General features: G+C 39.0%; 4 protein-coding genes across 4 annotated transcripts; 2 read left to right on the top strand and 2 right to left on the bottom strand.

The window, feature by feature from the left end:
• Nucleotides 1-49,813: 49,813 nt before the first annotated feature.
• CCK (cholecystokinin) lies at nucleotides 49,814-55,519 on the top strand. Its single transcript, XM_062567881.1, has 3 exons — nucleotides 49,814-49,834; nucleotides 51,059-51,316; nucleotides 55,347-55,519. The coding sequence occupies exons 2-3, from the start codon at nucleotides 51,061-51,063 to the stop codon at nucleotides 55,481-55,483; spliced, it is 393 nt and encodes a 130-aa protein (XP_062423865.1). The 5' UTR covers nucleotides 49,814-49,834; nucleotides 51,059-51,060; the 3' UTR covers nucleotides 55,484-55,519.
• Nucleotides 55,520-64,215: 8,696 nt separating this feature from the next.
• On the bottom strand, nucleotides 64,216-173,922 carry TRAK1 (trafficking kinesin protein 1). Its single transcript, XM_062569463.1, has 17 exons — nucleotides 173,714-173,922; nucleotides 150,771-151,063; nucleotides 133,593-133,787; nucleotides 102,780-102,856; nucleotides 99,451-99,567; nucleotides 95,318-95,418; nucleotides 94,249-94,357; nucleotides 92,543-92,621; nucleotides 91,972-92,102; nucleotides 91,391-91,465; nucleotides 90,159-90,296; nucleotides 89,333-89,409; nucleotides 86,968-87,204; nucleotides 85,707-86,023; nucleotides 81,055-81,384; nucleotides 72,049-72,151; nucleotides 64,216-67,218 (listed from the first exon to the last, which is right to left on the bottom strand). Exons 1-17 carry the CDS (start codon nucleotides 173,797-173,799, stop codon nucleotides 66,420-66,422), a joined length of 3,264 nt encoding a protein of 1,087 aa, XP_062425447.1. The 5' UTR covers nucleotides 173,800-173,922; the 3' UTR covers nucleotides 64,216-66,419.
• Nucleotides 173,923-213,969: 40,047 nt separating this feature from the next.
• On the top strand, nucleotides 213,970-447,554 carry ULK4 (unc-51 like kinase 4). Its single transcript, XM_062569461.1, has 36 exons — nucleotides 213,970-214,107; nucleotides 215,358-215,457; nucleotides 217,316-217,455; nucleotides 218,734-218,896; nucleotides 221,662-221,763; nucleotides 222,572-222,655; nucleotides 223,977-224,052; nucleotides 224,708-224,803; nucleotides 226,684-226,808; nucleotides 226,948-227,017; nucleotides 228,164-228,263; nucleotides 228,721-228,825; nucleotides 230,148-230,208; nucleotides 232,118-232,299; nucleotides 233,272-233,318; nucleotides 234,096-234,174; nucleotides 252,511-252,618; nucleotides 254,933-255,016; nucleotides 263,981-264,142; nucleotides 271,092-271,274; nucleotides 277,746-277,873; nucleotides 284,806-284,939; nucleotides 289,017-289,138; nucleotides 289,466-289,522; nucleotides 292,904-292,955; nucleotides 293,046-293,140; nucleotides 303,024-303,075; nucleotides 303,175-303,319; nucleotides 307,895-307,987; nucleotides 324,956-325,004; nucleotides 352,241-352,346; nucleotides 378,435-378,601; nucleotides 380,305-380,403; nucleotides 393,221-393,406; nucleotides 443,259-443,347; nucleotides 446,400-447,554. The coding sequence occupies exons 1-36, from the start codon at nucleotides 213,970-213,972 to the stop codon at nucleotides 446,482-446,484; spliced, it is 3,864 nt and encodes a 1,287-aa protein (XP_062425445.1). The 3' UTR covers nucleotides 446,485-447,554.
• Nucleotides 447,555-448,513: 959 nt separating this feature from the next.
• On the bottom strand, nucleotides 448,514-471,625 carry CTNNB1 (catenin beta 1). Its single transcript, XM_062569462.1, has 16 exons — nucleotides 471,328-471,625; nucleotides 457,389-457,449; nucleotides 456,717-456,944; nucleotides 456,259-456,512; nucleotides 455,933-456,171; nucleotides 455,648-455,849; nucleotides 455,180-455,324; nucleotides 454,563-454,666; nucleotides 454,140-454,478; nucleotides 453,718-453,876; nucleotides 452,615-452,734; nucleotides 452,331-452,481; nucleotides 452,125-452,246; nucleotides 450,635-450,695; nucleotides 449,645-449,865; nucleotides 448,514-449,287 (listed from the first exon to the last, which is right to left on the bottom strand). The coding sequence occupies exons 2-15, from the start codon at nucleotides 457,399-457,401 to the stop codon at nucleotides 449,657-449,659; spliced, it is 2,346 nt and encodes a 781-aa protein (XP_062425446.1). The 5' UTR covers nucleotides 457,402-457,449; nucleotides 471,328-471,625; the 3' UTR covers nucleotides 448,514-449,287; nucleotides 449,645-449,656.
• Between the last annotated feature and the right edge of the window lie 105,091 nt (nucleotides 471,626-576,716).

Below are 576,716 nucleotides of genomic sequence, written 5' to 3'. Positions count from 1 at the left end.
CTTTAATCAGCACAATCAACGGTAGAAAAGATTTACCTGATGTCTCACTGTGTCCAGCTAATGAGACTGCCCCGTTCTTCCCTTTTTAGGAACAAATATTCCCACATCAATCAATGTGCTAATAAAGGATGTGGAGAGGAATTAATCCTAGCTGAAAGAGGGACTGGTGGGCTATACAGTCTTTCAAGGAGAAACCAGTTCTTAATTCTGTTCATCATCCATGCCCTGTACCAAAACTTTGTATTTGAAGTCAACGGATGCAGATATGAACTCTCCGCTCTTTGATGCTTTTGAAATGGAATAGGCAGAAAGACACTGAATACCATCTTATTTTTAGAACCTTTCTTCATGAAGTTAGAAAAATATAGCTCAGTGTCCTTTTTAGTTGCTGTACTCCCTAACGGCACCTGCTAACAGGATACTTTAGTTAAACTGGGACAGGAACAGGTCCTGCCTGCCAGCCTACCTTTCTCTTCAAATTTTAATTAAAGGAAAAAGAAAACTCTATTGCATTTTGTAATTTGAACTATAGAAGCCAGTTACAGTGCTAGTTATGGGATCACTACCTACTGTCTTGAGGGCACCCACAATGTTGTCTTTGTATTAGTTTAAATTAAATAATTTATTTAAAGAATTTATTACTACCTAATAAAAGTAAATTACAGTCCATCATGAATAACTTACAGTATATTCAGTTGTACTTTACCTCTCCTTTGAGGCAAACTTTCTTTTCTGTAGCCTGATCTTTCAAGCAAGTGCTAATTAGTGGGACCTTTATCAATATGATCATAATGTATAAAATAAAGTACTAAACCATTAAATGTGTTGCTGAGGTAGACATACTGATTTATAATGTATGTAGTATAAAAATACAAATTAATAGTGTACAGAGAAATCAATAAATTCTATTTCACTCTTCCAATCGCACCTAAAAGTTCTCTCACTCATGAGCCATTCACAAGCCTCATAGGCTGCTTTCTATTATTTATCAGTCAGGAATGCTGTATGCCTGGTAGGAAAAGAAAAGAGGGAAGGAGGGAGGAAGGAGAGGGAAGGAAACGAGAAGTCCACAAGACCAGGTCAGCTTAGCAGATTAAAGCCTTCAAAGAAGAGGAAAAATCTCCATCTTTCGTTTGAAACAGTGTTTTAATTCAGTACTGCTAGGTGGGGTGGAGGAAGGCGCCTCAGTGCCAAGCCAAGGTCTTTGGAGACTATGGAAAGCCCTGTGACACCAGGCAGTAGTATCAAAGATGTATTCACAGAACTTTTTATGCAGCATGGCAGCTGGAATAAGGTAACATTTAGAAAAAACTTAAGAAGATGAAAACCGAGTCTTATAATGGGAAACATCCAAAAGCTTCACAAACAATAGATGCTACCAACCTCTTCCTGTAATACTTAATGCATGAAAGCTGCAACATGTTGGAAGGAATACACTGTCTTCCAAGGTCAGTGGCCAATAATGCCTTATCTCCGGGATCACATTGACTTAGTGCATACATCCACCAGTGCCATGGGATTTTTTTGTTTGTTGTAACAGTAGGACTTCATTCTTGTCATGAGGCCTTATTTTCATTATCTGCAGCATGTTTTAGTTACTTGGAAAGACTAACTCTCAACAGTCTCAGACGCATACGTTCACAAGGACATTTCTAAAGGCACAGAAGCTCTCCTGCAGTGCTTAGGCTTTGGACAAGGATGGCTAAGGCAAAGGCCAGAAGACTGTCTTGCTGAAAGACAAAGATCAGAAGTACTTTTACAGAAGTCAGTGGCCCTACATTAAGCCAGAACACACACAATGTTATCAGTACCAAAAAAAAGCCCTCGGTTAAGTTAAATCATGGGATTCAAACCAATTCAGAACAAAACATATGTGATCTACTGAATACATTTCTGCTAAGTTGCAATGGAACGTCATAACCCTCTTTCTTGAGATTTTAGATAGAAACTACTGAAACCAACTGCAGAGCACCCAGGCTGTGCAGCTCCTAACATAAAAGTGGAAATCGCACTTGTCATAGGCAAGTCACATTCTGTGGCTTCTGAAAAGAGCAGGGAAAGACAGATCCGGAGACACTTCCCATACCAGTACCATTTTAGAACCTGCCAACAGTGAAACAAAGGAAAATATAACAGACTTCAGAACTCAGATCAAAGCTGCATTTTATAAAGAACTGTGAAAACAAACAGGATGAAAGCCCGGCTCCCCAGAGAAGTGGGGCCAGAAGGTTTGTCAATACTCATCACCTGCAAATTGTCATGAGATTTGAGCAGCAGCTCATTCCCACCTCCTCTCCTCACAGGCTTCCTTAAGGCAGGCAGCAAGGCTGAGCAGGGAGAGGATAGTTTCTTGCACAGATCATCTGCCTCAGCACCTTTAATACATAGGCAAGCTGATCCGCTAGGCAAGTTCCCTGATTTCATCATTTAAATTCTTTTCCTTGCTACATTTTTTCCATTAAAGTGATGATTAACCAGTGGCACATAAGCTCCAAATCGACAACAAGTGCTAAATTACAACCCAAACTACATTTTTATTGAAGCGAATTTTCCCCTTCATGGTATGTGCTCTTGGGGACATTTGGGGCTTCAGATACTCAAGACCAGGAGTATCTTCATCTTTTTGTCTTAAGCCTTCATCATATACACTATAGAAGAGGCTATATCCTTTATCTCTCTTCTTAATTAAAAGGATCTTAAAATATACTATTTCATTTCCCAATAGATTGATATGTAATATCTTATTAACATTCACCAATACAAACATAAGGTATTACAAATGGTATTTTCATACGCAAAGGACTGGAAGGATAATCACTGTGTATTGTAAGGCTGAGGGTCTTCTAAAATATACACTGAATCTCTTTCACTTAATGAACCTTGGAAGCTAACATGTATTTTTCAAGATGAGTTACTATCTTCTGAGGCAAGGGCTGGATCATAATAAAAAAAAAAAAAAAAAAAAAAAAAAAGTGAGCTTGCTTATTCATTAGCCTCCTTACAGTCATTTGCCAGAATTCTCTTCCAAGAAAGCTGAATCCTATCAACTCTCTTATGGTGTCCCTGGCTTGTCACAGAGGTCTCTTATGACAACATTATTCTGAGAAAGCCCTGACACAAACATGGTGGAGAAAACTATATTTCAGGTCAGTGAAATGGTATAATAAGGTCACAACAGGGGTTCCCCTAAAGAGAAGTTGTGAGGTAGAGTCAAGGCATCACAACCAAAAGCCCATCTTTTATCCTGTTCACATATGCCACAGAGACACTACATACCACCTACAGAGAAATGAAAGTGAGATCACATGTGTCTAGTATTTTTTGGATATATGGTTGAGAAAGTTTATCACAAGGTCTTGCAGTGACTGTAAAGCCAGTCTCAGGCCAGGCTTAATTAACTAAATAACTTGATGGATGTGTTTATCAAGAAATGTTAGGCACAGAGGGAAGGAAATCACATAATTCCCCTCTAGACTTTGTGACTCCAAGGAATGAGGAAGCACATCCCAAATAAAACACAGGTGATTCAGATCAGTGTAGATTAAAAGGCACACAGATACCAGTGTTTCTGTGTTCCTCTAAGAGGGGGAAAGAGACAGGTACACTGGGCATCTCAGGCAACATATAATTATGTTGCAACAGCAACAGCAGGAGAGGCTCCATCTCAGATAACAATTCCAGCTTCACTAGAGAGCTGGAGAAGTGCTCAGCTGCTTAATTGAAGAGGTAGTACCCAAAAGGCATCCTTTCTGAAAAAAAAATGGATCTCCAACCAGGAACCTACATGGTATCCCAACATTGCAATTATTTAGCTGAATGAGACAAAAACTCTCCTGGAGCCAAATGATTTTACAGGTAACTAATGCTCATGTGGCTTATTTCCATGATTATATATCTGTCTGTGTTCATTTCCTTTCCCCTAGAATTTTGTTGATCGGTTTTGACCAAATCTGACAGAATAGTGCAGTTTCAGTATTCATAGCCTCATGAGCAAAGGCAGCCCAGGAAGTCAGCATTAATGTCCTCACTGGGAGAAGGAAGGTAGCATTATTTTTCTCTTTATTACATCCTAAATCTGACACACAGCCTGTACCCTGTCACAGATGCATATCTGCAAGAAACCAGGTTACATTCACTCTCCTGCTCACAAAACTACTTGTCTGGTTTGGAAAATAAATACAGTCCAGTAACAGATCTACTTGATTTATCCATTAAATCAATATTGTTGCACCATGAGTGCCAGAAAGTGACTGTTTTGCTAACAATCTCTGGGTAAATTAAGGAAAAACTTGGTATTAACTGTTAATGGAGACTCCGAGCGCACATTGTCAGCTCCTGAATCCCTAGGATCGAATGAATTCACTTTCCAGACCTACAGAAATGGCTCAGAGGGGCTAACATGAGCCCATCTGAACTCAGGTAGTATTAAAAGTCCATATGAATACACGAATTCCTTTATACATAGGCTTGATTTCCGGACTGTTTATGATATCCTTGCTACCTATATGTTGGCTATTGAGTAGATCTATTAAGTGTATCAGTATTCCCACTGGGCTGCTACAAGGATATTTAAAAAACTGCCACGGCCATAAGGTGGTCTGAACTGGATAGGCAATAAAACACTGTTTTTAGTGCTCTTACTAGGTCCAATAGTGCACTCAGCATCTTCAAACAGGTAATATAAAATGTGATTATTTCTCTTCCCGACATGCATAAATTTGGAACATTAGCAAAGACTTTCTTGTTGAATATCAATACTTGCTGCAAGCATGTGTCACTGATATGCTTTAGAGCTACACACAGCAGGGCTGTCCTACCAGCAAAATAGCTTTGTTCTTAATTCACAAAGTAGCATTAATAATGAATGTATATTACAGAAGCAGCAAATGGTTTCCTGGAGGCTTTTTCTTCACTTTTAATGGGGAAGATTTTAGTGTCTTTTTGTTCAAGTTCACACAGAAAAACTGGGAGCATTAAACATATTCAACAGTGTTCATTCATGTGCAGCTTTATAAAGAGATTACAAAATCTCACAATGGGAAGTTGTCTTTTTTGACTAAGAAAAGCCTCTGCAGCACATACTGCATTTCCCTTAAGTTAAATCATTGTCAACCTAGTTTGAACACAGTCAGATCTATAAAATACGGCCGGCATTGGTAACCTGCCAGCGCAAAGTCACACTCCCAACCTTTCAGTGCAATGAAAGGGGTTTTGGTCCATCAATCCTTTCACTCCTAGGACCAAGAGAGAGCATTTTACAGTAGCCACAGCACAGAAATTCCTTAGTTGCATTCTTCTGGCAAGCTCCATTTGAGCAGCTGTTTTGTAGGACAGTCTGCTCTACAACAGGTCAGGACTTTACTTATCATTATGGGACCAAGAAGTACAAAAAAACCCTCTCTTAGACAATCTCTTTTTTGTGGTCAACGAGCCTGTCTGCCCTAGTTCCTTCTCCAGCTGTAGGTATTGGATGGCAAGATAGACAGGGATCCAGTGAAAACAGCAGTAAAGCACAGGTAGAGACACCAGAGAGCTGAGGTCAAAAAGAAGGACTGATCCAGCAAACAGGTAGGCAGTTGCAGTGGACCACACTGGGAGGCTGATGCTGAGTGGTCATTACTGCTGCTATTTTCTATTTAGCCAATGACCATAGTCTGATGACGAAGTCTATCATCTCCTCTCCTTTACAGAGTAAATGTGAAAGTACGAAAGCACCTACCCAATCATTAAAGTAAATCAACTATGGTCTCAGGCCTTTGACTTCAAATTCATTCTTACTTTGGTAAACTGTCCATGCTAGGCATAAGGCAAACAAGAATCCCAAGACTTCAAAATAAGGTTCTCTGCTTTTTAGGATTTGTCTCTGCATTTGAAGCTTTGCCAGTGAGTATCATTTGTGTTTGGGATTTCCAATAAGGTGCCTAGGATTCAAATGATGACAAGTGTTATTTGTATTTTAATGGCAGTGATATGTTTGTCAGAAATTTACTGTACCAAGGATACACTGGAGCCCTGTTATCACCAAGTACCCGCCCACAGTTAGCTCAACACATCCGTGATGGAACATGACTGGGGCTACCACACTTTCCTTTTAACTATAGGTTATTGCAGCATACAAGAATCTCAAAACCAAATTCTGTTCTTGAGATTTTTCTGGGGTTCAAAGTTCCTTCCTTTCTTCCTTTCTTGCTTTAAGTTCTTCCAATTTCCCACCTCCCAGGGGAAAAACGTTGAGAGAAAAAAAAAAACAAGCACAAAAATGTTTCTTAAATGATTTTAAAAGTAATCTCCATAACCTTCCCTGATATTAAAAAAAAAAAAAAGAAAAAAAAAAGAAAAGAAAGAAAAAGAAAAGGACAGTAGGCAACGAGTAAATGGAAATACGCAAATGAGATTTCTATTGAAAATCAAATTAAAAATTTATTTATTTAAAAAATGTAAGAATGTAAGATGTGTTTATTTAGTTCCTTCAGATCTCTGGAGATTACTGTCTCTGATTATTCCTATGGATCTCTTCCACAACTTTGTTAAAACAACAACTGTTGATTTCCAGCTTTTAAGATGGAAATGCTTAAATTTAAAAGCTTCCTGGTCTTCATGAGGTGCTGATTATTTGTGGGTTGGAAGGCAGGTGGATGTCAGCTCCATGACAGTCTATCCTTAAACAGAGCAAAACTAATTGGAACAATAAGTCACCCATGCTAACTAGATTAATCTAATACAGTAACAAAGTCTAATTTTTCAAAAACGACTTCTGCCTTCTTGTGGCTTATTTTTTTGTATATCATCTCATTCACAGAACAGTAAAATGAGACTGATTCTAAAGTAACATTAAAATGTTTAAAGGTTAAGATCCTAAAGGAGCTGAGAGATTTACTGACACAAAACTCACATAGTTTAATATTAGGTCAAACACCATGACTAAAGCTTACATAACATAACACTTCTAATGCTCTACAGTGATTTCCCCATGCTTGTAGCTGTTGTGTGAAGGCATTACCTTGCAATGTCAGAAAGATCGGTGTTTTCTCCTTAAAAGTTACTTCCGCTAAATAATTGCGCAGTGTAATTAAAGCCAATGGCCATTAATGAAGTGACCTCATCTAGATGGATGCACAGCTGGCTTTGGAAAGCCATCAATTCCCCTTATTCTAGACCTCTGCACAGCATGCTGTGTTGTGTTCACCATCCCCCCTGCCAAATTTTCTGCCATATATAGTGGGAATCGTAGGATCTTGAAAATTTAGCAACTTGTTCATCAAGCCACAACTTGTCACTGGTACAGAGGGTAAGTAGAGCTTCTGTGAAAAACTGCACATCTGGAAAGCACAGACTCACTGATTCATAGATTAGTTCAAAGTCAAGTAGAATTTAATAGGAAAATATTGGAGCCTTAACAGGGACCCACCTCCAGAAATGCTGGCTGGCCTTCCTACCTCTCATGTTTATCTGCAGCCATTCACACTGGGTAACAAAACACATTTCACTTTGAGCCTGGCAACCACTAATTTCATTTGATGTCCCCATGGTTCTTGTAGCAGAGAAAGCAGTGAACAACTGATCCCTCTTCATCCTCTCCATGCCATTCTCTATAGAAATCCAGATCACAATCCACACTGGCAAAAAGGCAAGGAACCAAGCAGACATGATGGTCTAAGCCTGTTTTCTTGACACTGAGGCTGAGTAAGATGACATACAGTTTTTCCAGATAGAAAGATTTCATTCTCCCTAAGAATGGATCAGAGAGGAGAAGAGGAAATAGAAACTAGAGGAATAGAGCTAAAAGGCTATTATTTTGTCTTTCTGTAGCACAGCCAAATAGAGTGCAAATGCCTAGCATACAACTGTCACACAAACAGAAAGGAATTCAGCTGAAATTATTTAACCACTTCAGTGGTACAAGGTATGCAAGATTAAAAGAGTCAATTGCATTACAATTAATCTGTGCATCTGAGAAGTGCCTTACAATTAAGGAAGTGTTAGCCATTAACTACTGTGCATAATCTGTTAAAGAATGCACTACTACCTTCCTCCAGCCTCTTTCCAAGCCACTTGCGAACACTGTAATTATTCTATGGGTGACATTTTACAGAACTGATGTCTTGATCTGTGCATTGTTTGACTCAATAGCAAGATCTTTGTCCTAGAAGTGTCAGTTTCTGCTGAAAACAGAAAAATAAGATGACTAGAATGGAAGATATACATAGTGGCAAAATAGTCCTGGACACCTTAAAAGTCGCTAATAAAGGCATTGAATTCTTCTGAGGACTCTTTTGTATCATTTTAAAATATTGTTCAGAAAATACTAGGCTGCAAACTTTTGGTGAAATTACTCTTCTTGTTATACATTATTTGCACAGTATTTTTATTTATTTATTTATTTAAGAGCAGTAGCATCCTAACGACAATTCTTCAGCTATAAACTCTCTAGCTTGGCTAGTCTTCTGCAGCCTCTCTACATTTCCCCACAGCAGTCACTTAAAAATTTTTGAACAATGCATTTGCACTGCTACAGTTTGGAATCTCATATCCTCAGCTAAGCTCCAAAACTAGGCAAATGGCTTATCTGCAGCTTTCCCTCCCAAACCATGATATAGTAGCAAAGCACCAAGAAAAAAATATGCTCTGAAACCTAAGCCAGGAAGAAGAAAACACAGCGAGTGTTGCAAGCGTTTGTAATGTCAAGGAAATCTTAACATTTTGATAATTGAAATATATCAATACTTTAATTTTTTAGATCCAAAAGTGCTTTTCACACTGTGAGTCACCCTTGGTCAGTTTATGGCGCTATGGACAGACAAGTGGGGGCGGCAGATGAGAGCAGAAGCAGTGCCCCAGGAGGCAGTGCTGTTTGCTGTTCCTACGCTGTGTGGTAAGCTCTGCAGAGCTCCGGTGGGAGAGAGGGAGAGGCCCTCCAGATAGAAACAGGATGACATTTACATGGAAAAAACTCCTTTCTCTTCATAAACTTTTTTTTTTTTTTTTTTTTTTTTTTTTTGCTTTTATGAAGGGTTGATAAATTTTTAGACACCTAAAATTTTGAAAAAGATTCAGACTCAGAGTTAACTTGCAGGATTGCAGAGACTAACAAATATTTTTGAACTAATTTGCCCAACTTGCTCATACAGACAAAATATAGTGCAGAGGCACAAAATACTCAATTTCAAATTCTCGCATCACCTCCAAAAAAAGGAACAACCCACATGAGTTGACAGTACCAGAGACAGATCTGCTAGCACATTCACACTGAATGAAACATGGGTAAGAAACTTGGTAGAGAGTTTGTCCAGGAAAGCATACATCCATAGGAATGTTATTTCCAGTGAGTCTCGTTAAAAGTTGCTTACATTTCAAGAATAAGCCTTACTTTTAAACTCTGAGCTGCAATATTTATCATCTGGGGTTCATGGCTCTCTGATAAATTTTGTACTTTATCCACTGTCATTTCATCTTTTTGAAAAAAAACATTAAGCAGTATTTATAATAATTTGGATCCTCAGCACTGTTACACCCATATTCACAGATGATATGGTTTGTACTCTCTCTTGTAAAGAGTAGTTTCAATTCTTGCAACTCTAATCTGAATTATGTGATTTAGCTGACAGTCCTTTTTTTGCTTCTGGATAGAAAAAAAAAGACAGAGCCAAGAAATTTTTAAGTTTCCACCAAGATTTTTTGAGAGTTATAATTATCATTAGAGGAAGCTTGCAAATTTTACCTGTACAAGAAGCCCTTAAGTTAATCAGAAACAATTTCACTGAAATACATATTTCTTGAAGAACCTTAGTATTTATATTTTCATAAAAAGAAACAGACTTAAAGATTCCTTCTGGATGTAAAATTTAAATGTCATAGCACTTTCTTCCTAAAGGGTTTCCCTACTTTGCTGTTTAGTTCTTTTTGTTAAGACTGACATCCATCTCAATCTGGCTTACTGCAGCCCACCAGGATTCTTAAGCAACAGATACAGAGACCTAGTAAATCAGAACTTGTTTTATTCATGCTGTGTGCGCTTCAAGTTGTAAAATATTAAAGCAGGATCTGTAGACAGGTGAACGGTTAAGGATAAAACTGGAAAACCCTAAGCAATCAAATTCTGCTTAAATCAATTACATAAACTTTAGGGTCCAGAGTTCAAAAGACCTCTATTTAAAACTCACATGAATTCCTTTCTTTTGTCAGTGATGTTCTCACTTGAGTTGTCCCACTGAAAAGCCTCACCTATAGTCTAACTTCTATTGTGCTATCCTTCCAATTCCTTTATCTGCAGCATCTTTATCTTCTTTGATGCTCACAAATGTGGTGCAGATCAGTTCCTTAATATAAAATTCTTACCCTTTTCCCCACAAAAAGTGAACTGTACTTGCTTAACCTGAATCCAGCTTTGATTCCTTAATGAAGGTAAAAATTCAACTGAAGCAGTACTGCTACCACTGGAAATTCTAGCTATGGTAAAAGTGGAAAAAGTGGGAAATTCTCTAACATTTTGCCTCTACAATTTTGCCTTTGGACTTTTCTGAGGGAGCCAACAGGGCTTGGCTCCCTGTTAACTTTCTCCTGATCCTTCTTTTGCACTCTGAATTCAACCATCCCAAAGGCAAGGGTGTTCTCTGGAAGCACAAAGAAAAGAATTTGGAGTTTGCTGTGTTAGAGCCAGGCTGAGAAAGGTCTTAAGATCCCATGCGAGCCAGAAGACAGCATAGTTTGAGGCTGGCTCTAGCATTATCTCTGAGTATTCAGAATTTGGCAATATGAATCTCCCTACAGAATAAGCAAGGAGGAAAGAAGCCTGTGTAAACTTTTGATTTCCATCCCTATAGGTGATCTTGCATCAAACATTGGCTGCATGCAAACAAAACAAGACAATTCAAATCGTGACAGAAAAGAAGAATCAGTCTCTGAGAAGGGAAACATCCAGTAAAAAGTATTGCTATGATGCCTGTGTCAACAGAGTCAAGCACCTCCTTCACACAGGAGATTGCTCAAGGCGCTCTATCAGGAGAGGTGGTCTCCTAAAGCTTACCCAGACTGTAAACAGAATTAGTGAAAATGGAAGGGGCTGGATGGGAGGCTGCCTAGGTCGGGGGGCAGAAGGCCAGAGCAGCCTGGCCTTAGAGCAAGGCACCAAGCTGTGGGACAGTGTTCAGTGCTGCTGCAGTGATAACTGGGCTATATTCAGAAATATGAGCGGGCCAAGCTGCTGCTTTAAAACTAACAGGAACAAAGACTGATCTCTGTCATTGGTATCCCACCTATGAGTTGCTGAGATGCAAAATGTATGTAGCAAACTATACTCATGCTATGCTTAAAACTCCTTACAATTCCTGCTGACTGTTCTCTTTTAGCACTTTCACTGCATCCACTTCTTCCTGCTGCAGTCAATTGGGAAGAATATTCAGTTGTCTTAATCTGGGCCCAAACATAAAAATAGTCTCATTTTTAATCGCCATCCTATTATTCAGAAGAGAAAGGAACTGATAAAGCTCTTCATGCTTCAGTGAAAGCTGTAATACTACTGGTACCTTTACACAGCAAAGATGGATCTTTGCTGAATTTATTATTTGTTCAAAGGAAGAACATAGGTCAAGCATGTAATTTATTCAAAGCAGGCATTTTGCTAAATCACAATTAGCTCTTTTAAAAGAATATGACAGTAAGGAACACAATGGCAAGAGACAGTTGATCCTCATCTCCACAGAAGAAAAGGAAAACCAACTCTCAGCAAAGGAGCCTGAAAGTCAGTACACACCTGAACACAATTATGAGACCTCACAATGACAAGGTTAAGCTTTCAGCTGTGAGCTTGGTGCACCATACTGCATTAACCCCAGATTCATATAAAGTTGAACAGCTAAGACCTGATCTTCTCAGAAATACTTGAAGCTTCAACTGTAGGCAGACTTTTTAGGCCAGGTAACGCATTTATATGATCCTAGATTCACTCACCTGTGATGATACTGGAGATATTCTGGGTTTCCACCAGTATAAGTGAGAATAGAATCTGACCTATGAAGTAGCAGAGACAAGTAATCATATCATCTGACCCTGCAAAAGAGGTATCAAAGAGGGCCAATATGGCAAGCAAGAGACTGCTGCCCTGAAAAGTCCTAAGGCTGGAATGAACTGAGGAAATGCCAAAATTCTCACTACAGCTCTGGTATCAGCACTGCCCATGACACAGGTATCTCCTCAGAGCATTCTCAGCCAAACAATCTTATTACCCTCCTTTTAACCATCAAGAGTTAGGGATCTAGCAACGTCTTCCTCTTACATTAATATAGCCACCTCTTTTTTTTCTGGGGGAGGGGGAAAGGAGAGTGATAGGAGGGGGTGATCCTTGCTTTCCTGAAATCAGTAAATGCCAAACTTGAATTTCAAAGTCAGAAGATATATTTTCAATGCAGTTAGGATGAAGACCTAACAACAACTACTGCTGCGTAAGAGGAACAGACCAACTAACACTGGATTACTTCTGTGTCATGTCATTGATATGCCTAATGCATCCCTTAAATTGTACTTCTGGTCAGAAAAATCATGACAAAAATGCCACCCTTACTAAGCCCAAGGCAAGCTGATGAACAAATCAAAGACAGGGATGTATCTGCTAAGGCCTAGATCCTGCAAAATTTAACTTTACTGCATTAATTTTGTTCATAAGCCATTTGATGGGATTACACCTTACATAAAGTCACTTAGGTGAGTAAAAGGTTCAGATAATTAGCAATAACATCAGTTTCCTGGTTCATTTTTCATTCTCTATCAGGGCTGGATTTTATCATTTGCATTTTAACAAGGCACTTCTCAAAAGGTTTCAGTGTTTTTAGACGTAGAGAACCCAGATATGGGGAATAGAGACTTACACATACTCAGAGAATTACAGTAGAAAGGAACCTCGGGAGATTGGTGTCAGCCTCTTACACTCCCTTAGAAGCCAGTTATGATGGAAAGTGGAAGTGCTGCCAGCTAGCTACTCAATTTACTCACCAGCAACTAGCTGGAGATTGGCAAGGCAAATACATAGCAAGAGGCCCCTGAGTCCTTCACTTTCTCTTTTCATTTTTCCTCTTTTTCTTTAAAACCAATTTGCTGCCCACCAATTGCCCTGCAAATTGGAGCAGAGAGGTTAATGTAGACATCAGCCTACAGACATGATGAGCTATAGAAGTCCCTCTCACAATGTCAGTTTTACTGGAGAGGAAAGAAAAGGGCAGCAATTGGATTGTGGAGCATTCTGCTATACTGATACAAAGCACTGTTTCATTTTCAGAAGCTCAGAGTAAGAGCCCTTTACTAGTAAAGAATAATAGTATTCCTCTATCATTACGAATTCTTATGGGCCGTAAATCATATACAGCCTTATTTTGCCGTCCTCTTGACTTCAGTCAAGAATATCAGGCTAATGCTAGGTACCTTTTGGTACCTTTTGGTCCCCAGTACAAGAGAGACATGGAGCTACTGGAGAGAGTCCAGCGTAGGGCTACAAGGATGCTCAGAGGGCTGCAGCATCTGCCCTATGAGGAATGGCTGCGAGAGCTGGGCCTCTTCAGCCTGGGGAAGAGATGACTGAGGGGGGATCTTATAAATGTGTACAAGTACCTGAAGGGAGGGTGTCAAGGGTATGTGGACAGACCCTTTTCAGTTGTCCCATGTGACAGGACAAGATGCAATGGGCAGAAACTTCTCAAGGTACCTTTTGGTACAAAGCAGCTGCCCTTCTAGGCATATGCTGTATGCCTATGTACCATGTGACCATCTTCCTTTTTCAGCTGATCATGCTTCAGCTTAGTATCACAGAATCACAGAATCATAGAATCAGTAAGGCTGGAAGGGACCTCTGGAGATCATCTAGTCCAGCCTCCCTGCTCAGCACGGTCACCTAGAGCATGTTAGACAGGGTTGCATCCAGGCAGGCCTTGAGTATCCCCAGAGAAGAAGACTCCACAACCTCTCTGGGCAACCTGTGCCAGTGCTCTGTCACTCTCACAGTGAAGAAATCCCCCCTCACGTTCAGGCAGAACTGCCTGTGGTTCAGTTTCTGCCCATTGCATCTTGTCCTGTCACATGGGACAACTGAAAAGGGTCTGTCCACATACCCTTGACACCCTCCCTTCAGGTACTTGTACACATTGATAAGATCCCCCCTCAGTCATCTCTTCCCCAGGCTGAAGAGGCCCAGCTCTCGCAGCCATTCCTCATAGGGCAGATGCTGCAGCCCTCTGAGCATCCTTGTAGCCCTACGCTGGACTCTCTCCAGTAGCTCCATGTCTCTCTTGTACTGGGGAGCCCAGAACTGGACACAGTACTCCAGATGTGGCTTCACCAGGGCTGAGTAGAGGGGCAGAATCACCTCCCTCCACCTGCTGGCAACAGTCTTCCTGACGCACCCCACGATACCATTGGCCTTCTTGGCCACAAGGGCACATTGCTGGCTCATGGTCAACTTGTCATCCACCAGGACTCCCAGGTCCTTCTCTGCAGAGCTGCTCTCCAGGAGGTCAGCCCCCAGCTTGTACTGGTGTGTAGGGTTATTTTTCCCTAGGTGCAGGAGTCTACACTTGCCCATGTTGAACCTCCTGAGGTTCCTCTGCACCCAGCTCTCCAGCCTGTCCAGGTCTCTCTGAATGGCGGCACAGCCCTCAGGTGTATCAGCCACTCCTCCCAAAAAAGCAGTTTAGCATCTTTGCTATATTTATGCTTCTCTTTTGACAGTCTAAGACTAAAGGTTATTCCAGACTCAGAAATAAGCTTTTGCTACCACCATTACTCTGTCTGTCAAGGGATATGGTCAGAAAAGGAAAGCTAAAACCATAAACCTGGCTGTTGCATACAAGTGAGCAGGCTGTGGCTTTGAAAGACTGAGAAACAGGCAAGCTGCATTGAAGGAAACCACTTGAAAGATCATGGTAAGTTTGCCAGAACTGGCACACACACACAAGTAATTTTAAAGGCACAAACATGTGATCAGGAACCACAGACTTTTCCTCACCTCGTAGGAAAGATGAGCTTTGGTCTTTTTCAAAAAACATTCTTCTTAACTACAGTTAAATCTCTTTTTCACGTAAATGTTACTACCTGTTATGGAAGTGGATTCAAGTATCTCATCACTTCTTTTATTCCTGCAGGGTTCTTTTTTCTCCCTCTGGAGTCCTCACCATTGTTACAGACCTTCTCAGAAACCCTCCTAACAGGAAACCTTCACAAAGCTGATGAGAACAATGACAGAAAAAGCAGTGTTTGAAAGGACTGCTGGAACAGAGCGTTGTCGAAAATCTATTGACAAAGACAACTCACACAGGGAAATAAAAACAAAACTAGATTCAAAGTGGTAAGTATTTAACAACTGGAACTATTCAGTCATCTCCTTTAACATTACCGTTTATTCTTGTTACAGATTCACTGTAGGTTTTCTTGTCTTTTCTATAACTTGTTTGAAGTTCACACTCATAAAAAGAAAAAAGGAATAAAACTAACAGCCCTCCAGTTTCATTTTATTTGTCAGAGAGCAGAAAGAGCAGGGCTGGTCCACAAGAGAGGGCAAGCTGAGAGCCAAAGGTAACCACAGCACAGGCAGGCTTGGGCACAACCCTTCCCCTTCCCCTTCCCCCCCCCCCCCCCCCCAGGATTTGAACACAACAGGCAGAGCAGGGCAGTGATAACATGCATTAATAGCATTAACTGAGTGTCCCAGACAAGGCAGGGTGATGAACCAGGTCCAGGATCAAGGTAGGGGGTACAGTGAGGAATAGCAGGAAATGAGGCCAGAGACAGGCCTGCAGACAAGGCTGCAATGTGGGTCCAACATCCAGGAGAATGTCCAGGAGACAGAACTATCGGATAAGATACCTAAAATGCAAGTCCAAGGTCCATCCAGGAAACCAGGCTAGAAACAGAACTAGAGGCAGCTATTGGGGTATTGGGGATTAAGTTTAGCTCAGTTGGTTAATGTGGTGCTGCTAATGCCAAGGTCACAAGTTCAATCCCCATACGGGCTACACTGACGGTTGGACTAGATGATCTCCAGAGGTCCCGTCCAACCTTACCATTCTATGACTCTATGATACCTATGAAGTATCTCAGAACAAGACCAAAGGCCCAGGCCTGAGCTTAAATGGGGCTCCTGGGCCTATGGGCAGATGTGGGTGGAGGCCCTGGGAGAGGCTGGTCAGGGTCAGGGTCATTAAGGCCTATTAGTGCCCTCAAGGCACTGATGTAGTTGACAGCTCAATGTCAGGTTGCCAGCCAGTAGCAAATAGCATACCACTGGTGCTAATATTCAGTATCTTCATCAGCAGCTTGAACAATGACACAGGATGCATCCTCAGCAAATCTGTTCAGGGCAATTAAGTGGCAGTAGTGCCCTCAGGGCTCTGACATCATTTCATTCTGAGGTTGTGAACATCTGCTCGCACAGTGCTGAGTCTGGAGTGAATGCTTACTGCTCTTAGTTGAGCTGCCTGCGCAAAGGCTGGCTCTCTAATAAGAAAGTTGTTTGAGAAGACTTAGTCAGCTTCAGAGTTCTTTGAAAAAAAAGCTGCAAGAAATTTCAGTAGAGGCTCCCCACAAAGAGCTCTTCCAAGAAGCTTCAGCCAGGCTCCCCTCTCTTAACTCAAGAAAAGCTAGTGCTCTTGTGCTTGGCCCTTTTGGAGCTATACTGCAGCTGTATCAAAGCTATACCTGGCCTGGCTGTGTACCCTATTGATCTAATGTTGACCCATGAGGGCCTTGGCTTCCCAGCTTGACCGTGGACCCTGGACAATTGTGTCCGTGCCCAATAGTCTCATTGTTATCATCTTGTGTGACAATGACAGGGCTGTTGGCTAACCATGGGTACCATCACCAGCCCTGCCTTGCCCCCATTGCTTGGGTTCTGTGAGGCTGCCCCTGCTTGTGAGGCCCCTGCCTGCGTTGTTGTCCTGCTTGGCTGCCAGCTTTTCCTCTCTTACAGAGCAATATCAGACCCTGCTGCTCATTGGCGCACAGAGCTGCTCATGGGCAGCAATCCTGGTCCACTGTGCCCATCTCTCGTGAGCAGAGGACAGGTCAGCTTTTGGCTGTTGTACTGAGCCTCATAGTAAGTGCCACAGACACTGTGTCATGGGATCATTGGAGTTTTACACTGGAAACCCTAGAGCTCTCTTAGACTACAGCTAAAATTTAGGGCATGACAGTACTCTTTGTCATCTGGATTTGAGTAAGCCCTGGCCCTATATGAGATGAGACATATGTAAGCACGATTCCTCCTTCCCTTTCCCTTTCTCCTGCATTCATGATTCACAGAGGTGGACAGGCAGCAGGGAGCAATGTGTTACACTCCACTAAGTCTCTCATTTGCACAAGAGCAGGACACCAGCAAATACTACAGCATACACCAGCTCCATAGGTAATGATCATTGAGACAACTAACTGTGAAAGCCCAAAGCAAGATGGCATTTTAAATAAAAGAAAATTAAATATAACTTCTACTCTCTATCTTGCAGAGTGTTTCTACATACTACAAAAAATATCACACAACAATTCCAAAGCAGCCACACTTTATGAATGTGCAAGGGTCTGGAGGAAAGGCAGAATGAATAAAACCAGAATTTCAGAATGAATAAAAACAAAAATCTTCTACTATAAACAAGACTTTGATGAAATATGAAGGGTCACAAAGCATACCTGGTACAGTCCCAACAAAGGGCAATCCAGTTAATTTCTATTGGCATTGATTCCCTTCGGAAAGCAATGCATTTGTGACTTATAAGTGATTTTCTGCTTTGTTGTCAAAGACCAACCTTTGCAAAACTTTATCAATTTATTCTTGGGATTAAGCACAGTCTTTCAAATTAATTAGAGAGAACAACAAGCACTTGTGGAATCTGAATGCCCTGAAGGACTTGGAAGGAATATCAAATGGATTTGGACAGGCTATTAAAGTCAAGTCACTTGGGAGTGAACTGGAGATTTAAAAGCTTTCACCATGAATTTTGGAGCATATTAGTGCTACGAACAACATTGCTTTCATGTAAGAAGGCTCATTTTACCTTCCCTTATTCATCAAACTGTGACATCAAACTGTGCACCATTGCAAACAAACACAGCCATTCTCTCACACCAACATCATAAGCTAACATTCACTGAGATTTTAGAGTCTCAGACTTAAGCCAAATTCCTACTTGTAGTTTTGTATTTATACAAAGTCTGCTCCAAATTTACTCACAATTTACACTGGCATGAGATCAGAAAGAGGCCCAACAAAAGACAGTACTTCTTATGCTGAGTGGTTTGGAGACGATGTGCCTTTACTGCACTGCCGTAAAAATACACCTCTGTGGCACCAAGAATCTGCAATGTTCTCTCCTCCCATAAGCAAAAAGCACAGATGAGCAGGCTGGGCAGCAAAGGAAGATGTTCAGTTTGCAATTGTTTCAAATTCTGCCTCATGGCATGGAAGAGCAGGGGGAATTCACATCTACCTCTAATTGCCATCATGACCATCTTCTGCTCCATTGTGGAGGTAAATCAGGCAGGACCCTGAAATGAGCTTCTTCCATCCCCAATACACTCACTCTGTTTCAGACTGAGGCTCTGCTTTTAACAGAGTCCTATGGAAAGCACCTCTGATCCATAACTAACAACTTTATCCAAGAGAACTGGTAAAAGCCAATGAAAGTCCAAACAGGATCCCTCCTGTCTGGAGACTAAGCCTGCCATGTTTCATACAGATCTAATAAGAAGCTCTCTCAAGACTCATTGCTGAAGTCACGTTTCATCAGAAGCAGCCGCAGAAGCTTGAACTACTGATATTAACCTAATGATAACTCACTAATAGAGGTTATAATCTTATTTATCCCCAGAGAAGACTAATTGTTGATCAATTGCTCTGAATCTGTGAATTGTCAGATCCTATTTCCCTTGTCATTTATGAACATAAGTGCACAAAAGCATTCAGAAAAAAAAATCTTAAGCAGAATAAAGAATCGGGACTATAGTGATGCAGATTACCTGACACTTCTTGGCATTGTGAAGTAAAATGAAGTATTGAGCTCCATTTTTCTCCCATCACTGTATTTGATAAAGGCCAAAGATGGTTTACTTTAAAGTAGGTCACAGACTTGCAAACTGCATTCTCAGAAGACTGATTTGAAAACATCCTAGCTCAAACCCAAAATTTGTATCTTAATATTTTCAAGAAATACAGCCAATTGAGCACAGCCAGTTTTCAGAGTACACCTCACCTTGATTTTGAAGGTCAGTGTGTCTTTAGAAACCCTGCACACAACTCCCCTGGGAAATTTTGACTGATTCCATACTTGCAAATTTTTTGAGACTAATGCGTATATACAGCTATCTGAGACAAACTCAGACACTTGAGTATAAGGGGCTAATGGGCATTTGGGTACTCATTTTCCAAGTACTCATGTAACGCACACTGTCCACTATGCTAACCTGCCTTATGCTGCTCCCCTAGCTTTATAGCAAATGAGCATCTACTATTGCCTTCAACTAAAAGAATGAGGAGCAATGCCTAAACGGGCTAGGAGCCTAACTAGGCCACATAATTCCAAAACTGCAGCCACGAAAAACAGCCTTTTCGTCTCCCTCATGGAGAACATCTACAATCCTCAAGTCCCTCAGACTTTAATATTAAAGTACCACAAACATTTGAACGTTCCCTTCTGGGCTTGCACCTTTGTTTTGACACATGAAAATTTACTCAGTTCACATCTAAACCATAGTAGGATCTTCAGCCTAAACATTCTTCTTTAGCTTTCTCCTTTGACAGCTCTAGGAGGCATGGTCTGGAAAGGTCTAGCACAGACTCAACAGATTTAAGCTCTCATAAAACACACAGGCATCTGCTTTCATATATCCAGCAACTGTTTTGTGAAGAACGCCCAGTAATCTTAAAGCCCAAGAACACGGCTTGAAAGCTACATCTCCCTGTACCCACGTGCCATGATTTCTGGCACCAGGGAATCAGGATCTGTCTGTCTTTGCTCCAATGTTTTCTGATTTTTTCCAAAGTGGAATTCTCGAGAAAGAAGGGCTGACATGGCCTCTGTCCCTGATTTGTCTGAATTCTGCTCTTGATGGCATTTTTCTGAGTAGAAGTTTTGAATTTTACTTTCTTCAAACAGATGAGAGGACTGAGAACAGGTCATAGAAAAGTGTCCTAATTTCTGAGATACGGCAAAGAAAAGACAAGTACTATCCAGAATCTCATGACTGTGTTTTAGAGAAAGCAATGACACCTCCTTGCTTTCTCACTTAGTTCTTCAAGAAGGTTACCAACCTTCATTGGCAGCTTTCTAGCCAGAGCAGGAGATATATTCTGGTAAAGAAGGATTAAGGCAGTTCCATTCCAAAAAGGAGCATCTGTTTCCAGCATTTGACTACAGGTTATGGCAAACTAGCCTGATTCATAGCACAGTAAGAAGTGCTCCCATCTAAGGTACCTGATTCTGCCTTGTACTGCATAAGGACTATGGACATGTTACTGAGGGGCTGGCTTCCACTGAGGGGAACTTCAAGTCAGACGTAGCCCCGCTCTGCAGACTCTTCAGCCTGATTTTTAGCTCTTCTCATCTTAATCATTGTTTAGCTCAGCCTTTACCAGGCACATGAAAATTCACACCAAAAAGGGGAAATATGCACCCAGATTTCCCTGGCTCTGCAGCTCAGTCCATCTGTTGGAGGGAATCCCTTCTTCAGTAATTGGAGCAGCAGAGAGACTTTTAGCTCCACAGACCTCAGTGGAGTTTCGGCTGATAGGAAGATAAGAAAGGCAGTGGATATTCTCCTATTCCACACTAAGATTTGGAAGGAAAGAGACAAACTTTGCAGATTTCATTAGTTACACACATCACACAGCTTACTTTTCAGCAGGAACAGCTGTGATTTAGATACTCAGCATAAACAATTTGTTTACCTGGGACTCTTCCTCCCTCTGCAGCAGCCAAGTACTAGATTATTTTTATTTTAGACAATATTTTGGCACATATCATCTTATCTTTAAAGAACTGGAAGCAAATATCAGGAATAGAGACCCTTTTTAGAGGTGATTTTCACCTCACCCACAAAATTACATTGCTGCCTCAGCTAAAAGTAGACTGATGTTAATGTTAGCAGTTAATGTGTCAGCAAGCATCACAATACCACTGTGCATCGCCATGTAAGAGAATGCCAAAGAACACGCGAACAACAGTATTCACTGAGTGTCTGAAATAGAGATTTTAAGAGATGTATGAGAATAGGGAGAGATTTCAGCCCAAGCAATTAGTTCCAATGAAGAAGTAGTAGATTTCTGGCTAAAACATATACAAAAGCTCTAGAAACAAGCCCTTCCACAACTAGACTTTTCTGCATTTTGCTCAGAGGAAGATAAGACAGCAAAACAGCAGTAAGTTAGGAGGGACTTCTTTAGACTTTGCGTAAGATCAAATCAGCTGCCTGGCCATGTGAGTGCTCTGTTCATTCATTCTGTGCATTCAAATACAGAGTACAAGCAAGAAAGCATTCCCTTGACAGCTAATTACATTTCTTGGTAAATATTCAATAGAATAAATCTGTACACAGCATAGAATCATAGAATCAGTAAGGTTGGAAGGGACCTCTGGAGATATCTAGTCCAGCCTCCCCACTCTGCACGGTCACCTAGAGCATGTTAGACAGGGTTTGAATATCTCCAGAGGAGGAGATTACACAACCTCTCTGGGCAACCTGTGCCAGTGCTCTGTCACTCTCACAGTAAAAAAGTTCCCGCTCACGTTCAGGCAGAACTGCCTGTGGTTCAGTTTCTGCCCATTGCCTCTTGTCCTGTCACACGAGACAGCTGAAAAGAGTCTGTCCACATCCCCTTGACACCCTCCCTTCAGGTATTTATACACATTGACAAGATCCCCCCTCAGTCTTCTCTTCCCCAGGCTGAAGAGGCCCAGCTCTCACAGCTGTTCCTCATGGGGCAGATGCTCCAGCCCTCTGAGCATCCTTGTAGCCCTACGCTGGACTCTCTCCAGTAGCTCCATATCTCTCTTATACTGGGGAGCCCAGAACTGGATGCACTATGGTCTGCCTAAAAGACCACGGTGGATCTTTTTAGGCTTGGTAGATGACACCAGAGCTAAGAAGATACGGCAGGAGCAGAATACATTAGATTGTATATATGGCTTGACTATAGCAGAAAAATACATGCAGATTGATCCTTTTTTTTTTTTTTTTTTTTTAAGGTAAAGAGCTTACTGAGTATCAGAGTGGCAAAGTCAGGCAGAAACGGATGTATTCTAACACAAACATCTGGATCAACTCACAGCAGCATGAAATATTCATATGAATCAACAGAGCTGCAGAAGGGAAATTACTTATCAGTCTATAGGAAGAGCAACCATTTTACATGGCTGAGACAGCTATGAAAGAAAACCACATTAGCACAGCGGTGAGATACTGCAGATCAAACACTCTAGGCAGAGACTGGAATCGCTGTCTAGGCAAACCATCAGGAAAACTTTTGGTTGCTTGGGGAAAATACCTCTGTAGAATATACATGAATTATTCAGTCATGTGCTTATACTGTTAATGCTGTGAAAGTACAAACAAAAAAAAACAAAACCATAATATTCTTGTTACTTACCACAAGTCATTTTCAACACTGTAGCAATCTGAATTTTATAAAACAGTAATACAGATCAGGGCTCTATTGAAAACCAGAAGATACAGGTACTGCAAGCAGACTGTAGTATCAAATTTGCCTATTGATCTATTGTACATTTTTGGCTGGTCAAGTCACCACATTTCTAACTGGTGAACAGTCTCTGTCTAGCTCATCTATTTACTGTAAATCTTCAGAGATTTCTTTATTTCTGTTATCTTCTCTTACTTCATTAAAAGTTTTGCTTGGAACCTAACACAACTCAGCCATGTAAATACCTCGTAAGAACTGTCCTTCCTGTGAAGGTCACAATTCACAGAGTTTTTGATAGCAACATACATAATATATACGACAGAAGCAAAACCAGGCCAAATATTAGAAGCAACAAGCACTGCAATCTGCTGTGCACCCAACAAAGAGACTTCGTATAATTGCTACCGAGGTCAATAGAAAGATTCAACAGAAACTACTGACATCACTGCAATAATTACACTCTGTTTTCATTTATATTTCCCCATATTTAAATGCAGCAGGAACAGACATCTTTTAAGGTTTATAGGAGGCATTTACAAATGTAGAAGTTAGGGGTCCAACTTTGACTCAGAGAATGAGGTTACAGTGCTCACGTGCTTTTGAAAATTCCTTGGCCAAATACATGCAATTTGCAATTGTGCAATTATTTACATAATAAAATATATTTTCTCCAAGGAGAAATAACAGAAGAATCTCTCAAAATTACGGCAATTTCTTCCTAATGACCTATGTATTAAGTAACTGTTATTCTAGCTACGTGAAAGAGATCTATTTTACATTGTATCTTCTTCAATATTTTTTACAGATTTTTATAGGATTTTATTTCTGTTGTTATGTGTGCAATGATTGCCTCTTCCAAAAATTCAATATTTCTGCTTGGTTTCCCACTGTGCCACTCTATTAAGTGCACAATAAGATGAGTGAATGTTAGCCCATTTCCCCCTGGAGCAAATAATAAATCATTAGATATCATCTTCAAATCACATAGTACATAATTAATGCAAGAGATTTTAATTTTGTGTGTCACTGGTTCAACACATAGTTCAAAATATCTAACAATGAAATCAGAGCATTCATCTGTACCAGAAAAACAAAACTCAGGCAAACAAACAAACAAGATTAAAGGATACAAGGCAAAGTACAAAGGCTTTCCATCCTCCCTGCCTGAACAGACTGATCTCATATGCTTGAGATCCATAGAAGATTCCCCATCCCAATAAAAATAAAACAGTCAAGTCCTGCTAGGGAGCAAATACGAGATTCTTACAGAGCAGGGTGATGGACCGTACTTGATTTACCAGCACCTAAGTTTGGGATTGCTGACCAAGCCAAAGCAGTGTACATATCTGAATTGAAATTCAAGGGGAGCTGGATGCCCAACTCCAAGACCTCGGCCTTACTGAAAAGCCCATCCCACAGACTCTACTCACCCTTCAGACCCACGTTCCCACTACTGACAGTGGCAGACCGCTCTGAGAAAGCTTCTACAGCCACAATGCAGCCAAAAACCTGTAACTGTTTCCTGTCCCATAACAGAAAGGCAGGGAGCAGAGCACAGCCCACAGCTAAGGAAAGGGACCTGTGTTAGGGAGATGGTGTCATCAACATTAACTCAGTATAATCAAAGACAGGCCAGAAATGCAATTCTCCCCAAGAGGTGGCTGGCAGAGGGACTTCCTGCACTGTCCACAGGTATAAGGAACCCTCTAGTCCTCTGTGGCATTTGTAACTCTCTAACTACACCTCATTATCTCCTGCAGCAGGTCTGGAGTGTTACCTCATATCCTCAGTCACTCCCAAAATGCTCCTGGTTACATAAGCAGAACGGGCCGTGGCATTTGCAATTATACAGGTGGCAGAGGCGGCAAGGACAGTTCATTCAAATCCCGTTAAACTACTCAGATAATAACATTTATGTGACAAGCGAATTTCATCCCTTTCACACTTTCAGACCATACCAATGTCTGCACATTTGCAGCTCATGCTGGTGACACAGACTTCCTGTATTTTTATAATGTTGCTATGTTTATCCGATTCACAAAACCAGGCTAGGAAAGCAAGAGAGTCCTGTGTATTGCTAATCACCACATTGGAGGTAGCTGCATTTTCAGCATGCACACAAAAACAATACAATTAGTTACGTGAAGATCCTTCAGGAAGAACACTATAATACTATAAGCATAGCTTAATGACGTAAAATTTCTGGTTTAACAACATTAGCAACAAATGTTACAGCTAGATGAGAACTGAAATCGTTCTCCTTCTTCAGTAAAAACTAAAATACCATGAGCTACCAGTACGTACCCATTCAGAGCTCTTAAAAGTTACACAAAGTGTAACTTCAGTACTAGTACACTTTAGTATACTAAAGTGGGAAGTGGGATGTCTCAACAATTTTTTAGCTTGCAGCACCACTCAAAGCAAGTTCAAACAAGCATGAAAGGTGGTAAGATTGAAGCATCTTATCAAAACACAGATTCCTGAATTCTTTGTCTTAAAAGTCTACATAGAGGAGAACTGGCTGATCAGGAGACAGAAAATATCAGTCCGAATGCCTTGCCTACACCACTCATGAGCAAGAGTCACCACTTTGCAGCTTACCAGTGTCAGTTTTTCCACCATTGTAACATACCATGTTTGAAATGACACAACGAAGATATTCTCTGAGGGCAATGCTTATCAGTGCTCAGCCCTGAACTGGGAGTGGACCACGTAGCCTCTGATAATACAAAGCACCTTGGAGAGGTGAGCTGCAGAACAGGCCTGAAAATTTTTAATCTTGATACCTGTCATGTAACAGTATTCTCCACAAAAAGCTCAGCCATCAAAACTGCTAAAATGTTGACAGCAATCTCAGAAGGAAAAAATAGAGAGGCTTAGTTCACAGGTGGAGAAACAGAACACAAGCAGAAAACAACATAAAGTTGCTGGACTGATACAGCTTCTTTGATACCTGTGGATAAATGTCACCTCATTTAGAATTACTTTAAAATCCGAAATAATGGAATTTCACAGTGCAAACTCACTGCACACCTTTGCTTGGGAGCAAACACGAGTCTGTTGAGAACCCAGCTAATGATATTCCTCATTAGGTAGTTCACTGCTGCTTTTGTTTTGAAGCATTTTTGTTGAGCCTAACGTGCACAAAAATTGCCATCCAAACTCAGAAAACGATCAAGCAGAAGCAGAACTGCCCCACTTCAGTTGTCTTTGAGAATCTTCAAAAATGAAGAAAAAGGTACACAAGCTGACTGAAAGTATCACCGATTTTGTACACTCAACAAACATTGTCATTTTCTCAGTGCTCCTTTGGTACCTGGTAAAAATATGTTGCCTTGTGCAGAAGCGTCTATTTGTATGTAATGTAGCAAAAATAATGCAATCAAGGGAAAGAAGACATATATCAAACATACACATCGGCGAAGGTGATCTTTAAACGTACAGTAAACCAGCAAAGGTTAAGTATCGTATTAATGTTCATTCTCACAGAGTCTGGCTACACAGGCAGAGGAAATACAAATGAGAGTGAAAACTAGTCTAGGGGAATATTGCCCAGAACTTTACAGGGAAGGGGCCATGTGCACATCACATGTAGTTTAGCAAGAATCATTGCCAAGATGCATTTGCACTCAATCTAGTGGGCGAGTGATGCCAAATAACCCTTCTGCCTGCTACCAGCAGACTGTAGGAAATGCTGAGAAGGCACTGTGGGCAGAAAGGAAAAAAAGTGCTACAAGCTCCTTCTGCTTCAACTTGAACGCTGCTGAAATCTATAAAATATATGTAGCAGATATACTGCAAAATACAAGTCTAGGGATTTACTGATCTACATGGTGTTTAGAGAATGTATTAGTGAGTAAAAGAATATAAAGAATATATTTTCCCTTCTCCTTTATTATCTGCTGTCTATGTTTATTCCACCTCACTCTCTTGTTTCCTTTCTCTGCTCTGCTACCTCAGGCTTCTTTCTAGCACTGCTTGCTTTCTAGAGTACTCTTTTCTTTTTATTCTTTCTTGTGTTCCTTCTGGTTTTTATTTATCCTCTTGTTTTCCCCTGGTTTCTTTTCATTGCCCTTCTCTTTCTCCTGAATCTCCCCCCTTTCCTCTCCCTTCAGCCAAGTCAGCAGCTGGGAAGCTGCATCAGCATTAGCCCCTGCACCGGGCCACCCGTTAGGAACAGAATTGACTTGCTTCGCACCTCTCCAATCAATTCCCCACAAAGCAGAAGCCAACTGGTAAGTGCTGGAAAGGTGCTACATAGACTCAGCTACCTGTTAGGTAAAGGAAAGCAGATCAGTCAGCTCTAACCTTCCAGCAAAATCTCTCGAAGATGAATTATGATTTGTGAGAGTAAAGGAGAACCTTCAGGACAGGATCAAGAAAACACCATGTAGATCAGGCCATCAAGGAGGGAGCCAGGACAGTTATAAGACACAGCATGAAGCAGAATGCTTTTAATCTCTAAGAGAGAAGAAAAAATGAAGAAACCTGCAGCTAAAAACCTGCCAGTAAGTATGCTGATTTCCTCAAACAGAAGTTGGAACATAAAAGATGGGTTTGATAGATTATACTTATATAGAAAACTAAGCATGCAAAAGCATCAGGTACTGTCCCACAATCATTGACACAATCCATCTGGTAGGCACACCAGGTATGGTTTTGGCCCTGGCCAACTAGAAGCTACCCCAGCCTCTCAGGAGGGAGCATGGCCAAGGACTGCTCCCAGTAGGCAGCACAGATTAAGTCACTCTGTTCAGAAGGGGAAGAGAATTTAGATGGTAAGGAGATAAGCCATGCCATACAATTTGCCTTACAGCCACAGAACTAGTCAAGGATCATTTTATTTACTAGTATAAATATATCAGATAAGGTTTAAATTTCTTAATTCCTAAACCCACTTCCTTGTCACCTGCTCATCCGCCCTGCTTAAACATTACAAGGCTCCATATGTTTCACCATGAATCAACTGGCTTCGTCTGGAACAAAACCCAAGTGGATTCTAGTCTCTGGAGTGAATGGTCCAGAGACTGCTCCCAATGACCCTAAGACAAGACTGCACAAGGATGGCCTCCTTGCATCCTACCCAGCCCACTAACTGTCCCAGAAGGCTTAGCTCCCTCAGCCCTCATGCCACCTCCCAGATAAAACAGATCCTCAGTTTCATGCTGTAGAAGCACCACTGTGAAGGCTGCAGCCCAGACTTCCTATTCCCACACACTCTGAAGAAAACAAGTAACAGCAAGGCCACAGAAGCATTCCACCGGGCCCAGGGAAGATTCAGAGCCACGTGCTTTGTGACATGCAGGCAGCCATAAAGGAAGCCAAAGGAAGCCTGCAGTCCTATTACCTCCCCTGACAGCAGCTCCTGTGCATTGCTCTGCAATTCTGGGCATGTTCATTTGGCTTCCCCACGCTCTTTTTCCTTTTAATTTCCGAAAGAAGCTGATGGCTTCAGGAGTTATTATTTTTCCCTGAGAAGAAATTAAGCATCAGAAAGCAATGGTCTCTAAAAACTCTTCTGATGCATTGACTTTGGAGGAAGGAAGAAAAAGTTCTGAATTTTTTCAAAGTTCATAAACTTCATGTGTTTCTTTGCTGGGAATAAAGCCAAGCACCAGTGCTAAAAATCCAATTTTAAAGGGTACTCAACTGTTTGCAACTTTGAAAGCTGATTTAATGCAAGCAAAGTTAGGAGCTGTTAACTAATAAACCTTAACAGTATATACTACTCTGTCAAGGTAGACATTTCTGTCATTGTTCTTTAATGTTTTTATTATACATGAATCTTTGTGGACTATTAGAGGCTGATTGTCTCTTCCTGTTTACTTCTTACTGAGAATATTCATGAAGAATTCTTTCTCCTCCCAGGGCCTGCACAGAAACAAAAGGGATGGTGATGGGGGATCACTTGGGACAATTTCACTTGTAGAGGATTAGCAATGAACCCAGAGGCAGAATCTCATGGAAATCCCAATCTGAGGTCAGACAAGAAAAAAGTAAAAGAGAAGAATCTGTCCCTGTAACAACCTCTGTAATCCTATAGGCCATTAACTCAACTCTTCAACCAGCCAAAATCCCCAGAGCTCATTAAACTGATGAGAGGGGAACTGTAGGAGAAGCTTTTCATCAGGATATGGGGTTCTTGGAAAGCACGTTATGGTCAGCTGGGTCAGTGCAGGTGTGCAGCGAGCACCCATGTCAATAGACTGCATTGGCTTTGGCAGCCACCTCTGGCCCGTTACCTTCCTCAGTGGGGGATTCAGGTTTACTGGCAGCCCTCACACAAGCACAGTGCTGCTGCTACGCAACAGGCAGAGCTGTATGCCAGCTGCCCCAAGCCAATGGCTAGATGTCCTGGTCTTAGGATGCGGCACTGTACTGATGTGCTAAGATAGGAAAAAGGGAAGTATTGCTTCCTAGGAAATTCCAGAATATCAAAGAAAAAAAATTATTCTGAATCAGAATGGAAGTCAGAGTTTACTGGGGAACAGAAGCAGCTAGGCCAAAATGTGCTGTTAAGCAGCAACTTTGAAAGCAGCTTGTACCTAAAAAGCACAATGTATAGAACACTGAAATACAAAATCCAAAGGGATATAAAACAAAAAGGATTGAAGGTAAATGCTTTGAAGTTTCTGACTCAGAAGAAGAAGACAGTGAGTTTAAATTGTTAAAAGTGAATGATACTGTAACACATGCAACATAACCTGCACAGCAGAGATCTAGTCTCGTGCTCTGGTCTCATGCACACAGCCAGGGAGTCAAGCCAGTAAAGGAATAATGGAGGAGCAAGTAATCAAGTTCATACACCCTACTGTGCCATCCAATCTATCTCCTTTAAAATATAAAATGTAAAACTCAGCCTACTGTTACAAAAAACAAACACTGAAAACTAACTTTCTGCTCATTTGAATAGGTATTGGATCAGGTTATAGATACAGAAATCAGGTTTACTCACAGGCCTTTATGTTTAGAATACAGAATTAAATTTATCACACAAAAAGTGCAGCTTACACAGTTAATTGACCATTTTTTGTTCTCCATTTTAAGTATGCTTCATTTCAAAAGCACTTTTGTATCTTTCTTTGGTGCAGTATGGCACGCTAACTAAAGTATACTTACCACATAATGGAATTAATTATATTCTGAATGATTCGAAGAACTGATCTACTCCAGTGTCCCAGAAATGAGGACAGGATTAGTAAATTACACTCTCTTACTAAAGTTAATCTCACTGCAGCAAATGACACTCCATTTGTAAACCGAGTGATAATCCTACAAAGTAAAACCCAGGAATGTGCTGAAGTTTTGATCTAGAACTAAAGACAACCGAAAGAGTCAGGCTTCAGCTCAGAATTAGTAGATTTTTTCACATTCTTTTTGCAAACTTTAGTTAGTAATTTGAAGCAGATCTGCTGTTAAGTTTTGGATGTCCATTAACTCAATTCATGTGATAACTACAGTATTTTTAAAAACACATAATTTTAAAACTAGATTTGTGCTACAAGAAAGACACCGCCTTCTCTGCTCTCCACCAGGGGACAGACTTCTCGGAAAGGAGCTGGTGTTCATACCTGAATGCTTGTCAGATTGAGAGGAAGAAACACAAAGGAACAGGATTCTTCTAGCACATGGTATTAAGCAAAAATTTCAGGACCAGTCAACGTAAGAGCAGTCAGGTTGCTCTGTTTCAGATCAAAGGTCCATCCAGCCCAATACTCTGTATCTAGTAGCAATCAAAAACACAAGAAAGCACAGCACAAACATGTATGCTTTGTCTCCTAGCTTTTAAAATTTTGAAAGTCCAAAGTCAGAATAAAATCTTCATATTTAACAAACTTAGATGGATGGTTCTTCTGCAAACTTGTCCATTTCTCTTTAAACTCATGTAAACACTCAAGCAACCACAACATCCTGCGGCAAGGTGTTCCACAGTGTAACATCACAGTGGTAAAGAACTGGGTTTTTTTATTATTATTTCAAACATGCAGTATGATACTTTTAACTGATAATACCACTTTTTAGACTGGAAAAAAATAGTGAACAGTTTAATCCCTATTTATTTTCTCCATACCACTAATGATTTTGTAGATTTCTAGCTGTGACCCACCTCCTTAAATAGTTGGCTATGTGACTTTTCAAAAAAAAGGCTTCTGAGGACCAACCAAAACAGTGCCTGTTCTGGATTACTCTTACAATGACAACAAACTAGCCTTACTTTACTGTACATCCTTACTTTACATCCTTTTCTTCTTTATCTCCTCACAGTTATTGCCAATTCATCTTCCACTACTTTCGTATGGCTCAATAACACCTCAAGTGTCAGTAGAAAATGTGGTGGCTTGATTCAACCTCTTTCAGAAAAGCATTCTTATAGAGCAGTAGGATATAGAGATACATGGAAGGTAGATACATGGAAGGTATACTCATTTCAAGAAACCCTTTGGCTTTCAAAATTTCCCACAAACTATCCCACTGTGGTCTCTTGCTACAGCAAAGTGGATTACTATTGTTGAAATAAGGCAAAATCACAATATACACAGAATAGCATGTGAGGACAGTCAGCATTGTACTATATATACTCATTCACCTCCACAGTGGCATATTTATCATTTTTTCATTTCTCCAGTCATTTCTCCAGGGTGGAGAAATAAAGCAAACAGCAATGAGAATAGAAACTCTTCTAGCAGGAGTTTTCAGAATTCCATCTTTGTCAGGAACTCTCTGTTTCTAGCTTGTGCTTTCTCTTAGAGACAGAAAAAAATATTCCCTCTTTTCTGCCAAAACCTAGTTTTCAAAGGAGTTCTGTAGGCTAGCACAGCCACCACTGTCACAAGGGCAGCGAACAAGCATGAAAAAGAGGAAGTGTTTGCATTTAGGTGTTTGCAGATATTGCTAGAGGTAGAATCTGAGTTAAGGAGACTATTCTCTTTTTCTCTGGCTCTCTTTTTATGATATTAGGTTTGTTTTCACTGACAAAATTCTGATCCCTTTTAAATATTTTTTAAACAGATTTCCTTCGTCTGCTCATTCATTGGTCCTTAATTCTTTAATCTCGCACAAGCTATCCCATCCAGACTCTAAACTCCACACACTATGTCAGGATCCTTCACGCCCCTATTCAGTTCCTATCACATGAACAGACATGGCCCATGGGTCTTCGAAGTCTTGCTGTGAGTTCCCCAGACAATTATTTCTCTTCTGCTCTGTTTTTATAGAGCTTAACAAAAGAGTGGTGATCTCCTTAAGGGGGTCTCTAAAAATCCCAATAACACCACCATCATTGTATTAGGCAAATAAATAAAACCTTCAGCATTCAAACAATAACAGAGTTCATTCTCTCCAGCAAAAAAGCCGAGGTACAAACCCCTTATGTATGTCATTCACAATTTCTCCAAGTTCATCATCCAATCTTATTTCAAATGAGGGCCTGTTTGTGCATGTAGGGATCGACATTCAACTCAGACATCAACATTTACATTGATAACATCAACAGAAACATTGAATTTGGAAGTTTATCATTACTAGCTAAGAAACAGAGGTCTCCTCTCCAAGACACTGATTTTTTTTTCTAAATGTCCAAATTGGTAATGTGTACACTAAAAAAAAAACCCCAACACACAAAGAGATGCTTCTATTGATCGTCTAACTGGACTACGAACCAATTTAAAACCTCTCCAGAATAAAGACTCAAAGCATATGGCAACACCGCAGAGTCAAAACTATCAGAAGGCTGTGAAAAGGACAAAAGGTGAGCATTTTGTCTAATACTGACTTTCATCTTGACAGTGAATGCATTGAAAAGCACAGGAGAGGTGAAAACAACAGGCAAAGCCTGGCATTTTAGATCAGGAGTGATAAGCTAATCAGCTTCCCTCTTTCTGTGAGAGACTGCAAAAGCAAGTCCCACTTACCATTCATTATAGGTAAACGGGAATGCACTTCCATCTCTGTGCAGTAGAAGTGCTGTGAAGAACACACACAAATCACAGCCATTAGAGAGTATTAGATGCCTCTTCCTCATTGCCATTCACTTATCTGGTGCCCAAATGGCATCTTCAGACCTACCAAAGACATGCAACATATTAGTCTTTGGGTTCCACCAGTTTCACCTCCAGAAAGAGGGAAGAGTATTGTAGAGTTGAGTAACAAACTGGACAAATTTATTTTGTCCTTGAAAATGTCTTTACACAGCTAGATTTATCAAAATAGATTAAGGGAAGATCCAGCTTCAAATGACAACAAAAAGGATACAAATCTTACTTTACCTTTACCTTTTTTACATAAAAGGTGGCCAGTGAGTAGACAGAGATGTAATCAAATCTTTTAAAATTGATCTTGATATCTGAAAAAGAGACTGGGGTTTAAGGAGGATTTTTGGTGATTTGTGTGGATGATTCTCCTTTTCTTTGGAACAAAAATATAAAACCACAAATTGGATTTGCATAAATTTAATCTACTGTTTCAGAGCACCATCACTGAGTTCCACCTAAAATCACTTTTCAAGGTGTGAGCTGACCTACCTATACAGATATTTATACCACACCATCACCTGTTTCTTTGAACCTATGATTGAGAAAGATAACTGATGATTGTCAGCCTTCTGGGAGAAAAAGCCAGCTCATGCTGTTGTGTAAATCACCATGCAATTAGCAGAGTATAGGAAAGACAAGGTCCCCCTACTGAGAGACAGGGACGATTTGTGTAATTCTGGTTTTAATAAAACATTGATTCCAACGGATGCCAGTAAGATTAACCTTGTGACTGCATGTCTGTTCAGGCAAACTGTTGACATTTGAGTACACTAATCATGTAATCCAATAGATGGAAAACTACGCAGTTAAAAACTCATCCCCTTCTAATCTCATTTCTTGGCTAAAGTTAACTGAGGTAGAAACCACATCCTAGTGGACTTGAAAGTCTCAGATTATTAAACTGCCTAAGAAACAATCCTCATGGACTAAAGAGAATCATAATGCCTGATGCAAAAGCTAAAAAAAATGTATTTTTAGAAGTGTAAAACTGTGTACATAAAATAACAAAGACTATTTTAATAAAAATTGAACTAACTTCTATTCATAGTTTCTTCATGCATAAACTCAGCCTTTCCTAGCCATTCCTTCACATTTATGCTCTTAGCGAACCCTTCCTCTCTCCGTATTTCACATGAATCATGCAGTACCAATTTCATATAAATTAATTTAGAAAGAATATAATTCATATACTCTCAGGTTTGTGTGTGCCATGGGTTTCCTCTTCTGTGTCCCCATACAGCTGTATCAACCTTGAGAGATGGAGAGTCATATTGAGAAGATAGCAGCTCTCCATCTTGGGAGACTGCAGCACTCCCCCTGTGATTCTGTGATAATGTGGAATATCACTGCACTGCAACACAGCACATTCTTTCAGATTTGCAACAGCGAGGAACAGACTAGCCTTAAAATTCTGCTAACGCACTCTTTGCAAAGGTACCCATACGAGTGCAAATCACAGCGCTCTGCCTTGGCTGAAATATCCAGTTTATGAACAATAAGTAATAAAAACACATTTAAGATACGGAAGAGGCTAAAGGCTAGGGAAATTGACAGGATGAAGACAACAGAAGAAAGGTAAAATACCACTTCACTCCACTCCATTTCCACAACAGTGTCTACCTTTAGTTTAAAAACAAGACCTTGCTCCACTACATTTCCACAATAATATTCTATCTTCAGTTTAAAAACAAGTTCCACAGACCTTAACAGTAATACACATGATCTGCTGCTAATCATTTATTGCTCAACAATAACAGTTGTATATGGCTTGTTAAAAATTCAATGGCAACTAATAATAGCATTCTGTTCCGTAGGGTTTTCACTGGTTGTTTAGGCATTGTGTGCAAGTTTGTTCTTTTTTCTCTCTTCTCCATGAAATGTGAGTGTATTTTCATTTTATTCAGCAAAGTGATTTTAACAGTCACAATATGGCTGGAATGCTCTTAGTATGAAGCCTTTTGAAAGTGGTTTCAGCAATAGCTGCAATGCAGTGCAGATGAAATAGCATGTGAATGAGGATTTATGAGGCTGTAACGGTATATAGAGACCTTGATGCAATCATCAAGAACCACACAAGTAAATCTTAAGCAAGAAGTATGATTACTTAATCCTCAGAAGGAGATCATATCCCCCATGTGACTATTTGTACACTTGTTAAATTCTTTTCCTTTCTTCTATCAAAGCGATACCAAGTTTTGCTTTGAAAAGTTTTGTGCAAAAGAAACCATTTTCAACCAGGTGCGATTTGGATACAATTAGAATTCACATAAAAAATAATGACTATACCACATAGTTAATTACTTCCCACTTACCAAATTACTTACTTCCCACTTAAGAATGCTGTTTTGTCAGAAATGAAATGTTTCCAGGATTTTAATTAAAACACATCAGATCTAGGATGGAATTTGGAGCAGGACACAGTAAGTCCACAGCTGGGCAATTCAGTCAGAATGGTTATTAAGTAGGTTCTGCTCACTCTAGTATTTGATTTGGAGCCAAGACGAAACTTCCAGGTCTCTAACACCCTGCATAACATGGGATTATTCACTATTGTTATTGTTAGGAATACTCTATATCCTAGAATGATCAGCTTCTCTTCATTTATAGATACATACATACTCCCTCCCCGAAAAAATGGCTTGGATTCATTCCATGGCCGAAAAATATATATATACATTTACGAAATGGAATTACTGTGTTTTTCTGGGCTGTGCTGGATACATTTTTTAAACTTGCTTTCTGAACAGTCAATGTCAACGGCAATTTGTAAGGAATAAGAGCCAATACTCTGCTGTCATAAATCAAAATTGCTGCAGTGGTTTCACTGGAGGTCCACTGATTCAAAGCAGTTGATCTGCTGACAAATCTATCTCAGTCAGAGAATGAACAAGACAATATAGGATCTCAACACAAGCAAGAAGCAATAAAGTAATATCGTGACAAAGCCTAATAAAAACATGTACCTTGGGAAATTGCTGGGCAAACACTGTAAGACTCTTCCATTTATTAAGTAGAACAGAGCCACTTATATCTAGGACTGGTAAGTCACGTAATATTTATTCCTTCCTTTAATAAACATTGATTATATGCTTGATGGTGCATCATCTGTTCAATATCAGTTAATACACAAATGCAGATTTCCCCTTTATATACACTTCAGTATTTTTGGACCCCTACTACCACAGAAAACTGAATGTGTGCTAATGGATGCAGCTGGTTAAACTCTTCCAGCAGTTAAAACTAATGTGTTTTATTACAAGTTGGCAGTACTTAAAATGAAACATGTACTAAATCAAGGGAAGGAAAAAAATCTCCAGTGAGAAGCTAATACCTTGGTCCAACTACACAGGAGAGTCCAGAAAGCTGGTTTAAAGAGCCAGCTATATATTTTTGTTGGCTTCTAAGCTGATAACTTCTAGATCTCTTAACTACAGGAACCTCTCCTGACACATACGGGGTGCAGTCACAGAGAGCTGAATTACATGGATCCCTACTACCAAGCACTGACCTGTGCAGGATCAGATCCTGTCTGGTCATTTTAAATTACACTACTTTTTTTCCTGCATTTTCCTGTCTGGGAGATAAGCAGGGAAGGGCAAGGTGAACTGTTACTCAACTCCTCGCTGTGCTGTCTAGGTTTTTACAAAAAATAATCAGATTCATTTTTTCTGGGGACTGAAATTTCACTATAAATGCCCAACTCTTCTTGTCTTCCTTCTTTAACAGAAGCACTACATTTTGTTTAACTTGGTTTTCTGGTATGTCATTTGCTCTTCATGAACTTCCAAGATAACTGCAATAGCTTTGGTCAGTTGTTCGACAGAGACTGAAGTTCCCACCAATTTGAAAATATCAGACATAGCTAAGTACTCTTTGGCCTGGTGTACCCCTTTCAAGGTTGAGATTTGTCATTAATATTAACTGTGAAAGTCATTATATTGGCATTGAGCCTTTAGTGAAGGCTGATGCCAAAGAAACATCTTTTGACGTATTTATCCTCAGAGTAAAAAACTTTCCCTTTTAGTCAGTAATTGACCAACTTTTCTTGTTCTTTCTCTTATTACTAATATATTTGCCAAATAATTTCCAGTTACTTGTGATGTCCCCCACTAAGGCCATCTAATTTTGTTCACTGATCCTTCTGATTTTGTCTCTACCTACCTGTGTTAAACTTTCAGATTTGTCCTAGTTACCAATCTGCATTTCATCTTCTGTATTCTTCTTTCTTGTGTTCAAGGTCAGTGAAGAACTCACGATACAGCCAAATTGGTTTCATACTACACTTGTATTTCCTCTGCAGCTGGACACTGTGCCCTTAATATTATTTCTCCGAGGAGCCATCAGCTATCTTCACCTCCTTTTTCCTTTAGATCTGGCTCTAACAAAACATCCTATGAAGTCTCAGAGTTTATTGAAATCTACCCTATTAAAGACCATTGTTACAATTTTCCTGTTTCCCCATTGTCCCCTCCTACCAGACCAAAAAGACTATCATTTCATAATCAAATCCATATCTTTGAAATATTGAGCTAATTTCCAGTTATGCAATAAGTAACTGCTGAAGAACTATTTTTACTCATCTTGGTTTCTGAAACATACCTAATACTAATGAACTCCCTCTTGTTCACTTTTGGAGTATGCCTACACTGAGAAACTCCTTAAATTTTCCTGCATAGTTGCTTGCCAGCTAGCATTCATGGATGGCCACTGAGAGCTCTTTGAAATGTTTATTATCTATTGCCCCAAAATTCAACTTACATTCTCATCTATATATAGGCAGCAATTCCCTGTATCTATGCTGTACAAGAGGAAAGTACATTTCCAAAAAGAAAGAGAAGACCAATTAAACTTGCTTCTTCCCACTTCCTTTATTACAGACTTCACAATAAAGGGATGAAGATGCACTATCTGCTCCTCATTTTTTCATTCACACGTAGGCACAATAAACTCTTAAAAAAACATGTTTTCTTAAACATCCATGGACTTCTGTCACCAGTACAAGAGGGATGGAGCTAAAGCAAACAATTAAGCTCTGTTAGATACTTCAGAGGATTCTCAGACATGGGATAAATTCACAGCTCTAAGTATATGAAATATTCATGTAGATACAATTACTAGAGATTCCATTATTTATCACGTCCGGTCATTTATATCCTGTTACAGACAAAAAGCATTGATATTTTCACTATCTAGTCCAGGCCCTATCACAAACTAACAAAGCAAAATGTTTGTGTGTATGGGAGAGCAAGAAACCTCATGTAAGTCATGTCTCCTACTTGCCCTGCCATCATATGTTGACTCAAGCCTAATACAGGGGGCTTGATCCAGTAACAACAGACCTGAGCACATAAAAATTATGCTTCATAATAATGTTTGACCAAACGATTGCTGGTTGCTGGAGTAGAACCTAAAACCCTCAGTGAGACAACTATCCTCCATACAGAAGATAATGCCTGTGATCTGCAGTGGCCAGAAAGCACAGGAGGAAACAACCTAAAGTCAGCATTGTATTGTTTTGAGTAGATAAACAACGAAATACAAAGGACAAGGATGCATTTTAAATTTTCTTTCTCTCGGAGGCTACAGAAAGATGTCTCCTGCAGCTTGGGATCCAGAGCCCTTACCCGACTCCCAAAAGCTGATACTTACAGACTTTCTCTCAAAGCAACAAAGCATTGTTCACTTTGCTGAAGTGCAGCTAGAAAGGAAAATTCCAGTGGCAGAGGTTGTACTCATTTCTATGTCGACAGCTAGAATTAGGATCTGGCAGTAACACTCTTTCTCATTAAACTTATACCAGCAAATAATTTTTCAGATTCCCTGAGCTAACGAGGGAGAGCATAGTCAAGTGCTATGTTTCTTAACCATTACAGGGGGAAAAGTAAAGTACTATTCACTAGACAGAGAAATAACTTTGCAGGACTAAAACAAGACAACTATTGCTTTTCTGGGGAGGAAAAAAAAAATGATGGGCTCTAGCTGGCTGCATCATCTCTTGGCAAAACTAACCTTATCTTGGAAGATCTGTTGCCCACTTCTCTCCTACTGTGTACATTTCACAGTGTTAGCAGGTGATGTCAAATTACCTGTCATTCTTCTCCAATCAGGCTGCTTCTAATAAAGCTGGTTGGTAGGTCATGCAAAACAGAAGGGTGAAGGACACTTCATGCTTGACTTTAGAAGAAGTTCTGGGGTAACAGTCAGAGCAGTGAGACAAAAGCAAGGGAAAAGAGGAAGTTCTACAGCAGAGAGCTGTGGGAATATTCACTAAAGCCATTTCGAGCACAGGTAATTTACTGACCTAGAGGTTTTCTGCTGTGGTATATGACTCCCATATTCAGAGGTGCTCAAATCTTTGTGAGGATATCTGCAACATCTACAGGCTTTAAATGATCTTAAAATGAATGTATAGGAGTGGATATGCTTTGCAGTGTAAGACCTTACAGATAACTAATTGGATTGGACATATGCTTAAGTTTGCTCCGAAAATGGCATAATGAAATAGCCTATTGATTTCCTATGCTGTTGAGCAGTATATTAGACTAAATGCATAATGGATGACACTATTTACACTGTATCTATCTTCCCAAGGAAGTATTACTGTTTGGAGAATGCTTTCCAGTCCCCCATGTCTACAGGTCTGTCTTCTGAATATTGAATGCTTGTTTTTCTCAGACAATTTTGTACTTGGAAGGGAACACCTTAAACCCCATTTTAACCACAAACATTCTCGGGGTATGGAAGAACAGATAAGGTTAAAAGTCCAGCAAAGTCCAGCAAAGTCCAGCAAAGTCTCACAGTACCAAACACTAATGAACTGCAATATTCTCTCTAACATTAGTATAAGTGGCATTATTACTGTCTTATACTTCTTCTGCTCAGGTATTGTGGTTTTCTATAGAATATTCCTCGCTAAGGCATAAAGAAGAGCCAACTTCACTTTTTCATTATTCTCTACACTGAAACTATTATTTCATTGTGTAAATAATTTCAGAGGCAATGTGGTCATGCTGCAAAAATCTTATTCCCATTTGGAATATCTGTTATTCATTTTCAAGGTTTGTGCACAGCTTCTCATAAAAGATACTAACACTACTAGCATTTAAAATACCTCTAAATTAAAGAACGCCTCCAGAGACAGAGTTTTAGATGAAGTCTATTTCTATTTTTAACATTATGATAATCTGGATCGGGGAAAGTGTTCAAGTACTCAAAGATTCAGAAGCCTCAGGCCCATCTTCACTTAGTCATCAGCATCAGAGCTCCAACATGTCTATGTCACTGTAGTGAAAGGCTTGTAGGCCCCTAATTCATTACGATATTCTTAAAAATAACTTATTCCAGTCACATAGTTAGAGGCCTCAAGAGAGCAAAATACTAACAGCAATAAAGTTGGGTTGAGGAATTGCCGGTTCTTTGATTTTGTTTTGAATACAATATTTAATATTAGAACTTGCAAACAGTCTGTAAAATTGAAACCCGTTTGTAAAGCTCTCATCTCTATATACTTTTTCAGTGCATTTTCACGTGAAATACTTCATACTCTCCGTAAAAATGAAAATTGATTTTGACATAGGAAAAACATACATAGAAATTTTCTGCTTGAGGTGAAAAAAGAGGAGGATGAGGAGAGAACCAGTCCCAAAGGCTGCTTACTCTAACAGACTGAACTGCAAACATGGTGCCAAGGAGACCTCAGCTACTGCCTGCCTCCACACCCACACACACATGCACACAATTGCTTAGCCTTAAGGGAAATTTCTATTTGTCACTATTCCAAAGGAGTAGGATTAGGCCCTTAATTAATGTAAGGTTGAAAGGCTCTTAAAGAATTTTATATGCAAATTATGTTAGATATACCAACAAAAGTAAGCATAAAACTATACATACTTTGGCTGCCTCCCAGAGTAGTTCGGAAAGATCCTTCTATAAGGATTGCTATCTGTAAGATTGTTGTCTAATATTTACAGCTACTGTTATCCTGACAAGCCAGGTAGCACAAGAGGCATCAAACATCCTGTTTTGCCATTAACACCACTGAGGAACGCACACAGAGGTTTGCCAGCCTACCCTTCCCCTCTTGGTAGAAAGCTGATCCTTCGCATCTATCTGCTTCTGTTTTCAGGTGCAAATCTTTCAGAGTGGCTCTCTGCACCTGGGCATTGTTTATTTTATCAAGGAGGCTCTTGGACAGTACACACAAGGACTAGCATCTTGTCCCACTACTGCTAAATGATACATCACAAGGATTAAAAAAACTACTGAGTTGCTGAAAAATGTGAATAAGTCTGTAAAACAGACACTCGAATGTTTGAAAACCAAAGTAGTTCAGCCAAAACTGCACATATTTCAATTTAGAACTGCTTGTATTTAAGGTGCATATGATGAGGAAATACTGCTTTCATTAAACCTGTAGTTCATTTCTCCCATACTTATGCACATTCTGCAAGCTTCAGACTCCTCACACAGGATGAAACACAGCTGCAATTCATACGATTCTCTCCAAGAAGAATCTCTCCTGCTTCTCTCCAAGGAGACAGGTCATCAAGGGAGTTGTAGTTCAACAAATAGCATACTCAATGGAGGAAAGCAGAAGTACAAAACACTCAAACTATAGTTTTGCTGAAATATTGTAATATATTTCATCCATATTTCAGGGCCTGAGTTGAAACACTGTTCACTATGAATGAGGGTATCAGAATCAGACCTATCATAACTAAGGAAAGCAACATAAAATTAATGAAAAACAAGGTAGAACATAAATAACTTATACAAAAAACTCTCCATCTTGTATTTCTAGTACGACAACGTGATAATGAAATACGATGATTTGAATTTGTTAGTACTATGTGAGCCTTTGCTTTCTGTTTGTTAGTTATGAAAATGTAAACAGATGAATTTTCACTAGATAAATGAATATTCAGGAGTTACTCTATTTTCTTTTCGAAATGCAAAAAAAATAACCCTATAAAGATCTATGTTTCTATTTAATTGTGCACTTAGAATAATTATCTTTAACAGCATTACTTAAAAATGAAAGGACTACCTTTGAATAAATTCAAGATAGTGATTTAAACTCATGAGTGAAGAACTTTAAAGATAAAACCAACAAACTACCCTAAATTCATCTCTTTATTATGTTAAAACATAGCAGAAGTATTACATTATGATTAATCTGAAGGATTTGAGAGTATTTTGTTCATGAGCTGAACTTTTCTATGAGGAGAACATCAAAGAATGCCAATCCTTGTATTGCAAATAGTGGTGTGTTAAACAAGAGTGTCATTAGATCCAATGCTACATGAGCAGAGATGGACATTTTCAGAGGAGATTATTCTGATTAAGTAAGCAACAACTACTTAGCAGAGCCTACGTACATCCAAACAGTGGATGCTCTATTGTATTGCCAGAACAAGAGGGCAATGCATATAGCCTTTATAAAGTTGACACTTTTATCTGTTTTGTTGTCCTCCCACTGGCGTTCTCTCCTGAAGAACATGCTGGTTTGCCTGTGTCCCCACACGGGTCACACTGGGATCCCCAGCCTGTTTATTAACACCTATGTGTGGGGTTATGACACAAGTGGTTCTACTGAATCTCAAAAAATAAGAAACGTGCATACATCACCCAGCAGGCAACCACCACTACTGCCAGTCAAGTGGGGAAAGGACAGGACAAACAGGACTCTTCCTTCCTATATGACTTATTTCACACTAAGATGAAGCAAAGACAGGCAGGAATAACAAAAAAAAAAAAAAAAAAAAAAAGGGCATTGCGAATTTCCATAACTCTGCCTTAAATAAGCATACATGGACAGAGAAACAGGAAATGGAATCACTGTAATTCCCCTCCATTTTCCACAGTTATATATCTGACAACACTTTTTCATAACTGGCAACAGGTCCTGAGTAGAATGCAAATAAACAAGCCATCATGTTACATCAGTGAAGTCATTGGTAAACTTGCTATTTCATTTCAAAAGAGTACAATCAAGCCAGAGACAGCTCATTCCAACAGTTTTTATCCCTGTTCCCATAAATAAATAGAAACTAAGTACGTAAGTTAGTATGGCCAGGATCTTGAGAGAGCTCTTAACTAGAGGAGATTTTTGATGGAGCTCATTTATTTACTCTAAGAGCATGTTAAATAAAACACAACATTAGTATAGTGTTAAATAAAATATATATTAGTATTATCAAACAGTGAGCCTATAGCATTGCTGCCATATAGGACAATGTCATTAATGAGTCTTGCTAAATTTAAGAAGTCAACCTGATAGCATATTTATTTAAATGCCTCATAAAGTTGTGTCTTTCCTGCCACATACCACCATGCAGAACTGCTGATTTTAAGTAATTCCAGACTCTACTCAGAATACAGTATTTTTTTTAATTTAGAAAACCCTAATTTAGAGACAGATAGCTAGAAACAATAAAAAGTGAGCAGCCTATTGCAAGATTTGCTTGCTTCCAAAAATTGATTCCTCCTATATTGAGCTATACTATCTGGGTGATAATTCATTTCTGTCATGTCTGTTCTTAGTGCCCAGTTCTTTCAAAAGGGAGTTATACCTAATTAATCAGTAAACTGTCTTAATTTAGAAGTCTTCTGTTTTTTCAAGAAGAGTTTCATCCACGAGAGGGCAACTAAGATGTATTCAAAGTAGATGCCTGAGTTAACTGTCCCCTTTTTATCAGCCTTTGAATTGTTTGAGCTGGCTGAATCAATTTGATCTGCTCTTAGAAATCACTAGAACCTGGGCCCAAACTGTAGGCTGTAAGGTTACAGTGGTCAGCTATTTCTGAGCATGGAAATACTGGGCCACAAAAGATTAAGTGTTAGATTACGGAGCCTCCCGGTTAATGCTTCTTTCCATCCTGATTTCTGGCATAACACAGGTAACTACCTTGGTACATCCAAGCTATATTGCTGAGTAATTAGGAAAGCAGCAGCCTTGCCGAAAGTGAGGAATATTGACACCACTAGCAGGCGATCCCTAGGACCTCCAAGAACCTCCCTTACATCAAAATCTATACTGCAGTCAGGGTTGTTTAAACAGACCGTCATTATTTTTTCATCTCATTCTAGCCAAGCAAAACAGCTCCACAGCATCTACGCCTTCCATGGACCCTTCCGGCACCCCTATTCAAATCAGAATTGTCAGAATAACAATTCATATTTCATACCCAGGTTAATTCAATTTCCTTCCATACTACAAAGTGCAATTTAACAGCAGAAGTGAAACAACAGGACTCCAGCTCTCCCATCCACTTATGTCTCAAACAGAAGGCCTCTATCTCCTCTAAGGGATACTGGGAAAAAAAAATTATAATCTGCCTAATCTATCTAGTGCCAAGTTAGTTTCTTACTCTTAAATTCGGATCAGCATAGATGAAAATGTGCAAATGTATGGAAGATGAGAAGCTAATATATTGAGTCTGTCATGTACAGAGCTCCCTTCTTGGGATTTTAAATTGTATGATCAATGTTGGTTGCTCAGACATAGCCTTTTTACAGGAGAGGGCTGTGGGGTGAACATCTCCAGCAGTATTCTCTTATTGCCACACAGAGGAAAGATGCTTTTCCTCAGCATTCAGGTGGCAAGGTAGGGAATACATCTGAAAAGTACAAAGTATTTCCAAAAGTACAGTGTGTTTTCCTTCTGTACTAGATTATTTTTATAATAAATGAATTAATATTCACATTGAAGTGTTTTCTCCCACATAAAAAATATTAATTATGCCATAAAATACAATTATTTAAAAGGATGCCATCCACATAAAAGATTCCAGTATTTGTGAACACACAATACTACTCTCACAGACAAAAGTGCTATCCCAGCTGTATTCTCAAAGAGTATCTGATGAAGCAGGTACTTCAGGTCTGAATGGCAGACAACATAAGCTCTGCTTTGAACTCCCCTGAAGAAGGTCAAGGGCTCTCCTGAGAATCATTACACATATCTAAGGTGTAAGAGAGAGTGAAGAGAGGGTGAGAGAGGGAAGCTTAACAAGATTTTGAGTTTCAGACATAAGAATGTGATAAAGCCTGGGAAACCACAACCCTAGGATCTCCAAACAGCAAAGAGCAAGTTCAAAGAACAAGTGTTTGTTATTACTGTCACAACACTAATAAGCAGTTTGGGACATATTTAAGGGGTGCCATCCTATCCTGCTAACAAATCACATGTGCACATGTTCATATAACCCCTGAAACATAAGCATATGTTTCAATATTTCACAGGATTAGATAGTAAAAGCACACAGCTAGGAATGAATTCAAATGCTTTAGGCACAACTAGCATAGGAAGTCACTTTCTCCTTCCTTTTACAGCGTTACGTAACAGTTATTCTTTTTTCATTTTGTGCTTTGTCCCATTTTTTAATTGAAATGTACATGTTAAAGTAGCAAACATTATAAAACAGATTTAAAATAACAGACAACAAAGGAAAGAGAAGACAAATATTACATGCAAACCATCCCACAAAGCAGGCATTAACCAGACTTCTCATTCTTCATGAGTGTCTAACTACTGCACTTTCATTTTGTGCTTGTCAAAGTTAGTCTTCATCTTCCCACTTTTTCAAATACCACCATACTTCTCTAAGTATTGCTGAAATCACAGAGAATTTGTTAGAAACAAACATTTTATATACCTTTGCCATTTCTTCTAGTACTTCAATGCCTTTTCCAGTTTTCTACTTGCACAAAAGCAATTTCCACATAAGATCACTTCGTTTTTTCAAAGAGAAAAAAATATCAAAAAAGAAAGTGATTTGGTATTAGGTACTGTCCTAGAAAATGCTTGACTCTGGATTTTTCTCTGGCTCACTTCATCACATATTCTTGAAACCACAAGGAACCCAATTTGGAATATCATGCAAAGAAGTTTAACAGTTTAACAGTTAGCCTATAGGAAGTCTACATACTAAAGTGTCTGAATTTCATAGAATAGAGGTTAAAATCTAATTTTCTTAAGAATTCAGCCCTAGTCCCAGGAAATGGGATCATCCTCTTGTTTTCCTTCTTCACACAGCTGTAGGATAACGTGTAATTCTAAGATGAGTGAATTCACATCAGCGTACATTCTTTGTATCAGAAGTGCCCTTTTGAAGCAGATTTCCTGATCATTTCCACATATTGCTCTTTGGTTTACACTTGACAGTCTTGGAGTATCCAACCTGGATTCCCTTTGAATGAAACTGAAGTGGAAGATGGAAGCCAGGAATCCATCCAGCGCATTTCAATCACTGATGAGCTTTCAGTCCCTGGAACAGAGTAGGGCTAGTTCCAAGCAAAACCTCTGCCAGTTAGATCTTCAGTTCTCAGCACCAGCTCTGTTTCTACCAGACCCCAGGGTTGATTTGTTAGGTTGAGGCACTGCTCTGCAAAAGGAATTCAGTGCTCCCACGGCTGAGGTCCCAGACTTCTTGCAATTGCATGCAACACTCCTGGTCACTTTCCAGGACCAGAATTTGTCCCTCAGTTTCTGAGGTGACTCTAAGTAGAGTTTATCTTCCTGTCAAGTGGGATGCAAATTCAGAAGAAAAAGACTAAAGGGAAAATGTTTAGGTCATTCGATAGAAATTGCTGAATTCAAATTCAAAAGGCTTGAAAAAATGAAAGGACAAAAATGCAATGGCTGAATCAACACATCCAAAAACAGTAGCAGAAAGTACTTTCTGTTTTAAAACATATCCAAGGCTCTGTTTATACATCTATAATCCAGGCAGTTGTTCCAAATAATATATTCATTAATTTGCCTGTTAGTTCCAGAAAACTATACCATTCCTTCCCTTGCTATCCTCTGCTAATTCTTGCTACTTTGTTCTAAACACCCACCAATTACATAGGAAAAAAAACCTGCTCCTACACAGCAAAGCATATTACCCTTAAGTATCAGGGTCTAAAAGAAAGCAAAAAAAAAAAAAAAAAAAAAAAAAAAAAACCAAAACAAACAAACAAAAAAAGAAACACTGCATAGTGCTAATCAGAAAAGGAACTAGCACTTGGAAGGTAAAAATATGGTTTTTTTGTTACCTTCCTGGGCACAAGGACTCCCCTATCCACAACATAACCATCCAGCTTTATCCTTCACAGACAATTCCCAGCATACTTATACTTGGCAGTACATTACTGCTTATTTAATACACAGCCTAAAAAGTCTTAGAATCCAAAGCCATGCAATAACACACAGTGAGTAATAGCCATATGTTTCCTTTTTGGCTAAGAAGAAAAAGGCATTAAACACAGGCATCACAAGCTGCTGTGCTGTCCGTATTGCAACCGTGCTGTTGCAAACTACACATGATATTACTATGAAAAATATATACTAAGGAGACAAAAGTCACATGCACATTGATGGAAATGAAGCCTTACACAGCATTTGTATGCTCACTACCGTAGGAAAGAGCGGGGCATTTCCAAGCTCCAAGCTCCTTGCCACTCATAGACCAGCTCTGTAGCAGAGGGACAACGAAACATTAATGCTCATAGTGCCTTGCTGCACTTCGCTCTTGGCACTGGCCACCTCTTTCGCAGAACAGGCATAAGAAAGTATGTGCCCAACCCTCAGGGCTCACACTGACTTCTTGCTTCAAGCCCATCTCTGAGCTTCGCACCAGAGCAGCTTATACTGAGCCACATATTCTCAATTTTAAAAACACACAATTTTAAAAAGCCTGCAGCCTTTAAACTACGATGGCATCCAGCTGCTGCCTCAGAGGTGCATCTATTTTAGTGATTTACTGCATTGCAGGGTTCTTGTTGGGTGTAATTCTGTTTTGCATCTTTACTTGGCATCTTACAGTATTGCTCATGCTCTGGTTCAATCAAAATAGTTTCCCTCCCAAGAAAGTCATGCACAAGAGCAGCACCTAGCTCACCCCACTTGTAATGGTGGGTAAGTTAACAGTCTACAGACACATGGTACAGGTCTAGGACGAGCAACTCGGGAAAACTTAGGTTTTGGAACCATAACAGATCACTGCAAAGCAAACCTTGACTCTTTCCTCCTCGTGTCATATCAGTCAGTAATACACATCCTAAGCTTCCCCAGGCAAATAATGTCAAAGTCCTGTTACCATGTTATTCACCCCGTAACAGGCTTTCTGTTCCACTGTCTGTCTAAAACAACACTAAAATGCCAACCTGCCACTTATTTACCAAGAACTGGAAGTTTCACACCACTTCAAAGTTTTTGCCAAAGAAAATATCAATGAATCAGAAAGTGATCTCTAAGGATTTTACATACTAGTATTAAGGAACTCAGTGGGGAAAGTTTAGTGTTCAAAAATCTATAACCAAAGTGACAGTTTTTGACAGCACAGTACTATCGATTTTAATAACCTGACACGAAGCTGTAGTCTAATTTTATTCATACACCATGATGCCTAAATAGGAAAAAAAAAAGCAAAAAAAAAAAAGCAGAATTTTGCAAGTAGTATGAGATCATGAAAGTACAATGAGGCAGGAAATCTCACTTGCACTGCAGAATCCTTGACTCTTTCATTGCAAACATAGGTATTTGACCTATGCAGAGGTGCAGCATAAAAGTTAGTGTATGATCTTTTAATAGCACAGAGATCCCATGCAATTCTCATACACATGTAAATGTCAGCAGACATTTCTGACTTCTCTGTTTGATTTTGTATGCCACTAAGCATACGCTGATGCTGCTGTCCTGCACTTCCATGAGAACGCACAGTTCAGTAAGCTTGGCTGCTCCTCTCAAACAGAGATTTGTCTCTCCATTCATGCAGAGTCCTTGAGTTTCCAGAAATCGTAACAGGAAAACACAACAGAATCATCGGCAGCACCTTTACAAACTTAAAACACGCAAATTCAACGGATGCTCTGCCCTGTCGTGTAGTAAAACTTGCAAAGAAATACACAATTTCTGCCGATCTGACTGGAACCAAAGGGAACCTTCTGAGGACTTCTATAAAGATGTATTAAAAATTGAACTAATATTCCAAATCAACTCTAAGTAATCTCCTATGGTTTTTATTGGTTCACCCAAATAAACCTGTCAGATTGAATGTCTGCATTTATATTTATACCTCTGTAATATGAATTATGCATACACCTCTATTAGTAAGGTCTCTGTCTTTTTCTACTACTAAGCTTTGAACTGGTCCTTTGGGAGCTCATTACCTGCAGCGAGGTTCTCAGGGCCTGGATGTGGCTCTACTAGAATGGCTCTTGTCGTGTTCCTTCCCAGAAAGATTGTGATACCTTTCCTAGGCACCTACAGTTTGCTATCGACGGTTTAAGTGCCTAGTAGCAGCGAGCGTTTTTCCCACTAAGGCAAAACAGTGATACTGAGTTATCAGCAGTATTACCGGCTTATTCGAAGGCAGAGCCATTAAATACGCACATTTCACCAGAGGGAATTGCTGGAACTATTTCAGTGCCGCTCTCCTTCGCCCTGGCAATTCCACTTCAACTTACATTTCTGTTTCCAAAGCAGGTTGCGGCGGTTTTTTGTTGTTGTTTGTTTGTTTTTATTAACTTCACCCCGCGCAGGTGCTGATGCGCCAAGAGAGGACACGAGCCCGCAGCCCCGTCCGGACACGCGGCCCGCCGAGGGCGCAGCGCGGCCGGCCTCGGCTCCTCCCCGCGCGCCGCCGGCGCCTTCCCGCCCCGCGCTCCCCCCGCGCCCGCTGGAAGCGCCCCGCGGCGCTGGGGCGCCCCCTGCAGGCGCCGCCGCTTCCCCGCCTGCCCCGGGGGCGGCAGGGAGGGAGGCAGCGGCGCGGCGCGGCGGAGGCGGGGGGGGATCCCCGCGGGGAGGTGCGCTCGGTAAGCGGGCGGCTGCCCCGCGGCAGCCTCGCCTCAGAGAGGGCGGAAAGGCGGCGCGCGCCCCGTCGCGCCGGGTGCCGCCCGCCGGGCGGCCGGTGCTCTCGCGCCGCATAACGGCGCCAACGGACAGCGGGGGGGGGGGCGCTGCGCGCCTCCCACCTCCTCCCGCAGCGGGGCCCGGCCCGGGGCGGCGGCGGGCGGCGTCAGAGCCGTGCGGACGGCCGCCGCCGCCGCTATTTAAGGGCCGGCGTCGGAGGCGGCCCGGATTGCCGAGCCTGAGCGCGCACCGCCTCGCTCCCTCGGGTCGGGTCGGGTCTGGCCGCGGCGGCGGCGCGGCGGGCAGGTAGGAAGGAAGGAAGGAAGGAAGGAAGGAAGGAAACGCCGCTGCCGCCTCAGGCGCCGCCGCTGGGGCGCGAAATGGGGCTCGTCGGCGGCTTAACTCGGGCAGCGGCTCTGAGGCGATCGGCCGGTTTGCTGAAGGAGGGGAGCTGGGGCGGGGGGCGGCGGTGTCGGAGGGGATTTGGACCGTTTTTGAGCCGGAGCGGCGCCTCGACGTTCCGCGTTCGTCTGCCGCCCTGCGGGAAGGTCGTATTTTACGCATTTCTGTGTGTGCAGTGGGCAAACGAACTTCGTTTTCCCTTCTTTTAAAACGACAAGATTATTATTATTCAGTGTCTCTTTCAAAAACCTTAAATGATTCACAAACTTCCATGCAGGTAACTTGTGCATACGTATAAATGAAAAGTAATCTTGCAGCATTAAATACTAGGTACCTTGTCTCTCCTATTAACTGAGAGTAATTTTCAAGTTTCCAGAAGAAAAGCCTATTTCAGCTTATATAATCAAATAATCTAATGAAATGACATCGTTTTTTCCTAATATTTGTTTCTTTAAGGAAGCAGTAAAAAAAAATCATCGCACTTGATTTCTGTTTTACATCCAGAAGAATATTGCTACATTGCACATTATTTGTTACTCCTGAGCAGCTTTTACTACCTCAACTAGTAGATCAAATAACTGGGAGCTTGATAGGGTTTTTTTTTTTTCATTCTCTGGGAGCTTTCTTCCTCGTTGTATGACAAGATGAAGCCTCTTGAGCAGTGAAGTTCAAACCAGAGAAGGGGTGCTTGAAGTAAAGACTCTTTGTAAAACTTCTCAAAATTGAGTATTTGCAATATCAGCAGATTTTAATGCAGCAGCAGTGTAGCAGTGGTGTGTGCTAATCCTGGGATTTTCTTTAGAGCTTGATGTGTCTCTCATGTTTTAGTGAAACACAGCTTCCAAAAAAATAAAAGCAAAAAAGAATTGAGTAGATCAAGCGGACATAGCATATAGCACGCCTAACTGGCTTTATCTCTTTCTGTGCCTGCCCTACAGATGTCTGCCTCTTTCTCAGGCATATTTAACTATTCATGTGTGTGTCTTCCAGCTTAACACTGAGCCCACAGTTATCCCCATTTAAAAAAAATTGCTCAGAAGCCATTGCCTCCAAAGAATGATGAAGGTGAAGATAACATAAAATGTAGCAAATGTGGTCATTCTAACTCTTGGTGCCTTTTCTCTCCAGCAATGTACAGTGGTGTATGCATCTGCGTGTTCCTTGCTGTGCTCTCAGCGAGCTCTTTCGGACAGCAGACTGCGGGCTCGCACAATGGGAATCCACTGGCTGCCGAGCTTGAACAGAGCTTGACAGAACGGCACCAGCAGGTCCGTTCCCCTTCATCTGCCGGCCCGCTGAAACCTGTCCCACGGCTGGATGGAAGCATTGACCAAAGAGCTAACATCGGTGCTTTGTTGGCCAAGTATCTCCAGCAAGCCAGAAAAGGTACTGGTAATAGCCTGCTTCTATGTCAGTGGGTTTTTTTCCAGAGATATTGAGATGTTAAGGGAACCCCCTCATATAGCATGAACGACTACAGAAGATAGGATGCAAGTCTTTTTTTTTTTTTTTTTTTTTTTTTTTTTTGCTTATTGTTCTCAGTCTTATAGTTATTTCAGTATGTCTTACATCATATTTTATCTCACCCAAAATCTAGTAATTGCATTTTCTTGGAACTTTCATTTAATTAACCTCTCTCCTTTTTTTAAAGTTAGGAGAGTGAGAAAAGTGGGGTTTTTTTTTTTGTTTGTTTGTTTGTTTTTTTGTGGCTAAATACAGACCAAATGGCTAATCATAACTCAGCTAGGGATATTCACAGCAGGGAAATCTTCTGAGTATAGGAATTTCCATGTAGTTGTTCCTGGGGGCAAGTTGCAAAAGTATGCAAGCTTTTGAAAGATCAGAACTTGCATTCATGAACACGGTGCTAAAAGCAGTGGTAAATGTGTTGCTTGAAAATGTGTAAATTTCTGTTAGGTTTTGAGTCCCTGGCAGCCTTGGAGTACAACAGAATCTTGTAGTTACATAAAAACCTCCATGGCACTGCATTTGTAACGGGCATGAAGCATAGATAAGAGCAGTGGAATCTGAGGGCTTAGTTTTTACCTTGTGATATATTAGTTATTTAAGAAACTGCATTACATACATGAGCTAGCTAGGGAAGGAATAAAGCTATATAATAAGTATTTTACATATATATAAATAGGAGTGTATATATATGCATGTATATATCTTACACACAAACATATACTGTCTGTGCTACCAGTAGAAATGATGGATCAAAATTGTTGCATATAGTTCCCCATTGAACATTTCCTCCTAATCCCCTAAAAAAGGCATTTTTTTCCTTTTGAAGCCTCTGATCTGTTTATTACTTTCTATCTGAACTGAGTAGCACTGTGGGCAACTTAATTGCTGTGGACTCCACGGGAAAAAGATGGCTGCCAACCTCAGCAAAAGCCACCACACCACTTGTGGAGTTATACAAATCATGTTTACTTGCTATAGCTTCGGTCTGGTGTGTCTCTGGTGCTGCTGGGGAAAAAGGACATGTTAGCAGCAGAGAGGGCTGAAGGGAGAGGCAGTATTTGTGATGACGTGGGGATACAGGCATTGTGTCCACACAGTTACTTCACTTGCAGACCCAGACTGTGTTTAGGGTGAAGTTCACTTATATATAAACATTGACTTTCTGCTGTCCTGCCTCTCCATATTACCTTGTGTAGTTCATCTTATCCTCCCCTCCTGAGAGCCTCAGTGCTGATCCCTGTGCTAGGCAGAAACCCTTTCTTATCTTTGCAAATCTGCAGTTAAGAGATGTTGCATGCATCACTTTGTGTTCTAAGACACTTCATCTCATGTTAGCAATTCTCATCATTTCTGTTAAGGAGCTTATTTTAGCAGTTCACCTCTCCTAATAGAAAGGCAGTTCAGATACAAAGTTCTAGAATTTGGTGCTCTTATTAAAGGTGTTACTGAGTAAGAATCTTATTACAGGAGTCTGCAAAGCAGAATCTTCATCGCCCTTCTTCAGCATAGTTATCACCCACTAACATGAAAATTGAGCTCATTATTCTAGTTTACATGCCCTCTTAAATTTCTGGCAGACACTTCCAATTAGCTCAAATGAATGAAGTGAAAAAAAATTAGATTTAAACCATATTTTTCTAAGTATTATATAAGGGAGAATTTCTTTGCATTTGTGTTTGCAGATATCTAACTCTACAAAGTACTGTTAGCAAATGATGGGATTATTGTGACATTGCTAAGCTATTTAGACTCTCTCTTTCTAATAGAGAAGAGACAAAAATCACAATGCATATATGTGTTATGTTCCCATTTAGTACAAAGCTTCTGGGCAGCACTTTAGAAATCTCTACAAGACCTGTCTGCTCTGTTAGTCACTTGATCCTCTCTCCAAATAATAATCAACAATTGAAAATTCCATTGAAGGGGAAAAAGAGAGCATTTGCTTGTCTTCACAGTTATCAGTGATGGCATTTGCGTTTGTGATTAATAGAAAAGCTCATTCTAGCCAATATTTCCAGTGATAACAATTAGAAAGTTAAATTCTCTCAGGACATTAAGGCTATACAGCTGCATCTTTGCCCATCTGCTGCAATTGAAGCTGTTTGTCATATGTTGATTCTGCTGTATCCACAGGCCATCTTCAGTGATTTGAAGAAAGGTTAAGAAATTCATTTCACTGTGTATGACCTAGCTTTCAATTAGCTTCATCTGCAGGCTTTACAGTATGCATCTGGCACAGTGTAGATGAGACATAGTAGCTGTCAAGTCAGCAATGCGTACACATTCCCTAAGGAGCACTTGCCAAGCCAGACCATAATGGCACCAGGGGAACCATTACAGCCCACAGGTCACTGCAGGCTCAGAAGTCTCTTAAATACCAACATCTGAGTGATGGTTTAGTTCTGTCCTAGCACAGCTGATTATAGTGCCAAGAAGCTATTCTCATCAACTTTGGTTACATATTCTGAATTATGTATGTGAACTTCCAGGATTTTGAAGGTTTAATGGTAGAAAAATATTCTTTTGCAGAGATTTTTTTTAAAAAGAGAAAAAAAAATATCTAAAAACACTGCAGTTTCAGTTTTATGCTACTTGCTTTTTACTTTCCTATGCCTCTGCAGCCACTAACAAATGATCTTCATTAAGATCATTTTATGACAAAAACCTTGAAATATAAAAGCACACAGTCAGATTCCTTCAAAACACAAGAAACTAAGCAAGACAACTGTATGGATTTGTGGCCTCTGGCCTGAGCTTTTTTTCTTTTTGATCAGTTTGAGTACCTATCCAAGCATTGGTCTGAATATTACTAATCTGTTCCTCTTTCTCACTCAAGGTTTAAGCTCATCTTAATTGTTGGCATATGTTAACTTTGGCAGTTTTCTGGGAGCACAGAGAAAAGTAACCTTCTCCCCATTTGCATAACATTGGTTGCATAACATGATGATATCAAGTATGACTTTTTCTAAGTATTATATAAGGGAGATTTTCTTTGCATTCGTGTTTGTAGATATCTAACCCTACAAAGTACTGATAGCAAATGATGGGATGGGAGTATGACTTTTCATTTTTGAAGTATAAGTCCCCCTTGTAAATAATTTAGGTCTTGCATCTCCTTGATGCCCTAAACAACGATAACTCTTTAAGACGAGATTAAAGATCAGCATCCAACATTGCTGTGATAGGAGTTACACAAGCTGTAGATATGTGATAGAAATAGCACTGATATAACAGGCCGTGTATGTGGATGTCTGTCAGCAGACAGATTCATAACTACTCCACTTGTACTAAAGTGCCTTTATAGGAGCTCCTGTGCTTATCTTCACTGCTCTTCAGGTAAAATAGGACTATGTGGAGGAGTCCTGACTTAGGCCTGAGTCTGCTTTCAAGCAGAGTTACTTTCACTCTGGAACTTCCCTCCCATTACAGCAAACAGGGGAGTGATCTTGTAGCAGGAGTGAGAAAGTCTGGACTTTCTTCATCTTCTCTCTGCTACTTCAGAAGAAAGAAAACAAGGAGAAATGCACCCATGTTCCTTTCCAGCTGCCTGGAGCAGACAGGGAGATGGTGATCCCCTCCAAAGAGCTGTAGAGAAGACTGGCAGCACAGCTCCTGCCACTGGTCTGTACCAGCCCACGGCGCTCCCTGCAGTAACAGAAAGGTGCTGTGTGTTCACTGCACTGTTCTCAGTTTAGAAATGATATATGCTAGAAACAAGTCTCTGGTCCATTTTCTGTTTCATACAAAGAAAACAATCACTTTCAGGGCTTTTCTCGTAACATTTCTAAGACACTTTCCCCACTGACATGACAGTAGTGTTACATGGTCTGTGTAAGTAGAGTGGTTTTAACTGTTGCATGTCAACATTTGCAAAAAAGGCAAAGAGAAAATGGATGAATCTGACACATCTGACTATTTGCTCCTCTCTCCCTCTCTTCTTGTTTAGGTCCTGCTGGAAGGATCTCTGTTATGGGAAACAGGGTACAGAGCATTGATCCTACACACAGGATAAATGACAGGGACTACATGGGCTGGATGGATTTTGGACGCCGCAGTGCTGAAGAATATGAGTACTCCTCCTAAAGAACCACAAACTATAGCAACAGGAAAAAATAATCACACTCCCATGTCTGTACAGAAGGAGAAAAGTTAATTTGTTGTCCTTTTCAAATCAGTGTTTTAAAATATAATATGTACTTCATGTAAATTTGTCTGTAAGACTATACAATGCAATATATACATATGCAGAATTTTCCAGGAAATGTTTTCTTTCTTCTGTGGTTTCTCATACACTGATATTATATTAAAATAATTTCACTTATCCCTTCTTGTCCTGTCACTACACATTGCTGGGTGTCTTACAATAAAGAAAGGCGGGAAAATGCCTTCATTCTGCAATGTAAGTATATTCCATGTGCTAAGTAGTCAGATGAATGAGCCCCATTATAAGGAAATCTTGTAAGAATCACAATAGGTGTGAACTCTAACATAAATAGAATAGCACAATATTGCTAGAGAAGGCCAACTGTCTTCATGATAACCCCATCTGTAAAGAGTGAAGTAAATGTGAAAATTCTGCTCACAGCTACGAGTCACGGAATAAATAGAACAACCTTGCCTTGCAGTGAGCTGAACGTTCCTTTAGTGTTGGGGTGAGGAAAACCTCATAAAAACAGCAAAAGCTGATTGCAAGGGAGAGGAGAGGAGGCTCTGAAGCTGGTTAATCACAGAGTAGTCACAGGGAGGGGTTGCTCCCAGGTCCCAAGGAGGCAGCCTTGGTTGGCTATCTCCCACCTGGGGGTGGGGGGAAGGAGGGCAACAACCCTTTCTCGGCAAAAAGAAGGGCAGAGAGCTCCGCACTCACAGCCGGGGAATAATCTGTGCTCGTCCTCTGCCCAGCGCAAAGCCAGCAGGTGCTGAGGAACTCTGCCCGTGAGCCCTCTTGCCATTGCGCTTGCCTGCTGGAAGGCAGGCTGGAGAAGTTTCACACTCGCTCTCCTCTACCCCAGCTAATCCCTCCCACAGCTGCTGGGGCTGCCTCAGCAGCTGTTTCTCACGGCTAAGGAGTTGCCTGGATTGAGAGGAGGAGGTGATTTAGATTCACAGACTTTCTCCCAGATGTGTGGGTTCATGAGAGGGGGCTTAACATCTTCGTGTTCTGAAAAGCATGTGCTAACCAAAGGAAAGAAAGAGATAGATGAATAGCTCAGTAGCTATTTCTACAACAGATAAAAACAATATACAGAAGATAATAGAAAAAAATTAGACTAACCCTAAATTATACCAGAACCAAACCAGATATGCCAATTGCTGAGCACAGCAAAAACAGTCAAAACATTTGGGGGAGGATAGTTGTTTCTAACACCAGCTGAGACATCACCAGTAAAGAGCATTGCAAAAATTTGCAGTACAACAGATACTTCAACAAATGGTAATAGGGAATTTTCTTTTTTAGAGATATCAAACTTCTCCTTTTGGGGCTCTCATCTTGCAAGAACAGAGCAACTGCTTTTCTATATGAACTTTTCTTCTTCTCAAGCTCCTTCCAGTCAACCACTTTCCAAGGTGCTGATTCCAGCTTTTCTCAGTTCCTTTCCAAATACAATGAGCTTGTAAATACCTGAATGCTCTCCTCACCTTTGATCGTTGCCCATGGCAAAACAGTCCAAAATGCCCATTTCCCCCCCCCCCAACACTTTCAAACAGGAGATTAAAATCAATTAAATAGTTAAAAAGAAAAAAAAAAAAGGAAAATACAAACTAATGCATGTATTAAAACATTTCTTACCAAAGCGGTGGGTTTTCTAAAAGCAACGGGGGGGGGGGAACTATGTTAGTATTTCACTTTTTTTAAAAAAAAACAGGAATATTTAAGCAACACTAAAAATATTTCTATCCCTGGTTTATTTTTTAAAAAGAATGTAATGTGTGTGGGGGGAGATTTATATAAATCTAAGGTTATTACTGGAAAATGTCAACATTAGCAAAAAAACAACAAAAAAAGTGGTTTTATTCTCCCTCTCATTTCCTGCAGGTGGTGCAGTGGACTGGCAAAGGCAGTAACACAACTTTTCCTCCCATTCACCTCTTTTGAAAGTCACCCAAGATGCCAACGAACGTGAAGGGTCCCACGTGCAGCCGGCTGACCGTTTTGGGGGCTTTCGCAAACCCCTGCCACCACAACAGAGCCATCTCCATCTCTCCATTCCCACTGCCTGCACAAGCCTTACTGCACCACCACGCTGCGCCTGAGGCTCTCGGGTAAGAAGAGCCTCACGACCCCGTCCTCGGCAGTGCAGAACTCCTGCCACGGGGATGAAGGCCAGGTTCCCAGGTACAAAATAACACCCTCACCAAGCATCCATCACCATTGCAATCACCATTGCTTTTAACCAAACATTTGCTCATTTTAAATCTTGAAAACAGACTCTTTTTTTTTTTTTTTTTTTTTTTTTTTTGGTTAAAGCTGCTTTCTTCCTATCGTTATCACAAGCAAAACTTGTCTGGTTTTGAAAGTGATTAAGACAGAACACTGTTTTCTTTGCCAGCCCACTGACAGTGACACATTTGCATGTAATCACCTTTGCCATGTTTCCTGGATGCTGGAGAGCTTCAGACACAACCTGGTCTAATTTTTTTTCTAGCCATGCACATGCCACTTTTCACAGAATCAAGGAATGGGTGAGGTTGAAAGGGACCTCTGGAGATCATCTAGTCCAACCCCCCTGCTCATCAGGGTCACCTAGAGCATGGTAGACAGGGTTGCATCTAGGCAGGCCTTGAAGATCTCCAGAGAAGGAGACTCCACAACCTCTCTGGGCAACCTGCCCCAGTGCTCTGTCACTCTCACAGGGAAGAAATTCCTCCTTTTAATATTTCAGCTGTGCCAGTGCTGTAAAATAGGCAAAAGGAATAAAGGAACTTGCAGTGATTCACCTGGAATCCAAATGAGAATTTAAAACATACTGAATTTAATAACTTGTTACTTATTAAAGTCTGCGTAAGAGACTATGATAAAAAACATTATTTCCCTTTCACTGAATTAACCCAAATGAGTCTGTATGATCAAAACAGGCCTTATGCTCTCTGCAACACAGCTCGGTGTTTGCAAGCACTGCCCCATCCCAGGTGAAAGCCCAAAACACCTGGTCATGGTTATGCTTCCCCCCAAGAGCCCCCTAAGAACCCTGCGGCGAACGCTCAGTCGTATTTCTGCGCCTGCATCCCTACTGGCAGAGGTGATGGTTTCACTGGATGTTTTTCCTGCGCGCAGTCAGTACTGATAAACGGGGGCCCCCTTCTGACTGCGCGTTGAAGTAAACTGGCAAGATATAAGTGCGCGTTGCAGACAGCCTGAAGCTGCCAGTGCGCATTGCCTGTGCGTGGACGTGCCTCCTGGATCAACCTGTCTCTGAGCCTTTTAGCAAAAACCTCACCTGGGCAGGCGTTGCCGTGCCTGGCCCTGACAGACCTGCACGGAGATGCACCTCAAGGCAATGTAAAGCTGCAAAACCAAAGCACCTGCTCCGGTGAGGCAGCTTCAGGGAGTGGGAGCGTGGGGCAGGGAGAGCTTCACGTTTGCAGTTTTCAATCTACAGCCCTAAAATCAGCCCAGATCCCCTCTCTGCTACTTATAACCCAGCTCAGAACTAACATTTGATTTTTGAGATGTTGCTGAGATACAGACTAGAAGGTTCAGCAGTACCTTTAGTGCAGGGAAGGTCGTCTTCGTTCTCACTCACGGGAGAACCAGTCTGGGGGCAACTGCAGGAATCATTGAAACACATGGAATTGTCCTATTACAGAACAGCAGCGCTCCTGGGGGCAGGGAGGAGCAGGCTGCAAGCGACTTGGTGAAATCCAGGGGACATCCAGGCAGCCAGCCAGCCCCCGGGAAGCGAGCGGTGTTCGGGCCGGGGGAAGGAGCAGGTCTCCCTCGGAGCTGGTGGGGGGGGGGGAGAAATCTCAGCTATGCCACTGCACCTGACCCAACACACTCTCATCTGCCCTGGGGTTTCATACACTTAAAACAAAAAAGGCAGTAAAAAAGCAATTATTTGTTTCACTGAGCCCAGCACCTGGATACTAGGAGAAGCTGGAGCTGCTATTTTTTGGTGAATTTGCCTCCCTTTCCGCCTGCCCACGGTGCCGCAGTCTCCCCTCAGAGGGACGCCAGCCGCTTTGCAAGGGCGCGAGCAAACCCCGCTCTGCCCTGCGCCGCTTGGCTGCACCGCCTGCGCCCTCGGCGCTCGCCGCCCGCCGCGGCCGGGAAAGCCGCCGCCGCACGCAGCGGCTGAAGCCGCCGCCGCCGAGCCGGGGACGCGCGCTGCAGCCAGATGTTTGCGGCTGCGGCTCGGCCGCGGTGCCAAGCCCCCCTGCCCGAGCGCAAACCGGGCAGCCCCCTCTCTGCTGCCCAGCGGAGGAGGTTGCAAGTCGGACAAATTGCAAAGGCTACGACGCCCTCACAGGACCGCGAAGGGCTTTTTGGGGGTGTTTGATTGTTGCCTCCCTCGAGTTCATTAAAATTCTCTTAAAGAAAAAAAACCCGGTCACGGGCTTGTTAAAGCTCTAATCTCTCCCAAACGCCCGCGTCAATTGAACAGCAACTGGATTCGGCACAGCTCGAAGCCTGTTTCAGAGGGACAAGAATCTCTGTAATCTTCGAAATAAAAACATCATCTATTTCTTGAATATCTGTCATTCCTACATACATAAAAGCCTACTGCCTACAGCAACAGCAGAGCACGTTGCTGAACACCAATAACTTTCAGGCCTTCATTACCCTCCTGCTGCTCCATGCGTTCATTTGGCAGGTTCATCAAGTCAAAGCGGGTACGAGCAGAGCCCCAGGAGATGTTCGGCACGGCTGAGCAATGCAAACTCTTCAGCAAGGACGAGGGCTACCAGCGTTAGGTCCTGCCTGTGCCAGAGGAGCGTAGGGCACATTTCACAGACCTTGCTGGATTTTTCAATCCGGTAAGGAAAGCTGCTAACAAAGGTGTTCAGGAAAGTGGAGGCGACTGTTAAATCCAGCACTATACAGTGGGGACATCCAATGGTTTGAACTCATGGAAAAGGAAAAAGGAGAGAGATTCAGAGGGCTGAACTGGTGGGCTGGGCTCTCCAGAAACATCCCCCATGACCACAGCCCAAGCTAAAGATAGGCCGTTCTCGGCCCCTCGCCCTCCTCTTACCCCCAGCCCAGCTGTCCAGGTGGATAACCACGTTCCTCACCGCCGTACAGTGAAGGTGTATGTGGTAGAGTTTCTAAGGTACTTTGATATTGCAAGGATGGAGGAGTGTTTCTGAGAAGACGCAATAGTTTATCAGCCACTTTGCCTTATGGTGCTTGGCTTAGGCAGTAGTTTCATTCTGCTTTGAAGCTGTCCCAGTGCTTTGGACTCAGTTTCTGGATGTCTTATGCAGCCTGGGTCACCTAGTGGTGTAATTCACTGTCCTCAAGGGGAAACTAAGAAACTCTCCAGATACTAATACTGCTTCCAGAAGCAAAAATGAGAGGGTGGACAGGATGAGCTGATATAACCTATTTTCTCCAAAACTCACTAGAATCACTAGGGAGACTCATCCCCCAGAGACTGCCCTGCCCATGGCAGACCACCACGGACATTTTCCAGTAGTTCTTCATGTATCCTGGTGCATTTAGCCTGACTCAGCCTCCATTTCCCCTGACCTCAGCTGTCTCCACTTTCTTCCTCCTTGGCTTCTCTGTGGCCTTTGTCAACACAGGTATTTTTTCCAAGACATCTTCTCCCAGAAATGCAACCTGGAAGCCCTCTTCTGTAGGTCCTCCAGTGAATACTAATCCCCCAAATTTGTATGCGTATTTAAATACAAGTTTCCTTGGAGGCCCAGGCCTTTGGAAAGATTGGATTTACAATTCACTTTTAGAAACGTGATAGCTTGGAAGTGAATATAATCACATCTATTCACTTATTACTCACTCAGCTGGCAGAGAAGATGCATAGCTCCAAATTAAAAAAAGTGAACAAAAATATGCACCCTTCTGGATACTCTCAAAACTTTCAAAAACATCGGGAAACAGCAATACAGCTCAAATAGCAAACACCATTCTTCCCAAATCCAAAGAGTTAGGTCACTGCAGGAGCAGCCATGCACATCAGCCAGGATGGGTTAGAGGAAAAAAAAAGAATCTATCAATTTGGAAGGAGAAGAGATGCAGCTTGAAAAGAGGGTGTCCAATAAGTCTGCTTCCTGTAGTTTATACGTTACGCTAGACTCACCTAGGACCTTGCCAGCCACAGCATAGCAGCACCCAGCACAACCCAGCAGGAAGATACAGCTGTTTCAAGGGTTGGGTAAATGCCAGGCAGATCCCTTCCCTGATGGGATTCAGGTGACCAAGCAACCAGGCTTGCATACAGGCAGGGCTGCCGCTGCCGCCGCTGCCGCGAGGGACGTGTGACAGTCGCAGTGCTGCCATGGAGGGGGGGGGGGATTTTTCAGCCTCCTGTGTCAGAACAATTTAACATCGGGGAAACAAAGCCAAGAAGCTCTTACACACAGATCAGGGGTGGTCGCTGGCTACCCAGGCTGGGGATTTACAGCTTATTTTGCTTGGCTGCACACCTTCCAGTATCAGCGAAGGAAGCAGCCTTCCGCCGCGCTGCAGCGGCTGCTGCGGTCGAGCAGCTCCGCTCCTGGGCGAGAGGCTCCCGACTGATCTGTGCTGGCGACGAAACACTGGGGCTCCCTGGGGCGCCCTGCTCTGAGCGGCACAGCGCAGCCAGCAGGTACTGCAGGTACGGCAAGGACCTCCGGGCCAGGATAAATCCCACCACGCACGCACCGCTTGTACAGCTGAGGGCAGCGTGCTACCCAGAGTAAGGCAACGGTTTATGCGGGACCAGTGACAGTGTTTGTTTTGTAGCTGGTGAGAGCTTGCAGTTAATTTACCTGAGGGGAAAACACCCATGCAACCAGCAGTTCCCACCAGAAATGGGTGAGACCTTGGGATGTGGGTAGTGATTCTGCAAGGAAAAGCACGGAACAGTGCAGAGCACTGCATTACGCTCAGCTTAATTTTCATTTCTCATACTACTGATTTACAAATCTCTTTAGGTGCAGTCACATCATTTTACCTTCCCATTTTGTTCTGCACGTTCTTTTCTTTCGCCTTTCCTGAGTGACGTGTCACTGTCACTTATGCCCTGCCGCACGGCCAGTGAGCTCAGAGATTGAAGCTTCTGACCAGCGTGATAGCTGAAGGGATCCAGAAATTGGACTCATGTGGCTGGTACCTCATATTACAGGGGCAGGAAGGTACCACACAGTGCCACGAGCTCCTGACTTTGTTCATGGCGATATCTACATAAAACACATCATAAGCCTGTAAAAAAAAGTCTGGTTGTCAAGTCAGACTTATGATTCAAATCTTATTTAACTACAACAGGAGGAGATGTATCATCTTCAAAGTGCTCATGTCTTTTAACACTACAGTTTTGCAACAAGACGCGTGCAGGTAAACTCTATGATTGCAGTCTCTCCAGTTCAAATGGGAGTACTTTTAGGCTCATGCCTCTGACCATAAATATTTACTTTTTAGAGGAGGGCAGGACAGAACAGATCAGGTCCAGAGGGATCACACAGTATTCTGATACAGTATTTATCACTAAAAAATGCATTTTCACTGTGTAAAACTTTTCTTTTTTAAAAAATTACATCCCTAAGCATCAACTTTCATTAAGATGTCTCACTACAAGTACCCTTTGGCACTTCTTTATTATCTGTTCCGCACATCTGTGAGCATTTCCAGATTTCCTTCCATTTCCTACTCATGAGAAAGCCTCTGGGCCACCCAGCTCCTCGCCTTTGCTTGAGTGGTATTTATTTAATTCAGCTGGTCCTTAAGTGCAGCCTGCTGGAGGCCCCGTGCTCCTCCTCCGAGTCCCTCCCAGTTAACCACTAACTTCCTCATCACAAGGCTCCCCTCAGGCTTGACGTCTGACGGACAAGAGGGATCTCTCATCGCCACGCCGCCTGTACGCGCACAGTCTAACGTGGCACCAGTCTTTCCGCAGCTGTCGCACGGAACTATATACTATATTAAGGAAAGTTCTCCAAAACATATTTTGGCATCTTTGCTCTTTGTTTTTTCCTCTCTGTGGCAAATACATGGAATGAACATTATTCTTTCCCTCTCCATCTCACACACACATCCCTCTCTCAGTAGATGAGGCTGCGTTTTCCCCAAACGCATCTTCCTATGATTTATCGCCCGACTACCCCGCTCTCCAGCGAGCTCCTCCCCCGTAGCTTAGCTCTGGTGGCGGGTGCAGTGTTTTCAAGTTTCACGTTAGCGGGACGTTTAACCAGGGGGCTGTTTCCTCCGTCCATAGCGAGGGCAGCAGCTAACAGCAGACCGCGCTCCTGCCCCTGCTGGAAAGCGCAGGATGTTTCCTCCTCACTCATCTTTGGACTTTCACATTTTGTCACCACAGTTTTTACATCATGTTAAACAAGGGCGCTCCCACCCCTCTCTCGATCGCAGTACACTGACCACGTCGCATCCGATTGCTCTCTCTTGGAATTCAAGTAAGGGGGAAAAAAATGCATCCACTTCCGTACTTTTTGTGTTTTGACACAAGTATTCTGACCATCTTAAGTCTCAAAACTCTTTAACCACTTCTATGTCTAAGAATTAGAAAACAAACATGGGGATGCTCTTGTTTCGCTTTGACTGAGGGATGAAAGCAGGAGACCAAGCTGGGAGATTTATCACCTTAGAAAAAAACAACAAAAACCCCAAACAGGAAAAAACTGAATGATACACAACGTAACTTTTCTGTTATTTTATTGATACTAGTGAAGAAAATTTAAGTTCCATCTTTCTGATGCGTTACAATTGCTTTCTCTGGTGGGTGGACAACTCCTACTGCTTATTTAAAGGCTAAATAATACTTCCCAATTGCATGATTAACTTCTAGATTTTAAGTTCCCATGTGGTATTGCTTTCTTCCTCTGGGTATATAAAATGGTCCATGAAGTCCATGATTTTTCAGAATCAACTGTTACTCTATCTACTGTTTTAAGATACATTCAAATAAAAAGATACTTAAATTTACTTGCAATAAGTGCACACATACGACAGCAAGAGAGCTGATGACAGTTTACTAAAACACTTTAAGTTCAATAGAATAAATAGAAGTCTTCAAACACATGCAGTAATTGACCGATGTGTTTTTTCTTTCTCAAAAATATTTTCAGTGTCCATAGCACTAAATGTAATAACTACTTCATTCAAAAGAAAACACCCATCTCTCGTCACAAAGACTAAAAGACAGTTTCATTTATACAAGAAATTATCAGTGCTAATGATTTAGTAACAGTCTGGTACAAATGGCAATTCACGGCAATTACATGTAGTGTAGTAACAGTAACAACAAACTGGGAGCTTGATTTAAATGTCGCAAGAACTGCAAGGACAAGAAAGCAGATGTTGACCCTCCGCGCTGCTTGCTCCCCTCTCCTCTCCTCCAAAACCATCAAGGTTCTCAGCCTCAGCTGCACTCTAGAAATAAGCTCCATCTTGTCCGTCTCAGTTCGAGTATTTAAATTCTTTTTACAAGCACCTAGCAGAAGTCTGGGAGAAGCAGAGAAGAAAATTTCAATGTAACTTAAGATCTCCTGGCTGTGACCAAATGTTGTGTGAGGTCTTTTGTTTCCTTCCTGAAAAAGGCAGGGGTTATGTTTGGCTTGGGGCCGGGGGGGTTGTTTCCTTTTTTTTCCCCCTAACACTGTAGGAGTTAAAAAAAAAAAAAAAAAAAAAAAAAAAAAAAATTTACACACTTTTACCTCCGCTAAGGTCAAACTTTGGATGGAAAATGTTTCTTTAAAGAAAAACAGTAATTAAAAAAAAAAAAAAGAAAAGAAAAAAACAGGAAAAGGGTAGAAGTATTCTCACCTTGTTTTACAAGGCTACTTAACAAGCAGTCCTTGATGTGCATAAAACCTGTAGACCAATATGGTCACCAGATGCTTTTCCAGCTTGTACCATTCTGTTACTAAATATTTTTGCGGCAGCTCTGCTGAGGTTTCAAGGACACCTTTTCCTAACACTGTTTTTGCTACATGTTCTTTCATGACGTTCTTATCTGTCCATGTGTGCTGCAACACTGGCTTCTAGGAAGTCAGCTGCCACGTTTACCTCATCAGTTGTGAAAACCGTTTTCTTTAGGGGCACTGGCAAAATGCATTTCAGTGGCAGCAACACATGGTAAAGCATTTTTCCCTCCACAATCCAGTGCAGCATTGAAAAAACAGAACAAGTCACACGGAATATAGATGTGCCAAACAAAACAGCAGCGGTAGAAATACGTCAGCGTTCCAGGTACTCAGCAGGCCTGCTGACTTTAACGTGGTATCGGTTCAAGTTTTTCATACTAGGGGGAGGAAGGGAATACGGAACAGAAAAAGAAATGTCTTCCATCCAGGCATGCCAACAACTCAGCTCAACTCATCTACAAAGGCAAAGTTAAAGCGACCAAATGCTAAACCGAGTGCTTTCTTCAGCATGTTCGAAAGCACAAATGCTCCCGTGCTTCATGTGATGTAATCTGAGGTCTCACGTAACACATCTGATACCCTTTCCATGCGCCTTCACCTGTCAAGTTAGGCTAGCTACAGAATTCACTTTTTCTAGTCAAGTTATTTTTTGTCATTTTTGTTTTTCAGTGCATCTTAAAAAAAAACCTTTTGAAAAGGTTAGCAAGTTAACAACCTTAATACAGCAATCACAATGTAGAGCCTTTTGCACTCAACTGAACAGTAAAATAATCCAATTAGTTACAATAGATCTGGTATATATTTACACATTTTGTACAAACTTTACACATTTCTCCCATTAGGCACAAAGTTGATTTGTCAAACTCAAGAGGCAATGAGGGGTTAGGGGCAGGGGGAAAGGGGAAAGAGGAAAGAGGATCAGAGAAAGAATCTTGGTATTTTTATTTAAAAAGACTAGCTGTAAAAATAAAGTCCTTCATCGTAAGCTAGCTTGCTTCGGGAGCTTGGTTCCCATGAGGATTCCCGAAGTGAGAGATGTTGGGCCTTTCATCTGCATGCTGGAACCCACCATGGTGGGGAAGCTCCGGTTCCTTCGGATACCCGTGTTCAACTGGATGCCTCCAATGGCACTTGTCACAGCAGGGCAGCCCAATGGGAGACCATCTGGTGCCAGGCCTCCAGGAACAAGGGCCCTCACTGGTCCTTGTGCTCCACAGAGAAGAGGTCCCTGGTCATCAGTTAGAGGAGGAGCTGGCGTTTGCCCTGAACTCACGACTTTGGTGATGCCAAACCTCTTGACTTTGTCCACGAGATTAAGGTTGGAAACTGACACATCAGTCTGACTCTCACTGTTTCTGATGTTCTTTTTATTCCTCACCTCCTTCAAGATTGAGCTCGCAGGCTTCGAAGCCAAGAAGTTGTCGTAAGGTGGGCTGGTGCACTTGAATTCAAAAGATGGAGGAGAAGATGACGGTGTCTGCATAGGTGAGTTTGGTGGAGTGGAAGGAATGATCGCCATTTTAGGGGAGTATGCGTTCAGGAGGGTGCTTTTGCTGCCTCTGTCCCAGCTCTGTGGATTGTACACTGCTGCCGAGATGCCTCTTTCCTTCAGCAGCCACACTAGCCCCAGAGACGTGCTCATCGTCGTTGTGGATTCCCGGAGGTTAGTGAAGGATTCAGCCAAACTCAGACGCCGAGGAGTACAGGGAGTAGCCACTGGGGTGCCCTTCAAATTGCTAATGCTGCCACAAGCTGGAGTAGGTGCTGCGTTAAGGCTGAAAGCAAAGGGGAGGAGTCAAATTAATCTCTCTACTAGGGTCCTAAAACTTACTGCACGATTTTTAACCCCGAGCATGGAATTTTATCCACTTTGAGAGCACACAGGAAACTGACTTTCCCCAGGTCCTCACAAACGTACAAATGCCAGTACACAAATATCAAATGCAACTCTTCACTTTGTATACTTTATCAGCCAGTATCATGGGACTAATACATTCCCCCACATCCAACACCACATTTATACTGATAAACTATTAAATCAACAGGTTTGTGATCAACAGCTTGCTCCACTTTCTTTTTTTTTCTTTTTTTCTTTTTGGGTTCCCTCCCCCACCCCCCGATCTACAGGCTCTCCTAACTCCCAGTTGCTTTCATAAGACAAGGAAGCAGCAGGGGACTAGGACCAATATTATAAGCAAGACAGATTTGGTTTTAGTGTCAATTTTGAGCAGACAGAACTGCTAGTCATTCTAGTAATGCTGGAATTTAGTATTGTCAGCAACTGGCACTTCTGTAAGGTCAAACGCTCCTTCCCTTCCTATGTTTTGCTGAATTTGGTAACATTTAATGGGAAGAGTATGGGTGATCAGACTTTTGAAGGAGATGAATGGTGGTAGGAACAATCATTAAAAGAAAAAATACAAACAAACTCTTGGCTATCAATCAGCTAATGTATAACTAATAACTCAGCAGCAACCAAACACAACAGAAAGCCATTCTACTGTTAACTCGCTGTAACATTAATTTCTATAGTTTGAAACAAGGCTAAACTTTCCACCAACTCCAGTTCTTTCCTCTCAGGATAAGCTATATACAGGCAGTGGGTGAGAAAATGTAAGTGGGGAAATAACCTATAGATTTAGAACAACTGACAAACATTACATACATATGTTTATTGCTATTTTATTGAATTTTAAATACACTACTGCTGGTTATTAGGGTTTGGTATTTTTTGAGGCATATCAAATAGCATTCATTCTGGAACATTATCCTCTCCCCATAAGCAAGCCATGCAGATGAACATGGATGTAACTCAGCATCCATCTCTAAAGAATTATTAGCACAAGAGAGGCATTCCAGTTCCTCTATGCCCCAGTAAGAGAGCTCCTAGATACTAAGGTTTTAAGTGTTTCTAGTACTACAGGGCCACTCTTAAAAAAAATAAAAATAAAAAAAAGTTTACTGTTAGTTAGAGATCAGGTTAGCCACAGCATGTTTACCTGTGAATAATCCCTACTAAGAATTCATGGCAGTCTAAGGAACATCACTCATCATGGTTTACTCCATTACTCCACAAATAAAGAATGAAAAACACTCCAAGTTCATGTCTACCTGGGAGAATTCCAAGGGCTCCCTGCAGCTTTTTTTTTTTTTTTTTTTTTAAAAAAAAAAAAGCTTTCCAAATATTTCTAACTATGCAGAAATGTAGCTTTTTGGCCACACACACACAAAGTGAATTCCACAGTAATGTCATGTAGGTATGGATTCCTCTCTCTAATGGCATCTGAAGGATCATGAACTACATAACACTGATGCTAAGAGTTCACTGACCTAACAGCTCACAAATGCTTAAAGAAGTAAATCTTCCCCTTCATATTGCCAGGTTAGCAAGCAGAAAATACTTGAAGATTCACACAAGCACCAAAGTCAACGTAAAAGAGGGGGGAAAACTAAGCAGCTAAGTGCAGGGATGGTGAAAAAAAGTGGGATCTCCCTCCTTTTCAGCAGAGCCAATCTGTTGGATGGGCTCTGCCACAACATACAACTGAAGCTGGTTCTCTGTATCAAGAAATGTATCAAAGAGCCACAATTGGACGACTTGGCTGTATTTCTAGGCATAGAGAAGCCCGAGGTCAATAAATGAATTGCATCTTTTTGCTGAGATAGGCAAAAGGGCCTAGGTTACATCTTGACTGGCAGTTAGAGTCTTACTTCACCTCTTAAATTAATGAGCTCTGCTGAAACAATGCTGCTGTGAATGTAAATTTAGACACATCAGAATTTTTTGTTCCGAGCTCCACGTACTTGACAATCTTAGAAATTGGACGAATGGTAATTAGCAATCAAGCTGACACGAGTTTCAACAGAACTACAAACTATAGTCCAGTGATCTCCTGAAAATCAACAGTATTTCATCATCTTTAAGACACACCTTACTAAAGGCAGTATTACCCTGATGTTATGACATCTTAAGTCACTTCTTCTCTCCATGACTAAATAGGATCTCACCAGCAGAACCTCTACAATCATTTGGTACGGTACCAGGCTCTACAGAATGCAAGTGCAACTGCTAAAGGATTTTTATACCACAGCAGTGATTCAACAAGAAGAGTCCCATATGTTCCTACACATGAACGGTAGTGAAACGCATGTTTTAAAGAGCGCCTGAGAGTGCCATAATTTGAAAAGCTGCCTTGCTAAGCAGTCCTGAAATTTGTCGTCTTGCACCACCTTGTGGGTTTTGGCTGTCAGGGCATGTGGCAGACGCGTACTAAAATCTCACAACGCTTCCTTCAGTTTGCCCGGCCTGAGATCAGTGGGCAGCGGAGGTTTCCTTATAGCAGAGCCAAGGAGGCAACAGGCACCCGGGAGGAATGGAGGGCTTAGTTCACAACTCTTCTCGTAATACCACTGATGAAAGCCGCATCCTCACAGCTTTATGAGCTTCACAGAGTTTATGGTGGCAGCACTAAAGAGCAATGACAGTCACTGTGGGTATCTCCCAGACTGGCTAAACACAGAAGTAGGGTTGAAAAGCATGTGAGAGGGGAAGAAAAAGGAAGAGAACTGGGAACTTACTCTGACTTTCTATAGTGCAGGACCACATAGGTTTTGGAAACTCAGACTTGAGTGTTAGATACCAGGCTTTTAAAATTTCCCAGTCATCAGACAAAAACTGGCTTATAATTCCAGTAGCTGCATTTCTTCAGCTCCAGGTTTCAGTCACACGAATACTTAGATCACTATTTCTACTAATTTGTCAGCACAGGTATATATTGAGGTGCAGTTAAAAAAAAAAAATCTCTGCAAGAAAGCAGTTGTTACGCTGGTGTCACTTTGCTTGCTTCCTTGCTTTGGCATTGCTTTAAGTGGGAAATATTTTCCCTATTGGACTGACCAACATTGCAGGCAGCCTAGGCAACCACAGAAACAGATGCAAACTGGCCTCAACAACTGAGCCCAGTGACAGTGTCCGAGTTAGATCTAGAAAAAACAAACAAACGAGCACCTCAGATGAAATTTAGTCAGGTTAGAGCATAACCTGGGTTAGAGGTTAGGTTAAAATGCAATCAGGCAGATAGATATCTCAGCTCTTTGGGTTAGCTGGTGCCACACACACACACTAGCATTCCTTCTACATGACCCTGCCAACACAGACACTGCTGGCAGCGTTGCTCACCCCCTGCCACGCTGGGTCATAATGTCTGCCCTATATCTCCTCCCAGCATAACGTGACATAATGCAGTTTCCTTGTCCTCCTCACATGACCTGTGAAGAATCATTTATAGTTTAAGGAGCTCCTTCTTACCACGTCTGCTGAAAACATGACAGTATTTATTTGGGTCTTTTTCCTCCTGAATAAAAGATAAACTTTGGGAAAATGAGGCACCTGAACATTTACTGAATGTAGCTGTCAGGTATGGTTTGTGAGGTTTGGTAACCAATATAATAGAATTCATTATAACCACAACTCACAGCAATTCTTCACCAAAAAAAAAAAAAAAAAAAAAAAAAAAAAAAATTGGCTGCATTTCCTAACAGTGTTGAACAGAAAGGAAGACAAAGGCGACAGAAGAGAAGAATCAGCTAGGCCTGATGAACTGGCTTCATTCAGAAAGAGAAACAGAAGTTGAAATGTTGTCATCATCATCTATTTCCTTTCCATGTATTTATTAACTTGCAGGTGCTCATACTTAAATCCCTTGCTTCTCATGCTTTCCTTAGATAGTCAGTGCCCATCTGCTGTCTAAACAAGTCTAGATCCGTCACCTCTGAACGGGCACTTGCACAGTGGTGCGCTCCCACTTAGGAGCCAAAAGGGACAGAGAAAGCAGTAAGGTATCGTGTCCTTTTAAACAGGAGAACACACTTAACTGATTTTGGATTTCCTAAGGAAGGAAAGTTCACTCTTTAGGCATGAAATTCATTCACCTTCTCTGATTCTCAAGTCTTCACCTTTCAGAAGGCTGTGCCTATACACACAAGAGCTACTTGCTCTTACAAAGCCAGTTCACTAGTTTCAGTCTAGCTACTATTAATTCACTTCAGGCAGTTGCACCAAGGAACAGAGTAGCCACTTCTGTGTTTTGGATTAAGTCACGTTCCCTCCATTCCTCATGCACTTCCTGGACACTGCTGAAGCATCTGTTACTAGGCTTCTTCACCAGCTCCTCCCTTTCTCTTCTGTACCAAAAAATTCAATTTCTCCTCCCCGGAAGGTGCTCTTATCCGTTTCTGTTTAGATGACACAGGAAACACATACTCTGGCCAATGTAACAATGACCGTTCTTACTGTGCCTATAATTTGTTTGGGCGTAAGAGTAGTCAGCTTCAGACACTGAAAGCCAGCTTAATTATATCAGATTCTGCAACTTTTTAATTACAGAATACAGAAGTTCAAGGTATTTTGGTTGCCTTTGGAAAACATTATACATGCCTGTCAAATAAAATCAAGTTGGAGCAATTAGAAATTAAGAGGAATAATACGGGGGTCTGTTATAATCCATCAATGCGGCTAATGCTTTTCCTTATACCATTGCTTTGCACTTCCTACACAAGGGAACTCTGATGTAGCTGAACTCTTGGCCACGATGGGAAACCCTTACCTTGGAGTAACTCGTGTGAGCTCATCGGAAGGGTGCAGAATGCGGCAGGTGGTGAAGGTGAAGGTGGAGTTGGTTTGTGACATGCACTTCCCAGGATGAGGTACTAAATTAAAAAAAAAAAAAAGCAAATTCTTTGCATTTTGCACAGAAAAGGAAAAAAATAAACTTCTGTGGGTTTTGGCATGACAGATGCAAAAAGTGATGAGGTACCTCAGACAGGATCAATGCAAGAAAAGCAAAATACATAAGCATTATAGGGTTCTAAGAGATACTTGTTCTCCAAATAAACAAATCTAGGACTCCAAGGCCAGTGCTAAAAAGCTATGCTGAAACTTCCCAACCACTAACATTGCCAGCAAGTGGAAAGTTACAACAAATGGGAAGTTACAACAAACATCTGCTAGCACCAGCTCAGGAGTACTAAGATTTTCTGAATACTCATGCATTTCAGGTTTTAGATTGATTCATAAAAAGGTATCCCCATTACTTTTTCTTTTCAGTAATGGATCCAGCTTACTAATGCTATCAGAACATACATTGAAGAGGTGGGTGTGAGGGATATGCACAGTGCTATTTCCTTAACTGCTTGGCTTTTAACATCCACAATAAGGAACAGGTAGTTGTTTGGATCCACTACTGTACATCTGTGACAATTCTTTTGTGCATGTATTTTTAAGATTGTTTAAGAACATACGTCCTCAGCTGCAGTATACAGCAATTTTTTATTGTGAATAGTTTTCAAATATTTGTGAATAGTCCCGCAAACGCAGCTGTAAAGATGCTATTCTATTGCTAAAGCAGCAATATAGTTCAATTTAAAACAAAACAAAACCCAAAGCACTTAAGCCAATTTCTTTTCTCTTTGTTATGATACTTCCACGCATATATTAATTTGCTGTACAATGCAGTTGTGGCCACTGCAAAATAATTAGGAAATTTAAGAGCCATGCATCTGAAAGGCTGATTGAAAATCACTCATAGTTAAATATTATATCAAAGATACCATGATTGCATAGGTTATCTTACTTAATAACCAAAATTAGCTGTGATCAAAAGACATGCACAATAAAACCTGTGTGCAATTCCTTCCCCCCTCAGTCCTGCCCAACCCTCTGAGCCATTCCCTGAGTAAGCCACATTTTAATACCACAGTACACAACCATTAACACATTGCAAAGGACAGACAGACAGACCAGCTGGACCAAACACCATTCTGAACTTCCAGAGATGCTTAGCAGAAGCAAGGCAAGTCTTAATTGTGGCTGTGTTCCCTTTTTCATACAAAAAGTATCACAGCTCAAAAAATTGTGTGCAGTTAGGTAGTCCTTTAAGGACACAGCAGATCAGCAGTGCGTGAAGGGTAGAGCATGGGGAGTGTGAACAGTGGAAGCAGAAGTGGCTAAGCAAACAATGTGTGACTTGAGTTAACTTGTCCATCTAGTCAATACTAGGGATGTACTGTTATACATTTAAAAAAGATATTAAAAACAAAAACAAAAACCACCCACACTGGAGTGTCATGTTAACACACTCAAATGTCAGCACAGCATAACATAACAATAAGCTCTACTTCACCTCCAGAGACGGTAATTATGATGCTTCAGGTATCCAGTTGCTTTAGAGATTAGTGTGAACAATATAAAAGCTATTACAAGGGAGCACAGCCTAGCAATCATGATTCTCTCTATATTGTAGAGAGTTAAAATCAGGAGAAAAGGTCAGATAACTGAACATGAAAAAAATTAGTTATTTAGAAAAAAAACAAAGGACTTCGACATAACTAAGTAGAAACACAGCAGTTCTCCCTGGATGATGAATAGAGAACAGAGTAAAGCAATGCTAGCTTAGGATTGCAAGCTCAACCCAAAAAAGCACATAGCTGTAATAAAGAAACTACACTTTCCAGTTTGTAACACCCATCGGACAGTCCCTCAGATTGGAAACAGGCACATTGAAGATACATAGCTGCATTAGCAAAAGCAAGACTCATTGCCATTAATGAGTCAGAGATAGGAGAAGGCTGCTAAAAGTAGAGAAGTCATTGATCCTAATAATAGGAAACAAATTAGCGTGAACAAAAAAATTTTCCAAAGAGGTATTCCACCCTCAAATACCACTAAAAAAAGTCCTGTACCAGCTTCATCCTCCTTCAGTCAACAATGGGGTGTATCACACTGCTGTTGCATTTTCCATCCTTTGGACACAATACAAAGACAGTGAGAACCTGTTGCTGTAAACGGACAAAGTTCATAAAAGGGAAACAAAATGATTCATTCCTAACCAAACAATTTCACATAAGAATGAACAAATCTTGAAATGGTATAAACTGCTGAAGAAGTAATATGCAAGTTTAAAACAACAGAGACTATCTTCACATGCACAGCAAACCATTGTTTTAAATATAACACTGAGTGTTGAAGAAAACCAGTGCAGAGGTTTTAAGAGGAAAATCCTTTTCAGGATGCAAAGCTTATATTTCCAGTAAAGATCTGCAATACCAACAGCTGAATGATTTCATCTGCAAAACCCTTCTTCCATCTGTTTTACACAGATTTGACTATAGGAACATCTGCTTCATGTGCCAATGGGTGTAAACATACACTTTTTATTATACCCTCTTTTTCAAAGAAGTGGCAGATTAACAATGAAGCTTCATATCTGCATGAAAAACAATTTGTACATAATGTAATGTTTAACAAAGTGTACAGAAACATCACGTAATTTTATGCATCAGGAAACTACAAACTAAACTCTAGATGCATTTTCCCTCTAAACTAAAAATCAACCTAAACATTTTTCATTTCTTTTTGAAATGATCACTTTAAATAATCAGTCCTTAGCCATTTTGGAAAAAAAGCAAGCATAGTCAAGATAAGACTCTTCTAAGTACAAACACTGCTGTAAAAACATGTTGTAAAGTACTGCAGAATAAGCAGGTACTGCTCGAGCAGCTGACTGCAGAGAGCTCCATCTTCTGGTCAAGCAGAGCCTTTCGCTAACCACAGCACAAAGCTGGTTTTACATCGCTCAGAGCTGTTCCAGGCCCAGCTCGAGCACTCAGAGCTTCCAAGGGGCCATTCTGCTCAGTGCAGGCAGCCTAGCGGATGCGTTTGGGGCGCATCCTTCTGCTCAGGGAATCCGTGAAAAACCCACTGGAGCTGGGTTTTCAATCAGCTTGTACAGAGAAAGGTTCAAAGTGAGAGCAGATACACTAGTGGCCGGTCCCGTCCACAAAAAGGTGGCAGACGAACTGAATTTGAGGAAGATCTGTTAGAGGTAACTATACTAAAATGGCATTAATTTTTGTAACATTGGGTCCAGACTATTTCTCTGTTAGGTGAATAGTGAGGAGGCAGAGAGCTGAAAGTGGCCAGTAAATCTTTGCATTATATAAACACTCGTTTGTCAAATACAGAGTTATATCAATATAAACTTTTTTTTAAAAAAATAAAATCTTCAGAGTAAGACTTGATCAGGTGCAAGGGTCAGGTTTTATTCCCATTTTGAAGCAAGCCATTTGGCTCATCATTTCTTTTGAGCGTTTTAACAAAAAGGAAGAGACCAAGTTCCCAGGTCCTTACTAGAGAGAAAAGTGGAATTTGTGCACCCCTTTAACACAGGCTCATTAGATACAGGTGAAATGACAGTTGGGCAACAGTGCTCTTAGACAAATAATTAATTAATTTTAAATTAAAGAAGTTTGTTTTATTGCTCTATAGGAAAAATCTCTGCTTGCTTTGAAAGAAGGTATTTTCCTTCAGTGCTATCATTTGGAATGCAGGCTACAGACTTCACTTTTGGCACTCCACGCCACCATGTTCATTCTCAGGTAAGGTGAAATTATGGAAAACTAGCTGGCAAAAACAAGTCATGAATCTACACAGGGCAGGACAAAATTACTGCTTCATGTACTTGCTAAATTCAGCAGAGTTCACCCCCTCCAGTTGACAGAAGGTGAAAACATTGATACCCAGCGCTACCTTCACTGAAAGCTCTTGGCTGACACGGCAGGGAGAATATTGGATATGCTGAAGCATGCACACAACTTTACATTTGTATACACCACCTAAATATACACTGCATATTATCTCAAATTCATCCTGAATTGTAATCAAAGAATGTCTGTAGTAAAATACTTCATGTGGATAAGACACATGCAAGCTGCAAAGCTGAGTTGATTTAACTGAAAGTAGACACAGTTAGAAAATACCTACTTAAGTACTCAGCACTAAGCATTCACACAGCCCTCTGGGCCAGGGCTCTACTTATGTCTTCCATCTCCTTTTCTTAGTAGTGAGTAGAGAAGAAAAGCAGATAAAGAGGTTAGCTACTAAAACAAAACAAAGATGTGTGATAAATACAACAAATAAAATGTGAGCACGGTGCTACCCCAAAGTGGTGTAGATGCCTCCTAAAGAAATGTTCTTCAGTAACAGTGCTAACCGAATGCTCAGAATCTCCAAGAAGCAGTACTTCCATGCCAGGAATATTACTTCTATGTTCCTTAAGCAAGCGACAATGACATTCTTTTCTGAAGATTTACATTTCTGGATTTTCTGTTTATTTTGCCTACTAGAACTGCATGAAATCAAAGACAAGTATTCTTTGCATAGGATTTTCTCAGCTTTCTTTTGGCTAAGACAGGCTCATCATATGCATACAATTATGAAATACAGATGTGAAAAAATACGATTTTATGCAGAATACGATACCTGCATCAAAAGTCTAACAGTTTAACAAGCACAGAGCTCAAATGCTGACAGTTTTCTCTTAAAGGAATAACCAGTGTGAAATATTCATACCATATTTTAAAAGATACATTATTTAAATATGCATCAACACCTTAGTTCTAAGACAATTTACAAAATGTATTACTTTTCTACACCATGATAACCTCCTAAAAGCACATATAGTAATCTTGCTAAAAACAACTCAGACTTAAGGCATTCATTATGTTTTTCCATAATTCTGGACATCTGTTTGGAAAGACCTCCATGTCATTGTTAAGGTCCAAAAATTAAGTATGGACAGCTGATCCTGAAAATCCATGTAAACATCTTCTACTGAAAGCAAAACAATCAATCAACAGAATTAAAAAGCACAAGTGCTGAAGGATCAGTTTCCACACTCAGTTAAGCATATCCTAAACTTGAATTAAGCATAACTCTTTTAGCTTCAAAATGATTTTGCGATTTGTATGTTTGCACAAAAAGTGCACCTGAAAGACAATGAATTTTTTAAAAAATAGTTTTATGTATTTATGTAGTTTTATGATACACTAGAATTCATTTTAATGAATAAAAATATATTTTGAGGTGACTAAAAAAAAAATCTGTGCTGCAAGAGTTACTTGTCCTAGATGATATTAACATAGCTGTGTCCTATAACTTCTTTATTATTCCAATTACACTGAGGATCTCCATTCAAGTGGCATAAAAATTTCTGGGTGTTACTGGAATGACAATTCTGGAATTTACAATCCCAGCCAAACTAATGAGCCCCCACACAATTTGATGGTTTACATAGCTCCAACAGACCAATTGCAGGTCATAAGTTATGCTTGCATTAATTTCTTCCAAATACGTTCAGTGCCCTAATCAGGATATAATCTGAATATATGCTGGGGAAGTTACTTGACATATCAATGCATACTACTATTCTTAACTTTGGAACAGAAAAAAGTTAAGAATTATAGCTTTTTCTTACCTAGAAAACAGAACAATTCAACAGCATGATTTCTGACCATCACTCAGCAAGAAACATCTGATAATCTCTTCTGAATGTATTTATTTTGGCTGCAGGAGATCTTTGGCATTACTAGCAATGTTTACTTTCCTGGATCTAGACATTAAAAAGACTTTTCTTAGGATTCATCTCAAATTTACAGAGAACAGTACCTGTATACACCCACAAAATGCAGTAAGAACAGCACCTCACAGTACTCTGCCCAAGAACATCTTCCTTGCAAGAACGGTAAGAGAGAACTTTCAGAGCATCCAGATCAAGCGATGCAGACACCTACCCGAAAGCTTAGCACGACGTACGCCTGCTGAGAATGATGCATGAAGGCACTGTATTTCCAACACATGTTGTTCTCACGTATTGAATGTTTTGTTCCCACATTAGAAGAACTGTACTTACAGACTGCCAGACTCTATGGCCTGCCAAAAGCAACTGTAGGGGGGTACTGTCTGGCTTTTATGAACCCCTTCAGCTAGAGTTTTCACAGTGGAACTATCCTTCATTATAAACACTCCCACTAAACATTTTATTCAAGGTATTTTTCCCATTTTTTTTTTTTATTACTATTACTTTACTTGCACACTCCCTAGCAAGACCCTACTCTGTATAAAGCCTGGAATTGCCACAAGATCATGTGAGCAATGAGGTCAGTCTTGTGCTTGCAACAGCGCTCTATGGAAATGCACATCCGCATGCACAGTGGCACCTGCACGGAGGTGCAGCCCTCCCTGCATGGTGTTTCCTAGCAAGAATCCAAGGATAGGCAAAAATGCTGAGGAGGTGTTCTGGGAGGAGGAGGAGTTGTACAATATTTAAATACAAAATAACCTCAAAACCTAACCACACACCTATCTGATCTCAAATTCTTCTTCGGTGGAAAGACTGTGGATTCTAAGTACTATCGCATTAAGCGCCTACACTAAAAACATCCACAGTACCTCTTCTGTGCATACTACCTGATAGATTGCTTCAACAAAAAGCAGATATGGCAGTATCTTCACTTCTTCATTTGAGCAAGGCAACAAATAATATTGTGGTTAATTATTATTATAACAATTATTATTGTTATAATAATGTGGTGGCACATGGATGCTCTTAAATCCTATGCAGCTGGATCATTTGGAGAAAGAGTAAAGATTGGGAAATTAAAGTTTTAGGTGGACTTATTTATTCTACACAGAAGTTACTCATTTTGACAAATTTCTGTATTCCTATAACGTACCAAAACTGTTCAACAAAAAAATACAAACTGAAATGAGATTACCAGCAGGACAGTTTTGTAGATTTTTAGCTACTTAATTTTTAAATAGAAAATATGCTTAGAAACCATGTCTGAGATAACTAGAGCTCTCCCAGGCAGTATCAGGAGGATCTAGGAAGTAACCTATTCTACAGTGACCTGTATCCAGATTATAACAGAAGAAGAAATGGAGGGAACTAAAAGTCTTTCCTGCCAATTTGTAATCACAGGGCTGGTCTAAATTTGTTTTTCTGTTCCAAACCAAGAATTCTCCCAAATTATTACCCATTATCTTTCTAATCTGTTCAGTAAAAAAAAAAGTATACACACACACACAAATATATGTGAGTATATATATAGAGTCCCTGATAATAAAGTCTTACAACTTTTAACATGTTCTTGTGCTTACTGCCTTTATAATTAGAAAATTCTTTCTCCAAGATGCAGCCCCGATAGCCTTTTTTTGTGCAATTATTCCATCCTGAATACATGGAGAACTGCTTGTTCCCTTTCTCTCTGCATGCAACACATTTTAAAAATATGTATCTTCTCTTGAATCTTTTCTTCTTTGTCCCCCGTTCTCTCCCCCCACAAAAAGCCAGTTATTTCAGTCTTTGATCATAATCCGTATTTTTTTAGATCTCCAGCTTTTCTTGCTATTGTTAAATGGTAAACACCTGGACAATATCCAAACCTGCACAGAACTGTAGCTGAGGCCTTATTCATTTCCATATTAATAAAAAAAAAGCAGCTAGTATCATTGTTATTTCTGGACAATAGATTTCATAGGCTAAAGTAAATTTTTGCAGTGGAACAGGAAGTTGAAGGGTTTGGAAGAAATTTCATCTTACAGTAACTGACTGAAAGCAGTAGCTTTCTTTCAAAAGGTTAGAGCACTGAATTGCTATTTTTCAGTGAGCTGAGGATACTCTGTACTTCACTAAATGAGGAAATACTATCATCTAGCCCTGAGACATCATCTAATTTTCTAAAGAGTGGTCAAATAAGTTATAATTTATTCCAGAAAAAGGAGGGAGAGGGAAGCGTCCTCATTTAAAGTAGCTACACATAAACATGAAATCTGAAGGAAAGAGTAGTTCTGGCAGCTTTTTGACTCTGGACTAAATACAGTTCTTCACCTATGGCAAATCCTACCAAATGTAGTGCTCTTACAAAAGTTAAGAAACAAACAAACAGAAAAACTCAAAACACATCCACAGTCTGAGCACCTGCACCCTCATATCATAATGAGTGCAAAAATCAGTTCAGAGCATATAAGAGACCACGCAGTAGGTAGTCATTTGAAAATACTTACATCTTAACATGGCATAAATATAAAGGAGAGAATTTAAGAATAATGTGGTGAATAGGAGATGAGGGAAATGCCATTATTCTCCATGTAAAGACATCCTTTAAATTCTTTTTATCCACTGAGTTTATCTGAGAATTTAAAAACAGGTAACTATCTGAGGTAACTGAATTCAACCTGCAGAATTGCTTTGCTTGATTTTCAAGGCACTTCTATTTGTTTCAGTAAAGGCAGCTTAGATTCACCTTTTGTCATTATTTTGCCTCTGCTTTTTTACAAAGCACAGAAGCTAAAGCATGGCATCATCTCTCATGATGAGTCAGGAAAATATCTGTACTATAAACATACAAAATATATATAGTCTATACATTATATACACTGAAGAGTGAACTGAATACCCATACAAGCCCCATGCATGCCAGCATAAGGCGTTGTGAATGAACCACTTCCTTTTAGCAGCCTTCTCTTATCAAAATAGAGTAAGTTATTGACCACAAATGCTGTTACCAAAAAAAGTCAAATTAAAAGATTATTAAAGAAAGGATTTTTGAGCTAATGTTAGAATGGTTATGCTCTAACTATTGCACGCATTAACGTGCAGACGCTACACACAAAGCAATACTATGGATGCTGTTCTGGACAGATGTGAGAATGGCCCAGTAATCAAAATCCTGTAAAGATGTCAGTTTTACTGGACTTAACGAGTTTCCCTCACCAGACCCCTCATCATCGTCAGTCGCGGACTCCTGCATCTCCTCTGTGAAAGCCTGAGATTGGCTGCGGTTATTCTTGCTGTCTGAAACAGTCACTTGTGCTTGTGACCTCTCACCTGAGGTCTCTGTGTGCTGAACTGGCGTCGAGGTAGTTAGGCCCTTGTAAGAAATTTCACCTGTTTCATCTTCCTCATAGTCATTAAGGCAGTACACTTCATCCAGGTCGAGGTCCAGGGTCCTGAAGCCCTTAGTGACAACCCCAGGCCTCGGGTCCAGGATCCCACCCAGGTGAGGCTGAGCCAGCTGCTGCCAGTGGTGCAAAGTGGCAGAACCTTGAAAGGGAACAGAAAGAAAACCAAAATAAATCAGCAAGCAATCCCGGTTCCAAAAGGCAGAAAATCTACTTATGCAGAAATCCAAATCTCAGTTTCTAAAGGTTTGGCACTTCTATGAACTATCTTAAACATTTCTATGAAGACAGGCTATAAGGCAAAACCGCTTCACTTACTCTTCAGCATTTCCACACCAGTATGAAGTAAACTGGTCACATAAATACTAGATAGGCTAAGTCTGGTAGTCAGATATGATCTCTTTGTGTACATGCACCTCCCCTTCTCTTCAATATTCTTATCCTCCTAAATTTAAGAGATTCAGCAGGAGTAGAAAGAATTTATATTTAACAGTCAAGCTGAGCATCACCACAGAAAGCTCTAAGAACACATACCACATAATCCTGCATTAAGCTCACATGAAGAAAGGTGCTAGAAACATGGTGGAATTTATCACTGGTGACTAACAGGAAAACAGCAATTACACAGGTTATACAGCAATTATCACATTCTAACATATGTTAAAAAGCCACATCAACTCCAGGTACATATAAGCAGATAATAGCTCTGATCTGTGTCTCCAGTCTAAACACTTGTATGGCTCCTATCTGAGCCCCTATGCTACAAGAAATCACTATTCTACAGCCATATGCTACTGTACCTGTAGCTTCATCCTTCGTAGAAAAATGTTTTGAGTGAGGAAAGAGGTGCATTTTAAAAGAGAACAACATTTCAATATTCAAAAATTCAATTTGAGACAACGAGTCAGAAAGAGTAATGTAGCAGGTTACACTGACGCATACACTGAGATGGGCCCCTAAAATCAGGGGAGGATTTAACTGACTCCTGAAGAAGTATGATTAAATACTGCTCACAAAAGCCAAAATTTTCCCATGTGTGCAAACCAATCACTACTTTGTAACATTTGGCTTAAAACTATTCATTCTAGGTCCTGCAATGCAAACAAAACATCCTTGTTTACATTTCTGCCAGCTCAAGTACGAGTAGCTTTTGCTGTCACGTTCTCCATTCCCAGCAGAATGCAGACTCATTCAACAGGCCGACATACGTGTCTCAGCGGTACTAAAACACTCCAACCTTCATTTCTTTGCATGCTAATATGCAAATTCTAAAAGACCAGTTAAGTAGGAAAGGAATGGACCTTATGAAACACATTTATTTCACAACTGAAAAAATCCCATGGAACGAAACCAATTGTCATTTCACAGTAAGAATTACAGGTAGCAAACAGGGAAAACTTTCTTTAGAATGACTGAGATGAGTAAGTAGCATTGAAAAATAAGCCTATCTCACTGTATAAGACTTACAATTTTTAACGCATCATGAAAAATAAATGAAAAGATTGTGCAATACAGAATACTCTGGATCTGCAGTGCAAGTTACTTCAGATGAATACCTGCATCTGTATGTGTATAAAAGGGCATTTATATATAAATATACATTTATATTTAACTTTGAGGAACTAAATAGGATCTAGACTGATCAGTAGACTTGAGGCTTGAGATGTAGAAGCCATTACAACTCCAAAAGAAATAACTCTAAGGAAAAGAAATATCTACCCCTTTAGCTCATATTCATTTCTGAATTGTTCAAAAGGTCGAGTTTTTGTACTTCAACATTAAAAAAAGTGGAAAGGTGCCCAAATACTGCCAAGTCTTGAGCGCAGAATACGGCTTCACTGTATGACAGTACTCTCAAAAAGTATACAGTGCATGCAGAAAGAAACTTCAGTTTTTGGTGTCTTTCTGTAAGAAGTATAAAATCCTATTGCTGATTACCTTTATGTATAAGCTTCTGAAGAGGTAATCTCTTCAAAGACTTAGAAGCTCTGCAGACTACAAGCATTAAGCTGACAACATTTAAAATCTCTCCTGTGGAAATATATTCACCATGATAACTGTATTTTAAGCTTTAACATTTCTACTGGCATTATGTATTATCAGTATGTTTTGGAAACTGGAAATCAAAGCAGGCTCAGCTTCAGCACCAAAAGGAGAATATTTGATTTCTGTGCACCTCAGTTACCTTAAATCTTGATCTCAAAATGTCTCTAAGGGAGCCTTAACTTTTCCATACAGAAAACTAACACAAGTGCAGAAAGCAATGTAATAGCTATCAATGCCCTTATGATTGGAGGAGGGGGAAAATCCAAATGAGGAGGGGAATACAGTATTTCCCCTATATTGAGTAACAGTCAATTGCAGAGTTTTGTAAACTATGCTATCAAAAATAGCTGACCTGAGGGAATGAACATGGAAGAGTGGTAGTGGACTGCCAGGCTGAAGTGAGCTAAATTAAGAGCCAAATGAGCATCTGAATCAAGCAATCGATCTTTGTTCTTTTATTCCCAATACCTGCAAGATCGCATGTGTAGCGCGGTGGTTGAGGGAAGCTTGGAGAAATTGGTGCCATGATTGCAAAATGAGTAAAGAGATAATTAGTCCAAGGTTTAGTTTTGACATGGGACATGGGGAGCTCTATTTTGCACGCATTACCCAAGAAGCTGCAGAGCCACAGTAATAAAAAAAGCTACATATCAAAAGCAAACGAGTCAAAATCAAGCAGTCATCTGATTTGACGAAAATAAATACTTTTTCTTTTAAAGGTGTAAGAGTATAGGATTCGTTTCTTAGTGCTACTGTCATCTCATTTCTTTTATTGAGAGATTTAAAAGATTGCTTTAAAGGATCAAAAGTCACTAATCTGAAATTTAATATAGAGCTTCCCTCATTTCTATAGCACAAGCTCCCTTAGGAAAATAATAAAAATCAAAAGGCACAACTACTGACAACTAACTGTACTTTGCCACAGTAGCATTAAGTAACTCAGTTTATCCACAAAGTTGAAGAAAATTTTAAATCTAACAGAAAATTGCTAGGGAAAGAAACTAAGCTGGAGAGAGGAATAGAATCATAAACACGTATTTAGTAAAAGATAACAAGCACCAAACTTATGAAACAGGCAGATATCCACATGTTACAAATGAGATTCAAAAATAAACATGAGAAGTATTTAAAAGGCTCGGTAATTTTAAAGAAAAAAAAAGAACAACAAACAAAACTGGGGAAAACAGACAAAGATGAAGACTGAAAAAGTTTATTGGAAGAAAAAAGCAGATATAATGGGACAGTGACAGAAATCTATTACAATGGTAGTAATCAGTAACTGAAATGAAGTTGGATCATCCCTTTTCTAATGTGATACAAGAATTTTTATGGCTGGTTGAAAGCAATCAAAAAACAAACTACTAAGAGCTATTAAAGAGAATAGACCTGTGCACTGTGGCTGTATTTTCACTTGAACAGGTAAATATAGCATGTCACTTTCTTCAGACCACAAAAAGGGTTATTCTTGTTTCTGAAAATGTGTCAAGCTAAATGCTCCTTATAGATAAATTAACTAAAAAAAAAGGGAGGGGAAACGTTGCAATTAAAACACATAAAAACAGTGTAATCTAACACAAGTTTGTTTTTTTTAAAAAAACCTCCCACACTATGAAACCAAAGCTAAATCACGTAATTATCACACCTCTGAAGCATATGAACTATGGCAAAACAGTTTAATTCTGTTCAGTCTTGAGTGAGTTTACTCAATTTAACTGTGAGGAACAGTCTGAAAAGACTAAAAGAAATTCAGGTAGAATACTCTACTCTTATGTGCTCTGTTTACTTTGTTAGGCAGATGACAGAAAAGTAATTGCCACTGAAATAAAACTCTAGCCCTGACTACCTACCTGTATTATGATTCATTCTAAGAAAATACATGGATGAAATTTGGCTAAAATAACAAGGTATTTCACATATGAACCAAAGTCAGACTTGTGTCTGTCAACTCAAGACAGCCAATGGAAGCCATTTTTAATCATGGACGTAGTCCTGTTAAGACCACCTGGAGTACCTGAAGTTAAGGTCTTTGCAGACACTTCTTCGCAGAACTGAGATCTGACGCATCTTTTAAGCACCTACTAATATTCTGATATTTAAATTTCAGATACCCAGCAACCTTTCTTCTTTAAGTATGAAATAGTAATGTGAAGATTTAGACCAGCTATGAAGCTGCATTACTGATGTATGCATGACCTGTAAAATTTATTTTACTCTATTAGCTGGATTTCTTTCCTAATCAGCTTTTAAGGCTTGTAGAAAAACATAGCAGTTAGAAGAGTTCAAACCAACAACGTGGATTACTGTCTCGAAAGTAAAAAGAATACGTATTGCAAAGATTTCCTGCTTTCTGGTGGTGGATGAGAGACCACAAAGAGTCACTAAGAAGAACAGATAAAGGCCGAGGCCCTTTGTTATCACCTTCTAGGGGTTTCACAATCTGAAGCTTCTCTGGCAGGTAGGATCGACTGCTGATAGACATTCCTGAATATCCAGTGAATTCTGAAAATCTGGAGTGAGTTCCCAGTGACATGATGCTCTCTGTAGGAGTAACGGAACCACTATGGAGTTCACCCTTTTCCGCTAGTTCCCGCAACTTCCTTTCCTGCTCTTCTTCAAAGAACTTTCTCTCCGAAAGGTAGTTCTCACGCCTAAGGGACAGCCTACGAAGAGCAGTCTCTAGGTCACTGGAACCAGGTGTCCCTGGAGTTCCAGGCTTCTTCATTCTATCTTCATTTCTAAAGCATAGCAGAGGAGGAAAACAAATGGAGGTAAGGAGGAGAAAACACACTTTCAGAAGCTTAAAGCTTTCACATGACAGTTTTGAGACATACAGCAACACCTTTAAATTTCAATGTCTGCAAACAACACGCTACTCTTCCAGCAGAGCTCGAAGGCAAACACTGATGCTTTCTTTTTTTCATACTAAGCTGTTTCAGAACCTTAGCTCCTCATGGAAACTCCTTGTTGGAAAAGTTGTCCTTTAATTAAGAGCTTCCTGCTACAAAAAGATGAGATGCTCCTAGATGTTACTGGAATCTCACTGTGATACAAACTCAGGCGAGCAGGCCAAGTCTTACATGGCCAATGCTGCAAGAATATCTCAGTGAGTCACAGAAGTATAGTACACTGGCAAATATTCATTGTTTGTTTTGGGATATTAGCATATGTAGTATATTGTGCAGCTTTATTTGGGGATGTAAGGGTGGGACAAATTATTGGAGCAGCAAAGTCCTGTCTAGTTTCACTCAGAATTTTTTATATGAGGTTACCTACTTTTTTTTGTTGTTTTAGGATCAGAAGAGTTAGCTTTGCTGCAACTTAGATCATAATTTTTTGGCATTAATGCAACATGGTGAAAAAAAAACAGTTTTAAATGCTGACCTACATTTTCAAAAGCAAAGAGTAGTTTCACATCATCTGGTGATGATGCATCTCAAAACACACGTGAATTGTAGAGATCAATATATAGAACTTTAGAAATAAATCCAGCTTTTGTAAACTCAGTGCATAAATCAAATTATTTTTGAAAATGTAGGTCACTGGTTTAGCCTACACAACGTGAGACAAAAAGATGAAATACAAATGCTCTGCTTCACATGTCAAGGAGAAAAAAAAGCCAACACTGCCCTCCCCTGTCACACACACATGCACACACACACTCCCGTCCTGAAGTACTAACCCATTGTCAGCAGATTCTGTCTCTAGGATGATGCTATTGGTCTTGTTGTCTATCATAATGTTAGAGATGTCTCCCCCATAGAAGCTAGAACGTGGAGTGCTGATACAGCTAGATATTACCGAGTTCATAGCAGAGGACTGGTTAGAGCCTGGAATATTCATTGGTGATGGAGTCATGGATCTCTGCTTGACAACTTGGTTTACATTTCTCACCGTCTCGAAGACCCGTTTCTGATGACTGACAAGATACGTACAATTAATAATCACATGCTGGAGCAACATCTTGCCTCAAGAACAGAGAAAGAGGTAATAACTTGTTAATGACCATTTCTATCACAGCCTCCCGCCCCAATCTTGTCCTTATAAGCATCTGCAAAGAAGTTTATGTATAGTCTGATATTTGCCACATAATCTGGCCATTACATTCAATCCATCAACATATCACTTTCTTCATTCTAAAATACACTTTAGACAGATCTTTCAAGAATTGAGAATTTGAGAATGCGCACAATCCCCCTTAAATATGAATCCAAATTAAATGAGAGCATTTCAGTGGAATAGCGAAAAACCTCATAAAGCCATTGTGTGGAAATGAGTTTAAAATGTGTATCTCCTCTTTCAGTTCCTAACTTTGAATGAAGCTAATCCATTTGGATTAATTCTACTGAGCGTCCTTAAGGCAAGCAATTCTCGTATCTTTACTTTTTGTAACCAATTTCACACTCCCCTAAACAGCATTAAAAAAAAAACCAACAAAAAAAAAACAACCAAACAAACAATCAAAAAAAAAAAAAACCACCCAGATATATCATGCAACCACAGCCTAGAGAGAGGCGGGCTGTCAAGGCTGGAAACCTAAATTCTGACCTACTTATAAAGTTCATTCTTTGTCACCATTGTCCTGATTTCAAAACTAACTTTGTTCATCTGCTTCAGGATTAAGATCAGATGATACTTCAACTGAAAATTTCTTCAAAAAAATAAACTTGCCCCATATCACACTACAAAACAATTGCTGCTTTGCTTTACTGTTCAACGTTGGCTGAATACAAGAACAGCACACTCATTCCAACTTGAAGGTAACACTGCAAGAGTTTTTCAGTGACAGTATGCCTTATGCTATTTGATGTCTTTCAATTTTCTTTCTTTTCATGACTACTCATTAGTTGTGTCCTCTGTGTGCAGCCTCCAAATCTACAGTAGCTTGTCTCTAAGGAGCTGAATGTAAGAGCATCTATCAACAAGCAGTCCCACAGAACTTAGAGTCACCACCACCAAATATCTAAAACCCAAAACAACCATGAATTCAAAGGAGGTGTCCATCCTTGGTACATCCATACCAATGGAAAAGATATTTTAAAGTAGTCAAACTAGACTTATGTTAGACAACTCTGGAAAGACAAAAGGATCCTACAGAGCTTGAGCATGCTCACATCTTTCTGATCTTGCATCTTCCTGAGCAACATCTTACTCTGTTGAAGCCTCAGTTACAGTTCCTGTCTCCTGCTCAGCTAAGCTTTAAGTATCTGCTGAACTTTGCTGTAATATGCTTAAAATGTTTCTTAAAGGCAGTTATTGCGTCCTTCCTAATTGTCCACTCTTTGTAAAGCACACGCCAAAGCAGGGAGAAGTTCTAATAGGCCCCTAATTAGGATTACCTTGGTTCAAAATAATCAGCCCGTGCTTTGTAAAAATAGGTGAGATAGACCTATCGCTGCACACATGCAACCTATGTCAGTACAGCTATTTCTGCTATATTGCAACTTTCTTTAGCTTTTGGAGCTTCAAAAGCACTTAACTTGTTTCAAACCACTGTCTTGCTCAACTCAGGACAACCCTAACAGAAGCGATGCCTGCTGCAATTCACCTGGGTACTTAGTTTGGTCTCTGTTACACAGCTGCTCTGAATCCCTGTTTTTATTGACATTCTCCACAGAATCTGGATTATACCAATGATTACCTAGTAATTTCTACTCTGAAACCCTAAAAGAGGGCCCAAGGAACAGAACTCACCCCCTAATCATAAACTGAAGAAACCTAGTATAACACATAAGAAAACCAATCATTTTTCATTATTAGTCCAGTGTTTTCAGTGCCTAAGAATGAAGGTAAAGTTACAAAGACAAGGTAAAGCCTGTATCTGGGGGGTTTCTTTTGTCAGCTTAACCAGAAAATATAAACATCCCAAAGACCAGGCAATTTATTTTGCCTGTCATTCACACGCTCCCCAAAACATTTCCTCATTCCCTGCTAAACCCCTAGCATAATTTTTAGTGTCTTTTCCTTTCCTTCCTATCAAACAGTAACTGACTTCAAATACAATCAATTTCTTAAAGAACATAGAAATCAATTCTTTTCAATCGTACGCCAAGTCAGGAGAGTCAGGTTCATCTAAATGAAGTTCCTTCCTCATTGACCCTTCTATCTCTGCTGCCAGAGAATCCTGTTAAAAATCAAGAACAAAGGAAAAAAACACATATCATAGTATTATTAGGTATTCCCAAACTGTCATTCCAGACAAAAAAAAAAAAAAATCTTACTGCTGGTAATTACGTGTCACTGCCTAAATGAAATTAAGCACGGAGTTTAAGTGTCAAACATTCACAAATCTAAATGACCTTCTGATCTATGATTAAACATTTAAAGGTCATTTTTTAATAAAAGACACATAAACCTACATAACAACTATTCTTTTAATAAACTACTGAATTTTCAATGACCCTAAAGCAAAAAGGTATGTGTAGCCTATTTAAATGTCCAAGAACAATAAAGTATACCATAAGTGACTAGAAGCCACATTAAGAAACCATTAGGTATTGGGAAACTGTATCTATGAGGATGTTTAAGAAAAATGGGAAGCTCACCCTGGAAAACCAGCCACAACAGTATAGGATATGCGTAACAAAGATGTATAGAAATGTATAACAACCCACTAATGCTACCCATAATTCACAGCATAAGTTATAGCAACTTTAGATCTTATTATAATCCTGCACTAAAAACAACCAATTGCACAGCATCACTGCGTCAGAACTAAGTATGCAGAACTAGAATACTATATGCATATAGATTTCATTATCATCAAAAGAAATAAACCACCCATGCTCATGTCTGGTCTAGCACCCACCCTGACACTGTAATTCAGATGCAGTACTTAAGCTTCTTTTCATTGCTTTTTTACAATCTGCTCACCATAGGGAAGAGACCAAGAGAGTGGTACCGACGTGATATGGCATTTGGCATAGTCTTGTTCCTAAGGTTTTTCAGCTCTTCTTGAGCCTCATGAAGCATTTCCATGCACTCTGCATACTTGTCTTCCAGCTCCCGCAACTGCAACATATAGAAAAGAGTCTAAGACCTTATGGGCTGCACTACTGTCACAAAAAGCCCACAGTAACAGTAATGAGGTAGGAAAGAACACTCCACTGAAAAGAGTGAATTTATGCATCTAAGAAAATTATGATTAACAAAAGTAAGTAATCAGAATACCTAAAAGTTTATGCTGATGATTATCAGAGGCCTAAGATTATCTTAAGTATCTACACAAAGTCATGTGTCAAGAAGAAGATATGAGGCTATAAGTCTCTTTGGTTCAATCATGTACAGTTGTTCTCATTTTCCTAACTACTGTCATGACCACCACAGTGACCATCAGCATGAGAAAAGAACGTGACATTTTACAAGGTTCCAAAGAACTTAAGAGAATTTTAAAATCAAGATTTCTATATATAACCTCCAACAAACTAAGACCATGCCTTATTTTTAGTTTGACTTTTACAGGAAACAAAGCTTATGTAATCACTCCATTTTCAGATGTGTCTTGGTCTGTGTGCCCTCACAGTTCATCAGCTGTTTCAAGTCAGCTCAGCAGACGGGCCGAAGTCTTAAATACTACATTTCTGTAAGGCCAGAGGGAGATGTCATAAAAGACCCATCTGCAGAAAAAGCTCCAACTGGCATTTCCACCTTAGACACCAAGTAGACCATGACTATGAGACGACCACAATAGTTCAGGCTTTATTCATTCCGTTTTGTCCATTTTGCACATGCGAATAGAGCACCCAGAAGATACATGAGTTCTGAACTGTCCTTTGTTTACTCACTGAGCAGATATAATATGAATGAATTTTTCTATATTATCTCATTTTTCAAAATAAGCTTAAGCTACCCATAGAAAAGTCAACCTCTAAAGGGGTTCCTACATAACTCATAGCCTCAGCTTTTCAAAATACCTACCTGTTGAAGGAGGAGAAAACAGGACAGAAAATATTTTGAAATCTGCTGGGAAGACATTCCTTCATTCTTTATGCAAAGATAACATTATTTAATGCTTCTGATCCAGCTTAGATTAAAACTCTCATGGTGAAAAGTGAATAGCCATTGTCCTACCACTAAATTATTCTAATACTATACAGTGTACTCACTTCTGCTGTGAGCTGTCGCTGGGCATCTTTAGCTGCTCCCAAATGCTGGACAAGTTCTTCATTTTCAACTGCACACTAAAATAAATAAATAAAAAATGGTAGAAATACTGTCCTGTGATGAAGTTTGCATCCTATACTACAAGTAGGAAAGTTCTGACTTTTCTCATGACTGTCTCTGCAGCAATGTTAGTCCAAAAGTATGTTAGTTTAAAAACATTTAAACAACATTTTAAAATAGTAAGTGAATCCAGCATCAATCTCTATCCTTCCAAATGAACATCCAAACCCTGAAATGGGTATCTTCCCACTGAAATACCTATACTGTTATCTCATAAAGTCTTTAGGAGTTTAGAATAGAATTTTGCACTTAATATTTCAAATATAAAGTTATATCATATTCATATTTTTCAATAAATTCCTATTATCTAGTCAAGGATATTAGATACTAAACAAACAAGGTACCCAGATGAGTAGGGTAGAATATCTCTCTGAAGCTGTAATATACTAAGAATTCTAACTCCCCTTCCAGCTACAACCAGGGCGAAACACAGTTGTATTATCTTTGTAATTGGATGCCTTACAGCTTTTGCCTTTTTCTGGAGATCAACTATCTGAGAGAGAAGATGAGTAATTTCTTCCTGTTGCCGGGTGGCATCTTCAGTTTTCTTTGCTAATTCTTCTGAGATATTGGCAATCTGGATGTTTGCATCCCCTTTAAGATAAGTGATTACAATTAACATTGTAACATCAAAAAGCAGAAAAAAAAAAAAAAAACTTATTTCAGAGTATCACTTGACTCAGTAGGATCTCATTCCTATATACAGAAAGGTATTTTTAAAAGAAACAGTAATGAGAAAAACCTCATAGAACACTCATGCTACAAAAGAGATTGTACTTTCCCTTAATACTGATGTTTTCCATATAAAGCTATTCTGCAACAGAAAAAAAATGTATCTTACAGACAGAATTTTGTGCTGTGCCTACCAGGTGAACTGAAAACACTCTCCTCATAATTCTTTAAATAAGGAAAATCATTACTATGGAGGTGTGTGAGAGAGGGTGCAGAGGGGCACAGGGAAGACTAATTGATCTATAACTCAGCTTAAGCATCACTGAACAAAATGCCAAATGAGAAGAAAAATATGGACATACTCAGCTCTTTTACACAGTCATTGACAAGCTGTTGTTCCTTTTCTTCATAAGTAATTGTTTCAGTCTTCAGCTGACAAGCCTGTTCAAGAAATCCACATCAAATATGCTACATTAGCACACTTGTTCTTTGCCCGTCTGTTGCTGCATTCCCATCTGCTTCAGAAAGACAAACCTTTCAAAACACTCCTCCAGAAAGACAGTGAGAAACAACAGTTTTTTGCCTGCCCTCCCTCACGCCCTGAAAAGTGGGGCCAGGTGAACATTCAGCAGATACATTACTACCTAGAGAAACTTGCATCATTATCGCCATGTCCCCACTAGGTGTCACCTTCACACTTTGAATAAAAACAAGCCTTAACACAAAAGACATATGGAGCTTCACCTGGCCACCTGAACATAGCTGGGTATTATCACAGACTAACTAAATGCTTGATTTAAATACCTGAATTTGAAAAATAATAATTCATAGAGTATTTGAAAAAAGTCTGGAGTTGTAACTCTATTTCCCATATAAATCTACCTACTTTTCTCTGTTTTTCTTCCCTGCTGTGCTTCTAGGAGCAGCAAGAGGAGCCTGGCTGCACCTGACTGGTTCTATCCTTCAGTCTAATGTATCCCCAGTGCGCATACAGCCATGCACAGACTGCATCCGCAGAGAGCAGCACAGCTCTTGGAGCTTACAAATCTGTCTCCAAACTGTGCCAGACTGCATCTCCTCCCTGGAAAGGTAGTTAGTGCTGTACGGGGTTCTCCTGTTAGCTCCTGAATCAGCGGCCCTTTCAGTTCTAAGCCTACCTTCATTACTCTTAAACCACCTACTGCTCATCCTCCTTGCATGACTTCGTAAGGATGTGTACAGCATTCTTCATTACGTGGTGTCTTGTCCAAAGATGTGACACTACCTATTTGCAATGGGCCCTGCATTCACAGTAAAAAACAGTAATGATGCTCCATTTTCCAAAAATTCATTCTCTGCTCATAAGTATTGCTTTTGCTATATTCCACTAGATGTTTGCAAACTTGTAACATGCCCCCAGAGTTAAAGGTTGTATTAAAAATTCATATAAAATTATTGATTGGATATTCAATTGTGAAGTGTTATTTCTGGTAGGCAAGGAGGTGAGGGCAACTAACAAAAAAGTCTCTCATACTCTCACAACTCCCCCCAAACCCAGTGCAGTCTGTGAAACAAACAATATTGTTACAGATTAAAGAAAAAAAAGCACAATATTCTTAAAATATTAACAGCCTGACTTGAAATTCATGAATTGAAGATACTTAATGCAAATTCAGCCTACCAGCTTATATTTTGACAAATACTGAACTTGTACTAGACAGGACACGACAGTCTGCAAACTTCGGGGCTGCAACTAAAGTCACTAATAGTCTACCAAGGCAGGCTTTTAAGAGGTTTCAAACTGCAATGCTGTAGTCTAAAGTCTGCTCATGCTGCAACACCCAGGCTGCACCCTAGCACATTCTACTGGCAAAGAAACTGCTATGAATTTAATGTAGCTTCCATGTTTCAGTCTTCCTTCATTTAGGAGGATAAAGGATGGTGATTAAATAACTGAAGAGATCTGTGTCACATATGGGATTATGTACTCCTATTCAGACTAATAGAAATTTATTAAAAACGCATCTTAGTACCTGTGGCAATTAAGAGGATAGTTACATTAAGCAAAACATAAAAGGAGTAATTTCACCTCTGATCTAAGCACAACATTCTCCTCTTCAAGGTCCTTGAGTTTCTTTTGAAGAGAATCCAAGTGAAAGTAGTTCTGGACGGAGGAGGAAGATTCATTCCTCTTCAGCCTTATAGCAAAAACAACAATTTTAATTCACTTTACTTGCAATGTGGCCAGTCTCACATGAGAAGGAGGTCTCAAAAGCAGTCAGTCACATGAATTACGTCTTTGTTCACGACAATATGTATAGGCAACAATACATGAATTTTTTTAAAAGAACGGAACTTTTTTCTTTTTTGATAGAAGAAAGAAAAAGACCTCACACCTCTTACGGAAAAATTATCCAGCCAAGGCTATGAGGAAACAATCTTACTAGATGGAGCATCTCCTTCTCTGGAGATCTTCAAGGCCCGCCTGGATGCAACCCTGTCTACCATGCTCTAGGTGACCCTGCTTGGGCAAGGAGGTTGGACTAGATGATCTCCGGAGGTCCCTTCAGACCTTACTGATTCTATGATTCTATGAACTGAATGGCTTTCTGATTAATGCTGCACATGTTTCCTGAGAATGCTGCAATAGCTTTGCAGGCAAGAGCAGAGAGTTGCTTCAAAGCCCACAAAGCTGCTCAGGCAGCAAACTGCCTGGAACACACTGTAAGCTGTGCTTTATCGTCTCCTCTCTACTGCTGGAAACAGCATGGCATTTTTCACAGCATCTCAGGCTCTTCAAGCACTAAGGTCACTCACACAGCTTGCTTACAGGTACGTGGTGCAGTGTAGTGCAGTAATGGGGACCAATGTTTGCCTTACTGATACACTGGGCCAGTTCCTGGTCTAAACTTCCTGGGAAGTTTTAGTGCTGTGTCATCAGCTTCTTGTGGTACTTTCTCCTCCTGCCTCTTGTCAGCACCTGCATAGCCAGCTGGTCCAGCGGAAGCCCTTCCAGGTGATACCATGCGCCATCTAAGTTCAGAGTTCAGAGTCCCCTTTATAGCTCCATTGTACAGAGGGATCATTTTGTTACCTTTGTTCAAACTGGCCCTGCTTAGTACCAGACAAAGGTTTGGCATCACAGATCGACAACTTACGGTGTGGAACAGATGGACTCCGGCTCACTTTCCTCAGCAGCACTGGTATAAAACTGGAGCAACTCATCTTTCATGGAGAGCTCATGGCGCAACTGAGAAACCTGAGCAAAGAAACAGGTCTCTAACTTGCTTTTCTAGGCACATTCTTAAATAAATAGACTATCAATTAGTCATTCTCCAAGTTATCAGCTACAGGCTAAATCAAGATGCCAAGACTGGAACAGACAGGTTTTTGATTTTTTTTTTTGTTTTGTTTTTGTTTTAGTAAAAAGAGACATCTAAGATCCGCAATCTTGACTCACTATTGCACTATTCTTGATTCACATCCATAGAAATAAATGGAATTCAATGATACTGCAAAAAAGTAACACGGCACAATTATTTCAAACATCATTTTCTTTTCCATTTTATGTGATGATTGCCACCACCGGGCACAGATACAGATCTTGTCCACGTTTCCCCAACTTCAAAAGACTTTCACAACATTACTACAATAAAGGCATTGTGAGGTTACATTTGAGCCTTCCCTGCCTGTCGATCTGCAGCTGCAGAAAAACAACACATGGTAGCAGGGTTGCCATTCAGCAATTGCTGCAACTGTTAAGGCTGCAATTGGTTTCTCAGTCAAACTCAGGGCTCTGATGGCTCCAAAACCTGAGCCTAGTAAAGAAAGCAGTATGTGGGAGTCCCATATTTAGTATAAATATGTACCAAACATGAACAAAACATCAGAACCAGGTGGTTAAAATACTCCATAATTGTCAGCTCCAAAAACATAATCTTGGTTATTTTATATTGTAGCTCGCCAACAAAAGATACTAAAGGCTAAATTACACAGGAACACTTAAGCTATTTCACAGCAGCAATTTAAGTCCTCAGTAGTAGGAGATTCATTCTGAATTGCTTAGGTGTAAGTAGCATACCAGAGCAGACAGGTCCATTTTCTTCCACTTGCACTGCAAGACCAGGTCGTGAGTTTTCCCTTTCCAAAGCACAAACTGTAAAGCACTTTTCCAGCAGACTTTCACCCTCTATATTGTCAGCATTTTATATTTCCAGTTATCTTGGCAAAGCACCGAAGTCAGTAAAATAGATTTAAGCTACACTTTCAATCAAACAAAAGCCAGCCTCAATGCAATAAAGCACTTAAACTGCACGTAATTCTAAGCAAACAAGATCTTTTCCTTTACTAAGATTACTTGTATGGAAATTACATCCATTAAAGCACCAAGTCCAAGCATCAAGAAAATGAACACAGTTCATTTCCCCACTTTATGGATAGATATATAGCACTCACGGTTCATTCTCTAGTGTACTACGGGAGAACTGAGTCTCAGTTTTCATCATCTAGTACTACTAATTTATAATCTGTACAGCTTTTGCCACTAGAAACTGGTTGAGAAATGCAAAGGAAAAAACTTTAAGACCTAAGGAAAAGTGAAATTCACAGGGGTGCAGACACCCAAGGACAAGCTGGTATAGATGAGGAAAGCACCAGGATTTAATGCTGAAGTACGACAGGGAATAAAGAGAAGAAAAAAAGCTTTAGAGGCTGTAATGCAAACAGCTTCATCAGTTTTCAATCAGAACGTGATCACAGCCCCTTCCTAAACCTAAGCAGCACTTGACAATACAAACCCAAAAGACAAACCCAAGAAACTTCAGCAATTTGCTTAGATCTATATTGCTTTTTTACACATATCAATAAACACAGTAAGTCATTAGGACACAGGAAAAGATTGAGCTACTTAATCAGACAACCAGAAATTTTTGCCAGGACAAGTTTACTAAGGTCAAGATTTGTAAAGTTATTTGTACCATGACACATACACCAATAAAAGCTTAACTTTTAATCCACACAAACGGAGTGTATCTACACATCATAAAATACCCCCTGCAAACAAACTATATTTTAGGCAGTTTTTACAGAATTTTAAAAGTCCCAGTTCAATTCTTTTCTCTTATCCTCTGCATGCAGAGTTGGTCTTAATTATCATTTTGTTCAAACATCCCAAATTCAGCTTTAATGGAAAACCTGAAGCCTACTAAAGAAAGATTTTTTTTTTTAACATACAAAAGCGTCACAGCTTTAAAGTCTAATGATCTCTGTGCCTCAAAGGCATCACTTTCTGAAGGACTCCAAGTCACAGCATCAGAAACTGGTGTTGACAGAACATACGGCCTAACACATCAAGCCACCTGGTGCAAAGCTTATTTCTGGTGGCCCTTTTCCTAATCTTGCTCCTCAGTTCCGCCGAAGAACAACAGACCTGGCAGAGGCAGCCTGTTCCCACCCCGCACCTTCCTCAAACAGCTCCTCCAGTCTGCATGCATGGAATGAATGCCCTGCCCAGAGCTACGTGTGTGCCTAGTTAATGCCATATTGACCAGTACACAAATAAATTAATCTCTCACACGATGCGATGTGGACAGCAAGCAACAGGACCACTCAGACTGAAGAGAATTAGTTTTCTATACCAAAGCGGTTGGGCCACACACAAATATTTCTATATATGTGTTCCACCATCACTTATTGAACATCTGAGATCCCTCCACAGAGTGCTTCATCAGCCCAGCTCAGATCTAATTCTCCCTATTACCAAGAAGTTTTGTTAACAACCATTTTCTATTTTTTAATACACAGTGGTTCATTGTTCTTTTGCTCTCCCCTACAATTGTGGAATTTCTCTCCCTCCTGCTCAAGGCTACATGTGGTGAGATTCACACACCAAGGTCACTGTCCTTGGCTAGTCGACACATTTGCCTCTGCCTCACTCAGTCAGTAAATCAGCAGAGCTTAAACAGTGATACTTTCAGTTACAGATAGAGATCTCTCAGAGCATCCTGTAAGGCTTCGTTTAAGCCTTACGTCTTAACAGATGCTTAAGAGAGTATCCATTATAACCTGTCAGTACTTACAGCATCCTCCAACTCCCAGAGGAATTCAGTAAGAAATTTCAACTGTGTAAATATTTGATTAAAGAAAGTGTAACAGCATGTGGCAGACACATGGCATTACTTCAAGCGCTACTTCAAACAATTAAAGTTTTCTGGTACATTTATAGAGCATGCCAAATTAGGAAGATCTGCATTATAGTCTGTGTCCATCAGAAATCCAAAACATTACTAATGCAGCCAAAACCTTGGACAAATGTACATATTGCAGCAGTCTACTGGCCCATGCTTTAACAGAGTCTACTACAATTCCCCCAAAGAGATGACAAAACCACAAGAAGCTGTAAGATCTTAGAAATCTACACGTAAGGTAGAAGGTCCCAAACTATAACACTTTTCAATGCTTTCTAACGTTGACAAGTTTGTACAAATAAAAGTATGTCACATAAAAACTAATCGATCACAAAAATATATTCTGAACCATCAGAACAATGATGAGATTGTCTATGACATTCTATGTCTATGTCACTTGTCTATGTCTATGAGATTGTCTATGACACCGGCCCAGCACAGAGATGGCAGAACGTACATACTTCACTGAGAATATGCTACTGCAGTCTCTGCAAACGGAAGTGATTAATTGTATAGATGATACCTATATCATATTCAGGTTGAGAAGCAAAAGGAAGCTCTATCAGTATTCAACTATGTTCTGAAAGGGAAAATTCAACCGAGCTACGAATGGAAAAACATTTGGGGGGAAATAAACAAACTGTTGGGAAGAAAAGACAAGTGAAGACTGAGAAAAATTCAGGGGAGAAATGAGAAGGAAAAAAAGGCTGCATAAAAGGAGATGAAAGACAAGAATGAGAGATGGGTGATATAATCAGAGAGTTATGCATAGACAAGGGGAATAAAGTAAAAATAGTTAATAGAAAATAGTGGGTAAGTGACCAAAAACCAAAAAGAGCAGCTGGTTGGAAGAGGAAAGGAAATGTGACACAGTAAAATTCAGTGATTCAAGTTTTTCCTCATATCTCCTGACTTGAGGTAATAAGTCAAGTGACTTTTTGGGTCACGTTTCTAAAAACGTACACGCTATAAAAACGGCTGGTCAACTTGCTGCAACTGAGAGTGACCTGCTACAAAGCCCAAGAAAACTAGCTACGGACAAGGTGAAGTTACAATGGAAATTCTCCACGACACTGCAAATACGGCATTCAGGCATACAAGCTTACCTCTTCCCTGATGTGTTCTACTTGCTCCTCAAGGAACTCATTTCTTTCCGTCAGTGACTTATTCTTCTTTAACAGTGACTGGCCAATCCGAGCAGCTAATTCTAAGTCCCGTTCTTTCTGCGAAGCATGAGAAGGGAAAAAAAAAAAAGGCTGATTTCAAATGTTTTACGGAAGGGTGAAAGAGGGAAGGTAAATCTGTGATGAAAGCAAAGGAAAAAAAATGCTTAAAAAATAAAAAATTTTCATTGTGTGGGGTAGCTTTTTTTTTCTCTCTCTCTCTCTCAATTTTCTTATTCTACTCCTGTTTATTTTACACCCACACTATTCAGGAAAAAATAATTGACCCACAGAGTTATTGAATCATACACATGAAAGCACAGCCTCAAGGTCTAACATAAAATGACATAAATAAAAGCAGATCTGGTTCGCTTTATTACAATGCTGAGAAACCACTGAGGGAAATTACTTTATCCTCTTGTTATACCATTTGTAGAATGTAATCACAGATCTTGACATTTTAAAAAATTTCAGAAACACAGCAAAAAATACTAAAGAATGTAGACATTCCAAAGCATTTTTCAGTTTCCACTTGATCCACCAGGAAATAAAATAAAGCAGGATGGGCAGGAGCAGAAGCCAAGTCCACCACACTTAATGTTCAGCTATCTTCCTTGGGCTAAGTACATCCTTAGTGCTTTAATATAAAAGCAAATAAACAAAACAACCCCCCCCCCCCCCAAAGAAACAAAAAATCCAGTCTTTCCCCTTTGGAAATGCCCAAATCTGCATGATGTGGTTCTTCTCATGCTGTGTTCGCCACCCATTCTTTTGATGAGATTTCCTTTATTTTTACTACTCCATGTCTCAGTTTTGCAATCTGTCTGGGATAGAATCATAAACTGTACAATTTTGCACCAGTCATTAAGCTTTTTTATTACTGTTTTCCTATTCACTTATTATAACTTTAGAATAGCAGGAAAATGGCACTACTGTTAACCTACTTATCTTTAGTTCAACACCTTTTGAGAAATATTTTCTCCTTTTGCATATTTACTGAAAATACTGTTTTGGGTTTATTTACCCTAGTTAACAGCCATCTAACTTTTATGACTATTATTAGTCTTGTGTAATACAAACATTAATGACAAAACCTATAAAACATACAACCACTGATCATACGTGTTTGAAGTAAAACAATGAATTTGAATGAGGAGGCTTTCATAAGAAAAAAACAAAATTATATAACATTTGGTAATAAAAAGACAGTCTGTTGATTACTGTTGGATCTACAAATAAGATTTTCCAAATTATTTTTGAAGGTCAGATTTAAATTTGCATTGAAAGCCACTGGCATTATCTAACCATAAAATACATAATGTATAATCTTATATACAGTCTTTCAGAACAACAGGTCCTATAAAGCTATACAAAACACACTTGATTTATGTATTAGGCCAACTTACTGTTCAGTAACTTGGCTCCCTTCACAAATACAAAGTGGAAAAAAATACATATTATGGCAGCTCTTACTGTACAGAGGAAGGTCTATCTAGCAGCAAGGTTTCTAACGTCCAAGTTACAAGAGTATTATTACAAGAGCACACGAGAGTATTTCTAGAATCTTTAATTAATCTTCCTAGATTTCCTATGCAACTTTTAGTGATTCAACTGTAAACTTCACTTTGAGATCCAGCCTCTTACCCATAGGGATGAGGAACTGATTTACTACAGCAATGCAGGTAGTAAAAAACACTGAAGCTAGATGCCTTTACAGAGTAATTAAAAAGGGATGAGAAAGTGGGGTCATTGAGGAGTTTGCTCCTGTTCCTATATGCAGACAGGCCTGGTATCACTCCTACTGCCAAACAGGCCAAAAGGCACAAATTTTTAAACAAACGCATGCATGTTGTTTTAAAATCTCTTTCCTGCCTGACAAAAAGAATATTGTATTTCACCCTTCCAACTTGGTAATACATTCATTGGGAGTTTCTCAGTAAGAACGCCATGGAGGAGGTTTTGGAGGTGTTTTTCGTTTGCACGCGTCAAGGCAGCAGAAGGAGCTACATCTTAACTTCTGCAAATAGATTTAATCTCTTCTGATAACATCATTATTTGGAGAATGGAAACAGAAACCGTAAGTGCACATTTGCTTAGAAAAAAGTGATCAAATTAGAAATGAAAGCCAAATAGAACTAAAAACCTCAGTGAAAAAAATGGTTTTATTAAGGGTACACCTATTGCTTGTTCCTCCATCTTCTCTTTGGTATCATCCAGTGAAGAACACCAAATACTTTAAAACATTAGCTCAGCATATCCCTCTAGCATTGCTCCCATGAGTGCGACATTTGGCTATGTGCACTCAGAGAAGGAAATAGTTTTGATCAGATGCAAAAGGCTTCATTAGTACTAGAAGGAGCCATTCAAATAAATGCAAATCAATCTCAGCCAAACAAGACAACCAAGGGAGCAGGACAAAAATAAGCAGTAGTGTGTTATTACAAGTTAATGGATTGCTCCAAAATAGGCATTTTACGTAAAGTTGCACTTTTATCTGGAATCTCATAGAAAGTTGCTTTGAAAGAGTTCAGCTCCAAGTACAAAATGCAAGACTTTGCGCTGAGATCAGATTTGCCTATGGCGGGTGGGGGATTTAAGCATTCCCATGCTTGTCCCCTTGAAGAATCAGAAGATTTGATGACCCAACATATTCTGGCTAGCAACTACCTCATTTTTGACGTCACTGTCACAAAAAGTAAGCAAATAACATATGAAAGATTAAATTATATTCAGCCATGAAGTAATACTATTGTAACAGGGATTACAACCATAACAATAAAAAAAAATCCGAACAAAAAAATCCCTAGGCAAAAAAGAAAGCTTAGAGATAGCACGAGAAATTTTTGAAATTCTGTGCCTCTGTGTTTCTGTGGAAAGATGCTGGGATAATAATTCCAACAAGGCTGTTTATGAACTTCACATCTGATTTTAAAAGACAATAATCTATCACTAATAATACTGTAAAAATACACACTGTATTTTCAGATGTTTTCCCTCCTTCATTTACTAGGACAAATATTTGGCTAAGTGTAAGTTAAAATAGCCTCAGCTGTAAAATAAGCACAAGTAACAAATTCATATGACTAACACAAACAAGTGATCCTTACTCAGGAAGATTATTTCCCTTACCAATGAGATTATGCGTACATACACTCAGGGTACTTTTCTTCCTCATGTGAAAGCAGTCTACTGGACTTCTATAGTGGCACCATATAATTTCTGTACTACCTTCTCATATGTTGTCTGGCTTCTTAAAGAGATGTAATACTTGCCTCTTCAAGAAGACGTGTAACGGCATCTATGTCATTGTATGTTTTAGTCATCTGGCCCACTCTTTCAGCACATAAAACTGTGAGAAGACAGGACAAAACATTAATCATATTGGCAATACAATCAGGGGAAAAATCATCTTTTAAACAGTTCAGGTAAGCCTAATTTTTCATCTTAAAATTAAGCTGTTGGGTAAATATACCAAAACCCAAATGAAAAAAAATTATAGCAAACTTCAAGTTAACTTGAAAAGAATATTAGTGTTTCTCTTCTGTAACAGGTATTTGCTTTTGTCAATGGCAGAACAAACCATTAAAATCTTAAGCTTCTCTGAAGAAGCATCCCAGATTTACTTAATTACTTATTTGTATCAAGGAAGACATGAAAACAGATGCTCCTAAACAGCTGATTAGGATTCTATCATGTTATCTAGACGTTGTATTACGTGCAGTATAATTACTGAGTAAGTAATTGCAATACTGTCAATAACATTGTTCACCATAAAGATACTATGACATATTCAACTGATAAAAACTAGAAACTACTATGTGACACAGCAAAAACAATATAAAACACACATAAAATAATAAATGATTCTTACACTGCAGTTACCGAGACCATAACATGGTGACCATAGGATTACTCATTAAAAACGCTCAGCTAAAACTGGGTGGGACAATTAATCACCAAGGGGAAACCCGGAGCTTTGTTAGACTGAAACAAGTCTGAAGTTTCATAGATCATTCTGTAGGAAGCCACACTGACTTGTTTAGAAATCTGCACCACGGAAGTTTCCTCTTTTCCCCTCAAAACCACTGCACTTTTTGCACTCAAAACCACAGCACTTTTTGCTCCACCCTTACATATTTTTTCTATTTTCATCTGCAGCTATGTCTTAAACCCTGTCATTCTGGCAAAAAAAAAGGGATACTGTTAACCAAGTTAGATGAGCTGATTACATTAAGTGGTGGGTAGCAGGCAGCTCTAAGGCGCACTGCTCCGCAGGGATTTACCTCTGGCAGAACACCAGTTACAGCCCAGCTAATGCTGCCTGAATGTGCATTCAGCATGAGTGTGTATGTGTGGGGGGGACCCTAATGCTTAATTGGTTTAAAAAAGAAAAAGATTGGGGGGGGGGAAGTGGGCAGGGAATAAAGCAAGCAATGAGTATAGTAATGTTACCAGAAGATAGTTGTCAACCGTAATAAATAACAATGCCAGATTTATAAACACACAGTATATACATATATAATCTCCCATCAATCACCACTAAGACACAAAAATAATACACCCTGAGCATTGCTATGCTTGGTATCTGGTGGTTTTTTGTTTTTTTTTGGGGGGGGGGTCATACTTGAACAAACTACAGCAAAAAGTGAACATTGTTTGTTTCTCATTTCTCAAATTATACTTCTGAGGATCAAATCGTGAAAACATTTAAGATATTTGGTGACATCAGTAGTCCCAGTGAATTCCACAGAATACCACTGACAAATGTTCAAAAGTAAATTATGTTTATCCAAATAATTAAGTCTACAAGCAGTAACAGTTCGAAGTTTACACTTTAAAGTGATCAAAATTACACAATATAGAAATATTATATGTGTACAGCAATATAGAAAGTGTATACATATATTGCTATATAAGCAAGACTAAAATGCATCTGCAAACTACAACCCATATGGTTTCCTTTTGGCCAATTAACACTGATAAAGTTTCCACATGAAAAAAATTGCACTAGCCTGAGGAGAACACGAGCTCTATTAAACAAATGGTATATTCAGAGACCTTTTCTATAAAAGCTCCGCAGAAAGAGATTCGTATTTACAATGTAACCTCCAAAAGCCTACTTGCAATGACAAATTGAAGATCATAAAAACAAATTTCTAAACACAAGCACGTAAGCCCCGACACCAATGGCTTGTTTTCCAAAACAGCCATATACTATGCAGTTCCCTTGGTTACAACATTCCCTCAGTGCTATAAAATAGTGTTTGAGATAATCATTAGCAAGCCTGTTTTAACTAGCACTAAAAACCATCACTGATTGTGGCTACAGCAACCTGACACCACCCTAATGGAAAGGAACGTATAACCTTCCGGCCATCCTAACTGCATGGTGCTCCCACAGGCTGCATACAGTCATTTGGCTGGGAGAAAAAAAATGATACGGGTTGATAGATGTGGCTGCTCCCTATTCCTTCAGAACTTACCATTTAATCTTTAACAAGAGGATATCACCATAGTCCAATATTGGAGAGCAGATTCGATAAGAGAATGCCAGAACATTGTGCTGCATACAGGTATAAGTTTATTTTTCAGATCAATGTTTCTGAAATGCAAGGAAAAGGTGAACCTGACAACTTCACAAAAGCAAATACGAGAGAAAGTGAAATATTCCTTTTGAATTTGTGTACACTGAAAGACTGAGTGCCAACAAATCATAGAAACCATCACAACAGAGACTTATTACTAGTAACGCAGTAGCAACCTAATGCCTAATGGCTTTTGTATATCAAAACTACTACCAAACTTCTGTCAGTCACTGTTAAAACTGTGGTCTTAGTATACTATTCTGGCAGTGTGAGAATGTCTCAAAAGTAGAGATGATATATTATGCATCCTCTTGAATGCCCGAGTGGAAACTCAGACTTCATTAGATTACATACACTAAAATGCCTCCTCCAGTCAGCTGCCTCCTCTCAGCATCCCCCACCATGCACACAGCGAAGTACAGAGCTACTAACCACCAGAAAGGTCCTCCTTTGGGAAGGAAGGCAAATTGCAAAGAGATGTTGCTCTGCATCCATCAGAAACCAAGGCTTAGGGGAAGGGGAGATGAAGGAAGAAAAGTGACAGGGGAGTAAACCAAGAGAGGGGAGAGAGCAATTCAGCCAAAGCATTTAAAAAAAAACCCCAAACAGTGCTCAAGTACACAGTCAACCTGAACAAATTACATGAAAAACACTTGGTGCATTGCTAGTGCAGTGACTTTATTTTCCCTAAAGCCCCCATTTCAAGTAATCAATGCTGTGATTTGATCGGTGAGGAATGAAAGGGGTGGGAGAAATCTCCAAATCTCTAATGGATCCCATTTAGTAGGTTTCTAGCCTGCTCGAGTTTCTGATGAACACATGAGCCTGATAACGCTATTGGAATGATAAAACAAGAGCAAATGAAGGACAATGCTTTGTAATATAAAGCCCACAGTGCCGAATTACTGACCTCTTTCCTCCTCACTTGCAAACCAGCAGTATTTTTGCTCGAGGGTGATAGAAAGTGCAGTGTCTAAATGCATACATACAAACATCCAGATCAAATATATGTTATCTCTCAGTTTACAGAAAGGGCTGTTAGGCAATAAAAAAAAAGAATAAAAATATTGTCTGCAGCGAGCAGAGGGACTGTAAAATTCCAAAAACAAAGAGTTAGAAAACAAATTTGGTAACTGCTCTGAAGCTGATATTCACGTCACAGATCCAAAACAGAAAACAAAATAGAAAATTCTTATCAGGCTATTTTCACGACTGCATTAAATATATGCAATCTGGGACATATTTGTGTTTCAAAGTTCTAAGGTGTTTTAAAGCCAGATGCAAACAGAGAGACAAATGCTATGCCGCTCAAGCATGTTCTCCACCTCGAAGTACCTAGCACCATCTTCATATGCAAACTGCTGGGTAACAACATTCCTGTGCTTCCCAATGTGAGTATAGCTGAAAGGATGTGCTCTGCTTTTATTTCTCATCACCGACTCAACACAGCATCTGACTGGAAGCTTCTTGCAGGCTCTGAGCTCTACACTGACTAAAGCACTGATTCCCAAGCTGAAGATGTGCAGAAGAAGGGAGGAAAGCAAGTACCTCCCTGAATGGCACCCTGAAAAGTACACAGTCACCTCCTGCTTACAGAAGTGTACTTCCAAGAACAGGGCAAAGGCATGGAGGAGAAAGGGAGCAAGAGTACTACTACTGCGAGCTGCTGCACTAAGTCACCACCTCCAAACAGGCCATGAAGAGAGGAAATGACTGCCAGGGCTAGCAGTCATAGGCGTCCTCAGTCCCTGCTCCCTGCACTGACCAGCCAGAGCCAATCCCCAGGGACACAACTCACTCCTTGAGGCATGTCTCCTCTCCCTTTCTGAGACCTACCATATAAGCAGCAAATTAAAAAGCTGGAAGTAAAAGGGAACAACTATGGCTGAGGAGTAAAGCTAACCACTCTGTTCTGCTCCTCTATCTATTTCTAATTGCTGGGAAACAGAAGTAGGGGGACAGATACTAGCATAAAGTTTGACTTTTAGGTCAGATAACACTGCATGAATTTGTAGAATCTAACATACAAGGCCCCAGTGCATGGTGAATTCCTTACTACAGGAAGGCATTGAGAAATTACACCAGGACAAGGGAATAATAGTCAAGGCTGTGTAGATCTCTGAGAATTATAATGCCTAAACTTCTCACTGCCAAAATGACAGCAGGGGAGAAACTTCTTGCTTTTCATGAATTTTCATGAAAATTCCCTGCCTCTAACCATGGCAATGCTGACTGTTCTCCTTTCTCCTCCAGTCATGAGAAGCTCTGCCTCATGAATAGCTCCAGTGCCTCCCTCCCTTCTGCTCAGAGCTCTCTCCAACTATTGAAAATAAAATGGCAGCTCCTTTACACGCTAAAGTGCCACCCACCTGGGCCTACAGAGCAGGCACAGTAATGCTGACCAGCTGCACTAGTTACAGTTGGGTACTGCTTGGCAAACCCATCAGCAATTAGAGACCCTGGCAGACGCGGACACCTCGACTCATGTTGGCTTAATTTCTGAAAGGCCGTTTTTCACTCCAAAAGATAAAGCACTTGCTAAAAATTAAAGCTTCAGTTCTAGAGGTAACGATAGGTTTGCTCCAGCACCAGTCACTGTCAGCACCACACTGACCAGAGCGAAGTGCACGAGGGCTTCTGAAACTGCCATATTATGTATTTTGCCTTCTAATTAAAAAGGAAAAAAAACCCTACAATGTGCCATCAGCTCTGCTTCAGATCCAGACTAGCAAGATTTCACACATTTTAAGGTCAATGTGCTACTTCCTCCTCCACTAAGGAGGTTGAGCTTTTGGCAGCACTGGCTAGACTGGGGCAGAGACTTCAGGTCTGCTATGGCATGGCACATTTGAGATGGGCCTGAGACAACACACTGATCTGAATAGCTTAAAATTTTAACTGATTGTCATCACAGGAGCCTGAAAATCATGCTTCTGGGGCATGACTAAGTCAAAACTCAAATATAACACACCAGCAAGTCCTACAGCCTCACACCTCCCTCTCCCAAGGCACAGCAGCGAGCCAGTTCCTCCAGAAGGCAGATGGGGAGTTCACTGGGTGGCTATGACCTGGCTTAGAGGGATAAAGACCCGTCACAGCAGGCCAACTGCTTCCCAACTGTCAAGTCACACTGTGGGCAAGCTCCATGGAGAAGTCTGAAAGAACATAATGTTGCAAGCAATATAGAGTCAGCATATACATAATAGTAAGGTGAAAAATAGTTACCAAAAGTTCAATAGGCACCACCAATAATTTTTTTTCCTTTCCTTTTTTTTTTTTTTTTTTTTTTTAATTAAGGGTCACAAGCTAGTTTGCTATGATTTCACTGGCAGAATTTGCAAATGAATTTTTAATATTAAAGATGCAATTATCAATTCTTCCAAAAAAATTACCTTGCCATTTAAGCTATGATTTAAAGGGTGTTTATTTACTGCAGTTTCTCTCGTAGGATATTCAAACAGCTTAGTTCCAATATGAAAGCCTCACACAGAAGCCTACATTATTTAATCTCGGGTTCAAGAAACAACTACACTATTACTTCTTCTCAAAAGACTATGCCCAGTAGCCATTTCAAAGTATTTCCTCAAAACTGGGTATGAACTATAAAAAAAAAAAAAAAAAATTGTTATGGATGAAGAATCAAGTTCAAGGAAATTTCAGTGTCATAAATTTGTTACTTCTATTAGCAAAAACACATATCAAATATAGTAACTTGGAAGATGTAGCCACAAAGCAAAACTAAGATAAGTAAAAAAAATGCCTGGAGAGAACAAAGGCTTGATGATCATCTTGTCTCCATGTTTGGGCCCCACAATTCATCCTGATCTTCTTATTCTGCCAATTCTCAGGCGTAGGTGGGGACTGGCTGTGCTAAAACTTTAAAGAATTGCTATTCTTCTTTCTCTTTGCTTTAGTGTTTGAAGATCCAAGCCCTTTTAGACCTCAGTTGTAGTCAATGTCTAGTCAATGTCAAACATTTAGTATTTTCTGTAAGTCAGACCCATGCTGTGCCTGAAGTTCAGAAGTTATCACTGGACTTTTCTCTCTCTTTTTATTATTATTTTTTTAATTAAACCTAGGCTAGATTCTTAGCCTGCACTTCTTCAGCACTTCAGATGAGGAGGATTTTTAATGTAATTTCAATACATACACTGAAACAGTCACGACAGGTTGCCATCACAAGACCTAAACAGGTAATAGCCTTTACCTGTTCTACCTTCAGATGGGAGAATCAAAACATGGGATCAGTTTCACAATGATCTGACCCAGCAACACACTAAAAAGTAAAGCTGAAATGCTGTCTTCTCACGGCTCTACTTCCTACTGATAACAGCTGAGCAGACACTATCAACAACTATCCTGGTACAAAGTTTCACTGCCGTCGGCTCACAGAGCAGCTCATCAGCTGAAGAGCAAACACGTTGCTGTCAGGCAAATAACCTACAACTCTGAAGCACCACACTGGCTCTAGGACTGTTCTGCCCACACCTTTTGAGCCCACTTCCAGTGCCTACCAAGGGTTTTCTTTCTATAACAGCAGCCAACATGATACTAGCTCCGAGACAGAGGCTTTGCAAAACAGGACCGAGGAGCAATCATAGAGTAAGCGTTGTGATAGGGAAAACCAAACAACTCCTGAAGAGGTAAGTACAGTAAGTATACATTTTGCTCAGGCAACAGGCAAATCAGCCAAGGGGGTCATAACTACACACTTCTTTAACCTCTTGTTTTCCTTAGCACGGTAAGAAATATGGAACAAACAGCAAAATAGTTTTTTTTTCTCCCTTCTGCAATTTTTCTTTCTGCAATATAGAGAATGTATAGCTACAAGTTTCTTCTGTTCAGCATGGAAAGGCTACATGCTGGTGTCTCCATCTGCTTTCCTCACAGCATGGTTGGCTCACCCCCAACACAGATACGATCATTAATAAGCACACCCACATACAGAGAAACATATAAATGTACAAAAAAGTGTATGATATTTCTATCACTACTACACTGTAATCTGAACATATAGGTGGAGGAGAGAAAGGCATCTTTAGAAGGCATTTCACATGCATACTGAGCTTCTGAGGGGAAGGTGCTATAGAAACACAGGGCTAAATTTATCCTGACGGAACTCAGTGCTTTTCTTTCTCTTCAACTTGACAAGAACAGCTTCAGACTATGCTCAGATCTCCACAAAGCTAGAATCAGTAGCAAGAATAGCACTATGTATGTTTCAACAACCATTTAATCACCAAAGCAAAAGAAATCAAATATAGCAAACTACGCTGGACCACCTATGTACCAGTTTCCACTCTGCCCAGCTCCTGGTAAAAAGAAAACTTGAAAACCACTACTTTGTTGAGCATTTATTTTGCACATGCAGGCAAGTTACATTAACCTTCTTCAAACACAGACAACAGGGATCATGGAGTTTATGAGGCAAAGGGAAATATGAGTGAAATCAAGGTAGAAGACATCAGATTTTTGAGAAAGTCTATACAGGAAAATTGCTTATGTAACAGGATTTGAAGAGAACCAGTACCTAAAATTGTCCTTCTCACCTTGAGGCTTTGGACTCTGGAATTGTTTCCCTTGTTTCACAAAACTACTGCTTTAGAGAGAAGTTGACAGCACGCAAAATAATTTAAGTGGTGCATTTTGCCTTTTGCGCCTGATGCCCTGGACAAATTGCTAGACTGGTTGGCAGTAGCCTTTGCACGGGAAGGTAAGCTCGCTCTACAGCAGGTGTGCAAGAGGATTTTCAACACACTCATATTCACATTCCCACTAACTGGCCTGCAGTCCTGCAAAAGCCTATTACTTCTTCCACAAAGCACAGCAATTTTTTTGGGTTGTCTGGATGCTTAAAGCGCGCAACCAAGAATTTGTATTTTCTGCACATATGCTTCCAAGTTCATTGCTGAGCATGAGATTGCTGCCTTGTTCTTGTGCTCATCTTTGAAATAACCTGTTGGGAATGATAACCTAAAACACCCAGTCTCAGACAAGCTGTACAGATAAACAAACCCATTACATTCCCAAAGCAAAATGACTTCCCAAATCCAGTTTCATTATAAATGTGTATAATCAACCTTTCTTGATACGGAATTTATTTTCTACATCCATACAAATTAAGATTCATTTTATCTAAATTTTAGAGAGTATTTTCTTACAACTTCATCCAAAGTAACTTGTTACACATCAAAAAAAAAAAAAAAAAAAAAAGTCACGTTTAGTGGGTTTAAATCCACACATGCCACTGAAATCACTTATACATTGCCATTCACTAGCATCAAAGCTTAAAATCAAAGGTTAAAAAGTACCTTCTTCCAAGATATCAAGGCTCTCCTCTCTGTCACACCTGCACGCTTTGTCACTTTCCTTTGCAGAGTCATATTCAAAGCTTTCCTCTCCATCTACTGACATTGCTGAAGTTATCCCAGAGAGACACGCTACGATGCCTTAGTCCCACTCGAGACAGAAAGCCATTCCCTCTGAGGCTACGTTTCTGGGGAGAGCAAAGCAAGGTCTCCACTGGGCAGGATACCATCTTTCTTCACTCACATGCTCAGCTACCGAGCTCCTGAGTGACTGGCTATTTATCCTTAGCACAAGGGCTTTGCACTGCACAGAGAGGGTGGAGGAAGGAAGAGACCATCTGCCTAACAATTACTACCAGCTTTACACTGCTCCTCGTACCAGCTCTGAAGGTAGGCAGTTTTTGCTCGACAGCTCTATTAGCTTTATACAGAACAAGTGGCCTCACAGCCTCAGCCCTGACTTCTCGCTTCAGCAGGTCTCTCTCTTCTCAGCCCCTGCTTTTCCAGGCCAGGTGGTAGCTTCCCAAAAGAGTTGCAGCAACAAGGAAGTCGGCCCCAGCCCCAGCCCCTTGCCAGCACACCTGAGGAAGGGTGTGCACCTTCCAGGTTAAACCAGCCCTCAAGTTGCCTAATGCTGCAAGTGACAAATTTCACAAGACTAGTGAATAACTTAAGACTATATACACACTCACACTAATCCCATTCGGGGGAGAGATGCTGAAAGTTGTAGCTACTGCACAGCACGGTCTCACCACAGCATCCCTGGCACTGGAAAAGCCACTGTGTAAAGAACGGGGCAGGAGGTGGTGGTTAGTCGGGACTTCTTTTAGTCCTTTCACAAAAATGACTGCGCTTGTACCAAGCATTTAACTGACACGTCAGCTCTAAAATACCGTGTTTTCTGCAGTCAACTTCAGTGTTGTGTGCGCTGTGGGACATGAAATACCTCACGCCCAGATTTGGCCCCTAGTAACTCCTCAAGGGCACGCATATCTTCTCTAACAGCAAACAAAACCTCTTGCGCTCAGACCTCTTGGTTTCCAACGGGTTGTGTTTGCTGAACTTTACCACCCACGTGGGACACGTTCGCTTTCTCATTTAACCTTTTGCAACTATAGATGTTCAATGGTTGCCAAGTCTCCTCCCTTATGTTCAATGGCAGGTGGGTGCCCTTTGCCTGCTGCAGGAATCACCCCTATCTGGGCGCTGCCTCTGCGCCAGAGAGCAACGTGCCGGCCGGCAGCGCAGGGGGCCGCGAGGCAAGGGCCAGGGCCGCTAGCGAGGGAGGCGGACAAGCGCCACGAGCCCTGAGCCCACTGGAGCAAACTGGGAAAGAGAAGAGGGGAAGCAGAAAGTAACGCTAACAGCAATGTAGAGAAACAAGAGGAGCTGTTTCTATTACCATTTTGCTAATGGTGTAAAAGTATACAGGCCGTAGAAGAGGAGAAGGCGCTAACTTTACAAGATCACAGCAGATTACTCTGGTGGAAGTTTTTAAACTCAAGGTTTATATACACACAAACTACTAATGCTCATATAACAACTGCCAACGGACATGAAATGCACAGAAGTGCTGGTTGAGACCAGGCACACAGCTCTTTAGCTGTGAATAAAGAAGAAATCTTACTCATTCTCCATATTACCAACTTGACTTTTGACTATACATCATCAGCAACAGTCTCAAGGGTTTAGTTTGGGCTAAAAAGGATTGTTCTTTTCTCTGTGTATCATGACATTAAAGATGTAATTTTAATAATCATTTGGATTATTCCTAGTTTCTAATTTTTTAACTTTGTGCTCTCTTTAATTTCTGCCCTATAAGGATGGCTCGAAACTTTTTAATAAATCTAGTGGATGGTAAGATTCAAAATTACCTCCTTGTGTCCAGCTTCTGGGGCTTTAAATAGTTCCAGGACTTGTGATCATTCACAAACATCACTGAGCTTGTGACAAATATCTAAATCGACAATATTTCTCTAGGTACTGTTTCCCACTGTTGGTATTTCTTCTTTCATTCATTCAGAAATTAGAACTTGAACTTTCAGGACCAGGCCCTGAAACAAATTTATCCAAGCCCCTCTTCTACACTATCCTCGATTATTTTTTTTCCTAACAGACAGATTACTTCACTTGTGGCTCAGCAAAAAACTGTGTCATCCAGAATTGGAAAGACGACACAAAGTACCCCTTCCAATTCATCGGAATGTTTGGCTACTGCTAGGTTTCAGCCAAAATGCCACTCTTTACAGGCTTACATGACTGGATCTTGAGATGTTTTACGTTAACATTATTTACATAGGCTCAAATAAGAGACATGACACACATTTATTGTCATTATCAGGAATACTCAAAAGAGCGAGCATCCAGTGTTGATTTATCACATTTCCGTAAGAGCTAGAAAAGGAAAATTCAGAGAGTCGCCAGAACAATAAAACTCCAGACTTTTTTCTAGAAGAATGCAAGAAGCACCTTTCCAAGTATAGGTAGAGAAAAGTCAATCCCTATCAAGTCATACCAACATACTAGGGTTTTACTATAGTCATACCAACATATTATGGTTTTACTATTCCTGACAAGTGCTTAACTATATCTGACTAACCAGCTTACAACGAGAGAAGGGCTACGGATGACACTAAAATCATACAAGCTGCTGTCCAATATACATGACAGCGTACAGAAAGTCAGTGAATATTGGCACATGCTGACTTTTGAACTGTGACTCGCATGTTAAATCATGCTGCACAAAGGAACACTGACATTCAAAAACTATACGAGAGATAGTGTTGCAAGGTCTATATTGATAATGCTGTTAAAGCATGTGATAAACATTGATGCAAATTCATAATGGGTGGAGGGGTGGAGAAGGAATGTGTACTGTACCCTCACACTATCAACTCATTTTCAGTGGTCTTTTGCACTGAGCCCTGTTAATAGTATAGGAATATTTACATACTGAAGATTGAGAACCAGGACTCTGACAGATACTAAATAATAAGCAACTAGGTATAAGGAAGAAAAATATTAAGTTGTAAATGGTTCCGAAGGCATATTTTCTTATCAGGAAAGATTCAAAGGAGACTATTGAAATATTTCCTGTGAACACAGGATGAAGGTCTTAAAGAACTTACCAAAGCAAACATTAATTTAATGGCTTGCCACTGCTAAGTAAATTTGGTGTAGTTACTCTAATCAACTCACTTAGCACATAGGCTACCTGCACTCTGGATTAGCTGCTAAAGACATTTACTGCTTCCAGCAAGCTTTTAAGTGAGTTGCAATGTATCAAACCCTCCAAACACTCACTTTCCTCATGCAGTGCTTCAACTAGGCAAGAGACTGCCTTCACCAACTTTGCAATCAAGGAGACGCATAAACCCGGATCTGCTTGGAAGGGTGTGGCTGGACACAATGTAGACAAACATTCTTATCCTGACTCACTGCTTCCAAGACATTCCAGTGTATTCAAAACACTATAAAACTTTCTTTTATCAATAAAAACCATCTCTGTTTTCACATAATGACCACAATTAACTAACAATAACAATGCTGCATTTAGCACAAAGATTTCTCCGTGAGCAAACAAGTCTTAAAAAGAGAAGCTGAAGTGCCAGCACTTGGATTTCAAAATGTCTAGCTGAAGAAATATGGAAGTTGGGAGGGGGAAGAGAAGGGGATGAAAGAAGGAAAGAATAAAGTGACCACTGAACATGTATTTTTTATTAGTATGTATAGTCAAGCAAAGAGATTGTTCAGATGTTTTCAGGTTTTGCATGTTCCACACCTTCTCAAAGGCCTACTCAAATTATCCTTTGTCATTCAACCAAAAGGATTTTGAAAAAGAACAGCATGTTACTTTTGCAGAAAGGGACCGAAAACTACCAAGTAGACTACAGACAAAATATCCCATGCTGAAAAATAAGCCAGGTGAAGATAAAATTAGTAGCAGCACTTTAGCTCTGACTGGATAAAGAATGAAGAGTAAATGAAGAAACACAGAAAAAGAAGTGATATGGCAAAAACAGAAAACTAGGAAAATTATATCAGTAATTGCATGAATATAAGCAAAGCACAACCACATTGATCAAGCACAGAGATAAAGCATGTAGGAGCATAACATGGACAACCTGAATGAGAATTTTAGATGAACAGCTGGGAAGCAAAGGCTATTTCAGAGGCTGCATGTTAAAAGAATCCACAAAGTTCTGACAGATTTAAATGGCAACAACCACTCAACAGCCAGGGTTAACACCTGCATTACTCTGTCCACAGGGCAGGAGACAAAAGGGGCTAATGTGTGAAGGAGATAACGAATCATCATAAATGTCCAGACATCAGCCAAACTCCTACAGTAAAACAGGTGGTGTTGGACAGACACGATATGAGTAGGAAGGTTTACTGCACCATCCACAGGGCAGGCAAAGGACTGGTATGTGTTTGTTAAGTTACCTGTAAACAAGGTGCACATAGAGAGAGGTGGGGAGATCCAAGAGCGCTCAAAAAACCTGCAGCAGGGATGTGAAGCATTCTCCTAATGCTTCCTTAAAGGAGAGATCAAAAGAAGGAAAGAACTGGGACACTGACTCACACCTGTAAAGGTAGACGGACATAAGCAAGATGACAGGCATAGGTGGCTGTGTCTAAAGAGGCTGACAGGTCAAGCAGAATAAGCATTAACACTGTTAATTATTGTCCAGCTAAAAAGGAAGCAACAGAACTTGTTGCTAATAGTTTCAATTGAAAGCAAAAGGGAGCAGAGCAGAGGAGCTCCAAACAGTAACCGCAAACTGAACAAAAGATTAAATATTACAATAGGAGGAGGAGAAAGCTACAGACAAGAGTTAGAAGCTACGGAGAAGAGAAAAAGCAGGGCAAGAGGTGCCAGAAAGATCAAAAAAGTGAGAGAAATAACTTGAGCAAAACAAAGAGGCTGGAAGCTTTAGCATGTGTGACCAACAGCACACAGGGTGATGGGCGGGGAGGAAGAACATTTTCTCTAGAAGACATTACTGAAACAACAAAAGATAAAAGGAGCCAAACGCACAGACACACATACGCATGCAGCCAGCGACACACACAGTCACATGGAATTGCAAGGAATGAACTCTTAGTCTGCAAAATGGAGTAGTTTAGCTAGAAAGAAAGGAGTAATGGGAGAAACTGAGAAAAGAGTAATTTGATCCAGAATCAACCTAGATTTCTCATGGAAGAGAAACTGTACTGCTGGAACAGACTCTTCCTTGACAGGGGGCAACAGACTAGTGCAACAAAGCAGCTTGGGGAGACGGGTGTTCGGAGAGATTCCTATAGGTAGCTACTCTTACCTGTTTATTCACCTGTTTGGGAATTACTTTTGCAATGTGTTCAAAAAACAAAATTACTGTCATCAAATGCAAGTTGATTACTGTTTTGATCCCTATGGAAGTTCCGTTTAATCTGAGGTAGAGTACTACTTCACTTCCTGTTTGTTAAAATGTATCATTAAAATCTAATCCTGGTGCAGTTTTGGAATGCTTTTTTCCTTGAAGAGCAAGAACCTACAAGCTGCTAAATTATTAAAAAAGTAAAACAAACAAAAATCACATCTTTTAGATGAAAACCCAAGCCCCCTTATCTTTGGCAAAGAATGGAAGAACAATTTCACCATAAAAATAATTCCGTGAGGTTATTTCTTTGAAGGTTTTCTAATAGTTTGTGTACTGCTCGCTCTTCCACTTTCATATTTATCAAGAAAAAGGAAATAGGGCAGGATTCGTAATTGAATGCAGAAACATCTGAGCTCCAAACAGTCTATGTGCAGTAGAGAAATAAGCTCTGTAACCACGCTTCATCCTGTCTTAAAATAGACATTTAAAACAGGTCAGCTGAGCTGCAACTGCCTATCACTCTCTACTGATTTATAAAGGGAATCTCAGGCAAATGACTCAGGTATAGACATTTGATTCCCTACCATATATTTGTCAAAAAAAAGATGACTCTCTTGTAAGATGTTACCTACTCCAGGTTTTGGAAGGAGCTGTATTTTTTTACTGTACTTTTAACTCCCAGTACAATCAGAATACCTTTTTCTATCAACAGGAAACCCCAATACTATTTAAAACCAAATTCATATGCCACTGCCAAGGAGTATGCCTTTCACAGCCCCTCCAAAATTCTCCTCTTTCTCTCACATTTCACCTAGGAGAAGCAAACAAAAGCTTAAGACCATGTAGTTCCATTAAACCTTACCAGATTGCCACTGACCCAAGACACTGAAGCAGGACTGACGGGATTATCCCTTGACTAGGATAAAAGGTTACTCTTAAACTAAAACAGTATGCCTTACACATAGGTGAAGTGTTTCCCTACTGAATATTAAACTGCTATTTCTTTAGAGATGCAATTATTCCCAAATATTTCAAATAGACAGCCAGCACCAACTGTAGCTTGCTTTCCTGGAAAAATCATGTTGAGTGAGGGTTCAACACTTGCAAGAAAATTTGTAAGCAGGATCACAGCAACCTCTATGGTATTCTTGAGGTCCTGATCCCACCAGGTATTCAAAAGCTTTCCCAGTACTTGTTGCTTATTCCATTAGTGTGGAACTACCCTAGTTTCTCTGGTAGAGTACACACCTTAAGAATACCACCCAGCTACAGAACTGAAGAGCAAACTGAGGAGCAAATGGAGCTCGTGGCTCTGATGTTGAGACATGCCACACTTATGCACGGACAGTCATTGTAGAACCATAAAAAGAAATATAAAAGACAGACTCTGTATTTAATCTGGAAAAATCAGCTACAATTTTTAGTGACAACATAACTGTTCTATTTCTTACACTTCCAAAACCAGGCCAACCGAGCCTGTTACATCATGCAGATTAATCAGATGCTGCAGCATTTACTAGGGTTAAACCTGGAGTTATATAATAGATTCACCTAACTAAAAGTGGTCAGATCTCAGACAAACATGCACCTTTCCTCTTGGAACACATGGACAGTAATGATCATTTACATACAGATGTTCAAGTTTCACAAGCCTCTGAAACTGCGTTCACTGTTCAGAAACACAGAGAAACAAATGGAGGCACCTGACAGTGGAATGCCACTCAAGGCCTTAACAAGCCACCTAAATTTTGACACATACATTTTACTATCGATGTACTATCTCGTCCAACAGTATCATCAAAATGTTTTGAAATATCTTTGTGTACCATATATGTACAACTCACATCCCCTGGGCCTAGTCTCCTTAATGCTTTTCATTCTTTGCTTCACTGTGATCTTGGACTTGCCTTATTTAAGCCAAGCTCTTCAACCAGAATACATTCTAGATGCCACTACTGCTTTCCCAAGGCTGCACTCTGTTTCAAATGGTTACCACTGAGCACCACGGATGCAGAAGCGTGATGATTCCACTCTGCAGATTTTACAGTTTCAGGCATTCCTTCTCCTTCCTCACATGCCCTCCATCAGATGCCTGATGAAAACATTCTGTGCTCTGATAAAGAAATGATCAGCCATGCGAACAGCAGAAAAAAATTACAAGAGGCTCAGAAAATCAGGCTTGCCAGAATCCATAATTTCTCAGTTCAGAAAGTTAAAACCATAGCTGCTTAGAACTGAGGAGATTATATCTTTTTCACGGAAAAATAACCAGAGACAAAACATGTACTGCCCATTACCACATAGTAAATGCATACCTATTACCTCACATCAGTAATGCAAAAAAAGCACAAAGACTTTAATTGCAAACCAGTACAGGATCTTATACTAAGTATATTTAAATCCAGCTCAATTAGTATTATACATACAATTACCTTTTCAAATATTTCTCCTTCTACCCAAGGAGAAATCATACAGTGCATAAGCTGCTCTGCCACTCCCTCTGAAAAAGAGAAAGCCAGATAGCAGCATCCCCTGTAGCATGCTCACAACAAATGCTGAAGTGCAAAAAATGTGCAAGTACCTCTGCCACACCAGGGTACTGCCTTTTCCAAGTTATTTCATTTTTAAAAACACAGGGAAAAAAAAAAGTGATCTTGTCTTACAAGCTGCAAATTCTGCACCAAGAGACTAGAAAAGATATTTACCATCTGTGCATTCTTCGTAATACCAGTCCAGTTCATAATAGTCTGCTTCAATAAATTTCTGCATAGTCAGGATCCTTCAGCAATATAGATGAGATTTCACCGTGCTGCTAAGGTCAAGTGAAATGCAGCCATGCTTCCCTGCCTTTACAAAATACTGTATTGCAAGGAAGCTCACAGAAAGCCAAAAATGAGCTGCACATCTTCAATGAAGCTGGAACTAAATTAAAGAGTACGGGAAGTGGGGGAATAAAAAAAAGAAAAAAGAAAAGAAAAGGTGCAAGGGGGAAAGAATGCAGAAGGAAGATCTAGAAAACAGATGCCCTGGCAGCAGCTCTAATAAAGAAGCTCTGCACAGGAGCCGTGGATGGGTGTTAACAAAATCATCCTATCAAAAGGCTGAGACACTGCCGTGGGGGGGACACACCACTGCTCAGCTGCTCCTAACTCCTTCCTCTCCTGCCTGCTGCCACATCTTTCAGGCTCACTCGCCCGTTGCCATGGAGACAAGCTGGCTCCAAAAGAGATGCAGAGATGAAGGAAAGGCATTTTGCCGTTTCTGGCTTTACAGACTAATAGCGTCCCTCCACAGCGGGAAGAAAAATCCTTGTTCAGAAAGACGATACAGATCTCTGCTGACTGCTTGCTAACAGCGGCATCATACCTTCACAACTCACTGAGGACAATCTAGTGCATTACCACTCCCCACGCACACTTTGATAAAAGCCTGCCTTCCCCATGGAAGATGGAGCTACATTACTGCTTTGTTACATTATTCTGGGCTGATATGATAGAATCCTTTACACATACTGTTATCGCAGAAGCAACAAATATAAAAAGAAAGAACTAGAAAAAAAATGGACAGCAACACATTTCCTCTTGGAATAAAGCTCCTCTGCTTTTGCCATGAACCACTGACCTGTTTTTTCAAGCATCTGAGCTTCCTGGCAGAGAACAAGGGCTTAGGACAAACTTTCACCATTTTGCATTTCTAAAAATGCAGAACTCTTCACACAGATGACCTGAACGTTTTTCACTTCCGAAACATTCAGTGCAAAAGAGACCTTTCTTTCACATCACTCAATAAATGGTGTGTAAGGTATTAGAAGATAATCTATTTGAGGGATAGATGGCATTAAATCATCATAATCAAGTAATAATCATAACATTTCAGAAATGATCTCTGAGTCTGTGCAGGTGCAGTTACTGAAGGACTGACATCCATTTTCTTAACTGCCACAGGTTCTCCTTAACCCCTTTCTCCATCCCTTCTTCAGGGAGCTGTATGTCTTTGTGAACATCAGGAAAAGCTTTAGGATGAGTAAGTTGCAATATATTGTAATAACACAGGATAGACCACGCTAGCTCTGACCAAGTAAGTGCTTTTTCAGTCCAGGACTTTGTCTCTAGCAATGGCCATAAACAGACTGGGGAGAACTGACAGTGATACACAATGCTTCCCTCGTTTGCCCTCCTAAGCTTCAACTTCTTTCAGCTTTGGAGATTTCCCCAAGACAGATGCAGTTTCTAATTTTATTAACTCTCAAAGGACTTGTTCTAGCTGTCTATAAACCCACATACAATTTCAGTACCTCCAACCACCTCTTGCAAGGAGTTCCATACATGGACTACCCATGAGACAGCAAAAGATCACCTTGCATTTTGAAATTCCTCTTACTATCTTTATTTGATAGCCCAGCTCTGGAAATCTGAACACTCAATACCTCTCTCTTCCTCCCAGTCACTTATGATTTTGCAGATTTCTATTATCCCTCTCACTCATATCTTTTCCAGGTTGTTGCAACTGAATTATCCTACTCACTGAATAGCACCACTTTGCATTACAGTACTAAAAATAGATGAGGAATACTCAAACGGTACAGAAAAAAAGTCAAACTGCACAGCTCCCATATGTAATTGCAGCTTTACTAATATCAGTAATTTATTATTGCAGTAACCAAGTTTGGAGATTATCATGTTCCTTTTACATATTTTTTGTGAAAGCACAGATTAACAGATATGTTCAAGTTAAGACTGTTCGTGGCAACAGGTTAGGTTATTCACTCACTTCCAAAGTTCCAGTCCAGGGCCAAACTCAAAGACATCTGGGCCTAAGTACCACGTTTCACCAGAAGAGAACATGTTTTCAAGTCTGCAATTACAAAAATTGACTGTGCTTATTCTATGTAGTAACCTATATGACAATCTGCATGAGGTTTGTAGTTCAAGGGCCTCTACCTATTTCCTTTATTTGTTTAATTGCCAGAGATTAAGATTCATTGAACTTCTTCCACTATATAAAATATTTCTGTCTAACTTCCTAGACAGTAGGAACAAGGTATATGGCTCCAGACCACTGTGACTATAAAGATTCATGCATGCTGAAATGCTAGAGCTCCCCTGCAAAACATAACTCCCTCTTGCACACCTGAGATGTTTCTAGGCAGTCCATGTGTCCAAACCATCAGTTTTGTTCAGCTCCACTCTTGTGTCCCTGCCCTGTCTCTTCCCCAAGGCAGCTGTAGCTGTCCTGGGGCATGGCCTGCAGGTCACCCACACTGACACTGGTCAGTCAGTCAGTCTCCAGATGAGACCTCAGTTATTGCTGCTGGACAACTGAGTAGGGACAATATCCGAGGAAAATTAGACAACTTGCTCCAAGTTGGAAACACTGCCATTCTCGAGCAGGCTAACTCTGAGCAAAGAAACCCAGTCGTAATCAAGGTGCTGTCACATGGGTGGCACATCCCCCTCCATTTATAGCAACCCTTACAGGATATCAAAACGCAAAGCCAACAAGAACCAAACACAGAGGCAGTGTCTGAGCTGCAGCTGCCAGAAGGAGGGCTGCTGTCTTCAGCTTCTGCTACTGCACACCCACCACAGGCCGTAGGCCATAATGCCTTTCCATGCCTTACATATGAAAGACACAAAAGCCATTCTTATTTCCCCACAGAGGAGAGGCAGTTCCAGCCATAATTCTTGTATCAAGCTAAGCATAGCCTTCCTGAAATCAAAACATGCAACCGAGGTAACAAGGGTTACCAAAAACTTAATTTTCGTAAGGATTACACTATTTGGGGCATATTTCTGCTAACTAGAGTTTTGTCTAGTACGCTCACTATTGATGTAAAGGCAACAACATATACACACACAAAATGCAGGTTAGTAAAATCAAATGATTATATCAAGAAGCCACTAAAAAAACCTTTGGACATGGAAAAGTGATCACATACTTTTTAAAAATAATTTGTATTTTTAATACCATGAGCATTTTCTCAAAATGCAATCGTTCCACCTGCACACTGTGCATGCCATATTGCAACACACAGGTACACGGCAAGGCACTTCAGCTCTAACTTAGTCTCGCAGGATTTCAGTTACGTGTACCTGCAAGCAGACAACTGCACTGCTATTAAATGCAATTAAGGCTACAATGTTAAAATACCATCAAAGAAAAACAAAAGTTCCTATGGCAACATTAACTCAATTGCTGGGCACAAAAGCCATTTGTTCCACTTGTAATATTTTTGTCCAAAAGGTAATTTAATCTTGGCAATGCTTTAAAACAAGCATTTAAAAATATAAAGAATGCATTTTGGATAACAGCTTAAACTGCTGCAGGGACTCTCCTTCGTATTCTTTGAGATTTTAAATGAAGGAAATTTTAACATACTGGAATTTTCTTCTCATTTTCTTACATGCACACACTTCAGTAAGGCAGGATAAAAATAGTTTAAAATGTTGGGTTTTTTTTTTTTTCCATTTTATTGATATTTTTTCAACAGGGTTGATTAGAAATGTATTGGCTTATTCCAGAAAGACATTACCTTTCTCTGGAGAAAATTGCTTGTGTGGGCTCATCATTTCAGAAGGCCTCAAGAGACACAGAAAGATGGGGTTAAGTGGCATGATCATCCTAGCCTGAAGACAGAAGCCACGGACAGTAAGATGACTATATATCCAGGTCTCCAGGTGTAAGCATCTCTTCAACCATATGAGAAAGGGTAGATACATCATGATTTGGGAAAGACGGCTGTCAAGTCAGGTGTGAAAGTCTGGCCAGGCTCACAAAACAACTGCACACTTGCAGTACCCTCTTTCAACCTTTCCAGGTCTTTTTTCCTTCCTACAGCTACACATCAAATTCTGCTTATGTTAAAAATTACCAAAATGGTATGTTTTCCATGTATGCTACTTCTACAAACACTGCACTTCTGTGTATTCAAATCTCCATACGACAACATTGCATTTGACTGTGGTACTGCTGTGTTACTTGCCTAAAAAGTTAACCGGATACTTAAAGATAGATTTCGGGGTAGTTCCATGATTACATGGAACTTTTCATTTTGGAAGAGGGGAAAAAATAAAATAGAGTTTTCACATTCATTTAGCAGTCCCTTCCAGTTATGAGATTTTATTCTACTTCTGTGTTTAGCTTAAACATCAAAATAAAACCTCCCATTTGTTCTCCACAAAACAAAATACACAGACTGATCAAGAATTCCAGCTAAACAGGTTGAGTTTCTGTAAGTCTGCGGCTGCAAGTTTTTTTGGGGGCAGAAATGTTGGCTTGAGAAGTTCCTGAGCCCTCTCCACCTTCCCTTCTGCTTCAACAAATCTGTGCTGCAAGCAAACATGCCCTCATTCATGAGGCCAACGGTGTAAGCTGGATCACCAAAACTAAACAGGTCACAAAACAACAACAACAAAAAACAAATCAAAAAGCAAAACTCGTTTTTAAAGTGTTATCTTTAACAAAGATAATTTCAGTTACCCAATATGTAAGTGTTGCCCCCAACAAAGTTGTAGAAGCACACTCAAGACTCAAGACGTGCTGCTGGGGCGCAGAGAAGCAGTAAGGCATCTTTGCTGGCAACAAAAATATTCAAAGAATGTCATTATAGCATCTCATTATGAATCATGCTTTCCCATGCCTTAGACATTCTTGGTCATCTTCTCTTTCCCAGTTTTGGGAGGATCCTTCCAAACTGAACAACAGAGCTAAATATAGTATTTCCACAGTAGCTACAACAATGTATTAGCCCCCATTTATTATCTTCGGGTCCCATTTCTTCTCTCGGCTGTAAGCATCACGTCAAGATATTCAGATAACTAAACATCATACTCTTTCATTAATTCTTAGAGTCATTTTGCCATGAAATACCCCGTCCCATTAACACTGTCTGGATGGATCTTTGTTACCAGATCAGCTGTACACATCACCATCATGCAATGCATCTTAGTCAGGTTTTGCCCCAATAGTTACTTTACAAGCTGGTATTTTAAAACAGACTTAAGAGAGTTATTAAGAAACATTAAAAAAGAAAGCAGAACAAATACAAGACCATCTGATTTCCCCAAGGTCAGCCTGGTATACCATTATTTCTAAATTGAGATCTCATTTATTGAAGTGAACAGTTATCGATGTTCCACCCTCTAGAAGAGCACTGAACGGGAGTAATTCTATGACTGCATCTTCAGTAAGAATAAAATCCTGCAACTTAGGACAAAGATCTCTGCCACTATAGTATTTCATTTAACAAGAAGTTACTGTGGCTTGCTTAATCTGAAATGGAGTTGAACAGATTACTGAAAGCATTGTACCAGCAATTTTCCACGTTGGCATTTAGAAAAATGAGTGCTTCATGATGCTCCTCGGTCCAAATGAGATTACTACCCAGGTCTTCAGAATGGCACAGGTACCTTTTGCAGATGGGACAGGGTTTGAGAAACATCTCGTGTTCCCTTTTAAGGGCCCAAAGGGCAGGCTGACCTCAGTTAGCACAGACAAAAGGCTCTTCTGATGCAGACGTGCTCTCTGACTGAAAACAAAATGATTTAATTTAAGACAGGAGTGAACAGATTTAATTAAATTATGTATGGACAAAAAGCTATTTTGCCCATGAAAATTCCTCTCCTCCTCCAGATTACTACTGGAGGGAATTATATTTGAGTATGCATGAAATCAAGACTGACGTGGTCTTCAGCAACCTAAATACAAAACAAGTTGTGTAGTTTAATTAATGTATCACTGGACATACTTAAATACAGTGAGAACACTATTATTGCACAAACCAGACAGTCCTACAAAAAGTCACATTTTGAGGTAATACTCAAATATACACAACTATTGAGTACAAAAAAACAAAAGTAAAGCTCTGAAGAGTTAGATTTTTGTAAACTGTTCACCCTTCAGAAATAACAAACTGAAACTCTTTTTGTGTGTGTGTGTGTGTGTGTGGTTAGCATTATCCAAAAACAACAAATATATTATAAAATGAAATAGAGCTTAATGGTATGCTTGACTAGGCAGACAGAAAAAAGATTATGGTAACATAGTTATGACCTATTTTTCCAACGAAGAAGAAAACCTCTGAAGGTCACAACTGCGGTTTTGAGGGAGAAGAAAGGAATGCAAGTTGCAAGTTACACCGAAGAGATTTTATCTGTTCCTCTAGAAGTCCAGGCCCAAAATAATTCATCTTCATCCAAGTTATAGGCAGGCAAAAAAGAGGAGGTGAATTTCTAACTTGTTAGATTGCATTTTCACATTGGAGATGGAATGACACTTCACTATATCATACATTCCCACAGCACATTTTAGACTGGCACAAAGGACACCCTGTCTCAAGAATTTAACCAGACTGGAAGGATGCAACTTGTTTATTTGATTATGCTTTAGGTCCAATCAGCTTTGTTTTGCTCTTTCAGTATGGATCAGCTTAGTTCTCAGTTTGTATGAACAAAGTGAAAGAGTTGTCCTTGAGAGTTTCTGAATGTAAAAGAACAACTGCAACCCTAACACACTACTCAGTTACTTTCAAAACGTATTTTCATTCAAGTGTGGAGACTCCATTTCCTGATGGCCAGTTAAATTTTAAAAAATAATTCTTTGCATTCTCAACCCAAGGATACATCTTAAACCCCTAAAGAGGTTGCTAATAAGCTATGTGGCTATTGAAATATTCATCTTTATGCCACTACCTTCATAAATTCAAAAGGAGGGCTAAGTAGCTCTGTGTCTGTTGTTGAGTGTCATTCCCCATTTGCTTCTGTGACTGCCAACCCGTATGTGGAAGGGGGTTGGACGGAGGAACTCAAAAACAAAAGCTACAAAAAGGCAGAAAAATCTAACAAGCCACAGCAGCATAGCTAAGGATTGTTTTTTCACTCTTATCTCATGTGGATCAATACAGAGGGAAACCTATCACACATCAATCTGCACATAATAAACTCACATCAGCATGTTAAAAGTCTCCTTGCAGTCTCTGGATGTACCATTTAGAAATCAAATGCCTTTTCTCCTTAATTTCTCAGATTTCCGAACTCCAATGTACTTAAACATTAACAACAGCAAAATTCACTGTGCAAATCTGATGTAGTTGAAAGGAATGATTTTAAAATCTAGCCTTTGGATTTTAATATTCTAAGCATAACTTGGTTTTCAGTCACCTGAATTCCAACCAAAGCAAGAGAGTTCTATAAAAGGAATCCTACAGAAATGAAACAGCCAACTGCGTTCAGGATTTTGCCCAAGAATTTTGATCTAGCTTGTGGAGGGAGATTTAAAACAAAGGATCCAAAATGTTATAGTTTTTTCCCCACTACAGAGAAAGTGGGTCCACTTACATCACGCAAGATCACCACTCCTGTTGTGGTATCTTGCAACACCATCTCCATTCCATTAAAAGTTCAGGCAGTATAGTATTTTGTTGGAAATGGCAGAATATTACTAGGATCAACGTAGTATATGTGACTGCAGTACTCCAGATAAAGTTTTGCTTAGTTTGCCTTCTACAGCAAAAAAAATTACAGAGGTACCCAAGATTCAAATAACAATGCAAGAACAATCCCATCTCTTGCAAAACACCAAGAAGCAACAAAGTTTTTCAGAAATCAACATTTTGCAGTGGTAAACATCGTATGTATTATCCAAGTATTATGATCATTTAAAGAAATTTGAAAAAGGCATCGGAGAACTGATTTTACCTTATTTTATAAATCTGTTGCATTACTGTCCTTGAGTTATCTTGTATTACAACTTACACTCAAGAACAGAACTAGTAAGAAAAAGTACAGTCATCTGAACACTAAGAAAAACTAATTAGTAAATCGAATTTACTGGCAGAGAAGATTGAATAGAGGAGCTAGATTTTCAGTAATTTAGTAGTCTTGGCTTTGAGGATCCATCTGAATTAATATACACACACGTATATACAAAGAATCCAGTTTGTAATTGGAAGAACCCTTACACTGAGCCATTTTTCTTAGATTATATAAAAACAGATTTAAAGTAACTGAGAAAAAGAGACAAGAGATGTTGTTTTTATACATTCTTCCTTTAAGTCATAATTACTTTGAATGCTGAGATTATTATAAACTCGACATACTACAGGCACTGTAGGTCATCTTTGACAAAACTATTCTATGCTGCTTGAATGCCCAGTAAAAGTGGATCATCAGTCCTGCTGCACTAAACCTTCCCTTTCTTTCCATCTCCCAAGAAAGGAACAGTGAGGAACAGCAGCAGCAAGACACCACTTTCATCGCCACTTACCTTTTGGAAATGCCTACACAACTAGGCCAGAAATGAGGCACAAAATCCCTGCAGTCTCTTTAACTCTGAAAGATCTGGCCAGTTGTCTGTAGCTGGTTCAAAAACTCCCGCACGGCAAGAGCTAGACATGGCTGGTCACTAGGTATTTTCTTATAATAAAGTGAGGGTTACCGAAGACATCATTTCACATGCTAATCAGCAAGAACACCATTACTAAACATATTTTCAACACAGGAAAATAAGAATGAGAATAAGAAAAATTACTTTTTTTGCTGCCTTGGAGTTTCCAAATACCTACCTACTCAAACTATATTTAAGAGTTTGCCTACCTAGCTTTACAAGGAAAGGGGCAATGTGAATGCTTTGAGCTCTACCTGTTAAATATCCAGAATACTGCTACTGTTAGTTTTTTAAAAAATTACATATACACACACACACAAGATCCACTAGTAAGTCACAAACTACTGCCCATTTCTCCAACTATTAGTAATTCAGATGCTCAAAAATTGAATGTTCAGCAAGTAGTCACTACACACAAAAATCATTTTTTTAAACACTAACTGAATCAAAATCTCCAGAGCTGATGATAAATACTCTTCAATAAGCTGTTTGTGCACTCAGGAAGTATTGAAAGCTGTCTTATATGCAGTCAGTCCTACTGATCTGGATTACACCTAATAACAGCGGCACTGTATCATCTAACAAAATGAGAGAAAATAAGAATAGTTGACATTTTGTGAATACTAAGATAATTTTGAGAACAGCTGTACTCCCTACACTCTTTGCAGTAGGGTCCACTACACTATTACGCTGCATTAAAGATGGATGTACAAACCCAGGGAGATCTAATGAAGCAATCAACAGAAATCAAGAACCAAATGGAGATGCCCACTCATACTGCGGTCCTATCATGAGTACTGACACTCATTCTACTTTACAATCCACCAAAGGAGAAAAAAAAAAAGAAAAAAAAAAACTCAGACACAAAACAAAAAAACCTCTATTCACTCAAAATGACAAAATATTTTTCTAAATCCAATTGATTCTTCGTGATATGCTTCGTATGGTAAAAAGGAAACACAGTAGAAATCTTATGCCATCATTATCCTTTCCTTTTTTCCCCAAACACAGTAATTATTCAGTCTCAATAAAACAAATATGGGTGAGCATTAACAACTACTAATCTCAGTTCTGACTGATTAAAATGCACCTTTATATTGTAACAGCTTGATAATACACTACTACAAATGCCCATCAACACTTCAAAAAAGCTCCATCATTTCAATACTCCACTTCAAAGGACAGCAAGGCAATTGCCAATTCCATTATTTTCTGAATTGCTCCTACAAATAATATTTCCCAGGGATTCTCTCCTGGGAGCAAATGCATACACAGATGAACTCAAACTGCCACTACAAGAGATTTAGATTCTTTCTAAAGAATCTAAGAAAGAATTAGGTCTTAGGAGACATCTGTATTTATCTAAACAACCTCAGAGGCTTTCTTATGAAATATAAATATACTGTTCAGAAATGAAAAATCAGTCAAACAGCTATACGGTGTCACACGTTTCCTACTGCCAAGCCTGATTTATAGATGAATAATGAGAACAAATTATAAAATGCATAACAAGAAAGCAAATGCATGTGTCCACTAGAAAAATCATGTCCTGTAATTCACATACATATGAGATTTTAAATAGCAAATTGATTCTTTATATATACAGTCCAGTACTGTCTATTAGAGGGAGGGAGGGAGGGAGGGGAGGGCACGCATGCATCCATGCACAATTAAGAGCACTGTTTTCTGAACGCAGCTTGAAGTTTGATTTGCAACCTCAAACCAACTTAGAGCTTTCTATATCATTTTTTTGAAAAAACTCTCTCCCCTTTATGTTGTCATTCTGAAATGAGAACATATCAAAAAGATACTTCAGTTTGAGAGGCATTTACTTTCAAAACCAGTTTATTTCATAGTTTTGATATAGTCAAAAATGTATGTATTTTTTTAACCCAACTTCAGGGCACTTTACAAGACTTTATTAGGAAGCCATTTGAGGAATTACTGAGTAGAGATTTAAAATCTTGTCATGGTATTTTAAAATTATTCTAGGAAAAAAAATCAATCAAATTGTACATTTATCTGTATGAACATACACTTGATCATGTATATGTATATATATTCCTCCTCCCTTTCAGAAAATCCTACTTTCCTCTTTCTTCTATGGACCTTCAGAAAAAGTCTTTTTAATTTTTTTAAAGTAATCCAGCAGTAGGATTCAAAGGTTCAGAAATCTGCCTTGTCCAGAAGCTTACAAAATCAGTCAGGACAAAGCTGGAGATACGGATAACAGTACAGTCAGGTCAGAAGTTAGAAAGTCATTGCATATGATACCAGGACACGAACATATTCCAAACCTCCAGCAGATGACAGGAAAAGAGTTATTCTCAATTACCAAAAAATCCATCTCAGATGCCTTTTTAAAATTATTTTTTAAATAAGGGTGGGGGGGGGGAAGGAAATGAAATTATGACCAATGGAAGATGGAAGTGTTTCTCTTTCCTAATTCCAGGACTAGCTCCAGTTGTTCAAGCTAGGTGTCTGAATATCATTAAGGCAGGGAATTATGCTGCAAGACTCATCTTGTTACCATACAGATTATTTCCAACCTACGCAGCTGCATCTTAACTGGCGTGCTGAGATGACATTACAAAATATTGCTATTCCTGATAAGCACGATGCAGTAATCTCTCTACATAAATGACAAGAAGCCTTGCAAAGATGTAGTATTTACATATACTAAGGATGCATACTGCATGCACAGACATTGCTCTGTCCAGTGTTTCTCAATCTGTGAACATTTCCTAAATAAAACAGGAATATATCTTTCCCTTGAGGTGACTTCTGAACTCTTATTCATATAATATCATGATTTGGAAGCTGACAAATACCGAGTCCAAATATGCAACAAAAGCGAAAGTTGTCAAATTTAACTGTATCTGCAGATGTCTTACAACACACAAACAAATTTCCAGTATTCAAAAAACTGAGTTTGTGCTAGAACTTTTTCAACAGAGAGGTTCCAGGATTTGGTCACCTTCTGGTCAAGGGGTTTTCAAATAGAGAAACTGAACAGGTACAAGAGGGCTGCCCCAAATTGCTACGCCAAAAATGTGCCGTAGTGCAAGCAGTTGCTAGCTCCAGAATACACTCCGGTGCGGTGATGGTACTATTCACTGGCCTTTTGTACCAGTAAGCTTAAAATATTTTTATTTTGACAGTTACTTTTTTGTAAAGCAATGAATGTTAATTTCCAAACATGCCAATGTTGACCTTGCACTCTCCCATGTATTACCTAACTTGTCCAGGATAATTGAACACAGGCACTACAAGAGATCTCAGTTTCCAGGCTATCAGTTCAAATTTGCTTATTTTAAACTTCTTAAAATACTGTCTAGACACAACTGCCTGTACAGAAGCAATAAGGAATCTACTTTTCTTTATAGGAGTTCTTCTTGCTCAGTTCCTCCTCTTTAAGCAGTTAACTCCAGTGAAAGCTGAAAACATACGTTGGGGCAAAAATTACACTTCTACATGTGCAGTCATTATGGTCATGAGCTAAAAGTTAGACAAAATTGTTTGAGAAAACACAATTTCAGGCAGCTACTGCTACCTAATTCTCTGCTGTAGGTAGCCTGATTTTGTATCTGCTCCCAAAAGCCACGCACAGCTACAAGTGGCAAGCCCCACCAGCATCTCGGCCAAAAGAGCTGGGATGCTTCCACACAGATTTTTGCCCACTTTGCACCATCAGCAGAACATCCTTTCTGTGCTCAGTGCGACAGTCCTCCCACATAAACAAACTTCTGGACAAGACAGGGCTAATCCAGCTACTAAGACTTTGGGAACCTGACATTTCATAAGGTTTCTTTAAGCCATCTTGTGCCAGTATTATAACAGCATGAATGGACTGATATAAAACTGTAGGTACAATTGATTCCATAGATCAGCTTTCCCCCTGCTCTCCACATTTCCCATTATTCCTACCAGAATATAAGAAAAAGCACAGTTAGGTTGTCTACAAAAATATTTAATGGCTCTTTTACTGAAGCATTCAAGTCAGTACTCAGTACTGCATACTCTTAATGCTTTTCAGTACCAGCTTTGCTTCTTACCAAGTTAATTCTCCAGGTACTTCACAACACAAATAAGCTGTTTTTCCAAAGGTTTGTGTTGAGTAATTCATCCCTGTTGAGTTCCACAGTGCCTCATTAAGTCTACCTAAAATCTATCTACTACTATAATCTATATAAAACTACTAGTATTGTAGACCTATACTACATTTTTAGTACATAATCTATAGGCTTGATGTTCTGCAGACTATTTTAACATCCAGTTAATTCAGAAGCGCAATCAAATTGCAATGTCATGTGAAACCATAGAAAATGGAAGAAACCTTTAACCATAAATTGCTTGATAAATCAACAAATGGAGAACAAATCACAGAAGTCTACTTGCACAGCTAAATCAGCACCCACAAAAGAAGAAATCAGAGAAACATGAAGCCAGTCAAGATAAGGGGAATCTGGAGACTCAAGCAGAGAAAAAACAAACAGAAAAACCATCTGAATTAAATGCTCAGTTTGGTTCTTGACAGAGAGGTTTTCACAAGTTTTTGTCCTGCAGCTTAAGCCTTTAAGAATGATTTAACTTCATGTAGTGATGGTGGCACACAGTGGCATCAGACAACAGTGCAATGTGTCAGAGGACACATTCAAAACAAACATATAAAAACGATGGGTTTAACCTTTCTACGTTTTATAGATGTAGAAATTGCAGTCTTTTGCTTGAGAGTTCACACACAAGAGAGTGATGTTTCACTAATAGCAATTTAGTTGAAAATTAAAAATAGTTTCTAAGTCATGTCTGCTTTGCTTTCCCTTTCATACAAGTTCTGATTTAAGCAGAAAGTTTTAATATACATTTAGTTTTCATACAGAAATGAAGCAATGTCTCTTCACTTTCTCCATTAGTCAAACATTTAAAATTCACAAGTTAAGTCTGAATCAGGGAGGTATCATTTTCATGTGCTTAGGCTATGATTATATATGTTTATTATAAAATTATACATGATCATAAACATACACGCTTAAGTGTGTATTACCAGAAATATTCAAATCTAAGGAGTAAGAGAATTTCCAGTCAACTAGAAGTTGAACTGTTAGAGAATTTAAAATCTAGGTGCTTTCAGATTTTTCCCAGAGCCTCCCTCCTACAAACCAAAACATAACCAAGTTTCTTACTTTACGACCAAGGGTGACTAAATTTAAAGGCTATGATACTAAATAAGGTGGAGCTGCACATGCACAGATTACAAATGCAACTGCTGTTTTGACTAAGTCCTTCCTTTGTTCTCTATCCATCACAGACTTGAAGAAAGCAATAAATAGCAGGTAGTTCTCTTGCTTCTCGCATTTATAACAAACTGTGCATATGTTTCAGTGAAGGTACCAAAAATGGTGCTATTTTACTCAATTTTCAGTACAGTTTGTGAACTTCTGACTTACGGAAGTATTTCAAGGTCTCTTCTATTTGCTCAGTTGTTAAGTCAATATTGGCATCAGGAGAAATGAGAGGCGTATGAAGCCAGTCGTCGTGGTCATAACCATAGATTGTATCAGCTCTTAGCTTGTAATGAGGCAGCTGTTCTTCCAGCAGACTGATGATTTCAACTTCAGGAAGATCGGTACTATTGCACACATCTGAGGAAAGACAGGGAGGAGACAGCCAGTTAGTTAGTTAAAATCGAGTTTCTTTTTTATTACCAAGAACTTTCTACACAAGAAAGTTGCTGCTGCACCAAGAACAGCACATTATTAGTTGGTTTAGAAGGTATGACTAGCCTAAATTATCTGAAAATGAGATATTTACTAGCACAAAATATGAGGGCAGGCTCCTAGGAACACAGGGACTCATCAGTTGAGGAATAAAGGGAGGAAGAAAAAAAAAAAAAAAAAAACAGCGAGTGATGGCTAAAACAGAGCAACCTGGGTATGGAGAATGAATTAGCTCATATAGGAATTTACATTTGCAATGCTACCTAGCAGACTGTTTTTAGTTTGTATGCTTCGCACTTGTCCTTGACTCGGCTTTTGACCACATTCCAGTGGCACTATATTCTGCCTTTGCTGCTGGTAGACTTTTCTCAAGAGGAAAGAAAAAAAAAAAATCCAGGATTGAATAGCAGAGAATCATAGTTTAAACCAAGATGAACTGGTAAAGCTGGCTGCAAGAACTTTTAGAGCACCAGCCGAAACATTTCCGGCTGCATTCTGAGACATTAACCCCTTCATGTTCAGAAGAATATCAAATTCCCACACAATTTTAAAAATGGCAACAGATAGGCCACTCATTTGAGGGTTGGTCTAGATGATCTCCAGAGGTCCCTTCCAACCTTACCAATTCTACGATTCTATGGCCATTAACAACAGCAAAAATGCTGCAATTTATTTAGCACAAGAGGCAATGGACAAGTTTTAATGTAAGAAATTCCAGTTCAAAGTAAAGAAAATCATTTTCCACCCTGATGGTGGAAAGCCACACAAAAAAAGATAAGCTAAACCTATTTGCATGAGTGAGCACAGAGAGGCTGCTCTCATGCTGTACAATACAGTTCTATCTTTAGCCAGTGTCATAATTCTTAGAAGCGTTGCTAAAGCTCACTGCACAGTGAACAGTGAAGACTGTCAGTGCCCTGAGTACATGCATAGGTCTTCATAGCCCTGATCAGGCTCACATGGGACCCCCACTCACACATCTTCTGCCTGCTGCCCCACTGGGGCCCCCCATCCTCCCCCAACGGGTGTTGTGGATGGGCCTGTGCCCAGCTCTTGTTATTATAGTAGTGATGCAGACCTACAAGCTACTGGAATTAATTTTTGTCCAACTGAGTAGTTACATGGCCAGAAGCAGCACCCTAAGCATTGAGGATGGCAAGAATGTTACTGCCCTATGGGGCTACAGAGCAGAGATAGGAAGCTCAACTCAGACCATGCATCTCCTGCCTATATCCTTTACTCGCTAAAGCCAAATATAGCTGGATGCACTCCCTAATCATCTCATTTCAAATACATAGGACAGCCCAACAGCATTGTCGATGCTTATTGCTCAGGAAACATTTTACAAAAAACTCCACACAAAGAAACGCCCAGTATGAATGGGCAGAGCCTGCGCTGACTACAAGCTACTTTGCTTGTAGTGCGTACACTAGTAAATCAAAAGCGGGAACTAGAACACTCTGGTAACCCTCCCAAACTTTTAGTATCTAGCCAAACATACTACACACAACATCACACAGATTTTTTTTCTTCTTTTTAATTCTAAGAAGTTTGCAAGAGAAGCTTGTAATTGCTGTAACGATAACAAGCTACAACAATGTGCCACAGCCTGCTGATCTGCCACCGGGCCGCTTGGCTCCATGCTTCGTTCCCCCAACCACATACAGCTTATCAAAACATTGATGTTTTTTCTTTCTTTTGGCCAAAATGTGTTTTCACAAGAGGAAAAAAAAAAAATCAAACTGAGGCAGTGATCTTAAGAATGGGGAAAAGTAAAATTTCTGAAAAATTCCAACTTTTAAATTCTCTCTGCTTTTAGATAATTTTCCAAAAGAAATGGACTGACTTTAAGAATGGAAAGAGGAAGCTTTAAGCAAATAATTTTGTGTAAAGTAAACTAGCTTCCCATGTCATAAAATGTAACAAAAATGGAAATGCAAGAGGCATTGCCACCAAAATTTTAGGAGGAAAAAGAATACATATGTATATATACACACACACACACACAAATACACACACACAAAAATATATACACAAACTCTTAAAAGAAATTCATACAACTTTACCACAGAAAAGAAAATCATGTGAATGCAAAGGACAGATGAGATTTATTGCAGAATGAGTCAACCAGAATATTTTTTCTTCCCTATCATATAACAAATCCTGAGTGCTTCTGAGCAATTCAGAAGACCCAAGAGTTGAAATAAATAAATAAATAAATAGATGAGTAACTGGAAAGACAACTTAGTTTGATGTTGTTGTCATTAACTTCTATTGTGATTTTAAAGTTTGTATACCAGCAGGAAAGAGAATCAGGCTCTGATGTAATTACCTTTTTAAAAGGTGATTTAGAAAAACAGGACACATTGTCTATGACAAAATGTTAGTATAGCATTTAAATCACGGAAATATTCTCAGTGCTACAATTACGCAGTTTCCCCTTAGACTTTCCGTCCCCTCCCTTTTCTGAGGGGCAGGCGCTTGCAGTTATGTATAGAGCAGAGTAATGCCACCCCCCCATCCTGAGGCATCAGTTAGATTTTATGGAAGACCCTGACAATGCTTCCAGACAGTAGTTTTTGCAATTTTAATCAGAAATATCCAAATACCTGAAGCATCTTTTATGTTATATGATTAAGTTCACTGAAGTCTAAGATTTCATCCAAGGCATAAAGCTGTTGCTGCTTCCTCTTGTCCTATATGGTAACTTCATTTTATTGAGTTAAATATAAGACTTTAATCCCAAATAGATTAAGCATTTATATTAATGATACATCTTTAATCCCAAATAGATTAAGCATTTATATTAATGATATAGTAAAATATAGTTGAGCCGAATCTTTATAGATGTCTCTGTTAAACTACAGAAATACTGAGTCTGCATTTTGAACTTGCAGCTTCCTGTACATCCTAAGCAAAACAGAAGAACTTTTACAAGCAAATTACAGTCAATTTAATTAGTTAAATGTCTCCACCTGAGGAATTTTGAATTCATGATTCTAAATAAAGTGTTTGGGTCATTAGAAGCTCTGCTTTTAAAAATAAAAGTTAAGAGAGAAGAGATTTCTCTCTTGTACTCTGCAGAAGTCTGAAGCTTTTGGCACTTCACAGAAGTAACTCTATATAAACGAAGTTTGTTAATTCTGTTCTCCCTCCCTATGCTTTTTTTGCAGGTAATATGTTCTACTGCTTTGCTCTCTTGATAGTTCAAATATGGCTAGATATATACAAAAAGAAATGCACGTGCATGAACAGCCACCTCACCACTTTGTGGTGTGAAATACATTTCTCCATGCCCTACTCCTAGGATGATAAAGGAGATGCTGCTCAGTTTGCTCTTTAGGAATCTCTGTAATTATTCTTCCTCTCTCCCTGTATGTTTTCCAAACAAGATAATTTTGAATCTCAAAGAGTTTGGTTTAAAAATGAATAATTTTGCTGCTTCCATTTCTAATCCTCTCCTTCAATAAATAAGATTCCAAACTGGGCAAAACAATTCAGTTGAGGTATCTTCTGCATTTTTTCTTACTACTTCAGTATCTGTTGGGTAATTATCAACAGATTGTTTATTAGTTTGTTCCACACCTTTCCACATATTGGCTGGCATTCACTGGTGCATTTTCTCTGCACCTATGAAACCTCTCCAGCCTCTCCCAACTGCTTTAAGACAGTGACTAATGGCTCACTGATTGTTTTAACTCGTTTACATTTTCCCAGAGGCTTTTTTTTATTATTATTATTATTAGATTTGCTGGACTGAATACCTTGGACTTTATTTCATCTTCTCCCTCTCTCCTAATAAACTTCCCTTATCCATCTAAAAATAGATTAAGCACACTAAGTTAACTTTCCTTTCTGGAGATATGAGACTTTGTGGAGACTGAAATGGAGATGACATTTTTTCCTCTCTCCAGTTTTTCCCTGTATTACCTGTTGTTTGATCCCTTCACCATTAAGTATCAGAACCTCTACATGCTTGTCTTCCTTCTGTTGCTAATCTATTGACAGAAATTTTTTCTTCTGGTACTATTCTGGCCTCAGTGAGCCTTGAAAGACATCACCCACTGAGCAGTGAAACAGAAAGGGCACATAATCCAAGCTGAACACCAGACAGAAGAGAAATCAATTGCTTTTTCCCTTGCCCTGAAAAGTTCCAAGAAGCTCTGAGTTCAACTAAATCTGCAAGATTTTTTTAATTAAAAAGCAACAAACCCACTTGGACCCAATTCAACAGAAAGCAGTGGTGAACAGAATAGCGACTCACACCTACTGGCAAGGGATAAAAGAAGGTTAAGGGGAGAGTGCACAACAGGGGTACAAAGAGGTTTCCGCACATGCAATTCCATTAAACTTGGCTCTTAACATCTACCAGTTCATAAAACATATAGGATGTTCTCTCGTTTGGGAAGGTCAATTTAAATCACCTTAAAGAGGCTCAGATTTTCAAAGAAAGGGTGCTTTCTGAAAATCAGGCCTTTAACATCAGTCAATTTGAGTATCCTGTTCCCAGGTGCGGATGGAGAGGAAGAATCACTGACCATCTTTTAGGGAGAGGGAACATATTTTTTTTTTAGGGTAACCATATGAGGATAGGATTACCCTTGGTTATTTTTGGGATGCACACTCAAACCCCTCCTCTGCTGACAAGTGAGCAAGAACTCACTTTTCAAATAGAAAACAGATTGAGTGGTCTAAAACAATGAGAACTGACTACAAAGACACACAACCTCTTCTCCCTCTGTGCACCTAACGTCACATAGATCACAAGAGACTGTGTAGGGGACTGTTGCCTAGTGCACTTTCTCCTGCATCCATTCAACCATGCAATATATTAAATAACTTTCCATGCAGTGTTCAATATATATTTAGCTGTCATTGCTATTTTGATGGGAGGAACTAGGCCAGCACCTCATGACCAAGCAATTCAACCTCACTTTGAGCTGAAGTTGGTAATTAATAATAGAGAAGGGGGATATAAGCAAGTACAGAGATAAGAGAAAACTTATGACTTAATTATGGATGAGATGCATGAGAAAAAGTGATGGAGGGAAGGGGGAACCCCATGCAGACAGATATGTGGATCCTATTCCACACAACAGTCACCTATGCAGTCCATCTGCCATACTCCATTCCCTAACAAGGCTTTTGGGTCTCACCTGTTTATTGCAGAACTCCCTGGTGAGGGGTCCTCAAAGCTTAATTTGCTCAAGAAAGTAACAGCATGATAAAAGGTTAGTTCGGTCTGCAACCCACAGTAGCAGACAGTTATGAGTGGATAGCCACCAACGCAGACAGCTTTCCCTACTGTAGGAACAAAACTCAGCTTGTCTGATAAACAGGGAGCACCTCTTCAACTTCCTGTATCCATTTCATATAAAAGTTGTGACAAATCCAGAGAAAATAAGCCTAAAACAAAAAGGAAGAAACTAGGACAGAAAGTCTACAAATTTCAAAGCGTGCTTTAAAGCCTGGTATCTCCACGGGTTTTCAGAAAAAGCATAGCTAGCCATGAAATTACACTAATGTATGGAAGATATAAATATTTATATTTGGACTGTCTGGATTGTGGTCTAAATCATCCTGAATCTTTATAGTTTTACTGGTTTGCTTTCAAGTAGAGGCTCCCCTTTCAAGGTTAAAGGGTGAGGAGTTACTGCAGAACCTCCTAGTGGTAGATACTGCCACCTGGTGCAAGAAGGGTCTTATTACCCAATTCCTGTAAGCCTGGGGGAAAAAAAAAATGTTGTCCACATGTCAATTAAAAGAGGGCTGTTACTGTCTTTTCGTATGCACGACACCAATGGCTCAGCAGAACTAACCTGCTCCAGTACTCACCAGCTTGAGCTTTTGGGCCTTTGTAAAACACTCCAGAAAAAGTTGCAGGGCTGAGTTTCTCTCAAGACGTTGCTCTTTGCCTGGACACCAGGACAAGAGTCAGGATCAGGCACCAAGCACAAACTCACACTGCCATAATTGGAGCAAAACCCACGAAGGAAATTCTCCATAATCCCAGCTGTGTTCAGGGCTGTGCTCAAGAACAGACAAGACAGTGCGGGCAAGGAAAAAGGAGACAGGTTTTATGAAAACTACTCAGAAACTGTACTGTTCCTGGAGCGCTGTGCTCCAGCCTCTTGGACCTGATGGAGGCAGACAGACACCCCGCAGGCAGCTTGAAGCAGCTGAGCTGCCCTCAGGTGCCTGCGCTAAGGAAACAAACAGCTGTATGGAAGCGGTGTGCGCAGCAGAACCACCACTCTACTTTAGGTACGGCTTTCGTCCACTACTGGGCTGCTCGACAACTTTCAAAAGTAACAGTTCTGGTCAGCAGGGCTGCATCACCCAGCCTGAACGCCTCCTCAGGAGGCTCCGCTACGTTGCCCACCTCTCAGCCCACAGCTGGCAGCGGGCTGCCTAAATCCCCCCTCTCTCAAACAGGGGGCTCAGTAGTCACTCTTGGACAGATTCCTGCATGTCCTACAACAGAATTAATTTCATAAATTGTCACATTCTTTCAAGGCAGTTGAGGAAAAAGCAGTAGGTAAGAGCATGGAAGAAAAAACAAATGAGGAAAAAAAAGGAAAATCTCTGGAAAAACAGGAAGAGTGGAGAAACCTATTCCCGCACTTTACGGATCTGCCTACTCTCCTCCCTGGCTCTCGGTCCCCGCATCTTCTCCTCCCTTCCCCCCTACTCCCCTTCGACACTTAACTCTCCAAAGCAAGTTTTAAACAGAGAAATTCAAAACTCTGAAAACAGCTGGACAATAAATAATGGATTAAAATAAATAATTAAATTAAAAAGCACACACTACCTGAGAAAGGTCAGTTCCAGTGCCAGCTCCCTATCAGGTAAGAGAAAACTTTGCTGCAGAGCAGGACTGCTGCATGAAGGCTAAAGTCCAGCCACATGCAATGGAAGAAATTAAAGTTCATCACTGAGGGTTATTTGTTCTTAAATACCAGTGAATTCTGACTGCTATTTTTGCAGCACGTGTGCACACACACAGAAAATGTGAATTAAAAACCAAAACAGAGTCTGCGTTCCTTCTCTGAATCCCAGGCTCACTACCACTTGTAAAATCCTGCATACTTTATATAAAATGACATAAGATTCTGTAATAGTTGCATCTTCACGCAAAAATAGTAGAAAATGTAAGCTTCCACGTAGGAAATGTCCCCCCCCCAATTTATGAATCTCAGAGTTCTCTGCATCCCCCTATTTTTAAACCAGGAGGGGAATATGCAACTCCATAATGTTCAAAAGTCCCATTCCATTGGGCTGGGAAACTTCTGGAGATTCCTTCAGAGAAAGGTCACCCAATATAGCGTGACAACCAGGCAAGACGCCCTGACTGCCCCAGGATTGCCTGCTCTGGTCAGGCCACGAGCCGAGTGCCTAGGCGTTCTCCAGGTGGTCTTTTCCTGCCTGCTGAGCCAGCAGGTACTTCCCAGCTGGGTGAAGCAGTCCGACAGCTTAGTTTTCCAGTACTTACTTTCAGCTTAGACAATCATGGGGTGAGCTGTTCACTATAGCAGTGAACAGACCTACATAAAAATGAAACGCAGAAGATACATGGGAAACTTCAGCTTTGCAAGCAGGCTGCTTGCTAGTGCACTGTAGAGGGAAATATAGCCTGTAATTACTCATTATTTAAGCTCTGTGGGCTCACAGAGATGTACATTAAATACAGTCTGGGGTCCAGAATTACAAGTATTTCCTGGACACTATTTAGCCAACAATTAGTCTGTACATACACAGAATATGCCAAAAGCCAGGACTCCTCATGCTCCTACTGAGCTTCAGTTCCAAGATGGACATGTTGTGGAAAACTGTAATAAGGGCTTGCAGATACCCTGGAATTACTATGTACATGGTGTGTGTTTTAACGTACAGGGTGCGATTAGCTTCTGAGACAACACAAAGGAAATAATTCCTAATAAAAAGAAAATTTACTTTCCTCTCAACTCACTAACCTGCCCAAAGGGAAAAATGCCCTTAGCGTATCGAATTGTCAAAAGCCTCTCACTGCTGGCTTTAAAGTCAAATAGCAGAAAGAGAAACTCTGCAGTAAGAAGGGTGCCTCATACCTTTAAAGTTCGATCTCTTCAAACAGCCATGGCAGCTTCTGTAACTTGACTCATAGGACAGGATTTTGGAAGTGGCAAGTCTTGCCACCCTTTCAAGCTGGTTATCTAGTGGTTTTTCTAACCATGGAAAATACTGAACACAATTCAGTCTTCCATGGGAAAATAAAAACATCCTGCATCAACCTCAGGTGTTCCCATACCGAGCTGCCACAGCAATGCTACTGCTGACCTGTAATTCAAGTGCCGCTCATAGCCATTTATCTCGAACATAGAGATAGCAGCTGAACTTCCCACCTTGTATAGGTGGGGCATCGTAGGAAAGGCAGGCAGTATTTATGGTAGCTGGGTAGGCACACTGAATCTCAGAACAGGAATGCTAGACAAGAAATCTAGCCCATGGCCAAAAAAGCACCCAAACAGGGATTCTTGTTATATTCTCTAGGTAACGCCATGTGTCACTTCAGCAATCTGACATTTGATATTTTAATTCAAACAAACATGCACTTACAAGGGCAGGCACTGGAACTGGAGCGGAAAAGACTTCAGTAGCTAACACCTCTAGAGAACAAGTCCAGCTTCATCACTGGAAAAGAAATTCTCCTCTTCCTCCAAATTAAGTGTGTGGTTGTAAGTGCAAGGAGGAAGTATAATACAGGACATATCATAACTCTCCTACTACAAAGAAGAACTGGTATGAAGGACTAGATCATTCAGTATCATCCACAAAAATATTACTGCCCAGGAGGGACAGGGGGAAAAAAGGAAAAAAAAAATCACTACACTGACCAAGCTGCCAAGAGAACTGGAAGAAAAAATCCCATGTTGTTGCTCCAGTTTCCAGTTTTGCCACAGTAGGTACTGGCCAAGCCTCTCTGTGGGATGGACAAGCCATGGCACCCATACATGTCCCAGGGCTCAGCCTACATCTGCATTTTGGGGTGCACAAAACACTTTACTTCCAACATGTTACCTTCTCTGGTAACAGAGGGAATTCTGCTTAAGTTCAGCGATTGAAATTCTACTTAAATTTGGTGATTGAAAGCATTTCAAAGAGACAAGCTGGGGAAAATTCGGCTTAGCTGCAAAAAAAACCCTCCAGATAAAGATGGGGACAAAATAGGGAAGGCAAAATCTAACATAATAGCAGAATCTCTGAAAACTGCAGTTTTTCTGTGAGGAACATCCTCTTAACACTATGTTATTTGTTAGGTTAAAATCTCCCTACTTTGATGTCATCTCACACACACATTCCTGTTGGGTATTAAAAAGCTAAGAGAAATCTTGGTGATGGGGAGTCATCAAATTAGTACATCCCTACAGTAAGTTATGTCATCAATTTAAGTGAATTTTGCTTCAGGATGAAAATGTTTCCAGTGTAGGCAAATGCAATCATATTCATGCATTTCTTTTTACATTAAATAGAAAATAAAAGGAAACATCACCACCAAAGGCCATTCTTTTAGAGCAAGAACAAAAGCTATTCATCTATCAAATGCATACTGGCAACACACTGTTTAGCAGCAGTAAGAACAAAACACATTCATTAACCATTAGCATCTTCCAGACCTCAGCAGCACAGACAGACTGAGAATGTGTCTCAAAAAGAGAAAGAAAGCCATTGATAAGTCAGAGTATGTAAAACCCTGAAAAACAATTGTCCTGTTGTTGCTTGCTGTTCAGCCCACCCACAAAATGCGACTACCAGCTCCTAAAAGATGGCTGTCAATGAAACTTAAGTATTGTCATAATCTATTCTTAATTTTTGCTTATGTACCTTGTTCTTTACAGATACTGACTTTAATGGAAGATATTTTTGTTTTATGATGTACACATACATGTAAATTGAGGAAAAGATAAAGCTACACTCAGTTTGCAGGTTATACAGGAAAAATATGGAAATACACGCATTTTCACATATTTGAAATCACCAACACCCAAATGTAGCTTATTAATCTTTCACTGCTGTTTCACAGCCACGTGGTCTTTGAAATATGTTCTCCGAAGCACAAACCCGAAACAATGACGAATACTTGTAGCTCCCATTCCAAGTAAATTACACATTCAGTATACATCCCAAAATGAGGGAAATCTAGAAGTGCAGTAAAAGATGTCACACTGGATTGTGGTAATATCCACAGTAGCTTTCATGTTGTCTCAAGAATTGACAGTTTGCACTAAAAATCCTAATATATCCTACTAGAAAGGGGAGTATAAGTCAGCAAGAGTGCTGAACAAGTAAGTAGCATAGCAGTAGCAGCAGAATACTGCTTTGGGGTAAAAACAAACAAAACAAACCCTACAGTCTTAAAAGGATAAAAGGCAGAGTATGCCTGGGATAAGCATTAAGATGTAGTGTAACAAGCTGTCACAGGAGTGGTATCAGGAAAAACATTGCAAGTTACTGGTAAAGAGAGAGAGCTAAAAAATGACTGTGGTGAAGTAGAATGAAGATAAGTGAGAGAAGTGAGAGATAAGTGAGAGAAGCTGTGAAGTGAGAGAAGTTCATGAATAACATGGCAAAAGCCAGTCAGAAAATTCAAATTGAAGTAATGCTGTAGCAGGCATAGAAAACAAGATCATTTTGTTATGGTATGCTACACAGAATTAAAGCCAGACTCAGAGTATGGTTGTAGTCATGCTCAGAGACCTCTTTTTCTAACACTACTAGAGTATCGGAGAAGCTTTAGAGAAAGAAAAAGCACTCAGAATTTAGCAATAGCTGTTTATAGAAGGAGAAGAGACCAAAATTAAAATCAATTTTATGGAATGAGGCTTGCAACAGCAATAGCGGAGTAGCTGGAGTGTGTAAGAGCCTAGGTTCTCAAACTTCATTTCAAGAAAACGCTAAAGAAGGCAGGAGAGGAGAAGGCTAGGGTGTGAATACAAGAGAGGTTTTTCAAAAGCATAAAGGCGGTGGCCAAGGTGAATGAAGAACTGATATTCACCACATCCTGCATAGCTAGAAGTAATAAATACTTACAGAAACCAACAGGAAATCTGTGCAAGTACCACTATACACTGCAGTTAAGAACCTGGAAATTGTTACCGCCAGTGACTGTGCAAACAGACAGAACGAGCAGGTTCAAAAAGGGATTAGACAGAGTCATGGACAACAGTGCCCAACAACAAATGGACGTGAAAAGAGGTAGGCAGGGACGTACCCTCTGTATCCCTAGTACAACAGTTCTGGATGATGGGGATACATATGCTGAGAACAGACCACTGAGAGTGGCTGGACTCATTTGCTCCCCTATGCTTGTACCTGCTATTGCCACTGCTGCAGTCGCAAACGGACCTCTGGTCTGACCCATGAGTGCATTTCTTACATTGCTGGTTTGAGTTACAAATTGAACAGCTCCATCAAGCAATGATCCTGTACCTCTTCTCTCAAATCCAGAAATTGAGGAAAAATTGGGAAGAGATACTCCAAGATAGCAACTGAAAAAGGAAGCAGTGTTTAGTCTGTACAGGGAATACCCATGAAAAAAGAGAAAAGTAGTCATAACAGAACTCAGAGGTTCAAATGGACAGAAGTAATCCAAAGTTGTTACTATTCTATCAATGCTTTGGGAACCCTTTAAGAGGCTTATAGCAGAACTACCACTCAGCCTCTACCAAACCCCACACAGCGCCCTGCTCAGCAGGCTCAGCATACCAAGCATGAGGCCTGCTATCTCAGTCATCCAGAGCAGGACAGCCAGCAATACCAGATTTTCTCATCTCCTACATTATAAGAGCAAAGCATTCTAGTAACAACCTGCATCATCAGAATCTTTTAGGAGCTATCTTGGCATGGTCTGCTTTGTCAGGCTAGAAACCAGAAAATTAGAAATTCAGCCTTTTGAACAAAAGCATGCACCTTAGATGCCACTGAGGGGCAGGAAGGAGGCAGCAGGAGAAGGAGGTAGAAGAGGGAACAGAAGCATAAATCCTCCAGGCCTTAGAAATACTCTTTACGTGTCTGCAGAAAACTGCTAAATTGTGCCAGTTCTCTTTAGAATCAGTCATCAAAACTAGCCAGCTTTGCTATGAAGAGCGGTAGATTTGACAGAAGAGAACAGAAGCGCTATTTCATATGAGAAGAGAATTAAAGACTGAAAGGGAGGCAGCTCAGGGTGGGGGACACAGAAAACCCAGAGAAAAAAAACTTCTCTCTCCAAAAAGTTTTTATTGCTAGGAAATGCTGTTATGCTTCACAGTAAGAGAAAGATGCTATAATTATTGGTCAATGCTGTCAGCCCCCAAAGTACATGAAGGTTAAAAAATAAAATAAACTCACAGAACAGGCTATCTTTGCAAAAAGTTTCCCAAGAATCCTCAGGGAATTGCCGAGAATAAGTGACAGCCAAAGAACACATCCCTGACATGCAGAAAGAGTAATTAGTGTAATGAACTAATAAATCATGAAAACTAATGAAGGAGCTGGACAATTTAAAATCACAGTCCCCTCATTCTCTCCTTTTTCAGAGAAGGATGAAGGAATCTTGCACAGCATATTAAACAGTTAGCTCTTGAATTACCAAGCATGCCATGCCAAAGCCATTACAAATAGTCTTCAGACATGAGAAAGCAGTCTGAAAGTTAACAGACTGAAAATGCATAATGTTACTATGTTAGGAACATTTTAAGTGAAACAAAGAAAAAGAAAGTGCAAAATGAATTGTGATACATGTTTGGGTGCCAGAAGAGAAAATCTGTATTGCAACAGCATTTCAGAGCTCCATGCCTATTGCACTGTCCACTTCAGACAGGACAGTATGAGTCTGACAGCAGCTGATAGACAAGGAAAAGGCAACCAGGCTAAGAAGCTTTTACAATTCACAGAATCGGAGCATTCAGCAACCGACACTTAGTAGCAGTACTCTTGAATGGGTCAAGATTATAGTCCTTCCTCTTTTTTTTTAAAAAAAAAAAAAAAAAAAAAAAAAAAGTAGGAAGACAAACAAAAGAGAGGAGGAAGTTCGAAGTTCGCCCCTCCAGCAGGTGTTTCTCCCATCAATACCTGAGTAAATGCATCCAAGTCCACAATGCAATTACAGCGCAGGCACAGAAATCTCCAAAGGCACTCTGTTTCCCTTTCTAGCAAAGCTACACTAGATGGTGCTACATCCGAATTTGTATCTTTACATTCTCAGATAAATGGTAAGGGGCAAGAAAAAGAAAAGCTTGAAGGAAGAAACTACTGGGATGACGTAAGTGCAAAACCCACACATAGCAGAGTGCCATTTCTATGTGATACAGTGCTGGCCCTGCTGTCCTCAGACCTGGAGTCTAATGCTGCCCACCCTATTTGCCTCTAGGAGTTCCTCAAGTGGCAGCAATAGAAACTCAATAAATTAGACTACACTGAAAAGTGATGCACCAATAAAGGCTTTTTTTTTTTTTCCGATAACTCCTCTTCAAATATTCTCAAAATACATTCTTCTGAGAAATGGCTCCTCTAGCCCCATTTAATTTGCCTCCCTGTGCTCAAATTAGTCAGCACAAATTCAGAATCATATATTTTCGCATACACAACACTTCACTTTCAGCAACCACAGGCTTGTTTGCTACTAAACTTGGTGGGTAAGAAGTATGTAAGGGTGCTGACCCCCACTTAGTGGTTACACTGGCTTAGGGAAGCTTCTCCTTTCATCTCACTCCTGTTTGTCACCCAGGCCCCTCTTGCGCCACTCAGTCCCTCAGTCACACCAGCAAAACTGTTTTCAGGCCACGAAACGGTGTGACCTAGCTGCCCCAGCTCCCCTCTCCCACAAGGGGCAGCAGGGACAGGGAGAGAAGGAGGAGGAGATGCAGACCAGTTCCCTAAAAACAGCTCAAGCTGCAGTCCCAGAGAAGTTTGCACAGGCACAGCTCGGGGGTGGTTTGGGGACAGGAAATGTCGAAGCTAGCCCTGTACCCGGGAAAACGCGCCCGGAACAATCGGCCCGCGTAACGCACCCGTGGCCAGGCCCCAGCCGGGCCGAACACGAGCGCTGCCGACGGAGCACGCTCAAATGCCTACCTACTGCCAGCAACAAGCCAAACAGACCAAAAAATATATTTAATTCTTTGAGCACCAATGGCTTTTTTTCTTGAAAATCTAAAAAGCAGTTCTTAGGCTTAAGTCACATCACAGTTAACTTGAATTTCACTGTCACTAGGTGGTTATGCTTCAGCAAGCATCACCAGACGGCACCACGACTCAGTTTCCCAGGTTTGTTTGACAGTGCTCAAGCAGGTGTTTACAAGAATTTTTGAAGACTACTTTTACAACATCTGGATCTTTGAATAGAAAAAAACAGATTACCCTGACTGCTGCATTTGAGCGTATCCGATTTAGGACGAGCCTTGACAATGTATACAGACCTGATATGAGCAACTTCTTTTTCATTGAGCAGTTCAAAGTGCAAATATTGCTGACCTGTCAGTCAGGCCTACACATCAAAGTCTTCGTATTAAAATTTCATACAATCCTCCTTTTCCCCTATGAATATCCCTCTTTTTTCTTGTTTTGAGTGAGCACACTGTATGCCAAAAGTGCTCCATTTTTCCATCTGACAAAGTAGAGATTTTTGCAGTGCAAATATGAGAACAATTCCAAACTCTTGGTCTAGGCTATTTGACATCTAAAGAGCAAAATGAGGAGTTGTAACTCAGAATAATGCATTTCCAAAGAAGAAAGCTATTTCTACTGCAAGTCTTACCATCTTGCCTCTAGGCCACATACAGTACGAACTTATTGCTGCAGAACAGCTGATCATCGAAAACAACATTACAGAATCAAACCACATTTGGCTGACAAACAAGCAAGAAAAATTCAGAAAGTACATCATGCCTGGAAGAATGCGAGGTAGGAAAACATGCATTGACTTCAACTTAAAAAAAATTACTTGGAAAAATAAAAAGAAAGGAAGACAGAGTTCATCTTGCCTTTTATGGAACTGTAATCAAGAAGAATCATGGAAGAAGTGGGTTGTTCAGGCATGTATTCAGAAATAGAAAAATAAATATTAACATCTTGCTGCTTGCTTGCAGAGCAGAAGGGAGAAGACAAGATTATTAACAGCACAACTAGCAGGAAAGGTCCTTCTGCAAAGGACTTGTGTGTGGAGGGAGATGAGGGGATGGGGGGGGAGGGCGAAGAAATCAATATATGCCACCAGGAATACATCTATGTTATGCCTGGAGTTTCCAGTCTACTTACCAGTCAAATATCTAGAAGGCAATCAAAAATGAGCGTCCAGATTATAAGCTAACCACTCAACAGATCAGAACATTATACAAGGGAGGAGGGAGGAGGAGTTAGTTTCTGTTAATAGAACATTTATTTGATGTAGAAATGTGCCTAGCTGGAAGTGACTTCTGTTACTTTGCTTCTCAAGGTGAAAATCATTGAGCTTTCCCAACAGCTGGAAATTCATTCTCCTTGCCCCACCTGGTCTTCAGATGTGCAGTGAAGCAATTGGGCTTGGCAAGCAACTCCTGAGTCCACAGCGTTTTCCTTCACCTCTCCCTTTCCTTTCCTCCCTCCACCCCCCCCCCCCAATTAAAACAATAATTATTTAATTGTGTTAAAAAGAATGGAAATAGAGAAGGGTAAAATAGCATGCGTAGAAAATTCCAGAAGGTAAATGTAGGTAAATTAACGGCAAAAAAAAAAAAAAAACCACACACACACACTTTACAAGGAATAAAGCCAAATTCTAGCCAAAGTCTTACTTTGTCACCTGAAGTTCTGCCTAACTTCGTCACTAGTTTCCTCTGCAACACGTAAGTAGGCATTGTAAGCCTCTTTCTCTATTCAAAACAGTGTTCCCTGTACTGACTCATTTTTATCCTCAGACCCACCACTTCAAGTAATAATTGTTACATTCCCATCCTGTTCCTCAGTAGTGCCTATGTATGTATACTCTTCTTTCTTTCATCACTGGAGTGTAGGGAAGAGGGATATGCAACATATCCCATTTTCAGAGGATCAGTCTTTAACAATTACACAGCAGCTGGGCAGAACTAAGGTAAAGCATACTATGAAAGTACTTACTGATGGTCAAAAATTAATTATCTTTGACCCCTACATTCCAAAAATATCTGGCAACCAGTTAGCAGGGCCCCAATGTGTTTTTCTTCAGTCTTCTCATTTTGCCCTGCTGAGAACTCAGCTGAATCGCCAAACACTCCCTAAAGACCTTGGGACTGACAAGGTCACAGCTCCAAGCAACCTTTAAGCTAGAAGCTGCCTCACAGCTCAGCCAAACCATGCATCTGGAATGGAAACTGCCTGTCATTTGATGGCCGTATCAGTGACTAAATTGAGTTACTGTGATTATTCAAACACAGGAAAATTGGGTCAACTGACCAAATCATTAAGAACTGAATTCTATTTTAAATACCATGTTTAAACACATATTCCATTTATTCGTACGAACTCTGTAATACAGACACTCAGCCTTTCATACAAGCATGCAGAACAAGCTGTTTTATGCATTAACTATTACGGTTCCAGAACTCATGAGCAAAACTGGAACAGTTTTGAAAAGCAGAGGTGGATAGCCAAAACACCGGATGCTACCTGCTGTTCCTCCTACAGCCTTCTTGTGCAAAGCTATTCGTGTATCAACATAATTTGATTACATAAATCAATTACAGTGAGCACTAGGACAACCATTCCATCATTTCAAGCTGCAGTTATTTTTTTTCCTCCTTATTCCAGACTCTCAGTTGGTCTAACAAGAAAGACTGTGCAGAAGAGCAGCAGTACCATCCATGAGTAAGACACCTAACCAACAGCTTAACAACACAGCTCCATATCCTTCCCAACATAAAAGGCTTTATTGCTTACCGGTAATGGTGCAGGCATCTCTGTACTCTCTGCAGTCTCGCACATCATCTTCCACTGCTTCACTTACATAATGTTCTTCATGAATGCCTGTGTCACAGGCTAGAACTGCATGGTTCGACAACTCCGAAGGAGGCACAGTGGTGGCCAAAGTGCAGTCGTGCAAAGCTGTGGTGTCCAGCTTGGCAGGTTTCAGAGGGTTGTACAAACTGCCATCAGGGGTACCAGCACTGGAGACTGGGTCTGGCTGGCAGAAACACAACTCTTTCTCTTTGCTAGAGTTGGCTTTGAGAAGTCTGCAAAACACAAAAGCAGCAAACATTTAATTCAAGCCACTTCAAATAGCATAAATTAAAAAAGAGATTAACTTATTTTTTTCCTTGAATATTAGTTTATCATGACAAATTCAGCAAATACTAGAAAACAAATACACTGCTCAGAGCAGCTGTCAATCTGCACCTTGCATAGTTATGTCCAGTAGGAAAGCGCTGTTCCTTGAACAGTGTTGTTTACTCAAATTTTGCCTAGTCCACCTTGGAGTAAACATAGTCCTTCAGCCTTAGGTGAACCTTGGCTCATTTACCAACTGCCTTTCTCTCATCTCAGCCAGAGGAGAGTTACATGTAACCCAGGCCAGCCTGCAGCATGACCCATGCTATGCAGAGAGCCCCCACATCAATGCTTGATTTTCTGATACCTTGGTAACATCATCATTTAAAATTCGTTGATGACAAACATTGCATAAATGTTTAGGAGCTGATATTATCATACTGACAGGCTTATCCTCACCACTAGATTAGCCTGCACAGCCTGGTCCTGCCCTGCCAGATTGCCTAGACAGTTGGCATCTTTGCTCCCTTTCCAGATTGCTCAGGAAACAGGAGGGGAGTAAGTGAAGGTGTAGTGGGTTGAGGAGGTATCCTCTTATTCCTACTCCTAGAGCTTCAGCCTCAAACAGGGGACAAAGACCCTCCAAGACAGACACTGATGACCCTGGGAAGATTAAACTGGCCAGAAAATAAGGGAAGAAAATCAATTCCTACCTAAAATCCTCATTGAACATTTTGAATGAGCAGCTAATAGTACTGCAATAATTAGTGATATGATACTGCTTTTGGCTATCAGCACTGTAAGAAAAGATGCAAATTGTCATTACTGCTAGCAAAAGAAAATACAATCATGATACTGTAGAAAATCAGACTTGGGAAAGGACTTGCAAAGTAGCAAAGAAAGACTTCATATATGCAGTCATAATAAGGTATAAGGACATCTTACAACAAAGTCGCAACACCGTACAAACTTCCAAATCTTCTTTTCGCAACCTGTTCGCAACCATAGGCCTAAGAACAACAAAACAAAATTCACTCTCCCTCTCAAGCGGGCCCAACAATGATGTGCTTACATTGAAATTAGGACCCCACCAATTGGAAAAGGCATAGGCAACTAACTCTGAAAAAAATAAAACCGCATGCGCATCATGACATTAGGTTTTCCTCAATAAAATACATTTGTATTTCTGCAGGGCATGGAATAACCTGAAAATAGTTGTCATATTCAAAGGCTAAAAACCTGTATTTTAAAATAATCGTATCAGTCACAGGAAAAGAATGACATGAGACAACCACATTTTTCCCTGTAATCAAACGATACAGTTACAATGGCATACTCTCAAACAAGTGGCACTCGACTGCAGCAATCGTGGGAAGAGAAAGTTTCACATGAGCGCTTTAATAGAAAAATCTTATGATGCCCCTGCACAGCATCCATTATTTCTGCACTACTAAAGTACATATTGAAAAGAACAACGGGGTCACTTGTACTGACTATTTTTATATTAGTCCCCTTTCAAGTGGCTCTTCAGAATAACAGGGGAGAGATTATTGATGTTAAAACTTAATTGTTCAAATGAAACGGGAATTAAAATGAAAATCTTCATTTTTCCTCTGAATTTATGATAGAAACAGTACAAACTACAAGCAAGAAAACATACCGGCAATGCACAGACCACATGATTAGAGGACTGCTTGATTTTGACGTAGTTCCTGTCACAGTTCTGTGAATCATATTCATTTTGGGAAACTGCTGCTAGCAAGGACATGTCTGAGAGTACTTAACTGAAAAGTCTGTGTAACAGGACCTTTTTACACTTTTCTTACCCTTCTCTCCCCACTCCTCCCCATGCCCTGCCACTGCAGTACCAGGATCCTAGTAATGTATAAACACTAACAAGTGAAATAACATTGATCAACAGAAGTGTAATTTGTAGGCAAAAGTCTTTAAGTGACTTTTGAGGAGCTGAGATTTTACACTCACAACTTCTCTGGACGCTCGCTGACATTCAGTATCGGACACACCTGACCACCTCTTCTCGCTCACCACACGTTGTCTCCTACATCCTCCTGCCCCAAAATACCTTTGGCCAAAACATAACATTGCAAGTTTCCCCAGACTCAGAAGTTTGTGTTGAGTGAGTTTCACTTTCCCTCGCTCTGCTCAGGTTAACATTCACCTCAGGGAAGTACCACTGCATTTGTCCTCCCTTTCCTGAATATTGCACTACAACAGTTTCTGCCTTTACCTGCACTGCAAGACAAAGAAAAATCAGACCCCAAAAGTGCACCTGTGGGAGCTACAAGCAAATACAGCTCAACTCCTCCCACCCCGCAAACACAAACCACCGCTAACAAGTCAGCTTGCACAGGCTGCCACAGAAACCCATGCAAAAGCTACGTGAGAAAAATTCCAGATTAAGCAAGAGATTTTGCCTTAAAACACTGTATCTTAAAGGAAACAAAGCAAGCATAACTGCATGTAAGACTTGCTCCCTTTCAGACCTTATTTAATGTAATTGATTTCCCTACATATGGGGGGGGAGGGAGGTTGGACTGTATCTCGCAGATCCACAGTGGCACTGTATGCATGGCCTCTCTTGCAAGGAAAATATTACCCCTTAATCCAGGCACGTATTTAAAAAAAGAGAACAAACAACAAAAAACCCACCGTGCACCCCAAACCAAACAAATCTCCTACAGCTGAGCAGCACTCGCCCAAATGCCAAAGTAGCCATTAAGAGAAACAGGCCTATACCCATGAAACATGAACAACTAGAATTTCTCTTTAGACCAACATACACCTGCATATAGTAGATGCAACTAGAAGATGACACAAATTGTTATTCCAGTGTTTTGTGCTTATTCCTCACATCCGAAAGAAACACACAATTTACAGGTCAAATTCAGACTTTTCTTGAATAGAACACACATTTAATTCTTTCTATTCTATATGTCAACAGCAGCATGCATACAGGATTTAAATACCCTAAATACCATAATCCAGCTTCTGCCTAGGTGGCTGGATGGCACCATTTCTAACAGTCTAAAAACCAACGACAGTTTAGGGTCAGCAAACACAGCTTAGTCTTTAAAAATATTTAATTTAATGCATTTAAACTTATTTCTTAGGGGGGTTATTTTCAGAAAATTCAGAATTCTCTTAAGTTTATCATTTAAATATTTTTAACCAGGTCACACTACTCTCAGAAAATTTGGAAAAAAAAAAGTGATTTACAAGCTATTTGTTAAAGACTCATTTAAAACTTGCACCTTGTAATGGGCCAAATCAGCACCGCTGGAGCAGTACTGTAAGAGCAACAGCATTTTTCCAAAGCCACAAGAAGACGGTGTAGAGCAGTGTGAAGACTTGCCCCTGCACTCCTTGCAAGCATCCCCTGTGCAATACCCAGATGTTGATCTAACTCAGAAAAATTTTGAAATACAGACTTTGCATAGCTATACGTAAAGCTGCAACTTTACGTACATCAATCACCACTCATATAGTAGTCTATCTACACAGTGTTTTGTTCTCTGACTCCAGCCTAATGAGGACTTGGCCAAGTACACTGTTTGGCTACTGATCGCAGAGTACCTGTGGCAGCCCAGATTATAAGAGCCAAATCAAAACTGAATTGTGGCTAACCAGCATTGCACTTGAAGCTGGAAAAACTACCCAGCTGTAGCTACCTAGACAAGTAGTTCAAAGCCGAGACACTAGACAACAGCCATTTTTTTTTTTGGGGGGGGGGGTTGGAATTTGAGACAAAGAAAAAAAATTCTGTCAGTCAAGCAGTTTTATATCTCTGGGTTCTGGTCATTTAAAAAAGCTTTGAGGGTTTTATTTTCAGTGTGTTGGAGCGAGGGGCTGTTTCCTATATCATGTATTTCACACAAATGCAAATAAATCAAGCGACTTCCTGTTCCAGTCATCTGAGATAAAAGTTTTGAAGCAATCAGGATGAAACACAACCTGAGCGTAGTGCCACAAATGAGTTAAAGCATTCCTTCCCCGGTCCTCCCTCAGCTTCCCTGAGAGCAGTAAAGGAGAGGGAGCCACGCAGCGACGTGCCCATCCAGAGACGAGCAATACCAGCAGTGCAGAACTTGCAGCCTTTTAACACCGTTCTCGCTGCCAGACCCAACCAGCAGCAACAGCAACTTTAGTCTTGAAGTGCCAGAAACCTCGCAAGCAGCAAGCTACCCAAGAGCCACAGGCCATTGCCTGTAGTAATTACTATGTTTTCAACAATTTCTAGTTATCTAGTTCAGATTCCATGATTTTGAGGATCAAAGAATCCTTTTATTCATTAGTCTAAAATGCCAGCTTGACCACTGCAAGCATCTGAAAAGTCAAAGACACGCTTTAAAACAGGCAAAGAGATCTTTCCAGTGCTTCTGATGATAAAAATCTCCCTTTTTCATTGTTTGCTGCACACACTCTCATACTTTGTGTACTTCAGCAATTTAGTTTAGAGTAGGAGCACTGTTTTGAAGCAAATCTTATCTCCATTTACCATGAGCTAGCTGGTTTCTCAGAACAGCTTTAATGCACATAAATGATTTATTTTCTGAGTGAGAGAACCTGGAGGGAAAAAAAAAAACAACACAAAAACCCTCATACACAAATTGTGCTTCATTCAAATGCAACCAGCTGCTAGTTTAGGACATGAGCCTTCGAATAACCCTGCGGTGACACAACTGCAAGGTTCTCTGACATGTACGTTCCCCCTCCTTCAGAAAGCTTCAAACTGCAAAGTTAGTGCAAATATTGAACCAAAGGCACCAAGCTAAATCGAATCCAAAGCAACTCCTGCCCCTAAAACCACCAATGAAGACGTAAGAAGCCTCAGCACCTCTGGTCTACTGATCCATCCCTACTGACTAAAGTAAAGTACTTGCTAATTTAGATAGAGCCTCAGAGTACCAGGGAGAGAGAGCACTTTCCACTCTCGGCATCTACAGGATCAGAGCTCTGTGGCTCCAGCCATTCTCAGTTATCAAATGTGAAGATTGGACACTTCAGAAGGCTTCGGGGTGTGCAAATCCCCTCCTTTATGTACTTACAAATGTTCTTCCCTGTTTTGCACACCACTAAGTCCACTAAACGCTTGTTTTTATCAAGTTTGTTGTCATTTAAAAAACAAAAAATAAAAAATGAAAAAAATGAAGCTTCTTATTTACATGGAAACCTTTCTTCAGATACAAAACACTCCTACCTAGACACTGGAGCAAACTAAAGTCAGTTTTTCTACCTGTCCTGTCAGTGAATTAGATTAACACCCTGGCCTAAACCCAGTAATTTGGAATATACTCTTCAATCTGTGGCTTGGAATATAATCACTGCATCTGATCAGAGCAGCATAGTAAGGCTCGATCCAAGCTTTCGACTCACTCGTTTCTTTATGAATGCAAAACATGCATTTACAAAAGCCTTTTTTTTAATTTAAAATGGTTTCTTCACTAAGTGAGTGGGTGGGCTCAAAAGCCAGTAAAAATGCCTACAACCATTTAAACATACTTTTTCAGATAATAACTAACCATTTGCAATAGGTCTGGCTTTAAGTTACCTATGGGGTCACTATTTAACCTTTAGATAAGGACTATATGTGATCCCAAACATTGTCAGACTTGTTTTAACATTGTGCCTTACTATACACTCTCTTATCAATCATGTCCTTCCTTGCTTCAGAAGTTGTTTTAAACATGCAGAACTTCAACTGCTCAGTCAAACCTCTAATGATAGGGATAAACAGTCAAAACATCACAGCTGAGCAACAGAAAGTGAGAAGTAGTTTAATCCATGTCCAAACACTAAGTATTGTTTCTCATGTTAGAGAAGATCAATATTTTTATAGTAACTTAAAGGGACAAGCATCTTTGACAACTTTATTTCTCCATTTTGCTTGGAGGGCTGGGCAGTACACAGTGCCTGGTCACTCTTACTATTTCCTTTACACGATCAGCACAAGTCTTTCGGTGGCTGGATGGGGGAAAGATAGACTTTTTTTTAAAAAAAAAAAAAAAAAAAAAAAAAAAAGCTAATTCTTGCCCAAAGAGCAGAGCATGCACTGAAGCCTTATGAACCCAGATGGAGGCAGGTTATTGGAAGTATATCCTAAAACACATACTAAAGGGATATCAACTCAGGTGCACAGCGAGAACCATTACTACCAGCATGTGTCTCATGGATTGGATTTATTAAGAGTGAATAACTTAGCTTTTAGGTTTAGCCAAGGAAGATTCAACAGCCCTAGAAGTCTTTCAGATAGAAAGAAAACTAAGACAATTAGTAAACAGGGTTTTCACAGAGGTAACAGCTACAGCTGAGATACAGCGAGATGCACGGTGAGGAAGGACACATTACCTAAGTTAGGCCTGTGTCTCATGCCATCGGGCTTCAATCCAGGGCTAAACAACCTAGACAGTGACACAAACAGACTGGGACAAAACCAGTCCACATTCAGACTACAACCTCATCTAAAGCCAGTTTTAAATTCATTCAAGAATCTTTTTATCCAACATCTTCCATTGACTACCTTGAAGGGAACACTGCTTCTCTCCACCACTCTGTCCAGTGACGCAGGCAGATGCACCACCGCTTTCTGCTACCACAGATCACACAGACCTTGTAACTCAAGGCTGATAACTGTGTTTAAACTACGTGACATGCTTGTTTCTCACGGGAGGACTGGGAACCCTTTGGTTTAGCCAAATACAGTCTTTTCAAATAAGTATCAGCATCCAGTGGTTATTGTACACAACTCATCACAAAGGATCTTCTCAGGGATGTCTCCTGGAGAAGGGCTCTTCAGCCTGAAAACATTATTTAATAGTTTCATATGCAGATTTGAAGGCTTTTAGAATTGTTTTTTATTAAAAAAAGATCATAAACAAGAGTATTAAGCACATGAAGCAGCCAAAAAGAAGATTTTCTCAGAATAACTGCCAGCAACACAGCAATATCATTTAGAATTTAAAGAGTCACTGCTAGAGAAGGAAAGTCAGAGTAACAGCAATAACTGAAAAGATGCTTAAGCAACAGTATAAATACGTAAAACATAATACCTTAAACTCAGCATCCCCAAGGCTGCTGTCATGACCTCATCTGGCCTCATTTCGGCTGCTGCCTCATCAACCAAGACTGAGTCATGCTCTCTCAAGAAGTAATGCAAGTCAAAATATCACAAACAGAAAGCCCTATAATGACAGAGAGAGAAAAAGCTGTTCTCCATAAACCAGAGGCTCTCACCACTAGGAACTGGCCTTTCAGCATGAACCCATCAGTCTCTTCCTTCTTCTGTGGTGGAGAGAAAAGTGGAAGCGCAGTGCGAGGCTAATCCCCAGGATGACCTTGGCAGCTGTGGGCACACAAGTGTGCTCTCATCTAGCTTTATGTAACACTGCCTCTCTCTGAAGTTCCTCGAGGCAAATGCTTTAAGGTCCTATAATTAGTTCTTCCGTGCAAGACTCACACTACACTATGAGCTTTAGACAGCTCCTTCTCCTTTTCTTTCATATGGGCCACCACCTTCCCCTCCTTCTCCCACTCTCCCCCCCCAGCAGTGAATGAATTAATCTGAAAGCAGTTAGAAGTTGGTACACTTCCTTCTCTGCAATGCATCATGCTACTGGCTGGGAGGCCTCAGCTAGACATGTCATGTACCTGTCCTGGAAAAAGTTGTTCCAGCCACCACCACGAGGACAGCGAGTATGAGAACTGCATGTACAGTAAAAAAGAGTTAATCAGGTAGTAAAACAAAGCCTAGAGGTACAGCAATACTAACTACAAATATCTCAGACACATACTTCGCATTCACACCCAGGCATATACGAAGTGCTCACTGAAGTAATCAATGCAAGGTGAGTCAAGGGGACGTCAGGCAGTACTTGCTGAGAAGAAAGCAAGCATCTACTGACTTCAGCAGACACAAAGTCATTTTGCAGTAGGGTGTTGATGCGTTTAGCATGTACAAACTCCTGCCTCACACACAGTCAGTACCCAAGCTAAATTACATGAAGGTAAGCTTCAGTACATTAACACTTACACGGCCTGCCAGGATGCCTTGTAACGTCCCTGAAAAAGCTGCTGGTGTCAAGGATTTTCCCCCATACCTGAGCTGTTTGGCAAATACTACAGCAGCAGTAGACCAGATGCCCAGATAGTACGGATGGCAACAGTGACAACAAAAATCTGAAAAGCATTGTCTGTTTAAGCAAAACAAGAGCTTGAGTCTTGCCAGTTCTCTTCTTTTCTGTAAGCCTCAAAGCCCTTCAGAACAAAGGTAAGTATTCAGTACTGCACTTGGCTTGGAAAAGCCATAGGGCAGAGTGGTGGGATGACCAAAACTCTCTAGAATTCAGCAGGGGAGGCAGCAACATTGCCTGTGCTCAAGTCTCAGGCTCATTTCCTACGCCCTGAATCAGAAAGGCCACTCAGCCCAAGGCACAAGAGGTACAGATACACCAGACACATCAACCAGCCAGCACTAACAGGGAGTGGGGGCACCCACCCACCCACTGCCTTGCTGAGCACTGCCTAGGTCTAATGAAGCATGCAGTATATGAAGATACATGCACTGAAATAAGTTACCATTCCATGCCAAAATTCTGATCGAGCAGGCCAAGCTATACCTTTTTTCTCAGGACAATGTGAAAGAGCAAGTGAAATCAGTGAAAATAGCTGAGAGCCCCATGCTGCAGTAATAATGTTGATACAATCCCCACCATCACCACCCTCACCCACTGTTTAAACAAAGATACAATCACTTCACTGCCAACCAGCTGGGCCAAGTGTTTTAGTCAAGTAACCCTAAACAAAGAAGGGACCGACTCAAGATATTTATCGTGACTTAAAAACAGAAATAAAATAAGATTTTCATCTTGTTTTGCATTACTATTGTTTTTCTGCTATTGCAGAAAGATTTCTGAATTTCTCACTCTCCACATTGATTTTTAAGAATCTATGTAGAATTGACATAATTAATAAAAAAAAATACTAGTTTTGCAGGATTACAGAAAGCCCAGAATTAACACAGGTTGTCACTACTTCAAGTTTTGATAACTGTCCTTTTGAAAATATGTACATAAAATATCATATAACAGAACCATGATTTTTTCTTTTCTTTACTATTTCTGACTGCAAAGACACAGAGAAAACAGGGGTAAAAAGAACCAACTGAATAAGAAAATGAATCCTTGCAAATAGCCCAAACAAACCCTACCTACCGTGTGCTGACCCACTTAGCTTCAGACTGAGTTTACTGCTTTGGACTAAGTTGGACAATCATAGAGAGATAGTTAAAAAAAAGAAGAAAAAAAGCAGAACAATCTACTTAGTAAGATTGATGTTTTCTCAATTTTGCAAGAAGCGAACACTTAAACTTTCCTATTTCTGTTAGGAGCAGTCTTAAAAGATGACTACTAGGAAGCTGGCCTCCAGTGAAGTTCAGACCACCAATTCTTGCTATACGATGCTAAGAGGCTCCGTTTTTGCTCATTAGCACCAGCAGCCCTCAGGCCCTGGCACTGAGCTTCCTTCCCCACATGCTCCAGCAACTGGCACTATCCATCAAGAACCTCCCTCACACTTCAGGGTTGCCTTACAACCCTAACAATGCACACCGCCTTTCAGGACCTAGCCCCCAGTTTCTTAACCAGTTGTTTAAGAACTAACAACGACAACAAAAACCCACACACCACACGCTCTCATACCTATTTTCTTCTGCTGTTTCTATGTAGTTAAAAATGAGAATAAATGCTTTCAACCATGTGATGTTAGAGGATGAGAATGAACTGAGTCTGTCTTCATCACACTCTAATTTCAGCCCCTCTCTAAAATTTTGGGCTGAGGGATCCAGATCACAGCCCTCTTCAAGAAGGAGAAAGCTACACTTCTAACATTTGTGGATCTACAGGCACCAGCCTTAAAAGTCAGTTTAGGTACCACTTCTGCAGAGTGACAGAACAAGACTACGTATTCCTAAGCAATCAGGGTCCTGGGTCTTGTGCAGTTTACATCAAGCCTCGGTCACACGGACTTCCCGACTGCAGAGACACAAGCTGCTGACTAAAGTGGGCGCAGCTCAACACATACCACTCCAGTGCAGGACTACTTTCCTGCTGCGGCCACAGAAGCTGATGGCTGCATCAAAAGGGAGAAACCCCCCAGCAGTTCTCAAAGACTTATTATGCAGTTTATAGACAAACTGGCACAATTTCTCTCAAGCCATTTTTCTGCTTATGAAATTTGCATGCAAACATCAAGAATGAAATAGGAAAGTAAGAATTTGGTGTTTAAAGCCTTTCTCAGTATACCCAGTACATTACCATATACATGCGTCTGTGTTCTTGGGAACCTAGGAATGTTTATCTTAACAACAGGCTGTGGAATTTAAGGAAACTGGGCCAATTATCTGTGGCTTAATGCCATTAAAGTCAAAGTTACACTAGCAGAGAGAGTTTGCATTGGTGTTCTTCACCAGGAGCATTAACATGAACCTGGCAATAGCAATACTGTGATACAATCTGTAACAAAAAGTAAAAATAAAAAATAAAAAGCTCCTTAAATGGAGAACTACACACGACCACAAGCTAAGTGATAAAAAAAAAAAAAAAAAAAAAAAAAAAAGAGAGAGAGAGAAAGGAAAAAAGTAAACTTAACTTACTATGTATAAAGTTTTGCTTCATTTCCAGACTGAGCTATCTTAACTATGCAATAAAGTTGAAATCCAGCATTGTGACTTTTTCAAAGCATCACAGAAATAAAAGTCTGAAGTCACTCAATACATGTAGAATCAAACTGTCCAAAGCAGTCTGGAGATTTAATTTTGGAAAAATAATTACAATAAACCCTTATGCCCTTTAACTGTCAGACCTGAACTGAAGGCCACTGCGCAAGCTGACTTGCTTACCAGTCACTCAATTCAGTTTCCCACTTATCAGCATGCCTTATGACTTATTCATATCTTATCACCCAGTCAGAAAACATTCAGATTATACCAACAGCCTCAGGCAAGCAACCAACAGGGTTTCCAACCAGAAGAAACAGTTCTTTGAAGACCCTTACTCCTATGGCTTACTAAGTACATACACACACACATCCTCTAACAACTGGTCACCTGGACTCTTCTGGATTCTCAATTTCCACAGTTACATTTGAAGATGATTATAAAATTTGACACCGTAAGGATGTATCACTAAAACCAAAGTAATACCAAAAAAGGTAATATAACCAAAGTAAAAACTTCCACACTTTTTGCTTGCATATGTAGAAGCAAATTTCTGTCAAGGGAGCTGTGGAAGATTGAGATTTCTAAAGCAACAAGCAAAATGGAAAGCAATGCCTATTAGTACAATCCTGAATATAAACACAAGATTTCCTGAAAGGAACAATCCTCCTCTTACCTTCTCTGTAAATTCCCTGTGTAGATGCTCACTTGGCATATAAACTCTTATCTGAGCTAAAATAGGTAAAAGGAAGCTAAGATTTGACAGCTGAAGCTAATAACATCAAAGAGTGCTTTTGAGATCAAGTATATTACTTTTAAAATATCATTTAGTCTTCACAAGGGAAAACTAATCTTATATTTTCTGTCCAGTATGTTCTAGGGAGTTGCAAGCACCAGATCTTAAAGCTTTAATATACACCTTTCACTGGCAAGACAGACTATGAAATTCTTTGCTACTAAAAAAAGGTACTGGGAACACTTCTGTGCAGCTTAGCATAGCAAACAAGGAAAAAAAATAACTTTCATGGAAAGGGCTGCACATCATATCATTACAAAAGAGCATTTTTAGAAAAAATACTTGTGCATTCTACGTAGACAATGACTTCCCTGAAATGAAGCCAGTCTAAGATTTAACAACTTCTACCATTCATGCAGAAAAGCTTCTGATCCAAATTCAGACCTGCTTTAAGTACCAGCAAGTTGACATACTATAGTGTATCTGCCTGAAGGTTTGGGATTCAACAGAACTTTCAACAACATGCCCTCTAATACCATCAGAAAATAGTCCAAAGGCAGTAAAGGTCTCCAAGCCATCATATAACAGTTGTGGCTTTGCTTAAAAAATTTTTGGTCATCCTTTTGGTCAGAAGAAAGTAAATGCAGTATTTCCCAAGTAAAAAAGTTCTTAGAAAATAAGACTAATTTAAAGAGGAGGTTAATTTTTTTTCCCCCACCAAGAGGCAGGGAGTTACACCTTACAGTAACTCCTACTGCAAAGTACCTATCTGCAAAGACCTGGGTACACTAGCCCTCCCTTTTTTGCCTTGCTGGTCTGGATCCAGGCTCAAGTTTAGAAACATTTGTTTTCATACTAACTGCAGGGTCTAGCAAAGGCACAAGCCCCTTTCTGCTAAGCCATTTTGTTCTCCTCAGGAGCCTAAAAGCACACTGGCTCTTACACAGAAGTAAGCTGCCAGTCCAAGGGGACCTTCAGGCACCTTCTTCATGTGGCCAGCAGTCAGTCAGGAATGTTCACCATCAGCTGGACCTGTCACTTAAGAGCCCATGGAAGAATACTGTATTACAATGCCTCTGTAGGATCCCACGGGTCACAACAGTGTAGCTCAATTTTCACATCCCTGTCCTCCACTACTGAAGTTGGGGGGGTGGGAGGGGGGAAGGGTGCATGTACCTCATTTATTTAATAAAGAATAAAGATTCATCATCAAAATACCCTATTGATATCCAGCACTATGCTGGAAACTCCGTAACCAAAACAGGAAGCACAGTAACAGTTTATTTTCTGGAGTGCATCATGCACTCCACAGCCCTGTCCATGACTACAAGCATGTCAGCAAACTTCATTTCCCATGACTCAGGCCTAGCAACAATTCCCTTGGAAGCTTCCACCATTGCCACAATGGATTTGCCAAGGCCAAAATAAGCCACTCTCCTATAGCCAAAAAGGGATACAGCCCCTCTGGGTACACATGTTGGTGATGAAAAGCTGTACCAAAACTTTCCTAGAGCTCCGTTTCTCATGATAGAGTGACAGACCCGCAGTTCTCACACATCTGCTGTTTCACTATGCTCTGCTCACACCCTTGCTGTAAAGTTGCTGTTCAGCCCAGACTCCGCAGCCACCAAAATCCACAACAGCTGCCTGCCCGGCCCCTGCTCACAGACCAAATACTTGGTGCAATTTGAGTAAGGCACGCTGCCACGTTCTCAGCAGGACAAACCACTTTGTAAATGCCCTCTTCCTCAGTCCAACTCTCTACCTACACTGACTGCAGTAGGAACAAGTATGACTATTAATAAGCAGGAGAAAAAGGTCATCAACTTGACTTGGATCCATGACTTTGTAGGCTAAGATCACTTGCACAAGATGCCAGAAGGGCCAGATAAGAAATCAGTTTTCCCAGAACTTACTATAAAAGTGCATAGAAACAACACAATATACACCTGTAAGGTCTCCCACCGACTCCTGCTGTCAAGTAAGTACTAATAGACCCATGTTGATACAAAACAGAAAGGTGTTTTACAACTCCAGTTGGTTCCAGCTAACCCATACTAAGTCTAAGTAAGAAAACACAGCATCAGCTGTTAAGTGATTTTTTTTTTTTTTTTTTTGCAAGTCTTCTCCTTCTAACATTTGCTAAGTGTCATTTCATCAGTTTCCATTCTTCAAACTTTATACTCTGTTCAGTATTTTCAGGTCTAAACACACAAAGAGCAGCCCTTCATTAACTTTTTGTAGGCCTCTACACAGAGCTGCCAACTTAATAGTGCAATTAAGAACATATAAATAGTACAAAGGAGGATATTTTCTTGCTACTAGTGCACATACATGATTTACTTGCATAGTATTTGGCTGGAGGAGAAGACTTCCAGGTTTGTATACAAATTTTTCACTTTCGCCTTGCACAAGTTTCATTCTCACTAAATGAGAAGTTTGTTTTCACAGTTATGTGTAATCACAACTATTTCATTGAAAATATATTAGTCTGTGCTGCTCAGTACTATAGATAAACATCTGTGCACAGTGGAAGCGCATATTCCTACAGACTGCGACAGGAAGAGAGTTTGAGCACGGCTCTGTGCTTGTTCCAAACGTTTCCACAGACGACACAGCTGCGCAGTGCTACGTGGCCATCCACGGTGCAAAGTAAAAAGTAACCAGACAGTACGCTGGCCACACCGTGCCACCATCCTTCTGGATCGCCACCAGGCCCAGTGACGGAGCTACGCGTGCCAACAGCCACAAACTCAAATGCTACCTTAATGCAGTTTGCATCCTGTGTCAGTTCGCCTAGATGTAAGATGTGAGACGTGATCTGGAAAAAACGGCCGAGTTAAGCATTATGGTCTGTGTTCTTCAGACAAACTACAAACAGTTGCAGAAACAAAACTGAATTTTAGCTAGCAGTATACTTTAGCATCCATCTTTGGAGAAATAGTTTTATCGGCATTAACAGACAATTTCACTAGAATTCTAGTACGGCTCTAGATTTACTAGTACTGTAGTCATCTGACAGTCTACATTTGTTCCAAATCAGTTACAGGCACAAGACTTCAATCTTATCAAATGCAACTATGCAAGTTTACAAATCATTCGGGACACATGCTCTACACAACACTTTCATGACCATAGACAGAAAATACCTGATTCCACATAAAGTTAGTGTCATGTGCAGAATTTTTAGGGTTAAACATCCTGCACAAGCAACATCCTGCATGACCAGATTAAGCCCAACAAAATCTACAAGACTGTACATGAAACACAAGGTTCAGCCTCCATGCAATAATATTGGTAGGTCCAGGACATGCCAGTCAAAATGAAGAAAAATGATGTTCAGCACAAATGTTCTGACTGGCTGGTGGAAAGAGAGAGAGAGAGATTTTTAAGAGAATAGTTTTGGGGGTAGGGGGGGAAGTTTGTCACATCAGCTTACAAGCTTACCATACTCCTGGTATGGAAAAATATAGTGTGACAGAACATACAAAATTTAAAAATAAATAGTGAAAAGGAGATAGCTAATCTTTCACTTCAACATGCTTGCAAATGTTTGATTTCATTAAATGTTATTTTACAGAACACTGTAGCAATGGACAGTTTACTTTATCTTCAGTGTCCCGACAGTAATGAAACATGCATCCCCAAAATGTTTCTGCTATGTGGCAATGTTCCCAGGTATGTCACTTGAGAAGTTTCAAACTGTTTAAAATTCCATTTTCAGTTCTCTGCCTGCAACTTTTATTTGCACAGCTAAACACAAGTGAAGAAAAGCACAATCACTCAGCCATGCACATGGACACTGAAAAATTGGAGATAACCTTTGACTTTCTTTTGCACAAGGACAAACTGCATATTAAAAAAGAAAAAGCAGAGAAAAGCACTGCAATACATTTAGGGGAGTTTTACTAGTTATTTTCCCACTAGGAGTAATAGTGACCTTCCTATTCTGAGTTCAGAGCATAGCACACAAATAGAAAACTAGCAGTAGAAAACTAGCACAAAAAACAAGGCAGCTCAACAGTAAGTAGGCTTATGTACAAGAGTTCTGTGAATAAAAGAGAGAACCTGAAGCTCATGGAAAAGTGTTTTTTTAATATAATTTCTTTTTAATATTAAAAAACTGCCTGTAGCTAAGCATCATGATCAAATACAAGGTTTCACAATTTATAACTATTTCCTTTTTCAGTGATATTGTTGTCCACACAATGCTTCCTTAGTTGCCATGCAATCAGAATAGTCTTGTTTTTAGAAAAAAATGAGTTTACAAATTACTAATCAATCCCACTCCACCTAAACTATCTCAGGTCAGAGCCTCTCCATTAATCCACGAGGAAGAAGAGCAGTTTTCTCAGATGAGCTAAAATGCTAGAGTTTAAGACCCAGCATATCCAGACAGCCCTTGAACTTCACCAGAATCAAAAGAAAGGCTTGTTCCTTGATTTCCCCCAGTAACATGAGGATTATTCCTAGGCCAGTGTACGCTTTCTCGATCAAGCTAACACACCTGTGACATGCCTTTACTTTACAACTTACCAGGAAATATCAGCATAATCCAAAATAGATGTAACAGTTGGAAGTGAAAGTTGCCTTCCCCTCCCACCATTCCCCAGGCAGTTCCCATATACAGCACTCTGCCAGGGCTCTGGCCCTGAATAACTCTTAACAGCCTGACCAGACCATTAAAAATAGCTTCTCGACTACAGGACATGTACATTATCAGCAAAAAAACATTTCTGGAGACCTAGTAACATGCCCAGAGCTCAGTCTGGTGACATAACAGACTAAGGACGCAACTCCAGAATGATTCGTCAGGTTAGGGAAGCCTTGCTGCAGGCAGTCTGTGCCTGTCACACTCAGAACGCATTTTGGGGGGAGGGGGGGTCCTCTAATAGGTGCTTCACAAGCCATCACAATAAATTGTACCAGGATTATTATTTTTTCATGACAATAAGGATATTGTAATCAACAGTAATTATAAAATCTGATTAGCTTAAAAACCATCAATAATCTCAAGTACACTTAATATATTAGCTTGCAATCCAGCAAAGTCTCCAACAGTTTCTGGAGGTCCTTATAAGCAAAAAATAATAAGATACATGACACCAGGATAACATTCTCCACACTTCAGGAAGTATTATTACCATTTTGCAGTGGAAAAAACAGACAGGGAGATTAAAAGTCACTTTTGTGTAGATACCTGTGATGTGGGTTCTGTTATTTCATTGCATGCTATGATCACTAGTCCAGAAGAAAGTGCATGTGAAATCCTTCATTACCTAAAGTTCCAAGATGTAGAAATAAAACACAGTTAATGTCTCAAAGAGTTATGTAGAGGCATGTGTCTCTGTCAAACTTTCAGATCGTAGAACTTTGGTGGCATTACAAGAAATGGAAGACTGAATTAATACCAAATATATCCAAATTGCTTGTTCTCCTATCTCTAGATCTAAATTCTCTCATTTAACAGTGAAGGCTGAATGCAGCAAGTTATTGATCTGAGGTTCAAATGTCATACACAAAAACTTTTTGCATTTTGAGAGGTAGTGGTAGCAAAATCTACTTCTAAGAAAAATGAATCATACAGATTGAGGCTGTCCTTCACATAGATGTTCTCTCAAAATCCAAGACAGCCATTTTTTTGCCAGTCACAAAGCAAGGAAGCATTGCTCAATGAAGTCAAAATACAAACATTTCCTTCTTTCTCCCTTCAGAAAAATTAGTTTTATGCTGATAGATGATACTTATTCTTAAATTATGGTAAATGCATATATTAACAACAGCAACTTAACAAGCAGGAGCAGGCCTTCTCCAGACACTGTATGAAATGATATACTGCACTGTATAGCTTTGCTCAAGTGCTACCCAAGGCATCTTAAAAGCAATGAGAAAACCCCAAAACAAAGAAACAAACATACCACACCACAACATCTTGACTCTCAACATCCATGTTCTGGATATTTTATGTCATAGGGAACTTGACAACTCTCAGAAACACACAGAAAAAGTTAACAAGTTTCACACACAAAACTGCCTTCTCTGTACAGAAAACCAATTACTGCAACTTACGCTGCTCGCTTCTAACTGCGGACAGCACTTTGACTTATTCGAAATGGATGGAACAGCCTTCTTCTGTCATTACAGAAAAACTCTGTAACCAAACATTGAGATCCTTGGTCTGATGCTTAATTCCAATCTTATTTTCCGAGATTTGCAGAAGTTTACTTTGTCCAGAGAATTTACATAGCAAAGTATTCATATGCATTTACAGATATAGCTCCACCAGCTGACAGCTGACATACTATCAGTGCTGGTGCTCCTGCCAAATACAGGTCTGATCTCTACAGACAACATTTTTAAACCTGAAGATGTCCTATTTGTGCTATCTTTGCTTTTGCAGTGATGTTGAGGTGTTATAATTCTTTGTGCTTACGGATATATAACTTAACAACACCTTGCAAACTGACTCATCGTTTGTGGTGAAAGCTGCTGTTGTCTTCTATATGAAGAATTAAATGTCATCAACTGTGACTACATTAAGAGCTCTAAGTTTAAACAGCCTTAGATCAACAATAGCTACTTTAGACTTTGAACAGCATACTTCAGAGGCATTTTTTTCCTGTACAGCTGCCTCCACATCAACAGCATGGTTTTACCCAAAATAAACTCCCGTGCAGAGCCAAAGTGATACAAATTAAAAATTTATGCTTTCAAGCATAACCTAGATATGCAGTCTATTTCCATACATGTGATCCTTTAAAGATAAGAGTGCTTCCCTTCTTCTGCCAAAGTCTAACCCAGATGTGAGGAAAGCAGGACTTTCCATGGCTACGGTAAACATACAGGGAATCTATTCCTCCCTTTGTTTTTCCCATGACACTTTCATTGGAGGGCAAGTCACATCAGTTACATGATGACCTTCCTACTCATGTTATGTAAATGACCATTCCAGAAATACTAAGTTCTCTGAATCAAGTTAAATATTACTGTGCTGCTGATGGAATAGATACCATGTGAAGTCACACAATTGGAAAAGGGATACATAAACTTCAGCACAACTTAAGAAAAAGCAGAAATCCCACTAGATTTGCATCTTTCTTTCAAAGGCAGAGAAGAAAGAAGAATCTGACTGACTGCAGCCTTTGCCATTTCAAGATAAATATGTTCAATTCAAGTTTTTGGGGCATGTGTGGGGTTTATTTTCCCCCCAAGGGGAGGGGGTGACAGAGGGTGAGGATGTGTCTCAACTTCACTACTTTCCACTCAACTTTGAGACAGAGGCATTTTCCTACCTCATAGTTTCTCTCTCCCCATCCCCTAAGAACTTTGCCTATGGAAAGAAAAGGAAAAGTCAGTTCAAAAGTCACCAACACTTCTCAGTAAAATTAAAGATATCCTGGCCAGAGACATAAGTCACTTCTTGATTCACCTTCCCCAAAAAAGTTAACAGGAGCAGCACCAAACAAGTGCCCTGAACAACCAACTTAGGATGCCTGTGCTGTAACTCTGCAGCAACTCCACTGAAAGCTAACTAACCAAGTGAAAACACCAAAAGATTGATTTTCCTTCCAAATTGACTTCCCCTTGCAAAATTTGGTGTAGCTATGCAGTAACAGTTGCCACCGTTTGTATTTCTTGAGGCTAAAGAGTGATGGGCTATGGGGAAGAAAAACAATCTAGTCAAAGACATAAAAATAAGCTCAAGGTCTCTTATATCAATACATGTCTAAATTGGAATTTCCACATGATATCTGAGCTATCTATATTAAGCTTCTCAGTCTTCCACTAAATTAAGCTCTTGAATGGCTTAAAGTTCACATGATTTTTTAGAGCCTAACTAGGTAGCCAATTATATTCCTTCTGCATCTCCCGTATTGAAAGTTTCCTTGTCAGCTACATTTTTCATCTGCAGTTCCAGCTCTCCTCCTGATGACCCCCTCTATGTGCGAGATCAAACGACATGAAGCACAATTCAAAGGCATCCTGTTTTAGAGCAAAAGGATTTCTGGATGAGATGACATGAAAAAGAACAGTGCCACAGTTGATGACAAAATAGCTTCAGTATTTGAAAATCTAAGAACATGAAAATCACAAGATGAAATATATCCCCGTCATTTCTAATCCTCATGTTTTCCCAGTAATGCCTCTAAATCTCCACAGTGAATAGCAATGCTTTCAGGACAAGCTATATTGTTCTGAAAGGTCACATATGCATCTCAGCCTTTAATTTCATATTTGCAATAAATGAATTTGAATCAAATATTAAATTAATGAATTTGCCACAAAATAATCTAAAATAAAATCCTAACTGGAAAGTCTAATACATGTATTATAAATTAGTTCCAAAAGTTCCTGTTCCGTCTAAAGAGCACATTAAGATAAAATTACTTCCTTGCAAGTCTCCAAGGGCTGTAAGTTTTGGTACAGACCTGCTCTTTGCTTTTATCCAGGTTTGCTTCACACACCTAGAATCAATGTGCTCAACAACCAAGATCTCAAAATTAGAGTAAAAGCTTCCAGCTCAAACCCTCCTCTGTGTTGTTTTCTTTCACACAGAGCCTCCTCTGCCTCCAGCTTTCTCCTTATAGTCAGTGTTAATGCTGTGTTTTGGGACATAGTTCATCAGAAAGAAACAAAGCTGATTTCCAGTGTAGTCCATACCATAGATATACATACATTTTCAGCAACACCCAGGATAAAATGGTGATGGTGGTGGAGGGTGGGGTAGAATTCATTGAAAACATTTCTGAATTTAATGAGCTCCTCCAGAAAGGCTTCTGCCACAAGAATTCAACACCTGTGTATGATAGATATTTGTACTCCACATTTTACCCATGGGTTTAAAAAAAAAAAAAAAAAAAAAAAAAAAAAAAAAGGCAGAGACAAGTTCTGAATCGTTGTCGCACATATGTAAGCCTCATTAGAAGTAAGACCTAATGGAAAGAAACAGGGAGGGTGGGCAAGCGCACAAAGAATACAAGCTCTTGAACTCACAGTACCTTCCTGTTCTGTACTGCAGGGCAAAAAAGGAATTTACAAGGGGAAAGTAAGCCAAACAAGAATGAACAAGGACAAAAATCTATTAGGTGTATGCCATTGAGGAACACCATGTTCTTCAGTCTACCCCCCACAGACAAAGGCTCCAACTAAAATGTAAGCTCCCTTCAGTTTTCTTAATAATGCAAAGTAATACTACTCCAGCTCCTGGGGGCAGGAGGAAGGAGGAGAGCAAAAGCAGCTGACAAGAAAGGTATTCTTTCTGCTTGATATGGAGCTCCATCTCTGCCTAACTACAAATACACCCCCAAAATTTGCAAAGTCTTATTACAGATGCTAACAAACTCCACAGAAAATTCTCATTTCCTTCCCTCCTCTTCCCTTCAGTTGTCTAAGACTGCCGTAGCAGCAAGATTCCAGGCTTTGCAAACCATTAATTTCTGTGCTGTTTAAGCCTGTGGGTAATGACAGTCCAAAGCACTTCTATAAAGTTAAAGTTTTAAATTTAAAGCTTTTGAATAAGAAGCTTCAGCCTCCTGCAGGCCAGTCAATCACAGAACAGGGAACAGCTACCATAGGCCTTGTTTGAGAGCTAAGAAGTTCCCAACCACGGAAAGGCCCTTTAAACTGTTTTGGCTCCAAGATGAAATGGGTTTTGTAACAAAGAACCTGTGAACAGTAAAGTTAAATTTGATTTTTTCTTTTAATTTGACTATAAGCAGTTGCAAATTTTTACAGATTCATTAGATGTACTCATTCTTTTAACAGAGTTCAGACACAGTCAAATTGTGGGGAAATAAAGAGTTGGCAAATTATAAAGTTCTTCATTTGAATATAGTAATGAGGATTGTTACACTAAAATTTGTTGCTAAGTGAGTAAGTCTACACCAACTATGCCTGCTAGGAGAAAAAAAATAAATAGTTTTCCCACTCTTCTGTCACCGGAACACAGACAGTAGTTAACTTTAAGAGCAATCTAGAATTTCAGAGTCACCAAAATCTAAAAAGTTAGCCTTATTCTTAAGAATAATAGACTTTCTCGGAAAAAATGGCTGATACTTTCCAAAATTCACACAGTGTAGCCATTTTACTATTTCAACTTGAAAGCTCTGGTTTCAAACTTAAATACAGACAAGAAAAACCCTCAAATCACATCCAGCAAATGAACTTAGTAAAATGACACCCCCAGTACAAAACATATTTTGGAAAGAAAACGGTCAGATCTAAGCTCCTTACACTGTAGAAATTTCCACCGTAACAACAAAAAAGTACAGGACACCACTTAGACAAGCATCACTAATAACATACTTAGGCTTATAGTAACCAAAGTATCTATCAGTATAAAAAGGTTAATACACATTGCATATAAATATTAATACATATTTCTTGCCTCTGAAGCTCCAGGTTCACTGATAGGAATCAGTGGTAAATAAATTGTCCCATGAATATCCTGCCACTATCCCAAATAACTGCAAATTAATTGCAGCTGAAAGCCTGCAAAGCTGTGCAAATAATTCAGCTCACACCAATTTACCTGCTCCCATCACAGCACTGAATAATCACACCATGACTTAAGATACCTGGTGCTCAAAGAAGACTCATCTGTAAGCTTAAAAATCTTAGCTAGCTCAGACTCCTACTGTTCTATCCTCGAAACTTTTGGTGACAGCATTCTAGCTAACATGACAGTTTACCAGAACTTTAGACCTTGAGGTACAACTCCAAACAGGGGAGGAGGGAGAGGGAGAAAACCACCACAGCAAACAGCCATCTGACCCCTTCAAGCATGCTACATTGTCAATACTCGCTATTTTACAAACCAAAGCACAAGTCCTTCCTCCTACCCCACCAGAACAAAACCTGTATGTGGCAATACAACAGCAGCTCAACTCAGCATTATTTGAGAAAGAGACCATGCAGCGTTATCCAGTGCAACAGTTCGAAAACAATGTTCAACTAAGCTGCAGAGTAAGGGATTTCAAAAGATACTAAAGCAGCATTTGCCATGTTTTAAATCAGCTCAGACAAAGGGGTGCAACATGGATAGCGATGCCTCTGCACAAACACCCCATACATACGACACTCAAAGCAAAACCCTGTGAGGGGAGACGAACAGTATCGGGGATTACAACTCTGCAGCAGCTGTTGCTGTACCTGGTTTTCAGCTCTCTCTGCTCTTGATCGTCTGCATGGCATTCATCCTTTCCCGAGTCTTCTCTCCTCCCCCAGAACTTCACCATTTGGCTAGCGGGCTCGCTTCAAGCGTCGCTTCTATTTGCGTTTCCCCAACACGAACAGTTCTTTATGCTGTAAGGTCATTTGAATGCAATTGTAACTTTGGCTCATGCACAAGTTTCCTCGCCCTCTCTTGGCAGAGCAGTTACACAAACTACCAAACTGAGTCAAAGAGAAAGGGTTAGGGCTACTCCTCTCGCGTCACAGTCTGCTGCTTCAAAACCTCGACTGTTTGAGTGCATTTCACAGTCTCCACAGTCTTAACCATGTCAAGGAATTCTAAAGTTCATCACAGAGCAGTATAGACAACTACATACAAACCTCCTTTGACCAGGACAACTATTAGCACATCTTTTCCCCTTAAACATCACACAGCAAACAGGAAAAAAAAAAGGATATTTATCACAAAAAAAACTACAATATGTTTCCACAATCTTCACAGAAGCAGTGAGATTTATCCGCAGAACAAAATAACGCAATGTTTTAAAACTGCATACATTTCAAAAGATCAAGGCTTTCTCTTACGAGTCTTAAAATATTGATGGAATAACAGAGCTATGATCTCATCTGGCAATCACAAGTACTTCCACAAATGAACCCCTCCGCTGAACTTACCCTGCAAAGGAAAGACCTAAAGTCACAAATCTTGCCACTCTCAAAATGGCATGTTTTGCACAGAACATTGCCTATCCCTTCAGCAAACTTTGGGTTTTAAGAATTTGAAAACCTTTCTCATTCTTCACAAAACTATTGGGTAATTTCCTTTCTTAATATCTCCTACAAGATATCTCCTACAGCTGTTCTCAGGCCACCTCCTGTCCACTCACCACCTGTACAGGTTCACATTTGCAGCCACCTCTTCTCCCAGTACCAATTCTTTGGGGATTGATCCAATTTTCAGTTTCAAAATAGAGGATGCACATACTTTTTCTTCAAACAGAAGGTCTACACCAAGGACAGTCTTTTAAATATTAGTAAATATGAAATAAGACTTCCTCCTTGCAAAATGTCTACAAAAATAGATCCTCCTTCAGATAAAATAAAGGAAAATCTGATTTTAAGCATTTCTTATCTGGTCCTGAGGAAGCAATCTTCCCACTCATCTCCAATGAGCCAAAAAAAAAAAAAAAAAAGTTCAACAACTGTAATTATTCAAGGACTCACATCTAGATTGGTGGTTATTTGCAGTGCTCCCTCTTAGATTAAGTTTTTGGAAGGTACCAACCCATCTCAGATCAAGAAAAGTCCTCTTATTATATAAATCCTTTATGCTGATGCATGTATTCAATCTGACTTGCATTCAATCATCTTGTTATTCTCCAAATCAAGATTGAGCACAACCACATGCCTGGATGATGGCCAGCCTTTAAGGTACACAAACCTTCATTTACTTGATCAGTGGAGCTGCAGATAATCCTAATACCTTTTCAAACCACTGCTTGCTGCTAAATGATAGTTCTGACTCATGCTGTTTTAACATATTAAAGTGCAAGAACTGCTACATATATCAGGCTGTAACTACAAAGGTCTGAAAGCCATCACATGGTGAATAGTGAATTTCATCAGCTAATTTAAACTTAGAAGTGTAATCCTGCCCTCATGTGCACCTGCATACTTCGTCTTACATGTAAACACAAACATCTGCAACAGGAAAAAAAGAATTATTTTGCTTTTGGGCCAGATAGCGAATCCAAGACCCAACATAACAACAAGTGAAAATGCTAGAGAGGACAAACTTTTCCAGTACCGTAATTTTTTATATATTATTAAAAAAGAAAAAATAGTAGTAAGATCTCCTGTTCATCCTCTGTGTGCAAGTTGGTATTTCCACAGATGTTTTCCTGGTATCCCTGTAGATAAGAGTATCTTGTAATTTAAAAAATGAATGAAAAGGAGAGATTTTTTAATGAAATTAACTTTTCTAAGAATTAAGAATTTTTCAACCAATGTTTTTCTTTTAGAATTTTTATAGAGTACACATAATTGCCATCTTTCATCTGTCTTGCCCAGGCTTTAACACTAGAAAGATTTGCTGACACTATAACCAAGAATGAGAAGACAGTAAGACTATTTATTCCTTGCCAGACTGTGTCATTGTTCAATATTCAGCAGGATAAATAAGGATTTAATTCTACAACTGGCTGGCTACTAAACGCTGTATGGATTTACTTGGATTGATTATTTGGCAAAGTTTATTCTCAAACACAAATCTCGGCTTTGTCTATATTTTGGGCAGCTCCACATACAAGATGCTCTTGGGCAACTGTGGACATGAACTGCTGATTAGCATACCTCTAACCTTCACGGCTTTCCACTGCATTCCTCCTTAAATATTTGATTTGCTGTTAAAGAAAGGAAATGGGAATATCAGCTATTTGCCTTATTTTCACAGCGGAAAACTAATTTCAGTCAAGACTCTCTGCCAACCAGTACCTAGGTGAACTGCTTCTGAATGACCACTATCCTTCTTTAAACTACTATTTATGAAAGCAAAAGCCATGTATAAACCATCTCTATTTCTGAATAGACAAATAGATATAGCAGACAAATAGATAACGTGATGAAAGAGAGAACCATGACAGACAAACCTCTGGACATCACTCCAGGTTTTGCAAAAAGTAACACAAGATCTTCGTTAGCAACAACATGCAGTTTTTTGGTGCTGTTCACAAAACTAGATCTCTTATAAAGAAAACTCACCTGGCTGGTATCATTTCCAAAGCCTCAAGCATTGACTGCAGATCTCCTGTCCACTCATAAAACATTATGTCACCACAGCAGAAACAATATAGACAGGCATAGAGGACTGCACAACCTCCACCTACTAACACTGCAAGTCCCCAAGACAGGCACTGTCCGTTTCCTGGTGGCGTGGCAGAAGTGTTGAAAGAAACTCACATCTAGAATTTGACATTTCTACCTTTGATAGTTCATTTGCAATACGGAAGAATAAAACAAAAACAAACTCACGAAAAGTGCTACAGGCAAAGCACAAGATTTTTTTTGTTTTACTTCACTTCCAATGTATTTCAGATCAACCTTTCTAAACCATTTTATTGTTTGATAGATTTGCGGTAGTTTTCACCACCATCTTAGCTTGGTGGTGAGGAAGGAAGAAGTCATTGCCTTTTTAAAACAATCTAAAGAATGAGTAGAAGAAAGGAAGTAGTTTGTCACTGCTTAATGACTAGTGTTGTTTTACTAATTCAAAGAAAGAAAAATAGTCCTTTGTAGTAACTGTCATTCAGTATGGATCCACACTGAAGGGATGGGCCAAGGAAGTTTACAAAGAAAACTGCACTGTATCATTTTGTAGTGAAGAATATCCCCTACACAGCCCCTTCCATTCACACAAGGAAATGTGTGTTTAATCCAAAATCCTGCCCTGTAGCTTCTTTAAAAACACTTTATGTAGCCAGGATAAATAGATTGAACACTAAAACATTGGGAATGTGTATCAGCTTTTCAGAGATTCAGTTACAATCAGTAAACAGTAGATATTTAATATTTTATTAAGACAGTCTACTATTCTGTCCATTTGCTCAGAGAGCAAGCTACATGGCTATTGCAACTGATTTGTAAGCCACAGTAGAGACAAAGTTTAGGATGAATTTAGAAAGATTAAAGATTCTGCAGAAATAGGACTGAGAACTGTAAAATAGGAAGTGTTTCCACTTTTCTCCTCCTCTAACATACTTTTGTGGTATGGTATTAAAAGAAGTTAAAAGTGTTTCAATCTCAGAAATAAGAAAAAAAAGTGCAGTTTCTTCCCCCAAATAGTACTTTTCTGCCTTGGCAATCTTACAGCACAAGAAGAAAAGAAATAATCACCCCCCCCCCCACACACACACACACGAGAAGAAAAACCACCCTCTCCCCTACCCGTCCCCTTGCCCCCCCAGCCCATTACTATTCTGCATAATATGGATAGAAACCTCCCAGGGCCAGAGGTAGAATGCAACAGATCACAAAACATCACTTCATGTCTCAGTCTCGCACGGGCTCCCTACATCATAACCCATCTTACCTCCATAGACATAGACAAGTTGCACAAAGATCATAAAGTTGATCTGGCTAGTTCTGGACACGAGTAGGTGAAGGTCTACTGAGGACAAAGAAAAAAAAAGTCTCTTTGCCATCTCCTTCTTTTTTCTCTACACACAACGTATTCACTACACATGTCTCCCGACTATGCAAGACCCCTGTAGCAGCAGACTTCCTAAGTAATGAAGTGGTTTCCAATCAACCACTGTGGCTTTTTCTTTGCATTTAAGGAAGGAGAGAATGATTTCTTCCCTACTTCAGGACATAGAAAAGTCTTCTTCCTTCAAATCACTTCAAGCAATTCATGTATATATTTGACACACATGCCAGTATGAATGAAAGAGTAAGATTACATTTAAAAGACATTTTACCATTCCGTATTAATGCCTGAGGATAGACATGGATGACAAGCAATGATGCTTACTCAACGCCTTTGAATGAAAATGGTTCTTTAAGAAAAAAAAAAGAGACTTTGATCTTTATTTATTAGAGAACTCAGCATATGCTCAGTAGACTTAAACAGGTGCATGTGCCAGGAAACTGCAGGGACTGACTGAGGAACATGCATCAGTCAGGTACAGCGAGCCCACAGTCACGGGCACAGCTGCAGAAGACAAGACTAAGCAATCTGTTCATCTGCCTCTACCCACACGGGAACCTGCTGTTCCAGATGGCAAACACGTACAGAAAATTATATAGCTTTTTTCCAAAGCCAGTTTAAAGAGAGGAGGGGGGAAAACAAACAAAAATACACACAATATGTTAGCTAGTTTTAAATAAAAATTGGTTTGGTGTCATCCTGATTGTGCTAAAAGCTCTGAAACCAATGTCAGAAAGTTGCTATTACAAAACTAGACAAAGCACACATGCCATCCCTCCCCCAACCCCAAAGTCTCTGACTCCAAGTCTGTTAGTAAGCAGTGCTTGTGATTACTTAAGGCAAAATATTTCAGAATAGATATCAGACTAAAAGCAAAGGTTAAGTATTTAGTATTTTTCACCCATTCCTCCACCAAAATTAAAATATGCTTTTGGGGGCAAGTAACTTACATGAACACATAGTTGTAATTTTTAATAAGCTCAAGTATTTTACCATCACTGAAGACAATTCCAATAAGTTTTTGTGCTTTGGGACAGTGTAATCATTTGCTCAACTCATAGCTGCCAGTTTCAACCACCAAATTGATTCCTTCATTTTTTAATGTTATAACCAGGCCTTAACACTGGGTTAACGTAGCAGTCTAACAAGTCAACCACGGGTCCAATCTTGCCCTCAGTTACACTCCAGTAACCCCAGTCAGTAGAGCTGTGTTACATGGGATTTACAGAATAGTCAGAGAATAAAACTGAAAGCTCTGAACTGAAAGACTGTTTAAGCACTTAGCCAAAACATTAAGACTAAGTGCATTATTCGTCCGCAACTTGTAGACTCCTAAAGCCACCATCAAGGAAACTAGCCCTGTCAGTGAGGCAAGCTAAGCTAAACTACTTACACTCCCCACAGCCCCCTCTAACCACACCACACCCACAAAATGCACAGTCTTTCCATTGACCACCCAGTGTCGGATTCAGATATGGCACTGCTCTAATTATGAATCAGATTGCTAGAAGAGAATAGGAAGTTAACTTGCTGCTGCCTAATGAGCAGGCTCTTGTTAGTTGTGAATACATTCACTGTAGTTATTAAATCAGGAGGCAATGAAGTTCTGAATACATCATTAAAAAGATCCAGGAATGCTGCTGCTTTGTTTGGCCTGACTACAAGTGCCGCCCGAGCTGGGAAACAAGCAAGATGTGCAAGTCCTGTCCTGTTGGGCTAGTAGATCTGATTTAAAATTAGGAGGTGGGAGACAGAGTGGAAAAAGTACTCTAAATGAGCAGAGAGCTCAAGAAGCAAGAGTAAGCTTCTCTTCTCATTGCTAACTCGAAGCAAGAGCATGCTCAATACTGTAAGATGTCAACAAAAGAAAGAGTCAAACTTATTAAAAGAAAGTTGACCCATCCCACACTTTCCTTCAAGAATTCCAGAGCAGGAGTATGCATTAATCTATCAATTTGTCAATTAACTAAGTAAGTCTTAAATAATAAACACATATTCACCCCTAACAGGGTGATTCCTACGACATACAAAAGAAGTATTTTCCCTAAAGTCTGACTAGTTTTGTATAAAATAGTCTTTAGGTATTAAAAAATTAAACTGTTTTAAGTACAAACAGAAGTTTAACAGTCTAATAGTATAAACTCAGTAGAATCCATTAATACATAGTGTATTTAATAAACTGTGAAAGCAATATATGCTTTAAAAGTTGAACAGCAAAAAGGCCAAGCATGGATCTCCCTACAGTTGCTGAGTATCCAAAACCAAAGTCTGATGAGGTGCTCATCCAGCTTTCCCCCAACTGTTTTCCAGAAAACAGTGAAACGATGAAGGTCAAAGATTTACATATGGACGTGGGCTACACTGACATCTGTACATTTGAGCAGCAGAAAGTTAGCATAGAATTTACATTCAGCTGCAAAAACAGCATCTCAGATGGACAACACAGACGAGAATCAATCTTTAAGAAAAATAATTACCATTCCAAATGTAAGACAAGACTGTATTATACAATTTATAATACAAATTATAGTATATTAAAAAAATAACATCAGTGTTTCTTGCACCATTATTTAAGTCAAACAGGCCAACGTCGAGTGTGTGTCATCCCCCCCCAAAAAAAACCCCACAACCATCACTCCACAGTATTTATAGTATACCAAGTGAGGCTGAAGGGGAGGGAAATCTGCTAGAGGCTCCTGTACATTCTCACAGAAGAGATTTAAAACATACGTTCAGTGAAAGGATCAGATTTACATCTCCCAAGGGTCAGTCCATCTACTCACTTGAAAATTTGCATGTCTAATGCATCATGCAGTTAGAGATAGATTTAAAAAGGTGACCATCAATTGTTTAGCTTTAGTTAATTGTTCAGCTTGGCCTTTCTGCCACGATCACACGTATGTGTGCTGGCATCACTGATGGCATCACTGGAGTTGCATGGATGGAGTACATTTCTAAGACATGCTTATAACAAATCCTCTTTTCTCCCTCTTACCCCACGTATGGAAGGAAGGGTAGGTTGCTGAAGTTCAGAATAAATAAAGCTCAGCTGGGCTTAATATTCAGTGCAAGACCCAGCTAGCTTAATCCAAGCAATTATTTTTCAGCTAGAAAGTAGTTGATATTTTAAGAGGATATAAAAATACAACATTTTAATTAGAAAAAGGCTATCCAGGAACTGCTTTGAAGTACAGTATCACGAGCACATTTGCCACAGTCTCCTCTCATCTCGCAGAGGGGAACAGGTGTTGCAGACATGATAGCTCATCTCTTACCTGGGAAAGACATCTGCCAACCAGTAACATCAGCACAGTATAACTGCACTTGCTCCAAGCCTTTAGAAGATGTAGTAAGTCTCCAGAGTTCATCAAGACCTTAATTTTCTCAGTTTTGCCAACAAAATAATCTTTAGGAAAAAAGATTCCTTCTGATTAAGCATTCAGGCTTAATGCAACTGTCAGTGATTAATCCTCTTAAATTTTCTCTGGGCCTTGCATTATAATCTCAGTAACACAGGAGGCACTGTTCTTTTCCTGGGAGCTGTGCAGCTGTGCAGACTGTCATAATGTTACTCTAATAGCGGTTGATTCCTCACTGTTATCACCGAGTAATCAAAACCCAGGTCTCAGCGCATGGACTAGCTCACTTTGGGTACGGTCATACAGCAGTACTCTCAAATGACTGGCTGTAAGCTGTAAAACAGCACTCGTCCATGAGAGCAACCAAGGACTCTTGGGGTCACATGTCACGGTCCTTCGCACTGCAGTAAACTGAGCCACTTTTGCACTGTATTGTGGGAACAGCCTGGAGAATTACCCGTCTCTCTGGTGGTTTAAGCCAGCACCATTACTACAAAGCGCAGAGGTTATCAGTTAAGGGATGGGGTTGGGGGAACCAAGAGAGGGAATCGCATTCAGATGACGGCTACAGATGTATCTCTTACCAGAAATACGCACCCACAAATAGGTCCTATCACCTAAGAGGCTGATATTTCACTGATATTTTGTGTGTGCATGCACAAATACAGCACCAATATAAACACACAAAACATACAAGACCAATCCAACATGCATATTGTTAACTTAGTAACATTTTTCTCAGTTTTGGATGAAATGGTGACAGCTTTTGAAATCAGTTATGCAGTCTGCATCTATAACATCCATAAAGCAACATGTTCAGAAAACATCCATGAGAACCCTGGAAAAAAGTCAGTTTTACATCATTTATTTTGTGTGCTGTTCTCTTTAACCATACTAAGAACTCCGAATGAGAGAGCTGCCTGATTGGGAGTTAAGAAACTGACAGATGGACATATAAAAACATCAAATATTGCTCCCCCCCTTTGTGCTTAACATAAGGTACCTCATGTAGCATCTCAGCTGTTTTAACTCAAAAACCTACACACTCATTAAAGACAGAAAGGAAAAAATGATGCTCAGGGAATTGTTTAAACATTCACTGCTCTGCTTAGCAACAACATGTTTACGTGGTTAAAAAAATCCCTAACACAAGCCCAGGGAAATGCATGTTACCTATTTTAAACAGCTGGCAAATTAAATCAGCATTCTTCAGCTCCTCTTTTGTTTTGCCATTTCGTCAGTCTTGCATCTTCCTGACATATACCTGTCTTTTGCATTTTGCACAGCAGAGAGTGTATCAGAAGCCCACCGAACGCTATAAGCGGTTTGTTACTTATATTTCCGGGATATTTAAAGCAGTTAACTGACTTCCAAAAGAGGGGACACAAATCACACATTCAAAATAAAACAGAACAAGCACACTCATTTCCTATCATGGGCAGTCACGCTTCTGTCAAAGAGATATGCCATATCAGCATAACATAATAAGGAATAGTTCTGTTAATGAATTTTATCACCACATGGTTATTCCCTCTTTCCTGTGCATGTTTTACATCACATCCAATATCTCATCGCATACACTTACAAACATAGGGCAGGAACAGCTTTTTATTATATACATATACAAAGCTTAATACAACAAGGAATGTCAAAGAAAACAGCAAACAGCTAAAAGACTGGCAAAACACGTACCAAAGGATTTGAACCCCAGCTATTTCCCCAGAATCATACTTTCCAAAAAAAGCCTAAGTTTAAGTACTTGTATTTATTCTCGCATGATCATTTTTGTTCACTCTTATCTCAAATATTTCAAAATATATTTGGTACCTACAAGTTAAAGTAAGATGTTCTTCAGCAGCACGGAAGAAGAAGAAAAGAAAAAAGGAAGAAAGAAAGAAAATCTGCTTGTCACATGGAAAAACAATTTGTTAGATGTTTCTTTTTCCATGTACTCCACTGCACCATATGTGGGAGCTGGAAGAGAGCCTAAGAACATCTGCCATAGACTTTAAAACCCCTAATAATAGCACAGCTGGTGTCCCCAGTCTAATGATCTCAGCATAGACTCATGTGACCACTCCTGACTCTCGCCCCCAAATCAGGCAGAGCTGAGAAACACTCAGCTGGACGTGTTCATTCATTCTCAACCCAATTTGCATTTCACAAAAGAACCAAACACAGAGGGCAAACTAAAATGCTACATTTCAAGTAGTTCAACAGTTCTGTTTCTACAGGATCTCTCCAAACTCCTTTCATTCAACTTTAGCAGAACACTATTCCATAAAATGAAAACACTCAAGAAAATAGCTGCAAATCTGACTGCTGAGTGATCCAAGGTTAGAAATAAACTGCTTTAACTGCACTTAATCATATAACAGGGTGATTTTTTTTTCTCCTATTGAACTTGTAGATGTCCATTCCTGCCCATTTAGTTAACATATGTTTCTTGCTAACTGTGTTTTTTTAAACATGTTCAGAAGCTAATTTACACAAGAACAAAACTTTATTTCAGTGAAAATCAAAAAGAGCAGGAAATTCAGGGGAAAAAACTGTAACCACGTTTTAGCTCATGCTGAGTCAACATTAGGTATTAATAGGTATTTGTCATACAGACGCTTTAGAGAAACATCTGAAACTTCCCATTCCCAAAGGGTGTTGCTAGGGAAACCATATGACAGACTTGGTGAAGGTGGGAACAAAGAAAGCAATGTCTGGGTTGGGGGTGGGGTGCCCAAGATTTTCATTACACTTCAGTCTATTCTCTACCATCTTTACTCTTTCATCTACATAAAAACCTAGGTAGCGTCCAGAAATCAGCAGTTCAATTGAGTTCAGTTTATTATTCGTGAGTGCAGGCGCAGCCAGGAAAGGGTGCAGCAGACCAGCAACTGACCATCTCCAGCACAAGACAGGAGGAACAAGTGTTCCACAGTCACATTTATTCATTGACAAAGCATGAAGTGGTGGCTACTTTGGCAAATTACTGTATCTACAGTAACATCAGACTGAATGCTGAACTCTGCCTTCCAAGTACAACTCACCTAACCAATCTTCTATAGAACACCAACACGTGACGCTAACATCCTCATTAGAGGACCTTTTCACCTTGTTTCCCATGAGAGAGGGGACAAAAATCCCCAAAGCAGATGAAGACCATGCTTTATAAGCCCGTTTACTGTCCAACAATATTGGCCTACTTTAAAATAAAAAATAACAGATAATCTCTATTCATTTTCACCACATCACTGAACAAAAGGAGAAGAGGGAGAGTGAAAAAAACACCCACAACCCCCCCCCCAAACACACATGCAGAACAAGTTACAATTCAGTTTATATAAAGCACTGAAATCTCAGAAAGGCCAATACACAAAATCAGCCCAGTTACATTAATCAATTTGGCCATGACAAACAAACTTATAGTCATGCATCAGTTATATGTGCCTATTTCTTTGTTAGCCCTCTATCTGATCTTTCATGTCTCTTCTCTCCCAGCCATAAGATTAAGATGAATTTAAATTTGCATTTTTCCCCCTTGAGTCCCACAATTCCAATATTAAGTGACACACAGGTTTTCTTCTTAATATATAGTGTGGGGGGTGGGGGAAGGACAAACTACCCCACCTCTCCAGCCAAAATTAAAATATTAGAGGGAACTTAGAATAAGGGAAAGCAAGAACCTACAGCAAATGAATACAGGAATATCTAAAGAAAAAAAGATATGGCCCCAACATACATCAACTTGATCATGAATTCTAGGCAGTAAAAGAAACTGCACAAAACTGTCCAGCCCCTCACAGAAGGCTACATGTGTCAGACAGAGTGCACTGTAGGTTTCTGACTGGGCAAAAGAAACCTTACAAAGCGCTGTGCTAGAGACAAAACTACTTCATTTCCATCCAAAACTGCAACTGGGGAGTTAACCATGTTATGGCAGCAACAGCTGTGTCGCAAGTGTGGAATTTGGCAGTAGCAAATATCTGGACTTGCACCAATAATGAATTAGACCACTTTTTAAAAATAAATTTGACATCAGACACACCAAAGTAGTCTTCCGTTGCTGTGCTGTTGGTTTTGTAGCAGATACAGTAACTACAAATAAGACGCGTGATGCCCTTCAGCTTGGCAGAGAAGGGTGCAGTTCACAAAACAAGCATAAGCTCAAAGACACAAGTGCAAAGCAGAGCTAACAAAGTTCTGCTGTATAAGTCAGCCCACACCTCCTGGCCCTGAGTGGGCACATAACTACTGCTGTCTCCAGAATTTGTTTCTTCACTTGCTTCAGGCCCAAACTCTTTTCCTCCTTTCCGGTGTCACATGCTTCAAGTCCCATTTGATGGCAAGTGGGTAGAGACAAGGAGCCCTGCTGAGTGGGTTAGTACTTTCACACTTCAAAGAGAGAGACAAGGCCTTAGCCATCTACACTGCAGCTGAACTGCACTGAAGCTTTATTCTACTTACAGTATGAAGCTATTAATAGGGAAAAGGCCAGAAAACTTACCATGCACACTTTCCAGGCTATCTGTATGCTATACCCTTCCTCAATGACTTACAAATTCTCCAGAAAATACCTCCCTTCCTGAGTATTTTAACACGTGCCTTATTAAGCAGCTGTCCTGACAGAACTTGTGTTTTGCTGCTCCGGAAAGTGGAAGACCAGAAGGCTGCTGTGTAAACAAACAGGTAAGTTAGATAACAAAGGAAAGCGCAACGCAAACATTGTATAACTGCAAAGTACAGTCACCCATAGATACAGTTACCATAACCTTTAGCAGTTCCTGCTTGGCCCAATTCTCTTTTTTCCTGAAAGTATGTTTCTTTCTGACAGTACTGCTGAAGTACAGTCTCTTCCTCCATGTGGCAGATTGAGGGTGGATGGGGGTTGGGGAGTGTTGTTTTAACTGTATAAACCAACCAAAATGAGCTCATAAATTACATCACATCACAGAAGTATGCAGCCACAGAATAGCCTAGAGGCCTTCCAAGCTACAATTAAGCTTAGTAATAAGACAGTCCTGTACCCTGCACAGCCTTTAGAGTTGCAGTTTGAATATTTGATTGACACCATCTGAGCACTTATATAATGAGGCCACTGGCTACAGTGAGAGTCACTTAGCTAAACTTAGCTCAAAGAGCAACAAACTCTGAAAGCATGCACCAAGGAATTATCAGCTATTTCACAGTGCTTCTCAGTCTTGTGCAACTTGATGCCTCCTTGTCTTGAAAAAAAAAGCAAAGCAAAAGTTAACAGAAGTGACTAGCACATTCATACTATTGCAACTTTGTACTGATTGAGTTTGACATATTCTGCAGTCAAAAGGCAAAACTCAGAATATTCAAGATAGCGTCATTATGCTCAGTTTCATTGACCAGCATTGAGCTGAGACAGGCTAATGCTCTAAATTTGCCCTCCTATCTCCGAAGCAAACTCACCCATTCACAAACCCACCCTTCAGGCGCATATGAGAACTAATCTAAAGCATTCCAATGTTCCCAAGAAATACATTCACTCCCTTTTATGCTTTCCTCCCATTTAAGCTACCCACACACTTTACCATGGAGTATTACACCCTAAGGACAACATGAAACTGTAGAAACATCAGCACAAAAATATTACAAGAGCCATTTGCAAGTGCAGCAGATAGCTGTTTCACATTCTCATTTACTTTGTGGTCATTTAGAAAAGTGCAATTACAAAAGCTCCATACAAAGTAAAAGGAACATAGGCTGCACAGAGCTCTCTCAACCTGAAGGTCATATTGTCGGTGCTGCAAAAAGGCAGCTGCTGATATTTTGGCATGCTCCATATATTGCACAAATCAAGATCCAAGAGACTAATTCAGGGATACACTCAAGGTGTCAAGGATTCCAGACTATCTCCATAGTTGAGGTATTCTAAATACTAACTATACTTAGCCAGATGCATTAATATAGCTAGCAATTCAAGTTGGGTACTTTTTTTTTAAGCACACATTAAAAAGCAAAGCAGCTCAGAGGTACGATCAAGACAAAATCCTGGCCATTTTCATCCAAATATTACACCTTGTAATGGATCCTTAAACAAAACACAACAACAAAAACACACACACATGCTATCACGTTATTCCTTTCTCTTCCACCTTTTTCACAGCAGGTACACTAAATTTTACTATTCTGAAGTAAAGCCAATAAGAGTCAAGCAACTACATAGGTTACTATTTACAATTATTTCCTGAAAGAGAAAGTGTAACCCTCAAAAGCTTTCAAAATCCACAACCTCACAATTTGGACTCTACTCAAGGAACCATTCCTGATTCATGGCACTTACTGCCCTCCGCTTCTCAGAGAGTCATTACATCTGGAAAAACAAAATTAAAAAAAAAATAAATAAAATCTGTTCTCCAAGAGCTTAGTGAGTCTACTTCTCAGAAAAAAAGAAGGCCTGTTAAAACTGATCTGAAGCTTTTGTTTGATATAAAAGGAGTTAAATAGTCTAACATATTTTGGTCAGCACATCCATCTCTGAAGTTCGCATAAAATAAAATAAATAATAGTTAGCACAAAATGTGGCATACAGAGTTAATTTCCCTAAACAATGAGATCTTAGTATCTTTTGTCAAAAATCTTAATTTAGAAGATAACTTCAGTTTTTTTAATTTAAGATTTAGGTTAAGAAAAGTCCCTCATTTGCATTTAATTGATTCCATTTAACATTATTTGCTAATTTCTCGTTCAAATACCCCTGTATGCTACCAGCTGCTACCAAGAACTTTACAAACCAGTAACTGACTCTCTGTATGAAAAAGGAAGTTGACAATCTCTCTCTATGCTTTACCTGAGAAGATATAAGATCTATAACAACTAACATACAAAACAAAGTTAGAGAAATGGTATGGTTAAAAAAAAAAAGAAAACACAAAACAAAAAGAAAAAACAGAAGAGAGAAGTAGAGGACAGTATCCAAAATGTAGGAAGTCACAAATGATACCTGAAAGTGTCCTTAGCGGCCTTCAGGAACCACAATAATCCAATAGTTCAAAAGTCTTTCACTTCTCCAGCAGTAACTCTGTTAATACCATAGAGCAATTTAGTGACCAAAACAGTCCCCCCAAAATCTGTTCTTCAGCTTTATGCATACTCAACTTCAAGTTGCCACCTGGCTGCACTATCAGTTTCCTATCACAGGACAAACAAGTTTCCAGTAACAGATCAGATCAATAAATAACCACACATTCCCACTCAGAAAAGAAATGAATTACCTGTCGTATGATTCAAATCAGAAGAACAAGACTGATGCCCTCTAGTTTCATGTTCTCCAGACCTCTGGAATTGGAAACAAGTATTCTACAGCTGTTCAGTCTAGGAGTCTGTCAAACCAAGAGAGCGCCCTCCCCCCCTTTTCTTACCTACACAGTAATGACTGTTTCTCTTCTCTTTCAGAGAAAAGTTTGAGGAACAAACAGAAGAACACAGTACCACATCTATTGTAACAAGTTACAAGCTAAACAGCTGCTCTCATTTTTCTGACTATGCTGCCCCTCCTATTTCCTCTTACTCATTTCTCCTGCTTCAATATTATATCATGTCTTTAAGTTTCCCCTGTTGGTCATAGGATCAAACAATAAGCTTGCTGCTAGGTGAATTTAGGAATTTCCTCTTCAGTATTCCTGATATGGCAATTACTGCTAGCAACCTACTATCTCAGATAACAGAAGCAGGACAGAGACAATTAGGCAATTTTCCCCAAGCAATTCTGCTAGCCAAGATTATGTTTGCTGACTTCCTTTATAACAAGCAACTAATGATACAACTTTGATAATATTAACTCTCCTTTTTGAAAGGGAACCACATAATGTACACTTTACAAATTCAGGGTGTGGTTCTATACACCTAAGCCAAACTAAAGGCTAGATGACCTTGCCTACATAATACTCCTATTTTGTCTTTGTGCCACCTCCAGCATTTATCTAGCCCATTGAGAAACAGGTCAGGGAGTTGAAAATCACAAAAAAAACCTCAACAAGCAAAAGTACTTAAGAAAAAAAATAGTTTTTCCAGTTTGCCTCCCTGGCCTGTTTCACCACTGGATCACAGGTAGCACCAAAGAGCTGTTGACAAAGCAGTACCAGGCAGGTGCCAGCAGTAGCAGGAACACATAGATGAGGGTAGGTGAGAAGGCAGGACCATCCCCATTACAGACGGTGAGCTGTCCAGTCAGGCTAATTGATTGGAGAAGTACAGCCTCCAGGCACACACTTCCCAGTCATCTCAAGCTAATATAAGCTGAGGCTGCACTGAATGCACAACCTCATCCTACCACACAGCTACCCTTAAGCCATGTGCTCCTGTCACTCCTCTTCACCATACAAATGCTCATGCTTGTACTGCTCGTGGTCAACACAATCAAGAAAGCAACCAAGACTAAACCCAAAGTGCGCGTGCATCTGCAAGGGATGGAAGTAGGGATGGGGAGCACAGTTTTACATAACCTTTTGCTAGATCAGCTCTCTGAGCTGGCCCACTGCATGACCATACAAGAACTAGTGCCTGTATGAAAGAGGGGTGCGTGGATGGGGAGGAAAGACTACCTCTTCTGCAGCTTCTGTAGCCTGTCAAGAAACCACATATTTAAACAGTCAAACGACTCATCTGAGACATTCTGTTGGATTTATCTGCCACTCCAGTTTAAGTAGTTATTTTCCAACTTCTCTCTGCCGCTTTGTGGTTTTTGAAATATTATCATGGTAAAACTGTCTTCCAAGTTGCTTGCCAAAAGGACAGCCATCCATGGTGAGAGTCAAACCACCAGTCTTTTCATTAACAACTGAATGCACTAACCCATGGCACCACAGAACGGAGGGAAACCACCAGGTGAGTGCCTAGAGCCAGTATCAACACAAGCATTAACCCATGATTTGACATCAATAGTCTCTTCTGGAGATCCAGAGACACTGAGGTTTTAGTTTCAATTTATCAATGTGAATTCAATAGTGATAAGAAAATGAAGCGAAGAAACTGAAAGGCAGCTGAAGAACCATGAGACATTGTTGTTGTTGTTGTTGCATTCATACATGCTGGAAGAGCAGCTGTGCTACATCTACAAATCCAAAAAATAACACACTTGGTCAGTAGAAAGAAAGATGAGCTTTAGCTACAAGACTTTTTCAAAGGAATAAATTAAGTGTGATGGACAGTAAGGACCATTTAAAAGTACAGTTCTGTATCTGAATTGCAACTGTCATCTAAACACCAGTTGACAAATCATACGTCAGTTATGGGAACAAAGTTCTCAAGAATTATCAGTTTTATATAAGTAGTTATGTCAGATTAATGCAACTTCTTAATTTTTGCTCTCAAAATTCATGTAGATCAAGCATGTGGTATTCCTCTTAGCAAAAGTTAGTACTAACTTTAGATCAAAGGCTAACTTTAGATCAAAGACATTTTCTGCTCTCAGGCACCATCAACATCAATTTGGGAACAGGGATAAAATTCCAAAACATCTCTCATTAAGTGAAATAAAGTTATAATAAAATAATGAATGCTGATCAAGAAATCCACTCTGATTTTAGGAGATATATTCAGCATCCACACCCAAAGTGAGCTGGCACCAATCTACCTGCTCCATCAGGACTCAGAGCCTTTTCAATATGGAAATTTAGGTATCTACTGTGAATCACCAATTCTACCTTAATTCCCTCTGAATTATACCTAGTTCCAATCTTTGCCTTTATAGGTAAGTCTCCACAGTTTTAGTATCTTACCTATTCCACAGAAGTCATTATCTTCACTCTTAATTTAGGGCAATATCCTCACAAACAAAAACAACAAATACATTCTGTCTAGATCCTTTGAGCCAAAATTCCTACTTCTCTCCTCCTCATCCTTTTTTGCAGTACATCAATACAATGATACTGTAACAACAAAACCTCCAATTTTTCTTTTTTACAAAAGCATACAGCAGCAAACATGCACCAGGTATCCACTGAAAGTTGATAAACAGTGCAAAATAAGTGCAAACATTTATTGTTTGAAAGGGGAAAATGAACATACCAGACTAAAGCATGCTGATTTACCTGGAATAGTCACTAGTGAGCAAGTAGAGACGGTGCTGTGTTTGTGCTGTGTTCTCAGTTCCAACTCCCTTTTTGAGCACTGATCTTTTCCATAGCAATAAAAAACAAGGTTAGTTTAACAGTTCATCAGTTTTACTGCAGGCAAAAAGCACACACAAATCTAGCTAAAGTCACTATTGTAATAGAAGCACTGTCTGATCTTGCACAGCCTCGCTGCCAGACACATACACTATTTAAAACTCCCATAAAAAGCAGTGAAACTTCTTGAATAAGTTATATACTCCTCAGCGAATGGACAGTCTCCTTGCTCTTGGTACAGCAGAATCCAGTCCTATTTAGAGTTTTCTTTTGTAGGAGAATTTAATAATAGGTACTATCAACTTTACTATTAAAAAGATGCACAAGTGCTGTACTCACGTCTGCTGGAGAAACTGCCCTGTTTAAATAATACAAGTGCCAGTTGATTAGGCTCAAACACTCTGTCTGGTTTTAACCAGTTAATACCAGAGAAAACAAGCCGATCCACTGAGCATAGGCAACTGACAAGTATCTTTCATTCTAGTACTGGTACTAATTCCTGAATTACCTCAGTCATGTGTTTTGATCTTGCTGACCTCCTTAGTCCTCTGTACAGTGAGAGGAGACAGTATTTTTTTTTTTTTTTTGACTTCTGAGTGCTTTAAGAAACTCAATTCATTATAAGTCTATGTAGAATATTTTGAAGTTTTTGCAATGCAAAAGAGCAAAGTATTCAAGAAAGCTGATTTTGCCTGAGGTCTATAACAGCTGCTAAGTGAAATATTATTTAGTAGATAAAAGTAGTACAAGTAAGTGCCACAAAGAACTCAATGTCCTGCGCAAAAAGAGATAGCGTAATGTATATCCAATAGGAGAACAGTAGAGAAAACTTTGAACTTTGTGACAAAAGTGTATTCTGTTAGTTAAGTGCAGTTCCTATCATTTCTCAGCTTTTTCATTCTGAGGGCATAGGATGTCTTACAAAATAAGATTTTTGAGAAAGCCATTATTGAGTAAAAGTCTATGGGAAAAAACAGGACAGAAATGAAAAACAGGACAGAAATGAAAAGTTATAAACTTTTCAGGTAAAAGAATCATTTTTAGTTCAGATTACTTTATATTGGAAAGTTATGGCGCTCAGATCAACCACAAGTGACTGAGTCAAATCATAAAATGCTTATCTACAACCTGATGATATTGCATAATGCTTAGGAAACAGCCATAAAAGCAGTGATCTTGCTATGACCTTCACACCTTGCAGAACTCGTTAGTGGATGAAAGCCTCAGAGAAGGTAGTGTTTTTGGTAAACACAAATCTCCATCCCTTCCATAAATTCCTGGGAGTGATCATTATTATAGTATTACCACTGCAAAACAGAAACCTACTATTTCTTTCTGAAGACAGTATAATTTATGATTATTTTACTACAGCAGGACTTCTACAAAAAGAAACCATGATTTCAGAAAGACTGATTTCTTCCTCATCACCTTATATCAAAAGTCACAGATCCTCAGAAACACAGCTGATAGGATCAGTCATAGCTGTAGAGAACAAAGAAATCCCATTTGAGAGAGGCCTTTAAAAAAAAGTCTAAGGACTTTTGACATTACATTACATTCCAGTATTTTCAAGTTCTGCTCATTTTAAAGGCACCATTGAGGCATTATGTTTGCATGGATTTGAACTGCAGAATTTCTGCTTACTGCAGAGGAGTGGAAGGTTTTCCTCTTACCAAGCCTCAAAACATGCCAGTATTTGATAGTCAAACTAGGCTTTCTGGGTCAAGCACTGCTATTAGTAATGCAAACTCCATTACTGCAACATTGAAGAGGCCACTAACTTTAAGAGTCTCTATTTCCCACAAGAAGCATACATTGGGTAAAAAAGATGTCATTTTAAAAAAATATCCTTCTCCTTAACCAAAATTGCTCCGTAGTATTCCCTAGGAAAATAAGTTATGGCTGCTGCAGGACCATAACTTTCATGCCAATCTTGATGTGCATTAAATTAACATCTAGCATGACATTAACTGCACATTCGTTTAAGAAGGAGGGCAAATTACGTGAACACGCAATGCAAAGTGCACTCATTGGTTCTCATTTATGTTAAGCTCATTACTGCCTCAAAGAAGTGCGTGTAACTGCTTATTTGCACCAGCCAATCAACTGGGCACAGCTTTCATTCTTCACCTCTAAGCTATAAATGTTCCCATTTTATTAACATTTTTCTACTCTTTGGTTTCCATTAAAGCATGGAACAATTCAACTTAGCATTAGTATAACCAGTTTGAAAACTAGTGCTAAGTGGTTTCCTCATCTTTTACTTTAAGCATTGGAGTTATTACTTTTTTTTTTTTTTTTTTTTAAATCAGATACATTTTTCCCTTAACAACTGTAATACAAGTGGGAGACTGACTTGTTTATCTGCATAAAAAAGGAACAATATTCACATCTGCTTTAATAATTCTTAACTCCCTTCTAGTGTTTCTAATCTTCTTTGACATCCTCCCCATCTCTCTCTATTGTTTCTACATCATTTTGAAAAAAGCTTCCAGAATTGCTTTTCACTTCATAACATTTCTCAGACAGCCATGAGCAGTTGACCTCACTCACCATAAGAACGGCTAGATAGATGCAGCTCCTTCTGCGAGGCCAGTATCACCCTAACTACCCAAATACTACAGATTTAGGAAAATCAAAACAAGCCAAACACAGACACAGACACACACACAGACACACACACACAATTCCATCTACCAAACACAGCAGCACACTCTCCACAGAGCTCCTATTTTCACATAGGACCAAACAACAAATTTGACTCGTCTGCAACACATTGCCAGTTAGCTCCCAATGCAATTCTTGACTCTCGATCAATCCTGATGTCTGCTTTGTGCTCTCTACAGTGGTTATTTTCATTCTTGGGTTCATAAGTTACCTAAAGAGGCCTGCAAAAGGCATTAAGAAAATAACTTCTACATCTTTTACAACAAACTACACTTAAGACATTTCTAAAGGTATTTGCATGCCTTTCAAGAGATTCACAAATTAAAAACAGTCAAAAAAAAGTCAATCTCTTAATAAAACCTCTCACCTCTACTTCTCAAACGCTTCAGATCACATAGTATCAAAAAAAAAGTAAGACAGACAAGAGCAGTTTTTGTATGGCTGTTTCACTAGGAAAGCATTGTTTAATACACAGTATCTGGATAATTTTTCCCCAGAGCAGTTACAAGCAAAGAGAAATCTTAATTCAGATCAAATAACTTCAGTATAGAGCAATAAGATCATTGTTCTCTTAATCCATCTAGATCACTTAGTAGTTCTTTCTGTCTTACGATCTATGAAGAAAAACATTTACCAGTTGATGTTACAAAATCAAAGTAAGCTTGTTCTTATTCTATTGATGTTGTATAGGTTTTCTGAAAGGTTTTCTCTTTTTAAAAGTCTGCTAAAAATAAATGAAGAAGATAGAAAGAAAACAGTCTTTTTAAAAAGTTGGTTCATATTGCTTTATAAATCTAAAACCATACTGCTTTACACATTGAGTTTTGAGACTTGCATTACTCACAATAAAGACTTCAATCTGTGGGCTGATTTGAAATGCAGATTGAACACAAAGTCTGTGGAATGACAATATTCACATTTATCCTTAGGTTATATTCTGATTCTGTATCATAAAGGACAACGTCTACAGCCTCTGAACATTAACTACAGAGTTTTCCTCTCTTTTGTTCACACAGGTGATGGGAGCTAAGAATATTCCATATGCAAACAGGCTACTATCAGCCTGAGCATTAACATCTCATCTATGGACACGCAATTGGTTTTGACTACACCAGAGCTTAGCGTGCAGCAGTTTCACAATCAGCTTATGATCGCTGACGACTTTCCCTCCCCATGTCAAAGCCTCAGCTACTTATTCCTCCTGCTTCCTTTGCCTCAATGCTAATGGTTACTTAGTTGCACATAGGGTCAGATGAGATGGACACTCCAACTGAAAGCCAGCCTTAAAAACAGTTCTCAAGTTATGGGATCGCTTCCTAGTGCTGAGATAGGGAAGGGAGTGAAAGAGGGAATACACAGCTAGGGGAAGCTCTACTGGGCAGCAACATGGCCCTATGCAAAATAAGCCAATAATGAAACACTGTCAGAACTTTTAAACTGAGCTCTTCTCACACTTCCTTCCTTTTTTCTTTTTCTCCAACTTCCACAGCGTTACAAAGTTCTGCTGTAAATAAAAGCAGAAATTGCAGAGCTCTAGTATAAATTAATCATTGAAAATACTTAGAAGAAATGAAATAGAAAAAACACCAGGAAATATGAACAGCTAATTATCTGTGTTTCTTGAGTCTACAGTATCTAATGAACTGTGAGGTCAGATGACAATCCTGTCCAGAGGAGTGGCAAGATGAGGCAAAGAATCAACTCCAGTACAGTCACCAACCGATTTAAGCTGAAGCAAATCTGTCAACATAATTGAATCTAAGAATTATCCCTGAGCTAATCTGTTTGTGCTATCAATAAGCCTCTTAGATGGATAAACATAAGCAGGATGACTCTATAACATGACTTTTTCCCCGGTAATCAATAGGTTCCAATACAAAGAGAATATTGATTGATCAGAGTTTAATATTCTTTGCCTAAAATTCTCCTTTAACAGTGAAATCCTGAAAAAATACATTAGGAGTCACATTATTCACTGCAAGTAAAGTAAAATAACAGTACTTGTAAGCTCCATGATTTATTCATAATACCTGAGGAAAGTTAGATAGCCTTAGCATGGATAAAGAAAAATGACTTGTACGCAGAGTAGGGTACTAACACTTTATATCCTTCAAGTGCTGCAAAACAGCTAATCCTAAAAACATGCTTTCCTGTAACAGACTAGGTTAAATTATGAATTCTAAAATGGTCATACAGCTATCACAATCAAGCCAAGCAGTAAGCAGAAGATTTGAATCAGACACCTCCTGATCCCAAGAGCCTACATTAGCAGGAAGCTGACTCTCAAGATTTTTTTCTCCCCCCCACCCTTGTAGTCCTGATCCCTCATTTGAATCCACAAAAGCGATCCCTTGATGCAAGTGTAGCATTCCAACGAGGTAAGTGCATTGCTCACTGAGTTTTAATTGTAGAAGCATAACTCAGAAACATATCTTCATGGCATAAGCATTACAGATCACGAACTACTTTTACAGACACAGTATTAGAAAGTGCAGTTCACTAGAAGTGAACTGTTCACAGCTGAGTTGCAGTATCTGCCATTCAGTCAACAGAAAGTATTCCTCCTATTTATCACATTTTTATGGTATCTCTGAAAGCCACATAGGGTAACATCACTACTGGAATCTATTCCTTTTAATAACCCTTACACAACATACAAACAACAATGGCATTCACAGTAGAAACTAGAAACAACATGACTGCTATATAAGAATGAGCAAGCGTGTCTTTGTTCATTTTATGGGTAACCTAAGTCTATTAATTCTTTAATCTGGATCTCGGTGCCCTCACTAAGCTTCCTACACAGAGGAACTGCAATGTACATTTGGAGACAGACAGTTGAAAATAAAAAGAGCCTGGTACAACAGTGTTTCAACAACAGTGTTGTGACCAACAGGTTAAAATACAGCTTTTAATTCCCTGTTCTAAGCATTGGGACCTCTTATATCACACAGGTCTATCTGCTCTTACATTAATATTGAAAAAGCATGAAAATAAGCAGTGTGTGAAAGCAACTGTAGTTTTGTGAGAGTTAAAATGGGTTTATTCAAATCTTGAAGTTATATCAATGAAGTACTTGGCTTAATACTGGCCTAACACTAGAGACTATTATTAAAAGTAGCAACAATTTTTGGCAAACAGAACAGCCACTATTGGGGGGGCAGTTGTTTTAAATTTTGAAAGTTAGGGAAAATACTATTTTTTTCAAAAAAGAAATATGCCACTAACCTCAACTTACAAGCACCCACACACAAGATCCTTCCAAAAATGTGTGCATAATCTTACCTATACCAGCAGACAACACATAGCAAGGAAGTTCAGGCTACACAAAGTAAATTATGTCCCACAAATACTGCTGCTAATGCTAATAGCATGACTGCTAGACTATCCCAGTTCTGAAATTCAAAGAAATTATTTAAAGACACACACACATACACACACACCCTTATCCATGGTCTTCCCTGTTGTTATCTCTCCTCCCCCAAGGCAGTCTTGAAGAACAAAGGAAACTGTTAATGAGAAAGATGTGTTTGGTTTTTAGCAGGGGAAGGGGGGAAAGGCTTGTTTTCCACTTCTTGCCTTTATTGCAGAAAACGGATAAGTCTATGTATGCCATTGTTCAGCTGCCCTTGTACCTAGATTCTTCTTGTTGATTCTGCCTCAAAAGCACTCATTTTCAGAATTATGTCTACTAAGCTATTTCAAAAAAAAATCCTGATGTAGCTTACCGTCTGTCATGGCAGATACAGTGGGAAGTTTCAGCATTTTTCCTGGTACTAGTTTCACACTTGCACAGTGGCAACAATGTGAAACATCAGTGTTAGTGCAGGTGAAATGTTTTTGTTTTAAATGCATATTTAACTAACTTGCACCATTTCGATCTCTTTTTTCTATCCCAAAATAGATTGGCTAGAATATTTAAAAACTCAGACATTCACAAAGGCCAAGATCAAGTTACTTCTGCTGGCAGGCACAAAAGCAGCTGTTACAGGAGAGAGAGCAGAGAGCGTGCAGAGCACAATGGAGCTCAGGTATGAGGAGCAGCAGCCGAGGAACAACTGGGTCAGAAACCTGCAGACAAGAGTTTCAAACAGTTCCACGCATATCTCAATCTGATCTTGCTCCTTGATACGTTCAGTTTACTTCCAACTCTCATCTGCATTTCAGGAACCAACAGAGTGCCAAGCTAACATCCATTTAAACACTTGGGGAAAGCTTGCAAATCACACAACAATACTGTTTCAGTAGTCAGGACTCTGGAGTAAACTAGTATGATGCTCTGAGGTTGCTGCAACAACTTCAGATTTCACCAAAATGTGTGCATATAGAGCTCAAATATGAAACCACATACATTTATATATGTGCCAAATCATGTTCATGCTTCCTCAACAGACTGGAGTGCTAACCAGTACTCCAGAAAAGGCTCAAGATCCAGTTAAAGGTCAAGTTTTTTTCTGGATCTAGAGGGACTCTCCACGGTTGTCATCCACTACATAGTTCATTCCACCATCAAAGACATCCATTCAACTGACAAATTCATTTGTTTGTTTCAGTTCAACTGAAATTTAATTTCTATCCACATACACAGAAGTCTGGTACTCTTGCCTTCTTAGGACTTCTACCTTTCCATTTTTCCTCCTACGTGTCAATCATTGGAAACAGAATAAATAGCTATAATGATGGTTTAATATGATTTTCTTATGCTTCCTATGTGGCTCTAAGACAACTTTTTTATCTGTTATCATCAAAGATTTCTTTGGCTAAACTACAAAGGGCTACAGAAACCTCAGAGAAGGCATGTCTTTGTGAATATACTTTCAGGATGCTTCTTAAGTAAACTCCAAAAGAACCTCCCTAGTAACAACCATATTTAAGTAGGGTTCACTTTCAGTATAGACAAGAGCAAAGGCATAATTTACAGTGCATGAAACTGTAATACACAATAGTGAAACATACTTATATGACAAACTGTAGTAAGAACTACTGGCTTTTATTTTGTTGTTTGTGTTTTGGTTTTTGCTGTTGCTCTCCTGCTCACAAAAACCATTACACAGATGATTTAATCCCAGTGGATTGAAAGGTTCAAACAAGGTTGCAGATTCCAAGATTGAGAAGAGTCTCCACAGGTGGACTTCTTACAGCCCAACTGGGCAACAGAGAAGTCTGGATTCCAACAGATGTTCAATGCTTTGGACATTTCCTCCTCTTCCCTGACTTCACACAAAAATAGCCTTGTCTAAACATAAGGTTCAAGACTATCAGCTGCAAACAACAGCAGACCTTAAGATCTCAAATTTGTTATAAAACATAATGGAGTATAAAACATAATGGAGTATTTCAGTCATTTTAAATAAAGGTATGCTTCCAAACACTATTATAATCCTTGATATTAAAGAAACTGATAAAGTTCGTTAAATATTAAGTCTCCCATCACGGATGTGTACAAGCAGGAGTCCTTCTAATCGACAAGAGGAGCAGCCTTCCTGTAAATAATTTACAGGACCAATTTTGCAAGCGATTCGTGAGCTGCGGTAAATAATTACACCCAACCGCCTCTTTTCCTCGAGCAGGCGGAAGGGACAAAGGAGCACCGCGAGCAGAGACGCGCCGCGCTGCCTGCCGCTACCCCAACCGGCTGTGAAGGTCGCCCCAGTGTCACGGGGCTGCGGGACGCGCTACGCGCTGCTCGTCTCACCTGCGGGCAGGCCGCGAGAGGCGGGCGCCGAGGCGGCCCCGGCCGGGGCGCCCCGCCAGCAGCCCGCCGTTACCCGCCCAACCGCCACCGCCCCCCCCCCCCCCGCCGCGCCCCGCCCCGCGCGCGGGTCCCGCGCACTCACCCGGCTCCGGCCCCCGCAGGCGCGCGCGCCGCCAACGGCCGCGGCGCGCGGGCGGCGGCACCGCCGCGGGCCGCGCGAGCCTCGCTGCAGGCGGCGGCCACCGCCGCGCCGCTGCTCCCGTCGGGGCTGGCCCGCCGCGCGCCGCGGCTCCTCAGGCAGAGCGCAGGGGCGGCGGCGGCCGGCTCGCTGCTTCGCCTCCCTCCCGGTGTCGCCTCGGGCGCCCCCCCCCGCTTCTCCGCTCCCCGCCGCTGCCTCAGCTCCCCGCTCTCCAGCGGTGCGCGGAGCACGGGGACGGCTGCAGCCCGCTCCCCGGCGGCGGCGGCGGCATGCGGCTAGCCGGCGAGCACACGTGGGGCGGCTCTGCTCGCCTTCACGCCGGGCCGGGCCGCGCCGTCCTCGGGAGGCGGGGCGGCGCGGGCACCTATGGGGGCCGCGGCGCCTTCCTCCGCCGCGCTCGCCGCCTGCGGAGCGGGAAGAGCAGCGGCCACCGCGGAGCCGCCCGCTGGCCCGGCAGCCGCAGCGCCGCCCCCCTCCCCCGCGGCGGCCATTACCTCATGGCTCTGCCCCGCCGCGGGGGCGGGGCCGCGCGTCGCCAGGCAACCGGGCCCGGCGCCCCGGCCGGGGGGCGGCCAGGGCGGGGGGAGCCGCGACCGCCCTCCTGCGAGCGCCCGCCGAGCTGCCCGGCGGCTCGTCGTGGGCCGGGGAGACAGCTGTACTTTCGCCGAGCGTCGGGGTTTCTGAAGAAAGACCTAGGCTTTGCCCCGCTTTTGCCATCGTGCTTTGGAGTGACCTGCACGGGCGCAGCCGGGTGACAGCGACAGGGCCCCTGTTCCTAGCCTGGCCGCACCATGTGCAAGAGCGCGGCCTCCCCGACCTGGGCCAAAGGCTCAGAGAAAACCCCAGCCCTCCACCCAGCCGGACACCGGGGGGGCTAGTTGCCGGAAGAGCCGGCAAGGGAAGCGGGGGGAGGGCTGTGGTGAAAGGCAGACACTCCGGGTATGTATTTCTACAAGTTTTGTAGAGGGTGAAGGAGGGGAATCCTGCTCGTGCCCTCGCGGAGGGGGATGTTGCTGTAGGAGTGCAACACATTAGACACCAGAAAATCCCCACTGGAAAAGACTTGCTACTAGTGCCCCACTTAGAGGGATACACTTCAGTCTGAGATCTCAGTGAATCCAATCATAAAAAAGTAACCCACAGGACATTAGGATTTATTATTTCTGCAGTTCAAAGAACTATTCATTGGAGGAAGTTTTGACTGTTTTCTGTTTACTCGTAGGGGAAGAACAGAATTATGTCTGAGGTTACAGCGCTTAAGATCAAAGGAGTTGCAGTCATGCAGGTGGCAGGATTCTGAAAGTGTGGAATCTATCCTCAAATTAGTATAAATTTGTTTTGGGGTTTGACCTTGAGTAACCTATAGGAAGACACAATCCAACAGTTTACATATGCAACCAAATACAGCCACAGGTGGGGATGTGAGTATGTGACAGAAAAGAAGGAAGGAAGTTACAAGGACAGCACAGGATTCACACACATCTGCCAAACAAGCGTGTCTTTAGCATAGATCCCCTGGAAGTGACTAACAATGCAGTTAGGTGAAACATGTGAGTCAACCTAAAAGGTTGCTGCTGCCAAAAGGAGCAGGCTGCTCTCCCCCACTTTCCCTATGGAGACAGGCAATCTTGTTCCTCCCTTGGGCTGGCTTTGGTGCTTATCTGATGCTTCACTGAGCGATTCAGTTCACTAACCTGACAGAGAACTGTTTTATTTTTTTCTTTTCAAAAGTTTTCTGCCAGATTAGTGAACTGGACGGATTCACCCCAAAGTCATATAAATATCAGAGTAAGCACAAAGGAAGAGCTGAAACTCTATGTCTGGGAGAAACAGGACCACAGGAGATAGGCTGATGAGGGGAAAAAAAAGAGCTTTCAGTTCCATAAAAACAGAAGAAGACACACCACAGAGATAGCTTGGGATTCCTTGGATAGGAGGAAAATCCAACATTTAAAAACAAAAAAGGGAAGACTTCTTGTTAAGAACTGAGTGATCCTGTCATTGGATCAGATCAAGAAAAGAGCCATGTGATCTATCTGTAAGGAACAAGGATTTGAGCTGTTCTGCTAAGACTGAAAAAGAATTGGCAGAGTGAGCAGAAATCCTTCACAACGGGACAAATGACAAGCCTATATGCACTATTTGTGTACAAACACAGTCCAAGAATAAACAAAGAAAGTAATCTACAGTAAAAAAATCATTAACATTTCCAATATAGTTCTTCTTCATAGCTCTTTGAAGCAGTAGCTTTTCAACTGAAATATTTTTTAGGCAGTGTTTAAACCATTGTGATTTTTGTATATTTAAAAAATGCTCTTTAACTATTTTTAAACAAAAGCAAATTAAAAAGAGAATCTCACATTTTTGTTTATGAATAAATATAGTATTTTTAAATCTGCAGATTTAAATACAATCTGCTTGTAAGAAATTTAAATTAGTTAAGGAATCTTGCTTAGGGTAAATAGTTTTGAGTGTGGTAGCTGAGATTTGGTTGAATATTACAGGTTTGAAAAAGATATTCTATGTCTACATGGCATATTCACTACAGCTGTTTAGCCAGTTTTACTATTAGGAATAACTGAAGAAGATCTGAACTACATGTAACCACATAGCAAATTTACACCTTGTTCACAGTAGGAAAGTGCTCTGTGGACTATGACCTGATGACCTGATATTAAAGGAGTAGTTCTTGTCTGTACTGTATCGTACTATGTCTATACTGGGTCTATACTTGCCTATACTGCATCATGTCAAGCAGTATATAAGTCAACACATCTTTTAACTTAAGATTTGCCTGACTTAAATGAGGCTGGCTGCATGGAGGGAGATGCGGATTCCATATACAAAAGATCTTAGGAGACTGCCACTAGCGCCTAGCTTTGAGTCCACCGGGGAGAGGAGCTGGGGGTAGGGGATAGCCTGTTCCTCACGCACACAGTGTGCATCTGCATGCAAGTCACGCGATACAGGAGCAGGTGTTTGGTGGCTGCGTATACCTCTTCTTCCTTCTGACTTTGTTGTGGCTTCCAATAGTGCCTATAAACATACTCCTTTGCATTCTTACTGCTGTCTAACCTTATCTACATAGTAATTCTGAAGCTGGCAATACAGTTACGATAAGCAGATGTTTTCAGTGAACCCCTTTCCTCCATTTCCCAGATTTCTCTGCTCTCTTTGTTTTCATTATCATCTAAATTTTTACTCCCTTAATTATCACATTATATTTATCACACTCATTCATTCTCAGTTTTGCTTATCACATCTCTAAAATATTTCCTAGCTGCCCTACTAAAATTGAAGACTTCTGAGATATACTTTTCAGTGAGCATGCTGATCTTTTTATTGCATGTTCCTCACTCACATTGTCCCTACAGCTTCTTTTGTGCTCCTTGTAAAACAATCAAAGAATACAATATTGCTTTTAAAGCATTTGAGACAGATTTCAGAATTCTCAGGTTAGTTTGCTAGCTGAAGATTGTGGTAGCAACCATGATTGTATAGTAAATGGTTTTAATCCCAGAGACCTAGAGAATTCCAATAGGCATGAATAAATGATCTGATAAAATAAAAATCATTGAAATATATCCTGCAACTATATCTGTTACCTGGATCACAGAGCTAAGAAGGAAAGAGTTGCACTGCTTCTTCTTTTTGTTCTTCTGTTGCAACTTTATCTTACTGGCCCTATTTCTTCTTTCATATCAGCATGCACTAAGTAATGCCCTGAGTCCTTGACAAGGATCTATGCCTAGACAACATCTTTTCTTGTTTAAATTTTGTTTTCTGGAAAGATCATTATTGCTGTTACCTGAATATCAGTAGAAAAGATTTTCTTGCTCAGAGCTCTAAGCTTGCTTCATCTAGTATAGCCAGCACTGATGCTATCTCCTTCTTCAGCTGATTTCCTTCCACTTTCTTTCCTGTAAGAATGTAAAAATATATTCTTGTTTCTGCCCCAAATCATTCCAGCCCACAGCACTGCAAGAGATAAAGCTGCAAATGGGAACAAGTCCTCAAACACTTTAGACTGGCTTCTCTTTCTTCTTTTCCTTTATGTTTTATGTTCTTTTTTTTTTTTTTTTTTTTTTTGCTTCACACAGAAAAGCTTAACCTATGTCTACAAATCCAAGCTCTTCCTAATCATGCCTATACAATCACTGTAGTACACTACTGAGTCTGCACTAGTGTTCTAACGACCCAGATATTCACATGTTCAATGCTCTAGTACATGATGAGAGCTCTCACATATGGATTAACTAGTACCCTTAAGGAAGCTGATCAGCACGCCAATCCCAACACCGAACTTCATTTCATCTTCTATCTGTAACAACCAAATGCTACAGAAGAACTTCTTAAACTGTCAGCTGTCACTGACAGTATGAGTGCTCCTAGTACCTTTCAGTGGGGCATCAAACAAGTCAGCTAAAACCATCCTCTCAGTATGTTTCTGTACAGAACAATTTCAAGGAATTTAAGGAACTCTTTTTTTCAGCAAGTGCTTTATGAGACAGAACACCATAGGCGAGGAAGGAATAGAAGCTGAATGTCTCACTGCTCTTCCTTTCTCACCCTTTATGTTTCAATCCAGAATGTGGTGTCAAAAGGGAGCTCTGGTAACAATATCAAATCAGAAGCTAAAATATTGTAGCTCAAACAGAAAAAAAAATAAATAATTTAAGTGAGAATAATTATTGCAGTATCAGATATGTGATCCCGGCCACCAAATGGGATATCCTAAAGAAGCTGAATAGAATTAAAAAAAACCCAAGAGCCAGTATCCAATTAGCATACTTGCAAAGGATTCCCTTGTAAATACAACAGCATCTAGATGTGGTATCCTTTAAAAAAAGAGGAGATACTTATTTTTATTCCTTGAAAACCTGCACAAAATTCTGAAAATGCCCCAAAGACATTTTCAAATCACAAAAGTATTAAATAGAAAAGTGCTTCCAACAGTTGTGATCATCATCATTACTGGAGGAACAGCAAATCAATAGATTTAAAAACTGCAAAACAGGTGACTTGTCATGATTTTGAAAGAACTTACTTGGTTACTGGTTATTAATAGGGTTGAAAGACTCAGCCGAGCCCTTACTAATTCTAACAAGAGCAGTAGATAAAGTTAACAAAGAAAGAAGCTCAAATTTGAAGAGCTTGAGGATGCTTTAAGCTGAAAATTTTGAGGGGCGGTCAACAGCAGTCTTTCCTTCTGTTCGTGCCATGCTCCTTTCTGCTTGCCCCATCCATTATACTTTGAATTGACCCTAAAATGAGCCTGGTTCAGGAAATTAAACTGCCTGAAAATAAAAATGGTTAAGGGACTGGAGCATCTCTCATATGAGGTTGAGAGAGCTGAGATTGTTTAGCCTCCAGTAGAGAAGGCTCAGCGGGGATCTTCTCAATGTGAATAAATATCTGAAGGGAGGAGGTGAAGGTTTCAGTCCCTCAATCCAGTTTGCTGAATTCGGTGTCCACAAAAACTCTTCCACCAGGACAGAAGAGAGACTGATGGAAGCAAGAACTAAGAGTCATATGAAGGGGCTGCATCTTTCATAAGAAATGCCAGCTTATGGCATTGATTAAAGTGTTAATGAAACTTTGACCTAAGGAGAGCCAATACAGATAATTCAAAAAGGAACAAAAGGTGAGAGGCTAAATTAAAAATATGAAATTTTATGCACAAGCTAAAACATTATGACAAAACAATGGAGACAAATAAAATTAGTGGAAGATAGAAAGGTCTTAAGGAGAAAACTCATTTTTAAAAATGTCCTGCATAAAATGATCGTATATTATAACTGTGACATGAGAAAGGACTATTCCAAAGGCTACAATTTGGGGGAAAAAAAAAAAAAAAAAAAAAAAAAAAAAAACAGAAAAAATCCACCACAATGAGAACACAAATAGTGACTCAGAGGATGGGGTTTTGCACATATTTGACATTAATGAAATGCAAGTTAGAATAAAGAGTTTGTAACTTCAGATTAGCATTAGAAGTGAAGACAAGTACACAAACAAAGAGCAAATTAACTACATGATCACAAAATCAGAGCATTTGGAAAAGGAAAAAAAATGCAATCAAGAGAGGTCAAATGAAAATTACACTGTGGAATAATGATAATACCTTAAAATGTAAGTTCTAAACAGGATACAAAGGCTATCCTGAGTATACAGGCTGAATCTTCAGAGAATGCAACATAAAAGCTATTGCTTTCTGCTGAAAAAAAAATGGAAATGCAAACTCAGTAATAAAGCATCTGACTCTATATATTTTTTGGATGAGTTCAAACCATTATGTGTATTTGAAGAAAATGGGATGTCCTCCAAAGATATTATAGCTAGAACAGATAAAAGTAATTCAGCCAGCACAGCATCTGCTTTGCAGAGTGTCTGTTGCATTAGGATAAGGAATAATTTAAACACTGAAATACATACAAAAAGAAAGCATCACTAACAATTTTGCATAATCTACAAATTACATAAGCAGCAAGATGGTAATTGAAAAAGCTATCTATATTTGAAGAACTGTTACTCTGAATGAATATTTGAAGAATTGTTACTCTGAGTGAAACCATTTTGTGTTCTGTGATTACAAGATTTTGACAAGGCCTATCCAGCCTTTCTGGATAAGAAAGAAGCCAATTCATCAGATTTTGGAAACCAGCAGGTACATTTAGGTGCTGAGAATGCTGTTAGTAGTGAGACTCAAAGCAGGAGAGTATCAGCTCTGCCAGCCAGCCTCACAAGTCCCCATCATAGCTGATGATACTCAGGAATGCAGATCTCAGGAATGTCTGGTAGAAACTGTGGTATTCATTAAAATTAACTCATTAGTAGATAAAATGAAATACAAAAAAGATGAAGTTATTTTTGATTTCAGTATCATATGCAGACCAGTTGCTGACCTCCCAAGGAAACTGAGTAATTATAGAAAGGTAAAAGTAGTCTGCAATATGCAAAACTTTAAAGGTATTAACTCAAAGAATATTAAAATCTGCAAATTATATTACCACATCTCTTTCCAACCTTGAAGGTACGCAAAGTATTGAGACCATAGTGGAGAAAGACAGAACACAAGCATGCTGTACATGCAGTATTGGTGATCTTACAGGTTAATCTAGTGAGGGAAGATTTGGAGTACTGCTCTTATAAAAGAGAACACTACCGGTTTTTGCCTCCTCACCAACACAAACACACTGGATTGTTTTGCAGTAGTGTTTCCACTGTGAAAATTTCAAACTGAGATTGAGAAAACAAACTTCCAAACAGAAAAATCTCAGAAGCTACCAAAAGAACTTGAAAAATCATTGCTATTCCCAAATATCAGCAGCATATGACACTGAAACTGTAACATTTCAATTTATTTAACAACTTCAGGGAAGGGCCAGTGAATAGAGCTGACTTCTTATCCAGAGTATCCGTGTACTGGCAAAGCGAGATGACTAAATCATGATATGAGAACCTTAATGTTATCACAGAAATACAGAAAATAAAAAGCTACACAAATTTTTACTCAAACAAGGAAACTATATGCTAGTTTCAAGAAAGCACTGGAAAAATATGAGAATAAAAAAGACAAGATAAAGATGTGTTCATGTGCTTGTCTATCGTTCTGCCAATATGGTCAAAGACAGGAAGAGTGGCCCTGTTTACTTCTCAAGAATGACAGAACTATCAAGACTAATGGAAAATAAAAATAGTATTGTGTAAAGGCAACTGAATCATAATAACCAGAAACGCTGAGAATAGAAACTCTCTTGAGAATGGGGGTCAGTGCTAAGAAAGCAAGATACACCATGTACTAGCAAGATGGGATAGGGCGTGAGTAATCGTGACAGCTGGGATGAAATCCAGGACACATGGCAAAAAAAGACAAAAGTGTGTAGCATCTTCAACAGGCATTAGAGTGAACTACAGAACAGACCTTCTACCAAAGGAAAAGGAACATTGAAACATACCTTAATATTTTAGTCTATTAGTCAGACTTCTGGGAATCAGATAAAATGTCACAGCCTTCCACAGTACTTGCTGCAGTTTGAGCCATGAAGTCTTAGCAATTGTGAACTGTGGTTTCAATCATGAGATCCCAGTTTACTTTAGTCATATGTTTATTTGAGAACTCAAATTTCATTACATCTGATCATCCCATATGATAGCCAGAAAAATAGTAAAGCTGAGTTTGCTGTAGAAATTGCCAAGAGTATTAAAAAGTAGCGAATAGCAAAGAGACTATTTAGCATTCCATTCCTGAATGTTGAAAATATTCCCACAGAAAAGTTTACAGTAGTTGGGTACAATGCTTGAAGTCACGTTCAGTAACTGGCAGTGGAAGGAATAACATACAAAAAACAGTAAGAAAAAAGGCCAAGCTTATTATAACAAGGTTAAGGGTCTCCCAGAATTGCAATTCTGATTCTTATACTGAAGCAACGGGTAGAAATCCCCATCTGGAGTGTACTGAAATTATGCATCCAGTTGCTGAGAAAGATACAGACACTTGTAATGAAGTGTGTATGAACAACAACAATAGAGTGCCGTAGTTCATAACTAAAAGGAACTGGAAAAAGAGAAGTAAAAATTCATTATGAAGACATTTATTTTGAAAGGCTATGAATCTGTCTTGTTTGATATCAAAGTGGTTTTCCCATGTGTTTCTCTGCCTATACTTTGTATTGCTATAGCTACTTTGTTAAAGTTCATACCACCCTCCTCACAAGAAATGGGATGTTTATCCCTTTCACAGATATTTTATTATACTTAAACACTTCCCCAGAACACAGCACTATGCAATATATAACATTAAAAAAATCCTCAGAACTAGTTCAACCAAAAGCTGTACATAGGACAAAACACTAGAATCTGAAGCAAAGGCTGTACCTTGGCGGTTATTATGGTTTAGTCTTGCCTTCTTGGAGAGGGAGAAGCAAATTGACATTTCTAAGTTCTGCCATCAAATTGATGTCAAAACTTAACTTAAACTAATATAACTAATATTCTATTCTTTCTTCTTTGTATTAGTCAACTTTATCAGAGATAAAAATAAAAGACAAATATTAATAATATAAATAAATCCCCCTTCAAAGCATACTTTTCTTGTGTTGACTAAAAGAAACTAGGTGACACCTGCTTATATATTCAGTTTATTTATATCTAGTCAACTATGCATTTTGTTAACACAAAGAAATACGCAAATTATTTTGCTTGTGCAGTTTCAAAGCCACAACTTTGTTAGTAATTACACATCAACTCTGTAACAGTTGAAAACACATGTGGCAAAATAGGACAGAAACTGAAGATATTAATACATATGGTATTTTCCATTGCTTATGAACCCAGGCAATTCAATATGGACTTTCAACAAAAGAGCAAAAGTTAAGTCTGTGTTCGGCACAGAACCCTTACCAATTCCTTTTAACTCTCTACCAAACCCTTCTGCACTTGAACTGTCACAAAATGGTGATTTGCTGAGCTGTGTAACTAAGAAAGCCTGATTACCTCTAGATTTCTGCTCTGTGGCTACAGCATATGCTAAGTTAAAGGTATGTAACAAAGCTGAAGAATTTATTGCAGTTGACAGTTTTCTAACATCCCTCTCCCAGGTAGCTTTTTTTTCCTTTTTTTAAAAAAAGTATTTAAGAGGGGAACAGGGGCTAAGTTCATGCTGAAATCTTTTCCACAGTGTGTGTGTGGGAGGCGCAGTATCTGACCATCTCTTATCATGCAGCATAAATAAACACTGAATCCTTCCTGTTAGGATCCTTCCTTCCTTTATCAAATCTGATTGAAATGGCTCAATGAGTTCAGAAGCTGTTAGGAGGGCAAAGAGAAGGTGGAACAATTGACATAATTATTTAAAACTTTCCTTAGAAAGACATGCCCGAAGTTGTTAAAGTAAGGTCACTTGTTTGGCCTTTTAGAGGCCTTGTTACAAAAAATAAAGAAAAAAACCAATACTAAACCACCTTCAGATGAAAAATAATAATAAAACGCAATTTTACTACTAAAAATGGAAAACACTTGCTCTAAGGGCTAAATTTTGTCACAACAAACCGTTCACCAATTAGGTGCTTACGAATCGCCTTAAAAGCGTCATAACCAAATGCACTGTTTTGACGTTTGCTGGAACTAAGCAGGTTCAATACCCTATAATCGTGTAATATGTTTCCAATGAAAACCCCAAACTGCCCCCCCCGCAAAGCACTTGGGCACCTCGCGGTCGCCCTCGGCTGCGTTCACCCACCCCCCCCGCCCGCGCGGCCTCGCCCTCCCGTCCGCTAACCCAAGAGCGGCGGTTGCCTGGCAACAAGGCAACTGCCCCCGTCCCCATGCCCCGCCCCGTCAGGCACGTGCTCGCCCCAGGCCCCTCCCCCCGCCGCCAGCTCCCCGCCGCGGCGCTCTCCCCGCGCCGCGGAGAGGCACCGCCCCCTCTCTCCGAGGTCGAACCCCGCAGCATCCGGGAACTCCCCCGCACCCCGCAAACCGGGCACGCGGGGCAGTGAACCCGCTCTGACGTAACCCTTCCTCGACCAATCGCGGCTCCACTCTGTTTCCGGCGTCGGGCTCTGTATCCTGGATACGGGGCGAGGTGGCGACCACGCGAACGGTGGTCGGGGAGTGAGGCGGCAGTCCCGCGTGGTCCTTGGCGGAGTCTTCCTGCTAAAATAAGGACAAAAAGCAGGTCCCCGATTTTATCTGGCTTTTGTCATGTCGCCACTCTCACTGGCTGTGTTTTCTGGTGTTTAGGCGCAAATTTCCCCTTCGTATACATCCAGGTCCCTTCTCCCCCGCGCTGCAGCATGGGAGATTCCGTCCCGGGGGCGGGGCTCTGTGGATTTCGGTTGATGGCGGCGCCGCGGCGGTAGCCGTGCTGCCTCCTTGCTGGCTGCCTAGGTACGGCCGCCGCCCCTCCCCCTCCCCCCCGCGCGCCTAACGGTCCTGGCGCGCCTGGCTCCGCCCCTCCGCGGGCGCACGCCGCAGCCCGCAGGTTAGAGGGCAGGCGGGCCCGGTGTGGGGCACGGCAAGGGCCGCTGCGGGGCTGGAGAGCCGTGCCGCGGGGGGATGGCGTGCCGCACGGCATGCCTCAGGGGGGAACCTCGAGGCCGTTGGGTCGGAGCGGTTGCAGCGCGGTGCCCCGGGCCTTCCGAATTGGCATCTTTTGAGTGAGCTTTAGTGGCAGGAGGTTTCAGACCCCGCAGCTGCTGCTCAGAGCAGGACTTTATTTGCAGATTCTGCCTAGCACGAGGCAGCAATGAAGGCCTCCCTGTCCTGTGACCGTGACCGCCATGTACCAGGATGCATTTGCACCTCACTGGTCTTGCTGTTGTTGGATAACCAGATGTATCTGTTCCTGTTGTGAAGCCTAGCGTATGTTTGTATGGTTTGTCATGTGAATGGATAACACTGCCTTTCATACACCAACATGTGGTGTCTTCCATCCATTTAACTGCATATGCTTCGGTCCTTTGATCAAATATGCAAGACAGTTTTGAAGAATTCTTGAGAAAGAATTGCAAGGAAGGGGCTATGGCTGTGTAAATTATGAGGGTGAGGTGTGGGTTGGCAGCTTCTTTGGTTGGATGTGTTTCTGTGGCATCCCTGTTCTCTAATTTTTCTGTAATAGAGGATGATGATTTTTTTTGATTTTTTTTTAATATTGTCCAGAGAAATAACATAATTATGCAATAGTTACCAGAATTAGAGAACAGAGATAGGGAAGTGGAGAACCCTTCTGTTCTAATACTGTATCTTTGTACCTTATTTTGAATGTTTGACAAACTATTTCTTCCATAATTGCCTTGTTCTCATTGATAATTGAAGAAAAAGTATTTTCCTTCCTATCTTATACTGGCTGAATCTTGCCGTATCTTGCCGTTCAGTTAGTGGTAGATGAAATGAAATTCCAGAAGTTCATTACATCCTATGTAAACAAGTATTTTCTTTTACCAGTTTTGAATCAATCTTGTATTTGTTTTAGTAAACACTCTCTAGGTCTAGTTTTGTGGCATTTGATGAAAAGCAGTTCTGCATTCATCTTATTTGTCACCATTGATTTTCTAAACCTCAGCTTTCCTTTTAAATATGAGTTTTCCAGCCTTTTAAGTCTCTCCGTGTGAGGCAGTTATCCATATCTTTGATCATATCAGTTGTTATTCTTTCCTGTACCTTTTCTAGCTCCATTTTGTTCTTGAGATGTGAAGAGCAGAATGCAGTTTGTGAGATGTGGGCACAGCAATGTTTTTCTGTAGTAGCAAAATGACATCTCCTGACTTGTTCTCAGTACGTTTCCTAATGGTGCCCAACACTTCTTTTCGCTTGAAGTCTTGTCTGAGAACTTGGGAATTCTCTAGTCTCCTTTTTAGGATTTGTCTATCACTCTGGGACCTTGGTGTCTCAGGAAAGAGTTGAAGTGAAATTGAGTCCTTTTATTGGATTAGATATTTAATGGTAATAGTGCTTAAACAGCCTTTGCTCTCCAACCTTACTGATTGTATTTGTTGCTGCATTGCCATCTTCTTTATGCTGTTTTTCTGCAGTTGTAAGATAGCTGTATTGCAAATCGGTCTTGTTGGGGGCGGGGTGGAGAACAAACAACAGTTTTGTGAACAAAATGTATGAAGTCAGCCTTAAGCTGGAAGAATGTAGTACAAGGAATCTGTGGGGGAGTTAGTAGCAATATATCTTATTTCTGAAATACACTGATGTTGGGATTCTGTATCGTGCTGCTCTTAACCCAGTGGAATAGGCTAGAAGCAGAATAGAGAGCTGATACGGAGCTCTTAGTTCATGTATTACAGTTGCTGCAATATTTTAATTGATTCTCCATTGTTCAAAATATTCCCAGGAAAAAATAATTATGTAACAAAAGAACAAACCAGACTTTTCTGAAAAATATGTAATCAGTTAAATGTAAAAATGCCTGGATTTGCAACAGATGACAAATGTTTCATTTGTTTCAGTACATAAATTGAAGCATATACAATTTTACAGATAGAAGAATGGTAGTTACAGAAATAAACTATACTTTTTTATGGAATTCTCTGACTCCTACAAAGCAACACTGGCCAACAGTACTACATAGTTTTTATTTGCAAGAAATAGTTTCTAGGGAGAATCTTTAACATTAAGTCCTATAACTGAAAAAGTTATGCTGAAGTTAGTATTGGTAAGAATACTGATTTTTCACAAAGCTCTATGTATTTCACTTTTGTTGATTAAATCAGTTATTGCAGAGTTGCAGAGACATGCTTGCCTGAAATGTCCTTGGCAGAAATAGCAATCTTTTTTGACAAATCTTTAAATTCAAAACATTTTCATTTGGATGGGAGTTTTATGTAGAACAAACAAATTTAAATTTGGTAGTATGATTTTTATTTAGAGATAAAATATTTACAATCATAGAATTGGTAAGGCTGGAAGGGACCTCTGTAGATCATCTAGTCCAACATCCCTGCTCAAGCGGGGTCACCTAGAGCATGTTAGACAGGGTCGCATCCAGGCGGGCTTTGAGTATCTCCAGAGAAGGAGACTCCACAATGTCTCTGGGCAACCTGTGCCAGTGCTCTGTCACTCTCACAGTGAAGAAGTTCCTGCTCACATTCAGGCAGAACTTCCTGTGGTTCAGTTTTTGCCCATTGCCTCTTCTCCTGTCACATGGGACAATTGAAAAGAGTTTGTCCCCGTTCCCTTGACACCTTCTCTGTAATTACTGGCTCAGCTGTAACTTTTGGAATATACTAAGCAGTTTGAAGTTGAAAATACTATAATCTATTCAAAATTTGTATCAGATTTCTTAGGAGGTGGCCTTCTGTCAAGCAATTATGTTTGATCTTGCTGGAAGTCTATAATCCCTGTTTTAAGAGCTGGAAGGGAACATACTACCTGCTAATGGTTATTAAATTTAAATGCTTTTCCTCTCTCTCTTCTTTTCTGCTTTAGATCTAGCAGCACATTTCCAAACTGTTGCCAGGAAAGCACTCTTGATATGGAGAATTTTATTCTTTATGAAGAGATAGGAAGAGGAAGCAAGACAGTTGTTTATAAAGGAAGAAGAAAAGGCACCATTAATTTTGTTGCCATTCTTTGCACTGATAAATGCAAAAGAGCTGAAATAACAAACTGGGTAAGAAATGTTTTGCTGCTACATTTGGGGGAAAAAATTCCAAATCCTGGACAGATAGCAGTAAAAAAACTAGCAAGTACTTCTTCATATGGATTTGTCATCATTTATATCAGCTTCTTAAGCTTTTGAATGCCAAGATTAAAATGGAGGGTTTTATTTTTAATGTTTTTATTTCTGTATCTCAGGTGGTTTTACTGATGTTTACATCAGGCCTAAATGCATTCATTGACAAGCGTACTGTTTGTCAGAGAAGCTGTCAGAGAACCTGTTATAAATAATTATGTTCATGTAATGGTTGCTTTAATTTGTTCTCTGTTGTGTAGATCTTGTCATAGGAGTAGCTTTCATGCATACCAAAAAGAAATTATTTTTGTTGAAGAAATAGCATTTAAGGTAAATCAGTTTTGATTTGTAAAAATTTGGCAAAGTTTTAAACCTGTAGCACTTCCTGAGAAATAAACTATAGTTGGTATAGTTAAACATTTCAAAATTTCAAATATTTTTTTCCAGTAGATACATTTTGTTTAATATTCCTTCCCATTATTTCAATGATACTGGGTGATTATGGATTTATTCAAATTAAACATTTTGTTCTTTGGAGCACAGGAAACTTTTCTACCATAAACTACTTAGATTTTGTAAATTTCAGCTTTATTACTCTACATTCCTTGTAGAAAACTGTCAGACCTCCTGTTACCACTCTGACAAGACACAGATGCTGTTTATTTATCTTGTATTATTTCTGCAGAAATACCCATACTCTGAGTATGATAGCCAGAGACCATTAGTGATTACTTTTGCCTGATAAGGTTAAGAATGAAGAGAAAATTTCTCCAGCTCTTACTGTACTCATTGTATTGTCTCACACTTGTCTTCTCACTGAAAAGGAATGTAGGAATGCAAGTTTGATGCCAAATTTCAATTTACGGTGTTACTATTTTAGTGATACAGAAAGGTTAAGTAGTGCTTATAATTCTATAATGTCTGTATTTGAGTGGTTGGAGAACTTTCCTATAAGTTTGAAGTGGGTTAGTTGGGCAAGGTCTTTGGGGAAAGTTACTGTTCCTCTATTTACATGTTAGAGGATCATCATTACCTTTTTAGTGCATGGAAAAAGGTAAGAGAATAAGCAGTTGATACAGAATGATGTATTGTCATTTCCCTCCTCCCCCAATTTCAAATATATGTCCATTTTCTGTTTTTTTTTTTTTGTTTTTTCCCAATTTACTACATTAAGAACTTTGTTCTAGGTTCGTCTAACTCATGAAATCAAACATAAGAATATAGTGACTTTTTATGAATGGTATGAAACAAGCAACCATCTCTGGCTTGTAGTGGAGCTATGCACAGGTAAGATTAGCTGAAAAGCTAAGAATTCATTGAATGAGCACTTAGATCTTTGAGAAGGGTAGATAAGTTAATGATTAGATATTTGGTGTTCTCTGTAGTATACAAAAAATGTTTGTGCTTCTGGAAGCATTTTTCCAACATGTTCTGATGTTACGAAGCTAGCATACTTAAATAGAATAAGCCATGGATTTCTTGCTAAGTTTGTAGCGGCTTGAAAATTGCTTTTGAAATGTGAAAAATGCATTCCATCATTTATGTGGAGGATATCTCTTACTTGTCTTAAGGTGACAAAAGTGTGTTTCTTTTATCAGATATAGTATACTTTTGTTTTGCTAGTTTAACCACTTTTGTTTCTGTGTATTTTGGCATATTATGGGATTATTTTACATGCAGTCTTCTAAAATACATTTTTTTAAAAAATTGGTACTTCCACAAGATGGAAAATTCTTTACTAAGGCTTAGTTATTTAGCATGGGGTGGGTTTTAGAGGAATGACTGATTTACTGAACAACATGAGAGAGACCTGGAAATACAATGTTAAGATTCAGCAGTGTTGAATAAAATGTTAAGATTCAGCAGTGAGGAAGCTCTATTATGTGATTGAAGTAAAAGATCCTATGCAAAACTTCCTGATACCGTGCTTTCATTCAAGGTCTTAAACTTTGTGTTGTCCTTGTAAGAAGCTGTAAAATTTGGCTAAGATATAAATAATAAATAACCCAGGAAGCCCATAGATAATTCAGGAAATGCAAACTGGGGTCTCAGGGAAACAGACTAGGTGGAGGAGTAGTGAAAGGATGAGTGAGGATGAGGAACAGGGTTTGGGGGTGATGGGAATGCGAACTTTAGGACAGGAGATTGGGAAAGGGAAGAGAAATACTGATGGAGCAACAAGCTTGTAGAAAATGGGTTGAGAAGTTCAAGTTCTTTGAACAGTCAGGACAGCAGTGACTGAAACAGGATGAGTCCCACGACATGCCTGAGAATGAGTGGGATGTGAGGAAGCAAGTGTTGGGGGTTGGATAAGGAGATACATTTTGCAAGGACAGATGAACTGTAGCAATCAATAGGTAGAAGCATAGACAGTAGATGTGAAGCCCAGGGAAGGACCAGCATATGTAAGAGAGATTTGGAAAGCTTTGTAGGTGTAATCTGATCAAAAACAAAGGCAGGGTTTGAAGGCAACTGGGGATGTTGGGATGATAGAGAAGAGACCTCTGTTGGGATAAGAAGTTCGACGTAGAACTTGTTGAACTTTTATATGAGAAACCCAGAAAATGAAAGTTTAGTCCTGGGTTGTTTTAAAAAAGTTTAAAGCAAACAGACATACAAGAATTGAGATAGGGAAAGAGAGGAATGGACAGACATGTGAAGAATAAACAAAATCTATCTGTTGGATGATGTTAACCTCTGGCCCCAGAATAGAATTACAGTTTTCCACTGACTTCATAGGAAGGTGATAGCCTACTTTTGACTCATGCAGTTGTGGTCTGGATAAGGAAGCTGATAAATCCTGAGGGCACTAAAGTTACGTGATGCACTCTCTGAATTGTTTTGCTTCTGTTTTCTTTGTAAAATTAAGCATTATTAAAATATATTTGAAGTCATGTACTCAGTGTAATTGTGGTCAAAATTAAGATTGTTGTTGTCACAATCTTGGAAATAGATTATTTCTGTACATCTCAGAACTTGTAAATATTGTGTAGTCTCAAGAAGTTGAAGACTAAGAACTGTTTTTAATAGTTACTGATAATGATTTCTGCTTGATGTCTCTGAAAACTTGTATCATGTCCTTGGGAATTATTTATGTGGCCTCTTCTTTATGTGCAGTTGATGACTATGTGTAAACATATTTCAGGTGGTTCTCTAGAACTGGTTATTGCTCAAGATGAACATCTACCTGAAGATGTAGTGAGAGAATTTGGTATTGATTTGATTACTGGTTTATACCATATTCACAATCTTGGAATTATTTTTTGTGAACTGACACCTGGAAAGGTAACCAAGAATATGATTTATAGCAGACATCTCCTGTTAATTTGTGTCATCAACGTTTAAATATTTCCATTGTGCTATTGGTGAAAGGCTTAGCTCAGATTGCAAAGCTCAATATGCTTCCAATAAATGTGAACATAGTGAGAGACAGGTCTGTAGCTTGAAAGTTTCATTGAATTGATTTATTTCCTAGTTATATGTTTGACAGAATGTGATAGATTCTTTTTGAGGTAGAGTACTGAACTTGCATACTGATATGAATTAATGAAGGATTTCAGTTTTTAATCCTAGGGCAAATAACTTTATTTTTGTACCTGATCTATCATATTGCAGAGTGTTTTGAAGAATATTTTGAGAGTGAAGGTAATTAAATTTCCTGTAAATAACCTCCTGTGGTATTCACACATATTATTTAAATTATCATCCTACTCTTGTGCAAGACAAGATTACAAATCCCTATGTATTTCTGGTTTTATATATATATACATGTGTGGAATTTATGTATAGTTTTGGCTATGTTTTTTTATTATTATTTTAATTTATGTAGTGACCAGAATGTAACTATGACCACAAGTTCTTGCTTAACAGTAGTTCTTTCCTTATTATAAGTCCTTAAGTGATCAAGTTGCCCTCCTCCCTGAATTTTATGTAAAGTTTACAGGTCGATGGGCAGGAAGTAAGTATGTGAACAAAACAGTGGAGATGTGGTTATATTTTTCTGTAGAAGACTGAAACTGTGAAGTACTCCTTTGGCACACTGTTCTTTCATTCAAAATGAGACTGTTTTTGATCCATCTGCCTGAATGGGCCGTCTTTCAGAGAGCGTTTTTGGGACTGTGAAATTTTCTTTACCGTGAGAATAGACAGTGACTATGTAGAGGAAACTGTATGAGCCTTGGACAAAATCTTTGGAATTTTCTGCCAAATAAAATTAGAAATAATTATTATTATTTGCCTTTTCTTCAAATGAAGCAATGTTTCTTTCTACTTTCCTTTTTCTTTCCTTTGGTAACCTCACTGTTCATTTAGATTTAGTAATGAATAAACCTCTGTGCTCCATTGTGAGCTTCTTCTATAACTTTTGGTCAGAAGAAAAACAAAAGGTGGAATTAGTATGGACTTAAAAGAAACATTTCAGCGTATTTAGATATGACAGTGATCATCTCTCTATATACTTAGATGATTTCAGATTGCTTTTTTTGTATAGTTTGTACTGGAAATTTCAGCAGTCATCAATTTTAAAATTTGATACTCATATTTGGATTGTCTCTATTCTTTTAGATCCTGCTGGAAGGACCTGGCACTCTGAAATTCAGTAATTTTTGCTTGGCTAAGGCAGATGGTGAAAACTTGGAAGAATTTTTTGCTTTAGTTGGATCTGAGGAAGGAGGAGGAGATGTCAGTGAAAGCACTCCACAGAGATACCTGAAAAATAGATTCCGAGGTATAATGTATGTTCTTACTATCCAAAATTAGCTCAATCCAGGGGGACAGATTTGAAAGTTACTTAAAACTGAAGTGGTTTGTTTGATTGTTTGTTTGTTTTTCAATTTTGAGAGGAGAGTTTGAAATATGATAGCTGTTCATTGCTCTTTTGGAGCTTACAAGATTTCTAGAGAACCTGAATAATTAACGGTTAGAACTTTGTACAATTATAGTCAAGTTGTTAAACACCCTTCCTTCTGTCATGTGATTATTTGTAAAGATTAATGTGTTTTGCCTTTGTTCTGGCAATGGAAAACAAGATCCGTAAGTTTTCTGTAAGCAGGTTTTACAAATTCCACGTATAGACAATTTTTTAAGTAAGCTCAAAAGCAAGCTTTTACTGTTATTGGAGTAATACTGTTTAGAGGGATCATAACATGGAGAAAATAAGAAACAGCACTTGAAAGTGAGTAGGAAGAGAAGAAACAAATATGTGGTCCAAATTCTGAGTTTTACAAAAACAAATTTAGCTAAAAGCTGGAAAAGTATACTTCTGTCTTATGTATGATAAAATAGTCATTCTTGACCTTTACTTGTTCTAAATAGGCTTCAGATTATCTTTGAATTGAAGCTCAAGTGCAGATGATTAGTTATGAGAGGTTAAATAAGTGTAATTTCAACATAACTATATAATTGGAGGTGGCTTATTCTGAATTGCCTTCTGCAGCTTGACATCACATCTCAGCAATGCAGTTTAATGTACAAACATTCTATTACGAGTGAATTTTCAGTAACTTCTAAAATGTTCTTGATATTTTTGCATTGACAAAGGAAAAAAACAAAATTTCAAGAATTGAGAGTCCCACCAAAAGCCCAAGCCAAAGTGAGTTATATGAATAAGATTTGAAATTGTTCAAGGTAGCTAATTAAATGAAAGTATTAATTCTTGGTTTGGGTTTGTTGAGGGGGCTTATTTTTTACTATTTGCTTACTATTTGCCTAGTAATGGAAAAAGTAAAACTGTGAAATACCTGTGAAATAATAGAATTTCAAGAATGAGGAAAATAACATTGAATTTCTCGAATTTAAAATTCAAACTGGCTTTCCTAATTCATGAAATTATATTTCTATTAGTTGATATAGGGTACATATTCAAAAAAAAAAAAAAAAAAAAGGAAAAACAGAATTAAAGGACATAGTATACTTAAAGTTTTGTGCCCCAGTTATAGAGCAGTAACTGAAGAACAGGGAAGTAATTGATTTTGCAAGTATGAAAAAACAAAGATAAGTTGCTTTAGAAATTAACGATACTTTGTCTCAAAAGTTGGAGCTAAGGAATTATTTATGGATTTTTAAAAATATACATTTCAGGTTTGCTCCGTAGGGTCTAAGACTGAATTTTGTTAACTTCTTGTTAAATGTATACATAAAGTTCAGCAAGTATTACACAGACTGTTACTTCTTCCATTGGAGACTTTACACTGCTCTTAGGTGTGCATTTAGCAATAGTTAAGAGATTGTCTTTCATGATTTTATTGATATACTGATATAAGACTTTCAGTGTACTTTTTGATATAAATGGTCCAAGTCCATGTGATTTTTTTTTTGCACAAAAGGGTTATTGTACTTCTATTTCAATGGACAGATCCATGCAAATGCAGTAGGCTGCAAATGCTATTTTTTTATCATATATTATGAAAAATTCAGAATCTTGATTTTAACATTCAAAATCTTTTAATAGTCGTTATCTTGGAATGTCTTGGGCTTCTCTTTCCAAGGTAATGATGTGTCATAGCAATTACTGGTATCAAGAACAATGGAATTTTCAGCAATATTTTCTGCAAACAGTGTTTTTTTTTTTTTTTTTTTTTTTTTTAATACTTCGCTATCTCCTGCTAAAGTTCATACTGCAAGTGCTAAGACAAACAACAGATTTTTATTCCGGAAGAAATACAGATCTAATCTTTTTCCTGTTGCCTTTCAGAACAGCTGTCGTAAGGTATATGGTTATGACCTATCCTCACTTTTTTTTTAAGAGGATAGGTCAACAAAAACAAAAACCCTCCAAGAACCAAAGGAACAAACAAACAAAAAGCTTTCTAAAGGACTATGAAATAGACATTTGTGCCAAGTTTGCAATTTTTGTAGAGATCTTAGAGGAATTAGTTACTGTGTAGATAGAAAAAGAAATAGGCAGTAGTTTCAATGTCAGGACAAGTTAGGATTTTGCAGATAAGCTGCTATAATTTGAAATGTAGCATTTTCATACTGTTTCAGTTTGGAAATAGCTATAACTAGTTTAGATCAAGGATCCAGCTTGACAACTACTTTGATTTTTGTAACAGAACTTTCTAATTCTTTGGAAGTTTGTCTTAAGATGCCTTAATTCTATTTATTTATTGTTTTTGAACCTGAAGTAACATAATTCTATTTGTTACTCACATGAGAATTATATTGGCTTTCCATCTGCTCAGTTTGCTTGGCTCTGAATCTCTCAAGATATGTTAAAACACTCCTCATGTTAATTGCTTTAGGAAAGTATGGCACAAACCAAGTTGGGTAATGGAAGTGAAATAAACAATAGGATAGATTCTGTAATCTTACCTGATTCAGTATAGATACAGAGAGGAAGTATTACTGTTGAAATTATTTCAGTATTTTGGCTTTTCTTACATTAAGTGAGTTAGGGATATCTTTACTTAGTGTGTAGACAAAGTTTAAAGTGTTGCACAGGATAAATGCTGAATCAGTAATAAAGTGCATTGTGCATATTGTATTTTGTAGGCTCTCCATTATACACAGCTCCAGAGGCAATAAGGGGAGAAGACTTTTCCAAATCCAGTGATCTGTGGTCCTTGGGCTGTTTACTTTATGAAATGTTCTCAGGTTGTAAGTTTGTATATTTATTTAATATCTGTGATAATGAGAACATAGGTTTTGGTGTCCACGTAAATTCTGGTTGACTTTCTAGGGAAGTTAAGACAGATAATTTGAGATAGGTGTTAAAGATTTGTTGAAGAGTATACCAAATTTACTTTTTTTTATATGTAAGCTCTTAATGAGGTCTTTATAAACAAAACTGAAGTAAATGTTGAATGACTGTTTTTACTGGTATCTGAATATGTTAACCACCTGTACTTAAATATTATGATTTAAAAATATAACCATACTCACATTCTGGCATTATGTTTTTCCTCTCTTCAGCATTAAACTCTGGGTACGTTCATTTGATCTTTGAAAGAGAAAGCTGATTCACTCGTATAAGGCTAGAATCATTGGGTTTCCTGCAGATAAAGTGATCATTAGCATTGGCTGCAGCTGGAAGGGAAATTTCAGCACAAAAGAGAAATATAATGCAGTCTTCTGGAGTCTTAGACAATATGCTGCTTTGTTGGATCAGCATAGCTATACAGATGTTGAGATTTCTGCGTACACCTTCTATTTCTGCCTTATTGCTGATTTGCACATAGCTACAATGGTGCTATCTGTCAAGCCATCTTAGGTGCCTATTCTGTCCTTGGTATCTGAGGTTTTATCTTTAAATTGGCAAGCAAACTTGGTAAATGGAGCTCAGACGGAAGGTTTATTTCCTTTGACGTTTCCTTAGGAAAATGAGCTCATCATACATCATTACACCTGACAGTCATTTTGAAGTTTGGTTGATCTGTCAATAAACTTTTTTTTTTGTCTGTAGGAAGACCACCATTCTTCTCAGACAACTTGGCTGAACTAATTGAAAAGATTTTATATGAGGATCCATTGCCACCTAGACCAAAGGGTAACATTCTACTATAGTTAAATGGATTAATTCAGTATAATACTTGAAGTTTTATTTTTCAATGTTTCTTCTAAGGCAGAGTGTTTAAGAATAACTTTGTTGTCACAGGTGAATGTTAACGTTGGCCAACCTTTGATATGAACTTTCTCTTTTAATCATGAATGCTTATTTCTGGCTTGATGAACAGACATAACTTTTAAAGAATTAAGAATTAATTAAAGAATTAAAAATAAGTCTGCATTCTGGAATGGAATTTTTGAATTCTGTTACTCTGGGCATCAGTGATATTTATGGAGACACTTAAATATTAGTGGCTCTTTCCAGCTTATAGTAATGTAGTGGAAACAGTGACTATTAGAATAAAATTTTTGTTACTTATTTTCATTCTAAATGATACTTTGTTTTTGAAGTGGATAAATTGTGTTTCCTGGCTTTGATCTCTCAGAAATAAAGTCTGTCATTAAATAAGAATTATGGAAACTGCTTTTATGTAATGGCATACAGCAATAGTTCTCTTAAAATTGTCACAGTTTCAATAGATTTAATTTTAGTTAATGTCTTTCAGCTCCACTTCTTGCTAATACTTATGTGATTCTTTTTTGTCCCTTCTCGTGAAAGGCATAAACTCCCCCCCCTTTTTTTTTCTCAGCTTCGTCAGGAAAGGATAATTATTTACTTTGGTTTGTACATCTGTACTATAAGTCAAGATGAAAATGTTTCTGAATCAGCTGATGCTTGTGGTATTTTAAGACTACTCATTTATTTGTTGGATAAGTCTTAACTTTAAAATTTGAAATATTTTATAGGACTGTATTAAAAATTTTGAATAATTACTAGTATATGGACAACACTTCATATAAGCTTCAGACACTTTCATTGTAGCTAATGGGAGGTTAGTGTGAGAGAAGCTTTAATATGTTTTGTGGACAGATACTTGTAAATACATTTTTTTTTTGTGCATTATAGGAAACAGTTTAGAAAATTCCGATTATTTCACTAGTTATTAAAAACTAACAAAATTTTAGTTAAAGAAGAAATTTAATTGGAGGACAACTTTTCTTTTTTCTTGTGTGTTAAACAATTTTAATGAGTTCTGTGACCAAGCATCTTTTTTTTTTTTAAGGATCCTTTGAAATACAAAGAGTTCATATTTAGGACTCCTTATACCTTCAGATTCTTTTTTAAATGAAGTTACTGTTATTCTTAAAACTGTTCTAGTATGATCTACAGATAATGATTTGATCTGCATTGTGTGACAATTATTTTGGCTTTTGCTGCTGAATACTTTCATATTATACTTATGAAATGCTTCTGTTTACAGGTTCTGCTTTTCAGAAACCTTCTGCAGAGTTCATTAGTTTGCTCGATAGTTTACTTCAAAAAGATCCACAGAAAAGGTAAACTATCCATCTACAACAGTTGTTTGTATCACCCTTTTTCACCTCTAGAAAAAAAATCATTGCTATGATACTTTATGTATAGTATTTTCTAGATGAAAAAAGATGCGAAAATCTTCATCCTTCACATAAAGGAACATATTGCGCTCTTCCTCATGCAAAGGTTTACATAATTAATATTTTGATTGAATATATTTTTGTAGTTGTGCTAAATAGACAACTTTATAACAGAAATGACGGGCAGTTTTAAAACCAGATGGCATTGCTGTTCCAGAGGGATGGATGTATCTATTTTTATTAGGCTTTGCTATATGGATGCTATACTTAAATTGTTAAATAATGTAAGATTATCCGATTACCCAGTAGGGTAATTCAGGTAACTGAAATGCTGGGACTGACCATGCAGTTTCCTTTGTTCTTAATCTCATTCTTCTGTGTTGCCTGCCTCTTCCATTTTGATTTGAGTTAGAAAGTCCTATAAAAGAACTTTTTTTAACCAAATAAAAGTGAAAGACAGGATTGATTAATTAATCTAGATGTAGTACCATTGTATTCAAAACTTAACCTAGTATCTCTTCATGTCACTATATTCTGTCAATGCTTCTCTCCCCCCCCCCCCCCCCCCCCCCCCGCCCTTCTTCATCTTCTCCAAAAGGTTGAATTGGACAGACCTGTTGCAGCATCCATTCTGGAAGGGCTCCCTTAGCCATTGTGATAATGATTCTGCAAACAGTCGAAACATAAGCCTAAGGTACTGTAGGTTCAAGAAAAACTTCTTTTATAGTAAGTATGATAAGTGTAAATTAACGTGTGTATGTATATACACACACACACACACACACACACACAAAAATATAAATGAACATATATATACTATAGATGTTTATTTACTTTCTGATAGTCATAATTTTTCTATACCTTTCTTAGTTTTTGAATTTTGCTTAGGGTTTTCATGTTGTTAACTAATCTAGTGAATGGAATTTTACACTATTCAATTAACAGTTTTCAATGTTTAGAAGTTATATTATCCTGTAAGTATATTACAGTATCTGTTCATATTCAACAAATTTCTTTGTCTCTAGAATGTTTTTAAACTTCTTACTGAGGTAAATTAACTGTTTTCATCTTAATTTGTTTATATAATAATGATGCATAATAATTTGACTTAAAATACTCTTTGAAAGCTTTTGGAGAGTTTTATAAATTTGGATGAATGTTACCTCTATTTTTATTGAGACTTTTTGTTTGTTTTATATATTAAAGCTTAGAACATTACAAAGCCTATCAGTACAGTATCCTAGATTTGTGTGTTTCAGCCTTTTATCCTTGAAAATGCAGGTAACCCGTATTCTTTGCTTAAAATATTAATCTAATGATTTTTTTCCTTAAACTTATAGTATTCTACACTGCTATATATGCAAAATTCTCGAACTGCTTGTGCAAATAGGCTCTATGTATTAACATAGCTGGCTCCTTCAAAGCTTCTGTTGTTTTACTGTTTTTTTCCTTTCTTTTTTAAGTTTGAGGGTATTGTTAGTTATGAACATTTGTTCCAAGTATTTGAAAGACAGTTTAGGTTCTAATCCATGGAATTACTCTGAAAACAGAATAACTGTTTTTAAATGCTGAATGCTTTTTTGTTGCGTCTATTTTTTATAATCTCTCTTGTTTGTTTAATTCCCTGTTTCTGGTAACACTGCTGCAGTATTTCTGGTACTAGTGTTTATTCTAGCTTGAGACATTGTTCACTGTCTTTTGACTTTATTACCCCTTTCACCACCAAGGCAGATAAAGAATCAAGATTTAAAGTTCATAACTCAAAATAGGAATTTATTAAAAGTATTACTGAGATTGTCAGCCATCACCACAATGATCATCTTTGATCAATTCTGAAGGAATTGGAAGAATCTTAATCCCTTAGAAAGGATTAGGCTATTTGACTTTATTCTTGAGGGTTTTCTAATGCCTCTTAAATAGCCACTGAGGTATGTAGTAATTGACAAATCTGACAAACCTGGGAGAGGGCCTTAAAATGCTGCAGAAGCCCTGTATGTTTTGCTTTCCAAATATGAGGACCATATACCTATTTTCTTCACAGTAGGGAGTAGACTAATATTTGATATCCTAGAGACCATTCAGGAAGGTTATGTGATCCAGTACCATGTGAATAACAGGGAGTGCATTTAAAAGAAAAATAAATTAAAAAAGAACTTTGCAAGTTAAGCAAAAAAAAAAAAAAATGTTTTTTTGCTGATCTTAATCCAGGTTACAGACTTCATTATTAAAAGTATGTTTGTTGTGACTTTTTCCTGTGAAGACTGAAGGATGTCTTTACAGGTTTTAGTATTTCTTTTTAGCTCTGACGTAATTGGTATAAATTTGGCTTTTCAAGTTTTACTGAGGAAGTTGGAGAATTACTAATATTCCATAAGTCACTTGCTAAAAACTTGTTTGTCATCATTGATATTATTGGTATAAAAAGCATTTGTGAAGCATGTACCACAACAGAATACTAGCCTAAGTCTACGACAATGATTTCTAAATCCTATGTTAATAATTGTAACAAATAACAGGTATGATCCTTTTGATTTTTTTTTCTTTTTAACGTGTGTGATATCTCTTATTAAACAGTAGCGAAGACACGGAGTCATCTGTACCTTGGAATGCCAAGGAGCCAGTAGATACTCATAAAGATCTGGATAACCTGTCATCCTCAAGAACAGATAATAAGCTGCCCAGCAATTCTTTCAAAATAGGTAATGTTATTCATTGCATTATTTTGAATTACTTTGTGTCCTGTGGATTGTTAGTCTCTTAATCTCATCAATATACTTATTTCCTATGTTTTATTTCTTTTTAACTTCTGAAAGCAAGTTCATGTTCTCTTCTCAGTAGAAAATCTGACTGAATTGCGACCAAAAAGTGCAGTTGATGGTGAATCAAATGAATCCATATTTCTCCTCAGGTATGAAAAACAAACAAACAATTACTTGAAAGTAATGAAGCATGTAGCAACCTAGAATAATTCTTTCAGTCTTCTAATTACAAGTCATTTTTTTTGACTAGGAAATTAAACTTCCAAGCAGATTCTCTCTCTTTCTCTCCCTCTCTTTTAAACCTAAGAATTAGCACCTATTATTTGTAAAAATAAATCTATTATATGTAGTTTTATTTAGTTAGTAGAGAATATTTAAGTGCAACTTGATTATGCGTTTTAAACTGAATTTTCTGTCTAAAATAGATAAAACATGCCATTTTCAATGTAATAAAAAAGAATGAGAACTCTATTTGATGATTGATTTAATGAGTATCTTTTAATGAATGTATTTTCTTGATTAGCAAAAGGTAATATATACACTTAGTTGCAAATCAGAGATTTAATTATCTGAAAAAGAAAACTAAAACTAGAAGCTAAAGATACAAACACTAAACAATATCAATGTTACTGTCTAAGTCAGTTTCCTAGCCTACTGACTTAAATAATTCTAACATTGATTTTAAATACTTAATGCATACCATCTGTAATGAGTCCAGTAGGGATTTTATTAAAACTGCAGACTTACATTGTTCTGATGTCTCCTTTTTACCTTTTCTAATTAGCAGACAGGTTTTTTACAAAAGAGGATTTCAAAACTTAACACAACTCACATTCCTATACCAGAATCAGTCAGTTCCAATATCTGTTCCATTTCAAAGAGTTGGCAGTCAGAAGAGAAGAATAACATAAAGTAAATTGTGATCTTGTCAAGTTAATTCCCTTGGGATATTGTTTGATGACATGTTAAATATTAGGAGATAAGACAGTAATATTTTAACATTAAGCTTGGAAGGCTGACTGTGGGTGGAAAAATAATCAAATTATATTCATTTAAACAAAATGCCCCAAGCCTTCCCGTTTCTAACCAACAAACAAATCCTAACCTTGTTAGGACATATCTACAGACGGGAAGTCCATGTTTAGTTGATGGAGCAACTATAGCATTTATGCCTGTCAACTTTGAAAGTTTACTGCAAGATACGAAGGTTTCAAAAAAAAAAAGAATTGTAATTTTGCAATGAAACCTAATGTGTTCTTTGTGTTTTTTTTTTTTTGTTGTTGTTGTTGTTTAAGCTCTCGTCCCACTCCTAGAACTAGCACTGCTGTAGAAGTAAGTGATGGTACTACTGCCCCAATCCAAAATTTTCCCCAAAGAGATTCATGCTTGGCAAAGGTGAGTGGAAAAATAATAGAGGGATGGTGGTATCTTCATAGTCAAAATTTTAGCCTGGAATCTATGACAAAATCAACTTTCTTCTTGTTTATGCTATATTTATAATAGAAAAACAATTCCTACAGTAGGTAAAGTTACTGTTTTTTAAATTATTACACCCCTCCCAAACCCATAAAAAGAGATAAGACTATCTTCCTAATCTACTTTTTGAAATTTAGGTTGCAAGCTGTTTGGGCCTGGGACTGTTTCCTCGTATGTGTCTGTTTATCCTAGTTTCTAGTTAAGAAGTCTAAGCCCCTTATGCTGCTACACAAATAAAAAGTAATTCAGAATATTAATTATTTACATGACTACACTGTTGGGTATAATCTTTAAAGAAAATATTGCAGGGATAAACAAAGATACCCCTTGCACCTCTTGCAAGGCTGACTTTTTTTAAACTTTGTTCTTGTTCTAGGCTAAAAATATTTGCTTAAGTCAGCAGGATATGGAGTCAACATTGAAAGAACTCATTTACACTGAATCTGATCTTATCGTAACACCAATCATTGACAATCCAAAGGTACAGTAAAATAAAATGTTAGATTTAGGAACTGATGGGTGAGGCTATTTTTGCAGATAAAGCTTAAGTCAGGGTGAAACTCCTTTCCTGTATTTTATAATTCTCATTCTAAAACAGTTCCACCCAGTCATCTGGCAAGCGCTCATGCAGGTTTTTGGCAGTCTTTTATAGTGCTATTGTGCTGCTAATTTGGGGAATTGATTTATTTGGGGATTGAATATTAATATTAAAGAATTTCCTACGTGGAATGGAAGTGGAGATTCTGAGAGCTACTGATGCATTTGAATGCCACCTCTGTAAATTCTTAGTTCTAGCTCATGATTTGAGTTCTGCCTCATGAAGCCTTAGCCCTTTACTGTTTTTTTTGCTTACTACAAGAAATGAGATTAGGGAGCATGTATATACTGACATTGATCTCCTTACCATGCAATGCCAGGCTCAGAATCAACACAAAATAGCCCGCTAAGTTCCAGTGACACGTAATGAGAGTCATTGCATACTTTGCAGTCTTAAGACTAAAGGACAATACTTACACCTAGTAAAACTGAAGAGCTTGTTAATTTAATCTCTTAGAACTGGACCTATTAGATGCTGGCAGAACTTTAAAAGCCAAAATGGCAGATTTATTTGTTTACATAATAGAAATTCGTTATGTTCTGCAAACCCATGGAGTTGAACTTTTTTAGAGGAAAAGCTCTCTATTCACATCATGGCTTCATCTGTCAGAGAAAAACTCCACTATGCAGTTGCCTTTGTGTATACTGTAGGTGCTGAAAAATCACACTCAGTGTACAGTGTTTGAGCAGCTATACTAGAAAATGTGCTGTGAAAAAGTACATTTGAAAGGATTAGTCAGTGCTAGTATGAATGCTCATATTCTAGGAAGATCTGATGTGTGTGTGTGTGTGTATAATACTGTGTAGTAATTGCTTAAAGATTTCATGGGCTCTCAACTGCATGTCAGACGAATCTTTTCAGTAGCTTTTAAAAACCAAAACCAAGCAATCTTCTGCACAGAAGTGAGATAAAAATGTAAACTGAAAACCCCCAAACATTTTGTATTCTCATTTAAAAAAATTAATTGCATGGAAGGACTGACAATGTAATTATACCCGAAGGTTGCATTAAATCCAAATATCTGCTTGAAAAAAATATGTAGCAGAAAATAGTTGAAAATGCTTTGATAAGGTAGTCATTTGTGTACCCATCCTGTACTGTTTTTGTATCTTTTTGTTTTCATGTTCAACTACTTAAAAGCTTTCAGAAATGCATTAAGACATCTCAAGTGAATCAGGTCATAACTTTTTTGTTTGTTTTTCCAGATAATGAAGCCAATGCCGGTTAGATTTGACTTGAAAACTTTGCATATACCTGCACATTCAGGTATGGCTCTACTAAAGTTGTTAAAATTTGTCGGTTCTGCATATGATTGTGTAACATGTTATCACTAGACCTGTAGCCTCCCTTTGTGGACAATGAGTTGGCACAATGCAAGGGAGAACTAATAATTTTTTTTTCTTTTGTAATTTAAGTTGCATATATAATATTCATAGCTAGACCAATTTGGAGTAGATTTTTCAATTATACTCCCTTTCTCTCTCTCCTGCCCTATTCAGCTACCAACCTGTGCTCAAAATCTTTTAAAATAAGATGGCAGCAAATCAGCAGATTTTTATTTGTAGTATTTTTGGAAATAACTAAGGCATTGTAACTGAAATACTCAACAGAAAGGATTAAAATTTGACAGAAGCCAATGAAAACAGAATCTAAAAACTTGCCTGTTGGTCAACTGTAGCACTAGACAGTGTTGCCGATCCCACCTGTAAAAGTGAAATGTTCCTAATGGAAATGAAGAGTTGTTCATTTTATTTTTCTTCTAATGTTTAATAAGGCTGTTGCTTCTAAAAACAGAAGACTTCTCATTGTCACGAGTATAACATTTCTGCCCTTGGAACATTTTCTCTGGTCTCTTTAGGCAAGTATTATTAGGCTTTGCTATACTTAATGAGGGAGTTCAGCCAAAAATGTACTACTCCTCATAGAATTCAAATGGTGGCTCTTCCTAGAGATAATAAAGTTCCTTTTTTTCTTTTTGTAAAGAATCTTTTTGTAGCATTACTGTGTTTAAAGAAAACAAAAATGGTTGGAACTGAACACAGTGTCCCCAGTATCCCAATCAAAATTGTAGTAGCAGAAAATTTATGAGGTAAAGTCCTCGATAAAAATGCTCTGATTTGAGTGCCTAAAGGGCTGGCATTTTATTTCATAGTGATTTTAAGCACCTAAATCATCAGTCTGATGTTCTGATATGTTTTATTGTTTTTATTTACTTAATATGGGACAGTATTTTCTAAGATTGTGATGATTTCAAGGTTGCAGATTTTTTTCTGGGCAGTTTTCTAGTCATTTTAGAAGATAATGAATCTATTGCCTGTCAGCATTTTTCTGTTATGATTAAAAGTAGTATCAAAATTAAGATAGATACCTGACATTTGAAACTCTTTTTACCCTTACTAATATAAATTAGAATTGCCTTCATTAGTCAGTGTTGTTACTTGTATGTAAAATTGTTATAAAAGACAGAAGACTAGCTCTTAATATTCTGTACTAAAAGTGTCTCGGAATGGCAGATTACCTGAGAATAAATGCAAATTGAGGGAATGTATGGTTATTAGAGTGGACTGAGCTTAGCCCTTGAGAGTGATTGATATAGAAATCTTTGAAAATTTTCTGTTCACATATAGCGATCATTGACTTGCAGAGCACAATGTTTATGCTAATTGTCCTTAACGGCTGTTGATTTTTTTTTTTTGTCTTCTTATTGAAGTCATGTGCGCTCTGCTACTACTAAAACAGATGGATACATAAACATACATATATGAATAATTTTACATGTTTTAAATTTATTGCGGTTGTTTTTGAGTAGATTACACTGACTTTTGCTACCTTTTGAAATTCTCTAATGAAATTCTATTTTCTTATTAAAAATCAGGAATGATTAAGGATAAAAACAACTTTTCTTAAACTCGTCAGTATGTACTTAACCAAATAAAGCCTGAAGACTTTTCATTTTCGAGAATCTTTTAAAGTGTTTATTTTTTTTATGTATTTGTCATTTATGAATTTATTTTATGTATATATTATAATGCATTTATTGCTGCCTTTTAATATTTTAAATACTAAAAATATGGTTAAAACATCAATGTGTATAAAAGGCATTTCAACATTTGAATCTAATGTAGTGTGTTAAAGATTTGTTACCTTTAACCACTTGTTTGTTTCTTATCATTAGCTGAGAAACTATTATCTATGAAAGACATGGACTGGAATGACTTCTTGCAACAAATACGTTCATTGCTTGATTCCATTGAGAAGAATACAGGAGCAGCACGTTCTAAGCTGAACTTACTGCATTATTTGTGCACTGTGGCTGTCCATAATGAAGTTGCAAGCAGGCTAATGAGCTCTCAGCTGGTAAATAATAGAGCTCTGAAGAAATCAACATGTTTAACATACTTGTCATTGTAGCAAAAATCAGTTACCTTTAGTTCTATTTCAAGAAACCATTGTTGTACTGACCAAAATAATACAGCAAATTAAGTACAAAACAATGAAAAATGCCTATGAAACTCCATGTCAGATTTTTAAAAGGAGCTGAGAGAAATTAATTCTTTCTCTTAGATTTCAGATGCTTTTATTTGTGGCTTAGATTTGTGATATGGTGTGGTTTATTTTAATGGTTTCTACCCTTGATGGAGAGTTTGAAATTACATATGATGAAATGTTACAGTCTTGTAACATTTGGATGGAGAGTTTGAAATTATGTATGATGAAATGTTAGTCTTAAATCGTTAAGTATGTGACAGAGAAGACTGGTTGAAAAAAGTACGTTTGAATTGTTAAAATCAATTTTATTTGACCTTATCTCCATAAAGATTAATAAGAGAATCTTTCTGAACAAAAAACAATAGAACTTGCATTAAGCACTGCTTCAGAGAGCATGCTCTCATAAGTCTGTTTTAAAGTATTTTTCTAACATATATTCTAATATTTGCTAATTATTATTGTTAATTCTCACAAAAATAAATTTTATTGCTTGTTGGATAATATTATATGATAACTTGTAGATGAAGGTAATGCAGTTTTGCTCTGTATAGTGATATTTGTAAAGAAAATTTTTTTCAATACACTAAATCCTAAATATATATCAGTATAAGACAGGAATATTAAAAAGAAAGGATATTTCTCCTCTCAGATTGCCATCACTTGTTTTGAATCAACATGGTTGGGCAATATCCACAGTATTCTGCTATGATACTTTTTGCATATGCTATCCAAATCTATTTTTACATAATAACTGATATTTTGATTTTTTTTTTTAATATCACTGAGGCATGTCAGATTCCTGAAAATCACTAATGTTTATGTATCTCCTTTAAACTGTAGTTTCCAGTATTAATACAGCAGCTGCGTGCAGCCACCAACTGGGATATGTAAGTAACAAATATTTTAAATTAATTTGTTCAAATATGGATTATCTCTCTCTCTCTCTCTCTCTCTCTTTTTTTTTTTTTTTTTTTTTTTTTTAAAGAAGTAATTGAAGTGTTTTGGGTAATTTTCTGGCCCATCAAACCTGCTGTGGTGTACGTGATTGACAGTTTGCTGACTATAGAAAATCTCTAAAAATTTTATCTAAAAGCGGTATATTTTAGTATATCAAATAGCATTGTTAAAAATCCCTGAATAAACCAACACATACCATAATAGGAGTAAAATAGATATAATGGTAGCTTTTATTTAAAACACGCGAGCACACGCGCGCGTGCACACACACACACACACACACACCAGTGCGCACACACACCTGTTGGAAATATTTCAAGGTGATAGTGCCCTCTGCTGCTTGTTTTATAAATGCTGATATGTTTGGCAAAATATAAATGAAATCTGTAGTAAAAATTTTAATTGATAATGTTTTTCTGTATTATAAGAGTGCTGTGATGACGAGCATGGCTAATTAGTATGACTGTAACAAACTAAAGCATCTCCATCTTCAGCACGAGAGGAAAATAAATTGAATTGAAATGCTGAAATAATTTGGTGATTAAAACACGATGGAAAATGAGAAGAAAGTCCAAGCTGTAAATAGTGCTTCAGAAATTTCCTGCTGTTAGTAATCCGTGCAAAATATAGATAGTATGACATATTTCTTTCTTTGTTATTTTTTAACTTTGTTTTTAATGCACCTTAAAAAAAAATTTGGTCTGCAGACGTGCCAAAGTTGCTCGAGTGATTGGTTTACTGGCATTACACACATCTGAACTCGGAGAAAACGTTCCTGTTTCTGAGGTAGTTTTCTGGTTTTCTTCTTCTTTTTCTTTCTTTTTTTTTTGGGGGGGGGGAGGGAGTGTTTATTAATGCTTTTATTATTAATGTCAGTTTTCACATTTTTTTTGACTTTTGCTTTTTCCCCCGCATATATGAAAATGGGAATATAATTAATTACGTTAATGAAGCATATAAACCTGTTTGTGTGTGGTGGTGGTGATCTTGACTAAACCATGGCTGAACTATCCACCAAAGATAAACTCTAGCCTTTTTTTCTTTTCTCAAAGTGAAGTAGTCACTTTCACACTATTTTGTTTAATTAGTATTAAAATATTTTAATTATTTAAACTAGTTTAGATTTAAACATTTAGATTGAGAGAAAAGAATTATCAAAAAATTTTCATGTCTTGAAAGTAATTTTCATATATGTAATCTAAAATCAGATGACTATTGGTAGTATATAAAACTTGGTAGTTCATTTATAAGAAAAGAAAGTTTCATTTTGAGAAAACTAAAGAACACTGTAGCTCATAAATTCCTAAATAACTCCTAAGTGAACTGTGAGTTTGTTGAACGTTCCAGTGGACTGCCAGCTCTTATACGCTGTGTGATGCTTAGAAATATTTATTTTCTAGCTTTTAGGTTATTAAAAAAAATCTTTAAAACAGTGTCATATGCTGCATTAAGATATAATGCTGTAACTTGTAACCTTACATGAGCAAGCTGGTGCCCCAGCTGAAGTTTTTTGATGGTTGCTGTGATTTAGGAAATGTCAAAAACGAGCTATAGTCAGTTAGAACAATGTAATGTGAAATGCTTAGCTGTGATTCAGTTCTTAGAGACAAAAATTAGTGACACAAAATCCTGGAGTTGGCAGCTCTAAATAAGGTTCTTTTTGGTGGTCTTATAAGACAAATTTGACCTTTACAGAAGAGAATGAAGAATGGATGTACTGACCCAGTCCAAAGGTCTGTGAGTGAACATATGGAAAAACATGTGAGAGTACTGTAATCATTCATATTTCTCTATAATATGCTCTACACCCAGTGATATGCAGCTCTGGGACTTTCTGACCCAGGCATAGAGTCTCTGAATTTACTAGGAATTTTCTGAACCCTTTTCAGAATCCATAACATCCTTTGGGAAGAAACATCACGGCTAAACAGCATGCCAAGTGAAGAACGTTGGTTCTTTGGTTTGGGCCTGGTACTTTTTAGGTTTGTTTTGAGGCCTCCTGGTTCTTGCATTACAGAGGAAATGAGCATTTCATATTCATCTTCTCTATACCAGTTATCGTGAGGAGTTATGGAAATGTACTAAACTTCTTTTTGCTCAGCTGTTTTCCAGATTTAAAAGATCCAATTTCTTTAGTAGGGCCTAATACTAAACTCATGTTATTCCTCATGTTCTTGCCCTTCTATATCTTTTTTCCAGATCCCAGTACATCCCTTTTTAAGATAGGAGGATATAGGTGTATGAGCGATCTATGCACTGATAGACAGGTTTCTGTTTTTTTTTTTTTTTCCTCTTCCGTTCCTGGTAACTTGTAGCATTCAGTTTGCTTTTCAGCCACTGTTGACAGAAGTGATCTCTTTGTAGAACTTCCTGCAATAGCCCCAAGATTTTGTTATTAAATATGAAAGTAAGTTCAGAGCTTGTGAAGATGTGAATCTAGAACTATTTTTACCCCCTCGTGTATTGCTATATATACACCGTTGCCTCCTCACCCCTGCACCCTCATTGTATCACTCAGTCACAGCCTCTTGTAGTTCTCTGTTACCTGATTATTCACTCTTCCAGATACTTTTTTAAAGCAGGACAGGGGCCAATGTGGACTCAGGACACCACTGCTGGCTTTTCCACTGTGGAAACTGGTTCTTCATTTCTTCAATTTTCTGTCTTTTATCCAGTTATTTAAAGATATTTCCTCTCTCTTAAAGGCTGAACCTGCGCCATTTAAGTTTTCATCTCTTCCCACCTTTTTTAATGGTTTCTTAAATAGTAGCAGTATCAAGTCCCGAAAAAGCAGAAAAACTATGAAAGAAAATAAGGTTCCATAGGCTAAAGTAAATTTTCACAAGCCTTTGGCTTTTTTCTCTTTGAAGAATTAATAACTTAAAATTTTTTTTGAAGTTCTTATTCCAGTGGTCTGTGAACAATTTGTTGTACGTATAACCACCAGAGGACACTCAAACACAAAAATGGAAGTAAACTGCTACTTTAGATTGCAGTCTATGTTGGAACAGACTATAGGCAAAGATATACCATGGAACTGTATACTATCTTTACTTTGTATTCAATTTTTAGGTCATCTTGAAAATATTCATAAGAATAAACTATTTTTTTAAATCTGTGAATTCACTGCAGTTGGTTTATCTCCAATTAAATGTTCTTAGGTGAATACTTTATTGGTTAGAACAAAATGGAAATTGATCTCTTGCATTGTATTTCATTTGTAACTTTTTCTGCCTGGCAATTACAATATAAGTTATTGAAGCAGTTGCTGAAGATGAATGAGTCACCTTTTTCTGTCTTAATAACATTTTTTATGGAGTTGCTTTTACAAATGCAAAATATTATTTCCTCTTATTTATCCCCAGTTATCTTAATAAAATTTTGAAGTTGCAATGTTTCCCCCTTGTATTAAATCTCAAAGTTAACTTTAAGATCTAGATGTTAGTGCTTGGAAAGGAAAATTGCTTGCTCTTCGTTCTAGAGAAAAATTCTACCTGACTTAGCAAGGTTTGCTTTCATATACTACCAGTTATTAAGAGGCTGTTGTTCTTTCATCTTTGTGGGTAGATTATGTCTTCTACTGACCAGGACCATCAGGATGGTCACTTAGTATTTTTGTTTCCAGTGGTCTACTGCATATAACTTACTGATTTTTTTTTCCTAGCACATGTGGGAGACAGACAAACAAATAAAAGGTCAACATTTCTTATGCTAGCATGTGCTCGCAGAAACTCGGGGAGTATTTGAGAAAAGTTCTTCCAAGTTAATAAACAGAAAATTAATTATAATGACAGTGAATATCATAATTACATGGGAATTCTGAATTGCTGCAGCAAATACTAAGATCTTTTGTCATAGTTGTGGGTAGTCTTCAAAAAATAATTTTATCAATCCAAATTAATTGGGCTTGTTTTATTTTGAAGCCCAAATGAAGTGGGTAGTAGAAAACAAGGAAACTCGCAGTTACTGAACTAAAAGCTTATATTGCTGATTGCAGGATGAAATGATACTTTGTAATTCTCCTAGATTAATTGCTTGTTCAAAGCAAAAACTAGCCTTGTAAGACTCATTTGAAGACTCATTTAACTGGCACTGTTGTCACAGAGCCCATTAAATTACTTCATTTTTTCAGTGAATAAAATAATACATCTTCTTCACTAAAGTGACATCACTGGGGTTGCCAGTATGTCTCTTTGCAGCAGTTCTCTAGATCTGGTGTGTCTTATGATAGTCAAGTTGCTGTGTTTTCTTGTAAATTCTTCAAGTCTGTTTTTTTGAGGATAATGGAGAGCTGTGCAGCTGGGATCTTTTCTTCAATGGATAAATATATAAATCTCTGGAAGGTAAAAAGCTGTCTTGAAAGATTATTCTAGTTTTGATATTTCATTCAGGATTCTGAGCATAATTTATATTCCTGCTTAATCTGTGCTTTGAAACCATCTTTGGCTGCTTCTATCAAAAATACAATAGTGACCTTGACTAAATAGTCATACATCAAAGGGAAGGTTATTAAAGGGAGAATTAAGGGTAACATGCATTAAAGGGGGAGGGGGGAGTAGACCCTAAAATTCACAGCCATGTAGAAACCTGAAGAAATCAGTTGGCATCTAGATGTGTATCAGAGTTGAGAGGAAAACAACTTCCTATTAAACATTGTTCCCTCATCCAGTTTGCTCCTTGTGCCAGCACAAGGGAGAAGGTAGTGCAAGGTGGAGTCCCCTTTTATTAAAGGTGGCACTAGTTATACTGGCTCGAAATGACTGTAATTGCGGCATCACACTTGGAATGAATTTCTGTGTGTGTTGTAAATAACAGGACACAAATTGCTGGAGTGTGCATCCTTGTGTGTTTCTTTTTCTTTTTGAATTCCACAACCAAATATTTTTTCTTTATGCATTTTTTTTCCCTTTATCATTCATTCACCTTTCCAACATTCAGTTCAGTTACTAGAACTAGATGGAAAATGAGCTTTTATTTTTCTTAAAAATATATATATATATATATTAGTATAATCAGCCATATTCAAAATCAAAGTGTTCTTAAGTTTATGGCCTGCTACTTAAGGTTTAGAATATTAAATCTGTGGGTTTTTTCCTCTGAAAAAAAATAATCTGAACTTATAAAAATCTTACTTTCTGCAATGCTGAGCTTTTTCTTTCCTACTGAGGTAATCATATATAGTATTGAAGATATGATAACATAAAACCTATGAATATTTTCAATTAAATGCTTCTGTGGTTTTGCAAAGGACTTTGTTTCCAGTAACAACTTCAAAGTATTTCTATGATTACTGCTTCCTCATTTTTCTTTCCAATAGTTATTTTCTGTAAGATATTGTAAACTCTGTGGCTTTGTCCAGTTTTGTTCATGTCTCTTCTTCCATACTGATATTTAATTTACCTGAGTTTCAGAATAGAGGAGGTTTTCCTCTGTCAAGTTTCTGTAAAACCCTATGTCCAATATTAGTCACTCTTTCTCAAAAACACTATAGGAATTTAAGATAATTTTCAGAAAGATACCAAGAATCATAAGGATGAGTAAAAGTTCTCTTAGGGAATTAGAATCTGACTGTTTAGTAACAACATATCTTTGAATCATCATCAGATAGTGAATAATATAGGGAATGTATACCAGGATGTTTTTCGTATCCTGTAACTTAAGAACAAAGCCAATTTATGAAGTTGAGAAGTGGATTAAGATCCAATGAGAGGAGCTGTATATTCACATTATGATTTTAAATTTGTATGCTAAATTTCATTTGGAAATTAATTGTCTTAAATATTCCTAGTCTGTAGACATTAGTGGGTGACATAGTTGAACTGCACTTCGTGTTCTTTTTTTAAAGTTGACACAGGGTTGGGAAGACCCATGGCCCTTCCTACTGCATTTCTTTTAGAAATGGGAAAGTTTCTTGTTTCAATTGTTCTGATTTAAGCTTTTCATTTTCTAATATCACATACTCATTTGCTCTCTTAGTTACCTGTTTGTGTATTGCTTATGCAGTTAAAGAAACATAATTACCTGATAAAAATACGGTCAGGTTCTGACTTCTCAAGTAATAAACACAGTATTTGAAACTTAAGATCTTTGTAATTTACCTGTTAGCATGAAATAATCATCATATATGTTTTAGAATGGAGCTGTTCAGGCTGTTTACTTCTTAGTGGAATTCTGTAATTGTTCTCTTGCACTCTGTCCATTATAATGTAAATATGGAGCAAAGAATATAATTAAGTCCTGTTTAAAGTAGTTAAAATATGTTAAGCTTGAAAGCCATATTTTGATATTTTTCTTCCCCACTATAAAATACCACTTTCTAAAAACACAGAAGTTACACTTTTTAACTTAAATTATGTGGTAGTCAGTAAGCTTCCACATTGAAGCTGGCTATTCTGTTTTTCTAGATTACTTCCTGTTAGCTTTTACAGATGAGTAATTCCCATTGAAGGGAGTTTTAAATAATGACAACTGTAGGATTGGTAATTTCTTTTAGTGAGAATTATCCCTAATAAGAACCACATTTACTCTAAAATATTGAGATATGTTACCCCTTATGTTCTGTTTCAAAACAGGAAATATGCAGAGAAGTTTCTGCTGTGCAAAACCTTGTAAGAAGCAGAGCTTGACCCAATGAGGTCTTATTGTAAAACAAAAAAAAATCTAAGTTAAAGGAAGTAAGATAAGGATAATTATCTTATCTTATTAAGGCTGATAAATACATGCCTATACCGCCAACATCCAGTTATGTTTTACCTCAATTCAGGTGTCATACAAAACTTAAACAGAGACAAAACCCTCTACTATATGTGTTTTAACTTTCCTATTCCTAAATCTACTAATTTCAGGTATGCCTCAGAACAGATGTCATTTTTAAGGAGGAGTCTAAGCAAGGAAGGTAATACTTCATGGATTAGTTTGTGCAAAGCATCCTTTGCTAGGGCTGCAAAGAATAAAACTTGGAAGCTTCTGTGATTTGGAAGGCAGCTTGAGGGTTTTGCCCTGATCCTATGGTGATAAGCATTTTCAGGTTAACTTAATTCCTGAGGAAAATGATGATTAAGTGAAGTGTACCATGTGTCTGACAGCTTCCTTCATTATCTATCTGCTGTGCAGTGGGAAGCTTAGTTTTCCTGTCCATTGTGAGATTTGGGCTTTTTCTGAACTCATTTCAGTTTCCCTCCTCCAGCATTTTTTTTTTTTTTTTTGAGGTTTTTTGGGTATATGTTTGTGTCCTATTTTGTGTATACGTGGAATAATTTCCCCTATATTAGGTGTAAGCGTGAATCTAAACTTAGTGTTCAAGGGTTTCTTAAAGCTTTTTGGCTATGAACGCATGCCCTTCTTTCCCCGCCCCAATACACATATGTGCATACATGCCCAAGCCGAATTGCATGTGCATTTTGATTTCTTTCCCCTCCTCCAGTTAAAGCCAATAAATCCAAACCAAGTAAGTTTAGGAAACATGAGGTATGATGCTATATTTTCAGATATATAAACGTTATTTTGCAGCATTGAAAAAGAAAGATTAGTCTGTCAGCTATACTAACAGAGTGTAATATTAACAAATGAACTGAGTCAGCCATTTCACCAGTTAACTTTGGGAATGTAGCCTTAGCTTACTCAGTAAAGCCTGCAAACTTGAGAACATTGAGAGCTGTTTCAATGAGAGAGGAATAAATTCCAGAAATCCTAGAACCCCCAGAATGCTTGCTGTCTACAGCCCTCTCTCTGTATTTAAAATTAGGCAGGTAAATCAACCTGTAGAAAATGCAGTAGGGTTACTTGAACAATCCTTACTTTTGCAGCTAATAAGCAGATCTGTCAGATGAAGGAGCTGGGCTTCTTATGAATGCCTGTCTTGCATTTTGCTTGACTTCTTAACTGAATTAGATAAAGGTTACCATTTAGCATATTCGCCTCTTCCTTTCTTAGTTATCAGGAAGTTTAAACAAGAGGAAATCCTTGATTTAGGAAGGTATTTTCTGGTGCTTAGAAGTACAATCTCTGAGCCTTTTCTAGGCTTGGTGTGTTCATAATGTTTTCAGATATGGATTCTCTGTTGTCTAAAAAGAATTTCAAGTTTGTACCACAGCCTTCTGGCACTGAGGCATTAATAATGTCTCTTCTGCCTTGATAGTATTGTTCTTGTGAAATCTGTAGAAACAGATCTGAGGTTTCTTGTTCAGTTTGATAGAAATTGAGTAAGAGGTTTCAAATGATTTCAGGGAAGGAGGCAAAACAGACAGGCACAGATGCAGCTGTCACGATTGCCTAAATCTTTTTTCCTCAGGAAGAGAAGGACTGTTGAAATGATTCTTTTTATTTAGTGTTACACTTTTTGAGGTGTAACACCACATATTTTTTGTCCCCAGTTTTCATGAACCTAACACAGCAAAACATAAGGGATTTTATATGATTGCACATCATGGAACAGGAAGAGGGGCTGAATTTATCAGCATGTGTTGTAGATTTAATTTAAATGTATTCTTTCACTTGTATTTTCAGCTTCCTACACAGACATTGGCCTTTGTTTGTAGCATCAATTTTTTTGCTGTTTCTTTCACTGGCATACAGTGGGTAAATTTTGTTGAGTGTAAAATTTTTCTTACATATTCTTAAATAGACAAAAGGTTCATGTTAGATTTTCAAGCTAATTAGAACATCTGTAACGTGTTAAAGATGATATACACCGTAGGACAAATAATTTTGTGTATTAGAAAGGACATCCCCAGCAGATCTCTTAAAGCTTGTTATGTCTAAGACAATCTTGCTTCCGTTTATAATATGTAATTTTATTTATTTATTTTTCATTTACTGTGAAGCTGATGTCTCTTACTTTTAAACTGATGTGTCAGATGCACTGGAGATGAGCATGCTGTGAAAGGTGGAATAGTTTTTCTGTAGTTGAAATAACATGGCAAGAAAAATTTATGTGGATAAAGTATTTTCTTGTTACATTGTCAGCAGAACCATCAGATACACACAGAAAATCAATAGTGAAGTTAAAGTTCTTACTGTCAACAAGACAGACCACAAACAATTTTTTTCGTGCCTAACCTTCTTGATATGAAACACATGACTTCCCGTTAATTCTGGAAAATACATCTATGACAGTAGCTGAAAAGCCTCTTTTAGTATTTTTTTTTTTTCCCTCCTTCTGTCTTCCTGACTATGGCGCTAAGATACTTAGAATCATAGAATGGTAAGGTTGGAAGGGGCCTCTGAGAGATCATCTAGTCCAACCCTCATCATAGCCCATAGGGGGGTTGAACCTATGACCTTGGCATTAACAGCTCCACGCTCTAAGCAACTGAACTAAACCTGCCCCCTACTTAAACCAGGCTAAGTGTTGGGCAAGATCAGCAGTACAGCAGTATATTATTTTCTAGTCCTAGCTTTTCCTCTGGATACCTGCCATGTCAGCTATCAGCTGGGGAGAGGAGGGTGGACATGATTTCAGGCTGTAACGCATTTAGGAAAGATTTCTGGAGAGAATTAGGAAAATTTCTGGCCAAATGGGATTGTGTCTAGTTGTTCTTCTCACTGAGCAGAATAAAGAAATTTACAATAATTGGTAAAAGCAACTGACTTTAAAGAAAATTCTGAAAAGATGTTCTAAGGCAATAGAATTTTTTAAAATAGCAGAAGTTCTGTGTACAACAAATGGGCCTAAGCTATGCCACATAGAAAACTTAATGAAGGCCATTGGCGTTTGAGTGTCATCAGTTTGACTTCCAAATCGAGTGGATAATGAGCATGGTACCCTGAAGGAAAGGAAGATGACCTAGAGTAATTTCACATAGAATTATGGAGAGAATAAAAGTCCTGGAATGTGATATTCAGAAAAGCCTGCATGTATCATTCCAAGACAAGGATAGAAGCCTGCAGATGATGATGCTAGAGAAATACAGAGAAAGAAAAGGAGGAGAAGAAAAGGAAAGACAGAAAAAGAATTTTTCAGGTAGCTTTAGATGCTACTGCTGAATCCTGTTCCATGAAGACTGGTTTCCAAAGATTCCAGATTACACCTTCAGATCCAGTCAATTTCCAATGACCTCTGTTTTAAACATAAATCTTTTTAATTCAAGGACCCTTCACCCTTTATTGTTTAGACTCCTACTCAACCTTGTCTTTCCTGCCATTGTTGAGAAGAATCATACAGTCGGTAAGGTTGGAAGGGACCTCTGGAGATCATCTAGTCCAACCCCCCTGCTCAAGCAGGGTCACCTAGAGCATGTTAGACAGGGTTGCATCCAGGCGGCCTTGAGTATCTCCAGAGAAGGAGACTCCACAACCTCTCTGGGCAACCTGTGCCAGTGCTCTGTCGCTCTCACAGGGAAGAAATTTCCCCTCACGTTCAGGCAGAACTTCCTGAGCTTCAGTTTCTGCCCATTGCCTCTTGTCCTGTCACATGGGACAACTGAAAAGAGTTTAGCCCCATCCCCTTGACACCCTCCCTTCAGGTACTTGTACACGTTGATAAGATCCGCCCTCAGTCTTCTCTTCTCCAGGCTGAAGAGGCCGAGGTCTTGCAGCCGTTCCTCCTAGGGCAGAAGCTCCAGCCCTCTGATCATCGTCGTAGCCCTATGCTGGACTCTCTCCAGTAGCTCCATGTCTCTCTTGTAGTAGGGAGCCCAGAACTGGACACAATACTCGAGATGAGGCCTCATGAGGGCTGAGTAGAGGGGCACCTCCCTTGACCTGCTGGCAAAGGTCTTCCTGATGCACCCCAGGATACCATTGGCCTTTTTGGCCACAAGGACACACTGCTGGCTCATGGTCAACTTGTCATCCACCAGCACTCCCAGGTCCTTCTCTGCAGAGCTGCTCTCCAGGAGGTCAGCCCTCAGCTTGTACTGGTGTGTAGGGTTATTTCTCCCTAGGTGCAGGACTCTGTACTTGCCCTTATTGAACCTCAGGAGGTTCCTCTCTGCCCAGCTCTCCAGCCTGTCCAGGTCTCTCTGAAGGGCAGCACATCCCTCAGGAGTGTCAGCCACTCCTCCTAGCTTGCTATCATCACCAAACTTGCTGAGGATGCACTCTGTTCCCTCATCCAGGTCGTTGATGAATAAGTTGAACAGGATGGGACCCAGTCCTGAGCCGTGGGGGACTCCACTAGCCACAGGCCTCCAACTAGACTCCACGCCTCTGAGGATGCCCCTCTGAGCTCTGCCTTTCAGCCAGTTCTCAATCCACCTCACTGTCCACTCGTCTAACCCACACTTCCTGAGCTTATCTAGGAGGATGTCAAAAGGCTTGCTGAAGTCAAAGTACACATGGTCCACTGCTCTCCCCTCATGTCCCCAGCCAGTCATTCCATCAGAGAAGGCAATCAGATTGGTTAAACAGGATTTCCCTTTGTTAATCCATGTTGACTACTCTTGATCACTTTCTTTTCCTCCGTACTCCTGGAGATGACATCCAGGATGAGCTGTTCCATCACTTCCAGGGATGGAAGTGAGGCTGACCAGCCTGTAGTTGCCTGGGTCCTCCTTCTCGCCCTTTTTGAAAACTGGAGTGACACTGTCTTTCTTCCAGTCCTCCAGTTCTCCATGACTTTTCAAAAATTAGTACCAGCACACTCTAACCAACTGAACTGAACCTGCCCCCAGTGATGGAGAGCGGCCTGGCAACAACATCCACCAGCTCCCTCAGTACCTGTGGATGCATCCCATCAGGGCCCATGGATTTGTGAATGTCAAGTTTGCAAAAAAAAATAGGTTGAGACAAATTGTTTGAGACAAATATTTTTACCTGGTCTTTTCTTCCATTAAAATCTTCAAACCTGAGGCCCGGGAAGGGAGAAAACAGGTATATTCATGAACCTCTCAGACTGAGGTCCATAATAATACTTAAGTCATGATGGATAGAAGGAAAAATAGCAGATGTTTTCTTAACCCTCTCCCTCCTCCCCCCCCCCCAAAAAAAAAAAACAGTACACACTTTCTTTGAGATCCATTTTGCATGTATTGGTATATGTAAGGTACATAAACTAGTACCTACTGCTTGTGTCAAATTGTATCCCTTTGGGATCTTGAGTTGGTTTTAGAATAGATTAATAGAGGCACTATATAAATTTATGACATTTGGTTTGCTACTTCACTTGTCTGCTAAGACCTCTTCCTATGGCAGTTACTTAAAAGTTGAAAAGAGGAATTTTCATGATGAATCAATTTGATGTTCTTCCAGATAAAATACAATGTAACATATATCCATCTCCTATTGCTTTCCAGAGGAGTTAGACATCTGCATAAATCATGCAACAAGTTGTATATTTGCTTATCTCATTTTTCACATCCTGGCCAGTATTAATACCGTGTTCAGAGCCTGAATCAGACTTTTCTTCTGCTCTCCTTGTTCCAAGACTTAGTTTATTAAGTTTATCAAATGCAAAACTTGCAAAACCAAAATATATCATTTGGACACTTTTCTTGTGTCTCGCAACAAAGTTTGTCAAAAATATCTGGTTTTTGTCCTGTCACTCCTCTATTCATTTGAGCCACTCATTGGTTTCTGTATATTTAACCATCTTTTGCTGAACTTTAGTGGAACACAGGTATGTGGCTCCAACTCCCACTTAAGTAGTTACCCCTTTGAATGTTTTACCTATTCATACTCTAGTGAGAGAAAGTTGGGTAATGTGTTCCAGATATTCAGAGAACTCTGGTCTTTTTTTTTAGGTACTATTTTGAAGATGAGTACTTGGTATAAATAGTATTGCTGTTTCTTTTGCTATCTACTTTTTCAGCCTGGTGACAGTGCTTTTCCACAAGGGAAGTGGGATTGCTTTGGCATTACTTGCACACATTACGTGATGTGTGTGTACTTACAAGAAAGTGAACTGAAAATTAATTTCTACTATACTCAGGGCATAGACTTTTTTATTATTTGTAAGGATCTGCAGCATTACAAATGCATTTTAAATCCCACTAATAATTACAGACATTACATACTAATAGATTAAAGATGGAGTAACATTGTAAATCTATATGTTGCCACTTACTTCTAAAGGTATAAAATACCTCCACTTTGTGAACATGCTGTAATAGTCATTTCCAGACTGTTAAAACTGTAAGGAGACTTCTAGATATACTAGATATAGTTTGAAATGGATTGAAAGTCTCCTGTAGATAATATAGGTGACTCCATGTGTTAGGTTGTTGTAAATGAAGATAATGACTGTCTATCCAAATGTGAATCTTACCTGTTTCCTTTTTCTGTTTTAACTATATTGTATCCCTCCAGTTTGACAGTTACTATAAAATGTCTAGATAATGCATTAAACTTAAAATGCTTTTACCAGCCACTGTGGAACTTGCAGTTCATCACTAATTAATATCTCGAAAGAGAAAGAGTAGGCAGGTGGGGGAAAGGAGGGGGAAGCACTTGAGCTAAGAAGGAGTTTTTATTTGGCAGACTTGGTAATTACTGTAAATTTGCCTTTCTGAGTTGCATTTTCCAGGTATTAAACTTTATTTACTACCTAAATTTATGCTGCTCTTTAACCTTGAATCAAAATCTATGGACAGATTTTTTTAATTTTATTTTCTTTTTTTATGGAAGGATGACAACTTATTTAAAACCTGGTGTAAATCATTTTGTCAGGAATAGAAGTAATATGTACACATGATGGAGGAAGAAGGAGCTTTCTTTCCTCCTTTAGGATATTTTATATGCATATTAAAAATAATAATAAATATTTGCTATATAAATGTAGTAACATATAATGGTATTAACTTTATATATAAATATACATAATTTATAATAGGACTTGCATGAAGTGTAAGTGATGAATCTCAACTATTTCTGTTATCAGCTTCATAACTTCAGTTATGGAGAACACGTGAAGAGCCTTTCAAGTTTCATTAAAAGGCCAGAGCAGAGGCTCTGCCTGTTTGGTGTGTGACATCTTATATGAGCTTATATTTCCACACTTGGATCATGTTTGGTTACTCAGACATGTTCAGTGAACAGGTGACCTTCATAGGGCAAATTTTTAGACTATGCACTCTTTAAAGAGGAAAAAGAAAAGGGGCCATTACCTGATGACAGTAGGTATAGACTGGTATTTGAGAGGCTATAAGCATTTGTTTTAAGAATAGGGAGCATCCTCTATAACGTTCGACAATTATTTAATTTTTAGTGTCCTCTACTAATTCTCTTTGTCATACCCCTATGCAATTCTATTGTTCTCTGGATTGTGGTAATTTAATTACTTTTTTGGGGTTATGAATCTTTTTCCAAGTACTGAAGTTACTCTTTAAGGGATAAATTAATCATAATATATTGAAATAATCAGTATAAAAATTCATGCAATTTTAGGTTTCTGACAAACAGATTTTATCCAGAGTTGGCCACTGATCACGGTTCTCTTCAGACATCTTTTTTTCTTGTTTATTAACCAGTTATTTTTTAAAAGGAAAACTTGAATTTCTTGTGGTCTTGATTAGCTTTTTGAAAGTTTTTAAGTGCATAGATACTTCACAACTTTTTTTTAATTCAAAAATGAGAAAACAGTAGGAATTAGAATATATAGAACCTGTTATCCTCCTCTTATCAATTTTAAATAAAAATAATAACCAGATCTTCTAGTCCTAAAATCCCGAAGGAGAGTGAGTCCAGAAACAGTAATTTCTGTTTCACTAGCATCAGATACTATTCTTTCATTTAATTTATATTAATCTTAAAGCTGCAGTTCTTGACTTTGATCAACAACCAAAGTCACAGCAGATAAATAATCTATTATATTTACTATGTTAATTACATTTTTAAAAAACAATTAACTGAATTGTGAGGCAACCAAATAAACTTTAGTAAAAGTGAGTGTAGGAATAATTTATTAAACATTATTTTGAATTCACATTTTTAACAAAAAAGATAAAAATCTGAACATTTTAGGACTGCATACATAAATGTATTTGGATAATGTTATCATCTGATGAAAGTTACCCATTTCTAAACTATTCTTTGGAAAAATAAAGACTACAAGTGTAAAACAAGATTAATGTCAGTTATTTAAATCCAGGTTTTCTGCTGGTTAAGTTACATCATTAAAACTGATAATTTTGAACAGCCTGCCTTGTTCCTTTATAATAGAGGTACAATTTGAGTTGTAATTTTTTGTCAAGTCCTGCCCACAAATGAACTTAAGTGAAGTATGATGGTGACTTTATATCCTTGCATAGTCCGCTGAGGACTATTGGCCATAACCCATCTTATCACAACCCAGCCATTCTGTCTGGTCTAAATACTATTTCACGGTGTGTTCACTCACGATCTAGGGAGGCTAAGCTGAGGGGAGTTAGCTCGAGCGTGAATAATGCGAGTGAGTTGCCATAGTGCTGATAACCTTTTAGTGTTATTGGTTCCACAGTGAAAGTAGCTCTAAAAATAAAAAAATGTATTTCATCACAAAAGGAATAGTAATTCTACGTAGCTATAGAAAGCAGATCTAATGAAGGAGAAAATGCTGTCATATAGTTGGCATTTATTGTAGAATTGTGCTTGAACCAAGCTGACTACTACTTTCTCATGCAGATATTTCGGCAGCTTAAAACCTGCTGATTTATTTATTGATTTACTTAAATACGAAAGTTAAGTTCTGTCTGGAATGGCAGAATATTTAAAGTTGTTGAATAATATCCGGAAAAATCTTCCGAAAACATTTAGTAAGCATAGCCTTATGTAAAAAGAAAATGAGAAAGTCAAAGTTTTAGTGGATATTTTTGCTTCATTTGAAGAATTATTTCTAGTTTTTATATTGTTTCTCTGTACAGAAATTGAGGTTTTGTTATGAAGCTGTTAATGAAGGAAAACCAAAAGGACATTGAGGATAAATTCTTTAGGGCCCTAAGGAAGAAAAAGTACTGCCAAATGTATTTGTAAACTGTATTAAAGAAAAGAAAAGAAACATTTTATGATTTTTAGGTAAGACTTGAATTTTTTTTTTTCCTGGGATGCCTGTTAAACTCTGAACTTCTGAATACTTTTCTACCATCTTATTCACCTTCCTTCACCTGTGTAAATACCCGTGCCATGCGATTTTCACAGAATTCTTTCTTGCAAGGTCTGTTTTCACAAATCGTTTTCTCTGAGCTTTTGAGACCTTTTATCAGTATTTTGTCTCTTTCAATCTAGATGCAAATAACAGTAAGATTGGAGTCAGGAATTTATCCTCTGGCTGCAAAAATGTTGACTTGCAAAAGAATAATTGGAATAATATTAGAATAATATTAACAAAGGATCTAGGATATAAGACTACTTATTTAGCAATTAACAGTTTTTATGTATTTGTGATCATAAAAAATAATAACCTTGTAACGAATGCAGTTCAAGTCCCACAAATAAAAAGCAACGTCTGTAAGTGGTTTTCTGATAAAGATCTCTAGAAAGGACATCTTGCAATAAATCTGAACTGATTTATAAGTTATAGTTCATAACCATTGAGATACTTCCTTCTGTCAGGGTGTTCAGATATTCTCAGCTGCAAGTCATGGGTGAAAATGAATTTCTTTTCAGATGTTTCAAAATTATATACATTTTTACTGAACCTCTCCCAGAAAACAATTCTTTTTTTTTCTTTTGCCTACCATATTGCTCAGTTGAAATAATTTATAAGTCCATATTATTTTACTGTGTTTGCTGTGTGTGGATAAAAACTTTTAATTATATTTTTATTTTTTACTGGTATATACTATATGTTCCAACAAGGATTTAATAGTATTTTGGATATTTTTGTCGGAGGCTGTATAATGACAAATTTCCCATCTGCTATGCAGTAAGAAGTAGCTGAAATGTATGTTTTGGCATTTATACATGGCTGGATGTGTTTGTATTTTATACAGACTTAAATCTATATTCAAAATCACAAAATAATTTTTTTAGCTTCTTGAAAAAACTCAAATAGATTTATTTCTTTTTTCAGCTACTTCTTGCTTAATGTCTAGATTGGACTATGTTTTGATAGGCCTCATTTATTTATTGATAACACACACAAAGTACAAAAGATTCTAGTAAAATGCATAAGACAAATTCACCATGTTTTTTTATGTGTAAATTGTGGAATCTAATTCGGTATTATGAACTGATTTGGTTCTGTTGTTCTGTGACTATTTTCTGGTGCATTCTGGATCACATTCCTTGTGATAAGAAAGTAGTGGAATGGTACCTGTCATGGCCTGTTCTTTAGAACTGAGAGACCAGTTGAGAAAAAGGAAGAATTTAGGCAAATAGGACTGTAAATGTTGAGTTCCCTGAGGTCAGTGCCTGTGGGCTGTGCTGTGTATACAGATAATACTCGCTCAAGCAGGGAGAGCACCAGAGTATTTTTATTTCAGGTAGTTATCTCTACCCTGTTGTTTAACCATATTTAAAAGTAGTTTTAAACTAAGACAGAGCAATAAAATGTATATTACTGTGATCCAGTTTTATTGTAGTTTGGTTGATTAGATAAGATAAATCTTTACTGTATTAACTTTTCTCTTTCTAATCAGATTTTGATAGCATTGTGACTATCTAAAACGTGGAGTTCCCAATGACTTTGGGGGAGGACTATTTTAGAGTTGGTCCTATTTAAAATACGTTTTATAGAAAAGCCTGTTGTTCTCTAGCAAAGAATAAACTAAACAGATGCGGTGTCTTAGTGATAGTGCTGATATGCATTTGCTGTTTAGAGGGGAAAGGAAGAGTTTATGAACAGAAGAATGAAATAAAATTCATGCTTCATTTGTTATGCTAAGGGAGCTCGTAATGTGATGGTTTCTATTGTCTTATTTTCTCTATCATATCATATCATAGTGAATTATGCAATAAGTATATTGTTATTTGCCTGAAGTATTTTTTTTTCTATTTATGTAGGTTAAGATATTTCACAGCAATGCTTTTGTTAACTCCTCTGGGGGTTGGGGGGAAGGGGGAAACAAACCCAAACTATAACATCATGCTTAACATTTACAGCAGTAATTAAAAAGTTGACATTTTCCAAAACCAGAATGATGCGTACAGTATTACTGTTTAGAAGTACATAACTCCAAATCTCACCTAGCATAGCATGGAAACTGTTGGAAACCACTGACTTCACAGGCAGTATCTGTTTACAGAGCTCATCTTTGCTGTATCTCTTAAGTCCTTTAAAAATATTGGACCTAAATCCTTCCTAACTCAAAGGGACTGTTTAAGGGACATAGGAAGCATGTTAAATACATGTTCAGTGAACAGTCTTTTTCCCTACTCTTGCAAGGCGTGAATGTTTTGGAGAGGACATGGAGACAGTTCCATCTCGCTTTAGTTAAAAGAGCAACTGGCAGGTCTGCTGTTAACAGGCTTGCTGCACATTGGCCCATATGTGGGAAAGCTATCTATCCATCCCAGCCAGTAGAGAGCGTGCTTTTCTATTTAGTTTATGGTACCGAAAAGGTCACTTGTTCTCTGGACTGAGTTCAATAGTAAACACTAGGCTAAAACCTTGTCCTACGTATGTATAGGGAGAATGGTTTCTTATTAGGTCATTTGCACAAGATAAACTAGAATTTCCTTTTTGCTCTTCATTTTTTTTCTCTCAATGTAAATAGTATATATTGTTTTTGCAAACAGAAAATCAGAGGTACAGAGAATGTAAATATGTCCAATGTTACACAGTGAATCACTGGTTAACTCACAGATCAGGAGACAAAACCTAAGTGTTCGTATCTCCCAATTTAATATCTAAACAAAAGGCAGCAGTGTGTGTGTGTGTGTGTGTTTGTGTGTTTGTTTGTGTTTTATAATCTGATGCTGAGAGGAATATTTAGATTTTTTGATATAAAAGAAGGAAGAGCAACTAGTCTTTCCTTCCTGGTGGGTCTGCTTCTGCTTTCCTGGAGGAAAGAGAAGAAGGGATAGCTGGCAATTGTCTCCAAGGCTCTTTCCATATTGCATTTTACTCTGTTCAGTGTGAGCTGTTTTGTAGTTAGTGTTATTTTTTCTTGTCCTTCCAAGTTTACTTTATCTTTTTAAATGGACGTGTTGTCTAATTAAAAAGTGTATGATTAAGATGGTGTTTCCAATAAATCTTATGTTACCTTTCACAGTATGTTTTGTCTGAGAAAAGATTACATGTATTGTTACATGATTTGTTTTTGTTAGGCAATCATCATTTTAACTGAACTAATCAGAGAGAACTTCAGGAATAGCAAATTGAAACAATGCTTTTTGCCAACACTTGGGGAGCTTCTTTACCTCATAGCCAGGCAGGTAAGACTATCAAGTGACCCCTTTAAATTCCGTTAATGTGTATGAATAAGATTTTTCCACGAAGAAGTAAATAAAAAGCAGTTGTTTTTGTTACTTATATCCTCAAGTGTATGAATTTTGAGAGTTTCTTGTCCGTGTATATTCTATGATACTTTTTTACTTTTTGAGGAGCTTGTTAACGCAGATATGTACTTCATCTAAAAGGAATTAAATTGCATTCTTTGAATAGAGAGTCTTGTTAACTCCATAAAACAGTAACTTCATCATCCACAATAACAACTGATGGCATCCAAGTGTTAGATCTAAGAGTTAGAACACCTTTACTAGAGACTTTGTTTAAAAATAGTGTGTATCAGGACAGCCTGTGATATCAATAAATGAATGTGTTTAGTTCATATTAGATATCATCCTGGCATGACTGAATTCACAATACAGTGGAAAAGGAAAAGAGATGATGCTGACTAATTTCAAATGGAGTTATGTTGATTTCTGACTAGAACTGATTATAAACCATTAAGCTAGGAGTAGTGAATGGTAGGAATTGAAGATGACAGCTCTTCTAAATGGCAACTTTCTTTCCCTTTATTTAAAGAGTAAGAAACTTTCTTTTATTTATTAGAAACTACGGTGTGTTCAAACAGAAAAAGGCTAACCCAGGACAGATGTTGAATGCAGTTGACTGCCCTCAAGTCCAGGCCTTTGCATTAACTGTATTCTTTCATTGGTCTAAATACTGTCGCATAAGTTGCCAGTCTGTGAGGTCGCTTAATAAAGGAATGAAAGAGTCTAGATAAAATGATCCTTTGCTGTCATAAACTCTGATGTTCTGTGCTTGTTTGCATATGAGATCTAATAACTAAGATTTGATACTCAGTCTCTGTGTTTGTCTTCTAAACAGAAGCCAAGAGTGATGCAGAAGTAGTGTGAATGGACCCTAGGGAGAATGCTTTTAAATATTGCCTTAAATGAAAACTTTCAAGTTTTATATAATATTTCTATTAATTTCCTGCTGGTTGTGTTAATAGGGTGCAGCATGTAAAGCTTAAGCAAAATTAACATGAGCAAAAAGTAGGGAGGTCCCCCAGTGTTTGGCAATATATGTTGATTTATTACATATATGAAACTCATTTTCCCTATTGATGTAAGTTACAAATAAAGTTTATATTTATTCTCAGTAAAGAAGGAAAACAAATTTTAGGAAGCAATTCAGTAATAGTCGTTCACCACTAACGTGTCATGCTTTGGTTAAATACCTGACCTTATCGCATCTTATTAGTGTAGGCCACTCGGAAATCAGAAAATTCAAAAAATATAATTTGTTTCTGCATCATTAATCCACTACCTTGTGCATCCTATGCCTTTTATATTAAACAGTTAATTAGAATGGTAAAATAATTTCCTAATATGATCAGTTCAATAAATGTACAATTTCTGAAGGAATGGTTGCTTATCATACTTTGTCAATTTGTTGAAACAAGCTACACATTTATTTTATGGCATATCATCTTATATACACTATTTTTCACTTTCTTTGCCAAATGAGGGAATTCTTTTGCTGTTGTTAATGTCTATGTATTAGCCTAAATACAGTGCTTTAATCAAATCTTCATTTGTTTAGCAAATCCAAATGTCCTCTTTTAAATCTGAAACATTGAGGGAGATGTGTATATGGGTGATGTGGAGTTCATTAACTTCAAACAGCAGAATCAAAATCCTGATTACACTAGCAGTGAATTAGCCCTTCTAACAGGGTGATTTCAAGGAAATATACAGAAGAATCTTGGGCTAGTATTGATTTGCATGGAAGATTATTCTATGTAGTAAGTTTTATTAAACATTTTACATTTCCCTGAATAACTTGAATACTTTTTTCCAAAGCGAATTTACATTTTTTTAGTGCACTGACAAAAGTAACTTTGTTTTGATGTAATTACATCACATTTAAAGAGAAGTATTATTCACTTCTAATAATCAGTTGTCTCTTTCTGAATTAATCAAAATGATCAAGAAGAGTGCAAGATCATGTCGTGTGTGTGAATTAGATGGAATCAATGAAAAACAGACATATTAGGTCAAATTCCATTATGGATCTTGTAGAATATTAAAAGAAGGCAATAAACATACTAATTTTTGTGCTGCACATGAAATAACATTAAATAGTAATAATGCCCTGGAGTTTAACATATTTTCTAGCACATGTTAGTTTGAAATATATATAATGTGAATCTTATTAAGAATCTGTTACCTATTTTTTGTGTGGGTGAGATTATTGTGATTTTTCCTTTAATCACTTGTGCTGCTGGCCTCATTGCAGGAGGAAAAAAAAGAGCACCCTAGAGAATGCTGGGTTGTTCCCTTGGCTGCTTACACGGTGCTAATGAGGTGTCTTCGGGAGGGGGTAAGGCTCTTTCATTGTCCTCAGTAGAATTCCTCCACTGTAATAACCCTTTAGGCATTGTGTGAGGATTGTAGCCTGCAGCACTGCAGTACCTTGTCAAGCAAGTATTGCTCTAGAATTTAAATAATAATGATGAGGCCATGACTTAAGTGGGAGAAGAATGCAAAACTGCAGTGTCGTTCTCTGTACAGTCAATGTTTGTGTTGCCGCTTAGGTTTTGGAAATTGTGTGGCAAATAAAAAATACTGCTAGTAAATGCTGAGTTTATTCGTACTGTTTTCGTTCGAGAAATGTTCTGACAATGTGTACTGTCTTCTTGAAATTTATAGTTTGTGCAGTTTATTTCTTAACAAGATTTACTTTCTACCTGGCAGGTGGCTGATACACAGGTTTTTAGGAACTGCACTGTTGTCTTATGGGATTATTGGTGCTCTTTTGAGGCCTGAAAGTAGTTACTATTTTTTTCCTGCTGCATGTGCTATGCTGTAGTCTTCATTTTCTTGGTGATAATTTAGGTATGTTAAAAGAAGGGAAGAAAAACATGCATATAATTCCAATTTGTAAGATGATAATGAACTGAGTAGAGTGTTGGCATTTACAGTTTGTTTGAGACCAGTTGACTTTATTTTTGCCCAAGGCAAAGCTAAAGGCAGAAAACATGATGGGAAATTGGTGGAGGTAGGGAAAGCAAGATAAACACCTCATTTTTTCCTTTTTTTTTCTGGGATTTTTGTTGCTTTTACAGATTGTGATTAATGGTGGAAGCCTCTAAATGCATTTCATCTTCAAAACTTCAGGTGATCAAGAACACACAACTGTGTGTATATTTCCAGCTCATAGTTACAATAAGATGCTATTCCAAGGCACGTTTGTGAGAAGCTATTTATTGCTATCTGTGAATATTCAGGATCTAGGAAGTGAATGAAAACATCTATAAGAAATCAATTTATTTCAGTACAATGAAGTAAATTCTTAATCATGAAACCAGTCAGAATTTTCTTAGTAATCTATCTTCACATAATTTTCTTGGGGGGGAAAAAAAACCCACACAATCCATTTTACTTGCAGCTGTTTGAAATAATACCTCTATAAATTTAAAGTTAACAAGCAAGTTAACCAAGCACAGTTGTGGATTTCTACAATTTCTGTTTGTGAAAATGCTAGAGGTTTGTAATAGAGTTGTTTTAAGTAGTAATGTTTGCATTAGCACAGTGCATATGTGCTAATACAAATTGCTCTGTCTGAATTGTAGCTGCCCCAAGGTCCTGAAACACCACTATGTGAAGAATCAAAAGTATACATAAAGTAACTCACAACATCTGGGAATGGAGAGAGAATCATACCATGAATTATTATTATCTTTTAAAATTTCTTTTGTTGCTTTTTGCTGCACTCATGTTGCAACCTTCTCTTTCTTCTGTGTATTCTTTACAAGCCATCTGTCTTTCTTGAAAAATGATGTGACAGCATCTGAAACTGGATGGTTAAGATTACATTAGTGTTAGGCAGCTGTTGGCAAGAGATTTTTATTTTTGAGAAAAATAAAAGATCAGCTGTAAAACAGACAAGCTTTGGTGCTAGGTGTTTAGGATGCAGGAGTGAAGGAGTAGAAGAGAAATGAATAAAGATGGGAAAAGTGACAGAGCAGGATTTGAAAATAATCAATTCAATTCATGGTAGTCCTTTTAAATATTTATTTGTATCTTCTGTTTCAAAGCATGTAGAAGTAAGACTATTGGAGTAGATGCATTCAAGATGATAATATATCAGTCTTTTCAGTCAGTGTTTCTCAGTATTTAATGAAAAGGAGATCTTACAGTCTTTAACAGCAAAAGTTAATAAAAAAATGACTTTGTGAATTTTATAAAAACGTCTGTACAGTGTTATGAGAATGACTTAAAATATAACCAAAAATCTTTCAGAAAAAATTCTTAACATATTTAAAGCTGTATAGTCAGGGAATAATTCAAATCAGAAGGAACCTCAAGAGGTCATCTAATCCAACCTCTTGCTCAAAGCAGGTCTGATCAGATCAGATTGCTCAGGGATGTATCTACCTGAATCTTGAACATCTCTAAGGATGGTGATCCCACAATTTCTCTGGACAACCTTCTCTAGAAGGGGGCCACCTTCATAATAACTTTTTGGCAACATGTAGTCAGAATTTCCTATGTTTCAACATGTGGCTGCTGTCTCTTGTCTCATGGCCATACACTTGTGATAAGATCTGGCTCTGCCTCCTCTGTATTCTCTAATCAGGTCGTTGTGATATCTTGCTTGTACCTTTTCTCAAAGCAGAACAGACCCAGCTTTCTCAGCCTCTCCTCATATGTTATGTGCTCCAGCCATCTGACCAACTTGATTCCTTCCTGTGATGAGGAGATGACTGGTGCTATGGACAAGGGAAGGGCAGTGGATATTGTATGCCTCAACTTTATCAAGGCTTTTAACACAGTCTCCCATATGCTCCTTAATGACCAGGGTGAACGGGATGAAGTGTATTCTCAGCAAGTTTGTGGGCAACATCAAATTTTGGAGTGAGGGTGCCATCAATATGCTGGACAGCAGGGCTGCTGTTCAGAAGGGCTTGGATGGGCTGGAGAAATGGGCTAACAAGAACCTCATGAACTTCAACAAGAGCATGTGCAAAGGTGTGCGTTTGCAATGGGTGCAGCAGCACGGGCTAGGGGCTGACTCCCTAGGAAGTAGCTTGGCAAAAAAAACTGGCCTGGGGATGCTGGTGGAGAGCTGAACATGAGCCAGCCGTGTACCCTGGCAGCAAAGAAGGGCAACAGCATCCTTAGTTGTATTAGCAAGAGTGTAGCCAGGAGGTCCAGTGAAGCGATCCTTCCTCTGTCTTCAGCACTGGAGAGACCACACCTGGCATTTTGTGTTCAGTTTTGGACTCCTCATACATAAGAGACAGTGACATGATAAAGTGAGTCCAGTAGAGCATCACCAGGAAAAAAAAATCCCTAATGTTCAGCATTATTTATTTCATTGCCAGGTATGTTTTGTTAAAGAGCAGTCTGCAGTTAACCTTCGTTGCCACCAGGGCACACTGCTGATTCGTGTTCAAGCTGCTCTCCCACTGGACCTCCAGATCCTTCTCTACCCTGCTGCTGTCTAGCCAGTTAGCTCCCACCTGTACAGCTGCATGAGGTTATTCTAGCCTACATACAAAATTTTGCATTTGTCTTCTTCGAATTTTGTGAGGTTTCTGTCTTCCCATTTCTCCAGCTTGAAATCCCTCTAGCATTAGCAATTAACAAATTAGAATTAAGTTTAAATAAATCATATATTGTTTTTAATTATTTTAAGCTTATTTAATAAAATTTTATCTCTCAATATGCTTTCTATGGTTAATATGTGTATGTGCTCTCTGTGTTCATGAAAATGTAAAACTGATTTTTTGGTAATCAACTTTGCATTACTGCACTGGGTTAAGTATGTGCATTATGAAATACTTCAATGTAACCTTTTATTGCCAATTAGAAAGTTTTATTTGATGTCACTAATAACAGTTTAAGAAAGTAAAACTAATTTACATTATTCAGTAGCATAGTTTACATAATCTTGAATTTCTTAAGATAAGTTGTCTGTTTTTCAATTCCATTAGGAATTACTCTGAAGTATACTTGGATCTCCAGAGTTCTAGTAATAGTTGTCTTTATCAGACCGTACCTACCCATGGAAACAGATTAACAGAGGCAGAAGAGAGTTGGAAAAGTGCTTGTGTCCCTTTTACTTGCCTGCAATGGAACAAAAAGTTCAGGAAGTGCACTTAGTGTCATTTTTGCATACCTTCTATACCTGAAAATCTAACAGTAACAAAAAGTATATAGATTAAAGGGCTTTTAAGACAGTAAACTAATAGGTTGGAAAATACTTTTGTCAGTAGGGGAGCAGAAGTTCATATTTGCTACACTTTTACACTGATAAATTGTGATGGAAGCTATTTTTGGTTCAGGTAAAGAACAGGCATGTTTGATGTTGCGTCAAAACAAGGAAATTGGTATACTCATAAATAAGTCAATGACGAGTCCAACTTGACATGTTTAGCTTTGGTATAATTTTCAGTCTGTCAGAATTCATGTGATATTATTGAAACCTTTGTCTACTAGCTTTTTACAACAACTTTTTCCAGCAGTATGACACAATTCCTGATACAAGCATTGGTATTTGTGTCCAAGTTCAACTTCTAAATGTTTGTATGTAGTCACTACAGCAAGGTCCTGATTTCTACAGTTAAGGCACTTAGTTCCTATAGCATTAAAAGTAAGATTATTTGATATATACATTCTCAGAAGAGAGGCTTCTGAAGATTTTTCAGGGCTTTCTTTTGCTGAAGTTTGTCTCCCTGCTGTCACGGTCTATCAATGTTCTTAGGTTATGTAGTCATTTTCTTTCCGTAAGAGTATTCCTATTTAATATTAATGACATAATGCTGATGTAGCTGCCCTTTTCCTTTCATCTATTTTACTTAGTTTATTCAAAACACCTTTGCTAAAGTTACCCTTTTCTGCTTCACTCTAAATGTATTATCCCTTCTTGTTTGAATCACATTGTTGGCTCTGCATATATTTCTTGCTTTTCATTGTCATATTTAAGGTTCAACTTAATCTTAACTCAGTGAAATCTCAGCTTTAGTTTCTCCTTTGGATTTTCCCCTCTTCACACTTTAATCATCTCACCTTTCTGCTTCCACTTTTTTCTTGAACTCTCAACTTGTATTACTTCCACAATATATTTGCATGGGTAAATTAATATATACAGCTATAGCTAATAAACTATATCTGGCTTTTAGAATCTGCACAATCCTCTCATGTGAAAGCATGGCACCTGGAGAGTGTATTTTAATCAGAAATGATGAGTGAGGTTACAAACTGCTGTCTTCTGTCTCTTTGATATTTATTTTTCAAGGTACCATATAAGCAAGATTGTTAATAAATTACAGCTTGCCAGTAGGTTACAGTACAAAATTCCATCTTAGCGAAGAAACAACATAAAAATCAGAAGTTTTTGGTTCTGAACTCTTTAACAATAGAAGATAGTTAAAAAAATTGGTTAATATTTAATATAAGGCAATATAGTCAGAAGATAGAAATCCTTGTGCAAAATAAGTAGTGAATAACACCTCTGTAAAGTTTGTACACTAACAGATTTTTTTTTTCTCTTAGATTTGAGCCTAATTTTTCCTTTTCTTTCTTCTATTTGATAGTTAGATTGTCTTAGTGGTAAGTTTTTGTAGAAGGACTTAAGCACAATACAAAAGAGTGACTTAAAAGGGACATTTCTGTTTTGATAGCCAATGTTATTGCTCCTATTCACCTAAGGAAACTCTCAATACTACTGGAACATTTGTTACACATAGGTTGGTGAGTGTTAGAGGTATAAGGTTCCAGTTTGGCTCCTGTAGCAGACTTTGCATCTGTACAGGTCTTTACCTAGAAGGTATGTTCTTAGTCAGAACAGTGCCTTTACAGTGAGTTTGGAGAAGAAAGGAGAAGAGAATAATATTATGACAATTTTCTCGGAAAGTGCAGGACAATCTTTCCTATAAAATCATTCACATTCAGATTTCTGTTTCTTCTTTAGATCCCTAGCTTACTCAGAATTATTTATTTTTTTCTACGAAAGGAATTTTAAAATGTATTTCTATATGTTTGTTCTTCTTTGGGAAGGATTCATATTGCAAATTATAGTCAAATGAGATCTGATTCTTATAATCATGACTGCTTAGAATCGTACAGGTTTATTTCATTAAGTTATGTTTGTATTTTCATTCTGTCTGTCTTTTTAGATTAAAAACTATACGGAAGTCAATTTAGAATATTGATGGACTACTGTCTTATTTCCTAAATTTTTCAGTCTACTACTCAAATGTTTCTTTATAAGTCTTATGCTCTATCTCAAGCATATGTATATATACACACTATAGCATGCAAAGGTCATAAAATGCTCTATGCTCAAGGTTTAAAGGATATTAGGATATTTTTATATAGTATGTTCTTTAAGGTAATGACTGTATCTTCAGTGCCTCTAAAATCTGTCCTACACTGTTAGCTCTTCCACAATCAAAAAGAGTATCAAGTAGATCATTATTTCCAAAAAATGAAAGTAGATATGTTGGTAATTTTGGTTTGCTTATTTTCTTTTGAATAGAAAGACTTCATTAAAAGAAGTTTTCCTTTAACAGTTTACATCTATTTACCCTTTTGGTATCTGATTTCTGTCTTACAGCTCACTTTCACTAAACATCTGTGACTCTAATCAAGAACAGAGTTATTTGTTAGTTGTTAAACATTACTGAAAGTTAGGAGCTTTAAGTGCATTTTGCAAAACTAGTTGAAATCTAAAAATAGAGAAAGTAGAGTACATACTTCTTGATACAGTTCTATTAATAAATAGGTTTAGGTTTAACACAGTTCATGATATGGATAGAGGTTAACTGTTACATGGAAGCTCTTTACTTGTATCTTGAAGATCCAGTTCTTTCCACTAACATGGCTTATATACTGGTAACATGACAGGATGACTCTTCTAGTTAAGAGGCCAAATATTAGTTTAGCTCAGGCTTCTCTTCCAGAGAAGAATTAAGCAGAAAATAGTACAAGTCTTGTTACTTGGACAGTGCTCAGGAATAGATCCCAGAGGGACTAAAACAGACATCTCAGGTAGCAGTAAATGGAATTACTCAGACAACTTCATTGAGTTTATAGAGCACTGTGATGATACATGACCCCTTTTTTCTATTCAAGATAGTAGAGTGACTGGCATCTGGCACGGGTTATAACTCAGCAGCAGCAGAAAAGAACATGATAGAACACATATTCAGCACCAAATTTTGTTAAGAAAAGTTAGAACTACATCAGGAGATCCATTAGCATTTGTAATAACCATTATCTGCTGCATAAAGCTTTTGTTATGGTTAGTTTATGGGATTTTAGTGTATTTAGTAAGTGTTGCTGACTGTTCAAAGCAGCAATGGATCTCCAGTTAGTGTTCCTAGTAATTGTTTAGCATGTAAAGGAGACTTAACTTGAATATGAACGTTTCAATTATGGAGTGGATTTTAAATGCTTATAGTTGATAAATCTATGCATTTTTAACTTGTGCAAAATACAGACTGAAATTCAGAAGTATATTTCACTGAAAAAGATTAAAAATTAATATTATTTATAAGAAGTTTTGAGACACCTAATTTTGGTAAACATATCTATGTATCTAGGTTGTTAACAGATTGAAATGATGCAATATCTTGCAGTAATAAAAACTTCAGAAACCCAGGAACAGAACTTTTTTTGTTTTCATAGCTATAAATCTAAGGAAGACCACAGAAATCAGTAGAGTTTTATAACAGAGGGTAACACTTTTAAATGGGGATTGGCTTTGGCATCCCTCTTAAGAGTTTTGAGCAGAGCTGCAGGTTTTTTGAAGGAACAGGAAGGGCTAGCATGAAAATTAGTATAAATAAAGCTTTTTTGACAGCAATACACTAGAGTTTCTGAACATTTCTACATCGATGTAGTTTGGCCATTTAGCTGTCATTTAGACATTTAAAGCACTTAAGTCAGCAAAAAGAAGAGTTGATATAGAATGAATTTTAAATGAAACGAATGTTCTCCACTTCTTTTTTTGTACTTTTTTATTGCTTTCTGTAAGGTTTCATTATTATTGCTCACAGTTGTTGGTGGTTCTGATTGTGAAGATAAATGTCAGAAATCCAAAGGGTAGTGGGATAATGTGGAGATTAGTAGAAGAAAGAAATCAGTTAGATACTGTGATGAATTATTTGTGAAACCAAACTATGAGGTAACTTGACAAATTAAATTGATTGTCCTTCTTATGTTAAAAATTCACTCTTGCTGAACTCGTGGATACATTTAAGTCATTGTTGAAAGACATTACTTATTCATAGTTGCAGATAGAAATAAGGTGAGGTAATGCACAGCCAAAAAAGACCAGCAATGAAGCTTCCATTTCTGCTAAGGTGAAGATATCACACGCTCGGATTTTAAGTATTAAACTGAACTTCCATTGGAGTCAGCAACAGTTTTCTTGAGAAGAAACTACTGCTGTATATATCCATGATATGCTGATGGCTCATCATTATTCTGACATGGTTTTTTTTTTGTTCCATGATGGCATTATAGTTTGCAAAGTAGTATGTAGAATTAGAGTAGAAATTAAAGATACATGTATGGACTATATGTAGTCTGGATGAATAAGTTTATATTTTCTAATAGAATCATTTGATGACTTCCAACAATTTTTTTGCAGCTAAAAAGATTTGATTAGCATTAAAAAAGCACAACAAAGAGTTGAGAATCTGTTAAGGGAATTTAGGAATTCCTGTAGTAAGTGGCACCCAAAGATTTGTCTTAGACATTGGTCAAGACTGTACTTCCAAAGAGGAAGAAAAGGAAATTACAGGATAACCTGACTTGCAAGAATGCTTTTTCTTTATTCCCAGGGGTTGTTTTGGGTAAGAAGAGTTTAATTTCTTTAGTTTTGTTTTTCCTTACATAACTCTGTCTCATTTATAATCATCCTATTCAAAGCCTATTGTAGTGATATATGCTAGTAAACAGATATCTGTTCACAAAGCACTGATCATAGAACACCTGTGACATAATAACACCTTTTCATTTTTAGTGATTGCATTTACTGCAGGCTTATCATTTGGAGTTGAAAAATTTTGTATTAAATTATATTTCTATTAATTGTTGTCTTTTGCAATAGAATACAAAATGGTGGCGGAATAGGATTAGTAAATGTAATTTGCTCAGAAATAGTTGAGGGCTCTTGTGAAATTATTTTTCCAAGCTTTAAATAAAATTAAGAAGCCACTCCAAGACAGTGTACAGTGAATAAAAGTTAGGTGTAGTAATTAGTTTAAAAACAAGTCAGAAACATTAAAAATGTTTGCATATAAGGTTTCCTTTCCAATTACCCCTCTAGGAAGAGCGTATTGTGAACCATTTAGCAGCTAAAATCATTGAAAATGTTTGCACTACTCTTTCTTGCCATGCCCAAGGATTTATTACAGCAGAAATTGGACCTGTGTTGTGGTACCTCTTCATGCATTCTACAGTAGATTCCCTGAAGATAACTGCTGTTTCGGTAAGAAATTTTCTTTCATAGTATTGACATGTTTTAGGTATTATTTTAAGTTATTTTGTATGGAAATTGAAATGTTTTTGAGCATTTTTGTGTATGCATGTTTATATTTCATATTACATTAAAATACATTTACATATATTTTAGAGTTGAAAATTCAACATTTTAGATTTCAGAATTTGTTATTTGAGATGTTTTTTCTTAATGTTAATTCAATAAGAATAGAATAATAGTACCTATTCAAAGATGGCTACAAGGTAGTTCTAGGGGATGTGCCAAAGTTAATTGGCTTGTAGCATTTTGATATCATATTGTTATATTTCTCTGTGGCAATATCTTGTAAATAGTACACTACCCTTGTTCATATTCATCTACCTTCACTGAGAAAACCTGTAACAGAGACCGACCTAATGTATCTTCTAGTGTTGAAAACAAACATAGGACAAAGTCCTTGCAAGTTCATTACTGCCTTAAGCATATGCTTTCTTATGCTGCTGACTGTGACTAGTGTTTGAAACGCTCAATCTTTCAAGGAATCAACAAAATTCTTGCAAAATTCAAATTTCTCTTTTGAAATGTTGTGTCTTATTTGAGGAGTGGTTATTATTTTTATTACAGACAGCCTTAGATGCATCTGAAATCATTAGGTTCTATACAATTGTCAGGTCTTGTCTCTGCCATGAAGAGTTTTTAAGTTAATATAGGATGATAATAAGACAAACAAAGGACTATGATGTGAGCACAAGGTTTGGAACAAAGAAATTATTCTCTGTGAGGTAGACAGTCTTTGGCAATATCTTTGCTACTAGATCGTAGCTCTTTATTTTTCTTTCTTTCTATTTATCCTGAATTTCTCCTCCTGTTTCTCTGCTATTCACTTGAAGAATGTTTCATCATTTAGCATTCCCTTGATTCTTACACCAGCCTTTCAGATCTGCTCTTCTTTTAGAGGCCATTTGGACAGTTATACCTATTGCCTGTGCCACGCTAAATAGCATATCCCAGGGAAACCGTTTATTTGAATTGCATTCAGTCATTGAACAAAGATCACCAGAGGAAATGTTATTGTCTTTCCCCTCCCTCCTCCTTGAAAAATCAGGTTCTTCTTAGAAAATATAGTATGCTTGTGATATGCAAGAGCCACTTTCTGCTAAGTAAGATGTAGAAGTTATACATTTGATTCTCAGAAGACTCTCATCGTCAGTACATCGTTACACCTTTGTACAGCAGTGGGCTCAGAGATCAGTGCCATAAGGTTTCACACTTCTCTTTGCCCTGAGATGAGGCTTCTGTGATGGTAGGAGAAGAAAGTGTTCTCATCTGTCCCTCCCTAACCCTCAGTGTCTTCTGAAATCCCAGATCGTTACATCTTCCCAAGGCTGTGAGGTTGAGAAATGTTATCTTTGTCAGAATATTCATGCTATGGTAGTCAGCCTATCTTAAGCACTGTTGGAGTTGCCTTGTTTTACTTAACTTCTGATAAGAAGAAAGTCTTTACACATCTTACCTGGAAGGCAGGAGTAATGTCTAAGAAGAAGGCAAAACCTGAACACGTAAATATGGCCTAATTGACCATTATATTTTATTTTTTAACGTTTTTTAGATCTGTTGACAGCTACCAAAGCTTGTTTATTAGTTTGCTGCTTCCAAGTGAGGAAGCTAAAAGCATCATATATATTGGGTTACTCAGTTCTTCCTGTCTTGTAATTGCAGCTGTGATAGAGCAAACTGATTTGGATGGGCTTTCTTAATGTTAAATGCAATGTTATGTATAGTAAGAAAGCATATTTATGTTATGTATTTCAAAACTGAATCATTTGGCACTTATGGGTTAGTAAACTCATAAGCCTTGCAATTGTATTGCCCATTTTGTGAACCTCTTAGCCTTTTACTCCCCCCCTCCTTTTATTTTCTTTTCAATGCAAAATTCAAAGGCATTGTTGACAAAGCTTATCAGTTCTCAAGGACTACCCTACCAGCCCTTTTACTTATGACATATATTAGGATAAAGCTCTGGTTTTTTAGAGGTCATGATAGCTGCAATTACCAGGATTCCCTAAGGAAACTCAGCTGATTGCTGAGATGCCCTTTCAATGGGGGAGTTTTTAATTGAATTGAAAAAGATGTGGGGTTTTTTTCCCCTCCCCCCATCATTCTCTTAATATTTGTCTGTCAAACCCAGGTTCCTGCGCAGTGCATGCATTAGGCCAACTTTTGGAAGAGACTGTCAGGTTGTGTGTGCACATTGAATTGTGTTGAGGCAAAAAATTTCTTTAACATCTAGTGCTTGAATATATGCAAATCCACAGTATAAATGTGAAAATGGACAATATGAGTGAAAAACAACTGTTTCCAGCTAACATTATTTTTCTGTGAAGGCAGCAGACTTACCAAAGATCTTGCTTTTGCCTCAGGTAGTTACTGAGGTTAGAGTCATGCTAGAAGTAGGGCTTGTTTACAACTAACATAGTGGAGGGCTTTAGGTGAAAGCAGCAGCGAGAGGGACTCACAGAGCCAGAAACATTCATTCTTCTACATCTTTGGTCCAGTTGCCCTGTTTCTTCTTTTTCTGGTCTTACTGGAAATTATTGCTATCCACTAAGCAATTCTGGCCCCTCTGTTCAAACAAGTGTGCTTGTGTCTGAAGGTGTTCCTGGATTTTCCCTCCCACTCCTCGCTGTTTTGGGGATGGTGCTGTTTGTCAAATGGCTGAGATATGTAACTATGTTATATTACCTATGAAGTCAGCTGGCCCCAGTAAATTTCTAAAGTAATATATACTGAGGTAATCCTGTAATCCTTTTGCTGCTTTGTAGCAAAACAGTAATGGAACAAGAGGATGAACTTATTTATTAGATTTAATAGTCAAGGCCTAGTATAGATCATGGTTAGGTATTTATACTTCTGAGGTGTTTAGGATTACATTCTTAGCACTTGTTAAGTAAATGCTTGTTCAGATAATATTAAAATCTAGCACAAGCAGTGCTTTTCAGTTTTTACTAGTTGAAATTTACAGAGATTTCAGCAAGTCTTCTAGAAACGTCTAGTATGGGAACATTTAAGTACTGTACTGCAGAGATGAGTAGTGGGGGAAATATTTACGTTCCTTGTAATTAATGAAATCTGAAACAATAGAAAGCATTTATAGAAGATTGATTATAAACCTTGTAACATAATAATGTCTTCTTAGGTTATATTTTATAATTCTATACAATTTCTAATAATTCCAGTTTTTTATAGAGATATGTGGTCATTTTTGTTCTGCATAACTGTGTAAATTGAGATCATGTGTGCCATTATGTTTTATTGTGCATTCATTTTTGCCTGGTTTAAACGAATTCTGAAGAATTTTTCGTGATTGGTATCTATATTCACATGCAGAAATACATTTCTATTAAGAAATGTGTTGCATCTTCATCTGGAGCTAGCAGGCTGTCTGCGAAGTATACCAGCAGTAGGGCACTATGGAATTGTATTCATTATTATTTTAATCAGACATAAAAATATATGAAGAAGCTTCTTTGTCTTCAGTCTCTGGAGTTAAGAAATGACACTTTATGGTGTCCTGCCTGTCAGAGGTGGCAAACAGGAACTGTGCCTCAATATTTTTGCTCATTTTGGAGTCCAGCCTGCCCAAGGTAAGTATCACAGATTTTGCCTGTAGAAAATCTGTATCTTTTATCATTTTGCTAGAGTCAGAGAAGAAATAATTCTATAAGATGTCAAAGTGACATTCTGACCAGCTCAGTAGTAGGAACAATATTTTCTTTCCAGCATACTGAAAATTACATGCTCATTACATTTACTCCTACTTGCTGGAGTAGGGATAACTCCTGAAGTATAAGTCACTTAAAGAGAAACTAAGTTGGGAAAACTCAACACAATCATTCTGTTCTACCCCTCTCCCCCCAACTAATTGATGCTGAATAGTTTCTTTCAAGGGACTTGGGTATATCAGATGCATTAAAGCATTTGTTCTCAAACTTCAGAGACAGGATTCATCCCTTCAGGGTGCCCTCCATATCTAGCCACTATATGACCATGGATTGATGAGTAGGGTATATATGATGTTGGGGCTGGAGCTACAGGGAGAAAAAGGTGCTGGTAAAGACTGTGCAGAGAGCAAGGATAGAGGAAGTTTGTTCTAGAGGAGGCTCTGCCAATACCTTTCTCTCACTGTGATTGTTTCTTGTCCTAAGACCACTGCAGAGAGAAGGTGGTGTGAGGTCTTCTCTGCTCTTACCACTTCTTATCCTTGTTTTACAATTCCTGCTCCACCAATTTTTTACTTATCTTCATCTCGTAGGAAGTGCATATCTACTGAAGTGATTTAGAATACTTTGTTTCCTATCCCCCCATCCTCTGCTGTTCTGCTGAATTGTTGGTTTCACTCATACAGCATTGCACTCTGTGACCACCAAGGTGGTGGGAGGTTAAAGTTTCTTCCCATGGCTGTAGCGGGCTGGAGCTTTCCTGCAGTCCCTGAAACCGCAGCATGACCCCAGGGACCAGCACGTCTCCCCTGCAAATTTTGCCTGGAGGTCATCCGAAGGCCTATGGCTATGGCAAGCCATATTTGACTGTCTGCAGCAGATAGCTAAGGCAGTGGCAACATACATCATGTTAGCACACATTAGCACACCAAGTTAGCAGATGTTGCTTTCACACAGTCCACCCCTAGGTTCCAGCAATTCATTGATAATATGACCCTCAAGAAATATGTTTAGTGAGCTCGCTTACCTCCCATCCACTCATTTGAAAACTCAGACTAAAGGTGAAAGGCTAGATTGTATCCTTGGAAAATACAGCATGCTATGCCATGCGACTAATACTGTATGCTTCTGTTTTAAAAAAAAGCAGAGAGGTGAAAGGCAGCAATTCATAGAATCATAGAATCAGTAATGTTGGAAGAGACCCCTGGAGATCATCTGGTCCAACCCCCTGCTCAAGCAGGGTCACCTAGAGCATGTTAAGACAGGGTTGCATCCAGGCGGACCTTGAAGATCTCCAGAGAAGGAGACTCCACAATGTCTCTGGGCAACCTGTGCCAGTGCTCCGTCACTCTCACAGGGAAGAAATTCCCCCTCACGTTCAGGCGGAACTTCCTGAGGTTCAGTTTTTGCCCATTGCCTCTTGTCTTGTCACATGGGACAGCTGAAAAGAGTTTGTCCCCGTCCCCTTGACACCCTCCCTTCAGGTATTTATACACGTTGATAAGATCCCCCCTCAGTCTTTTCTTCCCCAGGCTGAAGAGACCCAGCTCTCGCAGCCGTTCCTCAGAGGGCAGAAGCTCCAGCCCTCTGATCATCTTTGTAGCCCTACACTGGACTCTCTCCAGTAGCTCCATGTCTCTCTCGTACTGGGGAGACCAGAACTGGACACAGTACTCGAGATGAGGCCTCCCCAGGGCTGAGTAGAGGAGCAGGATCACCTCCCTCGACCTGCTGGCAACGATCTTCCTGATGCACCCCAGGATACCATTGGCTTTCTTGGCCACAAGGACACACTGCTGGCTCATAGTCAACCTGTCATCCACCAGCACTCCCAGGTCCTTCTCTGCAGAGCTGCTCTCCAGGAGGTCAGCCCTCAGCTTGTACTGGTGTGTAGGGTTATTTCTCCCTAGGTGCAGGACTCTGTACTTGCCCTTATTGAACCTCAGGAGGTTCCTCTCTGCCCAACTCTCCAGCCTGTCCAGGTCTCTCTGAAGGGCAGCACAGCCCTCAGGTGTGTCAGCCACTCCTCCCAGCTTGCTATCATCAGCAAATTTGTTGAGGAGGCACTCTGTTCCCTCATCCAGGTCGTTGATGAATAAGTTGAACAGGATGGGACCCAGTCCTGAGCTGTGGAGGACTCCACTAGGCACAGGCCTCCAAATAGAGGTTTCTGGACTAGAAAAAACAAGGAAGAGGTACTGAGTAGATGAATAGCATCAATAAAATATCTGTCTACTTTTATTGTCTAAGAAACATGTATGTTCATTTTAAGTGGATTTGTCCTTTTTTTCTTCCTTCCATTTTTTCTTTTTTTAAGGACAATAAATGATATTTGAGGGAGGTGGAGTTGTTTCTTCACTTTGGTCATATATATTTGTGAAGGGAGAGTGTTTTCTTCAGTTATTTTCCTGTGCTTAGGAAGACCTAGTGCTGTAGTCACATCTGAGATATTAAAGGAGACAAGTTTTTATTGAAGTTTACTTTTATTATTAAAAGATTGGGTTGTCATTGAACCTTCTTCCTTTTCTTGACTAAGATTTTAGAGATGTGGAAGCTAGATCATTCTTGTCTCTGAAGCTCAACTTTTAGTTTCTGAACGTGTTAGATTTAAACTACTGGAATTTGTAAACCAACCATTTTGAGAATATATATGTTTACTGTACTAAACTGTTTGTTAACAAGTATCTAGATTTAAAGTAGTTTAACTGAGGCAAGTGGAACCTGTATTTGGATGGACTCTAGATAATAAACTGCTATATATTGCATTATGGTTGGAAATATACCAGGAGAAATGGGACAGAAGAAACTTACCTTTATGGTGACCTGGATTTCTGTGTGTCATCTCTGTTTCCTGCTGGCTGTGCTCCTTCCTAAATTCTCTACTAATTAAAAAAACAAACAAACAAACAAACAAACAAACAAAAAAATGTAAAACTGAAGCACAGACTGTGCCTCTCCATCGTTGTTATCTTCCAGAGGGAAAAGTGACAGATGTACTGCTACTTCATGTTGATGGACCAAAGATTTCAATTTCAGGTGCATAAGGTACATAGCAATACATCTCAAATTCCAGTTCTCTTAAAGAAAAGTAACTTTTTTCCCCTAATATTTATCTTATGACTGAAACCATGTGATTTCTCTCAATTATTGGAAAGTTGTCACTGTTTGTTTTTGTTTTCCATTACTTTAGTAAATAAAAATAGTGTTGTTTACTGAGGCTTTTGTTTCACTTTTTGTAGGCTTTATGCAGAGTTACTCGTTACTCACCCAGTGCTTTCCAGAGTGTTATTGAAAAAGTGGGATTAACAGCTGTACTAAATTCCCTGGCAACTGGAATATGCAGGATTCAGCAGTACATGCTCACCATGTTTTCTGCTATGTTGTCATGTGGGATGCATCTACAGAGACTGATTCAAGAAAAGGTTTGACTTCAAATTAATATTTTTCACAAAATGGCACAAAATTTCATTAGAAAGTTAAAGTTGCCTCTGCTATTGTTTTTGGTTTTCAGAACTCAGTGGCACTCAAGTTTGTGAATAGCAGGAAAAGAGGAACAGATATTTCCATTTTCTGGAAACTACGAAATGCAGAGTTAATGTTGTAATAGAGAAAAACTATTTTAAAGGTTCAATAATGTTCTCCAGAAATTGCTACTTAGGAAAAATGGTCACTTGTTTATGTAACATAGATTATTTATGTGTTTATACTTAAAACAAACAAAAATACGAAATAATGAGGTGTATAGTTTTCCCTTCTCCCTTGAAGATCCTCAAGAGCTAGTACTAATGGGTACCTAAATTGCTACTGCAGCTAGAATTCAATCCATTCAGAAAACTCTAGCCTGATGATAACTGATAATGGCCCCAAGGAAAAACAATGAGAAATGCAGGAGGACAGCTACTTTGACATAGCGTTCTTAAACATTTGAAAGGGAAAATAATGAGTGTCCTGATTGTATCTAAAACTGTACTTGGATTTTGCTCTCCTTAAAAGACCTTAGGCCAATTTGTAAGTGCAATGTCTTGCAGAAATCACTGTTTTATTAACTTAGGCAAGTTTTCTTTTTAATGTCACTGAATAAAACTGTAAGTTCTGATGTATGTCTAATACAATTTTTGGAAGAGATGATTAAAAGCTTTCTATTTTGATCATGAAATTAAATTATTTCACATTCTGTGCTTTAGAAAAAAGGGTGTTTATTTTTTGCCAGTAAGTTGGTATAGTTTACAAACAAAAGTAATTGATCTCTACTTGTAGAGAATAAAAATCACTAAGAAAATATGAACTCCTGCTAATATTTTCATCAGATCTTCTATTGTAATGTATGCTATAAATTGATACTCATCTTGACTATAAAAAATATATCAGGTTTTACTAGAGAGGAATTAGTTTAATGTCTTTATATATCATTTTCAAAATAATATTTAAATTAAAAAATATTCTGCTATCTTCCCCAAATCACTTCTTGCAGCCTAAGATTACTCATTCACTTCCTAAAATTCATTTCTGTGCCTTGCCAGAATTGCCAGCTCGTTCTTTCTAAGTGCATGTTAGTTGGCCTTAAGCTTTCCACCAATTCTGCTGCAACAATATTTAACAGCTGGCAAATTGTCCCATAATGTCCCATTTTCTAATAATGCACCTTATTGTTGGTTGGTGATATATTCAGAGAAGTATATTTAAAAAATACTCACTTGAATATTTAGAGAAAGAATACAGTGTGTAACAAGAATGACTGCATCACTATGTTTGCTATGAAGAATTCCTGGTTTACATAAGACTTATGTTGCTTTAAAAGACCCTCTTTCTGATATTGCAGTTCTTATGAATTATTTTTTATCAAAGCTTTGAGTTATATTAAAAATAATCAACTTTGAAACTCTTCAGTCTGCTTATACAAAATATAAAATGTTATCTTGGGATGCAGTACAGGAATTGCTGAAACTTCGTAGATTGAAAATTGCTGCTTAATCCTTAATGAAATGTCATAGATGTGTTGTGAAATAATATTCCAATTTTGCAGATTAGAAGGCTGAGGTATAGACAAATGCAGAAGTTTTTTCAGGTGCATGTATCAAACTAATGACAGGAGTAGGAATAGTACTCAAAGCTGTAACCCCTCCAAAAAGTCTTGTGCTTTAAAAACTGGATTTTGAAATGTTGGTAAAGGAGTCTAGCTCTATGGCATGTGACCACATTTGGCACCTCCATCTGCCTTCAAGCTACAGTAAGTCCCTATTTGTAGAACAGCTCTGTTAGCGCCTCAAAGTAGACTGTAGGATTTTGGAAGCACAGACCAGATTTCCATTTTCTTGAATAGGACCTAAAAATATAAGGACTGTCAGGTACTATTACAGTACAAGTAGTAATGTTTTTTTTATTGCTAAAAGCTGAAGTTAATAATCCATGCATTTCTCAATATTCTGTGAGCATGCCATGCAAGTCTCTCTTAACAAAAGAAAGGAAAAGAAAAAAGAAATTTATGTTGTGGGTCTCCAAAGTGTTCTTCATCTTGTAGAACTATTGTATAGTACAGTTAGAAGGACCTTAGTGTTATTCAGGAGGTAATGACAAGGTTCTGACTATCCTTTTAATACAACTGCAAACAAACGTATTAGAAGATACATAAAGATACAAATTCATCATGGAAGGCATTTAGCTCTGTATGTGCTTCTGGAAACTCTCTTGGCTCAAAAGATTGTTAGGCCTGTTTTCTGCTTCCTTCAAAAACAGAGATAAAACCAATTCCAAAGTAAAACGCCGAAGAAGAAATAGGAGAAATGCAATTGCTGGTCATCAATACTTGTATAAATCTTCAGAGAATTACAATAGGTAAAAAGGACTGTTTCCTCCCTACCTCCATCCCTCAGATACAATGCCTTTCTGTTTCTTGCCTTGGAAACAAAAAAGCTGAAATGATATTCTTAAAGTGTGTGTGTGTGGGTGGGAAAAACATAATCAAACATCTTTGGTACCCTATAGTGGTAGATAGTAACATTGCTAATTACTTTTGTCTGTCTGGAAAGGCTCATCTGTGAATGAATAAAAAGCACTGCTATCACTTTGAAAGTGGTTAGGTTCTTCCAGAGGTTAGACGATTTTTTTTTTGTTCCAATCAATAATAAGTAAAATTATTCAGATTTTTAAGTTAAAGAAAAGAAAAAGAAAAGAAAAAGAGTACATCTAGCTTGCTCTTACTGTGACCTGCAATGCTTTTCCCTCATGCACTGCAAGGGTTGGTTGTGATTCTCTTTTCCACTGTTATTTTTTCATTAGTTGGAATCTTTAATTTCTTCTGATGTAACACTTTCATAATTATTCACTGAGTGAAACAACCCTGATTAACTTCACCTTCTAGAAAGTCACCAGCCTGCATATTGGATCCACCTCAATGGCCAGCTTGTTTTTAGGGCTACTTGGGTCAATAGGCAGGAGTTGGCTACCATCTCTGCTGCTGCTGTTGTACTTGGGTGTGGATACTGATGGGTTTTGGTCACTCCTGTAAGTCACATCCTCATGTGACTCGGCAATACTGCTCCAGAAGGTCAGGATGCCTCTTACCCAGCCTCCCGCCCTGCACTTTGAGACCTGACATACTGAAAGCTAACAGACTTTGCAAAAGGTTTTCTAACTCTGGATTATTTTTATTGCGTATTCTGTGTTTTTTTTTTTTTTTTTTTTTGATTATGTCACCAGAAAGAATCTGAGAACTCCATATTTATTTCCATACCAAAACCATGCCAAAGGTATAGCAATAGGTTGCCACAATTACATTATTCCTCTACTTTCACAGATTATTAGTCATAGTCTCTTTTTATCTCTGTCATGTCCAATGATGGCATTGGGAAAGAAAAAGGTATTTACAATATTGCTGTCATTTTCAGTTACCTTTTCTGAGTCTTTGCTTTTTACCTGAAAATGGGCAAGTAGCAACCTCTGATGTTGATGCTTTTGTCAATATCAGTATGTATTAATAAGAGGTATAAATATTTTTAGTAAAATCTTTAACTTAGCTTTTAAGATAATATTATTGAGGTATTTGCAATGCATAAAAAGAAAACTTGAAAGTACACAACAGTACAAAAAAAATTGCTATGGCTATGGCAACTTAGTTTCTTGTATAGTAAAATAATAGTCTACCTATTTTCCCCTTTTGTTTAAAAAAAGAAAGAAAAATAAATTTCCTTTTTGTCATAGATTTTAAATTTTCTTTGCTCTATTACTGACAATCTTGACTTAAAATGATGATCTTGTTACAAGAGACAGTGTATTCACTTGCAATGAAAAGAATGTCCTTAGCCTGCAGAGTCTCCATGGATACATCAAAGAGTTGCAGGGCAAGGAAGAATAGTATAACAGTGAAACAATTAATAATTAATGTAATAGAGAGTATTTTATCAATTTTGGCTTTTCTGATATGTCAGGTTTTGCAGGTCAGCAAAGACCTGCTACAGACTTTCTTTGGATAAACTGTTGCTGTTTTGCAGTCTCCAGACAAAAAAAATATTGCATTTATTTCTTAAGCCAGATCATTAGAAGACTCCAGATAGGTCTGATGTAGATAATTTTAATTGACTATGTTGTCTTAACCCATGGTAACTCCCACAAATAATATTAAAATGTTCTTGCTTTCCAGAGCATGAAGACTACGAATAGATGTAATCACCTGTGTTTTGGCTTGGAGTTGCATGTGTCCGTGTTATGTTGACGCTTTGGTCTATCAGTGTTAGCAGGCAGGATGTTGCATTATATATGTGCTTACTCCAAGTGTGAGGCTTTACAGTTTCTTATCTTTCTCTTTTTTTGGCTGTTCTGGATTATTTCGTACAAAAATAAACATTTTGCTAAAATTTCAGCCTTTGCTTTTAGTTGGTCGTATTTCAGAAATTTCCCCCGTAGGTTCTCACGAGAAGAACTAAAAGTCATGCTCCATGATACATTGACATGTTTAGAGCAATGAACTTTAAATTGTCTGTGCTAATCAGCCACAAGATTAAGAACACTTTTGTTTTTGAACTAAATTACAAAAATACAGCAAAAGAGTTATAAAATATATGATAATTCATTCTTCTGGGATTTCTGTAGTTATTGTCTGTGCTGACCTCTTTTGCAGAAAGCATTAAAATGGAATCTAAGTGGAATCTGATGGCTTATGCAACTTTTACATTCCTGTTCTCTCTTCCAGTCTCTGTAAAGAGGCGTAGTTAATTCTTGCAAAAGCTGCCTCTACTAAATATTATTCAGTTCTGGTTTTTAGCTTTAAGAGAATGAAGTTGTCTTCTTTCAGTTATTCTGTCAGTAAAAGCGGGTTGGAGTGGTAGTGTTAAAACATGCATCATATTTCATGATTTAAAACATTGTATACAACTTGCAGGCACACAGTAGGTGGTTGTGTAGTTCTGTAGTATCACTCACTCTACAGCCAAGTCAGATGCAGATGCTGTTCAAATGCAGTTTCTGTTAATGAGGCTGTTCATACTCGGTCTATCTCCTGGACAGGGTCAGTTGACTTGACTCATTTATTTTAATTATGAATCTTTTGGGGAAGGAGAGAGTAGGAGTAGGGTTTCTGTTTTCAGCATGAGATGTTCTGATCAGTTGATCCACAAATGCCGTTGATGTTGCCAACAGAGACATCTTTGGAGATTGATTTATTTACCGGATAGCCCAACTAGTCTTTCTACAAGAAGAGCATGGATCAGGAGCAGATCTTTTTTTTTATTCTTCAGAGATAGAATATCCTACAAATGGCTCTCACTTTTTTTCTTCTTTTTCTTCAGGAAATACTAAGTTACTTGGTAGAGCATAATGATTGCCATCTTAAGTTTTTTACAACTAAGAATACTTAACTCTGCTTTCATAATACAGGATCTCATCATTTTTCTTCTTGCCACTGATTCTCAGTTTTGTTCCCTTGGAAGTTGAGGCAGTACATGTGAATCTTGGATCTTTTCATGTGTCAGTCCATGTTCTGGAAGTTAAGAAGGAAAATCTTCCCAATATACAGGGCAAAGCAGAGAAAAAGCTGGAATTTCAGAATCCAGTCAGCTAATCATTGTTAAACTTTTCCAAGGGAAATTTTTTGTGAAGTGGTTTGTTATTCTCTCTTCCTCATCATCATGGTTAAACTTTTTAAATGTTGATTTCATTTGGATTTAGGGAGGATGGAGTTAGCTGGGATCTTAGGATTTTATACATTGACTTTAGGAATGGAGAGTGGTCTGTGGGTGAGGAAACTCTTGGCTCATTACTGCTTACAGTTCATTCTTATTTGAGTTGTTCCTTAAAAGGTGTTCTTTACTTCATGAACCAAGAATAAAATGAGATAATATAATCTAAGGAGGTAGAAACAGGACTACCGTCCATTTGGAGCACTTTATGTTTAATTTAGGGTGTGATGTATAAATGATTGTATTCGACAAAGGTATTTTTAATTTTCCTGCACATATGGGAATTAAAAGGTAAATATTTCATTGAATTGTGATGATATATACATATTTTAAAAGCACATCAGTCATATTCTAAAATAATTATATTGAAGTGTCATATGTTTATCCTTAAGGTAGGAATATTTTTTAGCTGTAAGTTCCATCATGTTTTATAATGCATTATGTAGCACTGTGGACACAGTACAGAAGATAGCTTTTGCTTGCTGCAGCTCTTGAAGTTGTACAAAGTAGCTTTGCTTTGAGCCAATCTATCTTGGACAAAATACTTCTATTTAGTACTACTTGGTGAAATTTTTGGCTATAAAAATGGTATGAAAAAGACTTTAGCAATACACAATGCAAATTAAAAGAAGGAAATTTTAAATGTATATGGTGATAAAATATAGTAAAATGAACTATTTTTCATGAAATAATATTAATGCATTTGTGTTTATTCCCACGAAGGATTTTGTGACTACAATTATTCGTTTATTTGAAAGTCCTTCAACTTTCATTCGAGCAAAAGCCTTTCTGGTCCTGTTACAAGTTTTAATTAATAACAGAGATATGTTGCTACTCAGTTGTCAAGCAAGGTAAGATGATAATAAAACATAGATATGTGATATTTATTTCCAAAGTTATACTGAAATGCTTTTAAATATGTGATATTCTTGAGTCAGTATTCTAGAAGTGAACAGTTTTCTGTATAATATGAATCCCTTTATGAGAATATCAAGAAAAGAGTTATCTGTTTTGTATTTGGTCACTAGGTTATGTTTACTCACAAGAGGAAGTCACTTGCCCTAAAGGGGCATAGGTTAAGGCCTGTAAATCTTTGCAAACTAAGTTTTCTGTGTTGTGATGCTGTTCTGGTGTGTAACAGCTTTGCTACTGTGATGTGACAGTACTGCCTCCAGCTTTGGAACTGGCTTGGGTGTTTTGCTAGGAGCCATAGTGCACAGCATGAAATATTTTGTGGGTCATATACAAATATCAGTTTTCTAGTACTAAACAGCTCTAGAAGAAAATAATCCAATAAATGAAAATAAAACAATAACTAAAGGAATAACAAGTTCAGAGAAGAGAGAGAGCAAGGAGAAAAAAGTGTAGAAAAAGAGCCATTGCTGTGCTAATTAGAACCCAAGATGATCAAATAATGCTGTTCTGCTTTGAATAGCATGGTTATTTTAAAATCAGCATGTTACATATAAAATAAGCATGTTATAAGTGCGAATGTAATAGCTGTATTAGTTTTTCTTGTAACTCATTAATGAATAAAAAGGAGATTCTTAACATTCCTTGTTTAAATATAATAATGGAAGTCCGATAGGTAAAATTGCAGTACGTGTTAATGTAAAATACTGCATTTTTTAACTGAAAATAATTTGCCTAAGGAATTACAATAAAGACATTAACAATTGCTGATAGATGTAGGAGTCTCTTTATATGTTCAAACTCAGTGAACAGTAGGAGATAATATGCAATTTAATGTACAAAAGAGAAGATTAAGGAAGCTGAAATTCACTATACAAGCTAGGCTGCTATAGACTTTTGTAATGCTAGGTTGAAAGTAACAACATAGATACAGACGTCTGAATTTTTATTCCAGCTATATGCATTTCATAAAAGTATAATTTCTGAGTTAAAGCTTTCTCTATTACCTGTTCCCATCCTGCCTTATTTTTAATGTTCATTTTTTGTATATGCCAGTACTTATACTTTCTGCACACTTAAAATAAGGCCCTCGAAGAGAATTAATTACCTGAAGATCTATTACATCTATTACTAGGCATGGCCTATTGGTCTTCTATGTCTCAGGCTGTCTTAGAAACCTAGTCCTTTTGACTGAGAAAAAGAAAAGGAAAGTTTGGAGCTCAGTCAAATGGGAAAGCATGGAAATGGAAAGCTGGGGGGAACAGTGACTCTCACAAGTCAGCGATTTGGGGGAACCCTCCTTTCCCCCTCCTGCTCCCCTCCCCCTATTTGAAATTGTATCAAACTTAGGAGAAGGGGAGATGGGTGTGGACCTTTTTGACTTGTGTGATCTACTGCCCAAAGTTGCAGCTCTATAAAATAAAAAATAGATCTGTATTAACATCCTTTAGATATCTTCATTCTTTTTTTACTAGCAGAAGTTGACTAAAAACTGGTCCTTGAATTGTTGGGGCAAACTGCCTGTATAGGTGCTCAGAGCATGCAAGACATCTATTCCTTTATCAGAGCTCTGTCAGTTTCTGTGAACTTAGTGAACTGAAGAACCTCTTGTAGGAGAGGAGATGACCAGTGAGAGACTTCTTGCTTTAAGTTCAGTCATCGGGCAGCAGGTCATCTTAGGAGCATGCATTTCTTTCACGTATCCTGATGCTGGTGAAGTTGTGGCTGAACATAGTTGATACCTAGAGCTGATTTTAAAGATGTGAATTAAGAATTGAGGATAAATGTTAGTGATACAAGGGAACACGTGAATTTTATAAAGCAGTACTTAAAGACCTTGAGAGGTTACAGTCTATCTCTCTGATCTATGTCAAGGTCTGAAACATATCCTTTAAAATGTTTTAGTGAATATTGGTGGAGATTCCCTAACTTCCTTTTGTTGGATTTTCTAACTGTTAGCTGTTTTTAACATTCAAAAGTTCATGTTGACATCTCACTGAAATTTCACTTCTATAGGTTAAGATCAGGCAACACAAAAAACAATTTAGACACTTTCCTTTTGCAGTGACTTCTGTCTTTGAAGACTCTTGTCATGTCTCTGCTCAGTCTTCTGAACTTTGATTAGAACTTTTCTTTCTTCCTACTGATTGCGCTTTATAAGTGAGCAGTTCTTAATCTTTCTAATTATTGGACTTCATTCCCATTACTCAGTGCTGATAACTCTCTGAAATTCTCCCGTCTTTCCTCCACTCTTCCAGCAGTTCTCAGTGCTTCTTCCTGCTATCTTCTGGTCTTATCTTCATCACAGAAAGGCTTACTAGCTAGGTTGCCATTTATCTCGCCTTGATATCTTTCACCTTGAATATCACTGTATACTACTGATAAGGTGCAAGTCATTTACTGGCAAATAAAGTTTAAGACCCCTTGTCATTATTGCCAATGAGCCACATTGTTATTGAAGTGAATTGCCTAAAGCTGGATACAGTAACACAGCTAAGGTTTTATCAGTGGTGAGTGGAGTGAAAAGATTATTTCACATGTCTTATAGATGACACTTCTGTATGTATTTCCCCAGTATGTTGTTTCTCTTTTTTGGGATCTGATGTCACTGACTTATGCTCACTTTGATCCATTTTTGGGACTGGCACAAGTGTAGAGGGAGCAGAGAGCTGCCTTCAGCAGCAAAATGCACAGAGTGGCAAAAATCAACTCAGAGATGAGCTTTGGCTGTTCTAGTTGTTTCTAATATTACTGCTGCCTGTTGCTTGTTTGCCAGAAGTTCCTTCCCTTAAAGCAGGGCTGCCAAACAGTAATGTGCCCTTTAATTCTGTTCATAGTATGGCATCTTAGCAGTAACCTGGTTTCTTCTGCTCATTTGCTTTTTGAGCTACTGTGGTCAACTAGAGGCTGGAGAAACTTGCATCTTCAGTGAGTGAAGTGAGAGGGAGTTTCCATCAAATGTCCTGAGGGAGAATTTGAATACAATAATGTCTCAGTTCTCCAAAGCTGAATCCACTAGTCTTAGTTGTCACTGCCCTCTGTTATCCTTTCAGTTCTGTTATCCTTACATTATACAATTGCTATTCATGTTACTCAGATAAGGTTTCTGTGCATAGGTGATGATGAATCTAGCATTCATTCCAACCATGTGCTCCAAATCTCCTTCCCAGCTTGTCATTCCTCATGGTGAATCTTGAATTTTTTGACAAATTGATTATGTACTCATTTCACTGAAACAATATTTTCTTCTCCTTATGCTCACCTTTTCTCTCTACATCTCTCCAGCATCCATATTTTCTACCATTCCTGTTTCATTTTGTTTCAGAACTGTGTTCTAGTTTCTAGACTGTCAGCGTGTCTTTGGGCCACAAAAGCTCTCCAAGTATAGAACCATCTATATGCTAATAAGGACAAATACTTTTATGTGTTGAACTTAACATGTGGTTTCTTTGTCCTTAAACAGAGTTCTTTTTATCAGCAAATCATTTTTCCCACCACATTGCCAGTGTGAATAAGTATTCAATGCATGGTGATGGCACTCAGATACTTCACTTTTAAGACTGTCTGATCAGATTCATTGTAAAAAAATCGAGAGGGATAATATAATAAAGTTATTTCAGGTGTCTGATATTTTTCTATTATTCTTTTAATCTGGTAGTACCAATCAGTGTACAAAATCTTCATGTTTATACAAAACCTTTCTTTTCTTGGTATTAAAAAATAAATAGTAAAGGTTTTCTTGGATAATTCCCATCCCTTATTTTTTAACTCCTGGGAGCATGTGTCAACAGAGTCATAACTTTAATTTTACCCTTCATATGAAAGCAAAGGTCTGACATGCACATCTTCATAGAAATATAATTGAACTGCAAATTCAAAGTTTCTCTTGAATGACCAGAGTACAGTGTCAGAGTTACTTAACTATACAATCTATACTATACAATCATATCTGTTTTTACATAATACATATTACACTAGTATTCTGCTGTTATTTTTAGTTCTTGATTTTTTAGACTATATTATCTGTTTAGTTATTGAGTTGCACTTTTTTGAACACACTGAAGAAGTGCCCCTTGAGTACCTTTTCAGTTTCCAATATAATTTCCATGCTTTTTAGGAAGTAAAAATATTTTGTAACAGTATAAGTAATTTAAAATTTAAATTTTTGTATTCAGTGTTTAGTTCATATGGTATTTTCATAGCCTAAGTTCAGTTCAGTACAAAGCTGTTTATTTTGTGAGATGTATATTGTTCCAAGACTTTTGAAACAAAAATGATGCTGTTAGGAAGAACTTTGGAAAGGAACTCATAGTCGCTAATAGAGTTCTGCTCATAAATTAAACAGCAAATTTTATTTCAAAGTCCTCAATTTTTAACTACTCTTTGACTTCTAATGTTTGAATTACTAATTTCTCTGTTGCGCACATGCAATTTCTGTCATTGTGTCCTCAATTTTGAAGGCAGCTAAAATTCCTTTCTTAGTTCTGTAAGCTTCACTTCCTATCTGATTATACATAACCTTTTTTTTCAAATGAGAAGAAAAAATGTTGTTGCAGTAATTTGCAGAGAATGCTGTAAATACATGGCTTTTCAAAGAGGAATTAATTTGCTTCCAAACTACTTCCATACTTTGTGAAGTAGTGCGTCTGTGTGGTATACATTGTGGTAGATTGACTAAATTGGAAACTGCAGTACACTGATTCTTAAGAGAGAAATAAAATGATTGTTATTATTTAAAAGTTAGGAAATGCTAAAATAAAGCATGTATGAACTATTTCCTGAGCATAAATAAGACTAGTGGAGAAAGAACACGTAAAACTGATGTTCTACCATTCTCTAAAATTTCTCTGGTTCAATTAAAAAGGGAATTGTTCTACAAGTTCTACAAGATTTAATGAAAACTAATGGGACTCAGCACTTAAAAACACCTTTTCAAGTGAAGTGGCTAAATATGGCCTAAGAATATAAATCCAGATACCCAGTTCTGAAGTGTTGGCAAGTGTTAAGAATGTAGTTGTTCTTAAAAATATACAACTTTAATCTATTAAAAAGTTTGATTTCTTTGGAAACTTTATTAGATTATCAAAACATACCATCATTCTTTAATCTGCAACTGCTTTTCCTAGAATAGAGCAATTGTTGTCATATAAAAGTTAGGAAATAAAAGAATTCAAATTTGCCAGAAATTATAATTCTCAATCTTTTACAGTGGTGCATATAGAACAAATGATTAAGGAATGATATAATATTAAGCATTTATAAAATATTTGTGAATTTACTAGCATGCAAAGAATAAAAATGCTGAAAGCTTGGACTGTTTGGGGTTTTTTTTGTGTGTGTACAAACTCACTGGTGTTCATATCATCCTCATATTTTTGTTCGTGTGTTATTGAGTGTAAGATGTGTGTTATATGAATTGAATAAAAGTAGTATTTCTGTAAGCCCAATTTTGCATATTAGAACAGGGAGATTCTTGAGGCAATAAAGCAGCTAGTGAATAGTTCTACAAATGCCTGAGCGATTTGTCAGGTTTGTCAGAGTCGGGTTTTCAATAGTTCTCATCTACCAAACATATCAAAATTCGTTGTAATTGACTACAATTTTCAGAGACAGGAAAAACAGATGATGTCCATATAGCTGAACGTATTGCCTCTAGACTGTTGCAGATGTGGAAGGTAGCTACTGAACAGGTCATTTGGTTTATCTCCATACTTGTCTCTGTAGCACAGTTCAGGAAGGAGCCAGTGAGTTGTGGTATTCCATAATATTCACATGTTGTTTAGAAGCCTAATTCTGCAAAATATGTTCTTGTGTAATCGTATTTCATTGAGTATACCAGCTTTATGATGGAAATACACACTTGCTAGGATAAAAGATTCTGTCTGAGTCCTACAGTTCTGTTGAATACACTTGAAACAGTTGTCATTTATTCTCATACTTGTAGAAAAGAGCATTGATCTTAAGAATGTGCAAGAAAAGGGATAATACTGAAGTATGTTCTTAAAATCCAGAGCATACATTTCACTCAGCAGTGACTAATGGTTCTGTGCACCTCACACTCGGGGAGTTTGAGTATGAAACAAAGATGTCAATATTAGGCCCCTGAAGGGCCTCCTGTCTATTCAAAAGAGCATTTTTAAACATTGCCTGAAGCGTTCTGTTACAGGTGTATTTTTAAAGCAATCTCTTGCAAGTTCACCAAGGACTAATAAATCAGTTACTATAGCTTACTCTGAAAAGTGCCATTATGCAAAATAGCATAGCATTACAGCAAGTATCAGTTAGAATGTAAGCGGGGAGTTTGCCTTAAGAAGTCTTAAACATCTAATTACCAGGGAAAGGATGTAAGGCTAGTTAGACTTTGGATCTGTTTTGGTATTGCCATTCTTACTTGTACTGACAATAATAGGCTGTAATAAGTGGGGTTTTTTTTGTTTTTTTGGTTTTTTTTCCCCTGGATTGGAAGTTTGATCGCTTATTACTTAAACTATACTTGCTTTTGGAATTCTTATATACTGGAAAAATTGTCTTTAATCTTTGCTTGTATTATATGTTTTGGTCCTAAGTTTCAAAATGAAGTGGATTTTAAAATTAGTCTCTCCCTATCTAAGTCTGAGGAGGGATTCACTCTGTATGTTAGCGTCATGTCTTTGTTTAAACTAGTAAGGTGTTTTTGCTGGCTGTTCCATGTCATGATAATTTGTGTTATTTTTAAATTTGATTTATTCAAAAGGGAAAATCCGAAGTTTCAACAAAATGACCTCTCATAAGAAAAAAATGATACTGTATCTCAAAAATACTACTAAAGCAGATGTTTCCAGTATCTGTGGTTATAATCAAGATGTAATGTTTTGCACTTGCTTAAATGTAGACTTGTGATGTATATCGAAAGAGACAGCAGAAAGGCCACACCAGGAAAAGAGCAGCAAAGCAGCAATGAATACCTGTCAAAATGCCTGGATCTTCTCATCTATCACATTGTACAAGAACTGCCGGGAATTCTAGGTAAATCGAGTTGGTTACTGAACAAATCTTACCTTTTCATACTTCCTTGAGAAATATTTAAGTATCTCCTTACATATAAAGGTGGAAAGATGGTATTTTCTGATTACATAAAGTTTGCATGACATCAGCTTCACTAAGTTTCTTAGTTATATCGTGATCAGATGTTTTGCATTGGAATGTTCAATGCCTGATTTCCTATGTTGGTGCTTAGTATTTGTTGGATGGTAAGCCAGTTAGGTGGACAGCTCAGTCAGGATGGAGACCCAGATGTACAAGATACTTTTTCAATATTCTAAAGATATTCCAAAGACAGAAAAAGCTTAAGAGCAAACTTACCTTATAAAGCACAGAGCAAGGAGAGATGCAATAGGACATATCTGTGAGTACGTGTTTATTGTTTGGACTGAAATGTATATGTTGAGTATGTGCTTCAGGCAATTTTTCTGAAAAATTTCAACCTTGATACTTCCATTTTTATAGATATAAATATATCTGTATCTGTAGATATGTAGCAGAAATTGGCTACCCTGCGCTTAAGAAAAGATGGCAAAATTTTCTCTGAGAGAGCATCAGTGCTTCTTCATCCCGTCCTTCATGTTTAGGAATAAAGACTTAAAGTTTCAGCAAAATAGCCGTTGTGCGAAAGATAACACATTTGGCCAATTTTGTGAAAATCTACACAAAATTGTATGAGCATTTCAGCCTGTGAAAAGATGAAAAGCTACTTGGCAATTTGTACAGGTCATACATGTTCAAATAGAAATTTGCTTGGGTTTAGCAGCTAAATTTGTTGTGCTTAAATATGCTGAGACCTGTCATAGGTGGATGAGATACTGGGGAAGGGAGGACTGGTAGAAGGAACAGTGAAGGCGTGTGTGTGAATATGACAAAACTTGCATGTTACAGGGGGTAATTTGGACTGATTGGGCAACTAGTGAAGAAACTGAAGTAGAAAGGAATTAATTTGAGAATCTGAGGCAATAAAGAGAAAATGATGAAGCAGAATGAGAATTTTGGCCATTTAAACAAAAATAAAGAACCTTGAAAAAATTAACAAGGGTCTACTGGCAAGATGTGAACATACTACTGATACAGAATATAAGAGATGTTGCAAAAATGATCCTGGAGAAGTAAAAATGGTGGGGTTGTCTGTACTGGAAAAAAATGTGCTATATGGTGTGTGGGAAAAGATGATATTTTTACTTACGTAAATTAATTAGGGAGGAGGGAAGGAAGGGTGAGGGATGAGGGAGCAAGGGAAGGGAGGACAGAGGAAAGGAAGGGCAGGGTAGGAAGGAAGGAGGGAACAAAGAGGGGGAGAGGAAATGGGGGAGGCTGAAAGAAGGAGGGAGGGGAAGAGAAGAAGAACTGGAGAAGGGAAGAAGGATGGAAGGGAAGAAAGAGGAGTGGGAGAGAGGAAAGGAGGGAGGAGGAAGGAATGAAAGAAGGAATGAGTGGGAAGGAAGGAAAGGGAGAAAGGAGAAAATACAAGATTGATATGGTCAGTCCAAATCAACAGCATCAAAATGGCTATTAAAACTCCACATTTTCAATAGAGAAAGAGTAGAATGAGAAAGGTAAATGGGAAGACAAAGAAGGAAATACTGAGAGTCTTTAAGTAAGCAGAAAGCAAATAAGAGGCTGATATGTATGATTTATCATTAAATTACAAAATTATTTTAATAAAATTATTTTCTTAAGATGTGATACCTGATATATTTCGCACAGGATATGAATTACTGCTAGAGTATTGAAAAAGAAATGATAGCACTGCAAATAACTTAATGTTATGCTGCATTTTAAAAAGAATCTTTACTTATTATGACAAAGCAAATTTTGCCTTGCTGCAAATTTATGATTTTTTTTTCCCTAACAAATATCAGGTCCACATATTGGGCTGTTTTAAGATTTGGAGGCTTCAAACTACAGAAGTTTAGAAGCAGATGTTAGCCTCTTACTGTCCATATGTGCTATATATATCTAACACAGTAGGCCCTGATAGATTACTTAGGATCTGAAAGTGCTCTAAATCAAATCTGTAGTTATTATCATTACAAAAAATAATATATCAATTTCTTTAATATGAGTTATACTGCTTTATTTATTTATTTATTTTAACTACTGATATACAACTTTAATGGCATTGTTTGGACAACTGATACAGCAAGTAAAAATTTTACACCTTGCTTTCCTTTCCAAGTTAGATTTGTATTTTGATTGTTTCTGTTAAGATCAACTTGATCTGTCCATATTTGTTAGAAGGCTTTTTTTTTTTTTTTTTTTTTTTTTTAATTGCTGTGAGTATGATGAAGGAACACATTCTTCTTTAAGGGTTAAAAATTATAGTCCCCTAAGAAAGATGGACAGATTTGCAAAGTAGAACACTTAAAAGCAGTTTCACTGTTGAATGAGAAATTATTTGTAGCTAGTTTTTAATATGCACTTGTTTAAGCATCTTAGTGATCCCATCTTCTTCCACCAGATGTAGCTATAAACTAAATAGATGGAAAAAGGAAAATGACCTTAAAGTTGTATTTCAGTAAATCTGAGTAAACTGATAATTTGGTGAATAACTTTTAAGTTTTTCAGTTATCTTAGTTAAGTGATTTTTACTTCTGTATTTATAATATTTTACCTATTTTTATGAAATCAATATACATGGCTTGGCTTAGATCATACTGAAAACTGAAGTAAATATGTCTATTTATCAATTGGAAAATCAGCAAAAGCGATGATTATAGAGATATATAAAATATGGAAAGAGGGTAGGAGGTTCAGCTGATTTGAGTATCTGCTGTTAACCACTAATAGGTTTGGATAAATTACAGTATTGTTATTAATTCAATACAGAAATGTGTTGAAGAAAGGACAATATTTTGTCTCGTGTTTGGAAAGTTTTAAGTAGCACCTTCTTTTTCTTGAGCAGTTTGTTGTAGAATGAGTCAGATCTTTAAGCCTAGGTGTTTTTACAGTCTAGTTTATTGCCAGGCTCTGTCAATCATACCTGTGTGAAAACTGAACTGCATAGGAGCAGAGGGAAAACGCTGGCGTTATTCAACAAGAATAAGCTCGGTGACTTACTTTGTAAGGAAGGACCTATTCTGGCATGGAAATTGTATAAAATACCAGATCAAGTCCTTTATTTGTTTAATGTCTGTTTGATTTGTTTTTTACAGTTTTGTGGAACCCTCTCTTTAGGCAAGATATTTAGTAAGTGCTCTTTCAGGGACAAGATTTGATTTTTATATATAGGATTTATATAAAGTTTGAAATTTCTTTCTTTGCATGGAAATCTTTCCATTTTAATCTCATGCAGTGGGTGTCTTGTTGTCTGAGATAATAATTAATGTCACACAAACACAGCATAATGTTCCTTGATTTTTTTTAATGCCTTTTATAGTTTGAAGTACTGTTCTCACTATTATAAAGAGAATTTTGTTCCCTCATTATTGTGTCTGAGGTTTGTTTCAAAGGTAATTTAAGTTTTCTCATTGACTTGCTGCTGCCTCTATTTGTTGCTTTGGATAACTTTTGTCATTCTTAAAATTCATTGTGTGTGGGGAGGGATTTTGGAAGGGGGAGGATATTTGGGATTTTCTTTTGCTCTGACTATACTATGCTGCAAGAAGAGTACGCTCCTTGAACACCATGTGATCCAATAATGTGAAACTCTGTCAGCTGAGTCACAAGAATTTTGCCTTTGATTTCCCTGGAAATAGAATTGTGTCCACAGCATTTCAAGAGTATAATTCCATGCTCATGTAGCTACTCATGAGTGTAGGTCCACCCTGCTGTAAGGGATAGTTTCATCTTTTACACCTGCCTCATGTTTCTATCCTCACCCTTTTACTAGAGGTAGCATTTGTGCATTTGTCCCTGTAGCTGGAGCAGGGAATGGACCTAGGCTGAAAATTAAGAGTGTTGGATCAGTTCCCTGACATAGATGCTATCACATGGACACTAGTTTCTGCAGGAGTGAGAAGACGGGATTGACTGTGGAAGAGAGACTTTGTCATTTGCTCTTCTTTAGTAAACCAGTTATGTTAGGTCAGTCTGAAATAATGTTATTTTCTGCAGGTGACATTCTCAGTGCCTTAACTAATGTCTCTGGACGTAAACACCCATCAACAATTCAGGCCAAACAACTGAAGATGTGCCTTCCCATGATGCCTGTAGTACTTCATCTTGTGACTTCCCAGGTAGATTTTTTTATTTTCAGAAATGGTTAAGCAGAAGTCTAAACCGTTACAATTTCCCAAAATGCATTTTCTGCTGATTATAATCAGAATGGACCAAATACATCTTAATACAGAATTATGTTAATGAGTATTCCAGCTAAGTAAGAGCATTAAAGATGTAAACCTTATTTTTGCATTTTGTAAGGCAACTCTGATGATAGAAAAAAATACATATTTTTTCCTTTTTTTTTTCTTTTAACATAGATGTGAAATACATGTTTAGCTTGCTCTGGTCATAAGATATGCATTTATTGTAATTTTTTTAAAGCTTTTTTTAAATTCAAATAGGTATTTCGCCTCCAGATAGTAACAGAGGAGTTTCTTTTCAACTATGGGACTTTACTTGTGAGTAAAACTTTTTGTTAAATTTTATTTAGAAAAAATGCATATATGTACAGGTTGGGATTATTTTAATGTAATTGCATTAGATTTATAAATCAGAGAAATTGAGTTTTATTCTGAATATAACTTTTTGGCTTCTATTAAAATTTTTATATATTGTCATAAAGTATTTTCTTTAGTAATAGAGTAGGTCAAAGGGAAAATATGCTGTCCTGAGTTCAAGTACAGAGAAACTTTTGCACAAGTCTGATAAATTGAAAATTTTCTTTGTGCTTTATTTTACAGTAGAAAAGCTTAACTCTGAATTATACACAATAATTTTTCTAGATTTCTAAGATTAAGTCATGAGTAGAAATGAAAGATAAATTATATTCTAATCTATGTTTAAGGTATTCTTTGCTTTTGTTATCTTTTCTTCTTGCCAATACTTTTACACTCTATTTAGTTGACAAAAAGCTGAATATTATAAACTACAAAGCTAGTATACCTGTCTCACATAACATCCACAACCTATTTATGGCATTAGTAATAGAAACTGAACTGGGATTTTAAGAGTTCCATAAAACAGTATAGTTAAAATGAAGTAGTACTGTTGTGATGTAATTTCCTTCTACGGAAACAGTTCTTTTTGTCAAATGGGACAAAGCATATTGTAAAAGTTGCATGTCGGTGTTAAACAAACACTTTAAGTCCACTTGTATTTACTCCCATAATAGCATGCAGAAATGCTTCACCTCAAATGACTAGATTACAATTTACTGTTCAGATTCACTTCTCTTTCTCCTTTTCTTTTGATTCCAAGAAAATACGGGTTTAATCTAGCTCTACTAGCCTGTGATTGAAAAGAAAGTGTCCACAAACTATTTTGAGGGAAGAAAGCATTAAAATCAAGAAAAAAAAATGTAACAGTTGAATTACAAACTTCCTTTTTTTTTTTTTTTTCTTTCCAAAGCATTTGTAAATAGGCAATAGATTTATTAATGGTTTTGGATCAACCTTCTAGAAGGTACAAGTCTTCTGTCAGCAATGTAGGTACAGCAGAACAGCTAGAATATCAGTTTCCTTTTGATACTCCTCCAACTTACATGAACTACTGACTAAAGAAGTTATCTTCTAGTTAGTTCATATTCCAGTCCCCTTGGCTCCAGTAACAGCTGTAGCAGATTTACCAGTACGTGCTAATTTTAGATTTTGTGATATTGTGATTTTGTACTTTTCAGAAATGAGTTAGCATCCCCGTTTGAATCCTTTCTCCCTACAAAATAGTTGTGACTTTTAGGCTACAGAAGTAACATATAATAATAATATATATTTATTACTGAGGATAAAGTTTTTAAAAAAGCTTGATTTGTGTCTGTTGATATAGCTAATGAGTAGCAAAGCCCTTTAGATAACTCCTGCTGAATATTTCCTGCATCTTGTCCTTTTAATATCCACAGAACAAGGCAATTCAGAGACTTGCATAGTCTGCTTCTTTTTATGCATAAAAAGGGGGAGGCAGTATCGAAACAGCGTATATCAAATTAGAGTTCATTTTATGTAACTGTGTGTTGTGATGTGACCAATGTAATTCCCTCTGGAAGAGCAGCTATTCATTCTGCCAAGGAACAGTCTGCTCTGGAATTGTTTCTTTAGCAGCATTCTCACTGACATGTACAAAAGTACATTTGATCATCCGCTCTTACTTTTTCAAACTACTGCGATGTAATCAAGGCCTCTAAGACTTTGTCAAGTCAGTCTTTCAGGACTTTTTCTGAGTTATTCCAAAGATTTATTCTAAAGAATGAAAAATGATTAGGAGTGGAAAGATGTGTGCTTGATATCTAGAAGGAAAAAGGTAATTATTTTCCTGCTGTTGTTTGAGAAATAAATCTTTTTTTCCTTGCTTCTTTAAAGTTGTTTCCATCATCATTATTATCCTCAGTGCTCTAGCACAAAGAAATTGAGGTGAAGTTGGGGCAATTCTTCTCTTTTCTGTTTTCAGCTGTGCATAGAAAAACAAGGAGTGCACATGCTCTGCCCCAAAAGCACACTAACAGTAGTTACTAACTGAGTGCATAGTGGATAAACTCACTTAGTGCATAGTGGATAAACTCACTTAAGATGGAATATGCACACCATTCCCCTCCATTGCTCAGAGAGCAATATCTTGACACTATGGTTAGATGTAAAACGGTCTTAAATGAGCAAACAAAATAATTTACATTTTTCCAGCACAAATTAGTTAAATTAAAACTAGTAGCCTTCTTAAAATGAGGATGAAGAATAAATGATAACTACTTTTTAATAGAAGCAATTGGTTTTTATGACTGTCTCTGAAATATTTCTAAATCATGAAAAACATGAATAATTTCTAATTCTATTTTTGGTAGAGAAGAACCCTTTAGATATTTCTCACATATTGAGAAAAAGGTAACCTGTGTAGCCTTCTGCCAATTTAAAATATAATAACAAAATTATAATTGACAATGAAATATAAAACAATTTCAGAAGTGTCATTTACTTAATACTTTTTGTCACGTAAATAAATAGAAATATGCATGCAATTGAAAATCAGAAAGATCTTATCCATAGTAACTTCTCTGTTAAATACTGCATTAGTAAATAAGAGCATTTTTAAAATTCTGTTGAGAATTGTTCCTCTGTAGCAAGTGTCAATAACATGTCTTTTGCATAACTCATGAAATAAACAGCTATGCACAGGAATGAAATCAGATGAGTGAAAACAAAATTAAAAGGCAAAAGACTAATAGGTATAATAGTAAAATATTTTCTTATCTCAGATTATTAATATTTCATTGTTCATGTTCCTCAAAATGATTACTTATTTACGTGATTTTTAGCAGAAGGGTATGCCTTTTTGCATATACTTCTGCTTGTATCTATACAGTATGCAGTATACATGGAGATCAAAAAGATGGTGCAAATAACATAAAATTGCATTTTCTGGAGGGTCTTCAGTCTTTTTAATGAGTTATTTTAACATAACCATATCCAAGACAATCCAAAGTCTCTTTAGAAAACACAGTTTTCTGTTAATGATTAAGTCAGCCTTCTAATTACTGCCTGTTTATCTGAAAATGTTATTCCTGACATTAGTCAGAGTAATGGCCCTTACTGTACTTTACTTTTAAGTGTCCAGCAGCTCTACACATTTACAAAACTGTTTTAACAACTAGATCATGAATGCTTTCAGTCATTCGTATCTTAATAATTGTAAGAATGTTTCTTGTGTTTAGGTACATTTACATTTTGTATTTATACGGTCTCCTAAAGAATTTCATATTACAATTATTCAACGATTACATAGAACTGTTAAAAATGCATAATACTTCTTTCTTTTGGTTTTAAAGTATTTGTGCATAAATATTTCCTTTTCTGTAGAATTTTATCAGATCGATAGATTCAGGAGAAACAAACTTGGATGGAGCAATAGGTAATGTAATCTATGATACTGCTGTGTTTCTATATGTAGATGTTAGAAGTGTAGCATTTTATAAAGAAATATAATGATTTCTATCAATAGGGCAAGCTGCATCAGAAGAATTGATTAAGACTACTTTATCAACATTTGAAGCAGTAACACAGCATCCTGTCTTGTTGACAATTCATCGCTTGACAGTAAGTCTGGCAACAAATTAAACAGTTGCAGGCTAATTGGCTGAATTCCATTCCATTGATAAATTGGATGTTTTGAAGATTTAGAAGCTGTTTGAATCATGTCTTTAAATGTATTGTGGTTCTATTTGACAGGAAATTTCTTTTTTGTTTATAGAGAGATTTAAGTTTCAAAGAAGAGAGGCATTCAGACTCAGTTTACTATATCTAGTTGAGGAGTTGCAAAGAGAGTGAGAAGGATATTTGCCTGTGGTCTAGAAATAGCAGTTCATAGCAGTTCTTAAAATGATCTTCATATAAAATATGAAAACAAGTATGTTGCTTGTTAACAAGTATGATACTTGTTAAAGCACCTAAGCATACCTTAAACAAAGTATGTCGCTATGTATTAGTGAAAATTTCACCACATTGTTTGTCATGCTTTTAGTATGCCCTGAAAGGACAACCTCTGAGGGTTGAAGACCCCATTCCATCAGTACTTTTCCTGACAAGCTTGTCAACATGAGTCGCAGTTTATACTAGTTATGACATTTGCTTTTTGTTTCAGTTTAACCACTTGCTCACTAAAAATTACATGACAGTTACCAAACTCGCATACTGTCATCTTCTCAGATCACTAAAGATTTGTTGTCTATTCAGTATTTGGTCAAATTATTAACTTTGAGCTAAGATAGCTGAAACTAGAACGATTAAATTATGAAATAGCTATCAATAGGCAAAACAGTAGCTTAGAATGCTTGGAGAAGTGATTGACAAATCATTGTGACTTGTCCCACTGCATTTCTTTGACTCAGTTCCCACCGAAAATATAACCCGCAATACTTACTAAGGTCACCATTTAATTTAAATTGAAATGTGTGGTTTGCATTGGGATTAGGTTAACGGCATGGCACTCTCAACATAGTAGTTAAGGCATTAACAAATTGGGCTAGATAAAATAGGTGATCTTAGAGATTATGTTTTTTAGAAGTTGAAACTTATTTTGTGTGGCCTTTAGTTGAATATTTAGATTGCAAAGTCTTAAGAAGTGAAAATAATAAAAATAATCAAAAATGCAAGATGGGATTTAAATAACTTTCATGTTTATTTACATTAATGCTCACAACCTATTGTGTGTACTATTCAAGAAAATATCTTTATCCACAAAAATCTAACCAATTAATAGTCAGTCAGATGCAAAATATTACAGAATACCACAGTTCAGTATTCTTTTAAGTGGTATGGCAATGGGTGTTCTCTAAAAGAAATTTAAATGTAGATGAGGAATGAATATTTATTCATATTGCCCTACATGCTTATCAGTATGTTAGTGTTAAGACATCATTTTGGAAGTAACCTCTGTTTTTTAAATAGTTGTTTAACTTCTGTGGGTTTTCGGTGTATCTTATATTGCCAGAAATATGAACTATTTTTATGGAGGTCTGCCAGTATTTACTGAAATTTCAATACCTTCTGTCAATACATTATATAAAACTTCTCTAGCCGCTGTTTAAACTATAATGGTCTGTTGTTGTTGTGTCCTCCAGTTTCTCCCCCCACAAGAAAATAGCAGCAAGAGAAGAGCTCCGCTTTACCACCCTTCATTCCCCTCTCCCTTCTCCATTTTCAGTGCAACATTATATTTAAGACAGGGAACTGCTATCCCACTCTCTTTTAAGTAATCAGTGGCTGGCAATAGATGAGTTTTGTTTAAGTATCTGAATTTGTGGAAAAAGGCTTATTTCATCACACATGGTAAAAGTTTTAGATACTTGTTTAAAATCCATGTGAACACATTAATTAAACTTCTGTAGCTAAAGGTAAAACTTCTTGCCTAGCCAATTCTTGTAAATTTTTGATCTGTACTACTTTGGTAGAATAGCTTCCTTGATTTTTGAATACATGTATTTTGAAATATATTAAGTAAAAATAATTATATCCTTGTCAATCAACAGCTTTATTTAAGGAAATAAAATCTTTCCTTGCCCATTTTCATAAATAATAGTTATAATTTAAAAGACCCATCCTGAGACTCGGCAAATACCCATTTGGACCCAAAATGCAGTAGAGAAAGTGCCTTGAATTAAGTATTTTAGATTCAAGAATTTTTCCACTATAATTAGTAATCTCTAACCACATCTGTCACTACTGGTGCAAACAGTAATTAGTTTAATACTATTTACAAAGTCTAGTATGCCAATTATTCCTGAATGCGCAGCTCATGTTACTTTAGAGGAATGTGCTGCTTCATCTTTCATGCATACGGAATATTTTTAGAAATGCTGTTACTCTAGGGATATCTTCTAATTGCTGCTCATTGAACATGACTGGAATCTATGAATATACATGCCACCACCCCACAGAAAATGGTGCCTTTTTGAAGAGTTGAAGTAGGACGTGTTGAAGGTTCCAGATCAATACTTAACTATAATGGTGGATAATAAGAAACTTTTGCTGAAGAGAAATGTGTATCTTAGGTTGTTCTTTGAAGCCTGGATCACTCATTTAGACAAAGTTGGTTATGAAAAATGTTCCGTAGAGGAGGAGGGAAAAAAAAGCCAAAACCTTCTTGTGAGCATGCATTTTTTCCACTACAACAGTGACATTGCTTTAGCATTTCTAATGGGAATGAAATTTATTTTTATGAAGTTCAATGAAATTAGTAAAAAATGAGGTTATATTAAGCAAGCAGAACCAGCATGTTTTTCATTTCAGTTTTGGTTTTAGGTTAGCTACAATGGGAATTACAAAGGTTAATAGAAATTTCAGAATAATATTTCAGGTTCTTTTACACTTTGAGGAAAAAGGAACTGTTTGTTCTGGGTTTTGGTTCATATTTTATTTGTGTCTTATTTATAGCTGGAATAAAGAAACATTAATAAGTTGTTTTTGTGATCAAATTTCTGACTGCCATCAAATGGAAGTCAATTATTGAGGAGGTTCATTTCTGTGGTGGCTATTTTGCTAAGTAAGTTGAAGTCAAGGGAAATTATTTTAAAGTGCTCAAATGAAAGCCAGTAGAGAGTGGTAATTGTTTTGCCTATAGTGTGCATTTTTACAAGATTAAAAACGAGAGACTCTGCAAGCTTTAAAGCTCTAGGTTTTTAGGTAATCAAATATTATGATGAATGGCATCATGAAGAATCTATAGACTGGAGTGGAATATAAACAATGATGTCTTAAACTGGCACAAAGCCAAGTGTATTTTCCCCACTTCCTTAAAATGGAAAAATATTTTAAAAAATCAGATAATAAGTGGTATAACAATATTTATTTTGATGTTTTGGTAAAGGTTAAGACTAAGCTGACTGTCATTTGGAATTTTTTTCCTTTGCTCTGTTAACAATTATTTGCCTGAAAAAAGACCTATTATAATTCAAAGCCCTTTGAGCAGTGATGAGGTTCGTAATAGATATCAGTTCCTGTAGGAGTTCATTCCATACTGTAACTAGTTTCCCAAAATGTACTATGTATCACAACTCTTAGGCTGTCCTGGTGCATTGGGTTATTCATCCCTGGGTGAGGACCCTGCACTTGCCTCACTTCATGAGGTTCCTCTCCACCCATCTCTCTAGCCTGTCAAGGTCCCTCTGAATGGCAGCACAGCCTTCTGCAGTGTCAGCTACTCCTCCCAGTTCGGTATCATCAGCAAACTTGCTGAGGAGGCACTTTGTCCCTTCATCCAGATTACTGATGAATAAGTTGGACCCAGTGATGAATACTGGAACCAGTACTGACCCCTGGGGGACACTGCTAGCTTCCGCCTCAGACTCCACTTTGCACTACTGATCACAAACCTCTGAGCTCTGTAGTTCAATCCAGTTCACTGTCCACTCATCTAGCCCACACTTCCTGAGCTTACCTGTGGAAGGTCATGGGAGGTGGTGTCAAAAGCCTTGCTGAAGTCAAGATACACAGCATCCACTGTTCTCCCCTCATCTATCCAGGCAATCACCCCTCCGTAGAAGGCTATCCGGTTGGTTAAGCATGATTTTCTCCTTAGTGAATCCATGCTAAGTACTCCTGATCACCTTCTTATCCTTCACATGCATGGAGATGGCGTCCAGGATGAGCTGCTCCATCACCTTCCCAGGGATCGAGGAAAGGCTGTCTGGCCTGCAGTTCCCCAGGTTCTCTGTCTCACCCTTCTTGAAGACTGGAGTGACACTGGCTTTCTTTCAGTTCTCAGGCCCCTCTCCTGACCACCATGATCTTTTGAAGATGATCAAAACTGGCCTAGCAAGGATGTGTGCCAGCTGCCTCAACACTATGGGTGCATCCCACAAGGAGCCATGGGCTTGTGGATGTCAAGTTTGCTTAAATGATCTCTGGCCCAATCATCCTCTGCCAAGGGAAAGTCTTCCTTTCTCCAGACTTTCTGTCTTGTCTCCAGGGTCTGCGATTCTTGAGGGCTGGTCTTAGCAGTAAAGACTGAAACAAAGAAGGCACTCAGTAACCCTGCCTTCTCTGTTTCCTGTGTCCTCCTGCCCCATTCTGCAGCAGGCCCATATTCTCCGTAATCTTTCTTTTGTAGCCAGTGTGTTTAAAGAAGCCCTTCTTGTTGTACTTGACATCTCTTGCCAGACTAAACTCCAAAAGGGCCTTAGCCTTCCCAGTCTCATCCCTATGTACTCAGATAATGTGCATATATTCCTCCCAAGTGGACTGTCCCTTTCTTCCACCTTCCATACACTTCCTTCTTCTGTTTGAGTTTTGCCAGGAGCTTCTTGTTCATCTATGCAGGTCTCCTGTCCCCCTTGACTTTTTGCGCTTTGGAATGCACCATTCTTGAGCTTGAGGGAGAGGTGATCCTTGAATATTAACCAGCTCTCTTGGACCCTTCTTCCTTCTAGGGCCCTATTGCATGAGATTCTTCCAAGAGAGACCTGAAGAGGCCAAAGTTTGCTCTCCTGAAGTCCAGAATTGTTATCTTGCTTTTTGCTCTGCTTCTTCCTTGCAGGATCCTGAACTCCACTCTCTCATGGTCTCTGCAGCCAAGGTTGCCCCCAAACTTCACATCTTCAAGCTGTCCTTTATTTGTTAGTACAAGGTCCAGCAGTGCATCTCTTCTTGTTGGCCCCTCCATCACCTGTGTCAGAAAGTTATCATCAGAAAGTTATCATCAGTGCTCTCCTGGAACCTCCTGGATTGTTTGTACTTATTGTATTGTTCCTGCAGCAGATATCAGTCCCCCATGAGAACTAGGGCCTCTGATTGTGAGCCTACTTCCAGCCTCATCGACTTCCTCTTCCTGATCAGGTGGCCTATAGCAAGCACCCACAACAGTATCACCCATGTTAGTCTGTTGCTTAATCCCATGAGCTCTTGACCTGCTCATCATCCACTCCTAGGCAGAGCTCAATACATTCCAGTTGCTCTCTCACGTAAAGAGCAACTCTGCCTCCTCGCCTTTCTGAACTGTCCTTCCTAAAGAGCCTGTAGCCATCCATGGCAGCATTCCAGTCATGTGAGATATTCCGTCATGTCTCCATAAACACAGTGAGATCAAAGCCCTGCGACTGTACGCAGATCTCTAATTCCTCCTGTTTATTCCCCATGCTGCATTTGTTGTTGTGCAGGCACTTAAGAGAGGTATCCAAGCATGCTGATTTCTTAGAAGGGATGTAAGAGTCTTGTCTTATAGATACTTCCTTGGATGAATGCCATTGCTTGAGATACCTCCACTTGAGCCCCGTTGTGCTGACTGCATGGTCTCTATCTCTCTGCTTCCTTGTCTTTCCTAGTTTAAAACCCTCCTTACCAAAAATATGGTTCTCAATCATCATGCTTAACTCCTTGTAAATAGGGATTTAGTCGACTGGATCCACTGTGAATCCTTGCAGTGTTGTAACACCTTTTTAGTGGGTGTTTGGGAAGGTTGGACTTGGCTTGAAATTCAGTAAAGTTGAGCCAGTGCTTCATTTCATTTCTAACAAAGCAGGTGCATATTTAGGGTGCAGGCTTAGCATCTAACACCCCCTGAACAGTGAAGGCAGGCAGAGAGACATTGAAATAGTTGTCTCTTCCAAGCCTCCTCTTAGTGGTGGTTGAATGCTTAACTAACTGTGAAACTGTGGCTTGTATCTCATTTCTCTTTTGATTGTTAAAGTAACACACAGTCTTTGCGGAAGAATTTCTATTAAAGCTGTGCTCTGTTTCCAGTAAGTATGACTTTAGTTGCTAGTAAGATACTATGAAAAAAAAGATGAGTTTAGCTTTTGAAAGATCTCTTGTTGTTAGAGTTTTCCTTGCAGGAATCAGTGAATGTTACGGACACAGATGTTTCAGCTTTATATAGTGTACTTGGTTTTCTAAAATGTTTTTGACAAAGTTGTGCACCAAAGCCTCTTAAAATCTTCTTCCCCTTTTAGCATACTTTTCCTATAAAAATGTTAGCTTTCTACTCAGCAGTGATCAGAAAGATAACTAGATTATTAGGAATGACTAGTAAAAGATCAGAGAAAGAAGCAGAAAACATCACTGTGCCACTGTAAGTCTATGATGCTCCCAGACATTGAATACTGAATACAGTTCTGGTCATTTACTCTCAAGGAAGATGAAGTTGAATTAGCAAAAATGCAGCTCAGTGATGCAAGCAGAGACTGAATAGAAAAGAACTTCAGCTTGGAAGCCAGAGGCTGGGAATATAAAATCATGAATGGCATGGAAAAGATGAATTAGAAATAATTATTCATGTTTTTTGTAAAATGTGAATGAGAGAGCATCAAGTTAAATATCTAGATAGCTGTTTTAAAATAAACAAAGGAAGTGCCTTTTCCTACTGCATAACTGAAATGTGGAATTCAATGCCATAGGTATTGCTCATCATAGAAGTATAAATGTATTAAAGACGGGATTGTTCAAATGTATGAGAGAAGGCTAGGAAGCATTACTCAGTGCAAAAATACACATCAGATCTTCAGCTTAGGAAGTTTCTAAACTTAGAGTTGCTAGAAATTATATTGTTGCTTAATACTTGGTCTGTTTCTTCTATTCTTTTCTTTCTAGTCCTTTCCTATTGTCAAAAATGAGATTATCAGGTTTGAGCTACATTTGTATTTTCCAATACATATTTTCCAGTACATTATAGCTGAGAGATGTGACCGCAATGTATGTAGTTTCTTTTTCCTTGTATGTGTGCATTCTGCTATGCTTTTGCATCACCAAATATTTTTCCATAGGATTAGTGCTTCATTTAGTTGAGCTTTACTACCAAACTGACATGAGGGAATCAGCTCATGGTGGGGAATTCCATACTAAATAGTCTGTTTGCCAAAACTGAGAATTGTACTAGAAAAAGTAAAAAGAAAAAAAAAAAAAGAACCACTACCAACAAAAAAAAACCTATTAAAATTATTTAAGACATAAAGAATATGCTTTACAATGACAGTTTAAATTTATTTAGTTCTAAAAAAGACTTATAAATAGCTTAAATACATTCTCTGCTGTGCAAAGACTATTGTTAATAGTAGATCAAAGTGAAAAGAAGATCTAAGTTTTGGAAATTAAAGTTGCGTCACACATTCTATACTGCATCTTAATCAGTGTTGGTCTGAATTGATGCTGCCTGCCTTGCTTTGGTTAAGAACTCATTTTTGCCTTGTTTCTATCTCGCAGCTTTAATTTACCATTTGAATGTACCTCTTTATTTGAGAAATATTGCAGTAAGTTGTACTGTTTTTTTGACTGAAACACTTTGTGTACGTGCATTTTTTAATCCAACCTCACAGGGTTGTTATGACTGATATACTACCATTTGTAAAGCAGTTTAGAAACCTCTACTGCAGGAGCTGTTGGAATGCAATGTAGTTTTATTATTCATCGTATTACATATAAACTGAAAAAGCCATTAAATATTTCACAATGAAGAAGTGTTGAGTAGTGAATTCAATAGTAATGCAACACTAAATGATATGCTTTGTTTACATGCTTAGAAGAGTATTAGTTTACTACTAATGCCTAATTTATTTTGATCGGTTTAGAGCTGATTGCTCTCCATCCATTCTGTCATTGCCTCCCAAAATATATGTATGAAATATCTAAATTGATATTTAACAGACAGTAAGAAGTTAGTATTTTGATTATGTCCTTCTTGCTTCCTAATTTTTTATTTGTGATATGACCTTAAGTTGGAAAAAATTCTGACAGGGTTCTGCTTAAACTTTTTCCTTATAGTGAAGTCCCAAAGATGACAAAAAGAGTTTCTAAACTCAAAAAGCAGATTTTACTAAAATACTAGAGTGCTTTTTAAATAGAAAGAAAAATGATTAGGTAATGACAAAATAGAAATGAAAAAGGGTTCACTTCCTGCTACCATCTCCTGAAATCTGGAAGCTTAGCCCTCTAAGTGTAGTCAGTTTGTTCTCAATCCAGAGGATCTCCACCTCTGTCTGATCCAAACGCTCTTTTTAGAGGACCGTGTCATACTAACTCGAACAAAACAGATCTGTCACACACATCTATTAAACAACAAGATCTATAGGTTAAAAACTTGCTCCTTGTATATACAGATGGTATATACTCCCTTATGGCACTTGCCAAAATCAGATAAAATTAATGAAGCAGGAGAAGCAGAATGTAAAAATATCATAATGAATGTTTGACTACTACCTTCTTTCAAGAATTCTTTGTAATGCCATAATTGAAGCATAGCAAAGAAAGATTTCTTTCTGCAGTGAGTCCTAAATAGATTGCCTTCCTCATCCATACTCATACTTCTTCATGCTAATGTCATTTTGTACCACCTGCATCTGGATACTGCCTTCTCCATTCCTTTTGAAGGTATCTTGTGTAGGGTGTGTTTCTAAACTAGTCATTAAGGAGAAAGATTCCATCAGAAAATGTAGAATAATAGTATCAGTATTGCTTTGGAGGTACGTAAAGTATGTAAGAATACCTCCTGAAGGAACAGAATGATAATAAAATACATGGAGAATCTACAAGGGGAAGAGTTATCACTTTGAAGAAAAAAGATCCCTAGAGTAGGGAAGACTTGGCTATCCTGAAGTCTTCAGGAAGTGTTGTTATTTATTTTTGGTCTAGAATGTGCCCTAGACAAAAGATCAGGTCCAAGTTATCAAAATAAATGGTTTGATACTGTATTCAAATACAAAAATGTAATTTCAGGTTTTTTATATAATTGTTTTGTTTTGTTTCTTCTCTATACTCAGATCTCTAGAGTATGTCCTGCCTAAGTAAATTATATTTTGTTTTGACTTAATAATTTATTTTCTTAGTAGAAAGAATACTTCTACTAGGCTATTTTTGTAATATTAAATGCATAGAACTGAATTAGATGCTGGTTTGCCATAAGTTGGCTTCAGATGGAACTAAGCTGATTATTCCTGTGGCAGATTCTGTTTTTATAATTCAAATCTTCAGTCTATAATATTTTAATGGAAGTCTGTGTACTATCAGAATGGCATAAGTTAGTGTTGCCTCGAGACTATTCTGCTACAGGATACTTCATTAGACATAGTAAGTCTTCCATGATACAGTTTGACTGTTTACAGGTTTGTTTTAGAAGGATACTTCTTTCTGACCCTATTCGATTAGTTTATGGATTAAACTATGAAGATTAATAGATAAGTCTAATATTCCTTTTTTTCTTAATATCTTAACTCTGCAGTGAATTCTAGATTTTAAATTAAAATTCAGTCTTAATGAATTATATCAAAATTGCTAACCATTTTTATTATTTAAATAAATTACTGTCTGTCACTTTGACAGCTTACCAGATAAAATTGAACTTGGTGGCTTTATAAATGTGATTATGAATGAATCTCCATAATTGTTCATCCTTTGGTAAGGACTATAGCAGTGAAATAAATGTAGATGGTAATATATCTCAGTTTAATTTTTCCCCTGTGAATAATCTGTGCCAGATCTTTCTAATTCTCTGTTTTAGGTTGAAGACTATATCCTCCCACCATTAGTTTCCTTGGTCTGCAGTCAGAATGGTAAGTATATGGCCACATCAACTACAGTTTTCATGAATTCCACATTTTGTTTTGATTAGACTTCAATGTGGTCACATTCTTGGCACCTTTATTTTCAAGTGGAATGGAGACTCTTCAGCTTGCGATTGCTCTCAGAAACCACATCACTGCTTGTAAGCCACAAGGTCATGGCTGAGGAGAAAAAGGAGAGCCTCAACTCAAACAGCAAGCTTCTGTCTCTCATTAGAGACTCATTGCTGCCTCAGTAAGTATAATATTGCTATTCTAATGGGGAATAACTTGGTACTCGATCCATTTTGACAGCATATTTATTTTAAATACATTTTTTCATTTTACCATTTAAAAAATAAGAGAAATAATAATAAACAGCTGTCAGTTTTCTACCCAACGTCTCTTTTCTAGGTTTATTCAGTACTTGGTGATGTATAACACAAACACAACTTCCCTGGGACACTATTTCGTATCTTGGTGATACTGTGCCTCTGGAGGCTCTTGGAATGAAAGGAGTTTCTCCTAGATTTTGGGCTATATTTTGATACCTCCTCTTTGTTTAGCTAATAAAGTCAAAACAGTCTAACAGCAGCATTTTTTCTCTGATTTTGGATATTATGTCCTCCTGGAAGATGTTCTGAAATCATACAGAATGACATACTAACTTTTAAAAAGAAGTACAGGATGGATTAATCCTAGGGGTAGTAGAGGATGGATTAATCCTAGGGGTTATTGTCTCTAAATTGCATTCCTTTGCCTGGTGCCCTAAGCAGCAAAAAACTCTATAGTAGAATTGAGGAAGCTACAGCCTGTGGGCCAGATGTGGCTTGGAAATTCATTTGTATGGCTTCTGGTCACATGAGGCCTGTCATTTCAAAATTACTTACAGGTGAGCATAAATGCCGCTTGTATTTTGTGCATATGCATACTGTGAGCTGATGTGATGTATCAATAGAAGGAAAGAAAGCGTAGACACAGCATGAGTGCAGTAAAGGTGAGCCCCTGTTTATTTTTTGCATTATTCAAGGATAATGTTACAGTGTATAGTAATATGTGGTCCTCAGAATTTCATAACTGTATATACTTAGCTGCTCTTAGTGAAGAAAATATTCCCCGCCCCTACATTAAGTAAATGGCAGAAGGGTGGAGGAGTGGATGTTGGCTTATGATCAGAAGCACTTCCCAGAAATGAGACTGTTTCTCTTACCAATTGTCTATTGTTCTTAAAATCAGAGGACAGGACCAGAGTTCTGTCTGTGCAAGATATGAAATCTTAACTTTTCTCTATGCGGGAGAATGGGGTGAAAAGTGAGACACCTAGAGAGAAGCTTAGTTCCACACGTTTCTTCACACAATCTTTTCACTGGAAGATACAGTATATATTAATATGAATTAAAACTGAAATTGGAAATATGATTCGAAAGAGAATATACGTATTATTAAAACCTATTATGTTCAGATAAGGGCAGACAATTGGACTGAAGAGAGGTAAGTTCTGTCCTTGCTTTGAAACTTAAGTGATTAACCCCTTGAAGATGTGTCCATGTTATACAATGTTTCTCACTGAACTGGAGGAGGGATCACAACTCCAAACTAGAAGCAAATAGCCAAGGTGCTGCTCCAAACTAATCAGCTCAAGTGAATAGCCAGGCTTTTTGGTTCTAGGCTATTAGGATCCTACTTTTGCATGCTATCTTTGTAAATGTGAATTGTAAATATATAACAAGAGGGGCTTTGCGGTGGCTCAGGATTTTGTCACCTGTCTTGGTTTAAATATTTCCTGAGTCAATTCTTTGGTCTCATCAGTAGAGATGATGATACTTATATTTGAAAAGCACTTTGAAACTATCTCAAGTAAAGAAATACTAAAGTTTGCGATAACTGGAATATACTGGAACTTGGTATAAATAGAATTTTTCTCCAACTCAGGAACACAGGGAAAGAGTATGTAAATCTAGTGACTCAGAAAAAGTTAAGTAGTGTCAGTGCATTTAATACATTACTTGAACATGTAGGCTGAGCCAACTCTTCATAAATATACTCAGCTGTGGAGAGTAGCTAATGAATGAAATAAGGCACAGATGAAACAAAAAACAGAGGAGGAGTTCAGGATTTTCTGTAAAGAAGAGAATTCAGAGAAAAGAACAGAAATGTCAGAAACTTGCTTTTGACTCAAAACTTTCAAAGCTCAGTTTTGAGAAACCTTGAAAAGAAGCTAAGAAAAGACGGGAGCAGTTTCTTTGGATGTCAAAGAGACAAGGAAGGTAAGTTCCCTCCCTCCGCCCAGCAGTTTTCCCAGTATGGATCAGAAAGTGTTGATGGGAGATATGAATGAATTCTTATATATTCTCCACAGTTCTCAAAACAGGCTTTACCTGAATGCAGATGGGGCTGGGCTAAACCTAGATAGAAAGGAAGTCTTAGGGCTCAAAGTAGCCTACTGTTAAATATAATATAAAGCACTATCCCAAGAAGTAAGAATTACCACAAACTCTGAGATAGAAGGTAAAGAGACAAACTAGTCTGTATTTGGAGACTGAAGAGGTATTTGCTGTTCAGTCTTTTGTTGCTGGACAAAGGATGGGACAGAATATGATACGGACTGTGTTACAAAAGGACAGAAGGGATGAAATGGCTGTTTGTGGGCAATCTATGTAGCAAAACAGGTATTTCAAACCCTTTTAATCCTACTTCTGAAGAACAGAAGAGAGAGGTATCTGGGTGTAATACGTGATGATCTATTTAAGGAAGATTCTAATTGAACTCATTTGTGTATGTATTTCATACCTATCAACATAGTCCTCAGGTTAATTTGTTTAAATATGAAACTGATTCAGAAAATAAAATTTTGGTCACAATGTCTGAAATGATTATGATTCTATGAAATGTAAATAGGTCTTTCCTTGAGATAAATGCATGAAAAAAGTAGTTACTGCTTTTGTCTCATATTCTGCATCATTTACAAAAGTGGTAATGACATGAAATATCTGTTTATTTGTAGATCAGAATGTTACCTTTCTCATAGGATTTTGATTAAATAAAACAGCATCATTTCATTTAATTTCACTGAAATACTGTTTCCCTGAGCATTTGGTAATGAAAATGGAACTTTCAGCTCTAGAAGATGAATATGATGCAAATATTTTCTATTTCATAGAAATTGAACTATCCAGTTTTTTATCATATTTTTCATCAAATTCAAATGTCAGCTCTCTTTATTTATTAATTTCTTAAAATCTCATTTACACATATTTCTCCTTTTGCTAGTTCTGGCTCAAATTTGAAGGATGAAATATAATTAGGAATATTACATAGTTTGTCCTTACTAGACTGCTAAGCCAGTTCTGCAAGAACAAAATCTTGGATACTTCAGAAAGTAGTAGATAAAATGTTCAGTCTTTTTTTTAACTGCTTGAGAGTTCATATCCCAAAATCTTTAGGTCCTCTCGTGATCTTTAAGTCCTCTCATGACTTGCTTATAAAAAAGATTGACAAAATAAGCCCTTGTAGTTTAGTACCTGGAGTTTACTGAGCTATTATTTCTTTCTCTAAAAATGTTGACACTAATTTAGTTTGCCTTTTGAAGTGGCAGGAAAGCAATTGGATAAATGCATTCATTTAGTAATGGCTCTTAACCAAGGAATTTTTTTTCCCTTTGCAGAAGATTCATAGATTCATAACTCCTGATGGATTCAATGTGTTTATATTAATTGCTATGAAAATAACATTCATTTTAGTAATACATGTTTTCTCATGTGGTATTTGGTTTGATAGATCACTGCACCTTTGCTTAGAAATAGCCTTTACTAATAGTAATCTTTGAAAAACTGGTGTTTTGGGTAAGAGGAAATAGTGGTCTTTTTTAATGGAACACAGGAACTACGATGCTAAGTGTTCAGAATAGTAATAATCTCTCTTAGACATGATACCTATGGGGCTTAAAACTGTTTCAGACATGATACCTATGGGGCTTAAAACTGTTTATAGTGGACTTCATTTAGGGAAGATAGTGATTGCTTGTAATAAAACAAGTATGTTGCGAAGTGCCATGTTTTTAACTTAGTGTGGCCAAATCATTAAATATTAGGAATTACAATTTTGGAGAGAGAAATCCATGTCTTATGAATGAGTCTGTTTGTTGCTTGGGCATTATTTAAATATTGGAAGCAACAGCAAGGCGTGTGTTGTTTTTCAGCAGCCTGTTTTCCCTTACCAAAATTTCAATTAAGTGAAAAATATTTTGGAATGTTTCATAGATGTTTCTCTTGTAGTTTTGTCTTAAACTTGCTCACTACGATTAGACATTGGTTTGAAGTATTTTTATATTGTTCAGCTCCACATTACTTGGAGGATTGAAGAATGCTGAATTTAAAGCAATTCTAAGAAAATACTTGCATTGAGTTTTACATTTTATTTCAAATTTTTAAGTAAAATATTTAAATTGGAGAAAATACTATGTAAACAAAATACATAGCTCAATTTAATAAGTAAGTTTACAGTCTTTCTGAACTCCTACTACATCTTCTACCTAATATTATTTTGAAGCTTAGTAAATTGATTTTTTTTATGTTTCTACTTGCCTGTTAAACATACATACATATTACTGATGTGTCCTTTTATTAATGTTACTTTTGAAGTTAATCTGATGCTGTTTTTTAAATCCTATTTCTAAAAAAGTCTTATTTGCAGACTTTGCATAGTTCCAAACAACATTATATTTCCATTGTGGATAATATGGATATTATGATGTTTGGAAATTATGTGTTTTTAGTATCATCAACTTACTAATACACACACTTTTTTTTTTCTTCTCCCCTCCCTGTTACAGGTATGAGCACATTCTGATGGCACCTGACCCAGTACCAGTTTATGCTCTGAAACTGTTAGTGGCCCTGACGGAACAGAGCCCTGCTTCTGTGAGGTGATACAACCATGCATGCGCTGTTCTTTAGTCTTGTTTTTGTTTTAGTTTAATTATTTTTCACTAGGAGTTAGCAGTAACATAGATGTAAATACTTTTCAAACTGGTATGCTAGTGAGGAGATTTAGCAAATGAACACACCCTCAGAACTCTTGTGCTATTTTTTAGGTGACCATAGTTATTTTATGATTTTATCACTAATATTTCATTAACCTAATTCCATGTTAATAATTTATTTTTTTTCAAAAAATATTTTCAATATTAATTTTAAAACATTACTTAAACTATTGTGCTCTGAAGCATATTAGACTAGAGTAAAGGTGGTGTGCGTGGGGGTGTTAGAGTTTAGAGCACTCAATTCACTTCGGAGCTGTTCCATTTTTCTGCAAATACGGCTAACCCTTTAACGTGTGTTTGAGTGTTTGGTATACTGTGTGGTATATTTGGTATATTTAAAAAATATCTTTTTAACTTCTCTTTTTATTGTTCCATGTAATAAATTCAGGATACCTGTAGTCATTGTTTAGGCTATGGTTGACAAAAAAGTGGTATAGAACTTAAACCACATTTATTGGTCCTAATAGGGAAGTACATCTCACGTGTGCACACACTCAGGTATTTCTCGCCCTGAATTTGTGCCCAAGTCATAATGCTAAAAAATGCAAGTGAAAATCAGGTGGTTCTTGTGCTTGCTGTTGTCTGCTGGTGTTTCTCATAGTGTTATAGTTAAGGAGTCACTGCATACCAGACTGTCTTGTTTTGACTGATCAAAATGAACATAGAACGGAAAACATATCAACAAGGAAATCCAATTTGTTTCCTACTGTTTTTATAAAAAAAAAAAAAAAAAAGAGAGAGAGAGAGAGAGAGCGCACCCTCTTTTCATCTTCTGAAGTGCTACTGTGAGCAGTGATTTCATATACTAAATAGATTAAAGATGAACTAGAAAATTTGAGATTTTAATCAGTTTGAATACAGTAAGTGTAATAATTGCATTTTTATTGTATACAATCTGTTTATGCTACTGCAGAATTATATGTATTATGCAAACATAGTATAATTTTCTCTTTTTAGAATAAATCTGCTGAGATCTGAATTCTTTAAGAACTATTTCTGTAACTAGAGTACTGGGTTTTGTGGTAGCACTCTTCCTTTGCCTAATGAATTCTCTTTAATTAAAGAGAATTGTGTAAATTTGTCTGTGTGCTTAATGTAGCTAGACTGAGGATACAGACTCATCCTCACAATCTTCTTAAAGCAAGCAGTAATTTTTTTTCTTAACATTGTTGAGGAGCAACTTTGGAAAGCTAAGAACTATCAGCAATTTTAAATACCAGTATATTTAGTACTGTTATTTAAGGAAAGACTACTAGGTTGCAGGTATTAATACATCTGTAATTGTCCTATTTCTAACATGTCTTACTGGCCCTCTTCATTTACTTTCACAAAAGAATTTGTTTGACAAGATTTCTGAAGAAACAAAGTTTATGCCGTTCTACTAATCTGTCTTCTTGAGCTTCCTCTGTCTGCCAACAGTTTCTGAGGCACTGGCTAATTTCAACTAAATTTTGACAGATGGTGAAGGTGAATGATATATTTCAGGAAGACTAGTGAACAATTAGTTAAAGGAGGAAAACCAGATAAATGCTCTAGTTAACATTAGATTACACTTGATTCTGTTTTGACTTGACAGCTAATTAACCAGTATACATGGAGCTCAGAATTGTTCTCAGCATATGCTCTGTTTTGCCTCTCCAGTTGGGAACATGGAAAAATCTTCAATTGTTATGATTGGCAGTAAACGGGTAACATTGGACACGAATCCTTTGGGTCCAGACTGATTTAGATTTGTGCCTTATGGGAAAAACTCTGTATGATCTTAGTGATGAGAGTCACTTCTCACTGGGTCTTTGTGGCTTGTCCAAGTTTCTTTCATCCATGCCATCCAAAACCTGGCTTTTTAAGATGAACGTTTTTCTCCTGTGACTTGAATAACTATAACAAAGAAAAAATGGTGGTAGCAAAGACTTTATAAAAAGACAAAATGATTAAATTAATACTTACCTCATTGTTTCTGCATCTTTCAAAAATAGCAGTCACTATTAACCATTAATTAGAAGTACTAAAGAATGAATGAGAGGAGTATGAGGGGTCCTGTGTTTTAGTTTATACCAGATGGTAGCTTCTTCTCAGACATGTCCAACTAACGCCTTCCTCTGCCTGCCTGCCTGTCTGTCTTGTCTTTAATCTTACCATTTTTTCATATTTGTCTCTTGTCTTTTTTTTTTCCCCAATCTCCTCTCATACTTCCCAATAGAGATACCAGTGTTGGAGGAATTCTTACTTTAGAATTTGAAGAGAGACATATGCACTCTAATTTTTTCTTTGTCTCATTTTTTTCCTGACTGATTCTGTAAATCAGCTAACTAGTTGTAATGCCAGAGGAAAAACATTCAAACTCTTTCTCTTTTTTTTGATGCTGCTTTCTGTTTTGTATTGCATCTAATTTATTCTATATGGCAGCAACACAGTAATTCAAGTACTATATTTTTAATGTCTTAGAAACTTATGATAAAAGGCTAATGCACTACACATCTGAAATACCTCAAATATTTAACATTTTTTGAACATTAACATTTTTAAGGAAAAAAACTTGCAGTTTTTTGCCATTGCTCTATTGTTTGGGCAGCTTTTAGCCTTCTGTGTTGTGGGAGATGTGCTATTCTATTACTTTTCAGTTTAACAATGGAGAATTACAGTGATACCTCATTAACATGTTGAGAACTGGGATTCAAACATAAATTTGAGCACAGGTAAGATGGTAGCTGCAAAAACCTTTAATATATTTCAGTGAGCACATTAAGGTTCAAACATTTAAGCATCCATAGGAGCAAAACCTTCTTTATGGGAAAGATGACTGTTTTGTTGTTTAACTTTTTCATAATGGATGACAGTATAAATGAGTTTGTTATTTGTCTTAGATACCTGTTCTTTCTACATCATAAAATAACTGCTGGCTAATAGAGCCTCATGCAGTATTCCTATATTAAGAAAAATGGCATTATTAGAATGATGAACTTTGGAGAGAATTTGTCCATTGCTTGTCTATTCTGTACTTGACTGGAGGCTAGTAGTCCTAGTTTGGGCGCTACATTATTCTGTAATAGTACTTCTAAAAATATATTGCCCTGTTTTCTTTAAGAATTTTTAGTATTTTACTGGTAGAAAAATTGCAGGTCTTAAAGCAATAAGAGGATTAATAGCAGAGTTTTCCTTCAACTATTTTAATACCAGTGATTTTTAAAAGGTGAGACTGGGACTAAGGAAAAGTACATATTTAGCTTGAATTAATTAATTCATCTCTGGACTGTTGAAATTTTGCCTTAGATTTTTTTGTTGTTGCTGTTCCTTTATTTCTTTTGATAGTTTGTACTTCTATAAGGAAGTGTTGGAGGAACTGAACTCCTGAGTTCAAATTGAGAACAAATGTTTCCAGAAGGGTGAGATCAGATTTAGCTATCTGAAATCTGTATTCACTAAAGTGAGTTTTTTGCAGTTGTGAATGTAAGAATTAAAAAAACTGACAGTGAGGAAGGGTCAGCGGATTAGGATGCTGCTGTTGGAGTTAAACTTGGGTGAATTCACTCGTGATGCAACCTTCTGTTTGGCAGGAGACGAATCTGTAGTGCCATCCAATCCAGTATATTGTGTTCAACAGCAGGTGCCGAGAGAAGGCAAGCATACAGTGGTATTTTCTCCCATGAGTTGTGTTTCAGAAACTATATAAAGAAGACATAGTGCTTTTATAGGTAATAGGAACTGCAGAATCATTTTCATGTAATTTTCATGGATTCAAAAGGATATTTGACAAACAAACAAACAAACAAACAAACAAAAAAAAAAAAAAAAGAAAAAAAAAAAGAAAAGAAAAGAAAACCCCTGAAGACAATTATTCTTTATATGCTCTTCACTTATGCTAAGGAATACCTGTGAACACTGAAAGTTAGTTTGGTACCTGCTAGCTTATTTTGATACCTTGAAGATCTTATACTGGAAGAGATGGTAAACAATGAATTCTGTTTGTTATTTGCAAGCCACTCACTACTTCATAAACCTCTACTGTATTTTTTCCTTAGTTTTTCAGGTCTGAACAGTCCGTGTTTTTTTAGTCTTATTCTGTATGGAAACTCCTTTGATCAACCTTTTGGCCTTTCTCTGTACTTTCTCCTGTTGTACTATATCACTTCTGAGATAGGGGTATTGGACTAGAACTGAACTATTCAGGATGCTGGTGCACTATAGATTTATGCAATGGTGTAATAATGTCTTCTGTTCTATTCTTGGTTTACTTTTAATGATTCATAATATTTGACTTGTTTTTTAACTGCTATTGAACACTTCTTAGAGAGCTGTTGTTTATTACTCAGAGCTCTTTATTCCTGAGGAGTAACAGTTGAGCTCATTACTACTTATACAGTTTAGGATTATTTTTTATTCAAGTTCTTCACTTTACACTGAATTTCTCTTCTATTTTTCAGTCACTTGATATCATGCAGTCCTTCTGTGATTCTTCACACCTGGCCTTCATGTTTATTTCCCTAAATAAGTTTGTATCTTCCACAAACTTCACATACTAATTCATCTCTTTCTGGCTCAGTTAGGCACACATGGAACAGTAGAGGTCCCCAAAACATATCCCAGTGTGACTCCTCTGATCAATTTCCTCCACCATGACAATAAACTATTTTTACTGTTTGTTCTCAGTATTTTAACCTGTTATTTATTTATATGAATCTTTATTTTTTTTGGCAGTTTAGGATTTCCTTTTTTAAGAACTCATATATTCTTATACTTTTTGGAATAATACAAGATACTCTTTGAAAGCCCAAGAATACTCTTTGAAAGCCCAAGAATACCTTATCAACCAGCTGTCCTTTGTCCACTTCTTAAAAGATCTGTAATGGATTAGCATTACTTTTCATTCCTTTAAAATAAATGCCTTTGCTCTTGTTCTGTGCATACCCATTAGTTCTGTCTTCAGAATAGTTTTTACTCATTGGTCTGGTTTAGGATGTCTGTAGTACCTCGAATTTTTCCCTTGCCCCTCAGTCTTTTCTTAAAAAAATAATGTTCTTTAACATCACATTTGCTGCCATTCAAATCTCTGCTGTGAAAGCAGTTTTAGAGAAATAGGTACATAGTGCAGTTAACAGTTCAGGTATTTTGTTTTTGAGTTCCTTTTGAACTCTTGGGTGAGTGCCATCTGGTCCTGGTGATTTGTCTCTTTCATTTTGTTGATTTATTCTGTAACCGCCTTTCCTGACACCTCAATTTGAGGCAGATCATCTGATGCATTCCCTACAAAGAAAAGTGCTGCCCTTAGAACCTCCCTAAGCTCATTTATGATAAAAATGGATACAAATGTACTTGTTTTTCCGTTGTGAACTTATAAAAGGGGGCCCTTATAACATGACCAGACCCTACAAACAAGATCTAAGTACTTAGATTTTTGCAGAATTGACATACATGTATGTGTTTGTTTATTTAAAAATGCACAAATATCATTAGGGCAGAGCTGGACTCAAAATCTTCCTTCATCTGATGATGAACTAAAAAATTAGCTGACAAAGTCATTCTTCTTCTCTGTGCACTAGTAAGCGTCTAATCCCTTCCCCTTCAGTAGGACAGCATCATGTAAAGAAGCAGAAGTGTATCCCTCTGCAGGTAGAACATAGCCTGCTGGGTAGCTAAATTTCCCTGAAGAAAGGAGGCTGGGGTTGAAGGAAAGGTTGGAACCTTTTAAGCAGAAGCAGGTGTTGAATGTGAGTCTCTCTTACATTTGGTAACCATTTTTTATTAAATACACCACACTTATAAAATAAAGACCATTGCATGAGACCATGAATCCTACGTGGTTACCAATACCTAAATCTGGAGGAAAGGATCATTTTAAGCTTTCATATTGGCTAGATCAGTCAGATCCTTGCTCAGTGTTCTGATTATTCCAAATCCTATTTTAGGCACTTATTCTCCACATATATCATACAAAGATTTAAACTTTTTTTAAAATCCTCATGCAGATCCAACTCAAAAATACTTTTGTTCCCAACTGGTTTCTCAACATACAGTTTAAAATAATATACATAGGTATGACTTTAAGAACTGTAAAGGAGAATAAATCAAATAGGTATTTGTATTATTAATAAGTTTAGGAATTTGATATTTTTCCAAAAAGATAATGATGGTCTGAATTGCCAAGTATGACTAAATTTAGGAACTTTTCTGTATGTGGGTTTTTGTTTTGTTTTGTTTCTTTTAATGGTGGAAATCTTCAGAGGTCTGAAAGATAAGCTTTTTACTGTAATACTGGATGATGGAGCTCTGCCTGCTTAGAATTTTATTAAATAAATATGTATGAGGTTATTTCTTAGCTATTTAATAATATATTTAAATAAAAAAACTTCTAATTTTTAGAAAGCTTCATGTTTACCTAGACCTTTATTTTCCTGTTCAGGACAGAATTGTTCTTTCATCCTCTTTCAGAAACAGAAATTGAATTTGGACTTTTAGCAAGTTCCAAAACATGCTCTAGTCTCTTCCTTAGAGACTCTGCATGTGATAATCACACATGTGAGAATTGCAGTCTCACCTGCAAATTAAAAGCTGAAATGTTGATCTTCATTTTCAATTCATATTTTAAACCCATTGTTGAATGGATGTACTTAATGGATATGTGCAACTTTAAGTCCACTTCAGTTGCTTTTTTTCTCCTTTACATATTCCTTTTTTAATATCTAAGAAATGTTTGAGTGCTTCTATGAAGAAAAGGACTTGCTCTCTGGAAGGCTTCCCTGCCTTCTCATGTGCATCTCCTTCTAACTTCAGCTGTTCTTCAGGTACTGTGACACTCCTTTTGTCTCTTCTGTAGCGGAATGAGATTTCATAGGAATAGGAGAACTGTTGAAATCATCGTTCGTCAACTGACTAAACAAGTAATCTCTGGTTTTTGAACTGGGAGCTTTCCTTTTCTCACCTATTGTCTGCCATTTGCTACAAATTATTTTTCACTATAATCTGAAGGTTCTTTGTTTTGTTTTAATGTGTTTTTTTTTTCCCCTTTGGTAAGATGGAATCCTATGAAATTAAGTATGACTTTGGGTAGGACTTACAATTTTATAGACTATATTTTAAAACAAGGCCAAAACCATGCAATGTCCTTTATGCTGCTTTATTGCTTCTTGTTCTGTCATGATCTGCAGGAGATACAAAAAGAAAAATCAAATGAGTTACCTTGAAAGGCATAAGGCACCCTTTACCTTTATTACAGACCCGTGTTTTTAATGAACTAATTTAGGGAAGAGATATGTTTATTTTATGTTTGCATCAAACAGATCACCTTTCAAAACACATATGGATTCAGAATCCTTCATCATCTAATAAAGCACTGGAACTCTGAGGAATAAAGTGACTGCTTTGCCAGCTTGGAAATATTTTATAGTTACTACTAGTGTGTTGATTCTGGCTGAAGTACTTTTAGTATAGTATATTTATTGTATCGTATGGATAGGAGTAATACTTAAAAACCTTGATTCATAGCAAACTGTTGAAGCACTCATTCCTGCAACCCTTATTTGCACAAATAGTTTTGTGAACATACTTGGACGTAACTATAGAAGGACCTTCTGTCCTTCTGCAAGAAATGGGTTGCTAGATGTGGTATTGTGTGTTTTTTTTTTTTTTTTTTTGCCATGTATCAAGTCAATTAAAATTGTTTAGTTAATCGTATTTTTAGGTTTAAAGAGTTGCATGTATTTTGGGCTCAAATCTCACTCAGACTTGATTTGAAATTAAAAAAAACGTGCATTTAAGTGCTGGTGGAAAAATACAACATGTGGTAGAAATAGCTATCCAAAAGAAGGTTAGGCAATTTAAGTTATGCTGCTGGTTTATCCTAGACAGTTTTATACATCTGGAATATGTATTTGATATTAATGAAAAATTTAAAAATTAACTTTTGCAAATTTTTATGCAGTTTTTGTTTAATATAATGTCATGGCTGAACTGGACTAGGGACTTATGTTGTGTTTTCTACTTCAAACATGTCTTTCAAACTCAAGAAACATTATTTTTTTTTTCTTATTTTCCAGTTGGTTACAATATCTCTTAAGTCTTTATGTTTTTAGTATAATAAAAAGAAAGCTAGTTTTTCTTGAACTTCAAACAGCCACTACTTCAATTTAGTTGAAAAGTTATTAATATACTGTTGGCTACAGATACTAGAGTTGCCAAATTATACCATCACAACCTGGTAAATACTTAAGAAAATCATGTTAAACTGTGCTAAAACAAAATGTTCTAGGATTTGTAAAGGTTCTAAGATTTACTTAACCTTTATCTGTTCCATTCGAGATGATTAGTGAACTTCATCCTTAACCTGAAGAATTTTATGAGCTGTAATACTTTTTAAAATTAGTTTTTAAAGTCAGATAATGTGATTATAATAGAAATTCAGTTGTCTAGTTTCTAAACTATAGATAATAGAGTAGGCTTATCAAAAAGTTAAATCATTACTTGAATGTAATTGAAATTCACTGAAAGTTTATGAAGAATGCGAAAAACCTTTATAGACACTAATAGACATAGTAAAGACATACTTTAAAAAACATATTTTGTCACAGAGGCTTGCATTTCTTTTCCATAGAACTTTTATTTCTTAAGCTATTCCTCTTAAGACCCATTGCTTTCCATTCTGATAACATGAATGTTGTTACTCCTGAGCTGGTTGGAAAAAAAAAATGAGATAATGTATTTTCTCAGAACTAAATATCAAAAGACTGACTGACTTTGTTCTTGTTATTCTCTAAAGCCTAATGGTTGGGGTGCTTAACAGATCACTTTTTAATCAAGTTGGTCTGGATGGAAAAAAATCTCCCAAGTTAACCTTTAGCAGAAGGCACCGTAATCCACTAAAATAAAATTTCACGTTATACTTAACACATCAGTACAGTCCCATTTTCCTGAAAATGTATGTTTGTTTTTCATTTTTCATTTTTTTTCCCAGAGTGGAATAAAGCTGACATTTAAATGTATTAAATCAGTTTGAGCCGAATAAGCTTGACTGCTTTTTCAAAAGATTAGCCTTAAATTCTCAAAATTGATACATGGCAAATTTTTTTTAGAAACAGCAATGTAGATTAGCAATGTAGAATATCAAGAGATAGTTTTATTTGTTATATTCAGTGGGGAGAAAAGTCTTTAAAATTTACAACATGATCACGGAAAACTTGCGTCACCAAAATCCAGCTGCTCCTCAGCTTATAGCATTAAAATTAGTTTCTGTCATTTTGTGCAGGTTTGTGTAATATGCAGAGCAATGTATAGTAATGTATAGTAAGCATAATGAGAAAAGTAGAGGTTATCAACTGTGCATCCATATTTAAACATGCCACTGTACAAACTGAAATAAACTGTGCTGTGTAAGTGCCATCACTGCAATATTGGAGTATTTGCAGCCCACAATGCAGACAAATAAAAATTTATTATGTACGGAAAGCTAGATTCTGTGTTCGGAGGCTAGAAAAATATGTCTGATCTCATCAGGAAGGATACTTTTATAATTCTGATAGTACTGAACCATTAGGAATAGCATTGCCTATTACTTTGCGTTATAAACCTAACATTTCATAGACAGTCTACTCAGAGAATTAGTCTGTCCCTTCTAGCTTATCAACAACAGTATGAGCTGACGCACTAACTTAGATCTCAAGCCATTGATGTCGAAATGAATGATAAGGAATGAAGAAATAGGACGGCTGAAAAGGGCTGGGTCTGCCAGAGTAGTTTTGTAGTTTTGGGGGTTTGATTTTGTTTGTTTGTTTGTTTTAATGCTGTAGGCAAAAAGAAGTCTGTTTTCAAAGCTAGGTAGAAGCATCTACTTACAGCTGTCAAGAGACCAGAAAGAAAATATGTAGTGGGAATTACTACATATATTTTCCAAGCAAAACATCCTGCAGGACCTTATACTAAAGGGAAAGAAATAAAACAGTCTAAATCAGATACTTTTAAGGAACTAGACTTCTCATTATGTCTTTTTAAAGTTGAATCAAAAATCTTATATTCAGTGTGGAAAGTAACAGGAAACTTGCATAGTTTCAGTAAGGAGTAGGTTTTATGTTGCTGCTGAATATGCAGAATACAGTTGCAGAGGCTGCAACTTTGTCAGAGAGCTTTAAGCATGTGTATTCATGGCTATAATCCTTATAAAAAGCCCCCAAGCTTTTGCTCTTTTGTGTAGGTATTTGGGGCTTATAATGCATACTGTGCTTTTAGTTTTCTTTTAATATAGTTTTTGTACTCTCTTGCATTTACTGTTTTGCTGACTGGAAATCACTTTGCTGACAACATTATGATTTTATATAAAAATGAGGCTTATCTTATTATTGACTAGGTATTAGATATACCACTTGTAAATAGGAGAGGGTAAAACTGAGAAATTGGCAAAACACAAGAACATCTGTTGTGATGGTAGAAAATTGTTTGTGTTTTTCTTTTTCTTTTTTTTTTAAAAAAATGATACATTTCTTAAATGTAATTTGTGGACATTGAGCAATTTGTAAAATAAGTTGGAGGCAATTTTCTTTTGATGAGGTTGTCAAGTTCTTCTTGGTGTTAATGGAGAAACTTTTTTGTAGTTCAGACCTATCAAATGACAAACATTCTTACACAAATACGGATTTTGAAGCTAGAAGCAAAATAGGAATCAAATGTGAGTTCTCTTGTCCCTCAACAATCTTGTGTCTGTTGGCAAAATGACTGGGACTGTATTGTCCCAGTAAATTCCAATAAATGTGTGCAACAGACAGCTTATGCTGGAACTGAAAGTAAACCTCTTGCATTTCACCATGTGATTATTGGCTGCAATTGGCAATTCAACTGCTAATACATGATGAGCAAAAAAGATTTAGTACAAATCTTTATATTCTACTACTTGAAAAATATTTTCCTTGAATTTTACACACTGACAGTTATAGCAAATACTCGAAGAAATATGATGTAGGATATTTCTTCTCATATGTTTTTCTTATAATGCTGTTGTAAATTTGATTCTCAAATCCCATTCTTTTGTGCTTATGAAAACTGTCTCCATGTTAGCTTTCCCACCTTCAATGTTAATCATATACTTAGGAAGAACTTTAAAAATACTGTCACTGAATATCGGTGATGTGGACCTCTTGCATGGATATCTTCACTGCTATTTTGTCTTCCTTTTCTTCCTACTACAAAAATTAGAGCATTCAATGAAAACCTAATTATTCTCTGTCCAACATAATTAGATTAATTTTCTGCCTACGTGAAGGCAGACATGTTCTATGCATATGTTGAAACATATACTGGAACTGCTTGGACACCTTAGTGACTGGATTGGAAGAATAACTCAGTTCAAGTAATAATTAACTCTAAAATAATTTGGACCTCTAATGATAGGTTAATAAATCTTTTTTTTTTCCTGATGATTTTTATGGTCAACATTTGTAAATTGTGTCTTGTTTATATTTCTTAAAATCATTGTCTTTGCCTTTGAACAGCTTTCGAGGGGCATGGTATGAAAATGTAGCAATAATGCAAATTTGAAGCTTTCCAGTTTGTCAGTAGATCCTTATTATTTGGGATTCACCAAGAGAAACTAAATTGTTTGGGATGGTAAAAGGCTATCCTCTCAGCAGGAATCTTTCCACTTTGAGAGACAGCTCCACTGCCCCCCTCTCCGCTGTCCCTCTGTGTGTCTCATTGCCATCAACGAGCATATTTAGTATTTTCTGTAGGGTCATTTTATACCGATCATAAATTCTGCGAGGGAGATGATCTTTAGACCAATTTGCTTAATATACTAGTGGATATTGTCTTTAATAAGCATTCCTTTTGCCTTATCCTCCTACTGCACTCTATCTATGGCCTAAGTAATGACAACAAAATTATGTATTTTTCCTGTTAGTATTCAGGTTTTACTATTTTTTTTTCCCTCCTATCTCAGATCAGTGTTATTTGAGAATAATGTTGGTGATTAGTCAGCCAGAACTATTGCACAAGAAAAGGTGGCTTCAACACTGGGTAGAGTGAAATTGTGAAGAAGGTTATAGTCATTTATCTTCAAACATTTACAAGTTAGTTTCATAATTTTACACTGTAGAATAGTTCATAATTTTGTTTATATGTATGTGTTTGAAGGAGTTTTAATCTTTTGTTTTCCTCAGGGCATATATGAGGGAAAGTTTCATAACTCTAATAGTGATTTTTAGAAAACAAACTTCTCTGGTTCTCTGGCAGCTAAGCAGACTCTTAAAAGCATCCCCTTATTGTTCCAAAAAACAGTTCTAGTTTGTTGAGATAAGAGAAGGGACTGTGAGAGTCTAAGATAAATTGAATGAATTAGTTTGCTTTTAATATAATCTTGTTGTTTGTTTTTAAAATTACACATCTGCATTCTAATATGTTAGGAAGATTCTACTTGTCTTGGGTCAATTTGCCTACGTGACAGAAATACATTATTCAGAATGGAATCTATTTTGTGAAATGATAGTCAGCAAAATTCATGTTTTGCCTTTTAGTAGTTGTTCTTTTTTGAAGTGCACGGTCATAATCTGAATATGGTGTTTTTTCAGGATCTAAATTTAAAAATTTGTATCCATGATTTTATTAACTGTATCAGATTGATTTGGAGAAGTTACTGGTTGACCACATGTCCCAATTTACTTATGACCTCATGCCACTTCAGTAGCATGAGGATAGACTGCCCACTGGCACTCCAGTTTTAGTTCATGATCCCTAATTAGTTCAAATTCCTGTAATATGTTATCTTAGAAAAACTTCCTTAAGAATTATATTAATTTCAATATCAGAATTTTGATTGCATTTTGTGATAAGGTCTTTTTTGGCAAATCTAAAACCCTTTCTCTGTTTTATCATCTTAAATTCCATTTTAATACTGTAATGTAGTCATCCAAGCTTCATCTTTTTCCTTTTCATATTTACACTATCAAACAATATATAGCTTTCTATGCTAAAATCTAAACCCTAGGTATTAATACAAACAATATATCCTGTCAAATCTCAAACAGTGATACACCTAGAGATTCACCACAAAATTGTGGTTCTTGAATTCTTCCTGTTCTCTGCAAATTATGTCTCAAATTATTTTCAAAAATTACTGAGTAAGTATCTGTTGTTTAGAATTCTGGCATTTTGACTGTGTGTTAATCTTCCAACCTTTATTCCAGTGTCTCAATTTGATAATAAAAACATTTGCACGCTAGTGCAAATTTGCTTTTTAGTGAAAGATCCAGAACAAAAGTCCAAGTGTGAAAACCAACAGACCAACCAACTGCAATGCAGCAAGATCTAAGGAGCATGAATTCTTAAATTGTTTATCAGGCAGGAGTCAAAATCACATTCTTTGTGTTTCTGTGTTGGGATCTTTTTTAGTGAGGTATGTAGTTTGTTGCACTGCTGTCCTTCTAGAAGAGATATTTATTGTGTATATTGAGAAGTGAAATATAGACTAACTGGTAGTCTGTACTCCAAATAGATATCTGTGGCTTTCTTTTTTTATAAAAATTTATCAGGATTATAACATAATATGTTGATTTTTGAATAATAAGTGACTTAAAAAGCTTAGGTCTCAGTGTCCTGGGAAATGAATTGCTCTAAGTTTTTATGGTAGAAATCTGACATGTTTTCATTGGCCAGGGACCACCTGCCGTTGTAGGTACATGCATGTAAATCATACCTATAAGGGAGGAAAACTGCCATATGTCTTGTATTTGAAGAGAGAACTTATCAAAATGCTTACTTACAAAGATGTCATTGCTAGACTTTTATTTAGAAAAACAAAGTAGTATCCTTATTTAATTGTTTTGCAAGTGACACAAGATGGGAAGTTGTATTGATTGCACTGTATATTTTTTCTACCTTTGTGTATTACCCAGGTGGAACACATACAACTGAAATATTCATCCCATCACTTTTTCAACAGACAAGGAATTCTGCATAGGGAACAATGTGCAGATATTCTTTGTGCCCAATAAATAAGGAGTTAGTCTTATGCTGTCTCCTCAATGCTGTCTTCATTAGCATACACCAGAATTATTTATGTGAGGAGTCAATTCAGTGCAGTATAAATTCATTCTTCTATAAGGTACTGCCTTTTTCAGGCAAGTGCTGGGAAAAAGAGCTTAAACTTTACACCAGAAGTCATGTTCTAAGGCCCTTAACCTCAACAGGAAAAATAGATGCCTGGGACTTTTCTGAAACCTTGCCTGTAACAAAGGACTGTCCCTCTGTCCCTCACTAGGCTTGTATTTTGCAAGAAGGCAATTTAAGATGTCTTAGGAAAGTAGATCTTGCATATATATATATTTTTTTTTTAATCAAAAAGTGTAGGCTTCATCTCATTCTGAAAAATGTTAAGTATTTTGATCATACTGATGTGAGTCTTACAAAAATTGCATGATTAGTTACTTTGAGCCACTGTTGATTATACAGATATAGATTTGAATGAGAGGAATGAGAGTAGTTTGATATTTAGAATAATAATTTATTTCTATGATTATGTATATTTTCCAAGCATGTGATAGGACTCAATTTCTTTTAAAGGAAAAAAGAGAGAGAAATGTCTATGGAGTACAAAGCTCCTTTTATTTTAGAATGTGGCCATTCTATGAAATAAATTCAGCAGCTAAACTTCTCTTTCATCAACTTTAAGACTTTTCCTTCTAGAACACTTTAAATGTCAAGTAGCAATGGAGAATGTAATAATGCCATTCTTTCTTTTTGCACACGTACACAAAATTGGGATAAATCAGATTTAAGCTTTGGTACACAAATGTCTTAATACATGTCTTGATGTGACTTCATACTTCAGCTGAGTTATAGGCATATTTTCTTTTAAAGCCTGCAGCTGTTTCTTGCTTGAAGCATAAGTTTGCAGATGACCTTTAAGGATGGCCATCTTGGCTGTAGGTTTGTCTTAGCTTATCTCAGCAGAAAATATAGGTGACTTTGTAACTCTGTAACAAACAGGACTGCTTGTAGTTTTTGAAACCAGTTGTGTTAATCTTTGCCACAAAAGAATTTTTCGAGGTTTTGCCTAGAATAGGATTTCTTAGTTATTCTTGCTTTTCTATTATACTTTACTGACAATTTGTTGTTCTCTTAAATGCTGCTTATAAAGCAAAGTAAGCAGCTTTTCTCGATTTAAATAATTTGAGTATCCTTCAAGCATAAAAAGTTTGTGCTGGCAAAACTGAGTTTTGTCAACATGATTGCTACTATATTAGTTGCTTTTTAGGGGTGGAATCTGTGGTGTTTAAAATGGTATTTTTTACATCTGGGTTTGGTATACCTATTTCATCAAATTCTGTATTATGGGCTAAGCTTTTGATTAAACTGGTAGATTTGGCCATGGAAAATGACATTCCTGTAAAGGAGATTTTCAAGTATCACTGAACTATCATAACAACTCTTTTTCCTGTCTACTGTCCTGGGACTCTCTTATGATATGACTGGGTCCATGTTGCTATAAAAGTCTGCTTCGTTGTTGACAGGTGGCTTGGGGAAGATCAGCTTCAAGTTACCCTAACCTATACAAGGAACTTACTGGGGCTTCCGTAGCAGGAACTTTTCTTCGACTTTATTAGAACCAAAATTTGTTCTTAAATTCAGGATTCTTGGGCGTGATACTTTTATTTTCATGAAAATCCTTTCCTCTTTTAAAATATGTTGTGTTGTGAGGTATAACTTGGTTGGGTTTTTTGTTCTTTGTTTTTTTTTTTTTAACACATTTAAGTATGTAAGAAAAATTGATGGCATTTGGCTGAACAAGGCTGTTATGAGCTACATTAAACATGTTCATATAGGTGTATACAATTACGTCACTATGTTATGAAATGGTTAGTGAATGTATTTTATTGTTTCTAGTCATTTGCCAGTGCTGTCCAGCCTAATAAATCTTCTTATACTAGAAACAAAACTAAATCAAATCTTTGTATAGATTCCATATGATCAACACTATTATATTTCAGTGAATGTGGTGAGTAGAGAAATAGCAAAATAATATGGAATAAGAAAGCACTTATATTTAACTTGCATGTGACTTGTAAATAATTCTCAGTTCTTCATCGGTATGGCAGTTCTATTGAAAAGGATATCTTTCATTCTTTATTACTGTATTATGCTTCCTTAACATAAGATTTTTTTTTTAGCACGTATGGTTAATTAGAGTTCTGATAAAGTATGTGATCCTATAATTCAGTTTGTCGTCATAGTATATGACATGCACTTTATTAATAAATATAATGCTTTTTGAGTTTTAAGAATAGAAAAAGCTGCATAAATTTTAAGTAGTATTGTTTTTGAGAATATTCATTCTTTTATATGTGAAGATGTGTGTCTGATTTTTAGTAGGAAAATATAACTAAGTTATTTTGGGTAATTACTTCTGAGAACTTCTAGAAGTGTCATATGTCATATATTAATATGTTAAAGCCAAGAAGGTAGTTAATGGAGCATACATTAAAAAGCAAAACACAGCATATTTATAATTTCACTATGTGCATTGTAGATCTATTAGTTCAAATTATTTTGTACTGTATGTTGACTGTTTCATAGCCTTTGAGTTTCTGAATTTTAATTAATTTCAGCCATTAAAAAAAAATTAATTTCCTTACTGTTCCATTCTCTTGCATCAGATCAGTGAGACAGTTCTAGAAATAATTTCCAAAGCAGTATTACACTACTGTTTCCAATTAATAGCTGAAGTGGAGTTCATTTTTTGAGAGCTGGTCAAAAGCTGAGGGTCTAGGTCATGGATTTTAGCAACAACTTTTGTGCTCCTCTGCTCCTTTTTGGCGCTTTAGTATGTTGAATAAGAATTCAATGCTCTCTCAAAATAATTTTTAAAACATGTTTTTACAGCTTTATTGAAGAAAACCACCTTGTTCCTGTTCTTTTTCAAGTCATCTTGGTAAGAATAAATTTCAGTTTTTGTATGGTTTAATATATGTATTATATCTCTCAAATCAAGGCATGTCTATTAAATCTAATAGACATGTTTACAAGTCTTTGATGAAATGAAGTTGAGCAATACAAAAGAATTTAGTACAGACAAAAATGTATGTGATTCTCACCAACTATTTATGTGTAAACACTTTTAGAAAGATTTGTCTTTTTTGAGCCATATAAAAGTCCGAACAAGAGAATCATTTCATATGATTCTTATTTGGCTTACTCAAATGACAAGGGCCAAAAGAACATTTGTTTTATTTAACAATATCAAGCTGCAGTTTGATTATGATGGTAATCCTCCTTCCCACTCTTCATTCATACAGAATTTCCATCAATGTGAAATATTAGGGATATTACTTTTGGACACTAACATGATGAATTTCCATCACTGAATAGAGATCACGGGGGGGAAAAAGTGGTGATGGATTGCAATTCTGCAATGTTGAGAAAAAGCATGCTAGTGAAGAAAAATCTATGGGATAGTTTGAGATCTGGATACTGTGCTGTCTGCCAGCCCTCTCAGTGATAATTTCTGGGATCTCTTTTTAATATGTAGACTTGTATCAGGTAAGTGTTCTGTTATGTAAGCATGTTCTTGAATACTAAATATGCACGATTTTTGCAGTGCAGGTAAATTGCATAGTTTTTGTATCATTCTTGAAATTCAGTCTTACTCAGTGTATATGTTCATAAATGCGATTGAGTCAAGTTTGAGGTTTTTTAAATTTATTTTCACCTTTTCTCTTCCTTTGCAGTGATCTATTTTACTGCCTATTATTATGAATCACTTTAACACCAGATATTTAGATAAACCCTTTTTTATTAAAATTACCTCTTTATTGATGAGAGATTCTTTTAGTAGAATGCAGAACCCAACTCTTATTGTATCTAACGTACATATATGAATGTACAAATCTGAGAAACTCCTCTTCTGACAAGCATTAACGATAAAAACAGCTTTTTGTAAAGAAATAGTATTGACTGAAGTGGTACTTACAGGTAGTCAAATGTTTCATGTTAATATTCTCAAGTAGCTAACTAGTGTTTGAAACTTGTCCAAGTGTTGGAATTTTGAAGGTTTACTCTCAAAAATGATTAATAAATATTTTTAGTTTAGTAGATAGCTATGAGAATATGAGGATGATCTCAAGCAGTGAACTCTAGAAATCTGCCCCAGATTTTGAAGAACTTTTTATAACTTATCTGTAGTTGATATGTGAAATGTATGTATGTCATGGTACGTGAAAGTGGAATAAGCTGGTCAGCTACAGTCAACCAGAACTACTCTTCCCCAACCCCCGATACACACAGTTTAATACCTTTTTAGAGAATAGAAAGTATCTAAGCTGAAAACTGTATGTGACTGTTAGTTAATAAAAATGAAGCATCTTAAAACTGTGTAGCTATCTTGGAGCTTATAGTTAAAGTTGTGAGAGGAAAAACCTTACAATTTTTAGAGAGAGAGAAAAAAACTTCAACATGCTTTTTTTGAGAAGAACTCCTCTATTCAGCATGTATGGTAGTTTAGCTCCACGAGTACACTGCCTACTGGCTGTGATTGTGGCTGGCCTGAGGGATGCAACTGTCCCTAAACGGGAGTGCTACTCTCCTTACCTTTCTCCTGTTTTCCCTACAGAAGAGTAAATTCAGGAAAGGAAAGATAGACAATTGGGAAGGCTCAATAACCAGGACTAATCAGGGCATTAGCACATCTTGGTTTTGGAGCCATGTAGGTGGCAGTGACTTTTACCAGCAGGGTCAAACAAACTAATGGAAGTAGTATGTTTGCAAGTGAGAGGAAAAGGAGCTTGAGATGCAGGAATCTTACAGCTCCAGGAGAATTTTCAATGCAGTCCAAAAAAAGAAAGTAAAATGAAGGTAGGACTGCAGTACGAATAGACGGTTATCTAGTTATAATGTCTAATGAGGTCAATAAAGATGCAGTGAGTGTATCTGCATATGTTTTCATATACACAAAAAAGGAACCACATTGACAATATATGTGAGTGTACACAGAGCAATATGACATTGAAAAACAGAAGGAAAGCTGACATAATAATGTGTGAAATTTAAATGGTGTGAACTCTCTCTGGTAACAAGCTTAAAAATAATGAGTCAAATTCCAAGATGATTTTACAAGTTAGTATAAGGTATAAACATAATATACAGATGATCTTGAAGTAGAAGAGATGATAGGAAAAGTTATTGTGGGGTATGTTGTGTGTTGTACTTGCTACTTTTTTTGCTCTACTCTTAGCATTCTATTTGTAATAGTTTGTACAGTCTCAAATCTATGAACTATCTGAAAAATCAGTATATTATATAAAAATATTCTTTTTGACTATCATAATACACTATCAAAGTGAATTTTAAATGGAATTGGAAGTGTTTTACTTCCATATTTCTAAATTGTTCATTCATATTTGTATTTTAGACTGCTACAGATATTTTTCTAAGTTAGTAGCATTAAAGTTGGTCTATGTACTATTTTCTAGTCTATCTTCTTTTTAATTGGCTCTACTGTACCCACTGAGGAGAAAAATTAATCACAATTGAAGGCCCTGGGCTAAAAAAACCCAAAAACTCCTTCCACACATCATAAATGTTAACTGGTTTTTCTTTAGAGTTGAGTCTAAACTATTGCATATAAAAGAAATTCTGTATGACTGGTGAAATTATATTTTTCTGCAGATAAATTTTAAATATAAAGCTAATGATGCTAATGATTAGAAGCTCAGTGCTATTTTTAAAGTCCACTAGTCAATTGTGTGCCTATCTTATTAAAGTCTCTAGTATAAGTTTTAACATACTAGCATCCCACTGACCAGCTTCTACTTTCAAATGATGTTTGCACCATCCTGTATTTTTTAAAGGTCAGTGGTCACATGAGATGTGAGGGAACATAGATGGCTTTTAATGAAGCATCCTTTTAATGAAAATGCCTTTCTAGTAAGTCTGAAAGTTATGTTGGTAGATGATACCTTACTATTAAATAGTATTAACGGATGGCAGATTTATCTTGGTGTCTGAACTGTGTAATCTAAAGGTACAACTGTAATTATTATTTTGTATTGTTGATCTATCTTTAACACCCTTCAATATATGTATTACATGTAAAACTGCTGTGACTAGCTAGGAGTGGATTTCTTATAATCCATGAGGCTTTCCTAAAGTGAAAATACCAAAGTACTATTGCAACTGATGATTTCTAGAGCAAAAAATTTGCTAGCTTTTAAAGAGATTTCATATCCAAATATGGATTGAGAGGAATTAGTGAGAAAGTGTTAGACCATCCTGAGATGGTCTGACATTCTTAGAAATTTGAAGAAAACAGATTTAACACACTTATAAAAAATTTTTATAAATAGAAGAATACTTTAACAATGATTATACCATAGTATTTTCCAAACTGTCAAATTGCTTACTGATACATTGAAGTTTCATGTCAACGTTCAATAAGATACTGTGTTTATTCTTTTCTTAATGTGAAATATGTGTTTTGAGATACTGTAAAAGGATCATACTGTATATGATTTCTAGTTTCAAGAACTAAAATACAGCTCCTCTGGTGGAAATGTTTTTATTCTATTACGAACTTGCTTAAGCCCTTTGATTTAAGGGCGAGATGTCTGAGACTACTTATCTTTCTTAATTTGCTAACTTAATAAGAGTATATGCTTAGAGATAAAACTTCAGCATAAAAATGCCTGCACAAATTTATTTCCAAGGATATGCATATTGTTTCTGAGAAATTTTTAACACGCAGCAGAACCTTACATTAAAAAAGCCTTTTAAAAAACATAGGTTTTTTTTTAATTATTTTGTTGTTGATCTTTCTGTCAGGAGTTTCTGAGGAAGAGTTGATATATCTGCATGTTTGTACATGTTTGATTAGTGTTGAATCAGGCTGTTAATCTATTATGGTCAATTGTTTTCCATTTGTATTAGCACTGTACACAGAATGCACTCATAACAGTTTTATTTCTTGATGCATTTCTTGACGTGTTACTATAAACTGCTTAATTGATCGTAACAAAATATCCAATATATAAAGTAGTGCACTTATAATTTATAGTATTTCAAACTTCTACTTTGGCTATGTGAGGATACACCTGTATTTTTGTGTGCTAAGTATCAGGATAGACACAATTCATCTCTAGTAGCTGAAGCTATGAAGAAGAAAGTCAGGCCTACTTCATGTAATTATAGATGTAGTCTTGGATTAAATTCAGGTCTTTGGATCTGTAATCTGAGTAAAAAACTTGTGTGAGGAATAACAAGATGTATTTAAGACAGGCTGTATGATCCATCAAACTGAAAATTAGGAAGAAGATGCTTTGATGTTTTGCATTGCTCTTTTTATGTTGCAACAGTGTGCATCTTAACATATAGCATATAGCACAAGACAAAGTTGTTTGCAGCAGCATGTTGGCTATACTTTCCTTCTCTAGTTCAGAAACGAAGCTTCTTAGTACAAGTCTTTTAAATGATCTTTACCATATGAGCTTCTAAATCTCTGAATTTCCAATTTTAAAAATGTGCACAGACATAATGACCGTATTTTCTGGGGGGAAAAATGGAAAAGAGTACTGGTAATGGTCTTGACATGATGCAAAATGTTTAAATTAAACTTACGGATACCTAAAATTGTCAGTGAGTACTGTAAAGCAGTATAGATGCTCTGGCTTGCCAAATTCCAATCTGTTTTTACCTACGTAGGCAAAGCTGGCAATAAGGATTTAAAGCCTTTGTTGCTACAGACATTCAGATGTACTTGGGGGTCGTTTTGTTTTGTTTTGTTTTTTTTCTTGTCAAACACTCTCTTCAAATATTAAAGACAAATTTTAAGTTACATGTACTACTATTTTACAATCTCTTTCTACTGTACATTTTGACAGTTTTCCAAGGAATTGGATATCTTGTGAATATTTGGGCTTGCTAAGTGTTGGGAAGCAGTATCTCTTTTAGCAGTAGGACTTTTAACAAGAGTTGTTTCCCCCCCCCCCCCCCCATGTGACTGATATGCGTGAAATCTCTCACAAGCCAAAGATGCACTGGATGCTTATAAATGCTTTCTTATATACTCTTATACCTTAATATTTTTTTTCTATTTCTAATGCTAGGAACATGTGGCTGTATTGCTGGTTTTATATCACCCTTGAATTTTCAAGATGATTTATCTCACATTTCCAGACTTGTTTTAATTTTTCTTTTTGTGCCACATCAGTGCACATCAGTGGCCAAGAGAGCATGTCCTTCAGCACTAGGGTAAGGAGTGCGAGATAGTGAGATTGGTGCATATGTCCGTCTCTGGCATAGCTTACTTTGTTTCTTGCTGTCCAGTCAGAGTGTTATGTGATATCTTCTAATTTGTAAATACCTTTATTTTTTAAAAGAAAAATGCTTTCTACTTCCTTCTGTGTAGTTTCAAGTTTGATTATTTTTTGATGTGTATTCATGTTGAGTACTATTGTTATATAGCTTTGTTTGCATCATCCAGGCTAATGCAGCAAAGTAACAATGGATTTCCATATTCAAGAGCGGGAAATGTCTTATGAAAGATGACTAGGAAAAAAAAACATAAAAATATTTTCTTCTGCTTAGAATTCATTACCTGACATTTGTATAGCTACTAAACTAGGAAGGATATTGTAGTTGTAGAAATAAGACTACTTTATCATAGGAATGCTTTCAACCATGAAAAAATTAATACTAACTGTGTCATATCACTATGTTCAACACTTTTGGGTAGCGTACAATCTAGTACAGTAGAGGTGAGCTGGTATAAAATACTTCCAAGTAGAAATGACAGATGCTAAAAAGTGTAATAGTCTGGAAAAAAAATAGAAAAAACAATTTGTTCATTTTAGTGTTTTTTTGTTGTTTGTTTGTTTTTTGTTGTTTTTTTGTTTTGGCTGACATAATGACCAGGGTGGGTTTTTTGTTTTCAATGTTCTGAATACCCTAATTCTATTTATACATCTGTGACTGCAAGAGCATACTGATAACTCTTGCAACTTTCTATCTCTTGGAGCATTCATTTGTGGAGTTGTGAGTAGCTCAGAGTATGAGGTAGGCAGCTGAACCTAAAAATCTAGTAACTAATCCTTGCTACAAGAGACAGGCTTTTTCTACATTAGCAGATTGTATGATTTAACAGGATCAGAACTGTAAACTGAAAAAGTTGGAAGCAAGTGCTCAGCAGGCATGCTATAGCAAGAGGAGGACTAGGGAAAATGTGGGCCCACTACTGAATGGGGCGGGGGCCCTGGTGACAAGGGATACAGAGAAGGCAGAGTTACTGAATGCCTTCTTTGCTTCAGTCTTCACTGCTAAGGGCAGACCTCAGGAATCGCAGAGCCTGGACATGAGGGAGAAAGTCTGGAGAAAGGAAGACTTTCCTTTGGTTGAGGAGGATAGGACTAGAGACCTTCTGGGCAAGCCTGACATCCACAAATCCGTGGGCCCGGATGGGATGCACCCATGGGTACTGAGGGAGTTGGCAGATGTTGTTGCCAGGCCGCTCTCCATCATCTTTGAAAGGTCCTGGAGACCTGGAGAGGTGCCTGAGGACTGGAAGAAAGCCAGTGTCACTGCAGCCTTCAAAAAGGGCAAGAAGGAGGACCCAGGCAACTATGGGCCAGTCAACCTCACCTCCATCCCTGGAAAGGTGATGGAACAGCTCATTCTGGATGTCATCACCAGACACATGGAGGAAAAGAAGGTGATTGGATCAGGAGTAGCCAGCATGGATCCTGCTTAACAGAACTGATAGCCTTCTACGATGGAATGCCTGGCTGCGTAGATGAGGGGAGAGCAGTGGATGTTGTGTATCTTGACTTCAGCAAGGCTTTTGACACCGTCTCCCATGGCATCTTCCTACATAAGCTCAGGAAGCTAAGGACACTGAGGTGGATTGAGAACTGGCTGAAAGGCAGAGCTCAGAGGGTCGTCATCAGTGGTGCGGAGTCTAGTTGGAGGCCTGTGGCTAGTAGAGTCCCCCACGGCTCAGGACTGTGTCCCATCCTGTTCAACGTCTTCATCAATGACCGGGATGAGGGGACAGAGTGCCTCCTCAGCAAGTCTACTGATGATACCAAGCTGGGAGGAGTGGCTGACACACCTGAGGGCTGTGCTGCTCTTCAGAGAGACCTGGCCAGGCTGGAGAGTTGGGGAGAGAGGAACCTCAGGAGGTTCAACAAGGGCAAGTGCAGAGTCCTGCACCTAGGGAGGAATAACCCTATGTACCAGTACAAGCTGGGGGCTGACCTCCTGGAGAGCAGCTCTGCAGAGAAGGACCTGGGAGTGCTAGTGGATGACAAGCTGACCATGAGCCAGCATGTGGCCATGAAGGCCAATGGTATCCTGGGGTGCATTGGGAAGACTATTGCCAGCAGGTGGAGGGAGGTGATCCTGCCCCTCTCCTCAGCCCTGGGGAGGCCTCATCTGGAGTACTGTGTCCAGTTCTGGGCTCCCACTACAAGAGAGACATGGAGCTACTGGAGAGAATCCAGCGTAGGGCTACAAAGATGATCAGAGGGCTGGAGCATCTGCCCTGTGAGGAACGGCTGCAAGACCTCGGCCTCTTCAGCCTGGGGAAGAGAAGACTGAGGGGGGATCTTATCAACGTGTACAAGTACCTGAAGGGAGGGTGTCAAGGGGACAGGGACAAACTTTTCAGTTGCCCCATGTGACCAGACAAGAGGCAATGGGCAGAAATTGAAGCACAGGAAGTTCCGCCTGAACGTGAGGAGGAATGTCTTCCCTGTGAGAGTGATGGAGCACTGGCACAGGTTGCCCAGAGGGGTTGTGCAGTCTCCTTCTCTGGAGATATTCAAGGCCCGCCTGGATGCAACCCTGTCTAACATGCTCTAGGTGACCCTGCTGAGCGAGGAGGCTGAACTAGATGATCTCCAGAGGTCCCTTCCAACCTTACTGATTCTATGATTTTATAGACGTTATATTACACTAACTCTAAAGGATCCAATGATTCGAGTGCTTTGAGTTCCTGTAGTGTCTTCCAGTTCTGTTTCATCCAAAGGGGATCCAGTTCATATGTTCCAAACATACTCTGCGTACCAAAGCATAGCAAGTGCGATCATCAGGAGGTACTCTACAGAGTGTACATATGATCCAAACTAAAATGCCAATAAATATGCATCCTCAGTGAACTTTTTCCTAAGCTTTTTGTCAAGACAAAAATACAACAACCGCATACGATTAGTCCTTTCTGAAAGTATTAGAAAGGAGGATTGATTCTTGAAGTATAGTATAGGTTAGGACAAACATGTCTTAATAATGTCTTAAAAATTCTCCAATTTTGGGGAAACAACAAAATGTGATAGTGTTTGTGAGTGGAAAAAAACCATACCCGGCTGCATTGCTCTAAGCTGTAAATCTCTTTGTATTTGCTGAGTGATGTTACTTAGGATCTAATCCTACAAGTTTTTTCTTTCAATTGCATTAGTTTTCATCATGAAAGGATTTAGCTGAGTTGCAGGAAGTCATGAAAACACATGAATACTAAAGCAGATCAGTATTGGAAATTCCCCCTCTCTGTTTTCTTCTCCTCCCTCTCCAAGCCCACATTTCTGAATTACTGCTCTCAAAATACTGCTTTGTAGCACTGTTGTATAGTGGTCCTTTAAGAAAAATATATACTTGTTAACCTATTAGGGAACATGTGAGATGTCCACTATTTGTAAAGTTAATCAAGAACTGGCACTAGATATCTTAACGTAAAGAGGTGTTTGGAAACTAGTTGGAGGAAATTCATAGAAGTAAAACTAAAACAAATTTAAATGTGACTGAAAGAAAATTAAATACGCACGTTTTGACTAAACTTATATCAGCATAAATATCAGCAAGTACTTTAAACTGCTGTTGCAAAGAAGATGTAAAGTTGCTTTAAGTAATAAAATGAAATTAAGGTGATATATCCTCCTTTCTTTTCTAAAGGAGGAAGGAATTTTTATTCGAATGAAATAGTCTATTAAATAACCTTCCAAAATAGTCTGTGAAAACCTCTTCCATTAAGACATTTAGATCTAGAGAAAGCACTAATAAGCGCATCCTGGAAAAGAAAAAAAGTTGAAGAGCAAGAAAGCAGTTTACGAAAGATGCCAATGCATCTTTTTGACGCATAATTTCTCTCCTTCCAAAGAAGATCTGACAGAACTTCAGGCGGAAGCTGAAGAATACTTTTATTATTGGTTCTGAGGCAGATGCAAAGTTTCATCTAAAATGAAATGAAAGCAAGCATACTTAGATGTATACTATTACCTGTCTTTTTAACTGTTTCACCTTTAGAGCATTCAAGCTTTGTATAATATGCAAAATAAGTACTAAGAAGGAAGATGATACAGTGTTTAGGAGCAGAATTATACACGAGAAGCAAAATCAATTACTAACTAATTGAATACAGAGTAGTCCATTGTAGTTTAAATTGTGGTGCTAAGCATTTCCATTTTTTTTTTCTCTGAAAGTCTGATATCCTTTAAAATTTGTTGCTTTCTCATGCAAAGGCATGTATGCATGCATTTATATACACACTCATACACATATATCTTCCTATATATATATATATATTAAGGTGTATATAATCTCTTTCTCTCTCCCATCTCTTCTTCTTTATATAGAGAGGGAGAGAGAGAGAGGAAGAGATGAATATTTGCTGTAAAGGGGCAATGTCATTCTACTTGTCATTAATGATGTATGTCACTAGAAGCAGGAGTGTGGGTGCAGGGCTAACTGTTACCAAAGCCTGCCCTGAAACTTGGGTTTGCATACACCTGGTGATTATATGCTCTACCCTCTCAGTTCTTCTGCAAATGAAAAGTGTTTTAATACCTTCTAAATTTCCTGATGCAGAGTTTCCTGATGAAGTTTTTTTCCATCTTCAACTGTTTTATTTTCATATTCATAAATCTGTTTAACATTTGCATATTCTTTCATCACACTTGATCTTTTTAGTGAAAGTTTTGTACATAATCTTCAGGATCTTGTGAGTGTCTGTACAATATAAATCTTTTTGAGCTTTTCTGTTACCCAGTATTACTTTCTTTCAGTTGAAATTGAACTCCTTTTCAAACCTGTACGTATTCTCAAGTATTGTGCAATTTGTTGGTTGTAAACAATCCTAACTATGCATATGCAGTGATGAAGTCTGTGTTAGCCATTATTGCACAGGAATGGGGTTAGAAAAAAGCACAGTTTAGGAAAAAAAAATCTGTTTAATGGTTAGTCAAAGGAGCAGATTGAATGTTGTGAACCGTGAGGGAAAGAAATACAGTGCTAAGCAGAAAAATGTTATACTGCTCTGTGCATTTATGGTTTCCTATCTCAACAAGGAGAACTGCAAAAAGCACAAAGTCTCAAGTGATCAAAGGCCTGGAATGACCGCTGTAATGAAATTATTCTTCCATACTAGAGTATTCCATACTCTAATCTGGGAAGGAGATTTTTTGAGGGAAAGCTATGATAGCTTTTAAAGTCATGAGCTGCTCATAGAAGGTGCATGGGGAACAACAGTACTACTCACTCTGTCTTCTAATGTAAGAACTATATTTAAGAACTACAGAAAGCTAAAGCTAAGAACTGAATATTACTGGCAGCTGGTATCTTAAATACTAGCAAAAGGAGATACTACTTTCTGTAGTATTAATTTCAGGTGTGAACTGTGCCGTAAGGTACTGTGGATGTTAAAGGTTTACTTGGATTCAAAAAGAAACTGGGCAAATTAATGGAAACATTGCACTTACCTGTCAGTTAATGGTTGGGCAGGGGGAAGGACTACAGCTCTGGGAAGCAGACAGGCTGCTCTTTCTCATAACTGCCCATATCTCATGGTCAGCTGCTGTGCAGCCCTGCAGCCTCTTGGCCCTCTCTGGGAGCCCACACCGCACCTCAGCCCATCACTAGACTGCAGATCAGGCTGAGGGGGATGTGGAGAGCTTGTGCAGAGGAGGGGCTGTAGCAATGTGCTGCAAAGGTGTGAAATACAGGTGCTGTTCTGTCCTCCTGCTGTGTGAGGACAGGAAGAATCCTCGCTTACTTAATTCTAATATGTGAGGCTTCACAAATCTAATGTCATGTATGTCCTTTAGTCCTGTTATGAATTAAAATTATGGGGTAAAATCCTGATCTTGCCATTATTAGTGTGCATTTTATGGGATATAAGTGGGTCATAGTTTTACCCAAGGTTTTTATTGATGGTGATTAGTTTATTTAAATATTTCTTTTCTTCTGTAGCAACAGTATTAAGGCAAAATCTCATTCATTCCAAACTTTGTGTTTGTCACTCTGATTAAGACTATTCTATAAATTTATAATCTTTTGCAAAGCAAATGTCAAGGCAAAGAGAAAGGAAAAATAGATTTTTTCCTATTTTCCACATTTAAGGAAAAATAGATACTGATGTAAAGCCAGGATGCTTGCTTCTGAGAACAAGAATTATTGCCCATGTGATTAGAATTTTACTGTGACATTACTACTGTTCTGTCAAATGATTACAGCATATCTGTTGATCTCATCTAAATAAATATTTTAAATAAATAGAAATGTGGCAATTGCTGACTGTACATCTATTGCCCAGCTGCATTCTGATGGCTAAGATGATAAGAGGCTATTTTGTGACTCACAGTTACCATCCGTGAATAGCTTCTGACTGACTGAGGTTCCATACTATAGTTTTGAATTCTGGTCATTTGTCTAGAATTCTGTCTGGTTTGGATTTGTTTATATACAATACATTCCTTATGTTAATGTCATCTTGAAGAATTCATATTGAGGAATCATAATTAGATTTTAGAATGCCAGTCTTCCATGAAGTAAAGCAATTTAAATCTTCATGCTCTACTCTTGCCTCTCTGTTCTTAACTATGGTTACTTATTTATCGGCTTGTATATTTAGTTTATGAACACATTTAATTTTATAAAATGTTTTTTACAGGCAAATTTAAAAATCATTGCTGTGCTAAAATAAGTTTATAGTTAAATATATGCAGAAAGATTACATCTACCATGATCCAGTTTAGTTTACTTGCTTTAACTTTCTAATTAAAATTTTAAGCAGTGACATCATCTCAGAGTCAGCTGAAATTGTGGTAGTCTGTATTTTTTCTTCTGCTTGTCTTTCTAGTCTTCTGCTTGTATTGCAAAGGTCAGTTTCTGCCCTTGTTTCCTTTGGGCAGGTAGTTCTTTATTGCTCATGTGAGTAAAGGAGATGAAATTGTGCCCTGTAACTACTATTTTTTTCCTCTTTTCATTTACTTGGCTTCTTTAAAACACCTGCCTACCAAATAAAATAATTACCTGCTCAAACATCATGGTATTAAGTGTGGTGGCTGACAGTCTTCACGCTGCAGCTTTAGCTAATAACTGTAAATCAAATCCCTGTGGCAGATAATATATGCACTGTTTAGTGGATGATACTGCTTTTAATTTTCAATTGGTATTTTATATGATTTGATATGGAGTTTGGAATGAAATAAATTTGAATACAAGGATGAAACAGAATTGAATTATTTTAGTCATTTAAATTTAGTTCCATTAATGTTCACAGTAAAACTTTTGGCAGAGTATGCACCAAGCAAAAAGGACACGTATGTGTGTTGATAGGTCCTTTCATTACTGCAGAGAGGTATTCTATACCTCTGCAGAGATTATTCTATAAACAGTTCAGTTCATTTGTGAAGTTCCACATTTGTTTGGCCTGTAACAAGTTCTGGAGTAGGATTTAAATTCACTACACGTAGCTATCTTTAGGGCTCACATCTGGATGGCATTGCAGGAGCATATTGCTGAAAGCAAACAGCCTAGCACTTCTGATGGCAACAATGGAGTCTGCGAAAACGCGAGATGCCTGAATAGGATCCCATTAGGAAAGGGGGAGCGAGAGGGATGTGTAATGCAGTCCATTTAACGTACAGTTCTCCAGAGAGCGAAGTGGGGATTATGCCTGCTGCCCTTCTTATTAAAGACTGATAGAGAAGATGCTCACTGGGTGAATGATATCTCCATAACAGACGCTCTATTACTCATGAATACGTTTCTAATTATATCTTAATGATCTCAACCACAAATAGAAAAACAAAAATCTTTGTCTCCCTGAGTGGTTACCTTAGTGGCTGCAGGATTGGCAAGGTTTAGATTATCCGTCTCCTCTCACTAATCCCAGGGGACTTCATTGTGAGAAATGAGACTTGTTTATGATGGGGATTTAAATTGCTGTAAAAGGTTATTTCAACAGACAGTTGGGAAATCATAATAAGATAATTTAGTGAAAAGGGGAGCTAGAGTATGCTTAATGAAACATGATGAGATTTAATTTTCTTGCTATTTCAGTCATTAAAGGTACATTATCCTTTCTCCAGACTTCATTTGGGCTCTTTGCCATAGACTCGCTTTTTAGTAACAGAAACTTACATGTTCCATTAAGATATGAAAATGGCTAGTAATATTGTACTCTCCTGTCCCTTTTTTTAATTTCAGTTTCCAACTTTTCAGATAGTTTTAGCTCTTTCCCTCTTTCAACCTCTTATTTCCTCTCATACGTATTGTACACATTTTTCAGTATGAATAATTATTCAAGGAGGACAAATTGAATGGAGTGATGGAAAATACCGATATAATTGTCTTAAATAATACCTGCAAAATAATTTTTCATTGCTCATAATAAACTAACTTCTTCACTTATTGCTAGTGCTCACCTCCTAACGAAGTTAATGTTTTAATCAGTTCATATAAAATATGTTTCTATCCTATCTTAAACCAGTGGTCCATTTACTTTTACTTTCTTTATTCTTTTCTTCTTCAGCACAGTGACAAATTATATACCTTTGTGTATGTGATAAAATTTCCTTCTGGCCTCTAGCGATAATAAATTTAGTTTCTGATGATATTTTATTCCTTTTCTATTAGCATCAAAGTACTACTTTAATATAAAAGTATCCAGTTCCTTTTCAGGCTATCTGGGTTCATCTGGGAATAAAAGCGCTTTTCACTGGTAGACAGTGTGGACAGAGCAGCATTATCTTGCTCATAGGGAGCTAATTAATCATGGTTTTCACATATACTGTGTTGTTTGAGGGAGGAGGTATTGGGTTATTTAAATGTTTCGCAACATTATGCAACTTCTGATGTAGGTTTCACTGGGGAAGGCCTCTTCAGATCAAGGTGGAATTTCTGCATGGGGTGGTAAGGGAGACAGAAGGGAGAGGCAGGTCTCCAAACAGAGAGTAGCCTGTTAGTTGAGAATGCACTAGGGGATTTTGCCAAGTTCAGGTCCTTGTTCAGAATCATACAATCAGTAAGGTTGGAAGGGACCTCTGGAGATCATCTAGTCCAGCCTCCCCACTCAGCAGGGTCACCTAGAGCATGTTAGACAGGGTTGCATCCAGGCAGGCCTTGAATATCTCCAGAGAAGGAGACTGCACAACCCCTCTGGGCAACCTGCTCCAGTGCTCAGTCACTCTCACAGGGAAGACATTCCTCCTCACGTTCAGGCGGAACTTCCTGTGCTTCAATTCCTGCCCATTGCCTCTTGTCCGGTCACACGGGGCAACTGAAAAGAGTTTGTCCCTGTCCCCTTGACACCCTCCCTTCAGGTACTTGTACATGTTGATAAGATCCCCCCTCAGTCTTCTCTTCCCCAGGCTGAAGAGGCCGAGGTCTTGCAGCCGTTCCTCACAGGGCAGATGCTCCAGCCCTCTGATCATCTTTGTAGCCCTACGCTGGACTCTCTCCCGTAGCTCCATGTCTCTCTTGTAGTGGGAGCCCAGAACTGGACACAGTACTTGGGATGAGGCCTCACGAGGGCTGAGGAGAGGGGCAGGATCACCTCCCTCCATCTACTGGCAACGGTCTTCCCAATGCACCCCAGGATACCATTGGCCTTCTTGGCCACAAGGGCACATTGCTGGCTTATGGTCAACTTGTCATCCACTAGCACTCCCAGGTCCTTCTCTGCAGAGCTGCTCTCCAGGAGGTCAGCCCCCAGCTTGTACTGGTGCCTAGGATTATTTCTCCCTAGGTGCAGGACCCTGCACTTGCTCTTATTGAACCTCCTGAGGTTCCTCTGCACCCAGCTCTCCAGCCTGTCCAGGTCTCTCTGAAGAGCAGCACAGCCCTCAGGTGATCAACCACTCCTCCCAGCTTGATATCATCAGCAGACTTGCTGAGGAGGCACTCTGTCCCCTCATCCCGGTCATTGATGAAGAAGTTGAACAGGATGGGACACAGTCCTGAGCCGTGGGGGACTCCATTAGCCACAGGCCTCCAACTAGACTCCACGCCACTGAGGACACCCTTCTGAGCTCTGCCTTTCAGCCAGTTCTCAATCCACCTCACAGTCCACTCATCTAACCCACACTTCCTGAGCTTATGTAGGAAGATGCCATGGGAGACGGTGTCAAAAGCCTTGCTGAAGTCAAGATACACAACGTCCACTGCTCTCCCCTCATCTACCCAGCCAGTTGATCACTCAGAGGGAATGGCTAACTGGATTTCTGAAGCTCAGAATATGTATCTTGACTATCAGGCAAGATGTTATATTGTCATCTCTCACCATCTCCTGTGGAAGTTGCTGGACTTAGAATGAGTAGAAATAGAAGAGCTTCAGTCCTCTACACCTCACATGAACATGTGAGCCATGATGGGGTAGAGGTAGTGTGTGAAGCTGGGGAGTAGACTAATGCAGAATGAGAACATCTTTTGAAACTTTGAATACATGAGTTCATTCTTTTGGAGCTTTGGGGCCATATGGTTCCCCCACCTTTTTTTTCCCCCCAGGAGATACCTTTCTTAACAATAACCAAAAGCAGGAGGGTTTGAATTGAACCTGTACTCACAAGAAATCATGTGTCATTGACTGGAATATATCTTTGTTGTTAACTAGAATTTATTTCTATAACTCACACCAATTTTCAAACCTTTGTACCTAAAGTTAGTTTCCTGACTTGGTACGTAAGCATCTATATAGAAATGACTGATATGGGGAGGATTATGGTGGGGGAAGAGAGTATAATATGTCATTTAGAGATTACCCTGGAAAGACTTGCAAGTTAAAATAAATAAATAAATAAATAAATGGTGTTCAACACATTGATAATAATAAATACAGAATAATTTTCTCCATCTTTTGAAAAAGTAGTAGATCTTATTTAGAAGAGCTTCCTGTTTGCTAACGTTAATCATTCTTGAATATCTCTTTGATCCTTCTGTTAATCTGCTATAAAAATAGCATAAATTATGGGTGAGATCGTATGTAGCAGCAGTGAAGATACTTTTAAGTCATGGCAGCTGATACCTCTTTGCAAATGCTTATGTGAAGGAAAATTATTATTCTTCCCTCATATTCCTGAACATCTGAGGTAGGACCAGTTTTTAAAGCCTAAGTTGTCCTTTTGCTCCTCTTTGAACTGTGCAACTTGAGTTCAAAACAGCTGAGAGTGAGAATTTCCAAAAGTGGCATTCTCCTTGTGCTGGGCAACTGCACAAAGGATGCCTCAGGGAATACTGGTGGGGTAGTACCTGACACTGTAGTGCTGAATATGTCTGTGCCATGAGTTTCTCAGACTATCTACTGCCTGACACTGTGTAGATTGCCACTGTGGAAACAAGACTCTGGATATTCAAAAATTCATTGTGCTATATACTTTTTTTGTACTTGAGAAAAACAGTTTCTGTTTTCTACCTTTTCTTTTGGGGTTGGGTGATGAGGACAGTTAGTGCTTTAGATCTATAACTTTTATTTAATTACAGTTGCTATGTGAAAAGGTGAGTGTTACCACTCAAGTGACTAAATATAGATACCTTTTTAAATTGACAAGAATAGTAATCTATTAGCACATACAAGTTTATATTATGTCAGTTCCACATTGGAGGTATGATTGGAATTATTAGTGTCTGTCAGCTCTGTTTTCTTTCATGCTCCACTTTACTTCCTTCTCATCAGTTCCTGCTCAGATGCAGCTTCATAGTTTAGCGCCACTGCCAGCTGAAGAAACAGTTGCCTTCAAGTATCAATGAATTCCAGTGGCTGGAGGATATAATTCCTGCTACTGATGTTGTGTTCGTGCTGTCAGCATTTTATAGAACTGAAATGGGGCTGTCACTTTGTAAGTATTTTGCTGAATTACATTCCTGAAATACTACCTACTAAAGTTAGCTTCATCAAGTTCACTTCTTATAAGGTCACAGAAGAGAATAAGTATTATATACAAAACAAAAAAAAAGAAAAAAAAAATTTTTGATTCAGAGATTAAAGGAAAAAAATATTTCTGTCTCAGTCCAATAAAACCAAAGATATGTATGCCTCCTTTGGTTTTGTACAGGCAGAACTAATTTACAAACAAACTCTGGAGTCTGGAATCTGCCGCAACATTCTAGAACATTTTAAGCAAAGAGAAGATACTGTCAGTAATTTCAAAGTTCTGTCTCTTTATTCACTGAATTTCTTTCTGCTTTTTTATTTTTCATCCTAACTAAATGCCATTCCTTGTGAGAAAGAGTAATAAAGGAAAATCGCGTTACCTCACGCAGACTTTGATTAAAGAATAGAGTTGGTGGCTCATCAGGTAGACAAATGTAGGCTGATGAGCAGATTGGATCTTTATTGGAGATAATTGAATCACTTGTAGATACAACAGGAGTTAAGCTTACTGTAAAACATGTTTCTTGTGTTTATATATAGACAAAAACCTCTATACTTCTTTTTACTTTTTCCCCTTTGTTCCAGTTCAGAACTCATCCAGCCATAAATTCAAACTGTTCCTTCCAGATACTCCCATGTGTGGTTCTTAGTACTGGACTTGTTTCTCTGAGAGCTGTGAAATTTTTGGTGGCTATGAACACCATACTTGTTAGGTTAAGATTTTGCAAATACTTATTTTTGTATACTAATATTACTTATACTCTGGATTATTACTTATACTCCACATATACTCTAGAGCAGGTTAATCCAAGGTTTCACTATGGCAAGCAGGCACAAAGTTAGGGCTAGTATGTGTAGTAGGCTCCTGCTAATAGGTAGGGTAGTATAGTAGCAGGCTGTAATCTTGCCTTGGTGACAAATTCTGAACCTTTGCCCCAGCATCACTGTTTCAGACTGCTCAGCACATTGGATTTCACTTTCACCCCTGCAATTTCTATTCTAGGAGTTCATATACACAACTTGGAATAAGGAGGAGGGACATTCATCCTTACATTCTTGAACGAGTGCCAAGATAACACGATGATAAATGGGGTGCATGAGTGTGTTAGGTTGTATACGTACTATTTATCTGGGAACATTAACTTGAGGTAGAGTTGAGAGTAAAGATGATATAACAGTAATTTAGAAGAAAACACTTTACAGAAATAGTTTATCCATAAATCCTAGTGCTATATGTCACAGAGCAATGCAGCTAAAATATTGACAAATCCAGGAAATGAAAAACATTTAATCATTTGATTAAGTGGTTAAGGTGTGCTAATGTTCATGATCCTAAATCAACCAGTTAACCAAAAAAAAAAAAAAAAAAAAAAGAAAGAAAAAAAATCTGAATCTGCCATCCATGATGCCCTGTATTCAGTGGTCAGTCATCTGGAAACAACAGTGCTAAAATGGGGAGGAGGTTGATGAGTTGAAAGGAAGTCGTTACAATTTAGGTTCGGGGCCAAGCAAAAAGTTGTTTATTGTCTTCCCTTGACCATGGATCACTGAGTAAAGAAAAGTCTTTCCGTATACTATCTCTGCAGAGTGTATTTGAATTTCAGCCTTAACTCTCAGCATTAAAGTTAATGTTTATTGACTATAATAACACAGAAAATACTTGAGCTTTGTGACAGTAAGCAGAATTATTTAGCAATTATTGATTTATATTTATTAAGCATATTGTTTTGCTAAATGTAGTTTTTGTTTATCAATATCAATCAGTTTATCATTTATCTTGCCTTGTCTTTCCAGTGCAGTAATAGGAATGCAGTTTGCTTGGAGCATAATTGCTTGTCTATCCAAGCTCAGGACAGGTACATGAAAAAGATACAATCTTTCTTATGGGGCAATAATGCTGGCTGTGTTACTCTTCAGCACTCTTCAACCAGTCAGTGCATTAAGTAATATTGTTGTCTCTCGCCTGTTTCCTACCTTGAGGTATGGTGCCTTGATATCAACTAACAGAAGATGTAAGTTTTTTTGCCACAGAAATAAGTTGAGTGGGAAAGGTGTGGGACACCCATTCAGAGTAGTAGTGGTACTCTGAGCTGAGTGAAATGTTGATGGCTGATAGGAGCAGTGTGGTGAGCATATTTGCTCTCTAAATCTATCTCTCCTTGGGAAAACACAAACTCCAGAGCAATTATAAGGAAGCAGGTGTCCAAAATTGAGATTAACATGCTGTCCTAAGAAAATCTTAGCTAAAAAGATAAAGGTGCCTAATGCCTTTCGGAGTAGGAATTACCTACTTGGTAAGTTCCTACACTCAAAGTCCGAATCATAGAAATTAAGTTAGAAGTAATTAATAAAATGACTTAGAAGATGTCAAAATGTAATCATTACTAGACTCATGATATAGTTTGGAATAGTCAACAGATGCTTCCTTTTAACATAATAGCTCCTCATTTTTTTCAAGTTTTATATAATTTGAATAAATAGTAATTATCAACATTTTCTGTTGCATTGACAGACTGAGAAAAGATAAATGTGTGAAAAATAATGTATTTCAAACTAAATATTATTAATTGTTTGAAGGTAGAAGGTATTAAACAAAGGGTAAAAACAAAAATTAAACAAGAAAAGATGTTTCTTCTTGATACTTTTGACAACTTTAATATATTTCCCCAGAATCCAACTGAATTCTGGTAGAGAAAAGCATGCTTTTCTCATTCAAACAGGTTCCAGTTTTCTGTATTTCTTAGGTTTTCAGCTTCCTGTGTTGGCTAGCCCATGGCTGCTCATTCAACACCTTTCTCTCCAGTACTATTGAGTTTTAGGACAGTCTATGAGTATAAAGAATAAAACATTAAATTTCAAATCGACAGGGACAATGGATGCTTTTTCCACCCCTTGCTGCATCCTCAGGAAGGGTATTTCTGTTTGGATTTCACAAACTTCAGTAGGCAATATAATTACTGAGTCAGTCTCAATTTCTGCTTTTGACTATTAATTTAGCAATTAATTAGCTATAGTAAGGGGAGCAGGTTCAGGGGTAGACAAGACAGAAGCCAGTTCCCCAACAGTTGATGATAAATTAGGGAACTTGCCTAGAGTACAGGAGACCAGGGTTCAAGTCCCTGTGCAGCCCAGTTCTAGTGGACTTGAAACCAAATTTTCAGTATGCCAGCTTAGTGCCCTAACCTAGTACCCTCTTCAGCATTTGTCTCTTTCTATGATTTTTAACTACATATTCCATTCTGACTCCCTCAAACCTTCTCCAATCAAAGTTTTAAATAAGATCCTTTGGATGAATTTAATGAATCTATGTTCTCTAACTTAAAAATGTCATTAGGAAATTCCCCAAACTCATATAAACTACTTTCCTTGTAATGGCAAAGAAGCTGTTTTTTGCATCAAAGCAGGGTCTGTCTGGAAAAAAGATATCAATTGATTGGTATCTGTCATTCTTAAGTTAAGGACTACATTTCCATTGATGCTGAAAATTCAAGTCTGAGAAGTGAGACTTTTGCCATGGGAATTTCATGGTTTAATGGTTGATAGCTGCTTCCAAGTGACTTTGCTGTACAAATGCTTCACTCATACCTGAGACTCTCCAAAGCATCTGCAAATTGTGGAATTAAGCATGAGCTTACTGCTGTGTTGGTATCAGTTACTTTTTGAGCTTTATTGCTTCAGAATACACCAACATGAAAGATCTTGTCACCCTTGAAGCATCCTTTATATGAGGAATTTAATATCTATGTAAATTCTCTTCAGTCTTGAGCAGATTTTTTGTTTAAGAATGTGCTGGATGTTATTCACACAGGGTAGTTTCAATGTTAGGGAAGCTCATTTCCTGTATCTTCCAGCCTAGGTAAGGTGGAAAAGGGTGGTTTTTTATAGGGAATTATTTCAGTATTCTCCCTGTGAAGGAGCTTGTTGAAGTGTCTTCCCAGAGAGAGGAGTCTTCTCAGACTCCCTCTGACAGTAAAGAGAATGTGCCTTTCTGAATGCTTTCTGCACTCTCAAAGCCATTTAGGAGCAAAAAGATAAGCTTTAAGCTTTCTTGGGTGCCAGAATTCTAGGTACAATGCTATATGAAGAAGAAACAACATTGAATTTGGAGATTTGTTGTACAATTGTTTTGCACTTCGTCTATATCGGTGAAAATAAGGTTGCATAGCTGGTTATAATTTTGTGTGTTGTGCTGCAACAAAATTGATCCTGTGCCTTTGTCCAAAAATGGTATGTATAAGATTGTATTCATGACATGCCTTCGTACTGTTTCCCTTTTATAACTTTGAAGGCTGCCTACCTCTCGTTCTGAACGTATTTAGCATTCTTCTCTTTGTATAACTTATAAATCTCATGCTTGCTGACATAGGGCAGTTTTGTAATCCTTATTAATTTGCTACTTAAAATCCCCCTTTTTGGAGTAGCGTGACTTTTTTTAACTTACACAAATTGAAACATAAAGTGTTCATCTCTGAGAAGGAAAAGTTGTTAACCACTTAATAGGTTAGAATATAGCATAAGAACATGGTTTTTGTTCACAGTGCTTTGCTGGGGTCTGCTCTTCTTTAGAGTTCTGTTCTCATAGGATTTGAATGCAATAGAATAAAATGAGATGAGAAGGAAATAGAGAGCCTATTTATATTATCAATTCTGAATGTTTGGCTCACAAAGAAGCACTTGCATGTCTTGACAGAAGCTGATTTTCTGAAAGTAACAAATATCATCTTTTCATTCTATACAGTCAGCCTTCTGTAGAGATCTGTTTGTTGTAAATATTGCCTTCCCTCCTTATGCCTCATTAATTCTGACTGTTAATACTGCTACAGTTAGATGCATGTCTCTAAGATAACAAACTATTCAGGGAAGTGAAAAGGATGCAAGAAATGAGTTCCAGGATAAAAAGAAAGATTGTTAGGTCTCTGAAAATCTGGAGACAGACATGGCCAGAGAATGTACTTGTAAGTTGATGGTTGAAATATACTTCTCAAAAAATGTCATTGTGAAATTTTGCATTGCCTACTGCAGTGGGATGAAAGAAAAGACTGACAATATTGCTTTCTGTTGATTGGTACTTGACATGCTAGGTATTTATTAGTGCTATCCTTTCTCGTTCATTACTCCTTAATAATTATTCTGTGGTTCTGTTTCCCTGTCCTCTCTTGACTTTTCCTAAACACTATGTGACTAAGAATATGTGGGTTTTTTTGGAGTTTTTTTTTTTTTTTTTTTTTTTAATACTCTAACAGGAGGTTTTTACAAACTTGCAAGACTTCTGATTTTATAGTGTGGACTGAATATATTACTGTTGTGATGCATCCAAGAAGCATCACAACCATTTCAGAAATCAGTTGCCAGATTAATAGCTGTTTCTTATTATATGACCATACCCAGAGGAAAATACTTTGAATTATTAGTTCTGTTAGAACACAGCTGTTGAAAAGGGCTTTTTTAAAAAAAAATGGAATAACAGAAGAGGTGTCTTTTGCAGAATGTTCTTTCTTCTAATTTAGATAATCCAAAAGCAAAACAGTATTGCGTTAATGTTAGAGGTCATATTTACACACTTTCAGTTTATGCATAACTGGTCTTATGCATCAGAAGCAACAAAATGTAAAGACTTGGTTAGTCAACTATTTACACATAGGTGGATTAACTTTGTTTCTCAGTTGACTTTCTCTTGTCATTGAAGAACAGTGCATATACTGTTGTGAATGTCTCCTACAGGCTGTAAGCTAATGATATCAGTTTTGTATAAAAGAGTCCTGCTATTACATCTAGAAAGGTTTCTGGTCTTCTATTGCATATATACAAAGTAATAAAATATCTAAAAATAAGCTATTTTGAATGCAATATGCAGCTGTGTTCTTGTTAAAGGTTCTTGTTAATAGTCACGCCACAGAACCTCAGGTAGATAATGGAATCCTTTAGCAAATGTAGTTCACTTTTATAACTTTATTTTTTCAATGAATTTAGTGTATGAAGAATCAAGACGTCTTGTTCCATCTCCTTAATTATCTAACTTGCAGGTCATGTGTAGGCTTGAGAAGAGGAGCCCCCGGTACAACTAAAGTTTAAATACTCTGATTACATTGAATGAATAGTATTAGCGCACTATGTATTAGGCCTTAGACTTTAGTTATAGCATATCTCCAAAATTAGCATTTAGTGCATTTTTGTTTTCTGAAATCTTGGATAAATGACTAGGAGGCATGTATATGAAATTTTCCAAATCAGTAGCTGCTTATCACAATTGCTATCTGTTTTTGTTATCTAAATTATAATTAAAATACTGTAATCTGCTGGTGCTGTTCTAAGTTCTGGTACACTAGAGGAAGAGAAATGGTGACTTTAAACCACCAGTATCTTGCTGAGGTTCACACACCCACCTCGTTAATTCATACCCTCTTACCTAACTGGCTATAAAAAATAATTTGACTGATTTCTTTTAATAACATACAGCCCTTCAGAATTGGAATGAAAAGTTTAATGGCCTAAATACAGTGCAGTCCTATTTGAAAAGCCTGATTTATCTTCTGTGCTGCTTTTTTTTATACTAGTATTTCCTTGTTATGCCCTTGGTATTTCATAGCTGTCCTTTTTAAGCTCTGAAGCAATTAGTTTTGAGAAGGCTGATTCTTCAGGGTCCAGTGCTTTCCTGCCTTTCATATGCCAAAGCTGTACATTTTAATGAAGTTGTTTCATCTGTGTTGCCAAACACTAGAATTTTGCTGCTTCAATTCTAATTATCTCTGCTGGCAAATGCTATGTTTTATTAAAGCTGTCAAGTACGCTGTTCATTAAATGTCCACAGTCTGTGGTGCCATGCACACAAATTAGATCAGCTTTGCTCCTTGATAGGTTATGAAGAAGTTAAATATTTTTATATAAACCTTTAAAATCTAGTCTAACAGCGATCAGTGATGACTTAGGTAAGCAAAGCATGCCTGTGGCTTCTTGAAATCTAGTATCTTGTCACAAACCATTTTTGATACATACATTAAAATTCCAGTAATCCAGCTGAGTACGCTGTTTGTAAGATTACTTTATTCATTAAGAGACTATTTCCATTCCTAAAGATTCCTACCATTGCATCTTGAATGCTAGTTTGTATATTACGGTAAGATAAGTTTTGTTAAATATGCATTAATATATGCAAAATACATTACTGTTAGCCTTTCATTGAGGGTTGTATAATATAATTGATCTTCACTAAAAGCAAAGATGGCTTTGTTTTAATGTTACTAACCTGGTGAATGCAAAAGACTGCTATGGTAAACAACTACCAGCTTCCCTTCTATAATTGCTTATTTTGAAAGAGATTTTTATGGCAAGATATTTATGTGAAATATATGGAACACTAACCTCAAGATGACAAAAATGCACTTGCAGGGAAAATAATTTGAGTCCTCTGTCATTTTGGCACAGGCAGAATATTTTTGTTATTATTTTTGTGTTTTCTCTGGATCTTTCATTATCTTGAATAATACAAATAGTCAATCTTACTGTTTAATTTATTGCATTATAAATGTTCTTTAAGAGAATTAATCAGATGTTGTGATGATAGCTAATCAGATGAACAAATTGTTATCTTATGAAAAAATGTTTTTCTTACCTTTCAACTATCTGTAGGAAGTAAATTTCGATTTATTTTTAGTAACATGGCTTTATGGCATCACTTCTTTGTATTTGTTCCTTTATCTTCTAAAACATGTAATATTTATACTTTCCAACATAGGATTCAAATTTATTAGGTTGTATTTTAGACTTTCACAGAAACAGATATTTATTGTGCTCTTTACTGAAATCATAAATGATATCTCAAAGTGCTAATTAAAAGAACTTTAGGATACTTGGATATATTTTTTTAGGGTTTGGTAGGAAACTTCAGGTCCTTCAAAGAGCTGTGAGCTACTCTTGCTCATCTCTTCTCCTTTTGTTCCAGTTTGGAGAGCTGTACTACAATCAGATATTCCTTGTAGCCTCGAGGTTCAAAGGAACTATATTTGTTTATATTTCTTTATCTATTAGCATATTATGCTTTATTAAGTATGTTTCATGGTATTTAGAAGAAGTAATAACATTTGAGTTTTTGATTGCAGAAACAGAAACTAATAATCTCAGAGCAAATATCTGAGCCTCTGCCTTCCAAAACTTTTCATTCAGCAATTAAATACTTAAAGGAAAAGGTTTGGTTTTTACATAGCATAACTCTTTACACCACTGTGACAGACCACCCTCAAAAATGGAATTGAAGATGCACTCCATAGTATTTTGAATTTCATCACCCTTGCCAAGAAATAAAAATCAGCAATCTCTTGCTTGCAATCTTCCTGCACTAAATTATATGATATTCACAGGTAGGGGCTCAAAAAGTGTGGCTTAAATGCAGCACTGATGATTTAGTCCTTGCCCAACCCAGAAAAATACTTACAAACTAGAGGCACTACTCTGAATTTTATTCGTAGGTTGATGAGGAGTGGATTCATGGATGAACAGTAACATAGTCTTTATAATTGCTGCTTGTTCAGTCAAACAGCTTCATTCTGCACCAGCTGTGGTATCTAGATGATCAGTAAGATTATTCCAAAGAAAGACAGATTGATACGATTGTTTTCAAGAATATATCCGAGAAGGTCATGTATGTGAGCAGAAAGGTAGAAAGTAAATTGTTCTTGGCCACCAGCCTTATTTGGCCTTCTAAACAGAGAGTATGAACTTTCAGGGAGAGTTATTTCACTGTATTCAAAGGCTGAAGTCATTTTTGTCCTTTAAAATACTTATCCAACTTCAAAACCACTAGTCTTCAAATCTTTTTGTCTTATGCAACTTCAAATTTAACTTGTTTCAAAGGCCTACTGACAGATAGGAGATAGGTCAGAAGAGAGAGAGCATGTTCTGTAGCCCTTAAGTAACTGAGTGATCTCTCTATATAAATAATACTACAACCTAAGTTTCAAAAATAATATCCCCTTGAATTTCTGTGCACTATCACAGGGTGCAAAACTACATAAAACAAGTGGAAGATCAGGACAGTATGACAACATCGGTGATATAGATTATTCAGTGGGAAAGGGAAGCATGAAAGTAACCCAGATATATGTGAAAAATGACTGTTTTTTATTGATGTTGTCATTTTCACTTTGGATATATGTTTTTATTTGCATTTGAGCCTCAACAAACTGGGAAAAAAATTGTGAACCTCATAGCAAGGTTTGAAAAGTTCTCAGGTTTATGTTTATATTTGGGCTGAGCTTTGGAAGAGCTGGTCACAAGCTTCTTGCTTTTCTATTTTCACTTCTTGGGAATTATGTGCGTTATTATTGTGACTAGTGTGACTAAATGTATGTCTTGGTCACGCTGCCTTAGCCTCCCTTTCAGGTTAATTGTGCAAAGTTTTTTAACTGCAACAGCAGAAATAACTTTCTTTGCAAACCATAACAACTTGCCCTTATCAGTATAGCCTCAGAAAACTGTGAAACGTCACTGAAGCAATCCATCAAGCATAAGAAGTGATAGAATAGGTAGTGATGTAATTAGATACAGAAACAGATATCGATGTGTGTACAAAATTCATGTTATGCTTAGGAAAAATCCTGCCTTGGGTGTAAAACAAAAAGTAGATTTTTATGATTCACTATGGATTATCGAGCTGAAATGGAAAAGAATAAAATTATTAATGAAATACCATACAAAGAGAAAATGTTCTTTGTTTTGAATATATGGAAGTTAGAGGTTGATAGGGCTCTGTACCATCTTTAACTGTTATGAAATTCTAGGATTAATTATAATTTCTTTTTTTTCAGGTCAAAAGTAGTATTTGGGAAGTTGTGGTTCAGGATTCTAGATTTGGCTCCCTGAAATTAATGTTCTCTTTAAAATTACTAAGAAAAGATATTTAACTGATTGTCTTGTATTTTAAATGTTGAATTTTAAGGGATTGAGACAGTATTGTTTTTGTGTTATTACATTTTGGAAAAGAATAGTCTACTATTAATCTTGCAATCGAAACCTAGATTATTTTAATTTTATATTATTTTTTATTTCAGGAACACCAAGACAGTATACTTGGTAACACGATGCAAAGTGTAATTGCCTTACTGAATAATTTGGTTGCTAACAAAAGCACAAACATGATGCTACTCTTTGAAGAAGGTATGTCTTGTTTTTATTTAGTTATTCTCCTTGCTACAGATGTTTCCTAGTCGCTTGTAATATGTGGCACTGTGTGAAGTGTTGGGCTTATGATACATATTTATATTTTGTAATGAATTGTTCGATAATCACCATGTAACTCGCTAGAATTCCTCATCTCTGCATCTACATCTGTTACTGTTCTTGGTTAGAATTATAACTTTTAGAAAGCCATTTCCACAAGAAAATCTGGTTATAAAGTAATAGCTGACTGAAGGTTTAATTGTGATTATGAAGAATTGCTTTGGAATAGAGTGGGCTGGAACTCTGACTAAAACAGTGCAGAATACAGGACGAGATAGCCTCAACAAGTTCTTTCCTTCTCACTGCTCAAACCTGTGAAAGGATGAGTTACAGAGTAATTCTGTATTTTAAATGAAAACAAAAATCCTCCCCAAAACAAAAAAAAAAAAAAAAAAAAAAACTCACACTAACTCTCACAGTCCAGCAATGTAGACTGATGGGATGGAGTGCAAACTGACTATATAGCTGTGATGTGAAAACCATTCCACATCTTTATTTCATTATATTTTATTACTGAAGCTGCATTTTATTTAGAAATTGGTTCTGCTTTACGAAACGAAGAGAATGTTTTTGCTATTGAAATATATGTAATTTTTTTTTAAGTTTTTAAGTCTATGCACTCTAATAGCCTAAACAACTTGTATTAATTATTATTTGTCTTGTTTGTAGTTAATGAATAACTGATATCCAGCAATATAGATCTACAGTAATATTTGTGTAGAATAAATCAAAGACCTAGGCTACTGGCATCTGGAAGGAAAGGGATGAAATTTGCATTGTAAGTCCAGACAGATAAGTCTTTTCTTAAGTGAAGAGTGGCGAGGAGAACTTTCCTCTGCATGTCACTCTTCCCTAGATCATCACACTGGAAAAGGAGCTAGATGAGACATAATATAATTAACAATATAATTTTAAACACCAATAATGAAGATGAAATTTGAAGAATTTGATCTTAGGTATTAAAAACAACTATAAAAATCACAACACAGACCAGCCTGGAACTCTGTAAAGATTAGTAGTAGTACTCATGCCTTTGTTTTCATGACTACTTTAGTAGTTAAAGCACTCATTCAGATGGTAGGAGACCTAGTTTCTTGGCACTTTGTACTCTGAAGTGATCGAATGGGCAATTCCATCATTTAGGAGATCATCAGGAACTTGACATCATGGGTAATAGCATTCTCCTCTCCTCCAATTGTAACGGATCCACTCTGAAGCTAGCAATGAGAGAATCATAGGGCCAGAAGAAAAGAAAGAAGAAAATATGCTTCAGTTTGAGAGGTCTGTGGGATTCTGATTCTTTGGTTAATTCTTAACAGAGTGCCTATTGCATTCAGAACTGCTTAAGGTTTGTTGGGGTTTTATGTACATACTACTTTACTTTCTTCTGGCATATTTGCTTTGTGCATTGGAGCATGATGCAAAAGTCTTAAGTAAGCCCTGACCTGAGCTGCAACTGGATAACTTGTTAAAACTGCTCAATGGTATGCAAAGAAGTTGGCACAAATCCCACTAGCGCTATAGACACATGCTTGGGTTGCTTTGCACTAAGCACTATGCTATGCTTTTCTACATGGTTAATTAGGTGCAAAACTATTTAACAACATGGTAAAACTGCATCTGTTCCCTAAACATCTCTGAACTGTCTCACAGGCCAAAGAATTTTGTATTTTTAATGCTACTAGTTGTATGCCAGTGCTCTTTTACTTCTCATCTGCTTTAAAAAGAAAAAAAAATGCACCTCTTCCATCATGATAGTTTCCAAATTGAGGAAGTGGTATAGAAATGTTATTTAAAGTCTTTTATCTTTTCCTTATGCTATGTCATAAATGATTCCAGTAATGTTTTCAGCTCATTAGGGATTGGATAACACTAACTTGGGCTCACCGAGCTTCATCATCCTGACTAGGAAGAACTGTGCAACAGGCAGAGATAATTTATCTTAAGTAATGTCCTTGTCTTTTCCCATCTCTTCTACCAGTTGGCTCATCTTCAGAATACTGAAAACCTGGGTTTGGCCAGTGCCTTGTTGATAAAGGGCCTAATTGTCAATTAAATGACATCTGAAACTTGGTTTATTAGAATATTATGAAAGTATTGATTTTTGTAGTTGGAGACTGTAAAATTTTGTTTGAATGAAAGCAAGAGGAAAGTTATTCTGTACAAGATGGAAGGCTTTTTCCCTCCTTCATTGCCCATTGTAAATGTATGGTGTTCAATACAAGAAAATATTTTAAAATTCCTCTGCTGCTTTCTCTGATGTTTGACTGTCATTTTTGAATGATCTTTGTGTCAGAGAGAGAGAAATGTTCTAGTAAAACTGGCACTAAAGTTCTGACTGCAGAAAAAAATCTGGAAGTCCAAATGAACGAGCTAAATATGAAGCAGCAGTGTGCCTTTGCAAACTGCATACTGATCTGCATAAGAAAGAATAACCAGAAGATTGAGGAAACTGATCCTCTGTTTGGCATTTGTGAGATTGCATGTGGCATATGATGTCCAGTTTTGGGCTCCAAACTACAAGAAAGGCATTGACAAGGAGGAGTAAGCCCAGAAGAAGGCAGCCAGGATGATTAGGGGGCTGGAATACAACAGTATATTTACTTGCAGCCAGTCAGTCCCCTGCACTGCTACACCTTATTCCATCTCAAGGGCAGAACTTTGTGTTTATCTTTCTTCAAGATGTTTATGGCAGCCTGTTTCTCCAGCTTCTTGAGCTCTTTCTGAATGGTGGCCTAAAGCTTTAATTGCATCAGCTACTCTCACCATTTTGATGTGATCTGCAAACCTGCTATTCCATCCTATTAACAGCCTATATTCAGGCTCTTAATGAAGACATCCAACATTTATGAACTAATATGCTGTCCAAGAACACTGAAGACAAAATTTTGTAGTTGATTAATTTCTCTTATTTCCTCACGACAGTATGTAATTCATGATAGTAATTCATGTATATATGGTTCTTCAAAAGTTTAAAACCCTAAGTGCATGCTAAACAGTCTAAGGGACTCAGCTAATGAGGGCATTCCTGTTGAGGAATTTGGTTTTAAGAGACTTTTTTTTTTTTTTTTTTTTGGTTAAGACAATAGCAATGAGGATTGCTTTGCAATTCTTTGTATGTCTTTCCTCACCTGCCAAGAAACAATATTGCTGCTGATGGATCATTTAAAGACCCTAGTCACTCTTTCCTTTTGAGCTTGTTAGCCTTCAGAACCGTCTTTTTCCTTCTCTGTCACTTAATACAACTCCTATGAGATTTTTAAATGGTTACAGCCCACTTGTAGGACTTTCCTCTTTCTCAAGAAATCTTTCATGATGGCACTTGCTTCATTACTACTGCTGTAGTTTCAAATTAATGAAATGATATGGTCATACATTTTAGCAACTTCCATACAAGGTAGACTGTCTTGGATTAATTTCTCTCTCCTCTGAACTGTGTCATTTTGTGTGACAGTACATCAGGCATGTAATGACAACCGCCTGTAATATTGAGTGGTGAAACAGAGAATAGTATACCACAGTTAAAATCATGGAAGGAATTTAAAATTGCCTACACGATACTGTATTTCAACTTCCAAGCATTTTTCCTGTTAAAATTAATGACAATTTCTGCTTAATAATCAGAAGGGAATAATATGATTTAGTTTAATTACTGAGACTGGAAGTCAGTAAAGAGTCTGGGATTAGCCCATGATCTCTTGTGAAAATTTAAAGATGAGATGCTAAAAAACCAAGACAGTTTCAGTCATTTTTAGTGTGGTCTTCTAAGGAAGTGAGCCTTGTCCTACCTCCCTCTGTCTTGGCTTCTGTCTACTAGTTTCTTTCCTTCCTCTTTCCCATTCTTTTGAGATCACTGGAAAACTTTAATTTCATTTGGTAGAGCGTAGAGGTCCAGAAACAAAGTACTTATTGGTTCTGTAGTAATTGGTAGTTAAAGAAAGGAGAGAGGTCCAAGTTAGGGCCATAGCTGAGGAAAATTATAGCATGGGTTCATCAATCATCTGATGTGATTGGACTCGTGGCTAATCAGTTACAGTATACCAACTCCAAAGAAACCAACCACTTTGAAAGAATGGATTTAAAAGAACTTTTCTGACAACCTTAATCATGAGTACAACAAATAAAGAAGTATAATAAAATACATGTAAAGCAAATATATGTGTACTTATATATTTAGAATGAAAAGAATCTTAATACCTAAAATTTCCGAGTGATAAAATTTTTTAAAAAATCATGAAGTTGGTAACCTATTATCTTGGACTAGGCTTATTCCTATGGAAATTAGGTTGTTAAAAACAAAGGTCTCATTGCACCCTTACGTAGAAACTTCAGATATTGAATGTGAGAGGAGCATCATATAACATTTTCTCTTCTTTTGTCATAAAGTTATGGTGTGATCAAAGCAGAGCTAAAGTGATATGAGTTTACATCCTGGTTAGAGTATTTTTTATTGATGGAAGTGAAGCCTTCTCATCTATGATTGTTTCCCTTGGTGTTCATTGCATTAATTTATAAAGTGTAAAACTTAAGTTCTTATATAGTTCACTGATGTCTACTAATAGGCCTATAAAGATCTATTAATATCACTATATTACTACTGGCTTTTTTTTTTTTTTTTTTTGTATGTACTTCCCATTTGCTCTTTAAGGTATCCACAGTCTTTTATTTTAAATTTGTAACTGCTGAGTTCAGCAGCGTGCTGGTTGATGGCTGATGAGGTTTCCTGTGTAATGCTAGAGGGCACACAGGATCAGTCAGTGCAGAGAACTCACTCCCACTGTAGCACATACTTTATAGTAGAGTGACACACGAGGAAGCAGTGCGAGGGTTTCGGAAACAGAAAAAGGGAGCCATTCATGAAAAGGATGGCAAGTTATTGCTGTGGAGATAGGCAAGGGTATATAGGATGCAAATCTGTAGAAAAACAGGCTTTGTTAGTTCCACTGGTCGTGAATAACTAGCTATATATTACTTTGCACGTCTCGTGTTAAAAGGATTAACATTTGTCAACAAGTACTATACAATGAATGCCCATTTCTAGGTTTTAGAATCATCAGAGCTTGTTAAAAAGATACTACCTAATTAGTGTTTGCAAATGCTGATTTAAAAGGAAAAACAAAAAAACAAGCATCAAATCTTGTGACAAGAGGATCATATACTGTATTCCTGTACTTCTCAGGTTTGTCCGTTGACTAGACATGTTGTCTATAACCAACACATTGTGTTTATTGATACATATTGACATACTGAAAATTTAGACATATTATGTCAGCTGACCAGAATTTTAAGAAAGATATACTACAAAAGTAATGTTTGATTGTTTAATAGTTTGCAAGACTGTTTAAATATGTGAAATTATGAGTAATAAATAGCCAAGTTAATTACAGTACTTTATGTAGTAAAGCAGCCTTGTGCACTAATACTACTCAAACATTTCACCTTCAGTTTACTCTTTTTGCCGTTTTTGTTTTCTTGGTCCCCCCCCTCCTTTTTATGGATAGTTTGCATGGATTAAAAATAGAAGATGTTTAATTATCTTAATTGTCTGTAGCCAGCAGTATTTTCAACCTTTTTGGATCTTGTTTATCTCCTGGGATATATTCAAAGGCAAAGAAATTCTTCATTTGAATTCTTGCATCATTTGCATTTTGCTCATAGAAAGAGTTTGGACATATTATACTCAAGTAAGAAATGTGTTTCAAAGGCTCCACCTTTTTCATCATGATCTTCATTTCTATGAAGTGAACAGAACAGGTTGTTGCAGAATAAATCTTATGGGCTGCAATGGACAGCTTCTGATAGTCTATCTATAGCTATTTATCTACTCCTGATAACCCTTGAATTTTTTACATTTATATTAACAGCTATTTTGGTATAGAGAAAAGTAATTCCTTAGTCTTTAAGAAAGGTTTCTGCTCAAAGCTGATCTTGTAAATTGCTTGCAGCCCAGTACTACTGTTTTGGTTTTTTTAGCTTTTTGGCATGCCATTATAGTCCAGAAAGGATTTGTCAAATAGTTTTCAAGATGGTCTTGTAGGATGATGATGTTTATGTAAAGTTCAATGAAGTTGTGCTGGATTGTATGACCTTTTCCAGGCTCTCTGCTGTACTTCTGCTTGGCTACTATACTGAAGTATCACCTCTATCATTGAAAGCAGAGATTTTTGTCTGGATGTTTAAAAAGAGTTTCCATTACATGGTACAACATATCCTAAATTTTATCCCTTATGTGTCAATGCTGTTGAATCTTAATAAGTAAAAATGAAATTGTGGTTTTACCACCTACAACAAGACTAGCCTCTAAGTTCTTCTTTAAAAATGTAAAAGCTGTTAATAGTACATGGTTGTTCAAGCAGTTTCTATAAAACTGAATTTCCAAAGGAAGGACCTTTAGTGGAAATGTAGAATGTCAGGTACAGCAATTTTTATACCCAATGCCATATTAAGAAAGCGTGGTGAGCACTTAAAGTAGGAAAAGCTATTTAAAAGGAAAAGATTTGCATTTCAACTTTGTAGACACATGGTCATAAGTCATGTGAACTTCATGAAAGACAGATAGTAGTCAACTTCATTGATGAGGTATCTTATTCATCTTGCAGCCCATTGCTGTCTTTAGTCCTTTACATACATACAGCACCCTTAACCATCTATAGCTTAGTTCATATGCAACATACACCAATTCCGGATGGAAAGAGTGGTGAGGGAGTAAATTAGGGAAATTAATATGAATAAGAGTACTTAAACAATTTCTTCTGTATTTAGTCAATGTTTAAAAACAAAATGCTCCTGGTTCAAACAAAGTTACAGTGAGAAGTGCTTTTTAAGTACAAAAAATAAATGATGATAGGCTTGCATCATCCTGTCACAGTAGTTGCAGGTAATGCTACTGTATCATTTGGATGTAATAGGGAAAGCCCCTCAGTTAGGAGGCATGCATATTACAGTCTCTGTCATACAGGATGTAAGCCTTTTATAAATCCTTGCTAATACTGTGATAATTAGTTCAGCTTTTGAGAAGAGATGTGTATATCCGAAGGTAGTAGTCATGTATCGCTATGCTCATATGAGTAACAATTAATATGAGAAGTCAGTAGTGACCAAGCCTGAATAAGTCTCTGCTAGGATGTTATGAAGTTCAGAATGTCTTTTAACAATATTAAGATATGATTTTCTGACCCAAAATGCCAGTCACACAGATGGAAGGATATAACATGACATGGGTAAACTTCGAAGTCTAGTATCATAAAAGGTAAGTGAGAACCATATCAAAATAACTTATTAGTAGTGAAGTCTTTGAGGAAAAAATAACATTTGTCTTGTGATATTCAACAATATAGCCACTTGAAAAGAATGAAAATAGAAACTGTAATTGCTGTGAGAAACTGGTATGCCATTCAAGTAGAACAGAGCCTGTTGTTGTTAATAGCTATATCCATAATGTGCAAAATGTCACAGCACAATTGCCAAGACTTCAAAGAATAAAATAAGTTGTTAAAGGCTCAACAGGTTGTTACATCTTCTCTTGCTGGTGCTATACTATAAAAGAGAAATGCGGTTGAAGTAACCTTTGCTGATATAGTCCCCATGACCAGGCAAGCAGAACACCCCAGCTGGCTGATTAAACTACCTAAAATCTAAGTTTAACATCTAATGGATTGAAAAGAAAGGATTAGTAACAAAAACTTTCGAAATCTTTTAATTCCATGGTGTTCTAGTTTGAGAGGCCCTGCAAAGAAATGTGTTAACATAACTGATCACCTTTGTTTTAATTGTGGAAAATTAGTTCAATAAATATAGCTATTTCAAAATTTAATCAGTTAATATATTACTAATATATCAACCATAATAGATGGTTATTGATACTTACCAAACACTTGGGCAAAACTAAGACTTCAGGTTTTGACTGAGGAATTATGCTGTCTGGTAAAACTTAAGGCAGAACACTAATTTGATAGATACATTTTATATGTTAAATAGTATAAATTTGTAAGTCATGGATTTTGCACCTGAGGATGTGAAGATCTGTAGGCTCTCTGATGACAGTCGTGATCCTGAAAAAGCAGAAACTCTTCAAAGCCTTATGTTCTTTTTCACCTGCTTACCCATAAAAATATCCTTTCCTCTTGAGATTACGTCTTCATTCAGATTCATTCTGGATGCTACTTTTCCTGCCATCTAATTTAAGCAATGTCATTGGACATTATTCTAGTACTCTGGTGAGGTGAAGTGCAACCCAAATCATATATTAGGACTAGTGGATTTAATCAGTTTTGGAGAAAATGAATAATTAGGTAAAAGTCTAGCTATCATTTCAACTACAAGTTAACCACTGATGACATAAACTATTCAAGCTGTTGCAGATAATAAATTAAAATCTAATTATGACAATGTCCCTATGTAGCTTGTCAGATATAATTAGTTAAGCTATAAGATAATAAGGAATGAAAATCAAAACGTAGTTATGTATTTGAAAGTTTACCCAGCTTAAGTGTAGTTGTTATGCTATAGAATTTAAAGCTAGTTCTTATTTTCAATTCTGGCTGATAGGACAGTTTCAATATGAAAGCAATGCATCTCTGCCAATGTAGGGAAAACAAAAAGTTGTCATGGTACAAGGTACTGTGTACAAAATTTAAATGGCATCAATCTTTACTCTGCTATAGGGATAATATTCTTCTTTAGATGTACTTACTTGATTCTAGTGAAAGAAGTTCATTTTGTCAGTTGCTAAGAACAAGCAACTGTTATGGAAGGACCAGATCTATGCAGTGGACAGATGATCTTTGCATTTTTTTTTTTCCCTGGTTTTAGGAAGGTTTGGGATTTTTTGTTTTGTTTTAGGTGTTTTCAGGAGTTATCTTAGCTCCCTGACAATTACATGTTTTTCTCTTCTTACATTACTTGCAAGAAAAGTGTGGACTGAACAAATGTGTTTATTTCACAAAAATAATCTGTTATTTAAAGAGTTTGTGGGCAAATGAACTTTAGAATAATTTTCCTTTTAAATTAGAAATATCATAATGGAATATATGATGGATTTAATAACAGATTAAAATGTTAAGTTCTACCTACCATTCTATTTTAATGAAATGGTCAAACTGCAAGGCTCAGTTTAGTCACAAATCAGGGATTATATGTTTTCCTTGTAGTAAGAAGTTCTATTTGTGAAACATACCCTGTTACATGTGAAACATGCCAACATACCACAAGACTGCTTGACTGAAGCAAAATATTTTGTAATACTTCTTGCTTGATATGCCTGTGTAAGAAATAGTAAAACCAAGTAGATATGCTGCATGTAAATAAGTCTTACCTGTCTGACCTGGCTAGAATAGATGGACACCCAAGGGCTTACACCTGTTTGGAAAAACTACTAGCAGCTGTTTTAACAAGCTAGAACAGACTGGTTTTGACCTATGAGAAGGTTCTTTCTTTGGTCCAGACTAGTCTTAACTCATTTAAAAGTATTTGTAAACACCAGTGATATGTAATGGATCTTGGAGAAGAGAAAAGGAGCTGAATTCAGTTCTGGTTTACTCATTAAAGAGCTCTCGAATATGGCAGTTGTAGACGTGAAGAAGTGTCAAAGCAACCATGGGAGCCACCAATGCAGTATCACACTCATGGTGTTGTATGGCTAAGGCTTGACTAATCACAGAATGGATAAGTTGGAAGGGACCTCTGGAGATCATCTAGTCCAGCCTCCTCGCTCAGCAGGGTCACCTAGAGCATGTTAGACAGGGTTGCATCCAGATGGGCCTGAATATCTCCAGAGAAGGAGACTGCACAACCTCTCTGGGCAACCTGTGCCAGTGCTCCGTCACTCTCACAGGGAAGAAATTCCTCCTCACGTTCAGGCGGAACTTCCTGTGCTTCAATTTCTGCCCATTGCTTCTAGTCCCGCCACATGGCACCACTGAAAAGAGTTCGTCCCTGTCCCCTTGACACCCTCCCTTCAGGTACTTGTACACATTGATAAGATCCCCCCTCAGTCTTCTCTTCCCCAGGCTGAAGAGGCCCAGCTCTCGCAGCGGTTTCTCATAGGGCAGATGCTCCAGCCCTCTGATCATCTTTGTAGCCCTACACTGGTCTTTCCCTGGTAGTTTTGTGTCTCTCTTGTAGTGGGGAGCCCAGAACTGGACACAGTACTCGAGATGAGGCCTCCCCAGGGCTGAGGAGAGGGGCAGGATCACCTCCCTCGAACTGCTGGCAGCAGTCTTCCCAGTGCAGCCCAGGTTACCATTGGCCTTCTTGGCCACAAGGGCACATTACTGGCTCATGGTCAACTTGTCATCCATCAGCCCTCCCAGGTCTTTCTCTGCAGAGCTGCTCTCCAGGAGGTCAGCCCCCAGCTTGTACTGGTGCCTATGGTTATTCCTCCCTAGGTGCAGGACTCTGTACTTGCCCTTGTTGAACCTCAGGAGGTTCCTCTCTCCCCAACTCTCCAGCCTGAATGGCAGCACATCCCTCAGGTGTGTCAGCCACTCCTCCCAGCTTGGTATCATCAGCAAACTTGCTGAGGAGGCACTCTGCCTCTTCTTCCAAGTCATTAATGAAGAAGTTGAACAGGATGGGACCCAGTCCTGAGCCGTGGGGGACTCTACTAGCCACAGGCCTCCAACTAGACTCCGCACCACTGATGACGACCCTCTGAGCTCTGCCTTTCAGCCAGTTCTCAATCCACCTCACTGTCCACTCGTCTAACCCACACTTCCTGAGCTTATCTAGGAGGATTTTATGGGAGACGGTGTCAAAAGCCTTGCTGAAGTCAAGATACACAACATCCACTGCTCTCCCCTTATCTACGCAGCCAGTCATTCCATCGTAGAAGGCTATCAGTTCTGTTAAGGAGGATTTTCCCCTTGGTGAATCCATGCTGGCTACTCCTGATCACCTTCTTTTCTTCCGTGTGTCTGGAGATGACATCCAGAATGAGCTGTTCCATCACCTTTCCAGGGATGGAGGTGAGGTTGACTGGCCCATAGTTGCCTGGGTCCTCCTTCTTGCCCTTTTTGAAGGCTGCAGTGACACTGGCTTTCTTCCAGTCCTCAGGAACCTCTCCAGGTCTCCAGGACCTTTCAAAGATGATGGAGAGCGGCCTGGCAACAACATCCACCAGCTCCCTCAGTACCCCTGGGTGCATCCCATCTGGGCCCACAGATTTGTGGATGTCAGGCTTGCCCAGAAGGTCTCTAGTCCTATCCTCCTCAACCAAAGGAAAGTTTTCCTTTCTCCAGACTTTCTCCCTCATGTCCAGGCTCCGGGATTATTGAGGTCTGCCCTTAGCAGTGAAGACTGAAGCAAAGAAGGCATTCAGTAACTCTGCCTTCTCTGTATCCCTTGTCACCAGGGCCCCTGCCCCATTCAGTAGTGGGCCCACATTTTCCCAAGTCTTACTCTTGCTACTGATATATTTGAAGAATCCCTTCCTGTTGTCCTTGACATCCCTTGCCAGATTTAATTCCAAAGGCTGGATTAATGTTTAACTCCTAGATGTTGACATACAGATTGCCCAGTAGATTAGCATAAACAAATGCTTTTTGGAAGTCTGGAGATTTGTTGGGGCTCTCAGTCTCACGGAATACTCTAATCATGGTGGACCCTAATTCTCTAATAATTAAAGTTGCTACATCCTGAAGCAGCTGGTGGCACTACTGGAAGCTTTGAAATGCTTGTCTTTACTTCCTTCGTTATGCACCGATTTATTTATCATGCATCCAAGTATTATTCTATTACCTGTCCATCTGTCAATTTTGCTTACTAGTATTGGGTGAGAAAGCATCTCTAGGGGAGTCAGGAGAGGCTGGTTGCTTTTTCAATCACTTGAACAGCTTTATTTTTTTAAGGTTAGAAGAAAATAATGTTTACCTACTTTGAGAGGAATTGAGAAACTGCAATTATTTAAGCTTATAAAGCCTTTTGAGAGTCCCAGTTTGTACAAAATTAAAGTCCTATTCTTTATTTTTAGAAAAATTTCCTGTGATATTCCTACCTTTCCAGTAAATAAATCTATATATATATACACATATATATGGATTTTTACATAAAATACAACTTGCATATATGTCTTTATAGTTTTTTGGTTTTGTTGTTTTTTCTCTTGCTAGTCAGGATCTAATTGTGTTAACTAATTTGTTTAACTATTTGAGTTAAACTCAGTTTAGTTTAACTTATTTTTCAGAAACACTGCAATAAATAATATTTGTATTTGCATATCATATCTAAATATTCATGTAAGAATTTGTATAGGTAAATTTCTTTTGAAGTCTAAAGCTATAGACCCTTATCTATGTATAGATTTTCCACCATTCTAAGTCACAATATATTGTTTGTATTCTTGTTAAAGTTGTTTAGGCAAGTTACCATACCTTAACTGGTGTGTTTTGCCTTTAGTTTTTGGTTATTGCCTTATAGATTTAATATAGTAAATGATTACATGTATATTTCTACGATTACCAATTTACATTTTATAATAATGCACATAGGTAGTTTTCGCAAAGCAGCTGTGGGGTGTATGTCACTGATCTGCTGTAGTAACCTCTAGCTGAGGGACAGTGATTAAGCTGCTCTGACAAGAATGCATATGTGCAAATGCTCACCCAATGATGCAATTTAAATTTTTTAAATGCATTTCATAAATATGGTGCAATCACCTTTATTTAAACAATATTTTGTCTCATTTTAACTTAAGGTTTTTTCTATTCTTTTTTCTTATTAAGCTCTTTAAAATTTCTAAATCTAAGGGACATTTTTAAAGATTGGTAAGTGTCAGCATAGGCTTTTCCACAAGCACAACTAGGTGGATTTCAAATTTCAGTTTTTATCAAATTAGCATAACTTTTCATTTGAAGAGGCTTTAACTTAATAAACAACTCTTTTTTTTTGTTTGTTTCACAAATACGATCTAAAGTTTCTTGTAGATGTCTTCACATTGTTAGAAGATATTACATCAGTTAGCAACTTTTTCTTTTTTGTTTGGAGAAAAATGTTTACTTTCCTTTGAATTTTTCAGATGAACAGAGGAAGACATAGGATCTCTTAATACAGTCTCAAGTACTTCTAGGAGACTATAAAAATTAGGAATTCTCTCCCCCATTACAACCCACCTTTTGAAAAGATAAGGAAAAAAGGGTGGAAAATTCTTGTTCACCTGCCTTCATTTACTTCCAGCTTATCTTTCCTGAAGGCCATTCTTTCTTTGCTTATCGTATTGCATGTTGCTTACTCAAAAAAAATCTCACTTTTATTCCTGTGAGATGTGGCAAAATCCTATAAAATGTTCTTAATAGATTTATTCACACTTTCAGATCATATTTCCTAGCTATTATGCCCAGATGTGACGGTCAGCTTTTAGTCAATGATACAGCCATGAAATATGACTTATTTCACTGGGTGATGGCAAAAATGCTACTGTATGTGTTATATAGGGATTGAAAGAAACAGTGAAATTATCCATAATGGCTCAATAGTCTTTTGAAGCACATTTCTGCTGAACTGATTTGCCGTGTCCTTTCCAAACGTGGACAGATATATATTTTGGTCCCATCACCTAACCCACCATAACATGAAATGTGGGTTTATGCCATCATTCGACTTTGAAGAACATTTGAGAACTGTTATTCCTATGCATTTTCTTCAGAACTTGCTTTGAACATTGATGAATTCAGAGAGAATTCAAACAGCAATGCGAGAAGATGAATTTAGAGGCACTGTTTGTCTATGCTGTGAGGAGAAGCTGTAAATGAGATAAGGAGAATATGGATACAATACTCAAAGGAACCAGGTTATCAAGGCAGGCTAAGGGATTTTGACAGAAGAGATGGAAACAACAGCATCCCTCACAAGATTTTGCTTGCTTAGGCAGTGGATCAGTCAATCATTAAGCTCAAATCTCTGCATTATGAGATGAGCATGGAAACAGATATGCTCAGTTTGGACTGAGTGGAAAAAAAAACTGACCAGGGTGGGAGGTACCTAGCCCACCGCAGTAAAACTTACGATATGTGAATGTATGGTAATAAAAGGTATTCATATGATCCTGCTTGTAATCAGTTACAGTATTGCATTCAGAAGGCAATAACTGACAGGTATTGCAAATAAACTCCTAATTCAGATCCATAAAGCTAGTCAGTATTTACGCTGCCTATGACAGCCAGTCTCCCCGGCTGAGTTTATCCTGCTCTCCCAATTCAGTGGAACATTTTGGCAGACTAAGTTGTGCATGATATTTGACCTCTGCTTGCTGTGAAATTGGTACTTTGAGAACTTAGTTATAAATCTCTCATTTCTGCTATCTATTCCTTCTGCTTCTCTCCAGTTCTTGCATAATTCCTTGACAGTCCAGTTTTGCAGCTATCAGAGCTGCTTTTGCTTCATACAGTTCTAGACCCACAAATCTTCACTTTTTGTAACCTGCTTCCAGAGTCCTCCTTCCTTACAGCATAATCTTCATTAAACCTATTAGGATCTATCTTTTTAAAAGAGAGTTATTAAAGAAAGGAGAAGGACAAATCTATTTCAAACAGAGCAGAGCTCAACTGTTTATAAAGAGCAGCTACATATTGGTTCTATCTGCAAAAAATGTTAGCTTCTGTACTGAAACTTACTGGGCAACCCTAAAGCCGTTTGACATATCAGCTTTCTCTCTCCAAACCAGCAAAAGTGTTTCTTCACACGAACTGAGGGAAGTCCTACCAGACATGCCCTGACCCCATTTTTCTGTAGGTTACCTTTTGCAATCCTAAATTCTAGATAGAAGCAGTGACTTCTGTTAGATCTGTTGCAGAGCATGTTATTTTAGGAAATGCTGGGGTTATTACTCTATCGTTTAAATTTATTGTTAAATTTTGTCACCCTTGACATTTCTTTTTTTAAATGGAGATAATATGGGGGAGGAATAAAGGAGTACAAGCCCTTCATTGCAAAGTTCTTCCCCTACCCCCCAATATGTACATCTCATCATACATTTACATACATAGACATTTTGGACGCAAGTCTAAAAACATTGGACTTAATGTCTTTACTTGAACTTACTTTCTAGAATCAATGATCTAGGCATAAGCAGACTGGAGGAGAAATTTAGGTGCACAGGAACAGGGCCCAAGGCACAAAAGAACTGACACATGAAGCATTGCCTGACTACTACTAATAGGGGCGAGTTGGGGTGAAGCTTCTTGGATTGGAGGAATGCATGTTTATCACAGTGGTAAAGTTACTGGGACCTTGTAGCTCATCAGTGCATAATAAACTCCCATGTCCTGCAGGGCAGGTGTGCTAGAGGTGAAACAGTAGGACAGGCCTCGTACACCAAGCGTCTTTCACTGCTCTGTTGTACATCTTCACAGGGCACCAGCTCAACCAAAGGGCCCTAAAGCAATCTTCTCTGTTCTGTGGTGGCCATCTCTCCCACTGTAGTTGTAGCAATGCCCTTAACTTCTTTCTTTTGTCTGGAAGAAGTTAGTTGGCTCTAGAACAAAGCAGCGAGAGCACAGATTCTCAGCTAAGGCATCGTATCCACAGCAGGATCCAGTCTAGCTCCTTGTTGAAGGGGGTGGTGTAGTTCACAGTTTTGGTTTCAAAACTGGGTAGCCTAGACCAACATAGTGTAGTAGACCAACCCATTCTATATGATCTCCCAACAGTGCCCACACAGGAGCTACACAGAGGCAAAGAAGCATTCAAACATACACAGGCTTAAAATCCTTTTGGAGTCAGGACTGCCTCTAGGTTTAAATAAGCAGAGCTGTAATCGCAGGCAGTCAGCTCGTTTAGCTCAGTGCATTTGTTTGATGCTGGGATAGCTAGGGTCGAGTAGTTGTGCTGACAGAAAATGAAGGCTTTGTTGGTGTTGCTTGTACTAACGGTGAGCATTGGGTAAGGTGCTCTAGTTACAACCTGAGGTGAGAGGGGGACCACTGTGTGAGGGGTTTGAGCTCAGAGATCCTGGTAGGATGGTCAAAGATCACGGAAAGGCCAAAGTAGGACAAGTGTCCATCCTAACAAAACAAGACATAAGCCCGAACCACTTAATCAGAAGTGTAGTAATATCTGAGGTGAGACGTCTGTGGTTGGATTTTGGAGATTTAAGCAAATGTGGCCTTACTGGTGTGGCCAGCTGAGAGCAAATTAGAGAGTCTGCTAGTAAGAGTTTTCCTAACACTTTTTTTTAGAAAACAGTTAACCTAGTGAGTTCAAGTGTCTTATCAGGGCCAGCAATTTCTGTCATTGTGGCTATGGTTATCTGGTCTTAGTTACACAACCCCATTTACTGTCATATGATATCCTGACAGCAGTGTAAATCCTTTGGTCACATAAGTGTAAATATGCCAAGGCCACATCAGACAGTTGCAGTTGTCAGCTTTTATTTTTGTTTTGAACTTAACTGATAATATTGTAGAACATTACAGGAAATTATGTTGCAGATCCAGTTTTGTTGTAATAACCAGCAACAAATTCCTTTAGCTGATATTGTAGCCTTTGCTTTTGTGCTGTGGTCTAGTTGTAATAATTCTAGAAGACTCTTGCTTTGAAATCTAAGTATTTGCACTCAAGTTTTGGTCCTGTGAAAGGCTGATTTATATAGCCCAAGAGGAGTAGGAATAAATACTTGGTTTTCTTTCAGAGAGCAACATCTCTGCAGAGAAAAGTATAGCGTTTTTGCACTTATTCTTTACTGAATGTACGTAGGAATATTGATAATCTCTGTTTTATTTCTGCCTTTTAAAACTATTTGAAAACTTCAGAGAGTTTCTGAAGCCGAAGATCGTTGGTCCTTATCACTCTCAGTCCAGGAACCCTTGAATGCCTAACTGGAGCAATTAGCGCTGGTAACACTGTTCAAAGCTGTTGAATGTTGTCAGTTTGTGACAACAGTCTAGTGCTGGATCTGCATTCTAAAGCTGTTCATATCTGGACTGTACAGGTTTTGTCAAAAAAAGCAGCTCTCTAAGTTTGAATGTGGTCTCTCAAGGATTTGATAGATGGGGAACCTGATGCCAAGGCAGAGGTAGGTTTAGATATTTGAAGCAGATAAGCAAGGTTTAATCTTATGTGACAGCAGTCTCTTAAAATAGCAGTCTCTTTAGAAGAATTTCTGGTTCTAAATTAAGCCTAGGATACGAATTCCCTCTGTATTTTATCAAATGGTAATTGTTGCAGGCTTGATCTCTCTGAGCAGTAAGTCCAAAGTCTGTTCTGAAAATCTTACTGAATGCAAAGATTTCCTGATCTAAGAAAAATGAACAGATTTGAATCTGGTAATGCAAAACTTCTTGTCTGATTTTTGCCATTTATTTGAGGACTTTATGCAGCCTTTGCTTTTCTAAAAGCATAAGCTATATGTTAATTCACAGTATACAAGTGGAAGATTTCCCATGTAGCTGTGAAGCAAAACAACAACTAATATCTCAGTCCAGTTTTAGAGGAGATTTTAAAGACTGTTTTTATCTCAAAGACTAAGATTTACTGTTACATGTTTTTTTGTTTCTGATGTGTATCATCAAAACCTACTATTTGGAAAAACTCCTAAGCATTATCTAATTTCTGTTTGACAAAATCAAGAGATATTAGTTGTCCTTGTAAGGGATGTAGTAGGATCTATCAGGATCTGACTTGAAGTGTAGTATAACTGTGCTTTATAGTGGCATACCACCTCTAATATATCTTTGAAATATGGAAAAAAACACCTAACTGAAGAGCTGCTACAAAGCTTACTTAATATCAGCAGTAATATTAGTCAATCCAGACAATGTGATTTTATCACCGTCTTGTCTGTTCTTTTCATTATAGAAGATTCTGCTTGCAAGCACTGCAAAATTGACATATTAAAGGACTATGTCAAAGAAATTGTTTGAATGTGTATGAGAACAATTTGAGTTAGATATGTGTACCATTGGAGAGAGAAGTTTTACTTTAAATGTTTACCCCTTGAAGGTATTGCATTACCTCTACCTCCAACCCTCCCCTGATCTTCCAGCTGAAAGGGTCATTTGCATGTGAATCTGCTTCAGTTAAAACCGGGTGGGTTAAGGGAGGCTGCCCATTTAAGCAGTTTAAAATAATCTAGCATAGTTTGCTGGGGGAGACTGAGTACTCACCTTCCCATCCTCTCTCCTTGCCTCCCCAGAATTGTAGCAGTAATAACATCCAACAGTTGATCACTAGCAAACATCTGGAAAGAGCTAGTATTGCAGTAAACAAAGCATATGAAATGAATGTGTCAGGCAGCAACTAGTATTATATTCTATTGTACTGTCAATTATCTCTGGGGATGGTAGCACTCAATTTTATATCCAAGGCCTTTGTGCTCCCTGATCAACAAAAAAGGGATCTTATTTATGATATATATAATATATGCATTAGTGACAGCACTGCAGCACATCTTATGATTCTAATGGATACTAGATTTCGTCTCTGGAAAGCAAAACTTTAGTTTGAATAAATAAATTAAAAATAAATTTTTGTTGTGTCCAGTCCCACAGCCCTTCTGATACAAGCGTTAAAGTGTGTTCCAGTGGGTGCCGTTTTTTTGATAAATATCCAATTTTTTTGTCCAATTATTTTTGTGCTACCTAGCAAAGGTAAGAAACGGATAACGTTTTTGGAGAGTGTGATGCCAACTGTATGGTATCCAAACAACTCAAATCTGACTGCTGACATTGAGGCACTACTAAAGTCTTATCAGCAATCTGAAGGGATCTCTTGAACTATCCTTACTATCCTTAGTTAAATAGCGCTCTCTCATGTCAACTTTGGATTTTTTTTCTGACAGAACAAGAAACATTTGGATGTTCTGATAATTGTTTTGGGAAATAGTTATCTTCTGATCCTTCATTCTATTCCTGTTGAACAAGCAGGTGTTCATGTTCAACAAGTTACTCTCCTGGGACTGAGGACCCTCTCAGTAAATGTTGTTTAGAACAAACCCCCGCCTTTCAAAACTTTGATGTTACATACTCAGATGTGCTGTGAGCTTCATTTCAAACAGCTTGACTATGTTTTCTGACTTGATTATAATAGGGTTGAGTCATTCTGACACCAGAACTTGAATTCACCTGAAATTTTGCTACAGAAAGCTTAAGGAGATTCTAGGATAGAAAAATTCCCACCTTCTAATTTCTAAAAGCAGTAGCAAACTCCTAAAAGGGATCAGTGATCCCTTTCAGAAATGCTCTTTTTTTGTGTTTGTCATTATAACCACAGTTCTTTATGTAGATTAACTACAGTCTTGCCCAGTTTGTGTAATTTGTTGTATTTTACTGTTTTTGTACTGACCAGTAAGCATGTGGGCAGGTTTAGCTCAGTTGGTAAGAGTGTGGTGCTGCTAATGCCAAGGCTGTGGGTTCAGTCCTCGTATGGGCTCTGCTGAGGGTTGGACTAGATGATCTCCAGAGGTCCCTTCCAACCTGGCCATTCTATGATTCTATGTTTAGTAGTAGATGATTTTATTATTCCTTGATTATTCAGGAACTTATATTTTTCCTATCTTTTGTTATACTCAAATACTTCTTAATGAGAAAATCCATAAAGTTTTTTTAATCTCTCTGCTGTTCTAAATACCTGTTAATCTGAATCACCTGCATGATTGTTACACAGATTCAATTTTATAAGAAAGAAAATTTCTGTGTTGGAAGGATTCTCTTTGGCTTAGAGTTTAGCATAGTTCCCCTGGGAGTCATTAGTTCTGTCTTTTTTCTTCACCAGCAAAAGATGTCACCAATAAATTGTTGCCTCTAACAATAGCTGCCAAACTTCACCAGCCCTGAAAAGGAGAAGTAGAGCCATGTCAAGTTTCTGTCCTTGAATGTGTGATTCAAAACAAAAAAATTCTGCCACTGTGGATGTCAGTTGTATATGTCTCTTAAATATTTGAATTCAAGATAGTATAATGCTTCCTTGTCCACTAGCTGTAGTAAAGGTGATAACTAGCTTTTCTTTCCTGAGTGTCCCTCACAGTGTCCATTTTTGTGGATGTAAGGGAAGGATGGTGACTGCTCTGCCACTGTCTGTCAGTGCTCAACTGCCATGTGGAAGAAAAGCTTGAGATACGGACTGCTGATAAAGGGAAGCTCTGGACAGCCTTGACCACTGCACTGTGACCACTTAAAACAAGATTTTTGTTCCACACAGTCAATGATTCATTATTCAGCCACAGAATGTCCAGTAGCTTATCCAAATGTGCAAATTTTGCTTCCTTAAATACTAATAAATTTTAAGGTTAGAGTAGAAAATAATTTTCTGAGCAGTAGTCATAAATTGGTAATTTCAGCAGCCCCTTCTTTTTCTTTCCACAGGATCTGATATTAATGACTAACCAAATCTTGCATGATTCTGAAATCCGTAGCGTCCTAATTTTAGATCATAGTTTAGTTTTCACTCAAGAATACTGCACTGCTAATACTTACAAATTATTCTTAAATAACAATAAAAACAATGAACCTCTCTAAAAAATGTTGCTACCCTAAACACAGAATTTTCTTTAGACTAGCTATTTTCAGTTGTTCAAAAGAGATAGCTTTGCTACCAGGACTGTGGCACAAAAATCACCAATGAAGTCCCAGGTTTATATAGGTAAGTATGTTTTTATGAAGAGCCTTTATGGCGTAGTAGATAATTTTAGGTGCTTGGGTGCTGAGGAGCTGTTCTCTGTGCAAAAGAATCTATCAGACTGCTGTCCTGTGATTCTTCCAAGCTATAACTTTGAGTTTTCTCATTAATTTTAAAAAGACCCTGAAATATGCATGCTAGTTAGTCTGGCCATGCAGTTTCTACATTCCAAAATGTTGTTACCTTGATTTGTTTAAAAAACCAAAAAAATCAAACGAAAAACAGTCACCTTGAAAGTAAAAGAAAGAAGGAAAGTCTAGTAAATACGTACTCGGTAATACCCCTGGACAGTCAGTTGTGTAGGTGGGGTACAAACAGGGAAGAACAGTTCTCCAGAGATGGATGTGAAGTCAGGAACGAAGAGAAACCTTTTTGCCAGGCTGTGGATTTTACTGAGTGGCTGGTTAACTCCGTGGTAGCATCATTAGGGGCAAGTGCACCTGTCCTAACTTTTTTTTCTACAGGAAGCAGACGGGCTTGCTGAATGCTTTAATTGCTGCTAGGCATGAAAGAAATGCCTAGAAGATTGCTTCCCAGGCTCTCTTTTGATGTTTCATATGACTTGGAAGTGAAGATTTCTTTTCCCTTATCCATCTTGCAAATAGTTGAGAATAAAATACCTCATCTCTAATTTTCATTCCAGAAGGCATCACGGCACATTCTATCTGATTAGCTGTATCATAGGCCAAAAGACTCCTTTTATCTTTCAGAAAGATTTGTAAAACACAAACATAGTCATCACAGTCCATGTTCGTAAAACACTGTTAACTACGTGTTCAGTTCAATGCAAGGGTCTCTTTAAGCAGGAAAAATACTCTGCAGTGAACACCAGCTTTGTCAAATGCTATAAAAGTGAGGCTAGGAATTTTGGATGCCATCCCTTTAATATAGATTATTAAACTAGAATCGCAATTAAAATGGTTTCTTTGTAATTCTAACTATGGTAGTTTGTCAATACAGTAATTCCAATATTTAAAAAATCCAAATTTTGTCACACCTTTCTGCAAAATTTGAATAGCTGAGGTTTAATAACTCCACTGAGGTTTGTTATTTTGAAAATATCCTTACTTTTACAAATAAATATAAGGCATAGCTAGTGCACTGTGAAGCATTATAATAAATTTAACTAGGCTGTGAAGTATAAACTATATGATGTGATACCTTTTATTTCAGTAGTTTTTGTGTTTGCTGAACTTTTGCAAATTAGCAGAGTAAAAAACTGCAATAATTAGTAAGATTCTGTTTATATCTCTTAATAAGAAATGTCTAGCTGAAAGAAACAATGATGCCTAACTTTAATATGTGTAAGCTGTCACTAACACATTCCTCTTGACAGGGTGGACTATTGCCAACATACTTGGAAGTTAACATACTCAAAAGTATGTGGCTTTTTTTCAATGGAAATCTTTGATTTATTCCAGTTTAGCTCTCAGCTATGATACATAATTCAGATTCAGATCCACTACTTTCCAAGTTCAGGGGTGCATGGAGTGTGCCTTTTGACTCAGGGCCTATTTGACTTTCTAATGAACAGTTGAGAGTTATTGCATAAGAAATAAATATCTATTAATTGTGAATCAGAATTGTATAACACGAAGTTTTTGAAGTTAAATATTGTTTTAGGCTTTATTGAAAATTAAGAAGCATGTGGTTCTTGAATCAACTATAAAATCTAACAAAAAATCTGTGAAGTATTGCTTTCTAAAATATAGACAAATACAGACATTACTATGCAGTCTTTATATTATGATTCATTGAATTATGAATACAGTTTCCTTCTTTTTTTAGAATTGCGTCTCTTTTTTTTTCAAACTATCTGGTTTGGGATTAAATTGTTTGGGATGCTGATACATATTTATCTTGATCTTTGTAGCTACCTTTAAGTAGTTTGGGTACAGTACCAGTGGCTGTTGAACTTCCAATGAATTTTGACATGGTCACTGTAAATTATACTGGTTTCCCTACTTTCTCTTTTGAGAACAAGGAATGTGTGTTTTGTCTTGTGGTGTAAGCAAGGAGTATATTTACACGTCTGCAATTGTGGCCTTCAATCTTCATTTGGTTATGATACAGAGTGCTTTAAAGGGTATGTCTAAAACATTATTTACTTGGCAAGAGGTCCATCTGTTTTATTTTTTATTTGAGGAACCAAGTGTGTGATCCATACAGAAATCAGATAGTGTGTTAGGGAACATTTTGCACGGATGTTTTGTTTTATATGTCTATGAAGTTCTGATGTATTAAATTTTCCTAAGGTATTTTAAGTACAGGAAGAGATTTAAGGCCAAAAGTTCCTAATTTAACATGCCTGTCTTTGTATCTATAACTCTGTGTGCACATGTATTTATCTATGTAAAATACACTAAATCCAGTGTTTTCATTAACTAAGTAAATGTGAAGATTCTGCTGCATTTCAAGTGTTCAGAAGCATATTTTGTAGTATACGTCCCCTTGAATGCAAACAGTTCAAGAGAATAGAATCTGTGGGATTATATTCATGTGTGGATGGGTGAAGAGAAGGCTGAGTCTTCTCTTTACCTTCTCCTTCACTGAACAGCAGACGTGAGCCACTTGGGAGAGAGACAGTCTGGGGCGGCCAAGAGAATAAACAAGTTGTTCTCTCTAGAGCGGAGGAGGACAGGATTGCAAATTGGAGTCAAAGATCTTTTTGCGTTGTTGACTACTAGTCATTTTCTACTTAATGCTGTTAATGCAGAGAGGACTACTGCCTAAAAGTTACTGCTAATAACAACACATACAGTTAGGTTAGGTCTTCTCAGTGTTAATCTCCAAGTCCCTCTCTAAAGGTTGTATGTAAGCCATCTAGAAATAATAGGAGTGACTCACTCATTTTGATGTGGCTGTGGGTTTTGTGGTCATATACAGGGAGAAACAGACTGTACTTGGACATATCCCTGCAGGAAATTTTGCAGACCTCACTTTGATATGGACCAACTTTTACTGGACTGTTTTCTTAGGTTTATTCTAACTTAGCCTGCATAGACTAACCACAGGTTTTGTATTGGGTAAACATACAATTATGTCTGTTTATTTTCTTCTTGGTGGGTAGTGGTGACATCACTGAAATATGGCTCTGCATGCTGTCTCATTTTTGTTTGAAATGTTCAGAACTGCAGCAGAAACTGTACTTAAAAAAAAGGAAATTAAATGTGCAAGATTAGACTGGTATGATTTTGAGAGTCTAGTTATGCAGACAAAAAGCAGGAAATTCAAAGTTTAGCCTGAGCTGTAGTCCATCAATCAAACTGTTGTGGAAGAATAACACTAATAATCCTGAAAAACATGAAAGATGTGAGATTTAAAAAGAGTGCAAGTCTTAACAATCCTGACCTGTTACTGTATTCTAAAGGAATGTTTTTGCATGTAGTTTCCTTAGAAAGGTGAGGAGGGGAAGAAACGGGGAGAAAAATCTTTCATGGAAGTTTAGTTAGTTAATGGGGCAGCTTTCAAAGCAAAGATAGTTAGGCACCTCACATATTTGCCTGCTCTCAAAACCTTAATAGTATAATTACTCTTTGTTATTCTATAATGTCTTATTTTAATCTCATACTTTTATGTTTGTAGAAATGCGTATGATTACTTCTTAAAGTTAAACTCATTAAGGCAGCTCTGTACTCGTAGTGTTTAGCAATTGGTTCTATAGCAATGATTGTTCTGAGGTTTTAAACTCAGAGCGGTTTAAAATATAGTTTAAAAAATAACTCATGTATTTTACGCTCATCATCTTTGCAGCACTACTGTGTACCTCTGGGATACACTTCAGTCATGTTTTCATACATTTTTGATAGCCATGGGGACTAGAGTCTTACGGAAGTTCTCAGGGAGTTATACGAATGCAGAGACTTCCATTCAGTATTATGAAAGTTGCAATGCAAATATGTGATCTGGCAATTCTAGTGCTGAAATAATGTATTTTTTACTAATATACATTTTTCCAAATGGCAAAAGATTGGTGGGTTTACAGTACACCTTTGCAAGAGCGCTGCTGCGGACAGTGACTCTTGGCCTCTTATCCCATACCCTCGCTCAGAGTCAGTGTTTGCAGCGTGCTGGAGGTGACTCAAAGGAGCTGCTTGTTAAACTGCTCTCTGTTCTTTCTTCTCTTTTCCATCTGCAAAGAACTGGAAAACTTTGGCAGACATAACTCAACTGTACTCTAATTCCTCATCTATGAAATAGAAGAGGAAGTAGCAGATGAGGCAAGGAACTAGGTAGGAATAGCTGGGATAGGAAGTGCTACCGTAGTCCGGTCTATGCTGCCGCAGGAGTTCATGCCTGGCTGTACTGAGATCAGTCATCAGCAACAGTGAGTCTTTCTGCTCCTCAGCTGTGAGCACAGATCTGGCAGCAAAATCCTTGTTGCGCACCTGTTCAGAGAACTGCGGAGACCCACAGTGCTAACAGCAGTCATACTGAGTACCAGGCTCACGGAAATTTCACCCGTGATCCAAAATGGGGTGACACACCTCGCAGGATGCATCTGTTGCTTGAACTGCTCTGCTTTGTAGTTTGCTTAGCAGATTTTGTTGTAGCGGTAGCTGTTCACACTTGGGCAGGGAGGGAGGGCAATGTATTGATGCAATTATAATGCATGTGCTTAAAAGGGCTGGCTGAAAATACTTACACTTATTTAGGAAAATCAAATTCTTTATTCTACAGAATCTTGACTGAATGTTCACAGCTGTCTATTTGAAGCTAGCATTCTAGCAATTATTTTATTCTTTTTGCCTGCTTTTAACGTGAAAATGTTATACTTCATTATAAATTCAGAATTCTTTTTAATGGTAGCAGTTATAGTGATCAGTGAATATTGGAAAATGTAATATTTAGTATCATTGAAAAATACAATTTTATATAATGCTTTCAATACTATAGATGTTATCCCAGAGAAACTCACAAGAAAGAGGTATTCTTCCATTACAGTAAGCATAATCCTGTTCAATTCTACAGAAAAAGCATATGGAGAAGGTTGTAATTAACTAACCACTTAAGAGAGAAAACTTTAGGCTGCAGGCTTGATATAGTTGCCATGTCGTTCTGTAACAGCTTGGAGAAGCTGGTAACTTCTGACCAGGAGCCATATTATGCGCTTACATACCAGCATACTATGGAAAAGTTAATGATTCTTTGCAGGTTTTTATTTAGTACGTTACATAATTCTCCATGCGTTTAGCAAATTTGCATCGGTTTAGCTCTCTTTATAAGCTGCCCCAAATGAGAAATAAAAAGGAGAGGTAACTATAATAAGGATGAAAGAAAAAGAAAAAATTTAATAAATATTCATTATGTGTGTGAAATTTGGTTTTATGCTAATCCGTTATTTTTAACTGTGCTACCTTCAAAATTGTTTTTCTTTTGATTTTTTTTCTTTTTTTTTTTTTAATCTTACTGTCTGTATAGGACTGGCTCATCACATCTGTAATCTCCTAATAGAAACTATGGCTCTGTACTTGGAGGCAGATGATAAAAGCAGCACCAAGACAGCAAATGCACTGCTGCTGTCCTTGCTTGACATTTTGCACTGCATGTTGATGTATACAGCAAACATTGTACGCCTGACTTTACAGGTAATGGAATTTATTTTCTGGTGATCACCATCCTAAATAATTCTTAGATTCCTTCCTGTTACCCTAATGAAAAATTTCTCAATTTAAATCTAAAATTTTTAATTTTATTAAATTCTTAGTTTGGATGTAGGAGAGCATGTGTTTGCAATTGCATGTCACTCTTTCATGCAGTTACTTAGCTAGAGTGGGTGCCTCACTGTGAGCTGAAAACACAGATTCTAGCCAACTGTTTCCTTTCTGGACTCCATAAATGGCTTAATCTGACATTCTATTAGTGATAGTTCAAAGCATTTTCCTTCAGTCCCTTTTAAAAGAAAAGGATTACTCCGTAAAGAAAAAAAAACAGTTCTTACTATAAATCACACATGATTACTATACTTGAAAAGCACACATATCCTCTATACATGTACTCAGAAGTATTCTCTTACACTGCTCAATTTGTCCTCTAATTATAAGTCAACCAAGACCTCTTGCTCCTTAAAAATGGAACACAGAATTTATTCAAAGAAGTTACAGATTGCTCTTAAGAAGAAAAAAAAGAAGTGTTCACCATACTTTTTAGATGTAGTGTTAAACTAGTGAAATGTTTGCCTTGTTTTTAAATGCACTGCTAGATGCCTCAGTTATTCAGCTGGAAGTGATTTCTATTTAGGCTAAAAACACTTATTCTTCATAGTGAGTTTTTATGGTCTTGGGATTATCTGGAGAAAAATGGAGAATCCTAACAGGCCCAGCATATCTCAAGGGCAGAGATTCAAAAGATTTGCAAACAGGTTGTATTATATTTCAGGACAGGGCTTTGTTTTTCTGAAAAGCTCCTGCTGTGGCTTTTAAAGAAGATTTAATGTATGAAGCAAGTGTTAAAAACCCACTTTTGTTTTCACACAGATTTTGATAATCAATTGTATTATCAACCAGATATTTTGCTGAGATATTTCCCTTATTTTTTGGAAAAAAACATAATATAGATAGATGGTGTCATACCTTTGTCTTTTCTGAGTCCTCTAATACCATGTAGAAGGTAGTGCTTTGCAAGTTCTGTAATGGGTTGCTCTTCTATGAATCTCTTTGCAAATCAAATTTTATAGGCTATTTGCTGATTGTTATATTGTTACCAACATTCATGTAATATTAGAGAGCTTAATTCTGTACTTGTGCTTGGTATAACAGTGTTGAAGTCAATTAAGCTGGAGAACATGTATGAGGAGAGACGATCTCCTCATAGAGTTGGGAGTCAGGAGGGCAGAAGTGGACATCAGTCTGAGAATTTTGTTTTTAGTTGCATTCAGAGTTGTTGCTTATAAATGAAAAAATAGGATGATTTGTTAATGTGAAAGTATACATGCCATATTGAAATAGAATTCATATACATGAAGTGGAGTGTATAGGCATACGTATATGGTTTAGAGATATTTTTTATATATAGTTCATAGCATTTTGCTGAAGAAATATAAAGTAGGTCAGCATATTTTGTCAGTTCAGAGTGGGCATGACAGCATGAGTCCCTTTTGCTTTGTGCTTATTGTTACAAACACAGTCAGGGTATAACTGCTCATTGGGAGTCTAGGAATACTTCACTAAAAAAGAGTGTATAAGTCTCCTTCAAACTTCCATTCAAACCTCTACTGCCTAATGGGCCTTATTTGTTTCTCATAACTGAACACTCACCAAAGCTGCTTTTATTTTTATCTCATCTTATTAAGGCCCAGAAATCTGGCACAGGAAGGGACACACAGGCTGCTGAAGACCTCCTGCTTATCAATAAACCCCTGACGGACCTAATTAGCCTGCTTATTCAACTGGTAAGAATTTGCTTGTTTGTAAGTCCACTGAAATGTTGCTGAAGTTGAAATTATTCATCTGCATTCAGCATCTTAGAGTCTATTTGCTGGGTTTTCATTGTTTTTAAGTTCCTAGTACAAAACAGGGAAAACGAGAATTTTATAATTTATAAGGAATTATAGGTTACAGTGACTTAAAAATTATAAGTGATATTTGAGAAGGTGTGTTGCAAGAGCAGAAATTGGGGATGGGTGTGTGCAGATTCTCAGCTGGGATATGTAAGTACAGCTAGGTGTTGGCCCTTCAAATTGAACTAGTGATCATTGCGTAGGGAAAGGATGATATTCAGAATTTGAAAACAGTAAGTGCTGATATCCTTACAGAAGTCATTAATTTGATTTTAATGATGGCTTTCATCACAAGTTGCTTGGTTTTGAGCCCTCTGAGTTTTTTTTGTTTTGTTTTGGTTTGGGTTTTTTTAGGGGTTTAGTTTCATTTTAACATGATCCTAAGGAGTTAGGACTTGGAAAGATCTCTGTTAGCCTATGAACAGCTTTTTTGTCTGTCTGTCTGTTTAAAGTCAATCTTTTCCAGACTTTGCTAGATATCACAGTGCTGCACTGAAACCTCCACAGAGGACTATACTGTGGTCCTGACACATGCCACTAGCTTAGCCTCCATCATACTGTGCCAGAGATTTATGCTGGCTGTGTGTGTAATGGCTTAGACCAGAGGAATGCTTCTTGAGCTGGATAGGGCTTTTAGAGGTATGTTATACTACCTCAGCCTTTAAGGCAACACAAAATCAGCAGAGTGATACCTGAAAATAGTCTTGTGGCATCAAACTGTCCTTTTTCAGGTTGTTTTTCTGAGAGGCATTTCAGAATCAGTGAAGAAGATAGCATGTATTTCTCTGGAGTTATAGTATGTCCCCTTCAAGCCCAAAGCTTTTTGGAGTTGTTCCTCATAGTTTTGCTACAGGTTTTCAGATATGAATACCTGTAGTCCTTTAGTTTTTACTACCTTGTAGTACAATCTATCATCTTTTATGTTGGGAAAGAAGGTGTTTCTTTTTTTTTCTTTCTTTTTGATTAATCTTCTGCATTACGCTTGTTGCAAGGTTCTCCTTTGATGGATTTATTATAATTAGCTATTGACAGAGGCTTTTTGGAAATATTCACTGAATAACCTAAAAGAGTAAATGAATTTCAACTATATAATATTTCATCCTTACCAATTGTTTTAGTTTATTTTCTCTTAGTTTTTTTTAAATCACTGTATATAGTATAAAAAGTAAAACATGAATGGATCAAATGTTTCTTTAAAGTGAAACTAGACATAAATTTAAATTCCATTATGTCCCCAAAGAGCAAGAAATTAGAAGCTAAACTCTACTCAGCTTATACTACCTGGAAGTCTTTTGTAAGTTTTTAATTAAAGGATAGGATAACTGTAAGTTAGCATGTACTGATTAGATTCTGACTTGCCCCTGTATTTAGAAGCATGGCTGCAAATTACTACTGTGTTTTGCTTTGTTATTTATTTCTTCATATGTCCGTATGTTGAGAATGCTTAGTGAAAAAACCTACTGACTTGCAAGTAAAGAGGAAAGATAATTGGTGCTTAATCATTTTTTTTATTTTCTAATTTTGTTAAGTATTTTGTAAAAGTGAGATTTTTCTCTTGTAGTAAATATGTAATATTCTTTACATGCGTATGTTGAATTGGATTTATGAAAGTTATTTCAACTAGCTCTTTGTTAAATTTTGTATCTTCTGTCTATTGCTGTATTAAACTTTCCTGTGTAAGATGGGAAGAGTTTGAAGAATAGAATAAACATTTTAAAAGTTAAGAAATATTTGTTAAAAAAAAAAAGCCTCACACTCTAATTTCCGTTTCATACCTTTGATCTGAATATCTATCTGTTCTTAATCTATGGATCAATTTCAAATTACAAAGAACTTCCAGTTTTTTTCGTAGATTACAGTAACTCATATGAAGTTAGTCTGTAGAACCAACATTTCTAATATTATATGGAAAAAGTCCTGTGAACTACTGCATTAGAAAGTAAAAATGAAATTTAGACTTCCCTAATTTCAAACATTAAATAGCTAAAAGAACATTTCTTGAAACCATGTAAGATTCTTCATTAGATTTGGTGTGATCTTTTTTTCTTTAATGTTAGCCCATATTCTATTGTTGAGGTATGAGCAGTGGGTATTTTTGAACCAAAACATGTTAATCAGCAGTTTATTATGCATTATCATGCCCTTAAAGATGAATAAAAGATGAGACCCTCTTTAACTATTCTTCAGATCCCTTTTGTTCCCCCTATGACTTGTCTGCAGTGACTGGTCCATAATCATCCTTTATTTCTACTGCCCTGATTATCTGAGCAAAAACTTTGCTGGAAACTGTGAATATTAACAAAAAATTGAGATTTTTTTTCAGTTAGTAGAAGAGATGCTGAGAAGTAATGGGGCAGATTTACCTCCTAATATTTGTAGTAGGGGCACATAAAGTGACCCTCTGGTAAGCGCTGCCGACCGCAGGTCTACAGTTAGCATGCGCTAGGCATTCATCTGTTATTAAGAAATGTCTTTTGGGGTGATGTGTACAAAAAAAATACATTTACATTACATAATAAAGTATGTAATACAATAATCTCTTTTCAATATGCAGAACATTTGCAAATTTAGCGTTGTTTATTTCTGAAAATCAGAACACTCTCAGATGGCTGGCATTCATTCCCACAGAATGATGGATTGACAGTACAAAATGATAGCTAAAGTGCTTTAGTACAGCATTTGTTAAAAGTGTTTTCGTGTCCTTTCTTGCTGTACTTACCTCCTGACCAATCTTGCAAGGAGCTCTAAGTCATCTTTCAGTTGTGGGTATAGATGCTTTAGAATCTTTCTGAATCTAAACAGCTTAAGCTCTTCAAAGTCCTTATCTCCATTAGCTGGTTGTGTTTAGATGTAATTGTTTTATTTGGTTTGTGTTAAGATCTCAAGTACTAAATTTCAAGAAAGTGATCCAAACAGTCCTAAAACATTATTTTTGAAGGTACTGACTATAGCACATTTGAAAAAAATCTGTGTGAACATGTAAGCCTATCAGTCCAAAAGTGAGGACCAGCCACCTGTGAAGGTATGCAAAAGTAAGAAATATAAACATAAGAGTACAGACATATGTGCTTTCATTATGTGTTGGAGGACATAATCTACAAACTTCTTGGTTCACACATGATTTTTTAGCCATTATTAAATATTGCATTCACATATGTCAAAAGAGCACGGTTTGTGTTTCAGTTCCAGTCTCTGGCCTCAGTACTGATTCATCGAAACATAGCTGTAGCTTGTCATGGAAAAAGTCATGTCATGTACTAGAGAGCACAAAACATTTAGGGCATGATATTTTAGGAGCATTCAGTATTCAAAGACTATTATATGAAGATTTAGTAGATGCCATCAACCTATGGAATTAAACAGATTTATATTAATTTAATGCTTGTGTGGACTTTCACGTACCTTTGTGTTTTTCATCATAGTGTGAGAACTGAAGTTACTGATAGTGCAAACAGTACTACTGAGAACAAATTAGTGCAAGTTTTACTGATAGAGAGGAATGGTTTTATTCTTTGCTTTGGTTCAGAAGATGTAAAGGGAGAGGCTTGATTTAAAGAAGGTTATACTTGCATTAAACCAAGAACCTGTTAAACTACAGTATTGTTCATTTGATAGGAGTCATCCATAACAATACTGAACTATAGTTTTTAATTTAGAGGCATCCAGTGCCAGCAGCCCTACTCCTGCTGGTACAGACGCCCTTGCACACACCAACACATGTGCAGACACACACACACTGTGGATTCCCTCCAGTAACTGGATTTAGACAGTCTACACCGTATCCACCTCCAACAGAGACGTGCACACATATACAAACAGGTCTCTGTCGGCCTCCAGACCCCATAGTCTCTCCAGCAGTTGGTCTGGACCCACTGGTAGCCAAGTCTTCCCACTGTCTCACTCAGAGACACACATATGTACTTGGCTCCCAAGCCACGTATCCTGTTTGCCAGCTAGTCCAGCTTGAGATTCACTTGTGATCGCACACTGATACACCTGCCTTCACCTGCTCCAGCTGCTGGTACCACAGACACATAAGCCCTGTGACCTGTGGTCTAACTCCAGTTGCTGGCCCTTAGGGCTGCACATACCTGCACATAGAATAGGCAGTCCCATCACCCAGGAAAAGTTAGAAAAAGCTTAATGGAAAGATAAGACTGCACTAATCAGGCATAGGGCATGACCAGACAAGCATATGACCAGCAGCCTGTTTTCGTGCAACAGGGCTATTTTGTCCTTTACCTTTATCTTCCTACATTTTTTTCCTCCACAAACCACTTTGATCCCTCCCTTTCCCTTCCTTTGGTTCTTCCCCTAAACTTCCCCTAATTCCATTTTGTACAATCCCCAAATGTTGTTCTTTGGCATCCCATAGTAACCCATAGGCAACGACCCCCCTCACTCTGTGTGGTGCTCTGGAGAGCCTCTCCCATTAACTCATGGTGATGAAGGTCACCTCTGGCCCATCGCCCTCCTGCGACAGCCCTGGGATGAGTCAGGGCAGAGGCTCTGTTTCTCTGACTGCTCATTGGGGTTCCCTTGCCTGCTGTTGCCCCTCTGTGCTCCTTTGCGTGTGCGCAGGTGTGTGACAATGCAATCATAAATAGTTTCAACTCTTTAAATAGGACTGAGTTCTTGGTACCCAGGTCTTACAGTATGTTGCTCCTAGTGCTTTTGGATACAGCTGTAAGAGCTACAATATAAGCTATGGCTTGGATTTAGAGCTACTCTCAGTCACTGTCTTTATGGTTATTCTTAGCATATTGTAGCATGCAAGATAATGAAGAATACGTTTGCACTGCAAGAAGAAAGGGAATAGGTGATTCATTATTTATTTTCATTTCTAATTTGTTATGATGACTTTTAACATGTTGTGTCTTGTAGTGGGAGGGGGATTGGGTTTTGTTTATATATATTTGATTTTTTCTTGACTATTTATTTATATATATATATTTATTTTAGTTTCAGACTTCCTTAGCTAAAATCTGAGAGGGATGTCTCTTGCAGATCTCATTCCCTTTCCCTGTCCCTCTCTGCACAGTGCCTTGATGCTAGAGTTTGCTGTCTCTGGTGAAATCTTAACTGGAATCTAGGAGGAATATTTTGACTGCTTATTTATTGTTTTCTTCATGTGAGCCTTGGTTAGGGATATCTTTACCCCTCTCAAGATTTCTAAGCCAGGAAAAGGAAACAATGCTCAGGGGAGAGAAGAAAAAAGGTTCTTTTTCCCTATCCCAAAACTCTTGCTTATTCTTTTTGAATCCTTACCTGCCACCACTGCGGCCTTGCATAGGAGGAATTTGTGACTTGCGTCTGAGCTGAAAATAGGCATGACAGAGAAGCATCTGCTGCAGTTAGATTGTATTGACAATATATGGGGAATAAGCATGCCTGGAGAATATCAGAAGTGCCAGTAGAGGTCTGACGCCCTCTCATCCTGGAGTCAGACAGTTGTTTACTCTGTGAGAGGCGTACCCACTCTGGTAAGCAGTAAAAGCCTTTGTCCTTTTGCAGATGGTAGCCCCTTTATACATACTGGCACTCGTAGATTGCTTTACCTTAAACCGTACCTGGCCCTTGACTAACTGCTGACAGCTTCTTGTGCCTTGCTATTAACACAGCCAATTAAAACCAGCATTGAAATGAAGTATAATGGACCTCTCAAGATATAAGTGCTCCTTACCCCAGGGTCATACAAGTAGACTTAGGCTAACCTTAGCCCAAGTTGTGCAGACCTGCCAGCTGAACTTTTCTGTGTTTAAGTTATGTAGCTATGTAACTCTTTACTATTGTTTTGAGGCAACTTTAGTTTCTGCAGTTAAAAACTAGTGCCTTAAATGTGGACCAAAGTTACTGAGTTTAAATTATTTTCTCTGATCTGCTATTTCTCTCTGTCTTATCATATTTATAGTTTCTTATGTCACCTTGAATAATTGCTTTCACTCATTGATATTTATATCCTTCAAGTAGATGATTATTTCCTGCCCCATTGACTTATCTATTTATTTATTTGTTTATTTTCTTTAAGATATACATGTTTATCTCTCTTAATAATCCCCCCAAAATCAATATGAGTTAAACCTGAAAATGACAAAAACTTAGAATCAATTTCTCCCTCCTGTAATTGTGATTGAGTCTATCACTTAGGGCATAGCAAAGCAAGTGTAAGAATCCTAGATTGCATGTAAACAAAACTTCAAAGTTCTTAACACGAAAGCAGAAATAATTACAAATCTGTCATGCAGAAACACTGCAAATACAGAGGATTCAGTATTTAATCCCATGATCAGTATTGCCCTTAACTGATCAATCAGGGGGAAACAAATAGCATTTAGTCTTCTTCTTGGCAACCTGAGTTTAAAAGTTAATTACACTTAGCTTTTTTGTCTGTTTCTCTACTTGAAAATAAATGCAACTTGATTGTTATACTGAAGTTTGCAGCAATTCTGGAAGGGCTAAAATACCTTCTACTGCAGATAACTTGTCTTGCCTTTTGGCGATAGGCGTCTTCATTAGAGTATAACCAGTAACATTTGTAATTGATTATTGTGCTCTGTAGTTTTGTATTTTATTGGTGAAAGATCAGTTAATCACGTGCAAATACGAAGACAACAAATATGAAGCTTTGGTGCGTGTGGATGAGTGAGATGATCTCTTCTAGGTCCATTTTGTCTCTACGTTCCACTGATTCTAAGGCCGTGCCCTGACTTCGGTTCAGAGCATGTGAAGATATTGCCATTGAAGAATGAAAATAACTGCAAAAGAAAGATAGCCCCATAGACGATGTAGAATTTTATTTCCCATTTCCTAGGAATACAGACAGTTCTATGGTGGAAATGGAAAGATACAAGTTTATTTCCTGTACTGTGTAACGTATTGTTGAATTCTATTTGAAATGTTATCTTTGAAGTATTGTACAGAATTCTTTTTTTAATGCAGCTACCTTAAAAAAAAAAAAGAAAGACAGAAAAGGAACAAAAACCACATACGAAGAAAATGAGAATATATTGTCATAAGTACAGAATTTTGGAATGAGATTTGAGTTTCTCAAAAAACAGACTGTATTAAAATGAACTGGAAAAATACTGTTCTCTAAAATGTTTTCCCTTAGGTCAAGGATGACAATTTTGATTTAAGCAAAAATACAATATTTTAGTGTTTCATTTAAAACTATGCATATTTACTAATAAGAATAGCACAGTTAACTTAACAGATGTAATAATGATGTTTTGCTTTCATGTTTCGTGTAATGTTTGCAAAATCATCTTCCGTACGGTTCCCAGTGGTGCTTCCTTTACAGCACATTCTGTAATCACATTACTGATCTAATGAACATCCATCTCTTGTCGTAATAAACTCTCTTTGTGTATAACCTCATTAATGCACTGAAATAGTGTCCCCTCCGGGTATTCTAGACAGTTTCACTGTAGCTCTAAAATTAGATGCCCTAACAACTCTAACGGTGTGAAAACTGCCGCTTCAGCTCAAATGATCACACATTTCTTGCAATGGTTTGCAATTCATGAATACATTGTAACCGGTCTCAAAATGAAGGCATCTTTGACAACCGACTACAAAAATATATATGTGTAATAACAATAAACTTCCTGTTTCACACCACATTAACCTTCAAATACATAGAACAAGTACCACAAAGAATTAAAAGAATTAAAGACAAATAGAATTTTGCTTTAGGAGCTTGTTTACAGGAGATTATAACTTGGCCATAAAAAATAAGTGAAAAGTGAGACAGTCTTAATTGCACAAAAACCTTGCCTTGAGACATTATTTTACAAATTCTAAGTGAAAAATAAATCTAGAGTTTTGAGTTATAGAATGGCAAAAACTATAGCTGTAGCTCTTCAGTATATTATTTTAAGTTGTTGGCCTTTTTTCATTTTGAGCTATATCTAGAAACATAAATGGACAGCTGCCTAGAACATTAACAACTGCATGGAGAACTTCTACCTTGTTGAAGGGCTGAGTTCATAATTCTCTCTAAGACTGATAAAGCAAAAGGAAATGTAAGCCAACTAGATCTGTTTTAGGTAATTATGAAATATTAGGGGGCAAATCTTTTCTGGGGAGTCAGAACTCTAGTTTTTCACGTTTTCTAATTTCTCTTCCACTGAAAGAACAAAAACTGAAAAAGATGCTGTCTTGCAAAACTATACATACATTTTAAAGACTTGAAAGATAATTCTTCATATCAAATGTAATTGTTATGTTAGAAAAATAATTGGAACATTATTACACCTGGCCACTTTTTTTTTTTTTTTTTTTTTTTTTTTTTTTTTTTTTTTTGGTCTAGCAACATGATTCTAGCTTTTCTGTTCTTATTAGAAATGAGAAAGCATTTCCTTGAAAGTCTGGTTTTCATTTCTTGTTTTTCTATCTTTATAGATATTTATTATACTTTCAGTCATTGCTTTTGTTTACACCAACATTTTTCTTCATACTCCCTATTCTTTATTACCATTGAGGAAAGTACTCAGACTGTCAGCTAATGTTAAATTTCAGGGCAGCAACATGGGCCCATCTAAATTACTATCTGTCACTAGTGAATACAGCATGATGGTTAGATTTGCAGAGAAAAATGCAGATACAGACATACTCATATGGGGATATCTTTTGTTGAGGTTTCCTCTTCCAACTTAACTATTGATGGGTTAGACTGCAGCCCAATGATTCCCATCCCCTACAGAGTAAATCATATCTTTCTTTCTCCCATCTTCTTTTCTTTCTTCTTCCAAAACCTATGCTGTTACCTTTTTACCCTATCATTTTCCAAGATAACAGCAATTCACTCCTCAAACTCTGGATGACACAGGAGCTCAAAGGGACTGTGATGGACTAGAGGAGCAGAAGAGCCTCAAATACAACAGAAGTTGAAGGAATCTGTTGACATTTGTGATTGAATAGGTTGATGCCATGATTGACGAGGTCTGTGAGCCCTGGAGTGATACTAGTGATTAAGCTTGGAGGATGGACCCTGACAACTATCCCATAAAGGGTGAGGGTATCTGAGGACAAGACACAACGGAGGAAGAGATTCAGGAGCTTCCTTTCTCTTGCCTCTCATTGGCAAAAAGAACAACAGCAACACTGGTAAAATGGCAGGAATGTGGCCTGATTAGGTTGCATGAGGTAGGAAAGCAGGCCCTACCAGTGAGACTTTCTGGGGTCAGACTGTGATCTCCGTGGAGAGGAGATAGCAGGACAATCTGACCGTGGCTGCTACTTGCTTTTCCAGTACTGAAGGAGCAGGATAGTGAAGGGAGCAGCATGCGGGAAGTGTGAGTTCAAATGCATCCTGCTGCTTTCTTCTCTGTTGAGGAAGCGAATGCTGGGAGAAAATAAGTAAAGCCATGTCTCACTGACTGAAACTGCTGAAGACAACTTTGTGGTGACAGCCTGCTGTTTGGATTCCTTGGGAATGACTGTAGCAGGCTGAACTTCCTTATTCACTTCATTGAAAGTGGTGCGGTCTCTGGAAGAACTGCAAAGGTTACTGTGCTTCACCTATTTATACGTGACTGTTGTATAGAGAGTCCTCTGCAAAGACCAGCCAGAACCTTTCCTCTCCTCAGTTTGATGTTCAGTGAGCATCTCAGAAAAGCACCTTAGGAACAATCTCTATTTTCTTTTAAGTATGACTACTGTGGTTATTTTTATTAATTATTTATGGGGTTTTGTGCTCTTGCTTTTGGAGACCAGGAAACTAGCCTCTTATTCAGTACTAGAGAGAAGAAATATCTGTCCAAATCAACACTCAATTTCTTTCTTTCTTTCGTTCTTCTCTCTTTTTTTTTTTTTTTTTTTTTTTTTGTGTGTGAATTACCAAGCTAACAACATTTCAAAATTGACCATAGTTGGATATACTGTGACGTTTTTTATACTGTGACGTTTTTTAGGGAGCAGTTGATACGACTGTGTACACTGATCTGGTAGCAAAATCTTAAGTTACAATGATACCTTTAAAAAGCATAAGAGAGAATGTAAGCAGTTTATTTTTTCCTTCCTTTAATAGCTTTCTTTTTCAGTGCAGGAAATGCAAGTTAGGTCAAAGCCTCCAGTGAGATCAGTGGAATTCTTGGTAAAGTTTGAAGATATAAATAGGCTGAGCTATAAAGTTGTTACTATCTGTAGTTTTTCCTCCTTTTTAGCCTTGCCATTTTTGTTGAATAAGTTATTAGATAATTCTGGATTTTCATAGAATCATAGAATTGGTATGGTTGGAAGGGACCTCTGGAGATCATCTAGTCCAACCCCCCTTCTCAAGCAGGGTCACCTAGAACACGTTAGACAGGGTTGCATCCAGGCAGGCCTTGAAGATCTCCAGAGAAGGAGACTCCACAACCTCTCTGGGCAACCTGCTCCAGTGCTCTGTCACTCTCACAGGGAAGAAATTCCTCCTCATGTTCAGGCGGAACTTCCTGTGTTTCAATTTCTGCCCATTGCCTCTTGTCCTGTCACATGGGGCAACTGAAAAGAGTTTGTCCCCATCCCCTTGACACCCTCCCTTCAGGTACTTGTACACATTGATAAGATCCCCCCTCAGCCTTCTCTTCCCCAGGCTGAAGAGGCCCAGCTCTCGCAGCCGTTCCTCACAGGGCAGATGCTCCAGCCCTCTGATCATCTTTGCAGTTCTACACTGGACTCTCTCCAGTAGCTCCATGTCTCTCTTGTAGTGGGGAGCCCAGAACTGGACACAGTACTCGAGATGAGGCCTCCCCAGGGCTGAGTAGAGGGGCAGGATCACCTCCCTCGACCTTCAGGCAACAGTCTTCCTAATGCAAAAAACAATCAAGTTATGTGGCTTTTGGATTGGAATGAAGAAAAAACATGTAGTTAAAGCACGAAAGAAGAAATAGCTGCTATAGTTCTCTCATTTACATAGCATTAGATGAAATAAAATGTGATATGTCTTAAGGCTATGTATTCAGAGCTTGTATCTCAGTTCAGTCTGTTTTATGAATCTGATGGGAAACTGGATCTTATCTACATGCAGATTTCTAGGGAATCACTGCTTGGATATTTGAGGAGTATATGTCTGATGATATGTTCCAAAATTACTTTAAAATAACAGTATAGTTTTTCCTTAGAATTAAAAATCTTGGGAAGTTCATACTTCAGATTAAATGAATGATTGTCATTGAAATGACTGTGCATGTGTGAGACATATAGACAGATTTATTATTTTGTAGTGCTATAAGAAGAGATTATATAAATTGCTTTTTTTGTTATTATTATCAGTAAGGACAGTCTGTTAACCGTACTTTATCTACCTTACTTATGATTAAAATGTATTCTTTGAATTAAATAAGTGAATAAGAGAGAAGTGATATTTTTACTCTGCCATAATTGATTGGTAAGACCGCCACTGGTATACTGTGTTCAGTCCATAGATTACAAGGCCAGAAAAGCTATTTTAAACACTTAGTCTAATATATAACACAAGATATAGGACTTTTCTAAATTAATTCCTCATTACAGCAAAGATTTTTTGTTGTAGGAAAAAAACTCTGATTGTGATGTATAAATTGCCTGTGATAGAGAATGTGTCTCAATTTTACAGAAGTTGTTCCAGTGGTTAATTGCCCTTATTAAAGAAAGATAGAAAAAAGGAAATCAAAGTACATCTTCCTTCTAATCTGGATTGCTTTATCTAAAGTTTTGAGCCATTGTCTCTTGCCAGTCCTTTTTCAGGTAGAGTAATTAACCTGTCATCAACATTCTGTTTCTCAGATGGAGCCCAAAGGGTATGACCAAGCACTCTTTAACCTTCCCCTTCATAAGTTATATAGACTGAATTCCTTTAGTCTTTCACTGTTAGATAGGTTTTCCAGTATTTATCATCCTTTTGCCTGTTCCCAAGAAACCTCTACGATTTTTTTCAGTGTCTTTCTTGAACTTCATGTTCACCAGAACTCTGTTTCTGTTTTAGTTCCAACGGTGTCAAATACAAGCATTATACAGTTTCTCTACTTGTAATTTCCAGTTTCTACTTTCAAGAATGATATAAGTCATTTAGATAGTTATGTCATACTGCCAGAAGCTCATGTGAAGATGATCGTTAGCCATGTTCCCAAATCTTCTATAATTTTACTTCCCAGGAGAGTTTCCTCCATCCCATTACTAGAACATGTTCTGATGCCCACTCATTGATGAACCATAGAAAAGCATTCAGAAAAGAGCTCCAAAAAATATTTAAAATCTGGGAAATGCACCTCTTAATGTGACTAGGCTATAACCCATTAAAAGCTAGATAACCTGTTCTCTACTTCAACCAGAAGCCATAGACTTGATTTAGAAATAATGAAATGAAGTTTTATAATGTGCATTATGGAGAAGATTAGACATCATTACCACAATGATGCTTTCTGATCTTAATACTTCTATTTAAAGCAAAACTTACTCTCCTAAAACAACCAAGTTGGAAGCAATATTTTCAGTGTTTTTATGATGTCACTATAGATACGCTATTTGATATAAGGGTAGTGGAGGCATTCATGTGCTGCTGCTTAAGAGCAGATATATTTTAATTATATTTTAAACATTTTATTCAGGTCAGCTTAATGGAATTATTAGTCAAACAGCTAGAAGTCCTTCCTTCCTGCCATGGTGCAAATGTTAATACTCTTCTCAATCCCCAGGGATATGGAATTTTATGAAATTTGAATTTGTTTTTTTGTTTGTTCATTTTTAGCTTCCCAGTGAGGATATTGAAATATTCCAGAATGCATCACAGTGCTTATCTTTGCTGGTTCAGTTGTACGGAGGGAACAGTCAAGAGAGCATGTCTCCAGAAAACATGGACAGTTTTGCTGAAGTGCTGAAGTCCAAAAAAGATACAAGACAACTGAAGCTTTTGTTGAGAATTATAAAGAGACTGGTGAGTCAGCTTTTAAATGTTTTAAAAGTCTGTGCAGGTTTTTATGTCTTTGGATAATTTTTATTGATAATTTTGTCCCTTTAAAGTAAAGAGAATATATATATAAAAAAAAATCTGAAAACAAAACGTGAAGTAAAACTTCATGTCTTTAAATTTCAGTTTAATTTCTCTGGAAAAGACACTTTTCTATATTTAAATCCTCTTAGAGTATTATTGACCATATTGAATACTCGTAGTTAAGTTAACCATTCAATCATTTAAATGGCTCAGATTATTTTTTGTATTTGTTTAGTACTTTGGCTTTATGGATTACTGGAACAATTTTTTGAATGCCTTCCAAAAGAGCTAACCTTGTAGCAATTATGTAGCATCTAGGAAACATAGTGCTTGATCTCATGGTAAAGAAAATGCAGTTTCATACTTTAAATAGACTTGTACATAGACTGTTGACTCTCTTTCTAAGTGGTAGTAACTACGGTAGAGTGGTTGTAACAGAGATGGTCGATCAGTAGGTGTGATGACAAGTTATTGACATCTAGGAGTTTCAATTCTGTCGTGCTTTGTCATGGTGGCATGATTACCGCATGCTTTCTCTGAAGTAGATTAGCTAGAAAACTTTCTGTATCTATAACATTCTTTTAGATAATGCTATGCTTTTTATCTTGAACTCTCTTGAAAAGAAGCTTTGCCAGCACACATTGAAAAGAAGCTTTGCCAGCATGCATTGATTGATTACTTCATCCTTTACTGTACTCTGCAAGAAAGAGAGTACTCAATTAAAAAAGAATAACTTCTCCAGTGTCAGCAGAAGAGGCATGAATTTTGCAAGTACAGTGCTGGCTATTAGAGTAACGCCATAATCAATGCAGGAGTCACCCTACTTAGGGAGTTAAAAGGGAGCAACCCTATTGTAAAGCCTCCAGAGCTGTTCTGTCTCTTCTTCCACCCACTGGATTTACATTACAAGCGAGCAAACACAATACTATTCTTCCTAGTTTTGATCTGTCCTGCCTTTCACTAGAAGAAGCATGAATTTATAAAATTAAAATTGATAGGACCCAATGATGTTTAAAATTCATGTTTTCTCTTATTCTTGACATCTCAGGTTTCTCATAGTCTTTATTTTCCCATAGTTTTCTTGAGAAAAGAATTCCAACAAAAATTTTAAGCAACTTTGTATTGCTTCTTGCTTGTACTTATGCTTCTTTTCTGTGCAATTGTTGTGCGGGGTAGAATTGTTTTTACTTTTCCACAAAAATAATAAGAATAAAGAGGTAGCGAAGTACGAAGAAAGGAAAGTGAAAGGGAGGCTGTAATACCTTTTTAGATCATTCCATTTCTGCATAGCTTCTGACTGCTTTCCTTTCCCTCTTTTTTGACGATTGTTATTCCAAAGTTGTCCTAGGGTACAGACTATTTAACAAGGAAATTTCTGTTGATTATCCTAGGAGGACAAAGCTGTACTATCATCTTTTGAATCTTGCGAGTTCCTGTGCTTCGTGATCTTTCTTTCTGTATACCAGTAATTCTAGTAGTTTCTATTTATTATATCAGGCAAAGATTTTCTGTAATTATTTTAATGAGATCATGGGATTTCTTTTGAAAGCAGGGTTTATAGATAATTTGACAGATTATATAATAAATCTTGCGTTATTTCTGTGAACCTGAAAAAGTCCTGTTCACAGGAGATGATTATCTTGTCAAAATTGTAGTAATGGCAAAAGACACTGAAATATAATCGTATCTATTTAAGAAGGATTCAGCCTACATCAGCTGTTCATGGTGAATTTTGAAGCCTAGAGCAAACCTAAAATGATGCTCAAATATGAAAAAGTTGGAATAGAGGGATCACTAAGTTCACCAATTTCCATTCTTGCTGATCAGTACTTGAATATAACCTATTTCTAATCTATGGAACTTCAATGTGTCAGCTACAGCTATGGCTTTTATAAGACAGGAATATAAAGAAAGAATTCAGGGTGTCTATTCTATAGCTGCTTCTATTATCATGTCTTTCTGAAAATAAGGAAAAGGCATAGGGTTATGACCAGTTAGCACTTTATCCATGTGCTCCATATGTCTCCAGTGCGCCTTTAGCCCTAATGAATAATTACTTATTCATTAATTAAGTTTTATCTCCAGTACCCAAATAGTTGATTTTTTTTTGGACAAAGTTGAAGGATTTTTTTGTTTGTTTTTAAGCGCTTATTTCTTATTACCAATTCTGACCAGCAAATTGACTACAGGGCAGTATAAACTCCTCCTCATACCTTTCTTTACACTGATTTTTGCACTATAATTTTGTTGTATTCTATACTCAGTACTTTGTTAAATCAGAAATAAAGATATAGGCTAGACTGGAGGGGAAAAAAAATTAGACCCTTGTTCCATGGCTCTTAGAAAACACTTGTCAGAAAGTATATCTGAATTCTACATAAGTCACACTTTTTTCTTTTGATGTTCTTTCCAGAACCTCATTTTGATTTTTTCATCCTTTACGCTGAGTGATTAAGACATTTAGAAAGATGTGTAGACTTTTAATACCTGTGTAATCCCTGTAAGGATTTCCCAGACTGTATTAGGCTGTGTGCTAAGATGCTAATGTTACAGTGGCAGTACTTGAGCTATGGCGAAGTCCCTAACTTTCATTGATTTCATCGTAGGACTGTGAAGCAATATTTCACTCTCCCTGCCAGCCTGGGCAACAAAAATGCCATCTTTGTGTACTGGCAAGCAGATTTGCTGTCTGTTTCCAATGAACCAAAGCCTGGAAACCAGTGGTCACTGTGTTTAAAATCTCATTCATAGCATGCTTCTGTGAATATTTCTCTGATGTAGATTAGTGACAATATCATCCTGAGTTTTATACAGAGATTTGCTGAGTTCACATCTTATGAATTGACATCTATGTATTTGTATATTTAAAAAATTATATACATATATATATATATATATTGACTGTAGTAGTTCCAGAGCCCAGACCAGGTCCACATTATGTTAGCTACTGAGTGTGCATATTGAAAGCGGACTTGGAGCTTGAAGACATTTACAGTCTGAGTAGCATAAATGTTTGATTTAGAACAATTTTGCAATCCCTCTGTAAGTCAAACTATTTACCAGAGGTTTGCTACCCAGTAAATTGCTACAAGTTAGACTATACAGAGCTTGCCTCAAAAGAAGAGAAAACATTTATTTGCAAAAATCACATGGTGATTTTTCAGGTAGTGTTGCTTTTAGAGCTTCAGCTCTGAATATTCAGCGCCACAAGGAGGTGCTTTTGCAGCAATTCCCAGCAGCAATTCTAGAAGTTTTATAAAGCCAAGTGGGACCTGTTGGCTTATCTCCTGCCATTAAAGTACTGTTCTCTCTGATGGTCTCAGCTAGTAAGAGAAAAAATCCTTATGGATCTTTTTTCTACTCTGAGTCTTTTAAGTATGCCTTTAATTAATTTACTCCATTACTAAAGTAATCTGTTACTAAATCAGTCCATTATATTCCATTGCTAGACGGAATAATTTTATGACAGAGATCTGTTAGATTGTGCATACAACATTCACTTGTGGGGTTGCTGACCTGTATAGTTATAGTTATTATAAATGCACCTGTTGCTAATGTTTTCCTTAAGTTATACATCTTTCAAAACTTGGAAAGATACAAACAATTTCTATCCTTCGTTAACATGTCTTTTATTTTCAAGCTGTTACCAAGCCTGCATCCCTTTTTTAAAGACCATCTTTTGTTGGCTTCAGTCTGTAATAAAACATCTTTTGGTAGGATGAAGCATTTTATCAGATATAAACAACAAATTACTCTTCCAAGAAGAAAAATCTAATCAATGCAGCAATACCTTATGCATGTCATAAACAGGCTGGGTTTCTCAAAATACTCTGAAGGCAAATACATTAAAAGTATAATGCCACTTCTTTCCTTTATTCCTTCACCACTGTGCCGAGAATCTCCCGCTGCTTATAAACGCCACGCAGGCCTTTGTGTAATAGGTACGGGCAGGTTTTAATGAAATTTGAGAGAGTCTCCGGAGATCACAGATACGGAGGCCTTTCGCACCGTGCTGTTGCTTGGCAACCTTAAGCCATCACATTTCCAGGCTGTGTAATAGCAGGAGATACTCCTCTTCTGCCAGCCCCGCGGAAAACTGTAGTGGGAATAATCCCTTCCTAAAGGGGCACCCTGAAATGGGGCAGGGGCGGGGGAAGAGAGGTGCTTTTTTTCCTTTTCCCTTCCCCTTCACTTCTGGGTTTTAACAGAGGCACAAAGTAAGTTCTTAAGTATAGAGGTTTTTTTGAATTTTACCGATGTTCTGGCTGAAGTACATTTTAATTACATCCTTTAAAAAGTGGTTGCAATGCTTCTGATTAATATAAAGAATCAAACTGGCATTTGCGAAGGAGAACTGCTGGTCTGCGCCATTTGGCTTCCTTCCGTCGGGAAGCAATACACTGAATTCCAAGGAGTTAGAAAAAGCTGGTTTAAATTAGTCAGAAGATTAATGCAGCTAATGACAGCTGCTGTAATACAGTTTAAACAACAATTAAACAGTAATTTAAGTAGAACTACTATGATATAATTTAAACAAATGTAGCATTTGGTGGACCTAATTCTCTCATTCTCTCTTACGATGCAGACCCTTTGCTGTACTTTCTGAAAAAAATATTGAGCCAGAATTGATCAACTTACCTGAGTAATTCAGGGTTAAAACAAAAAAGCAAAACTAGTTTAAGCTATATTTAAAACTTTGTGCTCAGAGTATAATAGTATATGGGCTCTACCAAATTCTCATGGAAACTAAATATTATACTTTGATAGTTAAAGCCTTGAGAAAAAAATATTTTAAACTTACTAAAGTAAAGCATTATCAATAGCAATCAGGAAGAAAATATCTCATTAATGAAAAAAAGTTTGATTTTTGAATAATCAAAATTTAATTTGTTCACAGACATTCTACAAGCAGTATGAATTCTTTAAAATATGGATTAATTTTGCTTTTAAAATATTTACTTGATATTAAGAATAACATAACCATTCAGAAGACACTTTTCTAAAGTACTGCATGAAAATGTTATCCTTATGATGCTGTAGCTAATTTGTTCAGAACCCCATGGCAAAAGTATGCAAGGTTAATCTGAACTTGACTAATTACATTCTGTGTATTGAAATTCAGGACACAGATTTTCATTGGATATTGTTGATAAGGCTTTACATTTTTCATTCGAAATGGTTAGATATTATCTTAGAGGCGTATGAGCTGTGTGCAAGGTTTATTTAGCATGTGAAGGGCTGAATTCAGGATAATTTATTCTTATGTAGCTTGTGGAGTGTTTTCTAGATGCTGAGGATATGTACAATGTATTAGCACTACTCTTGACTTTTTCCTTTGACGCTTGAGTCCTATGGTTTTTACTGGAGGAGAGGAAATAATATTTTAGTATTTAGATTCATACCCTTGGTTAGAACACTGAAAAAAAATTTTAATAAGCCTTTTCTATTTGTGATTAGTCTTTCTCTTTATTTAGCTATTTGAATGTTCCAATATCATTCTTTCAGCTGGACAAAATTCTTAAGCACAGCGTTCTAATATTTTAAGGCTGTATATTTACGTTCCAGCTCTCCAGTACCTTCTGTCTTATGAATTAAACAGAACAAGTACCTGTGGATAAGCCTCAGTCACAAGTGCAGTCCTTGGAATTTTTATCTTCTCTGGTCTTGTCACTTTTGATGCAGGTCCAGAAGCCCTGCAGTTGATACCAGATCGCAGAGCACTCTGCGCTTTGTCTGGTATTTCTATCACATAGACAAACACATGACTTGCTAGCAAATCGTGGACAGAAGTCCCCCACCCTCAACCATGTTGCAGGAGAGGGTGAAATTAAGTCACTTATCTATCAGCCAAAAAGTCCAGGCAGAATCTTCCCTTCATTTTTCCTTCACATGTGTTTGATGCTCACATCTTCCTTCTAACATGCAGCTAGATGCTCCTACTTTTGCTTGCTGCTTTATCATAGTAGCTTTGTGTTTTAATATTACTTACCTAACCTCATAAGCTGCGGTGAGGCCTCAATATTTGAAAAATATTTTATGGTCCTCAGGTAAGGAGTAGTAAATGTCATGCAATGTTTTACTTGAGAGGATCCTACCAAATCCAGTAAGATAGGACTAAGTTATCAAAAATATTTTCTCAGCTTAAATCTTAATACCAGGTTACATATATTTCCTAAATCTGCAGCATTAATGGGAGTGCCTGAGCTCTTAGTTACTGCTTTCATTGTTACTATAACTGAATTGCATGAGTGCCCGTAAACCAGGACCCCATTGTGGTAAACTGAATACAAACATAGTAAGAAGAAGAGAACAACTGAGCTTGTTCCGTGTTTTCAAAATAAGCTCAGGGAATTGCCTGAAATTGGCACTCACAAGTCAGAAATAATTTGATACATAAGAAACCATCATAATCCTGCATAACACAGCTCCTTTGGCAGTGCTCAGTTGTGTGCAAGCAAGAATGGGAATTTAACTACTTGCTCCTGACTGATAATACAGGTTTTTTCTTTTCTTTTTTTTTTTACCCCAAATTTAAATTTTTATGGTCACAGCAGTATTTCAAAGTTTTTCCTTAGTTTTTAATACAGTCTTTGTGTGAGGCTATCACCAGAAGCTAAAAAAGCTTTGAAAGATCTTTATTGCACAAGTTGAAGATAAGATGTAGATGAACATAGAAGCCAGATTCTCTGTGGCTTTTTACAAACTTGTATTGCAACAGATACTCTCTTTTTAATTATGTATATTCTCTTAAGCTTGGTCTCCTCCATGACAGATTTGCTAAGGGTGAAATAGTTCATTACATTTCAGTGTGTAAGCAAAAATCTTAACTACTATGTACTAGGAAGAGATCTAATGTGAGAAGTAGATTCTCTACCAAGAAGCGATCCTTTCTTTGTCTTCCAAATCATCTAGTTTTGGACCAGTCAGAGTCAAAGGGCTTGACACATCCTCTTCATTAATCTTCGGTGCCACTATTTTTTTATGTTTAAAAATAGCATTTGTGTGCATTGAGGTTAGGCTTTCAGTAGATTTCTACAGTAGACTTCCTTGTCCCCCTTGCCCAAGTTCAGACAGTGATTCAATCCAGCATCTTCAGTGATGAAACCTCCGCGTTTTAAATTATGAAAACTGTACTAGTTAAACATTTATGGAAGTGCCCAGTGCCGGCATTTATTTAAACTATTAAAATGTAATGTTTTTGTATGAACATCATTATAAATTTATAACAAATGCAATTTGTGGTGATGCATGTTCTATGGGCTGTGAATAACTGTCCTAAATTTCATACAGCAGGTGCTTTCTCTGGAATATAATGCCTACTTGATGAGTTCATATGATGCAGCATAAGAATATCTCATAATGTGCATAGCAATTCTACTCTGATTATACAGCTTGCTTCTTCAGACCTTTTAGGGAGCATTTTCAGAGCAAAGGTTTTGACATACTTCTCAGTCTTGTCAAAAGCGCATGATTGCCTAAATCTATTAATATCAATAAAAAGATACCTTTTGAGATGTATGTAGTGATCATTCAGAAATGGATCAACAGATGAACATTATTTTCTGGTATCATATAGCTCCAGTGACTTAAAATTCATTTTAGCAGATATGCTGGTATTCTCAGTTGTGAGAGAGCTGTTGTAGGGCATGACACCAGTATATAGGCAAAAACGGTATGTCCTCTTTTCCAAAGTGCATGATATTGCACCTTCCAGATGAAATTCTGATCTTAATTGTACTGTAAACCCATGGTAATTGTAATGAATAGACTTACTGCGTATTAGAGTTGCACCAGAAGAAGATAATTGAAATAAAAATCTGGTGGCCCTACCAGTGCAAAACAATGTGTGTGCAAAATCTGCTGTGTATAGGTGGTAGGAAGTGCATATACTAAAACATTGGGTTGCATAAGACTAAATAATGGTTTAAACAAATCTACATGATTTATAAGTCTAGTTTACTACTGGTCCCATGTTGTCACTAAATAAAATGAAATAATCAAGGTAGAATACCTTTTCCTCATTCTGACTGAATGCTTCCTTTGTGGCTTTTCACGCAGGAGGCAGAGGCATTTCCTGCCGGGTGTCCGCCTGTGCCCTGGGGCCCAGCTCTTCCCCACTGTGCGTCTCCCGAGCTGTAAGAGCAGGATTTCTTGGGGGAGCCCAGGCCCAGTGCCGCTGAAAAGCTCGGGAGGCCTTCCTGGGGAATGAGCATTTAGTCAGCCCTGAGACCCTGCAGTGACTGGCGGTGTGTTGCTTCCTCTCATTAGAGTAAAAGTCCATGCAGAACAGATTACAGTTAGAAATTAAAACAGGTTAATCTTTTAAAATAGAACAATTTCCATGGAAAAGAGCAGGTTAACACAGGATATTACTTTTCTTCCAAGTACTACTGCTACTTAAATATGGTAAAAAGTAATTTTAGCATATGTGATAAATCAGAAGTTCACATAAATGGAATCATTGTTTATAAAGATATGATCAGAGCCCTCCTTTATCGTTTTAAACCCTTAGTGCAGTTTGTGTATTTACAATATTCATGAAATGGCACACAACATCTATTTTCAAAGTCCATAACCATAAGATGGCAATTTGTGCCCCATATATATCAGTAAGATATGTATGGTCCCAACTCTGCTAATGTAGTAATATTTCTTTTCGTTTGATTAGGAAAATTCTTATTACAGAAAAGCAAATTATGGCTGTCATTGAAAGACTTAAGAAATAATATGCCCTCAGGATTGCCTGAGTGGACTGTTGCTCCACTGAGGAGCTCTGATGACATCAGAGAGAGATGCTCATGCAATTTGTTCATGTAATTGGAATTCCAAGATGGAATATGTATTACATCTTGAAGGTGATGTTATTTAATAATGAATGATTTTATAGACTCTTCTAGTCTCTATATCATATCCTTGTTCCTTCACAATTATAGTTATTAGGATTCTTTGCCCCCTATCTCTGTATTCTACACTTCCACCTCTACTCATATGTTTTTGATTCTTCTCTCAACTCATGTATCACCTGCTCCTGATATTTCTTTCAACTTGCTTTTCCTTTAAATGAAGCTGAGAGCTTTGTGGGAATTGATGTTGAAATTTAGAGGAGCAAAAATATTAAGATGCCTACTCCCATGTTACATTTTGGCTGCTGCAGGTCTCAACAAGATCCTTTTCCCTTCTTGCAAGCTTCGTATGTAATTTTGCATAACTATATACAATCTCATTAGCATACTATTATGTACATCTGTGTACACCTGTGTACAGGAAAGACATACTTTCCTGTAATCATGTTAAGTGATAACTCCTCATATGTTTTTAGTATTTCCGTCTACATAGTGGGTAAACTTTTCTAAAATGACTAGGGTCATTCCATATTTATTTGCAGAGATTCTAAAGGAAATCTAATGTTCTGAAAGTACTCATTACTTGCTCACAAATATCAGGCCTACAGAAAGTTTCTTTGATTTGGCATCCCAAATCATTAGTCACTTTTGAAAAGTCCTAGCAAAAATACTATTTTTCTTACAAAAGGATTGAAAGAAGAAACAAAAGAACTGATTGGAGAGCAGAACTGCAAACTACTAAATATTTGGAGTTAATAATTTTAATTCTGTTTGAGTCTAAATTTTCTCCCAGTCATACATTTCAAGAAAATGAATCTTCTTTTAGTGAAATAGGATGCTGCAATATGAGACTAAACTATGGGGAAAGCCTAATAATCTTCCTGAAAAGCAGAGCCATCACAAATAGGTTTTTGTTTCTTAAATCTTGTATTTGTGTCTTCCCCCCCTCGCCCTTTTAACTGTTTTAACTGGGAGATGAACCTACTAATGATCTAATCAAGCTTTTGACGCACAAAGTTCAAGTGGCTTTGAAATGAGGTGAGCCAAGTTTGTTCATCTCTACTAGAAAATAATAGGAACCAAATTATCAATCTACCAAGGTTTTATTCAGCTCATGCCTAATACATGGTAGAATACTTCAAGAACTTCAAAAAGATGAAACTTTTAGTTGTACTTGGATGAGAAAGTAGAATGCAAATGTAATCACTCTGACAGTGATTTAATCACTCTGGGACATCTGGGAGTAAGGCAAGGTGCGGAGGATGGTGGCAAGATACGGAACAGAATGTGAGAGGAGGAATATCGTCTATTTATGAGTATGTGGATATAAGAAAGTGAAATGGAAGCTAAAAGAGATGTGATATATAAAGTAGTGATGAACAGTATCTTAATATCATGGCAGTATTGCAGTTCTGAATGAATGTCATTCCATAACAGTATGAAATGCCTTAAATTTTGATACTATTGAAGATACTAATTTTAATGTGATACTAATCTTGTGCCCATTCTGCTCCCACCTGCCCCCACCATACCTTCACTTTGACCCACCCACCCACCCACCCAGCATCGTCCAATGCGCAGCCTCTCTATTCTAGCAGAGGGGAAGGAAAGATGTGGGAGATGGTTGCACTCGTCATATACTTCTGTGTTCCTCTCCCCTCTGATATCAGGCAGAGATGCTCTCCCCAAATCCTCTGCAAAGAAATTGGATGAGAACTGGATTTCTCTGTTAAAGCATCTGTGGTGGTGACTGTGTTTCAGTGAAGTTTGGTTCCTTCACGCATTAGGGGCTGTGCTTTAGCTGTGCCTGAGGCCATGCTTGCAGCGTAGAAATATGTATGTCTGGTCTAGAGGGCCACTATATAATGCAAGCATCACCTTTATGTCTCAAACTGTATGTTTATATGGTACTTAGTATAGTCTTGGTTTGGACTGGAAACTTAAGACATGTAACTAGAAGGAATAATCAGGCAAAAAGAGTTGAAAGTATGAAAGTAAAAAAAAAAAGAGAGAGAGAGAGTTTGTAATATTTGAGTAGAGTGGATCAGAGGCATCTTCTTAATCCTGCCCTGAACAATCATTTTTGTGTGTGTGATATGTTCTATGTTAAAACCAAGATAACTTTGTCAGGCTGGTATGTACAAATAATTTCAGGACAAACAAATACTGGGTAGTACCTATTGTACAGAACAGAATAAAAGGGAAATTGTTGCCCGTATGGAATTATATGTATCCAGAAATAAGAAAGGCTAGACCTTAAATTCCGTGATGATGCTAGAGTTGCACATTTTGGCTTTCAGTTCACCCGTACAACAATCCTGAAGAGAAATTTGGGGAAACAGGTTGAATGTTTCTTATGTATCTAATACCTTGCTTGATCTAACGCTTGAAGTACTGAGGTGTCTTATAAGGGAGTTGTCACAACTTCCATATAAAACTAGAGAAAACATCAAATAAAGAAAACTGTCATGTTTTCTGCCACTCAGATAGCTTAGAAAGCTCATTATTTTCATGTTATTTTCCTGACATTAATCTTTTCACTAAAAGCATGTGGTTGAAAATAGAAGGATAATTAGCATTAGCCCGTTTATGAGAAACTGCTGGTGACAGAAGCTTATTTATTGTTGTGTACAATTAAAATATGATGTGAACACATGAGAATTTACATTAAAACAAGATTGCAGCTTGTCAGCAGTTTCCTTTGTTCAGCTGCATGTTTATTAGGTTACAGCTGCTCACCTACTTTTATATGACTTTATAATGATAGTAGCAACGTCTTCATTATTAGAGATGTCTAAACCAGTTTGATTGTGCAATAGGCAAAGGAAAAATATATCTGATACAATCTGTGTTAAAAAACTAGATCTGGAAATAAGATTTTTATATATACATATATATAAATATATATATAATTTATGCACATATATATGCACATATGTATTTATTAAGAAGACCTTACTATTCCATCTTTTTGATGTTTTGTATTTTCTAATTCCTTGCAGTGTGTGTTGCTTTTGCATAGCACATAAGCTGATTTATGTAGATCATAGTGCTGATTTTTTGAACAACTGCACAGAACGAAAAACCCCAAACCAAACATTTTGACATCTTTCAGAAAAAAAAGACATACATTTTTTCCCTAATTCTCTGTCACTCTACAAAGCAATTTTAGCAGTATAATAGTTGGGCTTAGTTTATGTACAGAAGGATCTTTGGGGCTGGTTGTCTTGTTATTAAGAAAAAGGTCAGCTCTTTTATATTTCTTGGCTTAGATGCACTGCAAGAGGATCACAGTGAAATGCCCACACTTTTTTCTGGCTCTTGTAATTTGGCAGTATTTCTACAATGAAGAAGGTAAAAGGTTCATCAGTCCTGTCCTATTGCTGACATGCAGCATCCTGAAAGAGAACAAGGCAAGAGTGGGGACCCTCATTTCCTACTGGTCCAAAGATTTGATCAGGCATAGAGGAGCAGTCAGCAGATCCCAGTAAAAGGATATGAAAGAATATTCTGGGCCAGTTCTTGGAGCATTCTAAAAAGCAGGATTTTGCCCGTTTGGGACTGAAGAAGGGCCATTACATATTTGGGGTACCTCGATGACATACCAGCATTCAGTGAAGTTCACATTGCTCTCTGTTGAGAGAAATATCTGCCGTATTCAGATTCTTGGGGGGTGTTTTTGTGTGTTTATTTTTTTAGTCACTATGTACACTGTGTCTACTTATCCTATGAACTTCCTGAAAAGACAGGTATTGTCTGGCTCAGCTTTCCGGCTGACTGCATGTCTGTTTTAGCTGTTGTTGTGTTTCTGTCTAGAGCGGTTTCTCTCATACTCATAACTGTGAGCATGAGTATTAACCAAGAGAGAGTTGCTGTAGCATGTAACTTTTAACAACAGAAGCTTCTCTTTGGTCTCTGGATTTGTGGGCTGGAAATGGGAAGAATGAGCAAGGGCTTGGGTCACCATCAAAATTAAGACCTTAGGCATATGCTTCAGGTTCATTAACATGAACACAAAAGGCTGTGCGTAAGTGATTTCTTGTAACTCTCCTGAATGAAAACAAAGTTTTCTTTCTTTGCTTTGCTAATGTCTATGAAAAGGTCTTTCCTCTCGCACACATGCATGTGCACACACACACACAATCACATCTTATTTTTGCTAGGGAAGGAAAAGCAGAGAATTGTAGCAAATAATATTTGAAAAGTATTTTGGTACTTCAAAACCCATGATAGTCTATTATGTATAGCAATTGAATGCTTGTTGCTGCTTTCAGTATGTGGTATTCAAACTACTTTTTTTTTTTTTTTTTTTTTTGAGAATTGATGAAGAAAGGGATATCTCTGGTTTTTGTTACACAGTAATTTCATTTGCCAAAAAGTTTCCAAAATATCACAAAATCTCATTACCCTGTATGAGCATGTAAGTTCAGTTTAAGTGCCAAGCAGTACTAACAATTGTGACTCATAGCTTCTTATTTTAATGACACATTTCTGCCTTTTTACCTAAACAGGGTATCATTGACATTAAAATGAGTTACATTTTCAGAAATTAATATTCAATTTAAATGAAGTGATTTATGTAAGACTGTCTTGATAGTCTAATGCCAGGATTTATTTCATTTCTAGTTAAGTAATTACATGCGTTAATAATATTGTAGAATTATACCACGTAATACATAACCATCTCCTTATGGTACTTTCTTAATTCATCTCTAGTCTCCAAACCACTGGGCTGAATATGTAGGCAGAAAATTCTAAGTGATATTGTCAGTGGTTTTCCCTCTGATGGCGTTTTTACCTTTACAGGTTTACTCAAATCTGTTCATTAATTTTAAAATATGGAACAGCTCATAAGAACCATTATATATGCCCGTGATGTCACCTAGGGGAAGAAAAGCCAAAATTGTTTTAATGTTCTCCCACTTGAGAACTGAGGTTTAAAAGTCCCATAGTTTGAACAACGTAGAAACCATGCATGGGTTCTTGTTCAGGACATAAGCTAACGGCAGCTGAATCGTAGGGTTAAAATTGAGAGTGAGTTAAAACAACAGAGGGGGAGAGAGGCAAGAGCAGAACAGGTGGAAACATCCCTGTGCTAGAGCATCTGATCTTAACCTGGGGAGCAGAATTGCTGGAGAGGGATTTTTGCTGTTCTTTAGCATATAGAAATGAGATGAATATGAGGGACCAAAAGTGGACTCTGGAATTTTCCCCCCAAAAGCAACCTAGATACTGTCATTGAAACCCAGAGAGAACTAGATATACTTCCTGAAAGTCTGATTTTTAAATAGGATCAGTTAAAATGTGATCTGCTATCTTTTACTTCTCAGTGGAATTTGTACATAACATGTTTTATTTTATTATGAGGACTCATTTTTCACTCTTCAAAGTGTACCTGAGCTCTGAAATGTAGCTGATGTTGACTGCTATGCTTGCACTCACATGTGCTGCAAATGTACAACAAAGCAAAATGATACTGTGATAAGAAAAGTGTTTCATGCACACATCCAGGAAACTCTGCCTTCAATTATGTGCGTGTTTGCAATTTTACCTGAAAGAGAATTTATGAAAACCTTTTTTCTTTCCATGTTTATTTTGATTATATTGATTCACAGGGCTGAAACACACTGAATTTCCCGTACTTTTTGGTCTGGATGAACCACCAATTTCAAAGCAAAAGTCAGATACTGTCCTAAAACGTTTAGGATTGGTCAAGATACGAGTAAGCAAACTTTGGCTGAAATTTGGGAACTGATAATGAAACTCAAAGCCAATCTTTATTCTCTGATAGCTATTATGAAAACAGCAGTGAATGTTGATAGGTTTTTACATGAGCCCAAAAAATCTTTTGTAGTTGCCGTTTGTAAAACTCTATAATGCTTCTCATTATTGAAACTGATGTTTATTAGACTGTTTTTTTGCAAGTATGAAAAATTTTGAGAAAGGAAATCTATGGTTTGTGCCAGATTATTTTTTTGATCAGTTTGCTTGCATTTTAATTTTGAATGTAGAACAGTAGTTGCACTATTGCAAACCTTATTTTATGAGGATTCCAAAAAAAAAATTCCCTTTAAATGCATCATCTAATCTACAGCTGAAGTTTTCTGCCTTGGCTTAACTGTAAAGCTGAACGCAAGTTTGTGAAAAGAAATGTTCAGTGTACACATTTGAGTTGATTTTTTTTCTTAAATGACAGGTTATGGCTCTTCAGTTTTGATCCTTGGATAGCCAAATAATTTGGCAAGCTTGTCTTCCTAACTTAATGACTCTGATTTTTATTTACAGTCAGCTAGCATTGGTTTATTGATCAAACAAAAAGTCTGGGGAGAGAAAGGGAAGAGAGATTAATTGGTTCAGGCCAAATGAAATGAGGAAAGAGTTTCAGCATAAAAGAGGAAATTTTAATCCTACGTTAAATATTTTATTTCATTTTTAATTATTTTAGACATTTGTTCTTTATGAAATTCAGTCAATTTTTAAACAAGAATGTTATTTAGAAACAAAAGAATATCCTAAGATACCTCGTAGAAAATTCTGAAGTGCAACAGATTGTTAGAGACTTTCAAAGCTCTGTTCTTGGTTGGTTTTGTTCTATTAGTATTATTGTGATTATTATATCAAGGAGAACACACTTCAGTTAATCTACCTGAATAATTAGAATGAATAATTAGAAAGATCTTCAGCAACTTTCTAAACCTCCCATTTCTACTGTTAGTCCAAAAAGAGTCCCTTTATTTCTACACAAGCATCCGCTTTTAAATAGCAGATGCTAAGCAAGATTTATATATTGTTTAAAGTGCTGATATTGCTGCAGGTGGAAACGAGAGAGTTCACTGGGTTTCTGGCACAATGAAATTTCCTTGGTATCGCTTATTCAGTTATCAGAGAAACATCTCTGTAAAATCTCTGTATTTAGTTGAAACAATACAGAAGTGCCCGTCTGCCGCATTCAGGGTCATAGCCGTGTTGTCCCTTCAGCTGTTTCACCCTTTTCTGTGGATCAGGAGAGATGGTTTCTTTTAAAATCACCCAGTATCTGTCAGAGCCCTCTGCTTCCGCCGGCGTCTGTCGGCGGTGCTGACGCCACGACGGGTGGCGAGGCGCAGGTCAGCGTGCGCGGAAGGGCGCTCGCCGACTGCAGCCTCGCACGTTATGCGGCTCTCGGGGTGGCGACGTGCCGGAGCTGCCTCCGGGTCAAAGCTGGCCTGTTGGCGCTGCCGAGCTTGCTTTGGGCTGCTGCAGCTTGGCTATCATTTGTCTAATTCAGCGGCGCTGGGGTTGTGGGGAGTGCCACTGCGTGGCAGGCGGAGCAGAAATGACACCTCCCTGCAAGAGGCTGCACTGTCTCAGCTTTGAGGGAAGCAGAAAGAAATCGTGTTCAGGACGGCTGTTGCGGGGAGGTGTGAGCTGTTTTTAGTCTCTGCCTGGAGACATGGAAAGCTGCGGAAGCAGCACATCTTCTGGAATACTGGAATTGAATGGTGCGTCAGCATCCATCCAGCTGTTTGCTCACCACACACGCACACACACACACACACACGAGTTACACAAACATTTGCTTGTACAAACGGCCTTCCAGAAAGAGTGGAAAGGACCGTGGCGGTGGGTTTCTTTGCTCTTGTGCACCGCTGTGTTCTGCCGTCGCGGCGTTTCCGGTAACGCGGCGTTCTGCTCCCTCCTCGTTGAAGCTCAGTGGAGAACACCCATTCAGTTGTACCGGCAACTCCCGAAGCATTTCACAAGATTTGTTCTCATTTATGTGTTCATATCGATTCATGTGCTGTCCTAGGGATGATTTTTGAGACTTCTTTAATGCATCAGGATTCATAATTTTATATTTCTACATTTTGTTGCACTGAGGGAGATTACATAGATTTTAAAGTGAAGTGAAAATTGAAAGAGAAGGGATGATCGGAGATTAAATCTTGCAAAATGAAAATTTTGGTTTGTTAAAGCAAAAAGATTGAAGGTAGACTTTCTCTAGGCTTCCTTTTTTGATAGAGACAGACTTACTAGCACAATTCAGAATCTAATCACAGTCCTAAGACAAGGCTGAATTCAGATGCTTAGGTTTCTAATGCCTTAATGATGGGCTGTCAGTGGAGCAGAATGAGGCAGCTTGATTAATATGGGGAGCAGACAGAAAACTGCCTGTCTGCTGTTTCTCGCTGTATAGCTCTTGCTGACAAATAGAATTTAATTCAAGATTTCAGATTTTTACTGGTAAGGCTTCAAATTGAGTAAGTCCCAAACCCTCATTGGCTTCCAAGTATCCAATTTTCAGCACTCAAAGCATGTTAATCTGCAGGACTATTTTTGGCCTAAAGCCTCTAACCTGCTCCATTTCCTGCTCAGAAAGGTGAAAATGACTTGCTTTCCATTAATTTCACATCCAAGTAACTTTTATCTTCTGAATTTCTGTGTAGCACTAAAATATTCTGACCATTTCATTACATTTTGTGTAGGCATGGTATTTTTCTGGGTGGTATTAGGATTTCTACATGTTTTATACTGACACTGGAGAACTGTATTTAAGTACTACAGCTTTAATCTTGACTTAAATTGTTAAGCAACTGAAAATCCAATTAGCAGTGGATTTATTTCATATTGATTTGTGTAGAATTTCTGCCACTAATAATAATAATAAAAAAATCCAGAACCTTGCAGTTTTCAAAGGACACCATCAACTGTAACAAGAAAATTGGATTAAACTAGTACTGTACCCTGAGAATTGTGGCAGTTGTACTGATTGTCATCCTATTTTAGTATGTCATTTTTGGTTGATTTAGCCAAGTTGGCTGGTGATAGAATTGGAACTAAAGTTCCCTTTTTCCTGATTCCTATAGTGTGACCATGGATAATAATGGTGTATTAAATGAAAATTTAGAACAATATAGGTTAATGGGGAAAAAAAGGCATACAGGAAGATACTATATTGACGTATATAGAGCACTATTCCTTACAGAGATCATCAGAAGACAACTGTTGGCATGCAAGGAAGTGAAATTATTATGACTAGACTTTTTTTGTACTTTCAATAGTAAATTTTAAATGACCATTGACTTGATCCAGAGTACTGTTATCTCAGTAAGAAATTTGAAGTAATGTGGTAACAATGAGCCTGAAAAGATCAGCAGATGTTAATTCAGTCCTGCAAATTCTCTTATTTACATCATTTTGGCATCTTTCTGCAGAATGAGATAAGAATATTACATAGGACAGGGTTTAGGGCACATTTGACGGGATGAAGAGTTAAAAACTATTTCAGAAAAGGTATTCAGCAAATCATATGCACTGTGGAACAATAATATTATTGCCTGTTACAAATAGATTTCATGCTGAGATACCTTCATCTTAGTGTGACAATTCAGATGCAAAGTAGAGATTAATTTATATTTTGAGATATTGCTGCATAAATACTGTGAGAAATCTGTCCAATAGTTTTTTTGGAAGCTCAGCTCTTCTGTTCTTAGGTACAACCAAGCTTACAATTAATTACATAATAATCTTCCAAAACACAGAGGCAGCATGAAATAGGCTTTCTTACTTGATTTAAACACATCCCACATTCACTAAACTAAAAGAAAGGCTCAACTCATGTAAACTAGTAAAGTGTCATTGGCACAGTAGAGAGATACCAGTTTGTATGAGCTAAAATATTCTACTGTACTCAGCCAAAACTGCCTGTCTGTGGGACACTTCTGCACCCTGTCGAATAGACTTTGGGCTTAGTCACTGTCTTGCTTGATTAGGCCCCATCTCAGCATTTGTAATTTTCAGGTATTCTGACCAAGTGCTACTTCATAGTGATGAGGGGAAGCTATGGCTGCAAAAGTTTGATTCCAGTAGAATTTCTGTTTAGAGGTACATTCATGCTTTCTATCGATCTCTCATTATTCTACAGCTTAGATACGTAAACTGAAAATATACTGTAGGTCTGGAATATTATTTTAAATATAAAAGACTTAACAGCTGTTGTGCTGTTCTGGTTGGTGAAATAAAATAGGAATTACAGAAGCCAAGCATTTCAATCAGTATATCTAAATTGCACTTCATTTAATAATGGAATACACACAGGAATTAATAGCAGAGATGTGTTCTGAAGATTGATTTGAAGATGGTCCTTACTGACTTGTAAGGCACCCTAGTATTCCTTGTGATGAGAATAAAACTACATAGAAAGACAAGGATGGAAAGAAATGGACTGAAGCCAGTGAGACCAGCTTACTGGAATATGCATGGGCTGAATCAAATATTGTCAGTACTTAGTAAGTAATGCTTCTTTATTTGCACAATGACATGTTTACAAGCAGTGGATAGTTCTATTTTTATTGGAAGTGCTAGATTCCTAGCCATGTCCTTAAAGTTTTTTTTTTTACAAGAAAATCTTTTTTTAAAACAGAATGTATTCCTCATGTCGATTCCTTCCACCCACATACCCTGCATATGCACACAGTAATTTAGTGTGACATTCACAAAGAAAAACACTCTTTACAATCAAGACATCAAATCGTGCTTTAAAATTCAGATTATAGAAGTTCAGTGCCTGAATTTGCATAGAAAATGTCTAGTTTGCATAATAACTTGAGATCTATTTTACTTCTCTAATATTTGGTTTTAAACTCTATTTAATCATTTAGCTATTTCTTTCTAGAACCCGCTGAAACATTAAATATTAATTCTGGTCAAAATATTTTGGCTTGGTTATTTTCCATCCTCTTGAATTGCAATTGGATCTTTTGCAGGTTATGGGATCCAGATTTTTCGCTGTTCTCACTTGATTTTACCAATCATTCATGCCCTTCTGTTGGAGTTAATGATGAACACTGGGAACAAAGTTTGAATTTCAGATGAGACTGCACTGAATACTATCTCTAGATCAGGAAGTTAACTTTGGTGGGTCTTTCTTGAGGACTTATACTGTAAGGATTTTTTCAGCATGTCATAATTGCATCAAAAAATGTCCTTCTGTTCAGTCAGCAAGACTGTGTATGTATGACACACTGTAACCAAACCATACTCTTCTCAGGAACATATAATTTAAGATGTCGGAAAATTGTAGGTTAGTGTTTGTAAAAAAATCAGACATGCTAAAGTAACTAACTACGACATGCCACATTGATTCTTAGGATTTTCTTTCTCACCATAGGTAACATTTATCTATGTAATTAATTATCTTTTTTGGAGAAATAATATATTTTCATTCCTTCTCTTTCAATATTTTTTCTTCACTTAGTGTTTCAATGTACAATAACTTCTTTAAAAAGACCAACAATTCTATAACTTGAGAACTGAAATACTTAATCTAGTCCAAATACAATATTGCAGGCTTACCCTCATCAATATAGATGTCAAAATGTAAGTTAGGAGGTAGTGTGTGCATCCTGGTTTTCTTAAAATAGAAAAATATTACAAGAAGAGAGAGAGAATGATTCAAAGACTCAAAGATTTTAGTTGCTCGAAAAGATTAGATCTGCTAGTCTATCCTTTAGGAAGGAGTAGACTAAGGGGCCATATTGCTTTATTTTGAATTCTGAGAAGAGGAGAAAGGATGAGTTACCAGATTATTTAAGTAAAATAAGACCAATACAGGGAGGTACATCCATTTTTCTGGAAGGAGATGGGAACTAAAGAAATGTATATGGATTTCATTTCACTCAGGAAATAGCTGAAATATTCAATAATTCATCATTTGTAGTAATCCATAAAGTTTCTTACTAGTAGTAGTTGAAAGTAAGGATGAAGTAATGATGAAGATTTATTCAAACTGAAGTTTAGACCAAGTTTGGATTGGAATTCAGATGTGAATATATAGAATTTTACAAGCTTTTCTTAGCAGAAGTCAGCTGCCAGAACCAGAACCAAGTCACAAGATTTCTGTTATTTTTAATAGCTCAGATTTCATGAACTTCATTCTTTTGTTATGACTTTAAATGTTTCTGCAAATTTGATCTGAAATTGCTTTATAGTATCTGTTCCAATAGACTGTTATCAAATAAGAAAATAGATATAAATCTAATCATTATAAGAAAATATGAGTACCCAGAAGCCAAAAATAGGAGTATATTTGGATAGTAGAAATAGGCAAATATACCTCTGTATCCTGGAGGAAAATTCAGGTCAGAGTGAGGGATAAAGATCACTTCTCTGAGGTCTTGCCACAGGGCACTTGCAGCTTGTGCTGCTGTAACTGGGCTGCTGGGCTGGCGCAGTTACGGTGCCAAAACCCCCTTGTACTGCTGCAGTATATGCTGAAGGACGAAGCTTTTCTGTTGGCAAAGGTACCAGCTGCTTCTCATTTCTGAGTGACATAAGCCTACCTGACAAATGTACTCTCACGCTGGCATAGCTATATATGCACCAAAAACTTAGCTGGAAAAACAGTTTCAGTGATGGGGAACTGAGCTAGCTATGCTGTGATGACAAAGCTTTATGGTGGAGACCAAGCCTGAGGAATGAAAGGGATGCGCAATGAACAGCCTTGTCCCTTCCTCTCCTGGCATATTCAAAGCAAGACCATTAGGTCTAGCAGAAAAGCATAGGCAAGCCTTCCCAAGGCAGCGAATGGCAGAATAGGGAAAAAAAGCTATTTGTTAGTATACAAATCCAAATATCCTGCACCATAAAAAAAAAAAAAAAAAAATCCACCCACCCAATAGACACACATATTTTAAAACCAGCAAGTGAAAACAACCAGCATTTAGGAAGATGCTGATTTAGAAAGACAAATCCAGTTGCATTCCCATAAGGGTGCTGGGGTGATTCCAAGCCTTTGATGGGGCCTATGCACCCTGTTCCAACTGCAGGGTTGGAAGTATGGTTTCTTAGCCATCTGACATTGCTAAAAATTATTTTTAGATTACAACCAAAATTTCTGTTTTGCTTCATTAAGATAGCTGCTGAGGATAATTTGAACTAACCCAGTAGATTTTGCACTGCAGTGAACAGAGAACACTTCTTAACTCCAGCTGAGAGAACAGTAATGTGCAGTTTGAAGTACAGCAGTACCTGAAATCACTGAATTCATGTTTGCAGTGATTGTTGGACTGGATCGTTAAGTGGAATTAAAATCTTAGTTAAAAAGAAGTATAATTTTTTAGCTTTGACACAAGTCAACAGGTTTATATGAGGACTCTAGGGGAACAGCGGCTTCACCTTCATCTCTTAATGTGAGTGGAGAAACAAAAAAGTTTTCTTCTAGGATTTTTCATATAATGGAAGCTCACTGCTGCTGAAAGGGAATGGACTCATCTGCTTGGCTCTTCTCTTCCTGTCTGCCCTGCCACGTGGTTCTTCCTTTGCCTCAGATCAGCTCCCACACTCATCTGCCCGTAGGACAGGCCAGCTTGGCTTGCTAACCTGACAAAAAACAACTGCTGCCCCAGTGAGTTTTCTGCCATGTTAGTGAGCTGAAGCAGTTTCATGTGAGATCAGATGGCTGCTAGGACCTGTCTCTTTCTGTAATAGCAAACTCTTAATTTTTATCAGGTTATTTAGTAAAGCTGTGCCCCCAGGGTGAGTTTTCACAAGGTGCTGAGCCATTTTAACAGCTTGCTGCTGCAGAAGGGAGAATCCCCCAGGTATGCTGTTCCCACAGCTCTCCTTGCACTTGCACTACGTGCCCTTCAGCTGATTCAGCTCACTCAACGGGCCAAAAATGAACCCAGCCAAAAAAAAGTGAACAGTTTTATTTCTATTTAGTTGGTTAACTTAGCTCATAGAGATATCAGACAAGTGCCAGAGCCAGCACAACTGTGGCCTGGCACTGGGAAGACTCAGCAGGGCAGGAGAGGGGGGCAGCTTCTTGCGGCAGCAGAGGGATGCGAGATCGGCTCAGCCGTCTTGTAAAACAACACGTTACTTCAAACATTAACGCAACATTTTTTTTTTCTTTGTGAAGATGCACACTGGTATGGAATTCATTTTAAAGTTAAAAAATATGTGTTTTGGATCTCAGAGACAACCAAAAAGATGTACCGCCTTTTCACAACAAAAAAAATGGTTGGAAATCAAAGGTGGAAAAAATTGTAATTTGAAGCTGTCGGGAGCCAAAGACTATCTACACTGGGAGTGCAGAATAAAGGCATTTTCATTTGTTAAATTTTTAATGCAGCCTAACACCTCTGCAAGGAATGCTGAGTTTCCAGCAGTTTCTGATTCTTTCCTGAAATGAGAAGAAGGTGTTTCTGTAGCCATTAGCACCCTAATTAACACCTTACCTCTTCTTTTCCATGGGTTTGTAGGAGAGCTGATGCAGCTGTGGGAGCTGGAGTTAAAAGTACCCTGGTGAGTAAGCCTGAAGCATTAAAGAGGAAAAATCAAAAAGAAAGGGAGAGCTTGCTTAAGGCCCTTGGGGGAGATGTGTAAGATACTGAAAATAGGGCAATGAAGAAAAATCAATATTAAAGCACTAGAGACTGGATCCTGTCCTGATTTTTGCTGGGCATTGCTTTATTGAAGTCAGGACGGGTACCCCGAAGCTGTACTAGAGAGGCTTGCTGGCTACCCTCTGCACAGGAATCTCCCCGCTCTGCTCCGCAGCCGAAAGCCACCTTGAACTTGCTGTTAACGTGAAGTAAGTCACTGGGGCAAGGCAACTTGTCGGGATAGCTGTGCCTGTGCTGAGGCTTGTGCCAGTGCTGTTAATGATAGGATTTCATGACTGCTGTAAACCAACTGGCGTGTGGGCTGGCGTCAAAAAGGGAGGCCCCAGCCGTGTGTTTCTGCCGCCTCTCTGGTGCCAGTACGAGTGTGAGCAGTAAACTGTAAAACTAACCTAGGGAGGAATGTAGGGGAGGGCTTGGCCGGATCACTTCCCTGATTTCTCACCATCTGATTGCACAAATGCCAGCGCTGGCACAGTGGAGAGGTGGGAAGATTGGCTACAGGGAAGAAGGGAAAAGCCCTTTTGGCGGCAGCTGTGACTCAGATCGTTTTTATGGTGGTGAAGAACTTGCAGCCCGTGAAAAAGATGGGGATTTTTTTCATTCTGTCTAAATGGATTGTGAACCGCTTTAGTATTGCAGCATATTTCATGATAGAAATTCTGTTTGAGAGGCACTCATTGCTTATGGAGTTGGCCCAGATTTTGCTTGATGTAAGTCAGTAAGGAGTGCGGTCTCTTGTTCCCAGTATATCCATACACCTTATTGCCAGTAAGAATGCAGAATTTCTTAATTAATTTTCCTCTGGGTAATACAACACACACCTAAACCTCTGACGGACTACAACTACTGTTTCCAGTTTAACAATATATCAAGGTGTGTCATTAATATACAGTTACGTATGCTAAGTCCTGGCTTATGTAAGCAATAACACACAACAAGGTGTGTTTTTTGTCAACCAGTATGCATCCATCTTGGGTGTGCTGGGGCAGCAGTGTTGCTGAGGGCTATAACACACCCAGGGTGCGGATGTATTAGCTGACTAATACACAACTTGTAGTGTTATTGCACTCATTAAACATATTGAAGAGAAAGAAGTAAATTAAAATCTAAGTTATTAAGAATCAACCCACTGCATAACTGGAAGTGAACAAACACATCTACCAATACTGCGGAACTATTTCTACCTTTGCAATTTGCCCTTTTGTGCGTCTTCCTCATGTGCAGCAGTAAGGGAGTTATGGTGATTTGACTGTGGAAACAGTCAGTCCACTTTAGCTGAGCCATTAGTCTCGTGTGTGTGTTTCTTGGGCCTCTGTCCAAATCTGTAAAGCACAGCTTTAGGTATTGCAGGTCAGTGGCAAGTTCTGTCATAAATATACTTAATCTGGACCCTCAGCTTTTGTTTGGTGGATGGTAAGAGTAACATGTCATAGATGAGGAGGGAAACACTTGTCAGTCATTTCGGTCTCTTGCAAAAAGCCTGATTTTTCCTGCTTCTTTTGCACACATTTGTTCATGAAATAGGGAATAACCTGAGGACTTATATACTGCATTTATACTTTCCTACTCTCTACATGTTTTCCACAATTTAGTGCAACTTTCCAAAATGAATGCTTGTCACTACCTTAGAAATGCAGAAGAAAGAAGCATCAGGCAGCTTATTGTAGTTTAGATTTCTCCTTCTCCACTGTAAAGATGAGATGCTATAATGAAGTTCATCTTTAGGAATTGAATACAGATTGAAGTTATTTGAAATTCCATAGTAAATCTTTACACTAGCCTGCACTATCTAAAAGTGGTGAAGGTGTCCTACTTGGTGTCCTAACTGTAAAATGACTAAATAAATATGTGAGAAAAACATTCAAGAGACCAGTTCATTTTCTGTATGTCTGAATCTGAAATGCACTTTCTGAATTCTTTCATATATCTCGGGGATATTTTTACTTTCATATTCACACCTGTGAAATTTCAGGCTAAATAGTTCATTTTTAGTGAACTTAGTAGTTGCTTTGATCTGGTTTATGGGTGGGTGATTTTAGTGGGAGTCAGAGCAGGTCTTACCAGTGAGTCATTTTCAACCATTGATGGAGAAGCTTAAGCAGGAACAGTTACAGCTGCACAACAGAGTAATATCATTCTGTTGTTCCTAGTACTCCCCTGTGCTTACTGGGAGTCAGCACTTGTATCTCAGCTTGGGTATTTCTGCTCTATATTTTGTACTATGCATGTGCCTAGCATCTACTTTCTTTTTTCCATAATACTTTATCCTTGCTCAGAGAAGGAATCCATACTGGGATTTTTTTTTTTTAATAGTATAATTTCTGGTGGTTTTACAGTCATTTTGAAGTCTACTTTTATTTTTATATATATATATATATATATATATATATATATATATATATATATATATATATATAAAATAGCTAATGTTGGTGACCTTGTCATGTAGACACCTGTTTTCCTTCAACTCTGATACTGTTTTGTTTGGCTCAGAGAATATCTGCTAGATGCTCACTTTTGACATGTCACTAAATGTGATAAAAGATCAGATGGCTAACAGATAACGATGTGTCAAGGATGCCTACTAATATTCCTCCCATTTATCAAAATTGTCCCAGAGATAAAAGAAGCTACAGTATAACTTTCATTCTTCCCAAATCATCTAATCCTCTAACACTTTACTTACTTATTAAAACAAGCCATTGATGAAATGAGAAACTACCTTAATGTGTAAGCTATATAAAGTATTTTCTCCATTGACTAGGTTAAACTGAGAATCATTCTGCTGATGTCAAAGCTAGAGTAAAGGACAATCATGATTATGGTGTTTCCAATGACAACGCCAAGATGTATTTGTTGTATGGTGTGTGTCAGCGACGTGCCTGTGCACACGGACAATGGAAGTTGCAGAGCTGCGTAGAGGACAACGTTTAATTGCACTGACTTAATTTATCTGTGGAACTGTCAATGTAAAAGTATTCTTAGCTTACGTACAAATGTTATTGTGATACAGTTATGCCAGGATTTCACCTCTCTACTGTTTTTTTTTTTTTTTTTTTTTTTTTTTTTTTTTTTTTTTGCTCGTACTTTGTTCCTGATCCAAGGTTGTGTAGGAAAGCTTGCTGTTATCTGTACCTTGCCTTCCATACTGTGGCCCTGTTCTTGTGAGCTGCACCTTTGACTGCTGCAGCAGTACAGATAAATAATATTAATGGGTGTTATATCTACTAATGTGACTAACCTGACCAGTTTTTGTTATTACTAATGCAATATTTAGGTATTTTAGTTGCACAATAAAACATGCACTTTTTTGTTACATATATATGAGAATAGGTAAACTCGTATCTTACCATAAGTATGATGTTTTGGAAAATATCACCTTAACTGTTATGCCAGAAAATTCTGATGTGCAAAGGACTGTCTTTGGTTAGAAGCCAACCTGGAGAGAATAGTAAAAGGAAAGGTACCTCTTAGAATGTGCCCTGTTATGACCTGTCATCCTTAGTTACAAGTCCTTCACATCGCAAAAGAAAGAAACTTAACTTCCGTGGAATATATAAAGAATTTCCCTAAGGCAATTTGACAGTTGTGTTAGGAAAAAAACCTATTTCAGTAAAGTAACAAAAATTGTGTTTCCTAGTAGGAGAGGGTGGAAGGTTATTTAATTATTTTTCGTCACTCACAGTAAAATTATTGAAGCATATACAGAAGAGGACTAGTTGGCATCTACTTCCTCAACTCTGAAACTAGAAAATAAATCTCCGCCTGCAGTGATTATAACTCATTTTGGCATGCTGTAGAGTGCCAATATATATGTGCCATGGTTCAAAATCAAAAATCTACTAAACCAAGTTATTAAGTTTTTCCCGTAAAAATTGTAGTTCGACTCCTCCATTTATCTTGATGTTCCCACCCTAATAAAATTGGAAATTTGTTGTTTAGGAGAATGAATGAATGAATAACTGAAGAAAATTGTTTGCTATTGCTAGGGTAATTTATGTGCTATAGAATAAGCCACTAACGTGGGTTGATTGCACTTTTTCCTGCCCAATGTGGGTGTAAATCCTTGACCATATCTATTAGTCAGCTTACTCAGTTCCCTACTGTATGAGAATAATATGAATGGATGCAGTTTCAGGAAAAAAAAATATTTCTATTGACTGAAGGAGATCCCTATGGATTTAATTTTGTGATTTCTAAAAATAAGTAAACCTGGTGTAGAAAGCTATAAATTTTCTACAGTATTCAGGCTTATTCTGTGGTATTAAAACCTATCTAATACCCTAGTAACTTGTTATAAATATTTTTGTTTAAAATTACTCTGATAAAGTCACTTTTATCAAAAATACTAATAGTGTGATCCGAAAGGGAAATAATTTGAGTAGGAAGACTTGTGAGGACTGAACCTCACATGTCTGAGTTTTGCTTGGATAGACAGGAGAAGGATAGCCACTCACAGCCGGCATCAGTAACAGGTTTCTTCCACTTAGCCCTGACTAAGCTGGAGCTGCAAGGGAGAAGCTCTTAGCTCCTAGTAGCAGAGTACAGGGCATAGCGAAATTGTTCCCCGTGCTGCTTTCAGAGCTTGCTGGCTCTTGGAGTAGCCTCATGGAAAGTGCAGATGTAGCTCAGGCCAGAGGCTAGCAGACTTTCTTCTAACTTTCCGTCAGGAGAGGGACATCCTTCGGGGAGAGGAGGGGGGATTCTTATTCCCTTAACAAACTTGTTTATTATGTTGTTTTCTATTTATCTGAATTTTCTACGAGCGAGGTAAAGGGAGAAGCCAAGGAGAACTTTTGTTCAACTTAGATACGAGAAAGGGAGCGTCTGTGTGCGCGCCGCAGTGGGTCTGCTCGCTGGAGCTGAGCAGGCTGAACTGTAGCGGGGAGGATGTGCTCATCACAGCCTTTGTGCGCTGCTGTTGAAACTGTGGTAGCAACAGACATTTAAACGTCTATCACCAGTGTAATTCTAGCATGATTTCTGAAATACAGAGCTTTGGAAGAGAAACAAAGCCATCTGGGAAGGTTGTTTACTGTAGCGTAGTATTGGGGAGAAACACTGATGAAACTAATAAGAGAAAGTGCACTAAAACCACGTTAGCCATGGGAGAGCAAAATTCTTTTTCCTTTTTCTTCTTCTTTTCTTGTGTGGCATAGACAAGGCCTAATGCAACGTGTGGTTGCTTTTTATTGGAGTTTTTTGACTTATCCCATTGCATAACATTTGTCTGTAGCTTTGAAATGCTTTGGCACTGTTTTTTTTTTTTTTTTTTTTTTTTTTTTTCATAGGAGGTGTCTGCCTCAGGTTGAAATTTTCCTAAGTTGTTCTGGCTGAAGTTTCAAAAGTTTGCTGGAAGGACACTAAGAGATTTTATTTTATTACTATTGCTCCAGTTATAGATTAAAAATTCCAGCGACTTTCTTATTTTTACTCTGTTTTTCTCAAAAGTTATTACCCGTAGCAAGAATTTGACCTATGTTTTGGCAGTATGGCTTTTGCCATGCCTTGAAATCTTCTTGTTTGACTTTTTTTTTCTTTTTTTTTCTTTTTTTTTTTCTTTTTTTTTTAAGCTTGAAGCCTTTGAAAAACTGGCAGCTTATTATATACTCAGGAAAGATTTCTTCTGTGTTAGTAACTGTAATGTCCGAAAATTGAGTTCTCGGTATGCTAAAGCTTCTCTGTGTCTGATCATATGGCCTCCCAAAAGCTGCTATGTCTGATTGAACAGTGCATGCATCATCCCTATCTGAGACGAGCTGAGCGTGCTCTATATCTTCCCTGGTCCTGTGCGTGATAGGATTGGAAATATGCCATCCCTAAAAAGCAAGTACGTTCCAGTCCATGGCAAGAGAGCGAAGGCAGACTCTGCACTTTGCAGTTGTTGCTTTGGGCTAGAGTGAAATTGAGCTACAGAACTGGCAGCAGAACTTTAGATTACCCAGTATGTTTTGGGTCACAAGATCCAATGGTCTGGAAAATGTAAATTTAATGCCTGAGTTCATGTTTTCATGTCTGTTGATTTATTGTGATCTAATGCTTTAATTCCCACTGGTTGGTCATCTTCATGGTCTCATGGAATCAAATCAACAACTGGGGCAAAATCAGAGTGCTGTCTTTCAGCCAGCTCTTTAAAATGTGAGCTTCCTTTCTAAGATGTATATTTTCACTGCTCTTGTTAAAAAGTCTGCAGCTGAAAACTTATCCAGATGTTTTCAGCAGTCTTAAAACTGCCAGAAGATTGTTAAAATAAGGAAACCTTTTTCCTGTAAGGCACAGAAAATTGTGTAAGAGAGAGCATGGGGTATTGTTATTAAAATAGTTCTATAACTACAGAATTAATTTTCAACTACATAATAGATGAAAGTTCTGGTAATGTTGAGGTAACCAGTAATTTGGCCTTTACTAATTTATATGAATGCATCCATAGCTGCATAGAATTCACATTTAGAAGTCACTGTGTGTGTCGAGTTCAATTAGAAAATATTAGCATCAATAACAATAATAATTCCCCTCAACCTAGCTGATAAAAGCAAATGGGAAATATTAGTTATTGGAGACCCTTCACCACCACCTATCAATTTAGGGGCCACACAGTACCACAGAGACTGTATTGGTTTCACTGCTTAATGATCTCTGCTGTGGCATGAGAATGGCTGGTTTTACTGACCAGTTGTCCAAGTCACAAATTGCATGACTGAGATGGTTTCTCCCTGAGAGACTATACAAACTGATAATGGACCGATCTTGCATCGGTTCTGGGTGAGGCGCTATGTCTGTGTGTATTGTCTTCATCAGCGCTGAATGGAGCAACTATCAAGCTTAGTTAGTGTTCATTTAGTTCCTCTGAGCTAGAAGGATGTCGAACAGCTGAGGGCTAATTCCCCGGGCAGCTGAAGGAATTTTGGTGAAGAGTTAAGCAGCTAAACAGTTTGGCAGAACTGAACCAGTTTTCTTAACTGAAGGCAAGTAGCACGTGGTCTTATTTCAAATTTGCAAGTTTTGCAATTAATTTTGATTAATTGCAATGCTGCTGAATGTCTCTGTGACTATCTTTTTTTATCTACAATTCTAGAGAATATTTCCCAACCATTTGTTTCAGACACATCAGTACAATGTCCATCCTTTTGTCACTTTGAGCTCAGAATATTGTGACATGCTTAAAAGCTTCTAAAATACTTCCAGTGATGGAGAAGAGAACTGGCTATACTTACATATTGTCTCTTGTAAACAGGAAATTTGGCATGTAACTTACATTTAGGCACAGTTCTCCTTTTTTTAGTGTCATTTATTGATTTCAACCTATCTGAGATGCATAAGGTACTGCTTCAGTCCTTGTGCAATACTGAAACACTGATTAAATATGAACATCATTTTTAATTATATTTCTCTAACTGCTGATTTTGCTGCAGTCTCTGGTCTGTTCTCCGTTAGTTTTCTGCTCAGAAATTGTTGACCTTTAGATTTTGCTGTAAAAGCCATCTATTGCTGCAGGCTTTTGTGAAGAAAGATGCGAAGAAATATTATCTCCTGTCAGTCAGCCATGTAAACAAACTTGAATATAGGCAGCAGGTCAGCTTCCAAGACCTGAGTTTGTCCAAAGTAAGGAGAGAGAGGAAAAGCTTTGAACCAGTGTTCCCTACCCACTATGGAATCCTTTTTCAGCTCTTGTGCTGTAATGAAATGTTGTTATCCTGTTTTAAAATCTGCTTATTCCCCATGGGAGAAACTCCTCTGAGCACAGTCCCAACGAGTACCTAAATCCTCTTTTGCTCTGTCAGATAATGGAGCCACAACCCCCAAGTCCTTCGCTCCCTCACCGCAGTTCTAGTTCAGGCTCTCCCCATTGCCAGATTCCATCTTATTCTTGGGGCAGTTTCATCCATCAGATTTCCTTGTTCCCGATCTGGTGTTTGCACTTTTTGTAATGTACCTATCAGCGTTCTATTTCCATATCCTAACTGCTCTTTGACTTATTCTCTAATTTAGCATCTTCTGCCCCAAGCCTTCAACCACTGTCTAGAGAATAAATGCTCTTCCTTGCCTCAAATATTGGTTGGCAGCATGCCTGACAGTCTTTGGTTTTCTGATAAAACTAAAAGTTAGTTGTCCTTATTTTTCCAATATGAACATCTTAGAAACTTTTACTCATATAAATGCCACTGATTTGTCTGAAGTTTGAGTCCAATTTAAAAAGAGACTGACAAATGGTTCTCCTAATTACAGTGGAATGATATTCTTGCTCCTTCACTTGCATTAGGTAAATTACTAGTGCCTTTTAATTAGGCGAATTTTCCTCATCTAAATGGTAGGCAGATTGTTCTCATAAGTATTTTGGTTATATTTCAGATAGGTTTATAACACTTTCTAATTTTAACTTCCTTATGTTTTGTGAGTCTAAACACTAAACCTGAGATTTCTGCTTTTCATTACAAGGCTATTATATGCTAGTTCTTATATATGTTATGGTACTATTATTATTACGTTTATCTGATATCATTATCACAAGCTTTTATTGCATTTAGAAAAAGAAGAAAGAGTTACTTTTTTTGGCTCTGAACATCAATTCAAACAACTCTTACAGTTCACACCCATCCAAAATTATCCTCTTCTCATAAATATCTTTATGAATCGTAGTTCTTTGCACTGCCTTGTTTTCCTTTTCAAAAGTGCTTCCCAGTGGTACTCTTCTTAAACAAGAACTGATACACTCAGAATTTCTTCTCAGAGTCAAAAGCTAGATGTGTTAATCATATTTGTGTGTTTGTCATCTATTTGCTACAAATACACAGGAATAAAAACAAACTCTTCTAATTCCTTTTTTTAGGAGGAAATTCAGTAATTACACTATACAGGAAATCGAGAATAACTCTGGTATGCAAAGTTTTTGAGTAGAAATGTAGTAAGACACAGTCATTATGTGTTTTGTCTTTAGTAGCATTCACCAGGAGCTGTTTCAAAGGAAATCATAAGAAGCTATCACAAGGCAATTATGAAATTGCCTACCTCCAGGCAAGGCTCCTGTCAGAGGACTTCTGAATGCCTACAGTTTTCTATCTCTCTTGAAATGTTTATATCCTTAAAAATAAAGGTGATAAGACTTAAAAGGTTATAGCAAATCTGTAGTGGTAGTTTAGATTATTCTTTGTGAAGTTCTACCAAGCTGAAGATTAGTGTGTTATTTAACACTTTCAGTCATCCAGGTTATACTTTAATGTGCATATTTCTCAAGTAATTACCTAATAATAGAGATAAAGATTCCATTCTTCATGGCCATAGACAGTCCTCATCAATAATTTATCAGTTCATGAAGTGAAAAAGTGTATTACCTGCAGTGAAGGTACTCATTCATCACTATTTACAAAGGTTTTGAGAAGCTTCTGTATCTTTGTATCAAACTTTATTTATTTTTTTAGATGGATGCATTAAATATTCCTCAGAGAAAAAGAGAGGCAATTCTAACGCTGATAGATACTACAAAGCTTACTCTTCAGACCTTTGGATTTTTTTCAGTTGAAGTTGAACAATTTTGTTATCTCAATCAGTTTTTTATGTGTAAAGAATTATCTAAATTTAAGGTGTTATAAAAAGAGATTTTAGAACAAACTGATAAAGTGTGTAGTAACAGATCAGATGGTCCTGCCAGTAAGTGTTGGAGAATCCTAGAGGAACTCCGATGAAATTGTTCAGCCTGTAACTGTGGTATGCAGCCTATCAAGAAAATCAGCCTTCATCCTAAAAGTTTTAAAAGGGCTCTATGAATCATTTTGAGAACTTCAGACACTTAATTCTGATTTCTGTTAAGGCTGAATTGGTAGATACGATAATAAGGAAAGGATGGGTAAACAGAAAGGTAAATATAACACATTATGTAACAGTCAATATGATGTCTGTACAGGAAAGTCATATTTCTCCAGTTCTTTGAGTGAGTCAATGAGCATGTGAAGAATCATAATCCATTTGATATAGTGGACTTGAATTTTTAAAAAGCTTTTCATAAAGTGTCTCTGTAGAACTTCCTAAAGCAACTAAGCTGCCATGGGAAAGAGAAAAGTTCTTCTCACAAATTAATAGCAGCTTAAACAATAGGAAATAATAAGTGGCTAGTTTTGCACCATAAACACAGATTACTGTCATAATCCCACTGGGATCTTTGCATGTTTGACCTATTCATGAATTGCCCAGAAAAAGAGATGGAAAGTACTGTCGCAAAGGCTTTTGATGACACAGAATTATTCAAAACTAAGCCTTACTCTGGTCGCTTGTAGAGAACTCAAAATATTGATTGAATAGATGACAAAATTGCAGATAGCAGTCAGTAATGATAAATACTGAATAATGTATGGAGGGAAAAGTCATCCTAGCTGTATAAGCCATGATAACTTCAAGGACAATGGTCCAATCGAAATGGCTATGGGGTTGGGGATGAGTAGGGAGCTACCCTCTGACAAGTTGACCCCTTTCATGGACTGCTGCCTAGTGTCTGTAATGGTCATCAGCTCTTAATTTTGACCAAGACCAGCCTATGATCATTTTTGTAATAGCCTGTTGTAGGACAAAGGCTTTCTAGAAGTCTTTCAGAAGTTTTAGTTTCCTTGCTAGGAGGGAAGATGAGTCTTTTCCTCAGCCTGAAGGTGCTGGGATGTAGGGAAGGTATGCCTGTTCTTTTGCTACAGCAACATCAGAAGGGAAAGTTGGTGGAGGGTTGTAGCAAGATGACATTTGGTGCAAGAGATTTCAAATTCTAAAGGCACCTGTTTACACACCCAAGCCTAACTCTGCATTGAATAATAGGAGCAAGAGGGTAAACTCTGGGTCCACAGAGACTTTTGAGCCTCTTGCCTGTTTCTCTGTTCATGTATCCAACTTCCTCAGGAGAGAAATTGGAGCAAGTGCACACCTGTATTCTTTGGAGAGGTAGAAGGGTATTGAGAAGCATGTTACCAGCCTCCTGCCATGGGATGACACCCTTCTTACCAATCTAGAGGAGATGCAAGAAGAAGCAAGGGTTCTCTATATAGACCTTTCTTCTCTAGATTCAGTGCATTCTCGCACTTGCCAAGCTTTGTGGGATAGACTGTCAGTTGTCTCCCATGGAGAATGGAACAGTGGGAGCTGTAAGAGGAGGTTTAGGCAGGGAAGAGAAGGGGTACTGATGTTTTCTCAGCACTTGGATTAAGACCTGATGAGAAAGCAAGGAATCATCCTTTCCTGAGGTGACAGGGTTCAGACCTGAGGTCTGAAAAGGTGGTGACTAAATACATGCATTTTCTGATAATCCCTAATGTGATGATCCCTCCAGGATTTCTGCCTGGAGGGCTGCCAGCTGAGAGGACCATAGCTGAGAGGACCAGGGCTTGCTTAGGGATTTTTGAGAGGAGTCATGGTGGTGATGTTAATTGTCTCAGTTATCTTTCCCCATGGCTGGCTTTACACACAGGCTGTTTTGAAGGGGATGAGGGATGAGGCTATTGGTGCAGCAATGACCTCCTCTAATGATGTGAAAGAGCCCCAGTCCCTGCTATGAATCGTACTTGCCATATTTGTCCCCTGGGATTAGTGTCCAAGCTCTTCGCATGGGTGTCTCCAGAGAGATGGCTAGCAGAATGAGGTTTTGGGGGCATGTGAGATCTGGGAAGCAGTGTACAAGAGCAGGAAAGGATCATCAGGAAAAGAAATTATTTTTTCCTACAAGGTGACTTCTTCCACACTCTGTGGTGTCCATCTTAGCCTCTGCCTAAGCTGATAACAAGAACCTGTTGTCTTGCGTTTGGTGGATTTGTCAAGGTGTGCCTGCCTGCTGCAGGGAGGCATCCTGTCGCCCAAGTGAGCTTGTTTGGTGGTGCCATGGAGGGACAGGAGACACCTGTGGGTGGTCAAGATCTTCCATTTATTTAGAGGGCCCATACTCCTCCTTCCTGGACTAAGGGGCAATCTCTCTGGATTTGTCCTGGGGCTCAGCAGAGGAAGAAGCTGGCTTCCCTAGTAGAGTAATGAACTCCATAGAGAGATCCTTTTTAAGAAAAAACAAAGGACTCCTGTAGCCTCTCCCATTAAATGTGTTACCACCAGCACTGGACTGGGCCTTGTTCTGGCAGCTCCGAGGGGTTCCCTTCCTGCAGATGGGTGATTATTGCTTTGGGGCCGGAGGAAGAAGCATCTTAGGTTAAGAGTTGGAAAGGGTAGTTTTTAGGAGGAAAGGGGAAGAAGGAAGAGGGCTAAGTGAGCGGAGCAGGCTCTGCTCCTGCTGCTGCAGTCGGCATGTCCCCAACCCACTGATTCATATGTGGGCAAGGCCAGTCCCTTTCCCTGTGCTGGCTCTGGGCTTGGTTTGCAGAGTGGCCATCCGAAATAGGTTGCCATGTCATATATGAGGAGCCAAGAGCTTCAGGCCTTGCAAGTGGACTTTTAGTCTGACCTTGTCTAGTAGTCAGGGAAGAAAAACAGGAATATGTCATACAGGCGATCAGTCACGAACTGCATTCCCGCAAACAAAAAAGCTGTAACTAGTGAGTAAATTCAGATGATATATTTACTGTAATTTGTGAGTGAAACTAGGGTCTAGATTCACTGAGTAAATAATGATTGGAAATTATTAATAATTATATAATAATATAATTATTATTTGCCTTTACTAAGTAAAAGGGAGGACTAAAGAGTACTAAGTTCTGGCATGGGATAATGGCGGCCCCTGCAGAAGAGCATAATAGAAAATTGTCTGAGTAACTCGGTATCGACCACTGGCCTTTCTATAGATTATAAGTTATTAAAGCCCAATATGCATACACTGAAACTTAAACAATAAATTTTACCTTACTGAAATGTTTCATTTGAACTTGCCCTAGGGGCTTTAGGGGCTGAAACCCTTGTTCTGAGTAGGCTGCAGAAAGTAACTATGATCTAAACCTGCCCCAGCAGGCCAAAGCCTTGTCTTATATTACTCTGTTGAGGGATGAAAGTTAATTCATGTTTCATTGTCAATTCATTTCTTGGTTTCACCACTAAGCGTGCCAATTTTACTGGCAGTTCAGCACTCGTAAAGCATGCATCTTCTAAGGGAGAAGGTGAGACCATCACCTAATTTCCTACAGATCATCAGATGTCCATCAGATGGGGGAACTTTGTCTTGGATTGAATTTAAATTAGCAACTTAAATGTGAAAGACTCGATATTTCATTAGCAGTCCCTTGATCCACCCAGTTCCCCTAGGTGCTGTTTTAGAATGATAACCCCAATCATTCTTCAAGTTGTTATAAGCAATCAGTCTAAATGTAAGAAGATAAGACTTTTCCTGCTACTCAGTTCTATAGTAAAAACAGGTGAGCTAGGGGCTTTGATCAGACAGGTATTCTTTTAAGTCAATTTTACTCATTTTAGATTTTGTTTCTACATGTGTGATACTATGCTGGAAAATAATCAAAATACTATTTAAAAAGAAGAGCTTTTTTGAAGAGCTTCAAAATGAATCTTCCAGCCAAGTTAGACTGAGTTGAATGGTTGAAATAGTGCAATGAATCTCCTCTTTAATGTACAAAATAATTTTTAACCTGTCAAAGGTGATTTCTAGGTACTTCAACCTTACTAAAAAGGACCACAGCTTTGGTTAAACTCCAAAATTCCTTTAAAATGCAATTTAAAAATGATCAGGCAAAATGCCAAGGCCTTCTTTAAAAGTCTCAGTGTCACTATCTCACTTACTTTAAGGCTTAACAGGCTGCCGTTTATGTTGCTTGTTCTCTCTGTTATGTAGTCAGGGCCTTTGTAGGTATCTGCTGAAAGCTAGATTTGCTAGAGTAAATAGGAATTGTGTTAATTCCTTTTCCTGGAACAGTGATGAGATCATTGCATCGGCTTTGTATCATGACGTGATTAAGTTTGCACTGTGACTCAGTTACTTTGTCCTGAAGGACAAAGTTATAAAATTGACAGCCACTGTGGTTATAGGACCAAAAGGCAGTATCTTGTGGCAAACATCCAGATGCTCATTCTGGGTCTGTAAACGTTAAGTCTTGCATTTTTGCAGGAAGACAATGTAAGAGTATACAATGACTTTATTTAACCATGAATCTGTCTGGTTTCATTTCCATAGCTGTGTTAATATTTAAATCATTGACTAATCGGGTTAAGCGTGAGCTGAAACATCTAATTTTAAGGCACACCTTGTTCATGGTAGTTGTGCAACAGCAAATTCAAAACAGTGATGTAATTAGCTACACAACAAAAATACCTGAGAGGCTTTAACTTGAAGCCTGTAAGAGAAAACAAATTGCTTTATTAAGTTACAAAATGCTTTTTCTTTTTTTTTCCTTTTTTTTTGAACCTGTGCATTTTTAGTGTATTACCTAGTTGCAGCAGTAGTTTATAATTTTTTTTCTCACAGTCAAAAAGAAAATGAGAAAATGAGAGTAAAAGATATCCAGTTCACATCCTGATGAGATCATAACCAAAAGCAGCGCTGTTTGTAGTCGTTTTGTACATGGTTCAATATGATTGTCTATTCACCTGAAGCCAGGACTGCAGTAGTGGCAATGCTATAAGCCACTTCCCAATCTGTGTGGGCAAAGTTTGCCAGAATGCTTACATTCATTATGATTACAATTAGTGAGCAGTATTAATTTCTTAAATACTAAATTCACGCACAAGATAAAAGCAAAAAGCTGGTGCATGTAAAATAAGAAAGCTTGTTTCTCAGCTGATACTCAAATATAACATATTTTGAGATAACGAAAGTCACAAAGGATAATTTAGTTCTGAAAGACTTAATCATAGAATTCAAGATCGAAGTTTAACTTGTCTCAGCAAGCTTTTCATGCCAAACAAACAACACATTACTCAGCCAGTTCTCATTCAGCCGCAACAGCTAGGCTCATATTATTAGAATTTTCACTAGCACTCACCCCACACTTTTACAGAAAAGTCACTTCTCTAATTTTTTCTCTGTAGACATTAACTTTTAGACTGTTTGTTCAAGATAAGCATCAAAATGAGGATGTAAAGGTCAATCTATGCTGGATTACAAAGTTACAAAGAAGAGCCAGTTTGTCTTCCAGCGAATGCTCTCCTATCCAAATTAAACTCTTTACCTTTTATAGGCAAAAGGCTTTTATTTTTTTCCTCCTTTAGGAATTTATTAGAGTTTGTTTGTGAAAGAACAAGCTCTCTCCTTATTGTGGATATATTTCTGCCCTGAAATTTTATCAGTTTGTCTTTCCATCTCTTAACCTTTTAATGACAAGACTGTCAGCTCACGGTTAAGGCCCTGGGAAGCTGTGCTGCCCTGCTTGGTCCACTGCCACCTCCGCTTCACTGTCCTGCCTCTCAGCTGTCCCCACTCAGCAGGAGGAACAGCAGAACAGAATGTGAACCATGGTGTAGCTCAGCTTGTTGCTGCAGACCCACCTTTGTCAGCTGTTTAAACTAAGTTGTGGACCAGGGCAAATGAGGTATAAACAGATATTCCTGTCTTGGGGGACAGCAATTTCTGGCAATGAAATGGGGCAGACAGTTGGGGCAGTGTGATGGATTTAAACCATGACAGCTAAACCCATGAGAACCCATTTGTCAAGGTCTTTGGACAACACAGCTAATGGATGGTATAACTAGTCTTGATTTTAATGTTTTATAAAAACTAGAATGAATTAAAAGTTTTATGCTGCATCTTTCCTCTGTTAACAACAATTTTTGCTCAGAGTTTTAGTATTTACTATGCTTTTAAAATAAGGACCTCTGTCAAGGTATCATCGAGCTGAAGGAGCTATTGCCCCCTCAGTTTGAAGTTAATGCTCCCATACCTGAGAACACAGATTACTGTATGAACAGCTTAAGTCTTTTACAAGATGGAGTAGAACGGGTTAGTGGAAATCACCATCAGTGGTGGTCTTAGCTAACCCACTTAGCGCTGCAATTTAGTGAGTGCATCTACATAGATTTCATATTCTAGCTAGTGTTTGATAATTTCTTAAACTGCTTTAAATCAATACTTGTGATTGACTGTTTACTTAATTGCATGATTGTAATTTAGATAAATTTGTTCAACTACCCACTGGAGAAGATAAACTAGAATATCTGTGGGGTAACATAGTACCAGGCACAACCTTCTCTTCAGAGAGGAAGAACAAATTAAGTAGTTATTTTGTAGCTGGTACATTCATTTCTTGACTCTGTGATGTATTCACCCATGCCTTATCCCACTTTAGTGATCACTGAGGCAGTTGCATTAGGAAAAAATTGTTCTTTCCATGCCCACTAGCTATACAGACAAAACTTTCCCTTGTTGCATCTGCTATAAAGTATGCAGAATTCTCCTGTGTTGCCCTTCTTTTTATACTGTCAGGGATGAGTTACCAGCTACTTGAGTTTGTCCTTAAATAAAATGAGCCTTGGTCTTCCCTGCCTTCTTTTATTTACAGTAATACAGTGTATAGCCATTCAGGTCACTAGTTAGTGACATCATGTTGGACTCGCAGTTTTTGTATCTTTTACTTTTGATAGAAGATTGCCAGGCTGAAGAGCTTGATCCTTATTGCTCCCTTCTCATATGTGTCAGAAACAGCAACTGATAAAGATGACTGTACAGTTCTGTACTGAGAGAAAAAGGGGATTTGTATTTTATCTTCTCTTTGCAAGTTTCTGCTGTAAACTGTTTAACCTAGTCTTAGAGAACTTTTGTTTTTATAGTTGCAGCAAAGAAACTCTGCAGTGTTTACATTCATCTGTATTTTGCAGTATGACTATAAAGAATGATAAATAGTATTATCTTGGGGACAACTGCAAGATTTTCTCTCATACTGAGGCTGCTGGGAGCTGGGACTCAATAATTTGGTAAAAGCGTAGGAAAACTGCTTAGGAATTTTCCCATCAGTTACTAATGAAACTGTGGTAGAATCAGGCAAGTGTGTGTATGCATATGCGAGTTGAAGGGAGAAAGGGAAAATGGATATAAAATCATCAAATCACTAACTGCATGATATCATGGTAATGGCAGGTCTCATAAATGGGACAAAGCATCCAAAAGGAGTCCAAGCATAACAAAATGAAAAGGAAAATACTGACAAAAACCAAAACATGAATGTGCTGATGAATTATGGTCATCTGCAGCGTGAGATGGAATCAGTAGGACTGATCTCTGAAGTAGCTGTGAAAGAGCTTGCTTATAGCTAGCCTATTGCACTATTCAGTCTAAATTAAATCTTATGAGATATTCTCTCTGTTTGGAATAAGTAGTGTAAGTCTGGAAGGATACATATGTCTGCACTTAGCACAGATTCAGGCTGACACTTTTGTTGATGCTTGTTTTCACAATTACTCTGACATTAAAGTATTGAGTCAGTCTGTAATGGCTGGTCTTTAATTACAGTGAGGGGAAGAAAGTCAAGTATGGGACTTGCTCTTAGTTTCAGAAAGCAGCAAGAATGAATAGTCTTTATTCCATATGGCTCTACTACTATAGACCCAGGAGTTCTGCGGGGAACTGTCTTACCCCCTTGTGAGGAACGTGTTCACTTTCTGAGACCCCTCTAGGGACTGGCACTGTGTTGGTATTTGGGTGCTGGGAGCCCACTACGATTACAAGTAGATATGGAAGCTGACCAAAAAAAACAGTACTGACATGGTCAGCAGTGAGAAATACGCTTTCTCTTCATACAGAGAGGTGTTTTGCTTCTGGCTGCACAGTGAAACTGGCAGGTCTGAAACCTGCTACCTGTTTATTTAATTCATAATTCAAGGCCAGTGTAATTCCCAGTGACTATCACTGCTGTTTTTGTTACGGAATTCTAATTCATTGTTTTCTGTGGGCACAGAAGGGTCGCTGTGCTCATTTGGTGTTTCAGTGCACTGTAATTTTACATAGTGCAATACTGTTGAGATTGCCTAGCTGGGTCATTTGTTGGACTTGTCACTATTACTTCCTTTTGACCTCCTCTCTGTAATTGCACATGCATGGCTTACTAGCTGCTGTAAAGATACCTAAATGCAACTGGGCTCCTTAAGAAAAGAAAAAGAAAAAAAAAATGAATAGACCAAAATGGTTCTTCAGACGTCAGCGAGGACCCACTGGCTAGCTGTTTGCTCTCAGCCAGGCACTTGCAGCCATCTGTCACAAGACAGTAAGCAAGCGTAGATTTGGGGAGACCATTTGTTTTTATGACAGTTTTTACAATTTTATGGAAATTGAACCATTACATAAAGTGTAATTTTCCCCAGAATTGATGTTTTAGAGACTTATATCCCTGTTCAGTCATTTACATCTAGTTGCTTTTTACATAAAGCACAAATATAAAGATGTTTTTCTCTCCTAATAAAAAATCTTCAGGCTTAAGTTTTCTTTTCTTTTCAGTATGTGAAGGGCTCCGTCCCTGTTTGGCACTTAAAGAAAACCTTGAGGGTTCTATATCCAAATTTTATGTGTCTCTAGAAACTGGGGAGTTTGCATGTAGCCTGCAGAGGCTACAAATGAATTAATGTTTAATGCTTTAGTATTTTGTTTACAACCATCACCTACAGTGATTTTCTAAAAAGATTTTGTTGCTCCTTTTAGTCTTTAAGTATGCATTTTTCATAATCTGCTTTAATTCTCAGTATGTCTCATCATATCCCTACTATTCCTGGGACAGTGTATCTAAGACATTAAGTCCAGCTTTACAGAATTTTAGTTGTTGGAGTTCTGTGTTCAAGTCCAGGTTACAAGCACGTCAGCATGAGCTTTCCAATTTTTCTTCATCTCCAGTTAAAGTTAATCAATGTCACAAATGCACCACATCTTCTGAGGTATAGAAGGGTTCTTCTCAAGGGAAGCTAGCAATTGTGTGTACTAGATCAGACTTAAATTGCACTGACAGATTTGTATAAGAAAAACTTTGACAGCATGTACTCAACTAACTCTGGCTTCATTAAAGCATAGTAGTCTTATTTTCAGGAGTAGCATTTTAAAGCAAGACAAGGGACAATGTCAAGTTGGAAGTGTTATTTTTTGGAGGCTTTATGCTTTAAAATTCAAATTTCATAATAAACTTTAACTGCATGGTTTACCATGCATCACAGGCATGGCTACTCAAGTGTTTGTGTCCTGACATACATAAATATTTATGAAATTGGTAATTGTTTGGTTGCTTGTGTGCTTCTCGTGTGAGGTAAATGTAATTTAAAAGTCAGCACTTACCAAATTTGTGCTGGATGTCACTATTCTTTTCCCAATAGTGAGAAGAAAAGTTATTTGTCATAATGATTCTTACTCTTGCAAATATTTCAAATATTTCAAATCATTTGAATTGTCATAGCACCAGGGAAAGATACAGGTTGAATTATACTAGGTACTGTGTACATGAAACGAAGGTCATCCCCAGTCCATGGAGCATGGTGAAAGTTGGATGTAACTCCAAAGAAGAGTTTTGGAGTCAGACTATCTTGTGTCTCTCTGGGGAAATGTAAAGTCTGACAGATGACAGAATTCAGGGATCTTTTTCAAGAGTTGAGTTATTAGGATCATAAAAGATGCCAGCACTGGTAAAAGGGGTCAACATTTAAGAGAGTTTGGGGATTACATGTCAGAAGCTATTTTAGGAGAAAGACTGAAAAAGAAAAGAGACTGTGAAAGATGTTTAAATCTGAAAACCTTCTCAGATCCAGAGAGTGATGAACTTCAGGGAAAATCTAGTTATGCAGAGAATTTTTGTTTGTTTGTTTGTTTGTTTGTTTTACAATACATTTTCATAAATGCTCTTAGTCTTTTTTTATCTAAGGCAACTAGAAGCCTCTGTCATGGATAAGAGCAGCCTCTATCGCAGCTTCTAAAGGAACATAAATGTATGATCTGAGCCTAAATTGCACCTGATGTGGTAATAAAAAGTAATTCCAGTGGATTTCCTTTTTCCTTCTGTAAGGGGGAAATCATATGAGGGCGTCAGGGGTATGTGTGCCTGGGCAGTGGTGGCCTCGTCAGTCCGGCAAGGTGAGGACAGGCAGCTGCCTGGCGACCAGAGGGGGCTTGCAAGGAGTACATAAGCTCCGTATGTGGCCCCGTCTCGCTAAAGCCGATGCTTGAGGACAGGTGAAAAAGGCAGGCTGGGATTATCGTTGGGACAGAGTGAAACTAGTCTGAAGTGGTACCTCGGGGAGTCAGCGGCACTCTGGTGGCAGATGAATTTGCGTTTGGAGAGGAGATTACCAGCAGCAGGGTGGCAAGTGTTTACTTTTAAAGTCATATTGATGTTGTGTTTCCTTATGGGCGTGTGTGACTTGTCAGCCCTGCAACCCTATATGGAAGTCTCCTACAGCAGCCTTGAGACACCTTTTGCTAGATAGGACTGCAGCTTACTTCCACTAATAAGGTTCTTGTAGACAGCTGGTTCTCATGGATAAAAAGAGATCGTCCTATCCAGTTCTGTCAAGTTGGACATTTTAAACTCAATAGTTAGAATAGAAACTGCAATGATGGATATTTTTCTGGGTTATAAAGACATTTTGTAGATCCTCAAAATGAGCTGAGAGCACTGTTAACAATAAAAACAAAATCAAAAAATGAAACAAGACGGAGAGCATTCTCTAGTTTAATAATTAACCTGGGTTTTACAAATCTTCTGTTACACTTAGACAATGCCTATTAGAGCTGGTAATTTTATAGCTTTACAAAAACCATGGGATATGCCTGTGTGTGCTATATGTATATGTTGAAGGGCAGAGAACAGTGTCAAAGTGTCAGGAAGGGGCCAAGATGGGTTTGCGATTCTGCGGTGCATGGGAGCGGAGCCATTCCTTCTCGTGCTGTGCGTAGTCCTTGAGGCAGCCTGGCTTGCAGACTGCTAGGCGCTGGTACGTTTCCAAGTTACCAGAGGAAATTACTTTGAACTTGGAATAAACCTGCGTGGACGTACAAATTCAAAAGAAACAAAGCACGTAGAATGAAATCTTGCCCTTATCAAAGTCAAAGGAATTTGTTGTTGGCTTCAGTGGAGCAAGAATTTTATCCATAAAGGGTAAAGAAAAATTTCCGAGCTCTAAAATCAGAGCTGTGCTGTCTGATGTAGGTTTGTTGTCACAGATGCAAAGACTTTGTGGCCTTCAGATCTTGCAAATACATGTGAAAACAAGCAGGTAATTGTGTGTCTGAAATACATGACTGTATAGTGCTTGCCAAAGCACACCTGGATCACTCATGCTTTCTTGTTTTTATGGTGCAGCAGCCTTGCACAGGCCTGTTCAAATGCGTTGGCAATTAGTAACATAAATATAACTTGTCCAACTTGATTTGTGTCTCCCCACCACCACCACCACCACATACACATTATGTGTCTGTCTCTCTCCGATTAAACCATTTATAGACAGAAGAGTTGCAAGGAAGCACACTGTGATGGAGTGAATATCAGAAATATTTTTACCCTTTCAGAATGGGTTCTTGTACGTTATAGGGAGCAAGAATAACTGGTGGCCTCCCCAGTGAGTGTGCAGTGTTTCTGAGCGCGTACCGTCCTTGGGTATTTCTTCTCTGCAGTTGCATAGCCTGGCATATTTAGTGAAAAACTCTTAGTTTTTCACTAAATAACTGGTAAATTGGTTAGACCTAAGCCCTTTGATGGGGCCAATGCCACCTACCTGCCGAGCGCACGTCTAACAAATGTTGTATTAAATGCTTCACAAAAGGCCATTGAAGATATTTGGGATTTTGGGGGTTGTTTTGTTTTTTTAAGAAAATCTTATGAGCAATGTAACATTGGCCTGATGGCATTTCCATGGTAAATGGGAGATCAGACTTGACTTCAGTGATCTGGAGAGCTGTACTGCCTCTTGCATCCTAGCAGAGTCCTTGTGTTTTTTGCTAGTTATATGGGAACCCTCTAACTCTCCCTGCCTCTCCTCGTCCCATCGAAACTGTGCCACAGCTGCAAAGAAAACAAGGTTCTTTTGCCTCAAAAAGTGTGTGTGTGTGGTGGGGGAACTGCAAGAGAGCCGATGAGCCTGCAGCCTAGTAGAGGCACTGAGAAGAGAGGGTGAGGTTTGGAGTTTCGGTCTCTGCCATCTGGACTATTTGTTTTTGTTTGCTGTTTTAGCAGTTTCAGCTCCAGAGGGGGATGGGAATCTCGCTAGATTCTTGTTCAACATGCAGGTTTTCACGTCCTTCTGAAACTAAGGTCTCCTCGTGCACTACGCAGGTATCTAGGGCTCCGCTCTGGATCCCTCTCTAGGGGTTGACACTGAAACACGATCTTTGCAGCATCTGCTTTGTAGGCTCCTCATCCTTTATTGACTCTGGCCCTTCACTGCCCCGCGTTGCTCTGTAAGCTGAAGCGTGCAGCGCTGCAGAAAGAACAACGGTTACTGCTGCATTTGATATATCAGCCTCACGTATGTGCCAGCAGAGGGATTTATTTTGAAAGAAATACTTGTATTTAGTAAGTTTGAACGTGATCAGTGGGGCCATCAGTTTTATGTCACATAGATGCTCACCTGAGCAAGTCCCTGTTTGTAGTATATTCTTAGTTATAGTGCTCAGCTGTAACGCGGGAAGGCTGAGTGCTTCTGCCTGCATCCAGTGCCTGTAAACAGCTCTGTGCTGACAACCTGGGGGGAGAGAAGTACCATTAAATGCCTTGGGATAGGCACAAGATGGGCAGCAATACTGGCAAGTTTTCTGCTCCAACCAAACCGTTGTGCCACATTTCCAAAATTACCAACCCATTGACTTTTTTGCTGGGGCTGTCACGTTGGCTGTAGTGATGTTTTTTAACACCGCTGTTTTATGACATTTTTTTTTCTTAAAAATGAGAATAAGGTCACACTAAGCAGCTGTGAATAACCCTCAACTTTCAGTCACCACTGAGCCGGACTGAGTTTGAAAAAGCAGCTTTAGGGATGAAAGGGCTCTGCGTCCTCCTGGCAGTCCCTTGAGCCAGTCAAAGGCAGAGGCAGGAAGAAGTCTGAGAGGCACATTTTAAACTCAGGGGACAGCACTTACTATGGAGACATTATTTGAAATTGTGCCTACCAGGCAGTAGGAGTATGCTTAACTCTTTGCTGCCTCATTTTTTATTAGGGAAACCTACTTGTGTGGCTGCTCTCAGTCAGTGTTGGTTAGGTCCAGTGGGAACATGAGCTAACTGTCCTTGCGAAGATAATTAGCTTAATTATATTCAATTTTGAGAAAAAAGTAGAAGGCATCCCTTTGTGAGGTTAAAATACTGAGCAGTGCTTGTGGAAGAAAAAAAATTTAAGTATGTGGGAAGAAACAGTTCCGAAGTGATTCGCTTATATCTGTGTACACAAACACAGTGATAGCTCGTAAAAATGAATCTGTTGAGGGAGAACATGGCAAACATCTCAAGTAATTGTTTATTTGAGAAGAAAACATTTGATGGTGTAGCTAAATACCCTCCTGAGGTCTTTTTTCAACCAAAAAATTTGTTTCAAATTGAAAAAACTCTTTATTTTATCCAATAAATATATTATTTCCCAATTTCAGTACAGTTGATGTCTCAGATGTTGAGCTTACAGTTCATGTGAAATCCCAACAAAGCAGAAGAATTTCTTGTCCTTCAAAATGGTGAGAGAGTAGTTTACTTCTTAGGACATTTAACTCTGTCATAAAATACAGAACGGTAGTTACAACTGCTCGGTGAAAGTAGTTTAGTATTATGAAACCAGAGTCCTTAAGAAAACAGACTGTCCCGTAGATTTCCATGTTTGACTAATTCTAGCTTTTGCCTTTTCTTGAAAATCGAATCACAAAAGTCACTTCTGCTTATGCCGAGAATCCAAGGCTCCTTCATTTATGAGCAGAGATCTTCTTCCAATGAGTGTTTCGTGTCGTGTCTTTTCCAGCACTCAGCTTTAGCAGTGCTGTAATACCTGAACAGCTATTCTAAATTCTAGGAAATAGTGGTATTTTTCATATCAATTACAATATTCTTTATAAGTCATCCTTGTTTAATCAAATTGAAGAGAGGAAAGCTGCTGAATGGTTATCAGCTTAGTAAAGAAAAATCATTTTGAAATTCTTATTAAATTGCAATGAGTGCATAACTACACTGAGATTCAATTACAATTTTAATTAAAAGAATAGCTATTGATTTTGTCATTGAATATGTGTTGTAGCCAGCCCTGATAAATCAGCATTATTACAAGAGATCATTAAACCAGTTTAAGTGAATTCTTAAAGATAGAACTGGCATGGATAAATCACATAGTGATGCTGGGTAGAAGGAAAAAATAAAAAAAATGGTGAAAAATACATGCGTTTCAAATAGTTGGATTGTTGATAGTATTCTTCATTATCATTATTTTCATTTATAAAACAAAATGAAGACAGAAGGTGAACCTTTGTTATAAAGGGAGCGCGTGAGTAAAATTGTATGCTTGTTCTTAGCACTGAGCTTTTATTCCCCGCGCCCTGGGAAAACGTGTCCTGTAAACGCCGGGTTGCTTTAGGCTTGATTTAAAATACCTCGACGCCAGAGGCCTGGCGGGCCGCGTCCGTGCGGTCCCGCCTCAGCCGCGCAGGGATCCGTCGACGCGTTTCGTTCGGCAGAGGAGCGGCCGCCGCGGGAGGCCGCCGCTGCCTGGGAGCGGCCCTCGGCCCTGCGGTCTAGGAGGGAGGCTGCTGCTGAGGTGATCTCCCAGGTCCTTCCGTTTGTATCCGCTACGGATTTGGTGCATATGAAACCATTTTAATGCTTTTCATTCAAATGTGTTGTATCCGCGGACCTGTGTTCCTAACACTGACACAAGGCGCGCTGCAGCATGGGCAGCCGTACAGTCAGGTCCTGTTACTCAGCTGGACCTAGTTATCGATTGAAATGGAGCGTTTTAGAATTAAAAATGTATTTTGTACAAGATTTTTCGGTGGAGCACATTTTGAATTTTCTGTGTGTTATGCACAAAGGCCAATCTGTCAAAAGAAAATGAAGGTTTTACAAATTCCAGCACCTGAGAGCTGGGATATGTTAGAATTAGGGTTATCTGTGTCGCCTTCGTTTGACCTCGCAGTTTTACGGAGCGTGAGCCGTTTTGTAACGGCGTGATCCCTGCTTCCCCCCCGACCCTGTCCTCCCTCAGGAGAAACACGGGGATGAACGCAGCAAGCGCAAAGCACGTGGCAGCGGCGCGTTCGCTGCAGGAGTTACGCGAAGTGTTTAGTACGGGCGCGAGTACTCTTTAGGAAGAAAACCCCAGGTTTTGTGGTTGCAGATGCTGAGCGAGAAAAGGGCTTTACTGCGGCGATCAGCTCAGCGTGTCTCAGCTCTAAAATGCAGAACAGCGATACAAAAGTCTCCTGCATCTACAGGATGACAATTAAAGCAGAACGGATTATGGAAATATAAATCAAAGGGCTCGTTTATAAACTTCGAGAGAGTAAAAAGGCCTGATGACCTGTAATCAGGATTTACGAGTGGTTCGTGCTCGGGTAGTGGGGGCGCAGGTTTTTTCCGGCACTTAGGATAGATTTTAGTTTACTCCAGACCGGTTGCTGGTCCCTGTCGCTGCGCAGCTGAGGGAAGCTGTGATCGCAGGAGTAGTGACAGCGCTGGTTAACGGTGGTGGGGTGGCAGCTCGAAGTGCAGCCCCCTGTGGTTTAAGGGGGAGGCCTAGAGGGGTAGCGCCCGCACGCTTGGTCGGTGGTGAGCAGAGCCTGCCGTGGTGGCACGTTTGAAGCTTGCAAGTTCTTGCTGGATTTGGGGACTAAGGGTCGTCGTCCCAAACATTAACTCCTCAGGTGTCAGTGTTATCAGCCGCCCTGGTCTTCTCGTTTCCCTTTCCCTTTGGCCCAAGATGTACTTACCTTTGCAAGCAGGAACAGACGCGTTTTTCAGCGATTTGTCGAGATTTGGGAGCTGCTTCAGTAACCCGTCAAGCAGCCAGCGTCTGCGCCGCGCCGCCAGGCAATTTTGTGCGACGTTCCCTTTGGCGCGGGCGCCTGCGGCCCTACGGTCCCGCTGCTTTAAGCAAAGCAGTCATTACAGACCAGCGAGATGATTAAACACGGGCGGCAGGGTCGGCTCTGACCAACCGTGGTGGGCACAGAAGGGCGCGAAGCCGCAGCCCGGCGTAGCCCTGTCTGCAGAGGGGCCTTCTGAGCAGGCGATGCTCCTGATGGCTGAGGAGGGGACTCGAACGTGCGATCGCTAGCGTTGCAGCGATTTTTAACCCGAGTCTTCCGAGGTGAAGCCCACGTAGAGGCTGGTGGAGGCTTAGTTGGTTTTTCTCTCAAGGGACGAGATGAAAGCGACTGCCTCCCAGAGATCTCCTTGAAATTCAGAATAAGTAGGGTCTTGTATTTGCACTGGTACTAAATATGAAGTCAGGATTGGCAGGCTGTGATGTGCAAAATTTTCACATGTACAGGGACCCAGAACCAGAGAGATCTTGTTAACAAAACCAAGCCGTTTTAGACAGAGTCTGCCTAAAATTCAGCCCTGCTCAGTAACAGGGGCTTTCCCTGGGGTCTCGTTACTGTCACGTTCCATTTACGATTGTAACAAGTGCTGTAACTTGTTTCCCTCTCCTCTATCCCACCAAAAAAAATGACACCGGAATTTCTTGCAAAGCCTTTGATAACTTTCTTTCTTTTTGTTCCAGGTAACTTCAAACGCGAAGCACCGGGAGAGCCTGAAGAGCGGTGGCGATGCTCTGATCCAGGCCCTGGAGGGACTGGCCCAAGCTGCCAGGTGAGCGCCCTCAGGCTCGCAGGAGTTTCCAGGGCTGCGCGGGCCCCTCTGACACAGCCTCGCCGGTAACCACCCCCGGTGAGGTACAAGCTTCTCGTGTCGCTGCCTCTGGCCCTCCTGCGCGCTGCTTTCCCCCAGACTCCTTCAGAGCTTTTCCGCTTTCCCATTGCCGCTGCCGTGGTGCGCTTTGATCCCCGGCTGTGGCTCGCCAGCACGTGCTGCCCAGCCCGGCTAAGCACGTGTCCACCTGTGGCTAGTTTTTTTTTTTTTTTTTTTTCTTTCTTTCTTTCTTTTTAATTCCAAACAGTTTGCCTTCTTGTAAGCACATTCTGGTCAGTGTTTCTTGGTGTAGTGGGCCAGCTGCAAAATGCCCTGTTAGTGCTTTGTTTTAAAGTAATTGTGCTTTGTGCACTTGAAAGCTGACTATTTTCAAATGCACAGCCAAAGAGGTGAATTGCTTTCATTGAAGAACCTGCTGTTTTTCCAGGAGGGCACAAGACTTTGGGGAATGCCATGGCATTCCCAACAAGAACAGAGGTGCTGCTCCCAGCACCTTGGCCAAACCTCAGTTCATCCCCCTTGAAGTTTTCCTCATCCCTGTTCATCGTACGTCCCCCTTGGACATATGAACAAATTATAATTGTTCTCTGTCCTTCAAAAAAGGACAGAGGCTGCATTTTGGCCTGGTTGAAATAAAATGCACAGATAAATTGTAGTGTAAAAGTTGAACCACTTCAATAATCTTTTCAATGCTCTTTGTGCTCCTGGTGCAGGAGTTACATGGGCCAGTTGTTTGAGAAAATTGGCTGCTCAGCATTACGGCAGGGTGCACGCTGTGTTAGAAGGGAAGGGGATATGGGCAGATGAGAGGAGGAAATGGTCAGGATGTGGTGAGTGTGAGGAGATGCTCACTGAAGACTACCAGAACGTGGCATGAACCATCTGCATCCCACCCACATCACACAGCAGTTGACTCAAGCTTTTTTTGTATGACCCCTTAAATTATCTATCTAAAACAAAATAGCGGCTCTTCCGAGGGCAAGATTAGCCCCACCACTGAAAATGACAGTGGGAAAAGAAGAATTTTTCCCCTTTCAGAACTTGTTTTCACTCTCTTTCATGGCATTTCAGTCTCAGATGCACTAGAAAGCTTATCCTGTAGTTGTCTTTAAATTCTCCTTCCTCCCTTCCTCTACTTATCTGTTATCTATACATTCTGTACTCAAAGAAAACCCCAAATACTACAGAAAGCCCCAAATAAACAGCAGTTTCTCTGATTTTGACACAATATGCTCAGTACACCAAATTCTAGCTGAAGCCAGTAGTGAGTGTTTTGGTACATTATGGTAAGCCAAGTTCCTCTGCTGTGCTGAGCTCCAGCCCGACAGCAGCAACACAGAAACCCCAAAGAGCTCAGAGATTCTCCATCTCCAGGAACGCATGTCCCTGTTCGCCTGCTGAGGAAACCGCAAGGCTGCCAGGCTCTTTGGGCTGTAATGGATTCAGTTGTGGATGACCTGGCAACAGGAAAGCCTGGGATCAGCAAACTGATCAGTTTTAGTTGAATTGGGCTCTTTTGTTTATGGAGGTTATGGACGTTCTGACATCCTCCAATTTCCCTTCTTTTGTGTGCTGTCTTTTTTAGCATATTCCTTCCTAAAAACCTTGGCCCCTTGTCTCAGCTGTGCTGTGAGCCCCATTGAGAAGCTTTTTCTGAATTGCATGCAGAATCAGAAACACTTTAGAGAAGGCTACAACTAAGATCCCGGATTGAAGCCATCCTCTGAGTCATCTAAACTTCCAGGACCTTCCACCCACATATAATCACTGGGTTAAAGTGACTGAGGAATGTTTTTGCTTTGCCCATTTTTTTACAGACAGGTTTCAAATCTTCTGGTCTTTCTGTGTGGCAGAAGGAATGTACCAGCAAAGCAGCGTACATGCTGTCGGCGGGACATTGCTTAGACAGCAAACTGCTTTAGGTTTTCCCTGCTGCCATGTGGCAGCCATGTATTGTCAAACTCTTCCTCTGCTATATGTTCTCAGCAAGTCAGAACAGACTGTTTTTAGAGTGATATATAACCCATTCTGCTTTCGAGCTATGGCAAATCAAATCTGAACTTAAACATGTGGCAACTTCACCATCTATTTTTCAGTGAAGAACGTTGCCAAGATGAATTTGTTTTAGATAACTACAGCTTCTAATTTGAACTGCTGCTTTATTACGGAATTTGCTTAGAGGGTATGGGCTGATCATTTGGCTTTCATGATTTGCTCTGTGCTCCTCAAAATACGGAGTGTCACTAGGTATTTGTCATTAGCAGAAGCAGAAGCGGTTGCAAACTGGTCCGTTAGTGTACTTGCATGAGTTAAAGACAACGCATGCCAGCCTATAAATACCATCTTGTTTCTGTGGACTGGCAATGTTGTGTTAGATCCCTGTTCCCATGCTTGAAAAAAAAAAAAAAAAAAAAAAAAAAGGCAAGTGGTTTTCTGGCAGAAAAGAACTAGGCAAAATGTGTGCAATAAATAGGCAAGGAAGCAAAGGGGGAGGCTCACCCTGTTCAATCTAAAACATGCAGTGCTGTGTGTGGTAGGGCATTCAATCCACCTTGCACAAGGTGGGCAAAACCCCATGTGGTGCTGCCTCCACATGCTGAGCAGCACTGCACTGCGCTGTACAGGTGAAAACCAAACCAGAGACATTCGTCTATCAATCAGGCTGAACGTGTATGTGCGGGGGAGGGGGGCAAGGGCATAATTAATAAATTATATTTTCTATTTTACAAAGGTGATTGAGGAAGGCAGCAGTTACTGTGGAAAGGATCTTACTGAAAGGATCGCCTTTTTTTACACAGTCGCTACAGGACAAAATTGCTAGCTGCATATTGCTGCTTAACAGAAAAGTGGGATTTAGTGAAGTTACTGAATGGCTAGTAAGAATTTTCTAGCATATAATAATAATGACCAATGATGTGGGATTTAAACAAAAAATTTTCCCTTGAAAAGACCTAATATGCACTACTGTTGGTTTTTTTTTTTTCATTCCCAGATCCCATGCTGATGTTGCTGTTGCTTCCTTGGCATTTGAAATTCTGAAAACAGTGGGATATGAAAAGCTCAAGCCGACTGAGTGAACCATTTTTGACCAGGCTGATGAAATGCACAAGTTGTATAGCTGCTCAGCACTTTTGGCCTGTACGAACATCTTCAAATGAGCTGGTCAGACTTAATTAATTAATTTAGCCAGCAAGCTGAGTTTTTTAGCTGTGGATGAGTGTATGCATGATTAAGAAGGAAAGGCCCCCCCCCCCCTTTTTTTTGGTCAGAGTGAATCCTTACTATTGTACCTGTTGACATTATGTATTTCAAATATTTATTTGACATTCAGAGTTTGAAAAGCGTAAATTGAGTAACAGTATAGTTATTTCACAAGATGAGCAAAATGTTTCATCATTTTAAGCTGTCAGGATATACATATATAATTTTTACATCAGGTGACTGCCATAGCTGTTCGTTGTAAAGGGTCATCTCATTCATGCCTCTGGCTAGCTCTAGATAATACTTTTAACCACAATTTACTTCATCTCACACAACCAGAATCAACCCTGTGAGCACACAAAAGCTAAGTATTTGGGTACGTATGTGTCACAGAAGCGTGCTAGCGCAAGTTTTTAACCTAATACCATGGGCTCTTTTGCAAGAATGTCTGTACCTCTGTTGCCTAGCACTGCACAGCTTCAAGCTGCTTTGGTGAAGCAGTGTTGTTCTCAGCTGACAGTCTGCCTGCCATCTATCTCCTCTTTGAGAGCAGGTGAGCTAATTCTACCTTTTCTTTGTCATTTATCCACAATAAAAGCTCTCGATAATCTAAGAGCCCTCCAGAACTAGCTACTGCCAGTATAAAGCAGTAACATCGCTTTTCTCTCTATGTATGTTCCCTAGAAGAGCTAAGAGCAGGTAAGTCTGGTGCTTCTCTCTTTCTTGGTGAAGTTTATCTTTCAAAGCAGCAACTATGTTTTGCCACACCTAAGGCTGTTACCTTATTGAGAGTTGCCACTATAAGCTTAATTTTGGAGAGACCAGTTCTGACTGATGATGAGCAAGTAAACAACCCAAAGCAAATAAAATAACTTTAGTTTGTACTTTTTTAACTGGAGTTTTTCATACTACATGAAGTATAATAAACTCTCTTTTTCATGGCTTACCAGCTGGAATTATAGCAAGTTATTAGACATGGGAAAACATTGCAGAAAGCATTGCAGGGTGGCTTTTATTCGGTAGCATTTGTTTTATAGTAACAGTCCTCTACTGCAAGCATGACCAAGAGAAATGAAGCAGGGCTGCTGAGCAAGGAGACTGGCTTCTGCTTGCAGTGGCACCAACTTGCTCCACAAACAAACAAAAGCGTGCACTGCTCAACACGTGCAGGCAGATTGCTACTGCAGGCTGCCACTTACTTACTTCTGCGGATTCATTCAGCTCTCATCACCATGGGCTACGACCCAAGCCATGATCTTCCACTGCTGAGATCCCTTGCGAGTGCTGCAAACTGCTGCACTGAGGCAGCACTGCGAAGCATTATGTGCTCTAGACAGAGGCTGGGGAGGGGAGAGCTGGTCAGTGCACAAGGAGTTACTCGCAGTTCATGAACTATTTTCCCTGCTTCCATTTATATAGAGGCTGCCTGAACATAAGGATAGTTACACACACACACACACACGCACGCGACTGAGGACACCTGAAAATAGGGTTTAAACTGTTGGACCCAGTGACAGTTCTTTAAGGACCTTCATCTGGCCCTACTGCAAGTATACTTCTGAAGTGCTAATGAACCTGAACTAACATGTTGTCCTCACTTTTTTTGAAGATATGTACCAGTCACTAAGCACAGCTGCCTTAGGTCAGGCTAAACCTGACCCAGTACTGGGGAACCAGCCTTAGCAAGGCATCATCAGTTCAAGGGGGACAAACTCCAGCATGTCATTTGGACTCTACACAGCAAATGATGAGTATTCTTTAGGAGGGATGAATATCCCTTAAGGAGGGAAATGGTTCTTGGTTTCCTCCTCTGAAGTACTGAAGTTTTTCTACAATTGCAAGACAACTTTCAGAAAACTGTAAACATGCAAATACACTTTACAATTTGAAATAACTTGACACAGAGCGAATTAAAAGTTTACTTTAATTCTGAACCATTTTATAACTGCATTTTTCTCATGAAGCATCTGTATCACAGCAGGCTACAATAACTTTGGGATAAAAGGCAACTGGTAAACTGTCCAATACAAGGTTCCAAATAAACAGTTCTTACTGGCCCCTACCCAGACATATCCCAGATAAAGTTTTTGATCAAAAACATGAAATAGATCCACCTGCTTATTTTAAGCATATTAAAAAGGAAACTAATTGGACCATTTCTATTTGTCTAGTTTTTTATACAAAAAGGCTACACAATGTTACACTTTATTCAGGGTACAATTAGAGCGATTATGAATTAGTGTTCTACATCTTTACTCAATCCTTAAAAATTAGAAACTGCTGTAGCATATTCACTATAACTTAATACTACAAGAGACTTTAAAAAAACTAACAATAATGACTGCAAAAAGAAAGGCTACTTTCAAAGCAAGCAAGGTCAGTACCATTACAGAGATTTAAAAAAAATAATAAATTTTTAACAAGCAAGGCTAGGGTTTGATAAATTCCATCTTGCAATTCACTCTTGTGCATTCTTCATTTCTTGAATCACTCCCAAAATCCATTTGTATTATTACTCCTCGACCAAAAAGGACCAGAACAAAAAGTTTACTTCAATTGTTCCCATAGGAAACTCAGCTTGGTTAGTGTGTCAGGCACTTTCTGAGATACTAGCCCACCCCTCGAGCCCTCTCAGCAACTCTACAGGCCAATCAATGCAAGTTCATTCAGATGATACAGCTGCAGAGACAAGAAAAAGAAAGGTGTCAGTGTTCTTGAGTAAACAGTTATTTTAATATATTAAGACTGCATGAAGCTAGTGCACAAGGCATTACAATTAATTACTTCCACACTTCATGGCAGAAGTCAGTTTGGAGTGTTCTGGTCACACGTTTCCAGAGCATTTATTCAGTGTACTTGCAAACTGGGACCCATTTAAGCCACTCCCTCCCTGCCAACCAAGTCCTCAGTCCATTAATCTGTTTCTCTCTCTCTCTCTCTCTCTCTCTCTCTCTCTCTCTCTCTCTCTCTCTCTCTCTCTCTCTCTCTCTTTTTTTTTTTTTTTTTTTTTTTTAATTCAAGGTTTGAGCTTCTTACCTAAAGGATGATTTACAGGTCAGTATCGAACCAGGCCAACTGATTACTGTCACCTGGAGGCAGCCCATCCATAAGGTCCTGGGCATGGCCAAGATCTGGTAGACCATCAACTGGGTAGTCAGCACCAGGGTGGTGGCCACCCATTTCATGTTCCATCATAGGGTCCATACCCAAGGCATCCTGACCGTATCCGCCAGAGTGGAAAGAACGGTAGCTAGGATCTAAGAGAGTTAAAGGTGGCAGAGGGAAAAAAAAGCATAATGTTAACAGGTGTTAGATGCATCAGAAGCTGCAAGAATAAGTGTGTGAGAAGATCTTTGTAGCCATCTACTTTTTTTCTACTTCAGCCAAGTTCAAAACAATCTGCTGCCTGCACCTAATGGCTATTCCATTGTTTGAGATAGCTTTCCAGTGTGATTCTGCAGACAAAGCACACTGCAGTCAGAAGCATGAGCAGATTTCAGCCAAGCCATTAGTCTGCATAATAAACAAGACTAAAATTCAACAATACTGCAGCAAAACCAGCCTCCAAGTCTGTAGACTTGTTTCTGAAAGGCTAGTAAAAATAGCTCCAAATCTTTAGCAATAAGCAATAGGTTTGACTTCAAGTCTACAGACATCTATGGACAAATATGTTCAAGTACCAGCATTAGTTTTAAAGAAAAAAAATGCACTTTTGGAATTGTCAAGCCCATTTATAAAGAACTTACTTAAAAGATTTCTGAAAACAATAGCTCAGTGGGAAATGCTCTCACAAGACTCAGGCAAGTGACACCAGTTTTGCATGTTCATACAGCTCCCTCATTTCAATACAGTCAATGCAATTGAAGAAACTGGTTATTTAAACTGGCAGCTCCCCATCTGCCTGTCAGTTTGCAGCATCTTGTTGAAGAGTGATTCACTCTTCGCTCATTTGTGGTTCTCCTTTAAAGTCTATGACTTGACTTCATCCAAAGTAAGTTTAGTCAAGGGGAATGGAACAGACATTACCATCTGGGCGGTATCCAAGAGGTTCTCCCTGGGCACCAATATCAAGTCCAAGATCTGCTGTCTAGAGGGGCATAAAAATTACAAACATTTTTAGTGTCAGGTCTTTGAGGCAACATTAGTAATCTAGAATTTGAGAAGTTTGAAAGCTCACACAAAATACATTTTTTGCAACTCTTCTGCAGTGAGCACTGCAGCATGGTACTTATGTGAACATGAAAATGCCTATTAACCCAAGCATCTATACCCATTATATAACAGACAGATTTAGGCACAGAAATCCACAGCTCATTGGAAGGAGGTTTCTATTTGGAAACAAGACAGACAGGGCAGGTCTAAGAACACTCCTTCTCTACTATACCTGCCCAACTTCTGCAAGTCAGCTGTTCAGAGGTTCCTGACTCAGCAATATAGCACTTAAATTTTGAATGAACCTCCCCAAGTTTGTCCAATCACAGAACTCTGTATCTGCAATCTAACTTCATGACTTTGATCTGAAAGAGATACCTCATTTTGGCTGTTTTTCAAATTACTAGGGTGGACCGACAGATTTTAGGGAAACAGAAGGGTAAGCACTGAACTAGTAGAAATCAAAGACTACTGTCCTGCAAGTCCCTCCTTACTGTATTGTATACTTACAGGGCAAGCTAATCTCCCAAAACTTAAGAATGTAGGGGAAAGAAGACATTTAGTGAAATCTTTCCTCTACCTTATGCACACAATTTGTTTTCAATCTCTGTTCACTTTAGAGCCCTTTAAGCATCAAGAAGGGCAATGCGGGACAATCAGCCTGCCAGTATTTTCAGATCCAAGAGCTTAATCCTAAGGAGAACACAAGTTGCATGCCCACCCCAAGCTACGCGGTTTGCCTGAAGAAAGCCTCACAGAGCACATTTATATTTTTGTTTCCCTCAGATCTCTCATGCCTCAGTTTTTGCATTTAGAGCTCATCAGGTTTGGACAATCTGCAAAAAACTGGCTGAAATTCCCAGAGATCATTCCAGAGTTGTCCTCAGAAATTTGAGGCAGCAGAGATCTATAACGTTCTTCTATATGGCTTTGCTGTATGAGCAAAATGTGAATTATGTGCTTTAGCAGAAGAGAATGGACTTTTCATATCTACAAGGGAAGCACAAGAACAGCTAGCTACTCAAAGGTTGCTTGCTCTTGATCTGGCTCAAACAAGTCTGTATGCTTCAGGAACTCTATTTCTGCAAAGCTTTCTTCCACTACGCAATGGATTCCCCAAACCTCTCTGTGTAAAGTTTTGTCCTTCAGCAAGAGTACACATATCAAGCCTGTATCATTTTCTGTAAGTCTAAAAAGTACAGGTTCATAGAATCTGAACATGTGGAGAATACAGAAGCTACAACAATGTGTGAAGCTGAACCTGTATTAGTGGAGGCATCTACACTCTGTTACAAGGAAGGAGGGAGGACTTAGAAGCATGGTTCTCAAACCCAGGGAATAGTTAATACAAAGATGTAACTTGCCTCATTCCAAGCCATTGGCTCAGTCCGGAACAGAGAGCTTGTCAATTCCACAGAAAGTCGCTTCTTGTAGTCTTGTGGTTTGTCCTCAGACATCCTGAACAGCACTGCAGCTGCGTATGTTGCTATTGAAATGAAGAGCAGTTTAGTAGCAGTCTATCCACCTATTTTCTATCTAAACATACAAAACCTATTTTATGTTCACTTACCAACACCCTCATTCCTAGAATGGAGCAGTTCTGTTAAAGGGGCAGTTGCCCCTTCAGCTTCAATTGCTTCAGCCGCTTCCTTGTCTTGAGCCAGTTCACAAAGTACACCTGCAGCTACTCTCTGGATATTCTCAATGGGAGAGTACAATAACTACAACCAAAACACAAGAGTTTCTTTAGCTCTTCAGCACAATTTGACTTAGCAATTCTACCAAATAAACATAAGCATCATTTTACAACTTTTTCAAATATGTACTCCTTAATTTTCTTGAGCTCTTGCTTACCTGCACAAATAGTGGAATGGTATTTAGACCCCTGATTACAATTCGATTATGAACATCACGTGCAAGAATATGCAGGGCTCCAGTGCAGCCCTCGACAATTTCTTCCATACGCACACCTTCCTAGTTAGGGAAAGAAAATATTTTTTTTTAAGTTGAGATACTGAGTGCTGTCTTCTAAAAAGACCACCAAAAAGCTGATCCACAGTTTAGTACCACCTTTTCAACTAACCAATCAAACTTGGCCCCTGCTCAAACATCCCTCCCCAACAGGGCTCGTATCATGAGAGCCTGGTCTACCCAACTAAATTCGGAGTCCAAAAAACAAGGGGAAGCATCACAGGGAAGATGTGCCCAAAGTTCTCATTTTTATATTAGTTCATCATAAACTTAAATGTCTAGCAACGCTAGACATATCCTCCTCCTCCTCAAGCTGAATACTTAAGACAGCTTGGCAGTTTAGTAAGCTTGAAACAGTGGTAACCAGTAATGAAGAGGCCCCTCTTGCTTCTGCAAGTGTTAAGGAGGCTCCTGTACTAGTAGGTACAACTTCTATTTGTTCATGCTATGGCAACTTTCCTTTTGTTAATGATGGATTTAACTGGGGAGAAAAATTGAGGTCAATCACACCCTGCTGACATAGTATCTAAACCTAGTAACAAATACAGAGCCTGTACAATTTTGAAGTATTTTTATGATTATAGATACCTTTGAATAAGAGCATTAAGCTGCAACAGCATTCCTAAACCCTTGTTTGCAATAAGGATGTGATTGTTATAGTTTCCTGGAAGAGAACTACTTCCCTTTCTAGAATAGGGCAAAACCAGTGTTACTCAGATCTACTAGATTCGCCAAGCATTTAACTCAAGAGGTTCTCATTAAAATAAGATCCAAGCTTTTTGTTTGTTTTCATTTGGTTTTGCTTCAGAAATTCCTCAAGTCTGCCAAGACAGAATTATCAGTATGCCAAAAAAAAAAAAAAAAAATTACAGCAAATGTTAGGACAACAGCTATTTAGACCAAACTACGTAGCAGATACAGACTGGCATCTGAGGAATTTTAGAGAAAAGTTTTACACATAACTTCAGTTAATGACAGCCACCTACCACAAACTGCTGCTGCGTTCCTCCCATAGAAGTGCGTCGCTGGGTATCTTGATGTGCTCTAACCAGCAACTGAACTAGTCTTGGAATAGCACCTTGTTCACGCAGTGGGGCATGGTTTGCAGGACAGAGAGCAAGATTGCGGATCAGACCAACGGTAGCCTGCAGGTCATAAGAGGGATGAAGAATAAAGGAGAATAAGAGATGCTTATTGTTAGTGGGTTTTGTTTTTTTTTTAATCAGTTAGGCCTAAACCCCTGTTAGAGGCAATCTGAAATTGCTCAACTGATGTAACTTTCGCACCACTGAAGTTACATTCCCAACACTTTGGGAAAAAAAAGGGTGGACTTCACACTTAGGGTGGAAGTCTGTTACTTTAAAAAGCCACCAGTTTGCAGCATTGAAAGCTGGTAACTGTTATTTACCTTGATCAAAGGCCAGTGTGAGGGTGGGTGCAAGAGCTTAACCACCACTGGGAGTCCATAATGAAGACGTACTGCATTTTGAGCCATCTCAGCTTCTTGATGTCTGCTGGTGAGGTGACGGAGTGCACAGATAGCAGGTTCTGTGATGTCTTCTCTGTCTCCAGCCCGAAGAACTGTGCGCACAAGAGCCTCAATGCCACCAACTTGGCACACCATCATCTTGTTCTTGTAATTGTTGCAAGTAAGGTTAGAAAGGATACCGGCAGCACAAGTTACAACGTTGATATCATCTGATCCTAAAAGCTGAACAAGAGTTCCTAGAAGGCCTTCCATTCCCTCCTGCAAAGGAAGTGGGAAGAAAATGTAGTCTCTCTCTTCCACTATTGTGGCTTTTGATCTCTATTTCTTAGAAGGACCACTTACCTGCTTGGTTGCAGCATCTGACAAATTTCTCAGAGTCCAGAGACAGTTCTGGACAAGACGTTGGCTTGGATCTGTAAGGTGGAGTCCCAAAGCTTGCATCCCACCTAGAAAATGGTACAGTTTTGACACCATTACTTAGATGCTGAACTTGTGAACAGTACAGTGAAGTATTCTTCTCCTCTTTAAAATCAAAGTGCAAGGCTCATAAGCTTCTGGTTCTACCTGGCATTACTATCCTAATATAGCTAGGCTCTAACACCATTACTATCCTAATATAGCTAGGCTCTAACACTATTTCATTAAAATAAATAAAAAAAGTCAAGATTCTTCTTGTGATACTGGAGACCTTCTAAACATATGCCTATTCTAATGGGACAAGTTTAACAATGCTCAGCTACTAAGCCACAAAGGCACTCAGCTAACAACATGGTAGACTTACTAACAGACTGCCTTCCAGATTTTTGTATACTACTAGCCTCCAGAAATTAGTTATGGATTGAAGGACCAATCCAAGTTCAGCTTTTGATGCTCGCACCTTCTGTTCTTGTGTTGAATGTACTGACCCTGAAGCACAGTATAGCTTTTTAAGTTACCACAGCTGCAAGTAAACTACTTACCAGCCTCAACAATAGCAGGTTTGTTGCTGGAGCAGACTGAGAGCACCTTCAGCACCCTACTTGTGGTCCACAATAGCTTCTCATAAGTATAGGTCCTCATTATGTTTACTAGAGCCTGGGGCCCACCACTTGCCAGAATTATCAGCTGCAAGAGAGCAAAAATGTAACACTTCTCTTATCACCTCCTGTGCACATGAGTAACTAGTAACTGTTGCTGGGTTACATCCATCATACATTATGGATCTCTTAACATTTCTGTTCACATCTTCTACTGGTCAGGTACGTAAGTTCTACAACCTTGTTATAAACAAGACTGGTGTCCCTCACCTCTTAGCAAGGTTAGGCTTGACTGGCAAAAGCCTTACACTGCTAAGGATTCAGAATATGGAGAGCTCAGTACACAGGAATTGTCAGGCCATTCACAGCAAGCTTGCTCATCACAAGGGCTTCAAGAGCTGAGGCACTTACCTTACTTTCTTGATTGCCATAGGCTAAAATCTGAAGGCAGTCTGTCGTGATGGCCAAGAATTTAACATTTGTCTTGTTAAGCAAGGCGACCATTTTCTGCAGCCCACCAGCTAGACGGACAGCCATTTTGGCTCCTTCCTGATGCAGCAGGAGATTGTGAAGAGTTGTGATGGCATAAAACAGCACGGAGTCCACTGGGGACCTACCAAAGCAAAAATCTAGTGAGTACCTACACCTACCTGGATGGACTAAAAACCACAAGTACTGTCTCATCAGTTCACCTACCCAAGCATTTTAACCAAAGCAGGAATGCCTCCTGATTTGAAGATAGCCAACAAGCCTTCACGGTGATGTGAGAGATTGTGTAGTGTACCTGCAGTACAACGGGCTGTTTCTACGTCATTCGTATTCTGCATGGTACGCACAATAGCGGATACCATTTGAGGAGACCTCATAATAGCATGACGAGATGCTTCCTTTTTGGATAACTGATGAACCATAACTGCAGCCTTGTTCACCACCACCTAAAGAAACATTTGAAGCAAACTTAGTTTTAAGGTCATTAAAGAGATCCCATTAACAGGCTACACTGAGGCAAGATTCATACATACCTGGTCCTCATCATTCAATAATTTGGTCAGTTCAGGGATTGCACGAGTTGCAAGTTCAGCATCATCTTGGTAGTTTATCAAATTAACAACAGCATGTTTTAACATCTGCGATGGCTCAGCCAGGCGTTGCACATTAGTTGGATGAGCAGCATCAAACTGTGTGGATGGGATTTGCATTCCTTCATCCAGTGTTTCAGGAAACATAGCTGCACGTACTCTCTGAGCTCTAGTCATTGCATACTGGCCATCAATATCTGAAAAACAAGATGAATCTTTACTTCCTGCTATAAACAGAAAGCTTATCTTCTATTACTAATTATTAATAATAAATATTACTGAATTATTACTAATCAGTAATAACTCAGTACTTAGGTTTATGTAACAGCAAAATCAGGGTTGCCTATATGGTAAGTTAAGCTGCATGTTTAAACAAACCCGTATAATAGAGAAGGACGTACCAGCAACCTGTTCCTGGGTAAAGGACTGAGAGAATCCCTGCTCCCATTCATAAAGGACTTGTGTTGTGTCCACATCTTCCTCTTCAGGATTTCCCTTGCCACTCAAGGAAGGAGCAGTTGTTGTGGCACCAGAATGGATACCAGAGTCCAGATACGACTGCTGCTGCCAGTGACTGACTGCTGCTTTTCTGTCTGGCTCCATTGCCATATCCAACTCCATCAAGTCAGCTGCAAGAAATCATTGTTGAACAATTAAATCCAGAATTACTCCAGCATGTATTAGTCCCTTAAGAGATGACACAGATTTTAAATGAAAATAAATCATTACAAACAACTAAATCAATCAATCCAGCAGAAGTAGCTCTGAGTGAGACAGCAGTTTTAATCTGAGACATTACCCTGAACCAATATAGACATCTACAAACCTGACAAGCAGGTTACTGTGATTGTCTTGGTTTGTACTACCTAAAGGTTCCCTTTTCACTGAGCGTATTCAAGTGACCCGAACTGTTTAAGATGACAAACTTGTGTGCAGGTTTGAGTTCTAGTGATGGGGCATTCACTACTGTAGCAGAACATATAATAACCAATTCAAAGTGATTTTTACAAAGGCAAGTAAGGACCTGTAGCCAGTTTAACACTGTTGGGTTCTAGTAAGTGTGCATTATATACCTTGGGTTGCCATGTTCCTTGCTGTGCTCCCAGAACTCTTTCCCGTTACCTTTCAGAGATCCTAAAAAAGAACAAGTTTAGAACTTAATAAAAGCTCATTAAGATTGCAAATTAGAACACCAGAATCACAAAGTAAGGCTTATCACAGCTTGCCATTTCACTAACATAGTGAGTGTAGCTGATGCCTATTAGCTCCCTTGAACGGAGGCGCAGAAAAAACAGATGTTTCACCCAGACTTTGGCTGGCAGACTGTATGTGTATGTATGTATACAAATTGCCTCTTAAAAATGCAAGAGAAAAAGAACTGAAGACTGACCACAATGGAGACAGTTTTGACTTCTCTATCTTTGGTTAAAACAGAGTCTAACATTAGACTTCAAAGGTTTAGATGCACTGCACAGATGAGAGCTAAATGCCAGACCTGCTCTTTCTCCTCTTAAGACAACAGAGCAGTTCAGTGGCCTTCTAAGATCAGGAAAACTGCTTGATACAAGCCCCCAGTGAGGATTTCTGTGAAATCTGAAATGACAATTTAAGGCAAATTATTTCAGCGGTACAAAGACTATCAAAAGCTTTACAATTGAACCTTCTTTACTCCTTTCCATACCACAAGATGCATTTATTACTACACAAAATATTCTTCAAGTTATTAAAATATAAGCTGAACCAGCCTTGGAAACAAATATTCTCCTTTAGTTGCACACATTAAGTCATCACACTTGCTTTTTTTTTTTTTTTTTTTTTTTTTTTTTTTTGCAAAAAGCCAAGATATAAGTGTGGGGAGCTGAAATATTATCAACTGCCATGTCAAACTCCTCAGTATATCTCAGTATATGCTTTCATGTGGTATCACCATGCAATACAGGAGTATTTATTATGATAAATCTATACCTGTTTCCTCACTAACCTGGAAATAGAAACTCAAGGCAGCAGCTTCACAGTAGTTCAGTCACAGCTGATGGATTTCAATTTATTTCATTTGTTCCCCATCCTCCCGCAGTCCAACACTGTTTTCAAAACGAATAAAGTGCTGGTGACAGCCTATTCTAGGCGCTATCCAAGCAGAAATATTTGTAGTGGTAACTAATGCAGTGAGCAAAACCATCTCTTCTAGCAATCAGCTTTCAACATGTAGTTAGGTGTTACAGCTATGCTGATCAAAACATTCCTGGATAATGAAGTAAAGGCAAGCCACTAATCTCTTTAAAGGACAGGTTTGAAATACTGTGTCTGTGAGACTGTGAGAACAAAGTCCATTTGATATTGTACTTATGTAAAGACAACTTCACAGTTTAAGTTTTTCCTTCAGAAGTAGCTATAGAAAACCATCATGAAACAGAAGTCAGATCGGCAGTTTTAGGAGTCTTACAGGAGAGATGAGGCAACTCTGGGGCAAGCTTACATTTCACTGTCTCTGAGTCAGCTGCAGAATACCCCAGCAGCTTCTGATCAATCTCGTTACTTGGCTGCACAAATGCCAGCACTGTTCAACTGTGCGCTTTTACTGCTTTTGGTAGCAACTCTTTCCTCGTTCTTTTAAAATGGACAGTAGATTTGCATCTGTAGCAGATAAGCAGCACTGAACATGACAAGACACACAGTAAGCTATGCAGCTGGAAATGCTTGCTACCTAAACTGGTCCTATCCATCAGCCTGGAGACTAACCAGTTCAGAGTCCATTTCTCATGTTCTGCAGAGGATGTATAGCACAAATTAAGAGCACTGACAATACCACAGTGTTTTTCCAGGCCTCTGACCACTGCAAAATATTCTTCCAGCATGTTGTTAAGAGTCTAGCATGAACAACGGTAAGGGGAAGAAGAGAGTAAGTCATGCTGTCAGGTTCACAATTAATGCATAAACTCTCCTGATGGGCTAAGCTGGAGGAAGTACTTCTACATAATCTAAAGAGCTCCTTGCAGGCCTTATGCATTACTCTGTAAGTCCCACTAACACCTTCCAAAGAGCAAAACGTAGAAGAGCATTAAAGGTTAAAATGTGTACCTCTGTTTCCCCTAGTCCCCACTGCAAGTCAGATGCCCAGGAACATATTCCTTAACCAATAATCTTTTCAATTAAATGCAATTTTTCCAATATCAAACTATGGCAAGATCTCACTATACTCAGTTAGCAATATACTTAGCAAAAAAGCTGCTCTATTTTTTACTGTAACCTTTCTTGCCTTCTCCTAGTAGGGCACTACTAATAGAAATCCCTTATCAAAGTTATTTGAGAAGTTAACATACTGATAGCTGTACCAGTCAAGAATGCTGATTATGTTTTGAGATATTTACTACTACTACTCCTACTACCACCACCTTAGATTCAAATATGTAATAGGGGATTGGGGAACAACATACATCACTTCCTTCCACTGTCAAGTTCTGCATAATTGAAGGCAGTTGGCTTAGAGCAACTGTATTCTGAAATGGTGGTTTCACTTTCAGCTGCCTAAAGGACTTAGAATGAGTAGCCAATTGTACAATCCAAGAGACCGGACTAGCTACTGCACTGCAACAACATGTTAGCAATTAAGGATCCTGAAGTATTCAGTCTGTGTTCAAAACTGTATTATCACAACCATAAATACTTAGTCTGACATGGAAATGCTGACCTTAAATCAGCCTATCAGCTGCACCTCAAAGTTTCTACCTTTCAGTCTGCATTTCAAAGAACAGTAACAAAACAAAAGAAAGAAACAAAAAAGAAACCCCACCACAGCAATTCCACCTAGCATTTTTGATCTAAATGGGAAATTGGTTTTAAACTTCATAGTTCAAAATAACTACAGATTAAAGATATCCAGGGAAAGGGGGTATGTTATGTTTGTTTTTAGGGTTTCCATAACTGAACACCTGCCCATATTTTCCTTCCAGTTGTCTTCTAATCTTACAGAGGGGTAAACTGAGCCCAGTTACTACTCTGATAAAGGGAGTAACAACCCCAAAGCAGGCATAGATGTTTGTGCTATTACTTCCCTGACAGAAACCAAATCAATACATGCTCTTATAAGAAAGGCAGAGGAAGGAACAGACACAAAACACCACACCTACCTTACTAAGATAATTAAACAAAGCACGAAGCACATACCAGCTCCATTAGCTCCCAAACTGGTATTTATTAGGGGACACACAACTAGCGATGTTACATTACCAATACATAGATCTTAACCATCAACAAGAGACAAAAGGATTCAGTATACTTTAGAAACTTAAGTAAAACAGCAAGCTTCTTTAAGCCTCACCATGTTTAAGACTATCTGGTGCTCAGAATTCAAGCCTGAGTTTTGATAAATGTGATGCCATATAGAAGACCATCTGGATGTACTGCCAGGAGTTATTGGATCGTCACCCTCTTAAAAATCTCCTCCATGACAATATCCACTTGTTAAGCCAGCATAATCTGCTTTGTTTTTTACTGGAGGAATCTTCTGTTAATATCAATATAAATCACTTACATGAAAGGCAATACAGACATTGCCCTGAACTGGACTGTGTACCATCAGTCCTGTTCTTTTATTTGAAATCGTTAAGAAATTCTGAAAAATGGTTTTGCAAGCTTAACAGGCTTATGAGCTACTCAAACGTTACTACCAAAGAGCGATTCAAATTCTCTGGTTCTCAAAAGAAAGAGAGCAATCTTTTAACTTTGAGTAAAACTTACACATTAACTTCTAATTTTGGAGAAATTAGGCACATGTCAAGTAGGTCATCAAACCTATAGCATTTCTCAAATGTGAACAACAGTTCTGAACAGTTTCAGTAAAACCTAAATAATTTTGTTTCTAAAGCTCTAAGATTCCATTTAGGGCACAGCGAGTTATTTACATCTGCTTTCTTACAGATTGCGAGAACCAGGAAAATAGCCTGTTTAGGTGTGAATTCCAACCTGGCATTTACCTGCCTGCCACATCAAGACAATACAGAACATTGCACCTCCGCTGCCTTTTTGTGTGTGTGTGTGTGTGTGTGTGCAAGATAAACCCATCTGCATTACCAGTTAAGCCAAGATGTTAGCCTATGAGACAGCCTATATTTATAACTTATATTAGCCTGTTTTCTTTGAAGGTTACTGTCTAAAACACCCTTAACAAAAAATGACCATTAAGATTCATTCAGATTTCCTCCACTTTGTAAGGTGAGTCAAATGCCGAAGTTTGAAATTCTTCCAAAAACCTTTTGCTTGAAAGCAGTATTTTGGTAAGCCTAGTATCAGATAGGAAGATTGAAACGTCCCAATCACTGTAATCATTTAAAGGGAACATGCCCTTTGACTATGTTTACATAAAAAGCTGTATTGACAGGAGCTCAAGACATAGTCACTTGGACTCTGGCTGCATCTTATCTAGGACAGACCAAGAAACTACATCCTTAACCATCTGTAGTGAATGACACTAACATTTCCTTACTTAGGACACGCAGATTTTAATCTTGTCATGAAGTTACCACAGTTAAAAACATGGATGATACACATAAAAGCAGAGAAGAAAAGAACATGTAGCAGCGACTAGTTTCCTCTAATCCAGCAATCATAAGTTGTTGCAACTGCTAGCAAGGTGTTACTTGAAACATTCCTGGAACCACTCTATGCATCAGCCTTTTACTCTAGGTTAAAGGTAACAATTCTTTCCTCCCTTCCTTCCAGTTTTCTGATCTAAGGAACATGCCCACCACTGTTTCCAGCAATTTTAATTTCTCTTCAACTACGAGCAGAAAATCGGCAAGCAACTGGTCTTATTCTATATTAGTCTTTGCAAAGTGAAGAGTTAGCATCAAAGTATTCCAGTATCATCAGTCTCATAGCTAATAACATGGAGCAAAAACTTCTTTATTAACCTTACTTTTAAAGGGGGAAATGAGGGAAATAATTCAATTAGGGTTTTTTTATTATTATTAAAATTTATCATCTTATGCTGGAAGTGGCTGTTCTATTTTCTAGAAAGGGAACCATACCAAGGACTGGGAAGAAAGCAATCCTCAAAGAAAGACAGTACTGATAACTATTGGCTATATCATGGAAGCTTTCATGATAGGTAAGGTCAATCACCAATCACTGAAAGAAAGCTTATCTCCTTAAGCAATCTTTGGTCTTACCTACTCTGTAAGTCTAAGCATCTTCAAAACAGGCACACCCATCTATTTCTACTACTTTTACTCTACACAAAGATCATCCAACCACAATGGCCATTTAATATTCATTAGGAATAGCACTAAACTGATGAACAAGAAGCCTAAGAAAGGTTTTGAGGTAGGAATCAGTAACTTTTCTTCCTTCAAAAAATGAACTCTGTTATCCCTTCTCCCCCCCCCCCCAAAGGGAAAGAAAAGAAGTTACAGGTGACCTGTGAAAACTGAATTATAGATGGCTCATCACTAGATGAAGGAAAGGACTGTACTTGTGGAAAGTGATGATCAGGGTTATTTGCATTCAGCTCCCAACTTTATCTCTCTAGGTAAGGAAGGAAAATATACATGGAACTTAAAAGATCATCCTTTACCCTGCAGGCCTCAATTTAGGAAGTCATTTTCTTTAGTAGCTTCACAGGCTAAGGAAGTGCAAGAAGTTTTACCAACACAAATTTATTCTCAAATAAGAGCTGTATAAACTGCAATTATTTCTTATTCTAAGGGGAAAGATCCCTTCTCTCACACCCTCCCAAAATATTCAAAAACAAGTCTGCTAGCTTTCCATCTGTTAAAATTCTTCAACCACAGAGCTTGATGTAGAAGCCAGAAAAAGTTAGGAGGTGCTTTATGTACTAGGTGCTTTTTTAAGACCAGTAAGAGGTCTTGAACGTACAGGTTCAGCTTTTTGTGTATTTTAAGGGATTTTAGAAGCTTGGTGTGAGAATGACAATTTTTGTTTACAATTGTTCCACAGAATGAATAGAAGATGCTTTATTTCAACACAGGAACAGGTAACATGAAGTTTCACATTTAAAACTGGCATATTAAAAACATTTCAATTTCCTTGTACAAAAGCAACAGTCAAATACAACACCTTTCCTTAAATATATTCTACACCCAAAAAAGACAGATTGAACAGTATTCCCATATTTTGTTTAAAGTAGTGGCATTTGTGGTCTTCAATCACTCTGGCAACTCTAAAAGGAACTGTCTTCTCATTTGCTTCATCTTTCTGAATCTTCCTTCTAAGTTCAGAAGAACAAGGTGCATAATGTAAGTTTAGACAGACTCTCCTCAACTCAAAATTGCATGCAGCAAGAGGAATGAGTCTTTTGCACAACTAGTTTGAAGTCAGAATGGTTATAACCAATGTACAAGTGCTTTAGACATTTTAGCCTAACTAAAATATATATGTATTTCCACACTCCTCACACAAGTAGTTTAAGGGCCCGAGTAAACACAAGTACTATGGACCTCCATGGATGACTAATTTTCAAATAATGGCTATGGACTGTACGTTATTTAAACACAGATATATAGCACTTGAATACTTGTGAGACAGTAACTTCAGAGACATTGTAGTTAGAGTTTACCTGATTATCTACACCAGGACTTCAGATTTAAAGTTCACATTTGTAACAGGTTTCCTTCAGCTTTCAGTAGGCTGATTATTAACATAAAAGATATCTTGTCACATGACATCTCCAGATTAAATTGCTTCCATTACATAGGTAATGTAGGTAATATCAAAAGAGAAGCTAAATCACATAGCTAAAAAAAAAATAGTAGTTTTGCAGCTCAGAACATCTCTACCTTCTTTCTGGTTACATAGTAGAAAATCATCTTTAGCCTTTACTACCAACTCAGAAGTGCTATCACATCAGATACAGTATCATTACTGCATTCAAGGGTTGTGCAGCCTCAACTATGTAGCAGCCTCAACTATTTCAACAGTATTACAGAAAATTAAGAGCTACTAATAGTGACAAGAAACTTAACCTCACTGGCACAGGGTACCCACTCCAAAATCCTAGATTGCAACTGAACAGATTCATTCTTAATCTTCATTTCATGGACAGAGCAGTTTTGTCACTTTCTCAAAAGACATTTGCTTAACATCCTTCCCTCCAACCAGTAAGGAAAAATGCAGTATTCCATTTACATGTGATAGTACAAGCATCAACACATTTTTCAAGCTAGAATACGTCCATATAATACATTCTCATGCCTACAGAAGGGTAAAATATGTTCTGTTTTAGATTTAGCTAACAAGATCATAATGAATTTGACTTCTGAACCAAAAAAATACAAGAAGACAGTAACTGTCTTAAGGGAGCTGTCTGTAAAGATCTTGAGGTATTATTATTGAAAGATCTTAAAGATCTATTACTATCAATCATTACAAAATTAAGAAACCTGAACAGTATCTTTGTTGACCTTTCCTCAAAGGTTAACAGACTGCAGCTTCCAAGCTTTAAATATCATTAATGCAGAACAGAATTCCTGTTCACATGCTCATTACCTAAAGCAAATAGCATGCAAATGTTTCTATTGTTGTTAGACTCCTCAAAGGAAAAAAAATAAATAAAAACAGTAACAGCTGCTTAATAGAACTGAAGTACAGGCATCTGGTAGTCTTTACACTTAAACTGGGTTAGCCACATTGTAAGAGGATTTATTCTTCCCTAAAAACCTAATGAAGGAAATACTCACAGTTTACAAAGAAAACCCCTATGGCTCATCTGTGAATCCATATAACATCAAGCACACATGGCAGAGGGGAGGGGACCTCAAGAACTTCACAGCACAGTTGTGAGGGTCTGTTCCAACAGTCTTTCACACAGATCAAAGCACTGAAGTGATCCAATACATAGGACACTTGGCTGCTTTACCTTTCCCCTCTACAGCAGGGTAGTAAAGGATTGTACTCCTCAGTCAGTATGTCAAATTATTAACTGTGACAACATATTAAGTTCCAAGTGCAGTTGAGACCAGAACATAAGTGTAATACATGCACTAAGATCCACTCTAGCCTTCCCCCCCACACACACACCTCATTCTAACTAAAAATATTACCCCAAACAAAGGTAGTTTTATTCTGCCACTAACTAATTCAGGTATCAGAAATAGCAGAAATAGACTTCAGGAGCCCTCACTGCCAGACGGAAAGTCTTTCAGCCACAGGCTTTGAATGCCACTAAAACGCAGCACTGTGAACCACTAATACAGCCTTCAGGCACTAACAGCCTGTTCAGTTAGCCAGGGTCCTCACAGGTACTGAGGCTTAAGTACCCTTTCAAGAACAACTCATTTAAAGTTTCAATAAAGCAACAGCTAGCATTGGTCTGTCAGCCATAGCCAGCCATGGCCAGCCAACAGATACTTGATATAACCAATTCAGATTCTGATTTCATCTGGATAAGAATCCTGACCAACCAGGGAAAAAAAGAAAAAAAGAACAACTACACACACACACCAGAAGATTGTCACAGCTCATCTGGGTATTAATCTGCAAGGTCACTCTAAGAGATGAACTTAGAAGCTTTACAGGCTGCTAGGAAGCCCCCCAAAATGAAGTTGTTTTATATAAAATATATAGACAGAGAGGAAAAAAACTCTAATATTTTTAATGCAGAGTATCTTGTTCTTTAAAGACAGACATAATAGAGAAGCTTTAATGAAAGTTATATATTGTAAGGACATCTACAGAAGTTATCTACACTTAGCCTTAAACTATCTTAATAGGCATCTGCTATAAGTGGCACCCTACAGAATTTTGTAGGATGTTGAGCAGAACCTCAGGCTGAGAAATCACATTGCTAGGAATACTATGGGATGTAAAGACTGCACTTTTACACAGTCCCATAAGTATGTTTTTAAATAGCAAAGTTTGTTGCAGCATGTGAAAATTCGTGGCTCTGGATATTATCAGTTCATGGATGTTGCATCTTTTGGATCCAAACCACAATTATTTTGCCCTTTACCTATAGACACAATTAAGAGTTGCAAAAGGTCTGTCAACATAATCTTTTATATTCAGAATCATGAGAAAGTACATTAGCAGCTCCTGAAAAGATCTGGAAACTTGATAGCCAAAGTGATTTTCCCCCTGAAATAGCTATGCTTGATATGCTAAGTATTTCTGTTTATATTCTACAGAATCTCTAGCTGTTTCCAAGAGCTATAAGCACTAGCCATGCTCAAGCACCACAAAGTTTAGAGAAGCTATCAATTCATGTTTGGGAATGATAGTTTAATTAAGCTTTTCACTGGCAAGTACATTGCAATGCTAGCAAAATCTGTAACTTAAATATAGTAGGCAAAATTGGCTACAAGTATCCGTGCATCCTCCTCCTCTGTCCAAAAGGGGAACCTATGATAGTCCAAACATTAAAGATTAGATGGTAGAAATTGCTTCAGCTACTTACCAGATGTATACATCCAGCTTTAACTCAGAGGTAATATTCTCCTCCACATAATGCACACATCAATCCTTTAACAGCACAGTTTGCACCTCAGCATTAAAGGACTGGTATGATAATTTTAAGTTTCCAAACTTGTATTAAGTTTGTATGCTACATTATCATACCAATTACTATCTTCACTGTTCAAACCAACTAAGCTACCTCTAAAGCAGCATCATGAATTCACACAACTAACCTCAGAACAGTTTAGTCCGTCTGTTTAGAAATGGCCAAAAGACTTAAAATTCAAAGTAAACCCAACAGCAAGCATTTCTGATTAAGGCTTTCATGCAGCATTCATTATGTTCGAGTGTTTCTATGGCTAAGAAAAGCATCAAGAGCTGTTTTATTACCAGGCTAGAGAGTTACCACCTCTTATCTGCATTTTACATACTCCTGCCCTTCTCAGTTACACATTTAGTTTGCACTAGAACTCACCTAATCAAGTTTCTTCTTAGGTTGCAACCATGCTAGCCAACTCCTAATATGGATGTTAAACATTAAATCTCTGGCTTAAGAAACCAGAGTGATTAGTCATAATTGCACTGACACTAATGAAATATTTACAAATCTGAAAGTGTGTAGTGGCTGCCTTAGCCTGTCTGTCAGAATAACTATTTACTTACAGTAAGACACACCAACACCCCAAGAAGTACTGTTTAAGCAACAAACATGCTAATGAGGTCTGACACTGTAACTAAGATGTTCATTCAACTCACTTTTAATTAAGGCAAATCAACAATGCAATAAGTATATCAGCACCTTCAGGATGTTAAGACTTCTGGCCACTGGAGGGCACCTGAACTGTTGCCAGGACAATACAGAACCATTTTCTAGACTTGCTGCAGAGTTAGACTTCTCCAATTTATACAAATCTATTTAGCACAGTAAGTTGGTCTAAAAATGCTAGTCCTTGTGCAAATTTGCTTAAAGTGGGCATTATGTTTGTTAATTCCACTAAGACCGAGCTAGTTCATATGCTTTTTTAAAGTGGCAACCTAGAATGTTAGATTAACTCTTCCAGTATTTAAAGGAAAAAATTATTTCTTAAATCAAGGCTCCAAAGCTGTTCCACTGTTCCTAAATAGAGTACTTCACTGACTTCTGTAATACTAGTCTAGCTAATGTATATTGCTTCAGTTTCCTAAAAAAAACCCTACAATACTGTTTAGAAGAAAGATCTCTGGTAAGCAAGACTTGATTGATACTTCCCCACTCACACTTCAAGATGATGAAAGCATCAGATATTGCTTTTATGTCAAAACATATTTAACAGATTCAAGAGGCTAACCTTAGCTACAGATGTTTCATCTGCTCATATTATCAATTTAGTGTTTAATACAGACAGAAATTAGGGGAAAGAAATCCTTAGGTTCTCTGCCTTTCACTTGAGGCTATCAGTACAAAAATGTATTCAGGTACTTTCTTGCAGAAGAGGCAACAGAGGTCATACAATATTAGCATATTTAGACATTACACTTTTGAACCAAAGTCTGATCACTAACTACAAAAAGTAAGCCTTGGAGTAAAGTATCTGAAATAGATATTACAAGTTAACTACTGTCAAGTTACCTTATGTTGAGGAGTCTAAACAATTCAGATAATCAGACACACTGCTTTGTACCACAGTACCTTCAGAACAAGTCTTCCAACACTTCACTAGAAAGTCAGCCAGTAACACTGTCCTGCCCATCTTTCACCAGGATAGTTACTTTGCCTAAAAGAGACTGAAAGTCACATGCAAAAGTTCCTGCCAAGGAGCTTTAAGAATTTTGTGTTAATACAGTACAGTCTCTAAAGTTACAGTTAATACAGTTTGTCACACAGCAAGTTAAGAGGCTCAGAACTTGCAATGCATGTTGTGAGCGCTGAACGAGTCCTGATTGTCTGCATAGTTTCTCAAAGTTTTATCAGGCCAAATGAAGTATGATCATCAAGATAAGCAAGGTCAGTCTAGATTTTCCTGCCAGCGCATTCAATCTACCAAAGTCACAGAACAAGTTTTACTGTAACCAACTGCACAGTCACCACAACCCACGTGTTACCAGCTTTAACTTTGAATTAACATGAGTGATTTTGATTACTGCTGTATTTGCACAATTGTCTAGATATCAGACAATATTTTGCAAAAACATTTTTATCTATGAATTTTAGACAGCACACAGACTTAAGCTGACAATGCTGAAGCTTGCAATAGCTGCCTCTTCTGTCTCACTCTTGCTGCTTCCCTCTTCATACCTCAGAATATCCCCAGGTTAGTTTAGAACACCACCAGTTTAACTAACTTTTTCCTCTTTTTCACCAGTATTTACTTTCTGAAGTATTCTGAAGAGTCTGATATGAGCTTTTGGTAATGCTAAGTCATGAAAGACCAATATCTATTTACAAAAAAAACCTTATGTCTGAAGGGCAACTAAGTTTCAGGCCCAAGATTTGATAAACCATTTACCAAAACATCATGTAGCCATAATACAATGCCAGTGTACACAGGAAACTATACATTAACCAAGCAAGACAGCCTGTTTATTACTTAGGCAAGGGGAAAAAAAAAAAAAAAAAAAAAAAGCTTATTTACTGAGGATGTAACAACACTGGATTTGAAGATTTGAAGAACTAGCTGACTTTTAGATTAAGCCTTCACTTGAGTTAAACCTTTGCTTTTAGAATCTATTTTACACTGTCCTTTCATTTGGCTTAAAAAAAAAAAAAAATCTCCCTGGTACTCTGAAAAGCAGCCACACAGACCAACAGGAACATTCCCAAGCATATTGGTTTACACTTAAATTCTAGTTACCTGAACTAACAGCCAAGCAAATAGGATATTTCTTTAGAACAATCAGAGTAACTGTACATTTAATGTTATTCCACATACAATAGCTGAATTTAGAGAGACTCAAAGCCTTGCCTGAACATCTAAGTAGTTTTATTTTCAACAGCACTAGCCATCACACAACTGACAGTCAGATGATATCTACAGCTGTCAGCACCTTTTAATTAAAAAAGTGAAAGCAAATTATTAACATTCAGTTCCTGGAGTTGTCAGTTACTTGAAATTCACATTATAACCTAGCTCACTGAACACTAGTGAGTTTTATCTTTTGTGCTGTTTTAAAGCTTTACAGTAGCAGCTTTGTCAGGAGCAAAATCACAACTGATAAAGCAACTTCAGTGTCTGAACTTAGAATCAAGAACACCCTTTTACTCTTTCAGGTAATTTTCTAGTCTATGCCTTTCCTATATTCTCAGCACAAAGATCCTGTTTTCCTAAAACCCCTCCTTGATTTCCTTCCATCGACCTCAGCATACCAGCCCAGCCTCTTTCCATTCACCACTTGCATACTTTGGGGGATGGGAGGACCACAGATGTCTGGAATATACAGAGTGTCAGAACAATGGCTGTTCCATGAGAAAGAAATCAAGAAGTAGCTGATTGCAAAGATTAACATTGCTATCCATAGTCACAAACTGGTGATACTGCCTTCACAGCCTGTATTTTCTTCCCCAAACTCTACTGAAAACACCTCTTCCCAGAAATAATAGATTCAGAGGGAGACTGCAGGAGGTCTTACATCAAGTTTTAGTTAGGTAAGAGTTTAAGATTTTGCTGCATTTTAAGAAATCAACCTGTCCCAGGAGAAACCCATCATGCACAAAAGACACCTCAGCTAAGGTGAGGAGGAAAAATACACTGAAGCTCCCTGCTCCAGAGTCAGAAATAAGTTTCCAGTAACAGCAAGTTGCTTCACACAGCTCAGAAATGCTTTGGTTTAGGAGGCTGGAGGGTCTCCCTTCCTTCTCCTACTCGGTCAGCTATGGGTATGCACTTCCCTCTGCAACAAGGGAGCCCCTACACCACGTTAAATCATTCTCTACAAGTCTCTGGCAATGCGGGTGTTAAAAACTTAATTTGATTGCTCCCAGCTTCAGGGAGCTTCATTTCGAAGACATCCAGAAGGAGCACTGCCTCTCCAGCCAACATGCACGCAACTACGACAGAAAACCCACAAGACAACAGATTAGTTATCTACCTCTCACTGCAGTGACGGTGGTTAGTTAATTATATTAGGTACAGATAAATCCGTCCCTCTTCGATCCACTACTGTGGTTCAGAGCTCGCTGGGAATTCAGTACCTCCCCACCCCCCCAAAAAAAAAGAAAAAAAAAGTGGAAAAAAATCGGTACGAACCTACTCCGACCTCGGCCGCAAACGCAGCGGGGAGCAGAGGCACATCGAGACCCGGACGGCAGAGTCTCGCCTCCTCCTACAGACCCGTGCAACTGCCCCCTCGCCCAGGACGAGCTTCCCAAGAGACACCTCGGGAGCCGCAGCTGCCGCCTCCTGCGAGCACGCAGCTGTCCGGACCTCCCCAAACAAGAGCCCTTCTCCTCCTTTCCTGCCTCCCCCCCACCTCCCTCCCACCCAGGCAGCGCCCCCCGCCCCGCGCCCTTCCCGCCTCAGCGCCGGGCACACCCTGGACCCCCAACGGCCGCCGCACGCGGCGCCCACCGAGGGGGGGGGGGTCGCCCCGGGCTCGCCCCAAGGTCCCGCCGCGGAAAGTGGCACTAACGTCGCAGGCGGGCGAGAGCGCAGGGTCCCCCCGGGCTCCGGCTGCTGCTGCTGCCGCCCGGGCGATCCCGGTCCGGTCCGTCTTCCCTTCTTTCTTTCTTTTTTTTTTTTTTTTTTGTTTTGTTTTTCCTCCGCCTCCCCCCCTTCTCTTCGCTCGGCTCTTTGCTGGCGGCGGCGCCCCCGCCGCTGCCTCCCGGGTCGCGACCGTGCGGGGCGGCGGCGTTAGTCCCCCTTCGCCCCGGGCGCCGCGGCTGCTGCTGCTCCCAGCGCCGAACCGAGCGAGAGGCTTAAAATGGCGGCGCTCACAAGGAGGTTCTTATAGCGAGCGCCGGGCTCGGCTGTATCCTGCCGCCGCGGCCCGGCCCAGCGCGCAGCATTCCACAGGCTCCCGACGCACAGGGCAGGGGGAGGAGAAATAGTGCCCGGCTCCCAGGGCGGAGGGAGACAGAGAGCAGCAGCGGCGAGAAGCGGCCGCGTGCGGGGGGAGGCCGCGGCGGCGGCGGCGGCGGCGCGGCGGGGGGAGGCAGGGCGGCGGCAGCGAGGTCGGAGCCGGGGGTCGGGCGGGGAGGCAGCGGACCCCGGCGGTGGGGGAGCGGGCTGCGAGCTCGAGGTGGCGGGTGAAGTTGGCAAAATAAGCTGAATTTACTGGGGGGCGAGGCATGCGCGGGGAGTGTGATCGCCCGCTTTCGCTTGGCCTTTGGGTTTTTTTTTATTTATGAAATAATTTAATTACATTTTTTGGGGGGGGAAGGGAGGGGATAGACACGGCACTAACTCGTGTTTTCCCCGCGCCGAGTGCTGGAGGCTCGCGGGCCGCATTAACGTGCGCAAGCGGCCTGCCGCGCGGCCGCGGAGCTGCTGCCGGCCCCGGGCCGCTGGGAGCCGTTGGGAGCCGTTGGGGCCGTTGGGGCAAGCTCGGGGAAGGTGGCGGCGGCGGCGGCGCCCGCTCACGTCGGCGGAAACGCGCTCTGCTCTGCCCTTATAAATATTTGTCAGGAAGCAGTTGCCAAAGAAAGTATGTTGTTATGCAATTTATTTATTTTTTATGGAAGAAACAGGCTTTCCTCCAACCTGCCCCCCCCATCCTCTGCCTGCCTCTTGTCTTTTTAGTGAGTCGTAAAAAACAGGAAAATATTATGAATTGCACAAAGGCTTTTTTTCACGGCGTGTGGAGCCTTGTAAAGGCACGTATGTGGTTGCCTCCTCCTTGGCATGCACGGGCTTGCACAGCAAAATGTTTTACAGACTTTTTGCATGTGCCATCTTGCACTGGCAAAGCATGTTTAACATACCACAAAAAGCACACCTCTGTGTGAAACAAGGACCACATACACCAGCATGTTTAAATAAAACATCCATTGCTAGTGAAAGTGGTTTTTTTTTGTTTTGTTTTTTTTTTTTTTTTTTTTTTTTTTTTACAGTATAGATCAGCTTTGGCAGTAGCGGATGTTGGGGGTTTAATACTTGGTCTCATGCTGGAGGGCTTCATGCAGCAGCTAGGGGTTGGGGAAGGAGATGCTGCTCTGGGGAGATGCATGGTTCACAGAGAGGCCACCTGTATACCTGGTTTTCCACAGATAATACCATTTTAAACAGACTCTGAATTTCTACTCAGAAAGTTGCACTTTTTTCTTATTTGTTGATTTGTTTAGTAATGTGTAGTCTTAGACTAGAGGACTTCTTTGAAAGTGCTACTTGATTTTCACATCAACGGCTTTATTACACTAGCACTTTTTGAACATGAGACTTTTCCCTGCTCAAATAAAATAAAATAAAGTTGTAGAGCTTGCTGCACACAAAGCACTCTAAAACGCTCCCTGATACAGCAGTGGACTGGGGCACATGCTCTCCCCTGCCTGGCATGGGGTACCCATATGAAGCTGCAAACCACTGGGGCCAGTGCAGGGGTGCTGGTGCTGGAGGACCTGTCACTAGTGAAGGGCTACTGGGAACACAGCGTGCTTATTTAAAAAACACACGCACAAAACAACCCCACACAACCCATTGACCCTCAATTCCCCCCTCAAAAAAAAAAAAAAAAAAAAAAAAAGGGAAAGAAAACCACCCAAATCCCATGATAACTCCTCACTCTTCTTTGCCTTTGCAGCACATGTAGCATGTAGCAGTCACCCACCTGCAAGCCTCACAGTACACTGGGCAACCACAAGCCCTCACTAGGACGAAGTACTCCTAGGATAACCCTGAAGTTAGAGGGTCAAGAATTAAAGCTTTCCTTGTCATGCTGTTTTCTGTTAGGATGGTTGCCCGCTTTGGATATGCTGGCTGAAAGGAGAGCAAGAAGGAGGAGAACCAGCAGCAAGAGTAGGCAAAGCAAATGCTGCTGGATCAGGGCCTGCAGGCTGCAAATGCTGATCAGCTTCCAGGGGAATTGCAGGGTGTGTTTGCATGGTGCAGAAGTGTGCTGCTGTGAGCAGCAGGACCTTGCCATCCTTGACACGAAAACTTTGATTCTGCTTACATGAGTCCGAGAAAGCATTCTTGGAGATTGGTTTGGTGCATGAAAAAAAAAAAAAGAAAAAGAAAAAAGATGCGTGGAGGAGAAGAGCTACATTCTTTGTGCATCTCCCTTTCCCAGCTGCTTTCCTGTATGACCTTGGGAAAATCATATCTGCCTTGATTTCACCCTCTGTAAAATGGGGATAATAATAATGACAGATCCCTCCTTTTAGATTGCTGGATCAAAGATGCTATATAAGTTCAAAGTGCTGTTTCTATAGGGTATTATTGCCAAATTCACTATCAGCAATTCCATTGGGTAATTGATAACAACAGTAGAATCAAACGCCCTTGATGCATTGCATGGTCCCAGATACCTTTCAGAGCCTCTTTGTGTGCCATCCCACCCCCTGAGGTCTGCAAGGATGGGGCTTTTGGAGCCTGGATTTTGCAGAAGCAGGAGGGGTACAGTCCATGTCTTTGCTTCTGGCCCCTGAAGTATGGACCGCTTTTGTTTTTCACTTGACGAGGACTGCTGGAACTAGCCCATTTAAAAACAGGTTTAAAACACAACTTTATATATATATATATATAAATTTGATAAGGCCTTTAGCACATAATGCTAAGTTCTTGTTGATTTTGAGTTGTTTTGCATGGTTTGTTGTAATTTTAATCTGTATTGTTTCATTGCAAAGTGGTTAGAATGCTTTCAGATCTAGGCATGATGCTAACAGAAATTGGTTCATTTTACCTTTGCAATTTTTAGCTCTTAGGTACCTAACCATTTTCTAAAATACCACCTTTTTAAGAGACTACCCCAGGAAAGCTAACACCTTAATATCTGGAACTGTTGCAGCTGTGATTAACTTATGAAATGTATTTTAGAAACATTTTGTAACTGAAAGAACAGTATTATGTTTCTAAATTTTCTAAAATACAATGTGATATGATCCAGTGTGAAAATGAGAAGAGTAAATGTTATATTGGATATTACAGTGCAGGGCTTCCAGGAATGAATTCACAAAAATCCAGTTATTTTTCTTCTGCTGCTTTTCTTTCTTTCCCCCCCAAGAAGCATCAGCTCTGTAGATGCAGCTTCAAAAGTTTCTTTGGAGCTCCTTTATACATTAATAGGTTTGTTTTGGTGACTATTTGCTAGATGACTATGCCACAGACATATTTTTTTCAAAAGGTCAAGCAGTATTTTAACGTGTCCATTGTGTATCAGTAAGATTTCGTGTCATTGTGTATCATTGTGCAGTAAGAAATCCTCAGGGCAAAGGAAAGCTTCATGGTTAAATTTTAAAGGATAATGATTTAAATCTTTTTGTTAGCCTCTTTTTTACATCCTTAGCACTGCTTTTGGAGTCAGCTTTTAACACCGTAGAAAGCAGGAAGACCTGCTTAATTAAAAATAACAAACAGCTAAAGGTAAACTTAGCTGGTCGCCTTTCCTTCTGAAATTCTGTCATTTAGCTGTGTTTTTAAGGAACGTAGTAACAAATGAATAGGAATGGCACTAATATAAGGACAAAGCACAATTACCAATTACGGAAACATCTAAGGCTCTGGGCCTGAATCTTTGATTTCCCACATGGATCTTAAAAACATATGCATAATTGGCTTCTAACTGTGCATAATCTAGGAACATATTCAAGAATCAATTACAGATATTTTTTAAGACACTGAGTAAATATATATTCACTTGTCAGCAACAAAACACATCATTCTGATCCTCTCAAGAAAAATCTTCCAGCAAAGAAAAGTTGTAATGTATTTAGTAAGTCATATATTTTTACTTTTAAACAGGAGTGAAGGGGAAAATAGAGGAGATGCTTGCAGTATTTAAGCATTCTTTGTGCTACAAAACTAATCAATTTAACTTCTGCCGCATACTTGGGAACTACGGTTTATTAATGCAAGTCAGAAACTTTGCTATGTTAAAGCAAATAACAAACAGCTATGCCACTCAGGCTCAATTTTAATAAAAAACGTGTTCATTATGGACAAAGGAAGGAGTTTACCAGACTCAAAATCCTGGTGAGATTTGACGTTTCTCAAAAAACTATGGAATAAAATTGTGCCAGTGTGTAGCTTTAGGTCATTTTGAATAGAAGGGAGACAGTAACAATTATTAATAAATTAGTATAGAAGATACTGATCAAAACATCTTGTTAACTGGTTGAAATGAGATAAATTAGAGTACTCTGTAAACATTGTTGCAAACACCAGAAATAAAATTGTACTTGGCCAACAATTTGATTAAAAACAAAGTTATTCTTTTTCTTTATGTTTCTATTTTGAATATATGCAATATACCTTAGTGTTTCTCTCTTTAATTAAGTACATGTGAATGCCTGAATTCACTGTATTGCAGTTTATATATCAGGTATGTTTCAGAAACTTAAAAAAGTTTCCAGCTGATTTAGCAGCTGAGGCATTACTCATCAGAATATCTGATTACTGGCATATTAAGCAGCAGACACAGTGGAACAGAATAAACATGAAGCACTGCATCTCCCAAATACATATATTTTAATTACTGCTAACCAAATGAATAAATATCTGGATGACTTTATATTTAAAATCTATTGCATGATGAAGATAAAACAGAAATCCACAGTATTGTTCCTTTTTAAAATGTTGTCATTATCAAGTATTCCACAGCACCTAAATTTTCATTTGAAATCTCTCTGTGTGCCTGTCTCTTAATGGTTATGGGTCTTGTATTCCTAATTTAAAGCAATTGCGATCATTGTGTTCAGCCACTCTTGCAGAAAAACTAGCCACAAACAAATGAAAACAATAACAGTCGCAAAGGTGTGACACCTATCTACTTCTTCCCTACCCAAACTCCATCCACATGAAACCACTGATTTCTGAAAGTTGTAACCCTTTAATTGTCAATACTCTAAACATACTAGGTATGTACAGAAAGCTGTCTTTAAAAGGTAGTTGATGTATAAATTTTGTCTTTCTCTTTCAATAGCTTTAGGCCAGATTTTCTTGTTCAGAGCAATTGATTCTAATACATAATCTTAAAACATAAGATAATAAATTATTACGATGAGATTTTTCTGTTCAGACCAGTCTTTCCTAATTACTGTACAATCTGAAAATTTCAAAACATGAGGGTACGAGTTTCATTTGAACAAATCTCCAGTTAGGTTGTGTATGAACTAGGGCTTCAGATTTGCCTTACACATCAGCAAATTTTCCTTTTCCTTTCTATCTGCAAACACTAAGCACCTCTGTAAACACCTCTTGTTATCCGGACAGTTGGTTGCCGTTACGCAGTCTGGTAATCTTCAGAATCCTCTGGTCAGAATGGATGGCTTTTAACCAAAAAACTTTCGTTCAGGTCTGCAGAACGGAAATGGTAGTTGTAGCGTTTCTGCAGTTACGGCAAGGAAACACTGTCTTTCTTAGCTCTCGGTTCTTGATTTCTCACCCGCGTGAAATACGGGTAACGCCATGGTCTAGGCGTATTTACGGGCACCGTTGACGGAAGGCTAGGAGCAATGGAGACAACAGCTGGAAACGCCCAACGACACAGCGCGATTACAGTACGTTTTCCTTGCATTGTTCTTTCAATTCAGAGTAAATTTCATTCCAGCTCTTAGAAATCATCATTCTTTCCCCCTTTTTATTTCAAAATGGTTGCATATTTTTCATTCACGAAAAGGTTAAAGGCGTTTCCCCATCGCAGGAGGGATTATCTTGCCAGAGGATTCTGGGACTGCAGATGTATACTGCGGCAAAATCCTAAATTCATCGGCAAAAAAAAAATCATTTCCAGACCCCAGCTGCTAAAAATAATAGAATTATAGTAAATCATTGATAAGATTAAAACATAAAGCCATTTTTACATTCCAAAGTGCTCTAAAACATGAGTCTTTTCTCTTAATTCATTTCTTAAATAATGCAAATTTTAAAGTAGCTTTTCTATCCCAAGCACGCAGCGCCATGAAATCGATAATTTTTGATCTTTTGGTTAGTAGGCAACATGGTGAGCTATTGCAGTGACTGCAGGCAGCAGACATGTTCTTGTCAGCTAAAAATTTTCATATTGTTTTTGAGTCCATTGAGATTTGTGGATGGGATACAGCCAGTTATAGCTTCAGCTTGCACTTTGCTGTGGGGATGTAAACCAGCACCGTTTTAGATGCATGTAAAGATATAGATATATGTTTTAAAAACAAGAAGCATTACTGGATTTTAAACAAAAAATTATGTAAAAAGAATGGCTGGTGTGATTATAATCGCATCATGCAGGGTCCACGGTTTCCATTTAGTGAAATTTCGCAGAGGGCAACTTCTTAAGAACATCCCTGCTGTGCAGAGTGAAAAGCATGAACAAACCAAAGACAGAATTCATCTGTGTTTATATTTTACAGACAATGAAAAACCTACTCTTTGTATGCCTTTTTTTCCACCTTATTATTTCACGAAAACTGCAGCATTTTCCCCACCCCCACCCGAACACTCACCACCCCAGCACTGCGGTTTTCGGTGTTTTCTTTCTTTCTTTCTTTCTTTCTTTTTTCCACCTCTTCTTCTTCTTTTTTGCTTTCACAAATTCTGCACGCGCCATCTTTGTCTATTGTTGTTCTTTTCTAATTTCACTTGCCCATTCTCTTTCAAATCAGCTAATAAACAGAAGGCTAAATGCCTGATCAATGCTTATGTGTTACATTCCCCCCATCTTTTTCTTTCTGAGAAATGAAATAAAAAAAAAATAAACACCCCACGCCCCAAAATTTCTGTATTACCATAACCTGTTGTATACAGTGGTGATAAAAAACATTATTAACATAATAGCAACAGCTGCAGTCTAAATAGAAGCTATGAGATAATAAATGTGCTACAACAAATTAATTTGCTGCAGGTGCTTGTGCTCTGAACTGCGTAACCCAAGCCATTTCAAGTCTGAATACAATTATTATTCCCCCCACATGCTAAAACAAAGTGCAGAGTGAAATGTCCTATTATTATAAATATCTTGTCCTGTCCCCTGAACATTTTAACCATCAGCAAAGAGTGGAAGAAAGGATTTTAAAACCCTTGTAAAAATCTGTGGCATTTAAAAATATTTAAAGAGGCTTCAAGTCAAGTCCAGACTTGAAGACATAATGTCTGCCTATACATTAATTTGCACCTATTGTCTCTTAACCAGAGGGCTATAGGTAAAGATGCAGTATAGTATTATATATGTGCAAATGGCAAGGCAGGAGCTGTAAACATCTCAGTAATAACAAATGCGTATTTGTATATGTTGGCACTTCCATTTATTTCATAGCAGAGAAAAAAAATCTGTTTGCAATTTGGTTTATATGATGTGCAGTGAGCTAAGCAGAGACTTTTGCTGTCTTCTCTGATAAATTTAGTGTTTATGAAAGCCAGTTACTAGTTGTCTTATAGGCATATGCCAATAGCATGTTGCAGCATTCTTAAGACTATGAGGACAGGAAGTTAAATGAAGCCAAGTGATTGATTTTTATTTGGGCAACACAATGCAAAAATTAACTATGTGCTTATTTTTTTCTTTATCTTTTTTAGTGCTCACAGACCTAATTGTCTGAAATCTGGTGAAAGGGCAAAATTAAAGGCTAAATTGTGCTGACTTCACTAACTTCTTCATAGCCATAGTATATATTATCTTTTTTTTTTTTTGCAAATGTAATTAAAGAACTTGTGTGTTTAAAAGATTGATTATTCTCACAGAGTAACCTTGAAATGTTCTTTCTGTCATCTTAAAAAAAAAGTATCATGTGTATCCTAAGAGAACTAATCAAACTAATTCCTTGCACAGGACACACTTCCTCTGTGTTTTGGCACAGCTTTGTAGTGATCAGAGAATCTAGAAGAAACATTAGTGCTGAAGCTCTGCTTGCACAGTAGTATCTGGGAGGGTGGTGCAGAAAGAGAGATGTATTTAAACTGTACTGATTGTGCAACCCTCATTCATGGTGATGAGCACTTGCTCGCATGAGTTGTCCCAGGGAGGTCAATTGGATTACTCAGAGCAAGTGTGAGGTTGCACAACCGGGCCTTAAGCTAGAATTTGCATGCTCAAGTCACTTTAGCTTAATAAGAAAACATATAATCAATTAAGCAAAGATATATATACTGTGCTAGTGAAAATTATTTTGTTTGTAATGCAGCTTTTGTATCAAACTCTATTTCTGCTGCTGCTTCTTCAAGTCTGCTCTGAAGATCTGATTTTAAAGTTGTTAGCTGGGCTAAGTTTCCCACAATGTCCATAGGATTTTTCTCAGAGTAACAACTGGGACGTGAATTCCTAGATTTGAGGCGTTCATCTCCATAATAGTTCATGGTAATGTGTCTCCTGGGCATCATCCAAGTGAGTAAGTAGTATAGCATTTCTACATACAAAGCAGAGGGAGAAAATGGGCTTTCCCAAACTTCTGTGCATGTATTTTCACAAACTAGTGTTTTCTTTCTCCTGAAGTAAAGCCTGTGCTAAAAATGAGTGTGCTTAGGCTCCATCCTTTAGACACTATCTAAAGAAGTCTGTTGTGAAAGTAATTCAGTGTCATGGTTATAAGAGGTAAAGTACTGTTCATATTCTCAAAGGGTCACCATGTTTTGCTGTCAGGTGATTTCAGTAGGGGCATTTGATCAAAAACTAATAGTGCAATCTGGCTAAAGGAATAAAAGGTAAATACCAGTATTCAGGAATAAGCCTAGAGGAGAACTGATTGACTGGATCAACTTTTCATAGCTTGTTCATCCAGCTAAATGATACCTGTTGCTGAAGCATCTGACCACCTGAAAAGAGATAACTGTAGCTGGACTGTGGACCAGGTTTTCAGGTAATTAGGCAACTGTTGGAATATTTCATACAACCCCTTGATCCTTTTAACAGGTGCTTTTGGAAATATTACTTGGTGTGTGCCAAACAAAATAGCTTGCTTGGCGTTCTGCAGGAAATTGGGGAAAAAAAATCCCACAGTTGATCAAAGTCCCTTGATACCTAGGCCTGAATGGTGAGCAGCACAGCTTCCTTCTGCGCTAGCCCTGCACAAGAGAAATTCATGTAATTGTCAAGGGTGACTCCAGACCAGTCATTACGTTGTGGGAGATGTGCAGCTGCATTAAGACAACATATGCAAATTCTTTTGTAAGTATTACACTTCCTGATTAATTTCATGGGAGGAAAAAAGTCGATACACCAAGGTGTTTATTTTTCCATGACAAAACACTATTCTCCCACCAAAACCAAAAAGAAAGAAGGGGAGATCTGCTAGCTGTCTCTGGAGAAAAGCAGATAGTGTAAAACATGTGCAGTACAAATGATGTGACTAGCTACTTTTTACTGCTGTGTGTATGACTGCAGCAAAGCAGAAGCTATTTTTTATACAAGCTCATGTGACCCAAGATTAAGTTTTATTATGAATGTTGACTGTGGGTCTGATTCTGGCAGGTGCTGTGTACCTGGTACAGAAGACATATGGTGAGAGCTAAGAAAGGCCTGTGGGACTACCCACATAACAAAGCTTTAGCTTTATTAGGTAATTTTAGCTTAGGTAATATCTGCCCTTCTGCAGGATTGTAAATGTCTCGAGTTTTTCCTCATCAGAGTTTCTGTAAACAGTGCTTGCACAGGTTACGTATCTGCAAGTGTACTCCTTAGCATCAGAAATGTGAACATTAATGCATTGTAGAGCACTTTCCTGGGATGTGCTCATCCACAGTCTCACCTGTTCATTTGTGTGGGTTTTGCAATAATGTTTTGTTATTGTTTTGTGTCAATATTTGCTACTGCGCTGGCTCTGCCTTTTCCTTCCACCCACCTTTCTCCTCACACACGCTGCCAGAGAAATGTGATTTGACTGAAACCATTCCAAGAGATACTGCCATTTACTGCAGCATTGCTGGATGTAAGTTTTCAGGCAGTATCCTTGGGGCTGGAGGGGAAACGGTGTGTATAGCCTTGTACACGTACCCCCACGGTGGTCTTCCGAGCCCTCCCCCGGCTGGCCTGATGGCCAGCCGCTTTGCAGTCTAGAGATGGCTCTGCTGCGTCCCGGGGAGCAGGTGTTGAGCCCCACAGCTTCTCCATCGAGCCTCAACTCAGCAAAGAGTTTCTGTTAAGCACGGCTGGAGGTTTTTGGGCTGGGGCATGGGTTCCCTATTTCTAAGCTCTTCTTTCACCCTCTGTAGCGTTGCCAGACAAGTTGGTCTCTCTCTCTCCTTGCATGGGATTGCCTCCAGCGCAGTGAGGGACAGTTGCAAAGTGTCATTGGATGAAGGGGGTCATCCCGAGGACCAAGGCTTCTAGAAACAGAAGGGGAGAAGAGTCTTTGCCAACAGATTATTCATACCTGTGCAGGGGGCTGTTGCATGTGCAATATTACAGGGCAGAGGCCCAGCTACTGCTGTTTCTCTGAAGCCCTGGCCGAGAAGGCTGAGCCAGCAGCTATTTCCTTCTAATAATACAGCTTTTACCCTCCCAGCATTGCTGCATTTGCCATTGCCTTTCCCAACCATCCGGTTCCTGCTCCCATTTCTAGGCCACACAACTCCTCAAATTATTCCTTTTTTTGGGGAGCAAATTAACACCACTGCCCAATGGTGCCATTCTCCAGCATAAGTGATGTGGCAAAGCCTCCTAGTTCGAGTCTGATGTGGTGCGTGGGGCGAAGGACCTTGAATGCGCCCGAGCCCCTGCTGCGGAAGGACACAGGAGTGGATTCAGAGGTTTGCTGGGGGAGGGATCTGCAGTGGGAATGGGGGGAAAAAAAACAGCCGGAGAAGGGGGATGTCAGCTGCCAGCTCTGTCTCCTTTGAAGATCTCCGCAACCGGAGGGAGGATCAGGTTGCCAGCAGACTCTCTCTTCCTGAAACATCATGTCCCTAAAAAAAGGCAAGTGGAGCACAAATTGCCTTTTCCATTCGCCCCCTCGCCCTGTGATTCTCCCCTCCTACCACCGCCGCCTCAGAGGGTCCTATAGCAGGGCAGTGGTCCCTCCGTGGCTCTGTCATAGCTGCACCAAGGGGCACATGCCCCTCGCTGTGTAACTTGCTGACCTTTTGCATTCAAACTTTGCGTTTGGGATACAACGTATTTTTTATGGTCCTGGAAATAGCCAGCACCTGGGGTTTTATTTGCTTTCAAACCTATTTGCTTCTAACATATTGTCAGCTCTGGATAACAAATTTCATCCTAGTATTTTTCTTTGTAAACTCTTCAGATCCATTATTCAGTGAGCGACTGTACAAATTACAGGGTCGCAGATAGGAGAAGGGGAGAGTGGAGGGAGAGTGCTTTTCTAAACAGCTTGAAATGGGTGAGAAGGAGCAAAAATATGGAATTTTTGGATGAAGGCTTGAGCGAAAAAAAAAAAAGAAAGAAAGAAAGAATAGAAAAGCTTTCGGCATAGATACCGTTAAATAAGAGTTTCACATTTCTGAGAAGTAAGACTACCTGAATCTATTCACTATTTGAAATTCATATCTGATCCTGTACAAGAAATATAAAAACTGATACTGACTTTTAGGAATGTCCCTCAAGACCCTTAATACACCTACGTAGTGTTGCCTTTCCTTTCATCCTCTTGTCAGTCAATACTTAACCCTTTTGGATTCTGACCTTTTCATAGCACGAGAGCTTGGTATAGAACTGATCAGAGAGCTAAAGGAATATTCTTGCATATTTCCACAAATCAAAGCATCACACTTGGTTTACTGTGATTTGTGGGTTATATTATTAGAAGTACACAGCATCTTGTTCATTGAGGCAGTAAGTCTCTGAAAAGCTCTCCTAATTTATTTCCCAAACCTTTATTTATTTGAAATTTCATCCCAGATACTCCTTATTTTTTTTCTTTTTTTGCTCATTAATCAGATGTTTAAAAAATACCGCATACTCAATCAGCAAGCATAAAAGTTTCAATATGATTTGTACAGTCATCGACCTCCCCCCTCCAGATAATCAAAGCAAATCGTTTGAAAAGAATATATAAGGCTGATTATTAAGCACTGATATAATTTAAAAATATCCTCTAACCCAAATGGTAGTAGATGTATAAAGTAATGCCAAAACAATAATGTTCAATGATTTCTACACATCTAAAACATTTCTAAGTACATACCAGTCTCAGACTCAGTAATATCCTTGACTGTTGTCTAGTTTCAGGAGTATAAGGGAATATTATTACAGAAAAGGTGACAATAATACATCTTATTGGAACTGAGAACCAAAACGAAGCAGCTGTACATCAGAGAGAAAATCTGAACCAAGAGACTGATAATGAGTACGGCAAGTATTTTTTCTTGCTTATGGGTGGAAAAGCCAGAGAAGTCTCTGTTTGAAGACAAAGCACATAGTAATGTGATCATAAAAATCTCCTAATGGGGACTCTGTGATGTATGGTAAATGTATTCCTTTCAATACATTATTCCCTCTACCTGCAGTCTTTTAAGGTTGCGTCAGTCTGTACTGTGGATATGATGCATCAGCATTGCTAGATGTAGGCAGAGCTGAGCCTCCTGCTTGCTTATTACTGCTATTATTTATGCTGTTGTCATTTAATACTTATATCACAGCAACTCCTGAGAAGTTCAGGCAGAAATGTCACCCCATTCCTGCGCGACTGTGAGCAGACACTGCGCAGGCACCGCGCAGGCACCGTCCGTGCTCTGCAAAGCCTGCGACTGATGGAAACGAGTGACATGCAGAGGGCGGGGAGAGGAGTGCGGTAATTATGGGTGGGGCTGGTAATACTACCTGTTATTAAGGGCTTGCCTGACACTTCCCATTTTAAGACCTGTTTTTGGTGGTTTGTAACTTCTTAGTAAACTTTAACCATTTATCTTTCATTAGACTTCTGTCCTTGGCTGCCAGTGCTACTCAGCCATTATTGCCGTGTTGTTTTGTTTCATTTAGGCATCATGGCAGGATCGGGGCTGAAGGAGGGAGCAGCAGCTCCAAAAAAAGACAAACACAAAAATCTTGTCATTGTGCCTTTCATTGTTTTTTCTGAAAGGGGGACTCCAGTGTTATAATGTCACCTTGTTCCTTTGTGTTCCTCCTGCTGTCCGTCTGCATCCATCTGTTATCTCTTGTCTTAGCTTATGAGCTTGTATTTTTGTTCTGCCTTTGTACAGTACCTTACTCTGCTGGATGCCGGTCCATGGTTCAGCAGCAATCTCCAGTAATGCAAATAAATACTGTGGGTTTGCACAGGATGAATGCTTTTGGAAGCAAAGAAATATTTCCCATCCAGAAAACCTTCACGGTCTCTTCCTTATTGATCGTGACTCCTGAATGCTTTGGCCAAGGATTGCTTACCCTCATAGTTAAAGTGCTGGAAATGTTTCATATTCAAATATGAGTGGCTTTTCTTGTCAACAACAGCTCCTTTTGCAGAATGCTGTTGCTAAAAATAAAAAGGTTGTTTTCCAGGCTCTACTTAAACAGAGACATAGTGCTGTTTGGAGATCGGGCAGAGCAAAAGCTTATTCGCTTTACCTGTGTGTTTTGCAGCAGCACACTGAGAGGAAGGCAACGAGCCACTGAGTTCGTATTTCCACTGGACCTGCGAAACAGAGGGCCAGATTCATTAAGATTGTTATACTAAGTCAATGTGACCTTTGCCTTTGTATTTTGCTTCCTTCAATTGACTTGAAATCGGACTAGGCAGCGAGCACTGCGCTCAAGAGTTCTGAATTTCTTCGACAAAGGTCAATGTTTTCAACTATAAGGGCATCGTTGTTTCAATAGTGATTTTTGTGTTACCCATAAAGGCTCATGGGCCATTTCATTCACCTCCTTTATAGTCAGTATTTTTCATCACCATTAAACTAAAGAGTTGACAAAATCTTACGTAATTTAGCCTTTTAGAATAAGTGCAGGAATCTCTGGACTCGTGTTAAAGTACCATGTTGACCATCTGCTTTCTACACCTGATGCCAAATCCTGCAGAACACTGAATGTTTGGGGTTCTCTTGCTTTCATTTCTGTTTTAAGTCTGAGCATCTTCTTCATCCAGCAAAATGAATGTTCTTGACATCTGCAGGATCCAACCCTGTGTTTAACCAGGTCAATAACAAAAATATTTGAAGGCCAGCTGTTCCTATTGGGATTAAGGATGGTTTCCTAAATGTGAATCTGTGTACTTTCCTTGTAACCTGGTTAGAGAGTGTGTAATCTATGGCACACTTTAATGGTGTAGTCATATGGAAAAGTCCTTGGCCAAAAAAAAGCAAGCAAACAACACCAGATCTCAGCAAACCACAAATGTGCTTCTACATCTGAGTGCAGGCAGACCTGGGAGCTGAAGACTATGTCATGCATCACACGCAGGGTAATTTTCTGCTGATTAAAAAAAAAAAAAATAACAAATTTGATTTGACCTACAATCTTTATGTGGCTGTGATTTGTGCTTAATTTATTCTTTCCCTCCAGGGTGGCCTCTGCTAACTTTCAGCAATGTAGCAAAACACAAACAACATCTCCTCACTCTCCTACCCCCCATCTTTTAAAAAGCAGCCTGTAGTCCTTGCTCACAGGTCTCCCAGCTGAAATAGCAAAACTGGCTTTTTTCCCTTTTAGGACCACACTTTTTACACACATGCACATGACTCTTGCAGGGGTCAGTGGGAGTATATTATGCAGGGCTTGAGAAGAGACTTTAACCTTGTCTTGGTGGTGTTTTTCCTAGAATCAAGTGGAAAGATGGTGTTTGCAGGACACAGTTTGCTGGCACCAAGCCAGGCTCATGCCAGCTGCTGCAAATGCATGGTAATAAGCCTATTTCTATGCGAAAGAGCTTATTGCTAATAATTTCTGTCAGCCTCTAACCTATTAGTGTTTTGTTTTTTAAATCAGCTGTTTACAAGAAGTATTTTATTTTATTTTTTTTTAATGCAATGTTAACGATTACCAGCTCCATCTGACTTATCTAGCCCAGAATTTGTGTTGGTTTCTATTGATAAAAAAAGTAATAAAAAATAAAATGAAAAATATTTCCCTGAACAACTTATTTTTTCCTCCGGTCTGGAATTAGTGTAAACAAATTTCACATTAAAAAGCAGAATTTGCAGATAACCAGGCTCACAAATAGTCTTGTTTTCAATCATTTGAGCTCTAGGTAGATGCTGCTTGGAAGAGACACAGAAAGGTGGATTAACCTGCTAGGAGTCAAGACACAAATGATAATCTTTAGAAACTGTCAGCCCTAAAATGATTATCTTCCCTTCTGATGCATAAAGACAATATTAAAGAGCCACATTTTGCTAAAATATCAAATTTGAGCTGCTCTAATATGAAATGATTACTAAAGGCATAGTGGGAGAGCCTATAAATGCCACTGTGAGCATTAGACAAACTCTGTTCCTTTTCTTATGGTACTACAACTTTTTTCTAAACAGTAAAGGGGAAAATAAGGAAAAAGAAATGAGTGGCCAGTATCAGTCTAGTTTCAAGGATACATATATCAATATCACAAAGCAGGCGTCAGAGTTGGTGTAGGCCATCAGGGAGTCCAGGGACTAAATTTCTCAGGAAAAACAAAACTTGCCAGGAGCTGGTCTTTCTTCCATGGCAAGACTGAGTGGGATGGAAGAACTTGAATTTCTTGCTGGTCTTATGTGTGGCTAGACAGGTCTTCACTAGCAATCTCATGCCTGTCAAGAGCTCAAAATCCACATTAACATTCTAAAATAACAAACAATAACCATGTGAGCTTCCAGGCTCTCTCCAAGTGCCTGTTTATATTATATAGCCTCTCATACCAACAACTGAATTCCGATGTACATTGCCTTCCCTAAACCATCTTACTAGGTGAGCACCAGCTGGATGACCGTTCCCATTCTAGAAGGCCCTCAGATAGCTGCATCTTTGGCTCTCCTCCAAATAGGATTTGCAAAAGACGAATCTTTGTTCAGGTGTGAAATGCCAGATTTATTTCTGGTTTAAATGAGAGGAGAACTGGCTTGAACTTCTCTGTTCAGGCCTGCCTTAAATTGTTATCTTCCCTGGCAATAAAGGATCGCATGGGAGATGAATTATTTTGGCATCTCACCCTGCACAGCCTATGACTGTCCTCTGAGACATCTTGTTTGGAAGGAAAGCCAACAAAAACATCTCTGATGCTCTTGGTGGGGGGAGGTGCTTAACTTACTGACATTTTTCAATAGAAATAGAAGAGAAAGGAAAGCTCAGAGCCTGCTCCACGGAGTCATAGGCCACGTGTACCACTGTGTTTCTATTATCTCTCTTAGGAAGATACCTAATCTCATTTCAAAAGTTGCCAGGGCCAGAGAACATAGCAAAAGTTTTAGGAGGTTCCTCTAGTAGTCAAGCATCAGCACTTTCAGTGTCTAGTCTGAACAAGTCAGGTTTCAACTTTCAACTTCTTGGTGTTGTGATACCTCTGTCTTCTGCATCACACAGCCTAGTAAGAAGCCATGTTGCTTGTGGTAGCAGTTACAGACTGATCAGATCCAGTTCTTCATTCTCTCTGTGATAAAATGTCAGACTTCCATTATTCCACATGGCAAATTTTCCAACCCTGCCCTACTCTACAGCTTAGTGACACCCTTCTTGACTGCAGCCACCAGAATGGGACAAAGTGGCTGTATCTGTGTTGTACCTGAGCTATGAGGTGACGTGGCTGGCTAAAGCTGCCCAGGTCACTGACTGGTTCCATATATCCATGTGGTGGCCTCTGGGACACCATGGCATGGGAGGCTGGTGCTCATGGTTAGGATAGCTCAAATTCAGGAGCCCTAAGTCCCATCTGAGATCCTAGAAGACAATGGCCAGGGCAATGGGACAGTTGGTCATGGCTGATTCAGGCGCACAGATGTCCAGCCCACCCACACTGCCTACCCACACTAAAATGTTGTACGGACCTAAGCTTTCTGCTCCCTGGCAGTTCCCTAAGAGGGGAGTTAAACCTAATATATAGGTTAGTTTCACATAACAAGGCTACAAGGTTGTTAGGATTCATGGATGGGCTTAGGCCTTTGCTGAACGAACGAGTGCCAAAATACAGCCTCTGTATCCTGAGATTTCCCCATTCTTGTCTTAGAGATTTGCTCATTTCGCAACTGTATCTCCTCAGGGAGAGATATTCATGTGGCTTTTGCCATGACAAGAAAGCTTTAATGCTTTCCAAGGTAGAGTCCCTGATTCTGTAATGATCTCCTACACTCTTAGTTTCTTTACACTTCTATGCTAGGGTATATTAAAACATGTACTGCTTGCTTACCAAACAGCTCACTTTGCATTAAGTACCTATCTTCTTTGTTTTTACCCCTGTCTCTGTGTCTTCTACAAACTTTATCGGTGAGGATTTTGTATTTTCTTCCAGGTCACTCATGAAAATGGTAAGTATCTCTGCTGTTTTTTTACCAAAAAGGGCCTGTGGGACTGTCCCTTGTAACATGAGGGTTCTTAGAAAATTTGGGATTTTTTTACTATCAATCACAAAATTCCCCCAAAGGTAAGCTGCCTAGGAAATGACTCCTATCAATATCCCACTGGTATTCCAGAGCACAGTTCTACTGCACAGGGAGAAGAGATTTACACATATTGAATTCACTGTTATTACTTTGACAAATAGCATAATCCCTCAGAGCTAGTTCCTGCATAATCACCTCTGTATGTTTTTACTGACCTTAGAAACAGAACTAGAGATAAGAATAGTTGAGAAAATGGAAGACCGCTTACCAGAGCCTCCTTTGCTCTGGGCTGATGCAGGCTGCCTGGAAACCCTTAAAAGCTGTGCTCCAACTTCCAGTGTTTCCTTCAGTTTTGGGCACCCACTGAAAGGTTGAGATTAAAGAGGAATGTGTTTCAAAGGAATGCAAAGGAAGAAAATGCATTTTAATTTTGCATAACAGTGCAAACAAATATCTCTCTGTGTGTGTGTATGCATGCTTTAATCATGGCACAGATAGATCTGCCCCTGTGATGCTTTCATGCATCAGATGCTCTTCACAGAATCAGGCAGGGCTGCAACCCCAAACAGCTGGAATAAGTTTACTAATCAGCTGAAATGGGAGCCAGCATTGTCTGGTTTAAGACATTTTAAGGGCTTGAATTGAAACTGTGACGGCTCCATGTTGCCTGCTCTTTCAGATTCAGTGTCATGCAGAACCACGTTCACATTGTGATTATGTATCTGTGACCATCTATGACATTTGTGCCCTGGGCTGTTCATAGGAAGCAGATGCCTTTACAAAACCTTTAACAGTGTGCTACCCATTCAGTGTGTCTATCAAACTAAACCAAAGTTTTCTATTCTTTATTAGAATTATTCTTTATTTTTTGAGTCCTTCCATTTCTTTCAAACATGGGATTTTTGTTTAGCTAGGATTTTGGATTCTCAGGGAAAATAAGGTCAAATAGGTGAGATACACATTTTCCTCTGAAGGAGAGGATGTCATTTCACACCCTCCTGCCATATGCCATACAGATAACAATGCCAGTGAAGCTTTAGCTAATGAAACTGTGATACTGTCAAATGCATTTCATGTCTTTCTTTGAGAGGAATATTATGGAGCTGATTGAAGGCTGTGCAGACATTAAAGCTGATTTGTGTGTTAACAGTATGAATTCTGTGTGATGCTGCATTTTCAAGCTTACTGTTGTGGAAGTGTTTGCACTTGTTCCACTTGTTGTGGAAGGGTTGCAGTATGAAGCGAAGACATCTGAGCAATTGCATTCACCAGAGTCTGTCAACATGTTAATTTAAAAACAAGAATCAGGTTCTCAGATCAGATATGTTTATTAGCATAACATACAACATGCCTATGTAATACACAGGGCACACACTTGAATGTTTTGTGCTAAAGATGAGATTCAGTAGCAACCTACACTTTATTTTTCACACTCTAGCAACTGAGGACATCTTTTACAACACAAATCTTGGGCCAACACACTGTGTTGTGGTTTTGAGAGAAAAAATGGAAACTTGGTAACACCTCTAATTTTATTTCATATTTTGAATGCCTATGTATGCTTCTCCTCAGTATGTACAATGTCTGTTACAATACCTAAATGCTAACAGACATGACAGAGCAATGAGAACACATTGAGATGTCTTGTGCTCCCCATAAAAAAGTTTATTAAATACCACATTGCTAATTCACACTCCTTAGAGACCACTCAAAGTATTTCCAGTGTGGTCATATACCTCTGCTGTTATTTTTGCAACATATATGCAAGTAGACTATGAATGAGTAAAACTAATCTGTAATTGTTAAAGGCCATGGACCAAAATACACTATGTTGTTTTGTTTATTAGCTGAAAGAAACCCCAGCCTCACTAAACATTATTTTCTTTTCAGTGGCTTGCTCGTGATTAGTGCCTGAGTCAGGTTCTGCCATAATTTAATTTATTATAAGCAATGTCATTTTATCAGTAGCATGCCACATGTATTGCTTGCATATTTTCTTAAAGTGTAATTAACCTTCAATATTGTATGGGTTAGTTAGTGTTGAAGGCTTGAGGGTTGAGGTTGTTTTAGCTTGTTTTTTCTTTTAACATTGACCTTTTCAAATTCCTTCCTAGATAATGGGATACGACTTTTAAATGGAAGATACAGCTTTCAAAATGATTCAACATAATAAGAGATAAAACAACTGAGGAACTGAAAAAGCAAATAGTGCCTCTGACTTAAAAGGAAAACAAGTATCAATGCCCCTAGCTATTGTCTAATGTTGAGACATTTGAAAAAGATCGGTCTTCAGAAAAAAAGCAAGCCCTAAAACAAAACCCATGACTTCAGAGTTGGGAAATTTCTAAGACAAAATCAGACCTTGTCTCTCAAGATGAACTGTGAAACCATTACCAACCTTTAAAGCAAAGCTTTAAAGCACAGTGTTTCACATACTGAAATTACGATTCAAGTATTGGAATTACAAGCAGTTAAAATGATCATTTGCTGTAGGACAACTCAGGTGCATTGCTGCCCAGCAAGCACGCTCTTAGAGTCCTCCTTAAAGGGCATCACCAAGGACATAGGGCACCAAGGACACCACAGAGGGCAAGAAGAGAAGGGGTGCTGGGTTCATCCCACCCAGCTTTAGGCATCTCGCCTCACCTCCCTGCACAGCCCCGCGGAGGCCAGGCTGTGCTCCCACGGCCCTTCGTGCTGGACCGGAGTGCTGCCTGGTCACCCACGACGTGCGTTTCGTCACTCAGGCCTGGGCCCCCGGTCCCACTCCTGCTGAACTCGCCAGCGCACGCAGCAGAGCGTTTGCGCTGGCGTTACGTTTTTGTCCCCGTGTTACGTGGGCCGTGGGAGGCCAGCTGATAGCTGAGCTGGGGCAGCGTAAGAAGGGTGGAGATGAACAGTATCCGATGTAAGGCTTTGCGGTGCAAAGTTACCCATCAGCATCTTCTTGAGCAAACTGGCAAAAGATGAGTGAGTTAGGCTGGATCAGTGCCCTGCTTCATGTGGCATCGTCAGTCCTGCATTACCAACCCCAACAGGAGGAATTGGCTTATCGTAGAGGAAAACAGGTCTTCTGATCGCAAAAGAGGGCTGAAGCGTGCCCTGCTCTGACTTGTTATGCTCTGGCCACATTGATTGCCTGGTTCAGGCACCTCAGAAAGACCCAAGACTCCTGCAGTGCAACCCAAACTCTGCTCTGAGCTGCCGTGCCTTAGGAAAAATCCAGAGGACCCAAAACTATGGACTGATGAATGTTTATTGGGCTCAGAAGTCACCAGGAACTGCTGCACCTCAGAAAGTAAGACCTTTACATGGGAGAGGGATGAGACTGTTTTCTAAAGAGAGTAGTATTCAGCATGTGCCAGAAATAGGTATGCTCCCTGCTTTTTTGTTGCCAACATTTCTTATTTTCCTTACAATATTTAATATTGTTTAAAAATTATCTCCAGGAACAGTGACAATTTGAACCTCTCTTCCTCTTTTTCTTTTTTTCCTTTTCCTTTTCCTTTTCTTTTTTCTTTCTTTTCCTTTTCCTTTTCCTTTTCCTTTTCCTTTTTCCTTTTTTCTTTTTATTTCTTTTTCTTTTTCTTTTTCTTTTGGTGGTGGAAAAAAATGAAAATGTTAATTTAATGAGACTGACAGGCTCAGATAACAGAAGGTGAATAGAAGAAACACAAATCTATTTGCTTGTTTATTTATCTATTCATAGTTTTATGAATCTCAGACAAATCCATTGATCATTTGGCATCTCAGTCCTGATCTATGAAGTCTCAAGGTTGCCAATACTATTAGCATATACGCTGAAGAGTTTCAGCTGATAAATTTAACGTGTGATGTGCTATCTGGCATGCTCTCTGGAGGGAGAGTCAGGCTCAGGAGATGAGGTTTGACTTCATTTACTCCGTGTGACCTTAGACTGCTGCTTAAAACAGTCTGCTCTTTGTTTCTCCAACTGTCAAATGAAGATAATGATTCTTACCCATTCTTGTGACAGTGCTTTGAAAATTTTAAATGAAGATATTATTTATATTCAAGAAGTTTCCAGACATGGAAAATGAATGATTTCCGTAAGTGCAATATATTTATTCCCCGTGTCATTCCAGTCTGGAATGTCATGACGAGTTTCTGGTGCTCTCACACACTGAGGGTGGGTGTGAGAGAGAAGCACCCATATACATTTTATATACCTGTATTCCTGGGCATATGCCCATGTGTATAATTTTATATGTACACATATAAGGGGAGGGAGGTGTATGTGTACATCAGCTACATAGAAAACATCTTGAAGGGAATATGGACCTTTCCAATCTCACGCTTGTAGGGCTGACTGCCTTTGTAGCATTCTCAGGTAACAAAGCTGATAAATATTTTGTGTCACTTTAAAAGGTCAAAAATCTCATTAGTCTGTTGCCTAGTGAAATATATACATTCAAAACATTACTAGTTAAAAGCATGATGTAATGTTTATCACAGGATGATCTCATGCCAATGCACATACCTTAATGCAATATTAAACTAAGGTCCAGTCTGCATAATTTTGGTGTCTGTCCAAATGGTAATGAAAATTTGCAGTAAGCCTCTTTGAAGGGGTGATCAGATGCCCATAGGGCTCCATGGAAAAGCACTCTTTTTCAAGAATATTCCATTTTACTGGGCACAAGTCTCTCTGTGAAGGAGAGTCTAATACCAAAGGCAGCAAGAGATCTACTGCTATCTGCAAAATAACAACTACCACCTCCTCCCTAGTCAATGGACCAATTTAGTAGCTCATGTCTGCTTTCCGCTGTGGGTTTTTAAGCTCAGAAGATACCCTGTTAGTCTAAATTTTATTTTTTCTGCTCCTGTTTCTCCGTATTTCTGTATCTATGGAGATCATCAGAGATTCCAGAATTTCTCCCACAGAAATTCATGGCTGTCTTTGGTTCAGTTGTGGTTGTTTTGAAAGGAAGATCTGTTTATCGGAGTGGAATCAAGGCATTATGTTTATATTCCTACAGCCTTTACTTTAGTAAGTATCTCGAAAGAAAGTTCCTGCTTTTCTTCTGCCTCTTGCCCGTTTTCTTTCTGCATGCTTATCCTGTTTTCTTTGTGCACTGTTTGGCTATCATTGTGTAAACTGTGTTTGGTAAGTGAGAATAAAAAGAGTTTAAAAAAGGAGAGTTGTAAAATGAATATGGCAGAAATACACATTGTTGAGGGGAGAGAGTTCTCTGCAGCACTCTTCACAAAGCAACTTGTCCATTCTTGGCTTTATACAAGTAAGTAGAAAGAATATTTTGTATTGGGAATACAATGAAAGGGAGAGCAAATATGATAGAAATAGGTAAGGAGGAGTGCCAGGAAAGCTGTAACCACCTCTCATACTGAATATGCACTTGGAAAGGGGAAACTCAAACATTTGCAGATGACCTCGAAGAGGAAAAAAACATGGAAACTCTTCTTGTCATGTTGTTGCAGGTTGGGCGACCCAGAGAAATCCTTATCCAGATTTGTTTAGATCTCTGTTTGGATCCCTCCGTAAAGCTCATCTTTTGCGGTCAGCACTGAAGAATGATGCCAGCTAGGGCTGACGCTCTCTGGGGCCAGCATTTCTGAGTGGCTGCAGCAACAACAAGGTATTTACTGCAGAAAGGGCTTTGGGAATAGAAACCCACTGTACTGATGTCATTTCACAGGGAGGTCCTTCCTCTTCAGGGAAGCAAAGTTTCTCAGTGTATGTAATTTCACAGCTGAGAGGCACTACTACATTGTCTTAAAGTGTTTTAAAAAATAATCAAGAGGATCTATCACCTTTTATTTCCTAGCCCATGTTGGAAGGAGGTAATTTAATATGGATGTGGTCTGTGGCAAGTGGGGTTTCCTTGTGAATTTGCACGGAGAGGAGGGAGAACAACTGAATATAAAATTATTTCTTCCAGGGAGAGCCCAGGTGAAGGAAATCAGCAATGTCCAGCTTTGCAGAAAAGCAGAACTGCTGCTGGAGGACTAGCTGTCATCATGTGGGGACCACTACAAGAGCAACAGGAGGATACATATGCAAAATTCAGCCATCTGCAAAGTGCTGCTGAATACACTGGATAGGTAGCTGAACCAACTCACATCCCATATTAGTAATTTATAATAATGTCTGCACTGTGTGAAGAACCACCTGCTTGAAATCGATAGAGATTTAATGACCTATGAAGGGAAAATAAAGCATTCTGCCAAAATGTAGAAGGGGCTCACAAAGTACATTGAGCCCTGGACAAGAGAGAGGATCTCGGGAAAGGCAATGAGCATGATGACAGCGTGCAGTTGGACCCCGGGGGTCAAAGGAGGAGCCCTGCTTGACTGGTACTTCTGGTGATGTGCCATCACCATTGTATGGTTGTAAGAACGAAGAGCGAGAGATTCATCTGTGAAAGCATCTAAACACTTTTCCCAACTGAAGTGGCAATTATTTGTCTCCTGAAGGGAACTGTGAAAGGAGGAAGGGGAAGGAGCAGCTTGGAGAGGGCACAGTCGAGAAAGCAGCAGTCCAATTAGATTTTAATAAACTTAAACCCAGCATAAGACTGATGACGTAAAAAATACTTCTAGCAGATCCAAACAGTCTCCCCAACACTGCCATTAGAGACTAGAAATAACTGATTTCTTGTTTATGCTGTGTAATGTATGCCCTACCAGGCACAGGCGGGACTCTATGATATTTAGCACCGGAGTCCTTATGAGACTCTGAGGTGTACTTCAGGAATTATCTGGGCTTGGGCCAAATAATACATTAGACAAGTGGTATGTATTTATTGCCAGGTTGTCTTGCAACTCACCATCTCTCATTTAAGTTTCCAAGTCAGTGGAAGTAGAAATAAGAGAGATGCACTCAACCATCTAGTCCGTCTTCTGACTAGTGCAGGATTGCTTTCTTAAGTACCATCACTTGTGTTTTGCCAGTGTAATTTTAAATGCATCAAGTGATACATCACTTCATTTACGAGAGTAATCAGTACTCTAACAGACCTGCCAATAAGTTTTCATTTTCTTTTACATTTTTGCCTTTAAAAATACCATCCTATTACTACTTATGCCCACTGGTGTTAATAACACTTCCAACATATATAGATGTCTTTTGGAACTTTCTATGTCCATTGCTTAGCCAATAAATATATCTTTAGGGCCAGACTTTTATACACCTGCCTGTAATATTTTGCTTGTAAGTGGCCCTATCAAAATATAGGGGAAAAGGATGACATGAGAACTAAGCGCTACTCTGTGGGAATAAAAGGTGCTCCAATCCACCCCTAAGCTGTTTTAATCTTTCCTTAAAAGTCAGCCTGGACAACCCCTTAGACATTACTGTTGCTCTCCACTGAACCTGCTCTTTTAGATGCTAATAAGCTACTCAGAAGTGAATTTAGTATTCCTAGTGAGGTCACACCAAAGCCAGGTGGATGGAACCTTTCCTTCCTTTTTCTGGGAGGTGATATCTTTGAATATGCAGCCCCAAATTTCCCTTTCTCTTTTTTTCTTGCTCAGTCGCGTTTTGTTCACTCTCTACTATCACCCTCAGGCTTCTTTAGCATTACTTTCCCCATTTTCCCTTCTGAGGAATGACTGAGTTTTGGATTATTTCTCCTAGATGTCTTGGTTTGAATTTTTTTCAAGTTGGGAGTCTTTCTGTTATTTTCTCCCTATAGGTCATATCATGTCATCAGCTATTAAGCGCAACTCTAAGTGTGGATCATAAGTTATGGATTTAATTTTCGTTGATTTTCAAGGGGGAGGAAGGAATTAACAATTACAAACATGTCTGAATTTAAATTTCATCCTTCTAATATCAGCAGTAGGAATAATGGGGATTTATTTGTTACAGCTTAATGTACAATATGTTATTTCAGATCTAATATTTTCACTACTATTTACTATTTAGAAATTGAAATCTCATCCTTAAATATTCAGAAAAGAGGCCCCTCTGAAACATCTATTCATAGCTAAATGACATATTTAGGGTGTAGAATAATCAAGTCTCAAGGAAAAGAAATACGTGAGCCCTCTTTAGGATAGCTGTAAGATGGACTGGGGAAAAAACTGTAGTCTGGTAATTGCAATACATTCACAATTCAAGGTATATATTAAGATACGCTATGTCTAATGTATTTTAAACTACATTTACCACTGATGTAAACTGTACAATGAGTGCAATTGAATTATATGTTCTCTGATGGGTGAAGCAATTTGGTCTGATTTTTGCAAAACTCAAACCAAGGTATACAGATGTTGTTGGTTACAAAAGTACTGCAGAAAAAGAAAGTGGCTGTCCTGCAGGGCAGAATTCTGCACTCACTTATACTTAGTGTGCTCTAGGGAAGACTTGCAAGTTTGCCCTTCTGACATTGAACACAGTTTGCTGCTTTGCTTATATATATCACAACATAAATAACCAAAGCTTCAGTTCCATTTTAGAGGATAGAGATGTTTGTAGCACCAAAGTTTCTTCTATTTCGAATTAGCTCATTGGACTAGATTGCCTTTTCTTGTGTAATCAAACTGATACATTCCGTAAGTTCCAGTGCAAAGGCAGGTTTAGCTCTGTTGGTTAGAGCGCGGTGCCGATAATGCCAAGGTCTTGAGTTCGATCCCTGTATGTCTGAACGTGAGGGGGAATTTCTTCACTGTGAGAGTGATAGAGCACTGGAGCAGGTTGCCTAGAGAGGTGGTGGAGTCTCCTTCTCTGGAGATCTTCAAGGCCTGCCTGGATGCAACCCTGTCTAACATGCTCTAAGTGACCCTGCTGAGCAGGGTGGTTGGACTAGATGATCTCTGGAGATACCTTCCAACCTTACCGCTTCTATGATTCTATGGGCCACTTGTTTGAGGGTTGGACTAGATGATCTCCAGAGGTCCCTTCCAACCTTACCAATTCTACGATTATATGAAGATGGAAAGACTTAAATTCACCTGTAGCAGACAACCAAATTAACAGTGTATCAGACTGCAAGCAAACCACACATCTGTATGTGTACATGTATTCGTTATCTGTATGCACACATCACTTGGTAAGAGCATTCAATATTAATAATCAAATACGGAGAAAAAACAAAACAAAACAAAAAACCCCCCAGGAAATGGCATGGGATTCTTGAAACAGTCGACTGATATCAGTTTTCCTCTAGTACTTTGGGAAATAAACATTTGTACTTTGGTGGATGGTGCTGTTAATTATTTGGTATTGCTATGAAGAAATAACTAAAACAAATCCAGAACTTACATGGAAATTAAATGGTTACAGTTAGGTTACTGGTAAAGTTTTGACAAAAACTTTATTAATCAAAAAGTGTAGCTTTTGTGTGAAATGATTTTTAATTGCCAACCTTTTTTTTTTTTCCTACAGTGAGCAAAGGCCATCCAGAATCTGAATACCTCTGACTCTCAATCTTCCGAAAGTTGAGCCAAATCCAAATGCTCTCCAACAGACATAATAAGTAGGTGCAACTGGGCATCTTCTTTTTCTCAAAAGCAAGTCTGCTTAACTTCTAACAGCTCTAATGGGGGGAGCTTTGGAGAGCAACTCTGCCTTCACTACGCGGAGGCACCTCCCCGCTCTGACTGTTTCTAGAGGCAGTTTTCCCCAGACTGACAGGGTGATTTCACCATAAAATTTCATCGTTCAGGACAAGCCACCTGTCATCATTGATACAACTTGTCCTATCCCCTTCATCTTTAAACAAATTCAAGACTAAGTGTGTGCAGAAACCCGAAGACTTATTTTACTTTGCCACAAGCCTCCTCTGTGCTCTGCTCTGGTCCAACCCAGTGTATGGGCTTGACTGGCCCTGATGTGACCTGGCTGAGCCCAACTAAACCCTGACCCAAGGTGAAAGAGGGGAGCAGCCTTCTGCCTGCCAGCAGCTCTTTGCAAGGCCTCTGGCTGCCTCCTTTCTGCAGCTTCCCTGGGAAGCACCGTGGGGGTGGGAGCGGGGATGGTGGTCAGCAAGCACTTACCAGCTGTGAGGGACATGGACCTGACCGCTGTCGATGGCATTTTCAACACTGTCAGTTGAATTTCTTCCCAGGAGTGTTAAACAAGACTGTGATGAAAAGTTTTGGCCCTCAACAGGTATTTTATACTAACATTCCCAGCAATGTTTTTTTTTTTTGCCCTCCTAGCACTTTCTGTAGAGAAGGCCTCACACAGACATGTGGGTAAAGATTTAAACTAGACCTAGTTTCAAAATGAATTTAATTTTCTTTTTCCCAAGTACAAGCAGAATATGAGATGCTGAAATACTGTGGGAATGCAATTGTAGGAATAAACTGTTACTCCAAAAAAGGCGGTTCCCAACTTAGTTAGCTCACGTGGCTTGAGATACATAACAGAGACCATTAGAGAAAGCTCAATAATAAAGAGTAACGATGCAACACAAACCCTTTAAATTAACACAACAAACACCAAACTAATGCAAAAAACAGATTCATTAAGACTCTATGTCTCATTTTTCAAGGAAATTTTCCTGGAGATGGGAGGTACAAGACTCTGCCCTTTAATTTGCTCTACTTTGTCTGATTCTTCCTCTTTCATGTCCTAAATTCCATTCCTTTCCAGGAATATTGACAATTTTACATATTCAAAACTTTTGGAAAAGTACCTAAATCTTTTGATACTTATCCTGACCAGATCTAACATGGACGTTTCCAAGGACTAAGGAACCTAATAACCTATAGACCTAAATAATAATTAGCAGCAATAATAAAAATATATTGTAATAATAAAACTGTAATAATAAAATGAAAATCTAAGCTTGGTCTGGGAAGATGGAAAGAACATATAAAATCCAAATGTCAGATCCCTGCTATAATGTTTTAGCTCCACAGTAAAAGCGTTCTGCACTATTCTGTAGTAATGGCTCCAAAAGGAACGGCAGCCTCATCATAAGATATCGCTTTGGACCATAACTGTGGAGCACTAGGCTTGAGCTGGCACTTTTTAAAGCCGGTGACAAAACTCTCTGTAGAGAGCAAGCCTGTGGCTGGGGAGTGCGGGCGTGTGCTGCTCTGGATGTCACAGCCAGTTGAGGGCTTGGGAACGCCTGGAAGGAGGGTCAGAGGGGAGAAAGGCACCTCTGGATCCAGAGCTTGGCAGGTTGTCCCAGGGCACTTTGCCCACCAGCGTGGCTTCCACTGGTTTCCCAGCTGGGAGGAGAAAAAAGCTACTTGCTGAACACCAACGTAGAGCCCAGTGACGCCCGCTTTTATTCTTTAGTAAGTAGTAATGGCTGGGCGTTCAGCACTGTGGACTTCTACATTTGCCTCTTGCACATATTCTGCAGGATTGAAGTAGGGGAATACGGCATTAGAAGAGCAGCTCTTCTGGGACAGAAGCAATAGACGGGAGCATGTACCCACACCTCAGCCACTCCAGTTTGTATCTTGCTATTGGTTCAAGCTGCCAAGAAGGGAGGGTTAGTGCTGAGATGCTAGTGTGTGCAGTGCCTAAATTATAACAACGCGGGCTCAGACACCAGTTCCCTCCCGTCATCTTTGTTGTCAGGAGATTGCAGCCCAGCAGACGGGCAGTAACAAATTGTTGGGAGGCAGTAACAACATTTATTCAATGAATGTGAATGAGAGCCCTACTTTATTTAAAGTTACTGTCTGCTGTTGTAGCTGGCTGACATCCGTATAATGCCCTAACACAGTGACTCCTGCAGTGATTTCAGATTTAATTTGGGAAAGTGGAGCTTGCACAGGCAGATCATTCAGTCCATGCTGAGCTGTAGTTGGGGTTTAGCATCTGCTTGTAGGTAGCACCTTACAGACCCAGGACCCTAATTCTCAGCAGCTCTATTCTTCAGTTTTTCTCAACAGTTACTTGGGACTGAGGATTGATAAAAATGCCAACTGATAGAAAGGGGCGTAAGATTTGATTCATCAGTTAAATAAAATCAGTCAAGTTCTGGGTAAACTACCAAAGTTTTTAGTGTGATGTATAAGACTTGTTAGTTCAGTACTGCTCTGTGGCTACTTTCCTTGTTTATTACTGTGACCTGCAATAATCCAATGGTGCAAAGGATTTTAAACACATGCACAAGTTTAAAGACAGTCCACAGAAGGTAAGCAAGTGCTTACATTTTTTTTCTGAATAAAGGCTCCACACACAGATGTGTGGGGCTGGCATTTGTTTTATGGCTTCAGTTCTACAGTGTGATGGGAGGCAGATTGTTTTTGTCCTTATGCATGAGAAAAGACTTAATTTTGAAACTATGGCTGTTAGCAATTTAGATGAAGTCCTGGATTTATCTGGAGACAGAATGAATTAAACATAATTTCTGTGGCAATCAATTTGTCCTTCAGAGTGAAAGGCTAGCAAACATGTCTTATTAAAAGACGTGTTACCTAGTAGTAACAGAAAATAGTTATACAAACATATATATATATATATAACATGAACCTGAGCCACAGACTTTGTAGCCCAGATCAGAGACATTGGACAGACTCCATGGGATGCTGGTGGAGTAGGTCATTTGGTATTCTTGAGTGTTTTGTTTGGCCATCTCTTGACTTAGGGCTCAGTGATCACCTAGGGACAGGCCATAGTCTTATAAGGACGGGATGAACCCTTTGAACATGAAGAAGAGGCCGTGCTATTTTATACCCAGAGTCAGTTCACATGAAGACTTGGAAAAAGATTCCCTTTAGAAAGTGAGAAAGAGAAAGAACTGAGGAGGCATTTAGGTTTTGGAGAACCATCTTTGCTAACTGCACCAAACACTGCCTCATTCAGCAGCAATACTACAACCAGAGAAGCAGCTACTGAGAAAGTTAAGTGCTCTCCGGATTTTGCCAGCCAGCCATTTGCTTATTCTGGATGCACAGTAGATAAAGATCAAAAGTAGTCCACGCGAAGAAGCATGTGCATCTCTAAAAGGGCTATTTGTAAGTCTGTAACAGCTCTTCATTTCAACTACTCACTATAAATTTAAGATAGTAACTCCTGAAGTACTGAAATATTGCAGCTTTCCCAATAACGTGTCAGTTAAAAAGACTCAATGAGTTTGTTTTCCTTTTGCCAAATGCTTAACATTGTCACTTCAAGAAGAAAACAGTTGAAATTGCTTTGAACTCAAAATCAGATCACTTATTTTAGCACTAAATATTGACATACGATTATTAGTTTAGGAACTCATTTATCATCTTTTTTTTGTTTGTTCATTTTTTTTTTTTTTGTTTGTTTTTTACCATAACCTCTGCAGGTGTCCAAAGTCTTCCTTGACACTTCTCCATTTTGGGCAACTACCTGGAACGAGTAGGGATGAAATTGCCCTCTGCACATTTCTGTTAAGTTGGCAGGACTGTGTAGAGTGTCCAAAATGAACACAGTTTTCCTGGCTTGTGTTTTGTTATGTTCCCAAATTGACTTTCTGGACAGGTCTGTTTAAGTGAACTTGAGCCAATGAAATCCAAGGGAGCAGAATGAAAATCTCGGTTTTGTTGAGTCATCAGGCCAAATACCGGGAAAGCCAGGTGACAGTGACAGAGTGCTGCGTGGTGATTTGGAAGATTCGCTATTTCACCTGCTTCAGACACACCAGCTGCAAATGAACCCACTGAACTCTAGTTACAGAGCCAAGCAATATGTGAGCAATAGGATGCAGAGGACTTGCTGTGCAGGAGACGTTCAACCTTCTGCTGTGTGCCCAGTGCATCTGATGCACCCCACAGCAGAGTCACTGCTCATGCACAACTGTTCTGTGACTGTGTAGCAATATTTTTCCCAGGAAAAGTGGTACCTCAGTGCCTGAAATGGTGTGTTTGAGGGTAGATTGCCATTAAATAGGAGAGGCAAAGGTGGAGGCTTGGCAGCAGATCTCCGGATGCTTAGACGCAGAGGTTAAAAACCAACTTCTGCTAGAGTGCCAAGGGAGCTCTTTGTGAGAAAAGAGTGCATAATCAGGCTCAAATCCCAAGAAAATTGTTATCCCCTCTGGATGCAAACTGAAGAAAATGTGCACAAAACTAGAGTATTGGTGCAACACTACTGGCATTGTACATGGCTGCCTGCATGGAAAAATGTCTGAAAAAGGAGCTTTGCATCCTTGTATTCATGCAAGTTTTTTTTTCCAGAATTTGCTGTTATAATAGGAACACTTTCAAAATCTTTGTGGAAGCAAAGGAATATACAGGAAGAAATTAAGCACAGCTGTATCTAGCAAATAATATTTAAGAACAGCTCTGCCAGACTCCTTGAACGAGGCAAACTTTTTATAGGCGATGCTGCAGCCATGTATGAGAATAATTTGGAGAACCAGATGCGGGACATGTGTGACTGTCCAGCAGCCATGACTGACATAGTAGATTTTGTAAACTCTTTGTATGCTCCTCAATATTTCTTTTTCTTTCCTTATACTTCTTATATCACTTCATGCACACAGAAACACACATACAGGCATAGCTTGAAGTCCTGACTCTACCGAAGTTAGTGGCACCAGTGACTTTGGTGAAACTGTGATTTCATGCTTGGTGCATAACTCTGCAGGGTCTGTCACTCTGACATATTGAGAGATAAGAAACAATTACTGTCTCTCAGAACTCAGACCTCCACCTTTCCTAGGTATGGTCTAGAGTTAGCATGTAGGCTATAATTAAAAAAAAAAAAAAAAAAAGTGATGTGCTGATCACCAAAGAAATGTTTGTTTATTTTCCCTACAGCATAAGTTGGCCATTATAATATTGGTCTATCTATAATTACATTAATAAAAATAATTCTAGATTGTCTGTCCTTTACCCAGCTGAGGGCTACACTTGAGTTTTACAAGAGCCAGAGAGATGAATCTAATTTGTTTAACATAGATCAGTCAGATCACAACTGGGCTTGTAATACAAAGGTGATAACCAGAGATGCCAAAAAGAGCTAGCCACCTACAGACCCAGATCAAACAGGACCCGCTATGTGGGGCCCTATGGTACACCGATGACACCGGCGCATCAAAGGCGACCCCCAGAAGAAAAAGTGAGTCTGTGACCTTTTAGTTCTTCGTGACGTGCAAAGAAAGCCCAAGAGACTGCTGTTGGGCTTTCTTAACTCCATTTGATATTATATTAGAAATATGTGGATAATTAAACCTGAACTGGTTTCATTTGCAGTTTCTTTGTTTTGTCTAGAAGCCTTCTTAAGGGGATTTTTTCTGGATTTAGGATTTTCCCACCTTTTTGGAGGGTCAGCTATGCACTGGAAGGGTTTCACTGGTAGGGTCTACACAATTCAGCAGCAGTGCAGCTGCACAGCTGAGTGCACAATTTAGCACCACGCCCCAGGCCCCATGTGTGAGCAAAACAAGCTGAGCCAGTGAAGTGTGGCACCACGATGTGTCTGGCCCAGGCACAGAGAGAGGTCAGCTTTCATGTCTCTGATGGTCAGCGCTCAGTCAGCAAGGCTCTGCCAGGTGGACCTGTCCAGAGACGTTTTGCTGTTCTCCTGTGAGGCATTTGAGCCAAATAGGTAATGACAAAACCAAAAGAGGTAGCAAACCATAAACACTCCAAGAAATCCTTGCTTCTAACTATGTTTACTTGCACTTCCCTACCTGTGTCCCTGTGACGTTATAATCATACCACACCTACAATACTAGAATAGAAGAGATAAGACTCAAGTTTCTAATGCAGGTATAAGAGAAAGAAAACCTACAAATATATATAAAGTCTAAAAACTATAAAACATAAACGGAAAAATAGGTAAAAGCCTACTGAGCCTTTTCTCCTCTTGCATCTTTAATAATATCAAGACAGAATGGTCTGTAATATACAGTCAAACTATACAAACTGTGGATGCCAGTCTATCATGGAATTGTAATGAATATCATAGAATGATAAGGTTGGAAGGGACCTTTGCATGCTAATTGTACATTAAGTTTGTTCTGACCTAAGTGGGGTCCCAAATATGCACTATTTTCTGCTGGTCTGCTGAAGAGATGGCATTTCTGGCTGCTACCACCACTGGTGACGCTACTGACTAATGCAGCTCCAGGTCCTTCACCTGTCCTTCAGTTTTGCAGTGCACCCCAGGGCTGAGCAGGGCCTGGCGTGAGGGAGCTCGCCTTGCCAACAGCAGCACAGCCAGCAAAGGCAAGCAAAAAAGGGCTGCCGGACACTGAGTCAGCACATCCTTCTGGTTCACTGTCCAGCAGCCCAGATCATGTGGTAGCACCATCGCTGGAGGATGGGATGGAAGCAGTCACTCTGGGCTGGCAGAGGGGCAGGAGAGGAGAGAAATTCTATGTAAGAGACACCCGAGGAAAGAAATGCAGAGGAAACGAAGCTCTCTTAGCAAGCAGCCCATGAGGGTGTTCAACCTTGTTGACTAGGAGCAGTGCTCATATTGCCACATGGATTTTCATAAATGAAACTGCGGGATCAGTTTTCTCATTGTTTTCCCTATGGAAATAACAGCATATGCACTCCAAGTACATTGCTGCCCAGAATTAGTTGCTTCCTCCTTGATGGAAATATTAATGTATGACTTGCATACTACAGAGTAATAGGCCATTTTAGATCATTACTGGGGAAAAACATGGCAGAGACTTACTTGTCTCACCATAACACTAGTGTCTCCTGCAGCAGAGAGGGAAGAAAAGACCTGACACTGCACTGAATTTACTTTTCTCTCAGTACAGTACTGACTGCTTGTGTTTGAAAGGCTTGTATTGTATCACTGCTCTTTGTTATCAGGTTTCCCATGGTGGTCAGTGTTACATATCTTACATTGTTTGAGCTAATTAAGCCGGGGAATCAGGGAAAGCACATTTCCGGTGGGGATTTATTGCCAAAAGATATTTCAGCTGAAGGGGAAGAAAAGGAAATCTCCCTTTATGTCCAGCATTCCACAGCCATTTCATAATATTCAGCAGACAGCTTGATGGAAATAAACTAATGACAATGTCAAGAAATGTGAACTTTAGAAGTTTTGCTGCATTTTGCAAAATTTAAAAGTATTGTAAAGAAAGTAAGCGATCTGTGTAATTACAGAAATGAAAATCTCTATATCAGCTTGGTTGGAAACACCATTAGACATGCTTATTAATAACCATTGATTGTTTGCCCTCAAGGTGCTTTGCACTGCTCTGTTATTTGCACCCCCTCTAAGTTTCTTTCCAGGAGAAATGCAGGTGGCAGTGTTTTAAGTAAGTCTTCACTGGTATGTATTAAATATATCAGAACAGATAGAGGGGCAGGATTTCCTACCACCTGCACCCAGCACAGTCATTTGCACCAGCACGGAAGGGTGTTCAAAGTGCTCCCATGCAGAAAGGCCAGTCTGTGCCCGTTTTGCACCAGTGCATGTATCTGCCCTGCCAGTCGGCTGCTGGGAATGGCAAGGCAGGAAGGAGTCTCTGAGCTATGCTCCCTCTCCCTGGGCTATTACCTGCTTGATTTCCTGAAGCAAATCAGTGCGTGTGACTAAAAAGGTTTGGCTTTCCCTCTTGGTAAACACTTAGGTGTCCCATTGCACTCTTTCTGCTTCGTCCTCTCTCCAAGTCCTCTGTTAAGCAGAAGAAGCCATCTGTGGAGCTGTCACTCTTACTTATCACTGCCCAGCAGGGACAAGCCTGCTCTGGGAGGGAACTGGCTATCCTTCCTGAGAATAACCCTTCTGTGCACCACCTCCTCCAGGGCTTGGGATTTGCAAGGCTCTGTCTTGAGGTATGGGGAAAATATATCTATATCTGTATCCCTGTCCGCATCCACATCCACTTCCATACCCATATCTATAATAAATACACATTATATTTCTTTTCTTGAGACCTGATGGATTGTGCTATGTCATCAGGAGATTTAAACTCATAGACTGAATTGTGTGCAATCCTTTGACATTTTTGAATTACATTTTCCAGGACCTTCAGCTGCCCATCAAATGCTGCCCCCACTACAAACCCTTGACTGCAACATGATTGTCGTCCCAGCCAGAAAGGGAAACTCTGCCCTTAAGTTTGAAATACGGCATATAAAGTCCTTGTTAGGAAATCCAGTGTATGAGCAAGCCCAGCTTTTCTTTCAAATAGTATTAATAATCATAATTGATGGGGTTGGTGGTAATGATGAGGATGATAACAATAATTTATTATATTGCATTTTTCACCAATAGGTCTAAAAATGCTTTACTAAAAGAAGTAAAGATGATTATCCTCCATCTTCCAAAGGAAACCTAGACAACCCTGTAGTATTGCTTCTGAGGCCTCGTTTTTCTTTTTCTATACATAGTTTCAGCTGAAATATTTCAGTTCTGAAACATAAGGAAAAAATATGGGTTTTTACCAACGGGAAAAGAAAAAGCTGACGACTTTATCTGTAGAAAGCATTGCCACTATCTCTCATTTGAAGCAAAGACTTGAAGTCTGGTGTTACTATACTGTCAAAGAAAAATTGCCTAATTTCTAGGCCTCTTGAGAGTTGCAGTTCACATATGATCAGCACAGATGAGCATGTTTGAGCAGCCAAATTCCCCTCAGATCTGGCTTGCAATGAGCATACTAGAGTGCAGCCTACCATTGCTATCAATTGATCCTTTAGGTCAAGAGAAAAAGGTCTTGAATAGAAGGGATTCCAGCTTTGCCAATGACACATACAGGTATCAAGCAGAAGCCAGCATGTCATATTTTTCTCATATTTTTCAAACTAGGAAATTACATGCCAAAGCTGTTAAAAAGATTGTGTTGAGACTACAATATCAGGGAGCCAAAGTCAAATAGAAAGAAAAATTTCACAATTAATGTTCTCTTTGTAATCCTATGCCTTTGTGCAGATTTTGCTATTATGATCCATCTTTAATTAAATGATGATGCTAATTTTTTCCCTAATTCCCCATCCTCATGTAGTGCACAGGATGGTTCTGCTGTTAAAATTAATGAAGATTGTATTATGGGAAAAGCCCATGGCTGTCAGTTCTTTGCCCCATGTGTTCCGGTAGCTGAAAGACGTACAAAATCAAGCAGCGGGTTATAAGAAGGGAGAAAATAGCATACTGGCTCAGGAATTCAGCTACTGGATTGCATGCCCGCTCCTGCCACTGAACTCATATATGATGCTGCCAAGTCACTAATGCAGATTTTTCACTGATTGATGCTAACTGCCTATCCTCCACTTCCTGAGTGCCTACCTCAGCACCCAGAAGCTCAGTTGGTGGCAGTGCTGTATATCTGGAGCTAGAGGTTCAGCCAACAAAACAATTTTAACATCTGAAGTGATTCCCAGTTCTCATGCTTTGGAGTCTCCAAAAGTAAGCACCCATGTAAGCAGGCATTTTTCTCTGACCTTGCTGTGCTATGTTATGCCTATGTATATATAACTGTACTTAGCATATAGTGCACTGTCCAGACACATGCATTGGGAAAATTCAGTGTGCTTATGCCGTACCTTCATTCACTATTTGGCAGGAGAAGCTGGAGACCGGTTTGAATGTCTCTGAAGAATAAAGGAAAGCCTGAATGTCTCTTCCCACTGATGAATAAGGAACCTATGTGATTCCATGGGAGAAGCTGGGGCTCTCCCAGGCTGAGCAAGGATCCATGTGAAGCCAGCCAGGGAGAAACGCCAAGTGTGGGAGCATATCCAAACAAGCACTTGCTTCAGAGCCTCACTGCAGCTGTCTGTACACAAGGGTATCTGGAACAGCAGGTCTTTTTTGAAGCTGGGTCTTTAAAAGAGGAGGCATCCTCTTTGCAGGATTGCCTCCAGGGGCAGACCCTTTACTGTAGGCCTATCCATCCTGTTTTGCAGGTCAGGATCCTCATGTCCCTGTTGGAAGCAGCAAGGAGAGGGGGCCAAGGTCCAGCCCTCCATTCAAGCATGCCTGTGGGCCATGGAAGAGCCAAGGGGTAAGAGTGAAGGCAGGATGAGATAAGAAAACCTCCACCTCTTGGGGGTCAGGAGCAAATGCCCTCCATGTCCCAAATACATATGCACTGTTTAGCACCTGTCACACAGCCCTGCTGCCACGTGCTGCTCTTGGCCAGGCACCATGAGCAGGCAGTAGCAAATGCCAAAGGATGATGAGAGAGTGCTACAAGATGAGAGCGGAAGACCTGCTGCCATCTGCTCCTCCCATGTCTCTACACTGCCTCTCCTGGCTCCTGGCTGCCCCAGAGCTCAGGGTAGGGGCACACCTCATCCCCTTCTGGGGTTGTATTCAAATAGATATGACAAATGTAACAAGTATTTGTGTGCAGGAGACCTGCCCTAGTGCATGCAATAAAGCTTGGGAGTGAAAGAGACTCTGAGAAAGGCGGTGTGGATGTGTTGTAATGCTTCCCCCTGTGGTTTTACTAAGTCATCAGTCACATACACTGCCCCTTTGAATGATCTACGTTGCTGATAGGCAAGGCATGACAAGGCGAGGCAAGGTACGACAAGGCAAGGCAAAGCAAGGCAAGCAAAAGAGCACTGAATATTTCCTTCTATTCCGCACAAGCTAAGGTGCTGAATTTGCTAAAAGTTTTCCTATGTGCAAAAAGGAGTTCCTAATGTTTTGGGACTGTTTCTCCCCTCACCTCCTCATCCCCACTCCTATCATATTTAAGTCTATTCAGAGCCCAGATGGTGGGTGCTGGACACTTGGAGAACCTGCAGCCAAAGAAGCAGTGCAGCCATCTCTCAAAAGGATGCAGGCAAGCAAGCAAGCGAATAGTGTCCTTATCGCTTCCTCAGCACAGCAATCTGAGTGCCGAGAGCAGGGCAGACTTCTGGGCTGACACCAGGTGAAGAAAAACAGCACTGTGTTTTCCTAGGGCCATGTTTTGAGAAGGAGCTGCTGCAGCCTTAATAAAAGCTGCAACAGCCACAGCAAACATGGCCCACTCAGTTATTGAATTGTGTGATGCTGTTTTGTTTTTGCATTTAATATTGGTAATTATGCAATTTCTAGACAACTTCCCTGTCATAACCAGGGCAGCAATGCTGACAAAACAGGCTTTAAAAAAGTACTTGTCAAAGTAACAGCTATTTTTGTTTGCCCTATTTAGCACTGTGTTTAAGGTCTACAGTGGAAATCTCAGATAATTATAAATACATGTCACAGTTATTTTATCACTGCTTCACAATATTCAGTCTCATACGCTTGCAGAATAAAAGTGTTTGAACAGAACCTCTTGGTGCTTCCTGCACCGAAGGTCATAGCTTTTGCAAGACCAGCTTGAGAGCTAGGAAGCACAGTCAAGCTTTAAGGGTCATGAGCCCTTCTTCAGGCTGTAAGAACTACTGGACAAAAAGATTCAACATCCTGCTATTTCCCATCTCTGAAACCTCCAGATGATTTTCCAGTGGAAAAGGAAGGACATAACCACTAATACAGGACTTAGTAGTCCTGTTGTTCCTCAAGTAAGAACCAAATAAAAAGTAATCGCAAAGGCTCCTTGTTTGTAATTAAGAAAAGACAAGAAAATCTTTTCTCTTTCATAAATCTTTTTTAAGGCAATGGACTCCATGATCATTAGGCACCGGATTGTCCTATTTGCCCAACTTCAGAAGCAAAGAGCATAGATGCAACACATTACCACACAGCACATTGCTAGAGCAACCTTTCAACCATGGTTTCTTATCCTACGCTCTGCACTGTGAAGGGACAAGTCTGAGGCTTTGCTTCACCACACAGTGAAATAAGGATGACCACGACACAAAATACATGGAGGCTCACTCTTCAGGTAAGGAAAGGCTGGCAAGATCAGCTGTGATCACACTATGACAGTCATTGAGGAGTGCTTCCTTCATGAAATAAAAATACCAGCCCAGCAGAAAAGGATTGCAGAGTAACATGTGGGAGCAATTTCATACTGGTTTGTTTAGGCTATTCCTCCCCAAACAAGACTATAGGCCTCCTAGCCCATCCTGAAAGTCTGCGGTGTGTTTCTGTCTAGTTTCTGAGGCTCCACTAGGACCTACGCGGTTTCCTTTAAAAAGCCCTGGGGAGAAGGAAGAGGGTAGAGGAGAATCATTGCTGCCTTCATGCAGAGTGTAGTTGGAGTTACAGCATTTGGGGGTCCTGTGTTTTGAACAACACTCTTGCTTCCCCTTCTTCTCATTTCTACCAGCGGATACCAGAGAGACGGCCAAAGCAAACATAATGCATGGGAAATGGTCTGTAAATCCAAAACAAAAGAGATTTTCTTTTATCAGCTGTTTCCTGTTGTCAAAGAATAAAATATTGCTTTAACCCCACTTTTTTTTAGTGCCGTGTGCATAGAAATGTGGTAAGTTATTTAACTTCTTAATGACAATTCAATTTTATTCTGTGTATTAAATTAATTCTAGTATTAAAATAGTAGCACCCGTGTCCATTTGTCCCGACTGCATTCTCTCTCTTCTCTGGTGTATGGGATAAAAAAGATAAGTCGGCAGCTTTGTAGGTTAGGCAAAAAACACTTTAAATTATAGTAATTTAATGGCACCTGCCTTCTTATTGCACTGGGCCTCTTCCACTTTGCTCCTGGAAGTGTGCACAGAGGCTGGCACAAGCACAGGGTGACCCTGCGTTCCTGGAAATCCCCAGCCGTTTTGCTGCTGCTCTCTATCTCCTCTCTCCTAAACGAGCTCCTGCAGCTCTGGTCACCCACAGCTCCAAAGGGTGAGCTAAGGAGCTGAAAATAGCCTCTTTTCTGATAATATGGGGCTCCGTTTTTAAAAGCAGCGCTCTGGCATCCCAGATAAGTTGCACACAGCCTCCTCTGGTTACGTTCCCGGTGTCCCGAACCACTCTCTGCTGGGTGAAGGGGCTCTCCGGTGCTTTTCCTTATGCACTAATGTTACTGAAAATGCTGTTGCAAGAGGAATTATTGGTGGGACAAAATGAATCTGATAAAATCAGTTGCCAGAATGAGGACTATGAAATATAGCAGATTTTGCCATATTTCCAGAAATATGCCAAGCTGTGGGCCGGGGCCTGCTGCTGGGATGGAGGCTATAGGAAGGCCCTCCTGGATGGACATACATTATAGCGTTTGGATGAGAAGGGTGGTGAGTTGTGAGAAAAGCAAACGGTTCCCAAATGCATGGGAGCTACTGACTTACTGGGCTGAAATCCCTGGCCTAGAAAGTCAGAAATGATCTCTGAGCTGTGATAGTCATGCTGCCTGACAAACGTTAGCTAGCAGGCATTCAGCTCAGCAGAAATGTTGGCTGTAGCTACATCCTGAGCAGGCCCTTCCTTTGGGAGCACTCCCAAGGGTGTATTTTTTAGGCTGGGTGCCACGCTCACTGGCAGCACCTGTACTTGTGTATTATATGGTTACAACACTGGTATACAGATACCCCTTCTAACATCACCGCCTGGGCAGCAACACAGGCCTGAATTCTGGCTAGCTTGTTTCCTACTGGAAAGAAGGACAGAATCTGGTTATGTGATCAAATAATGAATATATTCCAGACTAGGGAAAGCAGTGGGCAACCAGAGGTAGATAACACCTTCTTTCAGTGACAAGTCAGTCCTAAACCCTGGGATTATGTTCTTTGCCTCAGTAAATGGTGCTAATTAAAAAACACTCCATAAAATGATATTTCCTGCTACTCACACAGCTCCTCCTCTTGCAATCAGAGCCTTGCATCACTGAAGTGGGCTATCGTACAGCATGTCTTCACAGGACTGAATACTTGGTTGCACCTTTACAGGAAAAAAATTGGAAGATGTATTACAGTGCTCTCTGCTGAAAATTGCTGCAGTTGTATTAAACCTGTCCCACTTGAGGTGCTTCATTATCTCTTTTAGTTTATGAACTACAATAGTATCATGATACAGTTAAAGAACTGCAGAATATTTCATTGAATCATAGAATCAGTAAGGTTGGAAGGGACCTCTGGAGATCATCTAGTCCAATCCCCTTGCTCAGCAGGGTCACCTACAGCATGTTAGACAGGGTTTGAATATCTCCAGAGAAGGAGACTCCACAACCTCTCTGGGCAACCTGTGCCAGTGCTCTGTCACTCTCACAGTGAAGACATTCCTCCTCACATTCAGGAGAACTTCCTGTGGTTTAATTTCTGCCCATTGCCTCTTGTCCTGTCACATGGGACAACTGAAAAGAGTTTAGCCCCATCGCCTTGACACCCTCCCTTCAGGTACTTATACACATTGATAAGATCCCCCCTCAGTCTTCTCTTCCCCAGGCTGAAGAGGCCCAGCTCTCGCAGCCGTTCCTCAGAAGGCAGATGCTCCAGCTCTCTGATCATCTTTGTAGCCCTATGCTGGACTCTCTTCAGTAGCTCCATGTCTCTCTTGTCCTGGGGAGCCCAGAACTGGACACAGTACTCTAGATGAGGCCTCACAAGGGCTGAGCAGAGGGGCAGGATCACCTCCCTTGACCTGCTGGCAACACTCTTCCTAATGCACCCCAGGATATCATTGGCTTTCTTGGCCATAAGGGCACATTGCTGGCCCATTTTGGACAAGATTAAGGTGCAGGAGATTAATGTATACTGACAGTTAGTTTCTAGCCATTGTTTAGCATGTCTCTACATACATGATTTTAAATTCTGGTGTAAACAAGGCACAGATATGAGCTGATAACCATGTTATTGGATAAAATATGACTAGAAATACTGTTGCTTTAAGATTTGATAATCACATAATCTGGCAAACATGAATTAGAACATACTCAAACTGCCCTGAGTATTAGCTGCACATATATCCTTAGCTGATCCTTGCTTTTGGAGTATTTACAAGGTAGTAAGCTACTTATGTGGAGTAGCATACACTTCATCATGAAAGAAATGCACTGAAATCTGATTTTTTAGGATATGTTATCATCTGATTTCCATCAGAATAGCCCAAGAAAACCAGAAGTAAGCAGCAACTTAATCTGTAATACTATTGTCCCATTTTAACTCAGAAATATGTTATTGGAAGTCTCATTTCTTAAAGGCAAAGAGCATACAACATAACTAAATGATCTGTCAGGATTCCTGGTAAGTTATATGAGACTTTTCTTACATCTCCAGAAGCCTCCTTGCCTTCAATGCACAGGACTGTTTTTTTGATAGCAGTGGTGCTGTATCACATTCAAATAAAGTGTGTCTTATCCTCAGTAAGTTTAAGTTACACAGTATGGGGTCTTTCTACAACTGAAGTCTAGAGAGATGACTTTTAGGCTCTCAAGTCCTTTCCAGCCAGGATTCACAATCCTATCACTTAATTGTTAAATAGGAGTTAGGAATCTAAATATTCTATTGGATCTAGGCCCTCAGTACAAGTTGAATGTGTATCTTGCATAATTTTGCTCTTGTTTTTCATTAATTTTCATTTCTTTCCTCTTAGATTTCTTTGAGGATGGAGTCTTCTCAAATCCTACATGTGCTGTGCTCTGGAAAAAGGATGTTGCAGATGATGCCTTCAACAGGAGCAAGTAGAAAAGTGATGTGCGGAAAAGGACTGTCAAAAGAAACTTTCCCTCCACTTCTTTGTCATGATGTTCATCCAACCAGAAAAATGAACTGGTGTCCCCATAAAATCATAACGAATTCTTTCAACTTATTCATCAGTGACCTGGACAAAGGGACAGAGTGCACTCTCAGCAAGTTTGCTGAGATACAAAACTGATATAAAACTGAGAGAAGGACCTAGGAGTCCTGGTGGACAACAAGTTAACCATGAGGCAGCAATGTGTCCTTGTGGCCAGGAAGGCCAATGGTATCCTGGGGTGCATTAGGAAGAGTGTTGCAAGCAGGTTGAGAGAGGTGATCCTGCTCCTCTACTCAGCCCTAGTGAGGCCACATCTGGAGTACTACATCCAGTTCTGGGCTCCCCAGTACAAGAAAGACATGGAGCTGCTGGAGAGGCTCCAGCATAGGGTTACAAAGATGATTAGGGGACTGGAGCATCTCTCCTATGAGGAAAGGCTGTGAGAGCTGGGCCTGTTTAGCCTAGGGAAGACTGAGGGGGGATCTTATCAATGTACACAAATATCCGAAAGGAGAGTGTCAAAGAGGATGGGGCCACACTAATTTCAGTGGTGCCCAGCAACAGGACAGGAGGCAATGGGCACAAACTGAAACACAGGAAGTCTCGTCTGAATATGAGGAAAAAATTCTTTATTGTGAGGGTGACGGGGTACTGGAACATGTTGCCCAGAGGGATTGTGGAGTCTCCTTCTTTGGAGATATTCAAAACCTGCCTGGATGTGATCCTGTGCAACGTGCTCTAGGTGACTGAGCTTGAGCAGGGAGGCTGGACTAGATGATCTCCAGAGGTCCCTTCCAACCTCAACAACTCTGTGATTCTGTGATTCTGTAACCAAATTGCAGTGGTGATGATTTCTGCAATTTGCATGGGCCACATCAGCCTGCGAATTTGTCGTCCCACTGCTTCTTACAGCAAGTGCAGTTGGATGTATATATATTCTTTATATGTATTGCTCGTCAATAAGCAAAGAGAAGAGTGGGTTTTTTTACTAGACCAAGTAAAGAAAAGTTTTTCTTTTTCTTCTCTAACTTAGCTATAACACCTTATATTTCTTCTTCTGCCTGTGCCTTAAATCTCCATGTCTTATCACAGGAGAGAAAGGAGCCTCTTGTAAAACACTTATAAATTTTGCAAATGTTATCCTAAGATTTTTTCCAGGAGACATGTCATTGAATGCATGAACCCATAAATAAAACCTTCAGGGAGCAGAAGGCTGAAGGGTTTTGACTTAAGATATTAGACACTTATTGATCATATTTATCACTTCACAGAGAGGAAACGCTGAGTAGAAATTCTTACTTTTTATTAAGGGAATGCCTAGACTTCTTTCTAGTCTTGAATTTAATAGTATAACATAAGCTGCTTGTTCTTGGCAGTAAAGTCCTCCCCTGAAACAACATATATCTAGCTCTGTAGCCTTTTAAAAAACAGTGGGCCAGACAAGTTATTGAATCAACCCAAGCACTGTGTTTTTAACTGGGGTCCTTATAATTAAATGAGAATACTCCAGAATTCATAGTTCTCGTGCCTGGGTCAGTCCTACACAGACAGGACAGCACTCCAGGGAAATAATCTGACCAAATGCAGGCTGGGGAAGGAGAGTTTGGGAAACTTGCAAAAACAGAAAATAAGAGCTGGAGTATCTTTTCTTCCCTCTTGAATCATGTTCTCATTTCAAAGGCAGCATTATCCTTTCTCAACTGGGTGCTTAGAGTCTGGTTTGAAACAATTATTATCATTCACACGAAGCACTTTATTTCCCATTTAATACTATGTAGCAATAGCGATTGAGAATTCATGTCTCCCAGGCATGGGGTAAATGAGTGCAAATAAAACATCTCACCACTGCTGTTCAAAGAAGTGGCCTTTTATTTACTCTCACAAGGGCAGAATGTCGTGTCTTCACTTTGCAAGGTTACTGCATGTAAAATTCAGGAAGGGTTTTGTAGCAGGGCTCAGATCAACCCTAACACTGCAGTGGACTGATGGATCACCTGTCACAAAATACTCATACTTAGCCCAAGTGTATGTGCTCCTGGGAGCACAAAAAGGAATAGTGGGGTCTCCAGACCCCACTATAAGCAAGGTCAGCCTGATAAATTAACAGATTCTCACTTTGTATTAAATACCCACCAAGAAGAAGGGAAAGAAATATTTCTGCCCATCTCAGGCATAATATGCAAAATATGATGTACCAGACAAAACCCTGAGGTGTCAGTTCCTCAACTGTGATGGAGAGCAATTCAGGAGGCTTGGCAGCCTCGCTGGCATTCACCTGCTGCCAAGGCTGGCCGAGTGCCACACCTGGTCCAAGGAAGGGCATCCTGAGGGCTTGGTCCGAACAGCTGATGGTAGCTGGTAGGCGGGTATGCAGGTGGGTGTGCAGCCAAGTGTGTCTTTGGTCTCCACAGTATGTTTGTGCTGCACACTCACTGCTCCCTGCACTGTGTGAGGGGCAGACAGACCCATGAGTCTGCTCCTTGCCCACCTCTCTCTACCCACAACCCCAAACTTTTGGAAACATTGTCCTTGACAGCTCTACTTCCCTGTTGAGCTGTAGGAGCCAGGAAGAAACAAGGCAGGGATTATGGCTCTCTCCCAGAAAACATCTTCTGTAGGAGTCCCTCTGTTTCGTAGGTGGGATCCTTTCAGCCTCACCTACCTCCACAGAAGGTTGCTATTGAAACCTAAGAAGAAAAACTGATGGTCTGTAAGCTCCTGGGCCAAAAGAAGTGTTTGGATTAGCTCTCAAAACTCCTTCAAGGGGAAAATAAATGCCCCATCAGCAAGCTTTTTCATTTTCTACATTATATTTCCTGGCCAGCTAAAATTTGGTGGCAATTACTCATAAGCACTTATGAAAAGGAAAAGTCTTCCCACCTAGTGCTTTCTACATGCCATTTTGATTTTCTGACAACATCAAAAGAGGATGCTTCTTGGTGGAAGCTTCTTTCAATATGGAGAAGACAGGGCAGAGAATGAGGTCTTCTTTTTCTGTGATTGGTGATTTTTACTGGAGGACGTATTACTTCTCTCTTAGTCTCATGCTGTGTCTTTTTATTTTTAGTCTGGATGTTGGCAATTGGCAATCATGATTACGGTCTCTCATAGCACTGCTTCGGGTGACATTCATCTGGAGAATGTTGAAATATAGGGAAAATAATTATAAGCAGCAGCTGCAAGACATTTTTCACCCTCAAAGGACACAGAGAAAGCCAGCATGATTTTGAGACATAAGGGTTCAGCTGAGGACAGCACCAAACCCTTTATGAAGCTATCATAAATCCCCCAAGCAGAGAGATCTACGTGACACAGTGATCTCTGAGTAAACAGAATTAGTTATTGATTTGCTATCTCAACAATGGATTTAGAATTGGATCAGTTTTCTGTTCCTGACTAATGGCCAGGTTTGCCTTCCCTGCCAAACCACCCTGCATGGCTCGGTCAGCGCAACAGCCACAGAAAACCACATTAGCTCTCCTAATCTCATAGGTTAAACCAGCACATGTTGGAGCAACACGAAGAGCACAGGGTCACCTGTTATGTCCTCCTAGTACCTTAGTGGGAGAGGAATCACAGAATCACAGAACCAATAAGGTTGGAAGGGACCTCTGGAGATCACCTAGTCCAACCTCTCAAAGATTTCCTGGAGCTGGTTCCACTGGGGCTTGAACCCAAGACCTTCAGCTTGTAAAGCAGATATGATAACCACTGGAATGGCAGTAGCAAGGCTGAAGCTGTGGCTAAAATTCTTTTCCCTACTATGTTTCCAGCTATGTGGGGGCTGAAGGAAGTGCAAGGAGCTGATGTGTGTTGTTTGGGAATCGTTTTGCATCAGAACTGGTCCTTTCTTGCAATCTTTGTGCTATTTCTCTGCTGCAGCAGAGTCACCAGTAACGCACCATGATACAAAAGGCACTGGTCAAGCTCAGTGCTGGTGTAGGCAGGTGGCATCTGAACGTCCGCTTAAACCAGGTTTTGAACTTAGAATTGCAGAATACTTCAGGTTGGGAACGGCCTCCTTGTCCAAACCCCAGCTCAAAGCAGGCCAACTTCAGAGCTGGAAGAGGTTTGAATGGTGTGTCTCCTGAACCAGGAGCTCCTGCGGTCCTGCCTGTGAGTCTCAGGAAGGGAGGGCTGGCTGAGTCCCCTCTGCATGTCAGACTCCAAGAAGAGAGATGGGCACAGGGATGAGCATGCTGCCTCAGGCAAAGCGTTGGACTCACCCTTGAAAAATACTTGTTAATTTTAGGTGTCACAGAAGCTAGCAAATGATCTTTCCTGGCTGCCATGGTCCTCGTTGGCTATTTATATCATAGTTATGAAAGCTTTGCTGTTACCACTTGTTTAAAACTGAATGATGGACCAGTCTGCCAGCCTACCCACCATGTCTCCAGATTCTGTTGGGACTATTATCTATCCTGTAGAGCAGGATCAATGCACTCACACAGTGGAGAGAAAACTTGATGGAATCTGCGATTTTGCAAACCTAGAGCACATAGAGGTTTACCGGTCAAGTTAGAGTTAAAAGATGCATGCAATTGCAGGACTATTTTTAATTTAAGGGTGAGTAGAGCTAGCTAGCTAGCTAGTCAGCTATCTTCTATCCACCCATCCTAGCATGTTATTTTTCACAAAGACGCAGACGTATATTTACATGCATATATACCTACTTATGCCAGCATTTTTTGTAACCCAGCATTTATCCTCCCAAAGCTAAATCTGACATAATAAACCATCCATACATTCAGAAACAGTCATGATACACATTACAATTTGCATAGGAGCTTTTGCTATCTCTGCAGTCAAAAGCAGAGTTCTGATCAAATTAGTCTCATCTCATTATTTCTCACTCACCCAAGGGCATTTGGGTTACACATGCTTTGTACTGGACCACTGTAGGACTCTTTCTCACTCACTGGTATCAACTGCAGGAGAACTTGGAGCATGGGGGGTGAATGGGAGGAAATACAGTCAAAGGTGCTGAAGCTTTACTGGCATTCAGGCAATCTCATCTCTCTCTCCTCTAAAGCAATCAGGTCCCACCCTGAGCTAAAGCATAGCTGTGCAAGCAAGTGCAGGTTCAAAGTGCAAATAAATACATGCTTGAGGCCTCCCTGTGGGGATGGAAGGTCAGCAAAAACAAAGGTAAAAACATGGTAAACATACCCAGCCTGTCTGGAAAGAAGAACGGGTTTGAATAGGATGGGGAGCCAGGAGAACGTATCACAGTTCTGCTTTCTGAATGCTGCCAACTTGTCTGAGTCTCCATTCTTCTTACAAACAAAATGCATACATCTAACTGAGAAGGGAAGGAGGTTTATTTAATTAGTATTTGTAAAGTATTTTGACTTAAGTGTCAAATACAGTGGCTAATTCAGTCATCTCTGCACCGGTTTCGCTGAGGTGCAGAAGGAAGGTTGTGTTAATGTCAATGAATGAGAAACCACCATATTCACCTCAACTCTAGACTTCATCTGAATCTTATATGGTATCTTAGTTAGAGGAGGCTGTCTCTATATGTGTATATATATATATATATATCTGCTCTCCAAACAGCAGGCATGTGGCATCAAAAGGAGAGTGAGCAAACTGGGAAGAGAAATGCTATTGTTACAGGTAAACTAACACTTCTGTGCGGTGAGGATGGATATTTTCAGTTTTCCCAGATGTAGGTCCATTCAAACAAGCACGAAAGCAGAGCACTCTGCTAGATGAACACTTTTTTTTCTACAGAGACAGATGGATCTTGTTATACTATTCCTTTTCAAATGGAGGCTCCAGTGTGAGGACACTGCAGGCCTGCTTTGGGACCCCAGGTCCTTGGAGAGCGAGAGAGTTCCTGATCACATCAGCAAGGACTCCCCGTTGCATTCAGATGTTGCCTGTGAAAAGCGAAGTGAGTGAAGTTTTGCTTTGCTTGACTGAGCTTTACCGTACCAGTTATTGTTTTGAAGAGTGAAGAGATACCTACTACATCTCCTGGGAAAGCAAGAAACAGCCTGCTTTGGAAGAGACGGCTATTATATCGAAGCTCTCAGCATAGCTCGCTATTTTTGGCCTTATGTATTCATGTCTGCTTGAATTTCTCCTGCAATAACAGCTTTTTGATGAAATGAGTAGAAAAATGGCTTCAGAGCAGCTGGGGATAGGCAGAAATGTAACTATTCATTTATTGATAGATAGTGATATAGGTATTGATTTATATAGGATATTAAATGTTCTGGAGGAGGGGCATGATTAGGATTGCTAAGAATTTTAAAACAGGAAATATGACCACCTTATTTTCCACTTTTAAGTATCTGTGGGGAGAATACTACTCTCAGCTCATGTTAGACAATTTGAATGCTTTGAATTATTTAGGGATCTTCAGTACAGGCTGATACATGTGTAAAAGCTTTCTTATGTTGAATCAAATTCGTTAAAAAAAGCTGCAGGTCCCTTTTTCTTACTCACCTATGGCACTTCTCTAAAGGAAATACAGCCAAGCAGAGAGTTTCATTAAGAAATCTATCCATCTGTCTACCTACTTATGTATCTGTTTCTCTCTCTCTTTCTCTCTCCTCTACTCAATGGACGATATTACAATTGCTGGATATTACACTTGTAAGTGCCGGGCAAGAAGGCTCAGCACCTTAGGGGTTGGCGATGCCCCAGCTGGCAGCCAGTCAGGGGGTAATGTGAGGCACAGGAAGGCCTGTAGCATCCTCAAGGACACCCCATGAGCCAGCGGGAGAGGGACGATTGGTGGGCACGGATCTCTGGCACGTACTCCCTTCATTTACCCACGTCGCCGTGCTTTGATGGCCTCAGCAACCCCTTCCTCATCCTTGTTCAGCTTTCTTCTTCAGGTTTATTTCCAGAATTACTTGTAACTCCTTCTTGCCCTTTCATTTTCTTTTTTTTTCAAGACATCCAGGTCTTTTTCAGATCTTCCGCAAAGCAGCTATGGTTCACCATGGAGCTTGCTTTGTGGGCAGTGTTCTGTGAAGTTTTATTTTTTTGGTTGCTGCAAAACAAATTGCTTCTTATACTTGTGTCCTCTGATGACAGGGAAGTTTCAGATATGCATTTTTGGTAGAAAATGTGTACAGAAGTACAACGGCAGAGGTTTCTCTCCAAGAGGTGTACTAGCATTGACGGATAAGGCTGCTAAAAGCCCACCATGTGAATGTGCCAGAGCTTTCCTCCAGGACAGCGTTAATGTTCAGGAAGGCTTCTTTGTGTCTCTTTCAGCTTTCTCTTCAGGCCTCCAACCAGGGTTGTTCAAAATTTTTTTTTATCTATCTGTCAAACATGCACAGCTTTCAAGAGGTAAATTGTTTTCTATAGATGATACTCACTGTTTCTCGGAGCGGAAAGAAAGCGTTGAGGTCACACCTATGATGAAGTGACTGTTAGAAGTAAGAATATCCACACAGAATAAATAACTGTTTTAAGGCCCAATCTGTCCTCTCATTCCCACCAGTTTTGTCAAATCAGTGCTAACATATCTAAAGACAAACATTGTTGTTCAGGTTTAAGACTGGTGTATTTTCAGTTAATTTAAGATGCTGCCCAGCCTGCCCAATCATCAGACTCACTGGATCAGTTATCTTGTGCCAGCCAAGCTGTGGTAACCAACTGCGTGCTCTAGGACCATGCAAACGTCAGGCAAAAGACATCTGCTTAAGCCTCTTTCATCAACATGTTTTCTTTTGAGAGCATGACCATGCCTCTGAGGCCCCGCAGAACAGAAGTATGAGCACCCCAACCATCAGATAAGTATGAACCAATGTAAGCAAATCGGCATATGTTTAAATCGAAACACGCAGTCTTTTGCGTTGTTTTAAATAAATCTGTCTAAAGCTTGGGACTTTCCACTTGGGAACTGTCTGCATGACAAAGCTACTTTGCAGTCAGTGTGAGAAATGCTGGGGTAGTTTTGCCTAAGCTAAATAGGATCCAGCTGCAGTAGACAGAGAAACCATACCCAGTGCTCTACAGGAAAACAAGCACTAAATATTGGATGATCATATACTAAAGATAACATGACTGTGAAGAACGCATAGAGGAAGCATTCACTCACGGATGTCCACGAAAACCGTGAAGTTGACAATTACGAATCAAGAAATTCAACACAATCATGTGTCAATCATAAATCAATTGTAACTAGATTATAGGGCTATAATCAGCCAGAAATCTGTTTGCCCATTCAGCACTCCTAAGTACAAACTTAATGTTGCCTTTTCACCATTGACTCAGAAACAGCAATAAACAGCACCAAGTTTTCTAATGTGTTGGGTGTAATGGCCTGGACAACTCCTGGAAACCCTCAGAACAAGATTTGTCTCTGTTTTTTCTGAAAATGTAATGTATACCTGCTGTAATTGGGGCAAGCTGAAAAGAAATTGTAACAAAACACATTCTCTTGGAAAAAGGAGTGAAAGAATTTTAGAATTACATTGAAAATATTCTTGGTGCTAAACACCACCTTTACAGGTTTTTTCAGTATGATTTCCATAACCATTTCCATGGACATTTTTTATTTCAAAAGTTATAGTGTTATGCAATTCTCCTTCCTATCTAATGTAGGTCAATACTGAAGGAAATAGTTGCACTGTATAATATTTGATATATAATCTATCTATCCATCTGTCTATCTAGCTAGAAAGCACTTTCTCTGAAAACATGAGTATCTTCTGCATATACACTACAATGCTAGAACTCTCTGTACCTTTCAGTTCAAAGTTTTCCATCTTAACCTTTCTTCTTGTTTGCAAGTCAATGATATTGATGTTCTCTATTTTCAAACTTTTCCCTTGTTTTAAATGTATGTCAAGAGAAAAAAGTCAGCTCCCTTAACATATAGTGCAGCTCCATCTCTAATTCAAGTTCATTAATAAACAATAAAGATTTGCATTTAATTATTTCAGATGAATGCCTAACAATACTTCGTATGTGCTAATTTGGCACATAACTGAGAATACATTTCTCACATCTCATTTCTTATAGAAGCAAAAAAGAAGTTCACTTCCTCCCTTCCCCAAAGTGATTTGAAAAATACTTTCTTTACACGTGCTTTCACATTTCTTTCAATATTTTACATCCTATGACCTACATATATTCTCCAGATAGTTACTATGTCTAAGGTCAATGAAACATGAAAATGAAACCCCAAGAGCAGCCACAAAATACCTTTTACTCACCATTTCTTTTGACAGCAATGCTTAAGTTTAGCAGCCATCTATTGTTAAAGAGACCAGGACACTTCAGTCTAGAGAGACGTGACTGGGGCCAAAGTGGGACTATGCTATAAAAGCACAGATGACTAGAGAAATTACTGGAAAAGGTGTAAAGGGAAGGGTTATTTACTGTTCTTCATAGTATAAATGGGATACCCAGTGAATTAATCTGAGAGTAGATTTAAAACATATCAGAAAAACCACCAGCACATTATTACACTGCAAAGTCATTGCCACAAGACAGCTAGATGGCAAAAGTATAAACGGGCTGAAAAGTTTATTGCATAAATTAATGGAGGTAAGATCAATTAAACATGACAAGCATAAATAAAACCAGACATGTCATGGAGAAGATGAACACAGAATGGCTATTTACTATCTCTCACCATTTTATTGGGTCTCCAAGAGCTTTCTTTTTTTTTCTTTTTCTTTTTTTTTTTTTTTTTTTTGTTTTTGTTTTTCAGTTGACCAGGCAGTAAATCCTTACCATAATTACACATGTGATTAAGCTGTGGATCTGATTGCTACAGGATTATGGGAAGACCAGAAGTGAAACACGATCAGAAAGGGATTGGACAGACTGAGAGCAGAGAAGACTCTTGAGGGATGTTAAACCTAATAACATGAAGCCATCCTTCAACTGAGATGTTTGGAAGCTGGAAGGCTTCGCCAGAGGAAGGCTGAGTCTGTGTTCACCCTTTTCTTACACAGTTCCCTGAAGCATCTGCTCTTGCTGGTTGTTAGAGAAAGCTTTCTGGGCTGTTTGGTCTGTCTCTGCTGGATGTTTGTGGGTTTCTATCCAAACGATCAGTAGTAAAGTGGCATTTGGATTATCATCAAAACAAAAATGACAGCGAAAGACAGTGAAACAACAGAGATTGTTTACAGTCCTCCTACAGCCATAGCTCGTTTGTAGACGTGGAGGGAAACAGCGCATCTGTATGTGCATCATATGCCTAAGGATCTGGTTGCTGGACTCCCCCAAAAGCTCAGTCTTAACTGTTTTTTCATTTTGTTTTTCTAACTGAAAGTTTTAGCTGCAAGATTTCTACTGAAGTGATGGAAGTTACCACAGCTGGGTTAAACCGTTGTGAAAATAGCAGGTTTAAGAGGTATTTTTCATTAAAAACGGCTGTAAGAGACAATTAAGGACGACCCTCTTGCACCAGCAAACTGGATATTTTGGAGGAATTCAGAGGCTCTGCACCACAGAGCCTGGGCTGAAAGTTGTTTTGGAGGTGTGGTGAGCATGTTTGTTGCTGGAGGAAAGAAAGCAAAGGTGTACGAGGAATAACAGAGCTTGCAGAAGCAGAATAGAGTCTGAAAGAGTCTGATGAATATGTGTTTTTGGCAGTATACTACAGAGTTAGTTTTGGGTCGGAGTATTGACCTAAGGAGGTTTGGAGGGAAGTATAGGGAAATGGCCGTTTTTTTGTTTTGTTTTGTTTTGCTTTCTCCTGTGCTTAAAGCAGCAGGATTTTGCAGAGTCTTCCAAATAAACAGAATTTCATCAGAGATACTTGATTGCGTCACCCATTTCTCCTAACTGGAATAAGCTAGAAGAGTTTGAATTTTCATTCACTGCTCAGCCTAGAGGAACAATTCGGCGTTTTGCAGAGAGCGGAGCGGCAGGCTCGCCGGCCAGGCTGCGTCTGCAGCGCGCGCGCTGCACTCGGGCTGCCTGCGAGCAGATCTGCCGTCTTGTTTCTCGGGGCCTGAGCTTCCAGCGGTAGGAGGGAGCTGCTCCGTACGGCACCAAGCTGCGCCTGGGAAGACTCCCCAGGTTGGAAGCAAGCGGCGCTCATGCATTTTTCAGGAGGGCTCTCGCAACCACAAATCCGCCTCGAGCCGATTTTAAAGCACAGCAGGCAAAGCCTTAATTCTCATTACGGCCGGTGCTGTTTGGCGCTCTGCCACCACATCACCCTGTTCTGTACTTGCAAAGGTGTTTCCAGAGCCATCATTTGGGGCTCTGGCTGGGGGCGGGGGGTGACGGGGAGGGAAAGGGTGAGCGCGGTGAAGCTCTGCGTGAAATCTCCCTACACCAAAGAGCGTCTCACAGAGGTTAGACAAGGGTTGCTTAAAAAAGGTAACCCCTGAAAAGCAGCAATTCAAGAGCTCTGCCATGTGAGGGATGTGCTTTATTTATTTATTTATTTTCCTACAGACAAAAAGAAAGAGAAAAAAGCCCTGCCTAACCTTGCTGTGTAACTGAGAGTCACTGCCTTTCCCTACTTCTGGGCTTTTCTCTTTTCTTTCTAGGATATAATGGGAAAGTGTGTTAGGCCCAGAGCTCGGACGTGGGAGTCTGTGAGAGAAGAGCAGCTCCGAGACTGTAAGTGGAGGTGACAAGTTGCTGGCAATATTAAACATTAACACTGAATATTTTGTTGGTATTTGACTCCAGGACGTTTCATGTTAGCAAACAGAAACAGAACACCCCCCTTCACCACCACCGTTTTGTTCCTCGCTCCTCTGCTTTGTACCCCCAGGAGCCAGAGATGCGAGATGCCAGCTCCTTCGGGGTGGAAAGGGCTTTATGGGAGCTAACAGGGAGGGCAAGCTTATCAAGCAAAGACAGGATCTAATTCTGTGCTCCGCTGAGAGCGGCACTTGAAGATGGGGAATACTTTGTGTGTGTAGGTGGGCGTGCTTACGTGAGCGCAGATTTATGCAGCCGAACCCAGGAGAAACACAACTCGCTTGGAAATCAGGCCGTGGCAAGTCACAGAAAGGTAGAGATGGCATTTTGAAGTGACTTTTGTGAATGTCTATGTATATTTTGGTGTTACTAGAAACAGCCATTTGCATCTCAGTGAGGTAGCTGGCACGTTCCTGAACTTCCCACAGCTGGGAGCAGCTGGCCCAGAGGGGCAAGGTCATTTCTGCTGCAGGACAGGAGTTTACCAGGGAAGGAGCTGTCCCAAAGCAGCCGCTATGCTCCGTCTCGACAACCAGAGCCAAAATGAGACCAAAACCTGCACCCGCATCTGCCTGCACGCTCCTCACCACGCATGTTTGCCTGCCTCCCTCTGCAGTCCTGGCAAGGGGAAATCAAAACTTGGGCAGCTTTTAGCGCCTGCTTGCGACCTGCAATTTTGATTGACCACCACGTCTCAGGAACACACATTACACGGGCGTAATTGCTGCCCTGATGCAGAGCCAAGCCAGCCCACAAACAGAAGCGGTTTCCTCCAAACGCTTCAGAGATCTGGCAGCGGGTGCAGCCACGAGCAGCGTGAGCACCGTCTGCATGCATGTCCTTCCTGCTGCCTCTCCTGCTCTTCATTGCCCACTGGGAAAACCTCACATTGCACCTAACGACAGTAAATGGGGAAAGGAAATGCTGGGGTTAACATTCCCCCTATGTAAGAGGAAATGTAAACAAGGGTGTCTCCAAACACCTAGGTGGTGCTGCTCCTTTGAGAAGGAAGTTGCAGAGGGCCAAGTCTTCTGCTGGTGGGAACGGCTGCAGCTGTGCTGAGCTCAGCGGAGGGCTGGTGCCCGATAGCATCTGGGAAGCTGATTCCTGCATGTCAAAAGGGCAAGAGGCATGCAAAGGCACACACCTCTGTGTAACTCCACCAACAGACTCCCAAACGGCAAATGGAAAATCAGGATTGCTCTGGGAGAACGATGTTGCTAGCGCGCTGAAATGCCCTGACTCTTGGGGCACCCCTCCCACGTCCACTCCCTGATTTTGCAAGCAGAGACACTTTGGTAGGTCCACTAATGTTATTCCTCCAGAAAAACACCGCATGCTGGCCCCACGTGCTTTACACACTTTGTATGAGACGTACTTCTGTCTGATCAGTAACATTTGTGATGTGTCCATGCTGGTGGTCTTTTAGCAGGTTTATTGGAGTGGTAATGTGAAAGACATGAACCAGAGCAAGCTCTAGTTTGAAAGATGAAGCTAGTTTCCACTTGACTTTGCACCACACGTGAAAAAGGATGCACTGGAGTTTGCACCAGCTTAAGTCAACTGGTTTTGAGATGCCCACCTCCAAACATCATTAGCTCATTTCTTCCTTACAAGCACCTGGGTATGCAATATGCTCCCATAGCACTTTGTATGTGCTTCTGTTAGGCAAAGGACAGAGCAAGCTCCCTCCAGTTTGCACATCACTGAGACCTCCACAGGTCCAGGCCATACCCAGAAAATGTTTCTTATGCCCCCGAGACACACCGAGAATGGGTAGAGTGAGGGAAAGGCAAGGGAACCCACTGGTAAGCTGTGCTATGTAAAATATGCACGTTCATCGGAAACAACAGGCGGTGGGGCCTGATTTACATCTCCTCTGCTCCGGCAACTGTGCAGCTCCACAGCTCAGTGGGGCTACTCCCCTTCTAGGTGCGCGTTGCTGCACGGGAGCCGGCCCACCGCAAAAGCATCCGCTCCAGGCCTCCTTCTGCGGTCTTTAATTCACCTTGCCATTTTACACCGTTGCAGACCAACGTTAACCCCGCTAGGTCAGTGGGCACACACTCGCATAAAAGCAGTGTAAGTGGGAGGCGAATCACATCCAGCCTCTTCACGGGGATGTTATCTGATTATTTACTGCGCTGTTAAGTAACAAGTGCTATCCACAGCAAACTTAATGGCAAGCAGGAATGTGGTGCTGCTGAGATACACACCAATTTACTGCTATTATTTGTACGTTTTACAACATTTTAGGGGAACAATTTAGTTTTTTAAGTAAGCATGTTTGTGCTGTCTCTGGAATACAAAAGATCATCGTTATGCTGTTTTGTTTCACACAGATTTTGTTTGTCTTGTAGTTCCTTTCAGGGAACGAAGTGAGCAGGTTTTCCGAGCGGGAAGAACACAAAAATACCTGTCACTTGAGGGAGTGCTAAAGCGTGAGGGCGTCCGGTGGTGTCTGCAACGCACTGGGGGCAGCACGTTCCTTTACTTGCAAATTTTCCTCGTGCAGCATCGGGCCAGTTCTGCCGAGGCCACGGCCCGAAGGAAAAGGACCGGCCTTCGGGACCCTTGGCAAAGGCGTAAGGACCCTGTAAGGGCTCTGGTGTGAGCAGAGCCAGGAGCAAAGCCAGGACCGTTTTGCTACCTCAAGAGAGGTTGTTCCCCCTGCCTCGCCAGCAACCTGGTGTGTGGATGGATGTGGGAAAGGACATCTTGGTCTAAGGGAATCTGCAAGGGTGTGAATTCACACCTTTGCTTTTCTGCATGAGACCCAGCTGAAAAAAACGGTAGAAGTTAAGCGGGCAATGGTTTGTGTGCCCATTAGTGTGCAACGACGACGGGGAAGGAGCTGAGGCAGAGTCACCAGCAAAGGGGTGAATCACTCAGATCTCAAGTTTAAATGCCTTTTGAAAACAATTCATTTCCCCTTCCTTTTTTTTTTTTTTTTTTTTTTTTTTTAACCTAGTAGTTCAGTGTGCAGCCTCCAAAACAGCAGTTCTGGCCCCACTGAGGCCTTAGCCATGCAGTCGCTGCGCCTTTCCCCCTCCCCGCTGTCTGTGCTGCGCTGGATGCAGGAACTGGTTTGCTTGGAAATGAACCCAGACCATGGCAATGATCAGCTTCCAGCTGCGTGGGTCCCCTGCGTGGGACAGGGGTGCAGAGTGCTGAGCAGCGCCATCCCTTTTCCATCCACTTGGTCTCCACTCAGGAATTGCCTCTTGCTATCTTTGAGCTTGGAGCAGGGTTGTATTCCTCCTCGCCCCGCTCCCTGCTCCCTGCACGTAATCCAGCCAGAAGTCCAGCTCCGGGAGGGAGAGCAAGGGGCTTAACAGAAGAGCTGCTGCCCCTCTGCTGCCTCTGCCTTTTGGATTTGGCAGAGCTTTGCATTCGCCCAAGAGCGACTCTCGCAGAAAATGCAAGGTCAGGTTCACGCAGCTTTCCTGTCTCGTCACTGCCCTCCCGCATGTTTGCCCGCGGAGGGTCTCATTTGCAGGCCAGCAGGCCGGGCTTTGCCTTTGGAAAGCGAGAGGGGGGAAATGATGGCACAGGCCACTTGCACTCAGCCTCTGCAGACTCGTTGCACTAAGCTAACTGGGTCATTTGCTTTCGGTAGCAAGGTTGTTTTTCTCCCCCCTCAAGTAAAACTAGCTTTTATGTAAATAATTTTTGGACCAGCTGCACTGAACTAATTATCTGGGTCATTCGAATTTCTGCTTCTGGAAGTAATTATGGCCTTTGGGAGTATACTGTATAATACCAATTTATGATTGGAGACTGAGAGCCTTCCTTATCTGCATGAATAGTATAAAGCAAAGTTAGCAAATCTTCCTTACATCCTCAGGGCCGCAGCGTGCTCCTCTCCCATGCACACGGCTCCCATTTGGGCTAATAAGCATCTCCCTTCTACCCTTCCTCTGCGTGCACACCCCGGGGCCTCTGGCTCTGGGTATACATCAGCAGCCTCTGGTCCGCTTTTCAGGACAATGCTCCAGCATCCTTATCTATCTTTTTCTCTCTCTGAAGTCTCTTATCCCATCAGCTCTCAACTGGAGCATCAGTGAAAAATAAGGAGGAAGAGGAGCAGCCGTACGTGAGGCAATAAAGAACAGCAGGGAGAGTTGGGTCCACTGAAGGGATGAGTTTACGCGGTGACCAGTGTGTCCCAGGTTTTTTTTTTTGCAAGGGGCTGGGAGGTTGCAGGCTGCCCTGCCCATGTGCCAGGGCTCTCCCATGCCACGGGCAGACGGGGGATTTGGGCTGGGCGGGTGGGCGAGAGGTCGCATCCTGGGGACGCGAAGGGGCCGTTACCAGCCCCAGAGGTGGCAGCGCGGCCTCGGGGCTGCTCTCGGCTCGGCGGCTCTGCGTAACGGGGAGCGCAGAGCTGGTGTAGCACCACCTCTGGTTTCTTGACCCGACTGCCATTTCTTGATTTTCTGCTCCCACCCTGGGCACAGCCCGGGAGCTCTGAGCGTTCGGCTTCCGCCGAGAGCGAGAACCAAAATCTGCAAGCGAGAACAAAGCTGTGTAAAGCCAGGGCAAGGGGGACATTAGCCTAGAGACAGAGCCAACGCCAGCTCACAGAACAGATAGAAAGTGAAAAAACATTGTCTGTTTGTCTTATTTTCTAAATTGAGACAAAAAAAATAAGATCCCTATAGAATATAAAAACATGGATGAAATGACGTATTTGTACATCACTAGAAATAAATATTAAAACGAATACACAGACTCGCAGTTTCCTTCAATTTTCTTGAGCTCATCTTCAGTTCATACCTGCACCTCCCAGCAACCTCTTCCTTGATGTAGACCATCAGCCCTTTTTTCTTTTTTTTCCCAACTGGTTTATCCTTTTCTTCCCAAACTGACACAAAGAAACTGCAAGGCAGTACAATGGAGGAAGTGAACCAAACATGAAATCTGCTCCTATCATAATGTTTAACTTTCTGTGGCTGTTATAGTTGTGTCTATCTTCACTCTTGGCAAGAAAATCTGCCTGCTCTTATGTGCTTGTTCTGAGCCCAGAGCAACAGCGTCCCAGACACAGTTAAGCATTCCTAGGCATTGCTACAGTAAATGCAATTAATTGTAACAGCAAGCAATAATGCTTTCTAACTCAGAAAAATCACTGTAATTAGCTGTTCCATTAACATCTCTCAAATATTAAAAATGAAATTAAATAAAAAAGAGATGGAAACCTGCTGTAAGATGATCAGCAATGAATAACTTTTTTCATCTCAAACTTTCTTTTTCTAGTGGACAATGGTTAAGGGAATGGATGAAAAATGCAGATTTGCCACTAAGCACACACACTTACTGACTGAGTTTTCCCAAACTGTTTGGTCTTGAAAAAACAAACATCCTAAAAATATCCAAACATTCCCCTGAATCATCTAAGAAGGACAGCATTTGTATTTTCTGATTCAAAACTCTTTGTTTAGAATTTTCCCTCCAATGTGCAGTTCAAGTTGAAGGTGAACTGAAACTTTCTATTTCAGGTAAGGCTCCATCTGATCCAAACTGAATATATATGATTTTATGATTCACCAAAAAAATGTTGAAAATTTTTCTTCTTCAGTACGATTGAAAACAGCTCCTCTCCTTTCTCCTGATTTTTGAGACTGGCAGTTAGCCAAAACCTCTCTCATTTGCCTGACTGTAGAAAGCATCATTACTCATGAATACGGTTAGATAGGGAATAGCTGGAAAGTTAGGTGCTCCAGAGATCAATATTAGACCTGATCTTATTTAACATTCTCACTAATGATCTGAGAGTGCATGTGTATTCTATATTAATTGTGTTCATTGATGCCACTCAGATTCAGAGGGGTTGTGAACCCCAGTGGGGAGAATGAGAGATTGGATAAATGGACAGAAAATTAATATCCTTTCAAATTGATCCAATTAAGGATGTTCATTTAGAAAAATGCTATTTAATAGTGCTGATGAAAATAGTCCAAAATGCAGGTGTTAGTTTGCTAAAGGGAAATACTCAGCAATGAAGTTCAGAAAAACACTGGATAACACGTGGCAGTAAATTGGAAAGGCGCCTGCAGTGCAATATACAGGCAAAAAGCATCTCACCTATTTGGCCTGAATGCTCGCTACAAATAAGTTAAAAAAGAAGTAAGAAAAACTCATGGGATAAAAGTTCTTGAAAAACTTTCAGACTCAAAGCCCTAGACACGAGCTCCAGCTCAGGAGGTATCTACAAATCATCAGATGCCACCAGGGAAGGTTCATTTTTCTTTACACTTTTTATGTGCTTTGCTAAAGCTTGGGCTCCTGGCTGTTGTTTGGGACAGCATCATAGGCCTTTTTGGTTTAGTCCAATATGATGGACATCATCGAGTTCTGCTAATGGATTGTCCCTCCTCACTAGGGGATCAGCTGGGCAGCCCAGCATGGGAGATGAGCAACACGGAGGAGGAGGTGAAGCAAGAGGATGAGCCCATCCGCACCAGCAGCAGGCTGAATTGCACAGGAGCTCCCTCCTGATGCTGGGAGCTGTCAGGCTGCAGGAAGAAACTTCGTCCCTATCCATCCGGACCATTACTAGCATCATTTAAAAATGGAAGCAACATTACATTGACTGTTATACGGGAAAAATATCTCACGCTAGTGCAGGTGACTGGCAAATTGGTCTACTAGGTCTTTTCCATATTTAATCTCTGCCAGTTGTTTTCTGCCTTTGATCTTGCTAGAAATCGATGAGCTCACCTAATCAATGAAGAGCAGTGCATATAGATTGAAGGCAGCTCTGTGCGAGTCTTTGAAGCTCCCAAATGTCAACTAAAACATTGTAAAAACTTTTCCAAGAGTGTTTATTGGCTCATCATTTATAATGAGACCGGTACAGAGAGTAAAAGACACACATCATAATGTCTGCGAAACAACATATGTCTGGAGCACTTACTTATATGAGTCCTGTGGTAGGACAGAAGTCAATATTTATTATAGATACATAAATGATAGCAGAGAACAAGGATCAATTTTCCAAAGAGTCCAGAAGAATTGCTTGCCCACCATCCCTTACTTTTCATACCTCTGTGTGAGAATCATCCAGGACTGTTTGAACAACTTTAAACAATCATAAAATGAGAATTATTTTCTCTCTCTTTTTTTTATGTTTTTAGTTTTTATTTCTTAGTTATTTTAAAAAAAATCCTCCTCCTCTCTTCTCTGGCCTTTAAGCAAACCCAAACCTTCCTGTCTCAGAGGAATTGCTCTGAATTCTCCCCCAAGCTCTGACTTGCTGAATAACCTTGGGTGTCTCTCCAGCTGTCACCCCTCCCCAGAAGATGAGTGCATTAACATCATTATCTCCGAGAGCCAGGAAACTCCGTAAATGATGTCCACAAAGGAGTGCTAACTTCCCTGCTCAGTGGCATGACAGAAATGCGAATTATGCTTGCTGTGACAGATCTCACAGAAAATGGTAAAGAGGTGAGAAGGACCTGGGGCCTGGCTCCATGATCTGTGGTCCAGCAAGGCTATGCTCAGAAAATACACGACTTGATAAAATCAGCTTCTCTGAGGTCCAGGGTGTTCTGAGCACTGCCCAGGACGAGGTGGGGAACGTGGTGGAGCCGGCTCGCCGTGCAGAGGCAGCAGGCAGCAGCTGGGGAGCCGTGCAGCAGTGGCATCGCGCCCCAGATAAACTGACCTCCTCCTCTGCTTGCCGACCAGATTTGAACACAGCCCCATCGCTCTCCCAGCGTTGCGAGTGGGAAACAATTCGTCCTGCTCGGCAAATGCTATCCATGCAGATCAGCAAGGTGAAGACCAGAGCTTTCTACTCCTCTTCTGGCATTTTGATCTCCCAATTAAAATTGGGATTTCGGAATTGATTTCTGTGGAAAGCTCTTTTCTGCCCAGCCCTCTCGCTCCTGGTGAGCTGTGCAAGGCCTCGTGTTGAGGGCGGAACCTTGCCAGACCAGGCAAGGTGCCGAAGTGCTCCTGGGGTGCAGTCAGCCCACTGATCGCTGGTCCAGCCCAGGCTGCCCTCAGGAGGTGGTCTAGGTTTGCTAAGCCAGCCTAGTCTCATCTGTGGCAGATAAACAGGAATAGAGCCAGCAATGGAGAATCAGATAAAAAATACTCAGTGAAAGGACAGAGATCCACATGCAGTTTTTTGTACTGACCCGTTTCATTCAGGGCTGTGATTTTTTTGTGTGTCTGGGGTCCAATCAGTGCAGATATGGCTGCAGATGCCCTTGAATGCTAAATCCAACAACAGCTTAGTGAGTTTAAAACCAGTGTGGTAAAAGTGGTTGTAAACCCATGTACAGGGAAGGGCTACACAGAGCACTTCAACTGCGAAGTTTGATGTGGAGGGTCCATGCAAGCTGCAACATGCACCACTGGTGCAGCTGGGCAGTGAATGCGGTTTACACATTGCAGACTGCATGTGAGGCTGTCTTCTTGCACTTGGCTTTCCCCCTAAAAATTAGGAGTGGGCCACGCCCAGGAAAACCCTGCTGGAGTAGGAACCCTCTGATGGAGCCAAATCCAGCAGAAGGGAGACCACAGGAGGGCTTTGGCTTGCACTCACTGCTCAGACAGTTTCAGTAGCAGTGTCTACATCCTGGTGGCTCACAACTGCCCTTCTGCTGGGATTACAGCCCCGAAATAGTCGGCCATTGTCCCACCAGTGCTCTAGCTCACAGCCTGGCATCTCAGCACAAGCTCACCCTCCCTCAGCAGTTCGCACTTGCATGCTGGGGCTGGACTGCAGCAGCTGCGATGCTGGCCCGTGTGCCCTTGCACAGCTGCTGCTGCAGGGTTGCTACCTTCTCACCAAGGGATGGGAATGGCCAGAGACTGGGACATCTTACATCTCCTCAGCATGATTTGCTAAGGCTGATCTGCCAGAGCCCTGCAGCACTGCTCTCCACACAAATCCACCTCTCTTCTTTTCCCCACTGCTGACTGCTTGCACTGCATGTGCAAAACTTGCACTGTGACCAAGAGAGGCTCTCGGCATGGGAAGTGTGCCAGAGATCTCTGAAGACTAACAAGGGAGGGGAGTTTTGCCCCAAAGACCACATTTTCCTTGTACCCTGCCTCCTCTGCTCCGGTTTCTTCTGTTCTTCTGCAGCAGTTGCTGGGGACAGTTTATAAATTGCAATAGATCCCAAGATTGCTCAGAACTAGCAGCAGGTCTTTATCATCATTAATCTTTCATAAATCTTAAGCCTAAAATAAATGATATGAGTGCTCTGAATGTGAGGGATCATGGGCTGTGGTAGTTTTGTTCACAGACATTGTATATGCGCGTTTAGGAATGTGGTTGGCAAATCTCCTCTATTATTTGCTTGGGCTGCACATTGTTTATACTTTTCTTCCTGTTTTTGAAAATAGAAATTATTGTCTCAGTGGCTAGATAAAATATTTCTCTTACAAAAGAAAGCACTGGTTGAGAAGAAGCACTTTCGTCATTCTTAATTACAGCAAAAAGAGAAATTTCTGGGATCTCTCACATGAATATTTTATAAACTACCTGAAAGAAGGCTTAAAGAACAAATAGCTGAATACGGTAGATAATGTGGTGCAGTAGGCAAAATGCGCCTGGGAATTAGTTAGTTCAAACTTTGTTCTTCCACCCATCCATTACAAGCCAGGTAGGGCTGACACTAATAGAGTCTCGGTGGCCAATATTTAGCATTGTTGAAGTCACCTGCAAAACAAAGCACTTCCACTCCATCACTGTCCCTCTAAAATGAGAGTAAATTCAGTGACTAGGCCAAACCCTTCCAGAGCGAGGTGCAATTACTCATGAGTGTGACCATGCCAAGGTCAGTAAGACTTGTGGCTGCAGTAGGGGGATTGGTCATGTGAGCAGCCACTCCAGGCCCCGGTGAGGACATGCCGATCGGTACGTCTCCATGCAGCATGGACACCTTTCTCCAGCAGTGCTTAGACTGCTGGAGGTGCTGGGTCAAATCCAAAGCCAGAGCACATGTGAATGGCCAGCCCAGCTCAGGAGGCGCTTGCTACTGCAATGATGAGCACTCAGATTGGCTAAAGCACCCGAGGGTGATGCTCAGTCAGAAGTGCTGCAGCTGCTGAGGTCTGCTGGCAGATCTGTACTTCTCTTTACTATGAGACCCGGCATGTTACCACAGGGTCCTGTGTTGCATACTGCAAGAGCAGACCAGTGCAGATGGAAATGCTACAGCTCCTAAGGTAGCCAAGGAAGGAACTGAGTGAAGTCTCCTGTCAGATTTGTTTTCCCTTTCTGAAATATTTCACTCATCTGCTATCACCTCAGTTTAAGCCCCTAATTAATGACTTTATCTAGGCCATATCCCTGAAACCGAAGTATTTTCTAAGGACGTAGCTTATAGATATCATTATTGCCTGTTGTATTGATACTGACAGTTGCCCATATTGTTAGATGCTATTGTCGTCTGTACAGGGAAGTAAAAGTGCTCAGGAAACCACCTTCTTACTGAGAGCTACCCACAGCAACTGGCATCAAAATGGCAGCTGAATGCCAAAGAAATTGAAAGAGGACTCTTTTTTTTTTTTCCTTTCTCTTAATAAAAGGATTGAAGCATTTAAAGGCAATCTAAAAGCAAAGTGTGCTGGTAGTAGCATCAAATCACAAGTGTAACTCATCAGTATAATAAGCCAAGAAATATGCATTTGTAGTTCACAGACCTCCTCTCCTTTGGCTTGTGCCTAGAGTGAGAAGCATAGCAGCTCAGCCATGACAACCATTAGCAGAGACATGCTTTGCCCAGTGTGGCTGGGGACAAGCTCTGCTTATCAAATTAACCGTGCTCACTCAGCTTCCTCAGCTGATGCCACCTTTGGCCATTGCATTGAAGCCAAAGGACTAGGCAGCTTCGCATGTGTTTGACACCTCCGAAAGTACCTGTCAAGGGACTTGAGCTTTCTCAGGCCACAGAGGGCACCTGAACTTCAAGATGACACCTGAAGAAATGCAGAGGTAGAAACCACATCTGGAAGAGAATCACAGACACAGAATCACAGAATGGCCGAGATTGGAAGGAACTTACAGACATCATCTAGTCCAACCCCCTGTTCAAGCTAAGTCATCTAGTGATTGTACAGGATCACATCCAGGCAGGTTTTGAATGTCTCCAGAGAAGGAGACTCCACAATCTCTCTGGGCATCATGTTCCAGTGCTCTGTCACTCTCACAGTAAAGAAGTTTTTCCTCATATTCAGGTGGAACTTCCTGTATTTCAGTTTGTGCCCATTGCCTCTTGTCTACTTGCTGAGCACCACTGAAATGAGCCTGGCCTCATCCTCTTGACACCCTCCCTTAAGGTATTTGTAGAGACTGATAAGATCCCCTCTCAGTCTTCTCTTTTCCAGGTTGAACAGGCCCAGCTCTAGCAGCCGTTCCTCAGAGGGCAGATGCTCCAGTGCTCTAACCATCTTTGTAGCCCTACACTAGAGCCTCTCTAGTAGCTCCATGTCTCTTGTACTGGGGAGCCCAGAACTGGACACAGTCCTCAAGATGAGGTCTCATGAGGACTGAGTAGAGGGGCAGGATCACCTCCCTTGACCTGCTGGCAACATTCTTCCTATTGCACACAAGGATATCATTGGCCTTCTTGGCCACAAGGGCACATTGATAGTTTATGGTTAACTTCTTTTCACCAGGACTCCTAGGTCCTTCTCTGCAGAGCTGCTTTCCAGCAGGTCAGCCCCCAGCTTGTACTGCTGCATGAGGTTATTCCTCCCTAGATGCAGGACCCTGCACTTGCCTTTGCTGAACTTCCTGAGATTCCTCTCCATTCAACTCTCCAGCTTGTCCGGGTCTCTCTGAATGGCAGCACAACCCTCAGGCGTATCAGCCACTCCTCCCAGTTTGGTTTCATCAGCAAACTTTCTGAGGATGCACTCTGTCCCTTCATCCAGGTCATTGATGAATAAGTTGAACAAGACTGGCCCCAGTATTGACCCTTGGGGATACTGCTAGCGGCCTCCAACTAGACTCTGTGCTGCTGATCACAACCCTCTGAGCTCTGCCTTTCAGCCAAAGGGAGTGCAAACCTAAGATAGGAGACTCAGGGAGATGTGTAGGGAAAAACTGGGACACAGATAAGGCAGGTTGTAAGAGAGAAGGAAGCCCAAAGCCTGAACTTGACTTTCGATTTCTGAAGGCAAGGCTCTCCTGGGTAATACATCAAAAGACTACAGAAGAGCTGTCTTGGAAGGCTGAGGATGGAAGGCTGCAGTCACTGCAGATATCAGGTGAATTTTGATTTCCAAAGGAAATGCTCAGGAAGTTCACAGAGCAAAGTCAGACATGTTATTTCCATCACAGAGAGAGATGAAGAGGATTCAACATTTCCTTCCTCAGCTTTTCCTCTCTTCAACATATGCAAGCTACTTCGTTCTTTTGTTATTTGTTGCAATGCTAAATCACTAACACCAAAAGTATGGAAAATAAACACCATAACTTTGGGGAGATTCCAAAAACAATCATTCCTTTGGCTTCCATGCAGTGTTGGCCACAGGTTTTATGTTTGAGGTGACACCATTTGCATGGCAGTGATGTGGCCCTCCCTTTCTCTGGCTCGATTCTGATTGTAATTCCACATCAAGCAAATCCAAAGACCAGTAACTTCTGTGAAAATACTCCCTCCGACTTCAAAGGACTTTGAATCTAACTTCACACAGTGGTCAAACACTACACCTACTAGGGCAACCAAAGCAGCCATTACTCAAGGCTGCAGCGGTACTATCACACACAAAGACAGCAGAGTCACGTCGAATGCATTTGGGATCAAATTGCCCAAAACAATGCAATGTTTATTTTAAATATGAAGATTTTAGTTCTTCACAGCACATCCTTATCTGAACCTATTCTTGTGGGGCCCATTTACTGAACACAGTTATTCCACATGGAATAAATAACAGCAAGAGCTTCCTTGATGTCAGAGGCAATAACAAATTCTGTTTGCTTGCACTGCTATGCATCTGTCAGCTACAGAGGTATCCACAAAGCAAAATACAGTATCCTGGTACGTGGACTCTTGATATACTGATGAGTCTATGTACCAATAGGCAGGGTTATATGTATGTGTGCATACATGTTCATACACATATACATTTAAATGTATGTACGTACATGTGGGTATTGGGCTATTTTAAAAAAATCTACTATGGTAATTATATGTTTTGTATTTTTCATTTGCTAAGTTACCAAAATACAGGTCTGAAGGAGTTACTGTACCATGGAAAGGATCTTTATTAAAGCAGTTTCACAAAATACGCATACATACGTGCTCACACATAGATTGAGTCGGACATACTACTGGCACACTATAGGCCTAGTCAGAATAGAAGGCAAAATAAAAGATGTTAATATTTTTAATTAAATAGGGCCTGATCCCAAAATCATTTTATAGGCTTTATTCACATGCAGATATCTACTGACAGCAGAGTGCCTCATAAGCACAGAAGTTTGGGCTAGACCTGTAAACTGAACTATATAGCCAGTGGAGTTTGGAGTTGTATATCATAATTGTATTTTGAAGGTCAGAAAGGGGACTGAGATTGTAGAAAATGTGTTCAAATTTTCAGTCCTGAAATTTTTGTTATTTATTGAAAGTGGAGTTTCCCAGTGTGCAGTGTTATTGCAGTCAGACTGTACACCCATTCAATCCCTCTACAGTACTCAGACTGAGACTGGGGAATTTGTGGAGGCTTCTTGCACATTTAAGAATTTCAGAGTATATTGAAATATTCATTAAACTGCACAAAAACTGGATGAGTCTTGTCCACCACCCCATGGGGAGGGGTGATGCATGAAGGTCAAGTTCTTCCAGTCTAGCATACAGGGCCACACGTAATGCTCCTACCTTCTGATTTGTTTTAGGATATTTTCTGTAATTAGGAGCTTGGTGCACATATTTGTGATTATACATTAAAAATATACCATCAATAATTTCCCAATACATAATTAAACCCAATGTTTTTTAGCAGTGTATATGCCAATAAAACTCTGCATGAGACTAGCCACATGAAGTGGATATTAAAAGCTATAAATAAATTCAGAATAAATTAATTTAATAACATGAATGAATTTCTGAAGCTGTAATCTGGATCTGGTAGTTAAACTGTCACACACAATACAATGGGCCATCCACACCAACTGAAATATAAACAGAATTTTTACCATTTTCTACACAAACCTAGTGCAATTTTTCTTTAGAATGAGCAAAAGCAGCTGCTGGGTTTGGCCCTCAAAAGATTGTTTGGGAGAAGAAAGACTTATCATAGTTTATGAACAACAGGAGGAAAGTCAATCAATAACCCTTTTGTGCTCTCCAGTTTAAGAGCTCTCAGATAAATGTTGTCAATAGAAGGTACAAATAGATGTATCTGAGGGCAAAATATCTGGCTTTAAAGTGCAGTAGATAGGTCCAGATTCTGTTTCTCTGTTATACCATAGTGAATTAGGAAATGACTTCATTGACTATAAATAGCATCAAGACATTAAAGTCAATAGATTTTATCCTAGTTTTCCTTAGTGCAGTAGACTGCAAAAATTTGGCTTTGCCTCTCTGTATTCCAAGTTATATCTGAATCCTTCAGCAATAAAAAAGTATATCTTTATTGCTTTTAAGTTCTATTGGTGGTATAACTCTGGGACAACAAGACCTATATTACTGAGATGTCAAATTCCAACCTTGCCTTCCTGAGAAGTGAGGGACTCAGAACCTACAACATAGCGGGGAACATCCAGCAAAGAATCGTTTTGTCAAAAAGCAAAGAAAAGAAGAGAATTCTTAAGTTTTGGTGGCCACATACCTGGAGGCTGTGTTAGATGTTAAAATGGAAGATCTATCTTTGAAATGTTTGATGACCACCCGCAGGGTTCTGACACACCTTGTAGTGGCATTGTCTTAGTCTGCTTAAGCTAAATATATAGCCTATAATGTATACCGTGGTAGTCACCGGAGGACTGTGATGTCCCCTTTGACTGTTCTTAGTAGTGCTGCAGCCCACAGCCAAAAGATGTGGTGTCTGTAAGGCCCACATGACAGCATTTAGGTGGCCAGGCTGAACTGGCTCCCAGGAATTGCTCATCTCTTCTAGAGACCTCCAAGGACAACCACACACTGAGGTCAGCTAAGCTCTCATTCACCACCCCTTTGCTCCTCATGAGAAGAACAATCTAAGAATTTGGCAGAACAAGTAGTGGATGGATTTATAAGCCATGACAGACTCATGGGTGAAAGTCCTAGTCCAACAGCACCTTATGAATGAGAGTGAAAATCACCTCTTCTTTTGATTTTCAACTTAAACTCTAGAACCAGACACAGCACCAAGAACACAAATAGTATATGAATAGTGTAACTTTAGGTGAGACTGAAATAAATGATACTTTGTGATTTGATAGATATATTAGAGAAGGTGAATCTTTTTCTATTTCTTTCCACTTTTTTTCTGTCCTGACAAATGCATGGCAAGAGAAAATCCGTGTTGCTTAGCAACTCCTCAGGATGCAGAAAGAAATCACTCAATACAATTCTGAATTAAAACTGCAATGACCCACAGAAATGTTTCTAGAGAAATTATAGGAAAATCAAAAATAGTTTTGTATTCTCTGATTTTTCTTGAAATCACATTAGCTCATGAGTCAAACTCTTTAAAATAGAAAATTGTAGAAATAGATAGGTCTTCTGAGGAGGAAAGGGGGGTTAAATTATTGCAGGTCCCTGAAGAACAGTAATTCACTTTGAATTTCAGCAATGCCTATTATTTCAGTTAAGGTTCAGTGTGAATTTAGCCCCTTTGGCATATGAATCATTTGTGGGCCAGTCATGATTTCTGTTAAAATATCAGTGAACGGGATCTTCCACTTGTCTGGAATATTGATTTCACCAGTATTGCAACTATTGCAGCTGAAGCAACTGGCATTGCACCTATACCAACTGAAGAAATAAATAGCTTACTTTTTTCATATAAGCACTCACATCAGATCTTCAAGTGCTGAGCCAAAGTATGGTACTCTTAGTCTTCACCTATAAGTGACCATACATGTCACAGGACATTGTCCTTGGTACCTGGAGGGATGACTGAACATTTTGAGAATTTGTTAACTCATCAAACATGCATTTCTTCAAAAATTAATGAGATGTTCAGAATCTATGAACATTTCCATCAATGCCAACTGCTTTTTGAGTACTCAAGAACAATGATCAACATTGCTTCCTAGAAGTCCAAGAAAGCTAAATTTTGTTCTTTTACTCACAGAAATATGTATACACCCCTTTATTTGTTTTTAGTATTTATCTAGAACTCATCTGGATTTTCAGTAACCTATGATTCAGTCAAAGTGGTAAAATGACAGAATGAGTGAGTACAAGAGGAAACTAGTTATGACAACAAAATGCAAAGCACATCTCAGACATCATAGTCGCTCTTTCAAAACTATAACATTCAAGGAATAAGACAAATCAGTCTTATCACTTTTTAGACCAACAGTTGCTTCCTGTTTAAAGAAAGAAACACAGGATAGAGAAAACTTTCTCCCTCCTGTTCTTCTCTTCAGAATATTATTAACAACTATTATCATCACTGCTTTGCAGTAATGCTTGGGGCCACTGTTGCATTACAATATATTGATAACTCTTGTAATTTTTTGTACATTCCCTAGTTAGCCACATTGCTGAGGTCTGCTGTTTTTATATAACCCCCATCGGCTTTAAGGGGCATGCAAAGCCACCTGCAAGGCCACCTTGGCCATATCAGCAGAGAATCAGCACCTGAATGTAGCTCCAGTTCTGCAGCTGGATCACATATGCAGACCCTCAGGGATTTGCAAGGTCCTTTTGAAATTCATAAAAGAATATGTAAAGATATATATCCATGCAGACGTTATTCTGCTTAGCAAAATCTTCCCCAAACCATTGTTTAAAAATATCCTTGCCTCTGCCATTCCTTTGGTGATGCAAGTAAGGAATAGCTTGTATGGGCAATCATCTTGAATGTCCTGTGTCTGTACTCTTGAGTGTTTCTTCTAGTTTGTCTTCTTGATTCACTGTTCTTTTTTCCAGTAACTTTTACTTATGTAAACTATGAAAGATTACATCTTACTATATCTTATAATAAAATATAAGCTCTATATGGCACTAAATTGATATACAATACACTGCTGAACTGTATGCAGAATATTTTGTATTGTTTCATATTGTATCATGTTTATATCATACATACATAGAAGAAGCTACTTCTGCTTTACATGCATGCTATACATGCAGTTATATGCAATATAGAAATGTATTACGACATTAATAGAAATATGATGTAAACTGAACTTAAAAGAAATCACTTCTCCTTGTTATCTGTTCATATTAACACAGTTCCGTAAGTGTGGCTGAATAGAAGAATGAAATGTTTCAGTTTGTTCCCTTTTTGTAGACTTTTGCAGATCCATCAGTACAAAATATATCTTTCTTATCATTTCTTGAGACAAATCTGCTAGCGACAGAGTCCCTTATAACATCATAGAAGATTCTAGGGAAAAAAGTTGAACTTTTACTGTAATTGTTTCTGGTTTTATTAAACAGCACTAATGACTCATTGTCTTCCAGACTCTCCTATCTCCATGTTACATAAGTAACACCGCCTCATTTTTAATGAAATAAACCTACTGGGATTGCTTACAAAACCAAGAGTTTTGACCATATAGCTTTAAGCTTTTTCCACCTTTTCAGATTTTTAAGAGGTTTGCTTGTGACTGTGGTGTGCAAACTCCCTCCCTAGTAGGTTTCTGTAAAGCAATTCACCTTGCAGCCCCTTGCAGTGTTTTATCCTGCTGGTCTCACGGTGGCTGGCTTCCACCTGACACTCACTCTGCTCACCAAGCAGGGCGGCAATTCCAGTCAAACCTGCGCGCTTTTGGGGAGCAAAAAGAGTCAGCCAAGGGGCAAGGGCCTTGAGGCTGCACCTTGCAGCCAGTGTGTGCAGTGCAGAGGCAGTGCGGAGTCTGGCATCGTGCAGACGGAATTCGCAGGGATCCTCCTTGAGGAGGAGCGATTCCTTTCACTGTCCAGTTTATGGCACTGGGTTTGGAGTTTGGAGCTGCTTTCCATTGGTTTGTATAAAAACAGGCAGGAGACTCAAGGTCAAATACAACATTCTGGTATTGAACATGTGTGGTGTAAACAAGTCCTGAAGACCATGAGATCTGCACTGTAATTCAGCCTTCTGTTTACATGGTGGAAATAGAACAAAACAGACAAAAATGGTAGCAAACCATCTACAGTGGATCAAAGGATTCATCTTGTATAAGCTTGCACGGTGGTCTAAAAACTAAGCATCTAGGCTAAACTACTTCTGTAGCCTCCCTTCCTAATCAGTGGAGGTGGAGAGAGGTATCTCCTGGGGTCAGTCTATCCCATTAGAAGACATGTGATTTAGATGACAGGGAGGCTAAACTGCCACTTGAAGCGGTCCTCACTCACTGCTGGCTAAGGAAGAGCCTAGATGACTAGCTGAGACCAGATACCTGCCTTTCATGTTGCTGAAGTTAGGTGGGAGTGGAATGTCCTTTCAAAGAGGAAAACGAAATCGGTCTGGGATTCATCCCAGACAAGCCTGTCATCAATTATCCTCTTTTCCCAGCCAGACCCATGCCCATCCCTTTCTCAGCACTTCCTTTTCTGTGAGAGAAGAGTCACGACAGAGATGCAAGATGCTGCAGTGATTTAGTGATCCATGGGAAGTTTTGTCCTCAGTTGCAAGATACTGGTGCTGTGTCCCTACTACTGACACCCACAAACTCACACATAAACACACACTCGTTGCCCCATGGCAGAGTCAGGGTGTTTACATGGCTTTTGCTTCCCAAGCAAAGTTGGTGCTTTGCAACCCTTCTCTGGACAGGCTGGTGTGGGCAGAGACCACTGCTCACTGACCAATCTGGGATTTTCCGGGGATGCACAGGGAGATATTTCATAGAATCATAGAATCAGTAAGGTTGGAAGGGACCTCCAGAGATCATCTAGTCCAACCCCCCTGCTCAGCAGGGTCACTTAGAGCATGGTAGACAGGGTTGCATCCAGGTGGGCCTTGAAGATCTCCAGAGAAGGAGACTCCACAACCTCTCTGGGCAACCTGTGCCAGTGCTCTGTCACTTTCACAGTGAAGAAATTCCTCCTCACATTCAGGCGGAACTTCCTGTGCTTCGATTTCTGCCCATTACCTCTTGTCCTCTCACACAGGACAACTGAAAAGAGTTTGTCCCTGTCCCCTTGACACCCTCCCTTCAGATACTTATATACATTGATAAGATCCGCCCTCAGTCTTCTCTTCCCCAGGCTGAAGAGGCCCAGTTCTCGCAGCTGGTCCTCATAGGGCAGATGCTCCAGCCCTCTGATCATCTTTGTAGCCCTGTTTCCTTCCTTTAAAGCATTCCACCTCTCCTCCATGGGTGCACAGAGTTAAGCAGAAGGTGGCACTGACAGCTGTGGCAGCTTTATGCCAGGTTCCCTATCTGTTTCCTCTCCTTTCTTTGCACAGTTATAGCTGGAGGGTTAAGGGAAGGGAGTTCAGAGGTGAGCTACACTGGTCTTCCTTTCTTGGTTCTGAAATGAATGATTCTTAGTCTTTCAGTTAATTTGAAGAGGCCACATCTGGAAGGGCTTTACACAACTTCAGCCTCAGTGGCAATTTGCCTGAGTAAGCACCTCAAGATTTAGTCAATGGAGAATGTGCACTACATAGCTCATTAGGAGCCTAATAACTATCTTCTGGGTTGAATTCAAGTGACTGCTAAAATTGATGTATTTATTTGCCAGGAAGAATGTTAAAGAGGTCATAAGATGTATGTGAAATGTGCCCGGGTAGAACGATATCATGATAGCAATATGTGAAAGAACCTGAACTGGTTAGATGCATCGTAGCCCATTACTGATAGAAGACATGGGGATTTCTGCACTTGGGAAGAGGGAACGCTAAGGGTGTCAGCTAGAGAAATGATGAAAATATCTCACAGTCAAGTGACAAGAAGCCCGTGGCACATCAAATAGCAGAGGAGGACTATGCAGATAGCAGCTGGCTGACAAGGGAACCCTTCCGTCTGATTGGATGCTGTCTCCAAGGAGCATGGACCGACTCTTTGCTTACTGACCTTGAAAATGGAAATAATTTCAGAAGCAGCTTTCTCCTATTTGCAGAAGTTTAAGCACATTTGTTTCTATCAAGTGAATTTGACCACAAGTTTCAGTGACATCACAGGGAAAGGATCATTCCTCATTTATCATCATGTCTTCCTGTCCCACAGGGGCCAGATGCTGTTTTAATGTAAATGACAGATCTACTTAAAAATGTTTTTAAATGTATGACTTTGTCTTGCATAAAATATGATTAAAGGGACTGAGCTGAGATTGTGAGGAACAGTGGGAGAGATCATGCTCTGGGCAAACATCGTCAAATGCCCAATGGCTGCTGACACGTTGGGAGCTGGGAGGGAAGGATGCATCTCATAAGGAGAAGATTGAGTTATAGGAAAATAAGAAGATATCCTTGCCTGGCACCCTGCCAGCTCGTGTAAACAGACATGATGCAAATGTGAGTATCAAAGCTTCACTATATAGCCATCCTCAACCTCCCTCCCCCATCATTAACAAATCTTAAGAAAGCAAACTCTTCACAGGAAAAAATCTGTTTTTCCGAACAGTGAAGCTTTTCTGTTGCAAAGTCAACAAAGCCCTGCAGGAATTGTGAGGAAAATCTCCAGAGATGTGCAAAAAAGTGTGTGATTTGTTGACTATCATGGCATGCTTTCAGACCCCACAGAGGCTATTGGGAACTGAGGGCACTTTGTATCTCAGCAAGTCAGAGCTCCTCTCTGTAGATTCTCAACATCATAGAGCTGGACCATTTCAATTTACTGGCTGATTCTTTACACTCTCATTTCAGTGCCAACTATCCCTGCAAGAAGAAAGCAAGGTGATCTAAACATCCAGTTTGGTTTTTTAAATGGCATTATTCTCTTTCACTGATGAGGAGGTCACCTTGCAGGTACCACAGGGTAGGAACAGGCACATATTAATAAATAGCTGCTGGCTCAGCAAGTTTACACTCTAATTTCCCCCATGGTAATTTCCATGACTGCTATGGCAAGCAGGATTTGCAATTCCACTGGTGAGGTCCTGATTCTGGATGAGCTGCAATGCAGAGAGAGATGAAACTAGCTTTATACCCCCTTTGCTCTTCTGAAGCCCTAGAGGAGTCCAGGGCCTGCTCAGCTCTCAGCACAGGGAGTACAGCCAACACTGCGCCTCAGCTCCATTTCCTGATGAATGCCTTCCCCGTAGGTGCCAGGGGAAACTCTAAGCCTAGCTTCTGTTAACTTCAGAAAAGCAGGTTTACTGGAATAGGTGAAGTAGGCTTTACTTCTGCATAACTAGCTTATTTTGTAGAAAGAAATGAGGCTAACCATGCCTGTGGATCTGTTTCTCTTCTGCTCCTGTTCCACCCTTGCACTTGAGCTGTGTCTAACTCCTCCTTTTTCTTACATGGAGTTGCCTGCTCTGTTTTTGCTGCACAGCATTAAAATCAGCACGATGCCCCTAAAGCATCCTCATCTGGGGAGGTTTGCCTTGACTGTGAGCCATCTGTAGGTGGGAGATGTCATGGGTAGTGGAGGAGCTCCAAGACCACAGAGCCAAGAGAAGAGGAGTGTCATGAGAGCTGCTGCAATGGAAGAACACCCACAAAGCAGGTCCCCCCGCAGTCCCATGGGCAGATGACAGAGAAGGGAAGGAAGCTACTTTCTAGCTACATTGGCCATGTTTGTGCACCAAGCAAAGCTGCAGGGGAAAAGGCAAAATCAATGTAGAGAGATGATGGATTGGCTGCTTAGTGCGATGGTAGCAGTACATGGCCTGTCTGAGGTTAGTCATTGCCTGCTCTGGCTGATATCAGGGGTTCTTCTCCACAGATCCTGGCAGGTTACCAGCAGACAAGGCGGAGAAGAAGGGGGGGCAGGATCACACCACTGTGGGGAAGGAGGTGTATAAATAGTGCCTTTTCGGAGGGCCAGATGTGTCCGTCCCATCTTAGCCAAGCATAACAAGAGGCAGCAAGGAACGCATGTTCCTTCTCAGACCTGGTTCCTGAAATTCATTTCTTCCTGAATGTTTCTGTTACTATGGGTGGATGGGTAGGGAGGAAGGAAGGAAGAAAGGAAAGCAAAAATCTTTGTTCTATGTCTGGATCTCACACCCAGATTCTTTATTTGTTTACTTTGTACCTGCTCACTTGTGAATGGTTTACGCTGTTCGACATGCGATTATGTGTTATGGCTTAAACACTCTGAGCCCTTGCTTCTGCTAGATGGGGTAGTTTTGCTCCCTTGTCCTCCACACCTTTTCTTCCCCTTTTCTATCCTTGCTCCCAAGTTCTATCCCATTTCCAGTATCACTGGATCTTTCATCAAAATGTGTCAGCTCACTTGCTTGGCAGAAACCTCTCTTTTTTTTTTTTTTTGAAAGTGACACCGAGCGATGTCAGATAGGCAAGGGTGTGTGTGTGTGTGTGTGTGTGTGTGTGTGTGCTTGCAGATGCTTGCAGCAACAATAGTGGAAAGTACAGGAGGAGATAGACTTCTCTCGTTTGGCTTTGGTGAACCACTATATTGGCTCATGCTCTCATGCATAACTTCATCATCAGCTGATATCTTGGCATGATGCTGTTTTGGATGTACTGCTATAGAGGCATCTCTATTTCCAACATCATCCCTTCAGCTTGGAATAAAGGTTTAGCTTCCACATACCTGCTTTCTACTGCATAACTGGCCTTGAATGGTCAGGGTGGCAGAGGAGCCCCTCTAATAACTGCACTCCAGTGCTGTGGCCATATAGATCTTTTATGGTCATTGCTTCCGCCAACATTTTATAGAGCATACAAGGCTGCTATGATGGTCCCCCTTGCAAAACAATGGCATAGCAACAGAAGGTTTCCCTTGTTGTCCTGGAGGCAGACCCAGATATCACAGGTGCTCTCTCTGGCTGCCTGCTCCTTGAGCATAAAGCCAGCACTGGCATCAATTCGGTCCAGGGAAAACATGGGTGGCATCAGAGAGACTGGCATCTAAATCAGTTGACGGGGAGCATCATTTTGCTTTCAGTGCTGAGGCAGCTAGTTTCTTAGGAGCATTGAACAGGTGAATCATCCTGACCGGCTGGGTGCTCTCCTGTCAGTGCAGGGCTCCAGGCACCTGGGCAGAAGCAGTGCAGTTTGGCCTTCCACAGTGTCCATAGTGGCTTTGCTTCACAGCATGTACATCACACTCACAGTCACCTTCAATGGTCCATGGAGATACCCTTCACAGCTTTGCTGCATGGAGACACCAGAGTCTGGAGCCATGCTTCCTTCCCTGTCCATGCAACTGAAGGCCAATAGATTGCCACCAGTAGCAGCTGAAGATTATCTTGTTCAGCCCTTTTTGCCTGTGCAATTGGATGACTGTGGCTGTCCATGCGGGATGAAACCCTGCCTCTCCTTAAGCCCAAGACCTGTGCCCCATTTCGGTCCTGCTTAGACCCTGAAAGTGATATTCCCACACAGAGGAGCTTCTCGCCCGCAGCACGCTGTTCTGCACATCCCACTCTGCTGCTGCGATTGGACATGGTTTCAGATTTGCTGCCTCTTGATTTCTTCCTGTTCTTCTCTCCCTTTCCTCTAACTTTTTGAAATGGGAACATGGTTTAAAAAATGGGCGATGCAGAACAAGGACACACAGCCTCAAGAAAGCGGTGTCAGGCAGAACAAAATAATCGCCTTAGGAGGTGATTCCAAAAGACTTTGAAAGAAACTGGAGCACACATGTTACTCTTCTCATTCTGTTTTTGTCACGTCTCTGTAATAAAGTGGACATTTTCCCAGCTTCTCTGCAGGGCTGACAGCATGTTGTCAGGACAGGGCTGTGTCCTAAATAGCACCTCTGCAGGTTCAGAAAGTTCCCTCAGTCTAATTGGAAGTGACTCGCTGAGGTGAAGAAAAGCTACAAAATTGTTTTAAGCTATGAGCAATTATAACAACCCTTACAGTGCCAGTGACACTAAGAGGATTTGTACTGGATTATATCTAACATTAACATGATCTAATGCTGCATGAATATCACAACCCACAGCAGGCCCAGCTCTCAGAGACAGGTCCCTTATTCTTCAAAGTCGTCTGGGGTTTGGGGAAGGAGGGAAATAAAACCATGCAGGGAAAGTTATGGTGCAATGTCACGTCTCGTTTAAACATTGCGAATAGGCAGTGTTAAAGTAACAGCAGAAGATAGACTCAATTTTAACCAGAGTCAGCCAGCTTCTCCCTATCTGGAACTCACCCTGCTGGGCAGTGAGATACTGCAGAGGTCTCACAATAACACAACATCACATATACCACATCGGCCGTGATGCTAGGGCACAACAGGTGACCAAAGAGCCAAACTGCAAACCCCTCTGTTATCTCCTGGCTACATTACATTGTCCGAAGCTAGTTTAAAAAGCGTTTTAAAATAAGTCTGCCTTTTATAATGGCATGGAGAGAATTCAGTTGATGCAGGCAGTGGAATAAGGGAAATAATTAGGATATTCCCTCATATGCACAGATTTCAGTGAAGCTCCGCTCTTGCAGGCAGGGCTGTCTGCAGCTAGTAATCACGAAGAAAAGCCTGGCGTATAAGAAAGGAGGGAAGGAAGGAATAGTTGGTTGTTAAAGCTTGCAGACAGGGACTTTGGTGAATTTCTGCTCAACTACTGTATTATATGGCTTGCAGGGAGTTATTTAATCTCTCTTTAGATCAGTTCCTCATCTAGTGGAACTAAAGAAAAAAACATTTTCCTTACAAGAAGGGACAGAGAGAAGAATCCACTGGTGCTAGGCACTCAAACTCTAGAGTACTTGGGGAGGGAAAATACGGAAGGCAGGTAGAAGGGGAAGGTAATCACTCAGAGATCGGAAATGTACACTGGCCTTGAATGTTTTCTTTCTGGTCTTAGATTTTGCTAGTGAAATCAGTAGAACCAAGAAAAATTCTCTGGGAACCTAAACTTCAGGTATGGCTGAAGGGCATGGAGTACATGAAATCCTGAATGTGTAGTGCAGTCTGTGGCTGCCCAGGTGTGCTTGGGAATGACCCAAGGTTTGCCTTGTGGCTGTGGGGGACCACTTGATCAAAAGGATGCAAAACTTCTTCTCACCTTAGACGTAGTGCATGATGGATGAAATTAATGGGGGTAAAAATGGCCTTATATCCAACACGAGAAGGCTCTCCCTGATAGTGTTAGAGAGTTGTTGCAGTGCTGGCCTCTGCAGCAGGCGTGAGGAATGAGGCCAAGAGGTCTAAATTACACTGCTGCATATACTGCCTTTGAATTTGACCCTGACAGTAGGCTGAGTCGGCCATGCTTCTTATTAGTAGCATAATGTGACTGATGAATGGAAGAATTTCATATTAGTCTCTTAGGAGATTTAATACCACTAATATATTATATTTATTTTGCAGAAACATGTCAGTTAGAAGTACTCCAATGCAATGCTGAACTATAATCCATCCCATTGAAATGCATCCAGGGAATAAAGTTCAGACCTCAAAATACATCAAACGGGATATGATAAATATCAAACAACTAACATCAAGGACCGCAGCTCAGATTGTCTGTTGCATCCCGGTTCACCTACAGTCAACTGCAGTACAAGCTCATGCACCACATCAATCCCAATTACGCTCTCTCCTGAAAGTTTAGGCACAGTACTGTTATGCTAAAGTGTCAAAAATTATGAGTTAAACAAGCACCCTCAGAAAGATGAACTTAGCTTAGAAAGGAATGCCTTTCAGAGAAGCAGAGGCAACATGAATTAGAAGAAAGGTTAGAGAGTTTGGCCTTTGAGCCCTGCAGTTGTGAATGATGACAATGTATTTTTTAAATGGGAACTGAGATTTTCCTATGATCAGGTGTTTCTGGGAGAATACTGAAAAATATTGTGGGACACTTTGTGACATCATGAGAGTTAGCAACATTTCAAGCCTATTTCAAAAGGTGATTATGCATCTGGCTGAAGAATAAGTCTATTTTACAGAGAAATAGCTAACCAAGAGTTGTAGAGAATTCAATATTTTTAATAACTTTTCAACTTTTTAAGAACATCTCAGATCTGAAAAATTTTGGTCAAAAAAGGCAAAGGATTTATATTGATTCCAAAGTGTCTTGTAGGAGTTTCAGTTTGGATGCTTCTTACTTTCATTCTACTTTGTCATTAGTCTCCTTGCTAGGACTTCATCTCCTGTGGTGCCCTGTGCTCCCATTTAGGAAGGAAGAAATGGATCATTATGGAGATAGGACAAAGAAGGGAGGGAAGTCACACGGTGAAGGAAAACCGTGAAAGATGAAATCTATTTGATGCCTTGTGACAGCTCCTCTGCATAGAGGATGAATTTGACCCACTGTGAAGTTTCTCAGAAGGAGTGCTAATATTCTGGGCTTGCAGTACTTACACCACAATTATCACCTAAAAAATAGGTGTTAATGTAGATTTTCACATCCAAAGGGCCAGCTGCTAAGCTGGTATAAATGGGTGTACATCTGTGGACTTCACTAGAGCTAGAATGGTTCATGCCAGCTGAAAATGCTCCCCAGGATTTTAAAACTTCAGTTAATCTTAAAATCAAAATAAAGACAAGAAAGATTGTACATTAATTTCTTCACTTTAACAGTAAATTTAAGTTTAGGGTGACTGAAGTTCCAAATAATGAATGGTTAAATTGTGAGAGCTTAGTAGCATGCAGGATCACACACACCAATCATTTTATACTGGTCATTTATAGTTATAAGGGAAGTATTTCTGGAAAGGAACTAATAGTAAATTATGGTGACTTGATGGAATACAGCAACTAGCTATAGGCCTGTGGCCTTCCATCTTAGCAAGATACTGTTTTCCTTCATTCTGTAAAATATTCAGACTGATATGACACAGCTTTTTACAATGGGATCCCAAGGAGAAGATCTATTAATGTCTAAGGGAAAAATACACTAATTTGTAATTTTGAAGTGTCAGAAATTTTCTCTGAAGCTGCCATGCCAAAGTGCTACCTTCCTGTAACCACAGCACAGCATAGATTTCCTCAGTAACACACTGGCTATTGGTTGAACCATATAGCAAAGAATCAATAAAGTCAAGGCAATTTCTTTAACGTGCCATCTGTAAGATGGAAGGGAGGTGGGAGGAGGGTTTCCCTTAGTGGTTAATGCTTTGCTAAAGTTCAAATGAGGCAATATGTAGTAAAATAAATTCAATCTCTATTTTCCCTTCTTCCAATTTTAGTGGGGACTAAATGAAATGGAACTGTGTTGATTCTACCCAGTTCAATATATCTTCAGTTTCTAATAACCAAGGTCATTTTTACCTTCATGGAAAAAGAAGCCTAATATAAAATACTCACCCAGACTGAACAAACACATATTTGCACTTTTTCAAAAGCCAGGTAGATGACTGATATATTATATAATTCATTTCATGTCATACTGCTGAATGTTTTTTATGGATAGTGTTTAACCTTGCCAATTTTACTCTGAGATAATCACTCCTTTGAGGATAAAATCTCACATTTAACATTAGAAGAAAGAAGAACCCCCACCTGCCAAAAGCTGCAGCATACAACAAATAACAGGGAAGTTATTTAGCCAGAAAGATAACAATTAGAGCTGTTTTCACTGCTGACTCTGTGATTAGCCAGTAGTTGCTATAATATTAATCAAAAATACAGTGATAACTGCTTAGACTACATTTTGATACAGCCAGTGAGCGATGACAAAATGCTTAGACATCTTACAATAATGTATTTCTGCTCTGACTAATGGAAATGCCAAATAGATTCATAAACCCCCCCTATATTTAGCACAGGAGCTGTTCTCAGAGTACAGGAGCTCACTTGTAGTTTATGATCAGGAATATTAATAGTGACGGTGTTTCACCGAAGGGTTGCAAACCCTGGAAGGCACCTTTGAAGCACCCAAGGGAAGCACATCAAGGGTGCAAGTCTATGGTCAGTACAGTGCTCATTTGCTGCATGAGCCCCGGTGCTCCCCTGGAGATTGCCTTGGAGAACAAGGCAGAAGGTCAACACAAGGGGAAATTTTACCTGGAGAGAAGAAAAATATGTATAAGCCTGGATTCATCCTATCTCACTTTAAGCATTTAGTTGAGATGGCTACGCCTGGGGTGTTGTCAGCTCTTGGTTCCCATTATATTCAATGAAGAGAGACAGGCACCTCCTGAGGGCAACTCAGCCCACCTAAGATGTGAATCAGCCTCTGGACAGCTTGTGTTTCACTGCCAGTGCTGGAAACTAAGTGCCTGATGTGCTATGAGATGAATCCCAGCCTTGACATGTGAGAATGGGACAAACCAACTCTGACTGAAAGCCTCCAGCCACGAAAGAATGAAACATAAATCAAACGCTCACTCAATTAATAAAATGAACCATTTCATTAACTTTTAAAGACATTTTCCTCTTGCCTCCACCCTTCCCTTTCAGACCTGTACTTCGGACCAATAGTGGAAGTGCTGCTACATCATGTCCAGACCTATCTTTAAAGCATTTCCAGTTCCACTAGAAGCAGGAAGTCTTGGAGCTACCAAGAATTTGACTCCTCCAAGAATTGTCTACTCAGGTTTTGTAAGCTACAGGAGATCTGAATAGTTCCGAGAAATATCCAGCTAGGACTAGCCCTGTTGATTTAAACAGTCAAAGGGACATTTTAACCCACTGAGGAGCTCTCCCATGTAGTAGGCTCTTTCAGTGTACATCTAGCTGTTGTCCATCATTTTTACTACCAGAGAGGCCAACAGGGGCTGGAGGGAACTAGATATAATGGGGAAGTATAACAGTGTCATGCACCTTAAAGTCCGCTTTCTACCCAGTCCTATTTCCCTGCTGCCTTGGCTGCTATAAGGAGAGCTTCATTCCTCTAGTGTGGACCTGCTGGAAAGCCCAGGGCCTGGAGCCGCAAGGCACAGCGGCTGCCTGGGCTGGGCTCTCCAAGCACCCCAATCCCCCGAAGCCGAAGGGACACCCAGCAAGTGAACTGCAGTTTTTCAGCTGTATAGCACAGCTCTGATTTCACAGAATAAGTGTCACCTCTCCACAAAGGGTATGTACCAACTTAAGCCAGATCACAAACTTATGTAAGTCCTATTTTAGGGATGTAATATGCAGCATAGGCTTTGGAAAGGCTTTATGCACTCGGACTAATTTTGCTTAGAGGGCAGAATCGAAACTTGGAAAACTAAGTTGGAGATCCTGGTTTTTGTTTGTTTATTCATTTAAGCTCTCCTCCACATCGAAAATCCATTTCACAGTCATTCAGAAGTAGCAACCGACTCAAAAATACATTGCAAACAAAATTCCTCCAAAGACAGGCCTTGTCTTAAGATGTCACTTTAAAGCATCCTCAGGATCTCTGGTAAAAATTTCTCTGTCTGCAGAGGATTACATTTTTTTAGGCACCCTGCTGTTTTTTATTTTTAAATCTGTTTAAGACAGGTTTTGTTGCACCAACAGATTTTAAGCGCATTTCCCCTTTAAAGCATACTTCATTTTGACACTACTTAAATCAGGAGTGGAGACTATTTTTCTTAAGTTTACCATCCCAGATAGTAAAGACCCAAGTTCCTCTGGAACAACTCATGTAGAGTAAATAATTAGACCTTGATCTGATGAAGACACTTAACAGCAGGCTTATTTTTAACTCCATGAGTGCAGTCATTGAATTCAAAGGGATTGTTCAGATGTTTAAGCGGAGTGCATATTTAAGGGCATTGCTGATCAAGTGTCTTAATCCTTCAGTTGTTCCATTGATTTCCTCGGGGCTCCTGGTACAGGGGGATGTCATGGGACGAAAGACAGCAGGACTGGAACCACAGTTTGTTGGAGCGCTCTTACCCCTGGGAAACCAGGCCCTGATCTGCAGAGCCTGTGGAAACCAGCCTTCCTCATGCTGGCAGTCAGCCCTTCAGCGGGAAGGCTCAGTACTGGAGGGCCTGAAAGCAGAACTTCTCCCTCTTTCCGTCACTCAATATTTGTCGCAGGTCCGGCTCAGAAACAGAGGCCATGGTTTGGTTTTATTTTGGTTGGTTTGAAGTTTTGGATTTTTTTTTCTTCTTTAAATTAATTCCTATCTACTTCCTCTAATCTGTGGAAATACAGCCTCAGTTACACAAACTGAAGAAAACACATTCTCCCCCCTGTCCCGTAAAAAGCCTGAAAAACATAACTAGGGAACGATCAGTAAATAAACTGTCAAATCCTGCAATTCTTTACTCTTGTGCCTAATGTTGAAAGGCAGCTAATTAAGACCAACAGCAGACTATTCACCGAGCAAAGATTGCTTATCAGCTTAATTTGATACTTTTACAGACAGCTGACATATGGTTTCCTCCTTTCCCCCCCCCCCCCCCTTTTCGCAATCAAGTTTAAATAAGGATGAAGTTGTGCATAGGCCTTTTACTTTTCCTCTTTACTGGGCTGGGTTTCATCTCATGAGAGAAAGAATTGGTGGTATAGGCTTGAGGAGCTGATCTTACTAAAAGTTTGCTTTTCCTCAGAGCAGACCCATATGCCTTTTACTTCGTAACAGATGTACTACCAGAAAAACAGATTGGTGAAATGAAGCTTGCTCCTTAAAGGTGAACTGAAACGCTTGTGTACAGCGTGTAAGAAACAAAGTCTGCTGCTTTGAACCACACACTTTGTAGGGTGCATATTAGATGCAGCCATACCACAATCATCCTTGGAAACATGACGAGCCAGATGAGAAAGAGATTTACAGGTACAATTTTTCAGAGCTATGGTAGCTCAGAATTACTGAGTTTTGCCATTCAGGGAAGTGTGAAAGGCCACTGCAATTTAAACCACTTCATAGATCATGCTGGACATCCTCTAATATGTATCATTACAGCCTTCCTGAACCTGATAGACGTTATCCAGGGAGGAGAACACAGTGTATGCTATTACGTATGCCATGGGTCTGTCCTCGTTCACTGCACCACGTCCTTAGTGGATGCAAATCAACAAGGCTGTGGGTTAATGGGTTTATGCCAGTCTGCACCATTCAAGGATTTGGACAATCACGTTTACTGCAGAAATCCAGAAGATTTAGACTTCTGCTTTTAATGGTGCTTACTGGGTTTATTTCTCTGTTCTGCCTGTGTGAGTGTAAGCAAGTCACCCTGTCTCCCAGTGACTCAATTCCCCCTTTTTGTATAGGGTCAGTTCTGCATCCCTGCCTCCAAAGAGATGGCTGGGGAATCACCCTGCCCTGCATGCCAGCTGCTCCCCATGCTTAGGCACGAATAACTGGGAAAGCATCAGCAAATCAGTGCCAAATCCTGAAAACTGTTAATAGCTGCATGAGATATGATATAATTAGATCATTCAGTAATAGGAACCATGTAAGAATTTATTTTATTACACATGGATGGATGGAGCATAATTCCCATGAAGACCTCATCGCATGTGTGAGATAGACATAAGAATTTTCTCTAAGTTTATTAACACACTTTGGAACTAACATAGGTGATTCAAGCAAGACACAACTAGTAAAAACAAACCCAACCGAAAAAAAAGGGTTCATGTTGCTGCTTGTTCCACAGTGCTTTCCTTTCACTCTTTCTACTTCTGGGGTCTTAGGTTTTAAATTAAACTCGAACTTAAAGTTCTAGTCACAGTGAACTTGACTAGTTCAAGTTCACTGTGACTAGAACTTTGTAAGTATTTTGGAGTCCTCATTATAAATCCATTTTCCAGTCTTTGGCTTACATGAAATGCATTTGCTGTGATCTATTTCAGGTTCTTCCTGGGCAAGTCAGAGTTTCTCCTACTTATTAATACTGTTTGTACTACACCCATGATTGAGTATCATCATCTCCATTTGTGTATTTATGACTGTGACAGTTACAGAGCTTGCACAAGAAGATACATTTTTTAATGCTGTTTACAGTCATTTTAGTAATCACTGTTATATATAGCTACATATTTGAAAGTCTTAAATAAACAGGTTCCACCTCACATAAAAAGTAAAATGAAATGAAAGTATAAATTAAAATAAAATGTATCATCCAAAGATCTAGCCCTCAACAAATACCTGGTATGTTTTATACATATGATAGACACATATACATTTTAAAGACTTTATATATTTGAGTAAAAATAAGTAAAACAAATATAAATATGTGTGTATCAATGCATATATAAAAATATAAATCATAACATACAAAAATATGCACCTGTACAAGCATGTTGAATGCACACACACATATGCATTCATGCATGTTTGGTACAAAAATCCTTTCTAGTCCTTGCATCTGGAAGGACCATGTTACAGTAACACTTAGGAGCTTAAAATAACACAACTGCCATGCTAGAACATGCCAGAGGAGCTGCGAGCTTTGCAAGTCCCCTCAGCAAATCGAGCGGAGGCACTGCCGGAGGCTGCCCAGGGATGCACAGGGAGGTAAAGGGCTGGAGAAAGCCTTCTGGTGCGTGTTCACGGCACCTTGCACCGGGGAGCTGAGGGGGCTCGGTGAGAGGGCGAGAGCCTGTGCTCCCAGCCAGCGTGTAAATGCCATAGTCAAAACGATCGCAGTTTGACAGCATGCCACGGGCACATGCTTGGAGTGTCTACTCCGACTGGGACAAACAGGCTGCGGGTCCTGGGGCCACCGGGGCACGCTGCTCGGGAGGCTGCGCTGACGGAGGCCGCTCTCGCTGGAGGCTTTGTCTCACACTGCGTTCTTGGGTTTGTTTCTCAGCTGCGGAGCAGGTGGTTTTCTTTAAAGGTGGAAATTAACCAAGACCCGTATTCAAGGTTTACGAGCTACCGGGCTCCAGATCTGCATTCGGCGTCTGCCATCGCTTTCAGTAATTATACAATTGAAACTCCCCCCAACGGGGGCCGCGCCGTAGCTTTCGGCCGCCTCGCGGGAAGCGCCGGCCCTGCGGCAGTCTGCCACCGCCTTCGCTGAGGCCGGCCGGCCCTCATGTCTCCTCTTCGCCGACTTCCCCTGCCTCGTACGTACACCCAGACCAGAGCTGCGTAGCGCCTGCATGCAGCTCACTGCCTTCCCTCCGCTGAGCTCCTTGGGCTCTGCTGCGCTCCAGCAGCCGCCGGCACGGCCCGCGGCGAGCGACGGGCGCCGCTCGGTGCAGTGCTTTCGGCCCTGCGCCCTTCCGTTTCCCCCGCCAGCAGCTGCAGCCAGCACCTCCCTTCCTGAGCCACTATTCCTGCAGCCGTATTTAGCGGGACCTGCAACAAATAGTCCCAGAAGAGCTTCTCCTCAGCTCTTCTCAGTACATCCGAAGGGGTCTCACAGATGTTACTCCCTCAACGCTCCTGACCGTACGCCAGTGGCAGCCGTCGAGGCCGCTCTCCCTCACACCTTCTCACTAGCCTGGCTGCCGGTGCCAACTCCCACTCACAAAAGGCAACTGTGGTATCTCCTCAGACACCTTCCCTTCTCCGCAAGGTCGGCTGCTCACGTTGTCCAGAAATGAGGGCTCCAGGCCCATGGGCTTTGCTCGTGTTCCCTCATCTGAGGGGATTATCACTGCAATGACTCAGGTGAGAGTCCAGGAGCAGCAGGATCCCAAATGTCAGATTTGCAACATCTGCTGTTGAGGTTACTTTTTCTGCATTCAGCAGCTCCAGCAGTAGCTTGGATGGTGGCCAGGCCTGGTGGGAAAATATGGCTGCTTATCGTGGTGCTGAAGCAGGAGCTGAACCCTGCTGAAAACCCAGGCCCAGCTGAAAACAGTGGAATGGCATAAAAATGTAACTTGAGGCTTGCAAGAGGGATTGCATATTCGGGGCCCAATCCCTTTCACCTTATTCAAGCCAGAAGACCCATTAAAATGAGAACTGGCTGTACGTGCGCATGCATTTTCCTTTTTGATCAGCTACCTCTTTGCTGATATGCCTAGTAGAGTGTTTGAAATCCCTATAAATGTTAGATGTCCATGATAAAAGACAGTGCCCTTTTTTGGCCCACAGCCATTTTTCATGTTTATTTGCTTATTTATTTCCGTTAAGTGCAACACACCAGTTGATGTGCAACATCCGTGTGCTGCAATACGGTTCTAGGTTGCCTTGGCAACCACTGGAAAGGGTTTTGAAGAGCCAGAGAGGCCCATGCTAATGAAAACAGGCATTCGGGGGCCTCTTCTCCAGGTGGGTGAGAAGAGGCTCCCCGCTGGGCTCCCTCATCCAGCCAGCTTTCAAATAGTCCATTGCTTTAAACAAAAACAACAAAAAACAACAACAAATCCCACCACCCAGCCCCCTCTGCTTTTTTCCATGCTAAAATGCAACTACTGATTAAAAGTTCTGAGACAGTTCTTTGAAGCTTTTCATTAATAGATTTCCTTTATGAATTCAAATTAGATGGTCAATGTATTTTCCTTCCCCCCCCCCCCAAAAAAAAAAAAAAAAAAAAAGAAAGAAAGAGAACTATTATGGAAATGTTTGTTGTTGCTGCTGCTGCTGACTTTTACATGTTTAATCTCCCACGTGTGCGTCCATGCCAGATGGCACTGCCAGTAAGACTGAGGATAATCTTTGCACAGCATCTTCTCTAAGTTGATGCTGGTCCAGGGTTGCTGGAGACTATAGGCCCTCATTTGGACACGGTGGAAGCCTAAGACTGGTGCCTTTTTCATGGGTCCTGTCAGATGGAGCTGACCTTACCTGGGCTCAGCATCCACAGCTCCCACTGAAAGCTATGGGTGAGGTTGGGAGAGGGTGAGTTATGCGCAGAGGATGTTATCCTGAATTCAAGGAGAGCTCTCCCTACTTGAGGATGTGGGTCTTCTAAAAAGGCATCTGGGTACCCACAGCTCAGGAAGTCAAATTTCAGTTGCCCTTATCCCTCCTGGTATTGTATGGGTGCAGGGCTACCTCTTCCTGTGAGGCAGATGCTATTTTTAGTTGAAGTTAGCATGGAAGGAGACATGGGAGGTGAGACTAGTCTGATCTCTTTAATCTAGCAATGTTTCTTGTTCAGTGCAGTGGCAACATCTCTAAGTGCAAACACAAGGATTGTAGATAACCTGAGCATCAGTGAGCATTAAAACATATATATATATACATATATATATGCGTGTGTGTGTGTCTGTATGTATGTGTGTTAGAGCATTTTGGTTTTATTGACCTCTGCTTTCTCAAGCCTCTAGGAGGGAGTTGCTCACCCTTGAAGTATACATGAATAGTGAAGCTGAAAATTCACCTTGAAACATTCTTGCAGAATTGCTGATTTCTTCTCTGGCAGCTGGGGGACTCCCCTTGTCCTTGTCTCACACCTAGGGTAAGGGCACTCTCATGCTATTTTCCTCCCCAATCCTCACTTTTTCTCTTCTCACATCTATCCAATGGTCTTGTTATTGATATTCCCACATCTCCAGAAACTCTGATCCTCAAATACCCCCCTTTTCCTTCACACTGCCTTTCTCTACTTCTCAGCATTTCCTTCCATCTCCTCTTCTCCTAGAGATTTTTCATAGACCAGTACTTTCCAAAGAAGGTCTTTAGCAACCCATATTCTCCCATGATTTGCTTAGTTTCTCTATGTGCTCTTCAGACTTTTCTCTGAGTCTCACTCGGCCTCTCATTCCCCTCTCTGCTCCTTGTTTTCTCGGCCCTATTGTTAACCCAGACTTTACGGGAAGGGGTGGTTGTTTCTCTGCAGCCTTGGCAAATTCGGTCTCAGAGAGAATACCTGAAGGGAGCACTATTACTGTCCCCCTGGCAGTGCGTGGAAGAGCAAACTCACCAAATTTCCACAGTCTCACTCATGGCATATGGAGCGTATACACATGGGCATATGGAATATTCAAGAGAAAGCTAAAGAGACCCTGCTCTATTGAGTCCTCCAGGGTAGCACCAGGTGCAGTCAGTATGACCTGTATTCTGGGACACCCACCTGAAGTGTCCCAGCTCCACCGACATACATCAAGCCAAGCAGCCATGTTACGCAGCCCAACAAGAAGTGACAGTCTTATCCCAGCTTCTTTCCACAGACAGTACTTGTGTTGGAGTGGGATAACGCTTGGACCAAGAGATGGAGACTAAGGTTACCTTGGAATCCTGCACATTCAGAAAGGGACTAGGCTACGAAAGAAATATCATCTCTACAATGCAACAAGAGGCTGCCTTCTGGCTTACTCTAGAAGGAATACAAAAGTGTGTATTGGTATGACAGGAAGCCACAGAGCCTCCGTGAGGAATATCTGACGCTATTCAAAGGACTCTTTTAGGTACATGTGAAAAAGGGTAATGAACAGCATTAGGAGCTGAGCAGGAGTTCAGCCATCAGCTTCAGTGAGATTCCCATAAGTGTCCATCTTTTCTTACACCTGTCCAATAACTCCTGAGCATTTCCAAAAGCTGAGCAACTGACTGGCTCCATGAGGTGACACCTATGGGATATGTAAGCAGATGAGTAACTAAATACAAGAATGACATAAAAGGGGCTCATCCTGAACACAAGACAAAGGTTTTTCTAGCCTGGGTGATAGTGGATAGGGGGCTGAAGAGCTTCTGGACATTGAGGCCAGCAGAAGGGCACTATATGATAATCTGGGAATATAGATACCTATTTCTATTTCTGTTTCCATGTGAGCTTTTCTTGTGAAGGGCAGAACACGTTCTTCTATGGGCAGTGATAACTGGCACTTTTTAGTGCAAGCTTTGGCTGACAGCTCGAAGTCTGAACATATGGCATGAAATTATAGGAAAGAGAGAACGGAAGTGGCAGCTGGGAGTGAAGCAGACCTCTATAATAATGATAATGAGGTAAAAGAAATGGTGTCCTACAGACTGGCAAGGATGTGGCTACAGAAAGCCGTAGAGGGAGATGGCCAGCTTCCTGCCAGCAGGCTATATCATTTCCACATAGCTTGTAGTGAAATGGCAGCCATCTTCTCCAGAAGTTCTCTTCTAGCTCCTCCAAAGCAATGGGAGGTGACTGCCTATTTGGACAAGTGAAATTTCACAAGCTCTTAAGATAAGAAACAGGGTTTACCGGTCCTTTCAAAAAATCTGAAACCAACCTATATGACATGAGGCTGGGGACAAAATTAGAAATGTGAATGGCATAGCTTTCAGTGTTAAGCAAAATATATATTTTTTGTGTGTGACTCCTTACCGCTCTTACCATGACTCAGTGCCAGCAACTGACTCATGTTGAAACAGCATTACAGAGAGACAAAGAAACCGTGTAATGAACCACCAGACTTTCAGTTTGATAATACTCCCATGGAAGGAGTGTTTTACTGTGTCCTGAACTGCAGTAAAGCTTATCACTGAGAGCAGTGACGTACTGGTCAGTTCGTTAATCTAAGCAAAGGGGAGTGAAGCTGGAAATGTTTATAAATGGTTTGCCTCTGCTGAGGAAGGAGATAAGAATAACTATGACAACGTTCCTAAAACATTTGTTGAATGTTTCATTCTCAAATGAAATACACCAAAAAGGAAGGCAGTGCCTGAATGGGCTTCAACTGTGGGATATGAGGGTGTAGAGAAAAACTTGCTCCTTATAGAGACCTCCCCAGGAAAAAGCACCACTGCAGCTGAAATGTCCACAGGTAGCCTTAGGGCACCTCAAGTCTTGGGACAGCCAACCTTCAACGGGGCTCCCTTTTGGAGGGACAATGTTCCAAACTGCGGAAAAGAGGTGTCTTTCAGGAGCACAAGAACCTGGGACTCCTCCAAACAGCAATCTACTTTTGAGATCATAGGCAACTTTCATTTCAGTGACAGTAAATTATAGTTCATGAAAACCTGTCCTGGATTTAGGACATTTTTGGAAACTTTTATAATCCCCATCTAAACTGGCTCTTAAATAGGCCAGGAAACAAATTCAGCAAGCGTGTGAGTTGCCCACAAGGAAGGAGGGAAGGCTAACTGAAGCGATAGCAAGGATATCTGAGGTGTGTCATACATTTCATTTTTCAGATGTCACTGTTACATCCGTTCATAACTCTCGTGTCATCAGTACAGTCCCTGGAACTGCAGTCCCATATTCTGCATGAGCATGAGGCCTTGCCTCCTTCTAGCCAAATACAGAATCCCTCTCTGCCAAGGTGGAGAACAAGGTCATGAGCTGCTGCTCAGCCTGTTGCTGGAAGAGCGTGGAGGAGGGCTGACCAATCTACTGCCTTCTCAGATCAGTGTAAGACCCTGAGTTGTTCCTGACTTGGCTTATATTGCAAAGCAGCCCCACATGAATAACCCCATGCTGCACAGGCTGGCTCATGGTCTTAGCTGAATAGCCAAGATCTGTGTTCACTTATTTGGGAATGGCAAAGGCATCTAATTGCACCACAGGGTATTTCAGCACAGAAGTATTTAACGCTTATGCTACAGAATTTAAAGCACGATTTGCTTCTTGTGGCTCCTGAAATCTGCAACATAGCCCTGCCAATGAAAACATAAAGACTTGGCTATGCAAGGAAACAGCTAGCTCAGCAAAAACTGTGGCCTGTTGTTGTATTTGCAATGAAGAAGAGGAAAAATATCCACTGCCCACAGAAATGCTGCTCCATTTTATTCTTGAAACTGGCAATTTAGAATTAAAGGCAGCTGAATTACATGGGCAAAAAGGGAAAATTCTGTTTTATATGGGGCCCACTATACATCTGTAACTTTGTTGTGAGAATTCTATATTGATTGCAGTAACCTGCCCAGGTCACTTTGTTCTAAGCATTTATGAGGACAATCTGACAGTCTAGTAGTATATTCATTTTAACTGCTGTGTTCTACAGAAGCACACATAAACTGGTACTATAAAGCAGCTGTTCTAATGCCCTTAATCATTGCCCTACACTACGTCTCTAGATGGTATTGGCACAAAAAACAGAGAGAAAGGAGGTAAGGGTATGAGTATTTCTCTTTTGTACTCACTATATAAATAGGATCATAGAATCATAGAATCAGTATGGTTGGAAGGGACCTCTGGAGATCATCTAGTCCAACCTCCCTGCTCAGCACGGTCACCTAGAGCATGTTAGACAGGGTTGCATCCCGGCGGGCCTTGAATATCTCCAGATAAGGAGACTCCACAATCTCTCTGGGCAACCTGTGCCAGTGCTCCGTCACTCTCACAGTGAAGAAATTCCCCCTCACGTTCAAGCGGAACTTCCTGTGCTTCAGTTTCTGCCCATTGCCTCTTGTCCTGTCAGACGGGGCAACTGAAAAGAGTTTGTCCCTGTCCCCTTGACACCCTCCCTTCATGTACTTGTACACATTGATAATTTGAAAACATCTTCTTTAATAATTTCTTTTTTCTTATTTTTTAAGTAATCCTTCCTCCATATACACCCATTATGAAATCGTTGCTGAAAGCATCACAAACTTAATGGTAGGCAACTTCACTGGTGATCAGAGCCCTAGGTGTCTATTTTGTATTGTATAAATAGCAAGTTAGGCAACTTGTGTCACCTGTAATGTTTCATGTAGCCAGCTTTACATTGACGTACAACAATGCTGAATGAGAGTCCCAGCATTCTTGTCATTTGATATCCGTGCTGGGAACTTTTGCTGAAAACATGCTGGGTCAGATACATTCTTATGCAGAAAAACATAAGCCACTAGTAAAAGTTCTTGCACAGGAGGAGAAATATTCTCTAACACCAAGATGTTTGGGAAGGGCATAATGTGTAGGGTGTCTCTGTGTATGTGTATGCGTGCAAGGACCTAGCACAGAACTGGAATTCCTGAGATCTTTCCCCATTCTTGTTGGTGAGTCACTAACAATACACTCTACCTACAGAAGGTCTCGGAGATAGCCTTGAGCTGAATGGGAGGTCTATGCACACACTCCCATTTTCTATGATTCAGAGTGTATGTATCTCATCAGGTAATGCTAGGGGAGAGCTACAGTCATTGTAGCTGCCTGGCAATTCTGTGCTCTTTTACAGCTCACACAGTAATATGTTACAAGCACTACTTAGTTCCTCTCTGTAGCACTGATTTGCATTAGGTAAATTAATGCAGGTTATGACTTACTTCTCATTCCCTTTGGCATGGTTTGTTGTCCCAGAAGGAAGTAGCAAGGCTTGTGCTCAGGAAGTCTGAGGTGGAAGCTGTGTTTGGCTCTGGCAGAAGATGGATGATAATGGATGGACAGGATAAGATTTTGTTCTTCCTGGGTCTTACCTCTCCCTCACAGCTGCCAGGCATTAGCTTGTGCTGTTTTGACAGTGATATCAGCATCACTCAGCTCAAGGTTTCAAAAATTATGAACAAGATCTTTCCCAAAATAAAAACATGGCCAGTAAAATTAGGTTAAATGAAATAAATGTAAGATTCTTCTCCCCTCAGTATTAGATGAATACTGTGTCCAGGTTTGAGCACTGGACGTCAAGAAAGATGTGAAAAAGTAGAGAGAGGATTATTAATAATCAAAGGTCCTGAAAACTTGGCTTATAAGGATAGAGAAAACACTGTAATCTCCAGCCATAGTAGACAGAACAAGAAGAAATGGGTTTAAATTGCAGCAAGGACAATTCAGGCTAGATATTAGAAAGCACTTTGTAACAGCAAGGCTGCTGTAAGTATGGGAATAGATTGCATGGGCAGGTGCTGGCGTCCCAATTCTTGAAGGTGCTTACTAACAGCTTGGACAAACATTCATGAGAAATGACATTAACGTAGCTAACCCTGCCTTGGTAACCTTATGGTACTGCCCAGCTCCATGGTATTGAAATATACCTATGATTTTTGCTATATTAAACTCTACCGCAATGTAAATCTGCTGCAGTAATAACAGATGGAACTGGTAAACAATCCCTTCATGCCAGTCCTGTTCCAAGCCACAATGTTTTGGTGCTGTACTCTTAGAAATAACAAATAGTGAGTTGTAAATGGGTGGAATTGTTGCCAGCAGGTTGGAGAGGTGACAGGTCTGTTCATTGTGATGGCTGTACCGCCCCGCCTGTCTGAATGTCTGCCTTTACAGGAAGAATACAATGTCTTTCCTCTGTTCATAGTGGGCTCAAAGGGGCCCTGCTCCACACCAGAAGTGTCTAGATGCTGCTTCAAAATGCATAGCAGGGCAGTAAATGTCATCTCAACTGCAAATGAAGTTGACTGTATTCAAGGGAGGTCATGAACACTGGTGTTTTCCTGGCTATTTCAGCACATCATGGTTTTTCTGTAAGCTAATTGCATGCAATAGCTTGTACTATGGTATGTGAGTCTCACCATCCATGGAAGGTATCTTAATTTAAACTAATAATGTGAAACCTCAGTGTCAGCTGACACTGACTTTTAATTACTGTTGGCCAAGTCCTCCAGTGCCTAAGCAAGTCTAACTTGCTCTATGCCATGGGAGTCAGCAAGAGGGTAAGAAAGCTTCTTCAAATGCCATTTAATGAATCTGCTGAGAGACTTTCCCTCTGGGGAAAGCCAGGTGCCCTGACATGGGAGTGGGAGCCTCTCTGTCCTCCCGCTCCTGGGGAGGAAGAGCTGCCTGGGCCAAACTGGCCCTACAAATAGTAACCACTTCTGCATACTCCCCTGACCCTCACCTCCTTTAGCAGCTACCTTCCCATGTGAGCTCTGGGTTCATCGGGAAATACTCGTGTATGTGACTTAAAATTTTGGGGAATTGGTCAGCTACAAAAAAACAGAGCAATAAACTCTGCTAAATTCAGTGTAATTGTTTCCCCAAGAAGTTCCCCTCAAGCATAAGTTGAAAACTGAGTGAGGTGGCAGATGTGAGAAACAGATTGTCCCCCCATGTCCTGCCTTCACTTTTCAATCTAGTCATGTGGCCTGCTTTTAAATTTAATTCTTACCACTTAACTAAGTAGTGTGTAGCACACCTTAATTCTCAGTAACAACAGATCTCAGGTAGGCTCCAGGAAAACTTAATTCAAAATAAATAGTGTTTCCTGTGTAGGCTGATGCTTGAACTAGAGAAAGATGAAATAAATTACTCATTAGTTCCTGGTCACCATATTATAAGATAATTACTACAGTACCAAAACGATTCAGAAAAAAATCGCGAAGGTTAATTCAAAATCTAAGACATGAACTTACAAATCCAAAAAAGAACTGGTATGTATGGACCAGAATCAAAAAAAATAGAGAAATGAGTTTTCTTAAAATAATACTAATTCAAGTATATAAAAATCTTAATGGTTAAATTCAGCCTTGGTTCATACTTTCATTCCATCACAGATAAGCACAAATGGAAATAAAGTAGAAAGAAACTGAGGGCAGTGTCAGGAAGCACTTTCTTACACAAGCAGTAATTGAAGAGTGAGGTGACCTGTGAGGCAATGTCACAGGACAAAAACACTAGTGTAATTAAAAAAGCACTTAAATGCAATACGAGGAGGAAAATGAATGAACTCTGGCACAAAATGCATTTCTTGGTCCCTCACCCAGCCCACCACAATATGTACTTAGACTCTTGTAATCATTTGGGTTTGAACCACTCTAAACTCTACCACAAAACTGAGGAAAGTGGAAGTGACTCTTATAGGCTGTGGCTTCTGATTATATTGAAAATGTTAATATCTATACAGTGGGATTGAGGTCAATCATTTCTCATCATTCACACACAGCTGAATTGTCTTTTGAACTGCAAACCCATTCGGTGCACTGGTAAAGAGGAGGATAAAAACTTAGAGCATAAAATCCCATTGCATGAGAGGACTCGACCTTAGCAGTATCCCCCATCTCTGCCATCGCGAAGGGGATGGGGAGAGCAGGAGTGAAGCACTGTTTCCAGACCCAACCACTCATTACAGCTGAATCATTAGCGATGGGAAAGCCATCTGCTTCAGGTACACACTAGGAGCACTTTCATTTTCTCCTCCTGGTTCATACAAGCAGCAAGTCAAATCTGTCTTTGAAGAAAAGGAGCATGCAAATGAACCAATCAGGTCCTATAAAGCTCTTCTTAGACCATTTTTGGGGCTCTGTGAAAAGTAGAGAGAGGCCCCTTACAGTCCCCTTTACACACAGACACACACACACGCACACACACACATACACACTACTCTCAGGGCTCTGCACTGAGCTTTCAGAAAAGAACAGCCTAGCTCCTAGCTATTTCCTCTACACCATTACGCTTAATACAGCTCCAGGCCTGATTTTGCCACCTTTGCTCCTATTGATGTTACTATAATATGTTGCACTTACTGTATACAGCTGCTTTCTTGTGAGTCCTTCAAAGCAGAAAGATTAAACCACAGCAGTATGGAAACCAAGGAAATATTTTTCACTGGAGAAAGATGGCAAGGATTTTCTAGATCAGAAATTTTTCCTACAGAAGAACTTTTGTTACTGGAACAGATCTATAATAATATCACTACTGTTTCTGTATCCTTATAACAGTGCTGCTGGGATAGAGTAGCTCTTTTAATACAAATGCTGTCATTTAGAATTGCTGCTACGGTAGAAATCTTAAATTAAGCACTGTCTTTTATACAAAATACAGCACCACCTGGTTGAACAGAGAGCTGATAAAACACTACATTTTTTTCCATGCATCATGTTAAATTATCCAGCAATATAAAAGAAATAGAAGTACACAAGAGCAGGGCATATTTCTGAAATGGCTTCACTGATATCTTCTGTTTCCAAACACTATGTACTGAGTAGGGGGTAGAGACTGAACAGACTCTTCAGACAAAATTCTTTCAAAATGACCAGTCTTAATGTCAAAACCATATGCAGATCCACAGCTGTGGTATCTTTTCAATTCAGATCCATAACATGCCCCCAAACGCACAAAATGTCAATGAGTCACAGGTCTAGGAAAGGACTTGTAGTATAACTGTACAAGTAATTTACTCTATCTGAGCAGTAGCCTATAATGGTCAAAAAGCTCATTTGCAGTACAGTTTATTCCAGTTCCCCTGGTGAATAAATTACCATCTGATATGGCTAAATCAGCCTTTTTTTTTTTCCTGTGAAGTAGGGAAGTGCTATTGTTTCAGTGTTACAGACAGGAAATTGGGAAATATGGGTTGTGTTTGAATTAACTTGCCAGATGATTGGCTTTGCGGTCCTGCTCCTGGGATTAAAGTCCTTTGGAAACGCAGAGCACCTCCTCTCCTGCCCTTTCCTGGGATTCCTTCTCACTGAAGCCAGGACACATGGTGGCTGATAAATGCCCCAAACTCAGACTGATGTGCAGTAAGGACTGACTACAGACTGACTGTGCACACAGGTATCAGGGATGCCTGGGTCCTAAACATACCGATGGAGGCCAAAGTCGAGAGTCTCATGGGAATACAGGCATCAGTGGAAGTTGAGTACATATGTGGGTTTGGTTGGCTGTAGCCTGTGGAAATGGAGAGCAGCAAGGCTGTGGCCTCCGCAATGCTGAACTGGGATCTGCAGCATCTGAGTGTTGCAGCTGCTGGTTCAACCTTCCTCTCCTACGGAAGTCTCATGACACAGTTTCAGTCGTGTTGCTGTGAATGCTGGACAGAGTAATCTCATTCCCCCATGTCTGTATGACTTCACTGCCAGGCACACCACACAGTGCTGTCAGAGGTCATCTCTAGTACTCTAGTTCATGAGAATTCGGGTGAGGAAAAATACAAGTTGCAACACCAGTTTTTTTTTCTTGAGTCTCACTGAACCATCTTTGAGATCCTTTTGCCACCTGCAGATTATTCCAATGAAGGAAGCATGTTCATGACACATTCCCAAAACATTGTACTATTACAGTAGTTTTCTTCTGCATATTAAATAATCGGCAAATTGTATTGATGATCGTCATTTCCTCCACAGGGCACTGTTCATTAAGACTCCTATGATGGTGTCTATAAAGCTTGACTTGGATCCAGGGCATTTTGGAGGAGGCACTGGACAATGCGCTCATTAATTTTCAAATATATTCCTTCAAAGAGCCTCCTAGTACTTTCCAAATATTTTTAAGAGCACATACTTCTTCTATGAAATGAGTATTATGCCTACAGAAGTGAAAAAATAAGGACAGAGAGGCTTAAGTGACTTACTTGAAGCCCTACAGGAAGGCACAGGAAGGCATTTGCCATGGAAATAAGTTCTCTGCTGTAATTGTCTGTTCACAAGGGGTTGAATTTTCTGAAGAATGCTCAGAATTTACTTGCATTTGACAGAAGTGTATTATTTTTGTTGTATTAGGTATCTGCTGTTCAGGAAAAAAGCAAGGATTTGGTAGTAACTAGTGATTCCTTAGTTACAGTGAAATATATGAGAAATTGACATTAAAAGGTTGCAAAATGTAGCTGCACTTATAAATCGGGCTCTGATCATGCAAAGACTTTCAAACACGGTAAATTTTGCCTCACCGAAGTCACTGCAGTTTCTATAAGGCATGAAATGAAGTACGTGCGTACATCTCCGCAGGATCAGGTCGCAGTCTCTGTGCGTAGGTGTCCCTTGGAATGCACCAGCTATAGGAAGTGGGAGAACCATAGCAACCTCCCAGAGCTGCTAAAACTCCAGCTGGTTCTCTAAAATGTGGCACTAGGTACATGCCCGTTATTACTATTCCAATTGTAACGGTGCTAGAGAGCTGGGATGTGCCAGGGGTCTGGTCCCCATGGCGTTAAGCATTGTGCAAATACATTATAATGGTTATCACAGATAGCTGACAATGTAAGTGGTAGCATTGCTGGGGAAAGGCAACTCAGGTATTGAACTGTATTTAATATAATAGCTGACTCCCTTTTTAAAGCCCACTTCCTAAAAATTTTATACTGTCCTTCTTCAAAGAATCTTAGCAAAATTGTGGTCAATAATTAAAATAAACAAGTACACGCAAATCAGATCTACAACTCTAGATCAGATGGATTCTATAATACCTTGCTTCACCAGTTTCACTCTCACTCCACCCCGCTTTCATGTCTGTTGCTAGACCATTTTTGATTACAGTTCCGGTATCTCATGCTTTGGGAGGCAAAAGAGAGAACTCTCAGTTATTTCTTCCATTGTTCTCTAGTATGGAAGGAGACTGAAAAAGAACCAACAACTCCATATATACAATGCTCTCTAGTAATGTAAATGATTACCTTGTAATTTGTTGATTTATAGAAAAAAATGCTGTGCTATAATAAACCCTAGTCACTATGATCATAAAGGTTGCAGAACTATTTGAGAGGTAAATATAAGGAGTCTTTTAAGGTCCTTATTCTGACAGAAGATATTAAGTAAGTATTGGTGAAATGATAATTGCCCTGGTAAGGTCTTTGAAGCAGACTGTGCCCATTAGGCCCTGGATGGAGATCATTGGCATTCTTCTCATATTGTAAAACATGTTTAGACAATAGTGTATTTTTGATCACTGATATCTTGAAGTTGGTTTGTGCTGAATAACATTTTATATGCTTTCAGATGAAATAGGCTCTGTTAAAATTATTTGGCTGGTAACATAATAATTGTATTAGCAAGAATCACTTATTGCCACCTTATTCAAAGACTGTTGATTTATACTCCCATCAGCAACCATACTGGTTTCAGCCATGTTCCCTGGTCCTACAGCCTTAATACCAATTAGTAATCTTGAGCACCACCAGTAATCTTCGCTCAAATGGGTAGCTATATTGGATCAGTAAGACTAGTGTCCTCACCAAAAATAGAGAGTTTAAACCACTTTGAAAATGAGTTATATCCTGACTGCTAAAAGGCTAAGAAAGTGCTCCATAACTTTGTAAATTTTCTCTTAATTTTGCCTTTTTAATAGAAGTTCAAACATTAACTAATGGATTTAAAAGTTTTTACTTGCTTGGACTATGAATTAAAGCAGTGTCTCATGAGTAATATTTTTTTGTATGCAGTTGTTAATTGTTCTTTATCTTTTTTATTTTTTTCTTATGAAATAAGTTGTCATTACAAGAGATCAAAAAGCTCATTTTTCTCAGGAAAACCTAGATTCCAGGACATATCGAAAAACTGATGGTAAGCTGAAGTTCTGGCAATAATAAGAAAGTAGGGCCTTTTCTGTATGAAAGATAATCAGCCACCAGTAACACTTAAATACCCTAAATAAAACCAGTTGTCTGCTTTACAGGTATCTGGCAGATGAGAGGTCAGCTTGGACTGATTCAAGACATGTATGTATTTATTTTCTTTTTTTTTAGTGATACATTCTTAAAAAGAGAACTTCATCAGACTGAAACAGCTCTCTCTGTGTGGCTGCTATATTTTCCCCTAAGCAAATTCTTCACATGCCCAGAAGGAATCTTGTTTCCAACATCTGGGAGTGCTTTAGAGACTTTCATTATTTATATGCCAAGATAATATCTCTTTCACATGAATGTGCTACTGTTCCCATTGATTAGATGTTTGCTGATTAGTGCCAACTGCAGTGGCTTTTGTAATGTGGATGCTGTTTTGTTGGTGCTTCCTCAGACTCTTGATTTACATCAAAAATTATGTCTCCAAACACTCATCAAACCTGAATTCATTAGATTTTGATTGCTACTAACTTGAGAAGACTGAAGAGTTAAAAAAAAAAAATACTGACATTGAAAATTAAAGTTAAGCACACACCAAAAGGAAATGGCAGGAAATTGTGATTAAAATTGATAAAAAAAAAAAAAAAAAAAAAAAAAAAAAAGAGTGAGAATCTATGGAATCAGCGAGGACATTTTTTTCTGCCTTGACAGCCAGCAGCAGTCTAGCACTTCCCAGAGTGAGCTGGGGGTGAAGGGAGCCCTTGCGAGGGCCACACACATCCATCTTCTCAGTGTGTTTGCAGCGCAGGGCCTGGCAACAATCTGATTTTCTGATAAAGCCCCCAAAACAGAAAGCTGGCATGGAGAAGAGAGAAAGAACACGGAAAGGGAGGTTAGGCAAACCAAACACTCCTTGTATCTCCTTCCAGGACTCCCTGTATTCACTTCCAGGCAGATAAATGAGCACACCACTGTGGCTCTGGGATGTGCCCAGCCAGCCCCTAGCCACAGAGCCCTCCACCAGGTCCCCACGGCTCTGGGCAGCCTCTCGCCCTGGCCAAACCCCCACCTTGCCTCCAAAGTGTTCATCTCAGCAATGAGAGAAGGGAAAATGTGAGAGGAAAATGATGACAGAGCCAAAAACCGCCACTCAAAGAGCAGCTTCGAAACCGTACCAAGGTGCTTGGCAATAAAAGTGAATGCACATATTCAAAACGAGAGAGAAAGCGCCGCTATTGGTTCCTCAACTTTGCTAGCAAATGTCTCTCTAACAGTGCAAGCACCGCACTGCAGAAAGCCACACAGGATTGCTTTAAGAGAATGAATTAAAATATCACATAATGCTAAGATGTTTCAGAGCGTGTGGGAATTAGCAGGTCATTGATGAGCTTACTAAGTTCCTGAGAACACCAGTTCACATCTCATCACGGGCCACTGGCAGCACCCGTAACATGCAGCTGTGCACCCAGCAAGGTTAATGGCCATGATAGCCCTATTACCATAACGAGCTCTGTGGGGACAGACCTGCATCCTCACGGCCTGACTAAAGGAACCGACCAGTGCAGACATCACTGCCAAATTGCTGCCCGCATGTCCAGAATGGCTGGATAAATGTGCGTGTTTGAACTCCTCCACAATGAACGATTCCTTAGGGGTTTTTTTTGGTACCCTGCAGCAATATGTAGTACACACTGTATTTGCAGAGAGGCTGCCCAGATTTACTCAGCTTAGTTTCCTCTCTGTTTTCTTCTAAGTGACTTAATTTCTGGTGTCTTGCAATTTTAGAGGCAATATTGGCAACTGAAATATTTCCAAGGCTGATACCTCAGCATAGACATCTATGTTTTTCATTTTGAAGCTATTTATAGGAGTTCTCAACTGTTTTGTTTGCTTGTTTTTACTATCGCTAAGAAGGATCTGAACCCAAACCTTTCAGGTATACTTTAGTGTCTCCAAATAATTGGCATTAGGAGCTAACCAACAACATGATTTATTTGATTTTAAAGTTTCTAGGCATTTAGAGACTGTTGGTTTTAGGTACTTATCATCATATACAGAAGCCCAGCAATGAAAAAAATAGACATTGACTCTTCAGCTGGCATACACTGGGGTAACTGTATTATGGTCAATGGAGCCATACTAATTTACAGCACTTGTGGATCTTGCTTGTTTCCAGAGCGTACATTGATTTTACCATAACTCTTTATTTCCTCATTTTCAGCCATTTAAATGTAAGTACTTCTGACATTTTGGGAGGGTACCAGGCATCACTGGATCAGTCTTGATGCTTTTTTAATGATGCTTTTGGGCAGTGACTAATAATCATGAGGTAGCTTGGAAATGAAACTGCTGATTTTATTCTTATAGTGTACTGAATTAGCAATTAAATCTCAGATCATTTAAATACCTAAAGGGTCTGGGAGTATAGAGGGTTCTGACTTAAAACATTATTAAACAGAGTTGAAGGAAATAACTCTGGACAGCAAGAGTATGATTGCAAGAGGCGCTGGCTTCAGCGGTGGAGTGAGCCTAAGAAATTCCCTACTCACCTTCACCTCTGAGCTCAAGTTCACCTGCCCTTTGCTTGTGTGGATGCAACTATTCAGGTCAGTGGTGAAAATGTGACTGCTGAAATCTTTTGGTTTAAAACCAAGCCCCCTTTTCCTTTCCCCCAAAGGTGTATTTCAACCCAAACCGTGTCACTGATCTTTGCAGTGCTGCCATATGAACAGCTGCAGCGACACAAGCAAAAGGGCAGTGAGCACAGTGCAGTGATGGGGATTAGGGCCGTGGGGCAGGAGCTTCTTAGGCTGGTTTGGTTTCACTGCCAAAGTCAATATATCGTGTTATGACAACCAAGAGCTGCCTGCTGGTCATACCACATCTCTTTCCACAGCAGCCTGCACATGCAGACTGGTATCTCTCATTTACATCTTCACCACATCCACCGCACTTGCAGCAGGACTGTGACTGTGCCGGATATTTTTAGGGGATATTACTGTCCTCGGGCAAATATTCACTCGCGTTTCAGCGGCATGACAGCAACTATCAAGCATGCTGTCACCTCTGTCTTGGAATAAAATTGTACCTCCAAATCTGTGTAACTAAATAGTGAAGTTTCCACCCAAGAGACATTCTTAGCAATGACTATAAAACACCATTTAAGTAGATTTAGATCTCACTAGCCAGATGCATATGAAACAGGAATTGGCATTGTTTCATGGACTTTGAACGCTTGCCAGTTTACAGCACACAGGGGGCTGATCCGCACTGTGCAGTTGTGTGAAGGACTGTCCCTAACTCACCCGTCGCACTGCCTGCACGTGAACCAAGGGCTGCGAGCACCCGCAGTACTAGAGCAGCCTTTCACCTCTGCAAGGGTTGTAAAAAGATGCTTCCTTCACTTTGGTGAGTGTGTGAAAAATGTCTTGCAGGCGGGTATTTAAAATCAAAGGTCTGCCTATTTGGTGCTGATATTCCAAACTTTGTA

The sequence above is a fragment of the Rhea pennata genome, chromosome 2 (genome assembly GCF_028389875.1).
Source record: "Rhea pennata isolate bPtePen1 chromosome 2, bPtePen1.pri, whole genome shotgun sequence".
Classification (NCBI taxonomy): Eukaryota; Metazoa; Chordata; class Aves; order Rheiformes; family Rheidae; genus Rhea; species Rhea pennata.
The sequence above is the reverse complement of the archived record's forward strand: the minus strand, read 5'-3'. Positions and strand labels throughout refer to the sequence as shown.

Coding starts and splice junctions, on each gene's coding strand:
- CCK (XM_062567881.1), top strand. CDS start 51,061: ATGTACAGTGGTGTATGCATCTGCGTGTTCCTTGCTGTGCTCTCAGCG. Junction 51,317..55,346: donor TCTCCAGCAAGCCAGAAAAG/GTACTGGTAATA, acceptor CTTCTTGTTTAG/GTCCTGCTGGAAGGATCTCT.
- TRAK1 (XM_062569463.1), bottom strand. CDS start 173,799: ATGGTGAAGTTCTGGGGGAGGAGAGAAGACTCGGGAAAGGATGAATGC. Junction 102,857..133,592: donor AGAGACCTTGAAATACTTCC/GTAAGTCAGAAG, acceptor GTCTTCTCACAG/TTTTATGTGCTGAAAGAGTG. Junction 91,466..91,971: donor TCCAGAAAAAGGCAAAAGCT/GTAAGGCATCCA, acceptor TATTTATTTTAG/TGTGCAGTTGAAAATGAAGA.
- ULK4 (XM_062569461.1), top strand. CDS start 213,970: ATGGAGAATTTTATTCTTTATGAAGAGATAGGAAGAGGAAGCAAGACA. Junction 378,602..380,304: donor TTGTACGCCTGACTTTACAG/GTAATGGAATTT, acceptor CATCTTATTAAG/GCCCAGAAATCTGGCACAGG. Junction 380,404..393,220: donor TTAGCCTGCTTATTCAACTG/GTAAGAATTTGC, acceptor GTTCATTTTTAG/CTTCCCAGTGAGGATATTGA.
- CTNNB1 (XM_062569462.1), bottom strand. Junction 456,513..456,716: donor TACCCAGGAACAGGTTGCTG/GTACGTCCTTCT, acceptor CTTGTTTTTCAG/ATATTGATGGCCAGTATGCA. Junction 452,482..452,614: donor CCATTCCACTATTTGTGCAG/GTAAGCAAGAGC, acceptor TTTTGGTTGTAG/TTATTGTACTCTCCCATTGA.